The sequence below is a fragment of the Sus scrofa genome, chromosome 5 (genome assembly GCF_054392235.1).
Source record: "Sus scrofa isolate SSC_HxYL_T2T_F1_AM1 chromosome 5, Sscrofa_HxYL_maternal_Yorkshire_Landrace_v2.0, whole genome shotgun sequence".
NCBI lineage: Eukaryota > Metazoa > Chordata > Mammalia > Artiodactyla > Suidae > Sus > Sus scrofa.
In genome coordinates this window covers 39,064,387-39,630,968 of record NC_139387.1, presented here as the reverse complement: position 1 = coordinate 39,630,968, position 566,582 = coordinate 39,064,387, and the positions used below count along the sequence as shown (strand labels likewise).

Here is a 566,582-nt window from a genome sequence, read left to right as displayed (position 1 = left end):
TTTATTTGAAATTAACTTTTGTTTGCTGGGTTAACAGTGACATTGATAATATTATATTCTGAAATTTTTTAGTTAATTCCTTACAGTGTAGGAAGACACCTCAGTTTCAGACATTTTACCCAAATTTATTTTAGCCCGCTAAAAATAATTACATTTTGAAAACTCACACTATAATACATGCCAAGACTACTTAAAGCCCTTTGCTTTGGTTAGCTTATGAACTGAGAACCAAATTTGCAAAGTAGGACTAAATAGTAGTGGCTTTCTCTTACTAGACTACATGCATATATGGTCTTTATGCAGAAATTTTTTTTCCACTTCATTTTTGTCTGGGTCTGTTTATAGGTAAATAACTGGATTACCTCAGAAAATTGAATGGCCACTATCAGTGATACCACACAATTGGGTAGAGTTATTAGTAATAAAACCTAATATTTTTGTGGTTTGCTAGTAACCTTGTTTTTGTCTCTGCTTAGAGAAAATTATGAACTAGGTTGCTTTCCCCCAACCCTCTGTTCAGTAGTCAGTCATAGGGTGATCTTGTCTGATTTTTGGTGTTCTGTGAGATTGTCTTCAACAGAAAACCATGACCTCACTGTATCAGGCCATCTTCTAACAACACTGAAGTCTAGCTGTGTCAGGCTAGTTTCTGAATATCAGGGATGATTTTCTCTCTCATAAATAACTAGCTAAAATTGCTTATTAAATAATAACGATGTTGGTAACTAACACTTCAAATAAATATTTCTTTTCCATTTTTTCCCTGTGTCCATTTTTCCCTGTGTCCCTGTTGCCATTGTTCTTCATAAAACAAGTTATTCTACCTTAAGGCTGAAATAATTAGGAGGACTTAATATAGTTAAAAATATTCTTTAGAAAGAAACACAATTTTATGATCTGATAATTTTAAACTTTTTGATAATCTGAAAACCTGTCAACAAAGTCTTTACCTTTTAGCTTTAAATCCACTTTCTAGGAGTTCCTGTCGTGGCTCAGTGGTTAACAAATCTGACTAGGAACCGTGAGGTTGAAGGTTCAATCCCTGGCCTTGCTCAGTGGGTTAAGGATCCAGTGTTGCCATGAGCCGTGGTGTTGGTTGCAGACGTGCCTCGGATCCCCGCATTGCTGTGGCTCTTGCGTAGGCCAGTGGCTACATCTCCGATTAGACCCGAAGCCTGGATACCTCCAGATGCTGAGGATGCAGCCCTAGAAAAGGCAAGAAAAAAAAAAATCCACTTTGTAGCAAGTTTCTGGTTCAGCATTTCCTAAACTACATTCCTCAAGATATTAGTAAGGATGCTACCCTCTGTCACCACCTCCCCTCCTAAATACCTCTGATCAGATTTAAAGTTGAGACATTTTGTTGCCATTACAAGTGATTAGATATAGTTCCCTGTGCTATACAGCAGGATCTCATTGCTTATCCACTCCAGATGCAATAGATTGTGTGTGTTTTTTTTTTTTTTTTTTTTTTTTTTTGCCTTTTGTCTTTGCTGCAGCGGTGGCACATGGAGATTCCTAGGAGTCCAGTCAGAGCTGTAGCTGCTGGCCTATGCCACAGCCACAGCAGCTCGGGATCCTAGCTGAATCTGCAACCTACACCACAGCTCACAGAAACACCAGTTCTTTGACCCACTGAGCAAGGCCAGGGATCGAAACTGCATCCTCATGGATACTAGCTGGGTTTGTTAACCACTGGAACTCCCAGATGCAATAGTTTGTGTCTACTAACCCCAAACTCACAGTCCATCCCACTCCTTTCTTCTCCCCCTTGGCAACCATAAGTCTGTTCTTCATTTCTATGAGTTTGATTCCTTTCTGTAGATAAGTTCATTTGTGCCATATATTAGATTCCAGATATGTGATATCATGTGGTATTTGCCTTTCCCTTTCTAACGTACTTCACTTAGTATGAGAGTCTCTAGATCCATCCATATTGCTGCAAATGGCATTCTTTTATTCTTTTTTTATGGCTGAGTAGCAGTCCATTGCATGTAAGTATCATATCTTAATGCATTCATAACAGGTTGTTTCCATGTCTTGGCTATTGTGAATAGTGGTGCAGTGAACACAGGGGTGCATGTATCTTGTTCAATGAAGGTTTTGTCCGGATATATGCCCAAGAGTGGGATTGCTGGATCATGTGGTAGTTCTATATGTAGTTTTCTGAGATACCTCCATACTGTTTTCCATAGTGGGTGTGCCAATTTACATTCCCACCAAAAATGAAGGTTTCCCTCTTCTCCACACCCTCTCCAGCATTTGTTATTTGTAGACTTACTAATGATGGCCATCTGACTGGTATGAGATGGTAACTCACTATAGTTTTGATTTGTGTTTCTCTAATAATTAGTGATGTTGAGCATTGTTTCATGTCTGTTGGCCATCTGTATGTCTTTGGAGAAGTGTCTATTCAAGTCTTATGCCCATGTTTCATTTGGCCTGTTTCATTGTTTGTATATTTTGGAGATTAAGCCCTTGTTGGTTGCATCATTTGAAACTATTTTCTCCCATTCCAAAGTTTGTCTTTTTGTTTTTTTTTATGTTTTCCTTTGCTAGCTAAATATTTTTTTAAATTATTTATTTATTTATTTATTTTGTCTTTTTGCCATTTCTTGGGTCGCTCCTGCAGCATATGGAGTTTCCCAGGCTAGGGGTCTAATCGGAGCTGTAGCTGCCAGCCTACACCAGAGCCACAGCAACGCGGGATCCGAGCCCTGTCTGCAACCTACACCACAGCTCATGGCAACGCTGGATCATTAACCCACTGAGCAAGGGCAGGGATGGAACCCACAACCTCATGGTTCCTAGTCGGATTCGTTAACCACTGTACCACGACGGGAACTCCTTTACTAGCTAAATAAACTGAAAATTCATCCAAGTGGCATATATCTGCTTTCTGGGCTTTTTTTTTTTTTTTTTTTCAGCTGCGGTATGTTGAAGTTAATGCTTTGGTAAGCATATTTCAAATAAATCTTCATGTGAGCCTCAAATTTTGTCAGGATGGGAGTTCCCATTGTGGCTCAGTGGTAATGAACCCAACTAGTATCCTTGAGGACTTGGTTCAATCCCTGGCCTCTCTCAGTGGGTTAAGGATTGGTGTTGCCTTGAACTGTAGTATAGGTCACCAATGCAGCTTGGATCTGGCTCTGGCATTGCTCTGGCTATGGTGTAGGCCAGCAGCTGCAGCTCTGATTCGAATCCTAGCCTGGGAACATCCATATGCTGTGGGTGCAGCTCTAAAAAAAAAGACAAAAAAATTTTTTTGGGGGGTCAGGGTAGACTAAAACATTTTTATAGCCCTTCGTATAGCTTGTGTTGATTGCATAACCAATATTTAAAACAGTTCAAATAAACAAACTATAGTGTATGTTTAGATATCATTTGAGCCACAAAATTAAAATGATGATTCCTCTCCCAGGCTTTACATATTTTTATTTTGCTTACACTTTGCTTCAGTTTATTTTTCTTCCACAGAAGTATTTTAGGGGGTCAATTTAGGGAAAGGATTTCCATAGTTTAAGTACATATTTTAGAAATAATAGGCAGGACAATAATTTCTTTAAAAAAGTTTTTAATATCAACATACTCAGAACACATTTTTTGTAAAAACAATATGCAATTGTTTAACATACATTATAAAATCATTAATTGTAGAAAGTTTCCAACTGGCTAAATACTAAAAGAATCCTGTATTCTGGTGTAAAGGTGAACCATTTTCTATATTATACCAAAATTAAAATTTGCCCGTATTCTGGGAGTTCCCATTGTGACTCAATGGTAATGAATTCGACTAGGATCCATGAGGACCCACGTTTATCCTTGGCCTCATTCAGTGGGTTAAGGATCTGGCATTTCCGTGCACTGTAATGTAGGTTACAGACACGGCTCGGATCTGATGTGGCTGTGGCTGTGGCCTAGGCAAGCAGCTACAGCTCTGATTTGACCCCTAGCCTGGGAACTTCATATGCCAAGAGTGTGGCCCTAAAAAGAAAAAAAAAAATCCTGTATACCAAAATTGAGAAATGAGATTAAAAAAACCACCAATATGATAAAGTCTACCCAGAAGAGATCAAATGACTTCATAGCCTATCAATATTTTTTTATTTTAGTTTTTTGAGACACATGACTTATCCTATTTTAATGATTTGTATTTTAACCGAGGGGTATAATGTGGAGGGCAGAGAAAAAGATTTGGAAGTGTTCAATCTAGAACTTTCTAGATTATTGCATTTGTATTCTTTGTGCCAATGAATAAATAAATTACACTAACAAGGATTTCTCCATCTATAAATTGGAAATAACAACTACCACAAGGAATATTTGTAAAGAACAAGTAAGAGAACTAATGGGTTTCTCTAGTGCTTTGTTAACTTTAAGACTCTGAATAAAATTATTTAAAAAATTGTGTTAGTAGGGTTTGTTATTAAATGTCAAATTCCAATACTTGGCTTTGATATAGTATTTTATTTAGTTATGTTTTCCTTTTAACAAGTTATCATCAACAACAAATTTGTTCTGTGTCCATTTTAAAGGGAAAAATTGTACAATTCATTAAATAAACACTGTATGTAATTCAGGTCAACACCAATGTCCTTCTACATAATTTCTTTTGCTAACTCATTATAAGAAGAAATTTATTTGTTTCAAAAGAAAAGTATTCTATTATAAAAAGATTTAGCGTTTACATGTTGTCATTAAATTTGAATTTAACATCATTTACCAAAGCACTTCACACATACTTTTTTCATAGTATTTATCATATTGTATTATAAATAATTGTTTCTCTCAAGAGACTTAGAGTAACTTACGGGCAGAAAATCACATCATATTTACCTGTATATCAAGTCCTTAGCCTTTGGCTGGTTCTTTGTGGATTGTTAGTGCCTAAGAGATAGAATGAATGACAGACGCAGAACAGAGGATATCTATTGCGTCCAGCAGAGGACAAAGAACTATTACAATTTTGATCAGTTTTACGGCACACAGGCTAAATGATTAGAAGTTCATCAACAAACTGAAAACAGAAAACAGAATTTTAAAAGATTCTGTGAATGAAAGTAGTTTTAAGATAGACAGGTAAAATAAATTGATGCAAAGAGAGTCTAGAGCATGTTATCAGAACAGTAACATGAAAATGACATGGAAAAAACAGCAAAAAATTTTACCTTAAAATTACTAAAAAGTAAAAAAAAAATAAATAAAAACAAGTGGAGTTTTCTTGTGGCACAGTGGGTTAAGGATCCGCTGTTGTAACTGCAGTGGCTTGGTTGCTACTGCTGCACAGGTTTGAACCCTGGCCCAGGCATTTCCACATGCCACGAGCACAGAAAAAAATTTTAAAAAATTAATAAAATTACTGAATGGTAATTTATTCGGTGGTCTCAATAATAATGAATGAAGCTTAAGTAACTTTGCCAAAAGCTTGTTGTATTTTAAAATGTTTTATTTTTGTTATTTTAAAATGTTATATTAAGAAATCAAGATATTATTGTAGGTGAGAATCAGCCTGTGTGAGTATTTTGTTTTGTATTGTGGAAGGGTGGTGAACCACATGAAAGTTTATATTGTAAACATAATTTACGTTTAAATGATTATTTGCCCAACTTGCTTTGAGGGGTAAAATAGAAATGGTCAGTAATTATTTGCTGATGGTTATGTCTGAAACCATATAAAGATAGCTGAAAACATGTAATGACAATTCCAAGGAGCTATATCCAATATTTAAGATAAAGATAAAATGACTAAAGGTTTACACTATACACAAAAGGATCTTCATAAATATTTAAGTGTTGACGATAACTAAAACAGATTTTTCCTACCTTTGCCATTGTGAATCTAGTTGCTTGGGAGATATTCCTTATTCCATTATTAGAAAGGATGCTAATAATGTGAAAAGAGTTTTACTAGGATCTAAGCAAACATTATTTTTAAAAGAGTTTTTTTCTTTTTTAAATCATCAAGTAGCCATTACCTTATGGGAAAAATTTACAGTAATATATGATTATGGACATATTACTTTTATATGGTGGTGTCAGAAGCTCAAAATCAGACCTGAATAACCTGACGGTACACGAATAAATTTTTATATGATCTGACCAAAGCTGTTTGAAGGAAAGGGTTCTTATTAAACAGTTATCTGGTAAAATAAGGCAAACCCTTTAACTGTTCAAGTGAAACCTCTAAGAATAGTTCTGATATCTGTTTTGTAAAATAATTAGCACTCGCATAGCTTTATCACAGACACATGTATTTTTAGAGAAATCTACATTTCATTTCCCTTAAGCAGTATGGTTGCTCTATTTGACTCTCACTAAAAAAGGAGGTAAAAAAGCAGGCTGATGTGTAAGATAAATTGATTTCATCTTAGGTTATAAGTTGTGAAGATATAATATGGTAAGTACTTTTTAATAATTTAATTCTATTGTGGGTTTATGAGAAAAAAAGAAAGCTTACGAGTTTTAGTATCAACACACATGGGGACCAAGGGAGTATTCCAAACACAGATCTTTGTAGCATGTTTGCCTATTAATGAATCACTTTTGAAACTAGAAATGTAATATGTTTATTATGAGAAAAAATGTAGTATGTATTTATCTTTTTGTTTCAAGTAAAAGATCTCAATTTTTACATTATTTCATAGCATATTTTCTTAGAAGATGAACATAGCTACCAGTTTTTACTAATCTGAGGTACTTGAGGCCTTACACAGCTTGGATGACTCAAGGGTGTGTCCCACTGAAAAATACTACATTAAAAATATTTTACAAGCTATTGCAAAAGCTAGTTTTGCTATGAAGGAGCCAATTAGCTGAGTTTTCCTGATATAAAGATACAGAAAGTTTAAATGAACGACCTTGTCCTGTACTTTAGGTTTTTTCTGTAATTTTTCCAAGTCACAGTGACAGTAATAATTTAATTAATACAAACCCCAGCAGTTTTAAAATTATATTTCATGTTGGTCAACTCCTACTAAGCATCTTATTTAGAACATGATATCCCAACTTTGGTATGGGAAAAAGGTTTTTTCTCATAGAAATTAAAAACGTTACTTGTCACAGACTGTTCTTTAAAAGCAGTTTAGTTTAAAAAGATAAAAACATAGCCTTTTCTAGCAAAAATTTTAAGTACAGAATTGTAATGTAAGGCACTTCCAAATAAGTTTCATAAAAAGTTTTCCATTTTTTTGTAATCAAGTCTTCATAAACTATGCAGTAATGTTACATTCCTTGACTTGAGTTTCTAAGTTGAATGAAGTTATGACAAGTAAAACTTTATTAAATACCCACTTTTGTAACAATTTCCTTAAATATCTTTATCTTTGAATACAATAAAGTTTGAGCCACAAACCTATACAGGGTAATCTTAAAAGAAGGTAACCTTGGTATGTTTTAGATTTAGAGAATTGGTAATGTTTTACCTTATTGATCTTGTTCAAGAATCTTGAAATCTTCCAAAGGAAGACTGCTTAAGGCAGTTGGTAAAATGTGTTCCGAAGTGCCCTTCGGTAATAAGTTATTTGCTTCCAGATTCTTCACCAAGCAGGTGGCTTTGATCCATCTTCGAGTTGCTCTGCGTTCTTTCTGTAGGCAAGTTTTCATTTTCCTTCTTAAGCTTGCTATTTCCTTTTCCAGTTTAATTATCCTCTTTTTTGCTTCCATAGGATTCCTAAAGGCGTAACTGTGTTCGAGTAGTACTTGCTGACTAGTAATGTTTGATTTTAAACTGGCTGGTCCAGTTGGAGTACAACTGTTTTTCTTCAAAACATTCCTTGACTTGAGTTTCTAAGTCGAATAAAATTAGAGGGTTGAACATAATTATGAAATATTATACACAAATAAATTTTGTCCACTTTTGGATAACAGTATTTAAACTGCTCTTTATTTATTTTTACTTATTTATTCCTTCTGTCCTTTCAGGGCCACACCTGCGGCATATGGAGGTTCCCAGGCTAGGGGTCCGATCAGAGCTGTAGCCACCGGCCTACACCACAGCCACAGCAATGACAGATCTGAGCCGTGTCTGCAACCCACACCACAGCCCACAGCAATGCCGGATCCTCAACCCACTCAGCGAGGCCAGGGGTTGAACCCAAGTCCTCACGGATGCCAGTTGGGCTCATTAACTGCTGAGCCATGACGGGAACTCCTAAACTGCTCTTTCAAAAACTGATTTTAGAAGTTTGATAGGAAACATCAGCAGCCCATCTCATGTAATCATGGATTCAAGCTTCTCAACTGGTTGAATTAACTCCAGCCACTTATTTCTTCTTTTCCCTTTTTTTTTTGGCTGTGCCTGTGACATGCAAAAGAAATTCCAGGCCCAGGGATTGAACCTGCACCACAGAAGTAACAACTCTGGATTCTTAACCTGCTGAGCTACCAGGGAACTCCCAAGCCACTTATTCTGTCTTCTCTCTCCAGATAGATATAAGCATGGATTTAGAAATAGACAATGGCCTCCTAAGGTCTCTTTCAAATTACTGAATATGATACTATAGAGACATAAAAAATCCTCTGAAATATTCTCACTAAGGCCAGTATAGAATGCATTTAGACATTTGGTTTATCTGTGATACTGATCTGAGCTCTTTTTTAGGTAAATACTATTCTCTCAATTTGATTAGTATTTCAGACCTGTTGTCCTACTTAATAAAAACATATTTCTAAGTATCAAGCTCCTGAAAAGAATTACTTATTATTTGTGTCCAGTTACATCTTTTTAGGGCTTTAAAATCTAGTTAGAAACTTTCTGCCCAAATCAAAATTTTGAGGACTCTTTATTTTTCATTCAAATAGTCATCAAGTCCTATCATTCTACTTCCTAAATATCTCTATCATAAATACTCTCCTCTCCATCATTCTTAATGCTACTGCCCATATCAAGCCCATATCATTAATACCTGGTTTGAATATATTAGAAACTTCTTTATTGATCTCTGGCTCATTTTGATCCTTACCAGTCCATTTTCTGCCACTGGAATAATTTTCTAACAGATTGATATTTTTAAACTGGCTAAATTCTTCTCTGCCTCCCCATTATCTAAAAAAATCTTTACATGGCAAAATATACCATTTAGGATCTCACCCTATTCTGCCATTCACTATCCTGATTTATACTCCAGCAATATTAAACCATTTATAGTCCTCGGATTACCTCATAACTTCATAACTGTGTCTTCCATTCATTCAAAAAACATTTATTGAAAGAGAGGAATTCATTTACGAATTTCTGGGACACAACAGTCAACAAATAAATATGGTTCCTCTCCTCATGAAACCTATAAGTGGCATTCCTTCTGCCTAGAGGAACTGGCAGGGAGTCTTTTTTGATCTTTATATGCCTATCATCTAACTCAGGTTTTGACATAATGTAAAGTTTAGTAGAGATCTGTTAAATGAATAAATGATTAAAATGTCAAAAACAAGGTATACTTCAAATTCAATAAATATTTGAGTGTATACTATGCACCAGGCACTATTTGAGGTTCCGAGGATTCACAAGTTAGGTCCTGAAGATTTTCTAATATCTGCGATAATTAGTTCACCACAATCTCTTCTCCTTTCTCTCCAGTTCAGATATTAACTCATGTACATTTACAAACTTAACTGTCACAAATAACTCAAGCAGTATGTTTTTCCTCTCTCAGAGGGAAAGATGGCAAAGATGTCTGTCCTTTTCAGAGCTAAAAATTCTTTTTTGTTCATTCTACCCCTTCTAAACCTTTCAGTGACCCTGTCTTCTTCAGCCAGCTTTTTCTTCTCTGATCTGATCTTTCCTAACGAGATAAAACAGTTTTAATATATTCATACTATACCTTAAATCTCTCTTTCCTTTTATTTATTATTTTTTTTAGGGCTGCACTTGTGGCATACAGAAGTTCCTAGGCTAGGGGTCTAATCGGAGCTACAGCTGCTGACCTACACCACAGCTACAGCAACACAGGATCTGAAACATGTCTGCGACCTACACCACAGCTCACAGCAATACTGGATCCTTAACCCACTGATTGGGGCCAAGGATCAAAAGCGTGTCCTCATGGTTACTCGTTGGGTTTGTTAACACTGAGCCCAATGGAAACTATTTCCTTCCTTTTAAATATCACTTGCAGAATTCCCATCCTGGTGCAGCAGAAATGAATCCAACTAGGAACCATGAGATTGTGGGTTGGATCCCTGAACTTGCTCAGTGGGTTGAGGATCCCACGTTGCCGTGAGCCGTGGTGTAGGTTGTAGATGGGCTTGGATCTGGTATTGCTGTGGCTGTGGTGTATGCCAGCAGCTATAGCTCCAATTAGAACCCTAGCATTGGAACCTCCATATGCCGCAAGTGCGGCCCTAGAAGGCCAAAAAAAAAAAAAAAAAAAAAATCACTTGCTAACATTGATTTTCCATTCACTCCACAACTTATTAGCTTTTGTTCTCATCATGCTACTGTAGTTGTCCTGTGCAAGGTCAAGAACCCTCTTGTAAGTTCCAAACTCCAAGCTCAAGCCCAGCCTAAATGCCTGAGCTCTATGAGGTTTCTCCCTGTGAAATTATATTCTTTGGTATAACTCATCTTCTTTGGGTATGCTGCTCTGAAAGCACTCAGCACACAATATTTGCATGTCATCTTAAAATTAGAGCAGAGTGATGCTGGAGGTTTCATTACTCAAAATTTCTCAGTTTTGCCAGTAGGTGAATTATTGATAATAATTAGCAGTAATGTAAAATTCCAATATAGTAAAACAATTCAGATTAGGGAAAGAATACAATTAGAGACCTGAGCTCTAATTGTAGCATGCATCTTTACTGCATAGTTTTGCAACTTTCTTGTGGTATATCATTATACACGAATTTCAATATATTCTGAATTGTTCTATTTTATAAACAAAAAGGGATAGATTCTAAAAATGGTAAAAATAGGCTAAAAGAAAAGTAACATTACCTACCATAGACTTTATATGGGTACAAAAATCAAAAATGGTTGGAACAGCATCCATCTTAAGTCGTCGAGTTTGTCCTGTTAGGTCAAAACAAGATGCTTCAAAGTGCTTTGAACAAAGAAAAGTATGTTTTCCTGGTACAAAATTTTTGCGCCTAACCAGGCGAACCCATTCTTTTCTTCTTTTAGGATCCAAGGGAAACCTTAAAAAAAAAGAAAGAGGCAACTCAAATTCCAACTACCACACTTCTGGTTACACGTAAATGGTTAAAAGAAATTCTGAAAGGTGACAATTTAAAATATCTTCCATTTACATAAAAATTTTTAAATTTCCAGTATCTACACACTAGAACAGAAATCAATTGATGCTAATTTTTTTTCCCTTTTTTGGCCGACCCGAAGCATATGGGGTTCCCAGGCCAGGGATCAGATCTGAACCACAGTTTCAATCTAGGCCGCATCTGCAGCAACACAGAATCCTTAACTCCCACTGTGTTGGGCTAGGGATCGAACCTGCATCCCAGCTCTCCCAAGGTGCCGTTGATCTTTTGCACCACAGTGGGAACTCTGATGCTAATTTTTTTTTCTTTAGAGCTGCACCTGTGATATATGGAAGTTCCCAGGCTAAGGGTAAAAGTGGAGCTATAGCTGCCAAATTATGCCACAGCCACAGCAACACAAGACCCAAGCCATGTTTGCAACCTACACCACAGCTCACAGCCACGCCAGGTCCTTAATCCACTGACCGAGGCCAAGGATCAAACCCACATCCTCATGGATACTAGTTGGATTCATTACCTCTGAGTCACAGTGGTAACTCCTGGATACTAATTTTTATAAACTATAAAAAAATTTATAAAAAACTAACTTAAGTGGTTTAATTTTTCAGGGTTTTAAAGAGACTTAGCTTCTCAAACTAGTCCTTAAACAAGGGCAGTAAAAACCATTAAGACTCAACTGATCTAGATCAAATTCATGTAGAACCATTCATAAGCAGAGGTAATTTCACAATGCTTTGATATGTTGCTCATGTACCTGGTCAAGACAAATCAGACTATATACAGAATAAATTTTATCAAGATGGAGCTTGTATTCCTCTGTGTTTATTCATTCTGACACCACATTGCTTTGTAATTTTCCATTTTAATAAATTTCCAATGAAGTCACAGTTGGTTATAAGTTTTTAAATTTTTTTATTAAAGTATAGTTGATTTACAATGTTGTACCACTTGCTGCAGTACAATAAAGTGAGCCAGTCATACACATATACATTATTTTCTCCGTATTTTCTTCCATCGTGGTCTATCCCAAGAATTTGGATATAGTTCCCTGTACTATATAGTAGGGCCTCACTGCTTGTCTGGATAAGTTTCTTGAGGACAAGGATCATTATATCTTTTTGTTTATCTTTAACACTTACATAGTGCCTTGCAAACGGTAGCAACTCAACAAAAATTTGCTTAAGTAACATAAATACGGAATATATACTAAGTCATTTTATTACTTCCATGATGTTAAACTGTATATATTTTTCAAAAATCAACTCTTGGAGTTCCCATCGTGGTGCAGTGAAAACGAATCTGACTAGGAATCAAGAGGTTGCAGGTTTGACCCCTGGCCTCACTCAGTGTTAAGGACCCAGAGTTACCGTAAGATGTGGTGTAAGTTGCAGACGCAGCTCAGATCTGGGGTTGCTGTGGCTGTGGCGTAGGCCAGCAGCTATAGCTCTGTTTAGACCCCTAGCCTGGGAACCTCCATACGCTGCAGGTGTGGCCCTAAAAAGACATGACAAAAAAAACCCCCAAAAAACCAAAAAACAAACCCCAAACAAAAAACTCTTAAGCTATGTAGTACAGCATAGTATAATTATTACAAAAAGTAAAATAGTGATGACAAGCCCAGCAGGAATGTTTTTCTCTTTTCATGTATTTAAAATATAAAATATACTGATCTGTACCCAGTGTATACCTGATAAGGAAGAGAAAAATATAAGGAACTGTCTAAAAATTCTAATGGTAACTGTGATGACTGACTTGGAAATAGAAGAATCAACATTCGCATGTAATAAGTTTGAGATGAACTCTTTAGTTTGATTACCTCATCCTTTGAGTGTTAATTATGAACTCACTACTGCCCAAAAAGAACCATTAAATTTGTTAGATCATGTGGCTCAATCCCCAACTGAAGCTTCACTAGGTTAACAGCTTTGGCTATATCAGATATACTAGGCTTGCTCAAATTATCAGCAGGGAAGGGCACAAAGAGATGAATGCCCAAATTTACTGGTAAACACCCTGCCATCTCCTGTATTTATTCTCCACAACCCCAAACACACCCTGACCTGAAGATAACATTTGTATGTCATGCTACAGTTTGTATGTTTTCTATCTGTAAGTTTTTTTCTATTTCATTTAAAAACCTCTGATAGAGAATTCATCTACTCCAACTCTCACCTCTTAACAATAATGAAGTAATAGTCTTGACTCACAACTCTGTTCCAACACTAAATAATTTGAAAATAATTCCTGGGAGTTCCTGTGGTAGCTCAGCAGGTTAAGAACCCGACACAGTGTCCACGAGGATGTGACAACTGAATCGATCCCTGGTCCCACTCAGTGGGTTATGGATCTGGTGTTGTCCTAAAGTGAGGTGTAGGCTGCAGATGTGGCTCAGATCTGGTGTTGCACAGGCCTCAGCTGCAACTGATTCAATGCCTATCCTGGGAACCTTCATATGCTGCTGCCATAAAAAGGGACAAAAAAAAGAAAATGCTTCTGGAGGACTAAGATAAAAATAAAGCTTTAGTTTATAAGCACATTTCTTCTTTCTGGGGACTTAAAAAAGCCTCAGAACAAATAAGTACTATCATATATTAACATTTGTATATGACTGCGGATATACGAAGACTGTCTTTCAGATGTTATTTTTCAACACGCTGCCTCCTTTTTTTATTTAGCTCTTTTTAAAACCAAAGTTTTATTTATTTATTTGTTTGGTTTTTTCTTTTCCTTTTTTTTTTTTTTTTTTTTTGTCTTTTTAGGGCTGCACCTGTGGCATATGGAGGTTCCCAGGCTAGGGGTCTAATTAGAGCTGTAGCTGCTGGCCCACACCACAGCCACAGCAAAGCTAGATTCAAGCCACATCTGCGACCTATACCACAGCTCATGGCAACGCTGGATCCTTAACCCACTGAGCAAGGCCAGGGATTGAACCCGAAACCTCATGTTTCCTAGTCGGATTTGTTTATGCTGAGCCACAATGGGAACTCTCTGGTTTTTGTCTTTTTAAGTCCTCATCCATGGCATTTGGAGTTCCCAAGCTAAGGGTTGAATCGGAGCTGTAGCTGCCAGCCTAGGCCACAGCCACAGCAATGCCAGATCGAAGCTGCGTCTGTGACCTAAGATGCAGCCTGCGGCAACGCCAAATCCTTAACTTACTGAGCAAGGCCTGGGATGGAACCTGAGTCCTCATGGACACTAGTTGTATTTGTTACCACTGAGCCACAATGGGAACTCCTAAACAAGTTTTAAATTGGAAACCGCTGTCTCCAATTGGACCTTAACTTGACAAAATTCTACTTCCTTCTTTTAGACTGTTTAAGAATCCCATCTTCTTAAGAAAGTTTTTCAAGATCAGAAGACTCTGTTTGATGTTCCTATATCATGTAGCACTAATTCTAATTGTTTATTTTTCTGTCTCTGCCACTAGATCACAGGTTTCTCCTGGTTAGGAGCTGTTTTTCACTACTTTATCCTGTTAAATAAGCACTCAATTAACTGTTTTCAGTGAATCAATGAATGAACAAAGTGATGGAGTTAGTTTACCATTACTATATAATCTTTAGATCATCTGTGTTGAAATAAGAATAATCAACAATTTTATATTTGATTTTGGATTTTTTTTTTTTTTTTTTTTTTTTGTCTTTTCAGGGCAGCAGCAGCGGCATATGGAAGCTCCCAGGCTAGGGGTAGGATCAGAGCTACAGCAGCCAGTCTGGGCTAGACCCCTAGCCTGGGCACCTCCATATGCTGCAGGTATGGCCCTAAAAAGACAGAAAAAAGAAAAGAATGTTGTTTTACCTTTTTAGACTTCAGTTTGATCATCTATAAAGTGAAATAATAATGATACCTAGTGTGGTTCTACAGATTAAATGCAACAATGTGAGTAAATGCTTAGCCCAGGAGTTCCCTCTGTGGTCCAGTGGAATTGGAGGTGTCTCAGCAGTGCCAGGATGCAGGTTCCTTCCCTGGCCTGGCATGGTGGGTTAAAGATTTGGTGCTGGTAGGTTGCAAATGTGCTCGGATCTGATCCCTGGCCCAGGGAACTCCAAGAACTCCATATGCTGTGGAAGTGGCCAAAAAAAACCTTAGCCCACTACATAGGACATGGTAAATATTAAATAAATGCTATTTATTATTACTATAAAAGTAACTATGTGTCTTGAGTGTTATAAAAGGGTAAGTACAGGATTGCATGCAACCATGACACAGGAAGAGCTAATCCAGTCAAGAGTCTTTACGAGAGTAAAAATTAGCTAGGGAAATTAACATGGGAGTAGTGAAGAGTGTGAAGAGTATCCTGGGGACAGGGAAGAATGTTATGACATGAAATGATGATGGAAGGCCTTCTAAGTTAAAGAGTAATCTTGAACTTTATTCAAAATGGCATTGGTAAGCCATTAAGAGAGAGAGTGTTGTTAGAGAGCTGACTGCTAACAGAAAATCTTTAACTAGTTGTTAAACACAGCTATTATTAAAAATTAAGTTTGGGAGTTCCCAGTCATGGTTCAGCAGAAACGAATCCCACTAGTATCCATGAGGACACAGGTCCGATCCCTGGCCTCGCTCAGTAGGTTAAGGATCTGGCGTTGCTGTGAGCTGTGGTGTAGGCCAGCAGCTATAGCTCGGGATTTGACCTGTAGCCTGGGAACCTCCATATGCCTTGGGTGTGGCCCTACAAGACAAAAAAAAAAAAAAAAAATTCTTTGTATTTAAATTAAAAACAAAGGTAATAAATACTAAAACCCCATCACTTCCTACTTATTTTACTATTATCTATACTCTTTTAAGGTTATTTATGTCTCTTACATCTCGAAGGAATAAATGCTACAGAACAGGATAGTACTGTACTTTTCTTCCCTCAACTCCATGATCAGTGATGGTATCGTTAGTAGATTAAAACTAGCCAAGAGTATTTATATCATGGAATTTGGGCAAACACTACAAATCAGGGCTTTTCCCCTTCCCAGGAGATCCTGTGGTTGAACATTTAGCAACACATCATTGAGAAGAGCAGTTAGGAATGCATGAATAGAAGCAGTGAACCAGTTAAAGAGGTTACTGTAATAATCCTATCAAGAGGGAATGCTGAGAAGTCAAGGGAGGATGACTTTCCAGTTTCTAGGTGGATAGTATTTCCATTTACTGAGAAAGGGCACGGGAAGTGGTGTAGGTTTGGGGGAAGCTATACTCAGTACAGTTTTAGTATGTTGAATGTGAGAAAATGAAGAGAACAAGGAAATATTGAAACACATCACCTAGAGGTCTAAAACACATTAGAGAGATGTAGACTAGAGGTAGTGATTTGGGAGGTATCAACAAGACCACAGGAACAGCTGCAATCACTTTGATAAGAGTAGGAAGACCTTGGTCAGGGAGTAGAGTGGCAGAGTAGACTTGAAGTTAGGCCAGGAAGATGAAAACCACAAAATTACTGTGAAATAATTCAAAGTAGAGAGTATTTCAAGGAGGAAATGATCACATGCCACGAAAAAAGGATGTAGGAGTGACAACTCATTTTAGCAAGAGCAGTTTAAAAGATTATTGGAGAGACTTAGACTGGAAGGCGCTTAATGAGAGCTAAGAAAAATGGCAACAGTAAGTATAGGTAGTACAAGTTGTCCATGAGGATAAAGAAGTCTGCCAATGTCCTAGGAGACGAGTGAATTAAACGTTACTTGTATTTATGAAATAGAAATATATTTTTATTATAAATGACATTATTTTAAGATCTAAACCTCTGGGGTTACAAATGAAAATGTTAATTTTTTTTTTTCCTCTTTTTTTAGGGCTGCGTCTCCAGCATATGGAAGGTCCCCGGGCTAGGGGTCAAATCAGAGCCACCACAACCAGTTCAATGCCAGATCTGAGCCACACCTGTGACCTACGACCTACACTGCAGCTTGCTGCAACACCGAATTCTTAACTCACTGAGCAAGGCCAGGGATCAAACCCACCCTCCTCATGGATTCTAGTTGGTTCTTAACCCACTGAGCCACAAGAGAACTCCAAAATGTTAATTTCATAGCAAGCCAATGGTCAAACTCGAAAAGGAGGTATATATGTTACTGTACCACCATGCATCTCTTAAACATTCAATATTATCGGTGCCTTGGCTTGTCTCTCTCATCTTCCAAATCAAATTACCACATGTGGCAGTTTTTCCTCAAGCATTTCTTAAATCTGTCTACTTCTTTCCAACCCTACTGTCAGTATCATCCTAGTCTAGGTGCCTGGGTGAACCCTTCCTTGTTTTACTATAGGTTCTTAACTTTTTTCTCTATCAACTCTCACCTCTTCTAATGCTGATTGTGTCAGCAACAGAAGTACATTGTTTAGTTCAGTTGATGGTGTAGCAAAATTTCCCTGTGCAACAGTATGTACATAAACATCCTGTAACAAGATCCTTTCTCATCAAACTCATCCCTTGATGATGTGTGACCAGCACTTTTAAGTAACACTATAATTCTCTACACTGAAGCCTGAGGTCATTTTAATATACAAATCTAATCATGCCATTCTTTTTAAAGCTTCCATGGCTTCTCAAGTGTAGCATACAGGACCAAATTTATGTCATCTTTTGGTCTCATTTGAGCTTTCACATCCTTTGAGAAGTGTTCTTTGACTTTTCAAGGCAAAGCTAGGTCTCCCTAAAGGTTTCTTCTGTGGCACTTAACCATAATTATTTGTGTCAGTCTTTCTCATTCCAACTCCGGGAAGATAATTTCCTGGATCCCTAGTAGGAGAGGCAAATAAGAGCTTGGTACACATTCGATGGGTGAATGAACAAAGGACTACATGTGCATGAAGTAGATGACAAAAAGAAACACCACAAGAGTTTTTGTTTGTTTGTTTTTTAGTACTAACTTTTAATAAGAAGGTACATTTAGTCATAATGAGATAAGGAGAAAGGTCAGGGTTATTTTCCACATTCTACGACCTTATTAAGCTGTGAGGTATATAAAATCAGAACTGTTTGCACTCAACTTTTTGAATCCTTCCTTTCTTCAGGCATATGGCAGGCATTTGTAGAGAAGGTAAAACATTTACCTAAGTACTTATGTCATATAGTGTTCAAAGCCCTTTCAAGAGGTCTGATTTAACAGAACTAAAGAATTTTGCTTGCTCTTCCAGCAAACGTAGGAAAAACACAATCCGGGTTCCTTTTATTATACTACTCTGCATACTAAAAGAAAAGAAAGCTTTCATTTCCCACTTTCATTAACATCGCTTAATTCCACGGCTATTAATGATGACTCAATTCCTCCACAAAATTACTGCCTGTGACTAAAAGATTAAAAATCCAAATGCTTCCCATGTCAGTTCAGCCAGTAAGAATTAACTTCTAATGAGAACACAGCAGGCTTTTTAGGTGATTGCTGGCTTGAACAGGAAGATCTCACTTCCTCTTACGGTGTCATTAATGTCAAGACCTGATCTAATACACAGGAGTAAAAGAGTAGAAAATTAAGGTATCTTCCTTGTCACTTTCTAAAGGAGCAATCACCGTACAGAACTTGGCTCTCTTTCTCAAAGTGAGCAAACCTTCCCCGAAGGGAGAGAAAAATTGGACAGATTTGAGAAACACACACAAAGGGTAAAAATGTTGCGCCTCTGCTACTAGTTAGCTACGGAAGTTATCAGAATTAGTAGAATCCTCCCTGGTCTTCCCCCCCGCCCCAAGCGATACCCAGTCAAGGAACTCCCGTTTTCGTCACCCGCACTCCCTGCCCAGGTTACCTGTGGAAGCTGATGTTAATGTGCTTGTTGTAGGTAGTAGCACAGCCCGCCGCGGCGCAATTGGTCGGCATTTCCCTTTCCCCCTCATTCGGCGCTGTCTTAAGCCTGATTTGAGGTGCGGGTTGCTACGCTCCCTTCGGGCAGAGACTGGGGAAGCGTGGCAGGGGAAGGGCCAAAGAACTGAGTCGTGGGACCTGCGTGCGAGGAAGGGGTTGTGTATGCGTGTTGTGTGTGTGTGTGTGTGTGTGTGTGTGTGTGTGTGTGTGTGTGTAGCTGGGGGGGGTAGTCAACCTTCCCTTTCTCTTTATTAATATGGCGGACTTGGGGCAGCAGAGCCTACAGTCCTGGAGCTCCAGTCCCCTTCGTTTGCCTTCACCAACATGGCGAACGCAACCCGCCCTACCGCTGGCTCCCAAAAGAGAGGGACTACTGGTCTCTTTGGTAGTTGTTCTTTGAGCAATCGAAGAGGTATGCCCCCCACCAGCCCCCTATCACTATGAAATATGAATCTCGCAGCCGAGATTAAGAAGAGACCCGCCTACCCTGCCACGCACCCAGAAACCCGAGTTTAGGGTCTGGAGTAGCTAACAGGCACAGATTTTGGAAGGACAAACGGAAAGCAATACTCAAAAAAAACTACAACGCCCACTGAGAATCGCGTCGTCCTAATTTTTATCGCGTGAATTGGGAGCCTTGTTTCCTGCGTGCTTCGGGAAGTGACGTCACGAGTAGAGCCACTTCCAGAGACCCTTTCTCGCGAGGCGGAAGAGCCCCGATCGCGGAGAGCAAGGGGGCGCTAGGGAAGGGAACTGAATTGCGACGGTCCGGCGAGAAAGAGCTGGGGTGCGGGGAAGTTGGGGAGCAGAGCCCACTAGGTGTCCGAGTACTGTAAAACCGCACCGACCGGGTCCGTTAGGAAAGAAGGAAACAGAGGAGGAAGACAATTGTAGGGTGGATCCCCGGACAGAGGGCTAAGGTTGTGTGGAAGGCACTGCTCCCGGGATGGCGACCGCAGATACTCCGGCCCCGGCCTCCAGTGGCCTCTCGCCCAAGGAAGAAGGGGAGCTCGAAGATGGAGAGATCAGCGATGACGATAATAACAGCCAGATACGGAGCCGGAGCAGCAGCAGCAGCAGTGGCGGAGGGCTGTTACCGTATCCGCGGCGAAGGCCTCCTCACCCGGCCCGGGGTGGTGGATCCGGCGGAGGCGGTGGCTCCTCCTCGTCGTCGTCCTCTTCTCAGCAGCAGCTGAGGAATTTCTCACGCTCACGGCACGCGTCGGAGCGGGGCCACCTCAGGGGACACAGCAGCTACCGACCCAAAGAGCCGTTCAGGTCTCACCCGCCTTCCGTGCGGATGCCTTCGAGCTCACTGTCCGAAAGCAGCCCCCGGCCGTCCTTTTGGGAACGGAGCCACATTGCCTTGGACCGTTTCCGTTTTCGAGGCAGGCCTTACCGGGGTGGGAGTCGCTGGAGTCGGGGGCGAGGAGGGGGTGAGCGAGGAGGCAAGCCGGGGGGCAGACCTCCCCTAGGAGGAGGAGCAGGATCTGGATTCAGCAGCAGTCAGAGCTGGCGAGAGCCCTCTCCACCTCGGAAGAGTTGTATCCTTAACGTGGCGGTCTGCCCTGGGTGTGTCACTACTAAAGTTCCTTTTAGCGTCATTGCTAGGTCTTTGAGATGAGTAACTTTTCTGAACCATCAGAACCGCTTGTCACTGTAAGTATACTTAACGTAGTTGGTTCTTTGGTAATCTCCATGTGTCAAACCGTAGCGTTATTTTAAAAAATTACTTTATTGAGTTTATTGCTTTTTAATAAATATTTACGTGTTATGGATGGGGGCCAAACTAATGGAACCTAAGGAAGTGTAAAATCAGATCTGTAATATTACATCAGAAGCCCAAGTTTCATTAACCCTCTTTTTAATACTACCCTTGCTTTTAGGTGATGTTGACTTAGATTTTTAGAGGAAGAAAAAAAATATTAGCCATAAAAAGTTTGGGGAATACCATTGCTTATATCATATTGCACTGCGACATTGGAAATTGTGAAGTTTCATTCTGCATAATCCTACTGCTTTTATTTGAGTCTGTTTTAACCTTTCTATCTTGATTTATTCTTACACATTGCTGCCTTCTAAAGTTGGAAAAAAAAAACCCTGGTATATTCACCAGCTCTATTAATTCAGAGGCTTTAAATTTATATGTCTTTTTTGGAAAACTTTAAGTCTTATTTCTTATGTTCACATTTTTGACATTTTATAACTCTTAGAGTTGGGCTACAGAGAGAATGAAACTTAACAGCATTTTTATCTCAATATATTGGAAACCATGGGATTTATGGGAAGGTGGAGATTATGGAGAGATTGAGAAGGAAAATTGCAAAATATCTGTTTTTTGTCCCTTCTGATCTTTAAACATTCCTGAGTTTACTCATCTGAAGATTTGCCATTTTAAGATGTGTTTATATGTCTGTGTCTTGACTTATTCCATGATAACCACATAAAAAGTTTACTAAGAACTTTATTACTGATTGTAATTTCCATGGTGTAATGATTTTTTAATATATTCATTATATATGACACTTAACATATAATGACATTTGTTTGGGAGACAGTGAACATTATTTTCATGGGATACTCAGGCCCAAATTGTCTTTCCCAGATGTCAGGATAGAAATATAGGTTTAGGTAAGAAGTAGCAGCTTCTGCTGCTAGTGCTCTGAAAAAATTACAACCAAAAGTTGGATTAGGAGCACTCCAGGATTGTTTCAGAAAAAATCATTTTGGTATTTAACTTTTTTTTTCTTTTCTTTTTTGACCGCCCCGAGGCATATGGAGTTCCTGGGCCAGGGATCAGATCCGAGCCACAGTTGTGACCTACGCCACAGTTGCAGCACTGGATCGTTAAGCCACTGTGTCGGGCCAGGGATCAAACCTGCATCTCATCGCTCCAGAGATGCCACAGCAGGAACTCCCTGTATTTAACTTTTCAAAAGAGGATAGTCTTCCAGTGAAGTTAGAAAACCTCTGCCCAAGATATTTTTTAATCAAGGATTTATTAGTTGTCAATTATGAATCTAAAAGCAGAAAGGCTATTTAAGTACATATATTCAGATTTTTTAAGAGTACAAAGATGAGACTTGTAATTTTTGTGGGAGAGACATATCAATGACCATAGTTCAGTGTAAAAAGTTCGAATTGAAGTATGTAAAAAGTATTATGGAGAGCTTAAAGTTTTTTCTTAGTTTATTTTAGAGAAGAAAGTAATGAGTAGATTTACCTAGCTCCTGCCTTTGCCTTCTCATTCAATACCAATTTGACCTCTACCACATACCTTCATTAATTATTAACCTTATATAGTTTGTGGGGTTTTTTCTTTGGCTGCTCCCGTGGCCTATCAAAGTTTCTGGGCCAGGGATCGAACCCATGCCATAGCAGCGACCCAAATCGCTACAGTGACAGTGCTGGATCCTTAATCTTCTGTGCACCACAAAAGAGAACTCCAACTTTATATGTTTTTATTAGTAAATAGGCATATGATGTTGTGAAACAAGTACAGGAAAAGAGCCTGTCTGATTTCTACAATAACTTATAAGAAATGAGCTGTTTTGCTATTTTTCTTTTCTCAGATGCTGCACTTAAGGATCTTCTGTTTATTGTTTTTGAAGTATCATTAATGCATCCTAGTGGTGGTATTCTTTGTAAGAATTTGCAAGGGAAGACATAGTTCCTAGCCACGTCTATATAATATGAGCAAACAATTTGTAATTTAAAATTTTATTAATTCAAAGCTCTTTAATACCATAATTGTACTGAGTTTAATTCATATTTCCACTGTTTTTGTGGTGTATTTTTATTTTACAAATGTTGCATTAAGAAAGGATAAGGGTTATTCTGTGGCTCCTTTTCATAATCTAGAACTGAAGTAACATGAGTACAGATGGGTTTCTTTTTTAAAAAACTTTTTTTCTCTGTAATATGATGCAGCTTTAAAGAAATAGAATAAATCAGATTCTATTGTAGTAGTAGTTATTTTCATTCTCACTCATTTTTACCTTTCCTTAGTGATAGACACTTTGTCAGTCAATCTTAGCACATGTTTCCTTTGGATGGCTACTATTTTAAACTTTCAAATCTGATCAGAGCTAACATAATTAGGCTAATGTCTTTTATCAGTAGAAAGACATTCCATTTTCACCTGTAGTTTTAAAGGTTGAATGGCAATTCTTTTTTAAACCACGTTTCAGTTAGAAATTGCATCTTGGAGTACCTGCTGTAGTGCAGTGGGTTAAGAATCTGACTGCAATGGCTCAGATTGCTGCAGAGGTGTCGGTTTGATCCCTGGCCTGGCACAGTGGGTTAAAGGATCTGGTGTTGCTGCTGCAGCTGTGGTGTAGATCACAGCCCCTGGCCCAGGAACTTCCATATGCCATGAATGCGGCCATAAAATTAAAAAAAAAAAAGAAAGAAATTGAATCTTGACCAATTTAATATATATATATATATTTTTTTGTCTTTGTGCCTTTTCTAGGGCTGCACCCACGGCATATGGAGGTTCCCAGGCTAGGGATCTAATCGGAGCTGCAGCTGCTGACCTACGCCACAGCCATAGCAACGCAGGATCCGAGCCTCGTCTGCAACCTGCACCACAGCTCATGGCAACGCTGAATCCTTAACCCACTGAGGAAGGCCAGGGATCGAACCCACAACCTCATGGTTCCTAGTCGGATTTGTTCACCATTGTGCCACAGTGGGAACTCCCGACCAATTTAAGTGTTGGTTTCATCTTAGTGGGAGATTTCATTTAGCCTTGAAGGAGATTATTTAATTATAACTTAGTTGCCTCTCATTTTTCTATCCTTTAGTTATTAATTTATTTTTGGCTACACCTATGGCAGGTGGAAGTTCCCAGGCCAGGGATCAAACCAGTGCCACAGTTGTGGCCTGTGCCAAGCTGCCACAGTGCTGGCATAAAGGAACTTTTAGTTATTTTTTGTTAGTATATTGAATGTTTTTTTAAGTTACTGTGGTTGTGCCTTTAGATGATTCCATTGAAAAAGTGAGGTGTAAATGCATACAACTACAGAATTGATTTACAGAGAGTATGTAATGGTTGGGTAGGGGGACAACTAACTATCTAGCTTCATGTAGGAGGTGGCATTTGAATTGGGGTCAGTTTGAAGAACAGAAAAACTAGACACAAAGCTATGCATAAATTGTAATAAACATGAAAATGGTGAGATTGGAAAGGAATCATGAAAGCATCATATGCTGTAGGATTTTGGACTCTTCTTAGATTAAAACAAGGGAAGAGATCTGATCAGATTTGTGTTCTAGAAAGATTAGTCTAGCAATAGGATGGGGATGGCTTGTGGGACTTAGAACCTCAAATGTCTATCACTAGGCAAAACTATGAGTGCATTAAAATATTCAAAATGAAGAGAGGCTAAATAGAGCTCATTTTTTCAGGCATTGGGAGAGAACTAAGTCATGAAGACTATTGGCAAAAAAAAAAAAAAAGGGTAAGGAAACAAAAGGAGATTGGAGGTATAGAAGCCAAGAGAGAAGCAGTTTACAGTGTCCAAAGCTGCAGGAAAATCAGGCAAAATAAGGTTTGGAAACATGGTAGATAAACTCAGCCAGCAGAAGCCAAATTCCACTTGGTTAACGATTAAGACAGGTAATAAACTAATATTCTTTCAAGAAATAGCTCTGGAGAGGAGATCAGAAAACCAAAATTTGCTAGAACAGTTTTGCTGCAGAATTGTGAAGACTTTCTTTTTTCCTTTTGGCTGTGCTGGTGGCATGAGGAAGTTCAAGGGCTAAGGTTGAAACCCAAGGCACAGCAGTGATAACGTCAGATCTTTATCCCACTGAGCCACCAAGGACCCTCTAAACTTTATTTGTTTATTTATTTATTTTTGTCTTTTTAGGGCCGCTCCCATGGCATATGGAGGTACCCGGGCTAGGGGTCCAGTCGGAGCTGTAGCTGCTGGCCTACGCCAGAGCCACAGCAAGCTGGGCTTCGAGCAGCGTCTTCGACCTACACCATAGCTCACGGCAATGCTGGATCCTTAACCCACTGAGCATCGCCAGGGATCAAACCCTCGTCCTCATGGATGCTAGTCGGGGGTTTGTTAACAACTGAGCCACAATGGGAACTCCCTGTAAAGATTTTCATTTGTAATGCTCATTCAGTTCTAAAATATTTGGTGGTAATTCCCATTCTTGAATTGGTCATTAGGGAAGTTTAAAAATCTTTGTAGATTGCTTGTCCAGTAAGTTGTTGCACAGTTAAAGAAGAAACTATATTTAGGGAACTGTAACGTTATATCCCTAGCCAATTCAAATGATTTATAAATGACATATTGTATTAAAACCACATAAACTATTTGTCTTTTGTTAATTTCTAGGCTGGAGAAGTGAGATGGAACAATTCTCATATGTATGAATTATTTCAAATAAAAGTTGTAGTTTGGGACTTTGTAGCCATTTCCAATCAAGAAATTATGTTTCGTGTATTGCTATATTAGAGAAGAAAAACCCCCAAAATAATTGGTTTAGATATCCTTATCTTCAGGGGGAAATTAGTTTAGAAGCTACATTTTGAATATCACCTGAAGTTTTATTTTTTTATTATGTAATTGCCTTCATTACCTTAGTTTTACCTATCTTGGATTTTAGTATACTTGATGACCTTTAAGATAGTTATAGGTTAGGTTTTTAATACAGTGTTTCCTATTCATAAATTAGTCTTAAGTATTGGCAGTGTACATTTTTTAATCTCTAGTTTTTAAAATTGAGACATGAGAAGAAACTAATTTAAAAAGATGAGAAATGTTTTCTCCTGATGATTTAAAGTGTCAGTCATCCACATCTGTGACAATCATTTAGTTTCTCCCCTCTTTCTTGAGAAAGAATTTTTTTTTTTAGGGTCATACCTGAGGCATATGGAAGTTCCTAGGCGAGGGGTTGAATCAGAGCTGCAGCTGCCTATATCCAACACAGCCACAGCAACTCGGGATCCGAGCTGCAACTGCGACCTGTACCACAGCTCATGGCAACAGTGGATCCTTGCAACACTGGATTTTTGATCCACTGAGCGAGGCCAGGGATCGAACCCGCATCCTCATGGATACTGGTTGGGTTTGTAACCTGCTGAGCCACAATGGGAACCCCCAAGAAAGAAATCTTTAACATTCAGCTCATTATGGGCTTTCCTAATACGCAGAAGGAAGGATTCTGTAACCTAACTAGGTGGAGTACTTGTGGGTACGATGGGTAGTAACTGTTACTAGTGATTTTGTAAGTGTACTGTTTATGGATACTTGTTAAATTTGAAGTATGAGCACATAGTGAAAGTGGGCATTAGCACATATGTTAAATGGAATTTAGTAATTTAAAAATGTCAATTCATCTTCCTTGAAAATCAAATTAAAAAAGGAGACAATTCATCAATAGCTTAATGTGTTTTTGCTAAATTAACTGGAAAATTTTTGGAAACTGGTTTCCTTAATATGCTGCTCAGCCAAAAGCTTTGGAAGATCTCCATCAAGAAAACAGAATTATTCATCAAAAAATGAAAACTGTGGGGAAGAAACTTTTGAAGATTTACTTTTGAAGTATAAGCAAATACAGTTGGAACTAGAGTGCATCAATAAGGATGAAAAACTAGCTTTGAGTAGCAAAGAGGAGAATGCACAAGAAGATGCTAAAACATTGAACTTTGAGGACCAAACAAGCACTGATAATGTCAGTATTACAAAGGACTCAAGTAAAGAAGTAGCTCCTGAGGAGAAAACACAGGTCAAAACTTTTCAGGCATTTGACTTAAAACCACTCAGGCAAAAATTGACTTTACCAGGAGATAAGAACCGTTTGAAAAAAGTTAAAGATGGAACAAAACAACTTTCTCTGAAATCTGACACTACTGAATCTAGTCAAGGTAATGGAATTAAAAATTTCTATTAGTAATGAGATTCTTCCTTCTCTAAAGGGATAATTAGTTATTTTGGTAGTGTTCTTCATTGAAGTGACTCTAAGATTTGTGAATTCTTTTTGCACTTTCCACACAGACATGTTATTGAGTGATGACAAGTTTTGTTTCATTCTAATTTTCTCTTTTGGCCTTAAGTGTGGGTCAAGACTGATAATACAGTTTTTAACATAAAGTGTTCATAGTGGGCACCTTGTTTCCTAACTTTCAAGGGGGTGCTTTTGCTGTTCACTTTTTTTTAAAATGGCTACACACACGGCATGTGGAAGTTTCTGGGCCAGGAATTGAATTGGAGCTGCAGCTGCGGCAATGCTGGATCCTTTAACCCACTGTGCTGGGCTGGAGATTGAACCCTCGCCTCCACAGTGACCAGAGCCATGCAGCCATATTCTTAACTCACTGTGCTACAGCAGGAACTCTGCCATTTACTTTTACATGTGATGTTGGTTAAGTTTGTTATAGGTGTCCTCTTTGGGGTAAAGGAAGGGTTCACCCCCCAACCCTATTCCCTGTTTGAAATTTTGAATGGATGTTGAAGTTTATCAGATCTTTTTTCTTCATTATGGAAAAGAGCATCTGATCTTTCTTCAGTTTATTAGTGTAATGGTTTATAATTGGTTGATTTTTGTAGTATAAAACACCCTCATATACTTTGGAGAAATCTAACTAGTTCATGATACATCATTTTTATACATCATGGATTTAATTTGTTGATTATTTTCTTCTTATGAATGTGTAATGATAAATTTATATACAGAAATTTTACTGTACAGTTAATTTGAGTTTTGACAAATTGAGGTAGTTGGAGAATCGTTGCCAGCTATCCTATTAAGATATAGAACAGTTCCATTAACCCTCCCACCCATTTCTTCTTGCCACCAACCCTACCTGGTAACCACTGTTTTCTGACCCTATACTTCTGTATTTTCCAGAATGTCATGCAAATGGAGTCATAGTACATTGCCGTTTAACTTTTAGCTTCTTTACCGTATAGCAGTGTGTTTGAGATTCATCCATGTGGTTGTATATATCATTAGTCCCCACCGAATGATTGTGCTCCAGTTTATCCATTTTCCACTTCAGGGACATTTAGGTTCTTCCAGTTTGGGGCAGTTATAAAAATCTTCATAATTAAAGTTTTGCTAATTTTTTAAATAGTTTTTATTATTTTATTTTATTTTAATTATTATTATTATTTTTTGTCTTTTTTTGCTATTTCTTGGGCCACTCCCGCTGCGTATGGAGTTTCCCAGGCTAGGGGTCTAATCGGAGCTGTAGCTGCCAGCCTACGCCAGAGCCACAGCATTGTAGGATCCGAGCCGAGTCTGCAACCTACACCACAGCTCATGGCAACACCGGATCGTTAACCCACTGAGCAAGGCCGGGGATCAAACCCGCAACCTCATGGTTCCTAGTCGGATTCGTTAACCATTGCGCCATGACGGGAACTCCTGCTAATGTTTTGTTCAGAATTTTTCATCTAGGTTCATAGCCTGTAGTTTTTCACCCTCTTTTTCCTTACAAGTTTTAATATAAGTAATGATGCCCAGAATGAATTGGGGGGGGGTTCCTCATTATTCTTTGGATTAGTTTTAAGATTGGAATCATTCCTGGGATATTTGGTAGATCAATTTGATTAATATGTGTCTCAGGGTGTTCCTCCTTGGGTTTATTTTACATGGTATATGTGCTTCCTGCATTTGAGTGAATGATTTCTTATGTTGGAAAGTTTTTGGTTATTATCTCTTCAGATATTTTCTATGGCCCTTTCTATCTTCTTCTATCACCCCTATAATGCAAATGTTGACGTGTTTAAGGTTGTCCCAGAATTCTCTTAGACTTGTCTTGTTTCTTTTCATTCTTTTTATTTTCTGCACCCATGATTTCCACCTCACTTATTTGTTGTTCTGCCTCCTGTAATCTGCTCTTGGTTCCTTCTAGTGAATTTTTTATCTTGGTTATTGAATTTTGGACCTTTGCTTGTTTAATCTTTAAGTCTTCTATTTCTCTGTTCAGCTTCTCTTCTAATTTATCAATCCTTGCCTCCAGTTTTTGTTTTTTGTTTTTTTTTCCCCCAAGATATTAGATCGTCTTTACTGTCATTGTGCTAAAGTCTTTTTTGGAGCTGCTAATCTCCAGGTCACTTAGCTATTTTTCTGGGGTTTTGTCTAGTTCCCTCATCTGGCTTATATTCCTCTGCCTTTTCATTTTGTATAGCTTTCCATCTGGTTTCCTTTTTTTGCAGGCTAGAGTGTTGTAACTTCTCTTGCTTGTGGTGTCTTCCCTTTTGTGGGGGAAGTCAATACAGGGGCTTGTTACAGATTTCCTGTTGGGGGGGACTGGTGCCTGCTCACTGATAGGTGGAGATGAGTCTTGTCTCTCTCGGTGTGATTAGGGACAGCTCCGTGTCTAGGAGGACTTTAGGCAGTCTGTTGATGGGTTGGGCTCTGTTCCACCTTGTTTGTTGTTTGGCCTGGAGCTTCTCAGCCCTGATGGGTAGGGCCAGATTTTTCCAAAATGGCAGCCTCCAGGGGAGCTCACACCAGTGAATATGATGACTATTCCCAGGACCTCTGCCTCCAGTGTCCTGCCTCTGCCTCCAGTGTCCTGCCCCCATCAATGAGCCACAGCTGCCCGTTGCTTTCCCAGGATACCCTCCAAGATCCGGAGGCAGGTCTTATGGAGTCCCTGCTTTGCCCTGGGACCGTCACATGGAATCCTGTGTACACCCTCCAAGAATGGAGTCTGTTTCCCCCAGTCCCATGGAGCTCCTGTGCACATGGTCCTCCTCCCAGTGCCAGCTCACAGCAACACCAGATCCTTAACCCACTGAGCAAGGCCAGGGATCGAACCTGCGTCCTCATGGATGCTAGTCAGATTCATTAACTGCTGAGCCACGATGGGAATTCCTTCTAATTTTACTTTTTTTACAAAAATACTCTTCTTTTGTAACTTCTCAATTCTCAACTGTTGATGTCCTCAGTGTTCTATTTTCTTTTTCTTTTTTTTTTTTTGTCTTTTTTTTGATATTTCTTTGGGCCACTCCCGCAGCATATGGAGGTTCCCAGGCTAGGAGTTGAATCAGAGCTGTAGCTGCCGGCCTACACCAGAGCCACAGCAACGCGGGATCCGAGCCGCGTCTGCAACCTACACCACAGCTCACGGCAACGCTGGATCGTTAACCCACTGAGCAAGGGCAGGGACCGAACCCACAACCTCATGGTTCCTAGTCGGATTTGTTAACCACTGCGCCACGACGGGAACTCCCTCAGTGTTCTGTTTTCCTTGCATGTTCTCAGTTACTGTGGTTTTAACTACCACCTATATCCTGACTATCTCTAGCTCAGTTTAGAATTTCAGGTAGTAATTTTTAAAATACTACATGACTATACAAAATCAATTTTCATTTTGGAAATATTGAGTAAGAATTAAAATAATAATTTTATTGTAGAGATCTGTGACATTGGTAGGACAGAAGGACCAAACTACACGTTTGGTCAGTTAAACCATAACTTGCTTTTATAATCTTTGTGTTAAGTTAGACTTACGGCCTGAAATTTATGCTTTATATTTGTTTTAGGGGTAACATTGTACTCTTTGGGTATCTGCCAGCTTAAAGGCTGCTTGTCTGTATGCTCCCTTAAAGAGACCCACTTTTTACAGATGAGGAAAGCCTCATCAACTAATAGACTTCTCATGACTTAATGAAATGCCTAGGTTTCTTCTCATATAGGAGAAATCATTAGTGCTTTCTGCATTTATTCTGGAAAATTTTTATTTTTTTCTTTACTTGTTCATTTTTGTCTAATAGTTATTACTGTCTAGTCAGTTTTAAGGTGACATGCATTTGTGAAAATCACTAAACTGCAGAATTGCCCAAGAAATACCACAGAGCTTTTGGGCAAATGTTGTCAGGGAAACAACACTCAAAAAACTTTGTCAATGGCATATGAAAAAAAGATAGGAACCTAATGAGAATGACAGTGCAGGTTTACATGTTTAATGGGTAAAAACGCCTGAAATACTACCTACAATAAATAAGTCAGTTTATCTTGAAAAAGGCATAAATGTGCTTGTGGAAGTAGATTTGCAGCTTTTAAGTTACTATGAAATAGAGCAAAGCAGGTTATTTGAAATTGGACAGTAAGTTGTAACACCAGATGGGAGTGGGTATGGCTCATCACATACACAGTGAACATAGCTAGTAGATTGATCAAAGTGTATGTGTGTGTGTGTTGGGGGGGTGTTTGTATGTTCCTATATGGCTCCGGCTAGGATCGCCTGGGTACAGTTTCCTGTATTCTTTTAATGTTTCTCAGACACAGATTGCACATAAGCAAATGTGAAATTTGTGTTGTGCTCAAAATTATTTTCTAGAATACCAGTCACGTTGCAGCAAATTCATATTTCCAAAACAAGCCTTATGGCAGAACTCATCTAACTGAAAGTTTGGTGGTTACCTTCCATTTACTTCTTCTAGGTACTTGGTTAATAATTTTTGTACTTATTGAATAAGTTGCCGATTCTTTTACCAGGAGGCCTACTTGAGCCATCAAGTTAGGATGTTTGAAACACTGGTAGTTGGTATTATGGAAGGAAAAAAAACACTAGGCCTGGGGTTTAGACTTAGTTTGAATCCTAGCTTTGCAGATTCAGTTGTGTCATCTGGAGGAAAGATTTTCTTAGTTTTTAACTTTATCAGTTTTAGCTATGAAAATGTCTGTCTCACTACTGTTGTAAATGTGTTGTAATTTTATTCTGTGATTTGTAGATCTGTCATAGATTAGATAATATATAAATACGATTTTGTGAATAACTCCATCAAAAATCTAGGTCTGAGCCTAGAATTCTGGAAAATGTGTGAATGGACTTAATATTACTGATACATAACCTTCTGCTGAAGCTTTTCTAGATAGAGGACATTTCTTTCGTGGATAAATCCAATACATTCTCTAAATGTTGAATTAATTTCAACTTTTAAGGTCTGAACAAATCACCATAGTCTTATCTGTATTATCTTTTCATAATGTTGTCTTCTTTTTTTTTTTTTTTTTTAGGGCCATACTTGTGGCATACAGAGGTTTCCAGGCTAGGGGTTGAATCCGAGCTGTAGCTGCCAGCCTACACCATAGCCACAGCAATGCTGGATCTGAGCCGTGTCTGTGACCTATACCACAGCTCATGGCAACACTGGATCCTTAACCCATTGAGTGAGGCCAGGGGTCGAACCTGCATTCTCATGGATAACTAGTCGGGTTTGTTAACTGCTGAGCCACAGTGGGAACTGCAGTCTATTCAGTAATGAAGCTTTGTTTCTTGTCTACACTATAAATTCTTATTTGAAATAATTATTTTTAGTTTAGAATTCTAATTATTTTATCATTGTGTAATTTCAATATAATTCAATATTTTGAATTGTTTTTGCCTTACAACTTTCAGAAGTGAGGTTGATATGAAAAGTTCGATCAATTTTCATTCTCTCTAACATTCTTTCCTTTTCATTGAAAGATTGAGAAAATGAGACCCTTTTAATGAGACCTTTTAAAATAATTGCTAGTAAATGTCATATAACATTTTATTTTAAATTGATTGTAGCAGTCTTTTAAAGCATTCAGAGTATGCTGTTTTATTTTAAAGGTTTAGAAGATAAAGAACAAAATTTAACAAGAAGAATCAGTGCCTCAGATATTCTGTCTGAAAAGGTAAGATCTGTTTATGGGCTTGGATATCTCTGTAAGACTAATTCTTGCACTGCTTTACTCTGTTTTTTTGTTTTTTTGTTTTTTTTTTTTGTCTTTTTGCCTTTTCTAGGACCGCTTCCCGCAGCATATGGAGGTTCCCAGGCTAGGGGTCTAATTGGAGTTGTAGCTGTCAGCCTACACCAGAACCATAGCAACGCGGGTTCCGAGCCATGTCTGGGACCTGCACCACAGCTCACGGCAAAGTCGGATCCTTAACCCACTGAGCAAGGCCAGGGATAGAACCCACAACCTCATGGTTCCTAGTTGGATTTGTTAACCACTGCGCCATGACAGGAATTCCTACTCTGTTCTTTTGAAAGGGAAATTCTGTCTTGGTTTTCACTCATTTTCTTTCATTATTGCTATACCTTCATTTGAATATAAGCTTTACGGATAAAATTTGGAGAGACATCTTGGAATATTTCTACTAGGTTCAATTAAACAAAATTTAATGAAATGTTGTACATATCTGTAGATGATCTTTTTGCTTGTTGTTTTTTGGAACTTTTAATTTTCCTCCAGAGATTTTCTTTTCCTAATTTTGGGTGATAATGCTGTGCGGAAAGCTTTGGATACCTTGACCTGGTATCCAGTTCTCGCTCCTATTATTAGCTGAGTGATTTTGTGTATTTAGCCTTTGCTTGCCTCTGTTTTCTTTTCTACAAAATGAATTTAATGTCCTCTGTTCTCTGGGTTGTTGTGAGGATCAGCAGGATAAAGTACAAAAGTATCAAGCACTGCATTTGACATAGAATAGATTCTCACTGGCCCAAGCCTTTTGCTTGTTGAATTAGAGATCTAAAATTTCTGCAGTTTATTCTCTTAAGAGAATACTTAAGTTACTTTTTATGAGTAAATTGAAATGATGCAGAGAGCCTAGAAGCTCTAGGAAAGAGATGGTCCTGAATTTAAAAATGATAATATAAATAATAATGTAACACACACGCACAGACATACATACATACATGCACGTAAAGATAGCCGTTTTTGAATATCCTAACAATAACTCTGTAAGAGTTAAGATTCATACAGATGAGTGAAGATTCATATTCATAGACAAAGTGACATTTAAAGTTACAGAGGACTCAAGGGTCACAGCAAGGAATTTGAATAAGGCTCAGGGCCCTTCTTGCTGATCAAGTAGCTGCTTTAAGTAGCATATAGTGATAGGATCAGTGGTTTCTTTTGTTCCAGAAGGAGTAGTAGCAAAAGGTAATCAAAGACTTAAATCTCAGTGAAACAGTGATAATAGCTTTATTTTAGTTAAACTCTGGATTAGCACTGTCTAAGGGAGTTTTCTACAATGGTGGAAATATTCGATATCTGTACTTTCTGGTGTGGTAGCTCTTAGTCCCATGTTTGGGAAGGCAGTTAAATGCCAATTTCTAATCCGTAACTTTTTTTTGGTGCATTATTTTCTTCTATCTGTTGTCTCCTCCCCCTCTAACCCTTGACACGGACATATACATATGTACCCTCCATAGACTGATCTTCTGTTTGTATTACAGACAAAAGACGGTAGGGCAATGGTAAGTTATTCAGTTTCTTTATTTTATTTGTATTTATTGTTTAAATATTTGCCTTAAAACTAACTTTAAATTCTGATCTTGTAAAAGATTTGACTTGGTAATGTGTTTAAAGTCAAATAATGAAATTTTTAAATGGCAGCTATTTTTTTTTTTTTTTAAAGAAACTTGGTGAAGATGAAGAGGAGTTGTCTGAATTGCAACTTCGTCTTTTGGCTCTTCAGTCAGCCAGTAAAAAATGGCAACAAAAAGAACAGCAGGTGATGAAAGAAAGCAAAGAAAAGCTAACTAAGACGAAAACTATACAGCAAAAAGTTAAAACCAGTACAAAAACACATTCAGCCAAAAAAGTTAGCACTACAGGTGATCATTTCTATTAAATTCTTTTAATTGATTTCATATATAAATATAGCTTCTAGATTTTAATTCAGAAAGTTTTGAGTTGGGGAATTAGAGGGCCATGAATGAAGAATAATCCTTCATATATACAGAACTTAGAGGAGCAGCTGTATATGTGACTTAATGATAATGAAAATAATTTTTAAAGCTCTTGTTTTCTTTCATCCTCTAGAAAATTCTAATAAATACTCATGTTTCTATATTTTTTAAATTTAAAGCTAAACAAGCATTGAGGAAGCAGCAAACAAAGGCATGGAAGAAACTACAGCAACAGAAAGAACAGGAAAGGCAGAAAGAAGAGGATCAGCGGAAACAAGCTGAAGAAGAAGAGAGAAGGAAAAGAGAAGAAGAAATCAGAAAAATTCGGGATCTGTCCAATCAGGAAGAGCAGTACAATCGATTCATGAAATTAGTTGGTGGAAAGAGGAGATCAAGAAGTAAAGTAAGGAGTTCAAAAATACAACTTCAGAACATTCCTCAAATTAAAGTGTCCTTATAGACTTATTTCATTAATTCAGTCAACTAAGAAAAAGTATTAAGTTCATTTGTTTGATACAGCTTGTATAAATAACTCATTTGGGGATAAGGGAAGATTATAATTGAGAATGAGTTTTTTTAAAAATAGTTATATAGATATTAGAAATAGAAGAAATGAAAGACTAAAATTATGATTAACCAAGCCTGCTTTTAGCTTTTTTGTCATTTTCTGTTTGGAAGAAATAGTATTGCTGAGTTGTAGTGAGGACTTTTTCTAAAGATGGCTGCTTGCTAAGTACAGGGGCAGAATTTCATTAGTTTTCAAATGTTTAGTAATGTAGAATTAGAAGTGTGGTCATGATTAATTGGTTTGGACTATTTTAAAGAAAGTTAAATCATCTTATGGTAATAGCCTTAATTAGTGCATGTGTCTACTTAGTTATCAAGCATTTGTGAGCCTATATTATGTATGTCATTGATAATGACTGAGTCATTGTCTTTTATGCATAGTGTCAGGAAGTAAACTAGAGATTTAATTTTGATCTAATGCTGTTAGCAGTAACAGATTTTAGAGTTCTGAGCTTTGAGACTAAACTCGTGAATGGATATTTAAAAATAGAGGAATTTTGAAGAATAAGAGCTCTTTAATTATAGGGAATCAAGAGTTAGGTGTGCCTAAGTGAAGAATTTATAAGTATTCATACTTTGAACTCCCAAAAACCACTTTTATTTGTTTTATTTTTTTAGGCCTGCACCCTTGGCATATGGAAGTTCCCAGGCTAGGGGTCCAATCAGAGCTGCAGCTGTGGACCTAAGCCACAGCCACAGCAATGCCAGATCCAAGCTGCGTCTGCCACCTACACCACAGCTCATGGCAACACTGGATCCTTAACCCACTGAGCAGGGCCAGGGATCGAAGAACCCATGTCCTCCTCATGGATACTAGTCAGGTTCGTTACTGCTGAGTCACAGCAGGATCTCCTGGGATTTTTATTTATTTATTTATTTATTAGGGCATTTATGTGGTTTCTTAACTTACAGAGAGAGGCCATTAGTACTTATGTTTTTGGTTTTTTTTTTTTTGGTCTTTTTTTGTTTGTTTGTTTTTTTAGGGCCACACCCGAGGCATATGGAGGTGTTCCCAGTTAGGGATCCAATCGGACTGTAACTGCTGGCCTATGCCACAGCCACAGCAACTTGGATCCGAGCTGGGTCTTTGACCTATACCACAGCTTGTGATCTATACCACAGCTCACGGCAGTGCTGGGTCCTTAACCCACTGAGCGAGGCCAGGGGTTGAACTGATGTCCTCATGGATGCTAGTCGGGTTTGCTAACCACTGAGCCATGACGGAAACTCCTAGTTTTGATGTCATCCTATTTTTTAGAGGAATAGTTGATCATTTAGTGGTTTGGCTCACTTTGGGGGATTTCATCTTACATATAGTACTCGATAGCTTCATTTTATGTCTGACAGCTGTAAAATGTCAACCATAGTGTACCGGTCATGTATATTGAATTTCCCAAATCAGATGTGATAGACAGTTCTAACTGGATCATCATGATTTTTGATGCTGTTTTATAAAAGATAACTATTAATTGTTTTATAATTTCTAGCCTAAGAACAGACTAAGACAGAAAATGTGAAACTAAAAAAAAAAAAATCTTCTGTAATTAGTCTTCAGATCCTGACCTGAGACGATCCTTAGATAAGCAACCTACTGATAGTGGAGGAGGCATTTATCAATATGATAACTATGAAGAAGTTGCTATGGATACGGATAGTGAAACCAATTCTCCAGGTATGAGCTAAAATGCAAAACATTTAGTATTCACAGTTATTAAAGAGAAAATGGTCACAAAGCTCCCCCAAACCTTGAAAGAAATGTGTAATGAAAGTGAGATTTGTTGGTAGGTTGTACAGCCTTATTTGGTGTTACAAATACTTCAGGAGCAAACCTCAGATATGTAGTATTAACCTTTATTTCCAAGTATTTTTTTTGTATATGGCATTTTAATAAAAAGGCAGTGTTCTCCTGTTAACTATTTGTTTGATCTAAAAAGTGAAGATTGTGGGAAAGATGAGAACAATGCTTTAAAAGAAAAACATTTGGTTTGTTAATTATCTTTATATCTAAGACATTCTTCAATTTAGTCCAAAAAAGGGGGTAAGGCTCTTTCTTGTTTTTGTTTCCTCCTTCCAGTAATGATACTATTGAGCAATACAGAGATGGAGAGTAATACTAGTTGTGTCTCAGGAATGGCTGTTTAGATAGAACTCCTAGGCTTATACCTCAGTTAGATTGTACATTTTAGGATGTGACCATTCTTGAGGGCTAGAGACTTGCTTTAGTTGATATTCAAGGGTAATTGGCTATGACACACTTGTTCCCTTACTAATTAAAACACATAAGACTGAGTCAAACAACAAATGCAGTTTGTGTTCTAAGAACTAGAATACTTATTTGCAAGACCATATGATCAGTGTTTTTCTCCTAGTGGTTATATTGTGAGATCAGATCAAACTAGAATTCCACTTAATGTGCAGTCTCATGAGAGATGGCAGAATCTATGATTTGGTAATGTTTAGCAAAAGTGCTTATTTTCAGGTTATTAAGTTTAGGTTCACATTTAGTAATTTTATGCTTTGATTTCGTAATTTAATTTTCTTTGGTCAGTCTTTATTTTTCTTATTTCCAGGCTCTTGGAAATGATTCATTTGTAGTTCCCAAGTATTGACAATATTATTATTACTCTTTCTATAAAATAACTTTATGAACTATCCTTTTAAAATAATTTTGTAAAAAATTATTATACAGAGAATGTCCTCTCTACTCAGCTTTGTTAATTTTAACTTTGTGCCATATTCACTACAGATATTTACGTTTAAAAAAAAATTTTTTTTTTTTTTTTTTGGTCTTTTTGTCTTTTTAAGGCCGCACCTGTGGCATATGAAGGTTCCCAGGCCAGGTGTCTAATGGGAACAGCAGCCGCCGGCCTCTGCCACAGCCACAGCAGCGCAAGGTCCGGGCAGTGTTTGCGACCTACACCACAGCTCACAGCAATACCGGATCCTTGACCCACTGAATGAAGCCAGGGATCGAACCCGCAGCCTCATGGTTCCTAGTCGGATTCATTAATCACTGAGCCACGATGGGAACTCTGGATATTTACATTTTTAAGAAGTAAAATGTTCTGAAGGCCATTATGTAGTCAAGTGGCATTTTTTGGGCCACAACTCAGTGCCATGAAAGGCATGTGGTTAATTTCCACATTGACTTGAGAGGCAGCTGGGACAAAGAAATGTTAGTTTTCCCTAAAATTATATGGCTGTTGGGTAGTGAGAATAGTCTTTGAATCGGCCATATTTCATTAAGTCTTAAGAAACTACTGAAGGTAAAATTCGCGATTAATTTTTTTATCTGCTATCAAGGAAGAAATGCTAACAATTTAATTGAGATGCATCAATCACTATTTCATAATTATTAAAGTGTGAAAAAATGTACACTTTAATACTTTAATTTTTTCATTACTAGTTCTCTTTGCTTTTTATCCAGTTTAGTTCATTTCTTCATTTTCTTATTTATCCACATGAAGAGAGAAATGGAGTCACCCATATATGATTATTTTCCTTTGGTTAGGACACTTTAGCAGATCCAGGGGAATTTTTGTTCTATTATTTCTTAAAAAGTATTTTTTTAAAGTATATTTCTAGTTTTTTTCTGCTCTATTTCCTGTTACCACCATTAGGTGAAAAATAGAACAGAGTGGAGTTTTGAGGGACTAAGTATCAGCTTAAGTAGATGACTGACTTTATGACCAAATAAAGACAATTTTAAATAGGTAGGGGTCGTCTCATAGAAGTTAAATATTTTATTGGAGGTTAAAATCTCACTTGTACTCTACCTAGTTGCAGTTGTATTTCTTCAGACAAATTTAATTTATTCCTGTTGAGATATTTCTGTTATTAAACTTACAAAAATTTTTTACAGCTCCTTCACCAGTGCAACCACCATTCTTCTCTGAATGCTCATTGGGGTATTTTTCTCCAGCACCATCTATTTCTTTGCCTCCACCACCTCAGGTTTCTGTAAGTGAGGACTGATAAGATTTCTAAGAAAATTGTGTCAATTTGTGTCTTTTTGAATTTGTTTGGAAAAGCTGGCATATAATTAATTAATGGTTAGGTTTTAAGAGAGTATAAAATGAAAATTGCTTACCAGAATTATAGCTGATTATTTATTGGCAGGCTATCAATTTGATAAATTTTTTCATAGCTAATTTTTTTTTATATGGATGCTCCTGGGCTAGGAAATGAATCCGAGAGACAGCTGTAACATACGCTGCAGCCAGGGCAGCCCCAGATCCTTTAATTCACTGTGCCACGCTGGGAATTGAACCTCTGCCTCTGCAGTGACCCAAGCCACTGCAGTTGGGTTCTTAACCTGCTGTGCCACAGTGGGAACTCCTTTCATAGCCAATTTTTTTCTTTTTTCTTTCCTTTTTTTTTTTTTTTTTTTGGCTGTCCCATGGCATACAGAATTCCCAGGCCAGGGATTAGATCTGAATCAGTTTAGATGTTTGTCACAGTTGTGTCAGCGCCAGATCCTTTAACCCAATGTGCTGGGCTGGGGAACGAATCTGCATCTGGTACACACAGACTCAGTTAATTCCATTGCACCACAGTGGAAACTCCTTGTAGCTAATTTTTAATCTCATGTTGGCTTTCTTTCAGGACTTATTAGCATGTTTCCTTTTTTCTTTTTTTAAATAATTTTTTTTTTAAGACGGCCACATCTGCAGCATATGGAAGTTCCTGGGCTAGGGGTCAATTCAGAGCTGCAGCTGAGGCCCATCCCACAGCCACGCAATACCAGATCTGATACCCCACAGCTTTCGGCAGTACTGGATCCTTAATCCACTGAGCAAGGCCAGAGATTGAACTCACATCTGCACAGAGACGACGTCAGGTTCTTACCTGCTGAGCCACAACAGGAACTCCTCTTTCCTTCTTTCTTTTGTTTGATGCTCAGAAAATTTATTCCAAAGCAGAATAAGAATTATCTACCATAGTTTTATATTTTTTAGGGAGGAATTGGGTTTTAAGTGCATTGAGTTGCTTCTAGAAATTATGTCCATTGCCATCTTTTGCTGTATGCAGTTATTTTTAATTTGAAAATTCAGTAAAAGAAAGGCATTGTCTCTGTGAATTAATTTCTTTACCCTACCTTTTGAAAGAACTGCTCATACCTGTTTTAAAAAAAGGAAGTGGGGGAAGTCATGGAGTAAAAGTTTTGAAGGTATTTCTAGTTTGAGAGAACCTAGAGACCAAACTGGATCTTGGTAGGTTAGTGAGAACCTTCTATTTCACAGTTCCTAGGTAGACATTCTGGTATGCTCCTAGGAGGTTTAAGATGAGGGGAATGTTAGAGTAGAGAATGAGAGAGAAACACTTTTCTTTCTTCCTTGGATTGTTTTAAATGCCAAGAGAAATACTAAAGGTCTTTGAAACAAAAATATGTGTAAACTCGGGAATTTGGGTAAAATTAGTTTTCTTTAAAGGTATCTCTAAGAAGCCATTTCACAAGTGTTTTATGAGGGTAGTGGTAACACCTCTTGACACGTAATTCTTTCTTTAAAAATTTTTTTAATTGGAGTTCCCGTCGTGGAGCAGTGGTTAACGAATCCGACTAGGAACCACGAGGTTGCGGGTTCGATCCCTGGCCTTGCTCAGTGGGTTAAGGATCCGGCGTTGCCATGAGCTGTGGTGCAGATTGCAGACTCGGCTCGGATCCTGCATTGCTGTGGCTCTGGCGTAGGCCGGTGGCTACAGCTCCGATTGGACCCCTAGCTTGGGAACCTCCATATGCCGAGAGAGCAGCCCCAAGAAGTGCCAAAAAGACAAAAAAAAAAAAAATTTTTTTTTAATTGAAGTATAGTTGATTTACAGTGTATTAGTTTCAGGTATACAGTAAAATGATTCAGTTATAGACATATACATGTTCTTTTTTACATTCTATTCAGATTATAGGTTATTACAAGGTATTAAGTATAATTCCCTGGCTATATAGTAGGTCATTGTTGGTTATTTTATATATAGTAGTGTTGGCATTTAATTCTTAAGATTCTCTGGACTATTCCCAGGATCCCTTTGGCTCTAGTTTTTTATTTTTTACTTAAATATCATATGTTTCTGATTTTTTTGTTTTGTTTTGTTTTTGTTTTTGTGGCCGAGCCTGTGGTATATGCAAGTTCTCAGGCTGGGGTTGAATCGGAGGTGCAGCTGCTGGCCTATGCCACAGCCACAACAACGTCAGATCCGAGCTGCATCTGCAACCTACACTGCAACTTGCTTAGCAACACCAGCATTTCTAACTTTTGATATCTTGTTTCCAGATAGTCATCTAGGAGGATAGACCCTATAAAATTTGATTTTGCTGACTTGAAGTTCATAAATGAAATGTTTCAAATATTTATTGATTTTTTTTACTAAAAAATTGTGCTTTTTCATGGCTAAATATTGAATTTGTTTTAAGATTTACAGTATACTTAGTTCACTTATGGTTGCAGCTAAGGTAATAACTTGAAGTTTACATTTTTCTCACTTAATATTCTAGAGGTAAACATTTCAAATTGGTAAAATTTGTATTGTAATTACTTTTTTTTTTCTTTTTTCATTAGTCTATACCACCTTTGAGCCAGCCTTATGTGGAAGGTTTGTGTGTTTCTCTTGAACCTCTACCTCCTCTACCACCTTTACCACCTCTTCCACCTGAAGATCCAGAACAGCCTCCAAAACCACCGTTTGCAGATGAGGAAGAAGAGGAAGAAATGCTGCTTCGAGAAGAGCTACTCAAATCTCTAGCAAATAAAAGAGCTTTCAAGCCAGAGGTAATTTAGGTATCTGAACCTCTAGGTGGTGCTCTTGAGCTTAGTATTAGCCTCACTTTTCTGTGCTAATTTACGATTCTTTGGACTTTTCAGTAAAAGTAGGGTAAGTCTGATACTGATTTGCTCAAGACGTTTAAAGCTGACAGAAATTTCTTTTCATTTACAAATGCTTCGTAACTGTCTCTTCCTTATTTAGGAAACATCCAGTAATAGTGACCCACCTTCACCTCCAGTTCTGAACAATTCACAGCCTGTGCCAAGAAGCAATCTATCCATAGTCAGTATTAATACAGTATCTCAGCCTAGGATACAGAACCCAAAGTTTCACAGAGGACCTCGTCTTCCAAGAACTGTGATCTCGGTAAAAACAAACAGAATAATTAGTTCTTTTCTTATTCAGATAACTCGTGGGAAATTTGTATGCAGTTTTGCTTATCCCCCCCTCTTCGTTTGCTTATTTATAAAGATGCGTTTAGGGAGTTCCTGTCGTGGCGCGGTGGTTAACGAATCCAACTAAGAACCATGAGGTTGTGGGTTCTATCCCTGGCCTTGCTCAGTGGGTTAAGGATCTGGCATTGCCGTGAGCTGTGGTGTAGGTTGCAGACGCGGCTCGGATCCTGCATTGCTGTGGCTATGGCGTAGGCCAGCGGCTACAGCTCCGATTGGACCCCTAACCTGGGAACCTCCATATGCCACGGGATCGGACCTAGAAAAGGCAAAAAGACAAAAAAAAAAAAAAAAAAAAAAAAAAAAAAAGTCCATTCAGATGTTCTGTATATTCTAGAATAAATTTTAGCAAATTGTATATTTAAAAGTTCTCCCATTTTTGCTCATATCTTTTCATTTGATGACTATACTGTGGTGGAAGAATTTGTGATGTTTATCAGGTTTATTAAGGAGATTGAAGTGATTCTTTCTACCTTGTTTTCTAATGATGTTAAAGTAAAATAAATGGAGCAAAGCAAATCTTGGTTCTGTTAGGTAAACCAACTTGGACACTTATCTTCTATATGTAACCACAAAAACCAAGAATTTTTGTTAACAATAATGTAGAATTACTAATTTTTTCTTTGACTTTAAAGGGTTAATTTAGGTGGCATTATGGTTCCTTATAGAAAGTTAGGGAAAATAAAACAATGAAGAAGATGATCATAGTAGTGTCTAGAAATACTGAGACTATAAAATATTTTATGTTTTTGGTATATAACTAGTATTGGTGGAGTAGGACAGAGTAAATTAATACAGTATAAACAGAAGGAACCATAGACTGTCTGCTTGAAACCCATTATTTTGTACGAATTAAAATTCATAGAGGTTAAGTGACTTATCCAAGGCCATGAAGCTAATTGTAGCAGAAGCCGAGAAAAGGATAGAGATACTTTTGTCACCACAAATAACAAATATGTTGTCCTTGCAGCTTCCAAAGCATAAATCAGTAGTAGTAACACTAAATGATTCAGATGATAGTGAATCTGATGGAGAGGCATCCAAGTCAACCAATAGTGTTTTTGGTGGATTGGAGTCCATGATTAAAGAAGCAAGACGAACTGCTGAGGTAAGTACAGTAATGAAAGATAGACATAAAGATCATTTATTGACAATCATTGAAGTTTTTTTCCTCTGATAATTAGACCTTAGAGGTTTAGATTTTAATATATTGACTTATGTAAATATTTTAAGTATTTGTATTATTAGGACTTTATGTTATGAAGCATATATAAATTTAGATGGGTTTAGTTATTAAACTATTTGTTTCCAGTTGACTAATCCATTTTTCAAAATAATAAAATTGTGTGGATAATTATCCTCTGTACTAAGGAAATTTATTGTTTTGCAGTTGCGTTACATTACCAGAAAACAGTTTTTTGTTCAACTGTATGATCTAAGTACAGCTTTTATCCCTATCCCTAATTGTAACAGTAGTTTAGATATGAAATAGTTCAGTTATTTTTAAACATAGGTCTTGACTACTTAATGGATTTTACAGTTACTTTGTTGGTTAACGGCCAGCATTGTCTCTTAAAAAGGAATAGAAAATAATGGTGAAGATATTCATTTATTTTTAAATATATGAATTTACACCAGATAAAGTAAAATATAGATTTTAGGGATTATGAAAGCTTTTGATCTGGTTGACTTCACATGTTTTCTAGCAAGCTTCAAAGCCAAAAGTACCTCCAAAATCTGAAAAAGAAAATGATCCTATGCGAACACCTGAAGCTCTACCTGAAGAAAAGAAGATTGAATATAGATTGTTAAAGGAGGAGATTGCCAAGTAAGTGGCATTTATTTAATTAGCTTTGAGGGAATATACTATTTTTAGTACTCTGTATACACTTTATTGGCATTGGAAAATGAAGGTGATGATTTTATTCAAGATGAGTTAAGTCTTTATAACAGACATTATAAACCAGACATTCTGGTTCCCCCTCCTGTCGCTTGCACAGGAGGGGGAACCAGAACCAGACATCATCTCTAAACCCGAATAAAGTGATGCTAAACCCGAATAAAGTGATGCGCTGAGATATAAACAGCTTAGAAAAAGCTAAAAGCTGTTTTAAAGGAGAACTACACTGTCAGCTTTAAATGCCAACTTGGGTCATGCATATTGATCATCGTTGTTATTATTAGTCATTATGTTAGTCATTTAGTTAGTAGTTTTACTTTATGTTATGAAATAGAATACATCTTTAAAGAAAAATAATTTCAGTTTATTCTTTGGTATAATTTATTAATTTTTATTCATTATTTTAGTCGTGAGAAACAGCGTTTAATTAAATCAGATCAGCTGAAGACAAGCTCATCATCCCCAGCAAACTCTGATGTAGAAGTTGATGGGATTGGCAGGATAGCAATGGTTACTAAGCAGGTTACAGATGCAGAAGCAAAACTTAAAAAACATAGGTAAGTCTCATTATCTGATTAAATAGTGCACGTTTCTAAATTTCTCTATATTAGAGGTATATATTTTTGTGGTATATGTCAAAAATTACACTATATGATTACTAACTCTTTCATACTTGGTAGAACTAGAGAAAGGTATCATTTTGTTGAATTGTACATTTACATAAAGTAATAGTATTAATGTTTAAAAAAAATCAAGACTTCAGAAGAGAGTTTTCCTCTTCAGATATAAGTGTGACTTATCATTGCTAAAAGCATTTATGAAACTGCTTGTTTTAGACTTTTCTTTAAAACCTCTTCCATGTTTTTTAAAATACCTTTATTGGAAGCATTATTTTTTTTTAGGGCCACACCCGTGGCATATGGAGGTTCCCAGGCTAGGGGTTGAATCAGAACTATAGCTGCTGACCTATGCCACAGGCACAGCAATTCAGGATTCGAATTGCATCTACAGCCTACACCACAGCTCATGGCAATGGCAATGCCAGATCTTTAACCCAGATCTTTAACCCTCTGAGTGAGGCCAGGGATCAAACTTGCATCCTCATGGATGCTAGTCAGGCTGGTTTCCGCTGAGCCATAACAGGAATTCTGGAAGCATATTAAAGGTGAACTTGATAGAAATAGTCATTACTTAATCTGTTCAGTAAGACACATGGTCGTATAAACGTTATTATATGTTATTACATAAATTATAATTATAATAATTATAAAAATAAAAATTATAAAAACCATGGTATGAAAAATTGTTAAGACATATCTTGGAGTTCCCCGGTGGCCTACAAGGTTAAGGACCTAGCATTGTCACAGCTGTGGCTTGGGTCACTGTTATGGTGAGGGTTTGATTCCCTGCTGGTGACCTTCTGCATGCTGTGGGCGTGGCCAAAACAAATAGAATTGAAAAAGATGTATCCTGATATTGGAGGTCTGAAAAATGTTGATATTAGATGAAATATTTTGGACCATAAACTCCAAAGTTAGCAATAAGAAATGGTTTTATGTATGGTGTTTTGGAAAATTGATACTGTGCCAATTTTCTGCTGTACAGCGAAATGATCCAGTTGTACATATATACCTACATTCCCTTCCTTATATTATCTTCCATCATGGTCTATCCCAAGAGATTATATGTAGTTCCCTGTGCTATACCTCACTGCTTATCCATTCTGTATGTAATAGTTTGCATTTGGTGTTATGTATGTTTTAAAAGAGGTTAAAATAAATTCATTTTGGGAGTTCCCTGGTGGCCTAGCAGGTTAAGGATCTAGCATTGTCACTGCCCTGGCTCACGCTCGCTGCTGTGGTGTGGGTTTGATCCCTGGACTAGGAGCTTTTGTGCAGCCAAAAAAAATTCATTTTAGATTCCATTTCTTTAATAACTTTCATAACAAATGAATACATTTTTAAAAAATCTTTGCCTTTCTTCTCCCCATCCTATTACATATTCTCTGCCTTTATGATTCACTCTAGATGTTAATTGTTGTGACTGTTTGAAATAAGATGTTTCATTTTTTTAACCATAATATTCAGTAGTTGATCAAGATGAAAATCTGTATCCATAAATTTGTTTTTGTCTTTTTTTGCTTCTGTTCCAAACTTTACATCTGTCTATTGTTTAAAAATTAAACTTCCTTTTCCCTTCCTTGCCTTGTCTTAGATAAAATTGACTTAGAGGTTTGTTAGGTAATTAAATATGCTTGATTATGTTTATTAGATGTTTTTTGTGTATATATTAAAAGTATTATAAATGAAGCTAAACAGCAATTATGTCTTAAGTTTATTATTTAGGAGTTATATAGGGCTGATTGAACATTTACTGTTAACAGCTTTTCAGCCTTTATTCACATTACACAGACAAATGTTTTGTTTTGTTTTTTCCTTTTTTGGGGGGCTGCACCTGTGGCATATGGAAGTTCTAGGCTAGGGGTTGAATCGGAGCTGCAGCTGCTGGCCTATGCCACAGCCACAGCAATGCCAGATCCAAGCCACATCTGCAACCTATACTGTAGCTCACTACAATGCCAGATCCTTAACCCACTGAGTGAGGCCAGGGATTGAACCCCCATCCTCATGGGTATTAGTCGGATTTATTACTGCTGAGCCACAATGGGAACTCCCAATTTTTTTTAAAGATCAGACCTATAGTTGCTTTCATAAAATGTAACAGTGTCTATCTGAATACATGTATGATGAAAGGAATACTTGGTGAATATGAAAATATCCTTTGAAATACTCACTTCTGTGTATCAAATATATTTTTAAAAATGAGCTATTACTTTGTAATTTTTTTATTGTGATGGTGTTAGTCCACTAGTTTAGAAAAACAAACATTAATAAGAATTTTGTTATTTCCCAATTAGGATTCTCTTGATGAAAGATGAATCTGTTTTAAAGAATCTAGTACAGCAGGAAGCTAAGAAGAAAGAATCTGTTCGAAATGCTGAAACAAAAATTACGAAACTTACAGAGCAGCTTCAGGCAACAGAGAAAATTCTCAGTGTCAATAGAATGTTTTTGAAGAAGCTTCAGGAACAAGTAATGTTCTTTTTTAAAATTAAATATTGTAGTCTCATGTTTACTACACATTTTTATGGGCCAAATTTTTAATAAAACCATAAACCGAAACTATCAAAATACATAACCTATGTTTTGTTCTCTCTTGAAACGTGGTATTTTCGTATTTTAATTTTCAGTTGAATACCCTAAAGCTACTATGTTTGAGAAGATATTTCCTCTTCTAAGATTTACATTTTCAGAATTATCCAATATTTCAGATTCACAAAGTTCAGCAACGTGTTACAATTAAGAAAGCTTTAACTCTGAAATATGGAGAAGAACTTGCTCGGGCAAAAGCAGTGGCTAGTAAAGAAATAGGAAAACGTAAACTGGAACAAGATCGCTTTGGAGTAAGTTGTGTGTAGAAATATTTTATGTTTGAAAAGGAGAAGGTTTTAATAATACTTTTGAGGATAAGAGATATATAAAAAATTCAAGCTTTTTACTGCATATTCAAGGAAACTAAGGGTAAAGCTTTGTTTTTATATGACATCTACATTTTTAGAAATTTATTTTTAAAGTTACTTTGACTTTTTTTTAAAGTTTTTGTGTATCATAGATTAACTGGTAAATCTGTTGGGAAGCTTTTGTAAAACTATTTTATTTATCGATTTAGTTTTATTATGTTGTATTATAGGGATAGCCTAATTATCTTACCAAAAATCATTTATAAAATCATAACAATATAAAATACTGATACCATTTTTCCCTCCAGCCAAACAAAATGATGAGACTGGACAATTCTCCAATATCAAGTCCAAGAAAGCATTCAGCAGAATTAATTGCTATGGAAAAAAGACGATTACAAAAGCTAGAATATGAATATGCTCTGAAAATTCAGAAACTAAAAGAAGCCAGGGCCCTTAAAGCAAAGGAACAACAAAATATTGCTCCACTTGTGGAAGAGGAACCTGAATTTTCTTTACCTCAGCCCTCACTTCACGATCTGACTCAAGATAAATTAAGTCTGGACACAGAGGAAAATGATGTTGATGTTGAGATTTTGGCTGGATCAAACAGAGAACGAAGAAGATCATTCTTAGAATCCAATTCTTTCACTAAACCTAACCTCAAGCACACTGATACACCTAACAAAGAATGTATAAACAAACCTACCAAGAATACAGTAGAAAAACCAGAACTTTTTCTAGGATTAAAAATTGGTGAATTGCAGAAATTATATTCAAAAGCTGACAGCTTAAAACAACTGATTTTAAAAACTACCACAAGCATTACAGACAAGATTTTGCATGGTCAGGTAACTGAACATTTCAAATTATTTATGAAATCTAGACTTCACCCTAGCCATATTTGCCTTAAGAAATTACTATTTTCTTTTGCAGGAGATTTCCGTGGATGTGGATTTTGTGACAGCACAGAGTAAAGCAGCAGAAGTGAAGCCATGTCCGTTTAGACCCTACCATAGTCCCCTTCTAGTTTTTAAGTCGTACAGGTATAGAAGGAAGATTTAATAAGCTTGAGTTTCAGGGTTGCTTCTTGTTGTTAATGATATCCTAAGCTTGCATATTTGATGATAATGAAAATTGAATCATGGTCATGAAAAAAATGAACTTGTATAAATTACTGTCTTGTTTTCAGACTTGAACCAAAGAGGAAGTAAGGTTCACTTCACACCTGGTTTCATCAATTCTTATCAAATCTTAATTTCTAGCTACTGGTGGAATTGTGGAGAATTCTCAATTACTGTCTGTTAAAGATTTTAAGAAAAATAACTGAAGTCTTAGGAGAATTTTTAATTTTTTAAAATGTTTTACTATTACTCTAAGGAAAACATTGGCCAGCTTTCATAAACTTGATTTGATACTTTCAGATGATTACCTTAGTGAGAGGTTGCTTTTTTTTTTTTCTTTAAGACTTTTAGAAGCTGTTAGACTTAAATTGGTATGATTTTATAAAACTATTAAGCATCTACTATGTAGTGTAAACTTTTTCTCTAGTTTCTTGGTTGGCTGGTAATGTAAGAAATACCAGTGTTGGGAGTTCCCGTCATGGCTCAGTGGTTAATGAATCTGACTAGGAACCATGAGGTTGCGGGTTTGATCCCTGGCCTTGCTCAGTGGGTTAAGGATCTGACTTTGCCATGAGCTGTGGTGTAGGTCGTAGATGAGGCTCGGATCCCGCATTGCTGTGGCTCTGGTGTAGGCCAGCAGCTGCAGCTCCGATTGGACCCCTAGCCTGGGAACCTCCATATGCTGTGGGAGCGGCCCTAGAAAAGGCAAAAAGACAAAAAAAAAAAAAAAAAAAAGACCAGTGTTTTATAGAGTTTTATCATGTGGTAAAAATTACTACTTTTAGAATACAGGATATTTTTGTTCTTTGTTTTCTGTTTCCTATATTTTATATCCTGGGTATAAAAGTATCATGTTCCTAGGACTTGATATTCTTGTTGTTTGTGAGACTTCATTTTGGTATCAGATAGTATTAGATTAATAATTAGATAAATAGTAAGCTCAAAGTATAGAAACTTTAACTGAGAAAGAAAAGATGAAAATTTCTTAAATTTTCTGAGGAATGTTTATAGAGCATCATAATGTGCCTGTCTGCCTCTTTTCTTCTTAGATTTAGTCCATACTATCGTACCAAGGAAAAACTTCCCCTAAGCTCAGTATCATACAGTAATATGATCGAACCAGATCAGTGTTTCTGCCGTTTTGATTTAACAGGAACGTGTAATGATGATGATTGTCAATGGTGAGTAGTTTTTATTTGTGAGCAGTTTGTAAATTAAAAGGTAGTCTTGGTTATTTGGCTTTGGTATATACATGATTATCTTTTCTGTGTTGTTATTTATTTTTAGGCAGCATACACAAGACTATACGCTTAGCCGAAAACAGCTCTTCCAGGACATTCTGTCATATAATCTGTCTTTGATTGGTTGTTCAGAGACAAGCACTGATGAAGAAATTGCTGCTGCAGCAGGTTCTTAAAGACCTCTTGTTTCTCAACTGAAAATTTGAATTTAGGCAATTTAAAAGCTTTATATTCAGTTGTTGACATCTTTAAAGAGCTATAATAATTCAATACATTCATCTTTGACACTTTATCTAGGTCTGCTCTATCCACTACAGTAGTCACTAGCTATATGTTGCTATTTAAATCTAAGTTAATTAAAATAAAAATTTATTTCATCAGTTACACTAGCCACATTTCAAATGCTCAGTAGCCACTGTTGAGGTCAGTGTTGGTAAGTACTTACCAATAAGACAGTGCATATATATAAGACATCCATCATTGCAGAAAGTTCTTTTGATGGTGCTCATCTAAATATTTCAGTTTATTTAGCAGTGTATATCACATGGTTGTATAGAAATTTTACTGATATTTTAAAAATAAACCCTATTTATTGTTTTTGAAAATAGAGGGGTGTTGGAAGTTGAGACGACTGTAGACTGTAGTTTCAAATCCTACAATGAAGTATAAAAAGACCTTTTTTTTTTTTCCAGTCTTTTTGTCTTTTTAGGGCCGCACCCGATGCATATGGAGGTTCCCAGGCTAGAGGTCTGATCGGAGCTGTAGCTGTCAACCTATGCCACAGCCACGGCAATGCCAGATCCAAGCCGCATCTGCGACCTACACCACAGCTCACGGCAATGCTGGATCCTCAACCCACTGACTGAGCAAGGCCAGGGATTGAACAGGCAACCTAATGGTTCCTAATTGGATTCGTTTCCTTTGTGCCATGATGGGAACTCCCTAAAAGTACTTTGTACACTTTTTTTTTTTTTTTAATTTTTTTAATTGTTATTTCCCTAATACAATTTTTTTTCCTACTGTATAGCATGGTGACCCAGTTACACATACATGTATACATTCTTTTTTCTCACATTATTGGTGTTTGTTAAATTCAGTATTGTGATGACTCAGAGTGATTGTAACATCACCGAATCTATTTAATCATTCCCAATTAGGGACTTTAATTTTCACTTTTTTAGGTTGTTTTGGTAAATACTCTTTTCCAGCCCAAATTGGGTGCATGATATGGTGGGATTTGCTCTAGCAGTTGAGATAATGTAGGCCTTCCTTGCCCTTTAGAAGGCCATGGGTGTTTTTGACTAGTACTTTTAACTTTTAAACTATTCTTCACTTCTTTGTCTTTAGTTAGCCTAATTTCTGTAATCCATGTTTATTATACTTTTTATGAAGATAGCATTGCTCTACTTTCAGAAAAATATGTCGAGAAGCTTTTTGGAGTAAACAAAGATCGAATGTCAATGGACCAGATGGCTGTTCTCCTTGTTAGCAACATCAATGAAAGTAAAGGCCATAGTGAGTATATATCTCTTTCTGCTGCACTAAAGAACCTTATAGAGCAAATTTGTCGAGCAAATTTTTTGGCATTATGTTCTCAGTGTAAAAAAAAAGTCATTTCTGAGTAACATTAGAATACATTTAGCTCTTTTTGTGTATTGTTTGGGTAGCCTTCAAAACTAAAAAACTGGAGTTCCCTTGTGGCTCAGCAAGTTAAGGATCTGGCATTTTCACTGCTGTAGCTCTGGTTATAGCTGTGGCAGAGGTTCAATTCCTGACCTGGGAACTTTTTCATGCTGTAGGCACAGCCCACTGTCCCCCACCAAAAAAAAAAAAAACCCAAAACTATAAAAAACTAATTCTATTAACTATTAACCATCTCCTGTCTCCTTTAGCACCTCCATTTACAACCTACAAAGATAAAAGAAAGTGGAAGCCAAAGTTTTGGAGAAAACCTATTTCAGAGAATAATTTCAGTAGTGACGAGGAACAGTCTACAGGACCAATCAAATATGGTAAGAAGTAATTTAAGACCCACAGTCATTAAATTGTGGTGTTAATCTTTGTCTAACACTTTGCGAATCCTTTGGTGTAATCTACTAGCCTTTTTAAAATTTCTGGGTTTTGTTTTTGTTTTTTACAACAGTGATGCCACTCTGTGTTTAAGGCAGTTAGTTCTTCCTTGTGAGGACTGCCTCTTGAGTTTTGTATTCATGGCCCCTGCCTAGTAAATGTGAGGGTCACCCTTTAGTAAATGTGACAGCTTTAAATATTTCTAAACCTACTTGAGTGGGTTGAAGGAAGCAGTACTGCTCCCATTTGAGAACTACTACCTGGCCTGTGTCCTTGATAGCAGGCGCTCTGTTTTGTTTCATCTTTGAGTCTGTGTTTTCTGATATGCAGTAGACTCACAGAATGAATGAATGAAGTGAGTGAACAAAGTGTGAATGAGTACCTTATTGTCAAGCATACCTTGCGTTATAATCTCAAGTTTGCGTAATTATTGTTTGTATATTAGCAAATATGCTTTCATGATGTTTATATTAATGTAATACTTGTTCTCTAATTTAGATATAGTGGAATAAATAATGTTTATAAATTACGACTTTCTCTTAATTTTTTTTTCTTTTTTTGGCTGCCCTGCGGCATGTAAAGTTCCTGGGCCAGGGATCAGGTCTAAGCCACAGTTGCAGCCTACTCTGCAGCTGTGGCAACGCTGGATCCTTAACCCACTCTACTGCCTGAAGGATCTAACCTGCATCCCAGCTCTCCAGAGATGCCGCCAACCCCAATGGGCCACAGCTAGAACTCCTCTTACAATTTAATGAATGTGAATTATCAGATGATGACACTTAGCCTTAGAGTAGGGAGGTTGTTCTTACAGTTTGCCCAGCATAGTCCTAATTTATACTTCTTGTCCTGGTGTAATTTTTAATATCACTTTTTACTCGTGGAAGTGTCCTGGTTTGGGCAATAAACCGTATGATCTCTCCCGCTCTTGCTCTCTTTTTTGTCTTTTTAGGGCCGCAACAGCAAGTGTATGGAAGTTCCCAGGCTAGGAGTTGACTCAGAGCTGTAGTCGCCTACACCACAGCCACAGCAACGTGGGATCCAAACTGTATCAGTGACCTACACCACAGCTCACCACAGCACCAGATCCCAATCCACTGAGTGAGGCCAGGGATCGAACCTGCCTCCTCATAGATACTTGTCAGATTCGTTTTCGCTGAGCCACAATAGGAACTCCCTGTATGATCTCTCTTAAAGCTATGAGCTTTTAGATTTAAGATGAGGCCAGTTGTCTTTTCTTGGATCTGTGGATTAGAGATGTTGTGAAGCTAATAATACTTTTCTTTGTAGCCTTCCAGCCAGAGAACCGAATTAATGTTCCAGCTTTGGATACCGTTGTCACTCCAGATGATGTCAGATACTTTACAAATGAGACTGATGACATAGCTAATTTAGAAGCAAGTGTGCTTGAAAATCCGTCTCATGTACAACTTTGGCTCAAGCTTGCATACAAGTATTTGAATCAGAATGAGGGGTAGGTCCCCTTCTAATCTTTGTGTTAACTGTTACACATTTATATTTTTATGTTTGAGGTTTATTTCATCTCTGGTAATCAGGTTTCCTTCGTAGTATCAATGGAGTCTTTGTTTTTTGACAAAGCCAAAAGCACTTTGTTGTTCTAAAGCTATTAGAAAAAGTTTAAGATTAGATCTTGAGTTATGTGCATGGCTCAGTCTGTGAGTAATGAATTAGCTACAGTTTTAACTTCACTGGGCTCTTACTTATTTCAAAGTATTATTAGTTAAAACAGTAAATTCTGAGTGGTCTAAGAATTAATCATTGAGTTTTTTTAATAAGTCAGGTAGTCTTGGTCTCAAAATTATGATAAAATCACAGTGGAACAGGTTAAATTTTCTGTTTATTTTCATTTGGAAATTTAAAGCCTGTCTAAGATCCTCTAAATTCTGGTCAATTGACCAGAATTTTTTTACATACATTTTCTATGTGTGTTGTTATGGGTGTTCAAATAAGGTAAATAGTAATTTATCTCAAAAATGACAGCTTCTATTACATAATTGCATTTTCAGACTCCTACTTGTTGATAGGATTGCCAGGAATAATTTTTGTATTACCAGGAGTAATCTTTTATTACTGTAATTTTAGAATTGTAATAGTCAGGTTTGTTTGTTTTTAAATAGGCTGCTCTATTTTAAAACTTGGTATAGCGACTTTTTGTAATAAAGTAGCACTGCAGAATGCTAACAATCACATCTGAATACATCGCTTATTTAACTTACCTTGTGGATCATTTTCATGTTAATGGGATAAGTTACAGTGTTTTCTTTTCTGACTCATTTACTGAGTGAAGGCCAAAAAACTGTACATTATTTTATGAATAGGATCATGAGAGACAATTATCTTCTCCAAGAGATAGCAAGCCCTTGACTGTTGAAAAGAACTATTATATTGAAAGCTTTGATTATTTTGTGCTGGCAGTAGATGGCCTTGAGGGAGAATTGTTTAACTTTTCCCATTCATAGACGAGTGTAAATATAAAGGGTACTGCTGAATATGGACCTATAGCACATTTGAAGTTGATAATCTAGTGGTTTTACAACACTGTTTTTATCTGGTAAATGCTCATTGAACATCCACTTAAAAAGGAATTGTAAAAGAACTTAAAAAAGGTCTATAGGAAATCAGGACCTTTTTTGGACAGATGTGATTTAAAATCTTAATCTACTTCCTTTTGTCATAGGTGATAGCTTTTGTCATAGCTTCTTGGTAAGTTTTAATAGAAAATGAAATTTAAAAGTTGACTCATTAGACTAGGCTGATTTAAAAGTATTTTCAAGCATTTAAAAAAAAAAAAATTCCGCTCTTTCTTTCAAACATGTAGGCTAGGTTCAGAGTCCTTGGATTCTGCTTTAAATGTTTTGGCTCGAGCTTTGGAAAACAACAAGGACAATCCAGAAATTTGGTGCCATTACCTCAGATTGTTCTCAAAAAGAGGAACCAAGGAGGAGGTTCAGGAAATGTGTGAAACAGCTGTTGAATATGCTCCTGATTATCAAAGTTTTTGGACCGTGAGTAGAAGATATAAAGTTTGTATGTGAAATCATAATTCTTTAGGTCATCTTAAATGTCACTGTGTAAGCTGAATAGGTCATGTGTTCGTCTGCATATAGATATGATAATAACCAGTAACCTCAAAACCACTTCTCTGGGTCAGGATTAATTTAGACTTTTAAACAAGAAGACAATGTTTAGTAAAGAGGTGATTTTTTGTTGTTGTTGTTTACTTTATTGGTAATGAAAAAAACATAAAACATTTTATGCTTATCTATTCTTAAGCAGTTTTAGTTTGGGCAAAGTTAAGTGAATTTTTTGCAAAACACCTGAAAAAAAAATTTTTTTTTGGCTGCACCTGTGGCATGTTGAAGTTCTCAGAATTGAACTTGTGCCACAGCAGTGACCAGAGCCACAACAGGGACAATGCCAGATCCTTAACCCACTGCGTAAGAGAACTCTGAAAAAAAAATTTTTTTTAATGTTTGTATAACATTTTCATGAAAGCCAGGATGCATTTTGGTTTTTTAATTATTCATCCTCATTACTTAGGGAAATAATCTTAATCTATAAATCATAGTAATATAAAATCTTGCTAAAATAAAAAGATTTGGTGAAAAAATGGGTTTTTTCCTCATCCTCTGAGAAAATGGGAGCTTCTTACCCAGGCTAAAACTTAAAATTATAATTGATTCACTTTTTTTTTTTTTTTTTTTTTTGGTCTTTTTAGAGCCACACCCTCAGCATATGGAGGTTCCCAGGCTAGGGGTTGAATCGCATCTGCCAGCCTACATCACAGCCACAGCAACATGGGATCCGAGCTGTGTCTGCAACCTACAACCAGAGCTCACAGTAATGCTGTGTCCTTAACCCTCTGAGCAAGGCCAGGGATTGAATCCACATCCTCATGGATACTAGTCAGATTAATTTCCACTGAGCCACAGTGGGAACTCCATAAATGATTCACTTGTGAAATAAGTATTCATTAATATCTAAACTTTTACCAGCTGAACTCAAAAACTTTTTGATTCAGATAAACTTTCATATAAATCTGTTATCATCAGATCTGTCATTTACTTGCTAACCGAAATTCAAAACAGATAGATTTGGATAATACAATGTCCCTTAATGAATGAACTTGCTACTCTCTAACTCTCCTAACTCAGGAGCTGAATAGATTTGGATGGTGAAAGATGCTTGGTTTTTTGTTTTTTCATATGCTTGGTTTTTTCCTTGGAGCCTTGTACTGTTAATACTGTTGATCACCACAAGTCATAGGGTATTATAGCCTTCCTTAAATTGTTCGGTCTTTAAAAGACCTCTTAATTTCTTGATTAAGTCTTTTATTCTTTTGCCACATAGTTCTTTTGTTGCTTTTTTCTTTTTTTTTTTTTTTTTGGCCACACCTGTGACACACTGAAGTTCCTAGACCAGGGGTTGAACCCACACCACAGCTATAACCAGAGCCACATTTTTCACAACACCAGATCCCCAGTTTACTGAACCATGAGGGAACTCCCCATATATTTCTTATTATGAATGCTGTTCTCAAAACTTTTATAGTCACACACCTGAGCACTGCAAATTGTGTATGATCATAAACATGAGTTTTTGGAGATCTATCATGGCTTTGCTGCCATTTACCTATTAATTCAAGGAAAGGAGAGGTGGAATTGCTTCAGTGATAATCCTCAGAGTATATCTGAAAACTAAAACAAATTTCCAACTTGTGGAAGAAGGGCAAATCTAGGTTATAGTACTGAAAGATGGGTTTATACATATGTATAATTACTCTTCTTGTAGAAATTGAATTTTTTTCAAAATGGTCAGACCCACGGCATATGGAATTTCCCAGGCTAGGAATTGAATTCAAGCCCATGCCAGATCTTTTAACCCATGTCCCAGGCCGGGGATCCAACCTATGCCTCCCAGCAGCCCGAGCTGCTGTAGTCAGATTAGCCCTGTAGTCAGGTTAATCCACTTCACTACAGTGGGAACTCCAGAAATTGAATTTTTAATATGAGATAGTTTCTTAATGAAATGTAAAAAATCTGTAGTTTTAGTTTATTCTTACGAAGCAGGAGTAACATATGACATCCCTTTGGGCAGTTTCTGCACCTAGAAAGCACCTTTGAAGAAAAGGATTACGTATGTGAAAGAATGATGGAATTCCTGATGGGAGCAGCCAAGCAGGAAACATCGGATGTTCTGTCCTTTCAGCTTTTAGAGGCTCTTTTGTTTAGAGTTCAGCTACATATATTTACTGGAAGATGCCAAAGTGCACTTGCTATTTTACAGGTAAACAGTTATTATAACATTTAGTTACATTTTGTAGAGAATTTTTTAAAGTTTTAAAATAGTACAGGTAGTATTGTTTAATGATAATTAGCACAGGTTTTAGATTTGAATCTTTGCCACTTAGCAGTAAGTTGTGTGAATTTGGGTAAGTTTATGACTGTTTCCTCCTTTGCATAGTAGGGATAATACCTTCTTTAGAGTATTTATGAATTTTAACTGAAAATAACATATGTTGAGTACCTACCAGAATAAACGTCAGTCAGTATTCAAACCATAAAGGGAAAAATTAGTCCCTAGTGAAAATCTTCTGTATCAGTGTGTTGGAGTTTTTCTGTTTGTTACTTTTATTGTTTTCTCTAAATTTTGAATATCATGACACTTAAGATGTACAAGCGAATTTAATCTTTTTTGTTAATTATGTCATAAACCTTGACATGGTAAAAATTATGTTAATCTTGTACTGATAGCTCTAAAGAGTTTTTTCATTAAATAAATTGGTGACTATCAAAGTTTTGACTTAGGTATTTAAGAACCATGTCAAAGAAATAAAACTCTTTTAATCTTCTTTGCCTTTACAGTTGAATCTTATTAGGAATATTTTTAAAAACACCTTCAGATTATTTTTCCATTTTACCTAGAATGCGTTGAAATTGGCTAATGATGGAATAGTAGCTGAATACCTTAAAACAAGTGATCGATGTTTGGCATGGCTGGCCTACATACATCTTATTGAATTCAGTGTTCTCCCTTCAAAATTTTATGATCCATCTAATGCCAATCCTTCAAGAATTGTTAACATAGAACCATTTATAATGCCATGGCAAGCAGCTGAAGATGTAAAGACTAATCCTGACATGTTGGTAGCAGTATTTGAAGGTAAGTGTAAATGTTTATAAATTTAGAACATCAACTTAGCACTTATGATGATTCTTCCTACTTGAGTGAAATAAATTTATATATTGCAAGTCATAGTTTCATACTTTGTTGTATAAATGCTTAAAAGATTAAGGATTGGGTCAGATAAGGTGGCATCTATGAAAGCCAGGAACTATGTGAATTGCATAATTAGTTTTTCTGATTATGGCAAAGGACACCAGCTAAATATGTAGATGATAAGGCATATTTACATAGTTTAACGAGTTGATTGAATCATAGAAGCAGGTAAATTTTGTAAAGGAATCTATCAAGATTAAAGTTAAAAGATAATATTGTTTTTTCAAGTAATATTTTCTCTATCAAACAATGAGTTTGTTTGCTACTATGTGCTAACAGAAATCTACTGTGGAATATAGATAATATATAAAGCCTCTTTTCTCCTAATAAGTATATAGCCTATTTAGAAGATAAAGATTAGCGGGCATTTTGGGAGTGCTGGGACGCAGGTTCGATCCCCAGCCTGGCACAGTGGGTTAAGGATCTGGCATTACCACAGTTGTGGCTTGGATTGCAGCTGGGGCTTGGATCTGATCCCTGGCCTGGGAACTCCATATACTGCAGGGCAGCCAGAAGAGGAAAACAAAATAATAATAATCTGGAGTTCCTGTCATGGCACAATGGGTTAAGAATCCAACTGCAGTGGTTCAGGCGGCTGCAGAGGTGCGGGTTCAGTCCCCAGCCTGCTGCAGTGGGTTAAAGGATCCAGCATTGCCACAGCTGCAGCTCAGGTTACAGCTGCGGCTTAGATTCAATCCCTGGTCCAGAAACTCCCATATGCCACAGGTGCAGCCATAAAAAGAAAAAATAAAATCTATACACCCGATGTAATTATTGACCATGTGAGGCTATGTAACTGTATGTTAGTATAAAATCTAAATTCCGTGCTTAGAGGGGACTGGGATCTGTGATTTAGAGGATAGTACGGGCCGTAAACCTGAAGGGAAGAGATTATTGTAGGTTGGCATGATTAAGGGTGTCTTCACTGAAGAATTGGGACTTGGAGGTGGACTTTGAAGTTTGACTATGATGTAACTGACATGATGGGTCTCCTCCTCAAAGATAGGACTCTTGTCTTACGTGTTTCTCAAGGGCCTGTAATATCTGGCAGTGTACTGAGTGCTTGGTAAATGTTTATTGAATAAACTAGGGAAGAAAGGAAGTAAAAGAAGGATATTCCTTGGAATTCCCGTCATGGCGCAGCAGAAACAAATCTGAGTAGGAACCATGAGGTTGCAGGTTCGATTCCTGGCCATGCTCAGTGGGTTAAGGATCCGGTGTTGCTGTGAGCTGTGGTATAGGTCGAAGGTGCGGCTTCGATTTATTGTGTGGCGTAGACTGGCCACTGTAGCTCCAATTGGAACCCTAGCCTGGGAACTTCCATATACTCTGAGTGTGGCCCTAAAAAAAAAAAGGACATTCATATTAAAGCAAAAAGCAACAAGTAGATAGGAATTAGTGCAGTGAATTTGAAGAGAGATTAAAAGAAGAAGAAAGTCCTAGAGTTCCTGTTGTGGCTCAGCGGGTTAAGAACCACTGAGTAGTATCCATAAGAATATGCGTTCCATCCCTGGCCTCGCTCAGTGTATTAAGGATCCGGTGTTGCCACAAGCTGCAGTGTAGGTCGCAGATTCGACTTGGATCTGGCGTTGCTGTGGCTGTGGTGGTGGTCGGCAACTGGAAACTTCTAAAAAGACGGGAAAAAAAAAAAAAGCCAAGTCCTTATCAAAGTAAGACTTTTGTGCTGGAGAACAGAAAGAATTAAGCTTGGTAAGTGGAATGGCACCAGATTATCAAGAACTTTGTGATTGGAATTAATGGCAATAGAGATTCTTTAGGAAAAGAAAGAACATGCTAGGGAGAAATGAAACCAAAGATAGGAAAACAAGCTCATAGCCATAACTGAAGCATAAAAAAAGTAACCTGGCGAGTTCCCACTGTGGTTCAGTGGGTTAAGGATCTAATGTTGTCTCTGTGGTGGTGAGGGTTCAATCCCCCGTCCAGCGCAGTAGGTTAAGGATCCAGTGTTAGTGTTGCCGCCACCTGTCGAGTAGGTTACAGCTGCAGCTTGGATTTGATCCCCTGCCCAGGAATTACCATAAGCTGTGGGTGTGGCCTAAATAGAAAAGAACAGGGGAAGAAAGTAACCTGGGAAAGAGAGACATTTATTGGAGACATATTTGTTACAGACATTTTAAGTTACCACATTAAATGTCAGGGAAGACAAGATAGTCAAAGATGATTTCAGGGTTTTGAGACCAGGAAAACGAAAGTGTATTAATAGAAAACTGGTGGATTGGGAAGACTGGTAGTACAAGTGGTGTTTGTGAATGATAATTGGTCACTCAAGCGGAAATGCTTGTTGGCAGAAGGAAATAAGGAAGTGCACCTTAAATGGACAATTATAGATAGAGAAATGGATTTAAAAGTTATTATTGTTATTACAACATAGAAATTATTGTATCATGTAGTGCTTTACAGTTTTCAGTGTGTTCTACAATAAGTTACTCAGTAATTGAGGCTATGAGATACTTTATTTGAGGAAATAAAATTTTAAAATACAGCAATAGGGGGTAAAAGAGAGAACTGAGTCAGTGAATGAGACCAGGAGAAAATATAAACAGTCTCTTGCAAGCAGAGACAAGAAGAAATTAAAAAGAAGAGGAAGAACATTATCCAATGAATGCAGAGATAGGTTTGCTTAGATAGGACACTTAAAAGTAAACTTCAAAAGTGCTGTATCAGAATGACATTCGCTTTTAGACTCAGTAAAGCTGGGCAGTCATACCACCGTTGGGCAGGGAGAAAATAATGACAGTTGTGCAAAGTGAAACCTCAGTGGACCATTGTCTAAGAAGCAGCAAGATCAAATAAAGGACTCTACAAAGGGAACTGTTTTGAGGAAGTAAGGAAGAGATCTAGTTTACAGGGAGACATTTAGATCATCAGTCAGTAAGAACTCTAGTGAAGTGGGTCCGAAAAAGATAAAGAGATAATTCATTCTTTAAATTTTTTTTTTATATCCTTTTTAGGAACTTGGGGTAAATGCAGAGATTCTTGTTTAGATGCAAGAGCTCATATGGGATGTTTTATGCTTTTTTTTTTTGGACGTACTTGTGGCATGTGGAGGTTCCTGGGCCAGGGATTGAATCTGTGTTCAACGCCAGATTTTTAACCTCGTGGGCCACCAGGGAACTCAGGGATGTTCATTCTTAACAAGAAAGTGAGGGCAAGCGATTTAATTTTAGGAGTTTGGAGATATCTGAAGTACTTCCTTTGAGTGAAAACCAGGAGTTTAGGTGAATAAGATATGGTCAAATAAAATAATAGGCTTTATTAGAGTTTTAACAGTCAAATAATTCATTTTATGTTTGATTCATGTTATGATGTTTTTGAATAGATGCGGTGAAAGCTTGCACAGATGAGAGCCTTACTGTTGAGGAAAGAGTAGAGGTCTGTGTTCCACTTTATACAAACATGATTGCCCTGCACCAGCTTCTCGAGAGGTAAAACTTAATTGACAAGCAGTTAACCTTGTATAAAAAATTAATTTTTTTCATGTGTTAGATGTGTGTTTTTCTTGTGAAGGTATGAGGCTGCAGTGGAGCTGTGTAAATGTTTATTGGAATCATGTCCCATGAACTGCAAGTTGTTGGAATCCCTTGTCAGTTTATATTTGCGAACAAATCAGCATGACAAAGCCCAGGCAGTGTGGCTTACTGCGTTTGACAAAAACCCTCAGAATGCAGAGGTTTTTTATCATATGTGCAAATTCTTCATCTTGCAGGTAAAAAAGAAAAAAAGACATAATTTTTTCATAACTCTCAAATATGATATTTTTATGTTTCACATTTATTCATCCTTTCTAAGATGTTTCAGGCATCAGCCTCGCCAGAATGCTTTGATTGATCCTTTTGCCCTTTGCAAATTGTATTAGGTATTCATTCTTTCTCTGCCATCACCGTGCATAGTTATATTAAGTGCACTTAATTATATCGCATTGTAATTTTGCTTACAGCTGCTTTGTACACTGTGCTAAGAACTCCTTTAGGGCAGGGATTGTATCTCATTCTGATTTAGAGTCTCCTCCCCCCAACACCAACACAGTGCCAAACATATGATAGAGCTTAATGACTAATTGGTGAAATGAGTGAGTGAAGTGAGCTTGTGGTATATTAGGTGTTACATTGTTTAATTGGTTAGTTCAGTTTGGAGCTCAGGGTGCAGAAGTCATCTCTGTGTTTACCTACTCAAGAAACCTAATCTAATTTGTGGCTTTGGGATGTGGGGGTGGGGTGGAAGCATGGCTTTTCCTCCCTTGAAAGATTTTCATTTAATTAAACATTGTACGCCTAATAATGTATACCCCTCCTCCTTCTTTTAAAAATAGAATCAAGGAGATAATCTTCTTCCATTTTTGCGGAAATTTATTGCATCCTTCTTTAAACCTGGGTTTGAGAAGTATAGTAACTTGGATCTGTTTCGGTAAGTTTATAGAACTCTTGATTTGTAGAAGAATGAGAAATAATGTAATCTAGTGGAAAGATTACCAGTTTTTTTGTGGATTGATTACATTTTAGATTGAAAATTTTTTTTTAAAGAAATGAGAATGCTCTCTTACATTCTACATAAGGGCAGTAGAATTTAATAAAAATGGACACAAGATGTAAAATGCTTTACATTCTTTGGATTAAGAATAGTAATAAAGGAGGAGTTCCCGTCGTGGCTCAATGGAAAAGAATCTGACTAGGAACCATGAGGTTGAGGGTTCAATCCCTGGTCTTGCTCAGTGGGTTAAGGATCTGGCATTGCCAAGAGCTGTGGTGTAGGTCTGAGACGCAGCTCAGATCCTGCGTTGCTGTGGCTGTGGTGTAGACTAGCAGCTGTAGCTCCGATTTGACCCCTGGCCTGGGAACCTCCTCATGCCTCGGGTGTGGCCTTAAAAAGCAAAAAAAAAAAAAAAAAAAGGAATAGTAATAAAGGAAGGTTTATATTGACACTGTAGTGACCTGTTCTGCTTTTAATTTATTGTCATTGTTAATTTTTAGCACTAAATACTGTAGCAACAGGGTGTTCCCACTGTTGCTCAGTGGGTTAAGGATCCAGGAGGATTGCTGCAGCTGTGGCGTAGGTTTGCAGCTGTGGCTCGGATTCAGTCCCTGGCCTAGGAACTTCTATAATGCTGTGGGGGTGGCCAAAATCAGGAAAAAAAAATACTGTAGCAACAAATTTTCCTGAGAGAGTTTGAGTAATTTTTGAAAAAAAAAAAAGAATTCTAATTTACTGGATTGGTGATCTAAAGTGGATATAAATAATATACCTTTTAAAAAAAGTTCCTAACGAGAATTACTTTTTACTTCTGAAATACAGAGTAAGAAGCTTTAGAGGATTCTTTTCTCAGCCATCACTTACTTTCTGAGTAACTTATATAGAACCCTGTTTTTACTTCCCTATTATTTACTTATGTATTATTTCCCTATTATTTGCTTCCCTATGAGTTCTTATGGTAACAACAAAGGAGGCCATAGCAGATCATAAAGAATGGTTTTGGGGCAGGCTTTTAAAGTTCTCTTTCCTTCTAACTCCTCATTTTTTGTAGGGATCAGCAGACTTTTTAAGGGCCAGATAGTAAATATTTTAGGCTTCCAAACCACATGCCCTGTCACTAATAGTCAACTATGCTGTTGTAGCAAGAAAGCAGCTGTGGACAGTATGAATGAGCATGGCTGTGTTCTAATAAAAGTTTATTTATGAAAATAGGTGTAGTTTGCTGATCCTAAGTAAAACAGCATCAAAAGGAAAATATTTTCTGACTTACTCTATTTATGTTAGGAAGAACTAGGAGATGGAAAGTCCAAGCTGAATATCTCTTTAAAAAATTCTTGTGGAAAATACTGATAAGTGAAGATAAAAGTCTTGGATTTATATATGCAAGTCTAATGCTTGTATGTATTTTTCTTTTCTTAGGTACTCCTTCCCTGCCGCCCTTCCGTATAGCAGTGTTATACAAAAATATATTTAAAAAAATAACCCACACTTTGTTAAGGCAATGGTCTAGCTACCCTAGAATATTTTGTGAACACAGCAGGGGTTTTCTTGTTGGCGATGTTTGTTTTGTTTTGCCTTTTTAGGGATGCACTGGTGATGTATGGAAGTTCCCAGGCTAGGGGTCAAATTGGAGCTGCAGCTGCCAGCCTGCACCACAGGCACAGCAACTTGGGATCTGAGCCTCGTCTACGACCTACACCACAGCTCACAGCAATGCCAGATTCTTAACCCACTGAGTGAGGCCAGGGATCGAACCTGCATCCACATGCATACCTAGTCAGCTTTGTTACTACTGAGCCACGATACGAACTCCAAACATAGCCGTTTTATTTGAGATTTGACAAAAAAAGTTTGGAGTCACTGTTCTTTCCTAGACGTGAGTCTTTACATCTGTCCTCTTAACGGTAGTCAATTTATTGACATGATGATTTTAGTACTTTTCTTGAAATTGTTTCTGTTCCTCTATGTCTGGATTAACGTCTTACAATTAATTACAAAAGAGTAATTTGAAATGCAAGTTAACAGAGACTTAAAGTGTTCTATAAGTAATTTAGAGATTGTTCAGCTTCTCCATGCTTTGTTGGCGTGTTTTTTTTTTTTTTTTTCTTCTGGTGTACCTGCACGTGGAAGTTCCTGGGCCAGGGATCAAACCTGCTCTGCAATTGTGGCCTACGCCACAGTTCTGACAGCAACACTGGATCCTTGACCTTCTGTGCCACAAGGGAACTTCTTCTCCTTATTTTATTGTCTCAAACTCAAGCACAGGAAAAATTCAAGGCTGAACCAAACTTTACAGTCTTCCTTTGGGCAAGGAGGTAATTCTTTTAGCTTAAAAGGAGTTACTGCCAGTTTGTACGTGGTCAAAGATAATCAGATCTTCTTGATGTCAATTTAATGAAGCGGAATAGACATTTATCAATAAAAATTTGAAACTAGGCTACCTCCACATAATCTTGTCATTGTTTACTAAGGCATCTGGCTTTATTATTTTTTTCATGGAAATTCATAATTTAACAAGAATCATGAGAAAAAGGTATCCTGTGCTCAATTTATTTAGACAATTTGAAGTCTTTGTTTACAGAATTTTTTTGAGTCAAATATTGAGAGAATAGCAGTGTGAGAATTTACACCATTGCCATACTTACTGGTATTGATACAAATTTTTTTAATTTATAAAAGATTTCATAGAGGTTCCTGTCGTGGCACAGTGGAAACAAATCCGACTAGGAACCATGAGGCTTCGGGTTCGATCCCTGGCCTCACTCAGTGGGTTAAGGATCCAGCATTGCTGTGAGCTGTGGTATAGGTCGCAGATGTGGCTTGAATCTGATGTTGCTGTGGCTGTGGTGTAGGCCAGCACCCATAGCTCTGATTAGACCCCCAGCCTGGGAATCTCCACGTGCCTCAGGTGTTGTGCTCACTTAGGCAGCACCCATACACATGCCTCCGGTGTGGTCCTAAAAAGCAAAAAAAAAAAAGATTTTATAAAAGCAAAGCTTATTAATAGGAGAAATCAGTGCTCTTAATAGATTCAGAATACTTGTTTTACTTCATGAGTAGAAATTGTAGAGCAAAATACATAGACGTATAATATTTATTTAGAGTTAGACTCTGTCATTTCTTTCTATGTAACATTTAGTATAAATTGTATATATGTGTATGTGTGTAAAATTTGGTATAAGGACAGCCAGAAAGAACTAGATGAGGTAATTTTCATTTGTTTCAAATCAATTTGAAGATTAGTAGATAGCCATAAAAGTTAACTAGGGGATTTCATTCACCTTACTGAAGTTAGCCTAGGGATAGTCTTGCATAGGTTAGATTTAAAGTTATCTCTTCTTGGAGTTCCTGTCGTGGTACAGTGGTTAACGAATCCAACTAGGAGTCATGAGGTTTCGGGTTCGGTCCCTGCCCTTGCTCAGTGGGTTAAGGACCCGGCGTTGCCGTGAGCTGTGGTGTAGGTTGCAGATGCGGCTCAGATCCCGAGTTGCTGTGGCTCTGGTGTAGGCCAGTGGCTATAGCTCTGATTTGACCCCTAGCCTGGGAACCTCCATATGCCGTGGGTGCGGGCCTAGAAGAGACCAAAAAAAAAAGTTATCTCTTCTTACTTACCTCAGTTTTCAGTTGAGAAAGCCGGTATTAGAAATTAAGTGATAAACTCATGGTAATATAGCTAGTTATGGCCAAGTTAAAATGATAACCTGACTTCTAGATGTACCATTTCTTCCTTTTCTTATGGTCCCCACCCAGTCTCCTCCACCCTAGCCCCCATTTAGTCTCTCTAATCCATTAAAACTTAGTCTCATGAAATAACTTTTAAATCCTGGGTGAACATCTATGCTAGATTGTCATTGTTGACATCATTGTATTTCCTTTGAAAACATTGTTCCTGAAGATGCTGGTGCTGTACACACAGATTCAAATGTATTGGAGAGGAAACCTGAATTAGCCAAAGTCGAATAGATTTTTTTTTTTTTTTAATGATTGACTTCTTAGAGCCTTTAATATCCTAATATACATTGTGGCCTTTTAAGGGGGGTTAATTTAATTTGCAGTACTTCTCAATCTTATTGATCATAGACCTCTTTTTGACAAGTTCATATAGACCAGTATGTTGTAGAATACACTTTGATATCATGTCTAAAATGAACTGTATAGTGGTATGTGCATGTATGTATGTATGTATGTAAGGGAGGAATTATTTTCAGATAACAAGTTTTGTAACTTTTTATAAGAAAGTACAGATTTTGTGGGAAAATTTTAGATACTTAGTAATCTCAGTTCTTTTCTGTTTTTAATTAGGTTTAAGTAGACAATTGTGATCTGTTTAATTTGGGGATAAGATTTTTAAAATCCATTTTAGAAGAGTTGTTCAAGTAGGTATAAAATAATAAATTTATGATGCTGGAGATGGGGTCAAAATGGTAAGATATACACATGAAAATAAAGTCTCATTACCTTATAAAAATAGTTCAAGGAAATTTCAGTTGAAACTGATAATTTTTTTTTTAGTATTAGTGATCCATGTGTGCATAGGCGTAATTTCAAACAGTGTGATTTTTCTCCCCCCAGGTATCTCTTAAATATCCCAGGACCACTTGACATTCCAGCCCGTTTATGTAAAGGGAATTTTGATGATGACATGTTTAACCATCAAGTTCCCTATTTGTGGCTGATTTACTGGTGAGACATTATCTACTATGGAGAGAAATGTTGCATCCTAAGCTTGCATTTGTTATTTATTACTGAATTACACTGTTAAAATTAACCTGATGTTAAAGTCATTGAAGCAAAATTGAAGGGATGCTAAGGTTTATACATAAAGATCAAAAGAAGGATTCCATTGTAATAGTATCTGTAATGTTTATACCTTGTCATTCCTTTACCTAATCAAATTGAGCTGTAGACATACAATGTTTTCCTTCATTTTTTAAACAGCCTTTGTCATCCTCTTCAATCAAGTATTAAAGAGACAGTGGAGGCATATGAGGCAGCGTTAGGGGTGGCCATGAGATCTGATATAGTGCAGAAGATTTGGATGGAGTAAGTTTAGTTCCTCTTAATAAGACTGGGATTTGGAATAATGGGATATGGTTGGGGAAAGGGGTGATGAGCTTTCTTGTTAGAGAATTACTGCCGTAATTATTCTAAATTATATTTTTCTTTTGGCAGTTATCTTGTCTTTGCCAATAATAGAGCTGCTGGATCCAGAAACAAAGTCCAAGAATTCAAATTTTTTACTGATTTAGTGAATAGATGTTTGGTTACAGTCCCTGCCCGATACCCCATTCCTTTTAGCAGTGCTGATTACTGGTCCAACTATGAATTTCATAATAGGGTAAGAAATGAAAACTTTCTTTCTTTAGATGTTTGTATGAAAGAAAGGGACTTAAATGATAGCAAAACTCTTGTTTTATATTGAGAGCTTTTCCTAGGACCACTTTACTAGCATTTACTATTATTCTTGACCATATTTTCTAATTATCTCTTCAGAATCTAGGAACAGAGCCCTTTAAGATTCAGTTAAGATAAAATGTGCATATTGATTATGTTCTTTTAATAAAATTTAGCATTGAAGTAAAAGTGAAGAAATATTAAGGTTTAATATATATTAAGAAAGAACAAAAAAAGTAACTGTAATAGTATCAGTAATGTTTTGCTTGAGTAATTGGAAATTTTACTGAATGAAAAATTCCATAACTTTGAAACAAGAATGGGTTTACATGTTGTAGTTGCTCTTTTTAATCAATGTTTTATCAAGCAAATATAATTACTTAGGACATAAGAAAGTTGAAATCAGATGCTGTTAAGAATTTTGAGTAGAATCTGAATATTGAGATGTACCTATATCTATATATGTCTATATAGTCATCTTCTTATAGGCAGTGAAGCAAAGGATTTTTTTAAATTGGTTTAGTTTCAGATACTCCCTTTCATTCAGTGCAGTGAGGGTAGAAGCTCCTTCTAAAGCTCATTGTAGACTAAAACATCTCTGTTTTATTTATTTATTTTGGTGGGGTGGTTTTGTTGCTAATCAGGATAACCAATTATTATGCTTTGTACTTCTATGCCATTCTTTATCCCAGGATCTCAAACCACTTTATGGACATTAAGTCATTTACACACGGGCATTCCATGAGCAAGATGTGGCAGGTATTATTAGCCCTATGACTTGCCCAGCTATACAGCAAGTAAAGGTAGACTCAGGAATGAAAACCCGGACTCCTGGCTTCTTGTCAGTGTTCTCAGTCCATGGCTCTCATCACTAGACCACATTTCCTAATTCATATTTGGAAAATCACTAATACACTTAATGGTAGGAATTGTAACTCACAGCATCATACATTATTATAATTTATACATTCGTGTCTTAAAGACCATTATGGTTTTCTCATTAAAACACATAGGTAATTTTGGATTTCACATTTTGTTGCATTCCTTTTTCCTCCCCCTCAACCTTTACAGGTTATTTTCTTTTATTTGAGCTGTGTTCCAAAGACTCAGCATTCCAAAACCTTGGAACGGTTTTGCTCAATTATGCCAGCTAATTCTGGACTTGCACTGAGGTAAGAAAAAATAAAATTTTCAGCTCAATAGTATAGGCTCTTTGTATAAAATTATCCTTGAAAACTTGCTAAGGACAGTCTGTTCTTTTCACTGTTTCCTTATTGATACTTTAATTTCAGAGTTGTTGAGCAATAGGTAGCTACTCATGTAAAAGTCATTGCAAAAATCTGGTAATTTCAGGAAGTTCCATGTGGCACAGGATCCAGTTCCATGAGTTAAGGATCCAGCATTGCCACAGCTGTGGTGCAGGCCTCAGTTGTGGTGCGGGTTTGACCCCTGGCCTGGGAACTTACACATGTGGGTATGGGGGAAAAAAAAAAACCTAGTCACTTAAAAAAACTGCAGATTATTGGAATTCCCGTCATGGCTCGGTGGTTAATGAATCCAACTAGGAACCATGAGGTTGCGGGTTCGATCCCTGGCTTTGCTCAGTGGGTTAAGGATCCAGCGTTGCCGTGAGCTGTGGTGTAGGTCGAAGACGAGCCTCGGATCCCGCGTTGCTGCAGCTACAGCTCCAATTAGACCCCTAGCCTGGGAACCTCCATGTGCCGCAGGTTATAAAGGGGCATATACTTAGAGTCCACCTGTGTCCCCTAGGCACACACCATCTTCCTTAGTGCATGCATTATAACCAGTGAGCATGTTTTATACAGCAAAGGAATATTACTTAAGAGGTTTCTTTAAGTGTTATAGAGATAAGCAACCACCTATATATTTTAGTTACTATGATATATTTTCATATAGATGAGTCATTCTCAAATATTAGCATGCAGCAGAGTCTCCTGGAATACCCATTTAAAAATGCAGATTCCTGAGCCCAAATCCCTCAAACCACATTTGAGAAACACTTATCCAGAAATTTCATACATTCGATTAGAAGGAGATTTCTGAGCATTTCTTTGTAGCTTCTTTGATAGAATAAAACCCCCTTTAACCCTCAAGAATTGTGCTTTTTGATTCAAAAAGGTACCTTGCATGCTACTGCTTTGTCTTCTATTTGTATAGTCATTTCTGCTGCATCAGTTGTGTCTTATGTTTCTAAGTTTGTTTTATGGATTATAAGTTGCCTAAAATATTTATCAAATATTCCCTTGTGTTTGAGTATTTACATTCCACTTAGCATGATGTGGGAAAATGATATAAGAGATTGAAAAAAAATTCAAAGACCTAAGACTGTGACAAAAGTAACTATACCATTTTATAATAAAAATTCTTAGTAAGCATGCTAATCTGCCAGAGTTAATTACAGAATTTGTATTATAAAGCATCACCTTTGGTAAATCATCTGAAATAGAAAATGTGATATTTTGACTAGTTTCTAATGATAGGCATTTGGAATGTAGTTAGTTTAGATGTTGGTTTTGTTGGTGAAGCTTCACTTTTGTGTTTTAATACTTATATCCTTATGGTCATCCTTGTCCTTTTTTTTTTTTTTCAGAATAGAGAACTTAATAATTAATTCACTGTACTTATTACATTTTAGCTCAAGAAACATTCTTAATAAGTATATTCTTTAGTGAAGAAAGAAAAATACCAATAAATTGCACTGATATATCAGTTCATTATTTTAGAAAATTTTGGGGGAGGGAGCATGTGGAGTATAATTTGGAGAGAATGCTTTAGTATCCTCTAGGCTTTATTTTAGTTTGCTGAAGATGGCATGAGTCTTGACTGGACCTTTTGCTAGTTTGCATGTTTCTTTCCCAGGGTAATTTTTCTAAGAGGCATTCTTCAAATACTTACTGAATAGCCTTGATGGAATTTAACTGACCCAAAGTTGTACCTCATCAAACAGTCTGCTCATAGAGCACATTTGAGGTTCCTTGTACTTGCAATGCTTTTGTTCATTTTCCTGAATGTACTTTACAGGCTACTTCAACATGAATGGGAAGAAAGCAATGTTCAGATTCTGAAACTTCAAGCCAAGATGTTTACATATAATATCCCAACATGCCTGGCCACCTGGAAAATGTAATGCAACAATCACGTACATGTTTTTATAGCTATTGCTTTTATTTATAAGGTTTGTTCCCGACAGGTAAATCTGAAAATGACATCTTTTTAATTTTCCTGGACAGATCTCTAATATAGATTTAGTTTTGGCACTTGCTGCATGAGGAAGTGCTCGTTAACAATTGCTTCTAAAAGCAAAATGGGTAGAGTTTTAGTATTCCTTGAAGGAGAACATTTAGAAAACAGTACTGTCATCAAAAAACCAGATTTGTTATACACATTTTAAGACCATCTCTTTTGAAATTCAGGATTTTCCCCCTGTTATAATCTGATGCCTTCTTTCTTTTAAAGGTGTTAGTACCAAGTATTTTTTTTAACTAGTAATTATGAGTATTTTTTATGAACGTTATTTATGTTCAAAACACTGGTCTGCTTTATTATTGTAAAGTTGATAAAAATTGTTGAATTTTTCTTTTCACTATAGGTTACCCTCCTTGGAAGTTTAGCCTGTTACTTTCAGGAAGTTTTGTACTCAGATTCCCACAGTCAGTATTCTGCCAGTGGTAGTATCTCATTTTGTTCAAAGATATATAAATTTTTCTTTTCCCTTTTCTATATTCCTTTTTTTTTTTCTTAGAGCCATTGCTGCTGAGATTGTTCTAAAGGGACAAAGAGAGGTAAGCCATCATTGACTATCAGATGGGTCGCTTTTTTGTTGTTTTTTAAATAGTTATTCTGTCCTTTTTGTTGACTTTTCAATTTAAAAGGATTAAGGCATAGAAGTTAACATCCTAAGAACTCTAAATGTTTGGAAACTCCAAAACCCAGCATAACCATTTTGTCTTGAATGTTATTATATTGTGAAGTACCATTGAAATAGTTAGGATTGTGAAGGTGTTTTTCACCACGTTTCCTGATGGAATTGTATATATATATCTATCTTATAGGTCCACCGTTTATATCAGAGAGCCTTACAGAAGTTACCTCTTTGTGCATCACTGTGGAAAGATGTAATGCTTTTTATCTTTTATTTCATCTTGAAGTTTTCCTATAAATTTTCTGCATGTGCCATATCCATTGATGTGGTAATGCTCAAAATCTAGCTAAGTCTTACTTCTATGCTTCCCTGTCTTTTACAGCAACTCTTGTTTGAAGCATCAGAAGGAGGTAAAACTGATAACCTGAGAAAACTAGTTTCCAAGTGCCAAGAAATTGGAGTCAGCCTAAATGAGCTCTTAAATTTAAACAGTTACAAAACAGAAAGCAAGAATCACTGAACACTGGGTGCAGTCAGTTCTAAGTCCTTATAATAATTGCCAAAATTATTTGAATGATCCTTCAAGATTAGGCTGATCCCTGGCTAAGGTCTGTGTAAGGCAGACAAGCATTACTGATCATATCAAGTCCCCTACAATATCCTATCCTCAAAACCGGAAGCAATGAACATGACCCTCTTCGGTTGGATAAATGAACTTCCTGTTTGGCCTGCTTCTGGGCCCTGCCAGATTCTCATAACATCATGTACGTAAGTATAGTTCCTCAAAGTGACTGACATTTATTTTCATTTTGCTTTGTTTTTGTTTTTATTTTTTACTTTTCCCCTACCTTTATGTTGTGCTATTCCTGATTCACTTGACACTCTCTGATGCCTGAGAGATTCTTGTTTGGGATTTAATTTCCAGGGCTGTGTTTACAGTAAAAAGTTGGCAGTCCCTTTTAGTTTTTCCTCTTTAAACCTTTTGAGATTCTTCATTTCAGGATTTAAAACCTAAGCAGTCCATCTTAAGGATAGTGTAACTGCCATGGCCACAAGTCTGCTAGTTGCACTTGAATGCTCTAACAGGGTTGTTTATTGCCCTTTCTACGTTCTGGACTCCTTGTTGAGACTGTTTAACTTGAAGATTAAAGAAACTATTGCAAATGCCAGAGCATCAGAACCTAAGAGTGGTCAAATATTATGTGCAATTTTTTTGTAAAGAAATTTTAATTTATAATAAAGTTTAACAGTTTAAAGAACAGTTAATATTTGAACTGCTTTGTATTGCAATACTACTTTGTAGTATTAAAATTGTTTATAAAATATTTTTAATATAAGTTAACTTTTTGAAAAATGTTGCTGTCTTTATTCACTTTTCACATTCTGGTGGGAGAGGGTTGAAGTAGGAGATGTGGACATTCACTGTAACTATATCAATACTTTTCTTATCCTGAACCTGCTTTTCCATGAAAACACTCGTATGATTTTAAATTTGAGAAGATGGGTCCTAGTCTATTTTGAGGATGGTAAACAGATAGGTTTGTGCTACCATTAAATTCCTTGTTCTTGGATTTCCCTTAGTGGCGCAGCGGAAACGAATCCAACTAGGAACCATGAGGTTGTGGGTTCGATCTTTGGCCTCACTCAGTGGGTTAAGAATCTGATGTTGCCGTGAACTGTGGTGTAGGTCACAGGCATGGCGCAGATCCTCCGTTGCTATGGCTGTGGTGTAGGCTGGCAGCTGTAGCTCTGATTTGGACCCCTACCTGGGAACCTCCATATGCCGTGGTGCGGTACTAAAAAGCAAAAAAAAAAAAATTCCCTTGTTCTCAAGACCAAGGTATTTGGAAAGTATTTCCCAACTATAGTTGTTTGTTTTTCTTCTTTTTTTTCCTTTTTTGGGCCACACCTACAGCATATGGAAGTTCCCAGGCTAGGGGTCGAATTGGAGCTGCAGCTACCACAGCCACAGCAGCGCCAGATCCTTTAACCCACTGAGTGAGGCCAGGGATTGAACCCACATCCTCATGGATACTAATCAGGTTCTTAACCTGCTGAGCCACGACGAGAATTCCTCCCAACTGTAGTTTGAATAATTTGCTTAGTGACATGCTGTCTTACGTTGAATTTTAATATGAACAAATATAAAGGAGTTTTTGTTTTGTTTTATTTTCAGTCTATAGTGGGTTGTTTGCACTTGGTGGAAAATTGTTAATGACACATAACACTGCTACAAATCAGGTCTTACAATGCAGTCTAATTATTGGGGGTAGAGCAACAGCCCCATGAAATGTTAGGCAAATTTGTACATCTGCATTTTTACGATGCCTAGTCAAAATAAAACCATGTTTTGACACTACTAATATGCCCACCAGACAGTGCGTATTTGACTAGTAAGTGCTCTTTGGTGAGGTCAAGAACAGAACCCAGTTGTCTAGTATCTTTCATTAAACCAAAAAAAGGCTATAGGGTTTTACTTTAAAACCAAAGAAACTTGCTTGGAAGATATCCCAGAGGAGTATTCCTCCATCATATGCATTTAACTATTTAACCTTGTTCTGGTTATTTGAAAACCACTGTTAGGTGCTTGGAAAATATTTCCAGTCTGTCCCCCCCCACAATTGTGTAACAGTTTTGGTATTGATTAAAAATCTCTCAATAGTTTTTTAGAGACATTGCTAAGCTTTGAACTTTTTTATAAATTCTAAAATTTATTACTTGTTGCATTAACAGTTCCATCAGCAGTAAATGGTTGCCTCTTTTTTAAAAAAGAATACTTTGCCTTGGTGCATGCAGCTGCAGAGGAGAGCCATGCAGGCTATGGTACACTGTAACAGCCCCATGGTTCCCATTTGTAGTCGTGCAGGCAGAGGCCTTAGCATATGTTAAACAGCTGTTTTCTTTTTGATCATATTTCTACCTAAAATCAGATGCTATCTTACAGAAATTATATTACCTTAAAAATAATGTCACCTTGGAGTTCCTGTCCTGGCCTAGCAGAAAGGGATCTGACAAGGAATCATGAGGTTGCGGGTTCGATCCCTGGCCTCGCACAGTGGGTTAAGGATCTGTTGTTTTGGTGAGCTGTGGTATAGGTTGCAGACACAGCTTGGATCCTGTGTTGCTGTGGCTGTGGTGTAGGCCAGCAGCTGTTTTTTAAAAAAAAAAAAAAAAAAAAAAAAAAAAAAGGTCACCTTTTCTTGCTGTTATTTTACAAACTCACTTTTAACCTCCACAAAAAAATAGCAAACACTGCTTGTGAGTGAGGTGTATGTTCTTGTCATCCTTCCATATTCACATTTACTTATTTTTTTATTAAATACTTTCAACAAGTAATAGAATATTAAACAAAACTTGGGGTTAAAATTGATAGAGTTATTGTAGTAACGTGAATATAATAGTTAACATACTGTGTGACTAAAGTCTTTCTTTGGGCAAAGAAATGTTATACAGTGAGAAGAGATTAGTCATTGAGAGCTGCAGTTTCTTGCACTCCCCCACTTCTGTCGGGGGGAAAAACACAAAAGAGGCATTTTAGGCCATGAGGTTTTTTATCTCCGATAAAGGAAGTAGTGTGGCAGATTGCGGTATATTTTTATGTGTTTTTCTTCATTTTAGAGAACAGCCTAATATTTCTATTTGCCTTTTAACGGAAAGTGGACCTTGTAACATTGTTGTCACTGGATTATCTAAGGCGGTTTGCTTTCAATTAAAGGGCATATAAACCTACATCATAAAGCAAGCAAGAATCTCCAGGTGCAACATCTAAGAGCTAAAGGCACTAACCAGACAAGCAACAGGTGATTAAGACTGACAGCAAATGTAGAGGGAGTTTATTGAAGATTGTAGTGCAAATATTTATTTTTCAAGGTTGTTGAAAAAGTAGGAACATGTGGCTGTAATACAAAGCAGGACCAATATTCCTGCTTAAAGCTGTCATGTGTTCACAGATGAGTCATAATTTCCTTCAGTCTGCTTTCATATCTCTCTGTTAACATTAGTGTGGAGAAAGAATGGGGAAATACAATTTTAGTGACCTTACAGGTTTGGGGATTATGCATGCCTATAATGTATCATTGCCTCTCAGTACAAATTAACAGTAATTACACAGAGCATTTTGGAACAAGACCTGTTCAAGAAAAGGTAGGCTTTTAAGCAACATTTTTTATTATTCTTTTTTGTCTTGCACAATTTCACAGTTGGGTCTATATCTTTATCTTTCCAAGCCATGGTACTTCTTAATGTGGGTCATAGAGTTGTGCTGAAAAAGAGTTTTTTGTTTTTGTAGGTCTCTCTTCCCTACACCACCAAAAATATGCCCTCACTTTCTGTAGGTGTACCTTAACTGTGTGTTCACTATTCAGGGGCCAGTGAACAGCCACCTAAGGATGGGGAGCCTACCCTACTCTCATTCCTATCTTCCACCACCAGTCACATGGCCTTTCTCAGTTATGTGGTACTTTTTGAGTGCTACTTGAGATAGCTGCAATAAATATGAAGAGACTTTTTTTTTCTAACATCTATGAGGTAGATAGATCTGTCTTTCATAGATAGTAAAACGGCTATCGAATTCGTCTCCACTTTTCATTTAGTGACCTTCACAAGAGGGACCCAACAGCATGTTTTCAGATGGATCACAATGGAGAGGCAGGCATTTTTTCATTCAAGAATTAATTTGAGCAATCTGCTAGACACTCTGAATAGAAGGATGAATGGAGAGGTCCCTGAGACAAGAACAGAAGAGTATATGCCAAGGAAGCATCTCCAGAGGGGCTCCAGATTTGGGACTGGAGGTTAGGAAAGTCTTCCTGGTTGGAAGTAGATTATTGGCTAAGTCACAACATAGGGGAAGAGGAAAAATGGAGGCCAGTAATACTATTTTCAAAAATTATGTGGCATTTACACCTGAATATTGTAGGTTTACACTGTTTAGAAACCTGCGCATGTTTTTAAAACTTCCTGAAAAGCTCTGGCTTTGTGCCAATCCATGCACAACTGACATTTTGTTAGACATGATGACAGGTAAGACATGTAAAACTGCATAGCAGCCCTATCAGTCCAGAAGAGAGCTTTCTTGAAGCATATTGTGCTTCTAAATCCAGAGGAGCATGATTGAGTAGGAGTCAATCTGAGCAGTCCCATTTTAAGTAGCCTGGGTGTAGAAAGTCAAATTGGAATACAAATGGGGATTTTTTTTCCTTTCTTTTTTCCTAACTTTTCGTAATGCCTGAATAAAATGCTACTTTGAACATATTATTAGAATCTATAACTTGCAGAGCCTGTTTCATTCCCAGTCAAGGCCACACAGTATATTCCATGACTCTGTTATGGAATCGTGATTATTTTTCTGTTTACATAGAAAAATTACCTGGAGGAGATGACCGTCTTAATACTTTAAACTGATTTTTCCAAATGACATATTTTAGCTCAATACCAGAAATGTTTCCATCAGTGTGGAACTCTGTAATGCCAGGAATAAAATAGTTGAGGAGCCAAAAATTTTGTGTGAGCTTAGAAGGAATATGTGCTTCCTGGTTTCATCAAGACAGCAGAAGATTTGAAATATTTGAGGCCTATTCAGTTGGTCTTAAAGTGATATGACTTCATGACAAGGGCTGGTGGGTCTGAACTTTTTCCTCCACTTTAAAGACAGAACTTATTGCATAGAATAAAATGTTAAGGATATGAGACAATTTTATCACAAATAGCACATAGAATAATGAATATTTTGCTTTTATGTAAGGCAGTTTAATAAATTTTGGAGGCCACCCAAAACAAAAACAAATATGACTCTTCAAAGCCATCTTCAGTGAATTAAAACCTGAATTCAAACATGAAAGCTCTTGGCACAGCTGTTTTAAGAGAATATACTACATTTGCCCTTTTCTCAGTAATTTTTAAACTTCAAGATTGATTATCGATTCAGCCAAAATCAAAGGTAGGTTTACAATATTGTTGGTTAATCAAGCAAATTAAATCTTGCAAATGTTCTTACCTAGTGATGTAAGCCTTACAAAAGAGTGATAGCCAACAGCCTAAGGGAGCCAAACCAATTAGGAAGGGTGATAGAGGAGTCGGTAAGCTGTTTGCATTAATGGAGATAATCAGGACATCTACTGCCAAGGCCAAAACAAACACTCAGCTTGGCATATCATATAGTCAGGATTATGAGATTGCCTGTGCATATATTTGGCACTTTATGCTGGTTGAAATGGAGCTACAGAGAAATAGTTTCAGGAAATACAGTGTGAACCCATGTGAGTAATGAAAAAAGCATGTATCTAAAAGATCTGGATATCAGACTTAGCTAAATAGCTGTGTAATCATGACAGGCCATTTAATTGCTCCTTGTCTCTGTTTCTACAAAATCTGGAAATACGTGTACTTACCTCAGAGGTGTTGAGAGGTCATATAGTAAAAATTATCTTTAAAAAAAAGAAATATTTTGAGTTTGAATCATTTTCCAAAATTTTGAGGGCAAGGAGATGCTATAAAATAACAGTTTGCTTTTTTGGGAATATAATTTCATTACCACAAGTTGGAACATGTGACTCTATACTTAAGCATGAGTTCATTGCTGTCTGTCATTAAAAAATATAATATCGATCACTGTCATCTAAACTCAGTGGCTTATTCCTGGTGTTATTGCCTAAAATAACAAGACAATTTGTTAGCAATTGGTCTTTAAGTTAAAGGGGTTAAAATGAAAATACTATCTTTAATTCTAAGGATTCTCACCATGTTGGCCAGGCTCTTTTTGTGGCCTAGTGGAGGATAAAGACCACTCCTTAATTCAGGATTCAGTTTTCACCTGTTGACGAGTCCAGAAAGAGCGATCATTGCTAGCTTAAGTCAAAGAGTAGCTAGTAATTCAAGCCACTTTCCACACTTTTTATTGGAATTGTTTATGAAGGGCACGGCAGTATTGACCAATTTAAACTCACTTATGCTTGCAGGCAGCAGTAATAAAATGACCTAATCAGGCAAGAGAACCTGCATAAAGTCTGCATGATCCCCAAGCTGGAAGATAACCCTCTAGCAACATACTTTTAAGAGAAGGGAATTGCCTTTTTTTTCTTGTTAACTATGATTTTAATTTTTATTGCAAAGAAGTCAAATCTGGCAGGAGCTCTCTGGTCCCAGAGGTGGGACGAGTTAAAAAAAAAAAAAATCACAACACAGAGCAGGCAGTAATTGATAGCATTCACTTTGGGTGAGATGGATTAATGCAGTACTGAGTGAAAGCAATGTGACCTAGTGGGGAAGGGAGCGTCAATTGAAACAGCCAAGAGTAAAATCCAGAGCTTCCAGTATATTGTAAATGAGCCTCCTACGTTAGGACTGGCAAATGAAAATAGTAGTGGCTTAAACTAGATAGAAATTTCTTAAGTAAAAATCTGGGTAGGTGGAGTGGGGCTGACCCATATGGCACTCCATGGTGACAGAGGGCCTAGGTGCCTTCTCTTGGTGCTCTGTCCTGAATGATCTCTGTTCCCAAGAGAGCTGCCGCATATAGTTATGCTGGTCATGTCCTGCACATGGCCAAAAGGCTGAAATAGGGGCTGAAGTTAAGCTTATGATCAGCTTATCCAGCATCCTAGGGCACTGGCTGGGTTGGTCTGGAAAAAGGTGTGTCTCTTTCTAATTTTACACAAAGGGACCACCTGAACCCCAAGTTCTACTATGGGAAGTGAATCTTTTTCTGTGCTGCACACAGCAGTCTGTAGGTGTTGGCCCTGATGATTCAAGATGGCTTTTCCAGTCCCATGTCTTTTGTTTTCATTCCATTTATTGGGAAGGAAAAGCAAGAAGACAAATCTAAGAGTATTTCTTGGGAGCTGAATATAACCATATCTGTGTTTTTTGGTGGATTTTTTGTTTGTTTGTCTTTTTCTAGGGCCACACCTGTGGCATATGGAGGTTCCCAGGCTAGGGGTCCAATCAGAGCTCTAGCCACTGGCCTATACCACAGCCACAGCAACACCAGATCCTTAATCTGAGTGAGGCCAGGGATAGAACCCATAACGTCATGGTTCCTAGTAGGATTCGTTAACCACTGAGCCATAACGGGAACTCCCCATATCTGCTTTTGTCTCATTCTTCAGACATTTGGGCCCTGCACAGGAGGCCGAGGAATCTAGTCTTTATTTAGGCGGCTCTCTGGACAGCAAAAATTCAAGGATGAAGGACAGAATGCATGTTTGGGACGACTAAACATCTCTGCCACAGTGCCATCAAATTGAGTAAACAGACTGTAGGATGGGGTTAGTGGTTTGAACCTAGCTTGTTCTGATCTCTAAACACAACTTTTAAGTGGTGAACCACTGAAATATCTTCCAGTTTCATAACCCTACTCTATAAATCTTTAGTTTGGAATAGGAAAACAGAAAGCACATTTCCCAGACTCAGCTTATCAAAGTAGGTTCAGGAATGGACTAATTGAGGCCTTAGTCGAGATCTGACATCTTTTCTAAGTGCATGAGGTTTATTAACTTATTTTAATTCTTAGAACAGTCCTGTGAGAGATTGTTAAAATCCCCATTTTATAGATGATAAACTGAGAAGAGTTTAACTCAAGTGAGAAATAAAGATACTAAATGACAAATCCAGGGAGTTGACTTCTGTGTGTATGACCTTAATTGGCAACCTAAACCTCTGAAGTGATTTGTTAGGTCACTGAGCAATCCTGAGGCCTTTGAGGGAATTATTTAGAAAGAGGCTCTTTTTGTTGTTATTGAACTGGTAGAATGTAATAAGCCTGGAACTGTGGCAGCCTGGAACTACCTCACCACAGCACTGTGAAAGCCGCTGGGCATGAGGCCCAAGAGAAAAGTATAGCTGAGATGGAAAAAGAGATATATTCTGGTGCTAGCAGGATTCACTGTGTCTGAAATCAGATACCACTGGATTTTTCAGGTATTTATAAGTTTTCATTAGCTACCACCCCTCCACCCATGCTACACACCTTTTTTTAAAAATTGAGCTTCTTAGATTGAGTAAAGTTGTTCTCTGACAACGCAATATAGGTTAACCAGATTCAGGTGAACATTTGTGGGCATACATATGCCTGAAGAACATTGCATCACTGATTAAAGACAGAAAATGCGGTGTGGTCTTAGAGCTACATGAGTCAAGTGACTTAAGTAGTAACTTTATGTTGAAACTGAGGGGTATGGAAGAATGGATAGAGAGTTGCCTATTTAGATATGTGAGGGGTAAGGCTGAAACGAGAAGACCAACTTCAGAGAAAAGTATGGCAATAATGCTTAAGGTCTCTTTAATTTGGGTGCAGTGCCTTGGGAAAGTTCACTCCTCTAAGCCAACATTTCTAAGAGGGGAGTAAAACTAGCATTTGTATATGTTGGGTTGTGAGGATTATATGATCATACCGGTTAAGGGCTTAGAACCTTAGAAACAGTGCCTGGAACACTACTCAATAGCATTAGCCTTCCATAGCAGGTGTGAGATTGCAGAAGCAGTTTGAGGGAAGAAGGCTCAGAAATGGGGGTTAGGGCAGCATTTCAGTTTAACAAGAGAAGGCCCGTAATGGTGGTGGTGGCGGTGGTGGGTCTAATTGCTCGATAAAATTCCTGAGAGTAAATAAAACTTGAAGAACAAGTTGGGACAAAAAAAGTGGAGTAATCTAGTAATTAGTTATATATAAATATCGAGCCAGTTTGGACCTATATTTATTTGGCAAAATAAAGTTCTAATGAAGGTTTGGAAACAAAATGGTGCTGATGGATGGGGACGGTATTTGCAAAGAGATGAAAGTAAGGCTTTTTTAAAACTTGGAAATTCCCTAGAGCAGGGAATGTACTAAAGTAATTATGGTGATCTAGGCCTTTTCTCCTCAGGGTGATTCTAGATCTATAGCATCAGGGAACATCTGGAAGCTTGTTAGATGTGCAGAATCTCAGGCCCCACTCCAGATCTACCAAATTAGAATCTGGATTTTAAAAAGATCCCTGTAGGAGCTTCCTAGTGGCTCAATGGGTTAAGGATCCACTATTGTCTCTCCTGTGGCTCTGGTTACAGCTGTCGTGCGGGTTCAATCCCTAGCCTGGGAACTTCTGCACACCACAGGTGGGGGGAAAAAATCCCTTGCACATTACGATTTGAGAAACACTGGTCTAGGCTAGAGAAAAGTACATGGATTTTCATTGTTTGAAATACAAAAGAACATGGTCCCAAATCACTCAAATCATCAATTTAAATGTTGGGAACACGGTGGCTACAAGTGCATAGTTTTCTTCATGCTCTGTCTTATGAGGTGTGTGCCTACTAGGTTTCAGAAATGTAGCACTAACATCAGTGTCTTTACCACTAATGCTAAGGAATAATTCTGGCTCCCCAAGTTTTAAATCTTTAAATGCTCATGAAATTTAAGTGAATGATAGCTGTTCATTTATTCACAGGAAAGTTGTATTAGTTATGTATTGCTGCGTAACAAATAACCCCAAAACTAAGCAGCTTAAAGCAAGAAACTATTCCATCATAGTCTCTGTGGGTCAAGAATCCAAGAGTGGCTAACTGGGTGGTTTGGCTCAGGATTTCTTACAAGTGGTATCAAGCTGTTCACTGGATCTGCAGTCAGCATCTAAGGCTTCACTAGGGCTGGAGGATCCACTTTCAGGCTTGCTCATATAGTTGTTTGCAGGCCTCAGTTTCTCACCACATGTATGTCTCCATAGACTCCCTGAGTGGGTTCATGGCATGGCAGCTGGCTTTCCCAGAGTAGGTGAGCCAGGGGAGAGATAGAAGGCACTAAAAATGGAAGTTGCAGTCTTTTGTAACCTAACGTTGGAAATGACACACCATCACTTGCCATAGGTTGGTCACACAGACAACTTTGGTAGACTATGGGAGGAGATTACACAAGGGTGTGAATATCAGCAGGTGGGGGTCATCGAGAGGCCGTCTTGAAGTCTGGCTACTATAATGGTGGAGGAAGCTCTTAGCTCTGAACAACAAAACTCATATCAATAACTCTAGGTCCAGCTTGTATAACTGAGAGTCTTGACTCTATTGAGAAGAGGGAACTGAAACAATGAATGACATATCTCATGCCCATGTTTAAACTTCAAGAACTACTGATCCAAAAATCCAGAAATGGATTTTTGTCCTGATTGGATGGGGAAAGGGGGGAATACAGATGCAAAGAATACCTATTCAGTGGAGACCACGTTTATATTCCCCAAAATTAGATGCAGAACCGTCTTAGCAGTTCTTTAATTCAAAATTGCATCAGAAGTGGAGAAGGGATATTTTACTTGAAAATACTCAAACCAAGAGAGTTCCCATTGTGGTGCAGCAGAAATGAATCCGACTTAGTATCTATGAGGATGCAGGTTCCATCCCTAGCCTCATTCAGTGGGTCAGGAAACTGGCATTGCCTTGAACTGTGGTGTAGGTCTCAGATGTGGCATGTATCCCGAGTTGCTGTGGCTGCAGCATAGGCTGGCAGCTGTAGCTCTGACTTGACCCCTAGCCTGGGAACTAACATGCTGCAGGTGCATCCCTAAAACACACACACACACACACACACACACGTCAAACCAACTCTTTTAAACAGGCCATACCTGCCAGCGTACTAATCTTCCTGCATCAAATGTTGGCCTTTTTGAACTAGAACCAAATAAGCAATGAATGATGGATATAACCAAATGTTGGGAAAACTTTTGGAACTCCTCTTATCCACAGCCCCGCAGATATTTAAATAAGCCTCTATCATTTTGGTACATTTCCCTTTGAAATGCGACTTCATCATTCTGCTTCAGGTGATGACAATCTGCTTCTTAGTCAGCTCTGTGCACTTTATGCAATCTCTCACACTGAACCAGGTGTAAGAAACTCAACCCATTTTACATCCTATTGCCTATAAACTATTAAAATTGGAAAAGACATTGTCTAGAAAAGCTATTGTTGTCCTTCTCCATGGAATTTTGGCTGGGATAGGTACCTCCAGTTCATACATTTAAAAATACTTAAATTTTCTTCCTCATTACAAATGTATTCAGAGGAAAAACAGAGATTGTAAACAGGCAAAATCAGCTGCACGATCTTTTTCTAATTACTATGCCCAAGCAACATATCAAGAATCCTCATGTTTTCCATTGGAAAATAAAGGTATGTTAATAAGAAACAATGACATTTGGTTTACTTTAGAGCAAAGACCCTTGTATAACCCCAGAGGGCCAATTCTGTTCTTTTTAAGACAAGACTTGTGTAAAAAGTACAAGGGCGTTTTTTTATTTTAGGGGTTCGTTTTCCCTTTTTTTCTTGTGAAGCACTTCCTTATTGTTGCTCCTTATAAACCTCTCAGTGTTTAGCAAGTTTTGGCCAAAATGTCAGTCAAGATCTTGTTCCACTGCGGAATGGAGATTTAAAATTTGAGGAGGCGTTCCCATCATGGCTCAGCAGTAACGAACCCAACTAGTATCCACGAGGACTCAGGTTTTGATCCCTGGCCTCACTAAGTGTGTTAAGGATCCTGCATTGCTGTGAGCTGTGCTGTAGGTCACAAATGAGGTTCAGATCTGGCACTGCTGTGGCTGTGGTTCATAGGCTGGCAGCTAGCGCTCCGATTTGACCTCTAGTCTGGGAACCTCCATAAGTGGTGGGTGCAGCCCTAAAAAGACAAAAGTAAATAAATAAAAAAATTGAGGAGTTAATCAGATAAGTATCAGTTACATATGGACTGCAAATCTCTTCAATGATAATAAAACCTTTCCTATAATAAATGTGTCTCTATGCCCCTTTGGTTTTTTCAGTTAATTGGAAAGTGAAATTTGTTGGCAGATATATTATACCGTGGGTATTTTATTAGCCCCACTTTATAGATGAGCATTCTGAAGAAGGAAAGTAAAGAAACTAGCTGAAGTTCACACAACTGTTAAGGGTTAGAGCTGGGATTTGAACCTAGGCCACCTGGCTTCAGAATCTGAATGTTTAATCACTATGTTATAGTCCTCTTCAAAGTAACTGCTCAATGGATGTTTACTAAATAATTGAATTAATCTAAATGCACACTAGACAAATTCTTTGTAGACAAATGTAAATAAAGAATGGAGATGTTTACAGAGTTCTATAAATATTTCTCCTAGTCAGTGCTTTAGCCAACATTTTCACTTATTTTTCTTTAATTTGAAATAAATATTCTCCTCCATGACTCTCCTTTTCTCTACACTCAGGATAGCTACTTTTCTTTGCCTTTTGTTTCCTATTCTCCCTTGCCACAGGAATCACAGCTCAGTGCCCCCTTAAGCCCCAGCTCCCGTGGGCAGGAGAGTGCAGTGGTTCTTAAACTTGAGCCTGCATTAGAATCACAGTTTCTGTCGGGACTCAGCAGAAACAAATCTGACTAGCATCCATGAGGACTCAGGCTCGATCCCTGGCCTCACTCACTGGGTTAAGGAACCAGCATTGCTGTGAGCTGTGCTATGTAGGTTGCAGATTCAGCTCGGATTTGGCATTGCTGTGACTCTGGCGTAGGCAGGCAGCTACAGTTCCGATTCGACCCCTAGCCTGAGGACCTCCATATGCCATGGGTACAGCCCTAAAATTTAAAAAAAGACAAAAGGAAGGAAGGCAGAAAAGAAAACCTGGAGGGCTAGTTAAAACACATAGCTGGGCTTCACCCAGAATTTCTGATTCAGTAGCTCTGGAGGGAGGTCTGAGTATGTGAATTTCTAACAAGTTCCTGGGGACCACACTTTGAAAATCACTAATGTAACTGTTCAAAGAAATACCTCTGAGACCCACTTCACTGTTCTCTGGGCAAATGATCAAACCTTTGTTTAATCAAACCTTTGTGCTACAGCTTCCTCATCTATGAAATGAACCCATCTTAAAGGCTTGTCTCCTAATTAAATCAGGTATTGTACACAAAAGCACTGCCTGAGATTATCAAGTCTCCGATAACAATTAACTCTTATTATGAGCCGGCTTTTCTAGACATGCTTCCACTTAATGTATTTAACAATAAGGTAATGGCTATTAGCAATGTATATTCTGCATTTTAAAAAAATTTGTTGAGGAGTATAGGTGACTTACAATGCTGTATTTGTCTCAGGTGTACAGCAAAATGAATTATTTATACATATACATATAGAGCCATTCTTTTTCCCATCTATTGAGTAGATTTCCCTGTGCTATACAGTAGATTCTTGTTAATTATCTGTTGTGGATGGTAACTTACATACATCCTCATTCCTGATACTTTCTCCTCGGGGGAGAGAGCTCCATTACTGTCACTATTCTGGCCTCTCAGACCATTCATGGACTTCTCGGGGGAGTAAGAGTGATAGATCTATTGGTGGTTTGGTGAGAGATGTCTGGTCTGCTTGAATAACCCCCTCCTTCATTTTTAAAATTTGGAACTAGCCTGTCCATGGAAACCATCAGTTCCATTGCTCAATGGAGTAGCTATTGCCTGGCTTCCACGTGGAGATTCTGTGGTCATCCAGAGCTGCCTGTGTCTGGGGAAAAAATATGGCTATCTGCAGAAAGCTCACTTGCTGAGATGTTTAAGCCATATTCTGCAATATAAAATTTATTATTAGAAAATATGACAGACTGATCTATATTTCCCCCTTTTCCCCCCTTATTTATCACTTCTTTAGAACTCAGGCTGAGAGAAAGGATGCTATTTATTGGAAGCTATCAAATCCAATATGAGGCCGAGCCTTAAGCTATGTAGTATTTTGACTTTGGTAGATTTTTAAGGTTTATAGTGGTTGTATCCACAGATGAGTGTATGTTTTCATTAATACTGCACTGGTGGTTTGTTTTGTTTTGTTTTTTGCTGCACCCATGGCATGTGGAAATTCCCAGGCCAGGGATCAAATCTGCACCACGGCAGCAACTGAAGCTGCTGCAGTGACAATGCCAGATCCTTAACCCACTGTGCCACAAGGGAACTACAAGACTGCACCAGTCTTAATCAAGTCTGGGCCATTTGAAAGCTGAGAAAAGAATGGGTCTTTTCATCACAGAGCCTTCTGGAAATCAAATCTCTTGACCCTAGTGGACTTAGATACCTTCAGAAGCTGTTGATGGTGTGGAGGAGCAGCTTTTTGAGGGTGGGAGGAAAACTGCCCAGATACACAGCTGATATCCTCCTGTGAGGGACGGCAACACTTCTGGTTGACCACAGCTCTACTGGTTAAGCTTAGTGAATTAAGGTAAAAGAATACAACACAGTGAAAGCTGGAGGGAGAAATCCTATTTCCCCTCCTGATGCTCCTTTCCATGTGGAGGAAGCTATATTAGAGTAATAGTCCTGGCAGCGTTCCATCCTCTCACTGATTTCTTCTGTAGGAAGGAAGGAATGGAGGTTCCATTTATTTATCGGGCTTTCCCAAACAATAGCTAAACATTTACTGAGCACTTATGAATTATTCAACAATTTGCACATTAGAACTCCTCAATTGCACATTAATAATTCAAGGTAAGCTATGAAATGGATGCTATTACTATCCTCATTTTATAGATGAGAAAATGGCCATTTAGAGGAATTAAGTAATATTCCATTACAGAATATGCCCACCTAGGAATTCCTGTCGTGGCTCAGTGGTTAATGAACCCAACTGGCATCCATGAGGACTTGGGTTCTATCCCTGGCCTTCTCTCAGTGGGTTAAGGATCTGGCGTTGCTGTGAGCTGTGGTGTAGGTCGCAGATGCGGCTCGGATCCCGCATTGCTGTGGCTCTGGCATAGACTGGCGGCTGCAGCTCCGTTTGGACCCCAGCCTGGGAACCTACATGTGCCCCGGTTGTGGACTTAAAATGACAAAAAGACACACACACAAAAAGAAAGAAAGAATGTGGCGGAGTTCCCGTCGTGGCGCAGTGGTTAACGAATCCAACTGGGAACCATGAGGTTGCGGGTTCGATCCCTGGCCTTGCTCAGTGGGTTAAGGATCTGGCATTGCTGTGAGCTGTGGTGTAGGTTGCAGACTCGGCTCGGATCCCGAGTTGCTGTGGCTCTGGCGTAGGCCGGCGGCTACAGCTCCGATTGGAGCCCTAGCCTGGGAACCTCCATATGCCGCAGGAGGTGGCCCTAGAAAAGGCAAAAAAAAAAAAAAAAAAAAAAAAAAAAAAGACAAAAAACCAAAAACAACAGCAACAAAAAAAACGGGACGTGGCTACCTAGAACTAAGTAATATGCCAACCCAGCTTATAAATAGTGGAAAAGTCACAGAATAGAGATAATCAATTGCTAACAATAGAAGTGTCTGAAGCAAAAACAAAGAAAAACTAGGTTATTCTAATGGTGAGAGATCCATAGATTTAAGGGGTAACAAGAGTGCTCCATTCCTAGAGCTGGGTTGAACACGCCAGTTCTCCAGTGCCCTGCTAAGATCCTGAGGCCCAGCTTTAGTGTCCCTGTGGTCTCGTGAAACTCCTGTTTTTCTTATTGCCACATACGTCCTCCCAGTCACTTTCTACTCTGTCACTTATGATGAAAAGAGCCTAACGAATCACAGTTACTGAATATGTCACCTCAGTAATCGAATATGCACAGTGGGATGGAAAATAGGGGGAAGGAAGAAAAAAGACAAAAAAAAAGTGGGGTGAAAGACAGATGTATAAAGACTTGAAACTGCTAAAGCGAAATTTTGATAGAGGATGCATCAACTTGGTTCTCCACGCTCTTCGGGCTGGAATGTTGCCCTGTGCCTCTCTGGCTTACTTGGCCTTTGCCTGCCTGTCTCACATCTGAGAGACAGCGGCACAAAAAACCTGCTATAACCTTTGACAGCTGATAGTGTTTCATCACCAGTTTGAAGGAAAAATCAGAGACAATCAAGAGCTGGGAAACTAAGGGACTTGCCTCTATTCCACAGCAGATCTCTAAAAGAGTGGTTTAAGCCTCACGCCTATATTCTTCATTATCTTTGAAAAAACAGATAGAATGCCCATCACGCATGACACACAGCTGTGTGCTCTAGATTTCAGGATGTTGATTTAAGCGCACGCCACCTTCCCCAGCAGTATCCTAAATCTCTTAAATTCCTTCTACAATTCTGACAGCAATTCTGATGTGTGGGTTTTTCTCCCACACCCACAATCCCTCCTTCTTCCCTTTTGGATGCCAATCACAAGTCCCAGGTTACCTGTGCTTCTGACAAACCTGCTGTAGATGGGATATTCCAAAGACCTCCTCCTTAAGTTCAATTAATTTGGTAGGGTGGCTCACAGCACTCAGAGAAACATTTTACTTACTAAATTACCAGTTTATTATAAAAAGGGTATAACACAGAAACAGGGAGTTCCCGTTGTGCCTCAGTGGTTAACAAATCCGACTAGGAACCATGAGGTTTCGGGTTTGATCCCTGGCCTCACTCAGTGGGTTAAGGATCTGGTGTTGCCATGAGCTGTGGTGTAGGTCGCAGGTGCGGTTCGGATCCCCAGTTGCTGTGGCTCTGGCGTAGGCCGGTGGCTACAGCTCCGATTCGACCCCTAGCCTGGGAACCTCCATGTGCCGCAGTGCAGTCCTAGGAAAGGCAAAAGGACCAAAAAAAACCCCACAAAAAACAAAAAACAAAAGAAACAGTCAGATGGAAGAGATGCATAGGGCAAGATATGTGGAAAGGGCTCTGAGCCTCCATGCCCTCTCCAGACACTCTCCAAATCGCACGTTCACCAACATGGAAACTCTCTGAACCCCATGCTTTTGGGTTTTTATGGAGGCTTTATTACACAGGCCAACTGATTAAATCATCATCATTGGTGACTGAACTCAATTTCTAGCCCCTCTCCCTACCCAGGAGGTTGGGAGTAGGGTTGGGGGACTGAAAGTTCCAAATCTACAATCACAGATTGGCCCCCCATCCTTAGGGTACTAGGGACTTCCCAAAAAGTCACCTCATTAACATAACAAAAGACACCTTCAGGGCTCTCCACACTTAGGAAATTCCGAGAGTTTTAGGAGGTATATGCCAGGAGTGGAGATCAAGACCAAATATATGTTTTTTCCTTTCTTTCTTTCTTTCTTCCTTTTTTTCTTCCTTTCTTTCCTTCTTTCTTGTCTTCTTAGGTCTGCATCTGCAGCATATGACTTTTACCAGGCTAGGGGTCGAATCAGAGCTGTAGCTGACAGTCTATGCCACAGCCATAGCAATGCCAGATATGAGATGTGTCTGTGGCCTACACCATAGCTCACAGCAATGCCAGATCTTTAACCCACTGAGCGAGGCCAGGGATTGAACCTGTGTGCTCATGGATACTAGTCAGATTCGTTTCCACTGAGCCATGACGATAGATCAGAATATCACACCTTCTAAGAAGACTAACATAAGGATTCATCTGACACATTGAGAAGTGAGCTGATATTTGATCTAGATTTTCATCCAATATAATGGATTTTCTTTGGTATCCAAGACATCTGACAAATGAATTTTATTTCGATTAAGCACAACTGTCTCCGTGAATTATTCACCAATAGCTTCTTATTCTCTAAAAGCGTAAATACGGCTTACGCTAGGACTGCCTTCCAAGTACTCTTAAATAAAACGCAAATTCTAGTACTACCCCCTCATCTTTGACTTTAGGGAATCACAATCACACTTATTCACTGTTTTTTCATCTGCAAAATGGCAAATCCTGCTTTTCTTATGTCAGAGCATTGTTGGGAAAGGGACAAAGACAGTAGCCATTTATTAGGTACTTATTACATTCTAGGTGCTGTGATGAGAACTTTAGACAGAGTGAGTTATTAATATTCCTAGTCCTGTGAAGCTGGTGGTATTACTCCCATTTTACTGAGGAGAAAGTTGAGGCTGAGAAAAATTAAATACCTGCTCAACTATACATGGTAATAGGACTAGGATTCAAACACAGTTCTGTCTGGCAGTGCATTCCTGGACTTAACCCTTTTACTCTTTGGCTTGCTGTGAGCTGGTACTTAAGAAGGCACTTTGTAAATTTCAATTCTTCAACTATTTCAAACGTTTTCCTTTAGCCTGCTTTTCTCCAGATGAATATTTTCAATTATTCTTTACTGAACTATCATTTCCCCATCCCATGTCATTAGATTCACTGTCTTCATGGAGTAGCATTTTTTTTTTTTTTTTTTAACATCTCACTTGGTATATCCTAACAGGAATGGGAAGTCATGGCCTAATGTGGCTAGAGTGGGGAAACCCATATTCCACAATGCTTCTCCCACTCATAGCATGTATTTTCTACCAGTTTCTGAACTCAGACAAGCTAAAGCTTTGTTATCATCCTACTGAACAGGCTTCAAGTGTCAGACACGCTGGAACTTGTGTTTGAAATGAGTCAGTGTAGAATCTAAGTTACCCCTTAAAAGGTGCTCTTAAGGGGGACATTGAGGAGTTCCTGTCGTGGCTCAGTGGTTAACAAATCCGACTAGGAACCATGAGGTTTCGGGTTTGATTCCTGGCCTCACTCAGTGGGTTAAGGATCTGGCATTGTTGTGAGTTTTGGTGTAGTTTGCAAATGTGGCTGGGATCCCACGTGGCTGTGGCCCTGGTGGAGGCCGGCGGCTACAATTAGACCCTTAGCCTGGGATCCTCCATATGCCTCGTGAGGGGCCCTAGAAATGGCAAAAAGACAAAAAAAAAAGGGGAGGGGTGGACATTGAAATGGTGGGGGAGGGTGGTTACAGATCCCGGACTACTTCACTTGCAAGGAAAAGCTACATAACCTAAGTATATTTTGGGGTCTCTGTGCCCTGAGAAAGTTGTCTGTGTTTAGTGTCTTGGAAGGACATAGACCCTGTTAGACATAGTTAGACTGTAAAATAAAATTTCCAAATATTGAAGAAAAAATTGGAACATATATGATCCACATGGAGCCCCGTTTATTTATTAGGATTTAATATCTTGTTGGCTAATGCCCCCCCCCCAGCTAAATCTAATGATAAGATTAACAAAAAAAGCAAGACATTGTTTTTTTTGTTTTTTTTAGATGTTAAGGATTTTCTGGTTCTAAATGAACAAGGTGTTGCTAATTTTATTACCTTTTACTCCCTTGCCTTTCTCCTTTTGGCCAAAACAAAATGAAAAGATGTTTTTTATTTCAAGTAAGAATGATTTTCTCCAGGAACAGTTGTGAGAAAAAATGATGTGTAATAACAGTCACCTAATATGTTTTTATATTAAAATGTCATTCAGAACAGTTTGTCATAGGTGACATATGAATAGAGGAACTGAAAATAAGGAGGTTTATTGATGTAAGTGGTTGAATACTAAAATCTCTTTAAGGTCTTGTTTAACATTGGCCTTTCCAGAGAGATTTCCCTTGGCCTCTGCATCTGAAGTAATATGCCCATTACTCCTATGGTGCCACTCAGTTTTATTTCCTTCCTTCATGTTTCTATCAGGTATTTCCTTGTTTGTATTTGCTTTTTATCGATCTCTCCTCCATTGAAATGCAAACTCCAGGCTACATTTTATTATTCCTATTTGTAGAACACTGCACATAATAAGCATAGAATATCTGTTGAATGAATGAATCCACTTTGAAAACATAAGATTGTTGACCACTTACTCTTGGCTAGCCTACCAGTTTGTGGGCTTTTTTGGTTTTCTGTTTTGTTTTGGTTTTATTTTTGCTTTTTAGGGTCACATCTGAGGCCTCTGGGCATATGGAAGTACCCAGGCTAGGGGTCGAATCAGAGCTGTTGCTGCCAGCCTATGCCACGGAATCCAAGCCACATCTTCGACCTACACCTCAGCTCAAGGAAACACCAGATCTTTAACCCACCGAGAAAGGCCAGGGATCGAACCCACGTCCTCGTGGATACTAGTGGGGTTCATTATCACTGAGCCATGACGGGAACTCACCCAGTTTGTGTTTCGTTTTGTTTTTCATTTTTCTTGTTGTTCAGTCTGTCAGCAGTTTATTATATCTTTTCTCCTCATTGAAGGTTTGTTCATTTGTGGATGTGATTCTGATTTACAGTGGAGAGCACTTATCAGACACTTAACAGCGCAATGTTTGGTGTGAGGTGTGTTACTACGAGGTTTTGGTAATAAAGTAATAGAGCTTGTGGATTTTTATTTTTATTATTTTTATTTTTTTGTCTTTTTGCCTTTTCTAGGGCCGCACCCTCGGCATATGGAGGTTCCCAGGCTAGGGGTCGAATCAGAGCTGGAGCTGCCAAGCCTATGCCAGAGCCACAGCAACGAGGGATCCGAGCTGCATCTGCGACCTACACCACAGCTCATGGCAACGCCAGATCCTTAACCCAAGGCCAGGGATCGAACCCGAAACCTCATGGCTCTTAGTCGGATTCGATAACCACTGAGCCACAACGGGAACTCCTGGATTTTTAAATAAATAAAAGAGAGTGGGTTTTTTATGTTTCCTTAAAAAAAAAAAAAAATCATACCACTGACTTCTGTTTTCTTGAGTTGAAGAGAAAAGGATAGGCTGCCAGGACTTGTTCCTAACTTTGGCCACCCAAAAGCGAGTATGTGGAGAAGAGAGACTGAGATCCATTGCTCTAAAGGCAATTTTTGTATCAGCTGCCTGGGCTAAATTAGAGGAGTGAGATTAAGAGATGTGAGACTATGTTATGGCCCTTGTTTCCGTTGAAGACAAATCAAGCATAGATGACAAACAGAGTGGGACCCTGCTGGTTAGGTTGGAGCATGTGATTGTATCGGATGGGTGGGAAACTCGGTGCCAGGTACCTTGGAGATGCTGTCGATACAGGCGAATCGTAGCAATAATGCTGGGCCTCTATTTGATGGCTTCATTTTACAACTTGTACAGGCAGAGTGGGAATCACCATTGTAGCTGGAAGGGTCTGACACTAGCTGTTTAAAAAATAATTTCATTTCTTATGTTTTTGGAGGATGAGAACTGAAGGGAAACAGTGTATTTCTTTATGCCTTGAAAATCACATGTATTTATTTTTTGGCCTTGACATGGTCATAAAATATGTTTTCTTTAAAAAAAGAACTTATAGGAAACTCATGCTCATGTTGAATGATTTAGAATTGAGTTGTTATTTGTACCTGTCTTTCTAATTGTGTTATTTTTTTTTCTTTTTATATTGCAAAAGAAGTAGGTTCTGGCTATGAAATCCAAACTATCACTGGTGACAATAAACTTCACCAAGTTATTTGGCTTATCCATCATAGTTAAAACAATCTAAGAGTTGGTGAAGATATTTTGATTTGTTTTTTTGAAAGATTTACTTAGGGTGAGTCCATGGAGTTCCCGTTGTGGCTCAGTGGTTAATGAACCTGACTGGCATCCATGAGGACTCAGGTTCCATCCCTGGCCCCACTCAGTGGGTTAAGGATTCGGCTTAACTGTGAGCTGTGGTGTAGGTCGCAGACTCGTTTTGGATCCTGTGTTGCTGTGGCCCTGGCATAGGCTGGTGGCTATAGCTCCGATTTGACCCCTAGCCTGGGAACCTCCATATGCTGCAGGTGTGGCCCTAAAAAGAAAGAAAGGCAGAAAAAAAAAAAAAAGACGAGTCCAAAATACTTAAAATATCGAATTGTAAATACGTAGACAGTAAATATACTTACATGTCAAAAATCAAAAATATTTAGGTGGCATATATTTGCCTATGGGTTCAATAAAACACCTGAAATATTTTGCTTTAAAGTCACACATTTTTATTACAAATTTATTTTGTACCCAATAGAAAAGCAAGTTTGGTATCTATTTACATATACTATACATTTACATATATTACATACACTTAATGAATTTAAAGAAAATGGACAGAGAAACACAACATATATATGGAAGAATATGCCACTGTACAAATTATCATGGTCCTTAGTGTTACTGAATCTTTACTGTAGTAATAAATACAGTTCTATATTTACACATCTTATAAAACATTTCATAAATGTATTTTCTCAATTCCAAATTAAAACATCTGATCAAAATAAACATGCTTATATAAAAATAAATCTACCTAAGAGTCTTTTGGTTTGGATGTATTGAAGCTAGTGTAGAATAATAGAAGTTAGGAATTTACCCTTCGGCCTTTAGTATTTAATAATTTTACCTCTTATAATACCTAACATGTATATTAAATATGGAATAAGCAGAGAAGTCATCTTCCTGACATCAAGTGGGCTTATCCAAAGACAACATAGCTAAAACCAAGCTAAATAGACAGGATAAGGTGTTGCCAAGTTTCTGTTGAGTCAAAAGTGGTTTCAGACACTGTTGCTAAAGCTACTAGAGATACATGTGCGAAGTTATGTCAGTGAATTTCATTTATGTTGTGTCTGCCTTTGATAATTACCTCATGATGCACATCAGTCTGAATCAACTGATAAAACCTTCTGCGAAAAATGTGCATTCACCCAGGGGGAAAAGACATCCCAGGTTGCTAGCCATCTTTTCTAAGTATGTCCATTGCTGGCAATGGACTTTTCTTCTGACCTCTGGGCACCAAGAAGTTAAACATGAATTAGACAAGGCAAACCTCATCTGTACACAATTGCCTTCACGGCAATTGAAGAATTTAAGTTCATTTTCCTTTCCAAATATTTGTAAGCAGTTTAATTCTACTACAGGTGGAACTATCTAGTGCCGATACATAAAATCTAGCATCACTAAAAATGATGTGAATATGAATGAATAGTGCCTTATGTTATCCATTCACAGGAAGACTGGTTACCTGGAGGATCCTTTCTGAGAAAAGGTGGAAGAGTACTAAAACCTCTCCATATGGTCGTTAAAATGAAATCCTACTGGTCACAACCATTACTTAGTAACACATGCCATTTAAAATCCTTATTTTCCTAATACCTCCAAACATAGCGTTTTCAAGTTTAAAATCTTTTTTGTAAGTAAGTGACCCCCCCACCCCCAGCAAATCCTTAAATTAGTGAGCTGGAAAAGAATTCCATTGAAATCATGGAGAATTTTTTGAACATTGCAATCTGTTTTTTAAATATTATATATATTTAGGCTTACCTGAATCGTGTGACTGATCTATCGTAGCGGAACAAATTATATAAGCAGCATTTAGACTTGTTTTCCACTCTCCAGTATCAATAATTCTCAGCTTTTTGACACTGAGAGATTGATTTTTTTTAAAATCAAGTTTCCATTCATCTCTTTTTAGTTACTACTCTGATGTACTCAATCTCACATTTTTGGGTTTTCAATTTTGGAAACCTTATTCTCTCACATGTTAATTAGAGACATGGGACAAATGCCACGGAAGAGAGATGACAGCTTTCGGTCATTGGATAAGCTGCCGGTGACCCGGAATTGGAAGGCAGGTCGTAGGCTATGCTGGCACCGGTGAAGGGTACCAAGGCTTGGGTGGAGTCACAGGACTGTTTCTCAACATCATCCGAGTTAATAGACATCAGGCTTGTGTGTTTGGATCTTGTCCAGAAGGGGGTTTGCTTTCCCAGGCTCCCCAGATCCTCCTTAAAGTGAGGATTGAAGAGGATGTAGAGAAGGGGATTGAGACATGCAGGAAGCGGGACAATCACCAGAAGGATAAACTTAATTACTTCAGGGCTGATGAATGTGAGGTTCAGTAAAGAGGAGAAGGACAAGAAAGCCACTGGGCAGTAAAGGATACAGTTGGTGAAGAGCAACAGAGCAATGTGCTTCACCATAGAACAGTCCAAGATGTTCTCCAGGTCTCCCTTTTCCAAACTGCAGTAGAGCTTGGTGTAGGCGATGGTCATCACCAGGAAGCAAAGGGAATTGAGCAAGACGAGGGCCACCACGTAGCCCATGGCGCTGGGCTCCCCAAAGGGCAGCGGCAGGCAGAGCGGGGAGGCGCTGTACTCGCTACCGCCCAGCAGGGGAACCGCCGCGATGGTCAGGGCCAGCAGGGCGCAGAGGACAAGGGCTGCTTTCAGGCTGGAGGAGGGAGTTTTCATTTCGAATTTCGCAGAGCATTTCACAGAGAACCCTCGCTCCAGGGCTGCCAGAGTAAGCAGGAAAACGGAGGATTCCGAGGCAAAAATGGACAAAAACCCAACGATTTGGCAACCGACCCCCTGCTCCCACCACGCTCCGTGCCGCGCAAAGCTGCCAAAAGTAAAGGCATCCACGGCAGCCAGCACCGCACTGGAAACCCCCATGAGCGTGTTGGCCGCCGCTATCAACCCGATTAACAGTTTTATGGAGGAAATGTACAGAGGGGCTCTGAACACTGTGGAGGTCACCAAGGTGTTACAAGTAAGTGCCAAAACTGCTATGGTCCACACTCCAATTCGGATCAGCCAGCTACCTAACAGGTATTCGCAAAGTTTGAAGGGGCCTAGAAGTCCAAGGAAAAAAAGAGTGGGTATCAGTTAGGGTTCTCAACTTTTGCCCAGTCCCCGTTTTGTTTCTCTTATTAGGACACTGAGAGATAGAGGCCAGTAACAGCCATGGTCATACACAGTTCCCTTGGGGCATGCTTCACTTTATTAAACCACTATGTAATGTAAAGGTGAACATGCCACATGCCCAGGTTTTCAAGCCATTCCCAGAGAAATGGAGACAGGAAGTTTAAATCACTTGATTCAGGTCCCTCAAATACAGCAGTGTTGGGGCCAGGGAAAAAGCCAGGTCTCCTGAGCTTTTTTTAGTTATATTTTTCCAGGATGCTTCAAAAAGGTTCTGTAAGGAGTTCCCACTGCACAGGGAGGGTTAAGGATCCTGCATTGTCTGTGTCGTGGCGCTGGGTTCAATGCCTGGCACAATGGGTTAAGGATCCGGCATTGCAGCAGCTGTGGCATAGGTCACAGCTGCTGCTCAGATTAGAGAAGAGAAAGTATGAGTTGTATGAAGGTGCATTTTATGAAAATGTTTTTAGGTTTAGACTGACATTTGATGTTTGGGAGCAAGGAACAATCAAATTGTGGAAAAGAAAATATCAACCCAGCTGTCTTTTTTTTTTTTTTTTTTCAACTGGCCTCTCCTATTTTAGGGAATGGGACAAACAATTAAGTGAACAATATATATGGATATTTTGTACTTACCCTTAAAAATTACTTGCTTTAACCAAATAGCTATTTAGGGAAGACCTCAAAGAAATCACTGTCAAAAATCAGTGATTAGATGAAGCAAGACAGTGGCAGACCTGTTCAGGCTAAATTGCTAATATCATTTAAAAATCATATTTACTTCTAAACTACATTACTGTTTCTTTAATTCCCATTGATCCAAATCAAAAGTCTTCCACAAAAATTCTAGACTGGAGGCCAACTCCAGGGAACAAACATTTGTATTTTTAAAAGTCCCCAGGAGATACTGATGAGCTGCAAAGGTGCACAGATTTTGCTTTGAAGTGTAGCCAAAATGTCATTGATGGTCTTAGAATGAAGGGGGGTTACTGCTGCTGAGGCAGGTCTGATGCTTTTCTCACCTGGGGAAGGTGTACACTGCACGGAATGTAGGGCTTTCAGGTCTTCCTCAAAGTCAAGCAAGAAATCTTCAAGATCACGCTCATCTGCAGGAATAAGAAGTTCTGGAATGATTACTTCTCTCTCTCTTTTCGGGGACCAGCTCCCAGGGAGGAGTGTCCTAGATTGTCCCAGAGACATGAAATGTCACAAAGGGAACTGAAGGCCAGACGTCCCATTTCTCCCTGCGTTTTCTTGCAAGTCTATTATTAAGTAGCTTTTGGATGTTCTACTCAAGCTACTTTATGACACAGTATTCCAGCAGAACTGGGTGCAAAGGACAATAACCCTGGACTCCTGGTCATAACATTGAAGCTCTCTCATTCTGTTTTTGTTCCCTGGAGCTCACGCTGGCTCCTAATTGCACTGACCTAAATTAGCGAGAGAGTGTGGACCTCGCCATTCAGTGAAGAACCACTTTATCCAATTTTCTAATACATAGATGGCTACAGTGCAGATGTTCTGGGCTGTGTTCTCTGAACACAAGAGGGCGAATAAGTAAGTTTCAGTCTTTTCTGGGGAGTTCTTAACAGAGGACAAATCTGCTTGGTGCTTGGATTAGCTATCCATGAAATAGGAGTTTTGGGATCTCATGCACTTTCTTAAAGAGGCTGATTTGGTTGTTTTGGTGTATGGCTTGAATATCAGTGTTTTTATTTTATTATCATCATCATCATTATTATTATTATTTAGGGCTGCACCTGCAGCATATGGAGGTTCCCAAGCTAGGGCTCAAATTGGAGCTGTAGCTGCCGGCCTACACCACAGCCACAGCAATGCAAGATCTGAGCCACGTCTGCAACTGACACCACAGCTCATGGCACTGCCAGACCCTTAACCCACTGAACAAGGCCAGGGATTCAACCTGAGTCCTCATGGATGCTGGTCTGATTCGTTAACCACTGAGCCATGACGGGGACTCCCAAACATCAGTGTTTTTAAAAAGCTTCCATGTGATTCCAATCTAGGGTCGGTCAAGGGTTGAGAATCACTGCCCTTGAAAATAAACTCCTTGAAGAACTTTGTCCCTTTTGTTCATTGTGTGTCTCTGGGGCCTAGAACAGTGCCTGGCACATAGTAGACACTCTAATTGTTTTTGTTTGTTTTTGTTTTTGTTGGTGAGGAGAGTGTGTATGTGAATAAACATAGTAGAAATCAGGGTGGGTAAAGCAGGAAAAGCAAAAATGAAAGCCAGAACAAGAGCAAGACACATGCTGTAACCTAAAACAAAACAAAAAAAAAAATCAAGGGCCATAATATCAGCTCCTTAATCAGAAAGGTGCGCAGGAAGAAAAGTCAAGATAATGTGCAGACAGACTGAATCATACTTGCTTGGGAATCAACAAATCATTAACACCCAAAGGAAGAAGAGCCGGTCTGTTTAGACTCTGTGCAAACTTGCAGGGTTGGCAGGGAAAGGAGAGTGGGAGCTGCCTGGCACCTCCTCATTACCACAGGTATGATTTGAGGTGCATTGTTGTCTATTTAAGTCAGGTCTTACTTCAAGGAAAGCCAAGTGCTTTACAGACATTATCTCATTTCACTCTCCTGACAGCCCTGTGGGGGGTAGGAGGGAAGGACGTGTTAGGATTGCTTGCATAAGAACTTGGATTCTTAAGCCCTTCTGCTGAAATATGGAGGCATCTGAAATGTCTGTATCTTTTACCTCCTCCAACTGGAAGAATAAGAATGGATTTTCTCTCCTGAAGAAAAATGCTCAGGAGCATTTCGGAAAAAGATATCCACATGGCATGGGGCCCTCTTTAAAGTTGATGAAAATATTAATAATAATATTTACCCCTGAGGACAATGTATGCTAAATGGGATCTAATTATAGGTATTATTAAGAATTCACTTACGGAAAAGATGAAATTTTAGAATGAATCCTAAAGGGGTTTCCTCTTTCTCTGAGAATCTTTAAAAAGTGGGATTGGTTACATAGGGCCTTGTCTGGCATTCAGTGGATCTGTTTGATGACTTTTCAAGCCCCTTTCAGACACAGTTTCATCACAGTGACATAGTAGGTTTTACCTTGAACTTGAAACATTCCGGCATCTTTTTTATGAAGGTCATCTGCACTGTTGTTGTCAGCTTTATTCCACTGATTAGAAATTTTATAGACATTTTCACACACTCCAAATACACAGCACTGGTATGCATAAGGCATTTCTATAACCCTTTAAATGAACAAAACCAAGACAAAAACATACATTTAAAGAAATAGATAATTAAATATAGTGTTTCATTCAATAATTCTGCCTGTGAATTTTAGCCTTAATAAACAATCTAAAATATTAATTATGTGCATAGAGATGATTACAGTGCAATTCATTCGTAATAACAATGTAGTTATTCAAATTATTGCCATAAAATGTTGATTATACTGTTTTCCCTACTTTTGTGTTTGGAAATTTCCATAATAAAATCATTAAGAAGTGACTGCTAGGTAAATTGTAGCACCATTAAAAAGTGGTTATGGTATGACATAATGTTAAGTGACAAAAACATGATACAGGTTTGTATACATACTGTGATTCTAACAATTAAAAATTCACTGGAAATAAAATCTGGAAGGAAATAACATAAAGAGTTGTTTAGGGGGTATTTTTAGACTTTGTTTTCTCTCTTCTATTTTCTGAACTCTCTTTTAGAGTTATGGTTTTATTTATTTATTTATTTATTTATTGCCATTTTTAGGGCCGCTCCTGCGGCATATGGAGGTTCCCAGGCTAGGGGTCCAATCAGAGCTGTAGCTGCCGCCCTACACCGGAGCCATAGCAACTCGGGATCTGAGCCGCATCTGCAACCTACACCACAGCTCACAGCAACGCCAGATCCTTTAACCACTGAGCAAGGCCAGGGATCGAACCCACAACCTCATGGTTCCTAGTCGGATTTGTTAACCACTGCGCCACAACAGGAACTCCTGGAGTTATGGTTTTAAAAGCAGGTTAAAAAGTGGTGTGGCTTAAAATACATATATAGAATATATATACATATATATATGTAAAATCTTTCAAAGGACTTCTTTATTGCTAATAAGCATAACAGGTTTTAAAAAGCATTACTTCCTCAAACCAATATTAATTTAGTCCATTTTATTAGAACCTACATATACAGATAGATGAATTTTAAAATGTAAACAGGAGTACAATTATGTTATAATGTTATTTAATTACATATGCTAGTTTATACCCATGGATCATTGGTTTTCAGATTCTTTCCATTAACTCTGTGATTCCAGGTGGCATCTTTGAGAAAGAAAGGAAATGTGGTCAGGAAGACACATCTCCCACCCCAGGGCTTGTCCTATCAATGCCCCAGGGGTGGGGGACTTGAAGGCAATGAAATGCAATTCAAAAGAGGCCCATAAATTTTGAAAACCACTCTAACACATCTATTATTTCACATGACCACAAATGTATCTTATTAGTTTTAATGACAAACTCACTTGAGTTCTGGAAAGTTTTCAGATGATATCAAGCTCTGTAAGGCATGATTTCCTGTTAATTTTAAGTGAGTTAAACCATGTAACCCAGTTACAGGAAAGGACGACAGGCGGTTGGACGATAGGTCCCTGCAAAACATCAAACAACAATTGGCTTTTAGTCGGTGTGAGTATAAAACGATTATGTTAAAAAAGCAACCTAAAGATTATTAAACTGCTCCATAAAAACTTCTAAGCAGGGTCCTTACGCTTGACGGTACGAAGAACCATTTTGGTTTTAGCTCCCGACAGCTTTTCTTTTCTTTAATTTACAACCAGAATTGCAGGAGGAAAAATGTGTTAATCACGTCCAAATTGTAATTTCTCTATTCAGCTGAATTTTGCCAGGTGGGGACATCTCAAAACAAGGGGGAGGTGCTGCATCTAATTTGAAAAGTGATGCGGACGGGATCAAGTTAGAGGGGGAGGGGGACAACATTGTCAGGGGTTTATTTTCTTCCTTCTCGCATTAACTTCTGTCTGACCAATTCCTCCTTCCTCTGTGAGATGCAGAAGAAGGGGGAGAGGAAGGAGCGAGATGTGGAGAGGGAGGAAAAAGAAGATGGGCAGGGAGATTTTCTGTTAGTCAAGAGGGCAAAATGTAAAATGAAAGCCCTTTAGCACTGAACTGACATTTTTATTCCATTCCACCTGATAGCTCAGCAAAAAAAATGAAAAACTTCACCTCAGTAACCAGAACCAGCTGTCACCCAGGTCTTCATTTATCCACGTAAGGGCCCCCATGACCCTAGAGGGGCAGGGGGGCTCCTTTCTGGTTTGATCCAGCTCTAGTGAAGCTGAGGACTGGGCATTCTGTACCCTGTGGGCTTCTTCAGCAGAACCAATATTTTTACTAGGCTGTGATAGATGGTACCCAGTTATTAAAAGATATACCATAAACAAATGAAATACTCACAGCTTTCTTAGAGATGGCAAGGTGGAAAATGCATTGGGGTGAATAGTGGCAATTTTGTTCCAAGCTAAATTCCTATTAAAAAAGAAAAAAAGGGCAAGTGAGAGGCTTATAGAAAAGAAAACCACGTGAAGTTTTACCGTATATATTCATTTATCTAAAAAAAATTAATTTACCTTCAAGACAGAAACAGCTTACCACATCATCCTTCAGATGCAGATATTCACAGCAAAAAATGGGTAAAGAGAGAATTTTAAAGCAACCTTGTTTAAATCAATTCAGGGAAATCATTCAGGTGGATATTTTAGTTTTTACTCTCTTCTTGCTAAAAAGTTGACTTTAACATGGTTGTAAAATTTTATTAGGGTCTTTTTAAGATGAGTGGGGGTTGGGGAGTCGGAAGAGACGGGAACTTCTGAGGCTCTTCCTCTGACAGGCAAGTAAATTTTATGTTATAAAATGTCCCCGGACAAGCAATGGAACTCAGCAAGAATTTGTGTACATTGTCCATGTATGTCAGACTTTAAGAGCAACACAGAAATACTTTCAAAAACATTTTCGGTAGAGGGGACATACATTTAAATTCTTAACTGAGAAATGAAGGAAAGAGAGGCTAGCATTTATTAGAAATAAAATTCACTCCCCCCTGCCCCAGACATATATATAATGATAACTTCACAGGAATAAGAACTTCCGTATTTAAAAAAAGAGCAATAAACTTAAAATTCGTATTTTTACAATGCATAACTCATAAGGGGAACTAAAATGTAGACATCTGAGGAACTGAAAGTGATCCCTGGCAGCTTTCTCTAGCACGAATAGGTAATTTATTCACAGTATTGGGCCCCCTAAGTTACCCAGGATAAATGGTATTCACAAAATATTTACATTCTCATTTGAAAGGCCCCCTAAACTGGGGAAAACCGGAAAGCTTTGGAGTTCCCATTGTGGCTCCGTGGGTTAAGAACCCAACATAGTGTTTACGAGGATGTGAGTTAGATCCCTGGCCTCTCTCAGTGTGTTGAGGATCCAGCATTGCTGTGAGTTGTGGTGTAGGTCACAGACGTGGCTTGGATCTGCTGTTGCTGTGGCTGTGACATAGGCCAGAAGCCGCAGCTCTGATTCGACCCCCTAGCTTGGGAACTTCTATAGGTCATGAGTGTGTCCACTAAACAAATAAATAAATAATAAAATAAGATTAAACCGGAAGTCTTTTTATTTTGCTCCTTTCATTGATCTCAGAACAAAAGAAAGTTCCAGCTAAGGAGGGGAAGGAATGGCCTGGAAGGAGTGGGCAAGCTACAAGTGGGTAATCGAGAGGAGGCTTTCTTCTATGGAGCTGCTCATCCAACACGTGTCCAGTGAGGGACGCAAGCCCTGCCATCTGTCAGTCTTGCTGGTGGCTCTGAGTGGCACACGGGTGCCTTGGTGAGCTTCCAGAGCAGAACATCAGGAACATAGGCCAGGTTTTGCCTTGGGGCTCTACTGCGATTTGACTGGGTTTTAAGTGAATATGGGAGAATTTATATGCTCAGAGGACTGTAATTCCATTCCTATTTGTGAACAGTGCTGGGGGAATCAGTTCCACTCTTGCCCGGACCCTTCAGACTGCATGCAGAGCTCCCCACAGTTCTTGGTTCCCAGTGAGGGGCCCCTGGAGGAGAGAGAGGTTGGGCACTTGTGGTCTCCTCCTCTGTTTTGCAATCTTGTCTCTTTCTCAACCAAGGCATCCCCCTTCCATGCCTCAGCTCTTCCTGGGTTTTGGAAACACCATTCATTCCTCTCTGTGTCTCTTCAGCCCCAGTCTTGGTCACATTGCTGGTTTCTGCATCCTGTCCCTTGCTTCCAGTACCTACACAGATGGCCCTTCATTTGAACCATCTGGGGTGAGTTCTGATTCCTTTGAAAGAACCCTCACTTGTATACCCAAAAGGATATATACTTGTTCTAATAGTGATAACAATAACAATAACAATAATAATACTTTTGCATATATCCAGCCCCCCACAGGATTATCTCATAACCCTTAACACACCTAGGACGTAGATATTATCATTCGCCCCATTTTACTGGTAAGAAATAAAGCACCGAGTGAGTATTAAGTGACTTGCTTCAGGTCACAGAGTAATCTCAGGAGCTGAGATTCAAACTCAAGCTGACGAACTTCAGAATCCCTGATCTGCACAGAAAGTGTTTGGAAATTTTTTTTTTCCCCTCTAGGGCTGCTCCTGAGGCATATGGAGGTTCCCAGGCTAGGGGTCTAATTGGTGCTATAGCTGCCAGGCTACGCCACAGCCACAGCAACGCGGGATCCGAGCAGCATCTGCGACCTACACCACAGCTCACAGCAATGCTGGATCCTTAACCCACTGAGCAAGGCCAGGGATCGAACCCTCAACCTCATGGTTCCTAGTCGGATTCATTTTGCCGCTGCATCTCGATGAAGAGTTTTGAAGAAGGGAAGTAACATCATTCAGTTTCTACTTAAGATTCTCTTTGGAGCATGAGATAAATGGGTAGGGACTGATGGTGGAAAGGTTAGTTAGGAGGAGGATGATGGTGATTCAGGTGAGTGATTCCATGGCTCTTTGGTGAAAAATATTTAAGTTCTACTCTCATTGCAAATACAGTTATACAATACAGTGTTATCAAATATATCAACCTTTTGAAAAAGAACTAACTTTTGGAAGCAGCCAGAACTCCAACCTGTGAGTAAAGCAGATTATAAAAGTGGGTAATGTATTTTTGTTGCACATGTATTTTAAAAAATAAAAGAACTTCACAAGCTGATTTAAGACCAAAAGTAAGGAAAAGGCCACATAATTTAATTCAGAGCAAGGTAGGTTTCAATGCAAATTTTTGGGAGACGGTGATTCTTAAAGGAGAATTTAAAGTGTTTTGTGGAGTTCCCGTGGGGTTCAGTGGGTTAAGAATCCAGTGTTGTCATTGCAGTGGCTTGGGTCACTGCTGTGGTGCAGGTTGGATTCCTGGCCCAGGAACTTCCGTATGCTGCGGGGGTGGCCAAAAAAAATGTTTTGAGGAACAGTATTATTTTATGAGAGTATAATCTCTTAAATGTTAAGAAAAACTTTAGGAAGGTAAAGGTTTTTTGAAACTACATACAGCAGTTTAAACATTATACATTGTCGTCACTCACCAAAATTACACTGCAGTTCAGTTCCAGGATGGAAAAGTTTTTTAAAACTGTCACCACAAGTCTGTTACCGAGGTTTTTTTTTAAACTTATGGTTAATATGTAGTATTTTCAATCATACGATGGAATTGAATGTTTACAAATCTTAGTAGTCTGTGCAGCAGAGGCATTTTCCAGGACAGTTGTGCTCAAACCTTTCTTGTTAGAATGCAGGTTCTCAGGCCATACTCCAGAGAATCCAACTCATGAGGCAGGTGAGAACCTGGACTCAGCATTTTTTTTTTTTTTTTTTTTTACCGTCACCTCCAGGTGACTCTTAAGAACTTAGAGAGACTCACATTGAAAAATTGACCAGGAAAGCAAAGCAAAACAGACGGGAAGGACTGTGTGGTCATCCCAGTCTTGTACGCAAAACAGTCTCTGCCAAGTCCAGGCTAGGAACAGAAACACATTTCATAGGCTATTCGATGGCTTGGCCTCCTTCCTCTTTATCGAAGTTTCATGTCTGCTGACTGGCAGAAAGCAGATTGCAAATTTACTACTTTTGAACTTGTTCCTGGAAATGATCATGAGCAAAATGTTTGCTTTTTCATAGCAAATACATGTACACAGGCCCAAGAGTACACATATTACGGTGAAAAGAAAATGTTAGGGGAAGCTCTGAAAAAGAAAAGCAGTGCTCTATGTTGGGAAGGTACTGGGAAGCGGTACTCACAGAGATCGGAGGCCGAGCAACTGCTGGAAAGTGTCCGCTTGAATTTCACAGATTTCATTATGTCGTAGGTCTCTGAAATGACAGAGTTCCAAAGATTGATTTCAAAGTCACTGGTTTCAAAGATTAGTCTTCAGAGAACTTTCACAGAGGAATTACCTGCCCTCTGTCACAGGACCACATGAAGTATGACTCTCAAGTGACCATTGGAAAAAAATGTCTTTTTATTTAAGAAAGAACGATTTATACACTTAAAAAAGTATTGTCTCTCTTTCAAAGCAGCTAGCTCCTTTGGGTGAATCTAAGGCTTAAATTTTTTTTTTTTTTTTTTGATTTTTAGGGCTGCACCTGTAGCATATGGACGTTCCCAGGACTACACCACAGTCACAGCAAAACGTGGGCTCTGAGCTGCATCTGCGACCTACACCACAGCTCACGGCAATGCTGGATCCTTTAACCCACTGCGTGAGGCCAGGGATCGAATCCACATCCTCATGGATCCTAATCAGGCTCGTTAACCACTGAGCCACAGAGGGAACTCCCTATGTTCTAAAATGCCAACATCATTCAAACACTTTGAGGTTGCATCTCCTGGCTCTGCCTTTGAGCCTTTCTTATATTCTTTGAGCGTTTTCAGAAGCGTCAAATCTTTACCTTCCAAAGATGGGTTTTTTCCCCTCCCTTGATTGTCCAAAAGCATTCAGAGAAAAATTAAGTAGGAAAGGATAGATGGTTAATATTTTTTTGATCAAGAACCAAAACATGACTATAAAGCAACAAGGCTGATGTTTCATAGAGGAGGCAATTTTAAGAGGGGAATTCTAAAATCTTTCATGTTTAAGGAGCATTGGTGGCACCTGAAATACGACAAACAGGGCACCTTCTCTGAAGGTGACTATTGGGAAGCAAACACAAGTCCCGTCATATTAAAAAATAATGCTACTCATTGGAGGTATAAGTTTAGAAAAATACCAAAGCTCAAACAAACTCAGTTCATTACTATATTAGGTATACCAGGAAAAAAAAACCATAATAAAGGCTTTACTTATAGTATAAGGCATGGTAAAATAATATCATCCATGTCTCCCAAATTTACAGCCATCCTATACAGTCAGAGCTTGTGTGCGTAAGAAGAAAAAGCATCAGATGTCTTCCCAGTGAACCACAGGGTAAGCACACCAATGACCCCTGGAAATGTGAGTTTTGGCTCTTGGTTTTTGCTAGGTGACTTAGAGACTCTTACAGACATACATTTTCTGAAGCTTTTGGCAGACTGAAAAACTGGGTAAATCTTCTAGCAAGTTGTAAGATAAATCTCTGAAAAACAAAAGGTACAGAAGGGAAAATCTGTTACATATTAATCTTAAGGAAACATGCTTTGCTTCGCTTTCCCCTCTACGATGATCTGTCTCCCAAAGGCAGACTCTGAATGTTTCCCCAGCCCTGACACGGAGCAGGTAGTCATAGGCATTATTGGATTAAGCAGTAGATTCAGATGTTTACCAAAATGTAACTGTTATACTTCTTTAATTCATTTAAATAATTTACTTAATGAATTTATATTTTGTTAGTGATGATCTACAATGTTCTAGCTATTATCTTACAGAAACGAGTACAAATTAAATTAAATTACTATGCCTCTGTTTCTAAGAGCTGCTATATCTCCACAGCTAAGAGAACCATCGTTGGTTCTTTTCTAATCAACGGAAAAAAAAATTCCCAACAACAATTCAAAATATAGCACTAGCTTTGAAATCAATCATTACAAGGGGGAAAGAAAAAATCTAAAAAAGTCTTCAGCCAAAACTCAACAAATTACAGAATAACAAAAACATCTGGACATATTTATAGTATAATATAACTAATCTAAAACAAGCCATGGTAATTTGCAGAAAGCTTTAAAAAAGAAAGCTGGTAGATAAAGTAACATAGATATATAAAAGTCTTGTCTCATGTTTTAAAAGTTATCAGCTAATCAACTAACTCATTTTCATGCCTGATTCTAATTCTTAAAACCAGATCACCACTATGCAAGTGAAAAACCCATATTGTTTTCTGAGAGGATTTTAAATTATTTTATTCTCGGAATTGATCTTTTATCTTACATTTATTGAAGAAATGGAACTTACATAGAAATACAGTTTATTGACTACACAGAAGTAACTCAGGTGAAGCTATGTGCAAACACAAATCTGTAGTTCATACCAGAGGTTTGAAAGACCACAGCAAAAGCAAAAAACCAAAACCACACCCCACACCTATGCATAAATACATGTGATAAGCAGTATGATTTGTATTTCTGAAAAGTAGTGACTGTGATACAATAGATATACATGTTATCAAAGCTGATCATAATTTGGTTCACTCATCTCCACAGACTGCAAGGGGACCAAGCCTTCCTGCCTACCTTTTAGGACAGGATACATGGGGCCTTCTTCTACTAAAGACACAGTGTCACCTCTTATCTATGTTCCACCTAGTGATTTTCATGGCTAACACGGGTCAAGCATGTCTTATAGATAGATAGTGGGCTTACACCTTGACCTGATTTCCTTAATCCTTGTGGTCACCATTTGAGGGAGGCACTGTGATGATCCCCGTGCAAACCAAAATGACTTGCCTAAGATCGCCAGCTGGTAAGTGGGGGAAGCCACACACAGCCAGGTCATTCTCACGGAGGAGAAGCCACTTGGAGACAAATGCACGCGTGTACCGTGACATTGCCTCAAGGAACAGCTACTCTGGATGCTTCAGCCAAAGGAAGGGTGGTCTCGGACCTCTACTCCAGAAGATAAAGCAGAGTGGAGCAAAGGTCAGGACCCAGGGTTCTGCTCGACTTTAACTGATTCAAGTTGGTCGATACGCTGAACCGGGCACTGATGTCTTGGTCAGTCCCCTCCTTAAACAAGAAGATACTTGCTTTGCTGATCTTGCAGGGTTCTTGTGAAGAACAAATCAATACCACAGGTGGACGTGGCTTTGAACAGGGCAAGACACGGCCGTTAATGTGGTTGTGTTCTTTCAGGCCCTTCAAGGTTTCCACTTGAAAGAATCATGGTGTAGAGGAAGTGAGAAAGACGATGATAAAGGCCAACATTGTCTGAGAGTTTACAAGGCTCCAGGTGCCGGTGTAAGTGTTTGACATGTAGGAACTTATTTAATCCCCAGGACGATCCCCTGAAGGAAGTGGCTACGTCTCTATTTTATAGATTGGGAAACGGAGCCCTGGAAGGAATAAATAACTTGCTCAAGATTCTGTGAGAGTATGCAGGGAGGCCGGATTTGAACCAGAAAAATAGACCCTAGAGCCTTTGCTCTTAATTGGTTTGCCAGTCAGCTTCCAAGTATGCAGCTCTAGACCCGCGTGGTTTCCCGTTCACCGTGTGACAGAGTGGAGACAGGTGCGATTTAAATCCTGGCTCCCTACTTATTAGTTACAGCATGTAAAATTCTGGTCATGTTACTGAACCAGTTTCCTCAAGAAATAAGGGTAATTATATCTATTTTGGGTGTGGTGGGCAGAATCCTAAGGTGGGGCTCCTGAGTTTTCCACCTCCTGGTGTACAGGTGCTTTCTCCCAACTTTTCAATCAAACTGCCTGTGTTTGAATTTGAACTCCACTACTTTCTTGCAGGGTGATTTTGACAGATGTTCCCTTTACTCCGCTAGTTTTCATTTTTCTCATGTATCTACACCTCCTAGGGTGAACGTGGGGTGAAGAAGAGGAAGCTTGCTCTAGTTCCCCTTCCTTTACACCTGAGTGACTGACTCCAAGGCTATCGTGGTGTGATTGCAACTCTTGTCACTGAGCAACCGACATCTGAAAGGGACATAGTGGGCTGGGGTTGGGGAAGGCAGAATCGCTGAAGGGATATTCCCATTCTTCCACTGTGCTGTCTGTAGTTCTGCTACTGGGTCAGGCTTGTGGTGGAATCACAGGCATTCATTCCACTGCCAAAGAAGTCTACTATGTGAGAACAGAGCCATGGCGAGAGACTAAGGCTCCTTTTGTTAGGTCCCAGCCATGCTCAAGAGGATAACAGGGTGTGGCAGGAGAGGGCTGAACATGGAAGGTCAACACAAGGCTCTTCGAAGGGCAGAAGGAAAAGCCCCACATCAACAGAAAGAACATATGCAAGCTGTTTAGCCATCAGAAGAAATTTTAGAACATGGCACCTACAGCTATCCTGGAAGAATGTTTGCTTGCTATCAAGGGTTGTGTGGGCCTGATTTTTTTTTTTTTTTTTGCTTTTTAGGGCCGAACTTGTGGCATATGGAAGTTCCCAGGCTAGGGGTTGAATTGGAGCTACAGCTGCCGGCCTACACCACAACCACATGGGCTCTGAGCCGCGTCCATGACGTGCAACCACAGCTCATGGCAACAAGGGATCCTTAATCTGCTGATCGAAGCCAGGGATCGAACTCACATCCTCATGGATCCTAGTTGGGTCGTTACTGCTGAGCCATGACAGAAACTCCCTAATAATTTTTATTTTGACATCTATATTGATGTTTTGACCCATTTTATATATATATATATTTTTCCTTTTTCTTTTTTGCTCTTCAGAGCTTCGGGAGGGGGGAAATGAAGTTATTTTGGCTTGCTCACATCCATTTTCTGAAAGGAAATGTGTGCCAATTGAAACTCTACTGGGAGATTGTTTGGGACTTAGAAACAAGGGGTGCACTGCCATTATTACCAAGGTCATATCTGAGAGCCACTTCCTTGTCCCAAAGGGGGCAAAGGAGGCCTGACCTCCTGAAGACCTGCAAGGAAAGAACTTTCTCCCCTTTTAAAGGATTATTGAAATAGTGTCTGTCATTTCACCCCTGTTTACACAACATTATGGCCTTACTGATACGCACAGCACTTGGAGATTAGGTAACTGATCACAGACGGTTTGGGGAAGAGATGAGATCTGTGCGCCAGTTAAAGTCCTGTTGAAACACAAACCAGACATCATTCTTGTATTCAGGCATCACACGGTGACATATTTTGATTCACTCATGTTAAGACTGGTCAGGCTTGAAGGGTCGTGCATGCTCTGGGCCAATTCAAGAGCTTACTCAAATACTTACAGACTCTCCAGGCTCGCTGTTCCAGTCAAATCAGGAAATTCAGTTATTTGTGAGGCACCATTCAAAGTCCTAGAAGCAGGCATACATGAATATTACAGGGAGAAGATCCTAGGAAGGGGTCACTTTTATGGCCATTGCAAAGCAACTGAAAATGTTCATCTGGTCTTTGCAGCAGCCTTGAAAGGGGCAAGTGATCTGTGAGAGAAATAAACACTTACAGTGTTCTTAGTTCAGGTAAATGTTGAAAAGCAGATCTCCCAACCAGCTGGATGGGGTTGTCATAGAAATGTCTGAAAAAAATCCAAACGCGTCTTAGTATAACACTTGAGTGAAAAATGAATAACTGTTCAAAATTTCAAAAAATATATAAGATGTACTTATATAATTGGATTATTCTATACTACATAACATTCCTGATTACTTGGTTTCAGGCAAATCTCAAAGGTAATTTTACTCACATCATGGGACTTTGGGTAAGAAATCCACACTAAATGTGAAATTGAAAATTTCTTTCTTTTCTTTTTTGACCACCCTTGGGCATATGGAATTCATGGGCCAGGGATCAGCTCTGAGCTACAGTTGTGACCTATGCAGCAGCTGTGGCAATGCCGGATCCTTTAACCCACTTTGCCGGGCTGGGGATTGAACCTGTGTCCTGGCGCTCCAGAGATGCCACCGATCCCATTGCACCATAGCAGGAACTCCAAAACTGAAAATGTCTGACAGCAAGGCAGATATGAATGTTAGCTACTAAGGAGAAAAGCAAGTGATACTTAAAACTCTTCATCCGCTTCTAACATCTGTGGAACCTCTGTTGAGTGGCAAAAGGTAATTCAAGATACTGGTAGGTATACCACTAGCTAAAGAAAGATGAAATTCTATATATTTACATAAGGGTCATAACCTCCGGTCAAATCTTTTAATATATGCAAAGGAGTCTTAAATTTTTTGAGAGGAAATTTGCTACTCTGGCTTTTCGTAATATTAGATTTTTAAAAATTAATTATTGCTGGAGTTCCCATCGTGGCGCAGTGGTTAACGAATCCGACTAGGAACAATGAGGTTGGGGGTTCGATCCCTGGCCTTGCTCAGTGGGTTAAGGATCCGGCGTTGCCGTGAGCTGTAGTGTAGGTTGCAGACGAGGCTCGGATCCCGAGTTGCTGAGGCTCTGGCGTAGGCTGGTGACTACATCTCCGATTAGACCCCTAGCCTGGGAGCCTCCATATGCCGCGAGAGTGGCCCTAGAAAAGGCAAAAAAAAAAAAAAAAAAAAAAAAAATTAACCATTGCTCTAAAAGGTAAGACATTATTAGAAACCAAAACATATTTTGTGTTACAGATGTTGTCCATGTCATGGTATTTGAACTGCCTGACTAGTGGAGTCCCACAAATAGTTCTTAGCTGAGACATCCTTCCAGTTCAATTAAATTTGACAATATCTATTGGTGTCTCTCCTGCTAGAAGTATGAGAGGAGGTACTGCTTTGCATTTAAAGACTGATTTGTTAAGGAAGCTGTCATTGGGTGTTTCCTATGTCCTGGCATCATGCTAGCTGCTGGGGATGTGAAGAAGAATGATAAGGTGTCCTCGCCCAAGTGGCTTGGAATCAGTTGGGATAAAACAAATAAATAAGGGGAATCTGACTTTTTGGTTCACAAAGCATTTTCACATATAGAGCTTAACTGATCCACCTGACAACTTTGAAGACCCATGGTGTAGACACTTAGATAATGTTTTCCTCATTTTTGTAGGAAGAAGCTGAGACTTAGATCCTTGGGTATGTTCTTTACCTCCTAGACTTTCAACTTTCCAATTTATCGAACTGCTGTAATAATATTTAGTTCTAGGGTTTGTGTGCACATGAAAAAAGCTAATTCATATGGAACATGTGGCACAGTGCCTGGGATACAGCTGTCACTTGACATTCCTAAAGCCCCTTCTGTATTCTCTCCTCTGACCTCTTTTCCCTTGGCTGGGATAATTGGTAAGAGAAGGGGCTAGCCCTGGACTCTAGGTCTTACAATTTCTTTTATATTTAAAAAATTTTTTTTGGCCGCCCCGAGGCATATGGAGTTCTCAGGCCAGGGATTAGATCTAAGCCATAGTTGTGACCTAAGCCGCAGCTGGGGCAATGCCGGATTCTTAACCCACTGTGCCGGGCCAGGGATCAAACCTGTGTCCCATCATTCCCCGGACATGGTTTATCCCATTGCGCCACAGTGGGAACTTCCTTATGATTTAAAAATGGAGTTTTCCTGAGTTCCCGTCGTGGCTCAGTGGTTAACGAATCCGACTAGGAACCATGAGGTTGCAGGTTCCATCCCTGGCCTTGCTCAGTGGGTTAAGGATCTGGCGTTGCTGTGAGCTGTGGTGTAGGTCTCAGATGTGGCTCGGATCTGGCTCTGGTGTAGGCCGGCAGCTACAGCTCCGATTCGACCTAGCCTGGGAACCTCCCTATGTCGCGGGAGTGGCCTTAGAAAAGACAAAAAGACCAAAAAAAAAAAAAAAAAAGAGTTTTCCTCCAAATATCACATCATCTCTTATCCCCTCTATGCTTGTTTGTATATAATTGTGTTCACATACGTGTATGTAGGTAAGTACATTGGGTAGCTATGGACACACATGCTTGTCCATAAGGCAGAAGTATCACCAATACAAAGAAGGAGCTATATAGGTTCTCAGGAGGGAGTTCTCTCAGGAGGTAGAGAAAAATTCCACGAAAAATGTCATTAGAAATGGACCCTGGAAATCAGAATTTCAACAAGCATAGCAAGGAAATGGAATCATAGGAGCAAAGGAAACAAAAAAAGAGCTTTCTTCTATGAATATAGCTTAGCTGGTCTGGGTTATGCATAGGGTAACTGAGCTAAGCTTTGGGGAACCGGTCAGGAGGGTTGGTTGGCTTGGGCCATGTGGGAAGCTGGGAATGCCAAGGCAAGGAGCTGGCGTTTAATGTAAACAGGCAAGCCGACCCTGCAGGTTCCACAGCAAGAGAATGACAATAGGGATGCTGTGCTTTCAGGGTGACAGCTTTGCTAGTGGTAGAGGCCAGGAGATGAGCCTTAGATTGGTAAAAAATCAGAGGTCTGGCTAGCAGAGGGGCTGGAGGCAGAGGGGATGAAAAGGAGTTATGGCTAGGACGGGGACTACGAGGTAGAAATGAGGCCCGGGTAGCCAACAGGACATGGGAAGCAAAGAAATCGAGTCAAACAGAGGCAGAAGCAAGGAGGGATGCGTTTCCGGGAGAAAACAAAGAGTCAAGGCCATCAAATGGTGAATAGAAGTGCTAATAAATATTGGGGGCATTAGTCCTCTTCAACGGGGATTAACATATCAAAAGAGTGATTAAGAAAACCTGTTCTGTGGCTTCAAGGGAAAAATGGGCAAAGAGAGGCAATGCGATCTGCCAACTTTTCAGTATGTAAATACTCTCTAATGAGAACTAATGTTTATTGGCAATAAACTTTAACACCCTTCGTTTGCCAACATACTGTCAGAACATTTCAGAAATGATGAATGGTATTTTTTTTCTCAGTTGTCAGGGCTAATTGGGATTCCATCTCATTTGTGGCAAATGCTGCACAGTTCCAGAAAGCCTCTCAATCAAGTTGGCACAGGACGGATATCTGCCAAGAAGTGCCCCTAGAGTCATGCTCAAAAGTTGTCCTTACGCCTCCTTATTCCAGACCCCGTACCCAAGACCTCAGGCCAATACTATACACCAAACCTGCCAGGTGTCTTTTAATTAAGAGCCAACCTAATCGTTACATATTTCCATCTTCCTGTATACCTGCACATGATCAACTTTCCGTTTGTGCTAAATGTGAAACATAGAGCTAATCATGCTTTGAAGTAGTAAATTTATCTTATGACATTGTGGCTTATAAATCCTCATAAACACTTTTCTAGAACATATGCACCTTTCTAGAATTACATCCTTGTTGGTATAAATGTGACTCAATGTTTGGGCTGGAAAATGCATGAATTTAGAGACTTAGCATAAAACAGTAGTCTCCTCATCTCCCCCTCCTTGCAATAAAGGACCTTTATTTGTATATAACATATGTATGTATTTATATTTCAGCTCTACTGATGTATAATTGACATAAAATTGTATATTTAAAGCTTACATTGCGGTGATTTGATATACATATACATTGTGAATGGATTCCCCCCATCTCGTTAATTAACTATCACATTTTTTATCTTTTGGGGGGGGTGAGAACATTTAAGATAATGATTTATGTTTCTAGTATACCTGGGTTTAAGTTCTGAATGATTAGGTGACTTTGACATTGATGCTCTAAAAATCAGTTTTGTTCCTTAGAGAATAGAGATAAGCAAAATAGCATTTCATAAGATTATCGTGAAGTGGAACAAGGCATTTAAAGATAGCAAACATAAGGCAATGCACATTCCTAAGCAAAAGAATCTTTACTGTTGCTTCAGCATTCAGCTAAAACCTGGCCAAACATTTCCATGTACACTTCTCGGCATAGATCCTTACATTGATTGAGACAAAACTTGCACAAATATAGAACACTCGTATTATATTTGAAAGTGCAATGCACACTATGTTTCAGGATAGAAAAACTGGAAAGAACTATGGCCACTTACATGGTAATAAGAGAAGGGTTGCCTACAAAGGCTTTCTCAGGAATGGACTTGATATTGTTGCTATGAAATCCTCTAGAAAGAGAGGAAAAAATAATTTATAGGAAATAACCTGTAGGGTAATATCATTTAATAGTCTGCCCCAAACTGTGGCAACAATCAGCACTTTCAGTAACTGGAGGATAAGGCTGAACTCACCTATGCATTTTGAAACTTACATGCCCTCACTTAGTCTCGAGGAGAAAAAGAAATCACAAGCTGCCATCTCGAAAGAGGAAAAAAGAATCTGACAATAACAGCTGTGTTTTATAGAAACTTACAGTCTAATGTTATAAACAGAAAATCCATCTGCTAAGATCCAATAGAGCACCGCCCTAGAACAATTTGAGACAGAGGAAACCATCTTTGGAGAGAGGATTATGATCGCTCCTCCTGACCCCATTTGAAGCTAGGAGGAGAGAAAATTGACTTAAGCTGCAGTGAAGTAGAGATTTAAGTAATCTCCTTATGAGGACAAAATTTCCTGAGCTGAAGAAGGGTGCCCCAGCTCAGTGAGTCTGTAATAAATTGATTCTCATCTGTCGGTGCAAATGTTGTCTGACTGGCAGAGGGGCAGAGTCAAGGGTCTTTGGGTCCTCAGTGGGTCTGTGGCTGAATGAGGTGAGTGGCAGTTTTTGGGCTGCCTGACCCAGATCAGGAGGACTTCCCAGCTAAGCCCCAGGTGGGGTTTCCTAAGGTAGAACCCCATAGAGGCTTTTTCTTATGAACAAGCCCTGCAGTCTACCTCCTTTGGCTGTGTGTCTTATTTCTCTCTGCCAAGAGAATAAGCTCTATGTTTATTTTCTTTTCCAAGTGTTAGAACATTGCATAGGTTATTCATATTTTTAGGTACAAAGAAAGGCTAATTAAATTAAAATATATGAAAGACAATGTATGCAACCTCATAGCTGAAAGTTAGCCTTATCATAGTAAAATTGTGGGTTTCTTTAACAATTAAATAGGATTTATGAAGCATGCGTGAAAGCATATGAAATAATGTATGTGAGGAGTTCCCGTCATGGCTCATCGGAAACAAATCCAACTAGTATCCATGAGGATGTGGGTTCGATCCCTGGCCTCGCTTAGTGGGTCGGGGATCTGGCATTGCCATGAGCAGATGTGGTGTAGGTCACAGACCTAGCTCAGATCCTGCATTGCTGTGGTTGTGGCATAGGCCAGCAGCAGTGGCTCTGATTTGACTCCTAGCCTGGGAACTTCCATATGCCTGAGGGTGGCTCTAAAAAGCAAAACAAAACAAAAACCAAAAAAACAAAAAAACAAAAACAAAGAAAGAAAGAAAGAAAAAAGCAATGTATGCGAAAGCATCAAGCACTATACTGGGCACATACATTGCTTTCATCCAGTCCTAGCCTTAGGCAACCTAGAAAAGTTTGTCTTTTGAAATGCTCAACAGATAACTGAATCCAATATAGTTCTCTACAGATCTATAAAGTATACAAATGTTGGGGCAATATGGCTTAGGAAAAGAGTATGGCTTAGAGAAATATATATCTTTCTTTCTTTTTGGCCACTCCAGTGGCACGTGGAAGTTCCTGGGCCAGGCTTCGATCCTACACCACAGCAGTAACCCAAGCCACAGCAGTGACAATATGCCAGATCCTTAACCCACTAAGCCACCAGGAGACTCCTTGTATCTTTTTTCCTAATGTACATATATTAGAGAAACCTATTATAAATAAAAAAAAGATTGCTGTTCTTTGGTGATATAATCAAATTAAAATATATTTTGGATGTAGTTAACCATTATTTATATGACCTTTAAAATTTTCCTCAGTAAGAGTTCCTATTGTGGCTCAGTGGTAATGGACCTGACTAGTGTCCATGAGGATGCAGATTTGATCCTTGGCCTTGATCAGAGTGGGTTAAGGATCTGGCATTGCCTTGAGCTGTGGTGTAGGTTCGTCTCGGCTTGATCTAACGTTGCTGTGGCTGTGACATAGGCTGGTAGCTGCAACTCCGATTTGACCACTAGCCTGGGAACTTCCATATGCCACAAATTCAGCCCTAAAAAGCAAAAAAAAAAAAAAAAAAAAAAAAAAAAAAAAAAATTCTCAGTAAGTTGTATTATATACAATAGTCAAACATTTTAAAATAAATTCACAAAGAATAGAGTCTGCCCACTAAGTCTGTTCTACTTACAGTTCTTTAAGGTTGGAGAGTGTCCTGATTGCAGTGGGGAATTCATCAAGATTATTATAATTTAAATCTCTGAAAATAAGAAAATAGTATAGTATGTTCAGTTTTTTATTTAAAGATTCATATATAAAAACATAAAAAAATAAAAATTCATATATACCAGTTAACATACTCTTCCAATGGATTAGTATCATTGACAACAATTCTCATTCCTTCTCTTTACGGAGAGAGACTTTGTTAGCTTGCTGACCACCGTCATCCCCCAAGTATCTACATTAAAATGGTCATCAGACTGATCATGAGAAATTTAAAAGAGTCAAGTCTCAACTGCACTGGGCATTGAAGAAAAAGGGCAGGGACACAGAAAAAGGGCAGTGTGAATGTCTCCGTGGGAGAGACCCCTGGCTGGGTGTTAGTGGCTTGCTGATGTGGCTCACCAAGCTGCCAGCTAGTCTGTGCCCTCCTCGGGTTCCTGAACCACATCCCCTTTCCTATTCCCTCCTCTGCCCTCTGACTTTGTCTCACTGCTTTTCAGAGTGCACCTTTTTTTTCTTCTTTTTTTCTTTTTTTAGGGCTGCACCTGCTGCATATGGAAATTCCCAGGCTAGTGGTCAAACTGGAGTTGCAGCTGCTGGCCTACTCCACGGCCACAGCAATGCCAGATCCTTTAACCCACTGACTGAGGCCGGGGATCGAACCCGCATCCTCATGGATACTGGTCGGGTTCATTTCGGCTGTGCCAAAAGAAGAACTCTCTGGAGAGGACATCTTGAACGGCTTTGTCCCTGACTCTTGTACAGTTCCTGTGTCTTTCCCAGCCTGAGGTCCAGGATGCCAACCTGCTTCTGCAGAGGTTTTATGTGGTCCAGGGTACTTTCAGGAAGGATTCCAGGTCTAGAATTTCCACACGTTAACAGATAAGGATTCAGATCTGAAGGATGACATTGCCCTTGGTTTATGAGGCAGAGCTCTCTGTCATCCTTCACACACAGACGTGGAATGGCCAACAGACCCCAAATCATTCATTTCTCTGTTAAGGCCCAAATGGCTTTTCAATTCCATTACTCACAAGTGCTGTATAGACTTTCTTCTCCTTATAGCTACATCTTCATATGAAAAAGTAATTGCCTCCTGGTCTCTGGGAATGGCAGATATCCCAGATGACGCAGAAAAACCTTTTGGTCAGGCAATCAGATGCGGTTAGATCTTCCTCTGTGGGGAAGAACTGCTATTTAATTTTAAGAGAGAGATAATTTGACGGGGTTAAACATGAATCAAGATTCCTACTTGTCTGGCACAAACCATCCTTAAGCTATACAGCAGGCAGGAAACGCGTGTCTTTTGTGGACATAAATTTTCTTCCTGTTTGTAAATCTCTCCAGATGCTCTGTTTTGATTAAATGAGGATTAGGTCCTTATAAATTACTTGGATTTCTAGTGAGGGAAAGGAAGGGGTTGGGAGTTACCAATTTACTGATCCTCTATAGCCCTGGGCAAGGCGAGGAAAGAGGGGACAGCGAGACTCATTTGAATTTGCTCTGAATACATGAATTACCTGAATTTGTAATCTTGAGTCCTTACCTCAAATGGGAAAGGGGGAAAGGAAGAAAGACTATTTATGGGAAATACCTATCAGAACTCATCTTTTGTTGTTCTTGTGTTGAAAGGACTGGAAGGTGCTTTCCATTGCTGAGATTCCCAGCCAGCCCTCGTGTAAATAAAGGAGAAATTCTAATTTTTCCAAGCAGTTGATAGGAATGGCTTGCCTAGGCCATTCTGTTGACTTCAAAGTGCTGCCTGGACAAGTTCATTTCAGCATCTCTTTATGAAGGTGATTCCTTCCTTCATTTTTTTTTTTTTTTTTTTTTTTGGCTTTTTAGGGCCACGTCTGCGGCATATGGATATTCCCAGGCTAGGGGTCAAATCGGAGCTACAGCTGCTGGCCTACACCACAGCCACAGCAATGCAGGATCCTAGCCACATCTGTGACCTACACCACAGGCCACAGCAACACCGGAATCCTTAACCCACTGAGCAAGGCCAGGGATCGAACCCACATCCTCACGGATCCTAGGTGGGTTAGTTTCTGGTGAGCCACAACAGGAACTCCGATTCTTTCCTTTTAAGAGGGAACATGGAGTGACTTAAGTAACACTGGAAGGAGAACTGTCCGGTCCCTCAGGAAATTAATGGACCCAGATCTGGTTAGAAGCTAGATTGACCATGTACAAATTGCTAAACTCTGTGTGCAAACGAACAATGGGCCCCAAGCCCATAGGAGAAGTGGTCTTTGGTCATCAACCTCTGCAGTCCCAGTTAGAGCCAGTGTTGTAGATTCAGCAGCCCACTGTGGCTTAACACATTTGAGTATTAAAAACATGCAGGCTGGAGTTCCCGTCGTGGCGCAGTGGTTAACGAATGCGACTAGGAACCATGAGGTTGCGGGTTTGATCCCTGGCCTTGCTCGGTGGGTTAAGGATCTGGCATTGCCGTGAGCTGTAGTGTAGGTCCCAGACTCGGCTCGGATCCCGCATTGCTGTGGCTCTGGCGTAGGCCGGTGGCTACAGCTCTGATTAGACCCCTAGCCTGGGAACCTCCATATGCTGCGGGAGCGGCCCAAGAAAAGACAAAAAGGCAAAAAGACAAAAAACAAAAACAAAAACAAAAACAAAACATGCAGGTGAAGGGAGTTCTCCAGTGGTCTAGTGGTTAGGATTTGGCACTTTCCTCACTGCAGCCCGGGTTCAATTCCTGGTCTGGGAACTGAGATCCCATATTAAGCTGCTGCATACCACAGCCACCCCATCCCCCTAAATATATATATATCTGTTTAAAGCTCAGGCAATTAACCAAACCAAATAGCAATATATATATATATATATATATATATATATATATATATATATATTTTTTTTTTTTTTTTTTTTTTTTTTAAAGCAGGAGGAGAGGAGAGCACAGCTGGAACCACCCTCTTCTCCCGGCACTCTCAGCATCCTCACTGCCTGTCACCATACCCACATCATACCCCTCTCACTGGACAGGGCAATGAAGAGCAGCCCCTCTCAGGAGAAACAGCTCAGCCCCAGAGAGGCCCATAGGAACTGTCCTGGGATTAGGCTCTGGGCAGTCACCTGGCTGGCCTCTACGTATTTTCAGTCTAGGTATCAACTGAGAACTGAGGTTTTGAGCCCCTCTTCGGAAGTAGAATATAGCGGTGAACTTGAATTTTGGAGTCAAGCTAGAGAAGGAAGCCAATCCTAGTTATGCTGCTGATGCGCTATGCTGGGTTGGTAAATTAACTTAACCTTACTAGAGCCTAAAATGGGATAGTCATACCTGCTCTCATAGGAGGGGTTAGTTGTAGGATGGACTGAAACATGTGGTTGAGTGCTCAGTGCAATATCTGGTTAGAGATACACTCAGTAAATGGCAGCTGTTATTACTTTTTAGACTGTTGAGCTGCTTCAGCAGGAATCTCCACTGTTGGCTAATACAATGTTTGTTCCTCTCCAATTGGAGACCCTGGCATTTGCCTCCTCTGCATCCTCTCATTCAGAGCAGAGGACCAGGCTCATGAATAGTGAGCCCAAGGGACAATACAGAACTAATCCTTGACACAGAGTCCACATTCCTAAGCAAACAGTCACTGCTCAGTGGAGGACGTCTCATTTAGCTTATAATGATTCTAATTTAGCACTCTTGTTAGATTAAAATAAAATCTCGCTTTTATTGTTCAGCTCTGTAGGGTGTGTGTTGGAGGGGTAAGATAAAGCCACTGTAAATATCTGTTTAAAGCTCAGGCAATTAACCAAACCAAATAGCAAGTTTGACTTGAAGGCTATTTCGATTCCTTCAGGATAGTCATGAAAACACTGAAAACAGGGAAACAAAATAAAAGGTCAACTCACAAAGTCTCTAGGCTGTGGAGCCCATCAAAGCATTTCTTTCCCAGGGAGTGGATTCTATTGTTATGGAGATGCCTGCAGGAGAATATTACAGACAGTCATGAAGGCATACGGCACCGCATGGGGAAACGAAGGCATGGCGTTTTGATTGCTGAAATCCAAAGAAACTTATGCTAAAGAATGCACTGATGATATATAAGAAATGCTGAGTTTAACTTTTTTTGTTTGTTTCATTTTGTTTTAAAAGCTATACGCCCATTCACTGGTACCACAGACGATCCTATGCCACAGAATTTAATAGGCAGTCACAGTTTTACCTTTTGGGTTTGAGATTTCATGGAGTGAGCGAGTCTGATGAAAGTAAGTTCAGGTTGTTCAGCATGGCTTTGGGATGGAGGATGTTACACAGAGATTCTGACAAACACAGACAAATGGAGGATGGAGGAAAAGGCCAAGGTGCACTAAGCACATTTACTGTTAAAGCTGATGGTTTCTCCTGGCTACATTCTCAGGGTGGGGACTCAGGTTAACAGGAAACAACAATTTCAGCCGCAGAGAATGGGGATATTTTTCGGCTGCCCAAGGAGATTAGCTATCTTGCCACAGCACTAATGTATCTAATTATCATCTTTGGCTCAATGGTAAGTCACTTAGATCAGGGCCAGTGAGAACAGCTGTGAGCATAACTGAAAACTGGACCAGGTCCCACAGGGACTTTTGGAAAGGGGGCTTAAAGAGGATAGTCAGAAAAGAAGAAATCTTTGTAAATCCATTTCCTCTAGTGGAGGGAAAAATTAAAGCACCTACCCAGTTTCTAGTGGGTTAGAAGCATCATCCTTTGCAAATGAAATTCACTATAGAAATTTGTTAAGGTCACCCCAAATGCTCTACCATTTCAGGCTAAGGTTTTCATTCTAATAAATACATGCTGGTTTCATGGGAGATCTACATGACATTTATTGAGGATCTTTTATATGAAGCACATGGGGAAAGGGATTGAGGGGAACCTAAAGAGATGGCTAAAGTGCTGGCCAGAGCTCAAAGGAGTACATTACTGCAGTGCAAGAGACAGATGTGTCATTGAGAAAAGTGGAAGGCAGCAGTGGGCTAGGGAGTGGGCTTGAAATAGTGCAAGAAGATGCCTTACTGGAACTTCCCATGCAAGCTGATCTCAGAGACTTTCAAGTTGTTTCAATGATTAACTATTATATTGTACACATGCGCCATACTGCTACACTTCTTGCTTATTATTTTCTTTTTTTGGGGGGCCACACCTGCGACATGCAGAAGTTCCCAGGCCAGGAATTGAACCTGCACCACAGCAGCGACCTCAGCCACTGCAGTGACAATGTCAGATCCTTAACCCACTGAGCCACAGGGGAAATCCATATCTCTACACTTTTAAACTGATTATTTTTCAAACTCTTACTTGAGAATCATTTCGATTTACTCAAAATTAATGAAAGCTAGACCTCAAAGGAAAGAAGCTAGACAAATGCATGGCTCATTGTCAAGGGTTTCTTCTTGCTTCTGTTCCTTTGGAAGGGGTTCAAGAAGTAGTTACTAAATAACAAAAGGGACATATTTCAACTTGACATGAATTATAAATTATTATCAGGAATAAGGGATTTTTTAAAACCAGTTATAGTTCTAACTGTACAGTGTGGTGATTACCTGTTTAATATACAATGGGCTCCCCTAAGACAGAGGTCGTATTTTATTATTTTTGAATGCCTAGCAGTGGTTGGTACTTAACAGGTGCTCCATAAATGTTTAATTCTTTTATACAATTAGAACATTTATGAGTCATTTGGGGAGTTTTTCTTTCCTTAAAATGTCCCTATTCAAAGTTTAAGGGCTATCAGTTTAAGGTCAAGGCCTTAGAGTGAATTTAGAAACTGTTAAATGATAGAGGAAAAAAAAAATCAATAAAACTTACAGAACTACCAAGCTGGACAGGTTTCCAAAGGCATAGTCTGGTATGTGGTGTATTTTGTTCAGGGCCAAGGTCATGGCCTGCAGCGCTGATAAACTTCTGAAAGCCTGGACAGGGATTTCTGTCAAAGCGTTGTCATCCAGCCACAGGTGCCTCAGGGAATGCAGGCCACTGAAACAGCTGGGGGGGACGTAGCTGATGTGGTTGGCATCCAGGCGCCTGTGGAAGACAGTGAGCAAGAGTGGAAAAGAGAGCAAAGCCCAGCCAGAAGACGGACCTTGCAAGAAGACCTCAATATGCTAATTACCAAGATTGAAACAGGGCCAGGTAAATAAACAAATAATAAGAAAGAAAGAAAGGAAGGAAGGAAGGAAGGAAGAAAGAAAGAAAGAAAAAAGAAAGAAAGAAGAAAGAAAGAAAGAAAGAAAGGAAGGAAGAAAGGAAGGAAGGAAGAAAGAAAGAAAGAAAGAGAGAGAGAGAAAGAAAGAAAGAAAAAAGAAAGAAAGAAGGAAAGAGAAAGAAAGAGAGAGAAAAAGAAAGAAAGAAAGAAAGAAAGAAAGAAAGAAAGAAAGAAAGAGTTCCTGTTGTGGCTGTCTGGGTTAAGAATCTGACATAACGTCAATGAGGATGTGGGTTCAATCCCTGGCCTCACTCAGTGGGTTAAAGGATCTGGCCTTGCTACAGCTGTGGCACAGGCAGGCAGCTGCAGTTCTAACTCGACCAGGAAACTTCCATTTGCTATTGCTGTGGCCCTAAAAAGCAAAAAAAAAAAAAAAAAAAAAAAAAAAAAAAAAAAAAAAAAACCCCACCCAAAATAGAAACAAACAAACAAACAAAAACCCAGGGCCTGGGACCCTCAGGACCGCCCCCGCCCCGGTCCCCGACATCTGGGGCATTCTGTTCTCCTGGTAGCCTCTCTTCTCACTCCTGAGTAGAAGCATTGCTGCTTAGGCCCCCTTGTCTGTAAAATTCCACACTGCTGTGATTCTCCTCCAGGACCATGGGTAACACGCTTTCCTGCAAGGAAGTGGCCTCCCCTGGGGTATAAGGTTTCCGAGTGATGATCTTTTAGCTTTCCTTTTTGACACGGGGAGAAAGGCATCCTCTCCCCTCCCTCCCACCCCAAGCCAACTAGATGCTGTTGCTTTCCTGGACTGCTTTCAACATACAAAGCCAACTCATCTACTACTTTGTTCATTAAGGTCTGAGAAAAGATTATTTCAGGATCTGAAAGGGACCGAGTAATTTTTACAAGGCTGTTGGAGTTATGCCTCAGGGAGAGGGGGAGGTGGCCTCTCCCTTTTTCTTAGTACAGTGCTGAAAAGCCTAAAATCTTCTGGCTTTTTTGCTTATCCTAGCCAATGGCATTGAGCAGATGTTAGTTTTTCTTGACATTTTAAACGAATAATAAAATTAGCAGCTTTCTAGTTTGTGCTTGCTTTTCCTGCACACCATTTTTTTTTTTAAACGGGGAAATACATCTGAAAATAGGTCTAGTTAATAAGTTGTTGCAGCTTCAGAGCCAGCAGAGGGAGTGCAACACATTTATTTCACTCCGATCCAACATAAACAGTGCCTCTAATCACAATGCCTTAACTTGTCATTTTGAAGTGACCAAACAGACACAACCTGAAATTTTCTGAAAGGTGTACAAACGACAGAACCACCGACATTCAACTCTGCATCCAACAACCCTCACTTATTTTTTCCAATCTGTTCTTAAGGTTCACACATTAGTTTGCATTTTCAAAGCCAGGATTAAAAAAAAGTAAGAAGAGTTGCATTTTAAACAACTTTCCTGTATTAGGAAGGATTAGAAAATCACGAGTGGATTTTGAAAAATGCTGTAGGAAGCATTTAAGACTAAACAGATGCAGGAAGCACACCAGGATCACGGAATAATCCCCTGCAAACCAAATTTAAACAATTTAGAAAGAGAGAGCGCTGTCTGTGGTAGGGAGCTAATCTCGATGGAAGGGGCGTCCTCACTTTTGGTCACACGTGTTCCCCACTGCTCTGGCTCCTGCTTCTCCTGACTGAATGGGGAGGGAGGCCCTCAAGGCCCTGGGCCAAGTGTTGCTACCGAGATAAGGGCACTTGGAACAAACAAGTCTGGTTTCACAGCCCACTCACAGTTAAACTTCCAGGACAGCTATCATTGTTAGGCAGCAGAAATGCAGCTTCCAAATGCCTCAAGGTTCTGTCTCCAAATGGAACTGGAAACATTTAGGAAAACAATACCGTCTCTCCCCCTTGCTCCAGCCACCACATGCTCAACCCATGTTCAAATAAGGTATAATTTCACCAGGGGGTGAGGAGGTGCTGGTTTCTGTTTGACTAGGAAAGCACATATGGGAGTTCCCGTCGTGGTGCGGTGGTTAACGAATGCGACTAGGAACCATGAGGTTGCGGGTTCGGTCCCTGCCCTTGCTCAGTGGGTTAAGGATCCAGCATTGCCGTGAGCTGTGGTGTAGGTTGCAGACGCGGCTCGGATCCCGCGTTGCTGTGGCTCTGGTGTGGACCGGCGGCTACAGCTCCAATTCGACCCCTAGCCTGGGAACTCCATATGCCACGGGAGTGGCCCAAGAAATGGCAAAAAGACAAGGGGAAAAAAAAAAAAAGCGCATATGTAAACTCTCCTTAACGATTGCAATGATTATAGCATGAAGACTTTATTTAAAGGATGTGAGATTTCGAGTTTTAGTTGATGTGTTGTCTGATTATTGCCTGTGGCTTATGCATTGAAATGACAAGTGGCTTCTAAGCGCTGAAAATGACTGACCTTCGAGTTCAGTGCAAGCGTCAGGGTACACGTACAGAAAAGGCTCTTTGCAAGGAGTCACACGCTTGTCGGCTTTGATATTTAAATTACTACCAAAGTTTCTGCTGGATCTCCAAGTGACCCTGGCGTCAGTTTCCAATGTTGAAAGGTCCATTTCTCTGGATAGACATCTTTTATGAATCACTCCCCTCCCCCAGTATTAAGGAGGTAATCTTGTTTCTACGACATAATCTTAGAGCTATCTTGTAATCTGAAATGAAATGAGTAAAACAGGGCAATTCTTCTCAGTTCTAACACTGCAAATACTAAAACACGAAGGCCCAGTACTCAGGTATTCTGAGCACTTTTTCAACAGCTTCTTCATATAAGAAGCTCCCCATAGGGAGTTCCTGTTGTGGCTCAGCGGTTAACAAACCCCACTAGCATCCATGAGGACATGGGTTCGATCCCTGGTCTGGCTCAGTGGGTTAAGGATCCAGCATTGCTGTGAGCTGTGGTGTAGGTTGCAGACGCGGCTTGGATCTGGTGTGGCTGTGGCTGTGGTGTAGGCCAGCGGCTACAGCTCTTGATTAGATCCCTAGCCTGGGAACCTCCCTATGTCACGGGTGTGCCCCCCCAAAGAAGCTCCCCATAAATGAAACTCCTTCTCAATGCAGTGATTTCAAGCTCATGTTCACTTGGCTGCAGTGGTCCAAACCTATCTTAGAGAGTGGTACACTCTCAGAGGAGTTATCTGATTTAAACTTCACAGAAGATCCCAAGGCAAACCAGAGTATGGAATTAATTATCCAGCCACTCATACAGGTGGTTCTTACAGAACAAGGTTAAAACTGGGGACAAAGCAGCTGGCAGGGTACAAGTTGTGCCTATTCAGTGAGTAAATGAAGAGCTCATATTAAGTCACTCTGGTCTTTGGGGGTAGCTGGGCATTTTCTATTCATATGCTTGAAAAATGCAATATTTAAGCACTTGAGTGTAAGAAAAACATCAGTACACAGTACATGAAAATACACATAAAAATTGGTTCTATAACATCATCAGAAGCAAGAAAAACAATTATATTATGTAGCTCTTTGTTATTTAGATTTCCTACAAGTCACAAAGGTGTGTGTGTGTGTGTGTGTGTGTGTGTGTGTGTGTGTAGGCAGCTTAGAATCTGTGAATTAGTGCAGAGATTTGGGATGAAACATTTTGGGTCTAAGTCAGACAGCAGCTATATGACCATGGTCAAGTCAACAGACCTCAGCTTTCACAGCTGTAAGTGGCAGGGGCAGGGAGACAACCTCTCTATCTTATAGGGTTGCTTTATAATCAAAGAAAGTAATACAACGAAGCTTTGTAAACTATAAAGAACCTTAACGATTTTAAATTACTCTTACTTGAAGTGGGTTAACAGTTTGCATTTTTGTCTTTGCACCATAGAAACCAGTCCGAAAAAAAGGAGTAAACTCAAATTTTCTCTTAGTCAAAAGCTGGTTGAAATGAGGGTCAGCTTGTGAGAGAATTTCAGATCTGAGAAATGCAGACTCCTTCTTTCATCCCCCGTAAAAGAAATAACGAAGAGGCATCTGCAGCTAGACTTGATAGAAGTCACCCTCACTTTTCTGCTTCCAGTATTATCATTACATGTACACGTATGTGTATACATGTGTATTGATATAATCTATTATATACACACATATATATCTTATCGCAAAGGGCAAATAGTTTTTATTCCTGATACATTACTGAATATTAAACTTCACTCTGAAGGCAAAGGAGAAGAGGTGACATGCAACGCAATGCATTCTCAGAAAGTTCCTAGCAATGACCTTGGCATTTAAGAATCCATCAATAAGGTGACAAAAAACCTGCATGCAGACAAGTGGAGCAAAATAAAGCACTTTAACAATGGGAGTGGTCCCACCTTCTTTCGGACAAACTTCTTTGTGATCTTGAAACAAAATCTGAAAATGATCTATACCTGGGAACTGGCACCTATTTTATGGCACCCATATAAATAACTGCATGTTACTTATAACTTACAAAAAATGATAGATAAAATAAACTTTTACCCTACTTGCTATGTCACGATGAGCCTATGGTAAACTGGAAAGTGCACCGAAGTAGGAGAATTATGACAAATTTAAACCCAGACGCTGTCACTTATTCTGAGATCAGGGGATATAGCAGTTAATTTCTCTGAGGGTCAATTTTCATATCGGTAAAGCAGAATTACAACAGGCAACAAAATTGTTATGAGATTTAAATGAGAAAATGTATGTGGAAGGGTTTTGGAAACAGTACAGCATTCTATGAAGGATAGGATTTCGTAATTGAGAAAAATCTTCACATTTAGGAAATAGTATCATCCCCCTGAGAAACTTTCTTTTATGTTTTCTGAAGGATCTTAACCCTTTGCAATTTCAGATCTCTTGGTAGGAGATTGCCTTTTGTTTACGTGTTTGTTTTTGGTCATATGGTGGACTGGCAGGACGGCTGAGTGTCTGTTCACCATCCTCCTTCGTACATACGTTCAGCACTGCATGTTTTGATTAGTGTGACAGGAAGCCTTTCACCACAGTGAAAAGGAGTCGGATACCTCTTGTGTGTTACCTCCAGCAAAGGTCCTAAAAGGCCCCAAAGGCTAAAACAGCTGAGGAAAAAATATGACATCATCTGGTGCAAGGACAGAATTTATATTAACTATGAACCTCTGCAATGCAACTTAGAAAACCACAGCTGAGGAGAAAGGGATCTGTCGCGTTGTTCCTGTTGTGGCTCAGCGGTAATGAACCCGACTAGCACCTGTGAAGATGCGGATTTGATCCCTGGCCTCGCTCAGTGGGTTAAGGATCTGGTGTAGGTCACGGACGAGGCTTGGATCCCTCCTTGCTGTGGCTGTGGTGTAGGCCGGCAGTTGCAGCTCCAATTTAACCCCTAGTTTGGGAACCTCCATAGGCCACAGGTGTGGCCCTAAAAAGACCAAAAAAAAAAAAGAAATGGATTTGTCATGACTTTGGGTCCTGTGATGAAAGAACTTCTTCTTTGGAGGGAGGTGTGGAGGTCAGAGGGCTCCACAATGGCCAGAAGGGATCCTAAGGCACAAACCGCTGGGCGGGGGGCTGTTTCTAGTGGATGCTGTGCAGGACCATCCACCTCACCCAGACATGCTTCGAGAACTCTGAGCATCCAAGGTAAGCATGTGGAGTCCGGGTAACTTTACTGCCAGGAAATATCTGGGTTACTGACCTGAGAACTGTCTCCCCCTCCCCCAAGCAGTCTTCAATATCTGCACGCAACTGTTTCTCTGGGGTGTGTGTGTGTGTGTGTGTGTGTGTCTGATTTTGCCTCCAGGCTGGACACCCTGATAATGGATGTGCTGTAGAAAGGTCACTCTGAGAGCAGCGAGCAGGAGATGCTAGGGGGAGAGGAAGTGACCAGGGCAGCTGCCATCGTCTGGGTGAGAAGAGATGAGTGCTTGAAAGAAGGATGGAAACACGGAGGAAGGCGGGTAGGAAGGATGTTAAACAAGTGGTTCTGACAGAGCATGGTGACCAGAAGGGAAGATAAGGAAGCTCTGGTGACTCAATGTCCTGGTCTGGGCAGACGGAGCCAGGCCGGGATGAGCGTCACTCAGTATGATACAAGATCAAAATAAGACAGAATTGCGCATCCACTGTGAACCAAGGTCTGAAATATCAGTTCATCCCGTGTGAGGAGGAGCTGGAAGGTTAAAGGCAAAAAAAAAAAAAAAAAAAAAAAAAAAAATTCAATTTTTTAGTGTCAGGCAATGGCAAAATGAAGCTTATTTTCCTACCTTCTCTCTGAAGTCTTTCCCCTAATGTTTTCATGCATAAAAGCTTAATTTTTTGGAGTTCCTGTGGTGGCTCAGCAGAAATGAGTCCAACTAGTATCCATGAAGTTGAGGATTCGATTCCTGGCCTCACTTGGTGGGTTAAGGATTCCACGTTGCCATGAGCGAAGGTCTCAGATGTGGCTTGGATGCTGCATTGCTATGGTTGTGGTGTAGGCCAGCAACTACAGCTCTGGTTCGACCCCTAGCCTGGGAAATTCCATATGACATGCGTGTGGCCCTGAAAAAAAAAAAAAAGGCCAAAACAAATAAATAAAAGCTTAATTTTACAACTTTAAAAGGAACATTTTTTGCCCACCACCCTCCACACTCCTGACAGGATTTTTTTGAGTTATAGATTGTATTATGGTAAGGATTAAAGAATCTATGAGGCCATTCTTGCTGTTGGTTTTCCAGAAAAATAGCCCTTTGCATATATCTTGTATAAGCTCCCTTGCCAATGTATCACACAAACTTGTATCTGTTTGAGAATGTCCTTGATGAGCCATTAACTACAAGGAAGAAAGCGTTAGTCAAAAGATAAGCCATTGATCTTGGCTAATTCCCCGTCTGAGATGACTGTAATATTGTCAATTATTAACGTGGATGACTCGAGGGGAAAACAGGCAAAGGTGTGAAAAGTGGTGCAGCTGCTGGTATAATACAGCTTATGGGGATGTTTTCAATAAGTAATCATAAAGCACAGCATTTGACATGAAGAGTTCCTGTAAACCAACACTAATGCCATCTATAAAAAAATCACTTAGATAAAATTGACATTGCTATTTTATATCCGGATGAGCATTTTCCTTCGTACGTTTTAAAGAAATGCTCAGCTCCCTTGTACATTCGTTTGTACCTTTTGTGAGATCCTTCTGAACAATTCCTGAAGAGTCCAACGAGCACAATGATTTAGTTCTTTTATCCAATTTTAAGAATCGAAAGCAGTTCCAATTATTATCTTACTTTTGCTATGAAATGAAAAGCATGTAGTTCCAAGCTTCTATATAATACAATTTGACCAAGTCCCTGAAGTCTTTGTTATGATAAAATTTTACTGCTTGGAAATTTTATTGCATTGGAACCAGTGGGTCACTGGAATTGAATTTGTCAGATCATTATCATAATATTACTGGGATAGAATTTTATTCTATATGATTTTTTATAGATTGCATTAGTGTTGGTTTACAGGAACTCTTCATAATAATGTCATTTTTATTGTTATTGTTTTCTAATATTTATGAAATGACAACAAGGTGGGATTCCATTTTCTAATGAAATTTCCCATCTATAACCTGGGGAAGATATTAAGCAAATGAATTCATACAAACACCATGATTCCTGATATGAGAATTTCTGCTTCTATCTTTCTATTCTCCACCTTGTTTACTGGCAAACTTGATGTAAACCAGGAAGAAAAATGATTGCTTTAGACATGCCTCTGAAAAGGTAAAAAAGCTTTTCCCATCTCTGCAGCTTATGGAGGCCCAAAGTCTATAGGTTTATCGAAGTGCAATAATTTACAGACTAGTCAGCTGACCTGACTAGTAGCTGGATGAAGTGTCTAACAGAACCAAACCTCTGTCTCTCTGGCATCATTGGGAAGTTCAAGACTCCAAAGAAAGGTCTATTTTATTTTATTTTATTTATTTATTTATTTATTTTTTTTGTCTTTTTGTCTTTTTTGTTGTTGTTGTTGTTGCTATTTCTTGGGCCGCTCCCGTGGCATATGGAGGTTCCCAGGCCAGGGGTTGAATCGGAGCTGTAGCCACCGGCCTACGCCAGAGCCACAGCAACGCGGGATCCGAGCCGCGTCTGCAGCCTACACCACAGCTCACGGCAACGCCGGATCGTTAACCCACTGAGCAAGGGCAGGGACCGAACCCGCAACCTCATGGTTCCTAGTCGGATTCGTTAACCACTGCGCCACGGCGGGAACTCCAAGAAAGGTCTATTTTAAAGTCGATTTACATGAGGTTGCTCAGTTTCTCAGAGGTCGCCGCTGCTGTGATTTTTTTTTTTTTTTAACATGGAGATAATCTATAGCTGAAGTAACATGAGCACTGACTTCCTCAGCTTCATTTCTCTCCATAGAAGACAAAGACCTCCTTTTTGTCAAGGACACCATTAGTCTCCCAGCTACCACCAGGATTTAAAACCTGGGGTGTCATTGGCACAACATTGTAAATCAACTCTAGTTTAATAAAATATAAAATTAGAAAAAAAACGCTGGGGGTCATTCTTGGATCCTCTATGGCTTTCCAGCCCATCATTCACCAATGTCTCTCCATTTATTTTCATCTCTGAGACTGTCCATTTCCACTGTCTAGTTTCTTATCTCTTCACACCTGTGCTACTGAGACAGCCTCTGAGCTGAGTCTTTTGCCTTTGATCTCTTATCTCTTCAATTTACCTTGTAGGCTGCTGCCAAAATAATCTCCCTAAAACTGGGCTCTGTGTCATGCCCGTTAGGAATCCACAGTTCTTCCACATTACCCTTCCTTTCAAACCCCAATTTTCCATTCTGATATCCAAAGCTTACCTTATCTCGCCAAACGTTTCTCTTATTTCTGTGTCCCAGTCTAGTCTCTTCTGTAGCTCCTTCTCAGTACTTCTGAGCCTTGTGTTGAGAATATCCCCTAACTCCCGCCTATCCAAATCTCATCAACCTGAGACTGAATGTTATGGTTCTTCTCTGAACACTACTCTTGAAGTGGGGAGTCCTCAGCTAAGACAATGGGAAAACGAAATCTTGTAGATAGATCAGCTTTGAAATCCCTGAAGGAAACACGGATCCCACTCAGCTCAGGAGGGGAAGGTGGGAAATATCAGGATACAGAGGCAAGAGTTGGGGGCAAGGAGATCAGCAAATGCAGGCTACATTCAAACTGGGGGAGATGAGCTGATCCTAAGCAGCTATTTAGAGTATCAAACTTAAGAGTCTGAGGCATCAGTTCAGTTCAGCAAGTATTTGTTTGTTTGTTTGTTTATTTATTTATCTTTATAGCCACACTCACTGGCATATGGAAGTTGGAGTCTCAGCTGCCAGCCTACGCCACAGCCACAGCAAATGCCGGATCTGAGCTGTATCTGCAACCTACGCTGCTGCTTGTGGCAATGGTGGACTGAGCCAGACCAGGAATCAAACCCACATCCTCATGGAGACTACATTGGGTTCTTAACCTGATGAGCCACAACGGGAATTCCTCAACAAGTGTTTCTTGGGTACTTTCTTTGCAGATACTGTACCTAGTGCTGTGGATGTAGCAGTGAACCAGGTAGAAATGGTGCCAACCTTTATGGAGCCTGTTTTCTAAAGGGCAGTCAATCAAATCATTACAACGTATAGTTAGGTCACTTGAAATGGTAGACAGACCTAACCTAAATTTCACTTTTCTTTGAGATCCAGATCTGGATTGCAAGCTGCCTATGTGACAACTCTAGTTGGTTGTACCTCTTCAAACACCCATGTTCAAGACAAACTCATTATTTCCCCAAATGGGGTCCTCCATCAGCATTTCTTATCTCAGTGATGAGCTTCAGTAAGCATGTGATTATACCAACCAGGAACTTAGGAATCTAACTTCTTTCTCCTTCATTCTTCACACCCGACTTATTACCAAATACTGGTAATTTCATCTAAATGTTTCTCAAATGCATTTCCCTTTCTCCTTCTCCACTGCCCCCATCCTGACAAAGTTCTCCTTTCTCTCGTAGACTACTTCAGTAACACGAATATATATATATATATATATATTTGGTGGTGGTCTTTTGTCTCTTTAGGGCCACACCTGCGGCCCATGGAGGTTCCCAGGCTAGGGGTCGGTATATCAGAACTATAACTGCCGGCCTACACCATAGCCACAGTAATGCCACATACAAGCCGCATCTGCGAACTATACCACAGCTCACGGCCACACAGGATCCTTAACCCACTGAGGGAGGCGAGGGATCGAACCCACGTCCTCATGGATCCTAGTCAGGTTCATTAACCACTGAGCCACGACGGGAACTCCTAGTAACACAGGCCCTGTCCTGCTCCCAAATCCTCCAGTGGATTCTCATTGCTTTTAAAATAAAGACTAAAATCCATGACATGTCCCAAAGGGCTTTCAAGGGGTCTGGACCCCATCTGCCTCACCAAGCTCTTCTCGCCCTTCTCTCCACCTCACTCTTCCTACTTCTGTCACGCTGATCTTGTTTCTGGTTGCTGATGTTCCAGTTTCCCTCTAACCTCCCCACAACAAAGTTGTGCACATGTAGTTTCCTTTGTGTGGAAAGTTCTTCCTCCTTTGTCTAGTCACATCTTACCTTTGTAGTAGGGACAAGAGACCCTTTTCTCACTGCTGGTTTCCTCATCAGGAAAGTGGAGACAAGTTCCACCTCCCAGGTACTGAGGAAACAGACAACCAAATGCATAGGGAAACACTAAGAAAGTCGGACTGGCCCACACTTGAAGAAATATCGTTCTCTTCTCTTCTCCAATTATTTATGCCTGTCCTGTGGCATTGCTACTTTCCCTCCTTTTTCTAAACCTCCACAAGCACAAGCTGAGAGATGCTAAGTGTTTCTGTCAGGCTCCTTTCTCTCACACAAGCGCATTTTGTTGAGTGTCCGTTCCCTGCAATGAATTCTCTCAGGAGGCAAGACGGTGTGGTGGGAAAAAGGGCAGATGTGGGAGCCAGAAAGACCAGACTTCTTACCTCAGACGCACCTCTAGCCTGACTCCATTACCAGCCACATGACCTTGAGAAGGTCATTTAATCTCTCTGGGCTTTTTCCTTCCTCATCCCTGAGGAAGGGATAATCTCAGCTCCCATCTCATGAGGTTGCTTCGAAGGTGAAGTGAGATGATGCAGGTAAGTGTTTTAATAAATATGGATGGCTTCTGCTTTTATAGCCAGGGGTGTTTCTGCTTTTGTCCTTGTATTATTCCTATACCCAACTGGTTCTTTCTGTGCCTCTTTATAATCATCAAGACCCCAGCTATCCTGACAAGGGGGGGGAAACACTTCGCCCCATGTGCAATGTGGCTTCCCTTTGCTGTCATCGTTTTAGCTTCTCCAAAGAGTTCAACCTACTTTCCAAAGTTAATCTGTATTTCATACTGTAAGACTAAAGAAAGTTCATTTTACCTCTCATTCTATAACATCCATGTTCTCTTGTCCTTACCTATCTATCTGATAAGACTGTCATGTCTATGATTTATAAACGGATATAAGAATATTTCATGTCTGGGGTCTGACTTAAAGTAGTCACATCTTTTTTTTTTTTTTTCCATCTGATTCTGAGCACTGTGCTCCAATTTGAGTACCCTCTTCTTGTGGAAAAAGGGCTTTGCCTTTGAAAATAATTTTCTCCTCATGTTTAAATGAGGGCAGGGGGACAAGACAAAACTCCTAACAATTTGCTGGGGGCTGGTTTGCACACGGGTTGTGAGATGAACTCCAAACAGTGCCACAGACAAAACTCTTGGCCTCTAGAACTTCTCAGTCTACCTCCATCCCAAGACGTAGCTAATACACAGGCACTTCCGTGAAAAACAAAAATAAACCAAAAACGTGGTGTATATGTATTACATAGGCTTAAAATTTCTCTTTCCAGACACTATTTTAGTGGAGGGAATAATGTCACTAATACTAAAGCCATTGTTTTTTTTTTTTTTTTTAACCCCTTTGATCCTTTAATCTTATCCTCTTGGTTACCTCCCTCTGCTTTCTTTCTGTCTGCTTATAACTCCTTGTCTTCTGTTACTTCCTTCCCATTCTTTATCCTGGGTCTGAAACCCAATAGGGTCCTGGATCTTAAAAGGAGAAAACTGCTGCTGGTTCAAGGCTTGCTTTACTTTCTGTTCAGCACTGTGAGCCCTGCCTCTTCCTCCTCACCTCCTTCTCCTCCTTCTTCCTTTTTTGGACTATCAGTAGCAAAAACCCTCCTATGAAGAGTTGGGGTGAAGTTATTGCCATTTTACAGGGTCCAAGCAGAGGGGATCTGCAGCCCTTAAGCTGATATCACACTAAGATGCTCGGGCAGATCATGTTCCAGGCTGAAGCAGCCATTCCTCTCTCTCTCTCTTTTTTTTTTTCCTTTTCTTTTTAGGGCTGCACTTGTGGCATATGGAGGTTCCCAGGCTAGGAGTCAAATTGGAGCTACAGCTGCCGGCCTACACCACAGCCACAGCAACGCCGGATTGGCTTAACCCACTGAGCGAGGCCAGGGATGGAACCTGCATCCTCGTGGACCCTGGTAGGGTTTGTGAACCACTGAGCCATGAAGGGAACGCCTCTCCTCGGGTTTTAAGATAATGTACTCTAAAGATGATTATTAGAATTGGAAAAGAGAGACAATATTAAAGATATGTCTAATTCCCCTTTCATTTTCTATGTACCAACTCATTATTTTTGTGCTTGTACATTTTCCACAATTAGTTTCGCTAGTGCAGACTTGGCAAGAAAAGCAACACATATTAAAGAATATTATGGTTAACTGGACAAACAGACACACGTCATTCTCTTTGATCATCTTGAACTTTCACTAATTGACAGTGAGATGCTCCAATGTCATTAATGACAATCAACAACTGAAGCAAGTATTATTTTCATAGATCTGTTTCTTACCTCTTAATACAAAGGTGTGAGGGGATGGGAGGGTTAAGCCTTGAGTTTCCATCAAATCACTGTAATTGGATCCTAGTCCTCAAAGGACTATAATGCCAAGAGTTTCTTGGTGAAATACAATTCACTGTGAATTCTGATTACATTTCCTATTCCTTTCCAAAAAACAGAAAGGAAATTAAGTTATATTTGATTACATTACAAAAGGCCAACTGCTGTCTGGGCCGTCACTGCCATGTCAGAAACCTAATGTACATACTGTGCAGGGGCAGGCTCTGGGCTACTGGGCTCTGGCATGTGGACTTCCCTCTTGTTTTCTCTCTCTCTCTCTCTTTTTTTTTTTTTTTTGTCTTTTTGTCTTTTCTAGGGCCACTTCTGCAGCATATGGAGATTCCCAGGCTAGGGGTCTAATCAGAGCCGTAGCCACAGGCCTATGCCAGAGCCACAGCAACGTGGGATCTGAGCCGTGTCTGCAACCTACACCACAGCTCACGGCAACGCCGGATCATTAACCCACTGAACAAGGCCAGGGATGGAACTCGCAATCTCATGGTTCCTAGTCAGATTCGTTAACCACTGCGCCACGACCAGAACTCCTTTTTTTTTCCCCCTCTTGTTCTTCAGCTGAGCAGTTTGTAAGTAGCAGGAGGGCGTTCAAAGAACACAAATGTACCTGTGTGCTTTCGTTATGAACAAAGCAAAATATTGTTGTTTACATGGAATCAACGAAAATTGCATCCCTTGAAACTTGAGTACAATTTGTTTCTTCCTCAAAGCAAGGTTACCAGTTTCAGCATATATCAAGTTCCTTCCATGAAGCCAAGTCTGTGTGGGTGGGGCAAGGAATACCGACGATCTGTTTCAGTAGTTCTCAACCATTTTTGGTTTGTAGACTTTGTTCATGTCATAGACACTAAAAATGTTAATTCTCAAAAGTGCTGTGCATACAAATGCCTGAGGATTTGTTAAAATGAAGCTTTTGATTAAGTAGGACAGAGATGAGGCTCAAGCTTCTGCATGCCTTGGGACGTGCTAATGCTGCTGGTCCACGGACACATTCTAATCGTAGGGTAATGCAGCACATGGCCTACCTCTTAACTTTATCTGGCCCAAACTGTCAAAGAACTAAGAGCCAGATAGGAGCTATTTCAATTAAGCAAAACAAGGCAACTCCTGATTTTTATTTCATATTCTAAATACATTATTATTGGATAGTGGAATGCACAATATGGACTTTGTTATTGTTTCAGGTTTGAAAAGAGTTCAGGAGGATATTTGCAGATCATCTGAAGGCATGCAGGAGGACACTAATTTCCCCCATTTTCATTGAAGAAGCACTTAACGATATAATTAAACCCATTAGAAAGCACTGATGCTTGGGGCTCCTATTCAGAGATTCTGATTTTAATTGGTCTGGGGTGCAGCCTGGGCTGCAGAACTCTCCAGACAATTTTCTTTGCAGCCAGGGTTGCAAGCCCCCCTTTAGGAGTTACAAAGCCAGGCATGCATAGGGGTAGTGCACTGCCAGCCTGATGGGGGGGGGGCGCAGAGTCCTTCTTAAAAAGTGAATGGAGAATACAAGGAAAATAATAAAGTGGAGGAAAATAGAGTGCATTCAAGAGAGAGAGAAAAAGGAACTATTAGAAAAGGGGCTAAGCAGAGGTCTAAGGGTTGACAGTAGTCTGAGAAAAGCTGGGTAGGTAGCTGACCGGAAGCCATCTAGGTGTCATAGATGAGACAGGTGTCATAGATAAGACAAGTGTCACCCTCTTTGTTATTTGTATCGATGTGAAAGTGGCACGAAGGCTGAGGTATGCATGGAAAATGGCTGGAAGACGGATAAGGAATGCATGTCATGACCATTAGACTCAAAGCTTTTTTTATTTTTGGAACTCCCTGAAGAAAGTCGGAAATGTACCATTAAATCCCTGGAATCTGGGACAACAGTGAAACTTGGAAAGGGCACATAGCAGCCCAAACCTCCAAACTGGGTAGGGGACGCCTTCTGTTGGTACAGTTCGGTGTCTGTGTAGTTGGTGGTGAAGAGTATGTTTATAATGCTTTTTTTGTCAAATCTTAACGCTTGTATCAAGGTAGCACAAAAAGGTGAGACAAAGCGCCGTAGGAGCACACACGGCCACTTCACATGGTCTGCTGTGCTCTGCAAAGGGACCGCGACAAATAATACACAACCAGCCGATACAATCCAACGTGCTTTGGACGACGATCTCTCTAGATGCCTCAGTTTGGATGCAATAAGCATCCCACTAGAAAGTTAACCCTTGGCTTTTTCACAGGGAACACATACTTATAAGGTTTCAAACGTAATTGTTTTTGGGAACTAGACACCAAAGGCAAGAGACACCTGGTGAACAGTAAATACCTAGACCGTAAGAAACTAAATCTGAACACCTTTATCAGAGAGGCACCACCCAGTTCAAGTGAACAAAAGATTCCTGGTTTTCTCTTTCTCAAAGAGTTCACTTCTATGTGTGTCCTGTTTGTGATCTTCTTTCCGCTGATAGTGGCTTTTGGTTACAAACCCTTATCCTTCTATCTTCTGCCTGCCTCCCAGCTGTTTAAAGTTCCTATTGGCCACTGCTATTATCTTGTTGGCTTTTCAATCCAGCCACTAGACCCCTTGCCCTGACACAGACAACCCATCTCGAGAGTGTTTTGCTGCTCTGGCTGTAGCTTTCCTTCAGGAAAAGCCTCATGCAACACAGAGGAGTGATACTGCGATGTCAATAAGGAGCTCCTAAAAACACAGCAGACCCATCCCCTGCCACAAAGGGGCTCTTGTGGGCTGGTTTATCTCTCAGCTGGTGAAAACCTAGGAAGTCACTTTGTTTGACTGGAGTCAAAAGCTTAAAATGGTCTCAAGCCCAGATTTGCTTTCATTAAAAAAAAAAAAAAAAAAAAAAGATCAAAGGAAGAAAGTATCATCTCCAGCTCTCATGTTCCTCCTCCTCTCGTGTCACCTCAGTAAAAGGCATGAAGCCGACTCTGTGTAATTATTCACCGATGGATTCTTTACAGTGATTTTCAACTAGAGCCTGCAATATGTATTTGCCTTTTTTTTTTTTTTTTTTTTGTCTTTTTAGGGCCGTACCTGCGGCATATGGCGGTTCCCAGGCTAGGGGTCCAATCGGAGCTGTAGCTGCCAGCCTACGCCAGAGCCACAGCAATGCCAGATCTGAGCCGCATCTGCAACCGACACCACAGCTCAGGGCAATGCTGGATCGTTAACCCACTGAGCGAGGCCAGGAATAGAACCCGAAACCTCATGGCTCCTAGTCGGATTCCTTTCCACTGCGCCATGATGGGAACTCCTGTATTTGCCTTTTTAAAGGCATTCCTTTCCCTCATCATTCTAGACCAGAGATTAGTATTTTGGTTGACAGAGTAGGACCTCCAGAGTAAGGGAGATGAAGGCATATGTTGATGCATGTGTATGTCAGAAATCATGTAATGTATTGGAAACACTTACACATTCTGATGAGATGAAGATTTACTGATTAAGTACTCATGGCATGGTCTTGCCAGATCATCACTGTGAACAGCTGCTTACAACCCAAGCTCCGAAACATCGAGCTAGTAAGAGAGTTCTTTGTGTGAAGAATAACTAATTTGTATTCATTCAGAGGTTTCCAGTCTGAGGAAGGTGAAAACCCCCGACGGAAAAGTTGTGGATTGAGAGTAGGGAACACCAACACCACGGCTGTGTGTGGTGTGTGAATCTAAAGCACATGTGTATTTCTGTGGGATTGTTTGTGAAGATGTTTGCATGTCTGTGTGTGGTGATGGGGAAGCTCCTGGTTTGTAGACCTGCCCAGTAGGACTTTAAGAGAGACCAATAGTCTCTGTTACTGATTTGTGGACCCCTGAAGTACATACAATAAACTAAAAAATTAAGCCTTTATTCGACTTGGCAAAATTGCATGATAGGGCAACTCAGATAACTTGAAAACAGAATAAACTGAAGATGCCGAGAGGTCCAGATTTTGACTCTTATTTTTCTAGATGAGAAAGTATTGTTCTTGATTTGAATTCAGGAAGTAAAATATGATACAGAGGGGGTACAGGACAAAATCCTGGGTGTTCTGTCCTGTGATACCAACATATACAAGAGGCTTTTCTTTTCTTTTTTTTCTGTGTCTTTTTAGGGCTGCACCCAAGGTATATGGAGGTTCCCAAGTTAGGGGTCAAATTGGAGCTACAGCTGCCCACCTACACTACAGCTACAGCAACGCCAGATTCGAGCCGTGTCTTCGACCTACATCACAGCTCACGGCAACGCTGGATGCTTAACCCACTGAGCCAGGCCAGGGATGGAACCTGCATCCTCATATTTACTAGTCAGATTCATTTCCGGCGAGCCAGGATGGGAACTCCAATAGCATTTTCACTGCAGTTCTTCTGATTCAGTCTTTGCCCTGAAATCCCAAAATCCAACACTAGTCTCCCCCCATACATACTGTTTAATGAGGATGCAAAGAATTGTTGTTCTAACGGACACTCTCCCATTTCGCTAAAATGGTCTTCTGGATATTTCAGTGCTCCTTCCCAAATGGATCCTGAGAACACGTTGCAATTTCAATTATACTTACAGCGACTGAAGGCTTCGCAAATTCTGCAGCGCTTCTGTGGGTACCTGTCTTAGGTGATTATTCTGCAGCATACTGCACAGGAAAACAGATAAAGAAAAACATTACAGAAAGTTAATGTTAATTAACAACAACTGGTATAGCACTGTTCTAGGTGTCAGGGAGACAGCAGAGCATCAGACAAAACCCTGGCCTGTGGGGAGCTTACATTCCTGTGGAGAGTGATGGATAATTAAACAGTAACACGTGAGTGTATAACTTGAGATAAGCGATAGGTACTATGAGTAGAAAACAAAATGTGGATTTGGGATAGATGGTAACGGGGGGAGAATATTATTTTAAAGGTGGTCAGAGAAGATCTCTCTTAGGAGGAGATATTTGAGTCAAAACCAGAAGAGTGTCATTGAGAAAAATTTGTGAACATCTTATCTGGGCAGTTACTAAGGAAGAGGGAAGAGCAAGTGCAAAGGCCCTGAGGCCAGAGCTTACGTGACTTATTGAAGAGGCAGCAAATGATCCACTGTGACTGAGCAAGAATAAGTAAGAGCAAGAGATTGGGAGATAATCTCAGACCATCTCAGGGAGGACTTGCAGGCTTTATTGTAAGTATGGGGAGAAACTCTGTCGAAAGGTTTAAACGGGGGAAAAGATGTGCTCTTACGTTTTTAAAGGATCACTGTGATGACAATCAGATTAGACAAAGTAGAAATAAGGATAACAGTAGAAGGCTGTTGAAGATCTTCTCCCCTCTTATGTGTGGCCATATTTTGATATAAATTAAATGCTTTTTTATAAACTATTGCACTTTTGCTCACCAAGGTTCAACAGTTCTTTTCAGAACATGGGGATTACAGAATGGAAACACCTGGCAGCAATGAAATAAAAATACATCATTGCTAGTGGGAAACAGTATGGAAAAATTCCCAGTGGATTTCTTATATTTTGCTACTTTATTCATAAATGTTTATAACACAGTAATTTTGCAGTCACTCCCCCCAAGCCCCAGCAAGTACTTCATGGTCTATGTCAGCCAGAAGCAGAAGACTATTTCAGGAAAGTAGACAGTTTTATTTTTTAGACCTTGTAAAGGAATATTTCCACTTATTAGGTCACAAATTTATACTTGGAATTCAGAAACCATTTGCCTGGTTCTCTCATCTCCACAATTGAGGTTGTTTTCATTAGATGACTAGCTGGGATTCAACGCCAGGTATGTCTAACTCCCAAGCCTGATGTGCTTTCCACAGCCCTTTGTAACTTTTTTTTTTTTTTTTTTTTTTTTAGGGCTGCATCTGTGGGATATGGAGGCTCCCAGGAGGCTGGGGTTCCACTTGGAACTACAGCTGCCAGCCTATGCCACAGCCACAGCAGCATCAGATCTGTAACCTACACCACAGCTCATGGCAACGCCAGATCCTTAACTCAGTGAGTGAGGCCAGGGATCTCATGGTTCCTAGTCAGATTCGTTTCTGCTGCGCCACGATGGGAACTCCCCTTTGCAACATTCTTTTTGAGGAATGAATGAATGCACAAATTTTCAGGTTGTGCGGCTTTTACAGTCTGATTAAGAGCATGGGTTCTTGGATCTGACTGCTTCTTTCCTGCCAGTAGCCAAAGGGAAATCATTCAGTCTCTCCACAGATCAGTGACCAGTGATAATACTCACCCCCCAGGGCTTATTGTGATGATCTAACCAGGAAAAAAGACCTGCTGCCTGGTAAGCATACAATAAAGGTTGGCCCTTTCAGTATGAATTGATAAGCCTCTTCTCAGAACTAATGATACAGTGAGATTGTGCTGCATGTGACATTTTAATTAATGAGAAAATAAAATCGGCCAAAGAAGAATCTCTATGCCACTGGTTCTCAAACTTTAGGGTTCAGCAGAATCCTCTGGAAGGCTTGTTAGAACACTGTTTGCTGGGCCCCATCCCTGAAGGTCCTGGTTCAATAGGTTTGGGTGGGAGCCAGAGAATTTGCATTTCTAATAAACTCCCAGGTGATGTTGGTGCTGCTGGGCAAGGCACCACATACTGAGAAGGACCCACTGCTATGCTAAGTATTTCTAAGAATACAGAAATATTTGCCTGAACTCAGGCTACATTGAGCTTGGAGATAAGGCCTAAGTTTTGAGTCTTGGCAAGCAAGCCAAGCAATCTCCTTGACCCTTGGTCTTTTATCTGTGTAATGGGAGTAGAATAATATCGTTTGATTGATAAGATGTTTGAGGATTAGAATATGAAAGCATTTATTATGTTTTCATATACGCTAGTGTGGGCTCATATATAAATAAGAGATGAAAATATCTGGAGATCATAAAATTTACGCTTGGAGTTCCCGTTGTGGTGCAGTGGAAATGAACCTGACTAGTAACTACGAGTTTGCGGGTTTGCTCCCTGGCTTTGCTCAGTGCATTAAGGATCTGACGTTGCCGTGAGCTGTGGTGTAGGTCACAGACTCGGCTCATATCTTGCATTGCTGTGGCTGTGGTGTAGGCTGGCAGCTATAGCTCTGTTTAGACCCCTAACCTGGGAAACTCCATATGCCATGGGTGCAGCCCTAAAAAAGCAAAAAAAAAAAAAAAAAAAAAAATTATGCTTTTCTCACCACGGCTGAGATTCTATTTCCTAAGGAATATAATTCTGTCACTTGTAATCCAATAGTTTTACACAAGTAATTTCATTATGTTAAACTTGGATTCAATTAACATTTTATAAATCAAAAGTCTCAAAATATATTGTTTCCTTATGAATGAAGTCAAGTTTTAGGGAGATCTCACAGTCAATTACCAGTTAGGAAATTAGGAAAATTGTAGCTCGAATTCCATAGTTTGCAAAATTTACCTAAGCGTTAAAAGTTTACACCTCTATGTTATTTTATACCTTTCCAAGCAGTTTTAATATATAATTTTAACTTGGCAAAAATGTTTTCCAAATTATTAATTGTGTGATAAATTTAAATAAGATACAGATAACGGACTTAATTGATGTCTAAACTTTTGGGTAATATATTACTGGCTCAAAATTTGTATTGAACTGTCCTCCTATGCTTTGCTAACCAAATAGTGAAACTCTTTTAATGTAGTCTTCCTAAGATATTGGAAAACTGGAATAGAGGATAAGAGATATTTAAATGGTTTTTCTTCATGAATAGTTGCAAACTTTCTCAGTAGCTTTGAGTGGCTAATTTCAGAAAATGGAACTTAAACAAGCTTTACTAATGAACACTTTTAAAGCTACCCCTGAGCTACCTTATAACAATTTAATTTTCAACCACTTCTACGAGTAAAACACCAAAAATATTAAAAAATTCACTTAGGTTCTGATGTCTCCCTAAATAAAGAACTTTTGTTTAATTACTTTCCAATGACAAAACAAGAGCAAATTATCTCCATTATAGCCTTATAAGTCTCCAGTGAGTTAATTAGAAAAGTCTGTTTTTGTTTAAGATATTCCAGCAGGAGACAAAACAATTAAAGGGTTTATAGCACTACAGCGTGCAATTAAAACAGAGTATTCATAACATGGCTGCCAATTTCTTTGTAAATAATCCTTTATTCAGTGCATGGACTCTAAGCAGAATGTACCATGAACTGAATATGGGTTTAGGCACTTACCACTTCATTTTTATCATTCACATGTAGTTAAGAAAAGAAAATGAAACACTTTCTCTAGAGACAAATGATGACTTCATATTTTCTTAATTTCTTTCCTTGAGGAGCACTGAAATACTGTTTCACACAAGCGTCCCCATGCTACCCCTAACAAAACAATGTTTTGGTTATTTTCTAAAATTTTTACCTTTTTTGGCCAATAGAACTAAACAAGATCAGGTACAGTGCAGCAGGCAGAGAGGAAATTACAGGTTGAAAGGGGACTTTGTAACCATTGATGGCTTGATCCTTACACATTCCTTCTGCCTATCTGTCCTATGTTTAGATATCAAGTAGCTCTCCAGGTTCTCTTCTGGGAATGAGAGAAATCTGGCTAACTGTGACTTTCCTACGGTTTTTATCCATCACCTCCATGTGGCTTTGGTTCTGGTGCTGAGTGACAGGAGGATAAGCCATTCCTTGATGGATGTGCCCACCCAAGAAAATGAACCTTTGTTGAGAATAGCTTGGTTCAGAATTCCACAGCATTGGGTATTTTGCAATACCAAACCAATAACTTTTTTTTTTTTTTTTGCTTTTCGTATTTTTAGGGCCACACCTGCAGTATATGGAGGTTCCCAGGCTAGGGGTCTAATCGGAGCTATAGCTGCTGGCCTACACCAGAGCAAGAGCAATGCCAGATCTGAGCCACATCTGCGACCTACACCACAGCTCATGGCAACACAGGATCCTTAACCCACTGAGCAAGGCCAGTGATCAAACCTGCAACCTCATAGTTCCTAGTCAGATTCGTTTCCACTGCACCACAATGGGAAATCCAACAAATAACTTATTTTTTATGAAAGTCAATATCTATAAGGATAATCATCTTAAAATTTTTTTTCTTTTTATAGTCATACCTGCAGCATATGGAAGTTTCTGAGCTTGGGGTCAAATCGGAGCTGCAGATATGATGTGTGCTACAACCACAGCAACAGGGCATCCTTAACCCACTGAGCAAGGCCAAGGATTAAACCCATATCCTCACAGAGACAATGTCAGGTCCTTGATCCACTGAGCCACAATGGGAACTCCAATCATCTTAAATTTTAGTGATCTTCCAGAGCTCACAGAAACAAGATTTTAGACACAAAACAGTCCTCATCAAGGAGGGCTATTGCCATCTTCATTTCCCATCTTCTTGAACTGGATTACTATCATCTTTCTCTTCCTTTTTTTTTGGTCTTTTTGCTATTTCTTGGGCCGCTCCTGCGCCATATGGAGGTTCCCAGGCTAGGGGTTGAATCGGAGCTGTAGCCACAGGCCTACGCCACAGCCACAGCCACAGCCATGCAGGATCGTTAACCCACTGAGCAAGGGCAGGGATCGAACCCGCAACCTCATGGTTCCTAGTCGGATTCGTTTCTGCTGCGCCACGACGGGAACACCTATCTTTCTCTTCTTTTGCCTGATGCCCCTTTTACCCTCCTTATATTGATTGGGGCCCCAGATTAGCCTGTATATTGTCTTCCTCACCATGCTACAATAGAGTCATTTTTTTCCTTTCTTCTGATGACTTTTGGACTTTGTAGAACATTTGAGACAGTTTCCATGCTGGTAGGGCCAGGACTGTTTTGTTCAGCATTTCACTTCTAGCACTTTGGTTCTTAACCCTACTGATCTCAATTTTCCCTTTAATGCCCAACATTTTGTAATGCCTCATCCATTACATTTAGATAAAATTCATCTAAAAATATAGCCTATCTACACATATCATTTCAAGGAAAAAAATCAACATAAAGTAGTGCCCTAACTCTATTATAAAGGAGAAATAAAAGTAGCTGATAAAAAGTGATATATGTATCATTAAATATGTGATGCTCAGATGTAACTATCCTAGGACGGATTTATATGAATGAGTCAGATGTTTGTCTCCACTTTGTTTTTTTTTTTTTTTTTTTTTGGTCTTTTTTTAGGGCCACAGCTGCGGGATATGGAGGTTCCCAGGCTATGGGCTGAATCAGAGCTGTAGCCGCTGGCCTACACTACAGTCAGAGTAACTAGGGATCTGAGCCGCACCTGCGACCTATACCATAGCTCACGGCCACACCGGATCTTTAACCCACTGAGCGAGGCCAGGGATCGAACCTTTGTCCTTGTGGATGCTAGTCAGATTCGTTTCCACTAAGCCACGACGGGAACTCCAGCCCCCACTTTTAATGAATCAAGCTGGGTGTGAGAAAAATGACACAATCAGATGTTATTCTGTACAAGAACAGGGAAACGAGACTAGAGGTCTAGATCGAGAGTAGAAAAAGATCTACAGCTAAGACATATAACAGATTATATTTATTTTATATTTTATGGGCAAGAAGGAAGTAATCTTTATTAAGATAAAGGTAAGCTGCCAAGACCTTATAGACATCGTAGTAAAGAAAACGAGAAAGTGTTACATTCTCACAAATGAGCCTGGAGATTCTCACAAATGAGTGTTCCTTACAGATAGGAGTGATATCAAAATAATTCTCTCTTTTACGGAGGAATGAAATACCATGGAGCATATCCAACCCATCTCAAAGTTCTATCACATGCTGAAGTGAGCATTTGTCTCTCCCCACCTCCCTGGCCCCCCATACTTCAAGAGGCCCCAGAGGGCATATCCCACTGCAGGGAATAGGGAATTGAGGTTATATTAGAAAAAGAAATAGTTATGATACTGCCTTCACCAAAGTCGGGTGGAAGATCCTGTCAGATAGAGGAAGAGTAAGATGGACTGGGGTTTGGGACTGGCATATGCACACAGAGGTATATGGAATGGTTATCCATTGGAGACCTCCTGTAGAGCACAGGGAACTCTACTCAATATTCTGTGATTATCTATATGGAAAAAGAATCTGGAAAATAGTTGATGTGTGTGCACATATAACTGAATAACTGTTGCACTGCAGAAATTTATCACAACCTTGTAAATCAACTGTACTTCAATAAAGCTTTAAAAAGTGAAAAACAAAAACAAAAAAAAACAACAGGCCACCTCCAGTACATAAATTGTTTCTGTATGACTTTGTATGATTGCGCTCTCCAAATTTTAAAAGGCCATAATACAAGATATTTATAAAGCACCCTTTGTCAGTGAAATTCAGCGAGAGTCCTATGTTTATGTTCCTCTGCTACTTTAATGATAGTTATTATGTATTTATTTAAAAAAATAAAACTGGCTTTTATTTTTTATTTTTAGTCTTCTTAGGGCTGCCCCTGTGGCATATGGAGAGTCCTGGGATAGGGGTCAAATTGGAGCTGTAGCCGCCAGCCTAAGCCACAGCTCAACACTGGATCCGAGCCACATCTGTGACCTTGCAGCAATGCCAGATCCTTCACCCACTGAGCAAGGCCAGGGAGCGAACCCACATCCTCATGGATACTAGCCGGGTTCTTAACCCGCTAAGCCACAACAGGAACTCCGAGAGTTATTTTTTAGAAGACGTTTTACATCTTCAGAGTTACAGATTTTTAATTTGGTTTGTGTTTTTTGAGCTAAGTCTTCCACTGCACTAACATGTGCAACTAAATATGTGGCTTCAAATCACATGATGCATAAACTCTGTTAATTATTCAATGATTTTTTTAAAAAAATCTTTTAGGGCCACACCTGTGGCATATGGAAGTTCCCAGGCTAGGGGTTGAATCAGAGCTACAGCTGCTGGCCTACACCACAGCCACAGCAATGTGGGATCTGAGCCATGTCTTCGACCTACGCCACAGCTCATGGCAACGCCAAATCCTTAATCCATTGAGAGACCAGGGATCAAACCTGCGTCCTCATGGATACTAGTCAGATTCATTTCCGCTGAGCCATGATGGGAACTTCAATTATTCAATGATTTTAAGAGAGTATATTTATTCCATTTTTTTCTGTACTGATTATTAGGCTTATGCAGAACTCTCGTTAAACCTTTGTTTGCTAATACTGATTGATGTTTGGTGTGGACAGAGAGTCAGAAGTCAAGAGGGATGTAGGGATCTTATGCTGGGCTGAGCAGCACATCACAGGAGAATTTACTATGTACCAGTCATCTGGAAAAACAAAGATGCTGTCACAAATTTCCAAAACACTCTGTGGCAGGCATAGTCATCATGGTTGGGAAGCATTGCTCTAATACTAAATATGGGACAATTGTCCAAATATTTGACAATTGAATTTGCTCCCTGAATACTAGTCTTTTTAAATGTTACCTGATTTTTTAAAAATTTAGTGAATCAGTTATACATATATCCATTCTTCTTTTTTTTCCATAGAGGTAATTACAAACTATTGAGTAGACTTTCCTGTGCTATACAGTAGGTTTTCATGAGTCATTTATTTCATACAGTAGTGTGTATATGTCATTCCCACCCTCCCAATTCCTCTCAACAGTTTCACCTATGGTAACCATAAGATTGGTTTTGAAGTCTGTGAGTTTATTTCTGTTTTTTAAAATAAGTTCTTTTGTATCATTTTTATCAGATTCTACATATAAGTGATATCACATGATATTTGTCTTTCTCTGTCTGACATACTTCACTCAGTCTGATAATCTCTAGGTCCACCCATGTTGCTGCAAATGGCGTGAATACTAGTCTTAAGTCGGCAAAATGTAGGGGAGAGGGAATACAGTTCCTGGCAGGGATCTTGCTCCTCTTGAATCCCCCTCACAGTGGTAGTGATCTAGCTGAAGTGCAAAGTCTAAGAGTGCCATTCCCTTGCTTACATCTCTTCCTTGGCTTCTTATCATGCCAAGAACCTAATAAGGCCATGTTTTTTTGTGTGTGTTTGTGTGACATGACATACAGGATCCCTATGACCAAGATCCTTTCTCTCTCTCCAGGCTCTTCTCCAGACACTCTGCATCTTCTCCCCAGGGCTCCAGGACCACATGCTCAGGGCTGCTTGTTCACCCCAGGCTCCTCCTGCCTCTGTCTCTATGCATACTGTCCCCTAACTCAGTCAACTTATGTGGAGGGTGGATGGTTAGTTCTGAGTTGTGCTTCAAGGTTTGGCTCCTAGGTCATCTCTTTGGGAAAACACATCTCCCAGGAAGTTGAATCAAAACCATCAGACTGGACAGAGTCTTTCCCAACTTCTGAAGTTCCACAGTATCAGTGTGATTTGCTCATCTGTCTTGGTCACACTATCTTTTTTTTTTTTTTCCATAGCCATGCCCCATGGCATGTGGAAGTTTCTGGTCAGGGATTGAACCTGTGCCACAGCAGTGATAATGCTAAATTTTTAACCTCTAGCCCACCAGGGAACTCCATTGGTTACACTATCCTGATTCCACCATCTATCACTAGATTATAAGCTCTTCAGGGCTATGGCCATAATTATTGATCTTTGTATTTCCAGCAATAATTTGTTCAATGTCATTTTGAGTGATGCGTGCACATATGCATGCACGCACGCACACACACACTCCGTAGTTCAGTATACAAAACTGAACTAGAACCAATGTACATTTTGTTAAGTGAATTATAATAATTGATTTCAATACAATTTATTTAACAAGTACCCAGAATTCTTAGTGGTACCTAGCTTGACACAGGAAAAACATCATCTTATTTGTCTGATCTAAACTGGATTTACATGATGCATTTTGAATGGTTCCAAATATTTTGCTGGATTCATGGAAATACAGGCACATTAGAATTGGTGCTACAGCTCAGAATTTTACCACATGATGAATTAACATTAGGATTTGGCAATGTGACAACTTGAAAATATTTCTACCTAGTAGTAAAAATAACTCAAGGTGGAGGCGCCAAACTCAATCCCCTAAGTAAGACCAAACGACAGTTCTGCTTTTGAATTTAACTTTTAACAAAATATTAAATTTAGATAAAATTGCTTTTAAAAATAGCCTACGCATCTCTCAGGTCAGTGAAACGCAGTTTCCATTAAGCAGAACCATATCAAATATCTTTGTAGAGTTTATAACTTTTATCTCAAAGAAAGGAAGTAAAACCAGGTTATTTTCTCTGAGATAGGACTTTCCTGGTACAACTTTAAACTTGTGCTATCTATTTTCTCTATGAAGGTCCTTTTTTTAATGCACAGGATAAACCGAAAGAACATTAAACAATGAGTACTAGAAGAAGGAGGTATCCATAACGATGAGTTTGCTGATAAAAAATTAGGAAGTTGGACATTAAGTCGTAAGAGAGCCCACTGTTTTTACAAGTCTCAGTGATTTAAATAACTACTCATTGTACTATGTACTATGTACTTTTTCACATCTATTCACAAGTGGACCATAAACTTGATTTTTTTAGCTGATCCTTATTCAGCGCATTATAAGGAAACGACCTTTGCAAATGGTTTGAAGCTGTGATCTCATTGTGTCAGCATAATAGTGCTTTATTCACTTGACTCCGAATGACCGAGAAACCCTCCCCAACTTCATAACACAAAAGGAAAGGGAACTTCTCTTTCACAAGTTTGAGTTGATAAGTTGGTTATTTAGAGGCAAACACATTTTTGATATGAAAGTTAGAGATGAGGGTTTTTTTCATACACATCCTGCCAGGTATAACATGGTTCTGTGGTATCAATGAAGGCAGACCCTAATTTGGATGAATTACCCTGTGGCTCTAAATAGTTAGGTAGAGGAACTCAATCTTTACAAGGTCATTAGCATCCACTTGACACTAAAATCGGAAATATAACAAATAATACTCGGTTTACTTACAGAACTTTGAGACTGTAAAGGCCGGCAAATGCTCCCTTGGGAATGTATGTCAAAGCGTTTCCGGCAAGACGTCTGTGGGTAACAAGGAAGAGGAGAGAGAGTGTAAGCTTAGCTCTCTTCATGTGGAATTCATTTAGTTATTAAAAACGCGACGTGATTATGTTCAGACCACAAATGCCAAAAGCAGCTTAAAGAACCTTGTTTTGTTACATTCTGCAAAAAATTTCTGTAAATCTTTATTCTAAAGCTGGCGAAAGAAGGACATAAGAAGGAATATAATAAATTACCTATTTTACAATAAATCCTTTAATAGCTTACCCTATACATATAAAACTCTCCTTAAAATTTTTTTTGGGGGGCTGAGCCAGCAGCATGCAGAAGTTCACAGTTCCAGGGAGCAAACCCACAACACACCACAGTAGTAACAACACTGAATCCTTAGCTGCTAGGCCCCCAGAGAATTCCCTATTTTTTTTTTTTTTTCTTAAATACAAAAGCTGGGCAAGAAGATAGAGAAGGATCCATGGGCATTGGTTGTAAAGGTGATGGGCCATTATTACAGGTAAGATGATGGGGAAATCCTCTCTGCTGAGAGGATGTTTCAGCAGAGGACTGAGCCATGGAGGAACCTACGCAAAGAGAACAAAAGGCCTGAGAAGTGAGTGTGCCTGGTGTGGTCCAGAAACTGCAAGAAGGCCGGCAGGGCTGGAATGGAATGACCAAGGGAGAGTGACAGCAGGTGAGATGGCAGAGCAGTTCAGGGCTATTCCAAGCAGGGCTCTGAAGGCCACAATGGGGACTTCGAGCCAGGGAGTGATGTGATCAGTTCTGTGTTTCAAAAGGGTCCTTCTGATGGGGATAGACTTTGGGGGCAAAAATGGAAGCACAGGAGGAGGCTAGAACAGTTCAAATGGGAGCTGCTGGTGTGATGCACTGGTGGTGGGGGTGTAAATGGTGGCATTTGGTGGACGAGGAAAAAAAATCCCACCTGGCAAACCACTAAGGTCAAGATGAACATGGGTGGCTAAAAAGGAGCAACATTTCATATTTATGGTTATATTCTATACAACCCACAAGCATTTATCCTAAATACTGTATTTGCATGGAAGGACATGAATTGTGTATGACTGTGCTGTAAGAGTTGATTGTTGAATCATGACAGACTCAGGCTTGGGTGACAATCACAAGTGGCTGACCACCACAGTCACTGGTCAGACTAAACTGACCAGGATAACTGGCTATTATTTCAGCCAAAATGTCCTTAACCATCCTGTTCACAGTCATGGCTTCAACAGTACGTTCTAATTTTGTTTGTTTGTTTGTTTGCTTTTTAGGGCTGCACCCGCAGCATATGGAGGTTCCCAGGCTAGGGGTCGAATTGGAGCTACAGCTGCCGGCCTCTGCCACAGCCACAGCCACGTGGGATCCAAGTGGCATCTGTGACCTACATCACAGCTCATGGCAACACCGGATCCCTGATCCACTGAGCAAAGCCAGGGATCAAACCCGCATCCTCATGGGTACTAGTTGGATTCGACGGGAACTACATCAACAGTATTTTCTAGAACAGAGCCTGAACGAGGGGGCTTATCTACTCTTACTGCTGCTAGGGTATCAAGTAGCTTGATGGTTTCTGAGTCATTGACTTTGGAAATGAAAAGGAGAAAGTAAAAACGTTTTGTTTATTTATTGTATTAGTTTAAATTATCGTTAGGGTAAATGCCTTTCTGTTACATTTCCTGAAACAGAGCTCATTTCACATGAATTGTTTTTCTTTTTTCTGGGCAAGGACTTTCAGAGCCTCTCTGTCTGCATTCAGAACTACTCTGTGGAATCACTGGCCTGTGGGAGTTTGTCTTAAAACAAAGGAATCTAGGATGGGCTATTTGCTGGGCTGGTGGAGGATTTATCTCATTGTCAAAAACAATAATTTAAGGAAATCACTGCATCCTTCCCCTCATTTCTTTACCATGTGGGATGGTGTTAGCAATTTAAAAATTAAATGCATATAAACTATAGGAAAAAAGATTTTTAAAGGAGTACACAAATAATAAGAACTGCACACAAATCTGTCCTGTGAAGATCTGAAATAACAAATCTCTGGGCAATGATGTTCCAACCCTCGAGAGCTATATACCATTTGGCTGGGAGGTTTTATTTTCACCCTGTTTCTAAAATTGCTTCATGGAAATATCTCTTTCATTAGCTTCATTTCTACAATAAGATACAATTAATAAGAAAAGCTTTTATATCTCTTTACGTGATATAAAAGTGTTTTTAGCCTTGATACCTCTGGGTATCAAGATTCACATTTTCCTACCATTGCTAGTTTTACCGACTTAACTGCCAGAAAAAGCAAAAAAAAAAAAAAAAAAAAAAAAAAAAAAAGATAAGTTACAGTAGACACTTTCCTCTTCAAATAAATCAAATAAATATATTTAGGTGCTGTAACAGCCAACTAAGGTATTTTTGAGAATGTATGTTTCTTTGAATCTCTATGGTAATTTGAATCTATAAAGGAATCTAAACTTTTAAAATTTGTCTTTCTGTTTGTTTTTTGGGTAGCTTCGTTTTGTAAAATGGCAGAATCAGATATGGACCTTGATTTCTCCTCTCTGGACAGAGATGTGTGTGAATATAATGGGGTGAGCACTGAGAATGGAAGGGGTGTTCGACCCTGTCCTCTGATGAGGACTCTTGGGAAAATTACTGTGCAGGAAACCAGGGTCCACCATGGGTGCCTTTGGCTGAGCAGCACTTTCAGAGGTAGGTGAGAAGGCCTGGCAAGTTCTACCAGGCTGCCCAGGTCATGCCTTTGAAGAACCTGATTGACTTTTAACTCTTAGTTGTTGTTGTTATTGTTTTCCTTTTTTCCTTTCCTTTTTGGCTTTCTTTTTCTTCACCATTAACTTGGCTGTGAGATTCCACACTTCTCTGGACCTTATTTCCCTCCCTAAAACAAATGATAGGCTTCTTCCACGGAAGGCTTTTTTTTGCCCTCAAATGGCATTTCTTGCTTATCTTCATTCTTTTCTACCTTATCCTCCCTCCACTCCTTTCTTCTTCTTCTTGTTCATTGTACGATTTTTTTACATATTATTAACATTTTAAAATCACTTTCCCAGACTTTATATTAGCAGGTGTATCAGAGATTATCGTGGTCCACATTTTGAAGTTAAAGACACCAAAGTTCAGAAAGGTTTTATGTAAAATGAAAAACATTCTCTTTCCTGCTTTCATTTAAATGTAACCTAATCCTTTCTTACGGAGCAGGGAAGTTATATAATAGCAGTGCTACTTAAATAATCATAATAAGCAAAATGAATGTGAATATGACAATTCTTATGATTTAAAAGAAGACATTTCAGACTAAGCAATTTCATGCTGGTTTCTAGAAATGACTGCTTTACTTCCCAACTTTTACAAAGTATGTGAGATCTAGAAGGCATACATTCTATATATACTACATTAATTTATTTTATAAATTTGGTGAGGATTAAAATCAGGCTTAATTTAATGGTAGTAGTTTTCCCATTCTGAAGTTCTGCCTATTTCCAGTTTTTTGGTACTTTTTTCCTTCACTGTGGTTTCCAATATTAATTTCAGTGGCTCTGTTCCTATTTCTGAATTCCTTTTCACTTTTCTTTTTTCCTTTTTATGGCTGCACCTGCAGCATATGCAAGTTCCCAGCCTAGGGGTCGAATCAGAGCTACAGCTACTGGCCAACACCACAGGCACAGCAACGCAGGATCCTTAACCCACTGAGCGAGGCCAGGGATCAAACTTGCCTCCTCACAGAGACTATACTGGGTTCTTAACTTGCTGAGCCACAGTGGGAACTCCATCTTTTTGCTTTCCTGAGTTTTAATCCACCTGAATAACTGTAGTTAAACTATCACTTAAACATAAAATATCTGAAGTGTCAAACTATTCCCACTTGAAATAAAAATTCTCCTAAAATAAAGTTAGCATAAGACATACTAATATTGTAATGAGCGACTTTCAGAAGACAAAGTGATGAGAACAAATACAGTAGACCATTCAGATTGACTATTTATAATTCAATTCAATTATACTAACTGACTAATGTTTGGCTTTAGGTTCCTGCATACAAGAGCCAAGAGACTGGGTCCTTGAAGAGTTAAATACAAGCAGAAGGAAACTCATAGTCCAATATAATCTCTTAATCTTGCCTCTGCTGGCAGTAATGCATCATCATTGTGACTGACTAAGCCCACCATGACAGGTTTTGTTTTATAAGATGTCTATGCTCGTTGGAACGGCCCAGATACTTAGAGGTGAACCCTCTGGCATTCAGTTTTGGTAAGGTTTGCTTAAGTCTATTCCGCAGCCTTAGATATAGGGATTATGACAATCCACCAACTGTTTTTCTTCCCATTGGAGAAAAAAATGTCTTTCCTAATATGTCCCAAGAAATTCTGATTTTCAAAATCTGTGGTGTCCACTCTCCCTTCCCCAATAAGTTAATTATATCTAATTGGTCAAATGCAGCCCCAACCCCCCCCCCTTTTTTTTAAATTAGAGTTGATCCACAATGTTGTGCCAATTTAAAAGCACTCCTTCTTAAACTGTGTATTTATGAACTGTCCATTTTGTTTTCATTATTACATAAGATCAACACCCATCAGATTTCAAGGTTTAAGGCCTAAGACCACTGGACTGAATAAGTAAACCCTTCAGGCAAACAGGGAGATCCTTTAGTGGTTATATGGCCCTATGGCTTCTTTAACCACACGCTAATGAAGTTCAAGTTTCAACTCTTTTGTGAAGTGTTCCTTAATTACCTCAGTCTACAGTAAACTTTCCTGTAGGATATAGTCTATACAATGCTGTCTATAAAGGTTCATTTTTTACCATTTTAGATGTAGTCTACCTAATTTGACTATAGGCTCCTAAGGTCAAGAATCTTACTGCCTTCCCAGAGCAGGGAGCTGAATCAATATTTATTGATGGATCATTTGCTCTTGTTTTCAAAGACAGTTGGCAGTCGTGCTAGAGTTGCTTCAGGTCTGGCACAACTACTGCAAGGTGGCTGGCTAGCCATTACATAACAGACCCAAAACAGCTGAAGAATATTTTTTCTTCGTTAGGCATCAATTTAAACCTAGCAATTTATTTGGGCACTTTCACTACGCCACACACAGTGTTTGGGGGCACACAAATAGGACATACCTTTTGTAAAGCAATTTATAAGTTCAAGGTACAATGTTAAGTACTTTATAGACACTGTGCTATTTAACTATTTTAAAAATCACATCAAACAAGTGACACGATCATTCCCCTTTTACAAGGAAATTGGGCCTGAGAGAGGTTATTTGCTCATGCTTACAAAGAAAAGTATACTCAAGAGAATTTGGTTAAATCATAGCATTATGGCTCCAACATGTGAGTTTTTAAACATTACTTTGGTTAAAAGTAGGTTGTTCTGGGAGTTCCCTGGTGGCTCAGTGGGTTAAGGATCCAGGGTTGTCACTGCTGTGACTCTGGTTACTGCTGTGGTGTGGGTTTTATCTCTGGCCTGGGAACTTTTGCCTGCCATGGGTGCAGCCAAAACAAACAAAAAAAAAACAAACAAAAAAACCCCAAAAAAGTAGGCTGGTCTGGAGCTTGGAAATCTAAAACAGGAGCAAAGGACATAAATGACTGTATCACTTGAGGTATTGGCCATAAGAAACTGTTGCTTACTGCTTCTTTCTTTCTTTTTAAAAAATTATTATTTATTTTTTGGCCATGCCTCTGGCATGTGGAAAGTTCCTGGGTCAGGGATTGAACCCATGCCATGGCAGTAACCAGAGTCACAGTGACAATACAGATCCTTAAACCACTGAGCCACCCAGGAACTCCTGTTCACTGCTTCTTATTCAAAGTCCTCCCACTGCCTTCCAGATCCCTCCCTGAAATCTTTCTGCTCTCATGACTATGGCTGGTTGTCTTTCTTCTTGCTAGCTTCTCGCTCTCTCTTTTTTTTTGGTCTTTTTTATCTTTTGAGGGCCGCACCCACGGCACATGGAGGTTCCCAGGCTAGGGTCCAATTGGAGCTGTAGCTGCTGGCCTACACCAGAGCCACAGCAACGTGGGATCTGAGCTGCATCCATGACCTACACCACAGCCCATGGCAATGCCAGATCCTTAACCCACTGAGTGAGGCCAGGGGTGGAACCCGTGTCCTCACGGATGCTAGTCAGATTCATTAACCGCTGAGCCACCACGGGAACTCCGAGCCTCTTTTTTTTTTTTTTTTTGTCTTTTTGCTATTTCTTTGGGCCACTCCCACAGCATATGGAGGTTCCCAGGCTAGGGGTCGAATCGGAGCTGTAGCCACCGGCCTACGCCAGAGCCACAGCAATGCGGGATCCGAGCCGAGTCTGCAACAGCTCACGGCAACGCCGGATCGTTAACCCACTGAGCAAGGCCAGGGATAGAACCTGCAACCTCATGGTTCCTAGTCAGATTCGTTAACCACTGTGCCATGACGGGAACTCCTGAGCCTCTTATTTTAATTTTTAATTTTAGTTTTTCTTTTTACAACTGCATCTGCAGCATATAAAAATTCCCAGGCTGAGGGTCGAATTGGAGCTGCAGCTCTGAGCCTACAACACAGCCACGGCAACACCAGATCCAAGCTGCATCTGCAGCTTGCAGCAACGTTGAATCCTTAACCCACTGAGTGAGGCCAGGGATCAAACCCGCATCCTCACGGACACTGAGTTGGGTTCTTAGCCTGCTGAGCCACAATGGGAACTCCTAGCCCCTCTTTTAATGCTCATCCTCCAAACAGAGATGTTCTTCAAGGTGGAAAACTCTGAAATAATCCTCATGGTTTCATATTGATAAGATCACCTAGAGACCCTCATGGTCTCTATCTCTGGACACAATGATTCCTTTGTTAATTATTGGGAGAATCAGGAGAGGTGATTAGTTAACTAATTTGAACCATTATCCAGAGGAGACAGCAAGAACCTGAAGTAGGTGGAGATGAAACAGAGTGAACAAATAGGAAAAACAATGTGTAATTATGAGCTTTCGGACCTGGAAATTGGCTGATACAGGAGGTGAAAAAGAATGACAGATGCAAAAGCAGTGATAGACCCAGTGATCACAAGTTCAGATGATAAGAAAGCTGATGGTGAGAAGGAAAGGCAGGAGAAAAAGTTTGTTGTGGAGAGTATTGTGTGTGTGCGAGAAGGAATCTGATTCTGCACTTGGGTTTTAAAGTATGGGTGGGGTAGATGGAGATCACTTAGGTGGTGGACGATTCTCAAAGTGAGGTCCCCAGATTCACAGTGTCAGTATCACTGGAGAATTTGATATCAATGCAAATTCTTGACATCCTCCCTTCCACCTCCAATCTGCTAAAGAAACCCTGAGGTAGGGCCCAGCAAGGTGTGATGTCACTAAAATTCAAGAACCACTGGCCTAGAGTAGCTCTGTACTTAAACTTTACCATGTATCACAATCACCTGAGCCAAGACATGGAAACAACCTAAATGTCCATCCACAGATGAATGGCTTAAGAAGATATGGTATATATACACAATGGAATACAACTCAGCCATAAAAAACAACAAAATAATGCCATTTGCAGCAACGTGGATGGAACCAGAGACTCTCACACTGAGTGAAGTAAGTCAGAAAGAGAAAGACAAATACCATATGACATCACTTATATCTGGAATCTAATATATGGCACAAATACACCTTCCCACAGAAAAGAAACTCATGGGCTTGGAGAATAGACTTGTGGTTGCCAAGGGGGAGGTGGAGGGAGTGGGATGGATTGGGGATTTGGAGTTAATAGATGCAACCTATTGCCTTTGGAGAGGATAGGCAATGAGATCCTGCTGTATAGCAGTGGGAACTATATCTAGTCACTTATGATGGAGCATGATAATGTGAGAAAAAAGAAAAGAATGTATACATGTATATGTGACTGGATCACCTTGCTGAACAGTAGAAAATTGACAGAACATCGTAAACCATCTATGAAGGAGAAAATAAAAATCATTATAAAAAAAAAGAATCACCTGGAAATATTGTTTTGTTTTGTAAATAAGTTCTTTTGTATCATTTAAAAATTAGATTCTATATATAAGTGATATCCTATAATATTTGTCTTTCTCTGACTAACTTCACCTGTATGATAATTTATAGGTCTTTTCAAATTGCCGCAAATGGCATTAGTTCCTATCTTTTTATGGCTGAGTAATATTTCATTGTATATACCCCATCTTTTTTATCCTCTATCAATGGGCACCTAGGTTGGTTCCATGTCTTGGGTATTGTAAGTAATGCCACAATGCATATTGGGGTGCATGTATCTTTTTGAATTATGTTTGTCTCCAGATAGATGCCCACTGGAGAGCTTGTTAACTCTTCTGAGCTCAGAGTTTCTGATTCACTAAGTTGGGTTGGGGCACATATTTCTCACAACTCACATGTGGTTACAATGCTGCTGGTCCAGGGACCGCATTTTGAGAACCACTGGCCTAGAGATCAAAGACAAAAGAGATCTGAACACTAGAAATACTGATTTAGGGGTCATCCATATAGCAGAGGTGGTAGTTCAAATCTTGGGTTTCTTTCTCAGACAATTGCAGATGTCTCCTAATGAGTTTGTTATAGCCTTTTAACAGGTCTCGCTGCTTCGGTAATTCCCCAATCTATTTTGCATACAGAAATCAGAGAGCTCTTTATAAATCATAAATTCTATTTATTTCACTAGCTGCATACAATCCTCCACTGGCTTCCCATTGCTTTTACTTGAAATCTCTACATAGCCTGATTGGTCTTGAATGATCTGGCTTCTGCCTTCCTCTCCAACCTATCTATCCCCTGTCACTTTCCCTCCCTCTCACTCTGCTCTGGAGACACTGATCTTCTTTAAGATCCACAAACACATCACATTCTTTCCTACTTCAGGGCCTCTGCTCACACTGTTCTCCTACTAGAAACACTCTACTCCAGCTCTTCGGACCACGAAGTCCCCCTCATCCTCCTGATCTCAGTTCAGACGTCACCTTCTTAGAGACATTTTCCCTCCTTGTCATCCTTTGTAATTTATTCCTACTTAACTCTCTTTGTGCTCTTTATCACTCTTGTCACAATCAGCAAATATCCTATGTGCCTGTTTCCTTGCTTATCACCTGTCTCCCCCTCTAGATTGTAGGCTCCTCTGATGCAAGAACTTGTTGACTGACTGACTGAATGAAATGTAGCAAGTCATATTCTGTTTTTTTTTTTTTTTTTTTTTTCCGTCTTTTTTGCCTTTTCTAGGGCCACTTCCGTGGCATATGGAGATTCCCAGGCTAGGGGTCGAATCGGAGCCGCAGCCACCGGCCTACATCAGAGCCACAGCAACTCGGGATCCGAGCCATCTGCAACCTACACCACAGCTCACGGCAACACCGGATCCTTAACCCACTGAGCAAGGGCAGGGATGGAACCTGCAACCTCATCGTTCCTAGTCGGATTCATTAACCACTGCGCCACGACGGGAACTCCACAAGTCATATTCTTTATGTTCCTATTGGTTCAATAAATACATGTTGAACGAATGAATTGAAGAGAACAGAGAAAGGAGGCATCAAAAATCAGTGCAGAAACCTAGGGCATATCTGTATTTTACCAGAGTTGGGGGTGGAGGAGAAAAGAAGCCCAAGGAGAAAAAGAGGAGGAGTCAGAGAGGTCAGGCACTTTCAGAATAGCACCCCAACCCCAAACTAGTGAATATAACAAAGAAAGAAGCAGATTCACAGATATAGAGAACAAAATAGTGGTTACTGGGGGGAGGTGGGAGGTACAAATTGTTGGGAGTAAGATAGGCTGCAAGGATGCATATGGTACAATTGAAGACTATAGCCAGTACTTTATAATGACTGTAAATGGAGTGTGACTTTCAAAAATTATCTAAAAAATAAAAAATGTAAAAAGTCAAGAAAGAACAGTGCCCTAATTACCAATACAAAAGATGTATGTACATACATATGGACATATATAAGGACAGATATCTAAATGTTTATATCCAGCTGTATGAATAGACATCTGGAAGAATACCAAATCAACTGCCATAAAATAAAGTTTTAAAGAGGCAGTAGTTATTTTTTTCTTTTCATTTCCTATATTTTAAATTTATTCCTTCAAAAATTTATACATTTTTTAAAGGTAAAGAAGCATCATTTATTAATCCATTGCCAGATCTATGAAGAGGAGAGACTGAGCACTCTGACCAGGTCAAGGGTCGAGAAGATTATTCATGGGCAAGAAGGTGTTTTTATTTTACTAACACAATCCAATAGGTGAATTACCACTCACCAAAGTTGCTTCATCATCATTTCATTTAATCCTCAGACAAAAATCTCAAAAGACAGACAGGACAGCTCTCACTATTTGCAGAAACATGATGAGGAAGCAGAAGTAACAAGCATAGATTGTGCTTTCAGGAAGTCTGGTGGTATTTCTCATTACTAATTTCATCTGAAATAGTAGATATCTACTATTTAGATAGATGTTCTTTAAGGCCAACCATAATACGAGCAAATAGTTCCAAGGAACAATAGTAACTTAAAAACAGACCTCCCTAGAGCTTCTTAGGTTTCCTTCCTAAATCGAGTATTTGATTCCAATAGCATTAGAATCTGGGAAGATTTTAAAATACTACTTGGAAACAAAGGCCTTTAGCTTAGACTGTTTAAATGGTAACAATTCATTTTTCCCTCCGGTTTAATCAAGCTACCAATCTAAGTTTCAAGGAACTTCTACATGTCAGCATTAGGCACGATCTGCCATTTGCTTCTAACATCTGAACCATGCTCTGATGGACCAAATATAGAATCTTTTATTTGTCCAAATAGCAAACATTAACGTGAAGTCCCTAGAACTGAGTACATAGAACGGGTAGAGATACTGTTGGAGAAAAATGCAACGATTGGTCAGGATGTCAAAATTTCTACCAAATCTGCTTTGGTTGCCTACACCCATTAAAGCTCATAGTTGGAAACAGCTTTTCCTTCACAATCGCAAATCCTGGGTCCTTGGGATTGGGATTACTGCAAAATCAACCTCATGAAATAGGAAAGAAAGAAGTGAAAATCTTCTTGAAAGTGTTTTCATTTCATTACTACAACTCCACGTGGAAATGATAGTTTACCAAAGTTCTTTTCATCATCATTTCATTTGATGCTCAGCATCTCAAAACACAGGCACAGGCAGCTCTCTTCATCATCTCCTGAGGCCCAGGGAGGTCAAGTTGATTATCAGCTATTATGTGGCAGAGCCAGGACAGGAATTCTGGGCTTTGCTTCTACCTCGACAGAGTATAGCCTAACCACACTTAGAGATGCTTTCTTTTCTTCCTTCCTTCTTTCCTTCCTTTCTTCTTCCGTTCCTTTCTCCTTCCTTCCTTCATCCATCTTCCTTCCTTCCTCCCTCCCTCTCTCCCTCCCCCCTCTCTTTTCATTCCCTTTCTTTCTTTCTTTCTTTCTATCTTTCTTTCTTTCTTTCTTTCTTTCTTTCTTTCTTTCTTTCTTTCTTTCTTTCTTTCTTTCTCTTCCTTCCTTCCTTCCTTCTTTCCTTCTTTCCTTCCTTCCTCTTTCTCTTCCTTTCTTTCCCCCATCAAAGGAAAAAGATCTCTCTCTTTGTGCTCTCACATTGCACCAGCAGGGTGTTTGGCTTGTGCATGCTGGGTCACCTTGCAAGAGTCATAAAACATAAATACTGAATGACAAACAACACTTGCATGTACTAAGATATATGACAGAGGCAGTAAGCATTCCAGAATTTCAGGAGGAAGAGAAGGAGACCATTAACCGTTATGGCTTCAATTCCTGTTAAATATTTGCTTCACATAGTCACTTTCTCCAGGTTTACAATATATTTAAAAAATGTCAGTGGTACCTCTAGGGCTTTATTGATTCTTAGAGGATTTTGAAATATGGCATCCATGATGGATGAGACATGAATCATGATTGTCTACACAGTTTATAACACAGGTGATTAAACTAGGGAAATGACATATTGGGCAATTAGACCTAAGGGGAAGAATGGTAACTTGGCTTTGTTAAGACTAATTTTTAAAAAGTGAGTCTTGTGTTGGGAGTTTTATTAATGTTATTGAGATTATAAGTAGTAGCTTCCTAAAGAATGGATAAAGAATAAAGCTTGGAAATAAGCTGAATAAACTAAATGAAAGAATACTTTCAGAACAGCTTACTTTAACATTTAGCTTAATTTAATTTGTCATAACAAAAGATACACACACACACACAAAATGACAGATACCTAAAAGTCTATATCGGAGTTCCAGTCGTGGCTCAGCAGAAACAAATCTAAGTAGTATCCATGAGGACACAGGTTCCATCCCCGGCCTCGCTCAGTGGGTTAAGGATCTGGCGTTTCCCTGAGCTGTGGTGTAGGTCTGTGGCTGTGGCGTGGGCTGGTGGCTTTAGCTCTGATTTGTCTCCTAGCCTGGGAACCTCCATATATACAGTGGGTACAGTCCTAAAAAGACAAAAAAAAAAAAAAAAAAAAAAAAAAAAGGCTAGAACTTCCAATCTGATTTGAAAGATGTCTTCCCATAAATAAATAAAGTCTCTATCTAGCTGTATAGATGATCATTTATTAGTTCAAGTAGACTACTGTACAAAACATCCTGCTTCAGTTATGTATGTACATGTAAAAAAAACATTAACTAAGGTTTTATTCCTGTTGAGCAATGAGAAACTGGTGAAATTCTCCATCTGAAAATTCTGATGATACTTTTCTCAGAGCCCAAATATGATGGCAGTGAATTCATAACTTGAATATCCAATCTCCCTCTGCTGGGCAGACAGCTCGTTCTTGCTTTCTGTCCCACTTCTCTTTTTCATTCCGTTACAAATACCCAGTCACAGACAGATAAACAAACCTATCACTACAAAACTCAGTCTAACAACGGTTTAAAGTGTTCCGCCATGCAGACCCCTGTACTAGGTACGATCGGGGAAAAGAAAAGCACAGGGGAATCATGCACAATTCCTAAGCCTCCTTGTCCTTTCTGAGTATGTCTTTGAAAGTGAGTTTGAATCAGTTCTGACACTTATGAACTCCATTTCCTTGGTACCTTCCTTGTTTTCTCTGTACTTTTTTTAAAAAAAAATCTTAAACTGGGAATGATAATAATACCTACCTTTATGAGGTTGTTAAGAGGATTCAGTGGGATAATGTGTGTAAAATATTTTCAACAGAGCCTGTCATAGAGTAAGCTATTATTATCATTATAATTATATTATTATTTTGAAGATCTTGTACTCAGGAAAGTGTAGACTTAAACATAGCTAGGTCTAGGAGTTCCCTTTGTGGCTCAGTGGAAATGAATCCAGCTAGGAACCATGAGGCTGTGGGTTTGATCCCTGGCCTCGCTCAGTGGGTTAAGGCTTTGGTGTTGCCATGAGCTGTGGCATAGGTCAAAGACACAGCTCGGATCCTGCGTTGCTGTGGCTGTGGTGTTGGTGGGCAGCTGTAACTCTGATTGAACCCCTAGCCTAAGAACCTCCATATGCCGCAAGTGCGGTCCTAAGAAGCAAAAAAAAAAAAAAAAAAAAAAAAAAAAGCTATGTATAATAGATTTAATCAGCACATAAAGACATAGTCAAAATGCTCCACTAAATGGGTGTGTGTGTATTTAAAACCACAATGCCCTAAATTTAGCCCTGGGAAGAAAAGAATAGAACAAGCAGAGCTGATCATTTTTCCAGGTTCTATAAATACTATCCCCTTTTGCCATTAAATGAATAATGATGTCTTCAAAACATCAGTTAGCTGCAGCACAGAATTATATAAGGGAGAGTTGGTCTCACTTTTACATTCAGCAAGTCAGCCAGAATTTCAGAACAGAATGAGAAAGTGGAACAAATAGTCGTTAAAGGTCCCCTCTATTTTCTGAAATTCTATGATTCTGTAGTCAAGGTACGTGATGGAGTTTCCAGAAACATAAAAATAAGACAATTTAGAAAACTAGCATTTTAAAATGATAGTTCCCACCCCCTGTTTCTCCTGTGTTTCGTTTTCCCTCGATCCTTCGGAAAACTGGTCTTGGATGAGAATTAACATTCACTTCATGAAGGAAGGAAGAGAAGGTATTCGGAATAAGTTGGGTCACCAAGAGAAGGGCTCTATTAAAGTCTTTGGAGAAGTGAATTATTTGTTGATTTGATTTGTAGTCTAAAGGAGTGTCGAGGAAGAATGGAAGCCATTCGCTATCACGTATTATAAAGACATTAAAGAGAAAAGCATTGGGAATGATTTTTGGGAGTAAACAGGGCTAAGTACTATATATTAATTAGGGTGGGGGAGGGCAGATAAGAAGAATGTAAATAATGAAAAAAAAAACACTGATGTTTGAAATTTGCTCAAAGTAATCATTAAAAATATTGGCGAATGCCAGCCAAATCTACTTCTTCCTGTGGTGGTGAACAAGTATAAGAAGCTCCTTTTACATGTTCTGCTTTCTCATTTGTTTTTCATTCATTCATCAAAAATGTATTGATTGTTCATTACATACCATCCATGACTAAGACAGACATGGTCCCCGCACTGAATGAAGCTTAATTTTTTAGCAACAGAAATGGCTAGAGAGGAGTTCCCATTGTGGTTCCGTGGGTTAAGAACGTGACATCGTGTCAGTGAGGATTCGGCTTCAATCTTTGGTCTTGCTCAGTGGGTTAAGGATCCAGCTTTGCTGCAAGCTGTGGCAGAGCCCACAGATGCAGCTCGGATCTGGTGTTTCTGTGGTTGTGGTATAGGCCTGCAGCTGCAGCTCCAATTCAACCTGGCCTGGGAACTTGAATATGCCTCAGATGTGGCTGTAAAAAAAAAAAAAAAAAAAAAGAAAGCAAAAGAAGAAATGGGCAGAGAGAAAATAGAAGAGGCAAAAGAGGAGCCTGGATAAGCCAGAGTGAAAAGCCATTTTTTTCAGAATGATAAAAACTTGCTGTAGTAATCCAGTAATCTAGGTTTCTCCACTATACCCCTCGGTAACAATCTGGGCATATTCAGCTGATCTCGGTAGTAAAATAATAGCATTTTTAGAAAATGTAAGGCCATCAAAAATAAATAAAGATCCAACTCTAAAGGGGAGAGATCTGACAATATTATCCTCTTGAAAAAAAAAAAAAAAGATCGGTGTAGTATAATTTGGTTGTGATGGATCTTTTTTTTTTCCACCTCCCAAGGTGGATTGTGTGGTGCATCAACAATTTAAATTATTCCCCAAATTGGACCCTGACTCTAGGAAGCATAAAGGAAGTATTTTCAAAAGAGGTCATTGCTGAAACAAGTCCTTTAATCAACAGTCAGAGGATTTATGTAGTTGATGGTGCCAAACTTTCTTCTTGAGGACAATGATGGTGTGTCCCTCCCCTGGTCCCCATCCTCAAAAGGGTAAGAGGATCACATGAATTTTTAAATGCAGATTTTGGTTTACAGAGTTCTTTTTCATCTTCTGGGAAGTGATTACCAGACTTAATCAAGATTCCTCTGTGTATCATTAGCTAATTTTAGCTTCCTCCTTTTTTTTTTTTTAATTGAATTGAATTTTTTTTTTTTTTTTTTTTTTTTTTTACAGGGAGTTCAGCAGAGACCAGTTTTCAGTCCTCTGTGGATTTCATGTTTTTCTGTTCCAGCCTTCAGGGAAGCTAAATTTAAAAGTAGGAAAATAGTAATTAAAAGTGATTAGGACAAGAAGTTTTGGTGCTATGAAATGTGGACTCAATTCTCCCTGTCACAAGCTGAACTGAGCGGCCGTTTTTGGTTTTGATTATAGCTTTACTTGCTATTTTAATAAACATGAGCCAGTATTCAAACTTTTAATATCCTGCTGCTTAACTATTTCCAAAGAGCCATCCAGCTCTCTTAAACAGGCTTTGTTTTAAAATTTTAATTTGTTTGGCTCAGTCTCACCTTCGAAAGTTGTAGCCTCACGGTAAACTCTTTCATAAGTTGATTTCCAGAATCATAAGCCCTTCTTTCTTTTCCCCTCCCAACTAAGTGTTTCCTCATGTGCCAAAACTGTTGGTGCTGACAGCTTCCTTGCCTTGTTTTATCTGGTTCCCACAGTAAGCCTGAGAGACAAACCCAAGAATGTATCCAGCGTTGACTGCATGCATCACGACTCCGGGGATACTTACAACTCCTCTAGGAAGCGGAGACTGTGCAGAGGGTTCGGGGGCAGCTGACTGATGTTGTTCATACTGAGGTCCCTGGAGAGGAAAAGAGGCAGCGTGTGAGCAGGGGCGTTTGCCACCACAAGGAAATCCAGCTGTTCAATTCACACATTTTCAAGCAGTACAGCCCAAGGAACTCATTCTTCTGCTTGACACATGAATCGCTCTTGTGCATCTTAAATATTCCCTTCCTCCAACTTCTACCCACACCTCCCCCCAGCCCTTCATCATGGGCTTTCAATCAAATAAGGGACCCTGGGATGCGCTTATATGGAATTCAAAGTGATTTAGACCATTCATGGCCATGGTTGTAATTCTTCATGTTTAAAATGACCTGAGCAGGACAGCAAAGGGAACAGACATAACTCAACTCCAGACATAACTCAACGTCGGGTCCTGCTCTAAATGTTGTGACAAAGAGAAATGTCTTCACCATGCCACTCTGGAAGCCCTGTTTCTCTGGGACTACAAGTACCTTGTAAAAACAAGTGTTTTGATTCAAAGAAACTGAAAACAAAACAAAACAAAACAAGACAAAAAGCCTATTCCGTCCTTCAAACATGTTCCTTTTGCAGGTTCTCAGATTGCATTAAATAAGTGAAATGAACCATAAAACAAGGGTGTAATGTGATCCTGCTCTGGGGCACACTTCCTGCTGGGCTGCACAGTAGCTCCTGGCACAGGAAACAACAAGCCACTTTGGGCAGAACTCAATCAATTTTTGTTTTAAGAGAAACTCCGTGTAATCAGATTTTATTCTGTTTTTACTTCCCTGTTCCTTTACTATCTCCCACATAACGCCACAGCATCGCTGGTATCTGCCATCCGTATCTCAGAGGCCAAAAGACCAACTGCTAGAGAGTCTACTTGAGACCAGCTGAGGCTTCAGGTTAACAGTCAGCTGAAGGTTGACTTAAAAAATGACTTGCTCAAACCTGAAGATTCAGTCCTGATGTCATTATAATCTCAGACTTGGCCTTCATACTTAAAATGTTTCTTGAAGGAGTTCCTGGCGTGGCTCACTGGTAACGAACCCAACTAGTACCCATGAGGATGCAGGTTTCATCCCTGACCTCACTCAGTGGGTTAGAGATCTGGCAGTGTTGTGAGCTGTGGTGCAGGTCTCAGATGCGGCTTGGATTCCGTGTTGCTGTGGCTACGGCCTAGGCTGGCAGCTGCAGCTCTGATTTGTCACGTAGCCTGGGAACTTCCATATACTGCTGGTGTGGCCCTAAAAAGACACACACAAAAAAATGTATCTTGAGATAAGACAAGGAGCTTCTTTTTATGTATAATTATTATTATTGTCTTTTTTTAAGGCTGCACCCACGGCATATGGAAATTCCCAGGCTAGGGGTCGAATCAGAGCTGCAGCTGCCAGCCTACACCACAGCCACAGCAACACTGGATCCGAGCCACATCTGTGACCTACATCGCAGTTCACAGCAACGTTGGATCCTTAACCCACTAAGTGAGGCCAGAGATCAAACCCGCATCCTCATGGGTTGGTTACTGCTGAGCCAATAGGGGAACCCCATTTTTATGTATTATTTTGTTCACTGCAGCACTATTCACAAAAGCCAAGACGTGGAAACAACTTAAATGTCCATTGACAGACGACTGGGTTCAGAAGATGTGGAATACACAATGGAATACAACTCAGCCATAAAAAACAACAAAATAATGCCATTTGCAGCAACATGGATGAAATCAGAGACTCTCATACTAAGTGAAGTACGTCAGAAAGAGAAAGACCAATACCATATGATCTCACTTATATCTGAAATCTAATATATGGCACAAATGAACCTTTCCACAGAAAAGAAAATCATGGACATAGAGAACAGACTTGAGGTTGCCAAGAGGGAGGAGGAGGGAGTAGGAGGGACTGGGAATTTGGGCTTAATAAATGCAAACTATTGCCTTTGGAATGGATAAGCAATGAGATCCTGCCGTTTAGCACTGGGAACTATATCTAGTCACTTGTGATGGAGCATGATAATGTGAGGAAAAAGAATGTATACATGTATGTGTGACTGGGTCACCTTGCTGTGCAGTAGAAAATTCACAGAACACTGTAAATCAGCTATAATGGAAAAAATAAAAATCACTATAAAAATTTTTAAAAATTAAAAATAAAATTGATTTAATTGGGAGTTCTCATCGTGGTGCAGCGGAAACGAATCTCAACTAGGAACCATGATGTTGCGGGTTTGATCCCTGGCCTTGCTCAGTGGGTTAAGGATCTGGCTTTGCCGTGAGCTGTGGTGTGGGTTGCAGACTCGGCTCGGATCCGAGTTGCTGTGGCCCTGGCGTAGGCTGGCAGCTACAGCTCCGATTTGACCCCTAGCCTGGGAACCTCCATATGCCTCGGGTGCGGCCCTAAAAAGACAAAAAGAAAAAAAAATTGATTTAATTGACATGTAACATTGTATTAGTTTTAGGTGTACAACATAATGATATATGTACATATTGTGAAATGATTACCACAGTTAAAATTTTTTTTTCTTGTGATGAAAATTTTTTAGATGTACTCTTAGCAGCTTTCAAATATACGATACAGTATTGTAACTACATCACTATGCCATACATTACATCCCCAGGATTTATTTCTCTTATTACCGGAAATTTGTATCTTTTGACCACCTATGCCCATTTCACCCAGGAGCTTTTTAAAAACCCGAATAATTCCCATTACTCAAGTGGACACATCCACTGCATCTAGCCAGCAGATTTCAGTATTGATAGCTTGGTGCTTTTATCAAATATTAACTTTCAATCAGTGATGCCAAGAAGTGAGGGACCATTCACTCTGTGCCTTTAAAAAGTTGCTAGTATGTACAGGGAATATAAAATCCCTGCTAAATGTTTTAGAGTATGGCAAACCCCCAGAATTATTCATTTTAGTATGTTAGTGAACAATGACATAGCTGGGTAACATGCTATGTTCTCAAGCTAAAACTAAACAATGCCAAAAACATAAACTAAAAAAAACCTTTGTATTGTCTGTATACTAAAAATCTGATTTAAGGAGTGTCCGTCGTGGCGCAGTGGTTAATGAATCCGACTAGGAACCATGAGGTTGCAGGTTCGGTCCCTGCCCTTGCTCAGTGGGTTAACGATCCGGCGTTGCCGTGAGCTGTGGTGTAGGTTGCAGACGCAGCTCGGATCCCGCGTTGCTGTGGCTCTGGCGTAGGGCAGTGGCTACAGCTCCGATTCAACCCCTAGCCTGGCAACCTCCATATGCCGCGGGAGCGGCCCAAGAAATAGCAACAATAACAACAACAACAACAACAAAAAAGACAAAAAGCCAAAAAAAAAAAAAAAAATCTGATTTTGGAGTTCCCGTCGTGGCTCAGTGGTTAACCAATCCAACTAGGAACCGTGAGGTTTCGGGTTCGATCCCTGGCCTTGCTCAGTGGGTTAAGGATCCGGCGTTGCTGTGAGCTGTGGTGTAGGTTGCAGACTCGGCTTGGATCCCGCATTGCTGTGGCTCTGGCATAGGCCGGTGGCTACAGCTCCGATTGGACCCTTAGCCTGGGAACCTCCATATGCCGTGGGAGCGGCCCTAGAAAAGGCAAAAATACAAAAAAAAAAAAAAAAAAAAAATCTGATTTTTCCCTGGCATTGTTTAGAGAAGAGAGCCAAATAACTGATTAGCAATTTCACTTCCTGCTGCAGACATTTCCCTGAAGTAGCAAGGCTGTTTCGTTCACCGAACAGGTGTGCATGCTTTACAGTGACTACATAACCTCAGCAAAGACTTGATATTTCTCAGGGATATTCATTTATTTTTATTTTTTATTTTTTGCTTTTTAGGGCATATGGAGGTTCCCAGGCTAGGGGTCTAATGGGAGCTGTAGCCGCCGGCCTACGCCACAGCCACAGCAATGCCAGATCCAAGCCACGTCTGCGAGACCTACACCACAGCTCACAGCAACACCGGACCCTTAATCCACTGAGCAAGGTCAGGGATCAGTCCACAACCTCTTGGTTCCTAGTCAGATTCACTCTCGCTGTGCCACAGTGGGAACTCTTTCACTTATTTCTAAATAAATATCCCATTTTTTTCCTAAAAGGATCTGGTTTGCTTTGGGAGCATGTTTATTGATAACTTGGATGAAACCAGTCTCAAGACAGCTGGTGTGGATGGCGCTGACATTCCTTTCCTCTCATATTTCCCGGTGTGACATGCAAAAACATTGATCCTGTCTATGTGCAGAAAGCTCTAAATGGGGCAAGGAAATTTACATATTAAGGAAAATTCATAAGCACTCCACATTATTTTATTATTTATTACCCTGTATACAGTACCTGGAAGTGAAACGTGTTTAAGCATTTGCTGTCAGGGTTCCCCCTGCAGAGTTTCATGGTAGGACAGAAAGTGTGCAGGTATTGTTGGAGTTCAGCATCTTGGGTTTGTCCTGGCCTTCCCATTCGCTAGCTGCATTATCTGGGGGAAATTAACCTCCCTGTGTGGGCCTCCTCATATTTAAACGAGGGTGTCTCCACATTCCTAGTTCCACACCCTGTGATTAGCTGTTTCCAATCAGGAGGGAGTGACTTAATTTGCTTCTTGAAAAGGAGAATACCTCCCTTTCCCAGCAGGAGTTAATAACTTCTCCTGTTAACCTGACATTGTGGTTCCTCTCAGAAAAAGAGCTCCTGAAGTCGTCTGCCCTCGGTACCTGTGGGTTTCACATCCTCGCATCTGGAGAGCTGACTGTTTCCACCAAATTACACCATTTCATAGAAGGGGCTTGGGCATCCTCAGATTCTGGTATCTGCGGGGGCTCCTGGGACCAATTCCCTGCGGACACCAAGGGACAACTCTATTGCTAAACCAATCCTTTACCACTTGTTTCTAATACAGGCCCTTCCTCTCTCCCTCCCTCCCTCTCTCCCTCGCTCCCTTCCTTTGTGTGTTTTTAGGGCCATACCCTCGGCATAAGGAACTTCCCAGGCTAGGGGTCAAATTCGAGCTGCAGCTGCTGGCCTACGGCACTGCAACAGCAACGCCAGATCCGAGCTGAAACAGCTCATGGCAATGCTGGATCCTTAACCCACTGAGAGAGGCCAGGGATCAAATAGGAATCCTCATGGGTTCATTACTGCTGAGCTACAATGGGAATTCTGGGCTGTTTTCTTTTAAAAAGCTGCTAACAATGCAGATAAACCTATAGCAGAAAATAACTTTTAATAACAATCTCAAATTAAATGAAATCAGCCTTTAAAATATAAATTCAAAGTGGGCAGTGTCAAAATTAGCTTGTCTGTATTTACCTTTTCTATGTGTACCTTTTGCTAGTGCTTCCCAAACTATCCATGGTAAAAGACCAAGAAAAAAAGTTCTTTTTTGCTGAGGACTTACATCTTTCTAAAATATAATGAAAGTTGTTATCAGAAAAGTGAAATAAAAACACAAAGCTATGGAGTTCCCACGGTGGTGCAGTGGAAATTAATCTGACTAGGAACCATGAGGTTTCGGGTTCAGTCCCTGGCCTCGCTCAGTGGGTTAAGGATCCAGAGTTGCTGTGAGCTGTGGTGTAGGTCGCAGACACGGCTTGGATCCTGAGTGGCTGTGGCTCTGGTGTAGGCTGGCGGCTACAGCTCCAATTGGACCCCTAGCCTGGGAACCTCCATATGCTGCAGGAGTGGCCCTAGAAAAGGCAAAAAGACCAAAAAAAAAAAAAAAAAGGCAACACAAAAAACAACACAAAGTTATACAAAATACAAGCCTCCATGATGTTCCATCACAAATGACTAGATATAATTCCCTGTGCTTGTGATGGAACATTATGGAGGATAAGGTGAGAAAAAGAATATGTGCGTGTGTGTGTGTGAGACTGGGTCACTTTGCTGTGCAGTAGAAAATTGACAGAATACAGAAAATTGACAGAACAACTATAATGGAAAAAATAAAAATCATTAAAAAAAAACAAAACAAAATATAAGCCTCAGTATTTTATGTGATTCAGAAGAAATTATTCAATTACTGTGAAAATTACTGTGAAAACCTTTACTCTCAAACCCTTACCTGTTGTGGATTGGTGAAAAAAAACCTTGGCTGGTTATGGGTACTCAGACCACTTTTTTAGCAGTGCTATTCTTGCCTTGTGTCTAGAAGAGCAAGACTTAAATTATATTTAGCCTGTTCAACTTTGAGTTAAACATGATAGAATGAGAATGTCTGGCTGCTAGAGAGGACTGCCACTCACCACCTATCAAGGAAGAAAATGAGGTTCACGGAGCTGAGTGGTCTCCAAGGCGCAGCGCAGAATTTAGTGGGAAAGCCCCTGGGCTGGAGCCTAGATCTCTATTTGCCCTAGGTTTTTTTTTTTGCTTTTCCTTTTTTCCAATAAACTTTCCACTTCTTACCAAAATATCCTCATTCTTAACTCTTAAATTATTTTTAAACTTTTCTTTTTTTTTCCCCTATAGTATTTGGTCTCTCTGACCTTGGAACAGATAGGAGCTTAGCAGCGAATGAAGGGGTCTTAATTTCCAAATCCTTGTATTATTTACTTTTTAAGCAATTATTTTTAAAAAGTCCCTATTTTGTACCACATTTGGCTCAAGGTTCAGTTTCCTAACATCAGTGAAGCAATGTAACGGATTTCTTTCATTTTTTTCATCTTTTGCCAAGATGTTGGAATTAATTTTGAAGAGCTGGCCACTAGGCAAAAAGATTTCCTCAGAATGGAGTATTCATTGTGATAAGACAGTCAAATATGTTCTGCCCTGTCTCTGACCCAGCTCTCATCTATGCTGTGTTAAGGACCACATCTAGAAATCCAGAACAAGATTTGCAAAATTCCTTGAGTTGACTATATACTGGAATCACCAAAGAGCTTAAAAAAATATTGATGCCTAAAATATTGATCCCACCCCCAGAGTTCCTGAATCAGTGGTCCAGTACCGGCACTGGGATTTCTTTTTTCCTTTGTCTTTTTAGGGCCACACTGCTAAAATATGGATGTTCCCAGGCTAAGGGTCCTCACCGTTGGCCTAGGTCACAGTCACAGTAATGTCAGATCTGAGCGGCATCTGCAACCTCATGGCAACACTGGATCCTTAACCCAATGAGAGAGGCCAGGGATCGATCGAACCTGCATCCTCATGGATACTAGTCAGATTCATTTCCGCTCAGCCATCACAGGAACTCCACGGGCACTGGGATTTTTAAAAAGCTTCCCAAGTTATTTGAATGTTCAGCCAAGGCTGAGAACACTGCATGAGAGAAGCTCTGTCTAAATTCCCACATGAGTGCACTGAGCTCTACAACTCACTCAAAATTTAGGAGGCTTAACATGGTTGAAGGTACTGTTTCTTCCAGGTAGAGAGTTCCATTTAAGCAGATTGTATCTTTCTCTTGAAAAAAATTTTTTTTTTTTTTTTTTTTGCTTGCAACTCTACTATGTTTTCTTCATTTGACAATTTTTTTTTTTTTTCTTTTTCCTTTTAGGGCCTCACCTGCAGCACGTGGAAGTTCCCCGGCTAGGGGTCAAATTGGAGCTGCAGCTCAGAGCTACACCATGGCTGTGGCAACACCAGATCTGAGCCACATTTGTGACCTACGCTGTAGCTCACAGCAACGCCGGATCCTTAACCCACTGAGTGAGGCCAGGAATCAAACCCGAATCCTCACAGTCACTATGTTGGGTTCTTAACCTGCTGAGCTATAATGGGAGCTCTTGATTTGACAAGCATTAATTGAGCACTAGTTGCGGGCAGGTCCAGGAACACATTGGAGAATAGTCTGAGTCATTTTCAACTTTTCCCTTTCCTATTATCCCTACATCCCTAAGGCACCCAGTGTTTGTTTTGTTTTGTTTTGTTTTGGCTATGCTCATGACATGGGCAAGTTCCCAGGCCAGGGATCCAACCCAGCAGCTATCCGAGCCTCTGCAGTGACAACGCTGGATGTGTAACCCACTGAGTCACCAGGGCACTCCCTTAAGGCGTCCAGAGTTAATTCTGCTACAAAGCTTGCTTCTGCATCTGGCTTCTTCCTTTTTGGCTGCGACCTTTTGCCAGGTCCTTGTTAAACTGATAACTGGTCTGCTCTCCTGCCTTCTGTGCCTTCTCATTCTAGGTCATCTCCTACACCCTGGCCAAGGAGGTCACACTGAAAAGTCCAACCAAAATGTCACTTCACTCAGAGCCACTACTAGCCAATAAGAAAGGCAGATGCTCTGGGGAAGCACTTCTCTGGGAGGAGAGGGTGGTAAATTAAAGATGATTTTCCTCCCACAGAAGCGGCCACCGAATGGGGTGAGTGGCTTGGCAAAGAGAGCTTGGCTTGGAGCTCAGCGTCGTGGAGAGACCCTGTGCTGGGCATGACCTGCACAACCATACTGGCTTGGGATCCCCCACCTGAGACCTTCTGCTGCTCCAGACCTTTTAAAGGAACCAAGGCCCACCCCTTCTTTTTTTTCAGCAGGGGGTGCCACACTTGTGGCATATGGAAGTTCCTAGGCTAGGGATCTAATTGGAGCCGTAGCTGCCAGCCTACATCACAGCCATAGCAACGAAGGATCCAAGCTGCTGCGTCTGTGACCTATATATACCACAGCTCATGGCAACGCTGGATCCTTAACCCACTTAGCGAAGCCAGGGATGGAACCTGCATCCTCATGGATACCAGTCAGGTTCATTAACTGCTGGGCCACAACAGGAACTCCAAGGTCCACCCCTTCTTAGGCTCCTCACAAATCTGGCCTAAAGCACATTTCAACCTAGATCTTATGCCACTTTCCTCTGTGCAACATATGTTCCAGTTACACTGAGAATCTTTGCATCTGTCTTTACACATGTGATTCTCTTTCCCTAGAACACATTATCCGATTTCCAAATGACGGCTCCTGTGCTTAACAGACCCCTGTGTGTCAGACACAATCTCGTCTCTGTCCAGCTTAGGGGTCCTCTATTTCAACCTCTAGTCCTTTGATATTTCCGGAATCAAAGGCTTGTCTTAGCCTAAGATCACACATTGAGCTCCTGGACCACTACCTCACCATCACCCTCCACTGTCTTTTGTTTCATCTACTGGCAGAGCCCCAGCTCAGGGAGAACACCACCATTCATCTTCTCTGTTATGATCTCAGCGTACTGAGTGCTACTAGCAAAGGAAAACTCACAAATGTGCAGATTAGTTGCTATAAATTCACGGTCTTTGTGGGCTCTCAACACCGCTGCACAATCCTGTTATTTGTTATGGCTCAATTTCTTCCCACAGGGACAGTTGCCAACCTTTACCACTTGCCTCAAACCTCTTAATCGACAGCCACTCCCATCGTGGGCACCTTCCCTCTGACTTCGTGTAAATAACTGGGATTCTTTAGACCAAACATGAAATGGGCCACATTTTTGCTCTCTTTTGTTCCCGGCGGACTATACCCATGCTTTTCTCTTGCTCATGGGTCCTCCAACCCCGGGATGCTACAGCACATTATTTCATCAACAATTTCTTCAATTTCCTGTATTTTCAACTTCTTTCTCTTCCCTTTCATAAAGAAACATGGTTATGTATGGTCCCTTTCATAAGGATACATAGTTAGATATTTTCCACAGCTAAAGCAAACAAAAACCCAGCTATTTCCATCTCATGTCTTCCTTTACCTGCTACCCACTGTGTCTCGTTCTCTTCTGGGTCATTTCTAGTCTCCACATGAAGTCTCCACTTCCTAATCCCTTTGCAACCCACACATTCAGGCTTCCATCTCTATATTCCAGGGACACTGCTCCTGTGATAGAAATAGCGATTTCCATGTTGTCAAATCTAATGAACATATGATTTACTGGACCTTTCTCCTGAACTAGACTCTCTCTTTCTGGAAGTTCTAGACACTACAGTTTCCAAGGCATCATTCTCGAAGGATTCTGGTTTTTTTTTTGTTTTGTTTTGTTTTTGTCTTTTTAGGTTTCACCCACCCATATGGAGGTTCCCAGGCTAGGGGTTGAACTGAAGCTACAGCCACAATGCAGGATCCGAGCCACATCTGAGCCCTACTCTACAGCTCATGGCAACACTGGATCTTTAACCTGCTGAGTGGGGCCAGGAATTGAACCCTCGTCCTCATGGATACTAGTTGAGTTTGTTATTGCTGAGCCACCATGGGAACTCCAAATAAAGTTATCTTTGAAAAATACTTTTTTTTTTCTTTTTTCTTTTTTTTTGCCTTTTTCTAGGGCTACACCTGCGGCATATGAAGGTTCCCAGGCTAGGGGTCTAATTGGAGCTGTAGCCACAGGCCTATACCAGAGCCACAGCAACGCGGGATCTGAGCCGAGTCTGCAACCTACACCACAGCTCATGGCAACACCGGAGCCTTAACCCACTGGGCAAGGCCAGGGATCGAACCCTCAACCTCATGGTTTCTAGTCGGATTCGTTAACCACTGAGCCACGATGGGAACCCCTGAAAAATACTTTTTACTGAAGCATAACATATATGGGAAAATGAATAAATCCTAAATGTCCAGCCCACTGAATTTCTACAATGTGAACACACACCTTGTAAACCAGCAAAAATCACTGCCGCCACCTCGGAAGTTCCTTCATGTTTCCTTCTACTCATTACTTCCCTCCCCCCAAAAGTAACCGGTCTGCTGACTTCTAACACTTTATACTAGTTTGGCTTGATTTTGGTCTTTCTGTAAAGGGAATCATACGGTGCATAGTTTTTTTCTAAAATATTTTATATATATATATATATTTATTTATTATTTTTTAGAGCATTTTTAGGTTCAGAGCAAAATCGAGGGGAATGTACATAGACTTTCTATATACCCCTCTCCCCTTTACACATGTATAGCCCCCCCTACTACCACCATCCCCAGCCAGAGTGGTACATCTGTTACAACTGATGAACCGACTGACACACCATAATCACCCAAAGTCTGGAGTTTACATTAGGGTTCACCCTTGGTGTTGTACATTTTATGGGTTTGGACAAATGTATAAGGACATGGATCCACCAATACAACATCATAAAGAGTATTTTCACTGCTCTAAGAATCCTCTGTGCCCTGGCTATTCTCCCCTCTACCTCTTGCCCCCACAATCACTGAATTTTTTCTTGTCTCCATAATTTTGCATTTTCCAGAATGCCATATAATTAGAATCATACAGTATGTAGCCTTTTCAGATTGGCTTCTTTCACTTAGTAGTAGTGAGCATAGCTTTTTGTGTTTTCCTAGCTTTTTTCACTCATTTCTGAGATTTATCCATGTGTTGCATGTAGCAATTGTTAATTACTTCTCAATGCAATGTAGTATCTCATCTATTGTTTTACTACAATTTACCATGGAACTGTTTTTTTTTTCTTTCTTTTTCTTTCTTTTTTATTTTTATGTCCATACCTGTGGCATGCAGAAGTTCCCAGGTTAGGGGTCGAATTGGAGCTGTAGCTGCTGGCCTACGCCATAGCCATAGCAGTACTAGATCTGAGCTACCTTTGCAGCCTATGCCGCATCTTGTGGAAGCACTGGATCCTTAACCCACTGAGTGAGGTCAGGGATCAAACTCACATCCTCAAGGTCACTGTGTTGGTTTCTTAAAACACTGAGCCACAATGGGAACTCCTCCACTGAACTACTGATGAACATTTGGATTCTTTTCAGTTTGTGGTTATTATGAATGATGCTGCTATAAACGTTCTGATATATGCCTTTTGTTGAGTGTATATATATATGTGCATATCTGCTGGGTACACGTCTAGGAGTAGAATGATTGGGTCTTGGTCCATCTCTTTCCCATCCCCAGATTCCAGAATTCCAGTCAGAACCCTGGGCTTATCTGGGAGGGGAGGTGAAGCCATTGCAATGGGATCTTTTTTTTTTTTTTTTAATGTCTTTTGTCTTTTTAGGGCCCCACCTGTGGCATATGGGGGTTCCCAGGCTAGGGGTCTAATCGGAGCTACAGCTGCTGGCCTATGCCACAGCCACAGCAATGCCAGATCCATGCTGCGTCAGTGACCTACACCATAGTCCACGACAATGCCGCATCCTTGACCCACTGAGTCAGGCCAGGAATAGAACCTGCAACCTCATGGTTCCTAGTCAGATGTGTTTCCACTGCGCCATGACAGGAACTCCAAAATGGGATCTTAATGGCCCTCTCTGCCTTCATTCTTCTCCCCATCCCAGTCCATCTGGAACTATCTTAATTTTTTTTCCTGAAGGATAAAGAAGCTAATATATTGTGCTTCCTTTTTTTCTTTTAACAACAACTCCATTTATTTGTCTAGAACTTTACAGTTTACAAAGCTCTTTCATGCCCACAAATCTGTCTCTGTATGAGGTATTTGAACAGGGATATTTGCAGCATCTGAAGATTATACCATAATTCACAACACTAATGTTCACTTGAGGAATATATTGTTTTTCTTTATGCTTAAAGAAAATCAAGCAACTGTTTTGTTTTTGTTTTTGTTTTTTGTCTTTTTGCCTTTTCTGGGGCCACTCCTGTGGCATATGGAGATTCCCAGGCTAGGGGTCTAATCAGAGCTGTAACTGCCGGCCTACACCAGGGCCACAGCAACGTAGGATCCGAGCCACGTCTGCAACCTACACCACAGCTCACGGCAACACCAGATCCTTAACCCACTGAGCAAGGGCAGGGACCGAACCACAACCTCATGGTTCCTAGTCGGATTCGTTAACCACTGAGTCACGACGGGAACTCCAAGCAACTGGTTTTAGAACTAAAACAGAGTTTCTCAACTTTGACACTATGGACATTTGGGGCTTGATAATACTTCATTGCAGGGGGCTGTCCTGTGCACTGCAGGGGTGTTAATAGCACCCCTGGCTCTACCCACTAATGCCCAGGAGCACCCCTCTCCTAGTTGTGACAACCAAGAACTTGATTGTTATGGGCTCAATTACATTCTCCTCTTCCCCCCAATTTTTATTTTGAAGTCCTGACCCGCAGTAACTCTGAAGGTGATTGTATTTGGAGACAGGGTCTTTAGAGAGGTAATTACGTTAAAAAGAGGTCATTAGGATGGGATATGACTGGTGTCTTTATACGAAGAGTAAGTTTGAACTTAGACAGGTACAGAGGGAAGACCACGTGAAGGCACAGGGAGAAGATGACCATCAACAAGCCAAAGAGAGAGGCCTCAGGAGAAACCAACCCTGCTGACACCTTGACCTTGGACGGCTGGCCTCCAGAATTGTAAGAAAATAAATTGCTACTGTTTAAGCCACCCAGTCTGTGGTACGTTGTTATGGCAACCCTGGAAAATGAATGCACAGACATGGCCAAAGAAATGTCCCCTAGAGGCAAACTGCCCTTGGTTGAGAGTCACTGAAGTTGTATATGTGAATTACACACAGGAAAAAACTATTAATTTTGCCTTTTGTGATGACAGAAAAAGTAAGGTTCCAATAACTTTTTTCTTTTTTTTTTTTTGTTTTTGTTTTTGTCTTTTTGCTATTTCTTGGGCCGCTCCCTCGGCATATGGAGGTTCCCAGGCTAGGGGTTGAATCGGAGCTGTAGCCACCGGCCTATGCCAGAGCCATAGCAAGCGGGATCCGAGCCGCGTCTGCAACCTACACCACAGCTCAGGGCAACACCGGATTGTTAACCCACTGAGCAAGGGCAGGGACCGAACCCGCAACCTCATGGTTCCTAGTCGGATTCGTTAACCACTGCGACACAACGGGAACTCCCCAATAACTTTTTTTCTTTGAAAGAGGGAATTTAGAAAAACTTTCCCTCCCTACTCATACTCTTTCATAATACAAATCCTTTCGGGCAGATTATTTTGTTACTTTATTATTGAACAACGAAAATATAAAGCAAGGAGCAGAGCAAAAGTTTCTAAGAACCTGTGTGTATATATCCCAAGGAGTCACTCTGAGGCTGTGTCACTGAGTCTTTTGAATAATTCTGGGGCACCTAATATTTCCATAATAATTACACAGAAAAGACCCCCAAAGCAATATTTCAAAGAAGGTCTTCAAAAAGCTTTCATTAAAGGAACAAGATCTATTTTATTTCACCCAGGCAGAAATTCCCATTGTTTTCCCTGCCCTGTGCAATAAGTAAGACATGGAAACATTCTGCAGTCAACATGGTTTCCCCATGGGAATCCTTCCATGTCAACAGGATGAAACCTCTCTCTCCCATCCACATTCTGTCTAATAACCTGAAGCTCACGCAGAGGCTCTAAGTTATTGTTTAAAAAGGCAGATCTGATCCATCATCCTGCCTCAACCCATGGGTTCAAAAGTCCTTTACTGGCTGCCTGTCATTTGCAACATGGAGCCTGTGTTGTTCTCTGGTTATGGTATGAGGATGGCAAAATGGGTTACAAGCTTGGAAAGAGGTCAGGATCTCAAGAGATGGTTCTGCCCCCAACTTGCTTGATGTCACTTTTAGGCTTTTGTGGTCTGAACTTCCTAATAGGTCTATAACACCTATTTCCTGCTGCCTTGATGAGGGTTGAATGAGGTAATGGAGGTGCACACCTTAGCTCAGCATCTGGCACCTCGAAAGGGCTTTACTAGTTGTTGGTTGAAATCTCCATGGTCCTGTCCTGATCTACTGGGTGAGGTTTACCTGCCTCTAAAGCCGTCCAACAATTCTTCCATTCACACCAGACTGGCTTTTATTCTCCCAATGTGTCCTGAAGTTGTGCCGTTTAGATTGACTCAAGAAGTACATTTCCAATAAACTTTCTGTTCAAGGGAAGTGATTTGGAGGATCTTGTCCTGTGGTTTCCTGCACCCAGGCTTTGCTGGAGTCATGCAGATGAGAGAAACTGCTTGTCAAGTACCGGGCACAAGGCCACATCCAGAGGAAGCAGCTGTCATCTCCTAGTCACATCTGCCTGCCCGTGGCCACTCATCCTTCATTCCTAAGTGCCCTTCCACATCCTGCTTCTACTCCTGGCCCCTCTACAGGCGCACCACATGGCAGCCAAACGTGGCTTTTCAAAACAGAATGAGACGATTCCCTGACACAGCCTGAAATCTGTGCCCCCCCTCCCCTTGGATTCCTGTTTGTTCTTCAATGAAATCCTAGTGCTTTAGCACAGCTGATGAAGCTCCAGATGATCTGGCTCCTGCCTAACCCTCCATCCTCATCTGTCTCAGGGTCCCCTCACTCAGCCCATCTAGGTTATACCTGCCCTGGGCGGTTGCTTCTAGACCCTGAGTGCTTTTCCTTCTCAGCTCTTTACTGTGCGCTCGCTGTGTGCAGACACTCATCTGCATCCAACCCTCCATTCCAAAGGCTGCTTTTCTTTTTTCTTTCTTCTTCTTCTTCTTTTTTTTTTTTGTCTTTTTAGGGCTGCACCCAGGGTGTATGGAGGTTCCCAGGCTAGGGGTTGATTTGGAGTTGTAGCCACGGGCCTAGGCCACAGCCACAGAAACGCCAGATTTGAGCCATGCCTTCAACTTACACCACAGATCACGGCAACGCTGGATCTGATCCTTAACCCACTGAACAAGGCCAGGGATCGAACCTGCATCCTCATGGATACTAGTGAGATTCACTTCCACTGAGTCATGACGGGAACATTTATTTATTTATTTATTTATTTATTTATTATTTATATTTTTTCGCTTCTGAAAGCTGCTGCTCTTCATTCTTAAATATCACTTTTCAGAGGTGCCTTTTGGACCTTCCAATTCAGAACAGGTCCTTGCTCTTGCCTTGCTCTTCTTCCTGCCTCCCCGACTCCTGTCCCTCCAGAACTAGCCCTGCTCCCATCACCTCCTACCACCATTCCTTCCACTAAAGAATAGACTGTGGTCCCATCTTTATTTACTTTCCTGTCCTCCTTTCCTGAATGCCATGAGGGCAGGGGGCTGCTAAATCACCAGCTTTTAGCACAGTGTCTGGCACATGGCTGACAATCAATATATACTTTTGTTGAGTGACTGACCAGAGGCATGAGGGCTGCATTCTCTGGCATTGTGCCCTTCCTTTCTTATATCTAGGAGGATTATTTTTACTAAGGATGTTTTTGTGGGCCTTGGAGGAGAGCAAACAGATTAAATAATTCTGTGTCTACCTTGTGTTTCCATTAAACAGCTGGCTAAAGTGTACTTTAAGAAACAACTCTACTATAAACGCTAATGTATTTAGCAAAAAGGTATTGATGAACAAACAATGGATTAAGAAAAGAAAAAGGAACCCAAGGAATCTCACTAATTTTGGTTAGTTTCTGGTTGAATGTGGAAGATGTAGAAACATGATTATATTTCAAAATCAAATAGGGAGGCATACATTCTATTCCTATTTTTCATTGAATAGTATATGAGCCTGCATAGACACATACCCTTCTCTCTAAATTGAAATTTTTCTCCCATTAAATGGAAAAATCGTTACTGTTCTTACCTCACTGATATGGGGAATGTGACTGCAATATTTATAAGCATATTATGAGATATTCTGAAATGCCTATCATATACTTAATGAACACTTGTTATTTTTGTAATGCTTTGAAGCATTTAAAACTCAAAACAAAGCAGTAAAAATAGAAATGTAATTCTCCAAGACTTGAATTGAATTAAACTACCTGAATTTGATTTAAATATTCCAGTTCCCGTTGCGGCTCAGTGGGTTAAGAACCTGGCATAATGTCTGTGAGGGTGTGGGTTTGATCCCTGGCCTTGCTCAGTGGGTTAAGCATCTGGCAAAAACAAAATGCTTCTTTTTTGGGGGGACACATCCCCAGCACATGGAAGTTCCCAGGCCAGGGATCAGACCTGTGCCACAGCTATGACCCAAGCCACAGCGGTGACACAGCGACCTGAGTTCTTAACTTGCTGTGCCACCAGAGAACTCCTTTCCTTAAAACTAAAGTAATCTTAAACACTGACTTGCATTAGAAAGATTGAGAGACACAAATTTCTCTGTGTCCCGGTGACACTTTTTGTTTCCTTTGTCTTTTTAGGGCCACACCCACAGCATATAGGTGTTCCAAGGCTAGGGGTCCAATAGGACCTGTAGCTGTTGGCCTACACCACAGCCATAGCAATGCAAGAGCCAAGCCACATCTTTGACCTACATCACAGCTCACAGCAACACCAGATCCTTAACCTACTGAGCAAGGCCAGGGATCGAACCTGCATCCTCATGGATGCTAGTCAGTTTCATTAACTGCTGAGCCACGATGAGAACTCCCCCAGTGGCACTTTTCAATTATGTTATGGTGATAATTTCCTAGCTTGATGTTTGTTCTCATTTCAATCTGGGTCTGACAGACCAACTCTGAAGAGACACTCCAATTTCAGATAGTTTTTCCATTCAATTTAACCAAGATTCCAGTAGAGGGAGCAGAGTCAACAATTAGAGAAGAAAGACTTGAAAAAGACACTCAACAGGAAAAAGACCAAGGGCTGACTTAATCTGAGAAATAACATAAAACTTAATTTTAGCCACCAATACTTTGACTTATCTATTTATCTTCCAAAGTACTGCTGTCCTAAAACCAATTGTCTGCCTTTCCTTAACAATTGCTATGAAAAATCCATTTATATGCTTAAGAGTGCCTTAAGAGCCAATAAATCTCGGATGAACTTTTAAAAACAAAGGCATTATCACTCATTATTATTGGTTAATGCGTTAAAACCTTTAAGAAAATGTAGAAATAGTGCAACATTTAGAGTCTTTTATCCCAAGTCTGACTACATAAATAATCAGAAATTCAAAATGTCTGTGTAAGCTATAACAAATGTAAAATTATTAACGGGGAAGAGATGGAAGAGAAAAAATGGAGAAACCTTAAAAAGGTAAAATCCATGCTTGTATCTTTACAATGAATCAAACGAACTGAATCATACCTGGGAACTCGATGAGTGCATATTGATGATAAAGCTAAAAGAGCAACATAGGTAAGGAACCCTACCAACCATGAGGAAGTAAGCTTACACAACTTACTACACATTAAAGAGTAAAAAGTAGAGCTCTAATACTCATGGAAAGTTACCATTAGTTGTCACACTGCCAATTCCAGTTGCCCTGGAGGGGAGCACACACAGCTTGTGTGGCAGGCCTACCCACTAGGTCCCTGGCAGTTCTGTGTCATGAAAGGAGGTCATTATTTAAGAAAAATCCCCAGGGCTGCCTGTGGAATAAATAATAAGGATTGTATGCATTAATACAATAGCATGTAGTTTTAAGTGTGTTTTCATGAACAAGAAACTTTCTATTCTTTTCTTTTTTTTCTTATTTTCTTTTTAGGGCTACACCCATGGCATATGGAAATTTCCAGGCTAGGGGTCGAATCAGAGCTGTAACTGCTGGCCTACCCCACAGCCACAGCAACGTGGGATCCCAGCTGTGTCTGCAACCTATACCACAGCTCGTGGCAACGCTTGATCCTTAACTCACTAAACGAGGCCAGGTATTGAACCCACATCCTCATGGATGCTAGTCAGATTCATTTCTGCTGCACCACAATGGGAACTCCCCCCCCCCCTTTTATTTTACTTCTTTAAATTACAACTGGGAGTTCCCGTCGTGGCTCAGTGGTTAACAAATCTGACTAGGAACCATGAGGTTGCATGTTAAATCCCTGGCCTTGCTCAGTGGGTTAAGGATCTGGCGTCGCTGTGAGTTGTGGTAGGTCGCAGATGTGGCTTGGCTCTTGCGTTGCTGTGGCTGTGGTGTAGGCCAGCAGCTATAGCTCCAATTAGACCCCTAGCCTGGGAACCTTCATATACCTCAGGTGCAGCCTCAGAAAAGACAAAAAATAAAAAAAATAAATAATAAATAATAAATAAAAAAATAAATTACAATTAAATTTCATTTTAGGTCAGAGTCATTACATGAATATATACATATATGTATATGTGTGTGTGTATACACACATATATTTCAAACAACTACAAACTTTATAATGAAAACAAATATGAAAACAAATATAAAAACAAAAATGCAGCCACCAGGCCCCGTTCCACTCCTTCCATCCCTGATTTCCACTTCTCAGAAACAACTTTTTACACTTCCTAGTCCAAGTCTCTCACTCTCCTTAGACAGTAACTTTCCAGTCTTCTACCAGGGTTATTTTTTGTGATGGAAATTTGGATGGTGAGGACACAGTTGTCTGGTTGTGTGAGTTAAGGGAGATGTTTAACTTTTTTTTTTTTTGGTCTTTTTGCCTTTTTCTATGGCCACTCCCACTGGCATATGGAGGTTCCCAGGCTAGAGGTCTGATTGGAGCTGTAGCCACCGGCCTACGCCACAGTCACAGCAACGCAGGTTCCGAGCGGAGTCTGCAACCTACACCACAGCTCACAGCAACGCCAGATCCTTTAACCACTGAGCAAGGCCAGGGATCGAACCTACAACCTCATGGTTCCTAGTCGGATTCGTTAACCACTGAGCCACGATGGGAACTCCTTAACTTTTTATTATTAAGATTTTCAATGAATCTCACTGTTTTCAACAATGCTTGGACAATCAAAAGAGCCCTTTTCTAAGATTTTACGCAAGAACTGGCTTGCTTCTGGACCTCGCCCATGCTGTTTCTCTGCTAAGTCATTTCACAAGTTCATTAACACATACTATCTATGATGATTTTCCTCCTGTTCTCCTTGCTTTTGTCAGTTTAGGGTTTTTACATTACTTTTCTTTCACTTAAGAGAAACATGCTTAATCTGATATGTGTTTCTGATATTTTTCTTTTTTTTTTTTTTTTAGGGTCACACCTGCGGCATATGGTAGTTCCCAGGCTCGGGGTCAAATTAGAGCTGCAGCTGCCGCCTACACCACAGTGATGGCTGCAAGAGTGTGGGATCTGAGCAACATCCTCTACCTACACTGCAACTCACGGCAACTCCGAATCCTCAACCCACTGAGCAAGGCCAGGGATCAAACCCAAAACCCCACGGACACTAGTTGGATTCATTACAGCTGAGCCACAATGGGAACTCCCTATATTTTTCTTAAGTTGAAGCCGCATGCCAATTACTCAGGTATCTACTTGTTTTAGGTATAATCTTTTACTTTTTAAATCCGTAACAGCTTGATTAAAATTAGCCACAATATATTATTTATAAGGCTTTTCTCCTAGTCACACTGAGAAACTTTAGTCCCCAACAGATTTTCTTCCCAAATCATCCTGGAAGTTCCAGCTTTGGCCGGGATGACACATCTGCATGCCAAGAACTAGTTCTCTTGACCACAGTGTGTAAGCTATAACAAATGTACTGTTTACCCTCTCTTCTGCCCTGACTTGCTGTGGTGATGTGTCAGATGCTATCAATCATCAGTCAACTGTGCCTCAGATGCTCAACCCAGGAATTTCCCACGTGCGACTAAAAAGTATTCAGGAGTTTATCGTTACCACCCTCACCAATGCCGCCACCTCTGCCAGTACCACTGCTCTTGACCAAAAGTTGCAGGTGGGCACAATTCCTTTTACATCCATCCTCCAAGGGTCTTGGGTTCTCCTTGTAAATAAACCCTTCATCAGTCATGCTTGAATCCCAGAGGAGAGACAGCCTGGGTGCAAATCAAGTAACTTAGCCAGAGTGATCCCATTTATAAGTCTGCATGCCTCTAAAGAACGTCTTTCATTACTGCATGCCCATGGAGCTGTTAACACAATTTCCTTTAGATGGGAGAGCTTCTTGAAGGGGATGAGGTTTCTGTAGTTTTTTTTTTTTTTTTTTTTTTTTAAGTGTCAAAAGAAGAATAGTAAGGTAAGGTGGGCATTCAGAGGGAGTGGGTGGAGTTCCAACTGGTGGGTTTGTGTAACTGTGCTGTTTATGTACTGACCTGGGTGGCTGGACGGTGTCCAATTCTTACCTCATTAATATGTGAGTCCTTTCTGACTGTCTCCTCAGAGAGAAAAACTTTCCTAAATAAAGGCATCCTGTGTTTCAATCATAAACATGCTGGTGACATTTCTATCCTATTAGCATCTCCAAGCTAACTCTCAAGGTGTCACGGAAGGACTAAAATGACCAAGGAGGACAGGAGATGTACAGATATATTGCATTTTCTAAGTAAAATAAAAATGGTAAAAATTTCTTAGTTTTAGGAACCTAATATAAGTCCAATCTCCCCATAAGACCCCTCCCAGACATTAGCTGGTTGGGAATTCATCTCTTCCTTCACCAAAGAATTCTTAAAGAATCTTCTTTTTGCTTACATTACACAGTTCATCACATTTCTATTATCTCAATACTTAAACCGAGTCTTAGATGTGTTGGCTGTGATAGAGGGAGGGGTGAGAAGCAAGAGCGTTGCTGGGGGGTGAGGGGCAGCAGACACAAGCATCAGGGCATAACAGAGCAGGCTGCTCTCTAGAAACGACGATAGGTTGTTGAGTGGAAGTGCTTGTGTCACAACACGACCCAACACAAGGCCTGAAAAAGCGTCAAGGGCCGTAAGCAGACCCCGCTGGCTCATATGTCATGTTGAGAAGTTCAGACTATTCTGGAGGCTCTGAGAGCCACTGCAGGATTTTAAGCAGAGAAATGACATCATCTTTGGATGTAGTAAATCTCTTGGGTGGTAGTTCTTTTTCTTTTATTTAAAGGCTTAAAAAGGGTCAGATGTTTTGTTTTTGGAGATTGTGTAATACCTTTTAGTTTATTTTCTCTATTTCTTGATAGCAAGCATTGACTATTTTGTCATTTTGGTGCATATTCCATATTAATTTTGAATTAGACACACTAGCAGACTTCAATTAGAACAATTCTTCACACGTTCTTTCTTTTGTGGTCAAGCAATCTTCCTAGATGCCTTTTTAAAAGACTTAACATGTCTGTTAGCCTCAGACTGGCTGTAAGAATATTCTTGAACCATACTTGCAATTCCAATTAGTCATAGATCAAAACATTAATGTGGACAGATTAAAGCAGAAGCCCTCATGCTTTATTTCCTAATATCATCTGTCTTTGCTTTGAAAATCACACCAACGGAATCTTCTGCATCTGTACACCCCAAAGGCAATTTAATCTCCCTTGGCCAACATTAAAGCTTTAAAGTAACTCTATGCTATGATGTATTTTTCCTCCTTTTCCAAGTTCAAGCATTATATAATTCACTTTCTATCAGCTTCACTCTTGTAGATGGTCAGTTGCCACATTGTTTATAGTTTTAACATTGTCTAAAAGGAAATTTGAAAGCCTGAAGTTAAGTAAATTGATTTTTCCACATACTGTCATGTGGAACTGAACACAGGCAAAGACATAATCCAGAGTGTATTAACATATGTTGCTTTGTAATATTTTTACTAATGCAGTACTTTAAAAGATTTTGGAAGTAAGCCATTCATTTATAAACCTTAAATGCAAAAATGAACAATTTCTCCCCATTTACTGGATCTATTTTAGAATATATATTCCATAGATCTGAGTTTCCCACTAAATTGAGTCTTATACTTTAAAATGCCTAACTTTTTTAAATGTTAAAATTTCATATATAAATCTTAAAAATGTTGTTATTCTATATTTTAACGCCTTCTTAAAAAGAATTAAAAAAAATTTTTTTTGGTCTTTTTTTTAGGGCCACACCCACAGCACATGGAAGGTCCCAGGCTAGAGGTCAAATCAGAGCTGCAGCTGCCAGCCTACACCGCAGCCACAGCAATGCCCGATCCTTAAGATCCTTAACCCACTGAGCGAGGCCAGGGATCAAACCTACATCCTCATGGATACTCGTCTGATTGGTTTCCGCTGTGCCACACCAGGAACGCCTAAATTTTTCTTGATATTCATGATCATCATCATAATGGTAGTATCTGCACTGGAACATATTTTGAAACTACTGAGTAAGGTCTGTGGGACTCCTTGTCTGTGCACCAAATGATGGAGGGTTTGTTTCCTTTGGGGGTAAAATTTGGGTGCATGTAATTTTTTGAATTATAGTTTTGTTCAGACATATGCTCAAGAGTGTGACTGCTGCATCATACAGTAACTGTTTTTAATTTTTTGAGGAGCCTCCATACTATTTTCCATAGTGGCTGTGCCAATTTACATTCCCACCAGGAGTATAGGAGGGTTCTTAGGGGTCTAATTTGGGAATTATTTCTGCAATTGATTGGATTACCAGTGGATAAATTTTGCAGTTATCAATGAAATGGGAAAGACATCTTGGTGTTCAGATTTTATGTAACTGCAATTGATACTCTCCTTGCATTCAGAAGCTAGATAATCAAGCTTAATAAGCTTATGAATAAAAGAAAACAAATAGGATGTGAAAGAGAGTCAAAGGCTCCTTTTTTAAAAGAGGCTTTAGTGTATGGGATTTGTACAGTAATATTTGACACACAGCGTCGTATTACATTTCTTAGCTCTGCTTTAAGAGAATGAAGTTGCTAGAAGACTGACCTCTGGGAAAGGGAGGCGTTATTCACCCCCCCCCCCAGTATGATGCTGACTCTTTAATGGTTGCAGATGAACACAAAGTGTATTGCTTAGAGGTCTGAAAATACATATAACTGTTTTATAATTTCATTTGTTTCACACAGTAACCCCAGTAATCTGATAAACTGAATAATGATACTCTAAAAATTAAGAATGACTTAGGTTTTCACCCCAAGTTTACTCTTCTTTTTAAATCAAATCTTAAAAAACATTTAAAAATGAATTAGACAGGATAATGGACATTAATGGAAATGTTATTCACTTTTCAGTCTCTTTCTAGACACTTTGCTTGCTGTATTAATTCCTTTAAAGTTCATTCATATATCACCCAACAAATTAATAAGGAACACTTTAAAAAGTGTTGAATAAATGTTAATTAATAAAGACATTATGTCATCCCCCACCTCCCCACCCAAGTCATAATTCACTCACTCATACATTCATTTATTGACTCAACTAACACTTACTGAGATTTGTCAGGCCCATGAAAAGTGCTGGGAATGCAAAATCCAATAAGACATGGACACTGTTAAAATCTTTCAGTCTAGATGGTTAATCTCTTTGAAGGCAGAGATTCTGTGAGAATTAAATTCCACAGCATGATTATGCTCATATATGAATTATTTATAACATAGTATATGTGGGCTGAAGTTTCCCAGTGGAGTCATTGAATACTCTTAGAGAGAGAGCGATTTTACCCGGAGTCATAAAGTTTGCTCCCAGATGTTCCAAGTGAATTCTGCTATCCACTTAGGATTAGTTTTGCATTGTCCTTTTTGATCATAGGATGTGCTTCATACAATCAGCACATGCTGCGGTATGCATATGCCATGTGTAACACATTTTTTGCTACTGACTACAGTGATTGAAGTCAGATGTTATAAGCACTTGTCTAGCCAGCATTCTTAATAGTGTCATAATGCTGGTGTTGAGAGACAAGGATCACGCCTGTGTGGTACAGACCCCCCAGGCCCATCCTTTCTCAGGTTGTATTTGTTAGCAGCATTCTTGAGATAAAGGCTCTGCCTATTTTCCATTTCAAAAGAATATTTCTTATTGTCAAATCTCAGCCAAGACAGGAGGGCTTGTTGTGGCAGTTTGATGTGGGAGATGTGTTTAAATAAGGAAAGCATTGTGGAGCCCGTCATATCCATTCAGGCAGTTCTGTCAATGGGCCATTACCCTGCTTGTGAGGTGTGTATATGTGGGCACACTTGCACAGGGGAAAGCCTTCTATTCTGCCTCTGATAAGCAGGTTATCCTCTCTTTGCATCCCTTTCCTTGTCCATAAAATGCGCTAAATAATCGTTATCTCATAGGGTTGTTTTGTGGATTAAATTGCAACATAATGTGTGGAGATTGCCTGCATTTGATTAAAAACTGTTCATACTATATACAAGATGATTTATTAACCAAGAAGACTGTAAATGCTATAGGTGTATCACCATTTGTGAAAGGACTAAGACAGTTAATATTACAGGTATGTTAAAATATATTCTATTTCCCCCTGATTCAGAATCCACCATGTAATCCTTTAGCAATAAAGGTAGCTAATGTTTACTGTGTGCTACTAATTCACAGGCACTGGGCTGGGCATTTTCAGTCTCCACCATGCTCACTCTTTTCTGGTGGGCACTGTTACTACCTCTGTTGACAGAGGAGAGACTGAGTTGCAGAGAAACTAAAGACCTTGCCAATGACCACTCTCTGATAAATTGTGGAGGATTTACCACTAGCTCGGCAATCTGAGTTAGAGGCCTCGCTTAAAAACAAAACAAAACAAAACTTTATTGAGATACAATTCCTATACCATACAATTCTCCCATCTAAATACACAATTTAATGAGTTTTAGCATATTCGTAGAGTTGTGTAACCATCGCCAAAATCTAATTTTAAAACATTTTCATCACCCAGAAAAGAAATTCTGGACCCATTAGCAGTCACTAACCATAACCCTCCCAAATCCTTAACCCTAGGCAACCGCTAGTTTACTTTCTGTCTCTATAGACTTGCCTACACAGGACATTTTACAGAATGGAATCATGCACAAGGTTTATTCATGCTGTATCATCTATCACTACTTCACTCCTGTTTATTGCTGCATAATGTTCCATTGTGTGGATATACCACATTGTATTTATCCATCCACAAGTTATTGGACACTGGGGTTGTTTCTGCTCTTGGGTAAAGCCCATATTCTTACCAATTAAGTAGGGTACATTATTTACCAATTGTTAACTGTGCTATTATTGAAATTTTGGTTATTAGATATTCTGTTGGTTTGCCTTCTAGATAAAAAGAGTCTGTTAATTCATAAAACATGTATTAAACAAACACTGTATTTCAGATGGGTATGTCAGACACTGAGACAAAATTCCTGTCCTTACAGTTTTTTTTTTTTGGCTGTGCCTGCATCCTGTGGAAATTCCTGGGCCACAGATTGAACCCAAATCATAGCAGTGACCTGAGCAATAGTAGTGACAATGCTGGATCCTTAACCCACTAAGCCACCACGGAACTCTGAAAAGAGTTCTAATAAATATGTAACCACAAGATGCTGTGGGAGCTCAATGGAAAGGACCTATTGAGCCAAGGGGAGCATGGGCAGGGTGGGTGAGACAATGGGGCAGAAAGGCTTCCTGGAGGGTGGCTTAGTGTTGAGTCTTGAAGGATGAGTAGGAATTATCTCAGTGGAGAAGAGAGAGGAAGGCAACCTAGGCTTCAGGTATGGTACATGATCGACAGAGAAGCTGGGGACTACTACATATGGCTTATTACAGTTTGTTACCAGGTGTAGGTGAGGCTGCAGAGAAAACTAAGCCTACCTTGGAAATACAGGTGAGAGTAAGATGATAGTGGGACTTTCAGGTCATACAAGGAGATTCGGCTTTATTTCATAGCTCTATGTTTCCCAAACTACTCATGCATTATTTTGCAATATAAGGATAGTACCTGAACCATTATTTTACTTTTTCTAATACTATTTTATATATCTGTATATATCTATATTATACAGATAGTAGATATATATACACACACGTATATAAGTAGACACACCTAGATGTATATTGATCTATGTATAGACATATGTTGTTACCTAGGTAAGTTTAGTAAAAGTGAAAATTTTCTATTTCTTCCTATAAGCAGAAAACCAGTATCACCTGTCATAAATAGAAGGATGCTGTTAAAGTCTATATAGTAAAAACCAAATGATGTTATTAAATCCTAGTTAGATTCCTAGCTAGATTTGCCAGGTCAAACTGAGCCTGAAGCCTGTCTTGCCTTTGGTAAGAAGGGAGTTGCATGGGTGTAAGAGAGGCACTGAAAACAAATTAGTCCTCACTGAGACTTTCTCATTGATGAAGCCAGAGGGGTTGAAAGGGGATAAAAAGGGAGTCACTTTTCTGCTATGTGATGAGATGTTTTAGATTCTGTGACCAAGTACCAGATACTTGGTGGGGTGGTTACCCTGGGAAGTCATTGATGGACTTGTGACAGAAACATGTATGGTATAAAAATGACATTTCTAGGATTACCCTGGTGGTGGCCGCCTACAAAATGAACTGGAGGACAGTCAGCCCCCAGCAGGCCATTCCAACAGTCCAGGTAAGAAAAGAGGAATGGAAGGGGGCGCTCTTTGTGGGTCTGGGTGTTCTGTGGTGCTGCTTTCATTATGGGTCAGCCTTTATTAGGCTCTAGCTTTTAAAAGAAAGCACAAGAAGCTGACTACTAGGCTTTCCAGCTGTTCCAAGGAGGGATTTGAGGCTCATGTGTCCAAACCCATCCTTCACAGCACTGGCCTTTAATTGCTACCCAGGCAGTTAAGTGGAAGCATTTCTTCCTGGGTTGGGGATGGGGTGGGGAGTGGCTGACTGAAGTGAGCCCAGACACCCGCTCTGAGCCTTCATGTGATTATCCTTTCAGCTTCCACTTCACTGGATTTTCTCAGTTTCTCTGCTTTGACCTCACCCCCATCTCCTGCCCCTCTCGGCTTCTTTGTGTCAGTGTCGCTTTCTGTCAGATCACTGTCAGCGACCCGGGGAAATGGGCAAACAAGGCCAGAGCGTGCTGCTCCTGAACCTGCTGGTGCCCAGGGCAGCACCAGGGCGACGGGAGCCTGAGTGCGGCTCAAAGTGACTTATCCAGCTCCCTGGAGACCCGTCAAGAAGACAGGAGGAGTCGTCCTGCTTCTGAAATCGCCTCAAGATATCACTGAAGTGCGTATAGAAAGAATGACAAAAGATAAAGTGCGGCCCATTCTCATCTACTTTGTGACTGGGCAATACTTTAAAGCTGCATGGAGATTTCTACCCTACAGAGAAACAGTTTGAATATAATTTCTTTGGAAATGTGTTACTCTTCAGGCTGAATACATTTTTTACCTGAGCCAAAAAACCTGTGGCAAGATGCACAGAAGATTCTATAATAACCTATATGGGAAAAGAGTCTGAAAAAGAAGGGGTGTGTGTATATGCATAACTGAATCGCTTTGCTGTACACCTGAAACTAACACAACATTGTAAATCAAATATACGCCAATACAAAGTAAAAGCTAAATTAAAAAAAAATGTAGAGGAATGAATGTGGAAGAACAATGATGCCCAGGTTCATTAAAATCTGATTTATAATATGTATGTATCTGTGACATTCTAGAAGTCTAAAATAATCTATGTTTTGACATAAAAACTTAAAAAAAAACACTAAACACCTTTCGAAAGCTTAAATTGTGTATTTGAAGCATGCTGCACTAAACTTTCAATACTGGGGTGCTAGTCACAGCCCTATATTAACAGAAAGGTAATTGAGAAAGATACTCTATATGTGCAGTTGCCTAATTAGTTGTTTGTCTAATTCTCACTGACAAACAAAAGCATCTAGGTATCTTCTGAATCTAGGAATATACTAGATGAAGGCTTACGGTCGTCTTTTTCTGGGCCACATGTAGGAATTCAGCAAAGATGTGGAAAAAAGGGCGGGAAAGAGAAAACTCAACAACACAACCACATACCTAAAAAACCCCAAAAGCCACCACAGAGATCCTTCAAAGTTGTCTTCTATAGTGGGAGGATTTCCTTTAAATCCTTTTCAAAAGCATATGGCTGGCTTTGAAAGCTTAAATGGCATTTGTCAACCATCGGTAAATCTTTAAAATTGTTTCTGCAAATAGGCCGACTCGGTTTCGGCTTTTCCCATTAATCTTTAGGTAGGACCACTGAAGACTTTTTCAGAGCCTAGATAATGCCTTGATTAAAAGGCTCATTCAAGACAGAAGGCTTCAGCATTCACCTTAGGTACGTAGTCATTTCTCCAGGGTATTCAAGGCTGTTATTTCAACTCTGCAATTGTGCCCCAAACAAGACATTTTTGCCACAAAGCTTTGAGGAGAGACATTCTTTAGTGAATTACTGAAATCTTGCCCTTCTATTTGTCACAGCTTGTTATTATTATTTTTTTTTTATCAAGTGCAGTCAGTTCAAATAGGAGCCTTAGATTGACAACTTTACAACTGTTGCTATTTAAAACAGAAAATGTTTTATATTCTTTTCCCACTGGGGTCCTGCTCCAACTGCATGTACCTGTCTTGGGTACTGCTTCACTTACCAGTTCATTGTTTTATAGCACCACTTCTGGCAAGCAAACAAAATAGATGAAGGCTAAAACATGAACAATAATTGATTATCATTTTTAAAAATTAATAACATCTAGTGAAAATCAATCTGCCGATCACATATTACTATTATATAATGTTCCTTGGTCTATATAATTTTTTAAAGCATTGATCTCAATTTTATAGAAATACTATGAGAATTAATAAGAATTCAGATAAGGCTCTGGGAGATCTTTGGATGTAGTAGTGCTATACAAGTTCAAACAATAAAATACTTCTTTGAATTTTCATGAGGTTAAAGAACACCTAATTAGGGATTCACTGAGGGTCATCTCTAAACTTACAGCATTATCGTGCAAATGACATGAACAGAATAAGTAGTTTCTACGCACAATAATCAGAATTATGGCAACGAAAATTTCTGTGTCATTTTCACACAACCTGCCAAACTGGTGTCAATTATTCTGTTCCTTCAGGTCCCATGGAAAATATCAGCTTTGATCTCTGCCCTCATTCCAATTTTTTTTGATATTATTAATTATACTGAAGTTACATGCAGATAACATTCTCCTTAGGAAACAGTCCAATGAAGTGACAAACACATAAAACCACTTTGCTTATCCCAAGAAAGATCATGATAATCAGCTGAAATGACAACTAGCCATTCCTGAAGCAGATGTTAAATACGACAGCAAATGGGGGTGTACAGTATCTTCTGTACTGAGTCCACTGGTGTTTATTATGGCACCATTTCTTCTGGCCAAATTCATTCCAAAGGTACTGCCACACCAGTGAAATCTTGAACAATTCCCTTGCAAAGATATAATTTACCTTCACCACTTTTTATTTTTATTTTTTCTTTCCTTGGGCCACTCCTGTGGCATATGGAGGTTCCCAGGCTAGGGGTTGAATTGGAGCTGTTGCTGCCGGCCTACACCAGGGCCACAGCAACTCGGGATCCGAGCTGTGTCTGCAACCTACACCACAGCTCACGGCAATGCCAGATCCTTAACCCACTGAGCAAGGGCAGGGGCCGAACCCGCAACCTCATGGTTCCTAGTCCGATTTGTTAATCACTGCACCACAACGGGAAGCTTCACCACTTTTTAAAGTAAGATTTTGTTCATTAAGATTTCAGCCTTCTGAAAGCAAGTTAAAAATTGTCATCACTGCTAATATTATTAAGCAAAGTTCATATCTGGAAATTCTTCTTGGAGTCCTGGGGAAAGCATAGGCTTTGGAATCAGAAAAGCCTCTTTTTAAGTCCCTTCTCTCCATTATTTATTAAATTGATGACCTCAGAAAATTCTTTTAACTACCTCAATTTCTTTACGGAAGAAAAATAACAAATCTCACTGGTTTGATGTAAGGAGTATGTAAGATAACATATGGGCAGTCTGGCACATCATAAGTGGTGGCTATCTTTGTTTTAAAAAAACCTGGTCTACATTAGTTTCCTTTATGCCTTCCTCATCCTCCAAGTATTCAGACCCGGCCTCAAATAACCATTTTGGTAACTCTCATTATCACTCAAGATTCACTGCAATGTTAACATCAGTTGCACTCTCCTTACTTCCAAGGAGGACATACTGCCAATTCCACTGAATAACAGCTCCCTCAAGAGCCATAGTTATGTTCCAACTCCTCAGTTTCCTTAAATTTGGACAATCTGAAAATGACAACCAGACCTTAGATACCCAAGAAAGGCTTTCAATTCCTGAATTCCTTATAATTTGCCAGATCTGCCTCAGACAGTACTCATAAAAGACCAGGACAGACAGAGGAAACTATTAATCACATGTAGAATCTATTTCGGGTTTTTTGGCAGGTAACCCAAATGCAAAAGTGTATCATCATGAAGAATCAGAGATGCAGAACATCTTTTCGTATTACCTTTTTTTTTTATCCCCAAAGCAAATGGATGCTTTAAAATTTTAATCTATCACATTTACCTTCCATTTCTGCAACACCTTCCTTTTTAGTTTAAAGGTGTTATAAGATGATTTTTCTCTGCATGATACCCCATATCATCTAATACTTTACCAAGCAAGAAGTCTTAAATCACTGCAAGCTTAGGAAGAGAAAACACAATTTTTTTTTTTTTTGGTCTTTTTGCCTTTTCTAGGGCCTCTCCTGTGGCATATGGAGGTTCCCAGGCTAGGGGTCCAATCAGAGCTGTAGCCGCTGGCCTACACCAGGGCCACAGCAATGCTGGATCCGAGCTGCATCTGTGGCCTACACCACAGCTCATGGCAATGCCGGAACCTTAACCCATTGAGCAAGGCCAGGGATCGAACCCGCAACCTCATGTTTCCTAGTCGGAGTCGTTAAACACTGTGCCACCACGGGAATTCCGAAAACACAATTTTTAAAACTCTGTTTAGTTAAAAAATCGTTGCTAAATGAAGGACTGTTAAGCCCTTACGGGACTGATGATACAGAAGTAACATAATTTTGTAATCTACCTTTCTCCCTTCAATTCTCCTCTTGATTCATAAAGAAGGATTATACCAGTATATTTTGTCCTCATTAAAGAAATACAAACAAAAAACTGTTCTGTTCAATGGATAATCCTCATAGCAGTCTGTCTAGGTGCTGTAATTCATGACTTTCTACTTCTACATAAAGGCACAGGAATCACTCAAGTACACCAGCCATCTAGTTGGTGGCAGCCTGCCAGTCTTCCCAGGTGCAGTGTTGGATAAAAAATTATCTCATTCTATTGAGTTCTAACCGTGTGCTAGACATTGTGCAATGGAAAGGAGCACAGAACAGGTGCAATGACTGCCTTTCAAGAGTTCATAGTTGAAGACCAACGAAACGTCTTTGCTGCTGTTGTTTCACAGACTTATATTTATTTAGATTTTTCTGAGTGGTTAGGAAGTGGCCATTTGATAACCTCTGTGCTGTGGATTACCAGAGACTGCTTGTTTTCTCATTTTCAGTTCATCAGTTTATGTTACCTGAAAAAGGAGTTTTGAGGTAAGTTTCTAATAAAAAAAACCGAGAAACATACTTTTGCCAGGTGTTAAGTGGCAGGAGGCTTACCCAATGGACCAGGAGAACAGAAATATAGGAAGAGAGGAAGTTTATGCAGCTGGTTGGGAGATGAAGTTGAGCTAGTCTGGTAGTATTTTGAAGCTCTTTTGTAACTCTCTGAGGAATCACAGGAGACAGAGTTTTGTTTAAAAGACAGGTGGAGAAAAGCCAAAGAGCATAAACATTCTTTGGGACAGTAGAAATGTGCAGACATATATACATATGATTAAGACAGAAAAGGAACTGGCTAGAAGGTTAAAACAGTCTATGGAAGAGAAGAGAAAGCAAATGGAGAAGGAGGTGCGTTAACATGTGAAATAATTTCCGGGATCCTGTTGAGGGCTGACCATTCTCAGAGTAGCACTGCCTCATTGTGGTAAGTCAACTCCTATTACTTTCCCAAGAAACAGGGCAATCTGGCCTGTTCCTTCACTCTTCTGGACGAAATCCTTCTTGACCAGTTGCAGGGGATGTTATAGATGCTCCCTGCCCCACTCTGGTCAGGATTCTTCCAGACAGCGAGGGCTCTAGCTGAGTCAATTAAAATGAGCATCCTAAACAAACAAACAAATAAATAAACAAAGTGAGCCTCCTTGCTCAAGGTCACGCCCTGGGGGCACTGCATGGGAGAAACTTCCATCTAATAACTGGTCAGTGTGAGGTATAAAGGGATCCTTTGGAAGGGCCACCCCCATGTTAGAGCTCCCTAAAGGCTTGGCTAAGGACTTGGTTACATCCTCATCCCTGTTCACCTTCTTCCTCTGCCCAATCCTGTCTCTGTCACGTCCGTCTCTCCCTGCAGGTGTGATCCAGAGGACATGCCCCAGGAAACGTTCTGTACTCGTACTCGAATTTCTAATTCTGAGCTTGCGTCCCCGGAAATTTTTTTCTTTTCTAAACTACACTCTTGTTTCCTGAACATAAAAAGCTCATGTATGTGTGGCTGGGTCACCATGCTGTATGTACAGTAGAAAATTGACAGAATGTTGTAAACCAGCTATAATGGAAAAAATAAAAATCATTATAAAATAAAATTTGAAAAAAGCTCATACTGATTTTTAATGCTCAAAGAATTTCAAATTAAATATCACTACTGGACTAAATCAAGACAGTTATGATAATGAATGTACTTAAACAACATACATATCCTCACACCATCTAGCCTGCTGGAACACACTTTAATATGGACCTAGGATGATTTCTCATCTGTCTACTGGAGGGCTATAATTGTAGCTTATGTGATAGAATTCTGATTTTTCTTTATTTGGTTATTCATTTTTCTACCTGTTTCACTCCACCTTCTGGATTAGTCTGGAGCCCTGCCTCCCTATTTATGTTAACCGTTCTGTATAGTTGTCATCTTCCTAAAACACTTATTAAGTATACAAGATGGTACATAGTCCTCAGTATGTCAGATGCCCATACCTAGAGTATAAACTTTGGTGGATTTGGGTTGGGGTTGTCTTAGTTCTTTTTTTTTTTTTTTTTAATGAGTTATGCCATTGGTTCTTTTTTTCTTAATGAATTTTATTTTATTACATTTATAGTTGTACAACAATCATTACAACCCAATTTTACAGCATTTCCACTCCAAACCCCCAGTCCATCCCCCCACACCCCCAACCTGTATCCTTTGGAAACCATAAGTTTTTCAAAGTCTGTACGTCAGTAACCGTCCTGCAAAGAAGTTTATTGTGTCCTTTTTTAAGATTCCACATGTAAGTGATAGCATATGACATTGGTGTCTCACTGTCTGACTAACTTCACTTAGCATGATAATTTCTAGGTCCATCCACGTTGCTGCAAATGCCATCACCTCTTTCCTTTTAATGGCTGAGTAGTTTTAGTCTTTTTTATACTTTACATGCAGTTCAAAGTTTATTCTGTGCCCTGCTCCTGGTTCTGTAATATCAACTCCATATGGGAATACAGAGATTCACTCTTCCCTTTCTCCCATCTTCCTTTCTTCCTCTCACTCAACAAATCCTTAATGGCGCTTTCTATGTAGCAGGCACTGTGCTAGGCTCACAGAATTCTACAGTAAACAATGCAAACATAGTCCCTGTCTTTCTAGTGTCTGAGATATTTGTCATGGAAACAGACATTAAGCTAATCACAATGCAAATAATATTCCATTGCAATTGTAAATGTGCAGCAAAATGATATTCTGACAAAACCATGATATAAATAATCTTTTTAAAACAAGTATTTAAGTCCACTATATTCTAATATATTCTAGCAGAGGCTTCTCTATCACACTGGCCAAAGAGTCACACATCAAAGAGTCATCAAGTAACCTCTGATACCATGTTTTGTTTTTACCTATGCCAACAAAGGCTTCCAAACACTTTGGCTTAAAAGCCAGACAAGGTCAAAAACTTTTATATGATCACTTGATACACTGGAGATTACACACACAATTAAAGTCCATATACAAAAACCAATTCATAGATGCTAAAATTTACTCTAATAACTTACAGAGAAATAATAAGAAATGTAAGAGAGATACTAATCTTTTCAAGTGAATAATCAATTAACTTGTGTTGATATTTCCTTCAGTACTGTGTAAATTGGTCTTGAAACTATTTGGCCAATTAGAGATTTGAAAAGAGGAACTTAACTTGTCATCATCATTGTTGACATTTATTGATTGCTTTCCACATGTCAGGTGCTGTCTTGAGTACTTTGTTGACTCAATCTAATTTTATCTTCCTCTTCAGTGACTACTGTCACTTTATACAGATGTAGAAATTGAGATTTGGAGAGAAAGTAATTTGCACAAGGTCACACATCTAAGTGACAAAGCTAAGATTCTAACCTAAACGATTTCTTTGTTCTATTTTTTTTTTTAGTTGAAGTATAGTTGATTTACAATGTTGTATTAGTTTCGGGTATATGGCAAAGTTATATACACATCTTCTTTTTCAGATTTTCTTCCGTTAGAGTTTATTACAAGATATCCCTGTGCTATAAGTAAGTCCTTGTTGTTTATCTATTTTATATATAGTAGAACGTTTCTGTTAATCCCAAACTCCTAATTTATCCCTAACCTAAATGTTTTTGATGTTAAAGTTTGGTGATAAACTCTTGACTGAGGCTAAGAGAACATTCAGTTGGAATTACTCTAGGTTGCTGCCTAGCATCTAGCAGTTGTGCACTGCATCACTCCTGGAGTGTGTGATACAGATCACACGTAGAGATGGAAAAACAGCCAGCCCAGCCAGAGAGATGGTAAGAGAAGAGGTACAGAGGCAGGAAAGCAAGGAGCCCATTAGGAAAATGGGGTCTAGTCCAATTTGCCTGAAGAATAGGAAACTTGCAGGGAAACTGTGGAAAAATAAATCCAAAAGGTAAAAATCATAGAACTGTGGAGCTAAGAGGAGCTTTAGCTTTAAATAAATCCAATGTTTCAATTTGCTAATGAAGACACTAGAGATAAAGAGATATTCAAAGACAACTAGAAGGCGGCCAATCTGACTCCAGGGAACTGGCCTCAGCTGCTCAGTCCTGCAGGGTTTCTGTGGCTGCTGGAGCATAGCTGGGCATGATTTGAGCTGACTGAGGAGACCTCATGTGCGAGGTGATGGAACTGGAGCTTTCCATACTCTGGGGGTTGCTGGAGCTTTCTGAACAGGGAAGGGACCTGAAGTTTAGGAAGATGAATTTGGCTGCAGCAATGCATGTGTGAGATGAGAGCTAAGGAAGAGAACAACTGGGAGGCTGACCGTGTGTGGGCCAGACACAGATAATAGGCTTTATTAGCCCCATTATATAGATAAGGAAACTGAGCTTTGGACTCTGGCCAAACCCAGGTCCATTCCAGCATCTGGAGTCTGGGGGTGTGGTGCACTCACTCCGCTGAGGGAGGGAGGAGGGGGTGGCGGGCAGAGACTACTCCAGCGGGGTGGTTGGGAAGATTGAGGGCTGAGAAAAGACCATCTGGATTTGGCAGTAGGAGGTCTGTGGTGGTGTTTAAAAGTGTGATTTCAGTTAAATGGTGGGGGTGGCAGGCTGATTTCAAAAGAGTGAGTGGGTGGTCATGAAATGGTGGCAGTGAACACAGCCTCCTCTTGCAAGAATTCTGGCATTGAGGGAAAGGAAAGAGAAGGGAAAACAGTGTGAGGAAATAGCAGAACAGAGGGAGAAATCCCTCACGCCACCCACAGGAAATATTTATATAACACGTATAGGGGTCAGGTATTGTGTGAGGTAGTGGGGCTCATGATGATCAATAGACTAAAGAGGGAGGAACAGAGGATGCCCTACCTTTGAGCGGGAATCCTTTTATGGGGTAACATGCCAGGTTTACCAAATTTAACAGTGTGTAGAATAATACCTACCTTTTCTATTTCAAACTTCCAGAAGAAAGTGACCTGATAATTGTCTTTATCTTTATGCACTCCCAAAGTACCTTGCGTGGCACACTCTGCTACATAAATACCTCTTGGGTCTCAGAAGAGAAGAGGGAAATCCAAGCTGGGGGTGGCTTTGGGAAAGATGCAGGACATGTCCTTTCTGAGACATGAGGGAGGGAGGTGGGGTGGGAAGGACTCAAAGGTCACTGGAAGCCTGGAGGTCTAGATAAAGCTAAACTGTGGATTCCAGCTGCAGTGCTCATGGCCAGAAAAGGTGCAGGGGTTGAGATTATGGCCCCCAAATGAGATGGAGCAGCCCAGGGGTGGATCTGTCATGATCCAATCCTGTTTTCAGCAGAGGTCACCGTGGCCATTTCTCAGAAGTGGGTGGGATTGAACCTTAAGATACCACGGAGTTGAGGTTCAACCAGACACCATTCATTCATGATTCTTATTTTGATGGATGAGAAAGGACATTGAGAAGGATGAAAATTAACCCTGTTGTGCAACTGGAAATGGAAGTGGAGTCTAAGGCAGGTTGGAATGGAAGCCGCTACATAAGGGAGGAAGAAGAACTGGAGCCAGACGACTCCTGAGAAAAGAAGTGGGTGTGGAGAAAGCCCCCAGTCTGATTCCACATCTGTTTTCCCACAGGTTCATGACCCTGTAAACACCTGAGCATTGAACATGGCTGGGAGCATTAATTTGCAAGTCAGGCATCCCGCGCACCATACGCAAAGTTAATCCAGGGTGATATTTGCACTAACATGGACCCTGGATGGATTCTCTCATTTAGCAGATGACAAAACAGATCAGAAAGGGTCAAGGGTAACCCTGAGTCATATAATGAGTCAATTGTAGGCTTGGTGTTCTGTGGGGGGCCCAGTCCTCTGAAGGGAAACCCCAATAAAGACCTGGGACTTCATTTGGCAGTCATGATTCAAACCGCACTTCACTAAGTTCCTCCGGGCTGAACTCTCAGTCTCTCCTTGTGAGTTCTTGGGGCCACTCAGCTGCTTTCTGTTCTGTCTCTCTCTCCAAAGCTCTCTCATGCCCAGTTGCTGCCGCCTCATGCCCAGCAAATGGGAGAATTTCCTTCCATGTGCTTTCTCACTCCTGGGCCTCTGTTGATGGGGATCTCGCATTTGAAGGACATGCCCCATCCACGTGGTAAAATCCTCCCCATCCTTTAAGAGCAGGGCAAACACGATCCTCTCTGAGGAATATTTTCAACTCCATGTGGAGTGAATGGTTTCCTTTTCTTGCTTCCACGGGACTTTACATGGAGCTCTAAAATAATGATGGCTGATCTTACATTGTATTTACTACCTGCCAGGCACTGTTCTAAGTGCTCTGCAATAATAACCTTCGTGAAGGACCCTAGGAGAAATGTTTTGTTTTACAGGTGAGGAAATGGAAGCTGCAGAGGAGTTGAATGACGTGTTCAGGGTAATAGGTGGCAGTGCCAGGATTCCAACAAAGAGCCTCTGACTGCAGCATGAGGCTCTTAACTACTCTCTTGCTTTGGTTGACCTGTCCGTCTTCCTCAACCAAATCCCGAACTCCAGCGAGTAGAGGCTGTTCCTTAATGTATCTCTGTTTTTTGGGCTTAGTCTGGGACCTGCCTGACCAAAAGTGCCCTGTACATGTTAGGTGGATAACTGAAAGGATGAATGCATGAGCATCTTAGGTCTGACCAGCTCCCCCTTGTGAACAAAAATTGAAGAGTTTACTGTGAATGAGAGAAGGAGAGAGGGAAAATCTTGCCTTCTACTTCTTGGCTTCCCATTGAATCCAGGAAAAACATACAGGTCCATACATGCTACCACCTCCTCTTTTCAGGTTATTATTAGAGGTGCAAATAAACGAGTTCATAATTGAGTTTCAGATGAATAAGAAAATGAATTCCGATGCCTGGCAAAACTATAAGCTAGTAAAGCAGAAGGTATGAAACCAGAATGCAACTATAAAGCCCTTTGCCATACAGATCTTTGTGATGTATTTCTAGGAAAGGGTTCCCAGCAATGATAGGTCAGATCTCAGAGGAGGACCCTGCCCCCTAGGGGTAACTATATTAATACCTCTCGAGTACAAGGTCCTTGGCATCATGATTTGATGTTACAGTTTGAGAATGCTAGAAGAGAGCTCAGCTAGTGCTCAGACTGAAATAGGAACATCTGTCTAGAATGCTCCTTTGCTCTCCTTCTGGCCAACTCCAACTGGTCTTCCAAGTCTCAGATTAAATGTCACTTCCTAATGGAAGTCTTCTCTGACTACCAAGACTGGGCAGTTTCTCTCTTTGCGCACTCCCATTCTGTATCAGAGTGCTTTCATAATCTTAATAACATACATTTAGTTATTTATTTTTTAGGACCGCACCCGAGGCATTTGGAAGTCCCCAGGCTAGGAGTCCAATGGGAGACGCAGCTGCTGGCCTTCACCACAGCCACAGCAACTTGGGATCTGAGCCGTGTCTGTGACCTACACCCCAGCTCACAGCAACGCCAGATCCCTGACGCACTGAGCAAGGCCAGGAATCAAACCCGCCTCATGGATACTAGTCGGATTCATTTCTGCTGTGCCACAATAGGAACTCCCTAATAACATACATTTAAATAAGCATTTTCTTTTAAACAATTTTTTATTTGATTGAACTATAGTTGCCTTACAATGTTGTGTTAGTTTCTGCTGTATGGCAAGGTGATTCAGTTTTATGTATACATATATAAATAATATATGTGTTCTTCTTCATCTTCTTTTCCATTATGGTTTATCAGATATTGAATATAGCTCAATATCGTTCTCTACAGGACATTGTTGTTTCTCCATCCTATATATGACAATTTAAATAAGCATGTTCTTAATGTCTGTCTCCTCTGCAAAGGTAGGGATTGTGCCCATCTTGGGCACTGCCATACGCTTAGCATTTAGCACACAGAAAAGGCACTCAATGAATATTAATTTTTGTGAATGAATGAATGACTGTGGAGGAATATGAAGTTGACGTTATTAAGATCTCCTCCACACCATAGATTGACGTCTTAGTCCTACTAGTTACCATCTTTTCTAGACCTTACACCAATTTAGCCAAAAAGTGAAAACAGACTTATTTGCATTTTTAAACACTGCTATTACTAAGAACGTTTAGGACAATGATACGAGAATTAAAATGTATGTGGACAATAGCTGTCCAAATGAAGGCGAAGACATGAGGAACAAGAAATCAAATGATTTTAAGTAATTTTAAAAACAAAGTAGAATAGTGCCCTTATTTTTTAGTCTCCTTTGGAATGATTCTACGACAGTTTCTATATAACTTTGAAACTTGATGTGCTCCAACCTCTGAGAGATCCTTTTAAAAGATCTACTTATTTTATTAGGCACATTGAGTTTGACATGAACTGCACCCTTTGGTATCTAAGAACCTTAACAAAGGAGATTAGTAGCCAAAAAAGCAACTAAGTTTACAGTAGGGTTACAGATACCATATCTTGTACAACAGCTTGGAAAAGGAAGTAATGCAAAGGTCATATCAACAAGAAAAAAAGGAACACTAAATAGTGGATTTTTTTTTTTTTTTTTAAAGAAACAAAATCCTATGTTCTCAATGCTTTCCTTCTTATCTAATAACTACATGTGTTTGGGTATTCAGAACAAACAGACGAGGACGCGGCATTACTTAAGTTGGTAACTGGCACAAAAACAGGTGAACCAGGCTGTGAAACTTAAGCATCTGGGGAGTCAGGTTCCTGATTAGCGTTTTCAGTTTGATGTCTAGTATATCCAGGATTGTAGAATCCCAGGCTGGCTGTGTCTGTGTGCTTTAGAGGCACAGCGATGGAGGGTTCAAATAAACACATCCAACTATCCCAACCATTTAAATATAGCAACTTCAATGCAAAGCTGTTGGAAAAACCAACAGTGTTTTTTAGGACGAGGCAATAATTGTACCTTTTCACATGAAGGTAAAGGTCTCCCCGAAAAGAACAGGGCTCTATGACCGATGCCAATTATAAATCACCCTTTGTAATTCTGTTTAGTTACATAGCATTATAGATCCCAGGATTTACAATGGTAGTGCAGCCCATGAAACCATCTTTAGCTGGAGTTTCTCTTCTGTGTCAGCATCCTATTTTGAATTAACAATGCTCTCAGATGAGCCGAAAAGATGTATTTAGCTCCCACCATTACAATTTCTGATCCTCTTTACTTTAGCTCTTTTGAAATAACATGAAAGCTTTGGCTCGCTAATTACTTTTATCCAGCCCATAGAAAAATTAGTTTATCTTCCTGATCAAAGCAAATTAGGCAGATCATGGCTGATTAGAATGCAACAGTAAAATCGCCATACTTTCTCTTCCATCCCCTTTCTCTCAGAAATAGGGCCTGTGTCAAATATGTAGGTATTTCCCACGGCCAGGCCGGACTCTGTTTCCAACAGGGACTGCAGCTTGGACAATGGTCCTTACACAGACACTAAAGTTCTTTAGTTCAGTCATTGTGTTCGAAAAGAACTAGTCACCCCTTAGCTAGCATTTGATGAAACATCTAGATTTACATATTTCCTTAATTGCATTTTTGAATGTGAGTGAGATTTATCTGACCGGAGTTAAATGCCTCCTTTATTCCCCTACCCAAGGCAAATTTCAACTCCATGCTCTTAAAAAAAGTGAGGTGGGGGTGGTGGTAGTGCCTGCATCTTAATTCTGATCTGAACGAATTTTAGGGTTTCAATAAAGTGGGGCTAAGGGAGTTACATTACCAAAGACAGGAAGGGTAGACCTTTACCTCTCAAAGTGGAAATGTCAATTTCTAAAGCTTTGGCTTACTCAGCTCTTTCCAAGAGCCTATTTTTGATTTTCATAATGAATGTGATTCCTTGCTGCCAAATTCCCCAATCAGTAGCTAAAAAGCTCCACAATTATTGTCCTTCGCAATGTCTCACTAAAATTTCTACGTGACTGTAAAAACTTGAAAGTTAGGTTTTATTTTCTTTGTTTATTTACTCTAAATTAACAGTAAATCTTGTATTTAGCTCCATTTAAACCTCCCTCTGCAGCTGCCCATTTGAAAATTAAAATGGTTGCCTTCTTTCACTTCAGTGGGCACAATACAAAACATCCATTGAGCTTTCTCTTTATTGCAGCTGCCAATGCCCAGCCGACTTTTAGCAAACCAACCAAGCGGAATCACAATGCAGCTGCAACATTTTATGGTATTTCTGTTGGTTCTCTTTTGAGACTGAAGGTGTTAATTAGGAATCAAAGAACACAACCCTGCCAGCTTTCTTTCACAAACCATACCCTGGTCACTGCAGTTTTCAGAAGAAAATAAATCTAATAAAGGGATAAAAATGTTGTTTGTCACACCAGTAAAGTGTACTTAAGACCCTTTGATCAAAAGCTTTTTATGTAGTCTTGTCAGATGGGCTGGAAATATGGTATTTTTCCCTTTTCTCTCCCTTCTTTATGTAGACTTCTCTGAATTTTGTATTTAATTTAAGACTGTCTGGAAGAAGAAAAGGACAAGCATGGTCATATGGAAGATTCTTTCTAGGTGATAACTGGTCTCAAAGGGTAGAATCCTTTTGCTTCTTAGAAAATTATTCATATTCAACAGTCCATCATGTTACAGCTATGCAAAACACCGGGCCTTGTATTAGCATATATACGATATTTTAACTATAGGTTCTCATGCTTACACTTTACATAAGCACCTGTCAATACCCTATTTGGCATAATGATTATTGCATGAATCTTAGAGTTTTAAAAGATCCTTTTTTACATACACAGAATTGAATACTTTCATAAGCATAAAAATCATACTTATATGTATATATATATATATGCACACCTGCAAACATATATAATGTTAATTTATCAAACAGCTTGTCATGTTGTATAGGTTTTTTTATGCCTCTTGAGTATCATGCATTCGAATGTAACAGCGTGAAGTCATTACCTTTAATCTTCAGTCAAAGTTAAAAGCTTAAAGTAAGTTTATGAAGTTAGCACTGCTGGGAATTAGTCAAGCCTGCTAGCTTTCTCAGCACGAGGTTTTGCTGCTAGATGCACAAATCATGCCAAAATCCATTAATCCTGCTTGAGAGAGGCAGAAAGAAGGTCTGCTTGTTGATTTAATGTTAATGAAATGAATGGGCTCCTGAGGCTACCTACAGAGGCCCTCTAAACTGTAAAACAAATAAAGTCATTTTAAGTAATGCTCACTGAGGAGAGTAAACAATGCTCCCAGATTTGCTGCACAAAATGGCTTTGACTGCGGGTGTGTAGAAACCTCCCATTTTCTGAAATCCTGCCACACCTGCCCTAGTACAATACCCACACATGTCAAGCTGATGGACTCATAGAATGATTGCGTTAGGAGAGATCTCAGAGCATGTGCTCACTTCTTTTCCTTTACAGATGCGAACACTGAGGCAGGGAGGTGCCGCCTCTCACCGAGGTTCTGTGGCTGGTGAGTGGGGTAGCTGGACCTCGTTCAGGGGTCCTCCAAACCTGACTGCATGTTGAATGTGCCTTGGGGAATAACAAATCATTCTGATGGGTGGCTTCTTCCCCCAGAGATTCTGATTTCATTGCTTCGGTATGTGATGTGGGCCTCGAGATGGTCACTCTCAGGTCTCAGATGGAGCTGAGGTGCAGGCAAGCTTGAGAACCACGGATCTAGACTTCTAGTCTAGAGCACTGCTCCTCTGAGTGTTTTGGTTTGTGTTTGTTTTGCTGCACCGTAATGTGGATGATGTCCCAGCTCCTAGCAGTGTGCCAGTGGTCTTACTTTATCCTGTAGATAAAGTAGATACTTGTGTTTCCAGATTTTGAGGTTGTTTCTGAAATGAGTTTCCATTGTGTAAATGCAGAGACATGCCTGTGTGTGTGTGTGTGTGTGTGTGTGTGTGTGTGTGTGTGTGTGTGTGTGTGTGTGTGTATCCTTGAAGGCTTTCAGTAAGCCAGCCCCGCAGTTCACCTCACCTTCGAGTCTCTCTTGCTCTTTTAAAATTCTTTCCCTATTTGCCACAGTCTGCTCTTGAGTAGACTTCCCTCTCACCCCTCTCCCCACCTAAAGGACTTTGCTTGGCCTACAAGACAGACCCTTCCGACACTTCATTTGACGCTTTATTTTCGTTGTCTGCTGATCCCCCCTGGTTTAGTGATTATTTAAACTGCTTAACAAAGCTGGGCTGGTAGATTCCACTTTGTCAATCTGTGATGCTGGAGAACACAGAACTTCTGTCTGAAAGCTCTTTCAGTTTTGGCTTTTGGGCTGCAAAATAAATCAGCTTCCTACTTTAGTAATTCAGTAGGCACTTGAGAATTCCAGGATCATCTTTCCACATTTAGTAAGATGGAAAAGTATTCCTAGAAGGGAGATTTGGCTTGTCTTTTTAGACCTGTGCTCTTGATTTCATTGGTCATGGGTAAAGCAGCTTGCTTCTTCGGCAGAGGGGTGCTGAGAATCTGTAGAGATGGTGACACAGGCTCATCCAGCAGAGTTAAAAGACTGTCTGGTCCAATAACCACCCACCCATCTTCCCTCTCTGCTGGGGATCACCGTGCCTAATTCCAGAGGCCTCCTGCTCAAATACAAGCCGAGTGGTACTTTGACCCCCTATTTAACTTTGAACCCTTCCCCCATCCACAGATTCAAGTCACTGGTATCTATGATTCCCCAGGAAATCATTTTAGCCTCATTGTCATCACTGACTGCAAAGATCCTTCCGGCAGTTGCACTGAACCAACTGCTTCTTTACCAAGGACAGCTACTGAAATTCTCCTGACATTTCAACTCTTTTGAGTGTATTTTCAGATAGACAGACATAAGCTTATTCCTTACATCAATTTTTTTTCTTCCCTTAGAGTAGAAATCTTTTTTCAGGTGTCAATGTAAGAAATCCATTTTCATTTTGTTGAAAACCTGTTTTTCTCCTGAGTGCATCTTTGGTTCTGAAGAAAGATTGGGTTTCCTATCTCCTCTTAGTCCCCTAAATCCATCATCTCTTGCCTGCTGCTAGAGGCAAGTCAGCCGCTGAGATGGGAGCTTCTAAAAGCCCAGGAAGTTACCACATTGAATTTTCCCCATATACTCAGGAAAAATTGTGGGGATGGGTGAGATTAAAAGTCAGAAGATAAAAACAAATCAAGCCCAGGACCACAAATGGTGAGCCCTTCATTAAGTCATGTCTGAGGATGGACTGCTAACTTTGGGCCACCAGCTCGTGACAAAGTGTTCACTAAATTGCCACAACCCTGGAGATTTGTGCATATTTGTGAAAATAGGGAACCTCATTCAATACACAGAATTTATTATCTGTTTGCTACCAAGGATCAGAGATGAAAGTTAAAATCTTTTTACTTGAGCAGGTGCTAGGTGATGCCCTACTTATTTCAAGCTTCCCCTACTCTCTTACCTAGGAGGCACTGGTTCTCCTTGTTTTTAACATGAAAAAACCTTGTTTAATGAAAATTTCATTTATACTTATGAAGTTTTAAGGCAATTAATTTGGCTATTTTGGGGAATAACAACAAGAGGCAATACAATATTTGAAAAGCATGGATTTAGTGTTAGAGCAGCTGTAACATCATCACCAACAAGACCGATACCTAAAATTTAATGCATGCTCCACATAAGAGGAAATATGCAAAGTTATGCATTATTTTACCAATTTTCACAACAATCCTGTGAGGTAAATGTCATTATTATTGCCATTTTATAGATGAGAAAACTGAGAGTAACCTGCTAAGGTTATTTAAGATAGGGTCATGAGCTTGGATTTAGTGTTAGAGCAGCTGTAACATCATTTCTCATTTCTAAGGTAGGGATGCTTTTAGCTATTTTACTGCTTGTTATATGAGAATCAAATGAGAAACTAGGGGTGAAAGTGGTTAAAACACTTTTTGATTTTTTTTCCTGTCCTGGGAGTTAATAAGCAATGCAGTTTGCTGAGTTTAGAGGGTAGGACCTCTTGGTCACCATAAGATTATATCAGAGATTATATCAACTCATCTCACTCTATGTTACACATACGGTGGCGCCCCCCCCCTTTTTTTTTTGGCTGTGCCCATGGCATGTGGAAGTTAGTGGGCCAGGGGTCACACCCGTGCTACAGCTGTAACCAGAGCCACAGCAGGGGCAACGCCAGATCCTAAGGGAACTCGAGGGTGGTTCATTTTATCTTTGGCATGGACAAGGTGCAAGTCTTACACAGAGTTTAGGGGAACAAGAGAATGTCCCCTAGAGACAGAAAATGGTGCCCTGGCCATGACCTCTTTTGAAGTTGCCTGGGCACAGGCATGCAAGGGCACAGGGTGTTCGAAGATATAGGTTTTCATGTTATTCGGGTATGGAATTGCCAACAGAGCACAAGGTGATGGCCAGTGAAAAGGCAGTTTGTTATTCACAGTTGCCAAGAGCAGGGGGGCACATCCGGCCAAGTGGGACCCCATGGATGGTCAGTTACGAAGAAGAAGGAGAGGAAAGAAAGCACAGGCAAGAGCCTTTTTTTTGTGGTTTCTGTGGGAAGGAACTGCCAGGATAAGCAGACTTAGAATTGCTAGTTTGATTGACGTCAGCAGGTTCTGGGGGTAGGTTGCCCTGAGTTGTCTGGGACCTGGCTCTGGGGTGATTAGGGCAGGAAATATTGACCTGGAGTGTCAGGGTCCTGCAAGAGCCTGATAAATGAAGTAGTTGGAGGTGTGGGCTTTGGGTTGCTTGGTCTGCACATAAAAGGCTATTTGCAGGGGAGTCACTGCTATCTCCAGAGATGAGACCGCCCTGGGGAGGCAGTCCCTCCTGGGTAGGCAAGGCCCCAAGATAGCAAAGCATCATAAAATACAAAAAATGAAAATCATGGTTGGTACATAGTGATCAGTGTTTTAATCTAGGGAGACTCCTTTTTCCTTTGGTCCAAGAATACCTACGATTCAAGGGGGGTACAGAGTCCGACAGTGAAAACAGACAAGGAGATCAGGTATGGTGATCGCGAGTGGTGAGGGCTGTCACAGAGGTGGGTTCAGAAAGCTGTGGGAGCATCCAAGATGGGTGGGTCACAGAAAGCTTTCCAGAGGAGGTAATGTTTGAACAGAGTATGGAAAGACTCACAGAAATTGGCAAGATGAAAAAGAAGAGAGGCATTCCAAGCAGAGATCAACACAGGTGAACACCTGGAGGCCCGAGACATGGAAACTGCAGGGTGTGGAATGATATGGCTGGAGAGAGGAGAATGTGGGGTGGGGGTGGGGGGCTCTGGAGGGGGCAGGAATTGGCAATCGGGTTTCTGGGTGGGGGATGAGGCAAGAGAAGGTGATTCTGCGGGTTAAACTAAGGAGTTCAACTCTACCAGGAAAGCCACAGGAAACCACCAAAGGACTGAATATAAGAGAGACAGGAGCCAAGCTGCATCTTGGACAACCTTGTGGGGTGGCAGACAGTATAGATGTCTTGGCGGGGAGGTGTCTCTGCGGATCAAGATAGGAAACTGCCACAGTTATCCAGGTAAAAAGGGAGGAGAACCTGAATTAATGCGGTTTTGGTGCTAAGGGAGAAAGGGAAAAGACAGAAGAGACGTGAAGGCAGCATGAATTGTGTCAAATGAAGGTCCCAAGTGAAATTTAAATTACCATAAAGACATGTTTAATGACTAGGAACTGAAATGTGGGTGATTATTCATTCCTCAGACCAAATTTGATTGTTTCTTTCTGCCTTACAGATTTTTAGGTGATAGAGACACACTTTATCTGTATCTACCAGGGGACCAAATCTTATCAGGTTAAGATTCAGGCACATACCTAGATAAGAAGAACATAAAACACGCCTAAGCAACAGGGTACTTGGCAACATCTAGAAAAGTAGATGTCTGGATGAAAATGTTCTAAAATGAGGTTGTGATGATGGTTGTATAATAAAATTCACTGAATTAAAAAAAAAGTTACTGGGAGTTTTAGAATTGACTTCAGCACCTAGCATTGGAGCAACAAGGTGACAAGAAGGAGCATTCGACTGTGCTTTTGGGGAGACTTGGGTTCCAGTTCCATCTTTGCCAGCTATGTGATTTGGGACCTGTCATTTACCTTTTAGGAGCATGAAATGCATCATCTGTGGAAATGAAGGTGTTGGATTAGGTGATTTCCAAGGCCTCTTCTATTTTAAATCCTACAGGTAGGCATTGCTTTTGATTCAGCAAAGAGCTCTGCAACCCATCTAAGTGATTTTAATTCCGTTTATTTGGGCAATTAGGGTAATGCTCTAGCAATCACGATTAAATTTCAGTTTTGCACTGTGTAATGTGACCTTAGGTATACAGCTTAGTCATTCTGGTAATTTGTGGATAAAAGATTATCCCTTTAGTTCAACAGTAGGACTTACTCTAGATGTAGCTAGCTATTAGCTCAAGCTCCGAATTGGTTTTACTGTAATTAACATAAATCTATCAAAATCAGCCTTTCTTTTTCCATTATATAATTAACCGTGTTCTGAGGAGTTTCTACAGCTAAGGCAAGGGGGGCTTCAAATTACTATGTAATAGCCAGTCACTCAGGACCAGACCATATCCACCTAACTCTTCTCACAAGTGTTACAAGACCCTGAGGCAGTGGACTTTATGGGGGCAAAGCCAGCAGCTGGAAAACAGACAGTGGATCTTTGCTGTCAGTTAATCATGTTGCTAAAACTTTGGAGATCTTCAAATGAGATAGGCTTACACCCTGGGAGAATCTGGTTTAACTAGGATTTCCTTTTGCTACCCGAGCTTGAAGACTCAATGAAAAAAGATCTTGAACTTCCTCCTGTACTCTGTTGCACTGAGCTCCAGAGAACAACAGCTGCTGAGGAATGGGGGGTGCAGTGAGGTAAAGTCTCCCACCACAGGGATAGTAATGTGGCTGCTCCAAGTTAAAATCAAAGACTCCAGTTTTGGTGCACTTAGAGTTGACAACTTTAAAAAGACCCTTCTTTCCAAACTTCCCTTCATTTTGTAGATTAAAGCCCTAGGTGAGGGGGAGAGTGTCTGAGATAAAGAAAATGCATCCTGGCGTTCCCGTCATGGTGCAGTGGTTAACGAATCTGACTAGGAACCATGAGGTGGTGGGTTTGATCCCTGCCCTTGCTCAGTGGGTTAAGGATCTGGCGTTGCTGTGAGCTGTGGTGTAGGTTGCAGATGCGGCTTGTGTCCCGCGTTGCTGTGGCTACAGCTCCGATTAGACCCTTAGCCTGGGAACCTCCATATGCCGCGGGAGTGGCCCTAGAAAAGGCAAAAAACAAAACAAAACAAAACAAAAAACAACAAAAAAAGAAAACGCATCCTTCCAGTCCTCCTCTGATACTGTCTGGAAGAGAGGGATGGAGAAAAAAGAGGAGAGACACAGGAGAAGGGTACCATCTTGGGCAGAGTGCCTAGTGGAGGTCTCAGTCTCTCTGTTCTGCCTGTGGCAGACTTCCCCACTTATCCTTTCCACATCTCTTGCCATTTTTCTCTAGGCTTTATCTACTGGACAGTGGATGCTACACTAATTACAGAATAGGTTTATAGCCAAATGCAGGCATATCTGCTAAGGGTCCCTTCAGGGCAGGAAGTATTGAGAGAAAATAAAGAGGAAGATTTCTCATTTCAGTTTTCACTAGAAGACTGCAAACTCATTCTGTAGATTCATTCAACACTGTGAAAGAAATGTTTATGGTGGAAGGCTTAACATATACACACAAGAGATGATTAAGGAATGTGGCTCCTTCCATGGAAATTTTTATTGGGTCTTTATAGCCAAATAATGTTCACTGTACATGTATACAGAAAGTGAAAGGTTATTTTTGGGCTGATAGATTGAAAGACCAATTGATTATGTAACAGAGTTCCTTCAAGTAAGTGCCTCGCAAGAAAATTTATAACCTAAGAACTTCAAGGGCAACGCCGTGTTTTGTGTGTTGAACCAATAAACTCATTAAAATAACATTGGGTAAACCCAAACACAACACAATGAAAGTTCTAACACAGCCCACACTAACCAACCAACTTTAAAATAATATCTTTGTTATGTACTAAGGTTAAAAATTCAGCAAATTTTTTATATTTTTTCCACTTGAGATCATGTGCGGTTTTCAACTTTCCCGAGAAGTACACTTTTGTGGCTTTTTTGATCAAAGGAAGGTTATTTTTGCAAAGAGACATCTTTTGTAGAGGTCCCCGTTCTCCTTAATCAAGGTTTCAAGAAAAAGAGAGAAACACAAAAATATTTACTAGTTTTTTAGTGAAACATAAAAATTCCTAGAGTCTCCTCTTAGTGTAGACTTTGGAAAGTGTGCATGTAAGATTAGCCATCACTCTGTGTGTGTGTGTGTGTGTGTGTGTGTGTGTGTGTGAGAGAGAGAGAGAGAGAGAGAGAGAGAGAGAGAGAGAGAGAGAGAGAGAAAGAGAGGCAGAAAAGGAGATGGAGGAAATAAAGGAATTTGGCTGCAAAATTGAGTAACAGTTTGAAACACTTGGCTTCCAGTTGTGAAAGATGAGCAACACTGGGGAACAGGCTGGGCTAACAAGGGACCACTTGAGGAAAGCTTAATCTCAGCTGGCAGGCTGACGAGGAAGGTCAGCTCGGTGCACGCGTTCTCAGCTGGAGTTGGGCTCCCATTGCCAGGACAATTGTCTTCTGCATTTCAGCTTCTGAACCGAACTGAAGGTGCCTTCACAGCCAGCTCCTCCGTTTCTCCCCTTAAAAGGGCTGGCTCTCCACAGCCCTGCCATGTTAATGTTATGTATCATTTCCACTGAGCAAGTGGCACAAAGGAAACTGTTTCTTATTGGTGTGTTGGAGTGTGTGTGTGTGTGTGTGTGTGTGTGTGTGTGTGTATGGCTTGCTTTCCCCTTGATCATCACAGTCTTTGTTAGAAGATGAAATCAAACTTCTTCTGAAGGCAAGAAGAATAAAATGAACATGGAAAAAAAATGTGCATACATTACAAAGGAGACACTTGAAAATTGGGGATGGCGGAATATTTTTTTTTACATGTATATGTTCTTTTTTATGTTTTTTTCCATTATTGTTTATTAAAAGATGTTGAATATAGTTCCCTGTGCTATAACAGTAGGACCTTGTTATTTATCTTATATATAGGAGTTTATATCTGCAATAATTTTAAATTATTAATGTTGACAGAAAACTAGAGTGGCGTGTACTGTTGTAAGAGCTTTTAGAGACCATGTCCCAGTGTAACCTAAATTTTCTAATCATGAGTTCCTACTTGAGGAGGTGCTCTTTACCCTGAATATGCTTTATAATTAACTGGTCAGCTATTGGTTTTTCACGTTGGCTTTGTAATACAATAAATGATTAACACATAGGTTTACAGCAGCAAATGAACTGAAGGACTGAAGAAACTAAATGGATAGTTCAGGAAAAGTTCTTCTTTGTCTGAAGGAGGGGACTTTTCTCTGACTTATTCAGATTTCTAATTTACGCAGAAGTCTATCCCTGGCTTAAGTGTTAAACCATGTGCAGCTTACAGATAGATCGATAAGTAGATAAAACGTTGAAATAATTATCCCTTCTGAATCAAATTCATCTTATCTCATCAGTTGTAAAGGCGAATGCAAACTTAAAGTAAAATCGGCGGACGATTAAGAGAGATTGTGTCTCTCCGAATTGAGAAATAGTTCCAAAGAATTCAGCTACTTTACCTGACACATAGATCTGGTCATGGAAGAAAATATGTTTTATTTATTTTTACTTATATGTTTTTTGGCTGTACCCATGGTATGTAGAAGTTCCCAGGCCAGGGATGGAACCCGAGCCATAGCAGTGATCCAAGCTGCTGCAGTGACAACCCCGGATCCTTAACCTGCTGCACCACAAAAGAACTATAGCAAGTTTTATTTTCAACTTGGAAGTTATTAGTCAGTTGATCACTCTTTATAACACTTGGGCACTACCCCAATTTATCATTGACTTGGAGACAAGAAAAACAGTTTTGATGGTAATAAGAAAATAGATATATGAAAAGGTATCTACTAAATTCAAAATACTGGCCTTAAGCTAAATAATATTATCCTCATTTTATTGAAAACCAAAAACTCTATTTCCCAGGATTCCTTGAAGAAGTATTTCTGGAATTAGAGCTTTATAAATTGTGTTCCTAAGAAGAAAAATGTGCTGACATATTTCAGCACCAATTACAATTACTATGAGATATAATTAAACCTTAGAAGGCTGGTTTTTCTACTATTTCTGGTAAATTAGGCCTAAAGATAATTTCCTGGAGGCCCTGCAAATTTTGAGCAGTGGAAATATCTTTGGAATAAGCTAATATGCTTCCAAGATAGAAATGATAATAGTACCTGTGTCAAAAAGTTGTGGTGAGTCATATGATTGAGTAAAGTATGTAGCAAAATGCCTGGCACTCAGGAAGAACAATAAAAATGACAGTTGTTATTATAATTATTGTTATTATAATAAAGTAATTTAGATATGTAAATTCTGGTGTGTTTGTTAAAATAACAACTCACTGCATCATTTAAGCTAACTATAATTTAACTGTGTTTCTAATAGGGCTAAGCCATAATTGTGGGATACCAGTAGCCTTGCGTTGTTCTGTTACTTGCAGACAAATAGTTCTCATCTATCTTTCTCTGAGCCCTTTTAGCCACTGGGATTTCAGCAGCTGGTTCAGCCAATTCTATTCAATTCAACATTACAAGTATTTACTGAACATTTCTAAAGTATCAGGCACTGGTATGGGCACTTAGAAAATAAAGTGGCACATTTCCTAGCCTGGTGGAGCTCACTAAGTCTAGTAAGGAAGATAAGCCCTGAAGGAAAGAGATCCCATCATTACTTCCTGGAGAATTACTCCATCTGACTGTAAGGAAGATGGTTTCATGGACGAGGGTCAGTTCCTTTGCATACTTTCAAAGTAAATTTCAGCTTCTCCAATCCCAGACTTAAACACAGAACAGGCTATAAGAAATGACTCCTGCTTTATGAAGCATCTTTTTAAAATAGTCACGCTGGGAGTTCCTGTTATGGCACAATGGAAACTAATCCAACGAGTAACCATAAGGAAGTGGGTTCAATCCCTGGCCTCGCTCAGTGGGTTAAGGATCTGGCGGTGCCCTGAGATGTGGCGTAGGTTGCAGAGGAGGCTCGGATCCTGTGTTGCTGTGGCTGTGGTGTAGGCCGGCAGCTGTAGCTCCGATTTGACCCCTAGCCTGGGAAATTCCACATGCAGTCCTAAAGAGCAAAATTAAAAAAAAAAAAAAAAGTCACCCTACTAATTTGAACACCCTGTTAGCCGTCAGCATTACTACTAGATAACATTATTTCATTTTTTGAAATCAAATGACCAATGTTTTTCTACATAGTGCTTTAGAATAAGGCATTTCTACTGTGTTCAGTCCGTGTAACAGGAAAATTAACTGGTAGAGGTGGGAGAAAATGCCAGAGTTTTTAAGAACAAGTCTGCTTCCTTACCAAGTCACCTATGCAGAACAAAATTAAATTTTGATTTAAGAAAAATTTAAAAAAAATTCCACCACAAAGCCTATACAATTTTTCCTTTTCCCATAGAGCATGAGTTCCATGGGTGTAACTGAGCACATAGTTGGCATCTACAATGACTGAATAAAACTATGGTTTGAAGCTGACTGATCTGGGAATAGAAGAGCTGTAATAGGTTGGAACTCATGGGTAAAAATTTAACAAATGAAATTCTACTAAGACATCAAAAATAGCAACCGGACTAAATTATCAGCTTGTTTTCTTCGGTAAGTAATATATTTGTTGTGGCTCTAACACCCGTCTGATTCATCTTTCTACTACAAAATGAGACTCTATAAAGGCAAACATTGCAACAGGACTGAATCTCATAGGAAGGAATTTGCCTTCTCATGAAGAATTCAATTTACCAGAAATATCCACTTGTGGGGTGTTTACAAGGAAATGTGCCATTTAGCATTATTCTAAATTTATATTAAAAAAAACTGAACAAAACCAAAAGAATTACTTCACAAAGTTGCTCAATGCAGAGCTCACTACTGTTTTTCATTTCTGTCTTATGGCATATGATTGGTTTAATTGGAAACATGCTTAAAATCTATAAAGTGACTTAAATGCCTGAATTCAATAGAAGATATATAAAATATAATATCTACTTACTAAAGTAAGTAGATATTATATATCAGTTATAAACTATAAATATTTTTCAATGTCTTCAATTTTGTGATAGTTAATTGTTGACTTGGATATTATATCTATGCCTTTGACAGTTACATGTTTTGGAAATTAAAAACAATCAAATAGTTCAGTTAAAAACTTGACTTTGAGAAATTATAGACTAGTTTTGGGTTTCTGAACTTTAGAAAGCACATCCCAGTGCAAATGCTTTCATTATTAAAATACAATTTTACTTAACTATAAAAGTCGTTTTTTATTACAATCTTCTAACTCATTAGTGATCTGATCAGCTAGAACTCCGTTACTTTAGAGAAAACACATAAAGACAGAAAATGATTGAATATCTGATTGAAAATCATGCTTATTAGGTGTAAAAATTCATTGTCACACAAACTCTGCCATGCACATGTTGAACATATTCAGTGAAATATTTATTCTAAATCTGCACTAAAATATTGTGTGAATAAGAACCACTACTTTAAAAAAAAGTCACTCAAACAAATTCAATCAATTAGTTTCAGTAATTGCTCTCATAGTAAAAATACTACTAAGAAAATTCCGGGGTCCTGAAGAAAAATAAAGAACTTCATTAAAATGCAGAAAAGTCATTGATCTGATTATATTTTAAACGAATTTTGAAAGTAGGTTGTAGAGCAAATTGTGTAAATTTTGCAACTGACCTAAACTTGAAGACTCTCATAACAGCTAAGTCTTTGTAACCATCTCTAAAGTGCAAATTTTTCCTTTATTTAAGGTAGTTTTCTTTGCTTGAACAGAAGTAGAAAGATATTAAATGATTTTCAAAGAAGATACTAAAAATGTTCTTTAATTTTAAAACTGTATCTGAAATGCTTAGGACACATATATGACATCAGGGCTGTCCTTAACTAGTTATGATTGAGGTTTTTGAGTGGTTCTTACTAAAATTAGTTTTACTAATTATGTGTAAAATTAAGTTTTGTTACAAAGTTACATATGGAAAAGTAACAAAATTATGTAAAATTAAAAAAAAAATCTCTCTCCTGGTTCTTTTGGTTCATCAAATTTGCCTGTGGATGAAATATTCTTGTCTTTAAGCAACAGCAAGGGAAAACTCAGCTTTTGTTTAAAAATAAAATGGCTGTTCTAGATCAATAAAGAAAAGTATGTTTACTATAGTAGGGTGTTCATTAGGATTTAGTTTTCTATTTCAGTGCCACACTAACTGGATGACAGACACATCGAAGTAGGACAGGGAGCTTACTTTTAAGACTCGGTTAGCAAAAATGTCCACATGTGATGCATTAAAACAATAATAAGATTAGATGCTAGAACTAGTTTATTTCTGACAGATCACTACTGGTAGGTTGAGATGTATTAAACATTGAAAACAATTATTGTCTGCTTTTATGTCTTAACCTTTGTGTGTTCCTTATTTTCTGCTGAGTGAGCTTTATTAGCCCCTGTTGTAAAATCAGAGCCCATAATCACCGGAAGAGACAGAGAAGATTAAGTTTGAAAATTTCCAGTGTTTCTACCACGCATGTTCAGTGGTCCAATTACAGATCCACTGGAGAATGCAGTTCAGTAAGAAACGAGAGTTAATGTTTGGACTGGCTTAAGATTTAGTTGTTTCTGGGGAAGAAAGATTATAATACTGTATATAAATAGCCCTAGCCTTCCAGAAGAGATTAAGGAAACTTTCTTTACCTACGAGGTAGACTAGCCAGTTATCAGATTGTGACAAATCTATTTGCCAAATGTGTACAGCTGGAACTTACCATCATCAATCTGTTTGAAGAAAATGAAATGCTTGTTCTTTTGTGGGGAGGGGAGGAAGATTAGCAGATAACATTTTGACTCAAAAAAATGGTGATAACCTACAACAAACAATAAAAGATAGTAGTCTGGCCCTTCACCCACATCAGCCTTTGCACACTGCAACTTTCTCATCACAGCTTAATTATCACTGGACCCCAGTGGAGCAGGGCTGTAACTTAGTGTTCCCTTTCAAGAGCAAAAGGAAGTTATCTCTTAAAATAAGAAAACCAGTGAAACACATGCTTACTTTTTTGAATACGAGCAAATAAAGATTTCTCTTTCAAGTTATGAGTGCACAAGTGAAGGAAAAATGGTCAATGGTTAATTCTAGGTGTAACCGAAAGAGGGCACCATCTACCCTTAATGTTCGCACAGAGCTTCTGAGGTTGTCCTAACAAAACTCCCAAAGCCTCAAACCCCTCAACCCACCAAGGAAGAGCACCCGGTGGCCTCTGGAATTTTGTCCTCTAGAAGGAGACGAAAATCTGAAATCACACATCATGAAGAAAATCAGTCTGGTTATCGACTTTAGGACTAATTTCGATATTTAGCACTCATATTTTCTGAAACGTTAATCATCAGATGCAAGTATTTGACATATACTGTGACACTTTTCATAGACACTCTGAGTTTAATATTTTATAGGACACTGAGAAAATGTTCCCTTAGTCCAGGATACAGGCTGTCATCAAACAACACAAGAAAAAGAGGATAATTAACTTCCTAATGGTATCTTAACTCCAAGGGGTTATCTAAAATGATGGATAGAAAACAGTGGCAGAAAGACCTCCAGAGTACATGGAGGACACAGTTAAATAAATTTGAGATATGTGGGAAACGATGTGAAGCAATATTTTATGCCAACTTTTAGTAACAGAAGCCTAACAAATGTTCGTTCTTTTGAGTGAGAGACAAAAGAGTCCTGACATTTATTTTCTGTATCCTTAAACAAGTTTTATAACAAGCGTATGATTTCAATAGTTAGGGAAGCGTCTGGGGGCTCTGCACCACTTCCCTTGTCTATGGCCAATTTCTTCAGGGTGAGGAGGAAGAATGTTCTAGGTTCTGAAGTGCAGCTGCCCAACTGCTCTCAGAAATTCACGATGCGGGAGAACATATGATTCTTGAAACACTGCCTTTAGCAGTTAAACACAGAGACCAGGGGTGAGTATCTGACTTTGTAATACAGGCAGCTGTTTAGAAGGAGGAAATGTGAATTCTTACAGAATGATCACTTAGGGGAGCAGATTTCCATCACTGTAAAAATAGCACAGACACCATGTAATAAGTGCCATTAAAGGGGAACTCAGTGGGGGAATAGATCAGGAAAGCAGCCCAAATAGTCTTCTGGTAGGTGAGGTGGGGACTGCCATCTATAATACTAAAATCTAGTAGGATCATCCCTCTCTTTCAAAGCAAAATCAAAGCAAGTATAAAAGAATTTTTTTCCCTTCCTCACTGTCTGGAGAAAAAGAATCACTATCTGGTGTAAAGCGTTGTGCAAGCCTCTTCATGTTTCTTCTCTCCACAGAACAACTAAACAGAGGAACGGCTGAGTTCACAAACATCCCAACTAGCGCCTGCCAAGGTACATCAGAGAAGCCGAAACTGGGATTGCGAGCGTTTGGGGTGGGCTCGCCACAGGGCCTCTAGTTAAAATCTAAACGCATGACCTTGTGGTCGCAAGCGCCCCTTTTCCCGAGTGGCCCCGACCCCTGGTCTCTCTGCCCAAAGGAAGCGAGCCCCAGATCCTTCATAGGGAGAAAGAGTCGTTATCTCGGTTCCCAAGAGTCAGGTTCTTCCTGGGTCACCTCATCCACCCAACCACCTGTTACCCTCCGGGCCTGGATTTTCCAGAGACAGAATTACGAAAGGAGCCGCTGCCTCGTCTCCACGGTTGGGGCTTTGGAGGCTGTGGTGGGGGGAAAAGGGGTGGGACGATCCCCGAGGGATGACAGAGAGCTTCAAGTCTCCACTTGGGTGTTGGCGCCGCTGTTTACCCGCCCCGCCGCCTTCAGCCCACTTCCCTTTCCTCTCTGGGAGGAGGAGGAGATGGTTAAAGATTACACCGCGGCCGCGGGCACTTCAAAGGGCGGCTCGGGCAGCCAAAGGTAAAGATAACGTTCTGGCAGCTCTAATCGGGGTTTGCGGTTGCCACATTTTAATCACTTCATTAGAGAAAGAGAGACAGAGAAGCAGAAAGACAGAGACAGAGAGGAGTAAAAAAAGGTTGCATCACACGTTGGAGCAAGGGATGCAGAGTAAGTTCCTCTGGAGCTAGACAAGTTGGAGTTCTTCGGGGAAACTTTTTACAGTCCATCTCTTCCTGAAACACGACAGGACAAGAAGGGGAGGTTGGAGCAGGGGCCAACTGGGCAGGCTGTCCTTGGGTTCCAGGCTCAGGGGCACAAATGCCCATTTTGCAGGCAAAAGTCTACAATCGGAGAAATTCGCGCTGCGCCCTGCCTGAAGCTGGACCGCAAAGCTGCAGCGCACCGGCGCTTTCCCGGGGTTGCACTTGAAGCCGTTTTTCTGCGGGCCCATAAAGTGCAGGCGTGCTACCCCGAGACACGTGCATTTTCCAGGGCCCCAAACAGTCCCGGCCAAGACATCCTTTGCAAACTCGCCCGCCCCCTCCAGAGCAGGCAGGAGCCGAGGAGCCCCCAGCCTGGTCTAGGGCCAGCCTCCCTCCCTCTGTCCCCTTTTGGGAGCGGAGTGGGGGACGCACTTACAGGTAGGAGGTGAAAACGCTGAGGTTGGAGGGCAGCTCCGAAAGCCCCAGGTCAGAGCAGTCCACCCTGAGCAGCATCCTGCCGTCCGGCTCGCACTGACAGTGCGCGGGGCACCCCCGCAGCAGCGCGCTGGGCCTTGGCGAGCCGACTCCGGCCGCCAGCTGGAACAGGACGGGCAAGGACAGGAGCACGCCAACCGAGGAGGTGTCCATGGTGCCCGGGCGGGGGGCCGCGTGCGGGGCGCGGTGGGAGGTCAGTGTCGGGCTTGCGGCGGACCGTGGCGCGCCAGCCGCAGCTCGGCGGGCTTCTGCGACGCCGCGGGCGCCTGCAGCGCGGTGCGCCAAGGAGAAGCGCCGCAGGGCTCGGCCGTGCCCCTGCCGCCACGCGGGCCTCGGGAGCGGCCCTGGCTGCAGCCGCCGCAGGGGCCGTGAGCGCTGCTGCTGCAGGCGGCCTGCTCGGTGTGGAGCAGCATCTCCGCTCGCACGCTCGTTTTTTAAAGCGCTCCAGCCCGAATCGCGCGCCCAGTGACGTCAGCGCAGCCCGGCTTCCCAGGCACCCCCCGCCCGGCCCCACTTTCCCTCCTCCGACCCCCTCCCTCCTTTCTCCACTCCGCGGCTGGCGGCGCGAGGTGCAGGCGAGTTCTTACGGCTCCGGCTCTGCCTCCGCGGCCCGGACGCCGGCGCTCAGCGTCGCACGAGGGGCAGGGGACTCTTCCCCCCCATCTCCTCCCCACCACCCCGCGTCCTGGCGACCCAGACTCGAGAGCCGAAAGGGACCTGCTTCAGACGGACACAAGCAGACGCACAGGGCGGAAGGATGCGGCACGCTTCCTCCAAGCCCACTTTAAATAATGGAACGAATATATGGAGTGCTTAAAAAAAAAAAAAAAAAAAGACTAAAATCTAATCCAGAGAAACAGTTACATTTACAGAGTAAGGAGGCCGGTGTTCCCAGGCGAAGGATGAAAAGACTTTTTGGCCCTGTCTGGTTCTCTTTTGCCCTAAAATTGAAACGCTGGGCTAATAGCTGAATAAATACAGCTCATGAACAAGCACTCCAATGCTGTCTAACCCAGGGAGTAAGAAGTCGCAGTGACTGTTTTTCGGTTTTGGGGTTTTTTTTTTGAAGAGATTTAGCATCTTCTGGAAGTCACCTCTAGTAGAACAATGCGGGACGGACAGGACAGCGAGATGGGAGATGGGCGTTTGCTTTTGTTCCGCGGCCTTTTCATCCTAAGTGTTCCAGGATTTTCTAAGTTAAGAGCAGCCCTAGCCAGGTGAGAGGCACTGGGCTCTGAGAACCATTACCACTGCAAAATGCTCGTACTCACTCTTCAGAAGTGTCCTGCTGGGAGCCTGCAGGAGAAAGGAGGAGAAAGACTCAGGGCTTTCTTGGACAGAGGGCCTCAGTGAGGAGCAAATCTTGTCTGCGGGCCTGAGTGAGTGGCTGAAAGAGTCACAGCTCCAGCCTGCCACTTCAACTCACAGAAATGCACAGTTTTCACTCCCGTACAATGCCTCCTTGCTTCATGACTGTGGAGAACCCTTCTGGCTTTTAAGGCCTCTCTTAAGCTTCTTTCACTTAGCCCATTCTGCTGAGTTTCCCATATAAACTTCTGAATTTTACCCAAGGGAAGATTTTTTTTTTCCTTTGTGTATGTTTACTCTCCTTCACTTACGAAGTGATCCCCAAACCTGGCTGACCACCTGTGGAACTTTTAAAAATATATAGATTCCTGGACCTAAGTCAGTATTTGAAACATGCCCTTTTCCGAGGGGCACCCCATCATTAGCAAGTTTGTGAATCTCTACATTCGATGGAAGGAGAAAGTGACTAAGGTTTATATACTCCATCCTCTTCATTTTGCAAATGAGGATACTGTGGCCCAGAGAGTTTGGAAAATTTGACAGAGACTGCTGAAAACTGTGAGTTAACCCTGATTCGTGGATATCAGTGCAGTGGCTAATTCTGTTCCCATCCTTCCCTTGTCCCTTTACACATCACATCCACTATCATCTCTTTGCTTTCTCACATTAGTCTTGCTTTTCCCAGCCATTCCTTCTGTATTTATAGAATGCCTACTAATTACCTATTTTCCTTCCCTTTTAAAAAACCTGTCCCCAGATAACTTATCTTGTAAGTGCAATTCAAGACTTACTCTTTCTGTAAAACCTCCCATAACCAAATCGACACCAATCATCAACAAATCTTTGTAGAACAGCTCCAGTTATGATGAGCAGTGACTTAGGGAGGCAAATGACCTCTCCTCATGGTGCTTGCAGTCTAAGAGGACCACACTCTTAGACACAAAAATCCCAGGAATCTCACCGAAAGCGTATGTTCTAAATATTGCACAATTGAAAAGCTTTCTTGAATGCTTATTTGTTTAGTTTGGCCAACTTTATTGTGATGGATTTGGAGGCAAGGACTAGGCCACCTTACCTGTAGGATTTATACTATGGACTCATGGTAGTGGAAACTTAACAAGTATTTCTTGACTGTTGTGTTTAGTTGTGCTTCATCAACACAGGCATCCAAATGTTGTTGTGTCCACCATCACCCTATGGACTTTGGGAAACAGTGTCTTTGACTTCAGAGTTGCAAAAAAGAGCATACCACTTTGGTTGTGGAATGATTCAGGCAGAACTGGATTTGAATCTAGGTTCCGATAGCTTTAGGTGTTTGATCAGAGGCACAGAATGAACCTATCTAAGTCTCTAATAAAGGAGGTTTATTAGTCACCTAGAAATATGAAAATGTCTGGAACCTGGCTTAGAGCAGAGTAGATTTTCAACCTGTGTTAGTGCCTTTCCTCATCTGTTTAGGAATTGAACCTTATTAACAAATTCATGTAAAGAAGAGGGATTTCTGATTCAGTGACAAGAGGGAAAGTCAGCTATCTGCTGGATGAAGCCTGGTGTGATGAACATCTGTTACTTTTATTTATTTGTTTATTTTTTTGCATGTCCAGCATTCCTCCTCTTTCCTTTTGGTAAGAGCACTCCACACTTTCCCTTTGGGAAAATACCTCCCAAACCTCAGGTGTCTCTGGTAGGGCTCTGGATCACATGGTGACCCTGGGGTAGGAGTATGACCCAAGCTGAGCAATCTGAATCCACATAGGGGATTGTCATGGACTCTGGGTTCAGAGGTTCTTCTGCTTGGGCTTCATGAGTTCTGAGGAAAAGGAAGCCTGGAGCTCAGGGGGGTTGTCATTCTGCCTGTGGAGAAAGCTCACTAGGGACTGAACATCAGCACCAGCAAGGAGAGAAACAAAATTCTACGGTTCTCTTTTAAACATGTGGATCTATAGCTTTTCTATTCCATCACCTCCCATTTGGGTGAACCAATCAATTTTGTTTTATCTTGTTGTTGCTTGAGGTCATGAATAAGGATTTAGCTCTGATCACTTGCAATCAGGGACACTCTGTAAAAACCTAGAATCCCAGGAAGCATGAATATTTGAATGTGCTGATGAAAACTCAAGGTCTTGTAGACCTTAAAACATAGAAAACATATGGGGTGAAAATAGGAATGGTTCTGCTAATATGATTTTATTGCCTGAATGAATGTATGATAATCACTTTATTTTAGCTAATAAAGATGAAAATACAGCAAATCAGATTCCTTGTGCACTACCAGAAGAAGTTCTAGTAAGGCCACTGAGTAGTAGTAGTAGGCTTTCTGTTTCATGGTAAATACGATTTAATTTATAAGATCAAGTTATCAAATTGCTTGATAAGGATCATAAGTATTGACTTAATCGTTTACACATTCACATGTTCTCAGTTGGTCCTCATAACAGCCTTGGGAGGTAGATACTATTCTTACCCCAGATTTAAGGATAGGAAATGTAAGTGGTTTTCCTCATGGTGACCAGAAAATCACCAATGGAACCAGAACCCTAACCTGAGTTTTTTGACTTTAAGTTCTATACCCTTTCCAAATCCCTTAGGAATTCTAGCTACAATGAGACAAACTGGATAAGATCTTTTGTTTACTATCATTTTATTGAGAAAGAAATTAACATATCTTAGTAAAGAAAAAAGTGGAATCAGAATGGTGTGGGTTTTTTTTTTATCTTTCGATTACCTTTATTATTATTGTTTTTTAATAGTTATTTCCCCAATACATTTTTTTTCTACTGTACAGCATGGTGAGCCAGTTATACATACATGTACATATTCTATTTTTGCACATTATCATGCTCCATTATAAGTGACTAGACACAGCAGGATCTCATTGCTTATCCATTCCAAAGGCAATAGTTTGTATCTATTAACCCCAAGCTCCCCAGCCACCCCACTCCCTCGTCCTCCCCCTTGGCAAAGAATGGTGTTTTTTTTATGTGAAGAGTAGGGACACGTATGTATTCAACCCTTTCCCCCTTAGAAACATGTATTTCTAGTTTCTCTCAACCAGTTACTCACAGGAATACATACTGGTGAGATGTCAGAGAAAAACAACTCTCCCCTCCCATGTGATAGTAAGGGTATAAACAAAAGTAGATTCTTTTGGTATTTTGTCTGGGTGAGATGTTCTTATTTATGATTTTGAAAGGTATCTGACTATTAATGAGCTGGTGTTTGTGACGGGACTATCTCATGCCAGGATTGAAATCCCTTAGATTGCAAGTTCCTAAAATCAGTTCTGGTAAAGTACAGTCTGGTACGTGTTCCTGGCCTTGCTAACTGGATGATTTCCTAATTCTTTAATCTTTGATAAAAGTCCACACTAAAAAATTCGTGTACACCGCATGAATTACTAATAAGCTTAGTTGAAGCATGCCAGGATAATTTTAGTTAACAGGTAAGTCAATATTTCTTTTACAAGTATAGTGAAATAGTGTTTACACAACTGGTGGGCTATTATGGACTTATTTAACTTGCTTGAAAGAGTATAGAACCCATTATTTGCCCTGCTCATTTTACATTCATGATATAATCAGGCTTATGCTGAATTTCTTAACTTCCTTTTACCAACAAAGTCTAATTAATTGAGAAGGGAGGAGGATTTAAGAATAAAGATCTATTTTCCTTCAGAATTATTTGTTTAGCAAGAAAGCATTAGTTCAGCTAATTCATTACTTTGAAATAGCCTATTATATAGTATCAATCGGATCTGTCTTTGATATTATCCAACATAAAGGAAACCTTTAAATATATCCACATGTTCACAGTAAGCTAAAAGAAAGGACAGTGGTACATGATATTATCAATTCTTTAGCTCATTTTGATTCCCTTGTTTTATTTCATGTATGATAATGAACATGGTTCTACTGATATGCAGCCAGCTTCCTGGGAACATGTGTCCAATCAAACTCACATGTAAACCAGGGGTAGGTTTTCTTTTCAAACTAAAAATATGATTGATGAGAAAAAAAATAATAAAACACTTAAAATTAAATGATCTTTCAGCTTATTCATATGCTTTTAAAATTCTGCCAAATATCGCTTTAGTATCCAGACAAGCTCTTCCATATGCCCAATGTGAGGGATCTTTTTCTGGCCTCCCTAGAGGATTTTTAAACCATCTATCTGTTCACATGCTCATATTTATTTATGTATTTTCTGACTTGTAAGATAGTTACTTTTTTTGTTTTTTTTCCATTTTTAAAATTTTATTGAAGTATCATTTGATTTACAAGGTTGTGATTTCTGCTGTAGAACAAAGTGATTCTTCAGTAATGCATATACACACATCCATTTTCTTTCAAATTCTTTTCCCATATAGATTATCACAGAATGTCAGGTAGAGTTCTCTGCTATGCAGCAGATCCCCGTTGACCAATCGTTCCATATACCTCGGTGTGCACATGCCAATCCCAAACCTCCAGTCTTTCCCTCCCCACATGCTCATATTTAAACATCAGGGCTCAGACAGAGCACATACCTTGCTCCAGAATAATGAGGTGCTAACAGGTTCATACTGGCAGAGACGCATCTCCCAAGGCCTGTTGCTTGAATATATACAGATCCACAGTCTCTCAGCTGCAATTCTGAAATCCTTAAGAGCTCTGAAAAAGAAAGGGTTTTTTGAAACAAATTTGGTGGCACAGTCTGAACACAACAGACCTGAATCTGTTTATAGTCTTTCTCTCATCTCACGTTACTATTCCCTCAATTTGCTGCGGAAATGTTGATATGTTTGCTTGGAGGGTCCTTCTTCAGATGCCACTAGGGGTTTTTATATAATATATGGGATACCATTCCCAACATAGTCTATTTTAAAAATCCTCCAAGATTCTGCATTGTCAGCATGTGTGACCTTGACATTTTGGGCAAAGGGATCATGGACCTATAAACATCAGCATGGAATATTCATGGCATAAACAATTTTCATAAGAGAAAGAGACACAGAAGAAAGGAGCATTAGAACTTGTTTGATGAGAAAAGGGTGGGAAGTACCACTGAGAGCAAAACCCAGAGAAAGGAGAAAGGAAGTCGTCAGTTCAGGTGAGTGAGCAGCCATCACTGGACATGTTCTCCTTTGCAGAGTACGGGGCAGAACTTCCTGTTTCCTTCTGTGGGCACATATTTGTAAGAATAGCTAGTAGAAGCTATTCTATATGTTGGGAGTGAGCTCTCTCTCAAACATTAGGGAATAAATCACAATGGATAAACATATTTCAGCAAAGAAAAAACAGAGGTGTCGAGCAGAAATAAGAAGAATAAGGAGAAGGAATTGCACAGCTCACTAAGAAGAACAAATTTATGGATTTTATTGCATGGACATGCACGGTTTATAAAGGAAAGTAAACAAATGCAGAGCACGCTACTTCCCCAGATGCTTTATTTTGATAAGTCTAGTGTGTTTTAATTGAGTATGCATAGTAGCATTTCACTGCAATTACACTCTCATAAAGCAGGGCAAAATATATTGCACAAACTTTGTGGCTGAAGTCAATGAGTCATAATAAAACGTTGTCCAGATTTCTGCAATTAAAATTTACAGAAACTTTTTGTTGAGTGTTGTTAGGTTTGTGGATTAATAAAATGAGCCTGTTTGTTTTAATTTAACAAGAACTAATATTTTGATTTTGTTTCATAGCATTTTCTTCTTTTGCATCAATTTGAGATTGTACTTGGCAGAGATTTCATGGTAGCTTTAAAGATACATATATTCTATTTTATTCTAAATACATTTTTCTAAGAGGTGATCCCTGTCATTTCCTTACCATCCTTCACTTTCCTTTGGTCACGTTCTCTCTGTTTTTCCCACCCCCATTTTCTCCCTAAGAAAGCTCCCATCAGATTGGTGGGAGTGGGTAGAATGGCTCGAGGGTCATTGGCTTGGTCACCTGCAAGAAGGGCAGCATGGTACAGATTTTGGGTTCTTACAGACCAAGGTTCAGATCTCTGCTCTGTCACTTATAAGTAGTGGGACGTGGAGCAGCTTCCTCTCTGAAGCTCAGTTTCTTCTGCAAGCTGAGGATAATTGTATTAAGTTTGTAAAATTGTTAGCAGAATGAGAGCTAATGTGTCTTAAGGCCTCACATGCAGTAAGCACTTAATATATGGTAGCAATAAAAGACTTTCCCTTTTTTTTCCCTTTCCTTTTCTTTCCTTTTCTTTTCTTTTCTTTTCTTTTCTTTTCTTTTCTTTTCTTTTCTTTTCTTTTCTTTTCTTTTCTTTTCTTTTCTTTTCTTTTCTTTTCTTTTCTTTTTGGCTGCACCCAAGGCATATGGAAGCTCCTGGGCCAGGGATTGAATCCGAGCTGCAGCTGCAACATAGGCCACAGGCGAGGCAATGCTGGATCCTTAACCTGCTATGCCACAGCAGGAACTCTGAGACTTTCCATTCTTTTCTTAAGCTTTTTTTTTTCCTTGAGAGAATCTGTTCAACTCTATAGAGACAGGAAGACTGAAACAGGCAAATGGATCTTTCACTTTTTTCTCTGCTAATGACATGGTAGTTTAAACATTTACTGTGGTTTTATGCAAAAGTAGAGTGTTTCACAAAATTTTGAGATCACCTTGGTTGGGAACATTTGCTAGTGAAACAGAGTTACATTGAGCAGGCCTCATTTTCCAGTTTTAGTAAAGCCTCAATTCTCAGTTTTAATTAGAGTTTATTTATCCAAGGACATCTGTAGCAATTCAATAGAGGCTGAGCACTACTGAAACATGGGAATAAATACGTATGGTGCCAGATTTCAAGTTATCTACCATTGCGACGAGAAGACAGACATGGAAGACAGAAAATTAAAATGGAGGATAATAACAGGGACAGAGAAAAATGCTGTTAGGGTAGAAAGGAGGGAAGAACTAACTGTGAGTCAGAGCAAAGCTTCATAGAGAAGGTGATGGTTAGAGCATGTTCTTGAAGGCTCAGCAGGAGTTTGTTAAGTGAAGAGGAGTGGAAGGCCATCCCTGGGGCTTGATGAGGACAAAAGGAAATTTTTAGACAATAATTAGCACGGTTCTAGCTTAGGGTGAACATCTGTGAGGCTTGGGAAACTGGCATGAGGAGAAGCTGGAGAGTTACACTAAGACAGAGGAATTGTGAAATGGGTCTTCTCATTAAGCCTGGGCTTGATCCTGGGTGCAGCAGGGGGCCAGGGCATCTTTAAACAGGGGAATGATATTGTCACATTTTATCTTTGGGAAAAGAGAAATTTAGTGTCAGCACAGGGCACTGTGGGAGCCAGAGTCAGGAGCTCTCACTGATATGGGTATATACATATTTGAGCAAGAGGTGAGAAACACTACAGTTAGCATGTAGCAGTGGATGTGGCAAGGTGTTAGATTCCTGAGATGTTTCAGGGGGCAGAATTGGCAGAACTTGGTGATTATGGTACTCACAGGGGACAGAGTGGTTGCAATGCCTCTGATGCCTTTAGCCTGGGGAACTGGGTAGATGACGGTTATTTATTATAAAATATTGCTACTGTTTTTGAATTCTTATTTGTGCCAGGTGCTGTGCTGAGGGACTTAAATGCATCTTTTAAAAAGTTTATTCCTTTCAATGACCCACAGGGTGAATATATTATCCTCTTTTAAACCAATAAGGAAAATGAGTCTCAGAGAAATTAACGAAGTTGCCGTGCCATTAAGTAGTAAAGTTTGACATTGAATCTGTGGCCTACTGGACCCCCCCAAACCACACTTTTAAGCCTTGGAAGAGGATGAAGCTTTGAAAAAAAAAGATAGTAAATTTAACTTTGGTTATGTCAAGTTTTCAGTTGAGAAAAGTTTCAAAGTCATGAAGGGTGCTTATATAACAAGAACTTTCGCTGCTTCAAATTTTTCTTGACATAGAGTCTTTGATTTGAGCCAGACATGAATTCTTGATCACAGGTTTTTGCAGTGACCTCTGTGTCTGTGTTGCTCTCTCCAAATGATTATTTGGATGCAGGGCTGAAAGAAACCAAAACTCAGGAGCTGTGTCAATGCCCTAACCAATTATGATGGCAAATATTTTTGTCACGTGATTTCTAAGCTTCTTTATTTAAAAAAAAATTTTTTTTAGGGCTGCACCTGCAGCATATGGAGGCTCCCAGACTAGGAGTTGAATTGGAGCTGTAGCTTCTGACCTACACCACAGCTCACAGCAATGCCAGATCCTTAACCCACCGAGCAAGGCCAGAGATTGAACCCACATCCTAATGGATACTAGCTGGGTTCGTTAACTGCTGAGCCACGATGGGAACTCCCTAAGGTTCTTTATTCTACGTGAGTCTTTTCCAGCCATAGTATGGTTGAAATTTGATGCATTTTGAAGGCATAAATGCCTCCCTCCCCTTTTGTGAATGGTATTTCCCAAGTAATTAAAGTTTTTTCCTCTTTATAAACATCATTTTTCTTAATCTCTTTTGTATCATCAGGCCATAATATAGTTTCTGAAGGCATTCCATAATTTTTTTTGATAAGTTAGTTACAAAAGGAATATTAGCTAGTTGTAGAAATATTGAAAACAAATGGTTTATAGAACAAAATTAAAATCATGTTCAACTCCACCACTTGAAAATAAGAGCTGTTAGCATTTTATCTATTTCATTTCAGTGTTCTTAGTGTATGTGTGTATATATATATAAAATATATATATATTAATGAGGGATAGTATTTTATGTATATATAACCTGATTGTGGTAGTTTTCTACTTACAATGGGAAAATATTATCCCTCATTAATAGTATTTGTAAACAGCAGTTTTTATGTTTTCATGACATTCTTCCCATCCCATGATGAGGAAATTGATGCTCAAAGAACTTGAAAATCTTTTCTTAAGTATGAAGCAAGTTTGACCCTGTCCTATACACTATGTGACCTCTCAATTTGGCAAGGAAGATTCAAGATTTAGACAAATAACTACACTAGAATGCAGGGTATGGGAAATTCATTAGGAAAAGTTCCACAGTTATAGGAGTTTGGAGGCCAGAAAATGCCCTGCTGGTGGAATCAGGGAAGCTTTTATGGAGCAGACTGGCATCTGAGATGGATCTTAAAGGGTGGGCAGTAATTTGTCATTAGAGAAAGACATTTAAGAGCAGAGAACAGTATGAGCAAAGGGATGGTTGAAGAAAAGCTTAGAACCTATTTGGGAAATTGTTATTAATTCAATTTGTTGACTTTTAGGCTTTTTAAAAGGTCTAGTGAGAAGAATAAAGCTATAAAAATGAAGGTTAGGAGAAGATAGAATTGAGGTTCAGATGCTTTGTAGATGGATGGGTAGGAAAGGACTTATGCCTTAGGATGCTAACTTTGACATCGGGGCCTGGAGCTAATTGAAGGGAGAAGGTAGCAGAAAGACTACTGATTCAAGATATACTTATTGGGCACTATTATTTGCTGGATATACCAGCTAGAAGAATACAATGGATACAGTTTGCAAGCTGGCTGGTTGGTAGAAATGTGGTGCTATTAAAAAATGAGCAGATTTAGGAAAGAAGAGTCCAGATTTGGGTATGTTGAGTTTGGGTGGTCTAAAACTCAACTGGGTATTCACACTGGTACTTCAGAGAGAGGGGAAAGAGATGTCCTTATGTGTGGGAATTCCAGCTGATGAAGTGGTCATGGTTGATACTGATGGTGAGAGGTAATGGATATAAATGTGAAAATTGGTGTAATTGTGGAAGAAGACACTGTAGATAAATATTATCTTACATTTATTGAGCACTAATTACTCATTGGGCACAGTTCTCAGCATTTTACAGGTATTATCCCATTTAATCCTCAGAACAACTCCATGAGACAGGTACTATTAACTTCCCCACTTTGTAGGGAACCTTCTTTTTGCCGATGGAGTGTCTTGCCTCATTGTTGGTGGCTGCTGATTGATCAGGGTAGTGGTTGCTATAGATTGGGGTGGCTGTGGCAATTTCCTAAAATAAGACAACCATGATGTTTGCCGCATCTGTTGACTCTTTCTTTCTCTGTAGCATGATGCCGTTTGATAGCGTTTGTCCACGAGTATAACTTTCAAAGTTGGATCCGGTTCTCTCAAATCCTGCTACTGCTTTATCAACTAAGTGTATGTAATATTCTAAATCCTTTGTTGTTCAACACTCAATTAAGTTCACCTTCTTATATGGGCACAGTTCATGAGCCCAAAACAATTACAATAGTAACATCAAAGATCTCTAGCCAAAGATCGCCATAACAAATATAATAATGAAGCCTTTGAAATACAGCAAGAATTACCAAAACGTGATAACAGAGACACGAGGTGAGCAAATACTATTGGATGGCACTGATTGACTTGCTTGACACAGTGTTGCCACAAACCTTTAGTTGTAAAAAATGCAATATCTGCAAAGTGCAATGAAGCAAGATATGCCTTATCGATGAGGACATTGATGCCCAAGATCACACAGCTACAGAATGTTAGATCTGGGATTGGACTTCAAGCAGGCTGACTCGAAATCTATGTTGTCAGGCTCTACTTCATCCTGCTTCATTCTGAGAGAAGAGTGAGAGTAGACAAATCTGAGAAGTCTCAACGCTTTGAGGAGAAATCAAGAAGAAGAGTTAGAATAGACTAAAAAGGAACAGTTAGAAAAGGGCGCTGGAAGGAAGCCCAGAGAAACTGGGGCCAGGAGGACGGGTAGGCGCAGTGTCAAATACTATGGGCTATCTGCTGAGAGGCACATCACTGTGGGTATGAAGCAGGTATCAGTAAAACACCAAACCTGCATCTCTATGGCTTGAAACAAGGTTTTGTTCAGTTACTTTGTCAGGAAAAAATATTCAGAAAAAGCACTGTTATTAAGCAACTGGTACCTGGTTCATTAATCATGATCTCTATATACATTTAAATATTCTTAGTTTTTCAACACCAACACTAACTGCTTATCAATGGAAATTTGACCGAACTTCATCCTCTTATTATTTTGAATAGCTAGGGGAAATCACTCCTTTGAGGGAGAGAAAAGTCTGACTCATATGCTTTTGCTGAAAAAAAGTCTACTTATTTAGAGTATGAAAAAAGAGAAAGCTATAATTTGAACTGGGTTTAGCAAAATTGCATTAAATTAAGCACATGCCCGAAGGAAAGTTACAAATGACTTACAATTATTATTTCAGTGATTTGATGAATAAATTAGTAATTCCCAAACCACCCTCCTTAAGGCTAGCCTTGTAATTTAATTCATAAGAATTTATTGACCCCTTTTACAGATTTAAGCAAGCCAGACACAAAGAGTGCTGTACAAGGGACATTTACTTATTTGTTGAATAAATATTTACTGAGAACTTAGTAGATTTGGCACTGTGTTTGGCACTAAGGACAGAATGGTGAGTGAAATGGAAATGGTCCCTGACCTTCTGGGGCTTATGGTCTAGTGGGAGTGAGAGACATTGATTAAAAACAGATACAAATAAATAGTTGTTTACAAACTGATCTTAGTGCCATGAATGATATTTAGGGAAAAGAGATTCTCCAATGAGAGAAAAAAATAAAATGACATGGAAATGAACGATAGTGCCTGGAGTGATTTTAATACCAATAATTTGTTTGGTAATCTCTCTTCATAGATAGATGAAGCAAACACTATTTCAGACATTAATAAAAGTATTATCCTTTTCAATTAGTGTGAGTACAGTTTTATTCTTCACTCACTTTTTTTTTTCTTTAGGCATTTTTTCTTTCTGTCTTTTGCTTGCGAATTTGTATAATTGTGGTGGCAGCTTGTTCATTGCAGGTTCATGCTACTGGCAAGAAGACAAAGAAAATGGAGCAAGGAATTATATTAATAAGTGTTTTAACACCTCAATGTTGAGGCTGCTTGGAATGTTGTAAAGATATGTGTATTATCTCCAGCATGGGAAGAAGTGGCTATACTAAGTAGTTGAACATCCTTAGGTACTAACTCAGTTGAAGTCTCTTAAAAGTAAGATCAATGTTTTCTGCAGTGTTAAACAAGTTCTTGAGTGACCATTTCAGTGCCAAGTCACCATGGACAGTCAATTGTTGACCAGCACTAACGTTGACTTCTAATGTTGGCTTGTGCTGTTGCTTTGTCTTGTGTATGAAACGTCGGAAGAGGTGGTATTTTTCCATGAAATTCAAAACGTTTGAGAACATGCTTTTCTTTTCATTTACAAATGCTTTTCAACCTCCACCCTGAGCTTATACTCATAGCCCAGGACAGAACATGTGGCAAAAACCTGGTAAATCTTTTTCAGAGGAAGAGATGTATTAGTTACAGAAAGAAAGAAAAATTGAATATCGCAAACTTTGGAATAGAGACAAACTAAAAGAACAGACCATTTGGAAAAAAAAAAGAACTTAGTTTATTCTGAGGTATAAATGGAAAATATATAATACAATTTCTAAACTTAAATTCTTTCCTTGTCAAGATAGGCAACTTTTTTCAATAAAAGTCATTTAAAATGTAAAGTTTTTGTTTGTTCTACAGAATGTGGGTAAGATAAAGGAAATTTTTAAAAAGGAAAAAAAAAGGTGTATAATGAAGAGCATTAACAAGAGTAGTTCCCTAGATGGTAAATTTAGAATAATGAAGGAAAACATTTATTCTAATAATTATATTTAATTACTATCTCTGGCTAGTAGAACATATATTCTTATGTCACTTTACTGCCATAGCTCCAGGATGGCTTTTTATGAGAATAAGAATTTCTTGACATACTAGGGATAGTAAAAACAAAACTAAGCACTAAAACCCCAAAAATGTGGTTAACAAAAAAATCGTGAAAGAATTTCACGTCCTGTGATTTCTTTCCCTGTTGACTATTTCACTTAAATTCTGGTTCTAAGATGAAAAAATCGATTGTTTTCATTTTATTGAAAATTCTTATGAAAAGGGGGAAACTGCTCCCTGAGTTCTAGTTTAAATTCTTAAGTATATTAACTATAATTCTCAAAAGGTTCTCTTTTGCAATACAGGTATCAAGTCATGCTCAAAGAGAAGCAAGGATAGAAATTCTTAGAAGAAAAAGAGCAGCATATTACTAAGGTTTAAGTTCTTGTTTGATGTGTAAACTAAACTTAGTCAGGTGCTATAAAAGGAATGTGTTTGCCTGGTAGGTTATATTATCTATGAATAAATATATGCAGATATATAAATATATCTTCATACACAGAGTATTCAGTGTTAAGGGACCAACTATTATATGTGCTATATAATAGATCTTGTTTCATAAGCAAGTCCTTAAAACTTAAAATTGATCTACTTAAGTGCCAAAAGCCTTAAGGCTTTAATTATATTCAGGAGGTTAATTAACATTCTATTCTTGGCCTAGGAAAACAATCCCTTCATCATTTTCACTTATTCAACAAATAGTTACTGAGTCCTTGCTATGTCAAGATGTTGTCCTTGGTTCTGGAAACAGAGCAACCAAACAAAACTGACACAAACTCTCGCCCTTTACATTCCAGAGAGTTCACATTCTAGAGAGGCAGACAATTAACACATAGATAACAAAAATATTTATAATATCAGGTGGTAATTAGGGAAAGTAAAGCAAGGATGGGGAAGTAGGCAGTGGGAGGGCAGGGAGGGAGAACTGCAGATGAGAATGGCCAGGGGAGGGCTCACTGAGGAGTACCATCTGAATAAGACCTGAAGGAAGCAAGAGAGTGGGCCGTGCAGGCATCTGTGCAGAGGGGCTTTCTGAGAAGAAGAAACAGCAAATGCAAGGTCTCTGGGCAGGGGCAGGCCTGCCATGTTTGAAGGACAGCAGACATGGACCAGTGCAGTTTAAGCGCACTAAAGGCAGAGGGCGAGGCTCCTGTAATCTGAGTGATGGTTTGGGCCAGGGTCGTAGCAGTGGAAGTGATGACAAGTGGTTGGATTAGGGGCTGGATTCTGGAGATGTTCTGAAAATAGAGCTGACAGAATTTGCTGATGGATTGGATGTGGGGTTTATGAGAGGGAGGGAGGAATCAAGGAAGAATTCAAGGTTTTTGACCTGAGCAACTGGAAGGATTGAAGTTGCCATTAATTGAGATGGGGAAGACTGTGGAGAGAAAAGGTTTAGAGGGAGGAAAAGAACGTTGGAACTGGGCATGTTCATTTTGAGAGCATATTATATGTCTGAATGGAAACACTGCGTATGTAGTTGAGTCTACATGTTTGGCATTCAGAGAACTCTAGGCTGGAAATTTAAAGTTGATAATTGTCAGAATATAGGGGGCTTGAAAAGTCATGAGACATTTTGAGATCATTAAGGGAGGGAGTGCAGAGAGGAAAGAGGAGAGATCCGAAGACTGAGCCTGAAATACTCTGAAACCTACCCTATCAAAAGTCAACTGTTGAAGTTGTGGCACTGAAGCATTACTAGCGAAGGTTAGGAAGGAGAGTGGCCAGAGTAGGAAGAGGAAAATGAGGTTCTGGAGGCCTCAGGAAGAATATATTTCCAGTGGGAATGAGGGATCCACAGTGAAATGTTTCTAATAGATTTAAAGATGAAGAGGGAGAATTGTCTATTGGGTTTAAGCATTGCACAGGTCATTAATCTTAGCAAGAGCAATTTGATGGAGTGAAGGGAACAGTCTATTTGGAGTGCATTCACTTAACCTATTTGAAACACATAGAAGTTATCTAAGTTATTCAAAAACATCTGAGATAAATAAAACACTAAAAATATTCTCTGTGCAAAAGATCTAAAACATGCTTTCAGACATTGAGACAGAAAAGCAAAAACTTACATTTATTCAGCACTTACTTGTGCCAGGTACTTTACAAAAGTGCCTTAGAGGCCCCGTATTATTTATTTTACAATAAATCTATGAATTATGTGCTTTTATCTCCATGTTATAAGTTTAAGGGACTTTTCTAAAGTCATGTAACAAGTGACAGAGTTGAGGTTTTGGAAATATTTTCATAATACTCTTAAACTGACTAATGATTTTGTTTCCAAGGTGTATCTATTGCTTTTGGAAATTGATAGTCTCATTTTTTAGAAACTATCATTCTTTCATTTTGTTCATTCCATTTATTTCATGTGTCTATATTTTTCCAAAATCTAGCACTTCTGCAGTATTGAAAATTTATAGCCGTTGCTTTGATTGCTTTTTCCTTTTTTTAAATCAAAATATTTCAATTCTTTGAATTTGATTGACATGGTCGATCACTGTAAAAATGTTAATGTAGAGAATGTAATTTTCTAGAATTATTTCTAGACTTTGTACAAAAATTTATTTCAAGGAACTTGATATAATTTTTGGAAGTACATTCTTTTTTTTTCTTTTCTGCTTTTTAGGGTTGCATCTGCAGCATATGGACATTTCCAAGCTAGGGTCAAATTGGAGCTGCAGTGGCTGGCCTACACCACAGCCACAACAAAGTGGGATCCGAGCTGCATCTGCAACCTACATCACATCTCAGGGCACCTTACCCACTGAGCAAGGCCGTGGGTCGAACCTGCATCCTCATGGATTCTTGTCGGGATTGTTAACCAATGAGCCATGAAGGGAACTCCAGTACATTCTTTTTTAAATTGAAGGATTGTTGATAAAAGAATATTTTAAAAGTTACAGGGTACAGTGTAGCAATTCACAATTTTTGAAGGTTATGTTCCATTTATAGCTGTTACAAGCTATTTACTGAATTTCTCATTTTATACAATATATCCTTGTAGCTTATTTTATACCTAATAGTTTGTACATTCTTAAAGTAATGGTATGGAAAGCCACTGAACACTGAACATGCTCACTTCATGTTCACAAGCTCTCGGTGAGGTAGACATGATTATTATCTACACTTTACACTCAGGGAACCCGAGGTTTGAGGAAGTTGAGTAAATGGCCCAAAGACATGGCTTGTAAATGGTGGGGTAAAGATTGACCCCACGTCCTCTGAAATTACATTCCATGCTCTTTCCACTACAACATGCATGTAAATTTACTTAATTCCAAAGCTTGGCTTGAAATGGTATATCTTTCCTCATCTGTGTAAAATTGATTACCCTCATTTGATGCACCATTTTAATTCTAACAGCTGGTGCAACAAGGCCTCGCAATTTTAGGAAACATGTATACATTTTAAAATTAGACATGTTTTCTCTGGGAAACATGTGAATAGATTGATTTTTCCTCCCTCTAATAAGATGGGATCTACATAACCTTAGAGAAGGAAAAGCAGCATTTCGGTTTGCTTGGGTATGCTTTTCATAGATGTTGATTCTTTTGGAAGACATGGCTAGGATTGGTTTTGGTAGAGCACTAGGATAAACACCGATTATGCCATGGATTCTGGAGCCTGCCGTGAAATGGGCCTGGGAGTATGTCATTGTTTTCCTAGAATGACTCTTACAACTTTCCACTGCCCCTGAACTTCACATTCCATTCACAACAAAATTGATGGTTTCTTTCAACTAGCATGCCCTTCCCATTTCTACTTTTGAGACTCTTGAATGGAGTTTCCACTTTATGACCAGAGTGGTCTAAGAAAAATATAACTCTGACAACCTGCTTTTATACTTAAAATTCTTCAATGACTCCTCATTACATTTAAAGTAAAATACAGGCCCCTTACAATAGCCCACAGGCCTTACATGACCTGGCCCTTGCCCCACTCTCTAACTTCATCTAGCACCATGTTTCCTCTATTGATGAGGCTCTAGCCCAGGCCTTCCTGAAGCTCCTTCAAGTCTTTTCCTGACTCCAGGTAGGCATAGTACTGTTTCCTCTGCCTGGAGTATTCTGTCTTCCATTGCCAATGGAAGGGCTAGCTCCTAGGGACCTTCCCTGACCACCCAATTGAAATAACCACCCCCACTATCATTTCTCTAATTACCCTGTACTTTTCCTTCAAAGTACTGATTATAGTTTGGGATTACATTTTATTTATGTGTTTGTTTAACATCACCACTTGAACATAAACCTTGAGGACAAGTTTCTCTACCTGCTTTTTTCCGCACCACTGCCTCACTGAGGATAGATGGTCAATAAAATTTCTTGACTAAATACGTGCCCTTTCACAAGCTGTTGTCTCAGCCTGGAATGCAACATAAATAGCTGATATTTGTTTTGCACGAATATCCTACGCACTGTGATGATATTACAAGTTGGTTTATCCTGGAGCTGGAGCAAAGACGGAAGGTGCATCCATGTAGCATGTAATGAGCATGTATGGATGAGATGCTAACTCTCTGTCCTTCTGCTGGGTTTCATTGACTGCCTCAAAAGCAAATTATAAAGAAAGAACATAGAAGTATTGGGTTAAACATCAAATTCTATCCTATTATAATCTAGATATAATATGGAGAATACTATGTAATTGAGAAGCTGAGATGTATAAGAGGATCAACGTGGGCTTGTTTTAAAGAGATGAATGTGAACATAAACTTTTCAATCCTTTTGGTGAGGATAAGCAGGGATAAAACAACTATCTTTTATTTTCTTTAAATTTGAAGATATTCTGTCCTTGCAGCAATTCACTATTCGGAGTGGAGAATGGGTAAAGCTATCGTTTGAGCTCCCTCTGCTGGTAGTGAGTGATGTTTTTAGCAGAAGACAGATGAAGAGAGTACAGTTTCGTATCACTGAAAGGATGAAGCACCTTGATCTTCGCTGCTACATGCCTGGTGGTAAAGGTAGGAAGCACATGTGCTAAGTTTTAAATAATTTGTAGCAACCATGTTGAGATATAATTTACATAAAGTTCACTCATTTAAAACTTACAGTTCAGTAGTTTCCAGTCTATTTACAAGGCTGCACAATCATCACCATAATCTAATTATAGAATATTTTCATCACCCTCCAAATAAAACTTCTAGCCTTTATCTATTGTTCCTTATTCCTCACTCCACTTTCTGCTGCCCTTAGCACCTGGAAACCACTAACTAATCTTTATGTCTCTGTCATCTTACCTATTTTGGACATTTTGTGTCAATGGAATCATACAATAGGTAGTTTTTTGTGACTGCCTCATTTCACTTAGCATACTGTTTTTGAAGTTCATCCATATTGTAGCAGGTACCAACATGTCACTGCTTTTTATTGCCTAGTAGTGTTCCACTTTCTAGGCACACCACACGTCATTTATCTATTTATTAGCTGATGGATATTTGGATTGTTGTTTCCACTTTTTGGCATATGAACAATGCTGCTATGAACATTAAACATTAGTATACACCTTCTTATGTGGACATGTATTTTCAGTTCTCTTGGGTGTATACGTAAGCGTAGAATTGCTGGGTCATATCTGTTTAACATTTTGAGGAATTGCCAAATCGTTTTCCAAAATGAGTGTCCCATTTTACCTTCTAATGCACACGCTCTTTTGGATACACTTTAAAAGTAGTACTTCAGATAAAGGTAGCTTAAACTTTTTTGGGGTCTTTTTTTTAGGGTCATACCTGCTACCTATGGAAGTTCCCAGGTTAGGGGTCCCATCAGAGCTGCATCTGCCAGCTTATGCCACAGCCACAGCAATGCCAGATTCAATCTGTGTTCGCAGCTTATACCACAGCTTGTGGCAATGCCGGATGCTTTAACCCACTGAGCAAGGCCAGGGATTGAATGTGTATCCTCATGGATACTCGTTGGATTCTTAATCCACTAAACTACAACAGGAACTTCAAAAGTAACGTAAATTTAATAAATGTCCTTTATCAATTACATTTTCTATTTTGCTTGTGTACTTTCACATTGTCCCCATTTTCTTTGTTATTGTTGTTCCATCTATCTCTTCTTCTCCATTCATACTGTGAAATCTCTCTCATTTTCTCCTCTGTAAAGATGGGTGATAAGATGAAGTCCAAGTTCCTGCTCAGCTCAGAAATGCTAGGTCAGGATGAAAAACCAAAGTACCGTCTTGACTGCTAGCTGCCTCAGTGATGTTATTATAAACCTCCTGGAGAAGTATATCATAGTGGTTTAGAGTATTGACTCTGGAGTCTGACCACCTGGGTTTAGATTTTTGGTCTCCCCAGTTTCTCATTGCATAACCTTCCCCAAAGACTTAATTTTCTTTTTTTCTTTTGCTTTTCTTTTTATGGCTGCATCTGCAGCATATGGAAGTTCCTGGGCGAGGGGTCGAATCAAAGCTGCAGCTGCCAACCTACACCACATCCACAGCAATAGTGGATGCTTAACCCACTGAGAAAGGGCAGGGATTGAACCTGCATCCCCATGGACATTTTGTTGGGTTCTTCACCCACTGAGCCACAACAAGAACTCCCAAAGACTTAATTTTCTTTTCTTTTTTGTCTTTTTTTTAGGGCCGCACCTGCAGCATGTGGAGGTTCTCAGGCTAGGGGTCCAGTTGGAGCTGTAGCCGCCGACCTATGCCAGAGCCACAGCAACTGGGGATCCAAGCTGTGTCTGCGACCTTCACCGCAGTTCACGGCAACGCTGGATCCTTAACCCACTGAATGAGGCCAGGGATCGAACCCATGTCCTCATGGATGCTAGCCAAAGACTTAATTGTCTAACTCTCATTCATGGAATGGGAGCACTAACAGTAGTAATCGAATGGGATTTTTATGGAGACAATGCTACAGAGTGCCTGGTACCTATAGAGGGAGCTCTCAGTAAATACTGGCTATTATCATAGTCTACCATATTCCTTCTCAGCTCTCTGAACCTGGCACTGGAACTCCAAATAGGTCCATAGGTGTAGAGATTGCTCCTGGAAGAGGATGGGTACTTCATTAAATAGGCTCCTTTAGAAAGCCAGAAGAGGAACAGGATAAATGATCAATATGGCTGTTATTGGATCAATGTCTACATCAGCAGAATCTTCAGTCTATATCTTTACCTTCAGAGGCAAAATGTTCCACCATGGCAAAAATTTTGTGGCATTGAAGGGCCAAATAATAGTATGAAATACAAATTTTGCACTTTTAACTCCCCTAAAACTTGTTTTGGGGGGCCATCTACCATATTTAAAATTTTATAAAAGTAATCAGCCCTGTCTACATAAAATGCTAAAATGTGTACTATTCCAAATTAATATAAACTTTCAGAGTAGTCATGTACTGAGGCATGGGAGACCAGAGGAGCCCATGTCAATAAGTGCTGCTTTAGACATGAAAGATTGTTTATGCGGCTTCCTGTAGGCATTCCCATTCTCAGAAAGCTGGGAAAATGCATGTAAATCACTATGTTGGCACCATTCAAATGGCCAATCCATCCCCCCCAACTCCCCCACCCCCCACCCCGTATGGTTTAAAAAAACAATTACGGGAGTTCCCATGGTGGTGCAGCAGAAACGAATCCGACTAGAAATCATGAGGTTTCAGGTTCAGTCCCTGGCCTCGATCAGTGGGTCAAGGATCCGGTGCTGCCGTGAGCTGTGGTGTAGGTTGCAGATGCAGCTTGGATCTGGTGTTGCTGTGGCTCTGGTGTAGGCCGGCAGCAACAGCTCCAATTAGACCCCTAGCCTGGGAACCTCCATGTGCTGCAGGTGCAGCCCTAAAAAGACAAAAAGACCAAACAAAACAAAACAAAACAACAACAAAACAAACAAACAAACAAAAAAACCCAATTATGTTCATAGAATTTAGGGAAAGATAGTATGAGTCTTAAGTTCTTGGCACAATAGAGACAAAAATGGTACCCAGAGAAAAATGCATGGCTTGCATGTCTGTCAAAGAGTTTTGGGCGCAAGTGTGAGGACGCTAGGCCCGTGTTATGAGAGCCTGGATGGGGAGGGAGTACTGAGTGAAACTCTGAGGTCACTTCTTAGGTTTCCAGGAGCCTCGAGACCTGTGAATAGTCCAAAATCTTCTCCCGGATCTTGGAACTTTGATTCTGGGAGACTCTGAGGAGAGAGGAGGTAGACAGTGCCTAGTGCTTTGAGGTTCGTTCTTTGATGACTGAGGAGTTCTCACATTATCTCTAGGACTTGCAACACAGGGCTGGGATTAGGTATGGAATGAGGCACTTTTTTCATCTTTACATAGATGCTCGTAGATGAAGATGGTGACCCAAGATTTCTTCTCTGTTCCACCCTTCCCTTGGACTACCATTCTACTTCCTCCTCAGTTCTTCTCCACTGATATTTCCCCTCCCAGATTCCTAGTCCTGCATGTACAATGTGAAGCTTCCCCTTCCTACACCCAGAAGCTCAGGTTGGATCCACTGTCTGGTGTCAGGTGTCCAGACATGTGGCCACATTTTCACACTTCACTCTTTTACTCATAAATTTATAATAGAACTAAATTTTATGTATTTATGTATGTATGTATTTATATTTTATTTTTGCTTTTTTCAGGGCCGCACCCACGGCATATGGAAATTCTCAGGCTGGGGCTCAATCAGAGCTGCAGCTGCTGGTCTACACCACAGCCACAGCAACGCTGTGGGATCTGAGCCACGTCTGTGACCTTCACCACAGTTCACAGCAACGCCAGATCCTTAACCCACTGAGTGAGGCCAGGGATTGAACCCGAATTCTATGGTTCCTAGTCAGATTCGTTAACCACTGAGCCACGACGGGAACTCTAATACAACTACATTTTAAATAAAGAAGCTTAATCTCCAATATGGGAGCTGATAGAAGAGGTTGTATGATCATTTATAAATTGGACTTTTTATGGCTAAATTTCTTACACTTACTCTCAGGAAATTTAAAGTTATAAACTGCAACTCCAGTCTGCTACTGTGAATAAGATGATAACCAAAGGTTTTATTTTATTTTTTCATGAGAGCTCTTTGGACCTGTAATGCAAGAGGCATTTCAAAGTTTGGATTGCCCTTAAAAAGAAAATGCTAAGTATGTTAAATTGTGCACTTAGTTTCAATGTGGAGGAACGAATCTCAAATTCAATGAATTGAAGCAATTCTTCAGAACTCTGAAGAGCATTTGCAATTAAAACACTGTACTTGCAGTGTACTGGCCGACTCTTTCTCCTGGAAAGCTTTGTTTCTCTGTGAAACTGAAAATCCTGCCATTGATCTGTATGCACAAAACCCTGTTGATTTAAACAGGACTCCCAGAGGTGAAACAACAGCAAAACCAAGAGACTCAATTTACTAAGCTTGGGTTACAGGAAACATATTTAATAGCAGACAGTTCCTGTTTTCATTGTTTTCCATCTAAGTTCCTACAAAATCAGATTGTCTTTAAATAGATGCTGCTGCCATTGGGACAGGGTTCAGTTTCACATCCCTAAAGAAATAAAGAGTTTTGTAAAAATTCACTCTACCTTGGCCTCACATATAATGGGCTTAGGTCAAGCCCAAAGGATCAAGATGGATATCATGCTAAAACAGTGATAGAATAACGACACCAAAGATGTGAAACACATACTTTTTAGACTCTTGAATGTAGCACTCAATAACCAAGGGATGGTTACTGGTAGAAGGAAGTAAAAGGGGATTTCCTTTGAGAGCAACCCCATTTTGTCTGCCTTGGCGTGTAATACAGGTTGCTCTTAAATATTTTTAAGGAAGAAAGGAAGGAGGGGAGTAGTTTGAGAAAACTATCGTCTATGATTGATCTCATTGTCTGGGAAGATCCTGGGTTTGGCAGGATTCCTGGATTTTTACCTTGAAAGAGATGAACTTCAACCAAACAGTAATAATTCTAATACTAATGATGATGATGTTGATGATGGCTAATACTTATTGAGCACATAGTATATGTCACAGATCCTATGCTAAGCATTTTCTCTCTGTATGATCTCATTTAATGTAATAACAATCCAGAATGTTTGCATTAATGCCAAACCCTGGATGACTGCATAGTGTGATAGTTAGGGGAGGGTACAGGGTTCTTCTAGTTCTTCTCCCACCATAAATTAAGTGACCTCAAGTAAGTTATCTCTGAGTCTTGGTTTCAGTCTGTAAAATGGGCACAATAAGGCCTACCTCATTGGTTTTCAGAAGGATTAAATAACACAGGTCAATAGTGGAGACAGACAAACCACCCCACAATTTGAATACAGTGGGACGTGGATTGGAGCATGGGGAGCTGCTTGTGGGAGGATTTTCTGGTCTCCCAAAGCTTTGGGGATGTGGGACTCCTGGAGGAGCTGCCCTCTAAGTGGAGGCCTGGGTAATGGATGGAAATAAGTCAGGTGCAGGTGAGGGAAGGTTGTGCTGGGTTAGATCGTTCGTGGGGAATTGCATGTGGCTGAGAAGCCTTGATGGGGGAAGGGGCAAGGTTGAGAGACAAGCCAGAGAAATAAGCTCACCCAAGTCCTGAAGGGCCTTGGATGGCTTTCTGGGGAGTTTGAACTTTCTCCTGAGGTCAAAGGGGAGTCATCGAAGAGTCTTAAGTAGGAGACTGATATAATTAGATTTGCTTTTTGTGACGTTCATTCTCTTTGAAATTAAAGATACTGTCTGAGGACAGAGACCCTTTTTTGACCCCATGTTTGAGCAGATTCATAACCTTGACCTCTTTGGTTTGGGGACTGTCATCAAGTGAGCTAACAGGTGTTTGATTCCTGCTGATCTGATATGTTATAACCTCTTATTGCTTTGATTGTTTCCGTATCTAAGTGGGGTGGTTCAGAGGATGGACCTCTGCCTGGCTATGATCCATGGTGTGGGACACCTGAATACTTTTTTTTTTTTCTTGAGTTGCTTTATTGTTTGTTTGTGGGTTATATACTTACTGTATTAACTGCAGCTAAAATTTAATCTCAGATTGACTTTCAACTGCTTTCTTCTGAGAGGTGGTTAGGCAAAGCAAATCATGATCTAAATAAAACAATAGTAAAAAAATTTGTAGACATCCTATCTCTGCTTACCCTCAACCTGGCTGCTTGCTGTTTGATTGAAACACACAATAAAATTCAATTGCATGAGTGATTTTTTTTGGAGGGTGTGAGGGGGAAGGGTTATCTGTGCTTCTGCTCTCTTTGAATAGAAAATTGACTCCATTTTATGGTCACAATCTTGTATTCCTTGAAAAATCCAAGAAAATCATCTCTTAAAATAAAACTTGGTAGTAATGTCTTTTTAGGTCATATTTTATTTAAAAAATTAGCAATTACTATTTTATAAAATATTTGCCAAACTGTCAACTCCTGCATGGTTACAAGGTTAAAATTAGATATGACAAAAATAAAAAGTCACATTAGACTCTTGGATTTCTGATGAGGCAAGCATTTAAATATTGAAATCAGGTGAATACTTATTTTAGAGCTCCATATGTTCTAGACTTGTGGTAAAATTAGAAAGTTGTTAATATGCCCATAAATAATAATCTATATATAGTATCCCAAAGGTTAATAGTTATAACTTACTTTTAAGAGGAACTAAATGTCAGAGGACTGTGATAAAACTTTTATTGGAAAATTTTGGAATTTCTTAAGAAAGAAAAATATGTATAATGGGAATCAAATATATTTGCTTTGAGTTAGTTGTTCATGAAGTGACTTAGCACTCTTGGTGCGTTTCATGTTTTAATAACGCTGTTAAATCCCATCTGGTGTTTGTAAAGTCTTTTACTATCCCCTGCTGGGACAGGCAGACATTGGTTTGCATGACTGTGTGTTCCCAAAATATTTTTTAAAAGTATCTAGTGGATTTATACCAACTGTAGCAGGATGATAGAAGACCACATTTCCATTATAATACCTTCAGAAATGGAGACAAATGTCATCAGGTCACAAAAGATCCGTCAGTTTTACACTGTGTGACATTTGGGGAAGAATGTGAATGATTAGTGGTTTTCAAAAGTTGTTTGGAATTCAACATCCTGTGTAGATATTACTTGAAAAATATTTATAGGTTCTGAGTCAGTGAGATGCAATTTATTCCTCCATGGAATTCATTCTAGAATGTGTGGAATAGTGCCTTGAAGCTTAAGTCTTTCCAAAATATTCCCTGGAAATATCATTACTGTCAATAAACAGGTTGTTCTGCCTCCTTGAGTGATTTTTATTGTATTATGACCACCCTACATCTCTGGAAATCAACAAGATCTTTGTATGGAGAGAAAGTGATTTAATTCAGCAAGAACTTATTGAATAACTCCTATATTCAAGGCAGTCTGATAGGCATAAGGAGACATGGAAAAGAATTAGATATGATCACTGTCTTTGGCAATTTATGATCTGTATAAAAACAAGGTGATCTAAAAGTCAGGAGAACCAGGTAAAAAAAAAGGTAAGTTAAGTAATAAAGATGTTGGAGTTCCTGCTATGGCACAGCAGGATGGGTGGCGCCTTGGGAGCGCTGAGAAGCAGGTTTGGTCCTGGCCTGGCACAGTGGTTTAGGGATCCATCATTGCCACAGCTGTGGCTTAGGTTGCAACTGTGGCTCGGATCTGATCCCTGTCCCAGAACTCCACATGCCATGGGGAGGCCAAAAAAAGAAAAAAAAAAAAAAAGATGTTGTGCTAATACTGAGAAAGGATGATTAAACCGGATTGTGTGATTAAAAACAAAACAAAGCAAAACACAATGGTGAATATAAAACAGATCTTAAAAGATAAGTATAATTTCACTTTAAAGGAGGTAGGGATCAGTATAGGTAAAGTAAGTTGTACATTTAAAAATCTATTATATTCTAAGGTAAAGTTGTGTAGAAGTCAGAATGCAGTGAAAAGAATTGGTGACAAGACATCTGAATTTTATTTTATTTTATTTTATTTTATTTTATATTTTTTGTCTTTTTGCCTTTTCTAGGGCTGCTCCCATGGCACTTGGAGATTCCCAGGCTAGGGGTCTAATAGGAGCTGTAGCTGCCGGCCTACGCCACAGCCACAGCAATGCCAGATCTGAGACACATCTGCAACCTACACCACAGCTCACGGCAATGCTGGATCCTTAACACACTGATCAAGGCCAGGGATTGAACCTACAACCTCATGGTTCCTCATCAGATTCATTAACCACTGAGCCACGACGGGAACTCTAAGACATCTGAATTTTAATCTTGGGCCTGGAACTAACAGTGTGAACATAGGTGATGCTCAGCTAACATTTGTTGAACACTTATTCTTAGCACTGCTTTACATCCTGGAGTTACAATGTTGACAGTCAGGGCTTCTCATAGTATGCATTCTAGTTGAAGGAGAAGGGAAGAAATCAATACTGAAATTAAGAAAAAAAAAAAAAGCAGTAGTAACTCATACTGTGATAGGAGATGAGACTGGGCTGCTTTAGGTTGTCAGGAGAAAAGACTCGTCAGAGGAGGAGGAGGTGACATTCCAGCTCTGACCTGAATGACAGTGAACTTCTCATGTGAAGGTCTGTGTACAGATAGTTCCGGAGCAATAGCAAATGTAAATATCTTTCTAGTACTCACTGCCCCAGACTCAAGAAGAGAGAGCAGCTTGTAAATTGGAAGGAAGGCAGAATGATAGCCAGGTTCTAATGAAAGAACTAGCAATAGGCTAGTGACTTTAACCACAGGGCTGGACTGAGGGCAGGGAAGCAGATAGGGGTAGTATTGGTTAGTGAGTAAGCACATAAAAATGTTTCCTGCGTTGGTGTGTATTTTTCTGTGTGTCAAGGTCTGATCAATGATATTTCAAACATGTATTGAACTAACTGCTCTTTTGCCTTCACAGTAGCTCTTCCTATATCTTTTCATTTTAATCTTATGTTAATCCATTACCTGCTTTCAAAAACTGGTTAGTTGTTGTTACATCTGGAAAATTATTGAAGAAATAGGTGGTTTCTCTGCTTCCTGCTCCCTCTGATTTGGAGTGTGATTTGTGTTGACTTTTATGGATTGAGAAGAGGAATGAAATAAATTATGGGTTAGAAGGGTATTGGACTAGCAGCCAGGCATACTGAGTTTTAAACAACCCCAGCCCCTGCCAGCTGCGTGACCTAGAATAAGACACTTCATCTCTTTGGGCCTTGGTTTTCTTATTTGTATAACAAGTAAGTTGGGTGATCTATGTAATTGGACAATCTGTAGTATGCTAAAGCCTCGCCTATGGGAAGACTCTGGAATGTAATTTGAAATACTCATTTACAACTGTCAGTGTATCAGTGGGATGACAGTGGCTGCAAATAATAGAAACCACACACTGAAAGTGCTTTTAAAATAGGGAAAATTTGTACAACTTAAGACAAAGCTTCTGAGGTAGGGTGGCTCCAGGTTTGGTTAATAATATTTACCACCTCATAGGATTATCATGGTTATTACCCTTGCTTTATAGATGTGTCAGCTGAGAAGCAAGATGGTTAATCCATGCATCATGGTCACAAAGCCAGCAAGTGGCAGTGCAAGGTTTTACCTTCACAGGCTGTCAGACTCCAGACCATACTCTTAGTTGCTCTATTGTCTCCTTTTGGATGCCAGATCAGGATGCTTTCTATTACATTGTTTGCTTTGTCTGCTGATATCAAGATTAAGTGGAAACCCATGTGGAACCTCGAAAAATTATCACCAGATTGAATACTAAGAATCAGGCTGTGGTCAGGGATCCTTGGTCTTGTGACTGGAGAAGGGTTTCTATTTTAACATGCAGTGAGAGCTTTTGGACACTAGAGGACACTTTGCAGACTATGTACATCCTTCAGGACATAGCAACTGCCTTCGTAAGCTTAAGTCTCCAGGCAGCACCATGTTTTATGGCCTCAGAAAAGAGGCCACTGTTACATCTGGCTACTGTTGCAGCTCTGTGTCCTCAGTGCCATGCTGGGGTCCTGCCTTTGTCTCAGGGCAGCCCCCATGTTGGAGATGTCTTCCAAATCTCAGTGTGGGCTCCCTCAGTTCTTTAGGGCCTTCCCCCTTTCACCTAAGATAGCTATCCTATGGGTAATGGGCTCCAATATTTTACTTTCTAGGGAGGTCGAATGCACCCATCTTCCCTCTGGTGCATCTGTTTCAGGAAACTGCCTGTGTTCTACATTTAGTTAAACTGAATTATGGTTTTCATTCATTCCTCTGCTCTTGAGTAATCATAATAACTTAAGTATTAGAAAAAAATTCTAGGATTGGCTAGTATTTGTTTTTTTTAAACCAGTCTAGGTTTTTTCATGTTGATACTAGTTAGTATAATTTATATATATATTTATTTAAATATTATATATATATTATATTTATGTAAATAAACATATATTTATAAAGTCTTCAAGATGTATGGGTGCTAAAAATGCAACTTGATGATGTTGATCAATATTCATAATTGAAATTCAATAAGACAAATTATAAACGAGAAACACAAAGTTTTTTTGGATAATAGACTTCGTTCTGGGCGCAGCGGAAATGAATCCGACTAGGAACCACGAGGTTGCGGGTTTGATCCCTGGCCTTGCTCAGTGGGTTAAGGATCTGGCGTTGCCATGAGCTAAGGTGTAGGTCGAGGACGCAGCTCGGATCTGGAGTTGCTGTGGCTAAGGTGTAGGCCAGCGGCTACAGCTCTGATTTGACCCCTAGCCTGGGAACCTCCATATGCCATGGGTGTAGCCCTAAAAGGACAAAAGAAAAAAAAATAGACTTCATTCTGTTTATAGGTTCATAAATATACTTGCCATCGTTGTAGGGTAGAGAAAGACAGAGTGACAATAGAAATCCTGCTGTTTCTATTGGTGGAGACGTGCAGAGCCCTGAAGGCAGGACAGGGCTTTTCTAGCCTTGCAACTGGGTCAGCTTGGAGGAAGGAAATTCTCAGGCATTGATGCTAGGTTTTTAAAAATGAATTACTTTCCTTTTGTTAAGAATTTTAGTCTAGCTCTATACCTAGAGTGCTTGAAGATATGGTGTCTATGACATTATTAATTGAGACACTGTGAAAATAAAAGTGTGGATTTTTAATATATTTATAATTTGTGAAATCTATAGGAACCTATTATGATAGATTGCATACATTTTCTTTTACTTTCAGGCATTCAGTGGGACATTATTAGACCTTAAATCTTTTTTTTTTTTTTTTTTTTGTCTTTTTGTCTTTTGTTGTTGTTGTTGTTGTTGCTATTTCTTGGGCCGCTCCCGCGGCATATGGAGGTTCCCAGGCTAGGGGTTGAATCGGAGCTGTAGCCACCAGCCTACACCGGAGCCACAACAACACGGGATCCGAGCCGTGTCTGCAACCTACACCACAGCTCACGGCATCGCCGGATCGTTAACCCACTGAGCAAGGGCAGGGACCGAACCCGCAACCTCATGGTTCCTAGTCGGATTCGTTAACCACTGCGCCACGACGGGAACTCCTTAAATCTTAATTTCACTTGTTTTTAGAGGCCTGCACCTTCTATTACACCTGTTTACCACCTCCTTTTTTTTTTTTTTTTGTCTTTTTACCTTTCCTAGGGCCGCTCCCTTGGCATATGGACGTTCCCAAGCTAGGTCGAATAGGAGCTGTAGCCACTAATCTACACCAGAGCCACAGCAACTCGGGATCCGAGCCACGTCTGCGACCTACACCACAGCTCATGGCAACGCTGGATCCTTAACCCGCTGAGCAAGGCCAGGGATCGAACCTGCAACCTCATGGTTCCTAGTCGGATTCATTTCCGCTGCGCCACGATGGGAACTCCTGTTTACCACCTCTTATTGCATGTCTTTGCAAGTTAGCTTATCTCCTTCCTCCCCTAGACTCTCTCCTTGGTGATTGTTGTCTATAGTAGATGCGGGAGTTTGAGGACGCTTCCTGTTGCTGACACCTCAACTATGTAGTTGTCTGGGAGAAGAGTTACCTTGCCCTTGGTGTCACAGCACATCCAGGCACAATAGAGGAGAATGGGTTGTTTCCCAAAGTGATGCGCAGGCACCATAAGCAAATGGCACAGGACTCAGTCTGTTTGGTATGATTATAAGCTTTACAGTATTTTAAATCAGGTAGTGAGTAAATCATTCTTTTCGAATGATTTTTTTCTTTCGATTCTCCTAACTATTTGAAAAGAAGGGATTATTTTGGCATTAATTACACATCTTTCTAACACTTTGAATCTCTCATTTTTAAGAGGAGAAGTAGGGCTTATCCTCAGCCCTTGTAGGTATCTATGGAGTATGAAGGATTTTTTTCTTATTCTTTTCAAAACCTGTTAAAATATAGTTTTTTTTAAAGAGTTGATTTTAATAAAAGCATAAATAAACAATAATACGGAAATATGGATTGTATACAAATATTTGAAACCTGTGAAAGTTGTACCTGGCTGATTAAAGCTTTTGAAATATTAATGTAATTGGTAAGGGCCCAGGCTTTGGATTTGAAGACTGTCTCTTCCATTTGGTCCATGAGGTGGGTGGGTTGGTCTCCTCAACTTTAGAATGGGTTGAAAATAGTACCTATCTCATATGGTTATTTTGAGGATGAAATGAAATTTAATATTAAGTTCTTAGCACATTGTAAGTATTTGGTGAATGCCTCTTCTGCTTCTACTGCTGTTTCTGTTACCACCATTACTTTTATCTGTATTTTTGGTCACATCATATACAAATATTGAGCTATATTTACATTGGGTGCCTTTGGATAATCCAAGATAATTTCTCTATCTGAAAGTCTTTAATATAATCACACCGGCAAGGTCCCTTTTTCCATTACATGTTATATATGTGTAACATAGTCATAAATATTAGGGATTAGGACTTGGGCATCTTTGGGGGGAGGCATTAGCACAGTCAACTCACTTCCCCCTAAAGGTTTACATCTGTTATACATATAAGATGCATTCGCTCAATCCCAACATCCCCCCCATCTCAATTTATTACAGCAGCAGTTCAAAGTCCAGATAATCTCATTTACCTTTCATTATCTCAAAAGTCCTGGATCCATAATCTAACCAGATCTGTGAGATGCCCTAGGTACAATTCACCCTAAGGCACAATTTCTCATCTATGAACCTGTCAAACTCAAGAAACAACCCTAACAAGTGCCAAAATACAGGCATGGGATGAAAATTATAGACTTTCTCACTCAGAAAGAGAGAAAAATGGAAGAGGAAAGGGGTCACAAGTCCCAAGCAATTTTGAATCGAGGTGGGCAGGTGACATTATGTTTTTTAAGGCCTGCAAACAGTCCACTGCAGTTTTTGGTTCCATCCTCTGGGTTTGTGGCTCCACCTTGAAGTTTTTTTTTTTTTCATGAAGGGTAGCATGTGCTTAGAACTGAATAGTTTTATCAGTCCGTTTTCTCCTTGTAGAAAACCTTCTTTTATTCATTGTCTTTCTGTTCAAACTGTGAAATAAGAGGAAAAGCAGTAGCATTGCTATCCTGAAAGCCATGTTGGAGTCCAATGTAGTATTATGACATATAGCTAAATATTTATTTTCTATTTAATTTACTTTAACATAAAAATGATTTCTGAACAACTGCATTAACCCAGTTTTTTCAGGAATATGACTAGTCAACTGGTGGCTATTGCAAAAGTGGTCAACGAATTGGATTGCTAATAATTTTGAAATGGCCAAGGATTTATTAATCAATATTCTTTTATGATGACTGCTTACTTTGGACTTCCATCTGATTCTTGGGCTTTATTAGTCCCTGAAACTGAGCTTCTCTCATAAGAAAATTGTCCATGGTAAGCTTCTCAGGAAACAGATTATAGAACTAGAGCCCCAAGAAAAATATCTCAAATCCATACAGCATCAAATAGAGATTTTAAAAAAGTCTTGTAATTCCACACAAATGAACAGGCTGTGTGTTTTGCTGTCCCTCAACTTTTAGAGAGGATAGGGACTTTTTCTCTGAATATCACCCTAAAAACTAGGATTTAGCTGGAATAAACTTAAGTGATGCATCTGGACAAGCTAAGTCTAGGCTAATTTCCATCCAAATACACACTAACAGTCAGCCAAATGACACTCCAGTTGTTCTGAGTTTCTCCTAAGTAGTGATTATCATCTCTGCTTGTATCATTGCTGGCTTTGATTTTCTAATGACAGTAAATGACTCTTGGAACCAGGCAGCTATCATGAAATTTCTTTTTGATGTGATTGTAAGCAAATCGCAACCATAGAGTCTTTTGTTACTTAAGATGCTTTTATGGAACTTCTGATGCTAATGATGAGAATACCACATGTGCTAGTCTGATAGCATAAAACTTTAAGTGGGAAATTATATCCCAAGTCATACTCTCCGTCTAAAACATTTTTTCAGATTTCCCAGACCTGTTTAGTACAATGCTGCTATGTGACCTTCATGCCTTCAGAGTGGAAATGATATAGAAAATGACTCTCAGCAGATTCACTGATGACTTGTTAATGATGGCAGTGTAACCTGTCCTAATGGAAGGTTGTCAGCAGCATTTCAGATAATCTGACCATGTGGTGCTGTGGTCTTAGTTACAGTTCCTGGTTGGGGTGGTTGGCAAATGCTTGCTCTTCTAGACTGGTTTTTGGAGGCAGGTGAAAGAGGGCATTAAATTCCCTGGAAGAACATTTCCTTCTCTTTTAAACATGATTGGAAACTATCTTTTATTTATTGAGAGTGAAGTCATGACCAAATAAACAAGGATCTGAGCAGTGAGATAATCAGCATCAAACTTAAATATGATTAACAAATAGATGCTTTTTGTGTTGTATCTTTTTTCCTTAGTTTTCGCTCTGTGTGTGTGTGTGTGAGAGAGAGAGAGAGTTGTGTGTTTCCTGAAAGGTAGGTCTGAAGATGTGCAAAGTTACTTTCTCTTATGAAAATATTGAATATCAAATAAGGAATTAACAATAAGGATATATTTTTCCACTCCAAAAATGTGGCACTTAAAAAATGCCTTAAAAAAAACCCTAGAGTGGAGTTCCCGTTGTGGCTCAGTGGTTAACGAATCCGACTAGGAACCATGGGGTTGCGTGTTCGATCCCTGGCCTTGCTCAGTGGGTTGAGGATCCGGCGTTGCTGTGAGCTGTGGTGTAGGTTGCAGATGCGGCTCGGATCCCGAGTTGCTGTGGCTGTGGTGTAGGCCGGTGACTACAGCTCCGGCTGGACCCCTGGCCTGGGAACCTCCATGTGCCGCGGGAAGCGGCCCTAGAAAAGGCAAAAAGACAAAAACAAAAACAAAAACAAAACAAAAACAAAACCCTAGAGTGAATGTGGATTAGATTATTTGGTTTTACACTGTAGATCTGGTATTTTTATAAGGCTTAAGTGCCTGGTTCAGAGTAGTCGATTAATAAATACTCTTGAATTTAATTGGAGAATTAAGTTGGGCTGCTCTAGAAATTTCATCATCATTAATAAGTTTCTTTTACAGTTTGCTTATTAATTAGTTTACCTATTCATTTATTTTTACTGACATCGACTATAAAATATAGTGTCATTTTATAGTAAAATATAGTAAGGTGTACTAAGTCTCATGAGGAAATATAAGGAATATGACATGGGTCTTGATTTCTAAGAGTTTATAATTTCAAGTGGGAGGTGATATACATGCAAGGAACCAGAAGATAACATCAAAAAATTACTACAATTGGAAAAGGTAATCTGAGTTCCAGTTTGTAAATTCCAAGCTTACAGATTTTTGGAATCCCAAAAGGCAAGCTCAAAGCTGTCTGTGAACATTTATTTGTTTATCTTTATTATTTACCTGTTAAAAAAAAACTCTTTAAAATGATGTAATAGGAATTTTTATTTAATGAGACAACTTTGTTTTAAATACCACTTCCATAAGGCAAAGGCTATAGTTCTTAGTGAAATCAACATGAAATTCATAAGCAGTTGGCCAGTGCTACCTACTGTCTTGTGGTAGCTGACAGTCTCTGAATTAGCTGTTGCTACGTTCTTTTACAGCTAATTTATGTTTTAAAAGTTTTTAATATTGGAACTTTCAAGCATGGTGTTATGCTTTTTACCTTTTTCTTTTTCTATTCCAGAATTTCTCTTACATTTCATGCTGAAACACTTTTCAATATTTAGATGTACAACTAAACAGGAGGTTGTTACTATGATCCTGACTGCTTTTGTAGGATGTTTCTAAGGCTTCAATAAAAAGGCAACTATAAAAGAAAGAACAATTTCATATTTTATTATAAGTACTCAAATTTTTTTTTTTTTTTTGTCTTTTTGCCATTTCTTGGGTTGCTCCCGCGGCATATGGAGGTTCCCAGGCTAGGGGTCTAATTGGAGCTGTAGCCACCAGCCTACACCAGAGCCACAACAACACGGGATCCGAGCCGTGTCTGCAACCTACACCACAGCTCACAGCAATGCCAGATCCTCAACCCACTGAGCAAGGCCAGGGATCGAACCGCAACCTCATGGTTCCTAGTCGGAGTGGTTAACCACTGAGCCACGACGGGAACTCCAAGCATTCAATTTTTAAATAAGATGTTCTTAGTAGTTGTATTAGGGAGTGTAATTATAAGTGATTTTTTCCCCCTCTTCTGTAATTTTGAAGATTTTAATATGTTTAACAGTAACCCACAAGTATGTACTGTAATTACAAAAACATGCAAGTTTCACAAAAAGCTTATCAAAAATTTTCCCATTACAACAACCCTATGAGCTGGCATGTATACAATCTGCATTTTACAGAAGGAGAAAGTGAATATAGTGTGATTAAGTAACTTGCCTAAAATTGCATAGTTAGTTAATTCCTGGGTGGATATAGAATTCAAACACTAATCTTCCTTGAAAATATGAATATAAGTTACTATATGATAGTAAAAACTGGTTCCACTCATTACATTCCTCGTATACAGTGGTACAGAACTTGTGTATCCATAGTTCAAACCATAAATTATTTTTGTCCTCTTTCAGATGATTGTTAATACTGTTACTCTATTTCCCAGTCAAAATCTGGCAAAGGGGAAAGAAAACCCAGGAGGTAAAAGCACAGTTAAAATCATTATAAGTTAGGAAAATGTGTTCGGATTTTTAGTTTAGTTTGGAGCCTAATGTTATATTGTCAAGAAATTCTATCTCATGAAATAAAGTTCTTGATTTCTTATTAATAAACAAATCACTAGACGTTACGTTGCCTAAGTAGCAGATCTGATGAAAATGTTTAAACTTCATACTTAACAGAGAAACCTTAGAAGCCTTTCCTTTAAGGTCAGTCACAAACAAGGATGCCTCCTATGATCCTTTCTGTTCAACAAAGGACTGCATGTCCTAACCAATGAAAGATGAGAAGTAAAAGAAATAAGGGATAAGACTATAAGGGAAGAGACAGAACTGTCAGTATATGTAGATGATTTAATTATTTACATTAAAACCCCAAGAGAATCAACAGACAAGCTCTTAAAACTAAAAAGAGAGTTCAGCATGGTTGCTTGAGGCACAAGTTAATATTAAACATCAACAGTGTTTTTTTTTCTTTTTCTTTCTTTTTTTTTTAAACAACAGTAGCCAGTTAGAAAATGTAATAGACCATAAGAGGATATTTGCAATAGTCAAAAGGAAATAAAATGCCTAGAAACTCACTTAAAATGCAAAATTATTATGGATAATATTTTAAAACATAATTAAAGAACACAAAAGTGGACCTGGTAGGAAGAAAGAAACTAACATAAGGTTATATGTCAATTGTACCTCAATAAAGAAATAAACATAAAAACATAAAAATTAAACAAAGACATCAGAAGTGAATTGGGCACATATAAATCCACACACAGTTAAATCAATTCTTAGAAGAGCACTGCGGAGACTACTTCCTCAGATATAAATATATGTTATCAAGCTATAGTAATTCAGTGTGATACTAGGACTAGAAATGCCAAATAGACAAAGAATAGGATATAATCTAAGACAAATTCATGTGTATATAGGAATTTGGTGAATAGTTGATGATCATTGTAGAAATGGTAGATTGTTTAATTATCAGGATTGTGAAAATTGGCAAAATATTTGGAGAAAACCCCTCCAAACTTACACCTCAACATCATACAAAAATAATCTCCTATTGAAATAAAGATCTAAAAGTAAAAGGCAAAACTAAAGCTATTATAAAATAATGTTGGAGAATGTCTTTATAAAAACAGAGTGGGAAAGGATTTCTTAAACAGGGTGAAAAAAAAAAAAAAGCGCAGACCATTAAAAAAAAATCCGTGTCATCGATGACATCAAAATTAACGTTTCCTATTTTGTATAAGCTATCAACAGAATGGGAGAAGCTATCTGTGATGTGAACAACCAATAAAGGATTAAAACATAATGTGCAGTGAAAATTCACAGAAGGGGAAAAGGAGAATAACTATGAAGCAAGAATCTCAACTTGGATAACTGCAGATTAAAGTTTAAGACAGGAGAATGACAACGAATAAAGGGTTGGATAACATCAAGTACTGTCAGGGCTGTGGGAATCAGGAACCCTTTATCGCTGCTGATGGAGTATAGCCTGGTGCAGCCATTCTGAAGATTTAGGGACATAAGAATGCTTTAGGGACACTGCATGAGTACAAACCCATTGCCAGAGCACTTCCGTCCCTGCCCCCCAGGATGTCTTGCACAGGAGAACAAGGAGGCTGGATGAGAATAACCTTCTCAGTATTGTGATAGAATTTTCTGAACTTATTGCATACTGACCTCTTTTAGCCTTAAAACATCTAATTGGACTGGAATTCTAGGGAAACAGATTTTTAGTGAGTAGCTCTTAAATTGAAGGTCATGCCCAACTAGAACGTCAATAAGTCCCTTTCTACATTGCTATTAAACGAGATCAGCTTATTGACATAAAATGATCTGTTTAATACGAAATAGTATTGTAGTCAATAAAGGTGCTCTAGACTTGAGCTTCATTTAAACCATACCAAAGGTAATTTTTCGTAGTTTCAGAGTTTGCTAAACTCTCAAACATAGTAACATGGTTTGCCGTCTCTCTCTCTGATTCTGTAAAGTGGGGAGTAAAGAGATAATTTACTTTTGATAAGTGTAGAAATAGTGGGGATGGCTATGCTTTAGAAAGATACTACCATGTTGAGGATTTCTTCAAGTAAAAATGGAGTATTTGCAGAACCATTATAAAATATGCTAACACCGTGTTAAACAGGATCTTAAGTTATTAAGATTATGAACCAAGTGGATATTGCTAGTATCTCTGGAAAATGAGATTGCTATTGTTTATTTTTTCTTTATACCTTCCTGTATCAAGTAAATCTTTTATAACTAGTATCCACTAATTTTTAAATCAGAAATACAATAAAGCTTTTTCCCCTTTAAAAATAAATTGCATATTGATTTCTCAATCAACTAGCAATGAGATCCTGCTGTGTAGCACTGGGAACTATGTCTAGTCACTTATGATGGAGCATGATAATGTGAGAAAAAGAATGTATACATGTGTATGTAACTGGGTCACCTTGCTGTACAGTAGAAAAAAAATTGCATTGGGGAAATAACAATAAAAAAATTAAATTAAAACAAAAACAAAAACAAAAAAACCCAAAAAGAATGAAATAGTAACTGTTTTCATTCTCCATATAAGCTTTAGTTCCTTCTCCTAACTCACTTTAGAGTTTTTGTCAAAAAGAATCTGGGATTTTTAGATCCAGAGTATTATTACTAATTTTTAGCCTCCTGTATCATATCTTTTAAGGCTTTTAAAAAAACATTTGGGAGTTCCCATCGTAGCACAGAAGAAACGAATCCGACTAGGAACCATGAGGTTGCGGGTTCCATCCCTGGCCTCGCTCAGTGGGTTAAGGATCTGGCATTGTTGAGAACTGTGGTGTAGGTCGCAGATGCGGCTTGGATCTGGTGTTGCTGTAGGCCGGCAGCTGTAGCTCCGGCAGCTGTAGCTCCGATTCGACCCCTAGCCTGGGAACCTCCATATGCCGTGGGTGCGGCCCTAAAAAGAAAAAAAATCTTAAAAAAACGTTTGAACGGTTTTATGGTAATATTAACAATTAGGTAATACATTATGTTTCACTGCATTGTTTCAAGATCTATCGCTATATAACAAACCACTCCAAAAGTTAGTGCCCTAAAAAACATCAGGAGTACCCTTCGTGGTGCAGTGGAAACCAATCTGACTGGAACCATGAGGTTGCAGTTCGATCCCTGGCCTTGCTCAGTGGGTTCGGATCCGGCGTTGCCATGGTCTGTGGTGTAGGTCGAAGACATGGCCCCAATTTGGCGTTGCTTTTGGCTGTGGTGTAGGCTTGTAGCTGTGGCTCTGATTAGAGCCCTAGCCTGGGAACCTCCACATGCCGAGATGCGGCCCTAAAAAGCAAAAACTAAAACAAAAAAACCCCTATCAATTTATTATTCTCTCTCACAGTTTTCTAGGTTGATGGGACTCATTTGGGTGGTTCTCATTTGATATCTCTTGTGTGCTTATAGTTAGATAGAGGTTAGATAGAGATAGATAGATAGAGTTATATAGATAGTTAGATAGAGGCTGAGGCTGTAGTCATTTGAAAGCTCAACTGGGCTGGACTCCTGGGGTGCTTCTTGCCCCTGCATGTAGCCCTCTCTCTAGTAGAACTGCTGGTCCTTCCTACAGGGAGCTCAGAGTACCAAGAGGAAGGAGGCAGAAGTGGCCATGTCAGTTAAGGTCCTTCCTACAGGGAGCTCAGAGTACCAAGAGGAAGGAGGCAGAAGCAGCCATGTCAGTTAAGGGCTATGTCTAGTACTGGAATGGTATCATGTTTAGAGTGTTCTGGTGGCCGCAGCTGTCGCAGGTCAAATCCAGATGTGCGATTGTGGAGAGGCATCGCCAAGGAGTAGAAAGCCACATTACTGAAGAGTTTGTGGGAAGGGAGATAATGTTATTTCAAAACTTACCACAGTTGTTCATTTTCTTTTTCTTTGCTTTTTCCATCCTTAAAATACTTTGATTCAAATCTCAGTTGGTTGGAATACTTCTTTGAGTAATTATTTAACAGAAGCAGTATACTTCCTGTATCTTTTTCTTTCTTTTTGGCCTCACCTGTGGCATGCAGAATTTCCCAGGTCAGGGATTGAACTTGCACCACAGCAGTGTCAATGCTGGATCTTTAACCCACCACACCACCAGGGAACTCCATCCTGAATCTTTATAAGACCTTTTTGCTCTTAGATGTGAATGATAATGTGAATGAATTCAGAATCCCTGGATCACAGTCTTTGTCTTCAAAAGCACCCAAAGCATGTAGTGTTTTGGAGGAGATGTCTGTTTCTAAACATTTTTCTCTTTGTGCATTGTCTCTTCTCTCCCCACCTCCTCTGCCCTCTCTGGTCTCGGTATATGTATTTTTCTTTTCCTAAAGACCTCATATTCATCAATTTTATCAATGAACGTCTAGGTTTATTTCTTTCTATGTAAATTTGACCTCACATTTGTTAATCTATTTTGGCTGAAAAAACAAACCTTCTCTTAAGGAAAACGTGTTCCATAATTTCTAATGATATTTATCTTTATATGTTCTGTTTTTACATAGAGTTCCTATTATAAGCAGATTGAATCTTGTGGATTCATTCTTTATATCTCTTATTTTTTGCATCTTTATTCATAATGATTTTTTATTTTTTCCATTATAGCTGGTTTGCAGTGTTCTGTCAATTTTCTACTGTACAGCAAGGTGACCCAGAAAAAAAATATACACTTTTTTCTCACATTATCATGCTCTGTCATAAATGACTAGATATAGTTCCCAGCACTATACAGCAGAATCTCATTGCTTATCCATTCCAAAGGCAATAGTTGCATCTATTAACCCCAGATTCCCAATTCATCCCACTCCTTCCCTCTCACCATTGGCAACCATAAGTCTGTTCTCCAAGTCCATGAGCTTCTTTTCTGTAGAAAGATTCATTTGTGCCGTATATTAGATCCCAGATATAAGTGATATGATATGGTATTTGTTTTTCTCTTTCTGACTTACTTCAGTTAGTATGAGAATCTCTAGTTCCATCCACATTGCTGCAGATGGCTTTATTTTGTTCTTTTTTATGGCTGAGTAGTATTGCGTTGTGTATATATACCACATCTAAATCTAATCACTTGTCGATGGACGTTTAGGTTGTCTCCATGTCTTGGCTATTGTGAATAGTGCTGCAGTGAACATGAAGGTACATGTGTCTTTTTCAAGGAAAGTTTTGTCTGGATACATGCCCAAGAGTGGGATTGCTGGGTCATATGGTAGTGGTATGTATAGTTTTCTAAGGTAGCTCCATACTGTTTTCCATAGTGGTTGTACCAATTTACATTCCCACCAACAGTGCAGGAGGGTTCTCTTTTGTCCACACCCGCTCCAGAATTTGTTATTTGTGGACTTATTAATGATGGCCATTCTGACTGGTGTGAGGTGGTACCTCATGGTAGTTTTGATTTGCATTTCTCTAATAATCAGGGATGTTGAGCATTTTTTCATGTGCTTGTTGACCATCTGTATATCTTCTTTGGAGAAATGTCTGTTCAGGTCTTTTGCCCATTTTTCGGTTGGGTTGTTGGCTTTTTTTGCTGTTGAGTTGTGTAAGTTTTTTGTATGTTTTAGAGATTAAACCCTTGTCTGTTGCGTCGTTTGAAACTATTTTCTCCCATTCTGTGGGTTTCTTTCTTTCTTTTTTTTTTTTTATGACTTCCTTTACTGTGCAAATATGACCTTCTTCTAAGGACACCAGTTATTGGATTTAGGGCCCACTTAAATCCAGGATGACCTTATCTTAACTTGATTTCACCTGCAAACATGCTGTTTCCAAATGAGGTCACATTTACAGGCAATGGGGGTGGGTGGGTAGGATTTCAGTGTATTTTTTTGGGGGGGACACAGTTCAACCCACAATGGGGGCTGAAGCAAGTTGTAGTGGGCTGAGAAGTGAATGTTGCAAGGAAGTAAAGACAATGAGTAAAATCTTCAAAAATCTTCATAGTGAAGAGAAGTGGAGACTCAGGGTTTATGTAGATGTTTGCAGGGCTAAAGGAAAGATTCACTAGGGAGGGAAAATGAAAAGATGTAGGAGAGAGAAATGTGAACATAATGAACACAGGAAGGCAGGCAAGGAATGTGGTTACTTCTCCCTCAATATCCATTCTTCCTCTGCACTTCCCTTAATTTTTAGCTGTGTTCATTTAATCGTTCATATTAAGAAAACATTTCCTAGCTTCTTTTGCAGCTATGTGGGCATCATTTGCTGACTGGAATGCAAACACATTGACTGGAGCTCAGAAGTTATCTTGGGCCATGAGGTTGAAGCCATTATGTTGAGAGTAATGGAAACACAAGCCAAAAGGAACCATGTCTCTGATGATTGTGGAGACATTATATTAACCCTGATTTGCTTATGTAAGGTCTTAATTTTTGCAAAAGAGAAATAAATTTTGTGTCTTCCTTTACTTGCCATTGAACTTAATTGTGACTGAACATAGGTATATCTAGGGCATGGTGTGAAGATGTGGCTCAGTTCAAGCAGAAGATAACCTCATTCACTGAGGTGGGAGGGAAGGGTGGAATAGTGGCTGTGAATATAGGTGCACTGATAAGTAGATGGTGGGGAGTTTAGAGGGTTTCTGTCTTAAGGCATTGATTTTCTCTGTTAAATGAAGGTGGGATTAGTTGTTGGTAACAGTAAAAGAGATTTTAGTAGATCGGGTTTGAGGTTTGAGGTAGATAGTGAAGATTTAAAAAAAAAGATTGTGAGGCATGAGAGAGCTAAGAAGTAAAGGTTTGGGAATGGCATTGAGGTTAGAGACTACATAGTATAATCATCAAGTGAACTCCTCTTGTAGTGTTCTGGGGGATGGAAGAAGGTTCACAGGGAAGGATCAATGACTAGATGTTTGCTTTATGGGAAGAAATAAGGGACAAGGGAGCTTTAGCAATATTTAGCTACTGTCAATTGGACCTTTTCTATATGGTGGGTGGACTACATGAACATATCAAAATGCAACAATTCAGACTTCACTCCAGCTGTAAAAGGAACCAGCTTGAAAGGTTTGGACCCTAAAGAAAGCTTCTGAACACAATGGCAGTGAGTATGGGGAAGTGGGTGGGTACTGCTTCTGAACATGTGGAAAAATGAAGACATGCCCTAACATTTCACAGGTTATGTTGTTATTACCATCTTTAAGACAAAGGGAAATAAATCTAAGTGCATACTTAGGACTTCTGTGCAAATAACACGGCATAGGGAGAGAGAGTATAGCAAGTCCTCCTTGAAACTTTTTTTTGGTCTTTTAGTCTTTTCTAGGGCCGCACCCACGGCATATGAAGGTTCCCAGGCTAGGGGTCTAATTGGAGCTTCAGCCGCCAGCCTACCCCAGAGCCACAGCAACGTGGGATCCGAGCCACGTCTTCTACCTACACCACAGCTCATGGCAACACCGGATCCTTAACCCACTGAACAAGGCCAGGGATTGAATCCACAACTTCATGGTTTTTAGTCAGGTTTGTTAACCACTGCACCATGATGGGAACTATGAAACACTTTTTTAACCTAAAAGTCTTTACAGATGATATTTTGTTTTGGTTTTATCACTATGGTGAAAAAAGTACTGTCGTTTAGAGACAAAAGGAAGCAACTGAGCAAAGAGTGATAAAGTCAAGATGACATTTGTGCTAATGATTTAATACTTGACAGTTTTCAAGATACATTCTTAATACATGCTATCTCATTTAATCTATAAACATCACTATAAGGTAGGTTTTATTATGACTACTTGACAAATAAGGACGTGGAGGCTCAGAGGTTGATGATTTTTCCAGAACATGTAACTAGCAAATACTAGAATCCAGTTTTGCCTCCAAGGTCCAATGGGTGTATTTCACCTTGTTCATCCTCAATATGACAATTACTCACAATAAATAATTAGTCTGGACAGCTCCACTGTGAAGTAGGCAATGTTTTCATTTTCCATGAAGGTTCTCCAAGAGCCTGAGGCTTTTTCAAATTATTATTTAAAACTTCAATTTGTGGTTTGTGGTTATTAGTTCAAGGCAGCATATCCACCTAAAATGGAACCTCTCTTAGCTTGAATTTGCTCTATTTTCTAAAGACTATAAATCTGAACCTCTTGCAGATTGTACTTTGAGGCACTGTTGAATGAATAAAATATATCACATTCATGTTGGCCTCTAGAGGTCACAAATGCAACAGAATCTTGTTCCTTTCTCTTCTCTTCAAGAGTGTTTTTGACAGCCCACAAACCACAATGGTTTTGATGCATGTGTGTGGTCACCGTAATTCCTATGATTCTAATGACTGCATTGCAAGAATAAGTTTGCTTACAAATAGGTCCATAATCTTACTTTCAAAACCAACATTTTCTGAATATTAATAGTCTAGGAAAACAGGAAAAGGCAATAGAAAGATGTTTTTGGAATCTCTGCAAGTGTTTTTTAAAAATGCAGAAAGTAAGGATATGTTATTCTGAAGACCTGTTGGAATTGTTTGCTCTCACTTTTGTGTACCAATGACAAGTAAAAAACCACTTATTTTATAGATACGGGCAATCTATATTTGAATGATCTGAAAAAAATATTTTAAGTACTTGTGTATAAAAATAAATGAAAGCATACAGTTAGTATGTTTGTGCTATTTACATAAAGTAGTTAAAACATTATTTTTAAATTGGTTGAAATATTATGAAAACATTTCAAGAAGCAATAAATTTGTTGGTCAGTAGAGCTTTGAATTTTTTAATATTTGAATTTTATGCTATTTTCCTAATAAAAATCTCTACCACTTATTGGTCATTTATAACCCACTAGGCAAAAGCTAAATGCTCTTTAAACATATTCCATTTTCATAACAACACTATGCAGGCCTTTTGCTAAATTTAAAAATTGATGCTTTTTATTTGCTTGTTTTTTCTTAGGAAATGTTTCCACTTCTTTCCCATTGCATATTAATCTGAAGAATATAAGCGTAGGTATCTCAGACTTTAAGTGAAAATATCTGTCAGTCAAGTACATAGATTCACAATGAGGGACAAAGAATTCCAGGTCTATATAAGCAGTTACTAAATGTGACTATTATTGCTATATCACTATCTGAACTTTTGCTTATTTTATGCTCCACAGAGATTACTTTATAAAGCCACTTTTCAATATTTTGCATGCTACAATTGCAATAAATGGATAGTAAATATTTAGTAGTAATACCAACTGGGAACCAATGTTGCAAATTACTCAGTATATTAGTTTTACAGAAGAACCCCTAAGACCCACTGAAATGAACAGCTATGCTTAGTGAACTGTCCCCTCCCTTCTGAGCTTGCTTTTTCAGTGTGGAAAGAGCATGTCTGGGCTTTGGAGTCAAACAGAGCTGTGTTTAAATACAGCCTCCCTTATCTTGGGCAAGTTATCCTCTTTGAGCCAGATTTCTCTCTGTGAAAGGTGATAATTATATATTCTTAGCTTGAAGCTGCCAGCATAGTGACTGCCCATGCTTCCTTCTTCCTTCTTTTTTCCTTTCTCTGACAGGCCACCATTAACTCTTTAGTGCCTCAGGAAAGAAGGAAGGAAACAGCGGTGAGCTGGAGCTTCCCTGCTCTTCATTATCTTGGCCATTTGTTCCCCAGAATTCTATAAACTCTCAGCAGTCACTATTTTTTAATTAGATGATTGGAAAAGAAAGGGCTTGTGATGACGACTGGCTGGCATCTGGATTCGCTGGCAAGGGCAGTTTGGATGTACATAATATTTCAATAAAGTGTTTTGTACCTTATGCCACAGGGATCTCAGAGCAAATCTTCAAAGGCAAAAGACAGTAAGAGAGAACGACTACTTGTAAAGTGGATAGACAGTATAGCAGGAGAGTTGTGAGAACAGGTTCCAAAGCCAGACTGCCTGGGTTTAAATTCCACCAGTGCTACTTGTCAGCTGTGGAACCCTTTGAAAATTACTTTATCTTCCTGTGCCTCAGTTTCTTCATCGTTAACATGGTAATTATTAGAGTCCTTCTCTCATGGGCTGTTGTGAAGTTTTCATGAGTTAATATGTGTAAATCATTAGAACAGAGCCCCACAAGTTGTAAGCATGGGTGTTTACTGCTGTTATGAATGATTGCAAAATAAAACAAAGCAAACTTGACTACCTAAGTCAAGAAAAATTTAAATTAGACCCATTAAAATGTCACTAATGGCATATATAACTGAATCACTTTGTTGTACAGCAGAAATTATCACAACTTTGTAAAACAGCTATACTTCAATAAAACTTTAAACAGTGAAAAAAAAAAGTCATTAATATAGGCCATTTACTCTCCTCACCTTGAATTTTGATCCTGGTATATGGGTTTGAATAACTGAAAACAATGCATAGTTGAAGTCAGAGTGTAAACTCCAAGGAGAGGAAATAAAGCAGAACCATTTATGGTTTTCACACCAAACCTGAAATGAATATAGGTTTGCTTTAAACTGGCACCTTTGTTTTAAAACCTTTGGCTTGGTTTTAAAGAGAAGGTGATCCATGAATGACAGTATGGCTTTTGATGAATATTTCAAAATGGCTGGTGAAGCTTTAACATTGAAACCAAGATGAGGCCAGGTGATTTTGTTATAACAAAAAAATTGGCTTGATTTGCAAAACTTAGTTAGAACCTCTGAAAAAGAGGACTAAGTTTTGTCAAATCTAATGTTATAAAAACACAAGGATATTATCTGCCTTTTTTTTGTCTTTTCTTTTTCCCTCTTCTTTCTTTTCTTTTTCCTCCCTGTGTGCTAAGTGAAGAAAACAACTTGAAAAATAGAATAAGACCTGAATCTAGACTGCATTTAATTGCTTGTGCATGGATAATGTCCCTTACATCTAGATAAATTTTTGCATAGATATCTATAATTATTTCAAACTGAACACACTCTGATGAAACATATATTCTCTTTTAAACTCTGTCATTTGTGGGGCTCCTCTAGTTCCATTAAAAGTACCATCACTCACCCCATTTTCCATCTTGGATACCTCTCAGTTGTCATTTTGATTGTAGAATCTTGTTCAGTCTACATCTGGAATAACTGTGAGGTCCCATCTTTTTTGTCTCAGGCCACCCTCACTCTCTGCTGCTCTTTGTCTTACAGGTCTTGTTTGGCCACGTTGGATAGTCTAGGTACTTTCATGGTTTGGAGCCTCAAATCTAAAAATTTGCAATGGACTGTTCTAATATATTGTTTTAGTTACTCCCCAGAATGAAATCTTTGGCAGGAATGGCCAGCCGTCCACCAGAGATTTGTTCTCTACCCTCCAAAGTGTTGAGTTATTGCTTAGAAGCAGCTGCTTAGCCAGTCATTGTTCCCGCAGGTGGATAGTAGGGAAGATGTTATTTCACTTATGGACTCAGGAGGTTAAGAAGTGGTGTGGTTTCTTTATTCTGTCTTTCCCTATCCACCAGCTAGCATCAGAAAAGCACAAGACATCCAGCAAATGACAGAGAAACAAGGTGGAAAAAGCCTGTACACTTGCATCATTGTTGTTGTGCTTTAAAAATTTTTAAATTTTAGTTTAGTTTAATTTGTTTTTCTTCTTATTTTAGGGCTGAACCTGAGGCACATGGAAGTTCCCAGGCAAGGCGTTGAATTGGAGCTGCAGCTGCTGGCCTACGCCATAGCCACAACATGGGATCCAAGCCATATCTGTGACCTACACCACAGATCATGGCAACACTGGATCCTTAATCCACTGATCAAGGCCAGGGATCTAACCCACATCCTCATGGATACTTGTGTTCTTAACCTGCTGAGCCACAACGGGAGCTCCAAGAAAATTGCATTTTGTGAAAAACCAGGTACTACTTTGTATGTTAACTCTCAGCATTGTGTTGTCTCTCAGTATTTTTGGAGAGGTAATAGAATGATAAAACAGAGCATGACTAGGTTGTGAGTCTTGATTCTAAAGTGGACTGTTGGCATATTGTTGGAAAAATCAGTCATTTAACCTTGCTGGGCACAAGTCAGCTTCTTATCTGTGAAATGGGATTGTTGGATTGTGCATTCTTATTTTAGGGTTTCAAGACTCATTTTGAATTCAGGAGGATTAAAAAATATGATGTTCATTTAAAATGTTTTGTCTAGAATTTATTCTACTCAAATATGTTATTTTCAAAAGGTTGCATTTTAAATGTCTGTAATCAGTTTAATCTTGTGGCTCACTTTCCTTTCTTGTTTTTCAGTTTCTAACCTTTTAAATAATGTAATGTTTTACTTATTTTGATTTGATTTAAAAGTACATACAAGTAGAAGGAAGAAATTGGAAATCAGAGTTGCTTCACCCAAAGAAAGAAAACACTGTTCATGTTTTGTTATAGATCCTTTCAGTATTTTCATAGTACATATTTTAAAAATTGGCATTGTGTTCTTTCTATGTAAACATTTTCTCTTTCTTTTTCTTTCTTTCCTCCTTTCTTTCTCTCTCTCTCTTTTTTTTTGGCTTTTTAAGGGCCATACCCTCAGCATATGGAAGTTCTTAGGCTAGGGGTCCAATCGGAGCTGTAGCTGCCAGCCTACACCACAGCTGCAGCCACTTGGGATCTGAGCCAAGTCTTCTACCTACACCACAGCTCACAGCAATGCCAGATCCTTAACCCACTGAGCGAGGCCAGGGATCGAACCCAAGTTCTCATGGATACTAGTTGGGTTCGTTAACCACTGAGCCATGATGGGAATGCCTCCTTCTTGCTTTTTTTTATTGTAACATCATCTTTAGAATATTTTCACTTGTCATTGATTTTATTTATTTATTCATTTTGGTATGGAAGATTCAGAATTTATTTAACATTTTCCCAGAATTTACTGTTTAGTTATTTAGTTATTTTCACATTTTTAGTTTTTAAAAAAGCTACTCTAAGTAGATTTTATTCACATCAGGTCTGTGTTTATAAAAGGTGATCATACAGTATAGTAAAGTGTACTTCAAATAGAAAAACTAAAATTCTCTATTCCTTAATTTTCTATGCATGAGAAGTCAGCCACCTATTAACTTACATTTTATTCTTAGCTAGTTAATTAGTTACTAGTAAAGGAATATAAACTGGAAAAATTAAATAGCATGAGAATACATTTTATGGATCAGGAAGTGTTTTGAGAAACTTTGAATAAGTGATTAGCATGGTTTATGTTCTACTTTTTTTAAGAACTTCTTCATTCAAGTGGCACTGAGTCCAACTTAGAAATCAGAATAAATTCATTTACAGTTTTCTTCCAATAGCATATAGTCATTGTATTTAATCACTATTATCTTTATATTTTTTAATAGCCATGGATAATTATGTTTAGAAAGAACATTTGTAGGCGTTTCCGTCGTGGCTCAGTGGTTAACAAATCCAACTAGAAACAATGAGGTTGCGGGTTTGATCCCTGGCCTCACTCAGCGGGTTAAGGATCTGGCGTTGCTGTGAGCTGTGGTGTAGGTCACAGATGTGGCTCAGATCCACGTTGCTGTGGCTCTGGCATAGGCCAGAGGCTATAGCTCCGATTCAACCCCTAGCCTGGGAATCTCCATACGCTGTGGGTGCGGCCCTAGAAAAGACAAAAAAAAAAAAAAGCGTCTGTAGAAAGTTGCTTTGTATTCATAATATTTTCTGCACATGAAGATTTCATTATTTGTATTAAAAAAACCTTCGCATTTCCAAATATTGTTCTGAAAAAAAATGCATCCTGATCAAAAATTTATTACTACCACATTATTTAAAGAGGCTGAACACTCCAGGGAACTAGCGGCATGGTGTGATGGAAGGACACAGTTCCAGAACTTGGAAAAACTACCTTTTTATCTTGGCTTTGTAACTATTTAGCTATTTGATTATGAGTGAGCAAATCTCCATGTGTTTCCACACTAAGTGAAAGGATTTGAAAGCATAATCAATAAATTTCCTTTCAGCTCTAGATTTGGTTTTTTTCCTAGGGCCTCAGGTATGTCATGTGGAAGTTCCCAGGCTAGGGGTCAAATAGGAGCTATAGCTGCTGGCCTACACCACAGCCACAGCAACACCTTAAATGAGTCCGTGTCTTCGACCTACACCATAGCTGGCAGCAACATCGGATCCTTAACCCACTGAGCAGGGCCAGGTGTTGAATCTGAATCCTTATGGATACTAGTCCGGTTCACTTCCACTGACCCACAAGGGGAAATTCCAGCTCTGGAATTTTATAAGTCTCTAATTTCTCTTTTCTAAAGTGAGAGAACAGGTTGTATCAGAAAAATTTGATTATGATTTATGATACAGAAATGGCCCCAGTTCTCCTCCCCTTCCTAATCTGTACCCATTGCAATGTGACTTTGAATTTCCTCCCATTTAGAGATAGAGTCTACTTCCCTACTTCTAGAATCTGAGTTGACCTTTACCTTGTTTTGGCTGGTAGAACATGCAGAAGTGAGGCTGTGCCCAGTTTTGAGCTGAGCCTCAGTAGGCCTTGTGAGTTTTCACCCTCCCTTGCTGAACTTTGTCACTGCCTTGAGAATGAGCCTGTTTGGCGGGTAAGAGGTCATGTAGGGCAGTGCAGAGTCAGCCCAGTCGTCATGGCTAAAACTTTAAACCCAGCCAAGACAGCTGGCCCCTGACTACAGAAGCATGGGTGAGTTAGCTGAGACCAGAAGAACCATTTAGTCACCAACAGAATCTAGAACTAAATAATTTCTTATTATTTAAAGCCATTGAGTTATATAGTTGTTTGTTATGCAGCATCTTTGTCATAAATAGAGAGCTGGTACATAATCCTTTAGATCATTGTTCATACCTTGTTTGGCCCTTACTCTGAGACTTCAAGGTGTTATTATTTTTTTTTTTTTTTGTCTTTTGTCTTTTGTTGTTGTTGTTGTTGCTATTTCTTGGGCCACTCCCGCGGCATATGGAGATTCCCAGGCTAGGGGTTGAATCGGAGCTGTAGCCACCGGCCTACGCCAGAGCCACAGCAACGCGGGATCCGAGCCGCGTCTGCAATCTACACCACAGCTCACAGCAACGCCGGATCGTTAACCCACTGAGCAAGGGCAGGGATCGAACCCGCAACCTCATGGTTCCTAGTCGGATTCGTTAACCACTGCGCCACGACGGGAACTCCTCAAGGTGTTATTTCCTCCTACCCATCCAATAGCTCACTTGAAGGCATCTGGTCCTGTAGGCATTACATATGCATTGTGTTATGATTAAAGTCTTCATTTCTCCTGCTCTGTGTCACACCAGAGCTACTCCTTACGTATTTTCCATCTTGTTAAATATAAGTATCACAACTCTTCCAGGTTGCCAATCAGAAACAATCTTAGAGATGCACAACGTTCTTTCTCGTCTCCACTGCCTCTCTGCCCCTTCTTCATTGTTGCTGGCTTAGTTTCAGCCTTAGCTTCTTGCTACAGAAAAGTTGCATTAATTTTCCATAGAAAAAAAGAAATTTACCATTGTTGCATACCTGATTGAACTATCAAAAGTTCATATAAGACCAGCTACATACAATATGAACCCAAGTCAACTCTTTTGTTGAATCTGAAAAAAATTCCTTTAAATCTCAGCAATACAAAGACAAACCAATTATGACAACATCTAATAATTTTCTTTGCAAAAATATCATTTATTTGGGGGAACTTATACTTGCTTGGAAGTATTAATGAAGGAATTCATTAATCATGGCATTGAAATCACTTACTAAAACTCTCTCTCTTTTTTTTTTTTTTGTCTTTTTGCTATTTCTTTGGGCCACTCCCACGGCACATGGAGGTTCCCAGGCTAGGGGTCGAATTGGAGCTGTAGCCACCGGCCTACGCCAGAGCCACAGCAACGCGGGATCCGAGCCACATCTGCAACCTACACCACAGCTCACGGCAACGCCGGATCGTTAACCCACTGAGCAAGGGCAGGGACCGAACCCGAAATCTCATGGTTCCTAGTCAGATTCGTTAACCACTGCGCCACGACGGGAACTCCAAAACTCTCTTTTTTTTTTTAAATAAAAGTTTTTGTTCATCTGTCTATTGCCTAGCACATACAAACACTCAGCAAATATTTGTTGTTGTTGTTTTTCTTAATTTTAATGGTTAGTGCTATGTGTCTGGATTTCACAAGTGTGGTGGGTGGAATTTCACATTGTTGCATTGAATTTCATACTTAGGTTCAGTAAATATTTTCACATACTGATGTGTGTAATCAGGGTAGAAGATATTTAAACTGACACATGGTTTGTCTTCAATCAGAACTAGAAACAGTCACTTTATTTTGTGGCTTTATGGAAAGTACACTTCTGTGTGTGAACATCAGCCTCTGTTTTCAAAGACTGGAATAGCTACAAAATAAAAGAGGGTCTGTGGTTGTTAAGACAGATGCTGGGCTTACAGTAAAAGTAAATAGGATTTTGTGGCTGGCACCTAATTTTTGATGAAGATCAAAAGGATGAGAAGAAAATCTACTCACTGCTGAGAAAAGGAATCTGAGGCCTTTCAAGTCATCATTAAAGTGTCGACCAGATGTAGCAGTCTTACTGGGAAAGTCTGCTGGCACAGGGGTCCCCAAATCTGAAATGCCATCAGGGCCACCTGGAGAGCACCCTAATCAAAACTAACAGATGCCTCAGCCCAACCCTTTGGTGGGGCGTAGTTACCTGCATTCTTTCTAAACTGACCAGATGATTTCAATATCCAGGCTCCAGTATAGGACAAGGTAGCTGTAATTTTGTTTTTTGGACAGTGCTAGTTTTCCCAATGCTAATTATCTGAAGCCTCTATATAGAAGAAAAAATTATAGTAATATCTTTTTTTTTTTTTTTTGGTCTTTTTGTCTTTTAGGGCCGCACTAGCAGCATAGAAGGTTCCCAGGCTAGGGGTCGAATTGGAGCTGTAGCTGCTGGCCTGTGCCAGAACCACAGCAATGTGGGATCTGAGCTGCGTCTGCGATCTACACCAGAGCTCAATGCAACTCCAGATCTGTAACCCACTGAGTGAGGCCAGGGATCGAACCCACGTCCTCATGGATGCTGGTCAGGTTGCCACGACGGGAACTCCAGTAATACTTTTTTAAAAAGATAGATGAGAAAAATGGAAGTCTGGTATACTTTTTCTACCTGAGTATTGAGTTTTGTTTTGTTACGTTGGTTAGAAGTTATACTGTATAGGCCTCTGCTTGTAGAATCCAAGAATGTTGAACTCATAGAAACAGAAAGTAAAATGATATTTACCAGGAGCTAGGAGGTGGAGAAAATGGGGAAATGTTGGTCAAGAGTACAAACCTTTGGGAGTTCCCGTCGTGGCGCAGTGGTTAACGAATCCGACTAGGAACCATGAGGTTGCGGGTTCGATCCCTGCCCTTGCTCAGTGGGTTAAGGATCCAGTGTTGCTGTGAACTGTGGTGTAGGTTGCAGATGTGGCTCGGATCCCGCGTTGCTGTGGCTCTGGCATAGGCTGGTGGCTACAGCTCCGATTAGACCCCTAGCCTGGGAACCTCCATATGCCGGGAGAGCCGCCCTAGAAAAGGAAAAAAGACAAAAAAAAAAAAAAAAAGTACAAACCTTTAATTATAAGATGAATATGTTCTGGAGCTCTTAACATGGAACACAGTGACTATAGTTAATAACAATGGTTGTGTGCTTGCTGAGAGTAGATCTGAAAGGTCCTCAAACAAAAAAAATTGGACAACTGTGTGAGGTGATGGATATGTTAATTAGCTTGATAGCGGTGGTCATTTCACAATGTATACATAAGTCAAACTATTATTTTATAGACCTTAAATATATGCAATTTGTATCTGTCAATCATAAATCAGTAGCGATGGAAGAAAAACATTTAAAAAAACTAAGCAGAAAAAAAAACTATGCAAGTCTTTTTTTTTTTTTTTTTGGTTTTTGTTTGTTTGTTTGTTTGTTTTGGCTATACCAGCAGCATGTGGAAGTTCCTAGACCAGGGATCGAACCTGTGCCATAGCAGCGAGCAGAGCCACAGCAGCAACAATACCAAATCCTTAACCCACTGTGCCATGAGGAAACTCCTACAGGTCTCTTTTTATGGTAAATTTTGGTAATAAACTTTTAATACTGACATTTCTCTATTTAACCAGAGGAGAAATAATTTGTTTTGGGTGATTATAATTCTAATTTCCTTTATTTTGCCATCTGAGCATCTTATGATAGGGGATAGTGTATAAATGCCTTTTAAAAAATAGTATGCCTATCATTGCTAAGGATTATTTACAATGTCACCTTGTGTATTTTGTAGTGAAAGTTAAAAACTTTTTATAGCCAGTAAACTATCAGCTGTGACAGTTGACTGCAAAAGGGGAAAATTCCTGAAAGAAAAGGAAAGATCTGAAGCCTTTCTGGGAAAAGTCGGTTTGAAACAAGTTCTAAAAACTCAATAATTTCTCTAGGGACAGAGGGTCGAATTTTGTCAAAACATTGGCTGTCTTCATTAAAAAAAAATAAATAAATAAATTGCCAAAGTTTTACTAAAACCACTGAGAACTGTTAAGAATCAACCAGATGGCAGCCTACCTGCCTTGATGAAGCTGAAAAATTAAAACAGCATGTGAGTGGAAACACAAGAAAAAGAAGTGGCTCTTCAATATACCTGTTTCTACTTGGAGCACTTTTTATTTTTTTAATTTTTTTTTTTTTTTTTTTTTGTGGGGCCACATCAGTGGCATATGGAAGTTCCCAGGCTAGGGGTCAAATCAGAACCACAGCCACAGCAATGCAGGATTTGAGCTGCCTGTGACCTATACCACGGCTCACGGCAACACTGGATCCTTAACCCACTTATCAAGTCCAGGGATTGAACCTACAAGCTCATGGTTACTAGTCAGATTTGTTTCCACTGTGCCACAATGGGAACTCTATGGACATTACTCTCAACTGAATTTCTTGTCTGCATAGAATGGTGAATCCATTATCACCTCCTTATTGCCATAACTGCATTTGTGAAAGCTTGCTAACCTTGCAAGCGCATAAAGGAAGTGACTAGCTTTTCACTGCAGTGCCCTCCTAGAGGAGGAAGCCTAGGGTTCTCCCAACTCTGGAAGTTGGGGCTAAAGATGTTCCTGCTCTCCTCATGTCACAGATAGAGGCTAAGCTATACAAAACGCCTAACAATTGATTTTAAAGTGGCTTGATTAAATAACCTCAATGCATTGCTTTGGGTTGGGAGAGAAAATGAGCAATTCAATTTCATTGAATCATCAAGGAATGTAAGATCTCATTTTCTTCAATTAAATTAACTTGTTATATTTTGACTTATGATATCAAACTTGGTGATACATATAAATTGTCTGGGATTTAGTAAATAGCGGTGACCAATTCAAGCAAATGACTTCACTTGATCCAGGAAAAATCTAGTCAATACTTAGTAAGAGGCCTAGAAGGGGAGAGAGAGAGAGGGAGAGAGAGCGAGAAAGAACATCCCAGCAGAGTAAATTTATTTAAAAAGCTCAAGCTTGGTGAATTAGGCAAACTATCTGGTTTCAGGACTTTGGCCTTTAATCTTGGCATAGTGAACTCATTGCTATGTCACCCTAAGTTAGCTTCCTGCCTTTGCTTTGTCTTGAGAGAGTTTTTGTTTTTGTTTTGTCTTGTTTTTTGTTTTTAACAAAACCAAACATCCCAATTGACTAAAGGTACAGCTCTCGCCATTTTCTTCTTCTTTGTGGCTCAGTGGGTTAAGAACCCGACCAGTATCCATGAGGATACGGATTTGATCCCTGGTCTCACTCAGTGGGTTAAAGATTTGGCGTGCCATGAACTACAGTGTAGGTTGCAGACAAAGCTCAGATCTGGTGTGGCTGTGGCTGTGGCTGCAGCTCAGATTAGCCCCTAGCCAGGGAATTTCCATATGCCACGGATGCAGCCCTAAAAAGGAGAAAAAAAGGAACTGGAATTTGGGGAAATTCAGTTTCTTTCCTAGAAAATATCTCTGTAGTAAAATCAATACTACTTAATAGATCATTGAAAAATGCAAATATAGGCTGATGTATATAAACATTGTTGGGCAATAATCCATATAGAGGCTGCAAAACCCAGAAAGCTTTATTTGGGGTCTGAAGAATTGTGATTTGGGATTCTGGGATTCAAGTAAAACTGAAAGAAGGACCTGTGGAAAAGAAAGAGTCAGGGGTTTATGAAGGCAAAAGCCACTAGCTTGTGCTCTGACACAGGAAAAGAAATAGTTGTCTTCAAGGGATAGGCTGTCGTGGGTTGTTTTAGGTTAAGTGTCTGATAATAGAGAGGTGACACAAGGGATGTGAGAACAAGGGTCTGATAAGTATCTTGAGTTTCCGGCAGATGTTCTTGATGCCTGAGTTAAGACAAAAAGTGGTCAAAAATTCAGATTCCATCCAGAACCCGACCAGTATCCATGAGGATACGGATTTGATCCCTGGTCTCACTCATGCATAGTAAGTGACACATCCTCAGTTGGCCTCTGGGCTTCATTTCAGAGAGCTCTCTTTGCAAAAACAACTCCATTTGGATTTTCCTTTCACAACACAAAAAAAGGGTTTTTTTTTTGTTTTTTTTTTTCGTTTTCTCCTTTTTCTTCTGACGAGCTTGTTCTTACTGGTGGATCTTCTAGTTATGTCCTTCAGCTCCCTGTCCAATCTGGTTGAGCTGACAACTATGGTGACCCTAACTTTCCATCCCTCCTAGAATCAGGGGGAAGGATACTTTCTCTGACACTATTTTCCTCCTTCTTTTATGAAATTGGGATTATTATGATAACTAACTAGGTTTTTCATGAGGATTAATAACAACGCAGAAAAACTTAGAGTGTCTAGCCCACAATAAGTGTTAAATAAAGATTAATTACTGTATTTCTTTTCTTTTTTGTTTTGTTTTGTTTTGGTCTTTTATGGCAACACTTGCAGCATATGGAGGTTCCCAGGCTAGGGGTCATATCGGAGCTGTAGCTGCTAGCCTAAGCCACAGCAACTGGGATCTGAGCCGCATCTGTGACCTACACCACAGCTCATGGCTACGCTGGATCCTTAACCCACTGAGTGAGGCTAGGGATCGAACCCTCATCCTCATGGATACCAGTTGGGTTCATTAACCACTGAGCCACAGCAAGAACTCCTAATTACTGTATTTCAAAGTCCAAAATGTAATGTGGCAAACATTTTGCTGCCCAGATAGTGATTATGATTGAGGAGGTGTGCCTCTTGCTGGAAATCAGAGTTTGTGGATTTAAGTCTCAATATTGGATTCTAAATATTTAATTTGAGGGAGGAGGAATAATTCTGTTCCCCGATCCCATGGAATGCTTTATCCTGAGCATCCAGGCTGAACAAAGAGGAAGTGGAGAGAACTCATCTTTCCAGGAAATGAGAATGTGGCTTCAATGTTCTAACCATCCAAGATGGCTTTTATATTATGTCTAGGACCCAGTTAAAAGGTATGATGATAAAGACCTGGAGAGGCTAGAGATTGCTATTGGAATAGGTATGTGTATTGTGGGTCAGAATGGGTATATTGTAAAAGAGATATGATATAGTCGGGAAGGCAAATTATTCACTTACATACTATAATTTGCTTTGATGACAATGGAGTGGTTGCATGAGAAATACCATCAGGGAGTGTTTTAGAAAAGAATGAGGATGTTGGACTGAGGATATATGGAACACCGATGATGCTATGAACTTAATGCAGGTTATCTCATGGGAATCTCACAACAACCATATGAGATGGTTATCATTTATTTAATTTTTTGGTCATGCCTGTGGCAAGAGATGGCTATTATAATGATCAGTTCACAGATGATTAAGAAGAGGCTAGGAGAGCTTAAGCCGTTCTTCTGAGACCGCATAGCAAATAAATGCCAGGGTTGGGATTAAATTCAATTCTCAGACTCTAAAGTTCATATCATTTTATTTTATCTTTTAATTATAAAATACTGTTTTCCTTTAAAGTAGGTTGTTCAGACAAAAAGAAGGAAACATACAGAGAGAAACTTCACATGCTAAATACCGGGGGTTTGGGGATTGAGAAACAGCCTTGAAGAAACACCTAAAAGCTCAGGGCCCAAGAAACAAAATAGAGGCTGAGCCATGTTAACCATAGTTGGGATTTGTGGGAGTTCCCTTCGTGGCTCAGCTGTTAATGAACCCAGCTAGGATCCATGAGGATGCAGGTTTGATCCCTGGCCTCGCTCAGTGGGTTAAGGATCCTGCTTTTCAGTGAGCTGTGTTGTAGGTAGAAGATGCGACTCAGGTCCCAAGTGGCTGTGGCTGTGGTGCAGGCCGGCAGCTGTAGCTCTGATTGGACCCCTAGCCTGGGAACTTCCATATGCCACAGGTGCAGCCCTAAAAGGCAAAAAACAAAAACAGAAACAAAAACAAAAGAACCATGGTTGGGATTTGTGAATGGGAAATCGATTGGAGCCCTGTGCCTTCACCCCTTCTTCCTACTGCCTCTCACATGCCTTTCATTTCAAGCGATGTGGTTGGGAAAGAGCATAAGAAAGTCTAGACTTCAGTGATGGAAAAAGCCTAGACTTCAGGGATAGATGGATAAATTGCTGGCTCTGTGATACTAAGCAAACACCTAACCTCTCTTAATCTGTCAAATGGGGATAATCTCACAGGTAGTTGAAGAGAACAGCTATGTGAACGATCCAGCGTAATGATAATATTAATCATTTAATTAATAATCAGAAAATCCCTGTTTCTTCATGTTGAGTTAATTCCCCCTCTGCCCCAAACTCATGCTATCTTCGTCCTAGGGAAATAGACTCTGAGATGGATATTCGTGTGCAGGAGATTTTATTTGGGAGTGTTCTCAGGAACAACACCTGTAAAGGAAGAAGGGAAGCCAGACTGGGCAGTGGGAGAAATTGATCTGTGATGTACTTGCTACATGAGTTCTAACTGATGCCACCTCGCACTTTGAAGCTGGAATGGCACTTTAGAAATGTCCTGAGTTGAGCCTTTGGATGCCTTTTCCTCTAGTCATTGAATGCAGCCATAGGATAAGGTTTTGGGAGAGACACTCTCCTTCCCTGAAAGGGACTCTACTGTGACCTGTCAGCAGGTAACACCCTTGGTGGCTGTATAAAGAGGGGCTCCAGCAGCATCCACTGCAGCTCTATTGTCCCAGGGGTAGCTCATCCTCCACTTACTTGCCTCCTCCACTCTCTCTTCACCGCTTCCTTCTCCTACTTCACTCCTTCAATTTAGGGGACAGAGCATTCACATTTTCTGAGCATCTTTTGTGTGCCTGGTATACTGTAGTAGGTATGTAACACATAGATAATTGTATATGTTATATAAAGTATATAACATATATAATCTTATTTAACTCTGTATGGAAACAACATTTGCCACTCTAAAATGTGTCTCTTTGGATTAGTTCAGATCTATTATTATTATTATTATTGTTATGACTGTACCCACGGCATATGGATGTTCCTGGGCCAGGGCTTGAATCTGAGTTGTAGCTGCCACCTACTCTGAAGCTGTAGCAAGGGCTGATCCTTTAATCCACTGTGCTGGGCCAGGGATCAACCCCCCCCCCCCCCCCCCCGCCACTTCTGTAGCAACCCTAGCCACTACTGTCAGATTCTTAACCTATTGCTCCACAGTGGGAACTCTCAGATTGATTATTTTTAAGGGGCAGAAGTCTCAGGAAGTCTTTCTTTTTATCTTTTCTTAGCTACCTAAAGAATTTAGATGGAGGACCCATTCCAGAAAGATAGCTATCACCATAGACAACTATAGTATGAATTGAGTGTGGTAGATAGGGAGGAACCTAGCAACGTCTGGAATTTTTTTCTTTTCTTTTTCTTTTTTTCTTTTGCTTTTTAGGGCCATGCCTGAGGCATGTGGAAGTTCCCAGACTAGGGGTAGAATCGGCTCTGTAGCTGCCGGCCTACACCGAGCTCACAGCAACGCCAGATCCTTAACCCACTGAGCAAGGCCAGGGATCAAAACCGGGTCCTCATGGATGCTAGTCAGGTTCGTTACTGCTGAGCCACAACGAGCACTCCCAAAACCTGTTTCTTAAAATGCCTCTCGGTGTCTATTTGTCTGCAGGGCCCAGCCGATATTTATTTACCAAACATGTGCTTTTCCATGTCAGTTTTTCCATGCCAACTGCCTCCCTCCGCTTTGAAGTCCCAAATCATTACTCCCAACATCCTCTGTCGTCTTTAGCCGAAAATGATATTTAAAGTGACGGTTTAGGCCACGTTGGCATTATTCAGTTTTCCTGGGTCTCTTCTAGGTATGCATGTTATTAAATGTTTTCTTTTCTCTTGTTACTCTGTCTCAGGTCAGTGTCATTCTTAGACCAGCCAGAAGAATTTGGAAGGATAAAGGATCATGTCCTTCTCCCAGACAACCCTCAAAACAGTTCTAAGAAGGAGGAGGCAAGGGAAGCCTCTAGAGTAACTTGCCCAAGGTGGCAAGAGGACTGGATTTCAAATGCCAAGCAGTTTATGGCTAAAGGCCATGTCCCTCCCATAGCCTTACTTCATCTCTCCCTTGCTCCCATCTCTCCATTCCACTCACAGTGATTATTTCTAGTGTTCCTTCAGCAGATATCTCTAAAACATGCCTCACCACATAGCCTTTTGAAAATGTGTTTATTTTGTTTAAAAATACCTACCTCATCCCTTTTAATACACTGTGTTTAATTGGCAGGGAGTTATACACATTAAAATCTGGTAATCATCAAGGATCTATAAATATTAAGGTGAAGACAAAATAATTTCATTATGTTTGTTGGAAGCTCACTAATTTAATTTTGAATCTCTTCATCAAAAATCCCAACGATATAATACAAATGTATCTTTAGGTTGGGATCAGTCTCTTAGACCTCACACTGAATCATTAAATTCTATCGTCCCTTAACGTTCGGACATGGAGGATCACTTCTTGAAAGTAATAACAATCAGAGTTCATCTGATGATAATAAATTGGGATTAAAAAAATGAAGATAGTAAAGTGATGTCAGCTTGGTAACAGACAAAAGGTAATTTTCTCTCCTTGGTTTCACACCCCGCTGCCCCCCACCGTGAATTTTCATCGTAGTTCCTAACCCCTAACAGATCATGGTCGTTGTTGCTGTTTTAAAGAGGGGCCCAAGGGAGAAAAGATTTCTTGGTCAAACTGTTTCCTTTTGAGCTGTTGACAGTTTAATGAACTTTATGCCAATTTCCAGTTATTCTTTTCCTCCACTGAAATCTTTAAGATATCTCTGAAAAACTGTTGTGAAGGTCCCACAAATTATCTTCAAGATATTTGGCTGTGAATAAACTTTTCTATCAGTGACTTCTTTTCCCTACTGTAAATGGTAATGTGATTTTTTAGCATTCTTTGAACACTACATTTCCAAGTCTCAGATGCTGGTGGTTTTCTAACTCCATCTAACAAATCAGCAAATCTTGCCTATTACAGAGACGCTTCTATAGGATGTTGAAAAAAATCTTATCGTTTCTTTGCTCTGTGAAAGGAGCTATCTTCTGTTTTGTGCAATTCTTTACAAAGAGTAGATTTAAGAAACAAAACCCGCCTTTCAAAGTCAAGTCATGATGATCGAAGAGAAATATGATAAAGCCCACAGCCAACATGCCACTTTTTCTTTCATTCTAGGGTTAGTGGCACAAGTGACTTTCGGTGTCTGACCTAATAATTGATTTGCTTTTTCATGCAGTTCACTTCTGCTCCTCACACTTGAAGCTAGATTCCAGGGCAGTATGTCCCCAGGAACCTTCTCTGTTAGAGTTCTCTAAAGGTTTACTTCCTGCAGACTGGCTGCCCTGTATTATAGCAATGTAACTTTTAGAAGGTTCTCTTTGTTTCTCTAATGTTATGTCCTTCTTCTTCTTTTACTTCATTTAATACTGATAGGTTTTTTTTTTTTTTTTTTTTGGTACCTACTGGTTAAGCATTTTCCATCAGTGTCTCAAAAAAGAGAACGTGTTTTTTGAGTTTTGACCACCCTGATTAGTAAAAACATCGAAGCACAAAATGATTTAAAGTTTGTGTGCTTTAAAGATCAAGTAATTAAAAAATACCCTTTGTTCTTAGTTTTATGTGTAGGAAAATGTTGAGGTTAATTCACTGACCATGTGGGATAATTTGACTCTCAATCAGTAAATTTAAAAGATCTTTCATAACATAAAAAAGATCCAGCCCTGCCAAGGACAAATGACTGGCACTGAAATTCCTTTGTTAGCTTAAGTCATTGATATGTAAAACAAAAGAAAATTCTTTGGCAGAAAACAGAAGAATGTCCAGATGGTTTCTATCTATTTTCTCATTGATTGTATAATTAAAATCCCCTTTAATCATCAGAAAAATTGAGATAGAATGTTTGTAATAGAACAGCACTGTGTTTTAAAGAAATACTTCTGTGGTAGGTTCACTAGTAATGAAGTACTGGCAGCAGCTATTTTGTGAATTTGCCTTCTGCAGAAAAGATATACAAATTACTAGGGGATGTGACTGCCTACTGGTAGCAGCATGTTGGTTGCAACAGATAAGATGAAACACTCAGCCATTAAAATGAATATGAACTAGCAGTGATCACCTGGTTTTCATGTAGTATTTTTCCTTACCTGAGGCAGGTTCACACCTTTGATTAATTGAGAGGTAGCTTAGTTTTTTTGTGAGGTTAGTTACTAATAAATTAGTAAAATACTTATGATGACTTGTGTCATCAGCAATTATGGGATGGAGTTTATTTACTCAGGGAAAATTGACCTCATCTTGCTGCACTGTATTCTGTGAAATGATGTGCTGGTTGATCAATATGAATGATTTTGGTCAATAGAACTACATCCTTGAGTTCCTTCTTCATTCTTCAACACTAGGTTGTATATTAGTACTCTACATATAATATGCATTTATACGCATGGTTTTAGTTGATAGATGCCTTTATTTTTTTAGGTTGACTGCTTAGAACTTTGTGGTGACTTTGCCTGACATTATCTCTATGTCTAGATCTAGATCCAGATCCAAATCTCTTTGTCTCTTTGTTTTATACATGGTGTGAGTCATGGTTTTAAAATGGAAAATAAGCAAATAAACAAAAGTGAAAATTTTAGCAACTGATCTGTAATTTCTGGAGTGTTTTTGTACTTAGTGGTTGTTTTTAAGGTCTTTACTTTGGTTTTTTTTTTTTTTTTTGGGTATGGTTGTTAATACTTTTTTTTTCTTTTTTTTTATTACTCAAATGAATTTATCACATTTGTAGTTATATAATGATCATAACAATCCCATTTCACAGGATTTCCATCCCATAACCTAAGCACACTGAGGAAATACTAAATTATGATAATATTGCCTGCTTTTTTCAGGTGACTGATAACTTAGAAACCTGTGTTGATCCTGCAACATGAGGTTTTTTAACACACTGCTTTTTAAAATTTCCGAACAGGGAGTTCCCATCATGGCGCAGTGGTTAACGAATCCGACTAGGAACCATGAGGTTGCAGGTTCGGTCCCTGCCCTTGCTCAGTGGGTTAACGATCCGGCGTTGCCGTGAGCTGTGGTGTAGGTTGCAGACGCGACTTGGATCCCGAGTTGCTGTGGCTCTGGCGTAGGCCAGTGGCTACAGCTCCGATTAGACCCCTAGCCTGGGAACCTCCATATGCCGAGGGAGCGGCCCAAGAAATAGCAAAAAAAGACCAAAAAAAAAAAATAAATAAATAAATAAATAAAATAAATAAATAAATAAAATAAAATTTCCGAACAATCCAAAGAGGAGGGTATCAGTACTATATTTCATTAAGTCACTGCATTTTCCCGTCTCCTCATATTTTAACTTTGCTAAGCCAGAATGTCTTTTGCAAATGATGGTATGTATGTACCTAGTTTAGTTGGTGGTATTGTTTTTTTTTTCCTCCCTTAGTGGCACATAAAATAATAGCACAGCTTTAAAAAAAAAATGGTGTTTTAGATGCAATGAGGTGTAATATCTCCATTTTGTGGAGACAACTGTAGTTGTTAAATAACTTTTTTTTAGGTTATCTAAAACTAGAGATTTTTGTGACATGTATTGGCTAGTTTTTGAGAAAATCAGTTTCCCTTTCATCCTGGGCATAGTTGGTCTAGATTTTTCAACCTCCCTTTCAGTTAAGTTTGGCATGAGACACAGTTCTGGACAATGGAATGTAGATGGATGAGTGAACCCACAGAAACCACAATTTTCTCCTCTCTTTCTTCTCCCCATTGGCCAGTTGGATACCAATATCAAGGGCAATTCTGGGAGCCACCTGGTGAAGATGGCTGCATTTCTGTGAACATGATTCATGAATGACTGTGTGGGACAGAGCTGCTCCCCATCCCCCACTTTTTCTAGTCTACTGATTGACTTTACGTGCATGAGAGAAAAATACATTGTGTTAAAAAACTGAAAATTTGGGGTTAATGGAGGCTTATGAATACATATCAAATTATATAGAAACTTCTCTAATCTTAATGATTTTCTGTTATTATGTTTTCCAGTCTAGTCAGTGAATTTTCCGCCCATTCGAGGGGCTTACTATAGAGCTGATTTTGTATAAATTATCAAATGATAATTTTTATTAAAATTCATTTGAGGACAGGGTCTGGTGTTTTCTTTTTCACCACTGTTTTCACAGCTCCCTGGCATGGTATCTAGTGCATGGTAGATACTCAGAAATTATATGCTACTCTAGTTAAAGAAGTTGCATGAGGTAGTGGAATGAATGCTGAATTGTGTTACACGGTGTCCCTATTATGGGATCTTCGAGTCTCAATTTAATACTGTCATCCCATTCACTTAAAAGGATTTTATGTTGGAGCTCCCTTAGTGGCTCATTGGAAACCAATCTGACTAGTATCCATGAATATGCAGGTTCAATCCCTGGCCTCACTCAGTGGGTTAAGGACCCAGTGTTGCTGGGAGTTGTGTGTAGGTCACAGATGTGGCTCAGATCTGGCATTGCTGTGGCTGTGGTGTAGGCTAGCAGCTACAGCTCCAGTTCAACCCCTAGCCTGGGAACCTCCACATGCCACCGATGCAGCCTTAAAAAAAAAAAAAAAAAAAAAAGATTCTATGTTGATTAGATAACATATATATATATAAGAGTGCTTTGGAAAACTGTAAAGTAAGATACTATTACTATTGCTGGAATTAAATTGTTCAGTGTCCAGGAGACTGTATTTAAAACATATATTTTCCCACAGTTGTCTGGCTTCAGCACAGAATTTATATCACCTATAGGCGATAAAACGGAGTCATATGTCTTTCCACCTTGGAACACGAGGAAGGTTGAAACTCACTAAACCTTTTGTGCTCATCCTTGCTCAGGTCCCAGAATTTTCAGGGCATATCAGAGTCACATGGAAATGCATTCAGCAAGTATTTAAAAGAAGGATATAAAGAATAACACAAGGACCAGAAGAAGTTAGTTTAAACCACATAATGAATAATCTTTTAGATTATTTATCTGGGAAAAATAGAATTCAAGTTTGGAAGTCTTTTTTCTTCCTTTCTGAATGTTGCCATGTCTGTTTGTCTTAGAATGAGCAACACGTTAATAATCAAAAACAGATTAGTGTTTGAGTAAGTGTCCTTCACATCAACCTCTGACTTCCCTTTGGTTCTGTGTAAGAAAGCATTCATTACTTTCATTGGCATAAGCTTCTCATTTTGGAAAGTGCTTGGTTGAAATGTGCCCTGTGGTACTGAGTATTCTCCCTGGTAATGCACCTCGTACATTAGATGTGTTGTTGAGTTTCTTTGGACCCCCTCTAAGTGTTAGCAGTGAAATTATCTTGGACTGCTTTCTGTCAAACATGAATCTTTCGTCACTGCTGGATCAGATGTTTTGATTGCCAAATGACAGGGCCACATGTGTGGGGTATTTTCAGGCTGCAATATATGGTGCTGTAGCAAGGGAAGGAAATAAAGCCCTAGGTTTTGGTAATGTACTGAATGGCTTACTCCCTTTTCCAAGAAACGATTCCAGAAACAAAATGTTTTCTCCTGAGCTTAAATGAAAAGCAGATACAACAAAGGCTTTAAACTGAGAAATAATAGATTCACTGGCATCAGGTACTGAAGAAATTGCACATTATTTAGACTTCTCATAAAATTGGCTATGCTTGTTAGCTGGGGGTCCAAAAATTCTCTGGAAATTATTGTCTATGTTAACCATAAAACTACTAAACAGTTTATTGTTGTCAAATTCACTTAAAATGAATAACCTTGATCTCTAAGTAATTCCCTTTAGGGAATCGCCTGTGGTAAGAATATATTTTAGAAGTTCATTGTTAAGCATTTCAATAAATCAATATGATTGAAGAAAATTTGATATTCCTATGGAAATTTCCATGCTTTCATTGCTCTTTCCATATTATTAAGATTAGTGATTCCCATGCTAAAGAATCTGGGACTCACATTTTCTAAGTTTAAAGTATAGTTTGTGAATACTGATGGAAAGAATGTTACTGTGGAAATTCATTTGTTTTCCTTAGTCTGCATTATCTACCTTCTTACTCTCCAAGTTTACCTTAAACTCCTGTCAACCAAATTAGTTCTGTTATCCAGTAATAGATATGGCCTATGTATTTGCCATGAGAGAGATGCAGACCCAAAGTATTTGTTTAAACTAGTTTTCTGATAGAGCCTTGTAAAAGATATTGTTGAGCTTATATAGATATAGATGCTGTAATACAGATTTTAGTGGTAGGTAAAAAACCATCCCTGTTTGCCCAGAACTGAGGCGTTTCCTGAGACATGGGACAGTTCTGTAAAAACTGGAACAGTCATCCTAGTGTATTTATTTATTTATTTATTTATTTATCAGGTATACATTTTTTTTTTGATAAAATAGGTTTGAGTCAGAAAAAAATTGGTTTCAATCCATGCCTCAACATTTATTACCTCTGTGACTCTGAACAAATTATTTTTTTCCTAACCTATAAAGTGGGCATAATAACATCTACCTCAGTGGGTTGAGAAAATTACATCCTAGTGTATTTATAATATACATTCACAGTTATATGAAAAATAACTAACCCAATAGCACAAAATTAGTTATGAACTATGTATACCAAGCAGGCCTTCATTAAAAAAATTTTTTTTTCAAGCAAGCAAAGTCTTTATTACAGGAAAGCAAATAGCTCCCAGAACTGCTGGGAGGGGGGAGAAGACCCCCGGTCTCTATTGTCCTATAGGGGTTTTTATCCCTTAAAGATGGGGGTGGTTCCAACATGGAGTCCAGAAAGATGTGGTTTTCTCCCATTGGCCTTATTCAGTTACCCGTATCAGTCCTTATCCAATAGGGACTTTAGGAGTGGAAACATCCTGTAGGTCTCATGGTTTCTTTGCCCTTATCTTCCCGTAAACTGAGTCACAGGGGATTAGGGATTAATGTCCATCTGGGCGAAGGTACACTCCCTGTAGTAAACAAGGCCTTCATTTATTTAGGGATTGCCATTAGGATTGAACTAATTCTTTGAAATGTTGCTTATTTAATTACTGATTATCTTAGCAAAGAAATAATTTAATATTTCTAATTTTTAAAAAACATAATTTATATATAGATACCTATATTTAGCCTAGATAGATTTTACTATGTTCAAAATGCCAAATTTGTTGTAAACTTCTTAGATTCTTTCTTAGTTTTTAACATGTATTTTATTGACGTATGGTTAACATATAATATTGTGCTAATTTCTACTGATAGCAAAGTGATTCAGATCTATACATATAAGTATACATATATATATTATACCCACATATTATTTTTTCATGTTCTTTTCCATTGTGATTTATCACAGAATATTGTATATATTCCTTGTGTTATACAGTAGGACCTTGTTGTTTTATCCATTCTAGGTATAATAGTTTGCATCTGCTAATCCCAAACTCCCAATCTATCCCTCTCCCACTTCCCTCCCCTCTTGGCAACCACAAGTCTGTTTTCTATGTCTGTGAGTCTATTATTTCTTAGTTTTAATTCCATAAAACATAAGAAATTACAGGCCAAGAACCTCATTAAGAAAAATTTTTTGATGTTTATCTTCCAGTTGACTATTTTCTATGTGTGATATTTACTCTTAGAGGTCACTAAACATATTTCTACTTCTCTTTGAGTCTGAGCAGAGTCATTATCAAGTTCCCCACGTACTGTTTTTGCAGACAAAGTGATCCTCAGGTTTTACGTGTCTGAAAAATAAATCTCTTATCAACACTTCTTATTCCTTTTTATTTTCCCAGAGCTCTGGTCTATAAGATAGGCTTGATATGTGTTGGCTTTCTCTTGTAGATAACTCTGCTCCTTCTCCTGAAATGTTGTAATCCAAAACTCCAAAGAGCTTGCGGTATACCAAATAGTGAATATTTTAAGATTTATTTCAGTGAGGCACAGCATATGGGGCAAAGAATACCTACTGTATTTCTGGAGACTTTGAGTGTGGAGGAACCATCTTAGAAAAAAGACTCTCTTAAACTTTAATCTCAGGGGCTTTCCTTCTTTCACAGTTGCAAAGAATCAATTTTATCCTGCAGAAGTAAAGTGGGCCATAATATTGTACATAACAAGGTTACAAAAGTTCACTGATTCACTCTGGTTATAACTAACAGCTGCTTTGAATGGACACACCTATCTGGTCCATTTACTCCTACTGATTGGACATCGAATGACAGAGGTGTTGAATGTTCATTTCATTCCTGAAAGTGTGAAAGAAAAATAAAAATGGAGTTTGTATTGCTAAGAGAGCTCTAAAATGGGACTAGCAGATCACTGAGGAAGGGTGACTTATGCATGTCTCAGCCCGGATGGAATCTGACCTTTTGACCGCTTACTGTCTTAACGTGACCATCCAGAACATCTGCCCAAACTTCCAAAAACTCAATATACTTATCCAGTCCTTACCCTAAATAACTTGTGACAGCCTATCCCTTAAGGACAAGTATTCTTTTCCAGGGTCAGAGTACAGCCTAATGGCTTTTGGCTTTATATAAGCCCCTGACACTTTCTTTTCCCCAGAATATTCTTTCAGTTTTACTGGCATCTGTGTCTCCAGAAATGCAATTTGTAAGACTCCAAATAAACTCTTCTTTTTTTGATTTTGCAATTCTTTTAAAAAATTTTATTGGAATATTGTTGACTTACAAAGTTGTGTGTACAGCAAAGTAAATCAGTTATACATATGCATATATCCGTTCCTTTTCAGATTCTTTTCTCATATAGGTTATTACACAGTATTGCAAATATACTCTTATTTGCAGCCTTCTGCATTTTGTTTGTTTGTTTTTGTTTTTCATTTTTATTTTTGCCAACAAAGGAAGTTCTGATCTTTCATGTCTTCTCAACTTCTTACTGAGATTGCAGAGGAATCTGCTCTTCTCTGACAGATAAAAATTATATGTGTTTAGGTTGTACAACATGATTCTTTAAAGTGTAGTGTGATGATTTAATATATGTATACATTATGACGCAATTGTCACAATCAAGTAAATTAATTTTAAAATCCACAATACAGTCCTGTTAACTATACTCATCTATGGAATAGGAGAAAATATTTGCAAAACATGTATCTAATAATGGGTTAATTTCCAAAGTATATAGAGAACTCATACAACTCAAATGGGAAGAAAGAAAGAAAGAAAGAAAGCCAGCCAGGCAAAACCAATACCTTGACTGAAAAATGGCCAAAGGACCTGAATGGATATTTTTCCAAAGAAGACATATGGATGGCCAATAGGTACATGAAAATCATCACTCATCATCACTAATCATGAGGAAAATACAATTCGAAACCACAAGAGATCACCTCACACCTGTTTGAATGGCCTTCATCAAGAAGACTAACACATGTTGATGAGGATGTAGAGAAAAAAGAACCCTTGTGCACTGTTGGTGGGAATGCAAATTAGTGCCTGCAGTACAAAAAACATTATGGAGGGTCCTTAGAAAATTAAAAATAAAACTATCATATGATCCAACAATTCCACTGTTGGGTATACATCCAAAGGAATACTATCCTTTGAACATGCCAAGATCTCTTGCTAAGCCTCAGAGACTTTGCATTGACAGTTCTGTGCCAGGAATGCTCTTTCTCTGAATCTCAGACTGGATCCTTCACTCTCTTCATTCCAGTCTCAGCTCAAATGCCTTCTCAGGGAGGCTTCGCCTTGTGGACCACACTATCTGCTCTACTGTTTTCTCCAGAACACTTATGATAGAGACTCTGAGATTGGACAGCTGTATTCACTCACTCTTTTAGTATTTGTCTCAGCCACTAGAATGTAAGTTCCATGAGGGCTGGAACTTTGTCCAGCTTATGACTGTATCCCCAGTGTATATTTCAGATGCCTGATAAATGCTTGTTGGTGAACGAGTGACTGGGTTTAGAGTGGCATATAGCTCTTTTACCATAAGAAGGAGATTTTTATTTTTCAAGTTAGAAGCATAAAGAATCTGTTTCTGGCTTTAACATATGCCAGGATCAGGTGAGAAATTGCAAATTGCTTATAACTGACATTGGATGGTGAGTTGTATTGGAACAAAGGTCCAACTGGGGGAAAAAAAAAGACTTTCTTTCCTAAACTCCTAAGGTGTAAATCAGAAGCAGATCCTGGATTTAATGCTTCCTATGCAGGCAGTCAAAGTCATCATCATCACCATAGGAACACATGTTGTTTGAACAGTGAAACTGTACCTCTCTTCTGACGATACCTACAGGCAACAAGAAAGAAGCAGGTGGTGCCTGCAAATGAGAATGAGCATGAGAAATGGCATAAAGATTATGGGGACCTCTTGGCTCGAAGTTTCTTCTCAGTCTCATTTTAGTTAATCTCCCAAGAGCATATGGCCCTGATCACGCACTACTTCTTGCAAATATCCGTCCCACTTGCCATCTATGAAAATACAATTTCCTGATGTTTGTCTATAGCCCTGTTTCTTTAACCATCTCTTCTTCCTTGGTCTTCCCCTTAAAAATTGGTGTTCTCTAGAATTCTACCCTCTGTCCTCTTCTCACTCAAAACCTACCTAATAGCCTCCTCTGTCATCTTCATGCTGATGATAATTCCTTAACATATGCCTCTAGCATCGACCTTTCTTTCAATTCCCAGGCTCAAATTTCCAAAAGTTACTTAATATCTTAGCACAGATTTTCCTTTAGGTACCTCAAGATTATTATGTCTCAAACCAAATCTGTTATATCGTTTCTATGCTTTTCTCATTTTATTTTCTAGCCAACTGAGGAGTTCTCTACTTCTTATCCTACATCCTTCTAGCTATCTTCTTTCATTCTTAACTTTTGCTCCTGAAGAAAGTCACCCTGAAGATTAGACTTTCTTCATTTCCTGCGTTGGCTAATGCAGTAACTGGCATGGCTTCCAGTGTCATCAATTCATGTCCCTTTCTTGCAAACTTCTTGTTTTTTTTTTTTTTTTTTCTCCAGAAGAGACTTCCAATTTCTTTATGAAGGCATAGAAATTCTCCTGAAATCTGGTCCCCAAATATCTTTCTAACCTCATTTGCCTTTATAGTCTCCACACACCCAGCCACACTAGGTCATTTGTGCCCTTTCAACGTCCCCATGTTTCTCCTCTGTGCCTTTAATCATGCTTTGCTCTCAATGTACCTTTCCTTGATTCTTTACCTTAAAAAAATTCCCATTCACTCTTTGAGATGCGGCTTAAATAATCTGCTATGAAGCTTCCCTTGGCACTTTAAGAGCTCCTATCCCTTTCTCCATTTATTTACCTCTACCTTGTGTTAGTATGGCTTTCTCCCTCACTAGGCTGTGAATGCCATTTGGATCAGCTGCCTTACCAGTCCTTCTGTATAGCCCTTATTAGCATCTTCTAGTGTTGTGTCTTGACTGTAGTGGACACTCTATACGTGTTCCTTAAAATGACATAAGTTGTATGTTTTGGGTTCATAGTAAAGTGCCCATTACAAGTGTTGGCTGATAAACAATTGAAGACTCATCCTCTCTTATTTGTAGGATACCACTCATAATCTCTTCATGTTTGGCAAAGTGGTTAGGACATGGGTTATGGCACTAAGCAGATCTGGGTTTGAGTTCTGGCTTTGCCACACACTAGTTATGAAATCTTGGGCAAGTTACTAACCTTTGGTAGGCTTCAATTTATTTACATACACATTGGGGCGTAATAAGATTTCATATTTATTGTAAGGTTATTCTGATGAAATACATATATAAAGTGTTTAGCACAGTGTTTAGTAAATAGTAGGTTCTCAATAAAAACTACTTATTATTTCAAGCTTCTAAATAGCCATGTTCAGTCCTAAGTTATCTTCATATAAAATGTCAGCTGGAGAGCACGCTTTCCGTGTAACTGCTTTATATCTTTGGGAATAGAGTAGATACGTCTCGTGGTACAAAGTCTTTGGTTGTATAATTTCCTGATATGCCTCTTGTCACTCTTGCTTATTGTCTATGGTCTTTTGAAAAGAAAGACAAATAAATATAAACATTATTCATGGCATAAACAATGCTCATTAATGATATGAAAACAAAATAATTGTAACCTTTTATGTACTGCAAGATAACACACTAAAGTCACCAAGATTGTCCTTTTTACTTTCCTTTTGAACAGCCATTTAAAGCAAAATTAATTCAGATTGCTGACATATAATCTTGGCTACAGTTCCTGGCATCTTAAAGCCAAAAGTAAAATTGCAGTTTAATTGGCTTCTCTGACTTTGGCAATAAATAGTATAATAGATTTTACTTCGGAACTTTTGACATTTCCAAAAGAATCATGATTTTTTTTTTTCTAACAGTCTTTAAAAGACTATATTTAAACCCAGGAAGAGAGAGAGAGAGAGAAGGAACCATGAGAGAAATATATATTCTGGCTCTGGACAAGTATAATTTTTGCATAAGAAGTTGGACAGAGGTGGTGTTTGTAAGGCAACTTAAGCTTCATGAAAGAAAACTGGCATTTCAAACACAGCATTATTATCTGCATATGTGTTTATGTGGCATCCATCAATATGCTGTAAAAGAATTTAGAGAGAGATACTAAGTTGATATTATTGAACATGAGGGGTATTGGGTTTGCACACTGAGAAACACTGTATCCTGGATTCTCTAAGGAGTCCTCAGAGTTGTCTAGCCAAGTCCTCTCCTTTCTTAAAAATACGCTTAATGTCTACAAGGAGATGGCTTTTCTGGGTTCATCTAAAGGCTTTCCACAGGTAAAACTTGTTGGTGGCTCTCCATGTGTAGTCATCTTTGCTGGGAAAAATGTTTTTTCTTCCTGAAGATACCAGCTCTCTTTCAGTTAGGTCGGTATGAGGCTGCTATTTTTGTGCCTCCCTTCTCTGGACACCAATGTCTTATTTGTGTATGCAATTAAAAATTGCTTTTGAAAAGTAGCTAGGCTTACTGTGGTGTCATTTCACAATCTATGCATATATTGAATCATGTACACCTGAAGTTCATACAATGTTATATGTCAGTTATATCTCAGTTTTAAAAATTGGGATATATGTGCATGCAAATAGTTAAAATAGGACAGCGGTGTACCCATGGGAATGGGAAGTTTTCCCTTTCCTCAAGCTCATCTTACTCCTCAGGGAAAACACTTTGATCTCTCAAACTTTTAGGAGTTCCCGTCGCGGCTCAGTGGAAATGAAAACTGACTAGCATCCATGAGGACGCAGGTTCAATCCCTGGTCTTGCTCACTTAAGGATCTGGCGTTACCATGAGCTGGGTTGTAGGTTGAAAACATGGCTCAGATCTGACGTTGCTGTGGCTGTGGCATGGGCCAGTGGCTACAGCTCTGATTCAACCCCTGGCCTGGGAACCTCCGTATGCCAAGGGTACGGCCCTGGAAAGACAAAACAAAAAGACCCTTTTAGACTCTTAGAAGTTGTTGACAACCCCAAAGAAAGTTTACTAATCTATCAATATTTATCATATTAGAAATTGAGGAAATAATGAAACGTTTATTAATGCATTTAAAATTAACAATGATAAACTCACTGCATATGAACATTTAAAAAGGCCATTTAATGAAAAATACTGAGAAAGATTTTCTGTTATAGTAAGACTCATTGTGTTAATTGTTTTTGTACATATCTTTCATGTATAAATTAATACAAACAAGAGGATTCTTATCTTGGCTTCTGTATTCAATATGTTATGAATATAATGTATCACGTAGCCTCCAGTGATGTCAAAGTGAGACTGAAAAAGACAAATAATATTTTGGTATCATTATGAAAAATAGTTTTGACCTTGTGGATCCCCTAAAAGTGTCTGTGGACGCACATGGATCCTGGGTCATATTTGGAGAATTGCTGTCTCAGACAAAATCATTTCAAAACATTCCGAATTTGCCTTTTCTGGTTATTAATTATTAATGTTAAATATGCTTACACTCTAGTTGTTCACTTTCTAGTTAAGTTTGCATCTGATCACTCCCCCCCCCACTTCTTAAAGCTTCTCCTGATCAGTGTTAGGTGTTTCTTTCTCCTTCCAACTGTAGAGGATGAACACTTTGGTGCACTTCCATATCCTTCTTCTCCATCTCTTCTTTCTCTTTCCAAAATCTGCCAACTAGACCGGTGCTTTACATGGTCAAGTTTTGCAGCAGTTGGGTTCTTTGCCATTGTTATAAATAGAGTTTTCATGCTATTTCTGTAAATTGAATTTAAAATAGAAACTAAGGAGTTCCTGTCGTGGCGCAGTGGAAACAAATCCGACTAGGAGCCACGAGGTTGCGGGTTCTATCCCTGGCCTCCCTCAGTGGGTTAAGGATCCGGTGTTGCTGTGAGCCATGGTGTAGGTCACAGATGCAGTTCGGATCTGGCATTGCTGTGGCTCTGGCATAGGCTGACAGCTGTAGCTCTGATTAGACCCCTAGCCTGGGAACCTCCTTATGCTGACGGTGCGGCCCTAAAGAGAGAAAAGACCAAAGAAAAAAAAAAAGTAAAATAAATAAAATAAAATAAAATAGCTCTGAAAGTTTACATTAAGGATGCTGTAAAAAATAAAATGGAAACTAAGAAGAAGTATTTAAAATATGATGATTATGTAAATATTTCTATGTGTAAAAATCCATAGAAAAAGAATATTATATCCCTAAATTTTTACTGTTTGGAAGAAGATGCTCCAAATATAAAAGTAAAATAAATTCTCTTTTTTCAGATGCTCCAAGCAATGACATTTTAATATGCTTCTTCCTTGGATCATAAATTTCTTCTAGAGCTTTTAATTCTTTTTAGAGTTTTTAAATCCTTTGGTGTTCTTTTTTCCAGAAAGAATTTGTGCCTTAAAATCACTATATTCCTAAAATAATCCAGTTTCTTAATGTTAGATGCACCAATATGTGTCCCAGGCTTGCTGTAGAGGCATAATTCTAGATCTTATGTTTTCTTTTTCTTTCTTTCTTTCTTTTTTTGTTTCCTTTTTAATTTATCGGCAGTGTATCTTCAAGTGATTTTTTCACAGAAAGGGAGATAAACCTACTGATGAACTGTATGTACAAAAATGTCTTAATAACTTTACAATTTGATTGAAAATTGGCTAGGTACAGAATTCTAAGTTGAAAATAATTTTCTGCATTGTTTCCTTAGTTTCCAAGATTCAGCATGGCTGACGAGAAATGTATTAATCTGATTTTTCTTCCTTGTAGGTAATGTTGTTCCTATGGATACTTTTTGGTTATTTTCTTTGTCTCAATATTCTGAAATTTTGTGACTAGGTGCCTAGATGTGGGTGTGATTTCATTTATCCTGCTCTGTAGCCAGTGAGACAGTTTAATTGGAAGATTTCTATTTTCTGTTCTGACAAGTTTTATTCTAGTATTTCTTTTATTATATCCATCTCTCGATTTTATGGTTTCTTTGTTTCTGGAACTCTTATTAAGTGGAAATTGGATATCCTTGATTGATTATCTTTTGTCATTTTTCTCTCATCTTTTCTCTCTTTCTTTTTTTTTTTTTTTGTCTTTTTAGGGCTGTACCTGAAGCATATGGAGGTTCCCAGGCTAGGGGTCCAATCAGAGCTACAGACATTGGCCTATGCCACAGCCACAGCAACTGGGATCCACGCTGCATCTGCAACCAATTCTTCAGCTCACGGCAATGCTGGATCCCTGACCCACTGAGGAAGGCCAGGGATAGAACCTGAATCCTCATGGATACCAGCCAGGTTCGTTAACCATTGAGCCATGATGTGAACTCCTTCTGTCATATTTTCAATAATTATACCTTTTTTCTTTACTTGTATATTACCTTAACTTTTTCTTCCACCTTTCCATTGAAAATTTATCTTGGCTGTCAAGTTATTATTTTCCTAGAGCTCTTTCTTTCCCATTATTCCCTTTTAAACTTTTCTTTATGTTTTTTTTAAAACCTTCTTTGATACAATTGATATCATAGTAATGTTAATATTAATTAAAAATTATCTTGATTGAATCTGAATTATTTTTGTTTCCTCTGGGATCAGTACTATTTGTTTCACTTGATCCTTTTCTTTGGTGTTGCTGGTCTTCTTCTCATGAGTGATGACCTTGGTTTTATATTCATGCTTGTGAATGAAGAGTGAGGTTTGATTCATACAGATAAGTGCTTTATTGTTCACCTGACTCTACTAGCCTGTGTCCTGAATGAGAGATTGACTGAGTTCTGTGTAACATGGACAGCTTGTTGACTGTAGACCTCACTCTAGGCTGTATAGGCTTGGCACAAGAAAACAGAATTCTCCACCCCAACCCCCACAAGACTTGCCAGAACAATAAGGGCTCTACTGTGTGGCTCCTGTCCCCGATTTGGAAGCCTTAATTCCTTTAAGGAAAATAGCTCCATTTCTTCACAGCATAATTTTCTGCTTTAGCTTGGGTGCATATGACTCTGCTGCACATGAAGGAGTGAGAAGCCAGTCAATGCAGATATTCTGCAAAGGGTTTTTTCACCATCACCCTGTTTTCTCTCCTTCTTCCCTTTTACTCTCACCCTCTGTTTTTCTTACTTCTCTTTAACAGCTGTCTGGCTGGGACAGGGCTGGAAAGAGAGCTCAGCAATAAGGAAATCTTCTATTCCATTGATTTTTTTTTTCTCTTGAGGATCCATAGACTTGTAATGATCAATATTCCTTAGTATATTTTTTGGCCCCAGTTAAACAAGGTGGTCGTTAGGTTTCCTTTCAGCTTGGTTCAAATAGCATATCTGGTCAGTTCTCATTTTCTTCTTATACCTGGAGAAGACAGCCCTGGAGTCTCATGACACCCAGATGGGAATGTAGGCAAGCACAGCTAACTGACAAATTAATTGGTGAAACATCCCACTGAAGAATTCTTAAATGGCGTGCTCTTTCTGTTTCAAACATTATCTGAGGAAATCTGATGCTGAGACCTGCAGCCTCAGCTCCATTTGAGAGAAGTGTGGTGGCTTCTGGGGTGCAAGGAGGCTCCAAAAGCGGTCCTTTGAAACAAAAGCTGTGCTTTTGGGCAGAGAGAAAGAATTTTGCCTATTAATTAAAATGAAATAACTTGATTCAATGAGTGCATGTACTTACATTTTTATAGCAGCCTTCTAAAATGACCCTAACAATGATGTGCAAAAGTCTTTACGAACAAAACACAAATGTTTGCCAAATGATATTTTTAGGAAGCATTTAATGAGTGCCAATATGCCTATAGGACACTGAAAGGAGAGCAAATGTTGCATTTCATTGATGTCAGGAATAGCTTGTAAACCTCAGACGTGACTTCACACCCAGAGGTTGCTTCACTGCCCAGAATGAAAAGCCATTTTCAAGGGAGCTCCTGGCATCCGTTTTAAGAGAACCTAGTGCATGGCCACACTCTGAGGCTTCATGTGAAGGGCAGAAGCGGCAGCTGGTGAGTACATAAGCCTCTCACCTCTGGAGGTCTGAGTTTATAACTTAGCCTTGCTTTGGCCACAAGAAAAATTCTACTTGGTTTATTCTCTCCCTGCTCAGACTCATTAGAAAACCACCACACCATTTGGCTTGGTTTGCTCCAACTGGCAGTGTCTGTTGAAGGGGAGGCCAGTGGGTGGGTAAACAGGGCCCGGCTGAGGTGTGCTGGTTCTGCTGAGTGGAACCCTGCCTGCAACCTGCCTGGACTTGTGCTCACTTCAAGTGCTCTTAATCCTTCTCTGTCATGAACGTGCAATCCATGTTCAACTTTTTTTTTCTTTTTTAAATCTTAAAACCAATCCACCAGTATTTGCTCTTCTGAAGTTGAAACTGGCAAAGCTTTAAGATCTGAGGCTGATTGGTCAGTAAAACTGTTGACTGTGATGGGGTCCTATTTTTGAAAACATTTTGCTTTCATCTCAGCAGGGTATTCAAGGTCTCCCTAGCCATTTGTGTATTACAATTTTTTTTTTAAATTGGATTAGAAGTACAGTGTGAGTGTTTAAGTTTTCCCATCTGAGACTTTAAAAATAATGGGAAGAGTGAAAGTCTTTTGAAATAACTTTAAGGGAAACATAGGATTATCAGCGCTATAGGATGGGGAGATACTGACAGGTTCTGCCTTTTCTTCAGCATGATTCCTAAGGGACGTCTTGATCCAACAACATGAATCAAAGCTTTTCTATTTGAGATAGAAAGTTTCCTAGTAGGCTTTTCTGGTGCTCCACACCAGGGCCCCTGCTTAAACCCAGGCACGTCTTTACCTTCTGTCCTTTTCTTTTGTGGCCGCCATCCACCCCTCCATCCTCTCTTGTCTCTGCCCAACTTGGCTGCTTCTCCTGAACATAAATATGCTTGCCCTTTCATTTTTAAAAGAGTCGCCAAATTAGCCTCAAGCCTCCTAAATTCTTATTAGGAATTCAACATCTTACTCTGAAAACGGGGTAGTAAATTACACATTGTCATGAAGTTAGATCAAAGAACTAACGGGGATGACTCTTTTTTTAAATTTGGGGGAAAACAAAGACTCAGGAAAAATTAATTTCAGGATTTTATGGCAATACACCCTGATTGTCCCCTGACAGATGTGTTTTTAAGATAATGTGTAAATGATCTGTCATTCACTTTGCTGCTACAGTTCTGCCATTTGGGGAGGGAGAGCAGAAACTTTTAAGAAACTGAGATTAAAGAAGAAAAAACCCACAGAGGATATAGAATCTCTGCGGGTACATTCCATGGTCCACTAGAGGCAAAGAAGTAAACATATAAGATGTGTTTCTACAAGAAGAAAGTGTTTCTGGCGAGGCTTTATCTCTGAATGATATTTTCAAATTCTCCTGGCAGAGGGGAGAGGAGACTAGAGGAACAGCCAGAGCTCACACCTTGAATCTCACTTCCTTTGTTAAACCTTTTGTCACCAGGGAACCCCCAAAGATTGCTCCCCCTCACTTTTGAATTTGTGTCTCTATCACACACTTACTTGACAAATATTTATTGAGCTCCATCTATTTCCTTGGTACTGGTCTAAGCACTGGGAATACAGTCATAAGTAAAGTCGATGCTTGGAAGAAACTTACATTCTAGTGGCAGAGAGACAGCCTATGTGTTCTCACTTTCATCCTCCTTGCAAGAGTCTGAGTTTCATCCTATTTGCAGGCTCACAAGGTAGCCTGCCTCAGTTTCATGAATGTTGTTAGAAGAGATCAGACCCCTGGATCAGAGATAAAGGACATTTTATTACTCATAGTAATAGCAGTTGCCAGAGAGTCAGCATTTACGTGCAAGTTCCTCAAGCCCCACGTTCCCCCAGGGTGACTGTGAAAAGGGTCAGATGATACCTGAAAGGGCAGAAGAGGAACGCTCCTGTTTAGGCGTCTAGGAGCCTGAATCCATCATAACGGGCAGTAAACCTGCCTGCCCTTTATTTTGGAGAGACATTATCTTTTATTATGCTGGAAAGTAAGCATGCCTGCCCCTTTCCCTAGAGGGAGACCCTGCCCTACCTCTGCTTTGCAAGGCTGTTCACTATATAAACATCCTTGAAAAGGTGATCTGGAACAAAAGAGCAGTCAGTGCCTCATTTGCAAGATGTGCAGAAATAGGAGAGATCCTTGGAGAATTCTTTTCCAACAGTTCAAAGCCATGGCCTGATTCATCAGATTAGAGACAGCTCTGCCTATAGGGGTGAGAAGTAGTTTTTTCACAGGCTGCCTTCCAGGCTTATGGATGTGACCGCAATATTGAAAGGGGCATGTCTTTGGGTAGGACAGAGGAAGAGCAGGGCTGAGCCAGGGAAATCTCTGATGTGTCAATTCACTTGGCAGCTTCCAGAAAACTTTGCAGTCCTATGAAAACACGAAACCATAACTGTGCATTGCATGGTTAGACCTGTTGGGCTGCAGGTGGTGGCCAGGCCAGCCACCAGGGTGACGAGGTGTCCACCCAGGGTGGGGCCGAGGGACTTGGAGGAGAGATAAGAGCCAGTCCTGACATAATTGCATTAAAAAAATTCTGTTTTTGAAGTGAATTAGTTTAAATAAGTGTCTCATGTTGGCCAGGATTTATTTGATTTAAGCCTGATGTACAGGAATTTAGAAACAGCCATATGGATTTTCTTGAAGGTTGGTAAAAACAAAATGTGCTTCTAAGCTGTCTGCCAAGTTTCAGCCTTAGTTAATTTTTATGGATGAGTTTTAACTCCTAAAAAACAAATGCATAATAGAAGTGCTGATGTAGACATCGACTTAACTGTTAAAACGTGCAGTGGAAGCTGAGATAAATATCATGGAATTTTGCAGGAAAAAATTGGTAAAGTGCATTTAGTGAGATAATAAATTTGAAACAGTAGTAAAATGACCTAAAATGAGAAAATAATTACTACTGCTGGAAAGGATGGATATAATGAATTATAATGTCTCTTAATCAAATATCCACGAATATGGAATATAAATCTCCTAAAATGCTCACTGCATATCTGTCTGGATGAGCAGATTGACCTAGTGCAAATTGTTGTTGAATTCTTGGACCTTCCTGTTTCAATTCTTAATCATTGTTAACAAAATAGTAGCTGTATAATTAATTTTCTAGGCTGTCTAGAAGAGAAGATACTGTACTTAAGATAAATCTTATTTAAAGTTTTCTTTTAATCTCCCCTCCCTATATATACTCCCTGACCCAAGGCTTACCGTGGAAAAGCTTGTGTGCTGGAAAAGAGTATTTGTGTTTATTTTTTTTAACATTTACAAAGTGCTTTTGCTACATTGTTGTGTTTGAGTCCATTTGTTCATAAGAATATACTGTTTTGTTTTGTTTTTGCTTTTTAGGGCCACACAGTGGCATAGGGAGGTTCCCAGACTAGAGGTCGAATGGGAGCTACAGCTGCCAGCCTCTGCCACAGCTACAGCCACGTGGGATCCAAGCTGCATCTGTGACCTGTACCACAGCTCATGGCAATGCTGGATCCTTAACCCATGGATGGAGTCCAGGGATCGAACATGCATCTTTGTGGATACAGGTTGGGTCCATAACCCACAGAGCCGCAACGGAAACTCCAAGAATTACGCTTGGCATAGAGGAACTATTATCTCTTTTTCACAGATAGAGAAACTGAGACAGGTCTAGAGCCATATAGCCAATGAGAGCACCGAATAACAAATTGTCAACAAATATGCCAATTTGGTTCCCCCTGAAACAACATCATAGTGTAAATAATTTGTTTACGTGGTGAGATGGCAACTTCTAGTTTAGATGACCATTACAATGGAGTTACCTCTGTTAAAAAAAGTAATAAAAATATCGGCATTCCTGCTTTGGTGCACAGTGGGTTAAGAATCTGACTGCTGTGGCTCAGGTTGCTATAGAGGTGTGGGTTTGATCCCTGGCCCAGCTCAGTGAGTTAAAGGATCAGTTGTAGGTCACTGCTGTGGTTCTGATTCAATCCCTGGCCTGGGAACTTCCATATGCTGGGAGTGTTACACTGCTTTGTAAATCAACTATACTTTAATTTAAAAATAAATAAGTAAACAAAAAAGAAAACAGATGCATACATTTAAAAAAGTAATAAAAATATGTAAATAACACACAAGTGTTTTCTGTGCTTCGGTTTTGTAAGAGGAGACATTGGAATAGTTCTGTCAATGCTTCAAAAATAAAGAAAAGGAGAAAATTTAAGGGGAAAAAGGATGCCAGACAATGCCTGAGATTCTTTTTGGACCTTAACTTCTAGCCTATGAAAACCTAAGAAGAAGGGGCAAACCTGCTGTTAGATTTGGGATTCAGGAGATCACTGTATTTTATGAAATTACACATCCCATTTTGCAAAAAAATTAGGGGAAAACAAAAATTCTTTTAATTATAAATACAGTTTAAGGAAGCAAATATTTTTAATAAGGCGACCAATTTTAACTACTCAGATGACGTTAAATATATTTAAACAAATTTAATTCTAGCCTATACAATTTTGAATGACTTCTCTCTCAGTTTAAAAATAAATTTTAGTCCTGGTTTAGTACCAAATACAATGGCAGCTGACATATTCAGGGTGAAGAAAGCTTTATCATCACACAGATATTAAATTCAGCAGTAGCTTAGCAGAGAGAATTAGAAAACTGTATCTATATTAACATAATCATGAATTTTAAAATCTTAATGCAAAGCAAGTTGAAGCAAAAGTGACATAACAGCCATAGTTCTTCTACCCAAAGAATAATGACAATCATAAAACACAAAATAAAGTGAGACCATAGAGATCTTTTCCACCTATGCTTCTGTTTCTGATAGTGATGGAGGGATAGATTAACCAAATCCGATGTTTTCTGCAATGGCTTTGGTAAACTTTGAAATGAAAACCTCCCTTCTCCCTAACCCCTCCCTCCATATATGGGAACAGAGGAATAAGAAAGGGATAATTTACCTCACCCTAAAGATAGGAAAGGTAGAAGTAAATTGAAATTCAGTAAGGCTTATAGGATTTACCAAAGCTCATAAATACTATCATGACTGTATGGTTCTCTGCTCCCAAATACATGCCCTACCAGATATTCTGGTGCTTAAAATTTCACCAGTGGATTTATTATTTGGAGTTTTAAGTGGCTTTGGGTAATTGACACTCTCTCTGGGAGGAATAACACCCAGTATTGGGTCTGACACACAGTGAATGCTCAAGAAATGTTTTTAAATGAAAGTTTTATTACCTTCTTATGGGGATAAGTTGACAGCTAAGTGAGAGGAAGTGAGGTTCTCCGTTAAGGCAAGAGGACCAAATAAGAGAGTAGCTCAGAGACCAGGAGTGAGGATATGGGAAAGGAAAGAAAGCACAAACATACTCCTTTGTTCAGTTTAGCGATCCACTGAGGTCTGTCTTTCCCATAAATAATTCGTCAGAACTTACTTTCTCTTCCTTTTATTTTTCCCTCCTTTACTAATTCTTTACTTTTACGTCTTTTTTTTTCTTCTTTAGGGTCACACCCATGGCATATGGAAGTCCCCAGGCTAGGGGTTGAATCGGAGCTACAGATGCGGTCCCACACCACAGCCACAGCCACAGCCACGCGGGATCTGTCTGTGATTTACACCATAGCTCACAGCAAAGCTGGATCCTTAATTCACCGAGCGAGGCCAGGGATAGCACCTGCATCCTCATGGTTATTAGTCGGGTTTGTTGCCACTGAGCCACTACAGGAGCGCCCTAATTCTTTACTTTTAGATCCTCCTTCTGGCTTCCTCATCTGTCTAGTACCCAGACAGATTTAAAGGTGTACTAGAAATCAGCATTATTAGACTCATAGGTATCGTGAACAATAACTAATTTGTACAGATGGGTGGTAAATTAGAATTATTTTGGCAATGCATCATCAGAGATTTTTCTTCTTTATATTTCTATATCTCCCTTATGCCTATCCTCATTACTTTTCAGGATATTTAGGAACATTAAACACATTTGGAAATAGAGTACATTTTATTGTGAATTCACAGAGAAGCAGGAAACTTGCCTTACCATCTTTTTTAAAAAAATCCCATAGTTAGCATTACGGAAATCTTTATTGATGTTTAAGGGTAGTGAGATCATTACTTAATATATGAAATAAAAAGACAGCACTGAATGTGTTTATAACGGAGAACTATGCCTGAGAAGTGTTCCTGAGAAGAGTAGACTGCTGATGTTATACAGAGTTTTTGAACAGCATGAGGTTCAGGGATTGGCTTACCTTGAGAAGCATAAGTAGTTGGCATCTTCTGTTTAAGCATTATTCAAGTGAGGCTTTTTGCTCATAACCAATGAGGCATGTTTCTTAGAGTAAGTCTGTTTCTCCCTGGCTAACTTTTTGAAGTGAGGGACTGTTGTTGATTGGTTATTGATTGGTTGGTTTGCAAAAGCCTGTTAGCTGAAGCAAAATTGTCATCATTCAACTGAGTAGATGTAAAAGTGGCTATGATGGCTATTGCTACCGTAAATGTACAACAACACTCTTTTTCCTAAGACTGTGAGAATATCTTTATTGCACTCTCCCATTTTGGTCCTTATCCAGATAAAGTTGTAGGAAGAGTGCCACGATATTTACTACTGCTGTTTATGTTTGTAAAGACGTAATTTCATCTTTGATTTATATATATTCTTTTTCCACTCCTTTTTTTTTTTTTAATGACCACAACTGTGGCAGGTGGAAGTTCCCGGGCTAGGGATCAGATCTTAGCCACAACTGTGACCTACACCGCAGTTGCAGCAGCACCAGATGCTTTAACCCATTGTACTGGGCCAGGGATCAAACCTGTGCTTCCACAGCTACCCGAGCCATTGCATTCTGATTCTTAATCCACTGTGCCACAGCGAGAATTCCAACAGGTTCTCATTTTTGAATCATTTGTTAAATCATCTGTTTGGACATTGGCCATGCAGAATCATTTAAGACAATGAGCAACATATATTGAATAACTATGACTCAAACAAGTATAACTAGAAATGTTATAAAAAGGACCTAGAAGGAGTTCCTGTCCTGGCTCAGTGGTTAACGAATCCGACTAGGAACCATGAGGTTGTAGGTTCGATCCCTGGCCTTGCTCAGTGGGTTAAGGATCTGGTGTTGCCGTGAGCTGTGGTGTAGGTTGCAGATGCAGCTCAGATCCCGCGTGGCTGTGGCTCTGGCTTAGGCCGGCAGCTACAGCTCTGATTCAGCCCCTAGCCTGGGAACCTCCGTATGCTGTGGGAGTGGCCCAAGAAATGGCAAAAAGACAAAACAAACAAACAAAACAAACAAACAAAAAGGACCTAGAAGACACTCTGGAAACATGGCTCAAGATGTCTCAGGACTTGTCAGGAAAATAACAATGCCTTGAGTCTAATTTAGAAAGAATACTTTTTCTTTTAGCATATCTATCTATCTATATATATATCTATATATCTCCATCTCACCTGTAGTGTTACTCACGGTATAGCGTGAAGTGGAAACAATGATGTAGCATCCTCCCAGTTGACCAAAGTAATTAAATAAGTAAACCAAGAAATAAATATAACTCTAAATATTAATGAGATTAATAAATACACATACAAATAAATAAAACCCCAGACTATTTTATTGGATTAAGGTATTAAACTGGCGTATTGTGCTCTCATTGCCTGAGCTGATTTGTTAGCAAGGAAACAAATATTTTTGAAGACTACACCAAGCTGTCTAGCTCTGATGGTGGAGTCCTCATCTTCAGGAGAGTTATCATTTATTTCCCCAGTCATTTTTTGCTGTGAGTTTATTGAAAAATAAAATAGACACTTTCATGGACCGAAAAAACTGATTCTGTATTGCTGCACATTAATAAAAAGACAAAAGGCCTAATAGAAAAAAACAGTCAAATGTCCAATAAATATTTGAAAATGTGATCAACTTATTAGCTAAGAAGATATACACTAAAGCAATGATGAAATATTTTTTTTTCACCCATTATATTGGAAAACATGAAGGAGCTTTATAACATTAACATTCATATGTACCTGGAGTGAATTTCATTACTCTTCAGGAAAGTTATTTGTCAGAAAATTCCTCTTTTGGGACTATTTCCAAGAGAAGTTCTTGCCAGACTGCTTAAGGAAACATGTGCAGTTGAATACTACAGGTTTGAACTTCACGGGCCTGCTTGTACATGGCTTCTTTTCAATAGTAAACACTAGAGTACTACGTGATCCGCCAGTGGCTGAATCCATGGTTGTGGAACTGAGAATAGAGAGGAATCACATATACAGAGGGCTGACTAAGCTATATGCAGATTTTTTTGACTGCAAAGAAGGCCAGTGCCTCTAACCCTATGTTGTCCAGGAGTCAACAGTGTATGGATATTTGCAGTAGAAACACCTGATAAAAAACCCTGAATGTTGATCAATTTGAAGAATTATTGAAATATTTATTTTAATAAGTCCACTTTGTGGAATATTATGCAGGTATCAAAACAGAATAAAGTCAATTCAGTTATATATATGTATATATTCATCTACGGGCATGTCCAAGATACCTTTTTTAAGTGCAATAAGACAAGTTGCAGAGTAATATATAAAGAATAATCTGGTTTTTTACAAAAATGAAGCAAGCAAAAATCAATAAATGGATATATACACTGGTATATGCCTTAATGAATATAGAGACAGATTGGGACTTTAGAAACCACACAGATAACATTGTTAGTTTCTCAAGACACAATTGATTGGGGGTTAATGGAGATTATTAATTTTTCTTTTTTTATTTTTCTACTGTTTAATTTTTGCAACGAGCACATACTATTTCAAATAATTTGAATAGTAAAAAACAAAATGAGTATTTATTAATAGACAAATAGGTCATGTAAAGCATTTTAAGATGTTAGACCTCTTAGAAAGTTAAGAACTCTAGGTTAAAAAAAATGCTACAAATCAAACAAGTACACTAAAAGCATTTTAAGAAACAAGGGAAGAAAGTGAGAGAATAAAAATCCTTTGTATTTTTGGATTTCCTATAAACCATAGCTCTAACATTGTTACAACACTAGCTAACTAGTGTTATTAGATTTTAGTTATTATATCCTACATGTATGTATTCATGACTAGCTTGAATTAGTATGTATTAAAAAAAGCCATCAAGAGGCAAGCAAGAAACTTGAAGACTGACTATTGGAGATTTCTCTAAGGGTAGGGATTTGGAATTATCAGTCCTGAGTCTTGTGTCAGAAACATAAACTCCTGTTCTCTCGGTTCTCATCCAGCTTTGCTGTCCATTTACAGATGTGGTATTAAAGTAATCTCTGAATCACAAGAAGTTAACCAAAATAAGTACCACGCAAGTTAACTATGGGGAAATTGTGATTCAAGAAGGTTCCAACTAGGGAGTTTCTGTCGTGGCTCAGCAGTAACAAACCTGACTAACATCCATGAGGATGCATGTTCAATCCCTGGCCTTGTTCAGTGGGTTAAGGATCTGGCATTGCTGTGAGCTGTAGTGTAGGTCACAGATGCAGCTTGGATCTGGCATTGCTGTGGCTGTGGTGTAAGCCAGCAGCTGTAGCTCCGGTTCAACCCCTAGCCTGGGAACTTCCGTAAAAATCAAAAAGCAAAAACAAACAAAAAAGAGGTTCCAACTTGCCAAAGTTCAGGAGAGTCAGTGTTGAAGTTGAGATGGACCCCAATCACTTTAAATAAAATGCTCCCTCTCCTTCTAAATTTTAGGTACTAAGATTACCCTTGTAAGCATATGCCTTTCCCTCCAGCAAGCCATAAGCAATGCAGTTTTAAAATAAAAATGAGCACATGTGATAAGACTGTACTTTTTTGATTTTTTAAATACCTAAAGATTGTCTCATTATTCATAGTTTTGGTTTTCAGTTTGCTTTCTAGAGCCAATGTATAAACCGCTTAGATTAGCAGAGATTTAAATCTCAGATATCCTGTTCCTGTTTTTTCCTGCATTGACATTTTAGAGGAGACAGAGCCTGAGATAACAGAAATGCAGTATCAGTAACAACATGGATGCTTATCTGAAGTCTGTAAATATATATGGTTAATTCATTTAGAGTCTACGCAAGAATTTAAAGTGAACAAAAAATATGTATTATAAAACTTAGGCTCCCTCTGAAAGATTCTTATGGGTACCTGATTACCCTTATATTCATGGAACAACCTTTGACTTTCCCAATAAATGATTATTTAGAAGAAATGTTTACATCCATGGGAATATATCTCTTAGCAGTGTATATATTTCTACTTAAATTTACAGTAAAGACCCTCATGTGTCTGTATCATGATGCAAGCATATCAGATCAACCATTGGAGGCTGAAAACTGGAATAAAGTTACTGTGTGTATGTATTTTAAATTTAGTCCCACATAAAAAAAATATTTAGGAGCATTGGAGAAATGGCTTTAAATTCAGCCCCTTTTTCCTAATTGGAAACAGCTTTGCCTGGAAACATTCACTGATGCTTGTGGAATGGGCTAGAGTCTAGGACAGCCTGCCTGTTTTTGTACTGACCATGAGCTAAGAATGGTTCTTGCATATCAAAATGATTTTTTAAAAAAAATCCTTTAAAAGAATATTTTATGACACAAGAAAATGATGGGAAGTTCAAATTTCAGTATTCATAAATCACACAGACACATTCATTTGTTTTTGCTTTGTCTATGGCTGCTTTCATGCTACAGTGGCAAAGCTAAGTATACATGAGAGAGATGTTATGTTACTCAAGGTTTAAAATATTTATGGTATGTCCCTTTATAGAGAAAGTTTGCGTCCCTCTAGGTTAGAAAATTCCTGAGTGTATTTGCTTCAAGGACTTGTTTTTGTTTTGTTTCTTTTGTGGAAGGCTGAATGACATTAATTAATTCATTTATTCATCTTTTTATTCTTTCATTCAATAAAATGTTTACTGACACTGAACCAGCCTTAGGAATAGAGAGATGTGTAGGACAGGTTCTTTGTCCTAGAGGAGATTATATGAAATGATTGCATGTTATTAAGACAGTCAAACTAAGAATTTTTACAAAGAAATGCGGAATTGGGCAGACAACCATAGTAATTTTAGGTCCTCCAAGTTATTTCCTAAGAAGAGCTCAATCCCAGTGTTTGGTGCAATGCGTGCAGACTGTGGAATTTTCTCTCCATCTTCTCCACCAGCCTTGGAACCTGATCCTTCGTTTCCCCGTCCCTGCGGTCACACAGGTTCCCTGCTCTATGGATATGAGCACTGTGTTTCCCTATCTTGACAGTTTTAGAGGTCCAGGTTTGTGCCCACTGTCATGGAGTGCTTTCCATGTGACAAATACTGTGCTAGGGGATTTGTGTGAAATGATGATGATGCAAATGATGATTTGCTCTGAAATCTCATACTCTGCAAGGTAGGCATGATTGCTTCCATTTTTGTAGATGAGAAAACAGAATTTCAGAAAGGTCAAGTCAACTGCTAGCAAGTGGCAGAGGCAAGGCTTCAAACAAGGTTGCGTGTTTCCAAAGCCGGTTCTTTCTATGCCAATATGCTAAGTTTGCTTTGTTTTTCAGACAGATTCTCTCCCCACAGTGCTGTCTTCTGGTTACTTTTGAGATGTTAATTGTTAGCTAAGTTTTCTAAGCGGTGGCTATGCGATAGCAAATAAATATTTTTGGGGAAATATGCTGTTTCCATGTTTGTGGGTGGCTTTAAACAAGAACTAGTTTCACTCTGAGTTCCACTTTGGTTTCCTACCTTTGTTTCTAAAACATTTGTGTTTACTAGAATGAGAAGGATTTTCCAGGCAGTCAATGACTCACTCTAGGTTAGAGCCACAGGGTAGGTGGCAGCAGAAATATGAGTTCAAGTTTAGACTTGGCCACTTTTTTGAGTGAGCCCTTATCAACATCATTCTTTTAGCCTCAGTTTTCCCATTTGTAAAATCATTCTTGGTGGAATTTGAGATAGGTATCTATTCCCTATAGGCATAGGGCCATCTTTAGAATCAGTTTTCTACACAATCCTCTGTGGCTGGTAAGATTATATACTCTCGGAGTTGGCAGGGGCAGTATAACGTATAAACTTTGAGGGCAAATAGACTGAAGTCATTATTAGCTGAGGGATCCAAGACAAACTGCCTTCGTTTCCTTGAGTCTCAAGTTCCTTATGTGTAAATGGGGGACATGTATTATATGTACCATATATGCCTCATAGTAATCATAATGTTGAGTGCCTACTATGTGCCAGGCACTGTTCTAAGCCCTTTAAATAAATTAAACAGTTTAATCTTCATAACAACTCTATGAGGTCATTACTAATGTGAACCCCATTTTGCAGAAAAGGAAATTGAAATGAAAATTCTAGGAAGTGGAGAAGTTAGGCTTTAAACTGTTAGCAGCCTGGTTCCTGAACCCAAGTCTTTAATGATTATGCCATAGCTCCCGTGGAAATATGTTGAGGTTTAATTAAGAAAAAATACATAAAGCCATCAACACAGAGTGGGTTTTTGATAAAATTGGTTGGTTACTTTCTTTTTCTTTTTTCTTTTATTATTTTTAAATGATTTTATTTTTTCCATTATAGTTGGTTTACAGTATTCTGTCAATTTCTACTGTACAGCAAAGTGACTGAGTAACATATATATATTCTTTTTCTCACATTATCCTCACTATGTTCCATCACAAGTGACTAGATATAATTCCCTGTGCTATACAGCAGAATCTCATTGCTTATCCACTCTGAATGTAATAGGTTGCATCTGTTAACTCCAGACTCCCAGACCATCCCACCTCCTCTCCCTCAGCTTTCATTTGAAGAGTGTTTTTAAAAATGTGAAATGTGACCTATGTTAACAAGTATTGAATTCACCAAGGGTGGGGGATGAGTTTGTCATAAGTGCTGATCCTTGGACTTCCATCTGGACCTACTGGATTCTGGAAGCTCTACCTTTTAAAAACAGGCTTCCTGGCTATTTTTTTTTTTAATACACCAAAGCTTGGGAGACTTACCTTAGAATCAGTCCAGCCCAGTTCGCTAACAATGCAGAAGCCCTTTCAAGGCATTGCTCCAATCACTCAAGCTTCTTGAGAGTTCCTGATGATGTGAGCTTCCTCTCACAAAAGGAAGACCATCTTGTTTTTTAAAAGGACGTGGATTATTAAAAACATTTTCTTTGAATGAAAGAAACTTTTTTTTTTCTTTCCATATGACCTATTCAGCCCTCTGAGTCATGTGTATTTTCAGCGTAGGAAGGCAATGTGAAAGCCATTATGGGGGCCTATGGGACCTGAAGATTAGATGTATTTACAAGTCTGACAGGTAGAAGAGCATCCAGCATTAACAGTTCCCTAAGGAGGAGGTCCTCAAGGTGATTTCTCTCCCAGCACAGTGACAAGGAGTCTGTGGAAGAATCAAACAAGGAAATCTAGGTTTGGAGGCAGACAGGTGATAACATCACTGGGAAGATGACCAAAGCATCAGAACACCAAGTTCACAGATGCTGAAATGGGGAAAGGGAGAAGAGTCCATAAACTCATCTTGGGGTCACCGACAATTTTACTTGTCACTTAAACAAGTGGGTCCCCAAATCAGGGTTAAGTTTTCCCTTAGTAGAGACAGGATTCATATTTCCACATAGTGCATATTGGGAATATTTAATGAGTGATTAAAAATGATGTCAGGAGGCTGTAGCCATGAAGATCGCAAGACAGAGAACAGGGCACGTTTTGATCATCAAAATATTCGAGGAAAGTCTTTCCTTCTCCAGCTTAAAAAATTCTGAGTTTTTTCCACCATCCAGCGTAGGCACATAGGATCTGTTTTCTGGAGTTCTTTCCACTTGGCAGCATCTTCAGACACTTGGATTTGTCCATATACCTCTTAAATTGTGGTCCTCGGAGCTGAGTACAGGGTGCTGATGTGGCATGACTGTACCCAGGGCTACGGGCCCTCTACCTCTCTGTTCTACATGTTACATCCCTACTAAAAGCCACACCAAACTATTTCCCAATTAACTGGGTTTATATCATAAATAACTCACTTCTGCTAGGGCAGCCTACACTAGCCTTTCTATCTGCCAAATCATGCACTTGGCTCATTTTAACATTTCTGTCAGTGAAACTCCTGAAGTTCTGTGTCACATAAAGTACTTCTAAACTAGACAAATTTGGCTTGCCTTTGTGCAACTGAGTGTTTGAACCTAAGTCTAGGATTTTACATTTATCTCTTATAAATTGCATCTTGTTAGTTTTGGCCCAATATTCATGCCTCTAGAGTTATTTTTAAATTTTATTTCTGTCATGCAACATATTGAGCTAACCCTGGCATGCTTGTGCCATTTAAAAATATTACCAAGCTTTCTATACCCTCATCCAAGTTACTAATGGAAAATATTTAACAGTAACAGGCTTGTTGCATTTCCCCAGGATCTCCCTTCAAGATGACATTGCTGCATTTGTCAGTATTCTCTTAGGTACCTCTTATATGCCAAATGCCACATGATGTCCTAAGAATAAAAATGTGAACATGTCCTAGTCCCTCCTATCAAGAGGCTCACAGCCTAAGCAAGAAGATTGACACATTAATAGACAAATGCAATACTATGTAAGGAGGGATGTAATAGAAGGACACACAAAACATGCTGATAGAATCAGGACTTTGGAAGAATAATCATAGAATGATTATGAAATGAAAATGGATTATGAAATGAAAATGATTATGAAATGAAAATGATTATGAAATGGATTTCATTTGGGGTCAAGGAGACCCACATAGTTTAGAAACACTTGTCTCAGGTAGTTCCTTTTTTTTTTAGTCACTCTTATGCAACACTTTGAAAAAAATTACCACCATTGTGTGTTTATTGGCCATTGTGTGCAAAGGCCCAACCATGATATGGTACTAGTACTCTACTTTTTATCTTACCCGATAGATGAGAACAACTACTTACTGCTCTCTTGTGAAGAATATTCTTGACCCTTTTCCATTTGCATAACTTATCTATGCTCCTCTACCCCCATGACTAAGGTGACTTCACTTAGTCACAGATGGCAACAATTAGCTCTTTCCATTTCCAGTTACAGTTTGTGTGTGTATTCTTTAAATGCTAGTGGCTCTTAGGGTCCCACCCTACTGTCTTGTTTAGCCTAAGTTGGGGTACAATGCCAAAGCCAGTTTACAGTCCTTCTAATCGGGTCTCCCACAAAAGGAAAATAGTTGGAGGAATAGTTAGTTTGTTGCTCCCCACCCACTCATCATCATTCAGGCCAAAAACCTTGCCTCAAGATTCCATGGAAAATATTAGTTAGTTTTATATATACAAGTCAGCTCCGAATTAGTTTAGAAACAGATTTTTTTTTTTTACCATAAAATGAAGCTAGAGAGATTTGGAGAACCACCCAGATGGAAATTGGACTAATTCATTATTTGTAAGTTGGGCTGTTTCTAGTCATTGCCATGTGTGAAAAAACGAGAGAGGTGCTCAACTCCTCTGGATTAAATGCTGGTATTGGGGTGTAAGAGTTAAGTAAGTTTCATCTGGCAGTTCATTTTAAAAAATCTTGTTTTTCCTCTTTTAGGGAATTGTCTTCAAGTTCTCTCTGGTTTCTATTTCTGTTGCTATTTTGTGGGGTGTAGTGGATTAAAGATTTGCTTCTGGAGTCAGATGGACCTAGGCTTGCATCTCATTCCTATGTAGCTGTGTGTCCTGGGTGGGTTACATCCTCCCTATGCCTCAATTTTCTTAACTGTGAAATGGCGACAATCAAGTTTGTTGCTTATTGGGCTATTGGGAGGATTCAACACTATGTGAAAATACTTAGGAAGGCACATGGTATAAAGAAACTGCTCAATAAATGTAAACAATTTTGTTGTTGATCTCAAGATAATGCTTTGACGATCTGGAAGATCAAGCTGAAAACATAAAAGTGAAGTTATTGTATTCCCATAATTGTAGTATGGCTGTTCCAGAATGTTTCTAACATTGTCTTAGAGATGTTGTTCTCTAAACTATGGATATGTTGGACCAGATAATTTTTGTTTTGTTTTCCTTTGAATTGTGGTGGTGCCACACTGTGCACTGAAAAATGTTTAACAACATTCCTGGTCTCTACTCTTAAATACCGGTTGCACCCCGACCCCCAATTGTGACAACCAAAAGTGTTTTCGGACATTGCTGAAGTGGCCCATGAGGAAATAGTAGCCCCTGGTTGAGAACCACTGTCCTAGGCAAAGAACAATCATGAGTCACTTTCTTCAGCCATAGGATAACACAGTTCCCATTGTCTTTCTTGAGAGCTGTGAAATGGAGTTTAAAGGAATCCCCTTGGCTTTGGTGGAGTGGATCCCTATAATATTTAATTAGGTGTGTTCTTTAGAAATGAGATTCGTGTTTTCATATTGCTGACAATGTGTGTATCTGAGGCACATGCACTACTCCAGTAGCCTCCTGGTCTAACTCCAGAGTGGAGAACAATGGTGCATGGTATTTTTCAGGTTATTTCACTTGCTACTTTCAATCCAGCATTGAATTCTGCAGGAGGAAAGAAGGAATTTTCATTAACAATAAATGCCATTATCAATAAATACCTTTAGGACTTATTAAGGGCAATTCATTGAACTAAGAAAAGTAGATGGCAGAAAAATATTGTTCACATAAAATAAATGTGCTAATTGGCAAGAGTGGTTCAAAAGGACTTCTCCGCTTTCCAGACACTTTGAACTTTGCCCATTTTCCCCTTGGCAGTGCAGAGCAGTGTAAAAGTGGATTCTTTGAGCCTCTCGATGACATTTTGTTGGATTCTTAGATGTATTGCATTTAGATTTGTGATCTGCAAGAATTCCATCTGCACCATTTGCTGGAGAGAGTGCACTGATGAAGATTCCAAATGGCCTATTTTCATTATTTATTTACTTGGCTAATAAAAGTAAGTTAAACTGAAGGAATAATTTAACTTGATTTGAAGAATTCAGTCAATTAATTTATTTCTTAAAGTGGTTTGTGTGAAACAAAAAAAGGGTCAACATTTTGTATAGAGGCAGTTAATATTTTTTTCTTCTTGAATCCACATCAGAGATTTTTTTTTTAAAGAAACTGCTGTCCAAGGACCCTCTTATCAAGTGAACAGTAGAGGTGAATAAACCCCACAATTACTATTATTGTTATTATTTTTGCTTTTCAGGGCCATACCCGTGGCATATGAAGGTTCCCAGGCTAGGGGTCGAATCGGAGCTACAGCTGCCAGCCTATACCACAGCCACAGCAACGCAGGATCTGAGCTGCATCTGTGACTTACACACCACAGCTCACAGCAATGCTGGATCCCCAACCCACTGAGCAAGGCCAGGGATAGAACCTGCATCCTCACGGATATTAGTCAGATTCTTTTCCTAGCCACAATGAGGACTCCCCCACGATTATTTTAAATCAATTACTTTTTGCCTTTCTCCTAATCCGAGTTAATAATGTCAGTTAATTTAATGAGTTGACGCTGTCCTGCTTTCTAGATGCTGTGATTCTTTGGAGGACAGCCCCATGAGAATGAAACACAAGTTGGTGGTTCAACCTTGGGGGACAATTATGTAGATTCAGTTGGCAGCTGTTGTCATGGCCACTTAAGTGTCAGGATTTTTGATATCCATTTGTAACCATAACCTTACATTTGAAAACGCTACTACTTTCTTTGGCATCCATCCTAACCTAATTAGGAACTAACGCAGACTTGTGCATTTCTTGTAAACACATCAGCCGACCAAAGGATCTGGCCAGGACTACAGCATGATTGGAGCTTGATTGAGGGGTTTATCTTTTTCCTCCTTCCTATAATGCTCTTGCAGGTCTGGATTATATTCAGCTGAGCTGCTTTTCCTTTTATTTCCCAGCTTTGACATTTTAAATTGATTTACTCTCTTGCTCTCATTCTCTTGCTCTTACTCCTCTTTGGCATTGCTTTTATTTCCCCTCCTACTCCTCTGCTTTGCTCTTTTTAAAAACCGTTTAAAAACAAGTGTGACAGTGAGGACCAAGATTTATTGGTGACCTCAGGGACAATTGTATGTTTTAAGATGAGAATTGTGTGATATTAAAAAAACAAAACAAAACCCTGCTTCTGGGAATTCCCGTTGTGGCTTAGCAGGTTGAGGACGCAGTGTTTTCTCTGTAAGGATGCAGGTTCAATCCCTGGCCTCACTCAGTGTTGCTGCAAACTGTGGCCTAGGTCACAGACACGGCTTGAATCCAGTGTTGCCATGGCTATGGCATTGCTCTCACCTGCTACCCCATTTGACCTCAGGCCCAGGAACTTCCATATACTGCAGGAGCAGCTGTAAAAAGAAAAAAAGGGGAAAAAAAAATTGCTTCTGAGAGAAGGGCTGCTCTGTTTCCTGCATGGTTCTAGCAGTAGTCTGCCATCAGATGAGCACACAGGATGCAATACCAGACTTGGTGTAAGCATGGTGAAATGAGCACTTGCAAGTGGTCGGGGTATGTAGTTCTATCCTAGAGATAAATTTTGGTGGACCATGCATGTTAGCTCTTGCAGATCACCAATGATAAAACATAGTCACCAATCCAGGCTGTAAAAACTAATAATAGTATTAATAGCCAATTTTAAGTGTCCACAAATGTGTCAGCTTCTCCATCAAGACCTAATTTTGACCTATTTTGACCTATTTTTCATATAGTCTTCTCAACAACCTGATGGAAATGGAAATCATTTTCATCACCATTTTGAGATGAAGCTGAATCTCAAGGAAATTATGTAGCTTTTATATAATCACGTAGCTAGTAAGTCTGATTTCAAAACCAGTGCTATCAGAAACCACATTTGACAGTCTCCCCAATAATTTGAGTGTAATTTTTAAAGTAATTCTCTTGAAAGAGAGCATGAGAACTTGTATTGAATAAGATGGAGATGAGCAGACATTGTTCCTGGTAAATGTCTACCTGGTTTAAGAAAATCTTGTTGGGCATTTATACTTTTCATGCCTCTTATTACTCCCCGGGTGTACTAACAAGTTTTGGCAAATGATAAAGGATGATGTGGCTTTTCTTTTAAGATGAGTGCCACTTCATCTATTCTTTCAAACTAGTTCTTCTACCAACTTTGGAAACAGAAAATTCTGTTCAGCACAGATGTGAGCGTAATGGGCAAATAACGCTTTTTCCTGTGGTCCTTAGTCCTGAGAGTGTTTTCAGCTAATTGGAAGTGATAAGTAATGGAGCTAGAGTAAGAACACAGTTATTGAACTTCAAATGGTGAACTAGGTGATGTTGCTGTTGGCCAGAAGATCTTCCAGGTTTTGGCTTTTAAGATGAAAATGTCTTATAGCTGAATAGTTGTTTGGAGATTTGATGTGAAAGTAATACATGGAGAAATTTAGAACCAGGGTTTTATTGCACTATTTACCACAGAGAATGAGATGCTCTGGTACAGACTATTAGGGATCCGGTCCTGAGTGCTGTCAGTGTGGTTCAGGAATGCCTGCGGGTACAAGGAACAAGTAGGGGCAAAAGAAAAAGCAGGAGAATGAGAAGAGGATTAAGAGAACAGAGCAGAAAAGGAAAGGATGGAAGGGGAAGGGAGACCTGGAAGGAAGTAACATTGATGGAATAACAGGGGACCAATGGAAGAAAGCTATGTTCATGCTGGGGATAACTAACTGTTGTCTCAGCCAATGCCAATGCCACAGGCCATCGTGTAATTCTTCTAAACACTGGTGTGGGAGAATTTGTTTGATCATTGAATGATTTCTATGATGGCATAACAAATCCTTGAAGTACTATTCTTTTTTTCCCCCTTTCTCTCTCATTAAACAGAAAGAAAGTATATGACACTGTTGTCTGCCCCTTGCTTTTTACACTCCATCATATATCTTTGAGATTATCTCCAACAGAACACCGAAGCCCTCCTCAGCCTTTTTATAAGTGTCTTAGTATTCCTTTTGGTGATATAGGCTGGTACATATAATTAGTCCTCTGTGTTTTTTCTAATCTTTATCTTTTCCAAACAGTGCTGTGATTGCCAATACTGTATATGCCGCGCTATGTGTGAGCAGGTTGCTCTGTTGGACAAATTCCCAGACTCAGGATTACTAAGTTAACAAGGGAGTGCCAAATTGACCTCCACTGTGTGTTACCGTTTTGGGGACTTCTAACAGCGGTGTATGACTGTTCTTTAAGCCATTGTATTAATACTGGAGACAATAAACATTTAATGACTGCTTACAATTTTCCATATTCTGTTCCAAGAGCTTTAAATGTGTTATTGTGTTTAATGTATCTGGAGCTAGGTGTTATTATCTACATATAAGAAAAATGAGACACAGAGAAACAAGTAACTCAAACAAAATGGAAGACATTTTAAACTCTGGTCGCCTGACCTCAGAACTTACATTCTCACAGTCAATCTGCTACTCTGCTGAAACTAGGTAGGTCACCAATAGCTTTTTGTTTCCAAGTCCAACAATCCCCAGTCCTTATCCTCATCCTTTTCAACTCTGTGGCTGCATTCAATACAAGGGACTATGTTTTGAAGAGCTATTCCTAAATTACCCCCATTTATAGGTATTTGAGGCCTTTAATACAAGTAAAAGAGAGGAAATAAAACATGTCATTTCCAAAATTATTTAGGAAGAAAAATGCCGTATGTCAGTTCAGATTTGACAAAAATAAAAAATTAAAGTGTCAAAAAGAGGTCTTAAAAAGCCTCTACCATTTAATAATAATAACGTTAGAAATTTGTAAAAGTCTCTACCAAAGCTAAGGATTTTAAAATTTGGAAATGTATTATTTTTATGATTTACTTTATTGGAGGAAATTTTTTTTAGCATTCTTAAATATTTCTGCTTTGTTGTTCATTTAATTGCATAGGCAGTATTTGTTTGTAAAAGTAAACATTTTAACAGTATACATCAACACTTTGGCCTGGCTTTGAGAATTCAAGGTAATATGTGGGATAATAAGTTATACTATCTCTGGCTCTGATTTAATCTTAGATAAAAGAGAATATGTGGATAAAAGCAACGTATATTGATATTTTTTAGTTCCATGATTAGATGGTATGTAGAGGAGAGTGCGAAATCTAGTTCTCAACTAACCCACATATTGACAGGTAATTAAAAATTGTTCAACCCCACTAGTCATCAGGAAAGTACAAATCAAAATTACAGTGAGATATCACCTCACATTAGCTATAATGGCTATCATCAAAAAGACAAGTGATAATAAGTGTGGGTGAGGGTGTGGAGAAAAAATGCCCTGCTGTTGAGAGTGGAAACTGGTATGGCCATTATGGAAAATGGTATGGAGAGTCCTCAGAAAATAGAACTACCATATGATCCAGCAATCTCACTTCTGAGTATATATTCAAAGAAATGGAAATCAGGATCTCATAGAGATATCTGCACTCCCATGTTGATTGCAGTTTTACTCAAAATAGCCAAGATATAAAAATTGACCTGTCTGTCAACAGATGGAATGAATAAAGAAAATGTGATACACACATACACACACACAATGGAATATTATTCAGTCATGAGAAAGAAGGAAATCTTGCCTCTTTGGACAGCATAAATGGACTTTGAGGCTATTATGCTAAGTAGAAAATGTCAGACAAATTCTTTGTCTGTATGATCTCACTTACATGTGGAATCTAAAAACCACAGTCCTGGAAACAGAGAGTAAAGTGGTGGTTACCAGAGGTTGCAAGGTTGGGAAAATAGGGAGATATTGATTAAAGGATACACACTTCCAGTTATAAGATTAACAACTTTGGGGATCTAATGTACAGGATGGTGATTTTAGCTAGTAACACTGTACATTATATACTTGAATGATGCTAACAGAGTAGATCTTAGATGTTCTCACCAAAAGAAGAAAAGAAAGAAAGAAATGGTAACTATGTAACAGGATGGAGGGAGGTGATAGCTAATATTATATGGTAATTTATAAATTTATAATTGTAATTTATTTTACAATTTATAAATATACCAAATGAACATGTCAAACCCCTTAAACTTACACAATGCTTGGTGTCAATTATATATCAAAAAAGCTGGAAAAAATATATATGTATTTCCAGGAGAAAGCCTAAAAAATGGACTCTAGTTTTGAATTAATTGTTCTTTTTCTTTGCTTCTAAGAAGGTAAATGAACTCCTCTTGGAAATGTAAAATATGCTTTAGTTAGTTGCTGAGACTGTCTGACCACTTGGTTTCACCCCTGCCCTTCTCCATACTCCTCTCCACTTTGGGGGCTGGAAGACCGAAAACTATTTCCCCAAATTCCCTTGCCAGTTGCCCTCCTATTACATTGTAATAATGGGAGACATTGACAAGTTCTGGGGAATTGGGAAGAGGGCAGGGGCCATGCTTTTCCTCCTGGCTTCTGGCAGGAGACTCCGGGAGTAGAGGTCATTAGCCATTGTGGGCTGTGGATTCTTGCTCTGTGTGGCTCCAACAGCAGCAGCAGCAGCAGCAGCAGTGGTGGTGGTGGGTGTTTGAGGAGGCCCTGGCACCAGCAGTCCCAACAGAGCACTGGCAGTAGGGGGGAATCTCAGCAGCCTTGGAGGCCCTCACACTGGGTTCTGATAATACCTTTCACTCCTCTGGCCCTAGTTATGAAAGTGGTTCCTTGCAGTTACTGATTTTGAAGTGAACTCTCTTCTGGCTCATGTAGCGCTTCCAACTTTTGTGACTAGTTTCCTGTATTAAATTCCCTCTGTTTGAAATGCCCAGAGTAGTGTCTGTTATCCTTACTGGACACTGACTGATACAGTTGATGAACATTTGTCTTTGGTCCAGAAACCTGAGCTTAATTTCTTTAAGATGATGGCACCTAGATAGGATGGTGTCAAATTTTTATGGCAATGGAGATGTGTATGGTATAACTGACAAGCCGAAGCAAGTGACCATAAAATTAAAGTGAAAAGAATCACCGTTTTCTCATGCCGTTCCTATATGCATGCTAGTGCCCTACTCTTGTTAGTACATTCTTGGATTGAATTCACAGCAATTGCTAACATCTTACTGCACAAAAAAGGAGTTCTTTTTCCCCCTTGGGAGGAGAGAGTATTGGGAGAAAAAAAGATTATTAAGCGCCACATTCATTTTTACCTTTTGTGGCCATCTGTCTTATTGCAGATGCTTATCGGGATTATTGTATATAAGGATTGTCAACCACTTTGTAAGTGTATGTATATGAGAAGTTATTGGTAAACTTTTAAGGCAGACATTTGCCTCGTTCTTTTGATTTTTATTGCATTTTATGAAATAAGTGGCCCATTCCTGGTCTACAAACTGTTATGGGTCTATCAGAAGATAAAACACTTACATCAGAATGCAAATCGTGGACATCATTAAGCACATGGAATTAGTTCTTTAGTTACAATTATACTTTCCTGATGAAGGAAGCAGTATATTAACTTATTTTGAAGAGGACTTCTCATGACGACTTCAATAAAAATTCACATTTAGTGCTCCTGTATCTGTAGTTTCATATCATTTTGCATATTCCATGATAGAGAATTTAAGGATAATATATAGTAGTATGATAATTTATTTATTTATTTGTTTATTTTTAAGTATAATACATGCCATTTATTTTCATTCCAAAGGGTTTTAAAAATTTTTTAATTTTCCCACTGTACAGCAAGGGGATCAGGTTATCCTTACATGTATACATTACAATTACATTTTTTTCCCCCACCCTTTGTTCTATTGCAACATGAGTATCTAGACAAAGTTCTCAATGCTACTCAGCAGGATCTCCTTGTAAATCTATTCTAAGTTGTATGATAATTTAAATAAGAATTAGTTGATTGTGATTCCATCTTCCTCATTTATTATGGCATTTTTTTTAAGATTGCCTGTGGCCTAATGATAATAACAATTTTTGAACATCCTTTACCTTGCACCTAGCTAGTATATTATAAATATTTGTTAAATAAATATTGCATGAATGTACAAAGATATGTTATAGTATCATTGCTTTTGAGAGTGTAGAAGACTAGTTAAAGTATAACATATCTAAAGTTAGGAGGATAAAACTAACGACATCTGTAAGGGACAGCTCAAGGAGAGTTTGTTTAAAAATGGACTACTTACCATCAATAGCACAGAGACTAAGGGCTAATATCAGCTCAATTCTTAACAGCCATAGGCACCAAGGGATGAAGCAGAGAGCAGTTATTGGAATTAGTAGAAATCATAAGGGAGAGAAAATTGTCTTGAGTTAGCTTGAGCTGTTCAGTGTGCTTTGGTGGACAGGCGGGCCATTCAAGGCAGCCTAGCTGAAGAGAGGCAAGGGAATAAATATTGCGATGTAACTTTATCTCTTCTGTTTGATTTCTTGGTGGCTCACCATTGGTTCAACGCAAATAGAACCCAGAGGGTATGGAAATCCTGTTGATGCAGTTGATCCGGGTCAGGCTCCCAAGGCCCAGAGCAGGGTGCAGAATGGAAGATGCATTGTGTACAACCATAGCTTTCTTTCAAGACACCTTCCTTTTGGTCCTCTGAAGGAAAGGATTTCTAAAAGACATACATGAAAAGAGAGACATAGGGGTTTATTTGAATGGAAGTGTAGCTCTCTCTCTAGCATTGACATCTATTCTGAGGCCCTGTAATCTTTTTTTTTCATTTTAAGAAATAGTTGAGACCTATATATGAAAGTTTATATAGAGAGCACAGTCATGTTCCTATCACCCAGCCTAGTAAAGGACAAATTGAAAAAATGGGTGGAAGCTCCTTGGGCATTCTCCTCTCTTACTTTCCCTACATTTTCCCCAGAAGTAGCCTGGAAACTGGTGGTTGTCATTCTCATTCACGTGTGTGAAATATTACCATCTGTTTTTAACCCACTCAAATGACTTATACAATTATTGCTGTTAAATTGGTATAAAGTCTGTTATACAGGATAAATAAATTCTAGAGATCTGCTGTCCAGCATAGTGCTACAGTTAACAAGACTGTAATGTGCTCTTAAACATTGGTTAAGATGGCAGGTTGCGTGTTGTGTTCTGTCTTACCACAAGGGAAGGAAGGAAGAAAAGATGGATGGAAACTTTTAGAAGTGGTGGACATATCTATGAACTTGGTTGTGGTGATGGTTTCACAGGTGTATGCATGTGTCCAAACTCATTAAAAAGTATGCATTAGGAGAGAGAGGACAGGATGGCGGAGGAGTAGGGGGACACGCTCGCCCTCTCCCACAAACACAACAAAAAAAGCACATCTACAGAATAAATGACTCGCACAGAACAGCAACCAATCGCTGGCAGAGGAACCTAAACTCCAATAACGGCAAGAAGTTCGTGACATTACTGGGCAGAACGGGAGAAAAGAGGAGAGTGAGAGAAGGTGAATCCGAGCGGGACGGGCGCTCCCGAAAGGGAACTGTGGAGGAGAAAGGGATCCCGCACCCTGGAAAGTCACCAACCGGGGGAAATATCAAACAAACCGGAGGAATCTCCAGATGCAGAGAAGAGTGTAGCAATAAGTTGGAGTACGGAAAAGCCGATCAAGAACCCAACGGACCATCTGAACTACGGGCACAGTCACCAAAAATTGAGATGCCTGGGTGGGGGCTGGGCACCGAATCCTCGGCTCCAGAGGTTAGTCCCCGGGAAAGGGCCGGGGGACGCCTGGGTGGGGGCTGGGCACTGAGACCTCGCCTCCTAAGGTTAGTCCCCGAGAAAGGGCCGGGGGACGCCTGGGTGTGGGCTGGGCACCGAGACCTCGCCTCCTAAGGTTAGTCCCCGAGAAAGGGCCGGGGGATGCCTGGGTGGGGGCTGGGCACCGAGACCTCGGCTCCAGAGATTAGTCCCCGGGTTGGGGGAGCGGGGCAGAGCGGAAACTGCTTAGGAGGTCTAGAAACCATTTGATGGGGCAGAGACTGCCTGGGAGACTAGAAAACAAAGTTGTCGCAGAGGAAGGGAGCAATACTCTAGGGGCGGGGAAGTGGAAAGCCGCATCAGAGGGAACCTGGGAGAAGAGCCTGGTCTGCGCCCGTGCTGGGGAGGGGAGAGAAGAAGGGGTGGGTCCCCATAGAATACCCTCCACACCACAGCAAGCTTACAGGCCCGCTAGCTAGCTGAAAGCTGTGCTTCCCAGTGCATCCCCTCCCCCCACCCCCGCCACGCCCTATGCTCTCACCGGACCTGGGGCTGCCTGCCATCCAGGAGGGCTGGCCTCAACAATTGCCTGAAGCCTACCACCGCAGGGGCTGTCCCTGCACAGGCCTGCTTGCCCTTTGGAGGGGCTACACTTCCGCAGAGCAGCACCAAACAGCACCAGCCCCCGAGAAAAGGCCTGCAGCCCAGAAAAGCTAGAACAAGCTTAGCCTGGCTGTGAATAGATCGGCCTAATTCTCGGACGGTTTTTCTGAGTTGGGTTTCCCTGGGGAGGAACCTCTTGAGTTTCCAACGGCCCTGCAACCCGCCCAAGCCCCCAGGGGATGCTCTAGTGGACCAGCTGCATAGGACTGCCAGCTCCAGGCAGGACCCCCTGCAGCCCAGAAAAGCTGCAACAAGCCTGGCCGAGTCGGGCAAAGATCTCAGATGGTTTTTCTGAGTCGGGCTGCCCCGGGGAGGAGCCTCCTGGGTTTCCAATGGCCCTGCTACCCGCCCAAGCCCCCAGGGGGTGCCCCACTCCCACGAAATAGCTGCTCAGCACCACCAGCCCCTGGAAGAGCCCCTGCAGCCCAGAAAAGCTGCAACAAGCTCGGCCAGACTGTGAAAAGATCTGCCTACATTCTCAGGCTGTCCTTCTGAGTTGGGCTGCCCTAGGGAAGAGCCTCTTAGGTTCTCAGTGACCCAGATAGCTTCTCCAGCCCCCAGGGGGTGCTGCACTCCTGAGGAGCAGCTGCCCAACACTGCCAACCCCCTGCAAGAACCCCACAGCCTAAAAACACCAGAGCAAGCTCTGCATGACCAAGTGAAATCTGCTACCATCGTGGGGTGGACCTCCCAGTCCTGTCTGCCCTCAGGAAGTCCTCCTTTGCTTCAAAGAAACACTGTTAGCCCCATCAACACTCCAGAAAAGCCACACTGCCTCAAAAAAGATTGACCAACAACGCCAGCCCTCAGGAAATATTCCACGGCAGTGACAAGGCAAACACTCCCCGATCACGGAGAGTACAACTCCCTCAGGAGAAAGAAAACAACAAGCAAGATGAAGAAGCTGAGAAACCACCCCCAGTCAAACCAACAGGAGAACTCACCTAAAACAGTCAACAATGAAACAGATCTCGGCAGTCTGACAGACCTGGAGTTCAAAAGAGAAATAGTGAAAATACTGAAGGAATTAAGAGAAGATATGAACAGTAATGCAGATACCCTCAGAAAGGAACTAGAAAATATAAGGAGGAGCCAAGAAAAACTAGAACATTCATTTGCAGAGATGCAAACTGAACTAGGGGCAGTAAAAACCAGAATGAATAATGCAGAAGAACGAATCAGTGATATGGAAGATAGAATAATGGAAATCACTCAATCCGGTCAACAGACAGAAAACTGAATCAAAAAACTGGAAAGCAATATAAAAGACCTATGGGATAATATAAAGTGGGCCAATCTACGCATAATAGGAATTCCAGAAGGAGTAGAAAAAGATAAGGGGATGGAAAATATATTTGAAGAAATTATCGATGGAAACTTCCCAAATCTCAAGGATACTGGGTTCAAGATGAAAGAAGCACAGAGGGCCCCAAACAAACTGAACCCAAACAGACCCACACCAAGACACATCATAATAAAAATGGCAAAAGTTAGTGATAAAGAGAGGATCCTAAAGGCAGCAAGAGAAAAACAGAATGTTACTTACAAGGGAACCCCCATAAGAATATCAGCTGATTTCTCTACAGAAACACTACAGGCCAGGAGGGAATGGCAAGAGATATTTAAAGTGCTAAAAGGAAAAAATATGCAACCTAGAATACTCTATCCAGCAAGAATATCATTTAAAATAGAAGGGGAAATAAAAATTTTTCCCAACAAACAAAAACTTAAAGAATACAGCAACACAAAACCCAGGTTAAAGTAAATATTGAAAGGGCTTCTCTAAACCAAAAAGAAAGGAAGGAAAGGGAAAAAAAAAGAATAAGAAGAAGAGGAAGAACTAGGACTGAGGAAACCGCAATCAGAGAGCAGTCACTCAAATAAGCCAGCATACAGATTTAATCATGAACATGCTTCAAACAAAATAAAATTAAAAACAAAAAAATAAAAAAGAGTCATCAAAACCATAAAATGTGGGCAAGGGATGTTAGGAAGTAAATAACCCTTTTTGTTTGTTTGTATGTTTCTCTTCTTAATTTGAATATAGTAATGAAGTGTTTGAACTTACAGGACCATCAGGCTAAAACACTCAATTATGGGAAGGGGTTAGTATACTTAAAAAACACGGCAACCACAAGCCAAAACCAAATATTGCATTTGAAAAAAATGAAAAAAAAAATACACTCAAGCAGATAATAACAGGAGACCATCCAACCAAAAAAAAAAAAAAAAAAAAAAAAAAAGAAAAGAAAGGAAGAATGGAGAACCATAGAATCAACTGGAACATGAGGTTCAAATGGCAATAAGTAATCATCTATCAATTATCACCTTAAATGTCAATGGACTGAACGCCCCAATCAAAAGACACAGAGAGTGGCTGAGTGGATAAAAAGGCAAAAACCTTCAATATGCTGCCTACAAGAAACTCACCTTAGGACAAAAGATACATATAGATTGAAAGTGAAAGGGTGGGGAAAAATATTTCATGCCAATAGACATGACAGAAAAGCAGGAGTCGCAACGCTCATATCAGACAAAATAGACTTTAAAACAAAAGACATAAAGAAAGACAAAGAAGGACACTATTTAATGATTAAGGGATCCATCCAAGGAGAGGATGTTACTATCATCAACATATATGCCCCAAATATAGGAGCACCCAGATACATACAAAAAATATTAACAGACATAAAGGGAGATATTGATGAGAATACAATCATAGTAGGAGACCTAAATACCCCCCTCACATCAATGGACAGATCCTCTAGACAGAAAACCAATAAAGCAACAGAGATCCTAAAGGAAACAATAGAAAAGTTAGACTTAATTGATATCTTCAGGACACTACATCCAAAAAAATCAGAATACACATTCTTCTCAAATGCTCATGGAACATTCTCAAGAATCGACCACATATTGGGACATAAAGCGAATCTCAATAAATTTAGGAGCATAGAAATTATCTCAAGTATCTTCTCTGACCACAATGCCATGAAATTAGAAATCAACCATGGGAAAAGGAAAGAGAAAAAACCTACTCTATGGAGACTAAACAACATGCTACTAAAAAACCAATGGGTCAATGAGGAAATCAAGAAGGAAATTAAAAACTACCTTGAAACAAATGATAATGAAGACACAACCTCTCAAAACCTATGGGATGCTGCGAAAGCAGTGCTCAGAGGGAAATTTATAGCAATCCAGGCCTTTCTCAAAAAAGAAGAAAGATCCCAAATTGACAACTTAACCCTCCACCTAAATGAATTAGAAAAAGAAGAACAAAAAAGTCCTAAAGTCAGCAGAAGGAAGGAAATTATAAAGATCAAAGAAGAAATCAATAAAATAGAGATTCAAAAAACAATAGAGAAAATTAATAAAACCAAGAGCTGGTTCTTTGAAAAGGTGAACAAAATTGACAAACCCCTGGCCAGACTCACTAAAAAGAGGAGAGAAAGAACCCAAATCACCACAATTATAAATGAAAAAGGAGAAATCACAACGGATACAGCAGAAATACAAAAAACCATAAGAGAATACTATGAACAACTATACGGCAACAAGTTTGACAATCTGGAAGAAATGGACAATTTTCTAGAATCTTACAGCCTGCCAAAACTGAATCAAGCAGAAACAGACCAACTGAACAGACCGATCACTAGAAATGAAATTGAAGAGGTCATAAAATCACTCCCTACAAATAAAAGTCCAGGACCAGATGGCTTCACAGGTGAATTTTATCAAACATATAAAGAGGAATTGGTGCCCATCCTCCTTAAACTCTTTCAAAAGGTTGAAGAAGAAGGAATACTCCCAAAGACATTCTATGAGGCCACCATCACCCTCATTCCAAAACCAGACAGAGATACCACCAAAAAAGAAAACTATCGCCCAATATCATTGATGAATATAGATGCAAAAATTCTCAACAAAATCTTAGCCAACCGAATCCAACAACATACCAAAAAAATTATACACCATGACCAGGTTGGGTTCATCCCAGGTTCACAAGGATGGTTCAACATACGCAAATCAATCAGCATCATATACCACATTAACAAAAAAAAAGTCAAAAATCATATGATCATCTCAATAGACGCAGAAAAAGCATTTGACAAAGTTCAACATCCATTCATGATCAAGACCCTCGCCAAAGTGGGTATAGAGGGAACATTCCTGAATATAATCAAAGCCATTTATGATAAACCCACAGCAAATATAATACTCAATGGGGAAAAACTGAAAGCCTTCTCACTCAAATCTGGAACAAGACAGGGATGCCCACTCTCACCACTGCTCTTCAACATAGTTTTGGAAGTCCTAGCCACAGCAATTAGAGAAACAAAAGAAATCAAAGGCATCCATATAGGAAGAGAAGAGATCAAACTGTCACTGTATGCAGATGACATGATACTATACCTAGAAAACCCTAAGGACTCAACCCCAAAACTCCTTGAACTAATTAATAAATTTAGCAAAGTGGCAGGATATAAAATTAACATTCAGAAGTCAGTTGCATTTCTGTATACCAGCAATGAAACATTAGAAAAGGAATACAAAAATACGATACCTTTTAAAATTGTACCTCACAAAATCAAATACCTCGGAATACACCTGACCAAGGAGGTAAAGGACCTAAATGCCGAGAACTATAAAACTTTAATCAGAGAAATCAAAGAAGAGGTAAAGAAATGGAAAGATATTCCATGTTCCTGGATTGGGAAAATCAATATTGTAAAAATGGCCATCCTACCCAAAGCAATCTACAGATTCAATGCAATCCCTATCAAATTACTCATGACATTTTTCACACAACTAGAAGAAACAATCCAAACATTTATATGGAACCACAAAAGACCCAGAATCGCCAAAGCAATCCTGAGGAACAAAAACCAAGCAGGAGGCATAACTCTTCCAGACTTCAAGCAATATTACAAAGCCATAGTCATCAAGACAATGTGGTACTGGTATCAAAACAAACAGACAGACCAATGGAACAGAATAGAGAATCCGGAAATAAACCCTGACACCTATGGTCAATTCATCTTTGACAAGGGAGGCAAGAACATAAAATGGGAAAAGGAAAGTCTATTCAGCAAGCATTGCTGGGAAACTTGGACAGCTGCATGCAAAGCAATGAAACTAGAACACACCCTCACACCATGCGCAAAAATAAACTCCAAGTGGCTGAAAGACTTAAATATAAGACAGGACACCATCAAACTCCTTGAAGAAAACATAGGCAAAACACTCTCTGACATCAACATCATGAATATTTTCTCAGGTCAGTCTCCCAAAGCAATAGAAACTAGAGCAAAAATAAACCTATGGGACCTCATCAAACTGAAAAGCTTTTGCACAGCAAAGGAAACCAAAAAGAAAACAAAAAGACAACTTACAGAATGGGAGAAAATCGTTTCAAATGATGCAACTGACAAGGGCTTAATCTCTAGAATATATAAGCAACTTATACAACTCAACAGCAAAAAAACCAATCAATCAATGGAAAAATGGGCAAAAGACCTGAATAGACATTTCTCCAAAGAAGATATACAGATGGCCAACAAACACATGAAAAAATGCTCAACATTGCTAATTATAAGAGAAATGCAAATCAAAACTACCATGAGATACCACCTCACACCAGTCAGAATGGCCATCATTAATAAATCCACAAAGAACAAGTGCTGGAGGGGCTGTGGAGAAAAGGGAACCCTCCTGCACTGTTGGTGGGAATGTAAACTGGTACAGCCACTATGGAGAACAGTTTGGAGATACCTTAGAAATCTATACATAGAACTTCCATATGACCCCGCAATCCCACTCTTGGGCATCTATCCAGACAAAACTCTACTTAAAAGAGACACATGCACCCGCATGTTCATTGCAGCCCTATTCACAATAGCCAGGACATGGAAACAACCCAAATGTCCATCGACAGAGGATTGGATTCGGAAGAAGTGGTATATATACACAATGGAATACTACTCAGCCATAAAAAAGGATGACATCATGCCATTTGCAGCAACATGGATGGAACTAGAGAATCTCATACTGAGTGAAATGAGCCAGAAAGACAAAGACAAATACCATATGATATCACTTATAACTGGAATCTAATATCCAGCACAAATGAACATCTCCTCAGAAAAGAAAATCATGGACTTGGAGAAGAGACTTGTGGTTGCCTGATGGGAGGGGGAGGGAGTGGGAGGGATCGGGAGCTTGGGCTTATCAGACACAACCTAGACTAGATTTACAAGGAGATCCTGCTGAATAGCATTGAGAAGTATGTCTAGATACTCATATTGCAACAGAAGAAAGGGTGGGGGAAAAACCGTAATTGCAATGTATACATGTAAGGATAACCTGACCCCCTTGCTGTACAGTGGGAAAAAAAAAAAGTATGCATTATTAGTTCCCGTTGTGGCTCAGTGGAAATGAATCTGACTAGTATCCCTGAGGATGAAGGTTCGATCCCTGGCCTCCCACAGTGGGTTAAGGACCCTGTGTTGCCTTGAGTGTGGTGTAGGTCACAGACTTGGCTTGGACCTTGAGTTGCTGTGGCTGTGGCATAGGCCAGCAGCTATAGCTCTGATTCCACCCCTAGCCTTGGAATTGTCATGTGCTGCAAGTGCAGCCCTAAAAAGCAAAAAAAAAAAAAAGTATGCATTAAACATGTGCACCTTTTCATATAGCAATTCTACCTCAATAAAGCTGTTAAAATTTTAAGGAAATATTAGGCTGTGTGTATCATCCCACAATTTGATTTTTTTCACTCAAGATTTTTAGTTTTAGGGATCTCCTCAGGTTGATACATTTAGCACTTTTTTCTTTTCATTCACTTTCATTATTCTGCAGTGTTCTGTGACTTAATGACACAAGTCCACTTTCTGGTTTCAAGCTTAAAATCCTATGATTTTAAAAAGCAAGATCTTTACTGTAACCATGCCTTTGTATCTTTTTGATATTAGTTCATTTCCTTATCAGGTTGCATTCTGCAATAGTAGAGATGAGCAAATCTCAGTAATTTTCTTTCCCTTTTTTAAAGTTATTCCAGAAGAGGGGAAACCCTAGGTAAAATTTACCTTCCATCGTCTTTATCCTTTCACCCTCAAATGTGTTAACCTGTGCAAAGTGCTTGGAGGGGAATGTGGCACAGGCATACCTGAGGGGCACTGGGGCACCAGGATAAGGAGCCAGAGTATCTACGTTTGAATCTCAATTGCGCTACTTAGTATTTGTGTGAGTTTGGGCAAGTTACCCAGCCTTTCTGTACCTCAATCCCCTGATCTGTAAAATGGGTGTATAATAACAATCCATTATCTCGTAGGGCTGTCTCGAGGACTAAATGAGTAAATGAGAAAATGCAGAGAACACAGAACATACCCAGCCCAATAGTAAGTTGTTTTGGTTATTTGGGTTCCCCGTGCCCTCGCTCTAGGCCTCGTGCCCTCTGATCCTTGCACTTTCTGCAGCCTCAGAACTGGGGGACTCTGACTCTTGCCAAGGTCACTCCTTTCAGTGGCATTTCCCTTTAACACACTCATGCCGAGTGAGCCTGAAACACTAGGTCCTGATGATGAGCGCACCTTCCTGGTGCTGCATTGCTGTTTCCTTCTAGACTAGACCATCTGCCTCCTTTCACCTTCCTTCACAAGGTGTTATGACACAGATGCTTTCCCAGATATGCTGTTTGTCTTTCTCCACAAGAATACAGTTTTGTTGAAAAAAGCCACTAGGAGCTGAATTGGTGACATGACTTAAGCTTTTAAAAGTGTTGTTCCTTTCTTTTCAGCTTCCTCCTTCTTCCTCATGGAGCTTTTATTTCCTTTAGATAGAAGTGGGGGCAGGCAGAAATGAACAATGGTCTGAGCCTTGTTTGGTAGGAAATCCAGTCTTTCTCACCTCCCTGAGTTTTCCTTAAGAAGTCTAAGATGGTCTCACTCGTAATCAGAGCCGTGACCTCCCCCTCTGAAGATCTCTGTTTCTGCATTGCTGTTCCAAGACCTTTTGTTTCAGTGAGTCTCTGATCTGCTGCCTGACTGACCATTTGTTGTTGACGCTTAGGCACTCTGCTCCCCTCCCCCCAGGCTCAGACCCAGGCACAGACCCAGATCAAACACAGGCTGGAACCCAACTTCCTTGCAGTTACTCTGCCCACTTGGCCAAGCTTTTGTCTCCTTGAGGGCAGTATCTTTTTTAATGCTCCATCTCCTCTTCCCTTAGTCCAGTCTCTCTTAGGAAACGTTCATACCATATAATGGGCACATGTCCAAACCCCAGGTGTAGGTCAGGTTGAAGCTCTTTCCTACTGACCTCCTGGGCCCATGCAATCAGGGGCCCTGGACATTCCACGTCAGGAAGCCGTCTTGGCTGCTCAGAGCGCACAGGAGGCATACAGAGGTGGATAGCCTGACTCTTCAAGTCATCCTGAAGGACTGCTCTTTACACCCAAGTTAATAGCAGCTGCTTGAGAACACCACAGCCACGGCAACACTGGATCCTAGCCGCGTCTACCACCTATGCTGCAGCTTGCAGCAATGCTGGATCCTCAACCCACTGAGCCAGGCCAGGGATTGAACCTGCATCCTCACAGACACGATGTCAGGTTCTTAATCTGCTGAGCCACGATGGGAATTCTAGTGATGGAAAAATTTTTATCACTGTTACATAGAAATCCTAGATGGTGTTCTACCTCTAGGATATGAAAGGAATATTAGAATCTTTTTGTTTTTACAAATATCTAAAGAAACCAATATAAAATGGTTCCCTTCACAATGTTAAATATTAACCAAGCACTCTTTTTGTACCACGAATGTTGTTGAGATTAGTGCTGACTGTCGCCAGACTCTGTTCTGTAAACTAGGACGTGGTGATGAACACAGGGGAGCTCCTTGCTTTCGTGGAGCTCATGTCCTAGTAGTTTTGGATTTGATTAGACTACATTCTAGGAGATTGGGGAATCCAGTCATTTCACATCCAGAAAAGGTGGCTCTTCCTACTATGACAGCCTATATTATGAGAGACAACTGAGGACAAGGAGCAAAAAGGATGTTCAGAAAATAATGGGGAAGTCAGATGTAGGTACAGCTAAAATATAATGTGAAAAATACTATGGTAGCATATAAGCAAGATGTCTCTTAGAACAATGGGCATTAATCAGATTTCACAAGAGGGTAACGTTAGGCTTTAACAACAAGCTAATAAATGAGTTTCAGGAAACAGCACGAAGCTGGACCAGACTAGAGAATTCCCCAGCTGAGAATCAAGACGATCTTTAGGAGGTGCTTACAGGATAGTTCAGGAATCTGAAATGTAGGAGAGGCGTCTCAGAAGCAGATGTGGGAGAACTTTTTTCCCTGAGGGTCAAAGGTGAAGTCAAGTCATTTTGGTGTTATAATATCTGGGGAAACGGTGCAGGAGGAACTACTAATACAATAAATTAGCCAGAAGCCCAGGTTCATAGCTTGGGAAGCTCTGCTTTCTGGTTAGACTTTGCATCATTGCAAAATAGAACAAGTTATTAAAATAACTCAAATTCCTACTAAAAGGAAGTATTGATAACAAAAACCTCTTGCAATTCAAAGTTTATTAGATGAACATTATACAATGATTGATAGGATAACGTATGGAGGGATAATATAAGGTTCCTTTTCCAATTTCCACTTAAGAAAGCGAACAGACTTTAGTCAAGTTGGATAGGGTTAGAATAGGGCAGGAAAACTTTATTCAGCTCCAGAATACTCTTGATTTAGCTGCATAATATGTTTTTCCTGTACAAAGGTGAAACTTGTGAACCACCATTAGGAGGGAATATCTTCTGAGAGTTCCCCTAACGATCCCCTCAAAGGTGAGCTATTGATCACTCAATAGTTAACATGCTGGTTACCAGATATACGTGTGCAAGGAAAGCATACAAGTCCTGGGTGTAGCATAGTCTAAACAAACACTGAATTGATATTAAGGGTTAGACCCCAGTCCCAAAACCCGTATTAAGGAAATTTCTTGACTCCTTAAATACTCACATGTTTATTTCTCTAAAATATAATTAAATCATCAGCTTCTGTCTTCCTTGGAAATAATATAGCAAAGGAGTTTGCAATGGTAATTAACGGACTCTGATCATTGAGGAGGAAAGGAATAGATTAACTGAGCCTCACTAATAGCCATCAGTTGAGTATGCTTCAATTTAACATTCACCTATCACCTCTGCTCAAGAAATGGTGTTATGTATGTACTATGGGAAATTTTTTAAAAAGATGGCCAAGACACAGTTCTGACCATCCAAGAGCAATCATTTCAGTCAGATGAGTAAAATGAATACATTAAACTGTGAAGCAGAGTACGAAAAAAGGCTGTAAGATAATACAAAGAGAATATATCACTAATTTGAAGGAGCCAAATTAACACTGGGGATGTGTCTGTAAGACTGAGAAGTTTTGAGTAGATGACAAATAGGAAGGATATTGTGAGAGAATATCTTGAGCAAGGGGCATGGAATTGGGAAACCAGAGCATCCAAGTGTAAACAGTATGTTTAGGGGAGAAATGATAGTGGAGATTCATTTGCCATTAGATTGTGTAAGGATTTCTGCTGCATTTGGTAGGTAATGAAAACTGAAGATTTTAAAGCAGACATGTAGGAGAGAAGCTATAGGAAAACAGTTAATCAGGAAGTGGTATTTGGGATAATTTGGAGAGGTAGAGAGTGAATTTGAGGGTATAGTCTTGAATCAAAGGAGTTTCATATTGAAAAGCAAAAAGCAGACAGCAGACAACCTGGAACTTCTTTCTTGGTGCTATCAGAAGTCCAGTGACTGTAGTCATAGACAGGAAATGGCATGGGACAAAGGACAAACCCTTCAACATGCCATGCAAGGCCCCTTCTGAACTGGTTCTTAACGTCTTGGCTTCATCTCCCACTCTTTCTCCCAAGTTGTCTCTACAGTTTGCATGAAACCATGTGCATCACCCCCACCATCCCATTAAAGATCTCCTCTTCCTTACTTTGTCTTCTGCTTGGAACACTCAGCCCCCTTCTCTCCTGCCCCGTTAATTTCCACTGGTCTGCTCTTTCTACTCTCTCCTTCCTTTTTCCTCTTCTTACACTGATTTAGGAGTTTTCTTTTATAAATCCATACTCTTTTTAGATGTTATGTCTTATATTGTGACCACCTTTTTTTTTCTTGCTTTCTTTTTTTTTTTTCTCCAGACTATGGGTTGCTGGAGGCTGGAATCACTTAGTTGAGCAGCAAGCACAGTGAGTGGCACAGGATAGGTGCTCAATAAAATGCTAGATGAGTGTATACATGATCAATTTAATAAGTACCTCAAGCATTTATTTGGTAGTAATTGCATTCATAGCATTTTTATAGGCAGAAATTGTGATACAAAAGAAGAATCAGCCCTTCAGCTAATCAGCCAAAGCAGTTATCTACACACACACACACACACACACACACACACACACACACACACACACACGCCACCCCTAGCAATATTGTTTCAGTGAATGCACAGCAAGTGTATTCTATATTTTATTTTTTTTAAGAAAAATTTTTAAAATTTTTTTGAATTTTTTTATTACTCAAATGAATTTATCACATCTGTAGTTGTAAAATGATCATTCACAGGATTTCCATCCCATAACCCAAGCACATATTTTAGATGTAAATGCTAGAAGACTTCAAAACAGAGGGTTGACTCATTAGCAAGGGAAGGCTTCACATCCATTAAAACAGTCCAGGAAAGGGAGATGATGATGCTTAAAAAAAGAGAAAGGAAAGAATAGACTCGTTGATGGGCAAAGAGGACTGTTTACGGTTCAACAGTTATTGGGACGCGTGGGTTTATTTTCTTTCAGATCCCTCCTGTTCCTCTTGAGACCTAAGTAGAGAAAGTGGAAGCCCAAATGGGAAATCTATTGATGCCGTGAAACACAGACATCACTGAATTGTTTCAGCAATGCTTTATTGTCAGAAAGTGATTTAAAAGATAAAACCAGTACGGGCTGCCTGGGAATTATGTTATGGGAATTTTGACTATCAAATAACTAAGAATTACTCCAAGAAGTATATTTGTTGTCATTCCTTGCTAGGGATGAAAGAGGGTGATGTAAGCTTCAAGAGTAAAGTAACATGTGATATATTTTGGAAGAAATAACTGGAAAAAAATAACATGAACTTCTGGCTTGGTGTTCCAGGAATACAACTAAACAGGCCAAGATTTTATTAAAATAGAAAAAGTGCATATTACAAAAATGAGATGATGTTGCATGGGTAAAAAGGCACTGTGATGTTTTAAGCTGGCTGAATAAGATAGAAGATGGCAATAGAAAGATGAATAGGAGACATTGGCGTGGGGACTAGAAAAAGCCAGAGGTAGAAAATTCTTTTCTTGGAGCAGATAGAATAATGTTGGTAAATGAAACCACTGTGAACCTGCTTTATGAGTGGGTATGTGAATATTGAAAAATAGGTTGACTTCTGCTCACGTGATTAGCATATTGAGAAAGTTGCATTTAACGAAGGGCGTTCCCATTGTGGCTCAGTGGAAACGAATCTGACTGGCATCCATGAGGACACAGGTTCGATCCCTGGTCTCACTCAGTGTGTTAAAGATCCAGTGTTGCCGGGAGCTGTGATGTAGGTAGCAGACATGGCTCAGATCCTGAGTTGCTGTGCCTGTGATGTAGGCTGGCAGCTATAGCTCAGATTCAACCCCTAGCCTGGGAACCTCCATGTGTCATGGGTGTAGTCCTAAAAAGATTAGAAAAAACAGTTGCATTTAATGAAGGGAAAAAAATCTTAATTTGAGGAGGAGCATATTTATTCCAGGCTTTTAACATATTTGAATAGAAAATATAGGCTAAAGAGAAGATGAAAAAAAACAGAGGTAACCAAATTTGATCCTGCTGATATTTTGTAGAAGAAGAGAAAAGATTTCTGGAAGGGAAAATAATTTTTTTTCTTTTTTATCTTTTTGCCATTTCTAGGGCTGCTCCCTCGGCATATGGAGGTTCCCAGGCTAGGGGTCGGTCGAATTGGAGCTGTAGCTGCTGGCCTATGCCAGAGCCACAGCAACGTGGGATCCAAGCCACGTCTGCAACCTACGCCACAGCTCACGGCAACGCCGGATCCTTAACCCACTGAGCAAGGCCAGGGATCGAGCCCTCAACCTCATGGTTCCTAGTCATATTCATTAACCACTGAGCCACGACAGGAACTCCCTAGAAAATAAAATATTTTTATGAATTAAGGAGAGAATAGTTATTCAGAGGAATTGGAGAACAGAAGGTATGCAGAAAAATTCCCAGTATGATGCATCAACCTGATTCTTATTCTTTTTTTTTTTTTTTGTCTTTTGTCTTTTTTGTTGTTGTTTTGTTGTTGTTGTTGTTGTTGTTGCTATTTCTTGGGCTGCTCCCGCGGCATATGGAGGTTCCTAGGCTAGGGGTCAAATCGGAGCTGTAGCCACCAGCCTACGCCAGAGCCACAGCAACTCGGGATCCGAGCCGCGTCTGCGACCTACACCACAGCTCACGGCAACGCCGGATCGTTAACCCACTGAGCAAGGGCAGGGACCGAACCCGCAACCTCATGGTTCCTAGTCGGATTTGTTAACCACTGCGCCACGACGGGAACTCCCTGATTCTTATTCTGAGCAACTTATTCTTATTCTTATTCTCAACAACTTAACTGAACACTTACCTGTCAGAAAGTACTGTCCGCTTAACAGGCTTTTAATTTTTAATTTTATTTCTAGCTGTTAGGAGAACCAAGGGGACATTGCTATAATTCAGTGGTACAATGGTGTAAATCAACTATACTTTCATAAACATTTTAAAAAATTTAAATAATAAAAAAATACTGCTGGCAACATTAAGTTGGGACATGGATTCTGAGAACAGTATTGCATATAGTAAAGGCAAGATACCATGAAGATAGGGTAAGTTATGAAAAGAAGAGAGGAATAATGAAAACAGACACCGTAACTACATTTAGAGGAAGGCAATGCAAGTGAAGTGGAGTTCTGCGGGATGCACTCTGGTTGAGGCCCAAATCCTCAGAAAAAAGCTGTAGAAAACTAGAGACTTCATGGAAACCTCACTGGGTCAAGTCCTATTTGATATCCTGATGGGTACGTGTCCAGTGGGCTGTGGAGATCCCATGACCGTGTGCCTGTGTCTAATTTCCTTTCCTTCAAGTGGACCCCTGCGTCCCAGGCAATGTTATGTGGGATCCGAAGTCAGTAGGTCACACACTCTGTACGCAGTGTGGAGAACAGTGGTGGCTGAGGTTCTGCAGGCAAGAAAGGCAAACATATTAGGAGTATGTGTTGATTTTAGTCAAGGCAAATTACTGCATTGTCCAGGGGGAAAGGAGTCTAATGTAATTAACTTGGCACCAAGTTGTCTGGAGAGGTGGTGCTATCGTGGGGGCTCAGAATTTTTCTCTATTGCTGGCAGGTTTGGTCTTTCAGCTGAGGCAAAATTTAAACCACATTTGGTGTGTGGAAACCCATGCAGTTGGGCTCATGCCTCCATACTGATTGCCATGCTGTCCTGTTCTTGTGAACATTGTGCCAAGACCTTGACTGGGAGTGGTCAAGGACAGAAGCTGCTGATGGCCATTGGCAATCATTCTGTCTACTTCTTTATCGTCTTCTCTGTGGTAGGTGCTCTCTGATGGATAAAAGGCAGTACTTTTTCCCACTCTCTTAGGTGTATCCACATACTCATTCCCAGACCTCTGTGTCTTTCGTCTTACTGTTTATTCTTTATGCCTTATTTATCTTTCCTCAAGCCCTTCTCTTCCCATACAAAGTAGATGACCCAGTGGACTGCCTAAAGCCCTATCTGTTGGGAAGATTTCCTCCTCACTTCCTTTTAGGGCTGCTCTGAATGAGGCCATAGAGAGGCAACCACCCACTTTTAGCCTATTCTCTCATATGGAGTTGATCAGGCTCTGAAACAAGCTTGACCATTTTCCTCCTCCATTAATTGATCGTAATGGACTCCCCATGGCGCCATAGCTATGAGCTGAGAAAAGGGTACTGGCGTGACAATGGTGGATAACATGTGGGCTGGGGCAGCTGCTGTGTGGTTTATTTGTACCCGATCCCAAATGTACCATTTTGATCTTACAGAAAGCTGCTGGGCCTACCCAACCTTATGACTTGGTGGGTCTGGTAGGGCTCAGCTTGTGATGGATATGGTCCCGTCACAGTGTGTTACATTTTTTTCTGTGAGAGAAGAATCTCTTAATCCACTTAAGTGTCTATACTCGGGTCTCCTATTAGTAGCTGAATACAATTTCTAACAGACCCAAAACTTTATCTCACAACATGATATTCACACTGTGTTACGTAAGCTCCTGTCAGTCCCAGACTTTGCTAACAGTGGCAATAAAATCAGAAGGTAGCACCAGAATATAGACAAATTTCTTCACTAAATATACTGTTCAAATGACTTTTGCGGGGGAGGGTGGTGGCAAGATGTTCTCAATGAAGAAAGAAACATGATGATTTAGTTTACCCTGTAAGCTCTTTATCTCATCATGGACTAGTATCAAAGAGTTTGCATACAGGCACCTCGAGTAGCACTGATCTAAGATATATCCCCAGAGCGTACTTTTGAGACAGCTACACTGGAGATAAGCAAAAATTCTTTCATTTAACTGCTGATTCCACATGGACATTTAAACCTGTGATTATGGACTGAGGCTATTGCAATTTTTTTGAGGGGGGGCATACCCAGGGCATGTGGAAGTTCCCTGGCCAGTGATTGAACCCATGCCACAGTAATGACCTGAGCCGCAGCAGTGACAACACCAGATCCTTAACCCACTAGGCCACTGGAGAAGTCCTGAGAAATCCTCTTTTCAGGAATCCCTTAACTACCTCACTATCCTGATCTTGGAAGCATGAGAGTGAAAAATGATCACACATGCTTTTGTTTCACAGACTTTTGGAATCACAGTGGTGCCCGACATTTTGTTTACTTGAAGGCAAAATAAAAACCCTTCATTACATGCTTCTTAGTATGCCGTTTGTCTGACACCAAACTTTGCTATACCATGAAGCAACTGTTTTCCATGTAGATTCTGCTTCCGTTTCAGAGTGGAGATTGAATTATGTGGTTTGCCAGTCCACGTAGTAAGTACTAAATATATGGTAGCTATTACTCTTATTTGAACTTGGATTAGTTCATCACTACTCAACCTCCAACCCCGGATCCCAATGTGTTTATCAGTATCTATTTTGTATCAATGACAACAGATGGATAGAGCTGAATAAACCTTTAAAGACAGTCTTCATTAGTGCTAAAATTATTTAGGCCCTGACCTGAACCAATACAGTTCTATCTTTATCTGTAGAAAATCATGGAATAACCACCAATAGCTACCCACTTGTCTACATCCTATAACTTTTCTAAAATGAAAAACTTTTAAGCTATATTTAATTTACAGTAGTGTGCCATGGACTTCCCCTGTTGCTCACAACATAACTACTCGGTGTTGCTTCTGCAATAGTGTGTCAATTTCTGCTATACAGCAAAATGACTCAGTCATGTATATATATGTGTGTATGTATGTATGTATCTATATATATAGATATATGTATGTATGCATATGTACATGTGTATATATGTGTGTGTATATATATATATACACACACGCATGTTCTTTAGATCCCATAACTGTTTAAAGTTTCTAGAGAGGGTAAAAAAATGCTCTACTTCAAGATCATATTATTCTTGGGAAGCACTTTATTCTGACCACGCACAGCTTTTCTTACCAGATGAATTCAATTGGCATTAATTCCAACAGAAATTTTGCGGTAGAAAAACTTTTCTCCTTGCCAAGTGATTGAATGGTACAATTCTCAACATCTTTTTAGTCTAAGGAGGTCAGCCTTATGGATATGGCAAGGATTATGCTTTCCTAACTACAAAACTTGTTTTCTCTAGCTTGCCTTTCAAGGAAATGTATTCTTTGAAAAAAACGCTATGACTGGCCACATAGAAGACATTCCTGGCTAAGTCATCTGCAAATCAGTGGAGGATGCTCATTTAAGAAGGGGTTATAGCTAGAATTTCCACTTTTGAGCAAAAATGGTCTCTGACAACTGGGCATGACCAGGTTAGCATCTTAGGTTCCTATGGGATTAGAAGGGGAAGACAGTAAGGACCAACAGTGACTGAACCTGGGAAAAAAGAGGTAAACAGGAGAGAGAGAGAAGGTACAGGTGGGAGAGAGGGGTTGGAGAGGGTGGAACTCAGGAAAGCATCACCAGTGAGACTCAGGATTGCTTAGGTTTCCTCCCCATTTTAGGTCAGTCCTTAAGGAGTGAATCAGGTACTCTCCTGTCTGGTCTTTCTTCTTATTTTTCTTATTCTAGGGACTTGATGTATTTGTATTTAATATGATTTATAGGAGAAGAAATCATATCACTGTTCCTATGCTTTAATTACCTCATAGGCATATCTCCTAGGAAAACTATTTAACAACTGGTATGGCATGGGCACTGGCCAATTAGAAAAAAACACTGTAATCAACCAGAATGCTCATAAGCCATGAGTAGAGTGGTCATATGAATAACTGTCCAAATTAGGACATTTTGGAGAGTGTAATGAGGCATTCTGAAAAATTATGCCAGATTGAGAGGCATCAGCTGGGCCAGCCAAAGCAAACCTGCTTATATGGTCATTCTAGTCTTAAATAAAGAGTAAGACTCTACTGGTATGTATTGGCTGAATAAAATAAAAAGTTTGGCTTGGAGTCTTTTTCAAATCTGTAACATTTTATGTATCCATTGGACATATTTAGTCTTAAGAGTATCTGATACATTTCTCTAACACTGGTTCCTAGAGCACATTTCTAAGATAATCCAGCCTGCAGGAGGGAGCAGCCTATAGGCAGACGGGCAGGAAGAGTGACCTCAGGATTTAGGCTCTGTTGTACCCTAGGCAGATACATAGATTTACGTGTAGCTATAGAAAGATACAGAGATACTCAAAACTATCATAACATTTAGGAGCATTAACTATTAGCCAGGCTTTTCCAACTTTACCAATGACAAAGTTAATTCAGGAGGTAAATGATGTGGCCACTGGACTTATGAGCTCTTAGAACTTGTTTGTGATGGCATTGGAGCTGCTATTCGTTCATGCTCTGTGGGAGCACCTCCTACTAAAGATGCCTCCTTTATAGCTGACACTTTGCCTCCTTGCTTAGAGTCTTGTAGAGCAGAGGACAGACATATCAATCTACCACTTATAATTCCATGTAAAATTGGCTGTGACACATGTAGAGTAAGAGATAACTAGATCATATAGGTAAGGGAAAACTTCCTGTGGGAGGCTGGCTCAAGGTGAATTTTTAAGGATGGATAGGAAGTACCCAGAAGCTAAGGGATCTGTGTGTGCAGAGACACTAGGCACAAAACCCTGCATGACATGTTTGGGGAATTATAGGTATTTGGAGACAGTTGGAGGTGAAGCCATGGTCTTTGTGCTCAGTTGATTAAGGTGACAGTATCCTGTACACTTTCAGGAATCATTCGAAAAGACTTCCCAGTGTAGTAATGATGTCATCCTGGCAGAGATTAATGAGAGACCTGCTTGGTGGCAAAGAAATCAGTTAGGAATGACAGGAATTTAGATGAAATGCTATGGTTTTGGAAAACTATCTATCATCCTTCCTTAGATCCAAACGCTTTACTTAGGCTCTTGACTCAGAGGCAGGAGCCTAAGAGTGAAAGCAGAAGAATAAGAACACCCTAAGGATCTAGGTTATTAAGCAGAAGAGAGACAGCTTGGAAATGTCAAAGGAGGCAAGGAGGCAATCAGGCAAAGGGAAGATGAGAGAAAGGGAAGGAGGGAGGGAAAAATAGAGGGAGAGAGCAGTGGGGAGGAAGAGAGGGAGAGAGGCAGGAGAAAATGGGGAAGAGAGAGACAGGGAGACAGAGAAAGAATCCCTTCTCATCTTTATTTTTTTGTTTCCCTTGCTCAACTCCACTCATGCGACTACTCTCGATATTTTTTCTTTTGCTTCTTTCTCCAAATATAACTACCTCAATTTATCTGTATTCTTAAAAAAGGAAGAGTACTGCAAGTAAGACAAGTAAGAACCAGAAAAATCTTTGCTGAGTTGTGGACTTGTTGATAAGTTCTTTTCATCTCTTTACTTCTTATGTTTGGCACCCTGCTTGTCTACTAAGGAGGGTGGTAAGAGATATTGAGGCAAGGAAAGACCCACTTCTTTTGGTGACTGCTCAATCACCAATGATTTATTTAAACCCATTAACTTATAACTGATTCAATGTCATGTGTATGAAGTGATTCATAATGAACCACTTTAAAGTCACTTTTGCCTTTCGCTGTGCTTCTGGGATCATCCTCCTTCTTGCCTCATTGCTAAGTAAACTCTCCTGACTCTCATCATTTGGGATATTTTCTTTCTAACACATTCCTACCTTTGCTCCCAATTTAACATAACGAAGGCTGCCATCTGTACGCTAGCTGGGTTGTTCTCTTTAGCGAAAGAAGGAAAAGATCAGCAACTGGAAAAGTTCACCATATTTTAGTGCATCTTTGTGTGTGGGTTCTGGGTGCTCAAAAACAATGCTCAACTCTGTCATCAGAAGGACAAATATTCAGAATTACCTCTTTAGAGCTAATGAATCTTAGGAAAAGATTTTTTTACATTTTTTTATTTAACGTAAAAAAGCCAAAGGAAAGCAAATATAAATGAGTTTACTATAGAGCTGAGAAAATTATGTATCAGCATGTGTGAAACTTTTATATTACTAATACTGCATTTCACATATTGGATATTATGAATGGTATATTAGGAGATAAGCTTCAAAAGCATATAACTTGCAAAGTTTTATTATGTTAAATGAGATTTTAATTTTTATTTATTTTTATTTATTTATTTTTTCTTTTGTATTTTTGCCTTTTCTAGGGCCGCTCCCGTGGCATATGGAGGTTCCCAGGCTAGGAGTTAAATTGGAGCTGTAGACGCCGGCCTACACCAGAGCCACAGCAACGCGGGATCTGAGGATCTGAGCCGCGTCTGCGACCTACACCACAGCTCACAGCAACGCCGGATCCTTAACCCATTGAGCAAGGCCAGGGATCGAACCCAAAACCTCATGGTTCCTAGTCAGATTCGTTAACCACTGAGCCACAATGGGAACTCTTTAAATGAGATTTTTAAATGATAGTTGCCTTTCATAACAAAGTACAAATTGGGTAGCTTAACCAACAGTAATTTATTATACCACAGTTCTGGAGGCTGAAAGTCCAAGTTCAAGGTGTTGGCAAGGTTGGTTTCTTCCGAGGTCTCTCTTCTTGACTTGTAGAAAACCATCTTCTCCCTGTATCTTCAGATGGTATTCCCTCTGGGTATATCTGTGTCCCAGTCTCCTCTTCTTATAAAGACATAGGTCATATTGGGTTAGAATATCCATCCGAATGACTTCATTTAACCTTAATTACCTCTTTAAGACCCTTTCTCCTAATGTAGTCACATTCTGAGGTGTTGGAGGTTAGGACTTCAACATATGAATTTGGGGAGAACCCAATTCAGTCCATAACAATACTTATATCAATTTGTGTGTGTGTGTGTGTGTCGGGGGAGGGCACATTTATAAATGTGTTAGGTAAATCTATAAGGAAATAGAATTAGTATACTAATCTTTTTTAGGAAGACAACAGTAACGAAGCAGGACTAGACAAAATGTAGAGGGAAAGTTCAAAGAGAAACATGAAGTATAATGAAAATAAATAGAAGAGGAAAAGATAATGAAGAATAAAGAAAGACAGCAGGAATTCCCATCGTGGCTCAGCAGTAACGAACCCTACTAGTATCCATGAAGATGCGGGTTTGATCCCTGGCCTTGCTCAGTGGGTTAAGGATCCGAACTTGCTGTGAGCTGTGGTGTTGGTCCCAGATGTGGTCGGGACCCTGTGCTGCTGTGGCTGTGGTATAGGCCGGTCGCTGTAGCTCTGATCGGACCCCTAGCCTGGGAACTTTCTCTATGCTGCCTGTGCAGCCCTAAAAAAGAAAGAAAGAAAGAAAGAAAGAAAGATAGCAGATGAAAAAGAAGGTAAGACTGCAGAAAGTGACCAGGAAATAGAGTAGCTTTGTTTATACATTTGTGTCTGTTTTTCTAATAGTGGTGTTGGAATGGCTCCATGTGGTTTAATTTATTCTATTAATAAAATCTGATGATTTAAGGCATTAGAAAAAAGGGAATGGAAAAATAGTATATTTCCCCAGCCAAACCAAACCCACCCCCTTAGCTCTTATTTTCTGAGGTTGGCCCCCTATAGAAATTACTTTTGCCAACTGCTAGTATCACAGAAACCACTAAAACCTCAGGTTAAAAAAAAGACCCCTAACGATTTTAAATTAAAGAAAATTCAAATTTAGGAACCAAACATCTTTTTGGATTATTATGGGGTATAGACTTACTTATGTTTCTAACCTTTCCTCTTACTATATATTTAAGGTGAAATTCATTGGACCAAAAAAAAAAAAAATCAAAACAAAATTTCTAGGAACAAGAGCAGAAAATAAGCACATCCCTTTATTTAAGTTTTAGACTCAGAAGACCCCAGCCTAAGGTAGAAATAATGTATGATACATTATTTTCATGCATTATTTTCACTTTTTCATGTTTGACACACACTTTTAATATAATATTCTTCTGGAGCTCCCATTGTGGCTCAGTGGTTAAGGAATCTGACTATGAACCATGAGGTTTTGGGTTCGATCCCTGGCCTTGCTCAGTGGGTTAAGGATCTGGCACTGCCGTGAGTTGTGGTGTAGGTTGCAGACGTGGCTCAGATCCTGCGTTGCTGGGGCTCTGGCATAGGCCGGCGTCTACAGCTCCAATTAGACCCCTAGCCTGGGAACCTCCATATGCTGCACGTGTGGCCCTGGAAAAGGCAAAAAGACAAACAAAAAAAAAAAAAAAAAGAAAGAAAAAAGATTCTTCTGTAAGAGGCTTCTGAAGAATAGTAATATTCATAAAACAACTTATGCAAATACCATGTAACTAATCCATGAGCCATTTAGTTTCACTCGGGCATTTAGAAGGTCAATGTTACCCATTTCCATGTATTTAAAATTTTCAGCCCCAAATAATTTAACCATATACCTTTACAGGATATAGAAAAAAGTACACATAAAAGTGAAAAATGTGTTTTGCAATGAATCTGCCACTGATATGATATGAGTGTGTAATTAAATGGGCCATGCTGGAGAGAGGATATTGGCTACTGGGCGGGTGCCAGTGATACCCTTTCTTGGCCTCATGTGACCATGATCAAGCAGCCAGGGCTCTGGCAAATCCAGGCCAGGAAGGTAGAAAACAGACCAGATTTTACTTTCAATTATGGGGTTCAGAGGGAATGGGACACAGAACACACATTTGATCTGCTGTCAAATATTTTATTTCAAAGCAGTACACTAAATTGTAGCATGAATTAGATGACTTTTAAAGAATTTCTTTTCCCATTTGCTTCTTCTGGACTTCACAGCAGCATTTTATGATGGTGGACTATAAGGAGTACTAAGTTCAAAGACAAAAAAGCCTGACCAGGTATGGTTAGCTACATGACAGTGGGCTAGTTGCTTAACCACTTGAAGTCTCTGTTTCCTTGTCTAGAAAATTATGGGATTGGCCTAGATGATGGCATATTATATTGAGTGACCCTTGAATAACTCTAGCTTGACAATGTGTTTATGGCTTCTGCGATATTATAAGATGTGTTAACCAGTAACCAATATTAAAAAAAGCAGGATATTTCACCAAAATATAGATTCATGGCTTCTTATGAAAAATTGGAAGGTCTGGTAACTCAGGACCCACAGTTTTGCAAAGCAATAGAATGCTGGTACTGAGTGCAGCAAATACCTTTTGTTCTCACTGGGAATGATCTCTTTAGGGTATCCAGTTACAGCCACTGGACCCATTTAACTCACTACATTTATCTACTTTACCTGCCTGACCTTTTTAGACATGTTGGTTTTCCATCCTTTGTCTAGATCAGTGGTTTCTAAATGTGTCTTTCAGAGCCTTACTCATTAAAGGACAGTCATGAGGAATCAAGAGACTAGGGACAGGGGTCCAGCTTTTCACCATATTCCACCTTTAATCAATGAGTTCGGTTTTTACTTATTTTACATATTAGGATCTAAAATGACCTCTGGGGCACAGATGCTTAGTTAATCTAAAATATTTTCTGTCCTTCTGCCATAGTGATTGAATTTTAGCTGGGCATGTGAACTCAAAGAACAAACACTACACCTCCCAGTCTCCTTTGCATCTAGGTATGGCCATGTGACTTATTTCTGGCCAGTGAGATAGGAGCAGTGTGATATGTGCAAAATTCAGCTTGTGTCTGAAATAGGAATTTGATGATGAGCAATCCAGGGTCTTGTGGACAAAGATATCACACTAGAAATGGCAGAGCAACATGATGGAAGAATCCTGGGTCCCTAGATGACTTCATAGAGTAGAGTATTCCTACAAGCAGTTTGCCTTCTTCTGCAGTGTTACATGGGAGAAAAATTAACTTCCTCCTTGCTTAAACCAAAGGAGGGTCTCTTACTCACATGTAAAGTTGTATCTGAATTAAAACGACCTCTTAGGCCTTTCAAGCTCCAAAATTCTCTGACGATTTTACCCCTGGTAAAACTTTGAATTTTGAATTTGAATATGTTTGAGTTATTTTGATTGAAAAAAGATAAATTATTGTTTTAATCTTTTTGAATTACTTCCTCAAGTGCTTTTTTTTAACTGAGTGGAATTTAAATAAATTTATTTTCAATCATGCGCATGGTTATATTCTTATGAAATCATTATGCAAAAATGCCAATGACCTAATGCATGTTGAACAGGGAGTATATGTTCTGTTTTCTTCCAAATGATCAAGTGTTACGCACATCCTTTGCAGTTCCATTTTGTCCAGAGAATGAATTTATGCCAAAGGAGTGGAGTCAGATGTGCAAAATAAATGAAGCAAGTTTGCTCTGTTTAACTATGTAAATGGTTAGAGTAGAAAAAGATAAAGTTACTGAGCTGCCCAAGAGAGGTCTTTGAGGTAGGCTGTTTCAGGCTCAATTTAAAATCTGGCAATGGTGGCCCCTAAAACTTGGACTGCTGTAACTGTTGTTATAAATAAGCAGAGGATTTCATTTTTCAAAGTCTGAGAAAACATAAAATTTCTATGGCAATGACTTTTATTTTATTGAAAAAATAATGTTCCTGAGTGAAGATTACTAACGTAGCCCATCATTTTGAATACATGCAGTTGCCTAACAAATCTTATGGATTGTTCAAGATAAGAAAAAAAAAAAAATCTAAGACAAACCAACCTTGGATGTCATATAAGTGATGCCTTGGAAATGATGTCTTTAGTAAGTTTAACAAACATTCCCCTCTTTGTCCCCAAACCTGTTATGCAATATTTAGAAAATCTTGGGATATTTTCAAATCCTGATATTTGGAACTAAGAGCAGCTACCAACAGAGATGATAAAGTTGTGCTGGTTCTGATGGGACTCACCTGTTGGGTATAACTCAAGATACGTCCTTGATTATTTGGAAAATAAAATTCTTTCTTCATGATGTTTATGAGATTTGGAGTGATATATGCATCTCATGTCAATAAACTACTCCTTGAGCATAAACAAATTATTTTTGACAAATAGACCATTATAAAGAAAGGTATAGATATTTTGTATTAATGATGTAATTCAGTGTTCAAATGTCCTGAGTTTGCTCACTTCAAAATTTGGCTTAATAAAGTACAAGGGACCATTCTCACAACAGAGTAAAACCTTCATTTTTAAGGTAAATTTGGATCTCTATAATACCCAAATTATCCTAAAATTCATCATTACATGTATAGAATTAAATGAGAAATGTGTTTTCTGTGTGGGTTAGATCAGAATATTTGGAGCTAGGAGCTAGGAGTTGTCTTAAAAGCCTTAAATAACTTCTTTGTGCCTGATGGCCAGAAGGACATGTTAAGTTCTTTTTCTTTGGTTGAATTTCAGAATTGAGTATGTACTCTCAAGACTTACTGAAGAAAATCTTAATATTTCTCCCTAATTTGCTGAGTCAGAAAATGAAGTAATAGGTGAAAAATCAATTCTCTCAGGAAGGTTTATGAAAGACATTGGGCCATTTGGTTTCATTATGAAATAAATGACCTTAACTATGAAATCTTGTTTATTATGTAACAGTGAACTAGAGAGTCATTTGGTCTTGAGTATTTACATGTGATCTGTGCTAACGTCCTGAAATTTTTATTATATTTCCACATATATGAATATAAAAGAGAAGGACACTTCTTATACTGAAAAAAACAGTGCTTTGGGTTCTTCTTTGTTACTTATTTTTAACTTTGATAAGTCCTTTTGCTTCTCTGTGCCTCAGTTTCCTAACCAAAACAATGGCGATTTCTCCATTACATGATTTCCTAATCATTACCCAGGCTGTTGTCATGAGAAACTCATGGCCATTTTACATCAAAAATTGCCACCAAATGACTAGGTGGTTACTTTGAGCAAATACTGAAATAGATGCTCTATTGTAAAATATGATGCTCTATTAAATATTACCTGTAGCAGCCAGGAAAAAGAGCTTCTCAGAGCTCCTATTGCAGACAGATCATTAACAGATGGTCCCAGCTGCCATGTCCAAAGTCCACCAGTGCTTTCACCTTTCATGTAGAAGCCACACTTTCATGTAGAAGGGGCTTCTTTAAGTCTGTGAAGGAACATGGTAGAATTACTAGGACAGGGTTCCTAGAAGAGAAAGGACTCCTCTGATGGGAGACTTTGTCTCAAGGACTTCCTAGTAATCTCGCTGAACTTAAAATTGCACTTCAGTCTCGGTGCTTCCTACCCAACTCTGCATCCTTCCCTCTTTCTTCCAGATTTGCATCATGGTTTCACAGTTCTCTGAGCCTCCCCTGGAGCCCTTCATCATTTCCCTCATAGATATTTTCTCCATTAAATCTTTCACAAAACTAATTCCATTTTGACATTTGCTTTTACACAATACTTTTTTGAAGAACAATCCTTTGAGACTACATTGTGAGATTTTGCTATGGTTTTGTAATTTGGTGCTAAGTTTCCTATCAATCTGTAGTATCCATGGACATGGGCATAAGCAATAATCTATTTTATACCACATAAGACCACAGACATTTTCAGCTATTAACTTTTTTTCTTCGAGAATTATAGGAATGGTTTGTAAGGAACACATTTGATACTTTTTACGATACTATTTCAAAAGAACTTGAGTAATGATCCTCTTAAGAATAATAAGGATTGGAGTTCCCGTCATGGCTCAGTGGTTAACGAATCCTACTAAGAACCATGAGGTTGCGGGTTCGATCCCTGGCCTTGCTCAGTGGGTTAATGATCCGGCGTTGCCGTGAGCTGTGGTGTAGGTTGCAGACGCGGGCTGGGATCCTGAGTTGCTGTGCCTCTGGTGTAGGCCGGTGGCTACAGCTCCTATTAGACCCCTAGCCTGGGAACCTCCATATGCCGCAGGAGCGGCCTTAGAAATGGCAAAAAAAAAAAAAAAAAGACAAAAAAAAAAAAGAATAATAAGAATAACATGCAAACAAAGGAAACATGCATATATGGCATGGTTTCGAGTCATTGTGACTATTCCTTTCTCTTATTCCTCCCCAAACATCCGTCAAAATAGCAAATACAAAGCCAATGGAAAGCATTTTTATTTCTCTATAAAAAGGGCACAATTATTAGACTACCTCATATGAACAAAGAGGAAATTGAAGAATAATTCAGGCACATCTTCTGTTTTTACTAAATTAGCAGAATAATTATGACTGCTAATTAAAATATTTTCAGCCCTTTTCTTATGCATAGTTTTTAATGTACTTAGTCATACTGAACTTAAATTTTTATCTCATTATTTCACTTCTATTATAAGCTCATGTTTCTATTAGTTCTTAATCATTCTCACAAAAATTATGTAATAATCTAATTAGAGGATACATCACATCTTACATAGCCTATTTTATTGAATATTTAAATTGCTTCTAGTTTTTGCTGCTGAAAATAATGTTTCTTTGTGTAGTTTTATAAATCTCTCATGTTAATAATTGTTTAGGATGAATTCCTAAGGGTACACCCATTAAAGTTACATGTTAACTAATTTGCTTCAAAAACATTTGGATCAATTTACACCTCCTGCAGAAATTATATGAGATTATTCCTTTCATCACACCCTTGCTAAAATGCTATCATTAGAAAACAAAATCTCCACAAGTTATTTTGCATGAAAAAGAGACTATTTCACTGAATTGCGGTTAAATAGTTGCCCATATGTTTATTATCGAGTACTATTTATACTTTTGTGAACTATTACACATTCATATATTTAGTATTTTCCTTATTTGTATGAGTCTTTAGCTAATAAAGAAATTACTCTTTAGCTACAATATTGGTACCAAATATTTCTCTCCAATTAGTTGTATCCTCTTTTCTCTTTTTTCTTCTGGTTTGTGTGTTTTGCCTTATTCATTCTTAATGTTCAATTAGCATCTATTGAGCACTTATGCTTTGTCAGGCTCAGTACTGGAGCTGAGGATTCAATTCCAAACAAAGACAGACACAATCCATATTCTGTTATAGTTTCTACAGCATATCAGGGGTAACAGAAAATTAAACAAGCATTTATCAAAAATATATGAAATGTGCTAGATTAGGGAACCAGGTAAGAGGAAGCCACTGACATTCTTTACAGGCCATCCAACTCAGCTTAGAGGGATTAAAGAATTGTAGTTGGATGACAGGTGGAAATGAAAGAACAGAGCCAGCAGATGAAACTGGAGAGGGCAGAGGAAGGCAAGGGTGGAGGGGCTTGAGGCTTGTTAAGGAGTTTGGTTTTTATTACGAGGACTATGGGAAGTAATTTAATGATTGTGTAGTAGACGAGAAACATGATGATCCTTATTTTATAAAGATCCTTCTGGCTGCTGTGTGGAGAATGACTACAAGGAGATCAAGCCTGGAGATAGACCTGGTGGAATAACCCAAGTAAGAGCCAGTGATGGCCTGGATGGGCATTGTATCAGTGGACACATTCCAGAAATATTTAGGGGATAGATTCCAAAGGACCTGGGAATGAGATGTGGGCAGCAAAGGGGGACAGCAGATTCCTAGGCTTCTGACTTGAGTAGCTAAAGTGAGGGCGCTATTTTTTTTTTTTTTTCAGAAACGGTAGGAAGGAATCAGCTATAGATTTTTAAAAACCATATATGCATATAATAACATTCTTGGCAATTTGTTATTATGTAATACTAAGTCATTCATTGATATCTTTTTAAGTAAAATTTTGAATTTCATTTGGCCTTAAATAGAGACTTGTGATTTACTTTAGGATGGAACTTTTAGTCAGTCTAAATAACAAGAAATTAGCTTAGCCTTTGAGATTCCCCAGACTGATGAGAAACTGTTGGGTCTAATTATGTGCTTCTAACAACCCTAAAGTGATGTTCAAGATTTAGTTAATAATCATGACAAAGATGTTTTAAAAGAACAATTACTTATTATCTCCAAGGAATGCACATAAAAAATGATCCAGAGATGAGTTAAAATGTTGCCAGTTTGAAACATCTTTGTTTTACATATAGTGGCTCCTAGCAGGTAAATGAATTTGTGGTCTCTTCTTATACATCTTTAGAATTAGGCAAAAGGGAATGTATGTATGCACAAATGTTAGCCTCTTTGTTGGAAGGAAGAAAACCTTCTTAGAGGGGATGTTTCTCTCCATTTTTGGAGGGGGAAGTTGGTGCAGAAAGCAAAGAACCTAGGCAATTCTGAAAAGTACAGTTAACAAAATAAGATATAAATGATCTTGGCAAAAGTTCTGGAACACAAAACTTTTATTATAGTTATACACTAGTGTCTTTTGGGCTTACCTACAAGTACTAAAAAGATTGCTTGCTAAACAGTAGTTGGGGACATTTCTTATACTTTTATAACTTTCTTAATGGATCATTTGGAAGCTAAATAAATTCCTATGGGAGTATCATGTTCTCAGGTACACTAGACCCTCAAGCATAAATGTATGCTTCTGAAACTGGTTATGTTAACTTTAAATCCCAAGAGTGTTAAAATAGCTCGATCATTCTCTCTCTCTCTCTCTGTCTGTAATCATATCGTCTTGTAGAATATTGCTACAGTTTAATTTTGTGTCCTGCAAACGTCTTCACTAAATAATAATTTAATATTCTCTGGATTTAGTATTCAATCTGTTTTCAGTCTATGCATTCATTAAAGCAAGCAAATGGCTTTGGAAAGGGCATAGAGCCTTTCCAAAAGTGAATGTGGGTAACTGGCAAGGTCCTTATTGCCTAACCTTACCCCACAATGAAACATTTCTCAAAAAAAATTATTTGGTCTATCCTGTCAAAACTAGAAAAGACTCACATTCAAAGCATTTGTTTTCCATCACATGGACAGTTCAAATGGCTCTGGCTAAAGTAATTATGTGACTAATACGTCTGGCTTGAAGGCTGCTTGATCAAACCAGAACTATGTCTCTGAGACAGGTAATTAAAAGTTGTATTTATTATCCTGATTGGATAATACATATTATATTCATACATTATACATTATAGAATACATAATATATATGAATATATATTTATAATATGTATATCTCAACTAATTTCCTGAACACTAAGACTCTGAACTGAAGCTTCCTAGTTTGCTTTCTTTTTAACTCTAAAATAGTACAACAATGGGCTTTCCCAGTTTTTTCAATTTAACTCAACCCAATAAGCAATAGGCAGTAAGCCACAGGCAATCTATTCTGCAGAGTGTAGTGAGGACTTTGAACATGGTACAAAATGTCTTCTGATTTTCAGAACAAAGTTTGTCCTTAATTTTTCCCTGGTGATAAGGCCATTGTGAGTAGCACCACAACTTCTTGAGCCAAATGATTTGTTCAGCATGTTTCAAGGATTGGGGTGGAGAGCTGGGGAGGAACCATGTCTCATGTACACTTCGCTCCCTTGAATTAGTTTTCAATTTAGCACTGCAACATATTTTAATCTTTCTTGGACGTTTGCAACTTCATTTTACTTCAGTGCTTCAGCTATTTTGGTGATCTTTTGGGAAGTGATGGAAAGCTCACAATAGAATCCAGTCTCACCAACTTAGTTATCAGAATTGTGATAGTATCATTGATGGTTTGAAGTTTCTAAGTCTGTGTTTGCACTCAAACAAATATCTTCCCTACCTTTGTGTGTATGATTTCATAATCTCATGAGCTGTAAATACTGTGGAAAGGTATCTTTTTGCACCTAAGGTAGTTTACATTGGGAACAGGCATGTTGTTGAGAAACACAAGCTTGAAATGATTGTTTGTGCATCTAAGAACTTACTAACAAAAGATAGGCAAGACAGTAATTCTTTTATTAATGAACACTAACCAAAATTCTGAGAAAAGACCTTTGGGGTATGTGAAGAAGGACAAAAATATTTCTTTTCTATTTTTGGATTAGCAAAACAACTTGAAATTTAATTTTGAACTTACCTCCTTATCTTGCTTTCTGTAGTTCTTTCCTGTCATTTAGCCTCAATCCTTAGAACTTCTATGTTACCCTCAATGTACCACTGCAGCATGAGATTAATGTCTGATCCCCCCACACCACCAATAGCTCTATATACCATCCATGGTTATCTGCCTCCCTTAACATAGTCCAAACTCCCAATCCTGAGTGCAATTCATTCAGTCCATCATTAAGAGGAAAGCAATATGGTCAAGCAAATGAGGCTCAAATGTATTGGAAAATAGTCACACAACCTTCAAATTGGTATTCACATTTTAAAGAGAAGATGCTTTTCTAACCTAAATGAATCTAGGATTAATGTAATTCTGATGAGGAAAACAGGGTCAACTCCTCTAAGCTGCTTTTATTTATTCTTTTCCACCTTTTGCCTATAAGCTATTTAAAAGTCATTGATTTCTTCCTTCCTTCCTTTCTTTTTTTTTTGGTCTTTTTGTCCTTTGAGGGCCACACTCTTGGCATATGGAGGTTCCCAGGGTAAGGGTCGAACCAGAGCTGTAGCTGCCGGCCTATGCCAGAGCCACAGCAATACCAGATCTGAGCTGTGTCTGTGACCTACACCAGAGCTCAGGGCAACACCGGATCCTTAACCCACTGAGCAAGGCCAGGGATCGAACCTGTAACCTCATGGTTCCTAGTTGGATTCATTTCCACTGTGCCATGACAGGAACTCCCATTGATTTTTTTTTATGGTGACTCCCAAAACAATAGGAGTGGGGGATTCTAGTTCAGAAGGTAGGAAATAGAAGGGATAGACATTTCTAGGTATGGGTGGAGTATATAATGTGTTCATAAGTATGAAAACTGCCTGATCATAACAGAGTAAAGGGGAAAACCATTCACCAAGTCAGAAACCCCCACAAAGAGGTTTAAGTTGAATTAATATTTTACATAAATATTTTATATACTACAGCATGCTTATGAAATAATAAAGCATGATACATTTGATTAAAGCTTAACATAAAAGCTGGCCCTTTGTGTGTACAATTCACCCATCATATTTCAGTGGGGGAGAAGGTGCTATGATTGTCTCTTTCCTCTAACCCTTTTGCTATTCTATTGAAAGCTGGATCACATATTTAATCATCTTTTTTGTTACTTTGAATGACCGGATATAAGATCATGTCACATCCCAAGACCCCCAAGTCAGCAAATATTACCTTAAGATAAATAATTAGTTTAACAGCAATGGAGCATACTGACTCTGACACAAACTTCAGCATGGTAGCAGTAAAGCAAACTCAACCTTGTTTATATAAACTAGGCTCCAAGGAGAAAGACTGGACATCAAAAGATGTGATGGATAGTTATAGAAGAATTGGCTAGAAACCACGTTTCTCTCTATAAAACTTCCCACAATATGCAGGTTTTTCTTGGCTGGGAGAAGGAGACTTTCTAGGCAGTAGCACCCAATGCTTTTCAGTAACCATAATGGGAAAATCATAAGGTTCAAATTCATTTTAAAAGCTTTTCTGGGAGTGTTTAAGATTGCTAACAATTTTTCTCCTAGCAAAACACATGACAAACATTAAAAAAATGGAATGAATGTATATAGAGTTCCCTATATAATAGCCTTATTCATAGGTAATGGAGGAAGTTAAATGTTTCCCACCAAAAATATTTTTCTTCTGGGCTTCCTCTGGGCTGGAAAATCCACTATTAAAGATTTATAGTTTTGGCTCAAGCTTTCTGATTATTCCTGTTTTCTCCTGTCAAAGACTAAATACACCTAGTGGGAACATTTGTGAATGGTCATCATGGCTTTAAGGAGCACATCTAAATTCATTTATTCATTAAGCCAGCAAAAAGTTGCGTGCCAGGTATACCACTAGCACTGGGGATGGAAGAATAAGGTAAGCTTCCTGCCCTCCAGATGTGAACAGTCTTTTAATTCTTATCTTGAGCTAGAATCATGCATTTGCAGCATGAGTAGTATGAGTTTTCTTTTGGTCCATCAGTCTCTATAGCTCAGTATATCTGTGATGAAACATATTATATTTTCTTAAAAATTGGTTATATTTTCCACCTTTCTCAATTTCATCAGTGGTACCACCTTTCCCAGGCAATGGACCTTTCTTTTCCTGACAACTCAACTCCACATTCATCTTTGCTTTCTCAACTGCCTTAAACTCGAACTCACACAGATTAGCACTCAACTCTTTAATGATCCAATGCATCTCAATTCGCTTCTCAGGTATGTTATAAAATGCTCAAAGGCAAAGACCTCTTTTGTATCCTCTAAACCAGAGGTTCTTCAAGGCAGACCCCATAATAAACCATCCAGATGGATGTGATTAAGCTGAAGTTTGAGAACCTTTGCTCTAGACCATTGTGTCTCAAATTTTAACGTGTTTACAGATCACTTGGGGATTATGTTAAAATGCAGATACCAATTTAGTTGCTCTTAGATTGTGCACTTCTAACAGGCTCCTAGCTAATGCTGACATTTTGAGGGATAGTTTAAAGATGAAAGAAAGCAAGCCTACAGTCCCAACTACAGAGTTTGATCCATACGAAGGGGTTCAACAACATTTAGTGATTTCAATCAAAACTACACTTGTGTGAGTTTATACAACTGATTAAGTGCATCCACAACTGAGAGAAAATAATATTTAAAGGATAAGGAGAGCAAAGGAAGATAAAATCCACCTGTGTAACAATTTTACCCAATGATTTACCTGAACCCTCAAATTGACACATTTGTAAAGTCTTATTTTATTTTCTAATTTCTTATATATCTTTTTTCCCTAAATATCCCTGTACTTATAAGCAAATATGCTTATCTTTTCTTTGAAAAGAAAGTAAATCTATAGAATTTACCACAATGCCAGTCACTTTATTTGACATAAGCTAATTCAATTGAATTTCCCTGAGCAGATCCTTCTTTTTTAGGTACAGGAAAAAAAGGTATCTTTCTCCTATAATATTTAAAGTGTGGTACTAAAAGTTATAGAATTTCTATAGCTTATGTTTTTGAAACAACTGTAATATGTTCTAAATACTGCCCTTAGAGGAATATAATAGTAGAATGGCAAATGGAAGAGAAGAGAATACATCTTCTGAAAGAACCAACTAGTACAGATTCATCCTTAGGCCTTTTCAGGGATGCATGAATGAAATGAATGTCAATGTCCTGGCCCTGATGAGTTTTGTGTGAAACTATGACAACAGTATGCTTGTTTTTCTGCTATTTCAGAACTACACTTTCTTAACACAAAACCCTGTCACGCCTGGTACATGGCACACTCACCAAGCAGTCAAAAGCAATTAAATGAGTGGTTTGGACAAAGTCAATTTTTATACATTCCATAATTGAAAAAACAAGTTCAAGTAAACCTCAAACAAGACTTAAATTTAACAATCAATGGGTTTTATATTTCATGAGATTCAAGTATAGGCAAGTAACACCTATAGCGTGTTACTCTACATCTGTGACAAAGTTGGAATAAATAGTTGCTTAAATGATCCATTCCTGCCAAGATCCATCAATGTTATGACCTTCTTTGAAATTATGGTGAAAACAATGCTTTTATTACAGTTTTTTAATCATGAAGAGGAGAAAAGGACAAAAGTAACACGATTTCCCCTCAGTGACTCAGCTTTGTGGAAGCCTCTCCAATATTTTCACCTCTGACTGTGGTGGAACTTGTTCACAAGGGCATGGATGAACATTCAGTTCAGGAACCAGCTGTATGATTCAGAGAAAAAAAAACTAAGTGGACTAACTTATACCCCACATCAAACCAGAATTGAATGCTTTCCAGGGTTTTAAAGCATCTGGGGAGTTCCTGTCGTGGCTCAGTGGTTAAGGAATCCGACTAGGAACCATGAGGTTGCGGGTTCAGTCCCTGCCCTTGCTCAGTGGGTTAACGATCCGGCGTTGCCGTGAGCTGTGGTGTAGTTTGCAGACGCAGCTCGGATCCTGCGTTGCTGTGGCTCTGGCGTAGGCCGGGAGCTACAGCTCTGATTAGATCCATAGCCTGGGAACCTCCATATGCCACAGGAAGCAGCCCAAAGAAATAGCAAAAAAAAAAAAAAAAAAGCATCTGGAAAATCTTTTTAACTTTGTCCCTTCTTTTGGTCCTATCTTTTCACTTATTTCTATCCAAGATGGGAGCTGGGTGGGGGAAAAGGCTGAAATGTCATGAGAAAGTTATATTCAGCTGAAGTTTATGTAAGAAGAACCAATGCTTTTTCCTACTTGACTTCCATTCCAATGTCGCATACTTAAGGACTGGTCTTCTAAGGGTGCCAGCATTCCCCTGAACCAAAATAAGCAAACATCCAATTCTCTTCCTCAAAATTCTCTTCCTCAAAATTATGTTTCATTATCCTGGGACCTTGACAGAATAAAAGAACACTGCTGAATTCTAAAAGGTTTTAACATTTATCTGGATATGCAATAATATGGAGGAATTTATCCATTAGATTTACCTTTTTTTCCATTTGAATCTTACCCTGCAAAATTCCTGACAAATCTGAATTATCCCCTGTAAAAAGAAGAGGCAATCAAAGGAAATGTTCCTCTTATTTTCCCAGAATCCCCAATCCACAGCCTAATCTAGAAGCTTAATGAGACTTAGTCAAGGGAATTCTGCTACAAGATATTGTCCCCACTGACATGATCATGTTGTTGGAAATCTCTTTGAATGAAGGCATTGAAGGCCTCTGTGAAAACAAATTTTATTGCTTTTGTATGTAAGAGACTCCAAAGAGTTTAAGACTGGCGAATTTTCCACTGTGGACTATACAAGTCTTTGTACCCCAGTCTCACCCACAGCTGATCCTTCCCATCCCCTCTTACATGTGACCTTAACCCCTAATTCTTTCTCTTCATCTTGCTCAGTAAAATCCAGACTCCCCAAACAATGACTATTATTCTGCAAGAACAATCCCTCTATTCCCATTTCCGAAACTAGTTGGACTTCAGCCAACCCCTATTCTGCTAAGTCTAGCTGAACTTCGGCCAATCTCCTCCTGCTAAAGCCATGCAAAATTTTCCGCTTTCTCCAAGTAGAATATTCATTTGGAGCCTTCCTTCAGAGCTTTATGCTAATGGTTCTCTAGTTGATTTCTTCCACAGTTTTGCTGCTGAGGTTTGGGCAGGATTAGCCCCTTTGCTGCTCAGTCCAGGCCACTTCACAGAGAAGCAAATCTGTGGACCACACTGGTGTCTGCCTCTCTTGGTCTAAGCATTGCCTACACCTCTATTCTTCTTCTTTATTATCTTTGATAAACATCTGTTGGTTTGATTTATTCTACTAATAGAGATTCTCATAGTCATGGTAGGGCCATAGTGCCAAGGAGGTTTTGTTAGTTTGTTCAGGGCACCTAAACATAGGTTTAACATTATAAAGCCAATAGCACTAAACATTGGAAGCTTTGGGAGCATTTTAAAACTTCAGTGGCCACCCTGTGGAACTAGGGATATGGGTAAGACAGGGCCTTTGTATGAAAAGATTCAAAGATTCCAAATATTCAATGGTCAACACGTTTTTAATTAGTATGATGAAGCCACTTGAAAAAAAAGAAAAATCCTATAAAAGACAGCATAGTTATACAATGACTTCTCTTGAAGACTCCTTAGGAAAAGCTAATAAAAATGTGGAGGATCTAAAAATCCAAACTCAGGCTCTCTTTTTTCACTGCTGTGCCATCTTTGGACTGGCTCTCCTCCTGGCCCTCTGTATCTCAGCTTCCACCTTTCCCTGCCCTGCTTCTTCTTCTCCTCCTGCACCATCTCTTGACCCCCTTCCTTCTCTATCTTCCACTGCCCATTCCTAAATGCAGTCCTCTCACTGGAGAATATCCCCTCATAATATCTTTAAAAGTAGATGGAAATGATTCTACAGCTTTACACCTGGTCAAGATCAGATTTTAATAATGTGGCAAAGAACTTTCTGATCCATCTAGCGAAAAACAGAAGTTAGTTGAATACTTTAAGCACTGTCTTAAGAATTTATAGTCTGGGCTTCCCTGATCTCTATCACTTAGATCCTTTCTATGTGAGACCCAGAGATGCTAAAAATTGGTTTGAAAAGCAGGATGGATTGATTTCAAAAATGATATTTTTTTTTAAAAAAGGACGAAATTTAACTGTAGGTGGATATAAAAAGTATAAAAATAGGATAAGATTTCTTAACAGCTATTCCTGAGGTCTTTCTTGTCAAAATCCATTGGTCAAAAATCCAGTTATATGAGGAGGGGGGAAAAATAGATCCAGCCTTGATTTCAGAAATAGATTAACTGCCATCTTCCAGAATATTCTTTTCTCAGTAGGAATGAAGATAGCACAACCACACTGACTACCTTCTTCGTTGAAGTTCTTAAACCTGAAGTGACAGATTTAGTTAGAAAACAGAATATAGGATGCTTTCTCTCCGAATTCCAGACTTTGGTGAGCACTCTGAGGATATTTTGGCTCAGAAAAACAAAATTACAGATTAAATTGATAACTTCTGAGATTAAGCAATTAAATAAACAGGAACAAAAACATCTCTATGGTTATTGTAGACAAAGATATCTGTGGATATTAGAAGGAAAAAGGCACTGGAAATCCCTTCCTCTGCCTTAACTTGAAAGACAGAATCCAAAATAAAAAAGGATAAACTTTGACTCCCTTTTGAGTAAGTAAATCCTCTGGCTTTCCAAAATTGCCCTTAAAACAAAAAAAGAGAAATTTTCATGCAGTCGTAAAAAAAAAAAAATCTAGAATCTTCCTTTTTAAATAGTAGACCTACACATTCTACCATAGACCCAGCTTTCCATCATTCCTTCCTTGGAATAACCAAAACATGTCAATGGTAGGAATCTTAGATACTCCTCTCATTGGTCAGCATGTTCTTCTGCACAAGGATTCCACTCTGGTGAATCTGTTGAAGTGAGGACTACTTTGCAAATGGGGTGTCACTCTTAAATGGGCCCTATCTTTCTGGAAGTCTATAGATGAGAATTATTTGATGTTGGTTCAAATTGATTTTCTAGTACTCATGTTCCTGCCTGGCACAGACTCACCTAGAGTTTTGTGTAATTTAAAAAATGCCTTTCGAAAAAGCTCATATGCTTGTATTCCCCAATTACCATAGACCATTCTGTTTGTATTTGAAAGATCCAAAGACAAACTTTGAGGGTTCTAACTCAACAGCACAATGGGCTTCACACACCCATCACTTATAATAGCCTCTCACTTTATCCTACAGCCACAGCAGCAAAGTTAACTGAAGCTTCTACTGAATTTGTCTTAGGATCTCCACTTTACCTTTTAGTCCCTCATGTCATTCAGATCTTAGTCTTCACTGAAAACTGCTATGCTGACCTTCTCTTCTCACACATATTTCTATCCATTGCTCTAGTACCAAAAGCCCTCCAACTTTCTTCTTCTCTCAAAGAAGGAAAAGCTCACCATTGCCATGCACTTACTTGGGAATTTTCCTTGCCTCTCACTCTGATCTCCATGAAACTCTTTTAGACAACCCAGATTTAGAACTATTTATAGAAGGAGCCTATTTGAGAACTGAACAAGGAGGCTATCAAGCTCAGTAAGTGATTGCAATTTCCTCAGACTAATTTGAATATTATCTTTTCTCAGAGGGAAAATCTATACAAGTTGCTGAAACTGTAGCACTTACTACAACCTGCCAGTTAGGTAGAGATAAGATTGCAAATATCTATACATATAAAAAAGATGCTTTGGGGGTAATTCATGACTTTGATATGCTTTGGATGAAGTACGGCTTCTTAACTGCATCTGGTTTTCCAATTAAACATGGCAGTCACATAAAAATCCTATTGGATGCCTTGTTTTGCCAAAGGAATTGGCTATATTATGGTTGAGCCCCACAGTAAAAAGCAGACTCAAGGAGCAAAGGGTAATGCTTTAGCAGATTACTGTACTAAATGAGCTGCTTTAACACCTCCAGGCTGTCCAACAAGTCCAAGAATCAAAGCCAAAACTAACTCCTAGCTATTGGCATCAGAAATTGAGTTAACTCCAGGATTAAGTATTTGATTCTGAAAAAGTGTACTGAAAAAAGCAAATTGTTTGCTTCTCTCAGAAAGCTATGGCAGCACCAAATGATCTCTTGGTCTGCCCCAAGATTTGAAATGGATCTTCTCAAAACGTGTTACATCCTGTGACCCACTATAGAAAGGAAGATTTTAAAACCACTGAAAATAAACATTGGTGGCAATAAGTATATTTCTGGTGTATTTCTCATCTGTCACACCTATCATCCTGAAAAAAAATTGTAAAGCTGCAGCATAAACATAAGACAAAACTTTTAGGACCTTTTGAACATCTATCTACAAATGGGTTTCATTCAAATACTCATTTCATATAGTTCTGAATATGTCCTTACTAAGGTGTTTGTGTTTCCTTCTAGAAGACTTTCATTGTCATAAAGTGACTCCTTTGGTAGTAGCAAAGAAACATTTAGACTTTGTGTTTTCCACTTGGCAATATCTACCTATTTGTCTAGTGACTGTGGTACCAACTGAGACTTGTGAATCTATCTAAAGAACTTTAGTTGCCAAGGCCAAAGGCTTTCCTTTAGTTCTCATGGCCATTAGGGCGAGTCTAACAGGAATGCATAGACTATCCGCATATGAACTTGTCACTGGATGCTCATTGCATGGAGGGATCTCACTCCCTATCTTCACTGCTCTTTTATACTACAACATGGAAAAATACTGTAGGGTATGAATGCAGCATACTTAAGTTCATAATCAACAGGTCCAAGCAGCTTCTCCACATGATGAAGCACAGGAAATCCTGCATGACTTTCAGCCTCAAGTCTTGGATTAATGGAAACAACAACAACACAAGACTCTTCTCAAACTTAATTGGAAAGGACCATACCTGGTGTTGTTAACCATAAACACTGCAGTAAACTTCAAGGAATAAATCAGTGGATCCCTGTCTCCAGTGAAAAAGTTATCATACATTTATCTCCTGGCCTTCTATATTAACAGGAAATCCAAACCTGAGGATCCCTTGGAATCTTCCAGAAGATGACAACATGAAGGTGATAGCATTTCCAAGATCTTTGGAGCAAGCAGCCAGCTTCTAGGAGTGGACAGCTTCCACCCAAGATCTTTAGTTCAAGACTGCCTGAACCTTAAGAGTAATGAACTACCACATCCTTCATCTCTTTTTCCTATTTTTCAGAGCCATTTTGAGATTCTTAAAGTTTCTCTCCACAGTTTTGTCTCTCTGGGTAAATCAGGAGGATGGACAAGCATTATACAAAGCTACTGAGGTCAAATTTCCCTTCTCTATAGACTCAGGGCAGAGATGGGATTTGTTTTCTGGGATAATCCCAGATGGGGCAGGATCTTGGCTAAGAGGCATTGTCCAAGGACTTCTGATAATTCTCATGTCAACACTTGTCTCCATAGTCATTTGCTATAGCCACTCTAAAATTTTAAATGCTTCAGCCACTCACTTGGTAAGTGATTAAAGTTCAATTACAAAGGCAAAATTCACCAGAAGGACAGGAAAAAGAGGTACAGTGTTACAAAAAGCCCCCGTGGCATCATTACCAATGAGTCTGTGACTATAACTGCCTAAAGTGATAAAGACTTAAGAGAACTGAAGAAATTGAGATCTGGGTAGACGAGACTCAATCTCCCATTGACTTAGAGGAAGGACTATAAGAATTTTCCACTGTGGCCTTCTCATGTTCTCTCTCCTTCAGCTGTTCCTCCATACCCCTCTTGCACATGACTTTAGCTCCTGTTTATCTTCATCCTTCTTGAGAACATCCAGGCTGCCCAAAGACTGGCTGCCGATCCACAAGAATAAGTTGCCTTTTCCCATCTGAACTCTGCAATGGGAGAGTGAGAAGGATGGAACAGTGTTTGGGAAAGGAATAATGTCCAGGGAAAATGAGTAGTGACAAGAAAACAAGGGGAAAGAATTCAACCACTGATTTGGAGAGCCTAGGAAAATATCACAAATACACCCATGCACAGCTTTGCATGAGGTGGTAACCATCGTAGAGAATCATATTTGGAACAGAAGTATATGAGGCTGTGACTTAGAGACCTCAAAAAGAAGTTCTTATATCTTTCTCATAACAGTTGAGGTTTGGCCATGTCTCTGATATATATATATATATATACATATATATATATATATATATATATATATATATATATATAGGTTTTGGGGAGAGAAGAGGAGGCAGGAGGAATGATAGAAGCATAGCCTATAGTGGAAATTTTCCATTTACCTCACAGATCCACTTCCTATCCTGCAGCCTCCTGGTGTGCTGGGTGGCTATCCATATGGACTGCATCAACGATTTCCCTTCCTTCCATTCTTCCACTGGGTTTGGCTAGGAGAAGGCATTGGCAAGAGATCTGGAGAGCAGGAGCAAAGTAAGGTCATGATATTTATTCCCTCGCCTTCCCAGCTGTGCTCCTCAACTAAAGGCCACAGCTCCTCTCAGATGGCCCTCTCCACACAGCTCTCTTGGATCCTGAAACCACTTCCTCCCCTCATCCATCCAGGCTGGGTGTTGGGTAGTGATGGACCGCTGTCCCATCCATCGTTGCTTTTCCTAAACTCTGCCCACATTTTAGTAAACAGTTCCTTTATGGGTTCTCCTTAAATGACCCAATTTGAAAATGCCATTTGATTTCTGGCTGGTCTATTTCTGGAGAGTGGGATGAGAGCCATGTTTCCAGGATCAGAGTCACATGGAAGCAGTGAGCCCTAGAGGTAGAGATATCTTTATGGAACTTCCTGGGCATCAAAGCAGCTCAGCTTTATCATGTAGTGATAGGATGAGAAGGACCAGGAAGACAGGAAAGAGAGGCATGTGGCAGAGGTTAGAGCACAGAATCTGAAGCCAGACAGCCTGAGTCAGAATCCTTACTCTTTCCAGTAGCGGGCAAATGCCATTACTTCTGTGCCTCACTGTCCTTGTCTATAAGGTGGGATAATAATAGGACCTGGATTAAATGAAATATACATGTAAAATACAACAGGTTCTGGGACTTTTTTTTTTTGGTACAAAATGTGTTCGTTTACTAACTTTACTTTTGTCATACAATGCCAATCTCTTCAGTATCTAGAGACTAGATATTATAAAAATGGGACCCATTTGTCAAGTATATACATAACATATACAGTAAAATTAAACAAAATGCATGTAACATAGAGCAATGGATAAATTGAAAATTTTCAGTAAACACTAGCAAAGTACACGCTAGCAAAACATTTTTTGCAATCTTCCCTCCTACCTCCCTTAATCCAATGAACAGTTGCACAGAGTACACTGTTCAGAGAGGAGGTTTAACAATTCCATTTCTAAAGGTAGTATTTCCCATCAGGTTTTTCTTTTTCTTTTCTTTTTTTTTTCTGTCTGTACCCCAAGCATGTGCAAGTTCCTGGGCTGGGAATTGAACCTGCACCACAGCAGCGACCCAAGCTACTGTGACAATTCAAATTCTTAACTTGCTTTGCCACAAGGGACTCCATTCTCATCAGTTTTTAAAAGCTCTTTACAAGAAGATCTACTTCTACTACTTCACTTTTAAATACCTCAAGCACTTCTAGATATCTAGAAAGACTAGATAGTTCATATAAGAACCTACTTGTCCACTATTTACATAGCACTGTCAAATAAAATTGTGCACATGTAACAATGGTTATAATCTGAGGTATCTTCTAAATATGACCATTTTGGTCTGAACCACTTCCTCCCCTTCCTTCCTTCTCTCCACCACCAATCCAGTGGACAAGCACAACCATGGGTAATGTGTAGAGGTGGTTGAACGAATTCATATCCAAAGTTATTTACAAAAGACAAGCTTTCCTATGAATTTCAACACAAAGTGTATGAAACGTGCGAATTTTGCTACTTTGTCATACACTGGCAACTTCTTTAACCTCTAGAGACTAGATGTTGCAAAATTAGGACTCATTTGTCGATTATATACTCTATATAGACAGCCAAACAAAATGCTCCTAACATAAAAAAAATGGTTTTGGGAGTTCCCATCGTGGCTCAGTGGTTAGCAAATCCGACTAGGAACCATGAGGTTGCGGGTTCGATCCCTGGCCTTGCTCAGTGGGTTAAGGATCCGGCGTTGGCATGAGCTGCAGTGTAGGTCGAAGACTCGGCTTGGATCTGGTGTTGCTGTGGCTGTGGTGTAAGCTGGCGGCTACAGCTCCGATTAGACCCCTAGCCTGGGAACTTCCATGTGCTGTGGGTGCGGCCCTAAAAAGACAAAAAAAAAAAAAAAAAAAAAAAAAAAAAAAAGATTAAAAAAAATGGCTTTGTCTGAAAATGTCCAAGTGCAAACACACTATCATATCATGAATACTCTAGCATATTACTTTTTGAAATGCTTTCCTTCCCACCTCTTCCAAACCACTGAACAGATGCAGGCAATAGTATACTGCTCACAGAGGTGGTTTAACAATCCCATTTCCAAAAGACAGTATTTCCAATGAATTTTAGCAAAAAGATATGTACAAAGTGGTATTTTACTACTTCTACATTTCATATATGTTGGGCACTTCTAAACGTCTAGATGGACTAGATGTTTCAAATAAGTCCTTAATTTGTTCACTATATACCGAGCAGTCTTGAATAAACTGCACACATATAATCGCTATATTCTGAAAGTGTCTTTGAAATATGAGCATTCTAGTTTAAGATCGGACCCCTTCCCTTCTCTCACCTCTCCACTAACCCAGAGGGCTATAATGCTCACATTTTCGGAAGACAATCTTTCCTAGAAATTTTAACATAAAATGCACAAAATGTATGAATTTACTAACTCTGTTTTTGTCATATGCTTGCAACCTCTTTAACATCTAGAAAGACCAGATGTTGTAAATGTACACTGTTCAAAGAGGTGGTTTGGCCAACGCTCCTTCCCCCCAATAAACAATATTTCATATGAACTTCAACAAAAGATATTTACAAAATGTCTTTTTACTCTCTCTTTTAACATACATCAGACACTTCAGAATATCTAGAAAGACTAGATATTTCAAATGTCAGTACTGTATATATACAAGTACTATATATGTACTATATATTATAAAAGTACTACTATATATATAAAGTATATATAAAACGCACACACAAAACAATGGTTACAATATGGAAATGTCTTCTAAGTAGGACCAGTCTGGCATAGAACCTTCTTTTTCTTCCTGCTCAAGGTCTTCCACTCCAAGTCCACTAACCCACTCTGTCGACCTCTGTGTCTCCTGATATCACTTCTAGAGGTGATCAAACAATTCCATTTCAGAAAGTCATTTTCAGAAGGCATTTCTTTTCTTTTTTTCTTCTTTTTGTCTTTTTAGGGTCACACTGGGGGGCACATGGAAATTCCCAGGCTAGGGGTTGAATGGGAGCTGCAGCTGCTATCCTACACCTCAGCTCAGTGGGATCCCCAACCCACTGAATGAGGCCAGGGATGGTATTCACATCCTCATAGATACTAGTGAAGTTGATTGCTGAGCCACGGCAGAAACTCCCAGAAGGCATTTCTTTTATACTTTTTTTTTTTTTTTTAATAAATGGGCATTTTTACAAGACATGACTTTCTAACTCTATTATGCGTGGTTGGCAACTTCTTTACATCTAAAAGGCCTTGATGTAGCGAAAGTTTTCTTTTAAAAGGTGGGGGGAAGAGTTGAGAGCAGCTTTTTCATAAACCGCCAGTCAATCTTCCCAGTGGGTGGTGGGCTCTTCCCATTGGCCATTGAGGCGCTTTATTAACGATTTCTGTCTTAAAGGTCTTGGTAGAGCAGCAGCCAATGCCCGTCAACGGGGGCTCCGGTCACCCTCAGGGCCTTTTAAGGCCTTGGTCCGTCGTCTTCGGGACTAGGTGAGGTCTGGTCTAACTGAGACAGACCAGTCACCCCTGGTCCGTGAGGCTCCTAAGGCCTGAGGGTGGACGAGCTGGCGTCCACATAGATGCGCCTTCTCGGGCTGTCGAGGCTCTAACAGCCCAGTGGCCGCCATCCTTCTCGCCCCAAGGCACCACCTCCTGGGCAGCTGAGCCCAGGCTTTGCCTACGCCCTGAGGCGTTTAGCCAAGAGAAGAGGCGGTACGCAAAGTCCTGGTTCCACTGGCCACCACCATTTGGTAGCTGAGGTTGCGGTGGGGGAGAGACTCCAAGGCTCCGAGCCACCGTGGGTGACCGAAGCGACCGCTCTGGGCTCTGCGGGCTGCAACCCAGCTTGTCCAGGGGGACGGGGAAGCTCCTGCACCTGCGCGAGGCCCCAGGGCATCGGGGCAGAAGGCCCAGCCGCTTCTCACCGTGCCCCCCTGCTGGAACTTGAAACTTGGGACTTTGTGATTCATCAATAAATATAACCTGAGTAATAATTACTGTTAAATACCAAGGAGCAGATAAGATGCTCATTGCTTTAGAGGATTTCTGTGCAGACACATGAAATCAAAAACAAAGGCCCTTCTAATGAAGAATCTGGCTTCATAGTTTGATATTCGATTGCTGACAGCTTCTAAGCCTTACCTCTTCCCATTCCCCTTATGCCTCAGAACTGAACAAGCTGATAAGAAACCTTGGGTGCTCACCAATTTGGTGCCAGCTAAACCACAAGCCCTTGCTGGGAGGGACTCTGAGAGTCCTCATACCCAGTCCTAATCCCTAAGAACGATAAAAACCCCTTCTAATTTCCTTGCCTTTTTTTTTTTTTTTTTTAGTAATTTAGTGGGTTTTTTTCTTTTTCTTTTTCTTTTTTTCATTTTTGGACGTGACCATGGCATGGGGAAATTTCCAGGGCCAGGGATCAAATCCATGCCTTAGCAGCGACTGTTGACAACACTGGATCCTTAACCTGCTGCACAAGAGAAAGCCATTCTTGTTATTTTATTTTATTTTATTTTATTTTTTATTTCAGATTTGCTTGAGAAGCCTGTCGTGCTCTCCCCAGACACCTCAATTAGGTGAGTAAAAAGGCTTTTTATATACCCTTTTGGTGTGCATGTGTGATGACATCAGTACCAATATTGGAAGCAAACTTTAGGTGGGGATCCATCTGCCTCTGCAGGTGACATAATAGCCCTCCATTCAAAACATCTTGGCACTAAAACCCCTGATCTACCACCCTACCTCAGACCCACCTTGAGGCAGAGAAAGAAAACCTTGAAGTTACTGAACTCATTTTCCTTTCTACAGTAAATGGGCATCTCAGAAATAGAAAATAAGTTGAATCACAGAAAATGAAATTCTCTTTCTTTCCTACTTTTGAGTTGCAGACTGAGATTCACATCTGCTATGTCAGGTTACCTGACACTTTAGTCACTGCAGGGCATGGTCTTGTCCAGCCTTAAAAGTCTCCCAGGCAAAGCAGAATGAGGGCTACAAAAGAGGAAAGACCCAGTAGTACCTAAGGTTTGAGAACTTTGATGCTGAATGGTGCTGCTTCATTTCTACTTCCTTCTCCTGACTTCCAAATTGATAACCACCGCCTGTGCGCCTTATATCTTTACCAGTCCCTTCCACACCAGCAGTTTCCTTTTCCTCCTTAATGTCCTATCTCTCTTTTTTGGTAAGTTATAAAAGTATTCTAACATGCTCATGTGGATAGTCCCCTTGAGGATATGGCTTAGCCCAGAAGAGTCCCAGGGATAGACAGAGAATCACTAGAGGAATTTAAAGAAAAATTGTAGATGCTGGGAGCCGATTTCAGACTGGTGAACTGAGGGTTTTCTGACCTGGGACAGATAGGGATGGGAAGATGTACGTTGGGAACATGTATGTTTAAAAGTTCTCCAGGTGATTCCAATGATGTATCAGGTATAGAACACACTGAGCAGATTAATTTTGTGATACTGGATTATATTGATTCAGGGACATTTGGCCCAAGGATATTATAATCCCACCCTTTGCTCATTGCTCTGTCATCAGTATATGACAGAGTACACAGTTTGACTGGCAACATGTTAAAGAGTTGTCATCAATATGGAGAAATTCTAGATAGCAGAACAACTTTGACATAGCTGAGGGAAACATCTCACAGTTTTCTCATGAATTAGCTAAAAAAGAAAAAAAAGTTCAAACGATCAGTCCTTTATCCGTTTTGTACTAAATATTGTTAGAGGAATGGTCAGTACAAAGGAAAATGACAGCAATTGAAACTGCACATGATGAAATTATTTAGAGACAAAAATGTGACCAAAGAATCATGCTTTGATGCTCACATTGAAACATGCAAATGTTAAACAGGGACAAATTAGACTTGGAAGAAGTAATCAACACTAAATAACTGCCAACAACTGCATTGACACACGTTAAATTTTATTATTGCCTAGAAATTGAAAGAATCCAATTTTTTGACTAAGTTTAGTTATGAATAATTTGACCTGAGACAATTGGATTTGGTACAAATAATGACTATAAAAGAAATCCTGCAATTGCAGAAACTATAATCAGTAGAATTTGATATGAACAACAAAGAGAATAAAACCACATTGAGTAACTTTTTCATTTAAGCCTTATGTGGAAAATAATTGATTCCAATGAAAAGAATTTCAGTAAATTAAAAATTAAAATAGAAAAAATTAGGAGTATCTTAATGCCTTGGAATAAAAATGTTATCAAAGATTTAAAGTAGCTTAATAATGTTAGCTCTAAAAATATTTTCTTAATGAGTATTTTTATCTATGTAAGCATAATTTTGATGTAAAGTTTTTTACTCTTCATCACAGGGGTCAATATATTCTCAAATCAGAAAGGACACAGGATCAAAATGGATAGGTCAAAATAAAAGGTTCAAAACTTTCTGCATCCAGTTATTTATTGTGGTATAATAAATAAGAAAGGAGTGGTCAGAAAAAGTCTAGAGCATGGGGGTAAACCCAAGAAAGGCTGGCATTCATGGATTCCCACCACTTCAGGTTCATGGCCATCCAGATGGCAGGATAAAGTGTGTGTGCCTAGCAGAAAGACAGAAATCCTTAAAAATTTTCCCTTGGCCTCTCTCTGCCTATCTATGTTCTTAGTGTGGGAATTGATCCATAACTCTAAGTCTTGAAGTTGAAAGAAGTAATCATCTTTCAAAATGCAAACCCAACTATAAAATAAGGGAAATAATAACAAGTGTTAGGGAAGATGTGGAGAAATTGGAACCCTCTACACTGCTGGGGAGATTGTAAAATGGCACAGCCGATTTGTTTTAAGTTCATTAATTAATTTTAAAAGTATTATTGATTTACAATTTCGTGCCAGTTTCTGCTATACAGCAAATTGACTCATTTCACACACACACACACACACACACACACACACATACATTTTTTTTTCATCTTGGCATGTGGAAATCCCTAGGCCAAGGATTGAACCCACACCACCAGCAGCAACCCAAACTGCTGCAGTGACAATGCCTGATCCTTATGCCACTGAACTGTAGGGGAACCTCTTTTTAAATATTCTTTTCCATCATGGTCTATCCCGGGAGATTGGGTATAGTTCTCTGTGCCAAGGAGTAGGGTCTCATTGATTATCCTTTCTAAATGCAGTAGTTTGCCTCTACTAACCCCAAACTCCCCGTCTGTCCCAAGCCCTCCGCCTTCCCCCTTGGCAACCACAAGTCCATTGTCTATGTCTGTGAGTCTGTTTCTGTTTCATAGAGGTTCATTTGTGCCATATTTTAGATTCTGCATGTTAAGTGATGTCTTGTGGTACTTGTCTTTCCCTTTGTGACCTGCTTCACTTAGTGTGATAATTTCTAGTTGCATCCATGTTGCTGCAAATGGCATTATTTCATTTGTTTTTAAGGCTGAGTAGCATTCCAGTGTATATATGTACAGAACATCTTCTTAATCTAATGTTGATAGATATTTAGGTTTTTTCCATGTCTTGGCTATTGTGAATAGTGATGCTATGAGCATAAGAGTGCATGTATCTTTTTGAATTATAGCTCTGTCCCGATATATGCCCAGGAGTAGGACTGCTGTATCATAGGTAATTCTATTTTTAGTTTTCTGAGAAAACTTCACACTGTTTTCCTTAGTGGTTGTATCAATTTACATTCCAACCAACAGTGCAGGGGGTTCTCTTTTTTTCCACACCCTCTCCAGCATTTGTTATTCGTAGCCTTTTTTTTTTTTTTTTTTTTGTGGCCACACTCACGGTGTATGAAAGTTCCCAGGCCTAGGAGTGAAATCAAGCCGCAGCTGCAACCTACACCACAGCTGTGGCATTGCCGGATTCTTTTAACCCACTGCACCAGGCCAGGAATTAAACCTCTACCTTCACTGCTGTCAGATTCTTAACCCAATGTACCACAGTGGGAACTCCTGTAGACTTTTTAATGATGGCCATTTGGACTGGTGTGATTTGGTAGGTACCTCATTGTAGTTTTGATTTGCATTTCTCTAATAATTAGTGATGTTGAGCATCTTTTCATGGTGGCACAGTCACTTTGGAAAACAGTCTGGCAGTTCCTCAGAAAGGTTATACATAGGTTACCATATGATCTAGCAATTCTGTTCCTAGGTATTGTTCCAGAAGAGACAATTTGAATGTCTATCACTCAATGAATGGTTAACAAATTTGTAGTATATCCATACAATGAAATATGATTGGGCAGTGAAAAGAAAGTACTGATAAATGCTACAACATGGTTGGACCTTGAACATATTAAACTAAGTGACAGAAGCCAGTCACAAAAGACCACATATTGTATGGCTTCATTTATATTAAGTGTCCAGAATGTGCAAATCTTTAGAGATAGGAGGAAGGTTAGTGCTTGGGTAGGACTGGAAGATGTTGAGGAGAAAATGGAAAGGAAATGCTAATGAGTACAAAGTTTCTTTTGGGGGTGATTAAAAAATATTCTAAAACTGATCATGGTGATGGTTGCACAATTCTGTGAACATACTAAAAATCATTGATTTGTACATTTTAAATTAGTGAATAGTATGGTTTGTGTGTTGTATCACAATAAAGACTGTATTAGAGGGAGTTCCCATTGTGGCTCAGTGGTAATGAACCTGACTAGGATCCATGAACACGCGGGTTCAATCCATGACCCCACTCAGTGGGTTAAGGATCCAGCCTTGCCATGAGCTGTGGCATAGGTCACAGATGCAGCTTGGATCCTGTGTTGCTGTGCTGTGGCATAGGCCAGCAGCTATAGCTCCGATTTGACCTCGGAGCACTGGGAACTTCCATATGCTGCAGGTGGGGCTCTAAAAAGACAAAAAATAAAAAGACTATATTAGAAATGCAAATCTCCACAAATGGAGTCCCATTCTAAAGCCTCGGGAGGTCGGTTTTTATCTCTAGGGTGTCCTCTTCTGTGTAAGGGCAATGATAATGATACCTGATAGGGATGTTGAAGAATTAATAAAGCAGTGTACGTGAGAATGCTTACACACCAAACAACATGCATAGAAAAAAAAACAGCTAACTGCCTAGGATCTGTGCTTTTCCTTCTATAGCATAGAATTGGCATAGGGAAAGAGTTGCTCAGGCAGAGACTACAGTTTCCATGGCTTCTCGCATCCAGTTTTACCAGGATCTAGGTCTGGCAATGGTATAGAAGTGATATGTGTGGTCAAAATGTTTAGGCAACTGCTCTTTCTGTCTCATTCTTTCCTTTTATAACTGATGCCGAGCGACTGATAAGAAGCGTGGAGCCATAAGATGGGAGATTCCTGGATCATTAAATCCCTCTGTGGGAAAATCCACTTGCCAGCGACATACACCACATTGGGCTGATCCTCTCAGTGAGAAATAAGTTTCTATTTGGATGAAATGTTTTTGTTTCAGTAGCTAGAGTTACCTTCACTAATGCAAAAATTTAAGTAGGCCCTTAGTAATTTTTTTTATGGAATGATTTTTATTTTTTTCCATTATAGCTGGTTTACAGTGTTCTGTCAGTTTTCTGCTGTACAGCATGGTGACCCAGTTACACACACATGTATAATTCTTTTTTCTCACATTATCATGCTCTATCATAGGTGACTAGACATAGTTCCCAGTACTACACAGCAGGATCTCATTGCTAATCCATTCCAAAGACAATAGTTTGTATCTATTAACCCCTAAGCACCCCATCCATCCCACTCCCTCCTTCTCCCCTCCCCCTTGGCAACCACAAGTCTATTCTCCAAGTCCATGATTTTCTTTTCTGTGGAAAGTTTCCTTTATGCTGTATATTAGATTCCACTCAATAAATTTTTGTCAAAGAATAAGACATCTTCATTATTTGTTAGTACCTTTGGAATTTTAAAATAAAAGCCAGTGGAGACTGAGAAGAGGACAAATATGGATATCTGAAAAGTGGAGGACATAAAGGGATGGGGAATGGCCTGATTCTAACTTGATCCTACCCCAAATCTTATAAGATGCTTGTTATACCATTTATTCCTTATCCTTGAAGCTTTGCTGCACTTTACTGAATCTCAAGGTTATGGAGCAGATACCATATCAATTCTGAGTCTTCTGCACTGTTTGTCAGTTCTCATTTCTATGGTGAGCCTATATTCACAAGGAAAGAGACAGACAGTAAATCAAACAAGCAAAGCATATGATATATCAGATGGTGATTATTGTCATGGAAATGAATAAAGCAAGAAGGGAGTATGGGCGCTCAGGAGTGTTAATCAGTTTTAAATAAGATGGCTAAGGAGTGAGTATAGAGAAGGTGACATCTGAGCAAGAGTTTGAATACAGTGAGGGAGCAGACCTCTAAACAGAAGGAATGGTGATACAAAGACCCAGACATGGAAGTATGCTAGGTACGTTAAGGAACAGCAAGGAGATTAATGTGTTAGAGAAAGCTAGGTGAAGGGAAGGAGTCAAGGAGGTAATGGAGTGGGACTCGATTGTGTGGTGGTCTGGGAATTGGACAAAGAATATAGTGGGGAATCTGAAAGAGTTTAAGATGAGATAATTGGCTACAGTTATTGACTTCAGCAGTTAATGCCAGCCTAATGCCCAAAAGAAAGATAGATCCATTTTCACTTTAGCAGATATCAGTTCAGGACCTATATATATTCAGCAGGAACTAGCAAGAAACTGAGATAGTGAGTGGGATCCAAGACGCCCCATTGTCCCATTCCCTATTACAATGAACTCACAGTAGTGCCTCTGTGCCCCAAGATGACACATCCTGTAGGAGTAAGGGAGAAGGAAGAAGTTTGAAAGACTGAGCATTTACCAGACATAGGTTGTTTGATCTGGAAGAGATTGAGTTATAAGGATAACAAAATAAAGATACTATATATTTTTTGCATAGCCTATTTTTACTGGATTAGATTTATGGTTTCCCACAGATCCCTTAGGCTCTGTTTGCTTTTTTTTTTCTTTTAATTGATCAGGGTTAAATTTTAATTTTGTTCTTTGTTATTATTTTTATTGAAATACAGTTTACTTACAATATTGTTTTAGGTGCAAAACATAGTAATTTGATATTTTTATAAATGACGCTCCATACAATGTTGTTATAAAATATTGACTATATTCCCTGTTCTCTACATTACATCCTTATAACTTATTTATTTTATGCCTAATAGTTTATACCTATTAATCCTCTTCACCAGTTTACCAAAGAAGATATACAGATGGCCAGCAGACCCATGAAAAGATGCTCAGTGTCACTAATTATCAGGGAAATGCAAATCAAAACCACAATGAAATATCACCTTACACTTGTTGGAATGACTGTTTCCAAAAAACACAAGAAATAAGTGTAGGACACTGTTGGTAGAAATGTAAATTAGTGCAACAAATATGGAAAACTATATAGGGGTTTCTCAGAATATTAAAAATAGAACTATCATGTGATTCAGAAATTCACTTCTGGGTATTTTCCAGCAAGATGAAAACACTAACTCAAAAAGATACCTGCACACCCATATTCATTGCAGCATTAGTTGCAATAGCCAAGATATGGAAGCAACGTCAATGTCCATTGATAGATGAATGGATAAAGATGTGGTATATATAGACAATGGAACACTGCTCAGCCACAAAAAGTGAAATTTTGTCATTTGAAGTAACATAGAAGGATCTGTTCACTTTTAATTAATCATTTTTCTTCTGTTCCTCATATTTGATTATTTCCATTGTCCTGTCTGATACTTTCTTCAGCCTGCTCAAACTTGCCTTCGAGTTCCTGTAGTGATTTTTTTTTTTCATTTCAGTTACTGTACTTTTCAGCTCAGGAATTTTTTTGATTTCTTTTTAGATTTTCTATCTCTTTAATGATATTTCCATTTCATTCACACATTATTTTCTTGAGTTTCTATTCCTTTAATTCTTTGAGCATTTTTGAGATAGTTGTTTTAAAGTCTTTGTCTTGGAGAGCTGCCATTAGGTCTTTACAGGGAGAGTTTCTGTTGATTTATTTTTTTCCTTTAATTGAGCCATATTATTTTTTGCATGCTTGTGCTTTTATGTTGCATACTGGACATTTGAGTCTAATAATGTGCTAGCTCAAGGAATCAGATTCTCCTTCCCCGGGGTTTTGTTATTATTTTTGTTATAATTTTGTTTTTTATTGATTGTATAGCATTTCTCTATGTAGAGGATCACCTGAGTTGTAAACTCAGGGTCTTCTCGGGTCTTTTCTGAGCCTTTCCCTGGGGCATGCCTGGTCACTTTCTATTTTTCCGCATATATGCAGTTGTTTTTGAATGTACTAATCTTTAATGTCTGGCTTCTGAAAGAGGAAAAAATGAAAAACAAAGGCAGGGTGTTTGGGGAGGCCAGAAGACTGGCCCTTTAAATTCCCTGGACTTCACTTCACCTGGAGGGGCTTGCAGTAATGCATGAGGGAGCAATGGTAATGGCTGCCTGTCGTTTTGCCTGCACCTCTGTGATCAGAAACATCAGTCAATGAACAGTGCACAGATTTACAGTGTTTAGAGGACAGGACCCTTTTTGCCCACCCTGGCTTCTGCAAGCTGTGGGCAAAGTGCTCCAGGAACACCAGCATAGATGCCTGCCATGGGGCTAGGGATGGGGAATAGATAGTTGCTACTGTGCTAAGAGCTGAAATTGACCAGAATCAACTGCAGTTTACCATCCAAGGCTTCCCCTGGATATTGAAACCTTCAACAGACTCCAGAGTTCCAAAACAGTTACATCAGAGAGATTCTACCACTACATTTTTGTTTGCATGGGAAGACGGATTCCTGGTGCTCCCTATGCCATCATCTTCCCAGAATCCTCTATCAGTGGATGGAACATTATGTGTTGAGTAATATGTTGGATCTTATATGTTCTATTAGTCAGTGTTCTCAAGAGAAGGAAAACCAACAGAATGTGTATTTAAAGAGATAGAGATTTATTGTAAGGAGTTGGCATATGTAACTATAGGGGCTAGCAAGTTTCAAGATCAGCAGGATGAGTTGGTAAAGTTGGAGACCCAGTAGAGCTAATAATTTAGTTCCAATATGAATGTCAGTAGGCTTAAGATTCAGAAGGGGCCAATGTTTTAGTCCAAGTTCAAAGCCAGGAAAAAGTCAATATACTGGTACAATGGCCACAAGGCAGGCAGAATCCTCACTTGAGAGAGAGTCAGACTTTTTATTTTATTCAGGTCTTTGATTGGATGAGGTCCACTTACATTATGGAGGGCAATCTGCTTCACTGGGTCTACCAATTTAAATGTTAATCTCATCCAAAAGCACCCTCCCAGAAACCGGATAACATTTGACCAAATATCTGGGCATCCCATGGTCCAGTCAGGTTGACACATAAAATAACCATCACACTTCAAATATGGAAATTATATCTGGAAACAACTGCATGTTAGAAATGTCCCTTTAGAAAAGGTTGATAAAAATCCAGTGGCTGCATCTTCTTCATGTGTTTCTCAAATATCTGTGGAATATGCTGAGTACACTATGATCCCAACCCTGGACAAAAAAGGCACTGTATCATTTTGGTGATGATGATGATGAAGTGCAAGTCGCTTAAGTACTTGACAGTTATATTTATGGAGCAAGACATTTCCTTTAATGCTATTTTATGGGCAAGAGGGGAATGCTGCAAACATATTTTGGAAAACATACAAATTTGTCAGAGTCTTGAATTACTCCATGCTCAGAGTGCAAGAGTACCCTATGTTAATATGGAACATTCACACTTTATATAAGCAGGGCTTAGGGAAGTTTCAAAATATCTGGAAAACAGACTTTGTGCAAAGATGTTCAAACTGGAATGATGAGCCTATCACAATGTTCCTGGGGAATAGTGGAGTAGATGAGGCTGATTCAGAGGCAGACTGTGACATAGTAAAAAGTGTTTAAACTTGGGGTCTACTGTTGCAGGAGTGTAGGACGGTAAAATCAAGAGTGGATGACATCTCATGTTCTTTCTACCTTGTTTAAAGCTCAAGCACTTCTTTCAGTGCCAGACGAGGGAACAAAGCCTGGACCTGAGAGGGGAGCTGTGTATGGAGACATTAATCAAATTTGCTTTAAGGAAAGTTACTCACCTGGAGCACAGAACATCTGGGAACTTTGTCATGGGCTATTCTTCTTGGTAATCAAGGGCCAGATGCCTGTGACACTAGTCCTTTTGCTATTACTCTCTCTCCCTTTTCTCCTAATCCAAGTTGAGAATCATATCTTAGAGTTGGAAGTATGTTTAGAGATTGGCTAGTTTCTCTGCCTCTTCAAGTTCAGAGCTTGGGAACTCATTAGGTCTGGCTGGGCCACGTACCTCACCCAAGTAGAGCCAGTTTCAAAATACCGTGAGTGCTTGCCTTTGGAGATGTTTCTAACTGATCCTTACCGTAGAGCAGGTCTTCTTTTCTCAGTCACACATATGCTATTGGTGGAAGTGATTTCATTGTTTCTTCTACAACCATGGTTTAAAAATGTAGATAATTGACTCATTTTATTTACTTCTTCATTTAGCAAATATTTATTGGCATTTGCTCACTGTGGCAGGCATTGGAGATACAAAGAGAGGAAAACCAGGGAAGGGCCTTCTGGAGCTTACAGTTTAGTGCTTTTATTAGTAATTTAAAAAATAATTTAATTATTATTTAGATCCTTTATATTATATAATTTATTGGCATAAAGAGAAATGGAATTAAAAATTCCCTCTCTCTGGTATCTTCTTTTGACTTCCTCTATTAAAAAAATTCCTTTTATATTATTGTACTGTGTGTATCTTTTCACCTTAGTTTTAATCATAATGTACATTTTACATTCAACTTTTCACTTGTGAATCATCTTAGCAGATCCTTCTCCATGAATGTTTTATCACAAGCATTTTCCCTATCACTGTCTTCAAACTGATAATTTATTTAAATATAGAGCTGCAGCTGATTTGGACCTCACAGATACTAGTCGGGTTTGTTACGCTGAGCCTGTTTAGTTATTCTTTTATTTGAGGCATGTGGTTGTATATAATTTAGTAATAAAGAACATTGTGTAGTAGCTTCTTTTTCTTCTCCTGAACTATGCCTTTCAAAAACTAAAGAGTCGAAATTCTATAAACTGGAATGATGAGATGCTGTACTTCTGTGTTAAGCAAGATGAGAAACAGACTGACCGACGTCCTTTTGGGTCACTCAGTTTATCTTAGACTCCCAGCTGATTAGAAGAACTAGTGTGAAGCACAAAACCGAACTCAACATTTTGTTACCTGAGGCATGGTACCAAGATGTTTTCCTCTTCTTTTTCTTTAAAAAAAAAAAAGGAAAGTAAAAAGGGAACTATTTGTGTGCATACGCATTCATAGGATGATGTATACACACAAAAAGAAACATTGAAATCACTGACAGGGTTTTAAAATGTATTTTGCAAAGTTTAAATTATACTTAAGTTATCACCTTTTTATGTTATCCTACTGAATTCTTTTTTTTTTTTTTTTTTTGTCTTTTTGCCTTTTCTAGGGCTGTTCCTGCAGCATATGGAGGTTCCCAGGCTAGGGGTCAAATCGGAGCTGCAGCACCACAGCCACAGCAACACAGGATCTGAGCCACGTCTGCAACCTACACCATAGCTCATGGCAATGCTGGATCCTTAACCCACTGAACAAGGCCAGGGATCAGACTCCCAATCTCATGGTTCCTAGTCGGATTCGTTAACCACTGAGCCACGACGGGAACTCCCCTATCCTACTGAATTCTAAAATGTGGGATCATCATCAAAATGACCATAATCTCTTGTAATACACAAAAAATTCTCTTTGCTCCGTCTTATAATAGACCATCATTGGTTAATATTCCTTCCCTGGCCAATCATAGAATTCTTTCTTCTTATAAAAATAGGTATGGACTTACTGGAAGAAAAGTCTATGCCATTTTAACTCTCTTGCTTATGGATGGGAAACTGGGGGCTGATGTTCCTGCTGGGAGTCCTCATGTGGCTCTCATGGGAATGTCTCTAACGAAGGACAAGTAGGACCTAATGAAGAGCAGGATATAGTAAAGCAGTTAAGTCGAGTCTTGCATGCTTCTTCTGGATTTCAATTATTCTGGGCAGTCTAGTAGATTCTGAATTACCAACAGCTGCTCACTTGCTCACTTTCTTATCTGCCACAGCTGCCAGCAGCTGTTGTTCTCTCTTTCTTCCCCCGTCTCCAGATGCAAACAGCTGTTCTCTCTTTCTTTACAATTGTCAGCAGTGGCTCATTTCGCTTCAAACACATAGACACCTGCGGCAGTAGGAATTTTGGTTTTTAGCTATGGTGAAGTACTGGACAGCTTCAGGAAGGTTGAATAGAAGGAGAGAAAGAGGGAAAGAGAGGTGCAGTGACAACAGATAGCCATACTTTTTCCTTGGAAAGTAAGGCATCATTACTAAGCAACTAGGAAGAAATTATGGTGGTGCTTTAAGGGCTTAATCTTCATTCATTTAAAAACATATTTATGGACATTTCCTACATGCCAAGCGCTATTCTAGACACACAGAAGGTGCTAAATAAATGAGTATGCATTTTATAAATGTGTATGTGTACAATATATACATATGTACACACATTTCTCAGTCTAGTTTCTATTAATGATATCAAAAGCTAATATTCTTAGTGAATTTTTGGTATTGAATTGAGCCTCCTCCTCCTACCTCTCCAACATTGAGATTGAGGGGTTTTGGATTATTTCCTTGACCAAGAAACATTCCTACTTCTCATGTTCCTCTTTCAGAGAGAGAAGGTAGAAATATAGAGGAAGGAAATTCACATTTTTTGTTAACTCTATTTCCAGTACTGTGCATTTTCCTTTTACACAGATTATTTAATTTCATCTTCATCAGAAACTTAGGAAATCAGCATTACTGTTCCCATCCAGCTGATGAGGAAAGTGAAGTTGGAAGCATGAAACTACTTATCTGAGGCCACACAGCCAGGGAATGACAGAGCTAGAACTGGAAACTGGACACAGATTCCCACTCCAGAGCGCAAGCTCACTTTATCACAGCCTTACATGCTTTCTCTTCCTGTTATTCAGAGAATATTAATGTTAGTACTAGAGAATACTAATAGTGTTTGTTGGATTTAATACTGTGATTATAGAACCTGATGTATAATTGGGCCAAAGGTTTTACCTTCAGTTGAAAATTGGTTCAAACGTCACTTCACCATTTTAAGCTGTGGGGGACTGTCAAAAAGGATGAAATAAAAGATGAGATACGGAGGACTCCTAGATAAAGTCGTTATCCCAGAAATAATCTCTGCACCCCCAGGCTGTTCTCTGTTAATAGTAGGTTGGACAGAGTAGTTGACCAAGTATGAGAGGACTTGATACCCTCATTTCACACCTTAACTCCATCCATTAGTATCCAATGTTAGTCATTATCCTTTAGGATAGTGAAAGGGAAAAAAACTGGCTGAGGGTCTAAAGAAACTTCCTATGGTTTAGGGAGCCATTAGGAAAAATTCCTTATTCTTGTAAAAATTTCCTGAACTTTCAGGGCCGGGTTTCTGTGGCTGGCCAAGAGTCAACCTCAGTTAGGATGCTGCCAAATTGAGCATCAACAGCTCATTTGGCTTGGAAGAAAAAGAAATGAAAAACAACTGACGTTTGTATACTTGAAATTATGAGCTGTTTCTCTAACAAAGAGACCAAACACTTTCGGCTTGTTTTACAGTAAACATACACATTTAACAATCTGGTTGGTTAGCAGCTGGCTGTGCATATGTAAGGCATATGTGAACACATATGGAGGCATAAAACTCACATATGTTCACTTAAAAGGACACTGTCAAGTCATTTTATGACTTTTGTTCTTTGGGTTCCATTGTTTATAAAATCTTCTTAGAAGCTTAAAAATACAATTTCTTCCCCTACTGATTTTTTTTAAACAAGTATTTTGAATGACACTCAAATAAATGGGACTCATTCTATTTAATAGCAAATCCTACTTAAGCATATACAGTAATAAATTGTCCAATCAGAAATGAAGCACTAAGAAGGAGACAATCCCTCATGAAGAAGAAAAATCTTCTGCCCTTAAAGTAGACATTCCAGAATTGAATAGTACTCAAAAGATTATTTTCTGGCATCTCAGTACTTTTAGTTAGCATTAAACATCGTGTAAACGTATTGGTGACTATGATAAATCCTATTTTTTCTATTTCCAAAATATTTTAGCAGTATTCTTCTAGCTTTCTCACTAAGCATAGATCTTTTTAAAAATATCCTTGCTTTGGGAAAAAGCTGTGAAGAATCAAGTGTATGGCCAAAACACCTGGAAAGATGTTCAAAATCACAACCAGTCAGAAAACAGAAAGTAATGATGAATTATGCCTTTACATCCATCAGGCCAACAAAAGCAAAAATATGCATTGCTAGTAGAGATGTGAAGAAAAGGGCACTTTCATATATTGCTGCTGGTACAAATGGGGATTTTAAACAGTTTTTTGGGGAAGTAAGTCTAGCAACATTTCTTAAAATTAAAAATACTATTTAGCCTTTATCCCTTTCCCCTCAAGCAAATCTAACTCATAGCAGGAACTACTAGTATGTAAGATACAGACCCAGGATTTCTACAGCAGAATTACCATAGAAAGACAAAAAAGTTAAACCAAGTGAATACCCTTAGTAAGGGACTGTTGTTGAATAAATTAAGATATGTCTATACCATAGTATATTATTTAGCCTCTCCAAAAAGTGAATTGGAGAAATATTAGTTGCTTAGAAGGATTACCACCAGATACTGCTGAGGGAGAAAAGTGAGATATATAGAAGAATATATTACGTGAACCCGTTTCATAAATTGTTGATCAAAAATCTATACACACATTTGTATAGGGTTATATGGTGATGGAAATAGGGTTGGATGAATACAAATTAGGTTAAGATGGGATTTTCTGGAAGGAGGTGGGAGGAATTGCAATGGTGGCACATAAGAGAGAGAAAGGAAGAGGCTAATATAATAAAAATTAGGTATGAAAGATGTCACATTTTTGCAAAATTACATGTATAATACATGCAAAGGAATTTTGAAATAATAAGAGATTATTATAAGTAAAACATTCTCATCTTCTAGTTTTGAGGCTCTCTATAGGTTGAAATAAAAGTGGATGTGAAAGTTCTGGAAGAAATCAAATAATCATGAAAAAATTTGACTCGAGGGTTAGCTGAAGACCTTTTTGTGTCCAGTGTTGAGATCAAGAGGAGCAGGTTGCATTCAGTCATTTCAAGGTACTGGTGCCACCAAGTGGTGTCTGAAGCAATTGTTGGTGCCATTTTACTACCCTACCAGTGAAATGCTTGGCTTACCTATGCCTTACATAGTAGCAAGAGGTTTGTGGAGGGCTACAGTTCTCCTTGGAATGAAGCACACACCTATGCTCCTGGAACTGATGTGAACAGGAAGTATGAAAATGGATAGGGAGTAAACAACTTTTGCCTTAGAATCTGAGCTCCTATTGCTTTCTCCTATTGGCAGGGTCTCTGCTATACCTGATCGTCATCTGTCTGGTTCCTTGAGATGTGTTTAATATTTCCTAACTACTTGGACTAGTTTTACAACCTGTTTGACTTCTTTAACTGCCTGATCTCTTTATATAGTTTCTCTCTCTCTCTCCTCTTTTTTTTTTTTTTTTTTTTTTTTGTCTTTTGTTGTTGTCGTTGTTGCTATTTCTTGGGCTGCTCCCGCGGCATATGGAGGTTCCCAGGCTAGGGGTCGAATCGGAGCTGTAGCCACCGGCCTACGCCAGAGCCACAGCAACGCGGGATCCGAGCCGCGTCTGCGACCTACACCACAGCTCACGGCAACGCCGGATCGTTAACCCACTGAGCAAGGGCAGGGACCGAACCCGCAACCTGATGGTTCCTAGTCGGATTCGTTAACCACTGCGCCCCGACGGGAACTCCTCTTTTTTTTTTTTTTTTTTTAAGGTTTTCTCTTTTTATTGCCACCATCCTAGCTTGGTCTCTCATTCTTCCTTACCTAGCTATAGGAAGGTTGTCATGGGTTTTCCTATTCTCAGTGTCTCTCTGCTCCAGTCTAGCCATAACTCACTTTTATACTAAGCTTCCTGAAGTCCTGATCATTTAACAACACTGCTCAAAAGCCTTCAATTGTTTCTCCCTGCCCATGAGCAAACTCTGACCTCAGAGCATAAGCTTTCAACAGGGTGACTGGGTATCTCAGTTTGCCTGTTATGGTCCTAGGTCATAGGTTACTTATGTTGTCTCAGTATAATTATTTTGACTTTATTCATTCTCAGAAGTGCTCTAGTTTGGATAATATATTATACAGATGCCTCAGCTCTTAACCACTTGGTTCTCCTGCCTTTACTACATATAGTATGTAACAGAAGACTATATAAAGTTCATGGTAGATGGAGGAATTTGGTACACATATAGAGTATATCTTTTCCCTTGAACATTCAAAAACTAAATATAAATTATTTGGGATTTTTGCCCTGTTTAATTTTTGCTTTCTTCTGCCATTTAAGTAAGTGGATTTTTTTTTTTTTTTTTTTTTTTGCTCTTGTTCCAGTAAGAGTTACTTTTGTATTTTTTTATTTAGCTATTCCTGTTTTTGTTTTACAGTTGAGTATAGTCAGATCTGGGACCTGATGAATATCACATTCATAATTTGTTAGTCAATGTGAGGGATCTTCAGATAAGTAATAGAAATTTAAAGAGCTTTGAGGAGGTAGAAACACTTATACTATGAGCTCCTTCAGCACAAAAGGTCATTATCTTTTTTTTACCCAGCAATTCGTACAATGCTTGTATATCAGTGCTGTCAAGTGGAAGTTAGAGCATTCTCTACCACGTTAGAACTGAAATTTGAGTACTGCATTCTGGTTTAACTTTTTTTTCCTTCCAGTTACAATGAGCTGTAATTGACATACAGCATTGTGTGAGGTTAAGGTATACAGCATAATGATTTGATTTACATGATCATGAAGTGATGATCATAATAAGTTTAGTGAACATCTGTCGTTTCATATAGGTACGAAATTAAAGCAATGGAAAACAATTTTTTCTTGTGATGAGAACTCTTAGGATTTACTCTCTTAACTTTCTGTATGACATACAGCAGTGTTAATTTTCTTTATCATGTACATTACCTCCCTGGTACTTATTTATCTTATAACTGGAAGTTTGTACCTTTTGACTGCCTTCATTCAGGTCCCCCTCCCCCTCCTCTCCACCTCTAGTGACTCTATCTGATCTCTTTTTCTGTGATCTTGTTTTTGAAGTATATTTGACCTATAATACCATATTAGTTCCTGCTATGCAGCATAGCGATCTTTGATATTTCTGTACAGGTCAAACTGATCACCACAATGTCTAGTTATGCAATGTCACCATACCAAGATATCTTTGACTGTATTCCCCCTACTGTACATTTCATACCCATGACTCATTTACTTTGCAACTGAAAGTTTGTACCTCTTAATCTCCCTCTTTGGGTCGATCCTGCTGTGGACTCTCCATGTTTCCTGGACCTGGATGTCTGTTGCCATTCCGAGGTTAGGCAAGTTTTCAGCTATTCTGTCTTCAGGTATGTTCTCTGCCCCTTTCTCTCTCTCTCTTCTCCTTCTAGGACCTCTATAATTCAAGTGTTGGTAGACTTCATGTTGTCTCAGAGGTCTCTTATGACTGTCCTCATTTCTTTTTTTTTGTCTTTTTTCCATTCAGCTTCAGTAATTTCTGCTGCTCTGTCTTCCATCTTACTGATCTGTTCCTCTGTATCATTTAATTTAATGTTGATTCCTTCTGCCATACTTTTTCATTCAGTTACTATCTTCTTCATCTCTTTATTTTTTATATTTTCTACCTCTTTGTTAAAAAATTCTAACTTTCTTTAGGGGATCAGGAAGTACTAACTATTATATATAAAATAAGCTGCAAAGATGTATCATACATCAAGGGGAATATAGCCAATTTTGTAATAACTATAAATAGAGTATATCCTTTAAAAATCATGAATCACTGTATTGTACACCTGTTACTTATAACATAATGTACATCAACTAATGTAAAAAATAAAATGTAGTTTCAAATAAAGACATTTCATGAGAAAGCACTCTAACTTCTCACTCTGTTAATCTAATCTTCTCCTGATTTATTCAAACATCTTTATGTTTATCACCTTGAACTTTGTTGGGTAGATTGCCTATCTCCCCTTCACTAAGTTATTCTTATGCGATTTTGTCTTGTTCCTTCTTTTGGAACATGTTCCTCTATATCTTATTTTGCCTATATCTTAATTTGCTGTTTTTATTTCTGTGTATTTAGTAGTTTGGTCACATCTCCTGACCTTGGAGAAGTGATCTTTTTTGGGAGACGTCCTGTGCGTCCCAGCAGCACACTCCCTTCTGGTCACCAGAGCTCTGTGCTCTAAGGCTGCCCCCATGTGGGCTGAGTGCTTCTGTTGTGGGCTGACTACCGTGGGTGGTCTGGTAGGTGTTACTGGCCCTAGTCTGGTTGGTTGCCAGGCTCTGCCTTGTGAGGAGGTTGTTGACCTCTGGTTGGCAGGACTGGCTTACAAAGAGGCTGGCCGTGGAGCCCCAGAGAGAGTAGGGGAGTCCTAGGGCTTGTGCTGGCCCACTGATAGCTTGAGCCTGGTTCAGGAGTGGGTGGTTGTCAGGCTGGGGTACCCGGATCTAGGGGTTGACCTGCTAGTAGGTGGGGCCAGTCTTGACACAGCTGGCTGCAGGGTTTGAGATGTCCCAGAGCTGCTGTCAGCCTGCTGGTGTATGAGGCATCATTTCAGGGCTGCTGGCTGAGTGTCTCAAGGTGTCCCAGAGCTGGTCTGCCCACTGGTAGGCAGAACTGGGTCCTAGGGTCTCTGACTGCAGGATCTGGCAGGTTGCAGAGCTGGTATCCACCGGCAGGGCCAGGGACCAGGGGATCCTAGGGCTGATAGCTGCTCAGTGGGGTGAGGCTTCTGTATGTTATCATGGGGCCAGTGCTGGCTTTCTGGTATCTGTTAGTTTCCAGAGAGTCTTATATTGCCTTGGCCTCATCCTTACACCTCCACGGGATTCCCTCTGATGATGGACAAAGTCCAAACTCCTTGGCAGAGCATGTGAGACCCTCATGGGTTTCTTTTTGCCCTTTGGAGCATCCATCCTTGGTTTTCCTGGGAGCTGTGCAACTGATGTTACTTTGGAGAACTACCCAGATTCTAGCGCCTGCAGGCTTGCAGAGCTGTCATTTAAGAAGTCCTCTGCTCCCCTGGCCAAGTTAGGTCAATTCTCTTCTGAATATTTTCAGTTTTGAGTAAAGAGAGGAAGGACTAAAAGTAGTTGGCAGCAATTTGTTTCAGGCACATATTGGAGATTCTGTTGTTGACACATATACTAAATTAAGTCACTCTAAGAAGACTGACCATTTGTTCCTGTTACCTGGATTCCTTTAGCTGTCCTGGATTCTTTTCAAAGACCTGTTTATTCAATGTTATCTTGTTTCTGTATGTTATCCACAACCTTTCATTCAAATGTTTTCTACTTTTCCCTGTTTTCTTTGGCTTAAGTTGATTAGTTTGTTTGTCCTGACCAGACAAAACTGTTAACCAAACAAAATTGACACAAAATTCTTCCATGATCTGACCCAAGGGTTTACCAGATCCCATCTTCTGACTTAGGTTCCTAACATGGCACATGTTCTTTCATGGCTCAGAGAAGTCTTTCTTATCTGCTTGATGAATTCCGCTTCCCTCCATGTTGGGCTCAGGCATCCCTTTAGTAAGGTTTCACACTCAGTTATAGGCTCTTCCTTTGCTGATCCTACCGCATCCTCTGTGCACATTGTGAGATTAGGAGTCAACTTTTATTCCTGTCCAAAGCCATGCTAAGCATATTTAATTCATTAACTAATTTACTTCTTCTTACTGTCTAACAAAGATAGGTATAGTTATTACCATTATATTTTAGTAATGATAGGGGCAGAAAGCCCAGGTAGTGAGCGGCACAGCTAGGATCTTAACCTAGCTGGTCAGGCTGTGAACCACTGTGTTATACTGCCACTGGGAGGTTCTTTATGATGGCTCTTTTGAATGTGCTTATCTCCACCTCTGAGTTGAGATTCTGTTGAGGGCAAGAATTTTTGCTTTGTTCAACTTTGTAATTCCAGGTCACAGTGTGTGCCTAGCACATTGGAAGGCTCAGTTAATGAGAGAATGGACCATTGAACTCATCCCCCTTGACACCTGTACTTAATCACTCATTTGATGCATCCAGTTATTTTATTTCCTTGTTCTAAGAAGGATGTTTTAAAAACTGTTTCTGAAATTAGAAAATAGATTTCAAATAAGGTATATGTTTAATAGGGTGGCTCCTTGTCCCTCACTGTATTGAAAAGCGATATTAAGTGGAATATCTCATAATCCATAGAATCAGGGAAATATGAGGATTATTCCTTTACCACCCATTGGTAAATCGTGGCAGTTGAGCTCCTTCTTATTGGTATCTCCCTACTGAAGCATCACCTCTGTTGTCTGATTCACTTTTACAGTATTGGGTTGTTCCTATAAATTTCAGAGAACCTCGTAAGTTCCCCCCCAAAACCAGGGCTGTGACCATAGGTGGATAATTGTTTGTTACTATGTTAAAATGGCCTTGAAAGGGGCCAAGGCAGGTTCAGATATTGATGAAAATCAGTTTGGAAAGAGTGTTAAGCTGGGGCAGGGCCTGGGCATTTGTTGGTGAGGGGTCAAGTGCATATAAAAGGGGCTATGTTTTGATTACCTTCTCTACCTGATTCAAGGTGTGATTGTAGAATGTTTCAGTGACATTGCTTTATTTTGACATTGCACAGTGTACGTGATTTTGCATATGGTCTACTTTTTAAAAATTGAAGTATAATTGATTTACAATATTATCATATAAACTCCTTTTGAAGAATATACTCAGGAAGACCAGTCATTTTTCTCCTCCTCCAGTTCTAAGTCTGAATAATAGGATCCGTGTGGTTTTCCTCACCTGCCTGGCCCTTTTCTCTCAATTGTAGCCTGTTTTAGAATGTCAACTTCATATTAATAGGTTCTGCTGTGAAATTTCCCTTGGATTTGCTCTGATTTTTTTTCTGACCCAGAGAAATAGCCTCTAAATTGCTGGCCTTGCTCACTGCCTCTTGCTTCCCTCTCCAGTCTTTCCTCTCTACTGGTTTGTCTGGTTATTATACTAAAACCAATCTATTCACTCACTTGTTTAAAATACCTGTACTGCTTCTCCATCATCCCCATGGAGACCCTTGAACATAAGCAGATATTCACAACCTGGTTTCTGTTGGGAGTCTATGGAAAGATTCTATACCATATTTTTTTCACTGTTAGGATGTCATGGGCATTAAATTACCCTATCAATTTAATGCAACATTTTCAAGGAGAAACAATAAACAAAAAACAGGCTTTTTTTTTTCAAACAAGTACATTAAAATGCATTCTCTGACCTTGATAGGTATGTGGTGAGTAATTTTCCAAAATCGAATTCTTCAGGTCAGCTGGAGGCCTCTTTTAACTATTGTGAGTGAATATCTAACCAAAGATTTGGAGGGGAGACTTTTTTTCTCTTTGAGTTTGATTGTTATTTGCAGGAGAGGAAATGAAGCAAATCTTCCTCACTCTGTGAAAAGCATTTAATTGGTTTATCTCAGTTACATAAGTGTGAGAAAGTATGAATCATTTTCTGGATGGGAGAGTATAACTAGCTCTGTTATATTTCAACCAATTTAAACCCACATCTAGGAAAGCTTCCTTCAGCCTCAGGGAGGAGGTGGAGTTGGGCAGGGTGCTGGATGCTTTATGTGATGAAGGAAGGCCCAGTGGTCTGGGAAGTGGCCATGCAGATCACCAGAAAGCAAGCATCTGTGATGTAGGTGACCTGGGACCTCAGCTCCAGCCTCTACCACAGGGTGGATGAGGGTGAAGCATCCTTCATCAATGGGACCTTAAAAGGTGACTCTTGCAAAAAAGCCCAACTCCAGAGGGTTCTATTACTAGGAAACCAACAACCAACCATCTTGACCTCAGAACATTTGTTTTCATATTTCACTTTTTATTAGTTATCTGGCAAAAGAGATATTTGAAGTCTTGAGCACTGAGCTCTGATTTGAGTCACACACACTATAAAGTCCCTCATCTCAACCTCCCTCCATCCGTGAAAAGAGAAATCAAAGTGACAGCTTCTTTAAAGACTTAGTCTGTTGCTGTTATTTCGTATCAGCTGGAGTTATACTCCCAGAATTACGAGTCTGTCCTCAGAAATTAGCATTGTGTTTTAAGAAATATTTCAATTTCTTCTTAGACCTTAGCTACCTCTTGCCTTAAATACGATGCTCATAAAAGGTGCATTTAAGTGTAGCTTCCAAGTGCAGGGATTCCTTTAATGGAATGTGTCTCATATGACATAGCAAGGATGATGCAGCCTTCACTCAGAATCTAAATTGAGGGGGGAGGGAGTTCCAACAGGACTAACCAAAGGAACAAATCTATAATGGGACCAGAACTAAGGAAAAAAATCCCAGTGGACTGACTCATTTTCTCTACCTTCAGATTTTAGGAGAAAGAGGCAAATGGCCATAGCATAACTTTACAAAGAGATTTATTTAAAAATTTTAAAACAGATAATTTCATTTTGTTTTGTTTTTTTTTCAGGTTTTTTTAAAAAAATTTATTGTTATTTCCCCCAACATACTTTTTCCCCCCACTGTATAGCATGGGGACGCAGTTACGCATACATGTATACATAATTTTTGTAAAAGACTTACATGCCGAGAACTGTAAAACATTAAACAAGGAAATTAAAGAAGATGTAAAGAAATGGAAAGATAGTCCATGTTCCTGGATTGGAAAAATTAATGTAGTAAAAATGGCCATACTACCCAGAGAAATCTACAGATTCAATGCAATCCCTATTAAATTACCCATGACATTTTTCACAGAACTAGAACAAACAATCCAAGAATTTATATGGAACCATAAAAGACCCAGAATTGCCAAAGCAATCCTGAGAAACAAAAACCAAGCAGGAGGCATAACTCTTCCAGACTTCAAGCAATATTACAAAGCCATAGTCATCAAGACAATGTGGTACTGGTACCAAAACAGACAGACAGACCAATGGAACAGAACAGAGAACCCAGAAATAAACCCAGACACCTATGGTCAATTAATCTTTGACAAAGGAGGCAAGAACATAAAATGGGAAAAAGATAGTCTTTTCAGTAAGAATTGCTGGGAAACCTGAACAGCTGCATGCAAATCAATGAAACTAGAGCACAGCCTCACACCATGCACCAAAATAAACTCAAATGGCTTAAAGACTTAAATGTAAGACAAGACACCATCACACTCCTGGAAGAGAACATAGGCAAAACATTCTCTGACATCAACTTTATGAATATTTTCTCAGGTCAGTCTCCTAAAGCAACAGAAATAAAAGCAAAAATAAACCAATGGGACCTAATCAAACTGACAAGCTTTTGCACAGCAAAGGAAACCCAAAAGAAAACAAAAAGACAACTTACAGAATGGGAGAAAATAGTTTCAAATGATGCAACTGACAAGGGCTTAATCTCTAGAATACACAAGCAACTTACACAACTCAACAGCAAAAAAGCCAACAACCCAATGGAAAAATGGGCAAAAGACCTGCATAGACATTTCTCCAAAGAAGATATACAGATGGCCAACAAGCACATGAAAAAATGCTCAACATCCCTGATTATTAGAGAAATGAAAATCGAAACTACCATAAGGTACCACCTCACACCAGTCAGAATGGCCATCATTAATAAGTCCACAAATAACAAATACTGGAGGGGGTGTAGACAAAAGGGAACCCTCCTGCACTGTTGGTGGGAATGTAAACTGCTGCAAGACTATGGAGAACAGTACGGAGGTACCTTAGACATCTATATTTAGAACTACCATGTGACCCAGCAATCGCACTCTTGGTTATATATCCGGACAAAATTTTCCTTGAAAAAGACACATACACTCGCATGTTCCTTGCAGCACCGTTCACAATAGCCAAAACATGGAAACAACTCAAATGTCCATCGATAGACAACAGACGATTGGATTAGGAAGATGTGGTATATATACACAATGGAATACTACTCAGCCATAAAAAAGAATGAAGTAATGCCATTTGCAGCAGCTTGGATGGAACTAGAGACTCTCATACTGAGTGAAGTAAGTCAGAAAGAGAAAGACAAATACCATATGATTTTACTTATATCTGGAATCTGATATATAGCACAAATGAACCTTTCCACAGAGAAGAACATCATGGACTTGGAGAATAGACTTGTGGTTGCCCTGGGGAGGGATTGGGAGCTTGGGGTTAATGGATAAAGCAAATAATTTTGAATGTGTACCTTAAATGTGTCTCCCCTCACCTAGAAGGAGGGTAGTAAAAAAACAACAGTGCCTGGCAGATTATGGGTCTCAAAAATGATGTCATAAATAAATAAAGCTTGCTCTCTTTACACATTTAGTTGACTCCATGTACCTTCTAGTCTTTTAGCTTCATTTTTATTATTATTATTTTGCTTTTTAGGTCCTCACTCACTGCATATGGACATTTCCAGGCTAGGGGTCCAATCAGAGCTGTAGATACTGGCCTACACCAGAGCCACAGCAATGCCAGATCCAAGCCACATCTGTGACCTATACCACAGCTCATGGAATGCCAGATCCTTAACCCACTGAGCGAGGCCAAGGATCGAACCCTCAACCTCATGGTTCCTAGTCGGATTCGTTAACCACTGAGCCAGGACAGGAACTCCCTGAGCCAGAACAGGAACTCCTATTTTTCTGTACATACTTATCTTTAATGTGTAGAATGTTGATGTTAATCATATAATTAATACAAACTTACATAGAATTGCTGTTACTAAATTATGTGTGTGTATGTATTTGTGTGTATTTCCACACAATAATTCCATTATTCTAATTTCAAAGACACGGAATGAGGGAGAGAGTTAAAAAAACCTTGCAAAGTCATAATAAATGACAAAATTCAAATCTACACAGAGCTAGGTCCTCGATTACCAAAAATTCCCCACTTCCTTTGAACCTACTTAACTGAAGCAAGACAGTAAATCTAGGTTTTTCAGGAACTGAGGAAAGGGGATTGTTGTATAACCTTAGTTTACCAGAAAGCAACAACTGGCTTTGCAGGATTTTAAACTGATCCCTTAGCGAAGTCTGCTTTGTGCGTGAAGCTGTCTTGAGCCCTCTTCTAGACAGCATGTCATGGAATTCTTACAAGTGTATGGGAAAGAATCCCTACCTGTGTTTTACAGATAAGGACATAGAGTCTTGGAAAGTGGACATCACTTTCCTGAGTCCACAGTGTTGTTGGACAGCTGAGCTAGAACGCAAATCTGGACCCATCCAACTTCAGAGTTAATTTCATCCCTGGTGTTACCGCCTATTTTTTAGGCATTTCCTATCAATATCTTTCCAACAATGTTAGTGGCAATATGGTAATCATTGTGTATTTTAATCAGCTGACTGGTACCACAAAGAATATCTTGAGCTTTGTTTCTATCACAAAATACTAATGAAGCAAATGTTAGGAAATTTTGCCAAACTCAAATTGGAATTATTCTTTTGAGGTGTTTTTCTTGCACATGGTTGATTAGCCATTACAACCATTACATTAGTATTGAATAAAACCAATGTATTCTGGTTACAAATGTGGGGAAAATATAAGCAAAAGGATTTGGTAGGCAGACAGCTCAGTGTATCATTATACAGCAGATTTCATTATGAGCTATTCTGAATGGAAATGGATACTTCCAAAAATCCCTATTAACTTTGGCTTTCTTACTAAAGTACAACTGACCTTTTATTAGTTAAATGTTAGCTATTATTAACACAGGAGGAACGCTCCATGATATTTCTGTTTGTAAGCATTGTGAAGGTAAATTTTCTAGTTTTCAACTTTGAATTGAGCGGGAGCCTAGGAAATGCTTCAGAATGAATGACAAGAATCCACTCAGCTTGAACTATGGAACTGGCAAAGTTGGCTGCTTCCTTCTTCTTGTTGACCTTCTTTCTCCTCACTGAATGCCTGATCACCCCTGGCCTCTACTTGCTGTTTCTGTTTGCCTTAAGCCCTGAGTAAAATAATCTCATCAACACTAACATTGGTGACTTACTGAGTTATTTTTTTCTTTGAGGAGAAGTATTCACAGTTTTCAAAGGGTTTAGAAATAAGACTGAATATACATGGTAGAATTTTTCTCTCTACAATGGGCAAGGGACTTCTTAAGACCTGTCATACCATTTTGGGAGCGGGTGACTATTGAGGAACGAGATAAATTCTGTTAGGTGGGAGAACGCTGTGTTTCCTTTCTGTGGGGGTGCCTACCTTTATATTTCTTCTGGTCTTATGGTGATTCTGTGACAAGCGCAGGATCAGAGATCAGAGGACCTGTCCCCTGGCTTAGGACTTGTCACAGTCCACTGCTTGCCTTTGTCTCAGTGCCACATGCAAGATGGTTCCCCCCCACCCCCCCGCTCCGCCACCCAGTGTATTCTCTTTGTGCACTGTCCCTGATCCATGGACACCACCATCAACATTGCCAAGGCTCATCAGTGCTAAGAACAACTAATAATCACACTGTGTAACCCAGACATTTCAGCAGAGCCCAGATGAAAAGCCTCAATAATTTCCTAACATTCATCTAGAGATTGGCAAACTAAGGCCCTTGGGCCAAATTTTGGTGAACACTTGCATTTGTACATCAAAGAGCTAAGCATGGTTTTTAAATTTTTAAACAGTTGGGAAAAAAGAAAAGAAGAAGAATATTTTGTGATATGTGAAAATTATATGAAATACCAAGGACCATAAAGTTTCACTGGAACATAGCCACACTCTTCTTGTATGTATTGTCTATGGCTGCTTTTATGCACTAATGGCAGAGTTGAGTAGCTTTGACAAAGGCCAGCAAAGCCTGAAATATTTATTATCTGGCCTTTTATGGGGAAAGTTTGCTGAATCCTTATTTAGTCACTCATCTGGCCTCCACTAGGAGAGCTACCTGGAAATCATTGTGAAGCAGATACATGCCATTTTCCCCTTGTAGGCATTTATTTTCCCTGGAAGTTCTGCCTGCTTGATTAATTACATCAGTGGGTATTACTACTAGACAAGGAAGCTCATATTTGTGTGTGCTGCTGAGCTCTCTACGTTGCCTAGTAATGGATGTGTGTTACCAGTACCCTGCATGGGAATCATGAAATAGAAATAGAAGGAGCTCTAATTTCAGGTTAACATTATTAGTTTCATAATGTAATTTTTCTGTTCTGTATACATTTCAGTAACTGAGTTTAGAAATCATGGAGTTCCCGTCGTGGCGCAGTGGTTAACGAATCGGACTGGGAACCATGAGGTTGCGGGTTCGGTCCCTGCCCTTGCTCAGTGGGTTAACGATCCGGCGTTGCTGTGAGCTGTGGTGTAGGTTGCAGACGCGGCTCGGATCCCACGTTGCTGTGGCTCTGGCGTAGGCCGGTGGCTACAGCTCCGATTTGACCCCTAGCCTGGGAACCTCCATATGCCGCGGGAGCGGCCCAAGAAATAGCAACAACAACAACAAAAGACAAAAAAAGACAAAAAAAAAAAAACCACCAAGAAATCATTATGGGTACAGAACAAAGCAAGACAAACATAGTCCCTATCCATTTGGAAAATATGAACAAATGAAGGCCCAGCAAAATGAATCAATCGTTCTAATATATGGCTACTGAATGGGAAAATCAGGACTAGAAACAGGTATCTTGACACCTCATTGCATCACACTGTTTCCCATGAATGAAACTGCTGTATGTACAACATTGTGAAGAATATCCTTATAGGTTTCAGACTAGAGTTCTTTTTATTCACTTCCCTGGAAAAGCAATGTAGGGACATTTAGCTAATTAAATTAGGCCTAATCTATCCACTTTCTTCATTAGTAGGTAATTACATTAAAAGATTCTTGGAATTTTTTTCTAACTCTTTCACTTGAGAGGATGAGACTATGAACAGATGAAGCTTGGCACTAATACTGAGTGCATCTATGCCCCCTAGATTTTTATCCCCAATCAGGAGTGAATTACAAATGCATACACTTCTGTTCTATACAAATTTTTTTTCCAGAGATAAGACCCTTTTAAAATATACAATGTGCTTACGTGGTGATATACCTGTAATCAAGGCTGCCATGTGGTTTGGCAGTGGGAGTTAGAGTTTTTGGCTCTTGACACTACTTTTTGCACTGCTAGGTTTTTTATAAACATAATCATACCTCTTGGAGATGATGAGTCTCTATTCCTCTGAATGTGTTGCCCCAATAAAAAGTCATGTTTGCAAAACTGCATCCTAGGCAATTCAAAGGAGCAATGCCAATCTTCTGACCTTAGCTAGTATTTTTTTATATATGGAAATTCACAGGAAAAAAAAGAGGACCAATTTGTGTGAAATTAGAAAGAATTAAAAGATTAATGCTGTATATTCAAAATGCATGTAAATTTAGTGTCAGCATTTCCTTTAATTGATTTCCAGGATCAGTCTTGGCAATTCTGCTTTATTGATGGTGATTCTATGTGTAACATGTGAATGAACATCTAACTAGTTTATTAAAGCAGAGTGTATTTATGTTCATTTTAATAGGGAAAATGTTTAATTTGTTGACTTTTGTCCATATTTCTTGCAGAAAATAGTTTGTTGAATTGTAACCAGTTTGAAACATAGTGTAGTAAAATAAGATTATTCAAATAATGGTAGAACAGGATGAGGTGGAGCAGGGCTGCACAGGAGGAGGGTTCCAACTTGGAGATTATCTGCTCATTGGCCAAATGATGTCACAATAGACAAAGTGTGCAGGATACATCACTATATTGCATATACTGAAGGCAGCAGAGCAAATGGATTCTTCCTATCACTGCACTGATTCCTGTCTCAAGGTAACTGATTTATGCTAATGATAAGACAACTATTATGTTGATTAGTCATCCCTCCCCCCTAGAAAAGTGATCAGGGCAACCCTTATAAAAAGTCCTCCTTCCCTCTCTACCTTCTTTCCTTCAACTTCATTCCTTCCTCCCTCCCTTCTTTCCTTCCTTCCTTTCTTTCTTTCCTCCCTTCTTTCTTTCCTCCCTCCTTCCCTTCTTTCCTTCCTCCCTCCCTCCCTTTTTTCCTTCCTTCCTCCCTCCTGTCATCCCTTCCTTCATCCCTTCTTTCTTTTTCTTCCTTCCTTCTCTCCTTCCCTCCTTCCTTCCTTCATGTTAACAGCTTGTTTGTTCTCCCTATAAAAAGTACACTAATGTTATTCATCTACTCTTATACTCACCTGGGAGAAACAACAAACTTTGAACATGGAGACAGGTGGCTGGGCTAGACTTGTTAATCAAGTCTAGCCTGGAAACAAAACAAAAAGGAATACTCAGTAGTATTAATGTGAAAAGACCTGCATTGCAGCTGTTCTCACTAAGCTCATTGAAGATATTTTAAATGAAACAAACTGTTTGCTTTGATGAAACTGTGACACATGATGTGGTTTGAAATGGGAGAAGAGTGCAAGTCTCCAAAAGTCACACAAGTGATGAGATTTTTTAATTTGAGTGTTTCCCTGGGGTGTGACAGCCTCATATTTGGGATGTTTTGCATAATTATGAATGTGGAACCATTTTATATTTTAAAGTCTGTGTGGGTTTAGCTGGCATCCATGTGCAAATTCATTCCTCTTTATTTTCTAACAAGATAAGCTTGAATAGTTTCTAGAATCTTCCTTGTGGAAAGAAAAAAGTCTGTTAAAGTAGGCAGAGCTTTCTGAAAATGGTGCATATAGCATGTGCAGACATACTCTGTTTCTTGATGTCCCTAACATATTTAGATTTGGAGTATACAGCAAGATAACCTTGGAAGGAAAATATAGTTTTATATTATTTAAAATAATATAAAATAACTGAATTACCCTTTTCTATCTCCTGAAGATGTGACTTATTATTAAATTGTCTCTGTGCTAGGCTAGTCCTCTGCTACAACTGAAATAAACAAACAAGGGCTCTTTCAACAGCCAAAGAATAAGATATGAGGAAAGTAAAAACCATGATTAAACAGTTCAAGTAGTGGAAATTTCTCATGAAACTTTTTTTTGGAAAGTGGGTACCCAAGGACAGTTTTCACATTGATTCTACTTCAAAAAAATCTCAAGGTCAGGATAATTTTGTGAGAGAAATTTTCCACAGAAAACAGAGTGTTGTTTCCTGGTTCTTTGAGAGGAAATATTGTCCTTTGAATATTGCAAGGCAGGGAAACTCATGATTAGCATGACTGCTTTAGCAGGGAAGAAATGGAGTTTGTTCAGGGAAATGCCTTTGTCCTTTAAAAGGACAAGGCACATCTGTTTGCAGCATCCACTTGGGATTATTGAACCTTGTGTTGTAGAAAGGAGTAATTGTTGTATGATCTTATATTTATGTGCAGCGAACATCCTTATTCTGTTCCTGTATCATAAAAAAATAATGAGCTGAGTTTAACCTGTCAATTCCTGTGTTTAAATCACATGGGAATTAGGATGCACTGTGTGTGTCTCCATATAGTATTATACATATATAATTTCTTAAACAGGTGCCATCAAGTATCTTTAAATTTTAATTGGAAATATTTACATACTTACATATCATCATCCCCATGTACAGAACAATACCAGATGAGAGGGATCCAGCTCTTACGCTGTTGTAGTCTCAGCTCTGGTATTCAGAGCTCGGCTCAAAAGATGGTTCTATTGAGGCACTTTCTCCCAAACTCTTAGGCCCGGCAGTCTTGAGCTGCTCAAAGCAGGGCATATCCCTTAGCCACTCTGAATCCCAATTTTCTTTTCCACGAAACATGGATAATCATATAACTCATAGTGTTATTGCTGAATTTGCTAAAATAACATAGAGTTTCTGGCACTATGAATACACACATGCACACCTCCCCCCCACACCCGCACACTGTCATCTCCAAAGGAATGGAGAATCTCCACTGAGATCTTCCTAAGGAATTCAGGAAGAATGTAATAGGAGGGAAGGTTTATATAAGCTTTATAGTGGATGTCGGCTTTATTAAAGACTTGTATCAACTGTTCCATGGAGCAAAAAGGAGAAGTGGTCTTTTCCAAAGGACAACATTGGCCAGGTTTAAACCCTCATTCTTTTGTCCCTACACTTTGGAACCTAGAGAGGCAGTAGCACCTGTTACTCCAGGACTCTGGAGAGAGAAATGCCTGAGTTTGAATCCTGACTCAGTCACTACAAATTCCTTAATGTGGGGCGAATGTGTGTTGTACTTTAGCTTTCGGGTGGCTGTTAGAAAAATAACGTCAATGAACGTACAATGCTTACATGAATATACAAAGCATAGTCAGTGTCTGGCACATTTTAAATTATCTATTGATGATAGTTATTTGCATATGAAATGCAACTAGGAATGACATAAATAATAAGGTTCATTAATGTGAGAAAACTGAAAATGAAAATTTAACATTGTCAAAGAGGATGGAGGCAATTGATTACATATTGCTCCAGGGCTATGATTTATCATTTGGAAGATGAGACTTTACAGGACACTGTTGGTGATGGGGCAGATCAGTGTGTCTCTAGAAAATATAATCTGACAAACCTGTTGTTGAACTGCCATCCCTAAATTAAATGTGAGTTAAGTTGGTAGCTATCACAAATACCATGGCTGCCTGTCTCCTTGAGAAATGCAAAAAGAAAATATATGTATTTTTAATTATAAGAGAATACCAAAGCCTTCTTTGCTATGCTAGCAGTATAGTTTTTCTCAGGAAGTTTATCTATCAGTGAGTAAAAGGTGTGTGTGTGTGTGTGTGTGTGTGTGTGTGTGTGTGTGTGTATGTAATGGGAGCACAAGCCCACATTTACTTGTGCAGGAGTGACTTGAAAAGGTCTGGGATCACTGAATGCATTGACTTCACAACATAAAAACAAAAATAATGTATACATTCTTTTTTCTCACATCATCATGATCCATCATAAGTGACTAGATATAGTTCCCAGTGCTACACAGCGAGATCTCATTGAGAATGTATACATGTATGTGTAACTGCGTCGCCATGCTGTATAGTAGAAAATTGACAGAACACTGTAAACCAGCTATAATGGAAAAAAATAAAAATAATTATAAATAAAAAAATAGCATTACCGGGAAAAAAAATAGTGGAGACCATTTTGGAAACTAGTAAGTATATCTCAAATGTCCAGTGAAGATTCAAACTCCATAGTTCATTGAGTTTTGAGAATTCAGCTTTAGAATATTGTGTTTTTCTTGCACTTCCCTGCCAGGGTCTCTTCATTTTTGTCTGCAGCCACACACAATTTCCTTCCCCTCTTCATATTACAGAAGAAGAGGTATCCCCTCTTCTGTGCAAAAGTGTGCTTTCTTAGTCGGTTCCTCCATCCCATCAAGGCGAGGACTCTCTTCCTTTACAGTTTTCTCTCTTACCTATATATGCAACCTCTCTTGATTTTTCTGACTCTGACAACTTGTATAAATGCTCAAGCCTCTTGAATATTTTTTTAAAACTTTTCAGTTCCTTATCTATCTATCCATCTATCTATCTATCTAATCTCTTACCTCTTCTTCCCCACCAAATTCACCCAAAACTCATGTGTGCTTACCTAAATATCATCAGCTCCCATTAACATTTTAAAAATTTAGTTTACATTTTTAGCAAAATGTACAATTTGATAAAAATTTTGCCTTAAGGGGACAGATAGTTTTCCAAAGCTTATAACAAAAACCCAGGCTTTCCCTCTTGGGCAGCCCATAGGCAATACACTTTTGTTTCCTTTATTTTTTACGTTTTACATCTCTACGTAACACACAACTCCTTGCTTTTTCCATTGTAGGCAATATCTACTGACCATTTCCATTCTATAAAAGATGAGGATTTTTCTCTTCCTAACACTGTCCCTCCACATAGGCTTCCAAGAACTCCCTTTCCTATAGAGTTAAAGATTAATTTTGATGTCACATGACTATGACTTTTAAAAGGGATTCACAGGTGAATCACATGATTATATGCACCCCTCTTTGTATTCTCTGGAGTTACTAATTTGTCTTTCTCTCATTTGCTTAGTTTTTCTATGTACTGATTTAATCCCTCCTTGATTGTCTAAGTTTGCTCTCCAGGGATTCTATCAGTTTCACCCTTTGCAGACTTCTTTACTGGACTTTCTGATCTGCTCCATTTTGGGCTGGTTGTTACCCATACCTGTCCTTCTGTAATCTTTCTTCATTACTCAGGATTTCCTCTGCTTCTCCCCTGAGGTGGATTCCTTGTTTCCATACCTTCATTTTGGTAGATACTTACAGTAACTTCTGGAGCAAGGGTGCATAGGGGATGTGTGTAAATATTTGGGTATATGTATGTCAAAAAATGTGTGCAGTCTATCATTACACTTAATTGGTGGTGTCTCTGCATAGAATTCTGAGTCAGAAATCACTTGCCATCAGAATTTTGAAACCATTCTGCCATTGTTCCCCTCTTGGTAAGAAATCTATAGCCATTCTTATCCTAATTAGATCTAATTCCTAATCTTTGTTATGTGACTTAATTTTGCCGTTTATTTTCTTTTATTAAAGTGTAGTTGCTTTACATTGTTAGTTTCAGGTGTAGAACACAATGTTTTTATATATTATACCCAATTTAAAGTTATTATATAATATTGGCCATACTCCCTGTGTCATATATTATAATCTCATATCTTATTTATTTTATATGTAGTAGGTTATACCTCTTAATCTCTTACTCCTATATTCCCCCTCCCCACTGTAATTTCCCCACTGGTAACCACTAGCTTTTCTCTGTATCTGTGAGTTTGTTTCTATTTTGTTATAGTCATTTGTTTGCTTTATTTTTTAGATTCCATATATAAGTGAAAACATACAGTATTTGCTTTTCTCTGTCTGTTAATTCACTAAGCATAATATCCTTCACTGTTTTTGACAATGGCCGCACAAGTTACATACCCACCAAGGGTGTTAGGGTTCACTTTTCCCTTCCTTCATACCAACATTTGATAGTTGTGGTCTTTTTGACAATAGCCATTCCAACAGGTGTGAGGTGATATCTCATTATACTTTTGATTTTTATTTCCCTAATAATTAGGAATGTTGACTATCTTTTCATGTGTCTGTTGGCCATCCATATGTCTACTTTGGAAAACTACCTATTCAGGTCTTTTGCCCATTTTTAAGTTGGGTTATTTGTTTTTTGGATATTGAGTTGTATGAGGTGTTTATATATTTTAGATATTGACCCATGTCAGTCACATCATTTGCAAATATTTTCTCCTATTCAGTAGGTTGTCTTTTTGTTTTGTTGATTATTTCCTTTCCTGTGCCAAAGCTTTGAGTTCAATTAGGTCCCATTTGTTTATTTTTTGCTTTTGTTTCCTTTGCCTTAGGAGAGAGATCCAAAAAACTGTAAAGTCTTCTGTCAAAGAGTGCACTGCCTATGCTTTCTTCCAAGAGTTTTAAAGTTTCTGGTCTATTACATTTAGGTCTTTAATCCATCTTGAGTTTATTTTCATATATGGTGTGAGAAAATATTTTAATTTCATTTTTTTTTACATGTAGCTGTCCAGTTTTCCCAGGACCTCTTATTGAAGAGATTAGCTTTTCTCCATTGTATATTTTTGCCTCCCTTTCCATAGATTAATTAACTGTAAGTTCATGGGTTTATTTCTGGGCTCTCTATTCCATTCATCGAAGTGTATGTTTTTGTGCTAGTGTGCTAGTAGCATACTGTCTTGATTACTGTAGCTTCATAGTATAGTGTGAAACCAGAGAGTGTGATATATCCAATTTTTTTTCTTCTCAAAATTGTTTCAGCAATTTGAAATCTTTTGAGGTTTCATATAAATTTTGGGATTATTTTCTATAGTTCCTTGAAAAATGTACTGAGTGTTTTGATAAGGATTGCAGTAAATTTGTAGATTTCTTTAAAGAGTTTGGGCATTTTAACAATGCTAATTCTTCCAATCTGTGAACATGTTATATCTTTCCATTTCTTTGTATCATCTTCAATTTCCTTCATCAGTGTCTTATAGTTTTCAGAATAGGTCTTTTCACCTCCTTAGTTAAGTTTATTCCTAGGTTTTTTTTGTTTTTGTTTTTGTTTTTTGCTTTTTAGAGCTGCACTCGCAGCATGTGGAGGTTCCCAGGCTAGGGGTCTAATCAGAGCTACAGCTGCTGGCCTACGCCACAGCCACAGCAACACAGGATCTGAGCCGCATCTGCAACCTACACCATAACTCAGGGCACCACCAGATCCTTGACCCACTGAGTGAGGCCAGGGATTGAACCAGCAACCTCATGGTTCCTAGTTGGAGATTTGTTTCTGCTGTGCCATGATGGGAACTTCAGTATTTTGTTCTTTTTGATGTGAATTTAAATGAGATTTTTTTTCTTGCTTTCTCTTTCTGATCATTTATCATTAGTTGATAGAAAAGCAACATATTTCTATGTGTTAATCTTATATTCAGTAATTTTAATGAATTCATTTATTAGTGCTAATAGTTTTTGTATAGAGACTATGTTTTTATATATAGTATCATGTCACCTTCATAAAGTGACAGTTTTACCTTTTTTCCCTTCTTTTTATTTCTTTTTCTTGTATGGTTGCTGTGGCCAGAACTTCCAATATTATGTTAAATAGAAGTGCCAAGAGTGGGCATTCTTGTCTTATTCCTGATTTTAGAGGAAAAACGTTTAGCTTTTCATCATTGGGTATAATGTTAGCTGTGGTTGTGTTATAAATTGCCTTTATTATGTAGAAATATATACCTTCTCTGCCAAGTTTGATGAGAGTTTGATCATGAATAAATATTGAATTTTGTCAAGTGCTTTTTCTGCATCTATTGATATAATCATGTAATTTTACCCTTTGTTAATATGGTATATCAATTTGCAAATATTAAACCATCTTTGCATCTCCCATGCAAAGAATAAATCCCACCTGATCATAATGTATGATTCTTTTTGTATATTGTTGAACTTTGCTAATGTTTTGTTAAGAATTTTTGCATCTGTATTCATCAGAGACATTGACCTGTAATTTTCTTTTTTTGTAGTGTCTTTGTCTGGTTTTGGTATCGGGGTAATGGTGGCCTTGTAGAGTGTATCTGGGAGTATTTCCTCCTCTTCAATTTTTTTGGAATAGTTTGAGAAGCATAGATATTAGCTCTTCTTTATAGGTTGGGTAGAATTTCCCTGTGACTCTCTCTGGTCCTGGACTTTTGTTTGTTGAGAGTTTTTTGATTATTGATTCAATTTCAATGCTAGAGACCACTCTGTTTAGATTATCTACTTCTTCCTGATTTAAGTTCGAAAGATTGTGTATTTTTAGAAATCTGTTTCTTCTAGGTTGCCCAGTTTTTTGGCTTAGTATTCTCTTATGATTTTTTTTGTAACTTTGTGATATCAGTTGTAATTTCTCTTTTGATTTCTTTTGTCTATTTGAGTCCTTTTTTTTTTCTTTATGAGGTTGGCCAAAGGTATATAAATTTTTGTTTACTCCTTAAAGAAACAGATCTTGGTTTAATTGATCTTGTCTATTATTTGTTTGATTTTTTTTGTCTCTATTTTATTTATTTCCACTTTGATCTTTTTTATTTCCTTCCTTCTGCTGACTTTCTGAAAGGGTAGTGTGTATTCTGGATTGTAGACTGTGGACTTGATGGTGAAGATGAGAATGGGCTGTTTCTCTCTCGGGGATCACTGATGTCAGTATGTTTAGGTCTTTTCCCTTAGGCTGGTTACAGTCTCTGGAGAAGATTCTTTTAGTCTCCTGCCTGGAAGGTATAATTCCAGCTGCAACTTTTCTGGGGGCAGAGTTGGGGAAGAGGGCTGAAGGTTTCAATATTTGTGATTAAAATGTCCTTTAAATCACAACCCCCACTCCCTTGGAATTCAGTATGGTACACCAATGCATCTGTTGGTATTTTCTAGTGCAAGAAATTTTTCACTCTATGTGGATTTTAAATTTCTAGTCCTTCCTAATGGGTGAAGTCTTATCTGCTGGAGAGGGCTGCCGTATTAGAGTCTGTTCTGTACAAATGCTCAAATGATTCTTCTCTTTTTAATCCAATCTTCACTCAGCCTTCCAGCAGGATCAGAATCTGTTGCTACTACTTCCAGGTAGGGATCTGTGAAGTGCATTGGTTGGCTCCTTAGCTCTCCTCACTGTTGGTTTAAGATTCTCCCTTCTTGACATCATAATCATCTACCACTCATCCATGTTTTCCAGATGGCAAAATTTTTCTTATGCCTCCTTGCCTGTTGGCTTTATCTTCACAGGTTAATGGATTTCAAAATCTCTTTACTATTATCTCTATTGATTCAAAAGAAAACAAGAGTACATGCATATTTTCAATCTGCTACCTTTAACCAGGTATTCTCATTCACTTTTCAAGTAATTTTCCCAACCACATTTTCCCCTACTGAAGCCTCTCCAGCAAGGGAACTAATGACTCAGCCTCAGAGGACTTGTCTTATAAGTGGCATTTGAAATGAATCATTTTAAAATCCTTTAAACCATATTAACTCTCTCTCTCTCTCTCTCATCCCTGACTTCTCCTCATTCCCAGTCCCTTTATGGGATCCTCCTCTTAGTCTGTACTTTTAATGTTAGACTATCCTTAACATTAATATTCTCTTTTGACCTTTCTGCCTTTTCTCTTTTGACCTTTCTGCCTACCCTGGGTCATTTTATTCCCTATCATGGTTTCAGCTACCCCCTTATTGTGAAAGATTCATGAATTTCTATCACCACTTAAACCTTTCTCCTGAGCTCTAGTCCTTGATATCCAACTTTCTTCTGGTTTTTTAACCTCAACTCATCTTTTCTCCAAATTTCTTTCTTCTTACCTTTCTTCTACCTCACATCCCTTAGTAACTTAAAATAGAAACTTTGTTAAAAGTCATCTTAAAATCGTTGGTCTCTAACAGCCCTTTGTCTGATTTATGTCAATTCCATTTCATTTACATCATTTTTGCGCATGTGTGTGCTCATGCTTGCACATTCCTCCTTCACTTCTCCAGTATTGCAACCTTAGTTAGGTCTTATATTTTTTTCTTGCTGTATTCCCATAGTTTCCTAATGCTTAATCCTAGTCTGTAATTCATTTTCCATATTGCCTTCAAAAGAATAAATGGCGTAGTTCTTTCTAAAAAGCATCATAATGGATCATGACTTTCAGCTCTTTGTCTTTTAAACTCTGTCATTCTCTATTCACTCTAGATTAAGTCAGGCAGGTTTAGTTTGGCCTAAGAGGCTCTCCATGATCTGATCTCTTCCTAGCAACACAGATCTTCAAACATTGGCTCATGTGACTCAAATCCTCTGCCTGAACCCACAGATGCACTCCACTCATCTTTCAAAATTCAGCTCAGCTCACCTGTCTTTCCAGTATTCCACCCAAGGTAGGATTAGGTGCTCTCACCTTTGTGGATTGGATAGAATTGGAGTATAGGCTCTGGAATCATACTTAGGCCTTACTCTGACTATTACTTATGATCTGTGACATTTTGGATACATTTATTTTATTCCTCTGTGCCTCAATCTTTTCATCTGTAAATGGGGTAGTAATTATATCTACCACCTGAGGTTATGAGGTTTGAAAGGAAATACTCATAAAAGCACTTAGAATAATCCAGGAACATAAGCACTTATGGAAGTTTACTCATTATGTCTGTCTCCATGGTGTTCTTTATAATCCTTTAGTGTAACCCCTCTGGCATTTTTTGCCCTCAGTTGTTTGCACATATGTCTCTCTGTGACAGTTTAAGGTTTTTGAGGACAGGAACTGTGCATAATTCACTTCTGGGTCCCTAGAGATTAGCATTCTGTCAGGCATACAGGAATGTTTCCATATACATTAGAGGTTGAATGAGTATAGGAATGACAAACAGTGGAAAACATATGTACCATTTGCACTGTAGGGGAAAATTTGTGCTTCAATGGAAATCTCTGCTTTGGTTACAGCATTTCATTCTGGGTTATCCAATTTTGATTTTATGATGGCTCTGGGCCTTTTATTGCCTTTGAGTTATTTTACAATTCTGTAAACTGTAGATAATTGATAGCAATGAATAATAGTTCTTGCTTTGGGCACATAAATAAATTCAGCACAGTAGAGATTCAATTGATTTTGGTCTCTCACTCTGGAAGTAGCTAACTTTGCCTCCATTTGCACACTCATTTCAATACTTTTGACCTACATATTATCTTTGGAGTCTGCATTAAGCTGCTTATAACCTCTTAATTTTAATTAAAAAAATTTTTTTCTGTTGCCACACCTGCACCATATGGAAGTTCCCAGGCCAGGGATTGACCCCACACCTTCACAGTGACCCTCAGCTGCTGCAGTCAGATTCTTAGTCCACTGTGCCACAGCAGAAACTCCTGCTAATAATCTCTTATCGACTCCTTCATTAGTGATGAATTAAATAAAATCTTCAATACATGCTCATTTGATATCCACATGAGCATGATGACTTTATCTTTTTTTTTTTTTTTTTTAATCCTTTGACAGTACCCAGAAGTTGTCCTGAATGATTGTCTTTTCACATGATGACCTTGGATATTTTAAAATATTTTATGAGATAGTCTGCATAAGACACATTCTGGAGATAATCTGAAACCACCCTTCCTATGGAACATGAAGATTAATTCAAGATTAATAAAACACATTAGTAATATAGGGCTAAGTTGAAAACCTTTTGTCTAATTGATCTCTGTGCTAAAACTTGCAAAACTTTTCTGATAATTTATCTCCTCCCATAAGGCAGAGAACAAAGACAGTTTTTTAAAGTATGTGAGTATCATTTGGGGCCCTTATGGGGCTCTGGGCATATGAAATCAGAGAGGGCTTGGGAATAGTCTTGAGGATTATAGAAAGGAAGATTTGGCAGAATAATGAAGGAAGGAAAATTACATCTTGCATCCTCTTTAAGTCTTTATCAAATTATAACTATTATAAAAATCTCTTAACTATAAAAAGAGTCCACCTTAATTGGAGCAGTTAACTTCTGGGAAATGACTAAGTATAAAATATAAAAAGCTACTAAAGGAAAGCAAGTCCGTTTAAGAGTAGCTGCATAGAGAGCCTAATTTGGACTAACTGAAGAAAAGAATCTCTCTCAGTTAGTTTCATACCCTATTCGTGGCAAACTTTGACAAGAAATATAAGTTTATGAAGGTCAAGTGTTACAGACTAAGACCTTACCTTGTCTTGCTTTTATGAAAAAATCCAACAACTCCTTTGTAATCAACACGTGATTTGTATGCAAATGTATGTGATTAAAAATGCTCAGAAACAACAGGCTTCCTTAATTAAATTAAACATTCTGCTTCCTTACATTTTGATTACATTATTCATTTGCTTCACAGAACAAATGTAAAGTCCCTAATTACCAGCATATGAATTAGTGAGGTTTTGTCATAATACTGCAATCCAGAAAAATACTAATCAAGGAAAGGAGAAAGGATGCTGAATTTCACTTGAGAGTTTCTCTATGCTTTGTAAAATTTTCTTTTTCCTTCTTATTTAAAATTTAACTGCTGATGCTTATTATTTGAGTGTCTGTTAGAGTTTGGAAGATTACTCAGTATTCTGTAGGCTTTTATAGACTGGCTACCAAATGTGTAACTTCAATAGCCGTAGCAATTAGAAGAATGATAATTTGGTGAGAATTTACAGAAAGTGGTCCTGTGCCAAGCACTTTCTGTGTAAACTCTCCCAAGAACATCCATCTTGTGAAAGAAATAAAACATCTTTCCTCTTCCTGAATAATTATTTTTCACACCCTTTGTATGTCTGACTCCTTATTTTTCATATCAACTAAAACATCACCACCTAAGAGGTACCTTCAAAGTAGGTTCTTACTATCATTGATATTCTCAACACCTTGTCCTTTTCCTTCATAACGCTCATCGTAATTTGTAAGTTGAAATTTATTTGTTGGTTTATTTGCATTGTGTCTATGCCTTGCTAGATTGCAAACTCTACCAGGGCTGAGACTATAATTTGCTCTATTGACTGTCATATCCCTGGGATCTAGCACTTTACAGGCACTTAAAAATATTTGTTGAGTAGAAAGAAAGACAAAGTTCTCTGAGTTGGCGAGGAGCAGATTCTTACTTTCAAACTCAGGACTCTGTGAAGGCAAAGCCCATACATTTGCCAAGAGCCTGGGGCTTGTATCACCTTCCCTTCAGGTTCATCATGGGCTCCATTTTTTGCCCCTTTACCTTGCAGTCTCTCTGATGGAGCCTTCTTGTCTTCCCTGCAAGCTGCGCTGCTTTAGACATTCCTGTTTCTGGAAAAAAGTTGTGAACTTTTCATTCTTGAAAACATTGTGTTATTCTGATGTCAGTGGACACTGTTTCCAACCTGCTATCTGTTAGCTTAATTGGAACCTGCCCTCCTCTTGGGAGGGCTGAGTTGTGCAAAGTGATTTCCTGATGAGCAATGGTAACACGAAAGCACTCAGACCGTGTCAGAGAGTTAGGAAGGTTGGTGAGGATTTTAGTTAAGAGATAAAAAGAATAAAAAGAGGAATGTTGACAAGTCAGAATGCAGTTTTTGGTTTTGCTTTGCTACTCTCACATTAGGTTAAATATTACAGCAGGTTTAATAAAAAGGAGCACTGTTTTTTGTGACAAAATCACCAGGAAGTCTAAAAAATATTTCTAATTATTGGTGATGGTGAGAAAAAGTTGGTGAGTTGGGAAACAGTTGTACCATTGATAAAAGAAGATAGTTTTTCAAAATCATATCCTTTTCTTTCGATATAAATTACTTTGGGAAAAACAAAAATCATGTTTATTTATTCTTTCATTCATGCAGTATTCACCAGACACAGATCATAGTATGAGAGACAAGAAGTAGAAGAATTATAAACCTTGGTTGCTTGCATGGTAGTAGAAAGAAAATACAAATAGGCAACTAACTCTAATAGAGAATACTTAAATTGAGTTATGGAGATGCTATAAGAGATGAGGAGAAGGAAGAGACCTATTAAAAAAATACCTAATGTGGGAGGTATCATTTGAGTTAAGAGTTGAACAGATCTGATTGTCTCAATGATTGTTAATATGAGGACAGGAAGAACAAAAGAATGAAAGAGTAGATCTGGTAAAGGCAAAAAAAAGTAGACCTGGTAAAGGCAAAAAGCCTGTATTGGTTGGCATGGATGGTACATGTTGCCAAGTCTTAGGAATTAAGATTAAAAGGGGAGATTGGGAGACTGATGTTGAAGGGCCTTGAATGTTTTGCTAGAGATTTATATTTTATTTAGGAGACAGAGAACTTTTAATACTTATTCTGATTGTCCACCATGAATTGGAGAGAAGGATGATTATTTGGGGGGAAATGTCCATAGTTTTCTCACATTTCTGCATATTTTCTGAGCAGACATTGAAACTTTTGTTTCAGAAATCTTTTCAAGAATATCCTTGGAAGATAGAGATTATATCTCCCTTATGGCAGAGGGAAGAATTTAAAGGGGAAGGAATCCCTTTATAAAATTGGAGTTTCCTAACCTCAGAGTTTCTCGGTAGTACAATCTTACTGTGCACTCGGCAGCCACCTGGGCTCCTGGGCATTTCTCCCTTGGAACTCAGGGAACAAAAAGAACCAATGCAAATGAGGCACACAGAACTTGTTGTGCTGGGAATTACAGACTTTTGTCTCTGACCAGCAGTTTCGTGTCTTCTGACTGCAACTATTTTGTTGTTGTTGTTATTTCCCCAATACAATTTTTCTTTCTACTGTACAGCATAGTGACCCAGTTACACATACACGTATATATGTATTTATATAATATATAATATATATATTTTTTCTCCCATTATCATGCTCCATCATAAGTGATTAGACATAGTTCTCAGGATCTCATTGCTAATCCATTCCAAAAGCAATAGTTTTAAACTGCGGCAGGCTAATTCGTTAGTTTGAAATAGGGTAAAATCTCAGAGCCTTCACAGTTCTTAACAGACTGAAATCTTAAAGTTCCAGGAGACAGTTAATGTGGTAGTTTAACAATGTATGGTATGGTGTTCACAGTGGACATAAGGTTAGAAGTGTTCAGAGATGGAATTAACAAAATGTGACTGAGATCAAACTTCTGGGGAGGCCCCTCTGAAGTTGAGCACTGGACAGGCAAACCAACCCCTTCCCTCCCTTGGGGGAAGCTGGGAGCCAGTAGGTCTCTTTCTGAACATATGACACCACACCAGGGGAACGGACTCCAGCAAGAGAGTGTCCTGAATCTCTTTATTGACTTCAATAAATCTATTTTCATGGTCACCCAGTGTTTAGGAGCCTTGCACTTAGTTTCTAGATTCCTCAAAAAGGGAATTGTTTGTGAACAACTGCTTATTTGGTGTGTGTGGGAGGCGGGGGCAGAAGGATGTCCAGGGCCTCCCACTCCTAGTTGCAGATGTCACTAACACCGTCACATTCTGTGTGGCTGGGGGTAAGGGCTTTAACATGTGCATTTGGGAGGCACAATTCAGCCCATAAAACTTGCGTAAACTTCCAATAAGGCATGAATGCACTCCATTCTTTGTTCCCTGGCTTAAACTCTCTACAGTATCTGACCTGAGGAATTTCCTCTGATCTCACCCCAAACCCTGCTCCCCAAAGCTCTACACACCAGCCTTTTTCCCTCCAACATGCTAAGTTTGTGCCCACCTTAGGACCTTTGTACTCTCTGCTAACTTTGTCTGGAATTCTATTACTTAGCTCTTAGTAAGTGGCTTCTGCCTTCTTATCATACACGACTCAGCTTATTTGTTTCTTTACAGTGTATTAGTTTTTAATTAATAATAACAACAGATATCACTTGAGAGCTTACTTTGCATGAGGCATTATGCTAAATACTTATATGCCCAATTTAATAGAAACAACATGCATTGTGGTTAAAGATACATCGTTTGGAGCTAGACCACCTGGGTTCACATTCAGGCTTTACCACGTACTGTGGTTCCTTGGGAAAGTTATTTAACTTTTCTCTGCCTCAGTTTTTAACCCCCTACAGAGGCCATTTATTTTTATCCCAAGCAATTTCAACCCACTGAAAGTTAGAGGAACAATGTCAAGAATCTCCATATATCCTTGCCCAGAGGCCCCATCCACATTTGTTAATTTGGCCAGTAACATCTATTCTGTCTCAAAGGATATGATTCAGGGTCATGCATTTCACCAAGTAGCCTCTTTGAGGAGGGAATAATTCCCCAGTCTTTCCCTAATTTTCATGACCTTAACATTTTAAGTGTTTTAAGCCAGTTATTTTGTAGAATCCCCTTGATTTGGACTTGTTTGGGGTTTCCTTATGATTTGATCCAGATGCAGGACTCAGTTTAAATGTCACCTCCTCAGAGTTCCATCTAATGTTAAGTACACAGTTCCCTTGGTTACTTTGTAGCAAAGGATCCTGCCATTTTTCTCTTCCTGGTGTTTTCTTGCATATTTATTTGTATATTTCTTTGTTGGCTACCCCAAGTTGGTGGAATATAAGGTCCATAAGAGCAGCTTTATTTTTCCTTTGCAGTGCTGTGTCTCAGCCTATAAGGGGGTCATAATTTGCCAGTCAGTGTGCTAGGCAGTAGGAATGTAATGGTCAACATAACAGATGCTCTTTGTTATTATTAAAAAATAATTTAGTATGTTCACATAACTTGCTGTTTAGTCATGCATTCAATAAATATTTACTGAACCCCTGCTATAGTCCAAGCATCAGGAATAAGTAATGAACAATATAGAAAATGCTCCTGATCTCCTGAAGCTTACATTCCAGAAACAAAACAAAACCAACCAACCAAAAAACATGTAACGCAATGAATGGAGACGATGAGCCATCTAGCTCTGCAGATGAAGAGTATTCCACAGGGGACAGAGGAAATAGGAAGGTCCTGAGTTGGGAGTACACTTGGCAAGTCCAAGGACCAGCGCGGAGTCTACTGCGGCTGGAGCAGTATGAGTGAGGGAGAAAGTAGGAGGAAATGAGGTCAGTGAGGCAGCCAAGGGCCCATCTTGTGTGGCTTTGGATTTCATACTAATTGTGATGGGAATCCATTAGAGGGTTCAAAGCCTGGGAGTGACATAATCTTTTAGTGCGCAGAGAATTGCTCTGTGAATTATTTCCTTCTCAGAAAGCTTTTTAGGGGATTGGCTGAGACTCAGTGATTCTTAAGAAACTTGATATTTCTGGCTGATACTTCTTATACATCAGGCCCTGTACTGGTAGCTAGAAATCTGGGAATGTGTTCCCAGATTTACATATTCCTTTTTGAGAGGCCTTGGCTAGGCTGATCTTTTGGCTTAAGAGTACCTCTTCACACTCATCTATTCAAGGAAGCATGAAGAGTGAAGAGGAAAGAGAGCAGAGCACTTACAGGAATCCTCTGGCTCTGGGAAGCTTCAAGTATGAACATGGTATAAATAAATTAGTATGCAGAAAAAGTGGGGGGTCCATTCTACCATTAAGAAAAACTAGTAAGTCTTCCTTTGGAATATTTTCTGAAGGTTTAATAATTAGTGTAGGCAAGAATTAGAGATCAGTGTGACTGTGTAAAAGCAAAACAAGCCCTTGATTTTGTTTCACCCACAGGCACTTGAATGACACCCCCTCCCCCGCTGGCAAGAGGAGCCTATTTTAAGGTATTTTGACTTCCTCACATGGTTACACTATGGATGAAGCATTTCCTGAATCAATCAGGTTGTTAATAAGAGAATTACTGAGAAGTTCAGGGAGGGACACCTTAATGCCTGAGTATAAGAGAAAAGGAGCTGGAAGAGAATTCTAGGAGAAATGGTGTATTCCATGCCTAGTTTCGGGAAGGATGGCATTAGGTTACTATATCCTTAAAGATTGCATCAGGTTAGTGTACTTTCATGTGATATGGATTGAGATTAGGGTGATCCATTCATATGGGATGACAGAGAGGAAAATGCAGCCAGGCCTTCTTGTTTCAGGAAAGATGGTCTAGGTGTTAGGCCATAGGCTTCCTGGGGTATCTTTCTTTTGTCTTCTCACATTAAGAGAAGTCTCCCAAGTGCTCAAGGAAAATCTAAATAGGACTCAATGGTTTTAAAAAAATTCAGACCAGAGTCTGACTTCTTTTCTACCTGAGCTTATTTGGGATACATTTCGTTGCTTCTTAGAAAGGTGTGAAATGGAGGTTTGGGATTTCCTGACCAGTGACCATAGTGATTTCCCGATACTTTATTTTCTTCTGGCATGCAATTCATTCCCGCTGTGTGAGGTCGAATAAACCTTTCTAATTTAGAATTAGTCACTGTGAGATCCTAATTGGCATTATGAGTAAAATGTCTGTGTTTATTTCTTACTAGTTATGGGAGGAGCCTGTGTTAAATTCTGTGTCACATTTTCTTGGCTCCTTAAGTTTGAGAATCTGATGTCTGATACAAGCATTACACATCCCAAGTCTTTTTTTCTTTTTCTTTTAAAATTCTGTGTTGGTGGCCTCCACCAACACTTCCCTGCCTCTTAATCACTGTTACCCCAGAGCCTAATCATACTGGCTGCTAATGTGTACCTTGTGAACTGACCAAACAAAGGCCGATTCAGAAAGAACTCATGGAAAAGCAGGTTGGCATTTAAACTTTACACTTAAAAAGCAAACAACCAGCCAAGTCTTTAGCACAAAAATGGAATATCCAGTGATCCTGGCTGGTGATTACAAAGCTCTGTTTTGTATCGTTCATTCTCTTGTTGAGTATCGTTGTCAGTACAAGGGCACACATCCCAATTTGGAGAGAAGGAAAATAAGACTGACCTCTGAGAAATCAACTAGTAGAACCTCTATAGCAATGGACCAAGAATGCAGTCATGCATACGGTGAAGAATTTTAGAAACATCTAAAATGCAATGAAAATGCCATCTTGGAAGCAGGACTAAATTATAGTTACAGTTTGGTAAAAGGATTCTTAGTCCATTTTGATATCCCCTTTTCTAGAGATAGACTGATCACAAAAGCGGGCATGGAATGAAGAGAGGACAGGGAAAACAGCCCGAAGGAGGAAGAATGTGGTGGAGTGTCACAGCAACATTGAGGGAGAAAGTGTCCTCTGGAGCCTTTAGCTTTTGGATCAGTGGGATGGTTCTAGACCTACCATCAGTCTGTCAGATCTTGGCAGATCTCTGACTCCTTTGCTGAATTTATCACCCCTTCCCCCCACCAAAAGACCATCCATGTGTACACTAACATCTGTGCTGCTTTCTGACAGGAAGAGGATTTTCCTTATTTTTGTTATTATTTTTTAAACTTTTTTTTTTTTTTACTGAGGTATAGTTGATGTACAATATTATATGTTTCAGAAGTACAGTATAGTGATTCACAATTTTTAAAAGTTATTTTCCATTGTAAACTACTGGCTATATTCCTTGTGCTTCAGGATTACATATAACAGTTTGCACCTCTTACTCCCCTACCCCTATATTGTTCTCCTCCCTTCCCTCTCCCCACTGGTAACCATTAGTTTGTTCTCTGTACCTGTGACTCTCTTTCTTTATAGGAGAGGATTTTCTGATCAGCCTTCCTCTTGTGGTAGATGGCTTGATGAGTGCATTTCTCAAGATAAACTGAGAAGGTGACACTCTGGCTCTTGTGAGATAATTTAAGGTGAGTCTGTTCTAAGAACAGATCCTTTGAGGAAAGACCGGCAGAGGTGAGTTTTGGGGCTGTCAAGCCAAGGACCTGACCCTGGAAGCCCCCCAAGCAGCTGGCCTCTTTCTTCCCTTGCTGTAATTGTTGCAAGTATAAAAGGGGTATCAATACTGCAGTGAAGCCTAATAAGAATTTATGGGTATCTCTAATCCATCATCGTCAGAAAACATTTTGAATCACTGTACCATTTTGCCTCAGTCCTTACTTATAAACACTTAACAACAGATTTAGGTGGTCAAAGTCTATTTTCTTATACACACTTTCTTCCTTATTGGACTTTTTTGGTTATTAACTTTTCATCCAGGTGCAAGTCATGAATGTTTCAAAATAAAAATCTCTGTAAAAGAGGAAGAATATTGGGTACCCATGCTCCATAAACACTGTATTGCTACTTCACAATGACAGTTCCAAGCCACACTTGATTTTTGAGCTGAAATTAATACTGCAAGTAGATATGGTGGTTTCAAAATGTCCCACAGAGGATAAGAAGGATCATTCTCATACCAGATGCTTCCCATTCCCAGTAGGAATACACAGAGGTTTTTATGAGCCAGGCTCCATCAGCACACAGGATAGGAAGCGTAGAGCATTGTGTTCACATGAAAGCATAAGAGGAATGTTGGTCTCAGGAATGCTGGAAGTGAACTGGCGAACAAGAGCCAAGCTTCTGCTCCTGTAAAAAGGATCGTAAAACTCATAAGTGAGCGACCTCAATTTTACAAAAAAAAAAAAAAAAAAAAAAAAAAAAAAGAAAGAAAAGAAAAGAAAAAGGAAAAAAGGTTTTTCAAACTGAGAAATGCTGAAGAGTACCAGAACATTCTCTTCACTCTGTTTAGAATGCACGACCTCATGACCTCATGCACCCATACCAGAGTAGAGTCATAAGGAAGAGAAACTATCATTTTTCTTGCTACTGCTACTAGCCTTTGAGAAAATGAATATTCACAATGCCAATAAAAAACCCCTACAGTATAGAGTCTTAGAAATAATGGGGGAATATATAAGTTGCAAGAGAATGTAATCTTCTCTCTAAAAGGCACAGTTTGGTTTTTTAGTACCTATTCCACTAACAAATGTATTGGGTAACTAGATTTTTGAAGCACAAATAGAAAGAGAAAGGTATCTTCCTCTTTGGAATGTAAACTTCAAAAGATCAGAAGCAGTTCTGTGTTGTTCACTGCCACAGGCCCAGGGCTCAGAATATAGTAGGTGCTCAGTAAGTATTTGTTGAAAGAATGACTATATAGCAAGTTATCTGAAGACACTAACTTATTTTTTTTAATAATAACAAAGAATGTCTGTTTGTGTTCACATTACAATGGGAGGAAAAAAAAATAATGGGAGGATAACTTCTTTTTTAACCCTCAACCCTCCACTGTTAAATGTTATATGACAGTTTATCAAGCTCTACCACTGACTCATCTTAAAATCATATTACATAACTCAAGAGTTACAAGGACACAGACTAATGATCTGATCATCATGAGACTTCATTTCTACATAGATTTCCGCTACTAACCGGTTTTGTGATCTTGGGCTACTCACTTGAGTTCAGGATTACCTCTTCTGATGTATAAAATGTGAGAGTTTGTGTAGATCAGTGTTTCTATAAGTAAGTGCTGTAGCACTGATCCAAAATATGTTCTGGGATCACACTGATATGGAAATTGCTATACGTTTTGTTACCTCCTTGAATATTAGCAAGTTAAGGTGCTGACAAGTCCTGAAGTAAAGGAACTATTTTTCCTTGCCTGATAACTGACTCTTATTGTGTGGAGAGGAAACATGTTGGTAATTCCCTAGAAATCCATGAGGGAGTCCCTAGTTGAAATTTCTAGGAATCGCAACTCTAATTGTAACATCCCTTTATCTCCAATGCCAATTGCTGTGAGTATAGAGATAAGTCAATCAGAATCTTGGCCTTTTATGTATAAACAATCAAATAGGGTGAAAAAAAAATCAGTGTTGTAAAGGATGGGAAATTTAGACTAAAGCTTTGTTCAAAATACAGTGAGCACAAGGATTAAGAAACAAGTAAGTCTGCCCACCCCTGGAGTAGGGGCAGTGGATGACAAGGGGAGGTGCACAGGTGAAATGCCATTTGATGGTTGCAATAATGCACCAAGTAGAAAAGTTGGGAAACGATAGTCCAGGCTGAAGGAACAACATGGCACAAGCATAAAATTTTAGGTATATTTTAGGCTTGTGAAATAATTTTGTGGTTTTGGAGTCTAAGAGTAGAGGCTACCTAGGGGGAGAGGATCAGGAAAAAGTTCTGGGAGATGATGGAGGCCTGTTTGCTATGTGCTTTAAGTGCTGTTCTTTGGAGTCTGAAATTTATCCTGTATGTAACAGGAAACCACCCTTAGTTTTTGTTTTTGTTTTTGTTTTTGGTGGCGGTGGGGTTTTTTTTAGGGCCACACCTGTGACATATGGAAGTTCCCAAGCTAGGGGTCGAATAGGAGCTCTAGCTGTTGCAGGACTTACATACAGAGAGATGGGACACTGAAGCTTATTTCCAGGAAGAAGTGTTTATTAGTGCAGGCACTGGCTTGGTGGATTCATATCCAGAAGCCAACCCCGAACACAGTGAGGCGCTGTCTTATATACCCTCGTTATTTTTTTCTTTTACACTTTGGTCCCTTTGTCCCCCTTATAAGGTGACATACATTCTGTAAATTCTGGTTGTGTGGTCAGTGCTACATACACAGTTGCATATGGATACAGATTATGTCATACTGCCACAAAGTTGTGCATGTGTGCACAGATGCCAGTTGTGCAGGTTGCCTTCCCTTTGTTCTGGGAGAGCCCCTTCCCTCCTACATAGCCGCTGGCCTACACCACAGCCACAGCATCGACAAATCTGAGCCACATCTGTGGCCTACACCATAGCTCATGGCAATGCAGGATCCTTAACCTACTGAGCAAGGCCAGGGATCAAACCCACATCCTCATGAATAGTAGTTGAATTCTTAATCTGCTGAGCCACAGTGGGAACTCCCAGACTGGGTTTTAATCAGGGGAATTATCTGATCAATAAGTATTTTATAAAGAGAATTATGGAAAGAAAAAGAAAATTCTGGAGTGCTAAGACAAGAAGAGGAAGAGACAGGAAAACTAATTGTGATTCTATTGATATGATAAAAAGCTGAATAATGACAGTGGCAAAAGGATGAGATAGAAGAGACAAGTTTGAAGGAATTTTAGGAGCTCAGCCTATGGGAAGTGATTGGTTATGAGGCAAGGAAAAAAAGAATACAAAATACAGCATTTAACTTGGGTAAATATTTTGTGATTATAAACTTTACTGAAATAGGGCTTTAGAGGAGTGAACCGTTTCATATAGATTTTAAATTGGACTGGGGATCCTTTCACATAGAGTAATTTTCCAGTAGTAACACATCCACTGATTTTTATGTTTCAGGCTTCAGTAATAATTTAACTATACTATATTCATTTTAAGGAGATTCAGCATCTACAAAAAAGTCTATTCCAAACTGAAGTTTGGTAGGTAATTCCTGTCAATAAAACAACATTTTAATCTATGTATTTCTTTTGATCTTACTAAATGATAGGCAGTCATTTCTAAGACTATAAATCCATTTAATTTTTTAATTCAATCAAAATCTCTCATCTTTCAGCCAAGATAATCCTATATACATTAATATCTCAGTAGAAGTTTATGCAATTATTTCCATTTTTTTAGGAGGAAAAAAATACAGGGCACCAACAATTGTAGTAATTATTTAAATATTAAGCCATTATTTTAAAACTAATTATAGACTTGGTCTTAACAATAACTATTATTGCCACTATTACATTAAAATATATTATGCTTAATAGTCAGGGCATGGGATTGATTCAAAAGTATCTTTGTATATCAGTGAAAATACTCTTAACTAATCACATTTTTAAGAAGTCCATGCTCAGAACTTGCCAAAGATTTTGAAGAATTCTTTTTCCCAACAATCTTTTAAAGTATAGGATTCTTTTATTTGGGGGGAAAAGAACTCCCTTTATTTAGAGACAGGATGTGGAAACTAGCATGATCCAAACTGTTTACACAAAAGCAGTCTACACCTCCCTGATTAAGTCAGAATTTTGCCTTTACCTGCAACAGCTGCCTTCTATTAGCACTAGAAACAGATTGTACAATCTATGATCATTGAACTATGACCACCTTCTCTTTGAATTTTTTGGCCAGGGACTTCAGACACTGAGTTAGTGGAGAGGAGAGGAGTGGTTTTGTTTTTTGTTTTTTGTTTTTTGTCTTTTTGTCTTTTTGTGTTTTCTAGGGCCGCACCCATGGCATATGGAGGTTCCCAGGCTGGGGGTCTAATTGGAGCTGTAGCCACTGGCCTATGCCACAGCCACAGCAATGCGGGATCCGAGCTGCATCTGCAACCTACACCACAGCTCACGGCAACACCGGATCCCTAACCCACTGAGCAAGGCCGGGGCTGGAACCTGCAACCCCATGGTTCCTAGTCGGATTCATTAACTACTGAGCCACATCGGAACTCAGAGAGCAGTGTTGTTAAACATAATTTATCAGAGGAAGAAAAGTTCAGTGCCTGCCTTAAAAGCAAATGCAGCTATCAAAATAGCTACATGTTAGAAAATGAACAAATAGGGACAGTCAGAGAGTAACTCCTGAGAATTCTTTCCCTTTTATGTCATAAAGAAATAAAGATAAAAACTTCAATGGTCTTATGATGGACAGGGCAGCCGCTTCCTCCCCATTTCCCCCAGCTGCACTGCCTTTAAGTCAATTCCATGGAATTGTTTTGAAATAAATTTAGAAGCTTTGGTAGGCAGATCCATGTAATGGTTGTTCCCTTTATTCTGGGGCTAAGGATAAAAGGCGACTATGTCTAAGACTTCGAATTTTGCAGATTTCTAAATGCATTTTGTTGCAATCAGAAGAAATTTTGCATTCTTGGGAAAACACAGTGCAAAAATGAATTGAGACCCAGTGTCTCTATCTTAGGGCAAAACAGTCTTATTTCCCTGTAGTTGAAATGGAGGCAAGGGAAGTTGGGTGGTGGTGTCTGAAATCCAGGTTATATTGCTGTGCCATCCTCTCTCTGTCCCAGCACCACTCCCTTAACTTGATATTTGTTTACTAAAGAAGAGACAATTTTGGAGAAACGATCATAAACATTGTGGCCCAGTACAGAGGAGCCATGACATGCAAAAGAACACACCTGCCTAGAGATAGCCCTTGTGATATTTAAATGTATGGGCTAATTTCTTTATCCACTTTAATACCTAGATTATCCATCTCCCTCCTCCAAATTCTTTGCTTTCTATTTCTGCTCTGAATCTTTAAGCACAGATATCTCTGCAGGCAAATTACTCCAGAGCAATCGCAGGACAGCCCTAGAAGGAAGTTAAACTCAGAGCATCTGGATTCCTGATCCTTTTCCGACATGGCAGGTGCCTGTATAAAATATTCTGTGTTGATCTTCAACTTGGTGTTCTTGGTAAGTGTTTTTCTTGTAATTATCAATTTTATGCAAGAAAGGGGATCTTGATATAAATATCATAAATGAGAACAGACTCTGCACTAGAGAAAAAGGAGGAGGAGAAAAATGTATTTTCCATTTACTTGTTTGGATGTGTTTGTTCTTTCTTTGATTGTTTCAGTAATTGAAAATGAGCCAATGACTCAAAAAAGTGCACTTCAGGATCTGTGGGGATAAACATTTCATAAATGTTTTGATATTGTTGCAAACAATCACAGAGGAAAAATATCCCTTAACTAAAGGACAGTTATTCCTAGTTGTATATCATGCAGGCCTCCCTAGTTTAAGAACCCTGTGGGAAAAATCTGATCCAGTTCCATCTGAAGCCCAGCTCCTAAATTTTAACCTTTTTGAAACAGGTGAATGGTGGGGTGTAGTGATAAAGACTGGAGAAGACCGTCATTTTCAGAGATCCAAAGGAGAAACAATGGTCCTAGTAAACCTGAGAGAGAAACAACGTAATTATTTAATCATGGAAAGATTAAGCCACTAGCTTTGGATCCGAAACTTAAATTTAGTATTTTGATATGTCATCACCCCATCTTTTAATCAACAGGATTTGTGTTTTAGCAAGCTCTTATGTTTCTCTTGAAAGTCTGCTGACATAAGAAATAGCATATAAATTGATAAGAAGTATCTTATATTGGAAAATGGAAAAATAAGATATGGAAAGGCAAAAGGTAAAGGGTAGGCTGGGATGTTGGAAAACTGATATTATCATTTGTAATATAAATGGTGCAATTCAAGATTGTTCAAAAGTAAATCAATAGAAATAGCCCAAAATTCTTAAAAGAAAAAAATTATTTGTATACTGGGTTAAAAAATGGCTTATGCAGCATAAGTCGGAGAGTGTCCTGGTTTTGTTTTTTACCTGATAGTCTTAAGTAAATAGGCAGCTGATATCTATATGTTGGTAAGTTTCTGTCCTTTAAAGTAATGTAGTAATTCATTAAACTTAAGTAGATGAATATAGTTTTATTCTCTAGAATGACTTTCCATTCAATGTCAGTAGCCCTAATGAGTATAAATTTATACATTGGTAAAGTAAATAAGTGTGAATATACATGAATAAAATAAAATAAAGAAGATTTGTTCTTTGTACTTCCTCTTTTCCGTAGAAAAACGGCCTGCTTTTGCAACTACTAAATGAAACTCACGAATCTATACCAGATTTAAAAAGTTTGTTCTGATAAATTTCTTCCCTTGAGATATTTAAAATTGGTTAAACATCGAGAGTAGAATATAAACAAAGAAATGCCTATGTACTTTGGTTGGCTTTGCTCTTAGCTTTTTATTATGGAGAACCACAAACATCCATGAAACAGAGGGGGGTAATCAACTCCATCATCCAGCCCCAAGAGCCTTGAAACCATGGCCAGTCTTTCCCTGTCCGTACTCTCTATCCACTCTCCCCATCCAATATTACCCTGGAGAAAATCCTAGATATACCATATTTCACCTGTAAATATTCTAGTACTTATCTGTAAAAGACAAACAATTCTTTAAAAAAATTACTCTCAATGTCATTGTGCTAACAACTTGGTAAGAAATTTTTAATCAATTATCAAGTATTAGTCCAGCGTTCAAATTTCCAGTTGCTTCACAAATGTTCCTATTTGAATCCAAATACAAGCGAGGTCCATGTATTATGATTGCTTATGTCTTTTATGTCAATTTGCATCTTTAGATTTTCTCTCCATCTTCATCTTTTTTTCTCCCTGGAAATTTTATGTACCAGTGTGTTTGGTTTGTCTTATCACATTTCCCACGGGCTGGATTTTACTGTTTGCACACTGTGGTATTGTTTAACATGTTCCCTGGTCATCTCTATTATCTCTAATTTAGTAGTTGCATTTGGCCGCTTGATATGATTCAGGTTGTTATTGTAGAGGGTGGGACACAACTAGTTTATAAAAGGTATTTTTCTTTCACCAAGAAGTGGGTTACCATTGGCGCCTAGTTTTTTTTTTAAGTTGGCATAAATGTTTCTTATGCTTTACTTAACAGATTTCAAAATGATGAGTTAATTATCTGATATCACACAGCAGTAATAAGCAAGTATTTCTTTAAATATCCTTTTGAAATAATAGATTCAAATACCATCACAGTTCTTATCCTTATTGATGTGCAGTTGATTTCATTGCTGGCCAGTGGGAACATTTTCCAGTTGGCTCTTAAATCCTTTGGACATGACCCTAATAACCTTGATAACTTCTTTACTATTAGGGATAATAAGATGTTCCAGGCTTACTTCCCTACCCAGACCTAGAACCAGCTGTTTCTCCAAGAAGCCCTGATACCTGTTTTTAAAAAGCTGAAACCATTGTCTTTTTACGATACAGAATACAGATGGACCATTTAAACAAACTGAAATATAAATATGCTGATAAATGCATGGCTTCTCTTTTAATAACTTGTCTCAAAGTCTTCAAACTTGTAGCAATCCTCAAATTATGAAATAGTTAAAAATATATCTCTCTTGTGTAAAAACAGCACGCAGAGTGTTGATGGCTCTTGTAAATAGATCAGAGGTCAGTGTTTCATTAAATAGCTAATCAGGAATTTGAAATAGATCTGGATTTTAAACCAAAGTGAAAAAGACAGTCTAGGAAAGGTGCATGTTATAGGTTTAGGACTATGAATTAGGATTAGAGACAAGGTGAGTTATAAAGATCTGTACCACCCTGTACCCAGACATTGCCACTGCTTTCCTGGAGAGCTCTGATTATCTTAGGGTTATTATTATCTCTTTTTCTGATAATGAAGTCTTTCTGATGCTGTGGATTTCAGTTAGGTAATTCTAATGTCCTTTAAAAGGCCTTGCTCTTCCAATCAGTGTAGTGGTGGGACCTACAGTCTTTATATTAGAGACATCTTGAGTAAGAGCAATAGTTATAAAGACCAATGATAACTTCTCGGCCACCAGGTAACATTTATATTTTTGTTCAAGCGGAAGGTGTCTCTGAGCTTAGGGAACCATTCCTATTTCAACTTGCCTCTCTGTACCCAATGCAGAGTTCTCAGTCAGAATTTTACAGTCCTTCATAGGAAATTAGTAATTTGTCACATTTCTAATGTTTACCTAAGCAAATATTTTATGGTCCCACTGATGTGGTTTTCTTGTAGATATCCATAGCCTTATGCTTGCAAATGCATTCTTTCTGGTATAACTTTCAAAAAACTAAGCTTTGCAAAGTAGGGCCAGATGTTGGAATATCTCTAAGATATGCATATGGTTATTTAGGCTACACATACCAGTTTCTTTTGTGAGTGAACTTGAGATGTGCCACATAAATATGCAGTGATTTCCATTTGTTAGAATTAGTAATTGAAGAAAAATATGTGAAAGTAAAAATCATTCCTAATCACTTATGCTAGAGTTTGATGAAAGTTAGAGTGAGTCAGAGGTGTGGTAGATAATAGGTAAATTATAGGTACAAAACCTATATCTCTGAGTTATGTCAGAACAGATGAACTGCCCAAATTTTCATAGATTCCCCTCAGATAAGTCAGGCTTGGGGGTATTGTGGATGCTTGGGATGTCTTATGAGTCTGGGTAAGCATGGAACACAGGGCCTTCAGTCCATGGATTCAGTGGAACCATTGCCAAAGGCAGAGAAATGTGGAGAGTCTGGCTCTTGATGAAGGAAAACAGTGAAGTAACATCTGCAAACCCAAAAGGGGGGAAGGTGAGGAGGAGCCAAGTTGTAAAGCCAAATGTGTTTGCAACTGAAGGAAGCCAACACATGAAGAAGTCAGGAATTGAGAGAGTCCAGGAACCAGCATTTTGATGTTCATCATTGTATTTTATGTGGTGGTATCTGGGACTCTAGATCGATATGCTGAGAGCAATTAAAACAGAGTTGAAGCAGAGCAGACATAACTATGAGACAGTATAATTGAAAAATAGGGCACAATTATATTTCATTCTGATTGATGAAATCTCCCAAGATAGACTCAACTACAGCTGAAATGTGTGAACTTTGTAAAATAGAGTGATTGCTTGGCACTATACAGTCAGCTTGGAATTATAACAGTGACAAAGGCACTAAGCCCATAGATTGATAGCTGAACCTCACCTCCTTCATCACCAGCTGTGTGACCCTGGGGAAACTGGTTAACCTTTCTGTGCTTTTCAGTTTCTCATCTGTAAAACAGAGATAGTAGTATCTACTTTATGGGTTGTGAAGTTTAAATAGGTTAATGCATATAAGAACTCAGAATAATGCTAAATAAATGTTGAGACAGGCATTGTATAGGCATTTTTATAGACAGCGATATGAAACCACTCTGCATAGTGATCAGTAAATTCCAATGTTGGATTTTGAAACAGGAAGAAATAAGGTAGCAAAAATTATGATAAGGCGGAAATTCTTCTATTATGAATTAGAAGGATGGACAAAAAGTGAATTTTGGGGAAACGGACAGACTGAGGTTCAAATCCTGAACCCACATTGCTTTGTGGCCTGAAACATGTTTCTTGACTTTTCTTTACCTTAGGATTTCCACTTATTAAATGAGGATGGAAATTTTATGTATTAGGATTAATGGTGAAGGTTAAGATACTATATGAAAGTCTGTGACCAAGGACTGGCACACAGTAATAAGTCAGTTAATGCTATTTTCCCAATTCCAGCAATCATATTGCTTTTTAGTTTAAAAATATTGGAATCTATTTTGATAGTATCTTTGCCCTACTATTATCCTCTTTCAGCCCCGTGGAGCAAGGAATCCATGGGGCTAGAGAGAGATGTTCATCTTGAGCCTGGTCTCCACTTTGGGTATCTAAAACCCCAAACTTCCCCACCCCAATGGCCCCAAACCTGTCTACGGTCTGCACAGGCCCTTCTCCAGGAGTGATAAAGAGGGAGCTGTTTTTCAAGAATGGGAGCAGGTTGTGAACAGAGCTGGCTTACAAGTTGAGGTGTCCCTGTCCATTCCTGTTGGGTCTCTCAGAAGTTAAGACAGAACCAGGAGAGAGAGAGATGGGGGCCAAGGCTGGCTCTCCCCAGGCTACCCACCTCTGGGTAGCAGCCTCCAAAGAATCTGAAAGTTCTAAATCAGAACTTGTCTTCTAGGTCATAAAGAGGACACATTTATCAAGCTAAGGAGATAGAACACAATTTATATATGTTTATTACCCTGAGTTGTAATTTCTCAGTATAGTTATCTCTGTGGAGTGTTACTTGTGTTCTTGCCCCAAACCCTGCAAATGTGTGTACAGGTCTGCAGGTATTACTTATATGGCAGTTGTACTTTTGAAACAAAGTGTTAAAAACCTTCCTTAATTTGCATCATTTCATCCTTCAGAAACAGGAGGATACTAAACAAATGCTAAACACTTCTCTCTCTACATATTTTGAAGTTATATGAATTTAATTACAATCGAGTGCAGTAAAGATAACCTGAAGTGTATTTATCCACTATTTGTATCAGAAAGAAATGTAGTTGATTTTTTACCCTAAATTTAGAACTTTTTAAAGTTAGAATTTGCAGCTCTTGTCCAGGGTGCTTGGTGTACTTGACAGGTTTAGGAGATGCTTATGAACCATACATAGGCACTCTACTGTGTACTGAACATTCACTGGTACAATAGGCATCATTCATTGGGACCAGAGATATAAAAATCATGATGGCAAAGCCTGTTAAATATTGAAGTTTTCATTCACTCCACTGGTTTAGGGCATCAGGAAAACCAGAAATTGTCTGAAGAGTAGGAGACTGTATCAGTAAACCAGAGCCTCATTAGGCCAAGCCTGTAAGGAGAATACATAGTAACCTCTCCTCCAATAGGAGATCTGAGAATGACCTTAATGACTCCTTGTCATTAGGGAGTAAGGCAAAGCACCCACCCCTACACTGAGTGAATAGTAAATCAAGGATGAATAGGGAAAATCTAACATGAGACTTAATTTAAAAAATTGCTCATTTTCACTATTGAATGAGTGAAAGAATGTCACCCTTAAGCCCTAGAGGGTGAGCTGATGTCCATGAAAGAAATACTCTAGCAACCTGAAAAAAACATATCAGGAAGTGGTTACCCACAATGCAATGTCAGGAAACAACCCCCATGAAAAAGGGATCCTAAGAGGAGACAGTTAACTGGAAAACCAATAGGATGAGATGGAAAGGGAAGTGGATAAAATAAAGAAGTACTTCAATTAAATTAGAAACACAGTGATGACACTAACATCCACTCCATCCACTCTAGAAGTCACATTAAATGGAGACAATGATCCCCAACTGAGAGGCTCTCCTAGAGAAAAATCAAAAAGAAATAAATGATGTGAAAGAAGATGGTAGATTAGGAGAACAGATAATGGAAATTTGATAATTTGTATTTCTAAAGAAGAGGACAAAAATAAACAGGACAAAAAATAACGTAAAAATTCTCACATGCAACAGTACAGTCTACATTATTTTACCACAATGCAATTAAACTAGACTTTTAAATAAATGTTTATAAAAGGAGAAACATGAAAATTTACAACAACAGTGGCAATAGCAGTCCTGTCCTAAAACGTCAGGGCTGTCAGGATCCTTGCTTCCCAGAGTCATGGCTATAGTGTTCTGGAGTTCGTATAAAGACAAAGATTGTACTTATCCAGGAGGTTTTCCATCTGGAGAAGGGTTTTCTTAAACTAATCTAAAAAAACTGTACCTTTTTGGACCAGTAATGATATAGCTCACAATCCATGCCTCCTCCAGGCATAGCATTATGTGTTTTCTTCCATTTTCAGTGCTCTTCAAACATACTTAGATTAAACAACCAAATCAAAAGATAGAATTGAGAGGGAGAGCAGGGACGATTGGAGGACACATTATCAGAGAAGAGAAAAAATCACCTTGTTCTATATCATTTATCTTTGCCATAGATGGTGCTTCCCACTTTCTTCTTAGCATTTTATAGTTTGCAGCTTCTGTCCTGTCTTAGTCTGCTTGTGCTATCATAACAAACTACCAGAGACTGGGCAGATAAAACAACAGAAATTTATTTTCTCACAGTTGTGGAGGATAGAAGTCCAAGATCAAGGTGCTAGCCAGTTTGGATTCTGGTGAGGGCTCTCTTCCTGGTTTGCAGAGGGCTACCTTCTTACTTGAGCTCACATGGCCCCTCCTCCATGAATGCATAGGTGGAGAGAGCTTGATTCCTCTTCTTCTAAGGCCCCCCCATCATACTGAATCAGAATCCCACCTTAAGACTGCATTTAACCTTAATTACCTCCTAAAAGTCTTCTCTCAAAATATAGTCACTTTGGGGATTGGAGTTTCAACACATGAACTGATGGGGCACATAATTCAATCCATAGCATACTTATAAGCAAACATCAATTACCTAGTTTCTTCGAATGCTGGTTCAGACCAACTGGTTTCTAATTTCATATAAAGAAGTAGGCCAAATAGGTTCTGCAGTTACCACTGTCGGCTGACCTGGGGTCCCAACATATCAGCCCATTTCCTTTTACAACCTTATCAACAGAAAGTAGGACAGACCTAAACATTTATTTTTATTTCATACTGCAAATTTTTTAAAACATTATGAAAAGATCGGGACAAAACCTTAAACTGGAGAGAGGGCTCAAAGAACCATTATGATGGTCAGTCTTATAACAGCTGGGATTGAACAGGTTAATATCAATCATGGCTCTAGAATGATTGGTCTTGGGAAATCAATTACTTTAATTAGTAAATTATGAAGCAGTTCTTAAAATTTCTTATTGATAGTTTCATAAAAATGTGTCACATAAAGACAACAAACATAATAGTTATTCAGATGATTAATGTTATTTTCAGTTAAAGGTAAAAGTAAAAGCCAGAGTGACTTTAAAACAATCAATGTAAATCTACCTGTGAAAGAAGAGAAAGAAAAATATCAGTAAACAAACTGGAATAACAAAGAGAAAAATCCAACTGCTATAAAATTATTGAAAATCCCAGAGGGTCTCATTATCATTTAACACAAATTCTTACAGATTTATTTTTAACAAAGAACTGCTCAAATGAGCTTTTATCACCATCTGTAAATGAAATTAGGAGTTAGTGGAAAGGAGCAAAAGAATAAGGAGGATTTTCAGGCTCCAAAACTATTTTTTTCAATGTCTTGAGTTTTGTCTATGCACCTGTAAGATAATTAAATTTGTAGGTTACTTGGTGATTTGGTAAAGAGCTTTGGTTTTCCATTACATTTGTTTTGCAGAAGTCAAAGTATGTAGTAGGGGCAGGGCTGGATTAGGAGTGGTGCTGGATTTTCACCATGTGACTATTTTTACCTCTCAGGATTCCAGTTGCTTTATCTGAAATGACGAATTTGAACTTCGATGATTTCTGAGATCTTTTAGGGAGCATAGATTCAACTACTTACTGCACTTCCTATTTCTTTCACAAAGCCCTGACTCTACTGCCACAGCAAATGTAATGAGACACCATTAAGTGAAACTGCTGTTTTGGGGTTTCAGGCATATGGCCCAAGCATGCATGAAAGCAATGATACTACAAGGTCATGGGGTTTGGAGGACTCAGGCATTTCTCTGTCAGAGCACCCTAAGGCCAGAGTAGTCTAGAAAGTCCTCCATGGTCTACTGCTGTCTGGTATGTTACCAAGCCTGTTCTCAACATCTCTGTCTAATAATAGATCTTTGATTTTTTCTTTTTTTTATTTTGAGGCCACAACATCTATATCTTAAAGAAAAGAAAAAACTAAACCTGAAAGACATGGATTTTTCTTATACTAAAGTAAAATATGTTTCACATTTTATGTGTTGGCCTGGGCCCAAATTAAATAATCTGGTAAAGTCATTAAAGGAATTTAAGACTTTAAATACTGTTCCTCATTGTTCCTCTTCTCTGGATAAGCTTTACTACCTAAAAGAGCTTGTTTTTAAAAGACTTGATTTTGGTACAAAAAGTATTGTAAACCTTTGGTGCTTAACTGCAAATTTTGTCAAATATCCTGATGTTCCCTCTACATCCCGACTTTTTGAATCTTGCAGGAATATTTGGTGACTAATTACTTATTCCTTTCCTTTTTGGTCTAAGAGAGCTTCTTAGAGACAAACCCAGAGGCCCAATAAGGATATTTTGACTTTAAACCGTTTTGACTTACCTTTTTTATGTTAACATCTAGCAAAAACAGGGTTAAGATCCATCTTTCTTCTCTCCGGTAGTGAAGATTACTTCTTGTCCTAGCCCCATGAATGGATTGTGGATGGGAAACAGATTGTTCTTATCAAATTTACCAGTTACAAGGGAACATTTTAGCAATTACCTACACATGAATGTGCCTCATTCATGTCTTTTAGGTCTTAATGGTATAATTGATGATAGATCATCATAACGAGATGGCTAGGGGTGTGTGGAGCTAGAGTTGCAGTTTATCTTAGGTGTACTCTAACATTTTTTTCCTTTTCCTGCAGGTCTTTGGTGCTGCGATCCTGGCGGTAGCAATTTGGCTGAGAGAAAACAAAGATAGTCATGAGGTAAATACATACAAATTTCTCCATTCCCAAAGTAGTTTATTTCTGTTATAATGATGAAAGTAGTTATAATAATAATGATGATGATAATTTCTATAGCATTTTCCTTAACTGCCTCATGTAATCACTTGCGCTATGTGATTTTATAATTTAATTCAATTTAATTAATCAAAATTACTTACTGTATTCGTGGCACTGTCCTAGACATTGATCAATCCTTCTGGAGAATGGAGAAGGTTTCATTCCCAAAATAGGAAGTCGCAATGAATGTGGAGGTGGGAAGGGGCCGAAGCAGAAATTAGCCTTCTTGGTTATTTGCTGAAGTGCAGCTGAAGTGTATCTTGGTGTACCTTGCCTCTTCACCAAGAGCAATTTTTGTAGTATAAGGCATTGACAATAATTTGGCTGATTATCAAGGTAGGAAGATAGTGCAAAAGGAAAGAAGACGAAAAGAACTCTTGGATGAGAAGAATTTGGACTTGTGTTTTAAAGGCAGCAAAGTACAAAGGTAGTTGGTAATTACTCGTAGCAACTGATATTGAGGGTAACCCCTTGTAACAGCTGGTCACGCTGGCGTAACTCAGCAGTTGGCAGCGATGTTCAGCTTCCTGCTATGAAGATAAGATTAGTATGATCCCTTTCCCCCCACACACCATTCCATGTGTGGCAAAACTCTTACCAAGATTTCTGCAGGTCTGGAGGAAACTTAGTATCGTTAATTCTGGCTCCAGTCTTTGGATTCCACACATGCTCTTTCTGTTCCATACAACAGTGTGACAATGTGGAAGGCGGGGAGTGGGCAAAGGGTGAGGATATGGGAGGGGTAGTCTGTTCGTTTTACTCAACACAGTCCCTGGCACCATATTCTGGTTGTCCTGCCTCCTTCTCCAGGTTCTCTTCTTCTCTGGGGCTCCACCCCCAGGTTAGGATTCTTACCTCCTACAGGGCCGTTGCTTTGTTGTGTGGGCTCTCGCTACTATTCAGGCTCACATTTTCTACTGCTAAGGCCCTTTTGAAGTATGTGCCCAAATAAAGTTTCCCTCTCTAAGAAGAATGTTGATTCTTATTTAATAATTATTAAGATATTATTAAATAACGGAAATTAGGGTAATTCATTTTCTGTTTAAACTTATTATACCATGGTGCAGTTAAATGCCATTGGACGTAGTGTAGTTGAAAGAAAGATTAAAAGCCAATTAAGTAGTTCCCGTCGTGGCGCAGTGGTTAATGAATCCGACTAGGAACCATGAGGTTGCGGGTTCGGTCCCTGCCCTTGCTCAGTGGGTTAAGAATCCGGCGTTGCCATGAGCTGTGGTGTAGGTCACAGACGAGGCTCAGATCCTGCGTTGCTGTGGCTCTGGTGTAGGCTGGTGGCTATGGCTCTGATTAGACCCCTAGCCTGGGAACCTCCATATGCTGCGGGAACAGTCTAAGAAATAGCAAAAAGACCAAAAAAAAAAAAAAAAAAAAAAAAAAAAAAGCCAATTAACATCTGTTCTGATTCCTATCCCAAAATTATTGGCTTTTTTGGACCTTTCTTCTCTCTCTGTGTGTCTCTCCTTCTTTTTCTTCTTTCTTTCCTTCCTTCTCTCCTGCCCTCTCTCTTTCTTTTTCTTTTCTTTTCCTTTCTTTTTTTCATTTCCTTTTTTTTTCTTTTCCTTTAAAATTTACCTCCTACCATTAGAAAACCCAGAGAGTCACAGTGGCAGTTAGCTACTTCTTCATTCTGTGCCTCCCCATGGTGAAGAAATTGAGTGGGGGACAGGTGTGGCAACTAGTCAGCAACATCCTAGTCCATCAGATTTTCATTTGTTCTTTTATACTAATTAATATAACTGTGACTTCTTCATGTTCCTGGGCTCTGGGATTTGAGCCTGAGAAGAGAATTTGAAGTTGCATAGAATTATTTAGAAATCAATGTCTGATTTAGGAACTTATAATTAGAGTTTGACAGCCACTGATTTAGAGGGTGCTGTGGCCTTTTTAAGATGTGTGTGCAGCCTGTGTCCTATTTTTTAATTTAATTTTTAAATTGTTTCCCCAATACAATTTTTTTTCTACGTACAGCACGGTGACCCAGTTACACATACATGTACACGTTCTATTTTCTCACATTATCATGCTCCATCATAAGTGACTAGACATGGTTCCCAGTGCTACACAGTGGGATCTCATTGCTAATCCATTCCAAAGGCAATAGTCTTCATCCATTAACCCCAAGCTACCAATCCACCCCACTCCCTCCCCCTCCCCCTTGGCAACCACAAGTCATTCTCCAACTCCATGATTTTCTTTTCTGTGGAAAGGTTCATTTGTGCCATATATTAGATTCCAGATATAAGTGATATCATATGGTATTTGTCTTTCTCTTTCTGACTTACTCAGTATGAAAGTCTCTCATTCCATCCATGTTGCTGCAAATGGCATTATTTCATTCTTTTTTATGGCTGAGTAGTATTCCACATCTTCCTAATCCAATCGTCTGTCAATGGACATTTGGGTTGTTTCCATGTCTTGGCTGTTGTGAATAGTGCTGCAATGAACATGCGGGTGCATGTGTCTTTTTTAAGGAAAGTTTTGTCTGGATAGATGCCCAAGAGTGGGATTGCTGGGTCATATGGTAGTTCTATGTAGAGATTTCTAAGGTGTGTCCTATTTTATTTTAAAATTTTATTTTATTTCTGGTTGATATGGGAACATTTTATTTCCCCCCAGTGCTTCTGATAAATAAACTTGGTGTTTAGCCTAAGAAATCACACACATTGAATATATTAAAGAACTGTTGTCCTTGAGAGGCTGTTCCAAATCTGGGGATAAGAATGAATTAATAGAGCTAGACAGCATCTTTAGTTACATTTTAACCCTTGCACTCACTCAGCCTCTAACCCTCAACAAAAGTCAGTATCTTCCAGGACAGCTTTTACCAACCTGACTTATGTAAAATTGTCTGGATTTATATTTATTGGAAGTCAGTGACAAAAATCAAGACTGTGCAGTGAACTGAATTTTACTAGTGTAAAAAGAGGGAGAAGTTTTAGAAGGAGAAACCTGAACACGAACACAGAAAAGCAGGATGTCAGGAGTGCCTTTGTGCACCTTTTTCAGTAAAGCTCTTTGTGCTAAAATGTATCCTAGAGATGCCTTTCTCTCCCTCAGGATGAACTCAGCCCTGTGTGAGGCAAAGTGTATGCATAGCCATCCTTGTCCCAGGTGATCCCTTATAATCCAAAAAGGACCCTGAGCCCTTTTCTTCAAGGTTCAAATATTTCCCTTCCTGTAGAAATTCTGCTCTTGTTCTGAGACACACACAGACAGTGTTCATCCGAGACAGCTTTTAAAACTCTGCTGTCTCTCCTGGGACAAACGTCTCACCTCAGATTTTTTATTTTTCTGAATAAGAATCGCCACTTGTTGGGCTGGAATTGAAACAGTGATCCTTAGGGAGCCAGCACATTGCTTTCTGGTCACTGTGGCAGTGGGTCACTCTGCCCAGGTCTCATAGAAGTGCTTCCTTACCTGCCAAGTAAGTGCCAGCCATACCATCCACATCTCACTTATGGACATTTGACCTATTATTTCTCTGCCCGGACGGTCCATAAAAGTCCTGATGTCTTAGCTCGTGAGGCTTCAACAGTCTCAGATATGTTAGGGTCACTATGTCCCAGGGAAGCAGTATTTGATGGTGGGTGGATAGAATGGGTTTCCTAATGTTGCTTTTTGGGGGGTCATTATCTGCTTTGACTCAAATGCCATGCCTGTTTATTAACAAAACTGATTTCTTAGCTCCAGTCTTAACAAACAAACAAAAACAAAAACCCTGACAAATAGACAAAAATATCTTTAGGACATAACCAAATTTTCTAAATATGTTAATTGAAACATTATCTGAAAGACCAGACTCTTAGAGACAAAAGAAGCCTTAGATATCACAGAGGCTGACCTAATTCCCTTTATAAATGGGAAACTGGAGCCCAACAGGGTTAGTTGACAGTTCCATGGTTAGAAACTTAGTTATTTCTAAAGACCTTGACTGGAATGTAGATTTGCTTTTCAGTGCTCTTACAACTGTAGCACGTTCCTTCCTCCTGATTGCCAAATGAAGATTTCATCTAGGAGTTGATTTAAAACGTCTTTAAAAATGTAAAAAAATCATTAGTAGAGGTGTTTGTTGGCTTGTTTTATTTTTTATTTTGAGTTTTCCTGTTAAAAGAACTGATTTCCTTGCTATGCAGCAGATTCCAGGAGACAGTCTCTGAGCGAGTGTAAGAACCAATGGTCTACCTAGAAATAGTCCAGTAGGTAGAGGTCCTAAGAGATAGATGGGCTACATGTAGCACTTGTATATAACACAGGCACAGGGTTTTGCCTTTTAATTGTGATTTACTTTTGGACATATTTGGAGGGCAAGAGGTAGATGAAGGCTAGGTGTTATGAAAGTAATGAAGAATACGTGTGCAGGGGAGAGAAGAACTGAATTATGCATGATTTCTATCATCATGGCTTAGATTTACCCACTCTTGAACACCATACAAATAGAATCATACAGAAATCACTCTTTTGAATATTGCTTATTTAGCTCAACATAATGCTTTTGAAATTCACTCATATTGTTGGGTCTATCAGTAGTTTTGAGGAACTTGGGCCTTATAATTTAAGTAATTAAAATGCAGTAAGAACAGGTTTTATGATGCTGTGTCAGGTACAAAACATAAAATAACCAAATCAAGACCACATCATGAATGAAACCACCAGTCCTAAGTTTTTTAAAATAATTGGTGTTTTGAAAGCCTATTGCATTTCTTCCATTCAACATCCAATATGTCATCTTGAAAAAGTATAAAATTGGAAGCACGATCTAGACAAGTAACAGCTCAATAGAATGTAAGCCCCTAGAAGGCAGGAATAGCACTGGATCATTGAGGTATCTCATGGTCCTAGAACAAGGTCTGACACATAGTAGGTATACAATGGGTATATGTTGAATAACAAACATCAAGAAAAGGAATTTTGTCATTAATCTCTTTCTAATTTTTCAGATTCTTGGTATTGGGGACTTGAACATTAACCCCTCTATTTCTATGAATATCTTGATTGCTGTGGGTGCTATTATCATGATGCTGAGTATCCTGGGATGCTGTAGTACCACGCAAAAAAACCGCTTCATGATGATTTTGGTGAGTTTTCTCAACAAATCTCAACACCCAGCCTTCAGCCTTCTGAAGATTATCTCCTATCTCCACTGTCTACCAAAAAGACTTGCCAAGGTTAATGAAACTCTCTCCTTTTTGTTTAGGAGGTTTGGTTGTGGAAGCTAATACATTTAGCTTAGATTAGAGGATACTGTGAGAGAAGACAAATTTTAGTCATTTGTTCATTCATTCATTCATTCAATTACTGAGTACCTGCTATGTGCCAGATACTGTGCTACAAGATATGAAGATAGTTAGAACCCATTAGGAAAGATTGACAAGTGAACAGCTATAGTGAAAGTGGCCCAAGAAGAGAGAGGTATTTTCAAGCCAGAAGCAGAAGTGAGTAAGATGTTTTATGGATGAAGGTGTGATGAGCTTTCCAGGGAGCTCAGAGAGCCTGACAGTCCAATGCTAGTATGTTTAGGGAATTATAAGTCCTTGGGTATGGCTAGAGAGTGGCCAAGGCTATTTTCAGGAAATGATGGAAAATGGGTCTGAGTGTGGATAACAGTCAAATCACAGTCCATGCTAAGAAAGTTGTAAAGGCACGAGATAATCAGACTTGTCCCTTAGAAAGCTTCCAGGAAGATAGATGGTGTTGGGATAACCCATAGATTCTCACTTTTTACACATATACAGTAGAAAATAATAAATGGATACAGAAAAAATATTGGAAATATCTGTGGAGTATTTACTAGATATAAATCCGACGTATAAGAGTTTCATTTTTGATCTTCTTTTTATGGTCACACCCATGGCATGTGGAAGTTCCCAGGCTAGGGATTGAATTGGAGCTGCAGCTGTGGTCCACAGCACAGCCATGGCAACACTGGATCCGAGCCCCCTCTGCGATCTGTGCTGCAGTTTGCATCAATGCTGGATCCTTAACCCACTGATGAGGCCAGAGATTGAATCTGCATCCTCACATAGATAGCATCGGGTCCTTAACCCACTGAGCTACAATGGGAATTATAAGAGTTTATTTTTTAAATTGAAGTATTGTTGACTTACAGGTTGTGTTAATTTCTGATGTACCACAAAGTGACTCAGTTACACACACACACACACACACTCACGCAAGCACTTTTTAAATTATTCTTTTCCACTATGATTTCTTACAGGACATTGAATATAGTTCTCTGTGCTATACAGTCAGATCTCATTGATTATTCCTTCCATGTATTATAGCTTACATCTGCTAATCCAAACCTCCCATTCCATCCCTCTTCCAAATCCTTCCCCCCTTGGCAACCACAAATTTGTTTTCTATGTCTATGAGTCTGTTTGTATTTCATGGATAGGTCATTTCTGTCATACTTTAGATTCCACATATAAGTGATATCATGTGCTATTTGTTTTCCTCTTTCTGACTTACCTTCACTTAGTATGATAATTACATCCATATTGCTGTGAATGACATTATTTTGTTCTTTTTAATGGCTGAGTAGTATTCCATTGTATGTATGTACCACATCTTCTTTATATATGCATCTGTCTATGGACTTTTAGGTTATTTCCATGACATATGAGAGTTTATCAGAGATCATCTAAACTTGTTTCTCTAGTAAAATAAGTATTGTGTCAGTCCCTGAACAAATATTTTTTAACTACTGGTTTATTATTACGTGGGAAGGTAGAGACAAAGTTTTAATGGGACTCTAATAGCATCCCTGGTTGCTTTTTGATTAAGTCCTCATTTGCAACTTGTGGACTTTAATTACTTGAGGAACTGTTTTTTTTTTTTTTTTTAAACTAATTTCTGGGATCCTTCAAAATTAGCATGCAGTGGATCCGAGGCAGATTTCAGGATTCTACATTTGTAACAGGACCGCAGGTGATTCTGATAGGGGTGGTTTTGAAGTCAGTTCTGGAGTTTGTTTTGAAGTTTAAGTTTGGCAAAGAAAGAGAAAGATAATATTCATATAACTTCATCTAAGTTTTCAAACTTCCCTCCATTTGGCATCATACTGATGCCTACAATCTTACCAATCTGTTTTAGTTTTAACCATTTTCCCTGGTCAGTCTTTGGAGCAAGTATTTCTGAGTAGAAATGGCCCCAAATTTGATTCTTGAGGAAAAAGGTGGAATAAATGAAAAGCGTGGTTAATACTCCAATTGTAACATCACCCTGACTTCAGAAAGAAACACTAGGCCAAAATGTCCCAAGGTGTTCCTGAATTTACTGAGTATAATAGATACTTCTTTTCTTTCAGTTTTTCATAGGATTGCTTCTGATGCTACTCCTGCAGATGGTGGCAGGTTTTCTAGGAGTTACTCACAAATCTAAGGTATGTACACGTTGATACTTGGTAATTTTGGAAAAGTCTGAAAAATTGACATGTTACCATTTGGCATGAATAATTTAACAATACTTTTGAATTTTCAGATTGAACATGCTATGAATGAGTCTCTCCCTGGTAATTTAAATCTTTTGACTTCCACAGATGAAAAAGGAAAAACATTCCAAAAAGCTCTTTTTAAAAAGCAAGACAAGGTAATTAGAATTTGTACGTTATTTAGAGAATTGGACATAATTCTATATTTACTTAATTTTTTTTTTCTTTTTAGGGCCGCATCAGTGGCATATGGAAGTTCCCAGGCTTAGGGTTGAATCAGAGCTGCAGCTGCCAGTCTGCACCACAGCCACAGAAATGCCAGATCTAAGCCATGTCTGTAACCTATACCACAGCCCACGGCAATGCCAAATTCTTAACCCACTGAGTGAGGCCAGGGATCAAACCCACATCCTCATGAATACTAGTCGGGTTTATTACCACTGAGCCACAGTGGTAACTCTCTACTTAATTTTTAATGGGTGAATTCCTTAAAGATTGAAAAAGTCTCCCTTTTGCAGATTTTGACTGATTATTCTGTCACCATGCAATAAGAAAAGCCCAGGACTATTTCTGACTTTCCCCCCCAGCTTCTAATGAAGTTGCAAAGCAGTTTAGAAGGACAGAGATTAAGAAGATATGTTTATGACAGATTAAGCCTCGGTTGAGCCAAATCAGTAATTGTTTTAATTTTTACCATTTAGGAGGATAATGTGTTTGGGATGCTTGAAGAATCTCTCTCTCTCTCTTTTTCTCTGCCTCCATGCCTGCCCTTCTCTCATAAAAATTCTTAATATATATCATTTATTGCTACTTGGTATGTACCAGGATTTGCCTTCAATAGCTCATTTAAGTCTCACAACAACTCTGTGAGATGGATAATACCATTATCCTCATTGTCTTTATGTGGTAGATGAAGAGATTATGACTTAAAGAGGTCTGACAGCTAATAAATGGTGGGGTTGGAATTTGAATGCAGATCTGTCTGACTTCTTTTTTGGTGTGGGGGTTGCACTATTGGCACATGGAAGGTCCGGGGTTGGGCATCAAACCCATGCCATTGCAGTGACCCCAGCCACAGCAGTGGCAATGCCAGATCCTTAACCCACCAAGCCACCAGGGAACTCCTCATTATTTTCAACCAGTACACTAGCCTCTCCCTCATGTATATATGCATGTCTGTATGTATTTACTTTGGCTGCTTCACTATCTTTAGGGTAAGTCAAAATGTGGGCAGGTATTGAAGGTGTTTTACTCTCTGGCTCCTACATAATAGTTTAATTTTACAGAATACTACTCCGTAAAGAAACCATTCCAGTCCAGCCAGATTTGTCTATATGGGATCTCTTAAACAATTCTGCCTTCCTGCTTTGCATCATTTCTCATCCTTGGAATCTACTTACTTCTTTTCTCTTTCCTTACAAATACTACATGTATTTTGAGGCGTGACTAAGATATTGCTTTGTGAAACTCTTCCCAACCACACCCTCTTTACTCAGAATTCCCATCATGTCAACTACATATAGCATTTATTTCATGCATGTCATAGAAATTCTCAGAATCTTAGAGGAGAGCTTGATTTTACAGGACATTTCACCTGCCTTCTCATTAACTGAAGTATTTTATATCTATGTTCATTCCCCCCTCTAATTAAATATTGAAGAGCTGAAAGGTTGCCAGTTTTTTTCCCATCCCATTGAATCCCCTTTACATCTAAGTCTGATGATTAAGTTCTTTCTTAATCTGAAACAAAATCTTCCTTCCTAGAATTTATATCATTTAGTCCTAGTTCTTCCTTTTGGAGTTTCAGAGAAAAAAAAAAAAAAACTGCTTCTACATATTGCAACTTTTCTTTGAAAATGGCTTCTTGTATGACTTCTAAAAGCTTTGATTTTCAAGTTGAAATGTCTCTGGTTTCTTGAGCTATTTATCAGATGACATTTTTTCCAGAGCATTCCCAGTTCTTATTTGGGAAGACTCCAAACTTATAAAAATGCATCATTTCCAGGAGCTAAAACCTGATATGAGTCAGTCCCTGTTTAACTTCCTGTGTTGTGCTTTTCCTAGCTCCCTCAGAGCTGCATTCTTTGATCCTCTCTCCTCCAGGACCATTCCCACTGTGGAGTCCAGATTAGACAAGTTTAAGGCAGGAAGAATTTAGGCAACTTGGTTTTTCCACTGGGTGGGACCGAGCATCCTTGATCTTCCCTGCCTATTGAGCTAGAATAAGATATATCACAGGTAACCACTGGGTCTCTGGGTTGGGTTCTGAGTCACACTTGCTGCTCCTTGACCTGGGTATCCAAGTCTTAGGGCCAACTATAGGGTTCTAAATGTTTTGTTTGTTGTAACCCAGTTGTGAGTTACTTCCATTCTTGTGCACCAATCCTGTGACTGAGGCTCCTTGTATTCATTGGGCTATGATTCTTTTTTATTGTTGATTTTGGGTCTTTTTCCCCTTTGCCCACCAAGGTTTTTTTTTTTTTTTTCTTTTTTAATACTGCTTCTTTGGAAAAAGACTTATGACAAATTCTTGCCAGGTAACCTGAGCCCCTAGCACACATAGAAAATTTGTAGATACTGAGTAGCTTTCTTTTTGGTTTTCAGGGGATTCCCACACAATTCTCTGCCAATGTACTAGTGGAATGTGCCTTCTTGGATTCTTGGTGATGATTATTTCTCTAGAGATTGTTGTATCATTCATTGCACAGTGCCTTCTTCATCCAGCTGCTATAATGCTTTCCACATGTCTGACCAACTTCTTCCCCAGCTGCTCCCACATCTGATCTGGTGACTAGATATTATACTAAGTTTACCTTTTCTACCTCCTGCCATATCTTCTGTAAGTGCATGTCTATGCCTTCCTAAGGAATATTGTATTCCAAAAATGGACCGATCTCTGACTGTATATAGTGGGACTTGTATTCTTTTTCATCTGGGGTGTCTATATCAATTAATATTATTCAAGATCATTTAATTAGAAAGAGGGAGCAATTATTTATGTATACCATGGAAATAAGAAAGGAGATTGTTTCAAGACTGTTGTCTTTGCTAATATTGATTGACCTTGGGACCATCTGAAATCTTCAGCTCTTTGTCTTGTGAATATCTATTGAGTCATATATTTGTGCAAGTAAATCTTTGAGCCAAAGCACAAGACTTTATATCTGCCACAGTTGGACTTGTTAGTTAAGGTCCATTGTTTGAACTATTTTTGGAACTTGACTCTGTTCTCCACTGTATTCATCATCACTCCCAGCTCTATATCAGCTATTGAGTTGAAAAGATACTTTCCATATCTTTATCTAAGTTATTGACATCAGTGTTGAACAGATCATGTTCATATGAGAGCATAATGGAAACAACAACACCACAAAATAAAAGCAATGATGACAGCTAACACATGTTAAGTACTTTCTATAGGCCAGGCATTAGGCTAAACACTTCATATCTTACATGTGTTTTCCATTTTTACCTTTACAACAAATCTATGAATTAGATACTGTCATTAGAAACTATTATTATCTGTAATTTACGGATGAAGAAACTGTAGCACAGAGAGGTTTAAGTAATGTGGATAATGCTGTGGTCACCCAGCCAGTAAGTGAATATCCTTTCAATATTCCAGCATTGCAATGCCTAGAAAACTACCCAATCTTGGTTCTGTTTTCTTCAGCAATTTTTTTTTTCTTTCAGCATGAAAAGTTTTCCTAATTAGGGCAAATAAGACAAGATGAAAAGTAATTGCTGCTCTTTCCTCTAATAATATTATGTGCTATTACTTAATTGAGCTTATTAGTTTCTTCTTTTTTTTTCTGCAAACATGACCAAAACATAACTTCCCTTAATGTTTCTCTCCATGTTTTGGTTCATTCTGAACATTAACCTCCCTCATATTTTTCTAAGAGTTTCATTATTAATTTTTACCCCTTCTCTTTTTCACACATGTCTATGTAAAATTCAGTCTTATGGAAGGCCCACTAAGCATCTTCTTTGGTCTTTGAGATGCCTCTCACTACCCCTTGCCACCATCCTCCAAAAGTGATAAGATCATGAGATGGAATCTCACTTTTTAAGCCTCTCATCCTTTTGAATGAAAGTTTTTTAAAGAGATCTTGACTCTCTCATGAACTGTCTGGAAGCTTCTTTCCTAAGATCTAGGAAGCATAAATCTGATTCTGCACCCCTCTTTTGTCACTAAAAACTAGGTGAGTTTTTTATAGTCTCACCATGTTACTCAGACTTTTGCATATGCAACTCTATTTCTCCTTTATTAAAGTCAGAAATGGAAGATTTCTTCATTTTTGCTTCTGCATTCAGAGAGGTAGGTTAGGTGACTTACATGATATTTTAGGATAAGAAACGTCTTAATAGGGGAAGTTTCAGAAGAGTGTGATTCAGTATTATTGACAGTGTTTTTATCTTATCTAGTGACTGTTTTTCAAATCTACTTTTCATCAAACAGTTAAAGTGCTGTGGTTTGGTCAATGGAGCTTCTGATTGGGGAAATAATTTTAAATACTTTTCCACATCATGTGAATGTCCAAGTGCATCAGATTCTTCTTGTACAAGTTATAATGGAAAAACTATTTACAAACAGGTGAGAACAAATGAAGCTTGGCACAATAAATGATTCCGTTTTTTGTTGTTTTTTTTTTTTCACAAAGTCTCTACAGACTATTAAATTGCAGCAATTACAATGGGAATCATGATATAAAAGTTCCAGGAATTCCTCAAATTAAAAAAAAGGCTTATTTAAAGATAAAAACATATATAAAAATAAGAGCATTTTATTTCTTCTATACATAGAAGACTATGTATAGAAGACTTCTATACATAAAATACTCAACATGTATACCCATCATGTATACTCAACTTATTAATTTTTATATTCCCCCATTCTCCTCCTTATGTAATTTTAGTGACATAATATCCACAAGGAAGAGGGAGTAAATATGATATAAACAATATGTAGTTTCCACTTAGGAAAATGAGGAAATTAGTAAATTAAATTGCAGATTATTATCTACCTCCTGTTAAAGATTCAACTCAAGGTGATTTTTGTCACAATAGATTTAGAAAAGCCTTAACTAGCATTATCCTGAAAAAATAAAAGGTATTCCCTCCAAAGTCACACATAATTCAGCCCAAGATGGGCTTATAGCTGCACCAGCTTCCCCAAAGGAACATCATAAATTCATAAAATACTTCCATCTGTCTTGTGTCATTTGCAAGAAGTTTGGAAAAATAAGAAATCTGGAATGACCATAATTCACATTTTTCCCCTCCCTTTTGCCAAGATAACCTGGTTATCTAAAGAGAAAGGGAGGAGAAAACACCTCTAATGTAATGAATTTAACTCAGTAGATACCATTAATCTCATAGTCAATCTTAAATGATATAATAATTTCCTCTAATATTTACCATTTTGGAGCAGATGAGAATGGAGAAACCCATTACACTCAGGAATTAAGGAGAAAAGACTGTCTTAACCTCATACAGACTTCTGTTTTATTTAAAAATAGCAGTATTTTCTTAGCCCTTTGCACGTAAAAGACTATCATAAGGATGATATATTTTCTGGCAGTACAGACAATACCACTATTAAGTTGTATATTATTTTTCCATTCTAAAAATTATTCATAGAATTTATAATTGTTGAAATTTTCAGGTCTGGTCTAAAATACTTTAAGCTTAGAATTTCATGCTGGGTTAAATAAATGTTTAAAACTATGGCAGAGAGACAGATTTCTAAATTCTCTCTCTCTCTCTCTCTTTTTTTTTTTTTTTTTTTTTTTGGTCCAAAGTAAGGGCATGACAGTGGGCATAATGATTTTTTTTCCTTTTTAAGATAAAACTAACCTTGAATCATATTATTAAGGGATTTTTGAAAAAACGTTATTTTAAAAATGAAAATCTGCACTATATTTAGTTGAATCCTCAACCTGGGAACTGTCTGCTACAGATTATGAACCTAAAAAAAAAAAACAAAACACAGTCAAGGTGATGACAGCTCTAAAATGGACAGTCAGAAGTTAGGATAAGATGATTATTTATAACTAAATATCCATAGGTTCAGCAGTTAGGTAGTTGAAACAAAACTTTGTTTCTCAAATGCTTGCTAATGTATGAACAAACCACAGAGTTATAACCTTTCAGAGAAGGGAAGTGCTTAGGGTGGTGGGAATAATCTAATTCCTTTTTGTTGAGTATGTTCCTTGATAGTAATGTAAAAAGTCAACCCAATGAGTAGAAATTTGTACTAAAATAAGGTCAAAATTCAATTAAAGGTAACTTCTCATGTTTTGTTGTTAACAGCCATGCTTTTCTTTGATAAGCAACTTAGTTTCGAAAGGTTTCTCGATAGTCATTGGACTAGCATTTGGAGTGGCAGCTGTTGAGGTACAGTATCATCTTGAATCATTAACTCTTCGTTTGTTCCCTTGTTTATTAATTTTTTTAATAAATATTTATGATGAGCCAAATATAAACCAGATGCTTCAGAAAAGCACTGGTTACCAAGTGCCCAAGGCCTAGCATTGGCCTTTATTGGCCTTGGGTCTAAGGGAGTGGATTACAGCCTTAGGAATTTAACAGGGCTCAGGCAATTATTTCTGAATGATCTCTCTCCTTGGGGGAAAAATTGAATTAACTTCTACACAGTTCTTTGTCCCAGATATCCTTTTCCCGTTGAAAACTAGCACAAGGGTTAATGTTTTCTGAAGCACAAACAAAACCAAAATACAAGCTTTACAATTTCTTATCTCTCTTCCTGATTTTGAAATAGAAAATAAAAACTGAGTTCAAGAGTGTGGGGAGCTATTTTCCTACTGTTTCATTCTAGAGAAATCTAACAAGTTTTAAAAACTAGACAGCTGAGTTTGATTTTCTCACTGTAAGGACTAGGACTCATTTGAAGTTTTTAAGGAAGCTCTGCTTGAAGTTTCTGCATTTATTCTCATCAATTTGATTATTGACTATGAAAAAAAAAATCCTGTGTAGAATTTTTATCTTGATGGACTCTCCTGGCATGATTTTTTTTTCAGAACGGCCTGAAATTCTTTGCAGAAAAGATGAAATAAAACTGTTTTAAGGAAGTGCGTTTTGAGTCATTCCAGATCTTAGTTAACTTAGTTAATTTAATCTAGTGAGTCACATTCACTCATAACCCTATGTCAGGGCAACGGCAAGAATCCTAACGATGTGAACTGTCTCCGGCAAGAATCCTAACGATGTGAATTTCTCCTAGTTAATGCCTCTGTGGGCTGGTTTGCTCAGCTAAGTGACTTCTGCTTCACTCTCATGAAATGTGGTACAATGTTCTTGGGTTTTCTGGTAGCTTTTACCTCTTAATTGTGGCACATCACTGTCAGGAATTTTAGCAGGGATTGAAGCAATTTAGTGTTCTAAATGGTTATTTAGGTTACTGGTAGAATTTCCCAGCCAAAAGAGAAAGAGTCAGAACTGTGAGCAGCAAATTGGGCTGTTACGTGTGACTTCCTTGTAGCTCAAAGAAATAGGTTTAAATAGGAAGCATTCTCTGTTGGTGGATGTGGCTGTCTTTCTTTACATCTGATATATGACCCAAGTCAACTGGTGCTGTGAGTTAGGTCTGTTTATCTCAATTCTGCCCATTGTGAAATGTCCTTTGTTCCTCTGCTTTGTATTTTGACTTTATACTAATTTAGAAATATGGGTTAATGACAGTGGAGGTGAGTGAGAAATCACACACATATTCACACATCTATAAATGTGTCTTACACACGTATGTTAAGACACACGTATGTTAGACTTTATTTTATCTTTTTTTACCCTTTTTATCTTTTCTTTTCCTTTCTTTCTTTCTTTCTTTCTTTCTTTCTTTCTTTCTTTCTTTCTTTCTTTCTTTTTTTTTTTAGGGCCACCCCCATGGCATACGGAGGTTCCCAGGCTAGGGGTTGAATCGGAGCTGCAGCCTCTGGCCTACACCAGAACCACAGCAACACCAAATCCGAACTGTGTCTGTGACCTACACCTCTGCTCATAGCAACACTGGATCCTTAACCCACTGAGCGAGTGAGGTCAGGGATCAGACCTACGTTCTCATGGATACTAGTCAGATTCGTTTCCACTGAGCCACAACTACGGGAACTCCAATATGTTAGTAGATTTTACATGAGCAGACTTAAATGAAGGAGTCAATGTAAGCGTCAAATTCCATCTTAGACTCAAATTCAGATAATTAACTTTGGCTGCAATCCACAGATGCTTTTAAGAAGCTTCTCAAAATCAAAGTCAGTTAAAATAAGGTCATATTCAGCTGGAAAGATTGATGTCTCTCATATCACAGGCAAAGGCATTGCCGAAAATCTAAAGACAGCTAATGGAAAATGCTATTATAAGAGGAATAGCGTTTCAGTATTTTGTGAAATTGGGATACTCCATGTGTTTGTTTATATTTAGATATGCTATTGGTTGGTCTAAAGATATATATGTATATGTATATATATATATATATATATATATATATATACACACACACACACACATACATATATATGGAAATATCTTACTAAATACCTCTCATAGAGTAATTTACAGGTATAGAATTTACATAGTAATATCACAAAATATAACCATTTTTTGAGTTATGCTAGTTAAATTAAGTATGATTTCTAGGCAGTATGTAGATATGATAGTTAGATCAAAGAATTGTTTAAAACATTTTTGTTCACTCTTTCAATCAAAAACCTGCCCTCCCTCTGGGATTTGAAGAGAAAAAATCGTTTTATGTTATCTCTCATTTTTTTAAAAAAAAAACTTTGGAAATAATCTTTTGATAGTCTACGAAAATGAATCCCCCCAAAACATACATCAATCTGTTTGACAGTCTTAATACTAGTTGTCCAACACTTTGGCCCATCTACATTTTCTGTTTCCCAACTTTAAATTTGAGAAAACAGAAGGTCCTGTTGTGGTGTCACGGAAACGAATCCGACTAGGAACCATGAGGTTGAGGATTCGATCCCTGGCCTCGCTCAGTGGATTAAGGATCTGGCGTTGCTGCGCGCTGTGGTGTAGGTCGCAGACATGGCTTGGGATCCTGTGTTGCTGTGGCTATGGTATAGGCCGGCGACTGCAGTTCCAATTAGGCCCCTAGCCTGGGAACCTCCATATGCCTCGGGTGCGGCCCTCAAAAAGACAAAAGATGATAAATAAATAAATAAATAAATAAATAAATAAATAAATAAATTTGAGAAAGCATAAAGATACATAGACAGAAAAATCCTTCAAATAAATATTTCAAAGAATGAAACAGAAGCAAATAGCTCCCTGCAGAAAATATATTCAATATATAGGGAGATATCATATGAAAAAAAACACTGTCTGACATTACACCTTTAGTGCTGGTCTGTTTAGGCATAGGCTTTGATGGAGTGGGCTAGTAGATAAGCTGCTGATAGCTGCCTTATCCCACTGTTTTTCCCATTTTCTTTCTTCTTTCCTGATACTCATCTCCCATACTTAAGGCTTGGGACCAAGGACGAAGACTAAGTTGTAAAGTTTTCTCGAGTCATTCTAAAAGAATGACTTTTCCAGTATTCTGAATGAAAACCATTATTTTTGCCAGAGAATTGGTGCCAAGTTGTTGTTGTTGTTGTTGTTGTTGTTTTGTTTTTTTGGAGGGGAAGAAATCTGGGGCATCAGTTCTCATTTGAAATGCATTTCCAGGGCAGACTTAGTGAGCAGGATATCTCAGTAAAGTAGGAATGCTTGAGATGACTCAACATAAGTGGCATCTCTCACCCTTTCCCTGCCTCTCCTCAGAGGAGTCTGGGGGAAAGGAAACGTTCAATCTGCAAGCTCCTTTCCATCATTTTTAAGTCAAAACCACAGCATGCTACTTACCAACTGCAGAGCCAATTAGGGCAAGTTTGGGGGTCCCTCATTCTTGGGAGAGCCACTTAATGAGATGGAAATTATGTCCCAGATTTTCAGCTGTGCATTTTCACTTCAAAGGAAATTCCGGAATTGTGCCATTCCCCTTAGATTTAGAAATTTCTCAAGAAAAAAGTTACTTTTTTTCCTCCATTTCTCTTGGCAATGCCTAAAAAATATGGCGTGAGAAATTCTAGACTCCTTACATGGATGATCTAAACCAGGTCATCATAAGCATTTCATAGAAGCAGTAGGTATCTTTAGCCCCAGAGGCCTGAGCGCCCCAGAGTTCCAGGGCCATGCTGTACAGAAGGGTATGTGCGTTTCAGAAGGGTGGGTCACTCCAGTGGCAGCTGCTACTGCACAGTCAAATAGGGCCCTTTAGAGAGATTTAGTTGAAAACCCTGATTAAAACACAGAAATAATCAGGAAGATTTCTCAGTATTCTTTTGTCCCATCCAGTTTTCCAATAAGAGAGATGACTTAGATAAATAACATTAGAACTGTCAATAGCCAGTGTTTTTATATAAAGCATTCTATTTATAATGTGTCCAATGTTACCCCTTAAATTCCGTGTTAATTCTATTGTTTTATTTTCTAGATGCTTGGCCTGTTACTTTATGTTGTCCTATACTGCCAGACTAGGAAGACATAAATCTGTGGATGTGTCAAGTCATCATCAGTCAAACCCTGTGAAAATTTTGCCTTGGATTTGTAACTTTAAATATATGAGTACTGTCTTAGGAGCAGCTGTCCTATTTAAATGTGTCATTTAACTGGATTATAGATATCTTCCAGCCGTATTGAACATATTTAAGATTTCAGGGACACAAGGAAATACATGAATGTGCATTTTTCCCTCAAAACAGAAGTAACATTGTTGACACTGGAGCTTTTTCCTGTCTGATCACTGCACTCAGGTGGTACTGTGCTTAAAACGTTCGTCTGGAGCCACCCAGTGGAGTAATAATCTTCATCTCTAAGTAACAGGGCTATAGTTAGATACTCTAGGCTTTTCATCACTCTCTTTATGTGATGGATCAACCACTGGTGGTAAGATTGAATTAAGCCTTTTGTTGGAAGACTGAGAGTAGCCCAGTTAAATGAGTCACCATCGCATGTCTATTTACACCCATGTCTCCTAATGATAGCTCTTTTTCTCTCTGTTGTGAGGACAAGAAGATCTGAATGCTATCTTTCCAGCCACTGAATCTCTGGTAATCTCTGGATCTTCCTCTGGGACATTGCTGTAAGTGCTTTTATCTTTCTAGTTCTCACAGACATTTTTACATTTCACTTTGAATTGAGATATAATACATGTACAATAAAGTGAACGTATCTTAGATATTCAGTGCCTGGATAGTAAGCACTGACTCGATCAGGATATAGGACATTTCTAGCATGCCAGAACGCCTCTTCATCTTACCTCCCAGGGGCACGCTAGAGCTGGCTCTCGCTGATTTGCCAGAGTGGACTACGTACATATTCATCTCTTCCCAACTTCGAATCTGTCCAGTGACCTCACATTTGGTAACTTGAAACCCACCAAGGTGGGAGTGTTTAAGTATTTACATCAAGGACATTGGCAAATACTATAAAATAAAGGCCTTTTTTTTTTTTGAGTGCTGGTTGTTAAGCATTTACCAGGACATGCTACCCTTTGCAGAAAATACTTTCCCAAAGGTAACCATTCTTCTAATTTCTATGACCATGGATTTATTTTGCTTCTTCATGAACTTTCTATAAATAGAAAAGAAAGTCAGCACTCTGGCGTCTTTTGCTCAGTTTTGTCTGTGAGATCCATCTATATAGTTTCATGTTGCTCTACTTTATTCTCATTGCTATGTTAGTATTCGCAGTGTATTTATCCACACTCTTGTTGGTGGGCACTGGGGTTGCTTCCATTTTGGTGCTATTGTGAGTAAAGCTGCTATGAACATTCTTTTACATCTCTTGGTACCTATATGTACTCATTTCTGAGTAGACATGCAGGAGTGGAACTGCTTTGATTACGTATACTGTAATTAGATTTTGTAGAGTCTGTCAAGAAATTTTAGAAGGGTTGTACTAACCTATACCCATAGTAGAAAAGTATGATAGACTCAGTCTCCTTTTCTGAGGAGGAGGAGGAGGTAGTAGATCAAGACGATCAGAGTAACCAGCAAGGAGCAGGAACTTGGGGGAGCCCTGGGCTAGGTTAGGCATCCCCATTCTGTGCTCCCCTATTGCTGACAAATATAGCTATCCTTCTCAGCATGCACCATCTCCCAGGAGTTTCTCCCAGCGGAGGCTACACTTTTTTGTGTGTCTGTCTTTTTAGGGCCACACATGTGGCATGTGGAAGTTCCCAGGCTAGGGGTTGAATCAGAGCTATAGCTGCCAGCCTACACCACAGCCACAGCAATGCCAGATCCAAGCCACATCTGAGATGACTGCAGCTCACAGCAGCACTGGATCCTTAACCCTTAAGGATCGAACCCGCATCCTCGTGGATACTAGTCAGCTTTGTTACTGCTGAGCCACAATGGGAACTTCCAGAAACTGCATTTATTCTGTTTCATCTCATCACATCTTTATGAAGTAGATACTATTACTATCCTCATTTTTTTAGGGGGGAAAATAGAGGCCTAGAGAAGTTAGGTAATTTGCCTGGAGCCAGCCAATCCCAGTTGGTGGAACTGGGATTCAAACCTTGATATTGCCTCTCAAACCCTGGCTGTAGATCATGCTCTATCTGGCTTTTCCATAATATGTCTATTAATATACATGCCATATTTTATTATGATTACCTTCTCATGTCATTGCCTCTGTGCATATACTGCAATGTCTTTTTTTAAAAGTTTTTATTACTCAAATGAATTTATCACATCTGTAGTTGTATAATGATCATAACAATCTGATTTCACAGGATTTCCATCCCACAGCCCAAGCACATCCCCCCACCCCCAAACTGTCTCCTCTGGAGACCATAAGTTTTTCAGTGTCTGTGAGTCAGCATCTGTTCTGCAAAGAAGTTCAGTCTGTCCTTTTTTCAGATTCCACATGTCAGTGAAAGCATTGGATGTTGGTGTCTCATTGTACGGCTGACTTCACTTAGCATGATAGTTTCTAGGTCCATCCATGTTGCAAAAAATGCTGGTATTTCGTTCTTTTTAATGGCTGAGTAATATTCCATTGCGTATATGTACCACATCTTCTGGATCCACTCCTCTGTCGATGGACATTTAGGTTGTTTCCATGCCTTGACTATTGTAAATAGTGCTGCAATGAACATTGGAGTACATGTGTCTTTGCGAGTCATGGTTTTCTCTGGGTAGATACCCAGGAGTGGGATTGCTGGATCAAATGGTAGTTCTATGTTTAGTTATCTGAGGCATCTCCATACTATTTTCCACAGTGGTTGCACCAATTTACAATCCCACCAACAGTGTACTAGGGTTCCTTTTTCTCCACACCCTCTCCAGCACTTGTTTGTAGACTTTTGGATGATGGCCATTCTGGCTGGTGTAAGGTGGTACCTCAGAGTGGTTTTTGCAATGTCTTGAAGCTGTCGATTGTTCCTTATGTGTCTTTATGTCTGTCTAGTACCTATTGCAGTGCTTGGCTTAGATTTATTGAGAGCTTATTATATGCCTAAAGATAGTCTAAGAACTTTGCATAGAATAACCCATTTAATCCACAGCAGCCCACTTAGGCTAGTACTATTATATCTATTTTACAGGGGAGGAAACCAGAGCCTCATGAGATTGCATTTCCTTGGGTCACACAGCTGGTAAGTGGAGGAACTGTGAATCAATCTCCATTACTCAAAACCTGTGCTCTTTATGTTATATCATTTTGCCCTACCTGACAGTGCTGTTGGGAGACGTAGATTAGGAAATGAGTATGAACATACCTTTTGCATAGTCAGGCATATATTAAGAAAGTTCAGGGTAAATATTTTATGGTATCAATGATATAAAGAACTGTGTCAGTCAGGGCAGGCAGGAAAAAAAAATTCTGTATTTCAAATATGGAGAGAATACAGGGACTGTTGTTTTAGTTAGCTCAGGCTGCCATAACAAAATACCATAGACCATAGAGTGACTTAAACAACAGAAAATTTTCTCTCAGTTCTGGAGGCTGGAAGTCCAGGGTCAGGGTCCTTGCAGATTGAACTCCTGGTGAGAGCTCTCTTCCCAACTTGCAGATGGCCACCTGCTTGCTGTGTCCTCACATGACAGCAAGAAAGAGTGAGCTCTATAGTGTCTCAGCCTAAAAGGACCCTGATCTTAACAGATTTGGGCTCCATTCTCATGTCCTCATTTAGCTCTAATTACTTCCTTATTCCAAATACAGCCATACTGAGGGTTAGGGCTCAAACATATGCATTTGGAAGCGGGGGATGGGGGGAATGTGATGCAATTCAGTGCATAGCAACTGCTTGTACAGGTGATGGAAAAGGTAAGGAGCCAAATAGAATGGCAAGGGAAACTAGAGATTAGCAGGAGCAAGGAGTTGCTACTGCCATTAGAACTGGAGCGACAGAGAAAATGTATCAGAGCCCAGGATCTAGGGACACCTGGTGGAAGATGGAATCATGGCAGGGACCACCGAGGCAGGACTGTCTAGCATAAGTAGGAGCCATGAAGATGACTCAGAGGTTACTGTTAGAACAGAGAAAGGGAGAAATGCTCTGGCTTCTTCCCTCTTACTCACTCCAGTCTTTTACCAGTGTCTTCTCTAGGCTGACCTCACCTGGAAGCCAGAGAACAAGGAAGCCTGGGAAATGTAGTTTCCTCTGATACAGAGTGAAGTTGAGATAGCTGAGGATTGAACTGGAAAGACTGGGGAGACTGCCAGAGTAATTGGAGAGTTAGAGAGCAAGCAATCAAGTGCTGAACTTCTTGATTAAAGGGTGTGAAAGTTGTGCAAAGTATAACTGAACTTAAAAAATTTCATGGGAGGGAGTTCCCTTGTGGTGTAGTGAGTTAAGGATACAGTGTTGTCATGGCTGTGGCTTGGGTCGCTGCTGTAGCACAGGTTCAGTCCCTGGCCCAGGAACTTCCACATGCTGTGGGTGCAGCCAATAAAAATTTCTTGTGAAAACATATGAAGTTTCCTGGATTCTTTCTGTCTTGATGAATATATAATACGTTTTAGAGATAGAGAGGACTTTAGAGCAGTTGTTTTTAACTGGGAGCCCTTTGCCCCGCAGGGGATATTTGGCAATATCCGAAGACATTTTTGGTTGTCACCGCTAGGGTGGAAGGGGAGTGTTACTGGTATCTAATGAGCAGAATCCAGGGCTGCTGCTAAACAACCTGCAATGTATCTGTTTATCTATCGTGTGTAATCGGTCACTCTGCCTTGGTGATACTTTTCTCGTATCTTCTCTCTCCCTCTTCCACTAGCCCCAGTTCAAGTCATCATCATTTCCCTCTAAGATCATTGCAATAATCTCTCGAGTTTTTCTTCTTTTTATTGTTTTCAAATCCACTCTCCGTTGTGCCACAGGAATAAATAACATTTCTAAAAGTCGAATGTTGTCATGTTGCTTTACTCTCTCTCAAGTTTGGAATTGACTACAAGGCTCTTAGTAAGAACTAATTCCACTTTTCCCTACTCATTCCCAGACACTGCTCCCTTAGCACCCCATGACTCTTCAATTTTATGTTCTCCTACTATCCCTTCATATCTTTGCCGTGCTGCTCCCTATGTCTGGAATGACCTTAGTAGGCTTTTGGTTGAATTCCTTCAAGGTCTGGTTCAAATGTCAGTAAAGCTTTTCTGGATTCATGGGGACTGAATTAATTTTTCCACTCATCTGCATTTCCCCATAGCACATTATATTTAACTGCTCCTTATTCTAATGTATTTTGCCTAGTTTTTCTTGCCTCCATTTTATTATAAGCTTCATGAAAATTCCTGAGCTCCTGAATAAAATTTGTTCCCCATGTCCTGGCAAGCTACCTACGAGGTATTAGAGGCTCAATAAGTATACATTGTCATTAATATCACTGGGTCCATTTGAAGAAAGCTGTCTATTCTTACTTTATAAGCTCTTTCATAGATTATCAACATTTTTATAATTATAATAAAATTATTAAGACATATAGTACTTATTATGTACTTATTAGGTTTAGTAAATTGCCCAAAATTAATGGAGCTGGGATTCAAATCCTGTTACCCTGGCTTCACAGCTTATATTCTTTTATTTATTTATTTATTTATTTATTTGTCTTTTTGCCTTTTCTAGGGCTGCTTCCCACGGAATATGGAGGTTCCCAGGCTAGGGGGTCTAATCGGAGCTGTAGACACTGGCCTATACCAGAGCCACAGCAACACGGGATCCAAGCCGAGTCTGCGACGTACACCACAGCTCACGGCAATGCTGGATCCTTAACCCACTGAGCGAGGCCAGGGATCGAACCTGCAACCTCATGTTCCTAGTCGGATTCATTAACCACTGCACCACGACGGGAACTCCGCATAGCTTATATTCTTAAACCATAATACTATAGCATCTCTCTTGGAAAAAAGCTGATTTGTTTAAGAAACAGAGTTTTAGATTCTTTCTAGATTAGCAAAATTGCTGAGGGTAATACCTGAACAGTAGTGTATGTTGACATATTGCCATAAACCCAGGTAGAGACGCCTCCTTTCCTTCAGCCTTGTGCACACCCCATCCTAACATTTATCACTCTGTATTTCAAGGCTTTGTTTCCATGCATACTGCTGTTATCTGTTTGGGAACAACTGAGGCAAGAAATTTCCCTTTTTTAAAATTTCTGTCCTATCCATACATAGCATAGTACCTCCTCACAGATGTTTACGCAGCCAATGTTTATTAAATAAAAGATATTTTTCATTTTTAAAACCATTAAAATTGCCACATCCATTTTTGAAAGTTGACAAGTCCTATGACTTACAGCCAATTAACTGGACTCCAAAAGATACCTGGAAATTAAAATATCCTTTCTCCTGAGAAGAGTTTATTTAGTTACTACTTTGATCTCGTCTTTCTATTACAATGGGTGATGATTAAGACCTAGGAGTCTGAAATCAGATTTGTTCAAGTTCTAATCATGGCTTCACTACTTAGTAGTTGAGTGATCTTAGACATGTTGCTTTCTCTGTGCTTCATCTAAAAACCAAGGTTAAATAAAAAACTCTATAGTGCTATTGTGAGATTAAATAAGACCACCAAGACATGCAAAATATTTAGAACATATGCTACGGTCAGTACTCAATAAGTCTTAGTAGCTATAATATCTTCATTATTATAAGAATAAGTAGACCTAGGGAATTCACTCATGGCTCAGTGGATTAAGGACCTGGCATTGTCTCTGCATCAGTTCAGGTCACTGCTGAGGCATGAGTTCCATCCCCAGCCCAGCAGAGTGGCTTAAGGATCCAGTGTCGCTCCGGCTCAGATTTGATCCCTGGCCCAGGAAGTGTCATATGCTGCAGGTGCAGTAGAAAAAAAAAAAAAAAAACAAAACCTAGCATTAGCATTTAAACACTCACACTCACTTATCAAGTTTTGTTTCTGATTACGAAGCTTCTTTATACTTCAAAGAAAGTTTGGGGCCATCAAGGAATTCATCCTCAAAGATCTGAATTTTTGAAATGTATTTTGACACCAGCTCCTCCACAGGATGATAAATCTGCTTAGAATCTCTTTTCAAGACTGCTATCCAGCAGTCATGTGTTAAGCTATGAACCAAAAAAAAAAAAAAAAAAAAAAAAAACAGGGAAGGGATAGTGAGCCAGGAACTGAGCTGCATGGAATGACAGACAGTAAATGAAAAGGGATGTAATCCGGAATCATCGTGATGTTAAACAGCACGCATTTAGTGGAGAGAAAGCTCAGTCAGCTTTGCTGGTAAGGTGAGACCCGATTAAGTCATGTCTATTTAATACAATCTGAGCATCAGTTGTGGCAAATCCAAGAGCAATAACTAACTGAGGTGAATATAACGTTGCACCTGGCTCAGGATATCTCCAAGAGTAATTTGTGATACTATTTCAAGTGATTCCAACAGAACATGCTGTTCTCTGTAGAAATATGATTTTGGAAAACAGGTTAGGGGTCATGGCAAAATGTGAAATGGAAATGGTCAAGAATGTTATCAACATGCAAGAAATCATTAATAAGTGCATAACTGGAAGCTGTAATAACTGGCAGTTGGACCTCTTTTTTTAATAACCAAAAAAATATGCTTAATCTAGAGACAAGCCAGTCAAGAAAACGAAGCCCAATAAGTACTCTCAAATAAAATGAATATCAAATGTGTATAATGAGCATTAGGATGTGGTGAGTACTTGTTGACTGGGGAAAAGCAGAGTCTCATGGGTCTGGAACTGGATCTGTCAGGCTGTGGGCCTGGCTTAGTACGGTACTGGCTAACCCCTCAATACCTTTTTCATCCTTATTAATTATCCCTCAGTGGTTTAAAATTCTGGACTTTGGAAAGTACTTTCCAAAGAGCTAAAGATCTGAAAATCCTTAGATAGAAAGAACAAATTTCTGATGGAATAATCAGTTTTTTTTGGGAAGCATCCAGCCATAAAAAGTCTAAAAATATCTTGGAAACAGCATGTACTTGAGACATATAAGGCAGAAATTCCATTTTCCTTACCTGCTCAGATTACTCTTACATGTAATTATCCTATATCTATATGCTTAGTAGGTAGTAATGTGTGTCCTGATTAAAGAACTGAGAAATTTGTACTTTTTAGTTCAGGGAAGGGGAAGAAGAAGGAACAGTGTTAGGATTATGAGACTACCAAGACTCCAAAGAAGAATGGCTGTTCAAATAATCTCTTCCGAGATGGCTAGATTAAACTGCAATGTTGTATTACCTGTTGTGAAAAAAAATGTTGGTCAGATAACTAAAATTCCTTTGGGAACTCATCCAGTCCTCTTAGGAAAAGGAAAGACCAGGTCATGTAGAGGAGGAAATTGGGGCAGGCACCGCTATCTATTTAGTAGATGCCAGCTATCTGTCAGGTTCAAGGCTGGGGCGCTTAACATACTTTATTCCAATTGACATCTCAATACCGATGCCTGGATCCTATCTCTAGAAATTTGGAGTTAATTGGTGATTAGGATGCAGTGCAGTTGAGAACCATGTCCTTGGAGGAGTTCGCTGAGCACCATTTTCTGATCCCCAGTACCTCTGATACTGTGCTGTCGAATTCCATAAATTCTCCCGCATTCCCTCAGAACTCTTGCATGCCGCTTGGAGTAAGAGGATCACCTTGAACACACTCAGTGATTCTTAAATAGTTTCTGTCCTTGAGCCTATGGACAAACCTCATAAATTCAACATTAGGTTTTCCATGAGTTTCATCTCAGCCTTAATTCAGAGTAGAAATTGGGGCAGTTGATCAAGTTCTGCCTTCCTAAAAAAGTAGCTCTATTAATTCATAGCTGTTATCTCCCCAGTGTCCTATAGCACATAAGGGACTGAACACTGTTGCTTTGAAAGCAGCAAACATTCTGTCTTCTATTGTCTAATGTGGAATGATTGTCTCTTTTTTTAGACTTGAATCTTTGCCTCAGGTGAGGCTGTGGAGTAAGTTTACGCAGCCTGTGTTATAAAGTCTCCACTGTTTGGCTTAGATGGGCTGATGGCATGTGTCTTTCCTGAGATTTGAACTACACTTCCACACCCCACCCCAGATCCTCCCACCCTCATGCATTTACTGAGTTTTTGGTCCAAAGACTTCTGTGAAGCTGCTCACATGCACAGTCCTGCCTCTATGAAACAGCCACTAGCTTGCAGACTTCTGTGAAGCTGCTCACATGCACAGTCCTGCCTCTATGAAACAGCCACTAGCTTGCAGCCACTAGCTGCTCACATGCACAGTCCTGCCTCTATGAAACAGCCACTAGCTTGCAAAATGGCCAGAGGTAGCATCACCTGCCAAACTGCAGCAGTTAAATTCCAATCACACCATGGCACAGCCCTCTGGCATACTGTAAGTAAGACTTTAGGAACTGCCATAGGGACCTCCTTACCCACGTTCAAGTCCATGGTCCATGGATCAAAGCTCTGCAAAAGTGTTATTTTGGTCTATAAGTGCTACTTCCAGTTTTATTTCTCAGTGTTCAAAGTACATACACCAAAGGGTTTGAGATGACATTCCCCAAACTATAAAATATACCCACAGAGTGAGCTATCTGACATGTATGCTAGCTTCCAAAGGGGAAAAGGAGGAATTAAGTCAAGTAGGCCCAGTTTATTCATTTCCAGTTTCCCATTAGATAAATCACTCTACCTTCCCTGGGGAGGGGAAGGGCTGGGGAAGGCATGCTGAGAGACTTCTAGGGTTAAACTAAGAGAAATTCCTGAATATGCAAGAAAAATAAGATATGGAGAAGAAGCACTTCTCCCTAACAATGCTAGTTTGAAAGAATATTTATGTTTATTTCAAAATTTTTATTTTTTTATTTTTTACTTTTTTAATTTAAATTTTTAAAAATTTATTATGGTTGATTTACAATGCTCTGTCAATCTCTGCTATACAGCAGAGTAACCCAGTTATACATATATACACTTTTTTTTACGTTATCCTCCATCGTGTTCCATCACCAGTGATCAGATATAGTTCCTTGAGCAGAATCTCATTGCCAATCCATTCCAAAGTCAATAGTTTGCATCTACTAACCCCAAACTCCCAGTCCCTCCCACTCCTTCCCCCTCTCTCTTGGCAGTCACAAGTCTGTTCTCCATGTCCATGAGTTTTTTTCTTTTCCTTTGTGCCCTATATTAGATTCCAGATATAAGTGATATCATATGATATTTGTCTTTCTTCTTCTGACTTTCTTCACTTAGTATGAGAATCTCTAGTTCCATCCACATTGCTGCAAATGGCATTATTTTATTCTTTTTTATGGTTAAGTAGCATTCCATCATGTATTGTACCGCATCTTCTTAATCCATTCATCTGTGGTTGGACATTTATGTTGTTTCCATGTCTTGGCTATTGTGAATAGTGCTACAATGAACATAGGGGTGCATGTATCTTTTTCAGTGAATGTTTTGTGTAGATATTTGCCCAGAAGTGAGATTGCTAGATCATATGGCAGTTCTATATTTAGTTTTCTGAGATATCTCCAGGCTGTTTTCCATTGTGGTTGTACCAATTTACATTCTCACCAACAGTGTAGGAAGTTTCCCTTTTCTCCACACCCTCCGGCATTTGTTATTTGTGGACTTACTAATGATGGCCATTCTGACAGATGTGAGTTGGTACCTCAGTGTAGTTTTTTTGTTTGTTTGTTTGTTTGTTTTTTGTTTTTTTTTAATTTTTTTTAAGGATATCACTGTATTCTCAGACAGGCATTTTCCCCCCATGGCTTCAACACTTTCCTCTCAAATATAGAATACAAAAAATTCTCAAAGCTTAGAACTGGATCACTTGGCCCTTTCTCTTCTTATCTCTGCTTGCATCTCTTAATGGCCAGCATCCTCTTGGATCTGCAGTTGGGCTCAACATATTCAAGCCTCAGCACAATCTTCTTTGTGGTTTCATCCTGCTTCCAGAAAATTGGCTTTGTTTGCCCACCATAGCCACTCTGTTTCCTATCATAGCACCTCTTTCCCTGGGCATAGAGGGAATCCTTGCCCTTCTTATACTGGGTCACTTTGTGGGGCTGCTGCTTTCCATACTTCTTACAGAAAGTCCTCCAGTTTTAGGTACGTTGACCATCTTTGCAACAGAGGTGTTTTCACGATGAAAACAGAAAAACTGGTGTCCACATTCCCCATCTCGCTCTACTCAAACCTCACCAGAAAGGGAGGAATAGGCTCAATGCAGTTTTGATTTGCATTTCTCTAATAATTAGTGATGCTGAGCATTTTATTTATTTATTTTTAGGCTTAAATTATTTTTTCCAGTTTTATTGAGATATAATTGACATACAGTCCTGTATAAGTTGGAAAAATATTTGTTTTAAAATCATATTATTTTAAGCTTCTTGAAGAACGGTATACATTCCAAAAATTTCTTACACGTATGAGGATTTTAAAACATGTCCGCAAATTCTCTGCTACTCCTTCTTCCAAAGGTAAAGCCCAATTCTGTTCCCCTTGATTGTGGGGACCTAGTGACTCACTTCTAATGAATAGAAAGTTATGGAAGGAACAGCATGTGACTTCTGAACACAGGCTATAAAAAACATTGTGGCTTCCCCCCTGCCCTTGAGGAAGGCCCTATCTGGAGGAAATGAGATGCCAGGGTGTGAGGACACTCCAGCAGCCCTATGGAGAGATCCACATGGTGAGGAACTGAGTCCTTTTGCCAACAGCCTGTGAGTGACCCATCTTAGAAGCAGATCTCCTAGCCCCAGTCAAACCTTCAGATGACTGCAGTCTCACTAAACAGCTTGACTCTCTTTATGAGAGATCCTGATCCAGAACTACTCAGTTAAGCCTTTTTCCTATTTCTGGCCCAAATATATTGTATAATATAATACTTATTTATTGTTATTTCAAACCTCTAAGTTTTTTTTTATTTTTTATTTTTTTGTCTTTTTTTTTGCTATTCCTTGGGCCACTCCCGCGGCATATGGAGGTTCCCAGGCTAGGGGTCGAATCGGAGCCGTAGCCACCAGCCTACATCAGAGCCACAGCAACGCATGATCCGAGCCGTATCTGCAACCTGCACCACAGCTCACGGCAACACCAGATCGTCAACCCACTGAGCAAGGGCAGGGACCGAACCTACAACCTCATGGGTCCTAGTCGGATTCGTTAGCCACTGCGCCACGACAGGAACTCCTCCTCAAACCTCTAAGTTTTGAGTACTTGGTTCCCCCCAAAAATCAGCAAGTGTGCTGATCAAAGAATTTTCAGAAACTGAACTCCCTAGTTCTCAGATCAAGAAACAGAACATTATTTCACTACTTCCATGATTTTAGAAGTCCCTTTTCTGTTTCCTTCTAGTTATTACCCTCTTCCCTGAATGGTAAGTATAATTCTAACTTTTAACAGCATACTTTTTTCTTTTTTTGGGAATAGATCAGTTAATACTACTTTGTGTCTGGCTTTTTTTCACTCTATATTATATTTATGAAATTTAGCCACATCTTTTTAGTGTAATAATAGATGATTAATTTTTATTCTATGTAGTTTTCCATCATATACATATAAAAGTATTTACCACAAGCATATATTATTTATTAATTTTATTTAATAGTTTTTTATAGCCACATTTTAAAATAAAGTTTTACACTTGGCAGTGTAGGTGAAAGTATAATCACCACTTTCTTTCCCATCTTGAGAGGGAGATGTTTGCTGTTGGTTTTGGATTCAGATGGATCTGACTTTGATATTTAGTTTGTCAGTTCTTTTCTGTGTGTATGTGCGTGCTTTTGAAGACATTAATGAAAGACATATACATGTATTAATCTATCCATAAATATATATAATATACAAAGTTATATAAACATATTCCACCAAAGGAACAATGAGAAAAATCGTATAATTTATCTCCACAGACACCAAAAAATTTCTTAAGTTAAATACCCTTTCCTGAAAAAAACAGAACATAATAAAATAGAAATTCTAGAAATTGCCGTAGCATGTTCCACCAGTTCAATGTCTTAACAAAGACATTCAGGAAAATCAGTGCTAAAACTAATATATTTAATAACAGAATTTGCAAAGGAAACAACGTAAAATGTGAGCATAGAGAAATTTAGTAGTCATCATATTAACTACATGATTAACAAACTATATAATTAATAGATGGCAGAAGACCTCATTTATAATAAAAATAAAGATAAAATACCCAAGAATAAATTTCACATGAAATGTTCAAAAATCTATGTGAAGAGAACTTGAAATGCTTGAAACACACAAAATAGGGCTTGAACAAATGGAAAGGTAACTCTTGTTCTTGGAGCAGAAGACTCAGTATCAGAATTATGTCAGTTATTAATTTACACATTTAATGTAATCTGAATATGAATATCAAAAGCTTTTTCTTCTAGAGATAGACAAATAAAGTCTAAATTCATATGCAAAAAAATAAGTATGCAAGAGTAGCTAGGAAAATTAAGAGTAATCATTAAAACAATTGATATTCCTATGTAAATAAAGTAGGAATTCCATAAATAAACACAAGTCTATCTGGATATTTAGTTTATGGTAAAGGTGGCATCTCAAATCATTATGGATAAAAATGAGTCTTAGTAAATAATGTTGGAGCAACTGGGCAGCACTTGATAAAACATAAAACTGTCTATACTTCATACTATAATAACTTCAAGTGAATCAACAAAAAGAAAGCATACAAGCAGCAAAAAGAAACATTAAATTATTTAATAATCTTGAAGCGAAGAAACTTAAAAACTATTTCATAAAATCAAAAGCCATAAAAATTAATACATATAATTCCATAAAAGTAAAGAATTTTTGCTTGAGAAACACCCATATTGTTGTTTGTATAAGAAATAGTATAAAAAAAAACAAAAGAAATAAAAGGCATCCATATAGGAAGAGAAGAGATCAAACTGTCACTGTATGCAGATGACATGATACTATACCTAGAAAACCCTAAGGACTCAACCCCAAAACTCCTTGAACTGATTAATAATTTCAGCAAAGTGGCAGGATATAAGATTAACATTCAGAAGTCAGTTGCATTTCTGTATACCAGCAATGAAACATTAGAAAAGGAATACAAAAATACGATACCTTTTAAAATTGTACCACACAAAATCAAATACCTCGGAATACACCTGACCAAAGAGGTAAAGGACCTATATGCCGAGAACTATAAAACTTTAATCAAAGAAATCAAAGAAGAGGTAAAGAAATGGAAAGATATTCCATGTTCCTGGATTGGGAAAATCAATATTGTAAAAATGGCCATACTACCCAAAGCAATCTACAGATTCAATGCAATCCCTATCAAATTACCCATGACATTTTTCACAGAACTAGAACAAACAATCCAAACATTTATATGGAACCACAAAAGACCCAGAATCGCCAAAGCAATCCTGAGAAACAAAAACCAAGCAGGAGGCATAACTCTCCCAGACTTCAAGAAATACTACAAAGCCACAGTCATCAAAACAGTGTGGTACTGGTATCAAAACAGACAGACAGACCAATGGAACAGAATAGAGAATCCGGAAATAAACCCTGATACCTATGGTCAATTAATCTTTGACAAGGGAGGCAAGAACATCAAATGGGAAAAGGAAAGTCTATTCAGCAAGCATTGCTGGGAAACCTGGACAGCTGCATGCAAAGCAATGAAACTAGAACACACCCTCACACCATGCACAAAAATAAACTCCAAATGGCTGAAAGACTTAAATATACGACAGGACACCATCAAACTCCTTGAAGAAAACACAGGCAAAACACTCTCTGACATCAACATCATGAATATTTTCTCAGGTCAGTCTCCCAAAGCAATAGAAATTAGAGCAAAAATAAACCCATGGGACCTCATCAAACTGAAAAGCTTTTGCACAGCAAAGGAAATCCAAAAGAAAACAAAAAGACAACTTACAGAATGGGAGAAAATAGTTTCAAATGATGCAACTGACAAGGGCTTAATCTCTAGAATATTAAGCAACTTATACAACTCAACAGCAAAAAAACCAATCAACCAATGGAAAAATGGGCAAAAGACCCGAATAGACATTTCTCCAAAGAAGATATACAGATGGCCAACAAACACATGAAAAAATGCTCAACATCGCTGATTATAAGAGAAATGCAAATCAAAACTACCATGAGATACCACCTCACACCAGTCAGAATGGCCATCATTAATAAATCCACAAATAACAAGGGCTGGAGGGGCTGTGGAGAAAAGGGAACCCTCCTGCACTGCTGGTGGGAATGTAAACTGGTACAGCCACTATGGAGAACAGTTTGGAGATACCTTAGAAATCTATACATAGAACTTCCATATGACCCTGCAATTCCACTCTTGGGCATCTATCCAGACAAAGCTCTACTTAAAAGAGACACATGCACCCGCATGTTCATTGCAGCACTATTCACAATAGCCAGGACATGGAAACAACCCAAATGTCCATCGACAGATGATTGGATTCGGAAGAGGTGGTATATATACACAATGGAATACTACTCAGCCATAAAAAAAGATGACATAATGCCATTTGTAGCAACATGGATGGAACTAGAGACTCTCATACTGAGTGAAATGAGCCAGAAAGACAAAGGCAAATACCATATGATATCACTTATAACTGGAATCTAATATCCAGCACAAATGAACATCTCCTCAGAAAAGAAAATCATGGACTTGGAGAAGAAACTTGTGGTTGCCTGATGGGAGGGGGAGGGAGTGGGAGGGATCGGAAGCTTGGGCTTATCAGACACAACCTAGAATAGATTTACAAGGAGATCCTGCTGAGTAGCATTGAGAAGTATGTCTAGATACTCATGTTGCAACAGAAGAAAGGGTGGGGGAAAAACTGTAATTGCAATGTATACATGTAAGGATAACCTGACCCCCTTGCTGTACAGTGGGAAAATAAAAAAATAAAAATAAAAATAAAAATAAAAAAATAAAAAAATAAAGAAATAGTATAAAAAAGCAAACTGCTCTTGAAGTCAAAAGGTGAAGAATAAGCTGAGAGAAAATTATTTGCAACTCAGAGTGTTAATTTCCCTCATATAACGATATGTAATAAATTGTTGGTACTATAAATATTTCAGAATACATGAATGGAAGAGAGGCAATAGGAACACTATCCCACCGATAAATAAACAGAAAAACTTCTGTCACTATAATGTATCATATTTTATTCCTTTTCTTTGCTACCACACATCAAAGTATTATTTAGCCACTTTGGGATTGTAGTACCTGTGTCTTTCTTCCTTACAATTTGTTTCTCCGAGTTACACTGTGTCTTCTCCAACTTTGCTTCCTCCCTGTGCCTTCTCCCTGTTATCTCATTAAAAAAAAAATTAAAAATCCTAGAACACTAAAGTATTTTTCCTCTCCCTTTAAGTTATGTAAAATGTATACTTCCTAAAATATAGTTATATAATTAGCCAAGTATGTAAAAACGATAGCTAGAAACTATAATTTTAAATGAAAGGGTTTTTTTGGATATTATACTCTTGCTGAATTGCATGGAGAGAGTTTATTTGCTACCTCAATGAGCAATTATCTTTCAAGCATAGTCATTTTATGACTGTTTAGAATTATTTATAAAGCTAAGTTACAGGTCAAGTAAAAATTTCCACAAACTACTCTATCATGGTTCATTTATTACCATCCTCTAGGAACTTGACCCTTTGAGAGGGGATAAAAAGCTCAGGAAATAAGAGTAATTCCATTTATTCCCTTAGTAATCTTATCAATGGGTGGCGTCAGATGAAAAGAAAAACTAATATTTTAAAGAATTGAAACATTATGCTCTGACTCACAACGGAAATCCAGGACTATAGGGATCATCTTGGACATAACGGTGAAGTCAAAAATATCCTTCTTCTGTACTGTTCTACATTCTCTTGAGAAAACTTTCTCCAGTGCCCTTTTCCCACTGCTCCTCTGGGCTGCAGATGTACACTTAGAGCCGGTGTGTGATGTTTCAACCTTATGTGCACTTTTTGCTCTTAATTGACTGCTATTCTTTATCTTTTAAGGTGTTAGGAAAAAAGCTGGGGGCCCTACAGCATGATATGATATTTGATTGCGATCCAAACAAATGAATGTCTAGTATTTTGAGCATCCTGCTTAAAAGGAGGTACTTTGGGGCAGAAGGACATGTGCACAATGTAAATAACATATTGGTTACTTATTATAAGTTAAATTATGTTGATAATAACAGTAAATAAGCGTATGTAGATGCATCCTCATTGAGCAACCAGGTAAACTTAGTTTACATGGATATTGTGTTTGATTACTATTCTAAAGGACAACTAGGATAAAAATAGAATCAGGCTAGGCTGGAGGCTTACTCGTCTTATGATCACAATATTATGTATTTTATGTATTTATTTTATTTTTTAAAATTTTAATGATTTTTATTTTTTCCATTATAGTTGGTTTACATGTTCTGTCACTTTTCTACTGTACAGCAAAGTGACCCAGTCCACACACACACACACACACACACACACACACATATACATTCTTTTAAACATTTATTTTGAATAAATAAATGTTAAAGTGCTTTTAAGGATATAAAGGCATAACTATTTAACTCCATCTTGCAAAGATTAGAAAGATGATAATATCATTTAGTGAACATATAATCTGGACAATATTTGACAAGGAGAAGATGTTAGGCCATGAGCATGTCATAGGCATGTGATACACTTGTTTGTGATGTTAATGTGAGCAAACTCAGTTTCTCCAGATTTAGTATAGAGTAGGCATAGGCAAACTATAGCTTGTATGTCAAACCCAGCCTTTTTGTCCTTCATTTTTGTGTGGCTTATGAACTAAGAATGGTTTTTATATTTTAAATGGTTGGTGAAAAACAAAGAATGATAGTATTTTTTTTTGTCATGTGAATTATATGACATTTAAATTTCAATGTCATAAATAAAGTTGTATTAGAACACAACCACATACCTTTGTTATGAATTGCATATGACTGCTTTTGTGCTAAATGGCAGATTTAAAGTAGCCGTGACAGAGAACATTTGGCTCATAAAGACTAATAAACTGATTACTCCCCGATTTTATACAGAAAGTTTTCCACCTCCTGGTGTAGAGCATGAAATGAAGAAGATAAACGAGCATGAGCTACCAAATTTGCAAGACTTTCCATACCAAAGACAAGCCTTCCAATTTGGCAAAATATTTCTGTATACATCTTAGGTCTAGTATATTTTAATGTCTGGAAACTAAGATGAATATTTTTAAGGCCTTTTTTCAGAAGCATGGAATTTGCAGTAATATCTTCTTTTAGATACAATTTATGTATAAAACTTATAGGCATTTCATTGAAAAGTAATTTTCCTTTTAGAGTCTATAGTGACAAGGGCTATAAAGATGAATACAAAGTTGGTCTTGCCCTTGAGAAGCTGACAGTCAACTGGGCAAAGCAGATGTGTAAACAATAGCTTAATAATTTCATAGGATAAATGCTCTCATATAGGTCAAAATTGTATATAGATTTTCCCTCTTCCATTCCATTTCTCTCCTCGCTTTTAGGATATCTAACTAATGATACAGATATGACCTTACTAGTCCCTTGCTTTAGTCCTTCAATTGCTACCCTTCTCATTTCAGAATAAACTCCAAATTCCTAAGCATGAAATTCCAGATCCTTCATTATCCATCACCTAAATCTGTCACTTCATCTCTTTTATTCCCTTTCCAATGTTTTTCTGAATTACTATTTGATTGAAAGCTGTTGCCCTTCCTTCCTACAGCTGGTCTTCCACCTGGCTACTGAGAGAGGATCCTCTCTGACCAGTTAGAACATTGCATGGTGATGGGTTCAGAGATGGGCCCAGTACTCAAGCCAGTCCTATGAAAGGTAAATCTAGAATTCTTGGTGGAAATATTAGGAAAAAGATACACTTTTTCTGCTGGAGTTGCTAAGCTTGGGGATATGTCAAAACTCCTTCTATTCTCATTGTGGCTCAGTGGGTTAAGCACCCGACTAGTACCCATAAGGATGTGAGTTTGATCCCTGGCCTTGCTCAGTGGGTTAAGGATCCAGAGTTGCTGTGAGCTGTGGTGTAGGTTGCAGTCACAGCTTGGATCCTGCATTGCTGTAGATGTGGCATAGGCCAGCAGCTGTAGCTCTGATTTGACCTTAGCCTGGAAACATCCATATGCAGCCCTAAAAAGCAAAAACAAAGAAAAAAAAAAGACAATAAAAAGCCCTAAACTCCTTCTGATGTCTTAATTATATCAGCCACTTTTTTTCTTAAGCCAGTCTGAGTTGAAATTTCTTTCCCTTGAAGCCAAAATAATGGTAGTATGGTACACTTCAGAAAAAGTTGACATTTAAACTGGATAAAGAAGAATAAGGACTCGAACCTGCATCCTCATGGATAGTAGTCGGGTATGTAACCCACTGAGCCATGACAGGAACTCCATCCTATTACTTATAATTTTTTTTTAAAAATTAAAGTATTCCCCCAAGTCGCAGCATAACTACCTGGCCTTGTCTCTGCAATGACTCTGGCTCCCTGTTACTTTGAGATGAAGTCTGAACTCAGCATGAATGATTTTTCATAATCTAGCAACTGCCTTTGGAGAACGTGCTCCTTCTCCACCAATCACTTCCTTACACAGTGACTCGGGACCAGTGGAACAAATTTTCTTGAAATTGGTTCCTCTGTTTCTTTGCTATTGAAACTCCCCCTAATCAGTAGGTTGTTTTTACTCTCATAGTCCACTAAGTATTCTACTCAGGTAGAAAAACAACCTCTTAATGGTTATATAAGTGGTTATATGTCCTGAGTAGAATATTTGGAAAATAGAGAAAAGTAAGAAAGAAAAAAGAAAAAAAAGAAAAAGGTATTACAATCTCATCATCCAGAATTGACTCTTCTAAACATTTTCATGAATTTTCCTCTGGCTTTCATTTTATTTCTTACTGAATTATCTTTCAGTAATTTTTCTCATGCTATATATACAATTTGGATCTTTTTTTTCCTTCTATGGTATAAGCAGTTTCCAGCAACATTTGAAGTAATTTGACAACTTTATCTTATTGGTTATATCATTCTATTGATTGGGGAGTCTTATTGTAGAATATGTAGGTTGTTCTTAAGTTAGGGATGCCATAATTAAAGAATTCATGAATATCATGAAAGAGCATGAGCTCTGTAGTCAGACAAATCTGGGCTTGAGTTTCGGTTCTGTCATTTATAAATTATATGGTCTTGAGTTTATCCATTCACTCATTTATTCAGCTGATATTTATGGAAAGCCAATTATGAGCCAGGCACTGATTTGGAGATGGTGAGATAGCATTAAATAGGTCAGCTTTTCGACAAGTCTCATAGAGGAGAATGATGATAAACAAGCAAAGAAGGCATTGACATTGGGTAGTGACAAGGGCCATGAAAACAGAATGAGGTGATAGAGATCAAGGCCAGCACCCCCTGCTCAACAAGCTCTAGATAAGCAGAAATACTTTTATCTTATTCATTGTTTTTTTAGTCAAGATAAATAGGTGCCTGGTGAATCTTTGTTAAATAATTGCTTGATTTATATTATCAACTGGCATTATTGTTTTAGATTAAGTAAATTATCAAAGTCATTATTATCTGTCAATAGATGGCAATGTATGAATTTTCTAGAATAAATATGCTAACATTTAATAGGACTTTGCAACTTTTGCCTCATTGCAAAAGATTTTTTCACCTTCTTCGTATTTTGCTTTAAGAGAAAATTAATTGTCTTCCTAAGAAAATTTGTCATCAAATGTTACATTATAAAAACAGTGATTTCAAAAACAAAACAAAACTATCATTTCCCTGTGAAAGGGGGCTTAGCAGTTATTGTTTTTCTGATTCATAATAACATAAATTACTTTCGTGCATACATTTTGATGACATTAGATTATAAAAATATCTTCGCCTGCCTTACAGCTACTGACTAAAATGTATTGATGGATCAAAATGGTGAAGATGAAACCTAAACGCTTGCCTTTCTTTCTGCTCATAAGTGTAGGAGCCTCTTAACAGTCTTCCATCACTCGTGGCCTTGGTTTCACAATTTGCTTGCAGTACACTTCAGAAGAGTCTCAACTAAAAAAAAAAAAAAAAAAAAAAAAAAAGTAGTGCAATGGTAAATAAAAGATGCTCACGGAGCAGGCTGTGTTTCTTAAGTTTTGTCATCTCTTTTTTTCCTAGGTGATGCTACTGACTCAATTATGATCTGCTTATGAACACAACACAAATTGGGTTCCATCACTCATCAATCCTGGCTTATCCTATTTGTGTTATGAATCAAACACAAACCCACACTAAAGGGAAAACCCTTGCACTTTAGTTATCGCCCAAACAGGACCTAGTTAGAGACACCAGCTTTCTCTCTGCTTGTGGACATTAGCCCTGACGTGACAGCCCATAGTGAAGTTAGGATTTCTGCCTGGTGCATGTGTGTCTCAGCTGGGAAGAGTCATCACTTTGATCCTTTTTATCCTCCTATTACTAGGTGAATGCCTAGGCTGGGAAGCAGTCAGTTGTGCACAGTCAAGATGAGAAATGTGTGCTGTGCTTTGAAAGTGAGTTCTGTCTAGTAGCTGAGGAAATCAAATGCAGTCTCCTTGGGACACTGGAAGCTCACTAAGTGGTCTGCGGCTGGAGTAATTCATCCACACGAGGCCCAGGGGAATGATGACTCTCTAAAACAGCAGGCATACTAGTCTGTTGGTCTGAGACAAAAGCAGTAATAAAAGCAGGTGTCCTATAGTTTCTGCTGTCTTATTCCCTAGATTCATGGTTTGTCCTGTCTTTGGACTTGATCTGATTTTAATGATATTCTTCAAGGAGGGTGGACAAAATGATTTTTTAAAAACATAAATCACATCATGTCACTCCCCTCCTCAACCCTCTCCCCTCCCACCTAATGGCTTTCCATTGCTCCAAAGTCCTTCAAGGTTCTGCATGACTGGGCTCCTGCAGTCTGTCCAGCATTAGCTATGACCTTGATGGCTGTCCTCCAGCCACTCTGGACATTTTTTTTTTTTTTTCTGAATACCCAGTGCTTAGAATAGTCTCAGTTGTACTTGGTAGTCAACATATACTTGCTGAATGTTGAATAATTGAATGGTTCAGAGTAGCTGTTAGCAAAACTGGCTACCCATTTGAATCACCAAGAAAACGTTAAAAAATAAGGACTTCTGAAACCCATACTTAAGAGTTTCTGGTTTCATTTCTGCTATGGAGTGGGGATTTTTTTGTTTGTTTGTTTGTTCGTTTTTGTCTTTTTGCCTTTTCTAGGGTCACACCTGTGGCATATGGAGGTTCCCAGGCTAGGGGTCTAACCGGAGCTGTAACCACCTGCCAGAGCCAGAGCCACAGCCACAGCAACGTGGGATCCGATCCATGTCTGCAACCTACACCACAGCTCACGGCAACGCCAGATCCTTAATCCACTGAACAAGGCCAGGGATCGAACTTGCAATGTCATGGTTCCTAGTCGGATTCGTTAACCACTGCGCCACGACGAGAACTCCAGGAGAGGGTATTTTTAAAGAGTTTCTCAGGTGATACTGATGCAGGTAGAATTGAGAAACAGTGGTCTAGAGGAAAGGTAATTGTTAATAAACTGCTAATGTGGTTTTCTCAGGATCTGAACTCTCACTCTCATATGCTGTTGCTATCCCATAATTCTATATGTTCTCAAAAAAATTATTTCCCTATTGTTATGAGAATCTGCTGGATTTCAAGTGACTAGTAGATACCTGCTGTTATGATACAATAAACCTTGGTTTAATTTTGTTTTCTCTGTGCTAGAATCACTAGGTTAGGTTCCCGGAAACTTCTGACATGGAAAAGGAAGGGCCATTTGAATCTATTTTATACACTACAGCTTTGCTGATTAAAAATATCTGGGTATCAGCCAAAGGTGTCGTCATGTTGGCTACATGACTATTGCAAACAAACCCCAGCACCCAGGCAGATCTGAAGTTCAAAGCTTATTTAGACTGGGAACACTTATTAAAGAAAATGTCATTTGCGTTCAGAATAATGGCTTGTAACTCTTCCAGCATTATTTTTCACCTAATCGGATTCGTCTTCTACAGAGCAAACTCAAAGGAGGAAATCTGGAAATTTTGGCCTGGTATAAACACAGAGACCAGATGGCCGACAGGTACTGAGCTGGTTTTTGTAGTGGGGTACACTGAATGAAAAAGACAAGTCTCTTTAAGACGACAATAAATTTCCCAAATGGCCTGTGTGAAACCTTTAAAGGTTGAAGATAAAGGTTTTGGGTTACGTTGTCCTTCATATGAAAAGGGGATAAATGGAGCCAGGTGGGCTGCTATTTCAGGCTTGAGCAGAACTGTCTTCTGAAACTGTGAACATCATGAAAGAAACTGGATGGCGTTTGGAAGCAGTAAATTAGAGTCTCCATTGGAAGCACACATGTGTGCGTGCTATCTGCTTGCAAGGATCCTTTCGAAGGTGGGAGTTTGAGGTCTCAATTAGAGAGGATCGACCCTTGAAAGATCCTTTTAACTGTTGGAGATGGAAAAATAGTTTCTTCTAGATAGGAAGACACTAAAAAAATGTGAATTTTCTTTCCTTGTCCCCTTCTCACCCTCAAATACTTGTTGCACTACAGGTCCACGATTTATTAATCTCAGTTTCCAAATCCAAAAAGTGCTTGAAAGTGAGTTCTTGTTTTCATAATTCATTTGAGGACAGAACTTGTCCTGAATTGATGTGATGCTGTTAGTAATCTTTATTTATTCTACCGAACATGAATATTCCTGTGTGTTTCATTGAAGTCATAACCACATGACCATTGGGCCTTTCCTCAGACTTTCTTGGGGATGCTGCATGGTACTTGGTATATGAGCTTTATTACCTTTCTAAAATCTGAAAGTTATTAATCCCAAAGTATATCTGCTTATGTTAGGAGTATGCCCAAATTTGTGAATCTACATAAATTAAAATGCTCACTAGGGTTGGTGGATTGGCACTGCCACACCAGGTACTTGTAAAAAAAACATTTATTTTTAAAATTTTATTGGAATATAATTGACTTCAGTATATAGCAAAATAAATCGGTTATAAATATATATACATATATCCATTCCTTTTCAATTCTTTTCCCATATAGTGATTACTAGAGTACTGAATAAATTTCCCTATGCTATATAGTAGGTCCCCATTACCCATCTATTCTACATATAGTAGTATGTATATATAAATTCCAACCCCCTAATTTATCCCCCCCCCACATTTCTTCTTTGGTAAACATAAGTTTGGTTTTGAAATCTTTGAGTCTGTTTCTGTTTTGTAAGTTCTATTGTATCATTTCTATTAGAGTTCACATATTAGTGATCACATATATTTGTCTTTCTCTGTCTGACTTCACTTCGTATGATAATTTCTAGGTCCACCCATGTTGCTGCAAATGACATTGCTTCATGCTTTTTTATGGCCAAGTAATATTCCATCGTGTATATGTACCATATATTCTTTATCCAATCCTCTCTTGATGAACATTTTGGCTGCTTCCATGTCTTGGCTATTGTAACTAGTGCTGCAACTAACATTGGGGTGCGTGTATGTTTTTGAATTATACTTTTCTCCAGATATATGCTCAAGAGTGGGATTGTTGGATCATATGGTAGTTTTACATTTAGGGTTTTTTTGTTTGTTTGTTTGTTTTGCTTTTTAGGGCTGCACCCATGGCATATGGAGGTTCTCAGGCTAGGGATGTCTAATTGGAGCTACAGCTGCTGGCCTGCCCCACAGCCACAGCAACACCCGATCCGAGTGCATCTGTTACCTACACCATAGCTCATGGCAATGCCAGATCCTTAACCCACTGAGCGAGGCCAGGGATTGAACCTATAACCTCATGGTTCCTAGTTGGATTCGTTTCTGCTGCGCCATGACAGGAACTCCTACATTTGGTTTTTTAAGGAACATTCATCCTGTTCGCCATAGTGGTTGTACCAATATGTATTCCTACAAACGGCATAGGAGGGTCCCCTTTTCTTCACACCTTCTCCAGCTTTTATCATTTGTAGGCTTTTCAATGATGGCTATCCTGACCAGTGTGAGATGGTATCTGATTGTAGTTTTGATTTGCATTTCTCTAATAATTAGTAATGTTGAGCATCTTTTCATGTGCTTTTTGGCCATCTCTCTTCTTTGGAGAAATATCTCTAGATCTTCTGACCATTTTTTAATAGAGTTACTTTCTTTATATAAAGCTGTATATTTGTGTATTTTGGAAATTAATCTCTTGTTGGTCATTTCATTTGCAAAGAATTTTTTCCCATTCTGTGGGTTTTTTCATTTTGTTAATGGTTTCCTTTGTTGTGCAAAAGCCTTTAAGTTTAATTAAGTCCAATTAGTTTATTTTTGTTTTAATTTTCATTATTCTAGGACACACCAGGTACTTTTATTTTTAACGATGCCAAAACGTGGCAGTAGCTATAACTGTTTTCAGGGCAACATACCTCTGAGGTAGTCTGACAGAGAGTAGAAAGACTCTTAATTCACAAACTAGAAGGCAACATCTAGTAACATATCCTAAAGGTTCTTTTTAGCACTCCAGGGCTGGTAAAGGTGGAGTCTAATATGAAGTTTTTACCTTAAAAAATGTATTGTTCTTTTAGCAGCCTTCAAGCCAAACCCTGAGTGATGATTATGATAAGATTTATGTAAACATCACAGAGATAAAAGAATTGGTTAATTGAACTGGTTTGAGTTGGGCTTGGATAATTATTCTGGACTGATATGTAACAGATTTATTTGGACTAGATTCATAAGTTCCTTTCCTATGAAGTGGTCAAAGATGGAAAAAAATGAGTTGATTGCTTTGATTTGCCTATTTGGAATCAGTTAGGCAATTTTATGTGCCTGAAAACAATTAATGAGGTTTAATTTCACCTTAATTCAGAGGCCTTAATATGAAGAAGACGCACTCACATGCACACTCAATTACATAAATGGAATTTTTGAATGTACTCAGTGCAGTTGTAATAGTTGAGATAAGAACACACACGGTGACACTTTTTAAATTCTGGCTCATTGGTTAGTTAGATTATTGACAATTGGGATTGACCATTGTAGATTATCCCAAAGAATCTAAGCAGAAAACTGCAATTTATAATAAGATTATTGGGCTCGGTATCTTCTCAGGGCATGCTCATTGTTAGGATGTCCGCTACAAAGACTTATTTTCTTTTTCATGTGATGTGTTGAAATCTACAGTAAGCTTACAGATGGTATAGATTTCGTTCTCTGTGCCCTAACTGTAATCTGGCAAAGCATTGCCTTGAATTATTGCTCCTCTGGAAGAATATAGGCATCCTAAAAACTTTTTGAACTGGAAAGATTTTTGGAAATTACCTACCAATCTCTACATTTTACAGATGAGGAAATGAAGAGGGTTTATCATTTTGCCTTTTAGATGCTGAGATGATGAAATCCCAGGAAATGAAGTGGATTTAGTTGTGACTATATATTCTTTTAGTCCACTCTAGAAAGCTCTGTTTTCAGGCATCGTGGAGAAGAAAGTCTTTGTAGTTAATTAAATATCTTATTAGGGAAAAGTTTCCCATATCCCGAGATATGCCAGCGACTGGAATATGTTAATTATTAAAAGTATGCAGTTTATAATTTCATCTTTTTAGAGAAGGCAGAAGGCCCCTGTAGGATCGCATCTGGTGTATTTTGCCAAGTCCTTTGACTTAACATGATCTCTTTTAAGGTTCCCCAAACCTTTAAAAGTGGTAGATAGATATCATTATTATTATTATCTATGTTTTACAGATGAGGAAACTGCTTCAGGAAGGCTGTTGTCTTAACTAGTTTGCTGAGAGTTAGGATTTGAACTCAGTTTTTGTATTTCTAAATCGTGATCTTTTCACATTACCATTCTTTTGAGTGACAAATGAGTGGGGTAAAAGAATATTGTTTTAGATCGACTGGATTTGACTCCCTCTCAACATTATACTCATAGAATAAGAATTTATTAGGCTTACAACCCACTCCTAACCTGTCCCAACATTTGCTCAAGACAGTGATCAACTGTTTGGCAACAAGAAGACAAAACCCTGAGGATCTGTCTGAGCTTTCTCCACTGCAGTTCTCCAGTGTTAGAGCTGAGTCTGTTTAACTTATTTTTTCTACGTGAATGATCTTTGGATTTTTTCCTAGCTCCTGACATTTATTTTTTATTCATTTTTTTTTTGTATTATACATACACACACTTAAGTTCGAAATAATTTTAGATTTACAGAAACATTGTAGGCGGTAGAATTTGCCTGTACCTTCACCAGGCTTCCTCTAATATTAACAACGTATGTAACTTTGATACATTTGTCAAAATGAAATGGTATTAAACTATAGACTAGGCTACAGACTTGATTCAGATTTCACCTGTTTTTCTGTTCTAGGATCCAATCCAGGATATCAAATTGTATTTACTCCTGCTGTCTTCTTAGTCTCTTCTAGTCTGTGTCAGTTTCTCAGTTTTTCCTTGCTTTTCATGACCTGATGCTTTTGAAGAATGGTCTGTAAAGTGTTCCTCAGTTTGAGTCTGACCAATGTTTTCTCATGATTAGACTGAGGTAATGTAGTGTATTTTGAGGAAGAATATCAGAGATGAAGTGCCCTTCTCACATCATGGGGTACATGATAGTAACATGGCTTGTCGCTGGTAATGTTCACCTTGACCACATTGTGAAAACGGTGTCTTCCAGGTGTCTCCGCTGGGTCTATCCCTCCCACCCCACCCTTTCTATACCCTAGTCTTTGAAAATAAGTCACTAAGTTCAGCCTACATTCAGGGGGAGAGAAATTAAACTCCACATCTGGAGAGAGGAGTATCAAAGAATTTGTGGACATATGTTAAAACCACCACAGTAATTAATATATATATTTTTGGGAGTTACATTGAGGTTATTCAAACATCCTGTTCCTCCTAAAAATTTCACCCACTAATTTTAGCATTCATCCATGGATCTTGCCTGCAACTATTATACTGTGGTGTTCTAATGGTGGTTTTCTATTTCACTCGGTCCTTTTAGATTTATTATTTTAAGTTCCTCTGTATCAAATCTATCTGGTCTTTTATCTAACCTGTCATTTATTTATATCAGTATGAACTTATGGATATATATTTTTTCTTTGACTTATTATCCCTTCCCATCCTTAAATATTTGTTGATCAAATTGTTCCAGTTTTGGCCATTGGGAGCTACTGGAATGCAGTGTTTATGTACAGTCTTTTTGTCTTTATTGTTACAGTTTCATGACAATATTTCGAAGTTGGGTTTTCTCCTTGTCTTATCCTTCCTGGGTCCACTGACTCTGATTGTTGACCATGTTTTCTTCCCTGTGAACTTTGTTTTAGATCTCTCTGGCCTGACTGTGCTTAATCGTGGTGTCCATTTCCTGTGCTACTGCCCAGCTTTGGCGCCAGTCACCTATTCATCTCCAATCAAGAGGCATCATCTGGAGTTCCCGTCGTGGCGCAGTGGTTAACAAATCCGACCAGGAACCATGAGGTTGCAGGTTCGGTCCCTGCCCTTGCTCAGTGGGTTAACGATCCGGCGTTGCCGTGAGCTGTGGTGTAGGTTGCAGACGCAGCTCGGATCCTGCATTGCTGTGGCTCTGGTGTAGGCTGGCGGCTACAGCTCCGATTCGACCCCTGGCCTGGGAACTTCCATATGCCACGGGAGCGGCCCAAAGAAATAGCAAAAAGACAAAAAAAAAAAAAAAAATAAGAGGCATCATCCCCAGTGTGACTGATTCTGTGGTTCTGTGTTGCCCCTGATCCATGGTCCACAGTGGAGATATTTACAGAAAACCATTCCCCAGGTAACAGAAACCCAGCCCCATTATCTTTACCTTTTAGATACTTTTGATGAAAATGGTTCTTAAATATATCATAGATTTTGCCAAAGCAAAATGAATGCAATAGATCTTTTTTTCTATCTCAAGGTAGTATCAAGAGCATTTTATTTATCTATCTAATTGGAGTAGAGTTGACTTATAATGTTGTGTTAGTTTCAGGTGTGCAGCAAAGTGAATCAATTAAGTGTATACACATATCCATTCTTTTTCAGATTCTTATCCCATGTAGGTCACTACGGAGTATTGAGTAGATTTCCTGGTGCTATACAGTGGATCCTTGTTGCTTATCTATTTTATATATAGTAGTGTATATATGTTAATCCAAACCCCTTAATTTATTCCTCCCCACCCATTTTCCCTTTAGTAACCATAAATTTGGTCTCAGAATCTTTGAGTCTGTTTCTGTTTTGTGAATAAGTCATTTTGTGTCATTTTGTATTAAATTCATCTTAGTGATCTCATGATATTTGTCTGTCTGACTTACCTCACTTAGTATGATAATTTCTAGTTGTATCTGTGTTGCTTCAAATAGCATTATTTTGTTCTTTTTAATGGTTGAGTAATGAATATTACTTTCTATATATGTACCATATCTTTATCCATTCTTCTGTTGATGGACCTTTAGGTTGCTTCCATGTTCAAGGACATTTTTTTAAATTTCATTTTTATAAAGTAATGGTTTCAAGAACATTTGATGTACCTTGGGCTGTTTGCACTTACAACCTGAACATTCCCTGAATCCCACAAGGTAGTAGATCTTAAATGAGGCCATCCTAACCATTTACATCCAAGTCTGCTGAATCAGTATAGCCCCTACTTCAAGTGATAGGATCCCAGCTCTTTCTCCCTCAAGGGAGGGCTGCCTTACATATAATTCCCACCCCACCCAGTTTCTTCATTCCTCTGTCCCAGCTGCTGTAACTTTTTCATATACTCATTGTCTTCTGTGGATCTACTCATTGCCTGTACTTCCTCCACAGGTCTGTTGATTGATTAATCCATGAAAATCATCACTTATTAAACACCTAGTATTCACCAGGCACTTTTCTGCAGACTTGGGTTAGACCAGTAAACAAAGTAGACAAAAATTCCTGTTCTCCTGGAGTATTCAAGTCAAGGGAGGCAGACAGTAAGTAATATAAATCTCACTGGGGTGCTCTCTCCCTTACCTGCAGGTTACTTCTTGCTGCTCTAAGTAACTTGCAGGTCTGTGGGTCTCTGGATCTCAGGCTCTCAACTTTCTGTCTTTGACTAACATCCATCAGTTGGTGTTCCTATAGCAGAATTACTGGGAATCCTGAATTTATAACCTTTCAGGAATAGAATGGGAGGAAATAGATGCAGCCCTCATGTTCCACCACAGAACAACCGATTCTTATCAGCGCATCATGTCCTGTTTCTAAACCTCCTTTTAAAATAATGGTGATTTTTCCATGCAAGGGTCCCATGCAACTTGAATTCTGTGACCATCCCTCTCTTGTTCTGTCTCACATGGCTGCATATGTCTAACTTTCAGATACGTATAGAGCCCTTGTTCTTCCCATGACATACTTTAGCACAATTAAAATCTTAGAATTCTGTTAGATACTGGTAATGGCATCATCTAAATTCATACAAGGCGTGTCTGAGCCTCAGCTTTGTCCCAACTGTCAATGATATGCAATCAGTAGTGAGTGTCTTCTATAAATTGCCTGTGTCTAGGAGTTCCTTTTTCCTTTTCAAACTTATTCTGAGTTGGCAAACCATATTATTAATGTTGTTAAACTTCTGTTTATTTTGTTTTGTTTTGTTTTATTTTTTGCTTTGCTTTTTAGGGCTGCACCACGGCATATGGAGGTTCCCAGGCTAGGGGTCAAATCGGAGATACAGTTGCCGCGTACATCACAGCCACAGCCACAGCAAGGCCAGGGATTGAACCCACGTCCTCCAGACTTCTATTTAGAGTGAGAGAAAATTATCTCAGGGAAGGCTTAAGGGGTTCGGTTCCCTTTTAAGAAATGTGCATGAAATGAGAATCTTGGTTTTGAATTGTTCAGAGACTTGCTTTTTGGTTTTCCTTTCCTCTTTCTTCCTTCTGGTTCTGGTTGTTCTTGATAGGTGGACTTTCTAGTACATGAAATATATTTAGTAAATATTACATATGGCACATTTTAAAACACTGGCATCAGAAATTCAATGAGGCCACAGGATTAGAATGTCAAAAGTTTGGGGGCTTTCATCTAGGTCTTATAAGGACTATATCCTTCAGTCCCTCTGTCTTTTCTCTTTATATTTAAACTTAGCAAGATAGCTTTTTTTCAGAACCTTCAGGTATGACCATTTCTAGTTACTTTAACTGCAAGCATCAGATTGTTAATATTCTTCCAGATTTACTGAAGGGAACATTTTACTGTAAAGAGGCTAAGTGGCAAATCTTAGGGAAGCCTACTGATCCCAATCTTCTGTCCTCTGCATTACTTTTAACAGGGACATAAATATGTATTCTTATCTATATTAGGAAAAAAATTAAACTTTCAAATGTTTAAGACGAGGTATTATTATATCAAAAATGGTAACTTATATTTCCTCATTATCCACAAAGCATCCCTGACAGACAACTGGGACTTTTTTGGTATGTTGGCTCCCCATCCTGTGAGGCATGAGGAAAAATGGGTTTAATGTGATGGTGTAGAAAAAGTGACTGAATAAAAGTTGAATCCCGCTTTAGCCTAATAAACAAACCGTATTTATAAACTTTGTCGTGTTTGTTTTTGTATTTGTGAAAAGTCCTTGACTTTCAAATTCCAGATTATAAAGAGAGAAGCAAAGAGAGGCAAGAAAAGAAAGAAACAGAGACAGAGACAGACAGAGACAGAGAGAACGCTGTGAGGAAAAACTGCTCCAGAAAAAAAATTTTAAGCTCAATTATGTAGGCTCACGAGGTTTCTATCATTTCGACATGCTTTGAGTAAGTATCTAAACTGAAACAGAACTAGAAACAGAACTGGAAAACGGTCATCCGTCACTAAATTTAACCTGTTTTTTAGCGTTATGCATGTTACCGTGTTGCCTTCTCAGTACTTTGTGTCTCTGGGGACAGTTTCTCATCTTTAGGATTTCTTCTCCTGTGGTCAGGAAAACAGATGTCACTCTGTGGAAGGAAGAGTTCTGGGGGATTGGAGGCCCGTGAACATGATAGACCAGGGCATGAGTGCCTTTGAAAGAGCATCATGCTCCCTTCATCTGCACTACAAAAGCATTTCATTTCATTCCTTCGCTTCAAATGAGACTATTTAAAAAATCCATGTCTCAAAGTATGACAAGTTAGTATTGCGTTTAGTAGGGTGGTGGATAGAGGGTAAACACCGAAATGCATATACATGGGGAAAAGATCATCGTCAGCTGGCTCCTTTTGTTTTGGTTGAGTTTGCTAACAAGTCAGCCCACTACATCTTCAGCAGAGACTGCTTTGCTCTGACCATCCTCCAAACACATCTCATTCAGGAGAGATCTGAACATATTTGAAGGCAGGATCCAGTAGGATGTGCTTCCTGTAACCTCCCCAAATTTGACCTCGGGCAGATGTTCCATCCTGTCCTCTGGAATTCTTTGCTCTCTGTGGTTCGCTCTAGGACCCGACCTTCAAGCAAAGCTTTGAGATCTTTTCCATCTGACTTATTTTCCCTATGCAGGTGTAATACTGGAGCAGGGGCGGACATTGTTTTAAATAATTCAGTGCTGTTTCATGTGGTTAATTATTATTGTCCTGTTTCTTCTACTGCATTTTCATTAACATTTTATTGTAGCCAGAGGCAAGTCAAAGTCCAAGAGACTTTTATAAACCTGCACCCCTTCTCTTTCAGTTCTCCATCTGTACTCACTAACTGGTTCACCGTGGGTCACTTGCAGAACCTGCAAGTGATAAAGATTTTAGGACAGCTGACTTTGTTTTTAGTGGAATAGGAGCTAAACTTTGATCAATAAAACAGCCATAAAAGAAAAAAAAAACACACACACATGAGTTTCTTTTGCTTCTCAGCTTTTTCAGGGAGGAAATACCAGCACAATCATGTTGAAATTCTCCCTTAAAAAAAAAAAAAAAAAGATAACAGGGTACAAGGCTTGTGACCTTGAGCCAGGGAAATTAGAAAAACTTTCTCTTAGGCAAAAAGACAAAAAAAAAAAAAAAAAAAAAAAAAAAAAAGGAGTTCTTGTCGTGGCGCAGTGGTTAACGAATCCAACTAGGAACCATGAGGTTGCAAGTTCGATCCCTGCCCTTGCTCAGTGGGTTAACGATCCGGCAGTTGCCGTGCTCTGTGGTGTAGGTCGCAGATGTGGCTCGGATCCTGCATTGCTGTGGCTCTGGCGTAGGCCGGCAGCTACAGCTCCAATTAGACCCCTAGCCTGGGAACCTCCATATGCCGTGGGAAGAGGACCTAGAAAAGGCAAAAAGACAAAAAAGAAAAGAAAAGAAAAGCTTTCTCTCTATTCTCTTAGATTTCCAGCAGTGGTTTGGTTCATACCACACAAGGCACATTGATAGCTCTTGGTTGTAAAGAAATGAGGGAAATTTGAAAGAAACAAAGCAAGTGAGCCGGAGCCTGGATCAGATAGAAAAGGTACTGGAAAATTCGCAATATTTGGTTCTCCTTGCCCACAGGAAGAACTGGACTCTCTGAAATGAGTAAATTAAATGGGTGACCTCTATTCTTGGATCTGCTATGTTTAAGCAGTTACTTTTTTTAGAATTGGTGAGATCTGATCCTGATTATCTTCCTATATCCTTTCCTTCCCATTGAGTTTATAGCTCTCCTCCTTAACAACGTAGCATCAATGGAAGCCTTCACTAAGATTCACCAATGAACACTAATAAATATTGAGCACTAATGCTTAATTTTATTTGTAATACAAAGCATTATGATGGGTTCAGTAGGGGAGGGAAGAAGTTACTTAGAAGTAAAAATGTTACCTTGACCCTTCCTGCTCTCAAAAACCTTAATATCTAATTGGAAACACAGCTACTGGCATTTGCTGAGAACTGAACAAGATGCAGTAATTAAAAATGAAACTGGAGTTTGGAGAAGGGCAAGCAGACCATTTGGGCTGCTTTAGTCCAGAGGTTCTTCATAAAGGAGATTGGAACTTACATTGGCTATTGAAGAATGTGGAGAGTTCCAACAAGAAGGAAGAGGTTTGTAAAAGTGTATTTTGTAGGGGTGGTTTTTATGTTCTAAGTCCATTTTCTTATGTATTTTTACTTTATATCTATACATCCAGTGCATTTATTGTATGTTGCCTCTGATCATAGGTTCTAGGAGGTAAAAAATAAATTTTTTCACCCTTTTTGATAAGCACCAATGAGTATGATTGGTGAACACAATGAATAATGAAGTTGTAGTTTCTAGCTGTCTTGTATAACAACTGAAATAAGTGTGCTCTGGGATTTTTAACTTTTTTTTTTTTTTTTTTTTTTTTTTTTGCCATGCCCGTGGCATGCAGAGGTTTCCTGGCCAGGGACTGAACCTGCCTCACAACAGTAACCAGAGCCCCAGTAATGACAACAGCAGAGCCTTAACCTACTGAACCACAAGGGAACTCCTGGGATTTCAACTTTTTAAATTTTTTTTTTTTATTTTGTCTTTTGTCTTTTTAGGGCACATGGAAGTTCCCAGGCTAGGGGTTGAATCAGAGCTCTAGCTGCCGGCCTATGCCACAGCCACAGCAACGTGGGATCTGAGCTGCATCTGTGACCTACACCACAGCTCATGGCAACACTGGATCCTTAACCCACTGAGCGGGACCAGGGATTGAACCCGCATCCTCACGGATGCTAGTTGGATTTGTTTCTGTTGTGCCACAATGGGAACTCCAACATTTTTTTTAAATTTAAAGAAGCAATATAAATTCACTTTTGGAAAGTATGGAAACTTTACAAAGAGAAAAATAAAAATTCCTATACTCTCTCCAGAGAGAGAAAAATAATTTTTTTATTGAAGCCTAGTTGATTTACAATATTATATTAGTTTCAGGTGTACAACATAGTAAGTCATTTTTACAGATTACACTCCATTTAAAGTTATGACAAGATATTAGTTATATTCCCCGTGCTGTACAATATGTCCCTGTAGCTTATTTATTTTATACATTGTAGTTTGTACCTCTTAATCCGCCCCCACTTTCCTGCCTCTCTGCATCCCCTCTCCCAAGTGGTAACCACTAGTTTGTTCTCTGTGAGTCTTTCTGTTTTTATTTTTATTTTTGTCTTTTTGCCATTTCTTGGGCCGCTCCCACGGCATATGGAGGTTCCCAGGCTAGGGGTCTAATTGGAGCTGTAGCTGCCAGCCTACGCCAGAGCCACAGCAACGCAGGATCCGAGCCGCGTCTGCAACCTACACCACAGCTCACTGCAACGCCGGATCGTTAACCCACTGAGCAAGGGCAGGGATCGAACCCGCAACCTGATGGTTCCTAGTCGGATTCGTTAACCACTGCGCCACGACGGGAACTCCTGTTTCTGTTTTTAAACAAAATGTTTTGGTAGATGTCTGAAGGATGGTCGTGCACCACTGGGCTGGCTGTGCACATCATAGCTTCAGGGATTGCCTTTCACATGGAAAACAAATGTTAGCACTGCACCCAGGGCGCTGGAGGCAGGGCCCTGACACCCATACAAAAGACGTAGCAAACGTACTCATATAACCTATTTTCATTTATTAATATTTCAAAATATTTTATGAATAAGAAAGTTATCTCAAGTGTATTTTTAAACAGCCAACCATATTTCATTTTTTAATGTACCACAATTTTAAACAAATTTCTTTACCTTTTGACATTTGGATTTTTTTTTCAGTGTTTCAATGTAAATTAATGTCATAATGAACATCCTTGTAGGATGTGTGTTTGAACTTTATTGTCATTTTTTTTTTTGGTCTTTTTTTTTTTTTTTTTTTTGCTATTTCTTGGGCCACTGCCGCGGCATATGGAGGTCCCCAGGCTAGGGGTCAAATCGGAGCTGTAGCTGCCAGCCTACGCCAGAGCCACAGCAACGCGGGATCCGAGCCGCGTCTGCAACCTACACCACAGCTCATGGCAACGCCGGATCCTTAACCCACTGAGCAAGGGCAGGGACTGAACCCGCAACCTCATGGTTCCTGGTTGGATTCGTTAACCACTGCGCCACGGCGGGAACTCCTATTATCATTTTTTTCCTTGAGTTAAATTCCTAGGATGAGACTTAGAAGGGAAAGCAGAGCACTTAAAGAAATTTTTCTAGGAGTTTAAGATACTCAGAAAAAATGCACAAACCGTGAGTATAGAGCTTATTAAAGCAACACCTGGAACAAGAAGCAGTATTTTAGTGGAATCCCACCACTCCTCTCTGCATTCCTCTTTAGTCACGATTTCCTGAGGGTAACTGCTACATTAACTTCCAGTACCACAGACGATTTTGCCAACTTTTGTACTTTATGCAGATGTAATTGTATGGTGTTCATTGTTTTCGTGGTTCATCCACATCGTGACATGCAGTTGAAGATCATTTGATCCACTCCTCCTAGAATTTCATTTTAGGATGATGCCACAATGTCTCTCTCCATTATACTATTGAAAAACATTTGGATGGTCTACAGTTTGGAACTGCTACAAATAGTACTGCTAAAAACACTCAATACCTGTCTACTGGTGGACATACATAGGAATTTCCGTGAAGTATGTGGCTAGGCAGAAAGTTGTTGAGTTCTAGGAAGTGCAAACATTCAGCTTTAGAAAACTGCCGAACAATTTTATAAAGGATTTCTAACTATTTACCTTCTTATGAGCAATTTGAGAGTTCTGGTTGCTCCCCATCTTTACTTGTCTGTCTTAGCCACTGGTTAGACAGTGGTTAGCACTGTATTTCATTGTAGTTTTAATTCACATTTTTTTTCCCTGATAGTTAATGTCAGCACTTTTTCATGTGTTCACACTTATTGGCCATTCGGAAATCCTCTTTTGTTGTAAAATATCCATTCAAGTTTTTTCCCTATTTTTCCAAAACATTTTCTGTCTTTTTCCTGCTGGTTTATAAGAGGGACTTAAACATTTTGTTTAGATATCCTCTTCAAAACTTGAGTGCCATGCATAAATATTTAATTTGTTGTGCACAAGGGAGAGAAAAGAGTTCTTAGAAGTCACATGAACAAAAAAGAAAATCTGTTGTGTGAAGAGAACCAAAAAGATTTACTTTACTTTTATGTTTTTAATTAATTAATTAATTAATTTTGGCTTTTTGACCTTTTCTAGGGCCGCTCCCACAGCATATGGAGGTTCCCAGGCTAGGGGTCTGATTGGAGCTGCAGCCACCTATGCCACAGCAACTCGGGATCTGAGCCACATCGGCAACCTACACCACAGCTCACAGAAACACCGGATCCTTAACCCACTGAGCAAGGCCAGGAGTTGAACCCTCAACCTCATGGTTCCTAATCAGATTCATTAACCACTAAGCCACTATGGGAACTCCAAGATTTACTTTATTTTTAAAAAAGTTTTTATTATGGTTGATTTACAATGTTCTGTCAATTTCTGCTATACAGCAAAGTGACCCAGTTATACATATATATACATTCTTTTTCTTACATTATCCTCCATCATGTTCCATCACAAGTGATTGGATATAGTTCCCTGTGCTATAATTTTAGAGCCTATTTTAATTCTTTTTTTTTTTTTTTTTTTTGTCTTTTTAGGGCCGAACCTGCAGTATATGGAGGTTCCCAGGCTAGGGGTCCAATCGGAGCCGTAGCCGCCAGCTTACGCCAGAGCCACAGCAATGTGGTATCTGAGCTGCGTCTGCGACCTACACCACAGCTCACGACAATGCTGGATCCTTAACCCACTGAGCAAGGCCAGGGATCGAACCCACAACCTCATGGTTCCTAGTTGGATTTGTTTCCGCTGCGCCACGATGGGAACTCCCCTATTTTAATTTTGATAAAGAATTTTTTAAATAATGCTTTCTGTAAAATCCCTGATGTCTCCCAGCGCATGAAACAAAGTGCGAAAATATAGATGTTTATTCTGACATTTAATTCAGGAATATTTGAAAAAAACAAATTGTGTGAATGTTCTAGTCTGGCAGTCTGGAAGTAAAATGACAAGGAAACAATTTAAATTCTCTAAAGAAGAAATGAAGAAAAAAGTGCCTCTAAAAATATTCAAGTTTCAAAATGTATCTCTATTTAGATGGTGATGATATATCCAGGGATATATAGCAGATGTGCTGGCCTGTTTCCAAGCCCTGCTTGGAGGTTTTGAGTCAAGGAAGACCGTTACATTATGTGTGAAATGCCACTTCAGTTCAGAGTTTGCCCGTAAATTGGTAATACCAACTTCATAGTCTTTGCAGGCTGATTAGTGGCAAAAGCGTTCCCAGGTGCAAATATCTGCAAGTTTAAATCATTTTTAAGAAAAAAGATGCAGGAAACATCATGTGGTCCATCCCTGGGCTCTTTTAGACACTGTAGGCTATATGTATTTCTAAAATCAACTCCTGTGATTTCATCAGGTAGGTTTAAGGACCATAATATTCCCCTTTCTCGAGGAAAAGAATGATTTCGTGCCACTTTTTTACTTTTACTATATATATGTTGTGTGAGTAAAAAAGATCCTGTTTAAGAGTTAAATAGAGTGAAACCTCACTAGTTTACTTGGGCATTCGTCCAAAAAAACCTTTACAGTTGTACAACTTTCATCAATTGTGGATTGGACAAACTACTGTGGAAGACTCTGTTACTTTCTTAGCTGTGAAAGGAATCTCATCATCAAACATTAACCATTATGTATGTGTGTGCTTGTATTTGGCAGTCTTTGAAGCCTTAGGATAAGGGTTCTGCAGAGATAAGACCAAAGAGAGCTTTGCGAGTGAGCGCTCAGTCTTTGTACATCTGGCTTTACTCTTGGTGTCTTTTTCTTTCTTGGGAGCAGAGCAGTTTTTATTGGTTTGTGGAAAGGTCAAAAAAAAAAAAACATATTTTAACTTGGTAATAAAAGGCAAACGAGAATATATAAACAAGTAATGAAGGAACAAAGGGTTTTTCATTTCCCCATCAATGATTTCCTGAAGAAATTACCAATTTCACCTAGGTAACTAGTGCCTTATTAAATTCACTTCTCTGCACGCTTACCTAGGTTCACATAGGAATCTTTTTAAATACACACCAAAGCACAAAACTTGGGCCACCATCAATCCCATGGGTTAAAAAATTGGGGGTGACTTTTAGAGAAATGTTGGGTTGAACTTGACTAGACAAACAGCTGCTCTTTAGGGATTTCATCAACTCATGTGATTTCATCAGCAAATGTTGCCTTTCTTCTGTGGACTTTTGACCTATGATGATCATCAATTTAAGATCAAGGCACATGACCCAGCATTATCATTCTGGGACTTATTATAGAAAGAAAATAAATCAAAAAAAAAGAGAGTGAGGTCCAGATTAACAAAGAGCATCCTATAGAAGAGATCAGTGGGGGCTTTATGTGATTTAACTAGGGCAAAAATGATTCCTAGCTGATACGAGTAAATCAGGTGTCACATATTTTATGCTCTGGCATTGGAACTGAAGTTTTATAAACTTTTAAGTTTTATAAACAAGGAAGCAAAATATTATAGTACTATAGTATTTTTTGAGTGCTTAATAAACAAATATTTTTCTGGATATATATATATATATATATATATATATATATATATATATGTTTTTTTCTTTTTTGTCTTTTTGCTATTTCTTTGGGCCGCTCCCGCGGCATATGGAGGTTCCCAGGCTAGGGGTCTAATCGGAGCTGTAGCCACGGGCCTACGCCAGAGCCACAGCAACGCGGGATCCGAGCCGCGTCTGCAACCTACACCACAGCTCACGGCAACGCCGGATCGTTAACCCACTGAGCAAGGCCAGGGACCAAACCGGCAACCTCATGGTTCCTAGTCGGATTCGCTAACCACTGCGCCACGACGGGAACTCCTCTGGATATATTTTTATAACATTTTATAAGAGAATACTTTAAGTCATGAGATTAGTATTCACGAGAGGCTTGTGGAGAAAATGTCTTTACTTCTAATCAGGCATCATGCCTTTCTCGGGCATGAAATTCCATCCTTGAACGTAATGACTATATGAACAAGATGGACCAAAAAGACCATTACCGGAGTCCTGTTGTGACTCAGTGGTAATGAACCCGACTAGTATCTATGAGGATGTGGGTTCAATCCCTGGCCCCGTTCAATGGGTTAAGGATCTGGTGTTGCCATGAGCTATAGTGTAGGTCACAGATGTGGCTCAGATTGTGTGTTGCTGTGGCTGTGATGTAGGCCAGCAGCTGCAGCTCAGATTCAGCCCCCAGACTGGGAACTTCCATATGCTGTGGAGGGGAAAAAAATGACTCTTACTGACTATATTTGAAAAAGAACTCTTCAAATTAGAAAGTAAACTAAAAAGAAGAATTGTAATGGAATAGTTTGTTTGAAACATACCATTTTAATCATACTTCTGTCTACAGTGCATACAGCATGGAGATCTAGTCAGTTCATTTTTTCCTGGGCTTTAGGTACTATATAAAGGTAAGCTTTAAGGTAACCACAGAATTAGAGAAGCTAGATTTGGTCATAAATCTGAGGAAATACTACAGACTTTCTCTTTGAGAAATTTTCACACAATATTGTGACCAGAATTACCTTGTGTAAAAATGAATGCCAGACTGATGCTCAAATATGTTTCGTTGATTTCTTTTTTCTTTTTTCTTTTTGTCTTTTTAGGGCCGCATCCACGGCATATGGAAGTTCCCAGGCTAGGGGTCCAATCGGAGCGTTAGCCACCGGCCTATGCCAGAGCCACAGAAACATGGGATCCGAGCCATATCTGTGACCTACACCACAGCTCACGGCAACACCAGATCCTTAACCCACTGAGAGAGGCCAGGGATCGAACCCACAACCTCATGGTTCCTAGTCGGATTCACTAGCCACTGAGCCACGATGGGAACTCCTATTTAGTTGATTTCTGTTTATCTTCAGGATTAAGCTTGAACTCCATAGTCTGACATTCAAGAGCTTCTGTAATCTAGATTTCCATTCTTCTTTCCTATTACTATCGCTCATTCTTAAAGTATGGTCCTTGGAGCACATGTAACAAAATCAAACTGAATGCCTATTAAAACTGAAACCCAAGCTCTTCAAATAATTCTTATACACACTAAATGCTGATATATCTGTTCTATGTGAGCCTTCTGTGCCAGTAAATGCAATCTGATGTTCTCAATAGGCTTTCGGGGAATTTATCTTTGAGCACTGGTTTATAACACTCTAGGCAAGTCTTTTTTTCTCTATTTTAGTCATCAGTCAAGACTCAACTTTCCACCTCCTTCATGAAATCATTTTGGGGTGGTTTCTTTTGAGCCTTAATTTTTTCCCATCCATAAAATAGGAGAATAAAGAAATGAGAGGGTTACTGTGAGATAGTGCTATTACCACAACTAAAATCTGAGTCCCAGAGCTCAGAGATGGCACTACCAGTGTGATATGAGGTTAGGATCCAGGTTTGAGTGATTTCAAAGAAATGCATGTGCTCTTACCTGCTGTTGCCCCTGGAAACATAAACATGTTGAGTGGTTGAGTCGGTTACTGGTACCCTTTCCATTTTACTCAGCCAGAGAAGCTATGGACATTTGGACTTGAAGGCAATCAGTGACCTCTTCACTTTTGGAAGATAAGAGTCACATGGGGAGTTTTAAATAAAATTTCCCAGAAGGTTAGTATTCCTACATTTTTAAGCTCTAGGAAAACTTTGGACCCGCGAATATGCATTTTTGTTTTGTTTTGATTTGTTTTATGACTGTACCTGCAGCATGTGGAAGTTCCAGGCTAGGGGTCAAATCGGAGCTGCATCTGTGACCTATGCCACAGCTTGCAGCAGCGCTGGATCTTTAACCCACTGAGCAAGGCTAGGGCTCGAACCCAAATCCTCACAGACACTATGTCGGGTTTTTAACCGATGAGCCACAACGGGAACTCCCCAAATATGTCTAGATCTTTGTCAGTTTATATAGATCCTAGAGTCATGTAGATCTGGGCCAGCATCTGGTCCAGAGAAGGGAAGGATAGGTGGAATTCAGATTCTCTTCAGATTATTTCCAGATCTGGCTAGACTACCTAAAGCGGAAGGAAGTAGGGGAAAAGGTTCAAAAACTTGTTCTAGAGGAGATCTATAATAAATCAAGGTCCTTACCAGAAAACAACTAACAGCAATTAGCAAGACACTTAGGGGGCTGTGGACACTTCGATGCAGCTGGCAATTGGGCTTGTTTAGACTGTGGGAGACTCCTTACTGCCAAGTTTCTAAACCATTTCATTTATTCCCACAATAGTTTTTGCTAATGACGTTTGGTTCTGCACTATTACCTCTGCAGCATCTCTTAGCTTACTCGCTTCTCAAAAAGGCGTTTCTGAAGGGCTTTTACATTTCCTTCAACTGGTTTTTTCAGTGTACTTCCTAAAACCTTATTTCATTGTCCCTTTAATTTGAAAATGTAAATACTAAACAGATACTATTTGGATGAGGCAATTTACATGTAAAATTCTTAGATTGAAATTGTTAATTCATAGGGAATGGGGAAGAGAGGAATCAAACATTTTACCTTCTTGCAAATTCAGTTTTAAAAAAGGGAAAAGGCTATTTGAAGTAGACATCCAGAGAAAGCCCCTGAGTTCAACCTGCTGGAGTCTGAGACGACCCTAGAAGAAGGTCACTGAGTGTTGGAAAACAGTCTCACCAGGGAAAGGTCGACACTTGCTTTTGTAGGGGGAACAGAGCTTTTCTGACAAAAGGTCAGAGGACTCTGGTAGAGGCATTACCAGTTTTCAGCTGCTAAAGGTTTGCCTGAAGAGAGAAGGGGTAGCTAAGGGCATAAGCCAAGACTGAAGTAAATGTGGGTGAGTGTCAACAGATGAACACATTTCCCAGCGTCATTCCGTCCATCTGACACAAAAATCTTCTGGGGCTCCTGGAGCTAGGAAACGTGAATTCTCTGAATGAAATAGAAGTCTCTTTGGACCGTGAATTTCCCTATGATAAAATAGGGACCCTCAGAGTTGGAAAAAACCTTTAAGCTTTTATGATTCATTCCACTTCTCCCTTCTTTTCTGTCTTCAAATCTCTCATCTAGTGTCTTGTATTTTTTTAATTTTTAGAATTTCTCCTTGAGTTGTTTTTTTCAATTCATCTCCTCTCCTTCAGTTTTGGAATCTGCTAGATTTGGGTTTAATCTTTGTCATGAATTGAATGCTTAGCTCCTCAACCCAACCTTCAATTCATATGTTAAAGCCCTAACTCCAGCTTAGGTATATTGGAGATGGGGCCTCCAAGGAAGTAATTAAGGTTAGCTGAGGTCATAAGGGTAGAGTCTTGATCCAATAAGATTAGTGTCCTTATAAAAGGAGACACCAGAGAGCAAGTGCTCTCTCTCCCCATCTCTGTCTGTGCCTCTGTCCTCACGGCTCCAGCACCCACACTGTGTGCACACACTGAGGAAAGGCTACGTGAGGCTATAATAAGAAAGCAGCCATCTGTAAGCCAAGAAGAAAGCTCTTGCCAGAAACCAAATTGGCTGAAACCTTAGGACTTCGTGCCTCCAAACTGTGAGAAAATAAATTTCTACTGTTTAAACCACTCAGCCTTGTCTTCTGTTAAGGCATCCAAAGCTAACTGATTGAATCTTATTTCTTGTATCATCTGTGAGATGAAAGGCTCAAACTTTCTGAGCCACAGTTTTGTCAACTGTGAAACAGTCTAATGACATCAAAAACTCCAAAGGCAGTTGTAAAGATTGAATGGGGAATAAAGTTGCTTGTACATAACAGAAGCATCATAAATTTTACCTTACCCTTCCCTTCCCTATGGTTGGACATGTCCAGAAATGAGGGCCTACTATACTCTCGGGCACTAATTTCATTTTTGCGCACTTCTGATTTTTTAAAATCCCTTTTCCTGATTATTTCATTTGTGCTCTTAAATCTCTTGGCACTGTGAGAAGGAGTGTTTGGGGATTTCTTGTCTTGCATTTTCTGAGCCAATTGAAAAGTAGAGCTGTCAGACAGACACACCAGCTACAGTCAGAAAGCTGGATTGGCAAAGGCAGCTTGAGATGGCACCTACATGGATTTCCAATGCTCAGTTGGACCTCCTACCTCCTAGGTCACACGTGCACTAGCAACTCTGTCCCCACATGGATTCAGAGGCGCAACAGGAACAGACCCAAGGTAGCCCCTCTGCAAGGAAATCCAGAGGAAAGACAGAAGGGCAGAGCTGAGCATGCTCAGTCCTCTCTCCCAGACTTACTGGTGAGATATATCATTTCTTCTCCTTGGTGAGAAGGGAGGGAGGTGGGGAAGGAGGGTTAGACATGTTACTTCAAACCATTCGCGCCTAGGAGAAGAGATTCCCACATAGAAACATTAGGAGAAAGGAAAAAGGATTTCTCTAACCATAACTTCAGCTGCCAAAAATAAAATGTGACTTAAATGTTGAAGAAAAATGCAAAGGCCCAACATGTGCTGACATGTCTTAATATAAGTCATGAAGGGAAACCCGAAACTATCTGGGAGCCCACAGAGGTACTCTGGCCGTGAAGTATCAGTGTCAGTTGGTGGCAGACCTCAGTAAACACAGGTAGCTGGGAGGGCAAGTGCAGAGTAGGGAGGAATTTAAATGCAGGTGGAAGAGGACCGACAGGTAAGAAGATTTGTATACAAGGCTGTGAGGAGGGGAGATAGGCACTCAGGAAAGTCTAGAGGAAGTAACCTCCAACTAACAGAAGTGAGGGGGAGAAAAAGTGAGGTGGAGATTTTTTTAAAATAAATTAAAAGATGAAAGGGAACTTTTTAAAGATAAAAAACAAAAACATAAGGAAAGACAATCTTCTGGCTAGAGAAGCTATTTATAGATATGTGGAAGAGATAATGCAGGCATTTCAAGGAAGAGTTAAGGGAAATTTAGCACAAGCTAGAAAGAAGCACATCAAAAACTAAAAGAAGTTAGGTTCAAGGGGAATAAGATGTTTTATGAAAATTTGAAATTTCCCCTTTCATCCTACCCATTATATGCATTTTCACTGGCAAGGTTATTTGACACACTTTAGCTATTTAGTGTTAGAAGTAGGCAAATTATTAATTTGTCAAGGGATCATGGTTGCTAAAAAATGATTCTGCAAATGTGCATGTGTCTCCCACATTTTTTATCATTTTCACTGAATCTTTGTAATCATCAGTTGTAAAATGTGATACGTTTATTTACATACCCAAGAAAGAAAAAAAAAATGCTGCCTATTAAAGTCAGGTATACTATCTGATTGTAAGATGCTTCTAGATCTCAGAAATGGTGAAATGGGAAAAAATACATTTTAAAATTGATGAAATATGGTATTCTTAGTAGCATTTATCAGAGTTGAAGTTATTTATTTATTACATCAATGTTCTGGCTTTTTCCCTGAGAATTTAAGTTCCTTGCAGGCAAGTACTTTGCCTGCCTTATCCATGACTGTATTTCTGTCTAGGACAGAACATAGACATAATGGAGAATGCTGTTGGATGACTGCTTATTCTTGTACAGGGGGGTGAGGTAAAAAGAGAATAAGAAGAAACGGGGATGTATTTGGTGATTTCAGTCACTCACACAAGGAGGGTATTCTTCCTAAGTTAATTCCCCTACTCAAAAATATTTTAAGGGAGTTCCTGTTGTGGCGAAGTGGTTAACGAATCTGACTAGGAACCATGAGGTTGCAGGTTCGATCCCTGGCCTTGCTCAGTGGGTTAAGGATCTGGCATTGCCGTGAGCTGTGGTGTAGGTCGAAGACACGGCTCGGATCCCGCGTTGCTGTGGCTCTGGTGTAGGCCGGTGGCTGCAGCTCCGATTCGACCCCTAGCCTGGGAACCTCCATATGCTACAGGAGTGGCCCAAGAAATGGCAAAAAGACAAAAAAAAAAAAAAAAATTTAAGTATTCCCCCCTCTTAGCAGTACAGAGTACCCCCATCACCACCACCAGTACCATACACATTTTCTGCCAGTACTTGGCTTAGTCCTTCACTTTATCTGGGGTTATAGTCTAGCTTCAGCAAGTAATGTGACCATTGCATGTAGTTAAAATACCTTAGGGATCCCCTAGGAAGGTTCCATATTAAAGAATAACAACTTCTCTCAGAAATTCAAACCAATAGCCAAATTTCCCCTTAGGATAGAAACAGGTCATGGTTTCTTTTGCTGAACACCAGATGAAAGAACTGGCATATATTTAGGGGCCTTGTATATGAAAAATATGGATCTCGAAATCCTAAAGTCACACAGTGTGAGCGCTAACTTAGGAGAAACTGATCAGGAGTTCCCATCATGGTGCAGTGGAGACGAATCTGTCTAGGAACCATGAGGTTGCAGGTTCGATCCCTGGCCTCCCTCAGTGGGTTAAGGTTCTGGCATTGCCACCCTCAGTGGGTTAAGGTTCTGGCATTGCCACGAGCTGTGGTGTAGGTCGCAGACGTGGCTCGGATCTGGCATTGCTGTTGCTGTGGCTGTGCTGTAGGCTGGCAGCTATAACACCGATTAGAGCCCTAGCCTGGGAACCTCCATGTGCCACGGGTGTGGCCCTAAAAAGACTAAAAGACCAAAAAAAAAAAAAAAAAAGCACCTGATCAATTTCTCATGTCACATGTGCTGTTTCAGTGCAGGGCGGGTGAATCACATGCAGTGTTTCGATCTTTTATTTCTTGTCTTTTTCTTCTAGATGAGATAGTGAAAGTAGGATATGTTCTATGTACCCAGGATACCATCCATCAGATCATGGTTATCTCACTTTGAATTCATCCTGGTAAGATGTTCTCTTTTAAGATGAAGATAGAATTGATTTATATTGATACTATTATGAATTATTTTTATTTGTAACACTCCCTGTTAATATTAATCCTTAGTATTTCGAGAGTCATTTAAATAATGCTTTGCAAAACTCTACTTAAAAGAGACACATGCACCCGCATGTTCATTGCAGCCCTATTCACAATAGCCAGGACATGGAAACAACCCAAATGTCCATCGACAGATGATTGGATTCGGAAGATGTGGTATATATACACAATGGAATACTACTCAGCCATAAAAAAGGATGACATCATGCCATTTGCAGCAACATGGATGGAACTAGAGAATCTCATGCTGAGTGAAATGAGCCAGAAAGACAAAGACAAATACCATATGATATCACTTATAACTGGAATCTAATATCCAGCACAAATGAACATCTCCTCAGAAAAGAAAATCATGGACTTGGAGAAGAGACTTGTGGTTGCCTGATGGGAGGGGGAGGGAGTGGGAGGGATCGGGAGCTTGGGCTTATCAGACACAACCTAGAATAGATTTATAAGGAGATCCCACTGAATAGCATTGAGAACTATGTCTAGATACTCATGTCGCAACAGAAGAAAGGGTGGGGGAAAAAAACTGTAACTGCAATGTATACATCTAAGGATGACCTGACCCCCTTGCTGTACAGTGGGAAAATAAAAATAATAATAAAAAAAAAATAGAAAAAAAAATAAATAATGCTTTGCATTTCTACATTGCTTGACTTTACCATGCTCCTGGGTTAGATAACATCCTGAATTAAAAATGCCTAGCTTTGGAGTTCCCATCATGACTCAGTGGTTAATGAATCCGACTAGGAACCATGAGGTTGCAGGTTCGATCCCTGGCCTTGCTCAGTGGGTTAAGGATCCAGCATTGCTGTGAGCTGTGGTGTAGGTTGCAGATGTGACTCAGATCCTGTGTTGCTGTGGCTCTGGTGTAGGCCGTCACCTACAGCTCCAATTAGACCCCTAGCCTGGGAACCTCCATATGCCACAGGAGCGGCCCAAGAAGTGGCAAAAAGACTAAAAAAAAAAAAAAGCCCAGCTTCAATAACTGGTCTACCTCTTACTAGCTGTGAAAAATTGGAAAAATTGTCTTCTCTAAAGTGGGGATCAAACAATAACTGGATTCTAGGGTTGTTGTAAGGATTAAATTAGATAATTCATATAAATCTTTTACCAAGAGTGCATAGCATGTGATGACTGCATGCAATAAAATGTGAGTTTCTGGCTGCTCTTGCTCTTTCACATTGGTTATCTTATTGAATTCTTATCCAACCCTATCCATGAAGAATAGGTCGTTCTCTTTTCATGTGAAATAAATGGGTTTTAAAAACCCAGGAGTACTCCCCAAGTTTACAAGGCCTGCCTGCTGAAAGTCAAAATCACAGCTAGAACCAGCACCTTCGAGTAGAGTATCCCTGAGATCTTCTGGCATTAAGAACAATGTAGTCTCTCTGGATTTCATAATCCTCATCAGGAAAATAAAATCTCCAAGATTCCCTGCAGCTGTGTTGTTATATGTTTATCCTGTAGTCCCTGGACTACCCTGAAGAGCCATGTGCTACCACTAATAGTGGGGGAGCCACTGATTTACAGCATGACAGACACTCCCAGACCAAAGCCCATCATGACCAGATGAATTCAGTCCCTGGACCAAGAGCTAGGTCCAGCAGTCATTCGTTCTTTGTGTGTTCTTTCTGGAGTGTATGTTCATGGTATTGTTATCATCACAATTTATTATTTATTGAGTGCCATCCCTTTCTGTGGGGCTGTGTGGAACACACACCAGACAGGGTTTTCCCCCAAGGAAATGAAAATGAAATTCAGATGGTCATGATTCATGAGATAACAATAAAGCTACTCAGGGTGTGCAAACATGGTTTGCAATGAGATCAGCCTTGGAAGGCTCAGCCAAAGGAAATGTTTGATAGGAGAGCAAGAGGGGAAAGTTGCTTGGCACTGAAGGAACAAGACATATTTCCAGGTACAGGGAGCATTGTGAAGGTCAGTAACAAAAGGAATAGAAAGGTGGGAGGTAGAAGAGCGAACACCAAGATACATCAGCTATCAAAGAGGAGCATAGTGGAGACGAACAGAATGAGTACAAATGACCTGGTCCAGAGTTCTGTGTGCCTGGTGCCATGTGCTGTTTGTCCTGGGACAGACTGAAAGAACATGTCCTGCCTTGTTAAGGGAAGTGGTTCCATGCGGCTGCCTAGACCAGGCTAGGAGTGGAAAGTTATATCACATCTGTACTGGTTTTTCATCTCTGTTTGGTTTTGTTTGTTCAAGTTAATGAAAATGATGTGCTATTGTTATGTAGTGATGCCAGAAAAAGTTTCACCAGAGATTTCAAAAATGTTTTTGGTACTGTGCCCATTTCATGTGGTTTCACTTTCCCCGTCTTCTCTTCTCCCTCCCCTTTTGCTCTCCCTTCCCCTGAAGCCCTTCTCTGATACTGAGGGATTAATATCATGTGACTGGAAGGATATTTGGAGCAAATGCAGCTAAAGAGGCAAGCCAGCCCCCAAAAGATAAAGTGATGGAAAAATCTAAAAGGGAATGGAGTTAGTATCATTTATAGAATACATATTTGTAGAACCATCCAATAGAAACATATAATTAATAGCTCCTCAAATTCATAGCTGGAACTGATGAATTAGGATGCATGCACTTCCATCTGGGAATAATTAATAGTAATTTATAAACTCCTTAAGGAAAGCAGCTATGTCTTCGCCTTCCTCAGTCAGTCTCCTGGGTGCCATAGACTCTGTTTTGTCCATCTAGTCTTTCAAAATTTATTAAGTACTAGGTAGTACACAGAGGCATTGGGAGATGCCAAAGAAAAATAAGGCATCTTTACCCTCATGGAACTTAAAACTTTGGGGAAGAGGGTCAAATGAGATAGAATGTAGGATCTGTCCTCAGTAAGGTGAAATCAAAGGGATATGGGGCTTATTGGTGGGAGAATGTATCACTCAGGCCTCCCAATACCAAATGACAGAAACTCTATTCAAACTGGCCTAAACCACAAATGGCTGTCAACTGCAAAGTAAAGTGTGTTGCTAGATTTAGGCTGATCAGATGCTCAAATGACCTATCAAGAATGTCTCTCTCCACTACTTTGGCTCTGCCTTCCTCTGAGTTGGGATAGTCTTAAGACAGACTCTGTGTGTGTTGGCAGCTTTATACTTATACTATACCACTCAAGTAACAGTAGCAACAAAAGAATACTTCTCAAGAAGTCCACCAAAACTCTTGGGAATGTCCTCTTGTTGGAATAACTTTGGTAAAATGCCTATCCGTGAATTAATTGTTGTTGCCAGACAGATGGAGTGGGCGTATCAGTGAGGCTTAAGTCATGCGCCGCTTCCCCGGAGCCCAAATGGTGCAGTTGGGTCCATTCAAATCACAGAACTCAGAGTGAGGGAGGAATATTTTTCCAAGTGAAAATCAGGGTTATTCGAATAAGAGGGCACATAAAAGCAACAGGACTTTGAAGATATCCCAAACAGTTGATGGCAATCAATGGAGGAATGGTTTTCTCCTGCAAAGGATGGGTGGGTTTGAGGGGTGGAGATGTGAACTTGGAGGACATATACTCCACAATGCTTCAACTTGCATATAAAACAGTTTAGTTCAATGGGCACACCTAATTGCAACACGAGAGTTACATCTCCTAGCCATGCCATCATAAGACTGCTCTAGAAAGAGAGAACAAATTTTGATGAACAGCTATCAGTTCCCAGTAAAAAGAGGAATTTACTCAGGTGAGTATAAAGGGGTGCACAGAGGAAGTGACAACTGAGGTGACATCTGAGAGAAGAATAACAATTATACCAGGAGAAGGGTGATGAAGTGTCTCTGTGTTTCCGCTCTAGGCTGGAGAGGCAGTGACCCAGAGAAAAGTATGCGTGTAAACACACAGGCAGATGTTGGAGAATTTATGACCCAGCATTTGCACTGTCAAGGGTTCGGAGAAGAAAAGAGAAAAGGGAGATTATTAATTTTTTCTTCAGGTAACAATATCATTTAATTTGACACAACGAACTTGCATTATTTTTGTAACATTTTAGTCCCATAAAATAAAGAGATGTGCAGAAAAGGGCATCTTATACGTTGGAATTGTTGATCCAAATGAGAACTTCAGCACCATTCCTGGGAGATTAGGGAGGTAAAACAACTTTCTCAATTCTCATCCAAACAGATACTGGAATTAGAATCCAAAACACTTGGTAAAAAAAAAAAAAAATGTATGAGGTTTTATTATTGTCTCCAACCATCGTTTCCATTTTCTCCATCTTTTCTTTGTGTGAATAATGGCTGTTGGTTGAGCATGTACTGAATGCCTGGCACTGCGTTAGGCCTTGAAAGTATTGCTTTGAACATGGCATTTGTGAGTGTTGGGCTCATAGTTTCAGTCTAGCTTCAATTCAGTCATTAATCTCTCAACTCTTGAAGGCAAGGTACACAATATGTAAACTATGTTTTTCAGGTGCGTGATTACTAGAAAAAGTTAAGTTTGAAACCACGCAATTATGGTTACATGTTTGTCCAGTATCTGGGTATAATTTTGCTGCTATTGTTTCATTCACTTGGATGCAGTGTGACATGTAAAAGTTATTTCTACTTGAGATGGTTACATCATCTCATTTAGCAACAACTTCATCTTGAATTATCCATCTGTCAGCCACTTTCAGTGACCAATACTGAGGACAGTGTTAGCCCTAAGTTAGAAAAAGGGGAATAGGAAGTTGAAGATTCTCAAGTTCAGCCCTTGTGGAGATGTCCTCTCAAAGAGACGAATGCTGCTATAATCCTCCATTGAGGTATTTTAGTTATTTGTTATAATGAAACAAACATTATAGGAGAGATATAAACTCGAACTTTATTATGATCCCACCACTTTATAAGATACTGATTTCCTCAGAGCGTTATTAGAAATTTCAAGGAAATGAAAGGCTTTCTCAGGTAAAAGATGGGGAAAGTGAAGTGGAATGACAGGAATTGACTCGAACACTCTTACCTGAAATAGGCTTATATTTGAGTTGGGTGGATAAGTTTTTTTTGTTTTTTTTCTGGCTCTATTTCTAATTCGATGCTAGAGTAAGATAAATTTCTGAACAGATTTTTAAAAAGCTAATTTCATTTTAAAATTCCTTAGTTTTCCAGTTGAATACTTCTCCCCCAACATGAGGTAAGGCAAGGTAGTAAATTACACATTATTTGATAGGTCTTTGAACTTTCTAGCTGTAATTTACTGTGATGAAGCAGAAAAATACAAATCTGTACTTCACTGATCAGAGGCTTTTATGTGATTATCAGTCTAAATTAATAATTTCCTTTTATGGTGCAAAAGACACATCATGATACTGTGTCACTCTGATTATTTTTTTGGCATCAATGAGGACTTCTGCTTTCTCAAAAACAGTCCTATCAGTCATTTCAAAAAATGTGGCCTTAAATGCAATTCTGGACCTAAAAGCAGTTCTGCACATCTGGCTTCTCTTCTCCTAGTGAATTACATCTTCCTAGGATTTTTGTCAAGATATATATTTGAGAGTAAGCTTCAGGTGTGGTTGGCAGTAAGCGCCTATGTCAGAGAAACAGGAGAAGCAAGAAGGTGGAGGAACAATGAAGTGGTAATGAAGAAATAGGTCTCTCTGGATCCAATTAATTAATTAACTAATTAATTCCATAAACATTTATTGAGTGCTTGCTACAAGACAGACACTGTACTAGGTGCTGATAATTTAAGAGCGAATTAATAATACAAATTCGCTCTTTAATAATACAAATGAGGCTCAGACAAGACAGTCATTAGTTTCAGAAGTATTTATTTGCCAATAATTGTGATCCATAGGATCTTGAAAATTACAAGGTATTAGGAGATCATATTATAGAGGGATCTAATCTGGCCTGAGGAATCGAAGAAGACTTCCTCCAGGGGGATATGGGGTTTAAACAAAATTCCCAGAAGATTAAAAGCAGTCAGTGAAATGAGGGTAAGGAAAAAGAGGTCCAGACCAAGGGACTAGCATGTCCAGAGGACTAGAGGCAGAACATGATGCATTTGAGGGCGAAAAGGTAGAAGATAACTCTCAGATTTACAACTCCATGTCTCCACCTTCCCATGAAATCACCTCTCATCCATCTTGTTGTCAATGTAATATCTTCACCTGGATGGCTAATAGAGAGCTCAAGCTCACCAAGGATAAAACAGAGCTCTTAACTCTTTTCTCCTAAAACTTCCTCTTCCTCCAGTGTTTGGCATTTTAGCATTGCCATTTACTCAGCCCCTGAGACCCCCAAACTTTGGATGTTTCGTTCTTCTTTTGCACTCATGTCCATGTTCACTCCATTATCAAATTCTATTGGATGTGCAGGAATTTTTTTTTTTTCCATTTCTAGGACCACACCCATGGCATGTGGAGGTTCCCAGGATAGGGGTCTAATCAGAGCTGTAGCCACCGGCCTACACAAAGAGCCACAGCAACTAGGGATCCAAGCCGTGTCTCCAACATGCATCACAGCTCACGGCAACGCCAGATCCTTAACCCACTGAGCAAGGCCGGGATCAAACCCGCAACTTCATGGTTCCTAGTCGGATTCATTAACCACTGAGCCACAACGGGAACTCCAGGAATATTTAAAATACCCCTGGATATAGCTGTTTTCAACAGCTCTTCTCTAACTGCCTTATTCTCAATCACCCTTTTCTCTCACTTGGCCCAAAGCACGAGCTTTCTGACTTTTCTCTCTGTCTGTCCCTTTGTACTGCACAACTTTGGGTTGTGCAAGCAAGACCCAAAGTATAGTTTTTTAAGCATCAATCAGATCCTGGAACTCCTCTGCTTAAAATTCTGCAAGGGCTTCCTGTGACATTTGAATTCCAACTCACCTGCTGTTCTGACCCACCTACTTTTCTGTTACCATCTTGTGCCACTCTCCCCTTCTGTCATCTGCCCCCAACAATCATCTTGTTCCTCACAAGGTACAGTGCACATCCCAAGCTCTACTTTTAATGCCGTTCCCCTGAGTCTGCACGACTCGTGCCTTCACCTCGCTTAGGTGTCTTTTCAGAAGTCTCCTTCTCAGAAAGGCTTGTCCTGAGCATGCAGACTGACCTTTGGCTAGTTTTGCTTTTCTTTATAGTATTTATCTCTACCTGACACTGCATTATAGAGTCCATATTCATTTCTTTTATTGAGGGCATAATCCTTATTCTTTTTGCATATTTTTCTAATATGTCAGTAAATATTTGTGGGATGAATGAATGAAAGCCAGTAAGGCTGATATGTGGAAAGTGCGAAGAGGAGTGGTACCAAATGAGGCCGGCACAATAGGTGTTTTAAAATATGCAAAGCACCGTGGGCTATTTTAGGAAGTTTGTTCTTTTCCCTAGAAGAAGTGAGAAGCCATTGAAGATTTTTAAAAGGATCAGTGATACAACCTGGTTTACATTTTAAAATTTTTTCAATAAAATTATCTGTAAGCTTAACTGTTTTCTTGACCTCAGGAATAAATTCAGTGGGCCTACCACTAACGAATTTGTTTTTAGTTGCTTTGTATAACTCTGTTTAATGAAAATCATGTGTGTGCGATTAAAAATAATTCCTTCTATAGAGCAGAAAAGTGAAATCATATAATTTTTATTCTAGAGGGGCAGTAAGTGCTATAAGATTTTTAGGGTAAAACGTTATTTTTTAAAAATTAAAATTTTATTATTGCCAAAGGAAAAATATTTTCATATGCTTTTATACATTATGTTAAGCCTTGATAGACTTTATTTACTCTTATCCTTATGAAGATAGTAGTTGAAATAGAACGCCTATTCTGAGATAGATGATAATAAAGAAAACAGCTTTCAGGGTGTTTTGAATGGTGTCTGGACCACAGCCTAGTATAGCATTTAAAATTTTTTAGTCTATGGACTACTGATGTTTCCCAACATATGTAGAGGTATTTCATGTAAATAGGATTCTGGTGCCAGACAAGTTTCAGAAAGGATGGGTTAAATGAAATAGGGTTCTGTAATTCAGGATTTCCACAGCCTGTAATTTGTTAACGTGCGTTCGGAATCTCAGGGTGGGGACTCATTTCCCACTGCCACTTTTTCACAGAGCACCTCTTCTGTGGAACACGCTTTGGGAACTGCGGACGGACTGAGACCCAAGAGATGATGTTAATCCATGTGGTACTAGCGAGGCGGCTTTATAGGTGGGCGACTCGGGCAGTCCTAGAAGGTCCAGTCTGGTCAGGATGCTCTGCGGGCACTATCCTGAAATTTTTCCTTAGTGTTTTCTGTCTTTGAACTTGGGTTTTGTAGGTGAAAGCGAAGGCGGAAGGGACACGAGCATGCGCACAAGCAGAGGCGTGGCGCGCACAGGAGGGGCGAGGCCCACGTGGGCCAGGAGCCGTGGCTCAGGCTGCCAGCTGCCCCGCGCATACCTATGTGTTGTGGCCGGTTCCGGCTCCGTGGGGCTGCAAAGAGGAAGCTGAGAGTGGAACCTGGGTCCACACTGATGGCAGCCTTGAGTGCAGCAGAAGGAGAGCAGCAGCAGTGGCCACGCACTCCCCTGACTCCCGGGAGAGAGGAGGCGGCCTCCGCCTGGGGGCAGCGGCAAGATGGGATGGGAGGCCTGCCTGCCTGTCTTTCCCGTGGCCATTCTCTTTCTGTGGCTTCTGCAAATGTATTAATTTTCAGGCCTGAGCACCGGGATAGGACCTCCTGGCACTCAGGTAATAAACTATTCAGTAAATATTACGAAATAAAAGCGTTCATGTGGATAGCCCAATAAATAAAGCGTATTCAAGGAGATGCCAGAATATTTCAAAAATTTCAGAGTCTCTGGTTTTGAACATTTCTGAAACATTGCAAAGCAAATTCTGCACTTACAGACCTAAAAATTAAAGATCACCACAGCCTTTGGAAACAGTGTTATTTTCATATAAAAAACTTTCCTCTAACAGTTCTTAGAGGAAGTCAGTTTTAAAATTTTCTCATAGTTGGAAATAGAATGCATAAAGAGGCACTTTGAAGTATATACAAATCATGAAGGCAGTTTGGGTTTTTTGTACAAACTCCACAATTTACAAATGTTGGAGGAAACAAAATGCCATTGTATAAATTTACATTTACAAATTCAGATGTACATGAAACTTACATGTGTGAAAAATTAAATCTTTCTGGAAAATTGCTCCATGAGAATCATTATTTCTAGATGTACTAAAATTTATGTTTTGAAATAATTTACCCAATATTTCTTTGTCACAGTCTATAAAATATTCTTAATAGCTCTATTAGCATTTGCATTACTTTCTCCAAATTAAAAATGATCAGTTATCTGTGATATCCTATTTCCCAGGAATAACTGACATCACTTTCAATTATATCAATTGAAAACAAAGTTAACTGTATAATTTTGATAAACTGTTAAATGAAGTTTTAGCAATCCAAGCCAGAAAACTTTTACAATCAAGATATAAAATACTATTTGTATTATATAGAATTATGACACCGAAGTAATACGTTTTTTGCAATTTTTAATTTTATACTGGTAACATTTTATACTGATACATGGTATACTCATATATCACTATTGCCTTGGTTATGTTTTATAAGCAATAACATATTTTAAAGGGAAAATTTTGTTTTATAAGTTGAAGTATGGTTGATTTACAATATTATATTAATTTCAGGTGTATAACACACTGATTCAATATTTTTATAGATTATACTCCATTTAAAGTTATTGCAAAATAATGGATATGTTTCCCTGTACTGTGTATTATATCCTTGTTTTTATACCTAATAGTTTGCACCTCTTAATCCTCTATCCCTATCTTTCCCCTCCCTCAGACCCTTTTCCCTCTGGTAACCAGGAATTAGTTCCTTATCTGTGATTCTGCTTCTGCTTTGTCATATTCATTCGTTTTATTTTTTAGATTCTACATTTAAGTGAAATCATGCAGTATTTGTTTTCCTCTGACTTATTTTTACTAATGTAACACCCTCTAAGTCCTTCCACATTGTTGCAGATGGCAGAATTTCATTCTTTTTTTTGTCATTGAGTGGTAGTCCACGGTGTGTGTGTGTGTGTGTGTATGTGCGCGCATGTGCATGTGCATACCATATCTTCTTTATCCATTCATCTGTTGATAGATATTTAAGTTGCTTCCATATCTTGGCCTTTGTAAATTATGTTGCTGTAAACATTCAGATGCATGTGTCTTTTTGAGTTAATGTTTTCATTTTCTTCAGATATAAACTTAGGAGTGGAATTGCCAGATAATATGGTAGTTTTATGTTTGTATATTTTTTTGTGCTTTCTTTTTTTATGGCTTTGTCTGAGGCATTTGGAAGTTTACAGGCCAGGGATTGAACTTGAACTTGTGCCTCAGCAGTAACCCTAGCCACAGCAATGACAATGCCATGTCCTTAACCCACTAGACCACCAGGGAACTCCTATTTTTGTACTTTTAAATGTACTTTCCCCTGCTTTTTGAACATGTGATGTCACATTTTTCATTTTGTGCTGGTTCCAGCAAATTATGTACACAAACCTGGATACTAAGCATGAAATGATGAAACAGAGTTGTCCATGCTACTTTTCTGAGGGGTATTTAGGATGTTTCAAAGTAAATGTCAGGGTAGTGGCAAAATGCATGGTTTGTTGTAGGGTTAGATTCTGTAGCAAAAAATATATATTTCACCCATCAAATTTTAAAATCCTTCTCACCTTTATAACATGCCAAGAACCTAGAAGGCAACTTGGTCAAAGCTGAGACCATAGAAGATACAAAGAAAAGTTTACACATCTAGCATTTTCAACAGAATTATCATCAGTTGATTTCATTAAGGAATTAGAAAAGTCAGGGTCAATTCCTGACAGTGGAAATACTTTAAAAGAATTTCCCTTCATGAGAATAGGTATCCTTAGGATTGAGTACTTACAAAATGTTAAAAGGATGGCTTTTATGTAAAGCCTGAGAACAGGTGGGGTGGAATCTTGGGTATGCTGTGTGTGTGGTGGTGCACTAGTGGGCATGGTGGTGGAGGGGAGATTGTGGTGGTGCTCACGTGGGAGGCATTGTTGGAAATGAAGCCTAGCCTGGGGGGATAAAAAGGCATAAAACAGCACGAAGGGCCTAATAGACCATGTATGGATTTGAGGCTTTATTCTTGAGAATTCGATGGTCCTATAATTCTGGAAGCAGAACACACTATTTTTGCAATAATCTTTCTGCTCGTAATGTGATGTGGAATAAATAGTTTCCCACATTATATTCCAACAGCAGGTTACTAAAGAGAACTTTTGATTGATGATGTCATCTCTGTGATTTAGGAGGTGTGATGAAAATTATAGCTTCCTTACTTTGTGATGAATTTTCCCATAGGAGTTGGGCCAATCTTTGTTCTCAGAAAACTCCATGGCTACATGGGATGCTTTATGGCTTATTTCACTCCCTTTGATGAGTTAATAGGGTGCTTTGAGCGGGCAACCAGAGCAAAAGGTGTAACAATGGGCCTGAGTAGATAAGAGGAATAATTTTAATGTCATGGTTTTTATGTTGATGAATGTTTTTGCAGACCTGACATAAAATACTATATTATACAACTTCAGTGACTACTGGTAAACTTTTTTTTTTTTAATGTGACCAAACATTGAATTTAAAAATCCAGGTATAAGGAACAGGACCTGTAACCCAAGGCATTTAAACAGACCGAGAGGCTTGTTTTAAGTACATAAAAAACTCTCAAATTTGTGAAAACTACTAGATTATTTATTTTTTGTATAATTGCAGTCTCTACTTTCTACTAGGGGAAAATAAGCCTCAGAGTAGAAAATTTCTGAAAGCCACACAACTAGTTAGTGGCTGAGTCACTATTTGAACCTGGATTTTCCTGACATCAAAATCTTGGTTCTTGCCATCATATAACATTGTCTCTCAATTTACTCAATGCTTTTATTGAGCCCAGTAGCCTAGAAAGTTTGCAGTAAGACATATTCAATCACAGTCTCCTTTTTTGTTTGCTCATTTTTAATTTGGTTAAACTTTTGGAACATTGAGATCTTTTTCCTTTCTTTTCTTTTTTTTACTTGGATGATAGTTGGCTTACAATATTAGATGAGTTTCAGGTATACAACATAGTGATTCAGTAGTTTTATACATTACAAAAAAAAATCACCATGTAAGTTACCCTATGTCACTATCCAAAGTTATTACAGTATTACTGGCTGTATTCCCTCTGGTGTACTCCCTGTGACTTATTTATCTTATTAATTGGAAGTTTGTACCTCTTGATCCCCTTTACCTATTTCACGCATCCTCCCATTGCCCACCCCTATGGCAAACACTCATTTATTTCTGTATCTCTGAGTCCCTTTCTGTTTTGTCATGTTTCTTCTTTGGTTTGGTTTTTTAGATTTCACTTCTAAGTAAAATCATGTGGCATTTGTCTTTCTCTGTCTGATTTATTTCACTTAGCATAATACCTTGTAGGTCCATCCAGTCTATCTCGTCTTTTCTTTCTTTTTCTTTTTCTTTTTTTTTTTAACTGATAAATAATCTGGGGTCCATCAATATTATGCAAATGGGCAACATCACTGGGAAAAAGGATACTGTGCAGCTTCTCAAGCAGAAGAGCATCCTGGAGGAGATTCCCATTCATTTAGATGCATGAATTCTGAAAAAGTCTCATGCTCTAACTACCATCTATGTGCTGATTACACCTGATTTTGTTTCCAGCTCTCGATAGCTCCATTGAGCTGTAGAGACTCCGTGCCAGTTGCCTATTTAACATATTCATCTGGATGTGTAGTGAGAAAATGAAACATTGCCAGCATTAGAAACCCAAAGCACATTTTTTTTTTACTTCCCATAATCTCTCCTCAACATTCTTCCCTATCCTAGAAAATGGCATAACCATTTACCAAAAATGGAGAAGTCACCCTTGAGTCTCTTTTCCCACTCATCTTCCAGCCCTATCTAATACATTAACAATCTTGTAACTTTACCTCCAAAATACATCCCCAATGTCTCTGTCCATTTTTCTCCATCTCCATCTTAATCACTATTGTTCAAGCCATCATTCCTTTTTACCTGGACTCTGACATTATCTTGCCAACTGGATCCTCTGTTTTCACTCTTACTCTTCTATAACCACAAAGCACCCGGCGTGATTTTCTTAAAATGTAAATCAAACCACCTCTTTCTATTCTCCTCTTAGTTTCTTATTCTCTAGTACTGTATTTCAGTTGCTGGAAAATGCCACGTATGTTTTTGTTTATCGTTTGCATTAATTTAGCCATTATCTAGCTGTGCACTGAGATTAAAGGCCTATATATGCCTCTCTTCTTGCGTTGATTCATATAAGTAAGGCTATAAAGTTAAGATGATGACTTTTTTAAACAAACGTATCACTCATTCCATTCCACGAAAAATATTTATTGGCAGGACTTATCCCATAGGTTCCTTCTGAGAAAGGACTCACCATCCAGCTGCAAAGAGTATGGTTAACTGACCATTTTCAGATATCAGCTTGATTAGCAGGGTCTGCTTCAACTTTCTCACTGAGATCATGCTATTCTTGGAGTGACCCAGCCAGTGAGTGAGCAAGGTGATGGTAGCTGAGGTCATGATCTTCTGGTGACAAACCCCATGCAATAACTGAATAAAGTAGTAGCACAGGGACTAGTCATTATGTCCAATATGGGATTCTTCTAATGGGAAGTCTTTGCTCTAGAGTACCCTCTTGGGCTGAAGAAACTTCTCAGGTCAGCAGCATGGTCTGATGGGTCTCCTTGTCCACTCCTACATGCTCCCTTTTCCTTTCTCAGATGTTACTTCTCAAAAAGCCTTTTGCACTCCCAAAATCTGTCTCAAAATCTGCTTCCCAGACAATTTGTTCTACACTCCCAACTATGTGCTAGCTACATAGCCAGGACACAAGATTCATGCAAAGGAATAAAGAAGAAATGCATCAAGTTTACATTCTAGTCAGGAGATAGGACATAGGTAAATATGCAACAAGGAAATATCATCTATTCTACTTAAGAGGATGAATATCCATTAAGAAAATGAAAGGTAGAGAGAGAGGGAATGACTGGGGGGTTAATTTAGATCAGCAGATTAAGTGGTTAGGGTAGCATTCTCTGAGTAATGACATTTGAGCTTAGAATCTGATTGACAAGAAAGCATCAGCTCTACAAAGATCTGGAATAAGAACACTGAAGAAGTCAACAGGGAGTGCAAGCTCCCCAAGAGGGGAATGAGCTTAATATGTTTGAGAAACAGAAAACCGGAGTAGCTCGCATGCTTCCCACATGTGAGGCCCTGGGCTAAGGTCACTGAATTCACTTTTTCGTTTAATACTCACAGCAACCACATGAAATTGATACTTGCTTTTATCAGTCAGAGTCCTAGCAGGAAGCACATAGCACACTTGATGAAAATCTGTTTACAAAGGTATGGGGAGGGTTGAGGTAACCAACAAGAGATGGGAAGCACCTGTGGGAAGCCATCCTTTCCCCAACCCCCCACCCCAGGTCTGAAGGGGTGGGGAGGGAGCTTGAAACCTGGGGTGAGCCCAAACTATGGGAGAGAAGCCACCAGATTGAAATGTAGCCTTGGGGAGAAGACCATGGTGACTGTCCCACCTTACCCGCAGCAGTGGAAGGCAACAGACACCCTCACATTCTTTCACCCCTTGTTCGTCAATTTCTTGCCATTGCCCAATTCACTACACCCAGCCAGGAGCCCAGCAGGAACACCGCACTAGAAGCCAGCCTCCCGGAGCGCAGAACCAGGTAGATAAGTTTGACAAATGAACCTGGAGGGACAAAAAAAAAAAGGATTTTGTACATTACTGTTATCATCTCCATTTTCCAGGAAAGGAAAGTGATGCTTCTGCTGGTTTAAGATGGCTTTTCTTCCCTACATTTTAACATCTCTGAAGTAGATATTCATTTTACAATTAATATAGGTCATAGTTTAATTGGCAGCATTTTTGTTCCTTCTTAGTATCATACAAGATAAAAGTATATTTTATAATTCAGAGTCTTACTGTATGAAGTAGGGTAACCATTCCAAGATTGGGTAGCCAGCAAATGATAGAACTGCAATCTAAACTTGGAAACTTGAAGGACTGGAAACACGATTGATATGGAGAAGCCCTCTGCTTTCCTAATTTCCTCTTCCCTCTCTCTCCCCACACCACCCTCTTTCCTTTCTTTTACAAAAGAACACCTTGTTTCTCTAGAATCTCTCTTGTCAAACTAACTGATGGTTGGCCCTGGCTTCACAGAACTCTGGAAGCTCTCTGTCTTCCCTGGTATCATGGTCTGCAGACATTGGTGCTATGAGGAGCAAAGGCCGAGCTGGCTTATTTAACAGGACCGGATCTTCTCACCTTCTCTTGCCCTCATCTGTAATTCAAGTATGTTAGATACTGCTTTCTGTTACTGCTCACTTGAGATTTTACAGAGTTTACTGTGTTTAAATTGGAAAACTCACTTTGAAAGACAAATCAGGTGAAAGATTTCAAAGATGTCAAGTTCTGACTCACTGTGGTCTGGATATACGTGTTCTTAGCTTATCTACAAAACAAAATCTAAAGAGTGAGTGTAAGGAAACTGGTTGTTGAACCCTTAGTACAGTCTGTTTTAACACCTGATCTTCTAGTGTTACCAAAGGGATATTTATCCATGTCAGTTGAAGTTAATTTAGCAAATATAATTTTTAAATTGCTTTGAAAGTTCTGGTGACTCAGTCATACAGAGAATGAAAATGCAACTGCTCAGGTGTTCACCCCAAGTCATCCTTTATTTAGCCTTTCCCTTCCCAGTTGGCTTTATTCCACCAGTGTAGACCCTATGTGCTCTCCCGGATACACAGCAGCCCTAACGCAGTCATCATCCTGCTTCCTCTCATTTCTGTTGAGTTACACTTCACTGATCCACCTCTGTCTTTGCTCAAACGTCTCAGTGGCAGAACTTCTGTTTTTGCACTTGCTGTCAGTTGCTTGTGACCTGGAGGTAGACGGTCCTAGAAAGGAAAGGCGAAACATTTCCTTTTCTAATTGCACAAAGCATTTAATTCCCACGTGACTCTTTACTTTGAAAAGAGAGCGAATTGAATTATAATCTCAGAATCTATTTTTCTCATTATTTATGAATTTGTGATTCTGTGGTGGTCAGCTCCTTTATACTTTTCTCAGCCACGATGGCATGAGGATACATGCTTCCTGCTCCTGCTTCTACATATTCTCCCTGTAATGCATACCTGGTAATACCTCCCACTTCATGACAATGACATGTGCTTATTAGACCGAATCCTGAGTGTTGGAATTTTAACTACAGTCTGCATCTCCTTAGCTTTCAAGAATCACACTTGCCAGGCCTTCGTTTGAAGGTTGTTTCCATTTTACTTAATAGCCCATGCTCACTGAGTCAGATTTTGAACACCCTTGCCAAGGCAGCCTTTTTATTTTATTTTTTTAAACACACACACAAAGGACTTCACGCGCACATTCCTTTCTCTGGAGAAGGTGAGCACATTTATTCATAATAAATTGTGAAATCAAGGGGTGTTGTTTTTTTCTTTGGGTGAAGAAAATAAATTAAAAAGCTGAATGCTGAAAATGATGGTGTAGCTGAAACTTTAGTATTCCTTTGATTTATCATCCTTCTAGAAGAGTATTGGTAGAATCTGGATGTTGAGAAACTTTATTATTAACTTAATATTATTTAATTTTTTATTTCAGTTATTTACAATGTTCTGTCAATTTCTGCTGTACAGCAAAGTTTCCCAATCATACACACACACACACACACACACACACATATATATACGTACATTCTTTTTCTCACATTATCCTCCATCATATTGCATCACAAGTAACTAGATATAGTTCCCTGTGCTATACAGCAGGATCTCATTGCGTATACATTCCAAATGCAATAGTTTGCATCTACTAACCCCAAACTCCCAGTCCATCCCACTCCCTCCCCCTCCCCCTTTGCAACCACAAGTCTGTTCTCTAAGTCCATGAGTTTGTTTCTGTTTTGTAGCTAGGTTTATTTATGCCATATATTAGATTCCAGGTATAAGTGATATCGTATGGTATTTGTCTTTCTCTTTCTGACTTACTTCATTTATTATGAGAGTCTTTAGTTAGTTCCATCCATGTTGCTGCAATTGGCATTATTTTGTTCTTTTTTATAGTGGCGTAGTATTCCATTGTGTATATATACCACATCTTCTTAATCCATTCATCTGTCAATGGACATTTAGATTGTTTCCATGTCTTGGCTATTGTGAAGAGTGCTGCAGTGAACATACAGATGCATATGTCTTTTTCAAGGATAATTTTGTCCAGATAGATGCCCAAGAGTGGGATTGCTGGGTCATTTGGTAGTACTATATTTAGTTTTCTGAGGTCCCTCCATACTGTTTTCTATAGTGCTTGTACCAGTTTTCATTCACAGCAAACAGTGAAGGAGGGTTCCCTTTTTGGATGTTAAGAAACTTTAATGATCAGCATGCTAAGAATTCATATTATATAGACATGCTAGGTTTTTGTGTGGCCAACAGTCTTGTAAGTAGTAAGGCATGAAATATACCTCATAATCTATTAAAATAATTGTTCTGGAGTTCCCGTCGTGGCGCAGTGGTTAACGAATCCGACTAGGAACCATGAGGTTGCGGGTTCGGTCCCTGCCCTCGCTCAGTGGGTTAACGATCCGGCGTTGCCGTGAGCTGTGGTGTAGGTTGCAGACGCGGCTCGGATCCTGCGTTGCTGTAGCTCTGGTGTAGGCTGGTGGCTGCAGCTCTGATTCGACCCCTAGCCTGGGAACCTCCATATGCCGCGGGAGCGGCCCAAGAAATAGCAAAAAGACAAAAAAATAAAATAAAATAAAAAATAAAAAAAATAAATAAAATAAAATAATTGTTCTAAAAACCAACCTGCTGATTCACCAGTTTATTTGGCTTTTTGGAGAAAACATGCACTTCATAAATGATAGAACTGTCCCTGACATTAAATATAAATAGAAGAAGGACAATGTTTTAAAAATTGTTTCTAAAGCACTATGTTAGTAACCTATTGCTGTATAACTAACAAATTCTATCAAAACTTACTGGCTAAAACAATATTAAACATTATCTCACACAGTTTATGTGATTCAGGACTTTAGGAGTAGCTTAGACGGGTGTCTCTGGCTTAGGGTATCTCTTGATGTCACAGGTTGTTGGCCAGGGGTATGGTCATGTGAAGGTTTGACTCAGGCTGGAGGATCCACTTCCAGGTTGGTTTATCACACGGCTGGCATATTGGTGCTGGCTGTTAACAGGAGGTTTCTGGTCCTCACTGTATGGACCTTTCCTTAAGGCCGTCTCAGGATCCTCAATATTGGCAACTGTCTTCCCCCAGCGGTCACAGCAAATGATCCAAGAAATCAAGATGGAAGCTATGTCTTTTATGATTTAGCCTTGAAAGTCACATAACCATCATTTCTACAAAATCCTATTCGTTGCTCAAGTCAGCCCTATTTATTACGAAAGAAGCTCCATAAAGGCATCCACTGGGAGTCAACTTGAAAGCTGACCACCACAATCACTCATTAATTCATTAATACATTGATCAAATCTCCCCAAGTGTCTATTATGTAAAAGTGTCTGGGCTAGGCTCTGACAATAGCTGCAAAAATTAATTTACTTAAAAAAGTATTTTTTAGTACCTACTATGTGCTGGGCATTCCTTTATGTGTTGAGTATTTTGCAAAGAGCAAAACAAATCAAGTTCTGCTTCCTTGCAGCTTATTTTTTAGTTGGGATGGAAAAGAACAGAGAGTTAAGCAGATAAATATATAATGTGTCAGGTGATGAGTCTATAAACAAAAAGCAGACTAAAGGAGAGAGGGACTAGGAGGAGAATAAGTCCTATTTTGTTTGGGTGATCAAGGAAGGTTTCTGTGATAAGGTACCGTTTGTACAAGAAACTGTCTGAAGTTGGGGTGAAGAAAGGTGGCCCCTGTGCTCTCGGTGTGTGGGGGGGGACACAGAATGTTTGCAGCAGAGGACACATTCAGCGAAGACGTTGGTGGAAGGGTGCATGGAAGAGCAAAACAGTCTACACTAAGTACTTCATAAAGGTCTCCTTGACTGTAAGTTAGGGCTACTCGTAGACTTTAAGTCACCTTTGATTCTTTCCTGTTTTGCTCATTTTAAATCTTAAGTTCAACATTTAAAGCCTATTTAAAGCACAAGAATTTCCTTACCATAAAACTCAAACACAGTTTATAAATACTATTTTTATCCCCTGTCGTATTGGCGTACGTGGCTCCTTAGGGCAATCTGCCCAGTGACTGTTTCAGATCTCTCCACAGCCCTCCAGCTTCAGACTCCAACTGAACCACTGTTTTCCTCAATGGATTATCACTTACTGTCTTCAGAAGGTCAAGGTCATCTGCCAGACACTTTTTCTTTGCCTCAAAACATGATGGCGACTTTTAAGTTCCTTATTTTATGTCGTGGAATAGATAGCCGCCATCCTTCCCGAGTATTGCATCTTCCACCCTGGCCTTAGGTGGAGCCCTTGCACATGGCTTCTAGGACTGGCCATAAACCATTGTCTCTTACTTTTTTCTTCCAGTTCTGTTTTCTTTCTCAGTGCTCACTGCTTCTTTCCTTCTCCTAAAAACATTCTGCTGTCTCTGCTTTCCTTAGCAAATAATTCTTCCTTCATCCTTCTTTTCCGAGGTCATAGTTTTTAGCAAGGCCAGCAGAGTCAAGTGAGATGTTAGGTAAAAATACAGATTCTTAATTTCTCTCCCAGATCTACTCAATCAGATTTTCCAGGGGATGGGGCCAGCAGATTATATTTGAAAAGAGTTCTTCATATCATTCTGGTGAGCAGCTGTGTTGGGGAACTGCTGGTATGTACTCTTTGACTTTTATCCTTATCAGATGTTAACTAATTTTCTTACTTAATTCTATTTCTCAATTTCTTTTTCTCATTAAAACTGCTTTCTCAGAGTGCTCCAGTAGTACCTCAATATTCAAAGCCCAATGACCTCTTCTCAGTCTGTATCATGTTTGTAATTTACTGCATCATTTGATCGCATTGACTGCCATTATCTTCTTGGAACTGTTTAATTTCAGGTTCTATAACACTGAAATCACAAGGTTAAAACATTAGAAATATTTGACATAAGTAGTAATTACTATTTTACATCTATAAAACTCAGGGATAGACAAAGAAAAAATAAATCATTGCCTGAACCAAAGCTAAATATTGTCAAATCCTATTGTTCTGAATGTCCTCAAGGACATTTGGGACACTGATTATCTTCATTTTTATTTCATCATTCTCAAGTTTCATTGCTTTCTAGAATCCATCTAAAACCTAATATATTTAAAGCTACAACCTTAACATAGCAACATTTCCTTTGGCTTGTATATTAGGAGGGTATTTGGCCAAAGACCAGGGGTACTTCCTTCTACATACAAAGGAATTAATTGATCTTTTGAGTGAGTCCATCAGTGCAAAGTTTAGAACTCTAAGGCGTACTCATTAATTAGAAGGTTTTCTATTTGAAGTCCTTTCTCCTTCTACTTTCTTTCTGAATTTTTAAAATTTATTTTTTACCTTTTAAAAAATTTATTATAGTTGCTTTACAGTATTACAATATTGGGGTTTTTTGCGTAGCAAAGTGATTCAGTCATATATTGACACACACACACACACACATACACACGTGTATTCTTACTCATATTGTTTTCCTTTATGGTTTGTCACAGGATATTGACTCTAGTTCCTTCACCTTCTACTTTCTATTAAGCTTATGTTTATTAATTGTGACAGAGATGGCTAGTTGTCTACCAAAAGGGCACAGCCCCCTTTCCATACTATGGAAAAGGGCTGCCCTGTCATTGACGGCTTCTGCCAGCCTCTTCCCATCTCACACCCTCCATGTATCCAAGTGTGGCCTCATGACTAGTTCTCACCACTGGAATGTGAGCAGAGCTGCTGGAGAATATGGGGTGGAGAGTTTAGACAGCAGATGGATTTTGAGTCCTGATGAGATGTCAGAGACCCCAGGGGAGGATGGATCCACAAGACAGAAGGGACCCTGGGCTCCTAAACATCATCCATAGCCAAGAACATTCTCACTGGATGTTAGACAAGCAAGAAATACATTTTTGTGGTGTGAAGCCATTGAAACATAAATATTTGTTTATTGGTGCAATGAGCAATCTCATTTGGTCATAGTAAGTTATTGCCCGCACTAGTTTCTCAGTCATTTGCTAGTGATTTTTTTTTCCAAAATTTTGAATTTTTAAACAGAACTTGTGATGCCTTCTCCCACCTGCATCTTAGGAGGCAAAGACAAAAAGGAAAAATAATAAAATGGTAAAAGTCCGAGATCCGTGGAATGCCCACCCAAATTGACTAGCCACCCCCCCACCAGCCAATTTCCCTAATCCCTCTCTTTTCCTTCTTAAAAAGTAAAGGCATGTGTTTTAATAAGAGTTGTAATTCAGAGTTCCCATCGTGGCTCAGTGGTTAACGAATCCAACTAGGAACCATGAGGTTGCGGTTCGGTCCCTGCCCTTGCTCAGTGGGTTAAGGATCCGGCGTTGCCGTGAGCTATGGTGTAGATTGCAGACGAGGCTCAGATCCTGTGTTGCTGTCGCTCTGGCGCAGGCCAAGGCTACAGCTCCGATTAGACTCCTAGCCTGGGAACCTCCATATGCCAAAGGAGTGGCCCTAGAAATGGCAAAAAGACAAAAAAAAAAAAAAAGAAAGAAAGAAAAAAAAAAGAAAAGAGTTGTAATTGACTGGGGCTACCAAGGCACATAGGACTCTGGAATTGATTCCATTCTACCATGAATTGTGCTCTGTGACCTTACACAGGTTTTCTGTCCCCTTTGGGCCTCCGTTTCTATCATGTAAGGTGAGAAGAGTAGACTGAAAATCTCCAAGTTCTCCTACAAATAATAGTTTTAAATAAAGATATGTGCAATGCTTTTAGAAGCAGACTAGATCATTTTATTTCATTCCATTCTTTAGAAGCAGCTCAGCTAACCCTTTCTAATAGCATATTTTAGGAAAGGCACTACATTTGACATCGTGAGGAGGAAAATGATAAACATTACTTGGCTCTAGGAAAGTGTATGTGAAAGATAGAAAACAAACAATGAGTACAAATAACATGACTAACTTCTCATCTGGTTAATAAAAGGGGAAAAAGTCCTGGCGAGAAGCATAGTTTATACCCTGAGATGTTAGGTAGTTTCTGACCCAGAACTTGAAACGTCTGAATCAAGGGTTTATTTATTTCAAGCGGAATGAAAGTGGAAGGGCTGGGCTGAGACAACCAGCAGTAGGGACATTACTTTCCTGGCATATCCCTTGGAGTATCCCTTAGCCCGGGATCATCCATGGGCTTTAGACCCCTGGCAAAGTCGTTTAGATTTCAGATCAAATAAAATTCTTGGAGAGGCTTAAAACCACACAGGCTTCCTGAAAGTGTGGGTTTATGCAGTGTCTCTCATTCCCAGCACTGGGTACAGGGCGAATGTATGAATAAAGTACTGTGATTTGGCTCTTAGGTGGACCCAGTGTGGCCCTGGGACTTAGGACCTGGCAGAAGAGGCAAAAAGCCTATCTTGAGCCTCACCCACTTTAGAAGACCCTTCACACTAGGGGTTCCTGCTCCGGAACTCTTCTGGTTGGTTCCCCCCCCCCCCCCCGCCCCAATGACACAGTCAAGGGAATGCGCAACAGACCTCAGCATCTAGGCCTGTGTGTGTGACTTAGTTACACAAACCTTACTGATATTTTTTACACATCATAGATCCAAATGCTTTGCTGATGGTGTTCAGTAAATAACAGTGGTCACAGGTATGAGAGTCGATGCCTGCAGAGTCCATTTCCTTGTGGTTATTTAGACAAAATGTCTCTCAAAATAGTAATTCCGTCTCATGTTCCAGAGATTGACTTGGCAGGGAACTGTTCACATCCTAGTCTTAATCCTCAAATTCCTGCCTATCAGTTCAGTCTTACACTAGTCCATTCTGGGGCAGCTGTTCAAGCAAACTCTAATGTGGAGATCCACTCAAGGGATTCTTTTTACACAGCTGTCTGAATGCCAAGGTGGGCTTTAGTGGAAAGTGCTCTGGATTATCTCATGCATATAAACCTGTTACTGTAGTTTTCAGAGTGTGGGTCTCTTGTGTAGGCACTTTAATTATTGCCTAGTTAAATATTGTTACCCTATAAATCAGTGTATACAGCACATCTGAGTATATTAGCAAGCTTTTGGGTGGGCTAAAACTGACTGGAGGTTGAGTCCAAAAAAGGGTGTGTTATTTTTCTTGTTGACAGTAAATTCTAAAGTCTTTTTTTTTTTGGGGGGGGGGTATAGAATTGAATGAATGAAAACAGCAGATGGTATTCAATCCTTTGTGGCTCATCTAAGCAACTGAACTCTCCCTAAAGCTCTAGAAAGGTGCAAATCTGTAGGGGTGGCAAATTCACAGGCCTGTGATAGGGGCCAGGCTGAAGGGATTTAAGTTAATGCAGGAACATTTGAGCCCATATTTCACCTCTAGTCATCTATAGTCACTTTAAAAAAAAAAAAAAAAAAAGACTGTATGGCAAACAATACCGGTTGGACCAGTTTGCGCCCTCTGACTGGGGGTGACCTACACGGTCTGATTTATGATTTCCAGCACCTTGAGGGAGTTTCTTTTGCCTTAAATGGTTCACTTATATGAATGGAACAGTGCCTGAAATTCCACTATTACAAAGGCGTTTTTTCAGATTAACCAGTCTCTTTATTCATATACTTCAGAAAAAAATAAAGGAATATGTCTGGATATGTATTTATATCAGTAACTTTTTTCTCCACAAGCATTGCAGGGCCCTGGTGTGAAAGGAGCTAGGGTACCCTTGCTACAAAGGGCAGAAAGCGATTGGAAAACGGGATAATGATTCCCTAAAAGAAATGCCCATATATATTCAGCTATGACCTGCCAGGCATTCTTTCAAAGGGTGTATCATTTTCTTTCTCCAAAAAAATTGTGATTTAGGAATAAATATTCCTGTTGCCTACACAAGAAAACCACCTAGGAGCAATTAAGTGGCTTGCCAAAGATGTAAGATGCAACCGAAGACTTGAATCTAAATTCTTTTGTTCTGCGTTTTATGCTCCTTCTACTATACCTACTATGTCCTGAATCATGGTGTCCAGCAGTAAAGTTGTGATGTTCTCTGCTGTGGATAATTGTAGCTTCAATTAGCCAAGCTCCTTATGTGTGTGATAAGCTCTTGGGAGCCAGGCGTCTGGGAGTAAGTCTTAGTTCCAGCAATTACTGATTGTATAATTTGGGGCAGATTGCTTACTCCCCTTGGATTGTATCTGTAAATAGGAATAATAATCTTACCTACCTCATGGGTGTATTGTGAAGATGATTTGAGAAACTACACGTAAAGTGCTTGTTAGCACAATTTCTAGCACACAATAACTGCTCAATAATTCTTAGCTGTTATACTTATTACTTCATTAAGTCCTTCCAAAAACACTGTTAAAGAAATATTATCCTTATTTATAGATAAGTAAACTAGACCCAGGAAAGTTAGGTGGCTTGTCCAAGATCAAGATCAAATAAACTAGTAGAACAAATGTTTAATATCCAAGACTGGCCTGCACGTGGTGGAGAGCTGAAATCAGTCTCCATGTACTCCAAATAATTTCATTTTTTATTTATCCATGTATATATTATTGGCTTATAACATTATGTATTTCATGTGTACAGCATTATAATTCAACCTCTGTATACACACTTCAGTGTGCTTACCACCAAAAGTTTCCTTTCTATCCATCACCATACAGTCGATCCTCTTCACCTATTTTTGTCCTCCCCTTCCCTCTTCCTCTCTATTCATCACCAATCTGTTCTCTGTATTTATGTGTTTGTTTTTGTTTTACTTGTTCATTTGTGGTCCACAAATAAGTGAAATCATGCAGTATTTGTCTTCCTCCACCTGACTTATTTCACTTAGCATAATACCCCCAAGGTCCATCCATGCTGTTGCAAAGAAAAGATATCTGCACTCCCATATTTATTGCAATATCATTTACAATAGCCAAGATATAGGAACAACCCAAGTGCCCATTGATAGATGAACAGATCAGTAAGATGTGATATATATATAGTGGAATATTATTCAGCCATAAAAAGATGAAATCTTTTGGTTATGACAGCATGGGTTTATTTAATTTTTTCTTTATCTGGCATGCATGGCATGCAGAAGTTCCCAGGCGAGGGCTCAAACTCATGCCACAGCAGTGACAACGCAAGATCCTTTACCTGCTAGGCCACCAGAAACTCAGACAACATAGATTTCAAGGTTTTGAAATCCACTGCCAGGCCAAGAGAGATTCTGTGGGCAATGGTCATGGCTGTAAGCACCCATAGTTGAAGTCTGTCTCCACAAGATAGCAGAGTGTGGGGCAAAGCCTGAAGTAGAGCATTGACTGAATGAAAGTACAGAAGGGGAACAGATCCTTGAGGCTGGGCAGGCACTGGCATTAGGAGGTGGTTGGCCAAAGGAAGCAGCCCGCAGGCAAGGGGATCATATTTCACCTACATTATAATGTTTGTCTTAGGTTTAGTGCTGTGTCAATGGAAACCTAGATTCATAGCTGTAAAAGATACCTTTACAGTGTGCTTCTTATGCATTGAAGCTGATTCCATTTTTTCATACTCTAATTCCTGTTTCCAGATGATGAAATTCAAATTTAGAAATATTAAATTAACAACACAAAGCCATGGCTAGTAAAATTGCTTGAGACAGTGCTTGAACCTGGAGTCCCGACGGCAAAGCCCTTGGCTTTTTTCATTACAGGAGCTGCCTTCCAAAAGCTGATTGCTGAGCACTATGGACTGGGAATGGAAATGAACTGGAGATGTGGGACTGGATATTTACATATGTAGTGGATTTCACAGCATCCTTTGATTTGGCCAATTTATAAACCTGTTATGCAAGTGGCTCTGTGACACCCCAATAATAGCTTGGTGTGTGAGTAAATATTAAACCTCAAAAATATGCTTTTTAACAGTCAGTTCATACAGATTTAATATGATGTTAAATGGCTCATAGAAGTTAAATATAATCTCAGGAGCCTGAAATTTGATCAAAGTTTCCCAGGATTTTTTTTATTGCACATTCATAAAATTTTACAAGCACTGTAATCTGTGGCTTCTGACAAAGTCTCTGCAAAGAACAATGAATTAATTAGAGCAAGGAGTCTGTTGCTCACAAATCGTTTCATTCTCTGTGTCCTCCTTGGGAATTACCATCTCGGAAAAATCAAAAATTCAAATGAGCTGAATACAAGATGAAAATTCAGCCATCAGCTGCAGCACCCGTCAAAGCAATGGCAAGTCCAGAGAGAGGAGGAAGGATTTTGGTCTGTATGGAAACAATCAGATTCCTTTCTTCCCTTGAGAGTGGATGCATAATTAAAAATAGGATGCAATTACTGTTCTTTTGTATTTGAAAGAAAATTCAGCAAGGAAAAGGCAGCTGGAGGAATTGAACCACAGGTGAAGGCAGCTTGCAACTTGGGAGGTAACTGCCACATAATTTATTCTGTGTTATGAATTAGGCTCCAGATGAGGAACATATTGGTGTACATAACATGGAGCAGCTCATTTATGTCTAATAAGCAGCAGGAGGATATTTTAATCTTTCAAATCATCATTGTGTTAGTGAAAGGCAAGGATGATTTTAGCGAACACTTTAACTGAATTGTGACCCCAAACCCCTAAACTGAAATGCAACTTTCTAATTTGCTGACCCTCCTCCAATGGAAAACAATTTTTATGTAAGCATATGTGTTATTTTAGAAATAATTTACAATATGCCTACCTCCAGAAAGGATTTCATACAACCTAACTCCACTCTGCAAAGAAATTAGATTACAAGGTAAACTGAAGTATGAGGTGTGTGTGTGTGTGTGTGTGTGTGTGTGTGTGTGTGTATAAACTAATAAAACTCTTCAGAAGAATTCTCAGTCGTTATATTTTTGAATGAAAGAGTAAGAGAGCTGAACAACAGTGTGAAAATATTCTCTGAATTTAATTTTACAAAACTGATTTTTTTTTCCCATCTGGAATTCTATCTCCAGTAATCAAATCACCTTTGCCCCTAGGAGGGCCTTTCAGGTTTTATTTGAAGTTTGTAGTTCAGTTATGCTTGTGACCCTGTTAGTGCTCACGAAAATTGAATTTTCCTCCTTTCTCGGGCTGACACTTTATTTTGCTGGACTACACTTCCCAGAATTCCTGTATCTAGGTGGCTCTGGGTGACTAGTCCTTCATAACAATGTCAACAGAGGTGATACTTGCCACCTCTTAGCGAAGGTAATTAAGAGCAAGTGTGCATTCCCAGAGCAAGGTCTTCTTCCCCATCCACTGGTGTTCTGAATCCTGAAGGCAGCTAGTTCCTAGAGGCTTTCCAGCAGTGGTTCTCGACATGGGGTCTGTGGACTAGTGGCATGCATGTCACCTGGAAACTTGTTCAAAATGCAGATTCTTGGACCCCCCTCAAGACCTACCAAATCAGCACCTCTGGAGTTGGGGCCCCTCAATCTATGTATTAGCAAGCCCTCTAGGGGAGTCTGAATTTGAGGGATCACCCTTTTTAACAATAGCAAGGCCACAGGTTGGAAGAATCGTGGGCTCTGGATGACTGCACAAAGTGAGGCTCCTCTCTGACCTCTTCTTGCTTCACTGAACTGAGACAAAAGACAGATGCCACATTGCATTCAGCTCCTGAGAACTTCGGGTTGCTTTCTACAGCAGTTAGCCCGTCTTGACTAATAACTGCGTCCTGTTCTTTTTCCCATTATGGCTCTTGATGGAGGTAATGGCTTCCTGCTTTTGTCCCAGCCACCACAAGTCCTGTAGGGAATGATGAAGAAGGAATAAACCAACCAGCTGATAAGCATGGTTTTCCTCTCAGGAAAACCGTGCTATTTTCTCCCTTTTCAAATTTTCATGTCCTGTTCCCTCCGCCTAGATTGTTCCCTACTGTTACCCAGTAAACTGCTACTCATCCTGAGAGCATTTCCACAGCTACAGAATCCTGTAGGAGCACTTTGTACAGTATGAGAGCCACCTTTCTACAGAGTCTTCCAGAATTTCTTGCCCTTCAAAGATCTGAGGTCCCTTAATTGGAGAGAAACCTCTCAAATAACCAAATTTTGGCATAAAATTGCATAAGATACTCTTACATAATTGACTTTTTTTTTCATTTTAAATTTTATGCCACATTTTTCTGTTTTCTCTCTTTGGGGGAAATGCTTTTCTCCCACCCTAAATATGTATTTCTACTGAATATGTGATTTCGTTCTATCCAGTCAGAGTCCTTCCCTGAAATTTTTCTAAGTGGGCTTATCAGAAACTTTAAAACTGTTCTCAGCCTTATGAGGTTGTGACCCAGGAACTGTCTGCTGCCACATTGACTGTCATATGGGAAAAAGTCTGCTGTGAGAAAGAAAGAGGCAAACACTCAGAAATAACAAAGTGTCAGTTCTGACAGTATCCTTCCCCAGGCATCCTCTCATACCTGAAGTTGGAGCCACATCTCTGTGGTTTGGATACTTAGGTAATAAATTGTTTTCTTCTGCTTTAGAGAGTTTGAGTTTCTGTCTCTGGCTTTCAGAAGCTACCAGCTGTGATGAATATGGAAAACACTTCATTCCTGAAGATGAAAGATTGCCATAGGCTTCGGGCTGATGAAGGGAAAAGAGTGACCCAGAAGAATAGGATGAAGCGAAAAATAGATTTAAGCACAGCAGTGAGCAAGAGTATAGGAAAAAAAGTCTGTTAAATGAAGAAAGTCATCTCAGTTAAGAGAGAACAATGCTCCTCCAACCTAATCCTTTATTTAATAGCTTTGCGATTTTTGTCCTTTTTTTTTTTTTGGTATACATCTGTGGTATTTTTTTGTAAACTTTAAAAAAAATGTAGCTTTGTTCTAAGCAATAATATCTAGAAAATTATGGATTGATTTGCTGGTTTTGAATACATAGCTATTAGAGTTTTTTTTTTTTTTTTTAAACTCACTATGGGAGTTACCGTCGTGGCTCAGTGGTTAGTGAATCTGACTAGGAACCATGAGATTGTGGGTTCGGTCCCTGGCCTTGCTCAGCGGGTTAAGAATCCGGTGTTGCTGTGAGCTGTGGTGTAGGTTGCAGACGAGGCTCGGATCCCGCGCTGCTGTGGCTCTGGCGTAGGCCGGCAGCTACAGCTCCAATTAGACCCCTAGCCTGGGAACCTCCATATGCTGCGGGAGCGGCCCAAGAAATGGCAAAAAAAAAACAAAAAACAAAAAAACCTCACTATGATCTCCTAAAGTGATTGTATGTATTACAAATGGTATGAGTACCACACTTTGGGAAATACTGAGATAAAGGATCAAGGCTGCTGCAGGCTGGAGGGAAATCACCGTCCTCCTCTCATATCTTGAATTTAACCAGTTTAAGAGCAGCTTTGCTACCTTTAGTTGAGAGCCCACGTGAGGACTATAGTGTATACAATAGCAGAAAACCCCACGGTAAATGCAGACAGTACGGCATCTCTTGTTAAAACGGCATCTCTTGTTAAAACATTGAAAGATTCTGTGCAAACTGAAAAACAGCCATTGCTCTGAGCTCACACAGAGCACCCTGGTTACCTTGGCATAACCTCTGGAATGTCTGGATCACCCCATGATCCAGCAAGGAAAGGGGAAATGCCGATACAGCCAGCACTGCAGGGAGCCTCTGGGACTTAGTGCCAGCCGTATGACTAGCTTCTATTCTGATAGGTAGTACCTTTGCTAGCTGTTGGGAAATAATACAAAACTCCTGGATATATTCCTCTGTTAATGTATGGATCACAGTGGGCTTACCTGTCTGTTTTCTTTCCTGATTGTCATTAGTCTAAAGATAAGAATTATATTTGTCATTTTTATCCAGTGTCTGATATGAGTAGAGAGTCTTGACATTGGAAAGAGGTAAGGAGATGACCAGGGTCTAGAACTTATTTTATGAGGGTTTAACCACGTATTAACTAGACTATAGGGAAGATAGTAATAATTGGGCAGGAGGCAGTCTGTCCTTTGCTTGGAGCTTGGATTCTGAAGTTAGTCTACCTGAGTTCAGATTGTGGTTCTGTTGCTTACAAACTGAGTGGTCTTGGATAAGTTATTTAATCTCTTAGTTTCTTCATCTGTTAAGTTGGAATAATAATAGGACCTACCACAATGATATGAGGATTAAAGGGATTAACACATATACAGCTTTAGAATGGTGTCAGGCATATAATAAGCATTTAGTGTGTATTAACTATAATTGTTATTGTTACTTTATGCAGATGTAAGAACAACTCCAGATAAAAGTCACCTTGTTACTCTATGGCACTTTTAAATAAACACTTCTGCTTCTTTCCTTCCCTCCCTAAAGACTTTCTTTTTAATTTTAATTTGTTTTTTTTTGGTTTTTTTTGGGGGGGGCGCGTCTGTGGCGTATGGAAGTCCCCGGGCAAGGGGTCGACTTGGAGCTGCAGCTGCCGGCCATAGCCACAGTAACACCAGATCCAAGCCACATCTGCACTGCAGCTCACGGCAATGCTGGATCTTTAACCCACCGAGCAAGGCCAGGGAGTGAACCCGCAACCTCATGGTTCTTAGTTGGATTCGTTAACCACTAAGCCACGATGGGAACTCCCCCACATGAAGATTTTCTGTGGTTAATTTTGACTTGAAAATGCTGAATTAACCGAGATTAAATAAACTTACCTTCTGAATACATTAAAAGGCTAATCTATTCTATAAAACTCTTAAGGGGTTTTCTTATATCAATTTAACACCTGGTTTTTATCATCAAACTTCTTTTTTTTTTTTTTTTTTTTTTTTTTTTTTGTCTTTTTGCATTTTCTAGGGGCTGCACTTGCAGCATATGGAGGTTCCCAGGCTAGGAGTCTAATTGGAGCTGCAGCCGCCAAGCCTACGCCAGAGCCACAGCAACTCGGGATCAGAGCCACATCTGCAACCTACACCACAGCTCACAGCAATGCCGGATCCTTAACCCACTGAGCAAGGCCAGGGATTGAACCCCCAACCTCATGGTTCCTAGTTGGATTCGTTAACCACTGAGCCACAACGGGAACTCCTGTTGTTTTTGAGAATACTTTTTTGGAAGTGCCACTCTAAGGACTTTGACCTCAATCCTTATGTAAAAATACCTGGCCCTCTGGACTGGATAATAAGGAATCGCCACCTGCTTCTTAAGAGCATTCATTAGACCCAAAACAAGCAGGTGGCCTCCTTGGCATCTTTTCCCTGGATTCACGTTGTTTAGGGGATATGATGTATCTTCTGACGGTGAGAAGGTGCAAGGAAACATCAACCTTGGTTAAAGAATCCCAGTGAAAGGCCCTTTCTCCCTAAAGCTGAGAGTGGCTTGCCAAGGCCTTCCACCTTTTGCTTCCTGACTCTACTCTGGTCCTGTTATTCCTTCCCGGGCCAAAGTTTCCCTCCTACATTGTAGTCAGTCTCAGTCCCCTTTTATCTATCAGTGGATTGACTTTCAGTTGACATTTCAAAGAAAGATTCAGATAAAAACACATGGACACATTTCACTCAGTATGAGATTCTCTAGTTCCATCCATGTTGCTGCAAATGGCATTATGTCATTCTTTTTTATGGCTGAGTAGTATTCCATTGTGTATATATACCACATCTTCCTAATCCAATAATCTGTTGATGGACATTTGAGTTGTTTCCATGTCCTGGCTATTGTGAATAGTGCTGCAGTGAACATGCGGGTGCATGTGTCTCTTTTAAGTAGAGTTTTGTCCGGATATATGCCCAAGAGTGGGATTGCGGGGTCGTATGGAAATTCTACGTATAGATTTCTAAGGTATCTCCAAACTGTTCTCCATAGTGGCTTTACCAGTTTACATTCCCACCAACAGTGCAGTCTAGATACTCATATTGCAACAGAACAAAGGGTGGGGGGAAAAATGTATACATGTAAGGATAACTTGATCCCCTTGCTGTACAGTGGGAAAAAAAAATATGGACACAAGCAATGTGACCATCTTGGCCCATCACACCAAAAGCATCTCTCTCTTTTTTTTTTCATTAACAATTTTATTTTTTTAATTTTTTAAAATGATTTTTATTTTTTCCATTATAGCTGGTTTATAGTGTTCTGTCCATTTTCTACTGCACAGCAAAGTGACCCAGCCACACATATGTATATACATTCTTTTTCTCACATTATCCTCCATCATGCTCCATCATAAGTGACTAGATATAGTTCCCTGTGCTATATAGCAGGATCTCATTGCTTATCCATTCCAAAGGCAATAGTTTGCCCAAAGGCATCTCTTAAATAATTCTAGGAAGTAATGATGTGCCTGACTTTGACCAGCACATGATTACCTCGCCTTATGTCTGGAGTCAGGATGAGGAGTAAAGGCTCAAGTGTGTCCTGACAACTGGACAGGGTCTGGCATACTTAACAGCCAGTATGTTCTTATTGAATTACTGAACAGATTAAAAGTGAAGATTTAGGTAAGCTATGGGAAATAAATGTCAGATTTTTAGTAATGCTCATAATATTGCTGACATTCCATAAATTCTATCAGTACTAAAAGTGAATTTAAAGTTAATTAATCAAATAAAATAACATTTTACTTTAGCTTATAGAGACATTTTAACCATTTTTTTTTCCTCCCTCTCATTAATTTCAGCAGTTTCATATGAGGGTTTGGCTTTCTTTTGCTTTTGTTTGTTTTTTTGTTTGTTTGTTTTTTAGGGCCACACCTGCGGCATATGGAAGTTCCCAGGCTAGGGGTCGAATAGGAGCTGCAGCTGCTGGCCTACGCCACAGCCACAGCAATGCAGGATCCAAGCCGTGTCTTCGACCTACACCACAGCTCACAACAACACCAGATCCTTAACTCACTGAGCAAGGCCAGGGATCAAACCTATGTCCTCATGGATGCTAGTTGAGTTTGCTAACCACTGAGCCATGACGGAACTCCGAGGGTTTGGCCTCTCATTTCATATGCGTACATGTGTATCCTAATTTGGAAATTTAATTGTGTTGACTTATTAGCATCATCTCTCTCCCTTTAGTAAATTCCTATCCCAGTTCTCTCAGTTGCATATTCCCAATGTTAATTTGATGATCATCTTGTCCTCACATTCAGGACTCTTTTTTAGGACCAGGGAGTTGTGGATAATGCCCACAGTGATCCCTGAAGACAGGGTACTCGGGTGTGTAGAACAAAGACCATCTCTCTACTACCTTCACATGTGAATGAGTGGCAGCCTGGCTGATAAAGTATTCCTACAGAAACCCTTCTCTGGGCCATGAAGTCCTTATCCTGTTGTGTCCTGGCATAGGGTATTACAGCAGAGAAGTCTAATCTTGGCTTCTTTTGATGCAATCTCATTTTTATACTTGGAAGTTTGAAATTCTTTCATTTTTCTTGAAATTTAAAGATTTTACCAGATTTTGGTTCCTTTACTGCTATTTATGTTGGTTATAAAATAGTAATCCTTTTTAATATCCAGTTTTATTTTATTTTTTTATGTATTTTTATTTGTTCATCAGGCAGTTATTGAAGGCTTAGTATAGGAGTCAAATTACTACAGCGTTCAGGTAGGAAATGAATGAGTGAAATGAGCCAAGTTGGATCAATATTCAACTTTAGTTTAGTGTTTTTAATGTTAGATTTTTTTCCCTTCAGTTATACCTTGGGTGATCTGCCCTGATGTCTTGATCCTACCTTCACAAGTACATGTTGATTTTTAGTTTGATTGCTGTTCTACTTTCCACATCTGTCATCTTCTCTTACATTATTGTTTGTTGTTACATATCCTGCATATGTTCCTAGACTCTACCTATTGCTTCAAGAATATAATTCTTCACAGGAAGATCTATACCTTTTACTGCCACTGCTGTCCACAGAGTACTTCTGGAATTCAACCTAGTCTATACTCATCATTCTTCTTTTCATCTTGTTGAGAATGGCTAATAGTTCTAACTCAAGCATTTCCTTTGAGACTTCTGTATGCTTCTTTTTCTTTTGTTGTGGGGTATTTTCTTAGCGTGGTTGCATTACTCATAATTTCATGTATCCAGGATGCTAGACTTAGGCTGAGATTCTAGGAGCAACGGAGAAGTGGGTCAAGATTGACCTGTGTGTTAAAGATGGGGGAGAGAAAAAATCTAAAAAGTAACATGGAGCAATGAAGCCAGGGTCAAGATCCAAGGACAAAATCCACATAAAGCAGCAGTGTGAAGCAAGAGAGGGAAGGACTGTATAAAACGGTAGGATGGAAATCAAAGTAAATGGCTTTGGAATGGAGGGAAGAGGGTTGAGTCTTGAATCTCCAAGACACTGTAGGGAGCTAGTAAATGTTCTGGGCAATTTAGACAGAAGGGGAAGTCAGGGCAGACAAAAAAAGTCCCATCTCATACTTGTAATGAAGCCTGTTTTGGAAGAAGATTAGGTTGGGGCCATATGGATTCTGGCAAAATTCCTTCTTGAGACAATATTTGTCGGTCAGGTTGGCTGCCAGTATTGCCTCAATCCCATAGATCACAAATAGGAATGTTCTCAATTCCATTTGTTTTGGCAATTGCTGAGGTGATTTCTTTCTTTTAGATGGCTCTACAGGTATTTTAATGAAAATAGGGAAGGAGTTCTCAGGAGTTCACTGCACTATTTTCCATAGTTCACTATTTTTGGTAGTTCACTATTTTCTGTCAATTCTCAAATTTTATTTAAAAGCATATATCCTTGTAAGACACAGAAGAAACAGGAAAGTAAAACCTAAGTCCTGATTGTTGTGTATGATATTCTACAGACATACTTGCCCCACACCCACTCCCAGAACAGACTAACATTAATTTTAGACATTTGGTATTCATGTATGTATACTGTTTGCATAAGGTGGTGAACAGAAGTGTTAGTTGCCCAGGCTTAAATTATGTGGAAATGTGCCAAGAAGAAAGCAGAATGAAATCATTAGATCACTTTGGACTTTCCAAATCCTTGACACGATCATCTCTTTGAGAGATGACTGGAAAGCTTTGGTATTAGGTTTCTAACATTGGTGCCATTTAAATGAAGCATATCTTTTCAGGGAATTTTAGAAAAGCTAATGTGTTAGGGTAGAGGTATTAATATAAGAGTCAGGGTGCCTGCAACAGAATGTACTTTACTGGACTGAAAGTTGTTGTTTAGCTGCATCCTGGATCAGTGGAGACAACCTCTGAGACTTGTGAGGAACACATACAAAACACTGAGCTTGTGCACAAGTCCAGAGCAACTCTTGGACTTGAGAAACAAGCCTTCCAACATGAGTGTGTATTTTCATCCCAGAATTCCCTACTTAATTTTTTTTTAATTTTTAATTTTTTTCACATTTTTTATTAAAGTATAGTCAACATTGTGGCAGTTTCTGCTGTACAGCAAAGTTACCCAGTCCTATGTAAATATACATTCTTTTTCCTATATTATCTTCCATCATGGTCTATCCCAGGAGATTGGATATGGTCCCCTGCTATACATAGGACCTCATTTGCTTATCCATTCTAAATATAATAGTTTGAGTCTACTAACCCCAAATTCCCTGTCCATTCCCCTTCTTTCCCCCTCCCCTTAGCAACCACAAGTCTTTTCCCTATGTCTGTGAGTCTGTTTATGTTTTGTAGATAGGTTCATTTGTGTCATATGATATCATATGGTATTTGTCTTTCTCTTTCTGACTTAGCTTCACTTAGTATGAGAATCTCTAGTTGCATCCATGATTCTGCAAATGGCATTATTTAGGTCTTTTTTATGGCTGAGTAGTATTCCATTGTATGTATGTATAATATCTTCTTAATCTATTCATCCATTGATGGATATTTAGGTTGTTTCCATGTCTTGGCTATTGTGAATAATGCTGCAATGAACATAGGGGTTCATGTATCTTTTTGAATTATAGTTTTGTCTAGATATGAGCCTAGGAGTGGGATTGCTGGGTCGTATCATAGTTCTATATTTTGTTTTCTGAGGCACCTCCATGCTATTTTCCATACTGGTTGTACCAGTTCACATTCCCACCAACAGTGTAGGAGGATTTTCGTTTCTCCACACCTTCTTCAGCATTTGTTATTTGTAGATTTATTGGTGGCCACAGAATGCCCTGCTTTAGTTCTACTTTACACTGAATTTTCTAGATACATGCAAAGAGTCAGTATGCAGCATGTGATGGGTAGTTACTAAATACACGCAAAAACAGGTCTCAAGCCAATAGAGATTAGATTAGGACTTTTATAGTTAGTATACATCAGCTGGTCTTTCCAAGCATGGAGGAATGGTTCCTTCATTTCATTCATAAATCTTGCCTTCAAAACTTGCTCTCACTTGGGGATTGTTTTCCTTAGCACGTATTTATTGATCTCTTCATACATCCATCTGTCCATCCATCAATTCAGCAATCTATCTAGTATCTTTTGATTACTTGGTATATGCCAGTCCTCAAGTGAGTGGCTGGGAATATAATGAAGAATAAGAAAAAGACAGACTCTGTTTTGACCCTGTCTTGTGAAGTATAGCCTCCTTTATCTCCCCAGACTCTCAGCTCCTCCTCAACTCTGGAATGTCACTGGATTCTGCCTGAGTTTTCCCTGCACTGCAGAATGGAAACTTTCCCAAGGCAGTAGGCTGGGAAATCCTTGGGCTCACTTATTTGTTTCCTTTTTCTTGAGATCTTTGCCCTTTATTGCCGGATGTTCAGTATCTTAAAGACCATTAGGTCATATATTTTGTCCATTCTGTTTTGGTTGTTTCAGCCAGGAGGGTAGGTCCAGACCCTGGTTCTTGATCTTGGGTAGAAGCAGATGTGTACTCCTGAGTTCTAAGAGTTCTTTATATACTCTGGATATGAGTTTATTTTGTCAGATACGTGATTTGCAAATATTTTCTCCTGACCTATAGTTTGTCTTTTATTCTTTTAATAGTTTTTAAATAGTATTCTTTTTTAATAGTATTTTCTGCATAGATGTTCCCGTTTGCTGTCATAGCCAAGAACTCCTTTCCTAACAGTCCAGATCATAAAGTCTTTCTCCTCCACCTTTGCTACTTTTTTGAGCAAAAAAGTTGTTCCCCTTCGTCTATTTCAGTTGTGTGCATGGGGGAAATTAATTTTTGTTGCTGCCTTGTGTGCTACCTATATCAAACCATATATCCATTCTAGGCTAAAATCCTTGGGGATTTTGACACACCTGTAATTATTCTGTGCCTCCACTGGATGTCAATACTGCTCAAGGAAAAGAAGTTCAGGCAGCATACTGGGTGCACAAAAAACAGTCTATGCTTTTTAAAGAAGTGTTAGAGTGGAACTGTCCGAAAGGAGACTAGAAGGTGTGAAATGCACAAAGAAGGGTATCTCTCCTTCAGCCCTGAAGAATGTCAGCCAGAGTGGTGGAATATAGTGCTGGAATTTGTAGCAGCGTTGAACTTCACACTTGAAATACTGAATTCTGTTTTCCCTTCTGGCTCTTTCGTTGCTTTCTCAGGCAAAATGAAACTGTGTTTTTGCTTGAATTATTTGGCTAATTCTCACAAGGTATTTTATTGAACTAGAATTAGAAGTCCAGTTCTTATTTCTTTTGTTCACGTCTCAAATATGTACAAATTTCAGCAGCGATAAGGTAGAAAGAAATGACTTTGGTAAGGGAGTTAACCTGGGCCATTTTCATGTGTATCCAATGATATTCACTAAGCTCAGGAATCAGAGGTAGGATCCAAAAAATCAAGTGACCTTTGGTCACACTTCTGAGTAGGTTTTTCTTCCAGGAACGGCCCAGTCCGTTCAAGAATTGAAACAAGGGGAGTTCCCATTGTGGCACAGTGGAAACAAAAACGATTAATATCCATGAGGATGCGGGTTCAATCCCTGGCCTCATTCAGTGAGTTAAGGATCAGGCATTGCCATGAGCTGTGGTGTAAGCTGCAGATGTGGGCTTGGATCCCATGTTGCTGTGGCTGTGGTGTAGGCTGGCAGCTGCAGCTCTGATTTGATCCCTAGCCTAGTAACGTCTATATACCACACATGCGGTCCTGAAAATAGAAAAAATAATTGAAATAGGAAAGGATAGAATTATGTTGCTTTTGCTCTAACAAAATTGCAGTATGAGACTTTAAAGCTTTAAGAGTTAAATTCAAGCTAGTTGTTTTTAGTTTCCTCATTCTGAAGTAGGTATTGATATATTCTCTCATCATGTTTTCTATATGAAATCTTGTCTGTCTAAGATTCACAGACATAGAGAATACACTTGTGGTTGCCAAGGGAGAGGGGGAGGGAGTAGGATTGACTGGAATTTGGGGATTAGTAGATGCAAACTATTACATTTAGAATGGATGAGCACTGAGATCCTACTGTGTAGCACAGGGAGCTATATCCAATCTCTTGGGATAGACCATGGTGAAAGATACTATAAAACAAAAAGAATATATATGTAAATGTGTGTGTGTGTATAAACTGAGTGACTTTACTGTACAGCAAAATTGGCTCAACACTGTAAATCAACTATACTTTAATTAAAAATGGGAAAAAAAATCTTGCCTGTTTATAAGATGACCAATTTTGAAAATTGGAAAGAGTAGAATATACAACATTTTGACTGTATGTCCTGTAGGTGAGACACAAGGATACAGAACTGACCAGGTTCTTTAGCAAAGAATTTTTTCAGTATATATTATGAAATTTCCTAAATGTGTTATATGATTATATTTAACTAGGTTGTCAGTGGACAGAACATAAAAGTGAGCTTTTACCATCATTGACAAGCATTCTGCCATTTAGCAATAATAAAAATATTGAATGAACAACCATATCTAAGCAGATGGAATTTTTGAGTAAACAATTGAAAAAAATGTTGTAACATTTGGAAAAAAAATACCAAAAATACAGATTGATATATAGGGATAATCTGATTCAAGCAGAATTATCTCTTAAAATGAAGGTGCTGGGTTTTTTTGTTTGTTTGTTTGTTTGTTTGTCTTTTTAGGGCCGTACCTGCAGCATATGGAGGTTCCCAGGCTAGGGGTCTAACTGGAGCTACAGCTGCCAGCCTATGCCACAGCCACAGCAACACGGAATCCGGGCCACATCTGTGACCTACACCACATCTCACAGCAACGTCGGATCCTTAACCCACTGAGCCAGGCCAGGGATCTAACCCACAACCTCATGGTTCCTAGTCGGGTTCGTTAACCACTGAGCCATGAAGGGAACTCCCAGAAGGTGCTGTTTTAGTAAATATATATTCAGTTGTCGGAGATGGAGCAAACCAAAGGTTTTTAGCTCTTTCTAGGGACTGTGAATTTTCCATTAGTGTGCTGCCTAACAGATGTGTGCTCCTGATATCCCAGAATTCTATCCAGCTCTACATGGTTGGTAACATTTAACTACATTCAGATTTAATATTTCATATGGTGACAAAATTGTGTCCTAGCATGCATAATTTTTGGCCTATTTCTCCACAATGTACAACATGTCAGGTTGTTAGCATCATATACATGCTTTGGCAACTGACTTAAAGTTTTGCACTATTATTCATTCCCTGGGACAATTGGATTTAGAAGAAATGTAAAAATTAGCAACACTTTTATTCATTGAATTTGCTCATGTCAGTTAGAAGACCTAGATTGTCTGCTTGTAACTCATGGGTTGGATTTTCCTATAGGTTGCTGGCATAAGATACAGAAAATTATGAAGGTGTAACTCATACTCCAGCATAGCTAAAAGCTTTTGTTCCAGACATGGTACTGGCACAAAACTAAAAATATTGGATTGATTTTCCGTTAGTTCAGAGCCATGATTTTAATATCTTTTATTTTAATGCCAAATTATATCACTAAGGTTAATTGTTTTGATCTTGTATTAGGATCCCATCTTTCACATTTTTTATTCACATTATTCTCTGGCTGGTCTTTATCAAACCAGAGGAATTACGAATCTGGAGGACTGTTTAAAATCCTTTGGTTGACCACCTTAATACTTGAAGGTAAAATACAGCCATTTCTACAAAGATGGAATATTGAAAGCATTACACTGAAATAAAAACAAAACAATTAAACAGATTCTTAAATCGCAATCATTGGTTCCAGAGTGTCAAATTAAATCTGTAGCTTGTAAGACAGTAATTTTTATGTTTTCAAATTAATTAAGTTTTCACTTGTGTGGCATAACCTTTTGCTGTATTTTTCATTTGTTTGGACAATAAGTAAATATTGGATTGTTTGGATTAGTGCTTTGTTGTTTCATAAAATTTTTTCCTAGAGAGGAAATGCATGGTAAGGAGAAAATCCCTCAGTAAAAATAATTAAATGAATTTTTTAAATTACGCATAATTGAAGAACAGACTTTTTTTTCACATATCACTTGCTTTTCAAGATTAATTTCACATAAACTCATTCAGCAGTGGTTTTATCTTAGATGACTCAAAAATACTAATTTAAAAATAGATCTCACCCTCAAAATCCTTTGAGTAGAAGGTATAAAGGCAAATATTTCCCTTTTTTTTTTTTTTTTTTTTTTTTTTTTGATACCCTTTGTAAACTAGGAAGTCTGGAATTTAGGAGTGAGTGCCTTTAGGCTCCAGAGAGTCACTTAAAAATAGCTGAGTCACTGTTTCTTGTGTGTGCCTGGCTTCTGGGGGTTGGTGGGGGGGGTAGCCCATGGTAGGTATTCAATAAGTCAGTCATATACATTAATTGAAAGAATGAATTTGTGGCCTCAGTGCATTACTCTTTGGTACAGCCCAGGGGCTCTCCGAGAGTGGCAGATTAGGTTTGGAAGCAAATCATGTAAATAGAGTAGCAAGATAATTGCCAGCGGTAGAGTCTATAGCATCTTTATCCCAAACTAATAATTGAAGTTAAAGGAAAATACAGACCCACAATCTTTTATGTCCATTTTCAAAACTTGAAAATCTCAAAAAACTGAAAGTCTTTTCTCTAGCTTGTTTGAAAGTAAAATCAGATCCCCTAACCTGACAGAGGCTATATAGATTGTTTATTTATTCCACTTAGTGTAAATATTCACATATTTTGCTGCAGAAATACTGGTGTGGTTGATTTCTCAGTCTTGGTTCAGACCCTGTTGGGAGGTTATATAATATATGCACTTTAGTACATTTCTGAAATAAATACAATTCTGAGTTCTAAAACATTTTAGCCCCAAGGTTTGGAACAAGGGTTTGTGACCTTGTATATTGTTTGTGAATAATTGGGATGCTTTTTGCTTATTTTCCTGCTTTTCAATCATCCTCTCCTTCCTGATGCTCAGCTTGAAGCACCTTCCTTGAATAGAAGCTTCTCTTCTAGAGGATGAATGCGTCTCTCTCTGTTCTTTGATCCACAGTGTGAATTGCTGCTCCATCAGCGGCTGCCAACCCTCCCCATGACTTGGTGCCCTGGGAGTGGTGCTGTCTGTGTTTGGTCAATGTGGGCAAGCCCCAGTGCCACACATGGCCTAGAGAAGCACTCAGCACGCGAGCTGCTCACTGTGACACATCTGGGACCATTGGAGATGTCACACCATATATACAGTCACACACAGTGAGTGCTCAGTAAGTGGATCATGCCCAGTTTTTTCCATGGAGTGTAACAGAATAGAACCTGTTGTTGGGCCTTCATTAGTTTCAAGCATTACCCATTTGGCAATCCAAGCTAGAGAATCCAGCATCTGTGTATTTACCCTCGACCAAAGAATAGCCCTCCTGTATCATCAAGGAAAGATTATCTGGATAAATTGAACTTTTCCATCAGAGGCTTATCTGATATATCTATCCCGCTTGAGGGCCAGCTCCCAAGCTAGAATGCCTTTACACATGGCTGTAAGTAACTCACCTAATTAGCCCAGATCAAGGTGTGATCAGGAGGGAGTAGGCGTAAAACTAAAATTGGTTAATTTGGTTCCTCATTAGTAGTTGTCTATGGAATATCTGGAGGAGGATTAGGGGTGTTTCATGCTCTAAATTTATCCATGTAATCACTCTGCCAAATTCTATAATGGGGGAATTGCACTGAAACTTGGCAACCCCGAGAACTAGTATTTCAAAACCTGCTGCGATAACCCAGGCATAGGAGGGAGGGCATTGAGTGGCTTGCACTTATTTTTTTCTCCTTGATCCTGGATTTTGGAAGATCCAGAGAAAACACTAGTCCTGTCTGGTTCCCCTGGTGACATTTCTCTCCCTCCTCCCTGTGCCTTTCCTCCTAGCCCTCCTCCCCACGCCCCTGGCCGTGTCTTTCTAATTATCTGTTGCTCACTGTCACTCTCCTTCTGCCTGACTGTGTCTGTCAGCTCATTTGTTTGCTTTTTTCCACAAGGAAAAAAATGGGTACTTGCCATCCTCTCTTGAGACTTAAAAATATTACTGATATCATCATTTATACCATTTTTAGCCTTATAAAAAGAAAACCTTCAGGTAGTAGTCATGGCAGTTTTTAAATTTCACTTTGCAAGCCATTGAAACTAGAGAGTCTTTAGTTTAGATGTTGTGGAAAAGAAAGGTAATCTATAAACCATTTTGAATTCTTTGGGAGATTTCATTTGACTTGAAGGTTGCTAGTCCTTTATAATAAAATGAATCTGCTTATCTGTTGATCCTGCAATAAATATTTTGTCCCAAACTACCCCATGTTGAATTGATTCAGTTATCTTGTCAGGGAAAGTTCTAAAAGTCATTTTAGAGGGGTGCCTATGGGAAATTTTCTCATCCCAATTCTGTTTTTAATATGCTGACTCATGTGACTATTTTACGTATTCAGAAAACAAGTAAGCAATTAAATAAATAAAACTCCAGTCTATAGAAAGTGAACAAACACCTCTTTTCTAATGTTTCTCAATGCTTGTACTTCAGAATTGTACTGTGAAATGTGTTAAGGAAATCTTTTTTGCCTTTCTGAGCATATTGTCAGTAAGAAGCTAGAAGGTGAGTTTAAAAACAGTTACTGGCCCGGTGGCTGCTGGGGACTAAGCTTCTTAAGTGGCATCTCTAGGGAAAGGTAGATGCTAGCTTCTCACCTTGAAACGAGCAGGCATAATAAGAAGCTTGGGATGCTTCAAACCTTAATGCCCTGTGTTCTGGCTCAGGCTTTTTGCCTGTGATGCCAGGGTGCCCTACACTGCTTACCAAGTTTTCGGTGCTCCTGATGGTTGCAGCGACCCTAGACCAAGGATTGCAAACACAAAAGCATGCAGGTCCCAAGCCAGAGCTGTAAATAAGTGAAGTGGGCCTGTGGGGACTGCAGTGAACAGGCAGCACAGCCTGGACCAAGGAGAGGCTTCCACTCCGCTCTCAACCTGGACGCATATAGGACCCACGGTAGCAATGTCATTCTTTATTTTCAAAAGAAAGACAAAATCCAGAGTATCTTTTGGATGCAATTTTGTAAAATTTAAAAACATTCTGTTGTCATTATTCAGGTTTTTTGTGGAAAACAGAAACAACCATGGCAGCAGGCTGGATCTGGCCTGGGAGCTGCCTGCTGTGACTTCTGTCCCAAGTGAAACAGACCCAGGAGAAGACATCTTTTTTTTTCTCTAATTATTTTTATTTAGAAGACATCTTAACACTTCCTCTCTGTACTCATTGGTTCATATTTTTAATGCTTAAGTCTTATTTTAATAGGAGTCACAGCCAAAACCTAGAGATGATTTAATACCACATGCATGGAATGTCTGAGACAACTGTAGCACCATGGTCTTGACCATTCTGGATCTTTAGAGAGCATCTGCACACCGAGTAAGAGGAAAGAGATGTTGGTCAATTAATATAGTTGTGTGCTGCCCAGTTATGACCTTGCTGCAGGTTCTATTAACACTGACCCTGCAGCATGTACTCTGCTTTAACAAGGAGGCAATACCAACATCATGAACCAACCATGAGAAGCCCTTCCAGAAGGCACCACTTAAAGAGAAGCTGAATTAAAGTCCTCGTAATGCAAATCATTGCTGTGGAACATGAAAAGGACCTAAGAGATGGCTGAAATTTATAATGATTTCAGACCAGCTTGGTCTCCATCTCTTTCACCAAAATAAAGCCATCTCACTTTAAGAGATTTGCTGTAGCTTGTGATTGTAAGAGTCATCCACTTAGGACCTGGAAGCAGTTATTTTAGAGTACAGCTACTGTCAACCCACAGTAAACTGTATCTCCTGAAGCTTATGGGTGTGCATCTGTATTACCTGGATCTTATAGACGTAAACTGTCTACATGATGCAAAGTCAGAGAATTTTTAAAAATTTCAACAAATGATTACTGAGTTTTGTGCTGTTAGAAATTAAAGGTAATTCTGACCAATACCTGTCATCAAAACCCTCAAGTCTGAAGGGAAGAAGAAAACATAAGCAGCAAGCTAAATATAAGGCATTAAGTGTTATAATAATGGTATTTACTGTTCCATCAGCAACTCCTGCAGCTTCTACTCTAGTGTTTGTCTAGAATCTATCCAAATCTCTCCTGGTCTAAGACCCTGTTATCTTTCCTGGAACAACCCTCTGTCTGCTCCTCACATTTCCTTTCCTGCCATTGCTGTCCTCCTCCAGTTCATAGCGACCAGAGCAATTGAAAAAACATTAATAAAGTCTCTCAGGGCTGGCCATTGCCAGTCTCTCCAGTCTTATCTCCTGGCACTGCCCCTTCCACTCTGGTGTCTGTCAGTTCTCAAAAGGAGCTAAATGTTTATCTTGCTCAGAACCCTGCTGCTTGCTATTTTCTCTACCAAGAAACTCTCCCCTGGCTTAAATGTCACTTCCTTAGAAAGTTCCTGGTCTTCCTAAGTTCTCCACTTTAAACTCCAGTTCTGCGTTGCCTTGAACTTTTGTTGAATGTGCATTTACTTTTGTCCGTTTTCTGGATTTTTTCCTGTCTCTTCCACTAGAGTTCATGAAAGCAGCATCTTTGTCTTGGTCTGGGTCTTGTGCTCTCAACGTCTAGCTGAGAGCTTGGTGAACACAGTAGTCCCTCAGTAAATATTTGTTCTAAGAATGAAGGATTCAGAAGGCCCTATTACACAAGTACAGGAAGCAATTAATTTTGTTGAGATTAGAGAAAGGAGAGAGACAGTCATTGTATTAGTTTCCTAGGGCTTCCATGAAAAAAAAAAAAAGTATCATGAACTGGATGGCTTCAAACAATAGAGGTATATTCTCTCACTGTTCTGAAGGCTGGAAGTCTGAAATCAGAGTGTCTGTAGCGTTTGCTTTTCCTTGGGTACTTGGAAGGAGAATCTATTCCATGCCTCTGTCCTAGCTTCTGGTGCTTGCTGCCATTTCTCAGTGTCCCTTGGTTTGTGGCAGTGTAACTGCAGCTTGTGCCTCCATCACATGGCATCCCTGTGTGCGGCTATGCAAATTTTCCCCTTCCTATAAGGACACCACTCATTGGATCATGGTCTTCCCTAATCCTGTATGACCTTATTTTAACTTGACTACATCTGCAAAGGCTATATCTAAATAAGGTCAGGTTCACAGGTACCAGAGAGTTAGGACTTGAACATATCTTTTGGGGAGGACAAAATTCTTGGACAGTTTGATCCATGACAGCTGTCTGTCTCCCAGACAGAATGGGGTCTTCAAATATAAATAAAAGTTGGAGTGGAAGAAACATCAGGCAGTTAGAAAAATAAGCAGGACAGTATATTCTGCATAAGAAAGACATATGGAGTCTTGAATTCCATATGGAGTCTTCACATCCTGTTTTATCCTATTGTCTTAGTCTGCTTGGGCTACCATAACAAAAATGCCATTGACTGAGTGGCATAAATAACAGAAATTAGTTTACTTATAGTTCTGGAGACCAGAATTACAAGCTCAAGTTCCCAGCAGGGCTGGTGTCTGGTAAGAGCTCTCTCCTTGGGTTGTAGACTGCCACCTTCTCTCTGTGTCCTCACAAGGGAGAGAGAAAGAGTCACTAGTGCCTCTTGTTGTTGTTGTTGTTGTTGTTTTGGCCACACCCGTGGCATGCAGAAGTTCCCGGACCAGGGATGGAACCCAAGCCACAGCAGTGACCCAAGCCACAGCAGTGGCTGGATCCTTAACTGCCAGGCCACCAGGGAACTCTCTGTTCCTTTTCTTGTAAGGGCACCAGCCCTATTGGATTAGGCTCCCTACCCTTGTGACTTCACTTAACCTTTATCACCTCTTCCCAGCCCCTGTCTCCAAATATAGTCATAATGGGGGCTAGGGCTTCAACATATGAATTTGCGGTGGAAGAGACGCAAGCATTCAACACACCTATATGTCAGGAGTCAGCAGACTCTGAATGGCACATGGGACAGAGTTAAGCAAACCTGCCTCTGAGAGATCATCTGTGTGCTAAGTCAGCTGGCCTTTGGTCAAGTGATATTCTAGAAGCTGCTTACTATCTTAGATTGTTCAATGGCATGGGAGACATGTTCGCTTCCTTTCTGTGCATGAAGTCCACAAGCCCATTAACAAATATGTAAACCACTCTGAAGTTCATATATATATATACACCATAGTCTCATAGACTAGGGGAAGGGTCTCTCAGGAAGCTGGACTGGAGGAAGAGAGTCTCTGAGGTCCTTGAGGCTGCGAACTGAAGTTTGGCACTTGCCATCAGCCTCTACATTGATTAAATCATGAGCCACTGCAGCTGCCGACCCACAGCACCTCCTGAGCAGAGTTCAGGGTGAAAATCAGGAGTGAGGCACTCCATGCTCTGGGAAAACTGGAAGAGCAGGTCTTCAGACAGTCAGATAATTTGAGAAGATTTTATGTGCCCAATTCTGGCATCTTCTCATATCTAAAAACACTAAAATCCTTCATGGTGATGTCTACTCCATGTGACCAGTAGTCACCTTCAGGAGATCAGCAACCAACTTTTATAAAATGTGTGTATGGCTGTATGCACTTCCCCCTCACTTTTATCATATCCTGATATTCCCCCTTTCCTCTCTGGGCTGTAGTTAAAGCTAAAACAAGGAATGTCACGGTCATCTGGGAATGCAGTCACCTCCAAGGGTGAGAGCCATGAGTCCTGCAGGCTGTGAAAACTCAGGATACTAGCCCTGATAGCATACGTGCTTATCAAAGGAATGATTTCACTGAGCCCAGGGCTCTTTTGTTCTTGCTACCTGCCCTTTGTTGCAAAAACTCCTAGTTCCTCCCTGGCTTCCTCAGAGTGGTTTCTCAGGGCTACCTTGAGATGTTGTCTCCCGGGCCCCTAATAAAACCTAACTCTCACCTTTCAGGTTGTGCATTTTTTTTTAAGTTGACAAGAGACAGAATCACAAGGGAGGAAGAAGTCGGTCAGAGTAAACACCATGCCTGGGAGGCAAGTGACTCCTTCTCCCTCTTTCTCTCTCTGCTACTCTCCTCACACCTGGTGCTTCCCTGTATTCTAGGAAGGAGAGGTTGGTAAAAGGAATTAACTTGTCCTTTGGGGCTCAGCTGCTGGGGGAAAACGACTCTGAAAAAGCTAGTCATGAAAAGTGGCAACTTTGCTACTGTCAGGAGAGGAGGAAGAATTACGTCTGCGGGTTTGTGTCCATGGAAGGTTTTTGGCAGCTGGCACAGTTGCCTGTGAAAGAAGACTAACTTCGGTCAGTTGAACAGAAAGATAGTAGGAGCAGTAAACACCGGAGCAGAAGAACCTAGGGCTGTTGGAGGGGGCAGTGATTATTATGTGAGGCAATTCCGAAGCCCTGTCCCCCAGGATTCTCAGAGAAAGTGACTCACACGTGGGTTCCATGTAGCATCCTTAGGAATTTGGTGGAATGTTCAGTGAGGGAGGTCTTGACATACTGGTCTCCTTAGAAAAGCAAGTGAGAATTCAGAATATGAAGATTTGGTGTGTTGTGGTAAATGCGGTTTATTTTTACTGTCCTAAAGTATCCTGATGTTATGTGAAGAGGCAACGTATGAGGGAAAAAGTCATGAATAAGATGTGGTGATAAAGTTCAAAAATTCAAAATTACATCAGCTAAAATTAGTTTTCTTCCTTTTAAGATGGTAGTCATCACAGTCGTATACATTCACTACTACTAATCTCCTTACTACGCCTGTTTCTCTGGACAGTGACTGTTTCAAACCGTCTCTAATTCATCAAGCGTTTGACCACCTTTGCACCCGCTCCTACTCAGTAGGTAACCCTGCCTCCTATTTATGTTGCTAATCAAGGCCATTGATAGGGCGCGCCCTCAAATTCCTGATGTATCTACAAACCCAGGTGCCTCTGTATCTGTCCTTTCTCTTGTTACAAGTGTGGAGGAGAAATTGTACCAGGCTTTTGTTACAAACAGCAAGGAGGATTTTATTCAAGACTATTGCAGTTGGGGGCGGGGGTGAGGGCAGAGATGGAGCTCAACTCTGTTGAAACAAAAGTGAGAGAGTTTCTAAGTGCTAGGGTGAGCATGTGGAAAAATACTGGAGGACATTAAGGAAGAGGTTGGGCAGTGTGATTAGATCATCTGTGTTGGCTAATTGGCATTTACTGAAGTTGGGCTTCTATCCTCCCACTGAGATTGGGAGATGGCGACTCTGTCTTTCTTGATGATTACATTTCAAGGGGATGGCTCCCAGGTCCTTGAGAAAGACATCCCTGAGTGATGGGAAATTTATATTTCATAAGGTCACAGAAAGGATTTATAACGGCAGATTTCCTCAAGTAAGGGCTCTAAGAAAAGGGGGGTTAGGAACCTACAGTTAGGAAGAAAATTGTCTAAAGTTTTCTCAAGCTGAGGGGAACTTAAAGGTGGTCTTTGTCAAAGGGAAAGAAGTCTCCCTCCTTGAGTGCCCTGACTCCTAACTCCTTTTGCTTCTTTAAGTGGTGTCAATTCTTAGGTAAAAATTTTCCCTATCTCTCCACCATCTATGTTGTTCTGGATCCTTCCTGATAGTATTCAGACATTTCAGACACATCCGTTAGCACCCATCTTAAACCAAACTAGACCACACACGCAAAACTCCCAGGAACATCCTGGTCACTTCCGCATCTCCTTCTGGTTATGGCCCCATCTTTCTGTTACCATCATAGCCAAACTTTTAGATAGATTGCTTGCACACATTCTTCACATTCTTACTTTTCTCCTCTCTTTTCTTCTTGCTTTCTCTTTTTCCTCTGTAAGGCATATACATACAGATTCAGGAGCAGGGACGTGGAAACTGCTCAGCTAGTTAAGGGCTATGCCCAAGGTTGGCACTGCACTGCTTCCATGTATTCTGTTGATTAGAGCAGGGACAGGGCCCACCCAGACTCAAGGGGATGGAGAAATGGGCTCCACCTCTTGATGTGAGATAATTTAATTGTTGCATCCGTCTTTGGAAAGTGCTACTGCCATATGCCTTATGAATTTTTAAATTTTTATGTGTTTTGTAATATTTAATCTTATATTTGAGGCTATGGCATTTGTGGCATGCAAATTAAAAATTATTTTATCTCCCTGATGAATTGTACCTCATTATTATGCAGGGATCCCCTGTATCTTGTGATTTTTTTGCTTATATCTTTTCTTTGATAAATAGCAGTTTTTAAAAATTACCTGGTACATCTCACCATTCCTTTATTTTCAGTTATTCTATGTCTGTATGTTTTAGATGCTCTCTTATCTGACAGTCTTATCCATATCACTTAGTTAGTTGCACTGACTGTATGTTCAGTTGTTTAATGATTTGTCTGGGTTTACATTCACTGTCTTATGTGTTCTGTTTCCTTATTGTTTCTAGGTATTTTCCTCGCTCCTTGCTTGCCTTCTTCACAATTAATTTCTTTCTCATTACGTTTTCCCCTCAATTAGTTCAGATATTGTATACTGTTTCTATTATTTAGTGATTACCTTTGAAATGAAAGAAAACTAAAATCTAAAGCAATAACCTTAACTTTCTCTGAGATGATAATAATTAGAAAAGGCTTCGAGCAGTTTTTAACTTTATCCTCCTCACCCCACATTCTTATATGTTAACTTTTTGTGTAATTTAATTCTTGGTGTCTACCAAGACAGTATTTGTATTGTTTTAAACAGTTGATGTTCATTTAGATTTACTCAGAAAATTACAATCTTATGTGTCTTTCATTCCTTCTTGGATCTCAAACTTCCTGGGTTGGGGTCACTTTCTTCCTAAAATGCCTACTTTAGAATTTAGTAAATGGCCTTAAAGTGGCAAGCTATTCCTTTTTGTTGGTCTAGAAGTATCTTAGTCTCTGAGTGTAAATGTCTATTGTGAAAATTGTGTTTTTTCAGTACATTGATAATATTATGACACAATTTTTTTGGCTTTCATTACTGTTGTGGAAAATTTGGCTTCAGTCCATGCCTATCTTTTGAAGGTAACCTGGTGGCTTTTGAGATCTTCCTTATATCTTTAATATTCCAAATGTTAATTATACCTTTCTAAATGTGGATTATTAAAAATTTATTCTGCTTGAACTTCTTAAATCTGGGAAGTATTGTCTTTCATTAGTTTTGGAAAATAATCAAGTATTGCCTCTTCAAATACTGCGTGCTTTTTATTATCCCTCTACTCTCCTTCTAGAGTTACTGTTGTACTTAGGTTAAACTTCTCAATATTTTTCATTTTTGACCTCTTTTTCATAATTTCTTTGCCTTTCTCTCTTGCATTACGAACCATGTTCCAGCTCACCAAATCTCTTTTCATCTGTATCTGATCTGCTATAAATCCCTTCAATAATTAAAAAAAATATATATCAAGTATTATGTTTTCCATTCAGTAAATTCTCTTTTGTTCATTTCAGATATACAAGGTCATATTATTTACTTTATCTGTCCCTTGAAACTACTTTTAGTCTTGAGTTGTCCAATAATAATAAAAAAATATAAAAATATATAAAAATTTAAAAAATAATAAATACGAAAATCTGAAGTCATAGTTTTACTATGGCTCTAGTGCCTAAGGCACTAGAGTGAAACAAGTACAAATTCTTTCCAGAGGAATTTACCTTTATAAATTAGGTGTCAAAGAATTCCTATAAATAATTTCCATAACCAAATATATAAGGAAAATGTGCCTTTTCTAGGGGGCAGTGTATTTCCACAATCTCCCATGAATAACTTTTTTTTTTTTTTCTGCTGCTGCTCTTTTTCTCAGCCCCCAATTTTTTCCTTAGAGTCTCCTGGGAGAGGGAGGTCAGTTGAGTTTGCTTCTAGTTCACCTTTAACTCTGCAGTACAGTTTTGAGTAACAGTTTTATGGAGGAGAGAGAGAATCAATTCAATGGATACATTATAGTTCTCAACCCCATTTGACCATTCTTCATTTTTGGTGCAGTAAACTATTCCCTACCTCTTGCATCATTGACTTCCTTTGGCTGCCATAGTGTGATATCTTCTGGCTCTTCAACTTTTCAGTCCTTTATGGGAACTGAGCCTTCTCTCTTCGTTTTTGTTTTGTTTTGTTTGGCTTCACCAGCAGCATATGGAAGTTCCTAGGCTAGGGGTTGAATCGGAGCTGTGTCAGTCAGCCTTTGCCACAGCCATGGCAGTGCCAATCCTTAAGCCACTGAGTGAGGTCAGAGATTGAACCTGCATCCTCAGACAGCATCGGGTTCTTAAGCCTTTGAACCACAAGGGGAACTCCCTCTCTTCATCTTTAATATTAAAATTCCTATGGTCAGTTATTGACCCTCTTCTCCTTTGGTATTCATTTCCTAGGTTAAATTAATTCAAGATGACTTTAAACGCCCTCTTGATCCCAGTGAAACCCAAAAAGCTGTCTGCAAAGTGAATTTTGTATCTCTTCTGAGCTCTGTTCCTATTTGACATCTCTGCTTGAATATCTCAGTTTCTTGAAACTGGATATGTCCTAAACTCAACTCAGATACTGATGTCACTCCATCCCCCAACAGCCTCTGAACCTTATCCTTTTCTAGTCTTACTCATTTCAGTCATAAGACACCATAATTCAACCACTGCTCCCTCCAGAAATCTGCCTGCTTCTCTGTCTTACATTTTAAGACATTTCTCTCTTACTCACTAGCTGCAACTATGCCTGTTTAAATTCCAAACTTCTTGGAAACTCTCACCCAAGTTCTTTCATCTGCCAAGAGTTACTCCTACACATGCTTCAAATCACAATTAAAATATCCCCTCATCAGGTGAGCCTCCCCCAAACTCTCCTGAGATAGGGGAGAGTGCAGTGTCCTAATAAGCTATGCTTCTCCTTCATAGTACTTTTAACAACTCTCATGTAAATAATTATATTAAAAATAAGTGATCATTTGTTTGACATTTCAATGTGTATCTCTTCCACCATAAGCTCCTTGAGTGTGAGGTTTGCCTGCCTGGTTTACCATTGCATCAGCAGAGGAGTACTTGGCACAAGTAGTGGGCATTCATAAACATCTGTTGAACAAATGCATGAATGGATTATTAATGGCCCCATGTATTACTCAAACACCTGTAAAATGCTTTTGTGAATGGTCAAGCGTTCCCAAACCTACCCAAACCAAAGTATGCTATAAAATTTGCTTCACTTCCCTGAGAACTATTTTTGAATTTTTTAAATTCTGGCTATATCCATGGAATCATATATTTCAACTTTATCTATATTGTCAGTTGGCTGGAAAATAATGTTGAAAATTACCAATGGGGAATTGTTGAAGGCTTTTGATCAAGGGAAGAAGCGTGGTCAGATAAATGGTTTAGAAAAGGTTCAGTGTAGAAATTGGATTGAGTTGGGAAAGATCTAAAGTTAATGAAAAATTAGGAGAGACAGCTACAGGAGTATTAGTGAGTCATGGGGAAATAGGAGATTTATTTGAGAGACATTTCAGAGGTAGAATTAAGAGGACTTGGCAGTATCATGGAAAATGTGATAGAGAGGGAGGGATTCAGGATGGATAGGAGAATCTGATGAGATTTGGGATTAATCTTGTCTTTATTCACCTGTAATCCTTGTGGTGTGGTTGAGGCATGCATGTTTATGCGTATCAGAATTTCTCAATATGTCAGAATTTCTTGATTTTCCATATTACAAAACTGAGACCATACCCCAGTTTTTCTGACTCCTATTTTTATTCCTTGACTCTAATTTTAGCTGTTATGAAAGTTTTTTTTCCAAAGTCCTGGCCTCTTTGGCTGACTGCTGATAACCCAACGAGTCCTCTTCAGTTACTTCTCCTGAAAGGTTAGGTTCTGTCTTTCAATGGTCAATCGTAATTCAGAACCTATTGTGAAATTTTCTTTAGAATTGTTGCTGTATGGACCCCCATGGGATACATTAATTCATGTTTCTTGGTCCTAGCATTTGCTTATATTACCTCTGGCTTTGCTAAACCTTTTGCCGTTTAGTTAACTGGCTGCTCCCATAAGAGCAAGCCTGCTGCCAAGTTAGCATTCTCCAACATGCTTCCTGTCCAGTCTCAGCTTTCTCCCAACTGGCCTTTATTTCTGGCATCTTGGCCTGTCTTTTTTCCCAAATGTTTCTTTCTAATTCAGGCAGTTTAGGTAAATGAAGAATCAATTTAGATAACTGATCATGCCCCCTTCCCTTTTGTCCTGTTGAGTTTGTGGCCTCAACATTTTTTTCAGTGCTTCTGCATCATAATAAATATTTTCTTTCAAAAGCAGTGTAATTTCTCTAACCTTCAAATTCATATGGCCTTATTGATACAATAGCTTCTTCTAAATAGGAAAAGCCTAAACTCAGTGTTTGGCCTTATAAGACTGTCTGCCTGACTGATCCTGATGAGCCAGTAATTGCCATGAACCTCTTTAGCATAGGGCCACCATCTTCAAGAACATGGATGTTTTGGGCAGGGGGGTCCTCTCCCTCCACACTGCTTACGATCAGCCCTTTTCATCCCTCACTGTGTGCTTGGGGGTCTTTCTTAAAGGTACTTTTGTTTATCGGTATCATTTCAAGGCTCTAGAGAAGTAAGAATTTTATCCACGGACAGTTTATGGAATCTTACCATAGAGTTTCAATTGGTTGTTCTCCCATGAAACAAGCTAAAGATGATGTCAAAAGTTATAATTGGTAAAACGATGATGTCACACATGAGAGTATGTAAACATAGTTAATTTATTAGACTTCATCCAAATAATTTTAGTCTGAGAAATTTCGTCAAAATCTATAGTAAATTTGTGTATGTATATGTGTGTGTATATGTATATATATATGGATTATAGATTATATCCTAAAAACTGTTTAATGCATACTTAATATGGAACATGATTTAGATTTTAACACATGTTTTAAACTATTTGAATATGAATTTTGTGTATTTATCTTAAGGAATAGAAAGCAACAATCTATTTTGGAAGGATAAAATTCCAGAAGGGAGAAAAGTAGTACTTTATAGAAAGATAGATTGAATTACATGCCAAAAGTACTTAGAACAAATTCCGTTGTTTTAAATGTATCAAATCCCAAAATGTAATTTTCAAGTTTAAGAAAGCACTCAACATTAGCTTCTTGATTTTTTTGTGGCTTGTTAGTATTAGAGAGCAGGGCCAAGTGGCTCCTAAAGCCAAGTTATTCTTTTCCATTTTGATCGTGCTTTCCAAATCTGTAAAGCTACTCTACTCCCATATTCTTAGATATATTTATATGTAAAGAATAAAGTCAGCATCTTTAGATGTGATCTTGAATATCAGATTTAAGTATAATATGTTGTTATGGGGGCTAATCCATAGATATTTTGCAGTATAAAATATTTAATTTACAGGTATGATTAGAAAAGATTCTTTAGATTTTTATCTTACAAAAATAATACAAAATCATAATATCAGTTGGATACCTTGACTGGATATTGCTTGCCTAAGGTAAGTATGCTTCCAATAAGTTGGCAATTTCCAAGATGATTACTTCATGTTTGCTATTTATAAAATATATTGGAGCACATTATAATATTGATACAGGGGTTGACCAGCAGTCTTTTCCTCTTAGACTCTGCTACATCTAGTTTTTTATGACCTGTCATTATTAAGGTTTAGAAGCTTAATCTGATGTATAGTCCTTGAAATATAAAAATAGTCTTTATATTACAAAATGCTGTGCCATGAAGTTCCTTTTAAATGGCAGGCATTTGTGTGGCTTCCCTCCAGCTGGGCCAGAATCTGGTCTGCCTTTGAGAGGACTATATTTGTGACTGCTTCTTTGTCATTCATCTCTCAGAGGTTATTGTCACACATCGGAACAGAGAAGCCCCGACCTTCTTTTGATGTTCTCTCCTTACAAAGGGAAGCTTTGTTCAGAGAACCTGGAGTCCTCCTAGACTTTGCCTTTACACAGTAGGCTGACCCTCACAAGTCCCTTGAATATGGAGCTAAGAGAAGTCTGTCCTTATTCTCACAGAAAGTGCTGGAACCTTTGTTCTTGCCCAATTCTGAATCCTAAGAGCTCCCTGCATCTCATGTCCCGTCTTTGGATGAGTCCTCTCTATTCTACCCGTGTACCTCAGAATACACCACTTTCTTCATGCCCACTGCCACTATCCTAGTTCTGGCCCCTATCATCTCTCGTCTACATCACTGTCACCTTGGACTACTGTTACCTTGGACTTCAGCTCACCTCCCAGAAGTCTTCCATCCATATTTCAGTGTTGCTAAAATGCAAATACTTCCTTTTACCACCAGGATAGAGTCTAAACTCAACACATTATAGTTTTTACCCCTTCTGCCTTCAGTTCTCATTTTGACATTTCCAGCTTCTTTGTTATTTTTTATACTCTTGATCCTAAGGCTCTGCATGTGCTGCCCTTGGCCTGGAATGCTGCTCTCCTTCTGTTCTCTGTCTCTTCCATTGCCTTTTCTCCCTCCTCTCTGACAGCTCATCTTGCCTGCCCAATTGAACGCATCAGTTAGATGGAAACCTCTGACTCCCCAAACTGAATTAGGTACCATGCCCGTGTGCTCCCATAAGAAACCCACTCTGTGTGTAATGGCCTATTTATTTGCTACCTTCCCAACTAAACCATAAGTTCCTTGAAGACAAGCACCATGTGTTGCTCATTAGCAAATCCTCAGCACTGGTGATGTCACCTGGCTCATAACAGGTATTTTTCATTGTATTTGCTCAATGAGTATCACCTTATGTCCACTTAGCCATACTCCTGATTTTGTTCTTGTATTTCACAGGCTCCTGGCCACCTGGGCTTCTCTCATGCATGCTGTTTTGTGACTGCCAGAGCCGAATCTGATATCCAGTTCAGCTTTTCTTCTTTTGATCTTAGCAGTTCTCTCTTGGATGTGTTTGGCCCTCTCTTTTTTAACCGCTTTGGAAAACTACCCTCACCGTGACATGGCCTGCCCAGCTGATGTCCCTTCTGAGCCTGTGTCTGTGTGAAGGGTTTGTGTGTTGGAGGGGGGCGGAAACACTAGATTTTTTTTTTTTTCTAGTTACCTATTACTGCAGTATCACTATGTGAAAGTAAACAAATTTGAATTTCTTTTTGACAGCTAGAGAACTATTCTAGAACTATACTGTCATCTGAATTCATCACAGTGCAGTCGCATTTTCCTTACTGATTGATTATGTGATGCCTGTGCTAAAAGTCTCGCATCTGCTTCTCTCAGCCTGTTCGCTATGAGCACCAAGTCAGTAATTAGCTGTTTACTCTAAAACCTTTGCCATCCGTTTTTTAAATCTGAGACTACTCTCTGCAAATCATAGCAGACTCAGGGAGATATACCTTAATTATGACTTCTTCACCAACCTCTATTTTATTTTTTTCCAGGTTCTAACTCAAAGGATAGAGATAAAAATGTTCCTCCAGGTCTTTTCCAAACCTCCAAGATTTTCCTCCAAAGAAAAGAGGGTGACTAAATTATTCTCCTGGTTCTGTTTTCTCCTTTCCTCTGTTTCCTATTCTGTCAGGATGTTTTGCCCTGTTGAAAGTGACCTTGTTCATCTTTCCATATAACTGTTGGCCATTATTTGTATGTCTTCTTTGGAGAAACGTCTATCCAGTTTTTTTGGCTGTTTTTTAATTGGGTTATTTGGTGTTTTTGTTTGTTTATTTTTGGTTTTGTTTTCCCCTGCCATTGAGCTGAAGGATTTCCTTATATATATTTGGGATATAACCCCTTATCATATACTTGGTTTATAATTATTTTCTCCCTTTTTACTCTATAAAGTGTTTTCTTTGGCTGTGCTGATACTTTTTAGTTTGATGTAGTCCCACATCTATTTTTTGCTTTTGATATCTGTGCTTTTGGTGTCATATCCAGGACATCATTGCCAAGTCTAATGTCATGAAGCGTTTCCCCCATTTTCTTCTAGGAGTTTTCAGTTTCAGACCATGTATTTAACTCTTTAATACATTTTGAGTTGATTTTTGTGAATCCTCAAAAAATTAAAAATTAAAATAGCATATGATGCAGCAATCCCACTTTTGGTTATTTATCCAAAATAATGGAAATTAGATTATTGAAGAAATATTTGCACTTTCATGTTTATTGAATAATTATTTACAATAGCCAAGATATGTAAACAACTAAAAAGCCACTGATGGATGAATGTTGGTAAAGAAAATGTTATATCCTTCAATATATTAATATATTCAGTTAACATACTGACAGATATTCATCCTTCCATATGCAGCTTGAGGGCATTATGCTAAGTGAAATAAGTCAGTCATAGAAGGACAAATACTGCATGCTTCCACTTATATGAGGTATATAAAATAGTCAAACTCATAGAAATAAAGGGTAGAATGGCGTTTGCCAGAGTCTGGGAGAAGAAGGAAATGGGGAATCGTTATTCAATGGGTATAAATTTTAATTGTGCAAGATGAGTAAGTTCTAGAGATCAGCTGTGCAGCATTATACCACATTGTACAGCATTATTAACCAATAAAAATTGCTTAAGAGGATAGATCTCATTTTAAGGGTTCTTTCCTCCTACTGCTACTGATGATGATGATGAAGATAAGTGATTTTGTCACTTATCTGTCACTTTGGCTTCTTTTTGAGTCAGGTATGCCTGACAAAGAAGTTTATAAACTTCTACAAAGCTCTGCTTAAGGGACTTTGAATCATTTTTCCTTTTGAAAATTAAATAGTTCTGATAGTGAAGACCAGTCTTGCCTTGTTGATTTGTGACACAAATCGATACTTTCCTAGTGGTCAGAAATAGAACATGGATTTTCATTTTTAAGTAAAGAGTGAGTTCATGAGTGTCTATCAGAACCCTGTAGAAAAATACTTTCTAGATAACCCTCAAATGAAAATGGTGATTTTAGGAGTTTTCAGGTGCTGCAGTGGGATAAGGATATGGCATAACTTCAGTGGTTGCCACTATGGTGAGGGTTTGATCTCTGGCCCAGAAACTTCCACATGCCATGGGCACAGTCAAAAAAAAAAAAAAAAAAAAAAAGATGGTTTTCATTTTTAGAAACAACGAAATAGTCTTATACAAACTCAGGACTTTATATCTGAGACTATCTAAACAACATTGTATGAACTGAGTTAGAATAAAAACCCAGTTAACTTTTTCATAACAGTAGGTCCACTGGTCTGAAAAGAAACGAGGGTAACAGCAATGGAGATGACTTTGCTTAACCAAAGCAGCACTGAACAGTAGGAATAATGTAGTCCACATATGCAATCTTAAAATTCCTAGTAGCCTTATTTTAAAAGTAAAAATAAACAAGAGAAATTAATTTTTATAATATATTTTATTTAGCTAAATATATCTACAATGTTATCATTTCAACATATAGTCAATTGCATGTTATAAATGAAGGGCTTTTTGGGTATTAAGCCTTTGAAATTCTGTGTGCATTTCATACTTTATTTCTGACCATCCAGACTTCATGTGGTCCATACCACCATGGATAGCACAGATCGAGAGCCTGAAGAAAGTGTCTGTGTTAGGGAATATGAGAGTGGCTATCACATGAAGACTAAGGATCAGATTGCCCCCTCATATATGTTCCTCTTACCATGACACTCATAAAGCCTTCCAGACATAGATGCCAACTCTGGGAAGAATTAAGGTCAGCATCCTCAATAAAGATGAGATTGAGAGGCTTTCACTTCACAGAATGGGGCTCTAAAGCACAATTAGAGCATGTGAATGAATTAGAAATTTGTGCTTCTGGAGTTCCTGCTGAGACGCAGTGGGTTAATGATCCAGCTTGTCTCTGTGGTGGCACCAATTTGATCCCTGGCCCAGTGGATCAAAGGATCCGGCATTGACGCATCTGCAGTTTAGGTCACATTTGCAGTGTAGATTGCATCTGCAGCTCGGATTCAGTCCCTGGCCTAGGAACTTCCACATGCCATGAGTGCAGCAAAAAAAAAAAAAAAAAAAAAAAAAATTGTGTTTCTTGTACACTTAGGTTTGTGGTGACTTCCCTGCCTATTATGCTTACCTTACAAAGTGGTTTAAATTACTAAAGAGGAAAATTGATACAAAGAATGTGATGCAGTGCCTGACCTGTAGAAGGAACGCAGTACCTTCCCCTTTTCTCAGTTAGTTCAAATCCAGAGAGTCCAGGGCTACAGCTTTTATCTCTTCTTGGATCAATAAACTTTTGAAGATGAATGTCTGAAGATTTCAGGATGTGGTCACTGCAGTCATTAGGTGAGAAAGTATAAATGAGTAAGTGCCACTTATTTTCACTAAAGGATGACTGAATTAAATTATATGAGTTCTGAGACTATAATATCCACATTGTCTATGAAGACCAGTGCTCAGAATTGGAAACATATGTTTGTTAAGGAGCGCATTAAGTTCAGGTATATACATTGGTCTATTCATTCATAAATAGACTAAACAAAATGCTGAAAAAATACAGAGAAAAACGTTTACATTGTTTTAAAAGTGAGAAAAGCATCCTAACCACAGGAAACATCCAGGATTATGGTTTTATTTTTTTTACTGGTTTTTTGAGACACATTGATTATGTCGTTGTTTAGCTCAAGCTTGAATGGACTCCTGTCATTTTGTCAGCAGTGTTCAGGCCCAACCAGTAGGAAAAAGACATTAGAGGCAGAGGCTAAAAATAAAGTTCGTATGGTTAATGCTAACCATACATATAAGAAGCTGGATGGAAGAAGGCAGTGATCCACAATCATGGCAGAAACACACCAGGGAGAGAGCTTATAAAGAAAGGGATCAAGATTTGGGAAAAAAGATTCAGATCCTTCTTTGCATAGTACTGTATGGCAATGAAATCTAGGTAACTGTTGCCTAAAGACAGCATTATAGTTAGGAAATAGGAATTTCTGTTGGAACAAAGACCCCAAACACCAGTGGTATAAACAATATAAAAACACTTTATATATAAATAAAACAAACATATAAATAATATAAATATATTTCTCTCGTAATTGTTTTTTTGCTGCTTTCAAGAATGCGCTTTATTATTTTTTTATTTTTTATAGTAGAAACTCTAGCATCTTTTTTTTTTTTTTTTAATTTTATTGGAGTGTAGTTGACTTACAGTGTTGTGTTAGTTTCAGGCGTACAGCAAAGTAAATCAGTTATGCATATACATGTATCCATCATTTCTCAGCTTCTTTTTCCATATTGAGTAATTTCCGTGTGTTATATAGTAGGTCCTTGTTACTTATCTGTTTTATATATAGTAGTGTGTATATATGTTCATCCCAAACTCCTAATTTCCCCCCCCCCCGCATTTCCCCTTTGGTAACCATAAGTTTGATTTCAAAATCTAAGTCTGTTTCTGTTTTGTAAATAAGTTCTTTTGTATCATTTTTGTTAGATTCCACACATAAGTGGTATCATATGATGTTTGTCTTTGTCTGACTTCATTTATTTTTATTTATTTTTAAAATTTTTATTAAAGTGTAGTTGATTTATAGTGTTCCTTCAATTTCTGCTGTATAGCAAAATGATCCACCCACGCATACACTCCCGGTTTTTTTTTTTTTTTTTTTTTTCCATTTTCCATCAGGTTCTTACCCAAGAGACTGGATACAGTTCTCTGTGCTGTACAGCAGGACCTCATCACCCATCCATTCTAAAGGTAACAGTCTGCATCTACCAGCCCCAAACTCCCCGTCCATCTCCCTCTCTCCCCCCTTCTCCCAGCAAACACAAGTCTGCCTTCCATGTCCATGATCTATTTCTGTTTTGTAAATAGATCATTTGCGCCACATTTTAGACTCCACATATAAGTGATATCATATGGTGTTTGTCTTTCTCTTGCTGACTTACTTCACTTAGTATGAAAGTCTCTAGTTCTATCCATGTTGCTGCAAATGGCATTATTTTGTCCTTTTAATGGATGAATAGTATTCCATTGTATATAAGTACCACATCTTCTTAATCCATTCATCTGTCAATGGATGGACATTTAAGTTGTTTCCATGTCTTGGGTATTGTGAATAGTGCTGTGAAGAACATATGAGTGCATGTGTCTTTTTCAGTGAGAGTTTAGTCTGGATATATGCCCAAGAGTGGGATTGCTGGCTTATATGGCAGTTCTATATTTAGTTTTCTGAGGTACACTTACATACTGTTTTCCTTAGTGGTTGTACCAATTTAGATTCCCACCGACAGTGAAGGAGGGTTCCCTTTTCTCCACATCCTCTCCAGCATTTGTTGTTTGTTGATAGCTGCTCTAACTGGTGTGAGGTAGTACCTCACTGTAGTTTTGATTTGCATTTCTCTCATAAGTAGTGATGTTGAGCATCACTGGCCATCTGTCTATCTTCTTTTGAGAAATGTATATATAGGTCTTCTGCCCATTTTTCTATTGGGTTGTTGTTAAGCTGAATGTGTTGTTTGTATATTTGAGAGATTAAACCTTTGTCAGTTGAATCATTGCAAAGATTTTCTCCCATTCGGTGGGTCACCTCTCATTTTTTTTAATGGTTTCCTTTGCCTTACAGAAGCTTTTGGGTTTAATTAGGTCCCATTGGTTCATTTCTGTCTTTATCGTCATTATTTTAGGAGGTGGATCAAACAAGATGTTGCTGTGATTTATGTCAAAGAGTGTTCTGCCTTTGTTTTCTTCTAGTTTTATAGTGTCTGTCCTTACATTTAGGTCTTTAATCCATTTTTTGAGTTTATTTTTGTGTATGGTATTAGAAAATGTTCTAATTTTCATTCTCTTATATGTGCTTGTCCAGTTTTCCCAGCACCATTTTTTGAGACTATCTTTCCTCCACTGTATGTTCTTGACTCCTTTGTCATAGATTAGTTGACCATAGGTGCTTAGGTTTATTTCTGGGCTTTCTATCCTGTTCCATTGATCTATATTTCTGTTTTTGTGCCAGTACCATACTATTTTGGTGATTGTAGCTTTTTAGTATAGTCTGAATCCAGGGAGCCTGATTCCTCCAGTTATGTTTTTTCTTTTCAATATTGCTTTGGCTATTTGAGGTCTTTTGTGTTTCCATATAAATTTTAAAATATTTTCTTCTAGTTCCATAAAGAATGTCATTGGTAATTTAGTAGGGATTGCATTGAATGTATAGATTGCCTTGGGTAGCACTGTCATTTTAACTATATTAATTCTTTTGATCCAAGAGCATAGTATGTCTTTCCATCTATCTATGTCATCTTTGATTTCTTTCACCAGTGTCTTATAGTTTTCAGAGTACAGGTTATTTGACTCTTTAGGTGGGTTTATTCCTAGGTATTGTATTCTTTCTGATGTGATGGTAAATGGTATAGTTTCCCTAATTTCTCTTTCTGATCTTTCATTGTTAGTATATATAAA

The 566,582-nt window shown here is 39.1% G+C and overlaps 5 protein-coding genes and 1 pseudogene across 13 annotated transcripts; 3 read left to right on the top strand and 3 right to left on the bottom strand.

Moving 5' to 3' along the window:
* Positions 1-3,557: 3,557 nt before the first annotated feature.
* On the bottom strand, positions 3,558-19,572 carry THAP2 (THAP domain containing 2). The gene is made up of 3 exons (XM_003126383.5): positions 18,945-19,572; positions 10,934-11,129; positions 3,558-7,784 (listed from the first exon to the last, which is right to left on the bottom strand). The coding sequence occupies exons 1-3, from the start codon at positions 19,013-19,015 to the stop codon at positions 7,422-7,424; spliced, it is 630 nt and encodes a 209-aa protein (XP_003126431.3). The 5' UTR covers positions 19,016-19,572; the 3' UTR covers positions 3,558-7,421.
* A 150-nt stretch (positions 19,573-19,722) lies between these two features.
* Positions 19,723-73,690, top strand: ZFC3H1 (zinc finger C3H1-type containing). The gene is made up of 35 exons (XM_021092001.2): positions 19,723-20,544; positions 26,472-26,888; positions 32,577-32,641; positions 34,371-34,569; positions 34,824-35,047; positions 36,760-36,883; positions 39,074-39,171; positions 41,763-41,972; positions 42,169-42,333; positions 43,390-43,527; positions 44,126-44,247; positions 44,727-44,876; positions 47,237-47,411; positions 47,651-47,782; positions 48,148-48,690; positions 48,776-48,885; positions 50,013-50,144; positions 50,251-50,372; positions 51,618-51,719; positions 52,097-52,216; positions 53,562-53,745; positions 55,111-55,297; positions 57,390-57,578; positions 58,217-58,454; positions 61,912-62,017; positions 62,100-62,298; positions 62,902-62,996; positions 67,632-67,742; positions 67,998-68,102; positions 68,232-68,397; positions 69,525-69,625; positions 71,496-71,597; positions 72,217-72,256; positions 72,527-72,589; positions 72,719-73,690. Exons 1-35 carry the CDS (start codon positions 19,947-19,949, stop codon positions 72,854-72,856), a joined length of 5,970 nt encoding a protein of 1,989 aa, XP_020947660.1. The 5' UTR covers positions 19,723-19,946; the 3' UTR covers positions 72,857-73,690.
* A 21,229-nt stretch (positions 73,691-94,919) lies between these two features.
* On the bottom strand, positions 94,920-227,574 carry LGR5 (leucine rich repeat containing G protein-coupled receptor 5). 2 transcript variants are annotated; one of them, NM_001315762.1, is made up of 18 exons: positions 227,113-227,324; positions 169,032-169,103; positions 152,851-152,922; positions 142,541-142,612; positions 124,703-124,918; positions 122,767-122,838; positions 118,862-118,930; positions 116,666-116,737; positions 112,268-112,339; positions 112,050-112,118; positions 111,837-111,908; positions 108,222-108,287; positions 106,974-107,045; positions 103,108-103,179; positions 102,156-102,281; positions 100,736-100,881; positions 98,668-98,751; positions 96,408-97,575 (listed from the first exon to the last, which is right to left on the bottom strand). In NM_001315762.1, exons 1-18 carry the CDS (start codon positions 227,322-227,324, stop codon positions 96,488-96,490), a joined length of 2,724 nt encoding a protein of 907 aa, NP_001302691.1. In that variant the 3' UTR covers positions 96,408-96,487. The 2 variants fall into 2 exon arrangements, with proteins under 2 accessions (XP_020946557.1, NP_001302691.1); XM_021090898.2 differs by lacking the exon at positions 116,666-116,737 and having other exon boundaries at positions 94,920-97,575; positions 227,113-227,574.
* TSPAN8 (tetraspanin 8) lies at positions 211,776-226,562 on the top strand. The gene is made up of 3 exons (XM_084956365.1): positions 211,776-216,584; positions 221,975-222,171; positions 225,912-226,562. Exon 3 carries the CDS (start codon positions 226,049-226,051, stop codon positions 226,493-226,495), a length of 447 nt encoding a protein of 148 aa, XP_084812491.1. The 5' UTR covers positions 211,776-216,584; positions 221,975-222,171; positions 225,912-226,048; the 3' UTR covers positions 226,496-226,562.
* Positions 226,429-513,016, top strand: LOC110260703 (tetraspanin-8). Of its 8 annotated transcripts, XR_014803641.1 has the most exons (19): positions 226,429-226,491; positions 245,947-246,109; positions 376,707-376,752; positions 421,877-421,926; positions 423,805-423,911; positions 429,307-429,442; positions 438,898-438,960; positions 443,994-444,131; positions 446,363-446,437; positions 446,536-446,643; positions 450,948-451,082; positions 452,801-452,884; positions 457,002-457,649; positions 485,419-485,579; positions 486,902-487,050; positions 501,119-501,264; positions 503,698-503,781; positions 511,939-512,035; positions 512,145-513,016. XR_014803641.1 is itself a non-coding variant. In XM_084956363.1 (13 exons), exons 6-13 carry the CDS (start codon positions 429,389-429,391, stop codon positions 457,053-457,055), a joined length of 711 nt encoding a protein of 236 aa, XP_084812489.1. In that variant the 5' UTR covers positions 227,719-229,037; positions 376,707-376,752; positions 378,517-378,578; positions 421,877-421,926; positions 423,805-423,911; positions 429,307-429,388; the 3' UTR covers positions 457,056-457,146. The 8 variants fall into 8 exon arrangements, 3 of the variants coding, with proteins under 3 accessions (XP_084812489.1, XP_084812490.1, XP_084812488.1); XR_014803643.1 differs by lacking the exons at positions 226,429-226,491; positions 245,947-246,109; positions 376,707-376,752; ... (2 more) ...; positions 486,902-487,050; positions 501,119-501,264 and adding exons at positions 405,076-405,150; positions 460,122-460,172; positions 475,780-475,886; positions 480,120-480,187; positions 507,697-507,834 and having other exon boundaries at positions 446,594-446,643; XR_014803639.1 differs by lacking the exons at positions 226,429-226,491; positions 245,947-246,109; positions 376,707-376,752; ... (3 more) ...; positions 511,939-512,035; positions 512,145-513,016 and adding exons at positions 405,070-405,150; positions 460,122-460,172; positions 475,780-475,886 and having other exon boundaries at positions 485,419-486,382.
* Positions 467,753-468,103, bottom strand: LOC100155659 (large ribosomal subunit protein eL42-like; annotated as a pseudogene).
* Positions 513,017-566,582: the final 53,566 nt, after the last annotated feature.

Bases quoted from the DNA above. Each gene is read 5' to 3' on its own strand.
- THAP2 (XM_003126383.5), bottom strand. From the start codon at position 19,015: ATGCCGACCAATTGCGCCGCGGCGGGCTGTGCTACTACCTACAACAAG. The intron at 11,130-18,944 runs GTAACCTGGGCA...TTTTTTTTTAAG, and splicing joins ATTAACATCAGCTTCCACAG to GTTTCCCTTGGATCCTAAAA. The intron at 7,785-10,933 runs GTAGGTAATGTT...TATTCGACTTAG, and splicing joins GTACCCATATAAAGTCTATG to AAACTCAAGTCAAGGAATGT.
- ZFC3H1 (XM_021092001.2), top strand. From the start codon at position 19,947: ATGGCGACCGCAGATACTCCGGCCCCGGCCTCCAGTGGCCTCTCGCCC. The intron at 36,884-39,073 runs GTATGAGCTAAA...AATTTTTTACAG, and splicing joins TAGTGAAACCAATTCTCCAG to CTCCTTCACCAGTGCAACCA. The intron at 48,691-48,775 runs GTAACTGAACAT...TTTCTTTTGCAG, and splicing joins ACAAGATTTTGCATGGTCAG to GAGATTTCCGTGGATGTGGA.
- LOC110260703 (XM_084956363.1), top strand. From the start codon at position 429,389: ATGGCAGGTGCCTGTATAAAATATTCTGTGTTGATCTTCAACTTGGTG. The intron at 444,132-446,362 runs GTGAGTTTTCTC...CTTTTCTTTCAG, and splicing joins ACCGCTTCATGATGATTTTG to TTTTTCATAGGATTGCTTCT. The intron at 451,083-452,800 runs GTGAGAACAAAT...TGTTGTTAACAG, and splicing joins GAAAAACTATTTACAAACAG to CCATGCTTTTCTTTGATAAG.
- TSPAN8 (XM_084956365.1), top strand. From the start codon at position 226,049: ATGACCTTGTGGTCGCAAGCGCCCCTTTTCCCGAGTGGCCCCGACCCC.
- LGR5 (NM_001315762.1), bottom strand. From the start codon at position 227,324: ATGGACACCTCCTCGGTTGGCGTGCTCCTGTCCTTGCCCGTCCTGTTC. The intron at 116,738-118,861 runs GTAAGTAGAACA...CTCTCTTTCTAG, and splicing joins CTCTCCAACCTTAAAGAACT to AGGATTTCATAGCAACAATA. The intron at 112,340-116,665 runs GTAAGTGGCCAT...GATTTTTTTCAG, and splicing joins AACCCTTCTCTTATTACCAT to ACATTTCTATGACAACCCCA.